Source organism: Diceros bicornis, chromosome 27 (assembly GCF_020826845.1).
Source record: "Diceros bicornis minor isolate mBicDic1 chromosome 27, mDicBic1.mat.cur, whole genome shotgun sequence".
Lineage (NCBI taxonomy): Eukaryota > Metazoa > Chordata > Mammalia > Perissodactyla > Rhinocerotidae > Diceros > Diceros bicornis.
Genome location: NC_080766.1, coordinates 11,013,470 through 11,590,185, shown reverse-complemented (window position 1 = coordinate 11,590,185; position 576,716 = coordinate 11,013,470). Strand labels below are relative to the sequence as shown.

At 37.1% G+C, this 576,716-nt stretch overlaps 1 protein-coding gene and 1 long non-coding RNA gene across 2 annotated transcripts; one reads left to right on the top strand and one right to left on the bottom strand.

Annotated features, from left to right (window-relative positions):
• Window positions 1-186,779: 186,779 nt before the first annotated feature.
• GBE1 (1,4-alpha-glucan branching enzyme 1) lies at window positions 186,780-445,092 on the bottom strand. Its single transcript, XM_058570688.1, has 16 exons — window positions 444,843-445,092; window positions 396,009-396,178; window positions 359,404-359,519; window positions 322,061-322,186; window positions 321,095-321,230; window positions 318,192-318,282; window positions 314,418-314,627; window positions 269,673-269,788; window positions 267,421-267,548; window positions 262,651-262,749; window positions 256,902-257,012; window positions 253,062-253,233; window positions 218,486-218,670; window positions 216,747-216,877; window positions 196,725-196,842; window positions 186,780-188,723 (listed from the first exon to the last, which is right to left on the bottom strand). The coding sequence occupies exons 1-16, from the start codon at window positions 444,965-444,967 to the stop codon at window positions 188,667-188,669; spliced, it is 2,091 nt and encodes a 696-aa protein (XP_058426671.1). The 5' UTR covers window positions 444,968-445,092; the 3' UTR covers window positions 186,780-188,666.
• LOC131423113 (uncharacterized) lies at window positions 444,781-451,234 on the top strand. Its single transcript, XR_009224243.1, has 2 exons — window positions 444,781-444,874; window positions 445,966-451,234. It is a non-coding gene; the product is annotated as an uncharacterized LOC131423113 (long non-coding RNA).
• Window positions 451,235-576,716: the final 125,482 nt, after the last annotated feature.

Below are 576,716 nucleotides of genomic sequence, written 5' to 3'. Positions count from 1 at the left end.
ATATCACCTCACACCTATCAGAATGGCTATTATCAAAAAGACAAAAAACAACAAGTGGTCGCAAGGATGTGGAGAAAAGGGAAACTGCTGGTGGGAATGTAAACTGGTGCAGCCACTGTGGAAAACAGGAGAGAAGTTCCTCAAAAAATTAAAAATAGAACTACCATATTATCCAAGAATTCCACTTTTGGGTATTTATCTGAAGAAAACAAACACACTGACTTGAAAAGATATATGCACTCTCATGTTCATTGCAGCCTTATCTATAATAGCCAAGATATGGAAACAACCTAAGTGTCCATCAACAGATGAATGGATAAAGAAATTATGTTATAGGGAATATTATTCAGCCATAAAAAAAGAATGAAATCTTGCCATTTGTGACAACAGGGATGGACCTCGATGGCACTATGCTAAGTAAAATAAGTCAGACAGAGAAAGACAAGTACCATGTGATCTTTCTTATATATGGAATCTAAAACTCAAAAAAAAAGCACAAACAAGTTCCTAGGTACAGAGAGCAGGTTGGTGGTTGCCAGAGGCAGGTGATGGATAGTGGGAGAAATGGGTGAAAGCGGTACAAATTTATTTAAAAATTTTAAAAATAAAGAATCTACCTGTGTTACAGATGTATGACATAATTTCATTGAAGGGAGGGGGAAAAATTTACCTAACTTGGGAAATGAGTAGAGACTATACGACAAAAAAAAAAAAAAAGACACCTATTTTAGCCAGGCCAACTATGGACATTCCAGGCTGAGAAAGCAATATGTGCTCAGACAGTAGAGGCCCTACAGAATTAAGAGAACAAAGCTAGCCAAAATATGACAAAGAAATGTCAGTGATCAAAAACTTAAGTCTTATCCTGTCCATCATGCTCCTCTGACATTGTGAACGCCGATATCTAGGCTACATGGTTGCCAACGAGGCAAAAATACAATCTCGGATGATTTGATTAAACACGACTAAGTTCAACAGAAAAGAGCAGATGTGCATGGGGTGTTCAGACGCAAATTTCACCTGCAAAAACTATTTCACCCACCATCACCTTTGCTTTCACACTATTTTTATACTAGGCCTCTTTTGAAGAGGGAAAAAGGAGGGGAGTGGGGTAGAATATACTTGAACGTGGGGTGAGCTCTCTATTGGAGTGTTTAGGGTACTGGGATCCCAGAAAGTCCTCCCAAGACCTGGTGCACAGAAACTCAGCACAGAGGCTCCTGTTTGTGTCTGTCAGTCTTCTGTGGATAAGGAATCTAGTAAATAATACAGGAAGCAAAGAAGATTGCAGAGATTAAGGATTGTCAAACCTTTTTTTGTTGTTGTTCTAATTTTGTATATCTATCAGTTAAAAAAAAAACTCCCAAATCACACTCCCAAATATCCACTTACTGTTTTATAAATTACATAAATGCAACACTGTCAGAATATATTATATTATTATAAAACAAATATAAAGATGTCAATGAACTGTAATAAAAGGTATAATAATATGTAAAATATATAAAACTGTATAGCATTGTAAGTTCTAATCCTCTCTTTGGGTGCAAGCCCCTCTGTGATAAATATGCCTCACTTTGGACCACCTTGTTCTAGATCAGTTTGTGTCAAAGTGAGATGACCTGAGCGAGTCAGAAACACCAGAAGTGCTTGTATTTATTTTTTATTTTTTGCTGAGGAAGATTGGCCCTGAGCTAACATCTGTGCCAGTCTTCCACTGCATTGTATGTGGGTCGCCACCACAGCATGGCCACCGATGAGTGGTGTAGGTCTGAGCCCAGGAACTGAACTCGGGCCACTGAAGTATAGCTCACCGAACTTAACCACTAGGCCACAGGGCCAGTCCCAGAAGAAGTGCTTGTTTTTAAATGCTGATTGAGGCCTCACCCGCGGACTTCAGAAAGAATGTTTTATCCTCGCCTTTAAAAGGAAACCATTTCCAATTAATGTGATTTTTTTTTTTAATAAATAAATAGGAGTGGATGTTAGGGGGAACAAAATCTCTATTCAAGATTCCAAATGCAGCTTGAACTCTCTTTTTACAAGATATGGTGGCAACAAAAAATATTTTAGGGGGAACATAGATGATCAGGTGAGAACATATCTTCCTAGAGAAAATTAACTAGCTCCCCAAAATGTCAAATTTGGATTAGTAGGAGATGAGTAGAAGCAGGTAGATCTTATAGAATGCGAAGCCCATGCAAAATACATGATGGCAGTTACCAAAGTCATAATGAGTTTCACTGTTACTGCCCACAAATCCTTGTACGTATGCAAACACCCACTGCTAACTCTTTAGAAGAGCAAATATTTGCGAAGCAAGGCTTATGTAAACTAGAAACTAATTATCAATGTTTGTTTCCGGCCAATTTTTTGTGAATTAAAATTCTAGCTCAGCCAAGAGAGTGTCTTTTACAATAAGCTGGATTATCAATATTTATAAGTGATCAATCATTAGAAATGATACTACACACTTAAACTGTGGCCTGTCTATCTTTTCTCTCATTGTACCAAATGTATGTTCTTCATGAGACATTCTAGCAAAATAGCCACAAATGTCCTTAACTCTACAAACATCCCTAACTCTAGTAAATCAACACGTATTTAGGCATTTTATACGTACCAAAACGTAAAATATGGGTTCTTCTATTTAGTCTACATCACCACGACATTTCCATCAATGGTAACCATAGTAATTACCACTTATCGCCATTAGTATAACGTATAATCCCTAACTTTCTGTTTTTAATACATGTGCTTGGCAGTACAGTTGAAGACAAATTCCATGGCAATATAGTTGGAGATAATTCCATGCTCTCTGGTGAAGTGGAGTTTACAGAAGAAGTAAGAAAAGGTAAAGGAAAAGGAAAAAATTGTAGGAGACACTGAACATATAATTAATTGTCTATTTAATTTATTACTTGCCTTGGTTTGCATTTAAGGAAGAAAAACAGAATTTATTGATTGCTATTTTTGTACCTAGTACTGTTAAAATAGTTCATATTTTCTAATTTAGTCTTCAAAACAATACATGACAGGAAAAAAAAGAAAAGATGGCAATGTGGGGAGAAGGGAGTCTGAAGCTTGTCCAAAGATGTTCTCCATGCCAGTGTTCAAATCTCCATCTTTTGATTTCAAATCTAGTGATTTTCCCTTCCCTTCTTTTTATCCCCATAGAGTCAAATAAATTCGAGTCTTCAACTCATTTCCTTATATCACATTTTATCATATCCATTTTAACCCTAAAATTTCAAAAATATTACCTTTGACTTAAAGAAATTAATTAGAACCTATTAGGGATTCAAAGGAAATATAAGAATGTTATATGCAAAAAATTAAATCTGAAGAATGTATTTCAACCTCCAAGAGAAACCAGACCACGTTCTGCAGTCAAGTTTGTTCAACATTAAGAAGTAGAAGCTATTTGAAAAGTTTAATGCAGACCCCGGTAGAAAAGATGCCCATTGCCAAGTCCTTCACGGCTCACCATAAAAGTGAACAGCTAAGTGCTATCCATTTTAAAATCAATCAAGGTGATGCGACGCTTAAAATACAATTGATTTTGGCTAATTTGCAAGTAGAAAGCTTTAGAACTTGAATAATTTCTTTCCCACTTTAGCTGGTTCAACAGCCTAGTCAATGAGTTGCCTAATTATTAGTCTTGTTTATTTATTTATTTACTTTAGATTATTCCGGAGTGAAACAACTTTTGATTTATTTTCAGCTGCCCTTGGGCAGATGAAAGAGACCATAAACCAAAATTATATAAAAAAAAAGCCACTAGTCAGGGTGAGAGCAAGATAAAGAAAAACTTCAAATGCAAGAACTACAATTTTCAAACTGTGCGTTTGGAATTTAAAAAAGTGAAAACAATTAAGAGACTCCATTTCAGTCTCCTATTAGTGATTAGGCTGAAAAACAATGAGAAGAAGTAGGAAGAAAATCACTGTGAATTCCATTAGGGACAGATAAGAATGATGTTAAATTACTCTTTCTGTCTGCCTTCTCTGGTCAGGCAGCCTACAGAGCTTCCGCCGCCTTTCAGAGGAATCAGCATGTCACCTCAAATGCCACCTCAGCGTCCTTTTAAACAGCATTCATAACATTTTAAAAAAGCTTTTATAAACACAGCACTGTATTTGAATGATATGATAAGGAGCCTGCATTCCCCAGGCACTTGGGGCCCCCCTTTCATACAATTCTCCAAAATGACTCCTCAAAAAAGGGGGTCAGGAACATTCTAAAACCTGAAAAAACAACCTAACAGGATAAATATTCTCATGCACCCTGCCAAAGGGCGCTGCATCCTACATATGCATACACAGGAGGAAGGAGTTGGGGCAAGGTAGGGCTGGCATCACCAAACCTGCACATCTCTACCTGGGACTCAATAAAAAGAAATGACAGGGCTGGCCCCATGGCCTAGTGGTTAGGTTCGAAGCACTCCATTTCAGTGGCCCAGGTTCGGTTCCCCGGCATGGACCTGCACCACTCCTCGGCGGCCATGCTGTGGTGGCGACCCACATACAAAATTGAGGAAGATTGGCTCAGATGTTAGCTCAGGACAAATCTTCCTCAAGCAAAAAGAGGAAGATTGGCAACAGATGATAACTCAGAGAGAATCTTCCTTGGCAAAAACAACAACAAAAAAAAGAAATGACAATGTGAAAAAAAATTATACAGATGAGAGAAAAATACAAATATATAGATAAAACTATATGCATACACGCCCATTGGTAAACATAAATGTTTGCAGATTTGAATATTTGTATCAGTTAGGAAAATGAGAACTCAGTGAAACTTTTTCAGCAGGATAAGTGGTTCAAAATACCTACTGTTTTCAGAAATGCCTAATTAATTGGGTATCTTTTTTTTTTCCCAAACTGTATATTTTGCAAAGTAATTGCCCTACTTTCCTTTGATAACATTATTGGTTTATCTGAGTATAGCTCATTTAAAATCTGCTTGTGGTAAGGGAGTTGGCACCTTACTTTTCAATTTAATGAGGTTTTACTGAATATTCACACAATTATTAAAATATTTTTGTAGAATTATACTTAGTGATCTCATAGCTAAAGTTTCAGCAGCATTTAAATATTTTTTGTACAGAAATTTAAAAACCTGGTGAACTGTTCACAATTTCCATGCTGAAAGACAGTTTGTCAAACTGAAATAGCAACACAATGCAGGCCATTTTGTGACTCAGTTCTTGATTACAGGCAGCTGAGGTTCAGTAGCTGAAGGGGGAATTAAGGACGCCATCCAGACATCTGCAATAATTCCTCTCTTTTTTCCCCCCTAACTTGAATCCTGCATCAGTGTGTCTGTCTATTTCTTGTCTCTATAATTAAACGGGACAGCAGCACTGATACACATCTGATCATAAAAGATTTACCCAATCACTAAAAGACTAATGAACATACTAGTAGAGTTATCTGGTCTGGAAACTTTGCTTATTATAATTCTTGAGACCCTGGTTCTGACATTTACAAATGACCCACTAAAGCTACTGCAGCTGATCATGATAACCTCAAAGTTATCTTGGTGACATGGAGCAGTCTCATCATGAGGGGAGATGCAGAGAATATCAGAACAAATGAAACCCTCTCCATAGCCTGGACTTCTCTGAGATGCACATCACTTACAAACACACATACATATACATATATTCATGCATGTATGCATATGCAATTCCTTGAGATGAGTCAAGTAATTGTACCTTAATATAGATAGCTTATTTCTGCAGCACCAGCCTATGTTTTCTGAAAGATAAGTAGCCTAAATGGCAGGGTCTGCAACACAGCTGAATCATAGTGGACTAAGGAGTTACAGGACTGCCCTGGGACTTAAAACAATTCAACTTTCACCCAAATACACATAAGCACAAAAACACCACACACTGCCAGCACTCCAGCTTTGTTCCCAGTGATCACCCTGGCACCCTTAATCATATTCAATCAGTTTTCATTCTGACCAACACTGCCCAACACTGATTTGTGACTGATAACTTGGGGCACCAAAGCTGCGTTTAATTAGGTCTTTTTACCATTCCAGCCAAGACATTTTTTCTTTGTCTATCTGGCTTTCAATACCCAGGACAATCTTCTGTTCAGGGGATCTTCATTTCAAGCCCCTGACTCCAGGTGAACAAAGATAATAGTTATTTCATGTTATTTTCAGGTTCAACCACAAACAAAGATTCTGAGGCTTCTTTGAGAATCCTCCCGGTTCCTTTCAGTATGTCTTCTTCCACTGTGTCCTATGTCCCTGTTCTGCTCACTAACTCTTCCCAAGCTGCCATTTGGTACATTGGTAGACTTTGAATCCCCTATTCTCAAGCCAAATTGAATTGCCTAACTGTAGGGCACACAGAAGCGTGCAATCATGGCCTCATATCTGCAGGAGTTGTGCTGATTGGTTTATGTGCAAAATCTAGCTACAGAATGATTACTGAATAACACTAGCTTTTCACACAATCACCTCATGCCATTTTATCACTTCCTGACTGCTCCAATCCTGCCTAATTGCAGATGTGGAAGATTATCCATCAACACCATCAGCCTCAGTAAATCTAATACCTGGCGAAGAATTAGAAGTCCCTCTGCAACAGTAGACAGAGTTTGAACTTACTTTAACACTCCACCAATTTGGAGTATGGAATAAAGGAATTTCTAGACCTTCTAAGCATTCAGTTAGAATAGAGTTTTGGTGTGCCTTGTCTCTCTCACAATCAGATATTAAATGAGGGCATCTATTGACCCAGATGGAAACATCCACTGTAAATATCACTTTATCTGGGAATTCCAACAAAGTTAATCTATAATGTACAAATATCAAAAACTGACCCCATTGGAAAGGGTACAACTCCACCTCCACTGACAGGTCAGTGCCTCTGATCACAACACTTTCAGGCCTGACTGTATCATAAAGTCTGTTACTTTACTGATATTCCAGTACTACTCATGGCCAAGGCCATGTGGGCCATCCATTCTTTATTTAAGGGTCAGAGATACAGCAATAAACAAAGCAGAATAAGTCTCTGCCCTTATGGAGTTGCATGTGTATGGAGAAGGCAGACAATAAAATAAAATTTTAAAAAATAAAGTAAATATATAAGGTCATATGATAATGAATGTTATGAAGAAATATAAAATTCTATAAGGAAAGAGAACATGGGCACACTATTTTAACTTACTGCCTGGGGATGTAACATTTGAGACCAGGCTTGAATGAAATGAGGCATGCAAATATCTGGAAAATTGTTCCAGGAAGAGATATCTATAAGAACAAAGGCCTAGAGATACTTGAGCCACATGAGAGTAGCCATCAGAAGTTGTTCTCATTTCTGAGTCATTTAGGACCATGTGACACTTACACAGAATCCAAACAATTGGTTTGACCAAAATTTCCTAGAAATATTTTATAAAAAATAGTTTTTCCCTTCTTCACTTCTAGTGCCATGCTCTCAGTTCAGTTCTTCATAACTTCCTGCCCAGAACCATTCCAGGGGTTCACAGCTAGACTCTAAAACCCCCACTCTCTCTTTAATCCAGTCCATCCAAATGCTGCCAAGGTTATCTTACAAAAAGAAAGATGGCAGCAAAGTACTCTTCCTCCAGAACACAATGCGACTTCTGAGTTCTGGCCTTGGAAGCTCTCCACAATCTGGCACTTGCCCCTTTTTGCAGGCTAACTTACCAAAATGTATTTTACTATGTCAACTTGCCTTAGCTGTGACCATATTTCCAAGAATCCCCTTCTCTGTATGCTTCCAATTACAGTGTTCCACAAGAAAAGTGTGCACGATTTGGAAGGCAGAGTGATGACACAGCCACTCCTCTCCAAAGGTCATTGCAACAGGTTAAGGGAGGAGACAGATACAGAGTGCTGGCAAGTTCCAGCATGTCTTTGATGTCCCTGTTCCACACACACTCTTCTTACCAACCACCAGCTCTGCTGATGGAACCTCATACCCCTTGCCATATGCAGACACAATAGACATCAGTTCTCCTCCCTGGTCCCGCTCCATCAGCCGGAGGGACCAGCCTTCCCAGATCCCTTTGCAAGTTCTAATTTGTCCATCCACAGCAGTACTTCAGAAGTCCTGGGGATTGACTTCTCTCTGATTTTCTACAAAAACCGTTTTCAGATTCTTACTCCCTTACTTCCCCAGTGTCTCTGAGTGTGTAATGTCTTATTCCCATAACCAATCTTTTATTCCACAAAGCTCATAAAAACTCATAGTGAATCTGCCTCCTTTGTTGAATCCAGACTCACTCAGTATCCCTCTCTCTCTCTCCCTCTCTCTCATACACACACACAGATACACACACACTTACTTCCAAAGCACTTTTTATGTACACTTCTATCAATGTACATATTATTCCACTGTAAGTGAGGAAGGGTTAACTTTATTAACTTTTGACTTCTTTTTTCCTTCTGAAAGTGATTGTGGAAATTGGTAGGCATGAAGAGAATGCAGTTCCAATACCACTTGCCTAGGAAAAGGGAGCGAGACTAGCCAGAGTAGAATTAGAACTTTCATCAGGAAAGGAAAAAATCCTCAGTTCAGCAACACTGGTTTAACCTTTTAGCTCTACTTCAAGTAAAGTAAAAGCAAGTACCTTCATGCGGGGCTCTTCCCCAGAGGGCTCCCTGCCAGCTTCGCACAGCTTTCAGCTCATGGAACATTACTCTTCCTCCCGTGACCCGTGAGTGGCAGCCCCACTGGCTCGGAGCTCAAGTTGGTCTGCATCATCTCAGTGCCCACAAGCCACCATTTCCAATCTATTGTTCTGGTGGTTTTAAAATAAATTATCCCCTGAGGCCAACTCTGAGATGCCTTCCTCCGCTGTTTGTATTATATTCCCAGGTACCAATTAATATTTTAGTTAATGCTTTAGTTAAAAAGTTACATCAGTTTTGAATCTCTGCCCAAGTCTATTTTTTCCAATGAGCCCTGTTATTTTCAGTGCGTGATTCTGCAGAACAAAAACTACCAAGAACACGTTATGTTTTCTATTGTGTATAGCAGAAATACCTGTATATGCTGTCTAAACTGTATATGCAATTATTTCTGTATGAGTCTCTAGCACACACTAGTATTATGTGCTAAATTGATTAATGAATGTATATGTATATTTATGTGTAGTACATGTTTCTATGTACATGCATATCTTGTGTATTGATTTCAATACTTTCTATGTTTGAGATTGCTTCAATTTATGGAAACAATTGAGTTAAAATAGACAAAGTTCATGCTTTCTTAGAGGTTATAGTTGGTAGTAAAGATGGATAATTAAAAATAAAATAAAATCTTGTTTGTATGCTAGTGGAATTCAAGATTACTTGGAAAGCTGCTATTGAGGGGGCCTAAACTAGTCTAATGGTCAGGAAGATTCTCCTGAAGAAAGTGGTATTCACCATAAGTTCTGGAAGGTGAGGAGGTTTACTGAAGAATGAGGTGGTGGTATAAGATAAACAACATGTGTGAAGGTGGTAAGATAAGAGACAATGTGAAACAAAATCAGAGAACAGAAAGAAATCAGAATTTGAAGGATTGAGTTTGAGGGGCACACTCCCAGGGATGGAGTGATAAGACAGAGACAGGACAAAGGTTCTGGGTGGTCTGACCAGCCACCATGAGGAATTGGAATTTTATCCCGGTGGCAATTAGGAATTACTGAGGGATTTTAAGGATGAGATTGCCTGAATTGGATTTGTGTTTCAAAAAGATCATTCTGGCTTTACAGTAGGTGAGTCACAGATACAAAATGTTATAGTATATGAGACAAGGAGGCTATTGCAGAAATTAAAAAAAAAAAAGATGATAGCCTGATCAAAGGCAATAGAAATGGGGATAGAAAACAAAAGTGGCCTTTTAGATGGTAGAATCAATAGGCCTTTAGATGGTACCATCATTAGGTCTTGGCAATTAATTGATTGTCCTTAAGGAGTAGGGAGTTAAGGCCAACAGTGAAATCATCAAGTACCCTTAGGTGTTTTTGTCAGAGTAATTGGGAAGATGAAGCAATTTAATGAAATGGGAAATAAGAGAAAAGGAATAAATAGATTGTAAAAAAGAAAAGATGAATTCAAGTCATAGGCATGCTGCATGAGAAGGTCAAAAGGAAATTTGTCCTGCAAGGACATATTTGGGCATGGCTAGTATATTGATGGTATTTGAAGCTTGAGAGTGGATGTAGCTGACTTAAGAGAATGAATGGAGCGACGTTCCAATAATTAGGATGGCCTGACCATTTACCTCATCCTCATCGCTTGTTCTCTAGTCCACTTAACCCTTCCTCCCATGATGCCTGGTGGGTCTGGTGGTACCTGTGTGCCCAAGAGAGGCATGGAAATCAGGTATCATTATTCCTGACTAACCACCACACATTCAAGCTCTTGCAGATCAAAGGCATATTGTCGATATTCTCCCCCAAGTTTAAGCACCCCCTACAATGAACCTTGAAATCTACTTTAGAGAAAACCAAGAGTAAACATCACTTGAAAAAGAGCAGCAGAAAATGTGCACTGTATTTCTAAACATCTCATCACAGCAAAAAATAATCATCCAAGGGAAACCAGTCAAGGTTAAAAGCAGCACTGAAAAGTGATTCATTTGGTAAACAAGAGTAGGTGTAATTATCACAAAAGCAAACTTTGCTAAGGGGATAACTGTCAGAGCTCTTGCAGTAAAAGGTCTCTTTACCATTTTAATCCGACAGGCTGAGCGTTCCCTAGTGAAAACGATTCTCAATAAAATGACAAACGTAACTACGGTAGTCTTGTAAACTTTCATTTCAGCCATGGTTACCAAAACAAGCTTAGCATTTACAATCCAAATGACATTAGTAGATTGGCTGATAATACGGATTATGAAAAATCTTTTAGCACTGTATTTTTATGTGTTGGACAATACTCTCTGTCAACTGTGACACTTTAAAGAGTTTGTTTATTGTTTGTTTATTTGCTTATTAGAAGCCAAACAGGTCTGACCTCTGATAGAAACCAAAGTCAAACTTCAGTTGGGGATGCAATGATGCAGTCAGAAACTTTTAAAATAAAAGTACACTCTCAGGAGACTCCCGGCAACTCATGGCTCTATTCTGTAACAGAGCCTTAGAGCATTTGTGCGTCCCTGCTGACCAGGCCTGGTGGGTTTTCACACAGCCCCCTCATTTGAGAAAGAAGGAAGTCGAATTCAAGAAAGGAGAATTAACCTGTTCAGGTCACACAAAATCATAGTAAGCCTGACTCAAACCGTGGTCTCTTAACACTCAGGCCACTGCTTTTTTTTTTTTCCTTTTTGGTGAGAAAGATTAGCCCTGAGCTAACATCTGTTGCCAATCCTCCACTTTTTGCTGAGGAAGATTTGCCCTGGGCTAACATCCGTGCCCATCTTCCTCTACTTTATATGCGGGACCCCTGGCACAGCATGGTTTGGTAAGCAGTACATAAGTCCTTGCCCGGGATCCGAACCTGCGAACCCTGATCCACTGAAGCAGAGTGCATGAATTAACCACTATGCCACAGGGCTGGCCCCGCTGTGGTTTTTTTTTTTTTATTGTTCTAGAATATCTTGCAACACTGCCCAATAGAACTTTCTGTGATAATGGTAATGTTCTACCTTCTCACTATCCCATACAATATCCACAGACCACGTGTGGTTACCGAGCACTTGAAATGTGGTTAGTGTGACTGAATTAAAAACTGAATCATTAATGGTATTTAATCTTAATTTAAACTTAAGTAGCCATATGTGGCTAGAGGCTACCATAACAGCATGCAGCAATCAGCTCACTAAGAAATGTCCAGGGTACTGTTTGTCTCCACCAGCTCCTAGTTAAACTGACACAGGAGTGGGGAGGATATGAGATTTGACTGTTGCCTCTTTGAAACGGGGGCAATGACTTGTGTTTCCTTTTATTTCCCAGATTCCAACACCTGGCTTTAGAAAGAATAAGCACAAAACTAAACTCTGTTGATGCTATAAAAATTTATTTGCTTTGACAAATGCTGGGGGCAGAAAAGAACACAGTTTAGTAATGTGTTCACAGAAACTACCCTACTTGCGCCTTCCTGCAGCGAGAGAAGCCCATTCCTTCCTTAGAGTTGACTAGACCTTCTTCCAGAGAGGGCCCCTACACACACGCTGTTGTCTAATCTGAGCCCAACTCTCAGGTGATACAACTGCAGTGGTGTCCAACCCAGAGAGTAGGACGACATAATGCAATCCCAACTAAGCCATTTACCACCTCCACTCGCCTCATAATAAAAAACGCATCCCCGCTTTATAATAATCCATTTACCTCTGCCTAGAGAGGAAACTTAGTAAGGTCAATTCACTTTTTGAAATGGAAAAAATAATTGAAAATAGTATTGATTTTACTTTTCAGATGGCCATTTAAATGGTAAACGCAAGCTTTCCTTGATTAACAACAGGAAGAAAATTGGTAGGTATGTTAGAAACAGAATGTAACCATAGGGTGACTTTAAATTATCACTTCTTATTATAAACACTTTTATTTTTTTTCAAACTCTCATACAGTTGTCCCCTGAAGACCCCTGAAACACAAATAAAATTAGCTGTTACTGCAGCACAACAGTCTTCTCAAGTTGGTATTTGTTTGTTCGTTTGATTTGTTTCTAGAAAAACAGAGCCATTGATACCACGTTATCAAATAAGTACATTTTTCCCAGGGCACGTCTTTCTTTCCCATCTTTCTCTTTCTTTGTCTTTCTTTTTTTTTTTTAAATAAATAATAACATTCTTAAAGATTTACGGAAATGGATGGCTGAGAACAACTACCATCAGTCAAAAACTCTTGTTGAATATATCTCAAGGGAGCTACTTTACAAATCCTGCGATGCATGTCAAATTCCATCGACTTCTTAAGAGGCCAAAAGGTCTTTTGACAGGGTCTCAGAATTGTTTCATCTTCTAAAGCTGTCCTCTTTGAAGCAAGCAGTTTGGATGCTCTGAAAACCAGCATTTATATCTATTGCTCCCAGTCCCCAAGGATCATAATTTCTTTGAAATGAAGAATCAATGATGTTACCTAGGTGGTTTATTTAAAGACAATTTTGTTGTTTCTATGTAATCTTAGTGCTCCGTCAGGAATTCTTCTTTTAATTCAAATGACCATTTTACCTTATATATTTAGATGTTTACTAATCCTGTTCTTCTAAATTAATGGAAAGCAGTTCATTGTTAACTGGAATTTATCCTTAACAATCGAACCTTATGCTATACGCAATCAGTAACGGGCTTTGAATAACCTCATTATCACCAAGGAAACATATCCCCATATTCCTAGGGCAAGAGAATTGCATGGCCATTGTAAATATTTATAATAGGCATAATCTGGGGGTTCTGAGCAATGATTCAATTAATAACTTATGAACAGAAAAATCTAGGTGTGTAAATATTGTCTTCTGTGTTTATAGGCTACACTGTTGCTGGTTGCAACAGCAATGAGTTTCACATTGTTGCATTAGGGGATGATCCTAAATCACTGTGGCAATTACTGAGTTTTTTTAGAGTCTGTAGTCAGCAGTGCCATAATTTTCACTTAATAGGCTTAAGAATTGGCCTGTCATCCATCCTTCAGAGCCTTCAACTGAATGATATAAGCCCAAGATACCATCCTTTAGATCTCGGGTACAGCCATGAAGAGAATATATATATACACCAAGATTTGGGGAATTCTAAGCTTATGCTTAGCACAGTTTCTAAAAAGGACTAACCCTACTGAGCTTTCCAAATCCCCAAGGTCCAATTATATTTCTTTGCCTCAGCATCACTTTTCAGATGTTTTCACAACTGCTGGTGAACACAGATAACATTGGGGTCATCGAAGACAGAATTCTTGAAAAACAGATCATTAAATATTGTTAATTGTTATTTATTAGAGATCACAATCATTGTTCCCTGAAGAGGTTAGTACTGTTCACAAAATCATATAATCTCAGAATTGAAAGTTTCTCAGATGTAAAATAGTCTAAATCGTTTGCTACAGTTTAATCTTCCTTCCATATTGAAGTTCTTCAACTATTTTAAGACAGCTATCACGCCTGCACCTAGAGTTTTCTCTCCTCCAAGCTAAATATTGTTAGTTTATTTCTACTGTTCTTAACAGTAGAAGCCACAACCTCCATCCAATCTTAGTCACATTTAAAAGCCAATAGAGCCTTCAAAGGCATTAGCTTTTAAAGGCAGACACATCACACTTGATTCATATTGAGTTTACAGTCAAATTGAAAATCTTGAGTCTTTTTTGCATGTGCTTCAGCGATAGCTTCTCCTGTCTTATTTCATTCAATTAGACCTTTTGACCTAAGAGCAGTTTTCACAGTTATCATTGTGACATGCAGGTAGTCTGTTGTTTCAGTTTGACGCTATCTTCTTGTATTTTAATTTGAGTAAATACTCTCAGAAGAATATTTAAAGTATGCATATCAAAGCGACAAAAACAAGTGCAACAAGTGAGAAGAAATTGTGGGAGAAAAAAAGACAAATATTTTCACTTACTTTTCTTTTCTCTGTAGGTTAATAGAGATTTATGGATCACATTAAATAAAATTATGTGGACAGAAGCTCTGTATGTAAAGATATATATGAATAAAGTTTCTACTGACTGTAAAAATATCAAAGAATGACATTATTTGGTAAATTTAAACTCTTAGCAGAACTAAATTTTATTTTTTTGAAAGTATAAAACTAATTATTTTTCGTCAAAGAGTATTAGATAAAAGGAACCCAGAAACTTTTAGTTTAGTTTAAAATTATGTCAGATGGGTAGTTTTGAGACCTATGATTTTCATATCTGTTAGGAATCACTGATAACCTCCATTGTAATTGTTCCAAGAGAATTTTTCACGAGCTATCAAATTTTAAAAAAGCTTTTACGAATATATATATTCTGTTTAGTATATATATTCCCCAAGATTTTTTCTAATCAAAATGGTTACATATTTAAAGTCACTAATATATCCATTAAAATAATCCATATCTTAAGAAATCTAAGTATATAAAACATTATTTGCCTGTTTAATGTTATAAAAAGCATAAAATTATTTTAACTGGTGCATACCTTTAGTAAAAATGTAGCAAATGCTCTAATGAAAAAGAAAGCATTAAAATAATGCTTATGGTTGAATTCATATTGTAAAATCAGAATTTTATATATAATTTTATTAAATACTATTTTACCTGTCAATATCCAAGGATATCTTTTAAGCTTGAAATCCAAGGTTAGTTCTTTCCCTGAATGTGTGTTTCCCTCTACCATTTGTTATCAGAAGCTTCAATCATCATTGCTTGATTTGCTTATCCACCAACTCAGAATCGTGCTAGATCCTGATATGTCACTAAAATTTCAGTGGATAAATGTGCATTCCTCTACAGAAATGTGATTCATGAGGAATAGGTCCAAATTTTGCAAATTAACATATGTTTTTGGGGAGTGTATGGTGTTTTGTCAAACAGCAATACTTCCTTTGAAAACCACGGATACTTGCTCTTCCTACTCGTTTCTTTTTTTTTTTTTAAAGATTTTATTTATTTATTTATTTTCCCCCCAAAACCCCAGTAGATAGTTGTATGTCGTAGCTGCACATCCTTCTAGTTGCTGTATGTGGGACGTGGCCTCAGCATGGCCGGAGAAGCGGTGCGTCGGTGCGCACCCGGGATCCGAACCCGGGCTGCCAGCAGCAGAGCGCGTGTGCTTAACCGCTAAGCCACGGGGCTGGCCCTCTTCCTACTCATTTCAAATCTGCCGTATTCAAGTTTATATAGTTTATGCAATGCTATTTGCAATATCCAGCTGCCTTGCAGTTCTATATATTTAAGCAATATAAGGAAATTTTCCACAACATTTTCACTTTTAGAAGTGCTACATTGCACATAAAGACCTTATTTTTCAAAGTATTACAAATCAGGAAACAGTCCTCCTATTTGGGTTGAGTATGGAGGCAAGTAATATTCTTAATGCATTAACTATTTCCAGATACAATCTTTTGTAATGCTTGCATTTGAAAATAAGCAGGCTTAAGCAAAACAAGTCCTTCTAATCGTTTTAAGTGACGTGATACAGCATTTCACATGAGCTGGCAGTCCATTTGAAAGTAAAAGAAAGGTTGGCAAATCATGTACTCAAGCTTACATGCAGACATTGTAAAAAAACGGTCATACATAACTGTACAGGTAGGTACAAAACTAATCTGTCCTCTCTTTTGTGGGGCTAACTAGCTTCTACTATATTGCTAGCAAATTCCATAAAATTAACTATATTGTATGTTTTTCAAACTATTTTCTATCCATAGGGCCATAATAATTGTTGCAAATTTTAAGCCTAAAATTGCCAAGACCAAACAGTTCTGAGAATCCTAGAATTGTTTATTGTCAATGATTTGTAAGTATGTACATGAAGTATTTTTTTTGAGTCAAGATTAATTAGAAATCTATGACATATATCTGTCTTAGTTTGGACTGCTATACCAACATACCGTAGACTGGGTCTCTTACAAACAACAGAAATTCATATCTCACGGTTCTGAAGGCTGGAAGTCCCAGCTCAGGTGCCAGCGTAGTCGGGCTCTGGTGAGATTCCTCTGCCTAGCTGCAGATTGACAACTTCTTGTTGTAGCTTCACATGGTGAAAAGCATGGGAGAGGTCTCTGGGGTCTTTTTTATAAGAGCACTAATTTCATTTGTGGGGCCTCCACCCTCATGACCTAATTACCTCCCAAAGCCCCTGCCTCCTGCTACCCTCATGTTGGTGGTTAAAAATTTAGCATGAGTTTTGAAGGAACACATTCAGTTCCTAACAATATATAATCCAAAAGGACAACGTTATGCAAACTAGAAACAGAGTTTTAAATAAAGACATTGTAGCAAGTCTACTAGGTAGAATTTTCCAAGGATTGAGGTGGTCTCTAAATATGGTCAATGTATTACATTGAGACCTACCCTGAGCTCCTTTAAAAGTTCAAACTACATGGTATCTTTCCAAACACAGTTGTCTGAAACCTAGCACCTAACACTCAACGTCACAATACCACATACCCAGTTCTTATTATCAAAACTTATAATTCCTGTCGTTTGGTTCTCTGGAAAAAACAAGTCTATCCCTCAATTAAGTAATGAACTCAATTAGAATGTTCTTAGTTCAGGTTACAAAACAGTGTATTTTTCTATTTTCAAAAATATATATGCATGTGTTTATAATTATAGTAGCAATTATTTTTGGTTCTTGGGACTCCTGCTAATTTTATTTTTTGTATTTTCTATATTCTTTACACTAGCCATGCATTATAAAAAAGAAATGTATATGTAAAAGTTATTACCAGCCAGTAATATAATAATAATAACCCAACAATGTATCAGTAGTGAAGGCACTAAATCTAAATAACAAAATTATCTTTCCCCTGTCTACGTTCCCATAGTAGCTGATAAATTTTTGTAAAATATTAAATTGCATCATAAAAGATTTTCCTTCTATGTGTTCATATGCATAGAAATGCAGAGAAGAGAAGGCTCATGTGATGTGTTATGAAAAATAAAACAATTTTTGACTACAAAAGAATTACCTGTCATGCAATACAGCACTCAGGTTGCAGAGCAACAGTAAAACTGTCTTTAAATAAACTATCCAGGTAACATCATTGATTCTTCAGGTCCTTAGAGACCAAGAGGAGTAGATATGTATTGGTGTTTAAAGCTTCAAAAGTATTTGCTTCAGAAATGACAGCTTCTACAGATGAAACAATCCCGAGTCCCTGTCTAAAGACCCTTGGCCTCTTAGGAAGTCAGGGGATATTTGACATGCATGGCAGGGTTTTTTGTAAAGCAGTTCTCTCAAGTGATCTATAAATGAACCTTTTGCTAGATTTCTCCTGAGAGGGTGTGGATTTGGCAGCTGGGATCCTAGATCAGAGTCCTGTATTAAAAGGATGACTCGGTGATAGAGAGTATTAGACAGAGTGAAACCAGGCCCTTCCCGCAGTGCGGAGAGCTGGGACTCAAAAACATTAGAGCCAGTAATAATTACCAAGGGACAAGGCACTTATCCAAAAGCCAGGGCATCAAAGAGTCCTTTATTATTTCTTAAAAATTACACAAACCTTAGACTTAGGAAATATTTCTCATTTCAAGTTGAATACTTTGTAGTTCAGAATGGTTGCCCACTTGTTATTCTAATCAGTTTATTAGATCATAATTTTATCTTACTTAAGTGGCATTTGTTTGTGAAATATGATTTCTTAGAGCATTAAGTCCCCTTTTTATAAGTATTAGTCAGAGCATAAACAGAAAAGCAGTGTGCTGGAGTGGTGTCAATGTTTCTAGTATAGACAGATTCTTCTCTGATGTGATCTTCAGAGGGTCTTGATCTACCAATCTTAGGTCAAGACCTGAGTACAGACTAGAACCAGAACATCATGACATGTCCATTGGACAACATGGTCTAATGTCAAGAGTACATATGGGACACTGTTATGGACTGAATGCTGGTGTCCCTTCAACATTCATATGCTGAAACCTTAACCCCCAGTGTGATGGTAATAGAAGGTAGGGCCTTTGGGATGAGGGTGGAGCCCTCATGAATGGGATTAGAGCCTTTATAAGAAGAGACAAGAGAGCTAGCTTGCTCTTTTCCCACCATGTGAGGAGACAACGAGAAGCCTGCCATCCAGAAGAGGACCCTCACCAGAACGTGACCCAGCTGGCAACCTGGCCTCAGACTTCCAGCCTCCAGAACTGTGAGAAATAGATTTCTGTGGTTTAGAAGTTACCCAGTGTATGGTTATAGTACCCAAACTAAGATGGACACCTTGTCTACTCTTTCTGCTTGGAGGGGTACTCAGAGCAAAATGGATGCCTCAGCATCCTTGAATCTTCTCTATTCTTCAGTCTAGTATATTGAGTGAGATATCCTTTCAATTGTATTTTCAAAATGTATTCAAATCCATCTTACCTCTCTTCCAAAACCTAGCTAGAAACCTCAGAAAATGTCACTAAATTTTACTAAACTACATTCAGTCTTTCCCATCCCTAATCCATCCTACATAATTTTAACATGTAGTTTACTTTCCAAAATATAAACTTACCTATCCCTGCACCTACAATTTTTCTCCAGTATTACAGGATAAAGTCTACACTATCAGCGGACATTCTGGTTTTATCTCTTGTTTTCACCCACTAAAAATCTCTGAGCAGGGGTGTGCCTATCATATTTTATTAGCAAGAAGGCCACAAGCCTAGTGAATGAAGAAAAATGACATAGGAAATCATGTCAGAGAGGCGAAAGAGGAGCATGTGTGTGGGAGGGTATGACTTTAGTCTGAATGTGATGAGAAGCCACTAGAGGCATTTGACTAAGAAGTGACTTGGCCTGACAAGATTAAACAACATCACTCTAGCTGCTGTGTAGCAAATGGAAGGGGAGGGGATGCTGAGTGGTATAAGAATAAAAAAAGGGAGACCAGTTAGGAAATTATTGCAGATTTATAAGAGAGATGGTGGTGGATTGATCAGAGTTTAGTAAATGAGGTATTTAGAAATGGTCATATTTTGGGGGTAGAGGTGCAAGATTTGCTAATGGATTGGATATGGTATTTGGGGGAGAAAGAAGAAATAAAGATGACTGTAAGTGGTTTGGCCTGAATAACTGGAAGAATTTGGTTGCCATTTACTGATTAACACAGGGTAGAGAGCACGAGGAGCAAGTTTGGAAGATCAGATATTGGACATGTTATATCTCAGATGCCTATTAGACATTATACCTATTAGATGCTTAATGGAAATATTGATAAGCTCTTATATTTATGACTCTGAATGTCAAAGGGGAAATACAAGCTAGAGATATAAATATGAAACTATATTTAATGCCATGAAATTGAACAGTATCACCAAGAGAGTGAATATAATTACAGAAAAGAAGAAGTCCAAAGTTTGAGCTCTTGGGTAATCCAATGCTTAGAGATCAGAATGATAAGAAAAGATGGGCAAATGAAACTAAGAAAGAGCAACATGAACGGTAGAAAGAAGTGTTTAACGGTGTTTCAAGGAAGGGGGATTGACCAACTGTATTTAAGGTAAGAAGAAAAATGGACATGCATTTAGACATTGAAGCCATTGGCAATCTTGACACAGTGTGAAGTGGTAGAGACAGAAAACAGATTAGAAGGGGTTCAAGAGAGCATGGGAGGAGAGGATCTATAGAAAGACCATATAGAAAACCCACGAACGAATTTTGCTGCAAAGCAGAACAGAAAAATGGAGCAGTAAATGGAGGAAGATGTAGCATTAAGAGAGGGTTTTTTTAAGATAGTAGAAATTGTAATATGTCTGTATGCTAGTGGAAAAAATCTAGTCAAGAGCAGACAAATAATAATGTAGGAGGATTTCCGGAGTTAGATAAATGAGAGGACATAAAATCTAGTGCTCAGATGGAGGGATTGGACTTAAAAATATATACACTCCATCTATCACAGCAGTATGAAAGTAGAATATATGTGTGTAAATGCAGATTCAACAGCTAGATGAGATGGAAAAAGATGGTTGCAATACTATTCCAGTTGTTTCTATTTTCCCAGTGAACTGGAAGCAAGGGGTTGAGTTAGTTTAAAAGAGAGGAAGGGTATAAAGTAGTCATGTGGGAGAGTAAATGATTTCTCAACAGCAATAGGGACAACTTTAGTTTCATGGTCATGGATCTTAAATGAGGCCAGGTAGATGGGTGGAGGTTTCCATCCAGATCTGCCCAGCTTCAAGGATACAGGAAAGGAGGAGGTAGATAATTACATTTAAACAGAGATGGGGTTTTGTCTGATGAATAAGACAAAATGAGAGAGGGGCAAGGGGGTAGACAAGGAATGCAAGGGAGTGATTATGACAAGGGATAAGGAAGGCTGAGGACATGGGGGCTTGAAGAGAGCGTGAACAGGTAATGAGATCAACGCGTGGGGTGAAAAGACTTTGGGAGCTGGGTACTAGACAAAAAAACAGGTGGTAGACTACTTGAAAACTGAAATAACAGAGGGGTTGGAAGTCTTGCAGTGACAAGTTCTAGCGTATGACCATGATAGTGAGTGCCTGAGGGGAAATAAAGGGAAAAGAATTATTGGAAAAAAAGGAAGTCAAGGAAGTAAGAGGCCACATTTATTGAAAGATTATCTAGGTGGGTATTGAAATCACAGGGACTTTATGATAGGATGTTGGAAAGAATGACAGTGAGCCAGGAGCTAAAATCTTAAAAGAGAAAGAGAGAGAGAGTGCTTTTGGGATTAGAAGTTTACTGCAGACGGAGGGAAAGAGGTTTCAAGTGTTTGATGATATGAGATTAAATGCTGGAGATTTTGTGAAAGGAAGAGTGAGAGCAAATGTGGGATATAATTTTAAATTTTGCAGAAACTTTATTTAAAATGGAAAAGACAAACAATTAAAATTAAGTTTAATAATATATTTTATTTAACTCAATATATCCAAAATAGTATCATTTCAACATGCAATCAACATGAAAACGTACATTGGTGCAGACACTATGGAAAACAGTGCGGAGGTTCCTCAAAAAATTAAAAATAGAACTACCATATGATCCAGCAGTTCTATCCCATATTTATTTGAAGAAAAGAAAAACACCAATTTGAAAAGATACATGCAACCCGACATTCATTTCAGCATTATTTACAATAGCCAAGATAAGGAAACAACCTAAGTGTCATTAACAGATGAATGAACAAAGAAGATATGATATATATATACACAATGGATTGCTATTCAGCCATAAAAAAGAATAAAATCTTGTCATTCGTGACAATGTAGATAGACCTTGAGGGCATTATGCTAAGTGAAATAAGTCAGACAAAGAAAGACAAATACCATATCTCACTTATATCTAGAATTTTAAAACAATGACAACAAAAACAAGGTCATAGGGGCCAGGCCAGTGGCCCAGCGGTTAAGTTCGCACACTCGCCTTTGGCAGCCTGGGGTTCGCAGGTTCAGATCCCGGGCACGGACAGGCGCACCACTTGTCAAGCCATGCTGTGGCAGCGTCCAATATAAAGTAGAGGAAGATGGGCACAGATGTTAGCCCACAGTCAGTCTTCTTCATCAAAAAGAGGAGGATTGGCAGTGGATGTTAGCTCAGGGCTAATCTTCCTCACGAAAAAAAAAAAAAGAAAAGAAAAAAACATAAATACAGAGAACAGATTGGTGATTGCCAGAAGTGGGAGGTGGGAGTTGGGCAAAATGGGTGAAAGGGGGTCAAATATACAAACTTCCTGTTATAAAATAAATATAAAATAAATAAGTCCTGGGGATTTAATGTATACCATGGCGACTATAGTTATTAATACTATACTGCATATCTGAAAGTTGCTAAGAGAGCAAATCTTAAAATTCCTCGTCACAAGAAAAGAAAATTTTTTTGTAACTATGCATGGTCACAGAGGTTAAGCAGACTTATTGTGGTGGTCATTTGCAATATATACAAACATGGAATCATTATGTTGTACTCCTGAAACTAATATAATGTTATATGTCAATTATACCTCAAGAAGAAAAGGCAAAAAAACTTTTTTTGTACTGTCTTCAAAATCCAGTGTGTATTTTTCACTTACAGCACATTTTAACTTAGACTAGACACATTTCAAGTGCTTAAGAGGCATTTGTGGATAGTGGCTACCATATTGTCCAGTGACGATCTCAAAATATCAGTTATATAACGGTTGTGGTAGAGAATTCAGATGGTTTCCAGAGCCACAGAGTTTCCGGAGAAGCAATGTACTCAGCGAGAAAGCCAGATTTCATTAGATCAAGAAGGTGAAGGAAAGATACAGAAAAGTGCAGGAGGAGAATATAAGGAATTTTGCTGATGACCATCTGTGAGTGCCAGAGGACACAGTGGAGGATTTCCAGGTCCTAAGGAAGGCGATAGATGTGTAAGAAAATAGGATGGGCAGGGCTATATGAGGATGTGGGTCTGCAGGATAAGGAAGACCTCAGAGTCCTGGGTTTGCAGTGATGGCTGACAGAACCAAGAGTAGAGTGAAATTTTGTCTTGGTGGTTTCCATGCAGATCATGATGGTAAAGCTGGGAATCTCGGGGGTAGGGATAGAGGAAGGAAAGAGAATGTTGCTAGTTGTTGAGAATTCACGAGTTCCTCTTCACTTGAGCTGGTAAATGTTGAGGGAAGCTGAAAAAAACAGACACTCATCTAGACTTAGCTGGGATTCCCAGCTAACTCCCAAAGCAGAGGCCATCCTGAGCTTTCTTCTGATGCCTAAAGGTAGCTTGGGGTGGAAGGTAGGATTTTGCTTGCTTTAATATTTTCCTACAATATATTACTTGCATTTTTTCTAAAGAACATGGTCCAAGATAGGAACATAGAAGTGTTAGATTGACATGATCCCAAGTTTTCTCTTAATGCTGTTTATATAGACATTATATTTTATTTTAAGCCCGCCAGATGTACTGAAGAAAAGATGATAAGAGATGCTCACACTGACAGTGTTGTTAACTCCAAAGAGAAGCTCTAAATCACTACAACTGAATGAACATGATGATAATACCTTACCTTTGTATAGGGACAGGAATAGTTATAAATAGGCTAAACCCTGAGTTTGCTAAGGGGATGATATTTCTGGGAAATTGACTCTAAGGATATAGTTTCATTGAAAAATGAACACATTTGAGTTGACAGCAGTTACTCTCACCTGTTGAGCCAGCAGGTAAATAGCCAGAGCTATGAGAAAAAAGGAGTCCAAGGAGTATTAGAAAACATAATGGTGTTGAAAGCTAGTGGAACTTCTCAAAAGACCTTCTAGAATCCTCACCTCACTCAGGTGATTTCCCTGGTAGCAGGGCACAGTCACAGGACAAAGGCCAGGAAGTGCCATAGGGAATAGCCACTGTGGGTTCTGCTTTGTATAATTACCTGTGTGCAGTCAACTATGTCATTTACTTGTTACGGGCTGAATTGCATCCTGCCCAAATTCATATGTCGAAGCCCTAACCCCACAATGTGACTGTATCTGTATGTAGGGCCTTTAGGGAGGTAATTAAGGTTAAATGAGGACATAAGTATTGTGTCCTACTCCAAGAGGACTGCTACCTTTATAAGAAGAGGGAGATACACCAGAGATGCCTCACGCCGCCGCCCCCACAGGCACATAAAAAAGGCCATGTGGAAACGAAGAGAGAAGATGAGCCTCAACAAGCCAGGAAGGGAGGTCGCACCAGAAACCAACACTGATGGCACCTTGGTCTTGAACTTCTAGCCTCCAAAACTGTGAGAAAACAAATTTCTGTTTAAGCCACGCAGTCTGTGGTATTTCATTATGGCAGCCCTTATAGACTAACACATACACTAGGCAGTTTTTACTGTTTTCTTATATCTGTTGGAATCTTGTGACAACCTCTCAAAGTTACTCTACAGTTTTTAAAAATTGTCCATGAACATTCTTACTTAATTCTTATATTAGTTAGGGCTTCTCAGGCTGCAAGTCAAAAAATATAATTCAAGCTGTTATTGGCATGAAAGAGATTTCTATTTCTATTTCTATACAGAAGATTGAAGTGAAACCCAAAGGCAGAAATGGGGGTAAGCACCAGGAAAGCATAGAAAGCTGTCTGAACTTTCAATCATGCCTCATCTCTCTAGATCTGACTCATTTTTCTTTTCTCTCATAAATCTTTTCCTCTTCTTCTCTGGTCCACGTGGTAGGTTTTAGGACTGTGTCTGGAGTTGCATATTATACTTCCAGGCACAAGTATTCGGAAACAGTAAAACAATCGATCACTCTCTGTCCCACAATTCCTAATATCCAATAAGAGAAATCTCATTGGTTTAGCTTGGGCCATATGTTCACCCTAGTCCAGTCAACTATGGCTCGAGGATGGGGCACTAGCGGGACAGACATATGAAATGGCTAGGGTCCTACCATGGGTGGATAGACCAAATAAGGTGTCTACCACAACCTCAGAGCAAACCAGAGAGGTCAGCCTTCTCATCCCCATCTTGTAATTCAGGGAATTGAAACTCTGATTTGTCCAAGGGCACACAGCTGTTAAATGCAATCAAAACAATTGCCTCTGATTCCACATTCCAAGTCTGTCCACCTCACCACCTGACTAAAGTGATATATTACCTCACCTTCAAACACTTTAAAATGAACTGAAGAATTAGCCTTCAAAATTCAAATATAGATGAAACTGATGATTATTTTAGAAAGACATATTTTATTCATTGAAGTTATAAAGCTGATATTCTTTCAGCAGAATCTAGGTTGTGTGAAAATGCAGATTTCTCCGCTAAGTTTTCTGTTGTGAATTGTCATTATATGTAAGAATGGCTCATTTTTAAAGTGTACCAATATTCTATCTTTGGGGTGGTGTGAAGACAAGAACATTTCATAAAAATATGAGTGATGGGCCAGACATTCTTTCTTCTTCATCCCTAGGACACACTAGCAAAGGAAAACAGTAGGGAGTCCCCATTACTGTCTCCTTTCTATTTATTACTGGAAGTTGGTGGCATTGCTTTCATTTAATTTATGTTCAGATCTATGGGAAAAGGTTGTCATTAGTTACTGGAGACAAAAATAACAGTAATAGTGGAAGTCACCTTGATAATTCCATTTAAACTCATTTACTTTCAAAACGATTGCAATTTTATAAAATCCCATGGGATATTATTTTGTCAGAATTGTGATATTTTTCAATAAAATTTTTATAGGATTAATACAACTTAAAAATATGTACAACATTTTTTCCTTTTGTTTTGTTTTGTTTTACAATATGTCAGATAGACAATATAAGAATATTTTTAATATGCTAGTTATAATACGGTCTTTAGCATCTGTACAAAGTTTCTATTCTTAAAGATTTCTAAAATATATTTTTGTCTGCATAATTTTCATATTATATCCTCAATTAGGGAATGGAGGAGGCACAGTACAGTCTGTTACAAAACAAATCATCTCTTGGTAAGTCTAGCATACACTACACAAAAGTCTGCAATAACCAGTCCTTTCCTAGAGTAAATGTCGATATTTTATCCAACAAAGAATTAAAGGTAAAGAGGTACAGCAGATGTTCCTCTGTTCTTATTCACTTTTCTTACAGATCATGGGAAAGTCATTCTGGATTCTGGAGGCACCCCACACGGCCACGCATCCCATGGCCAGTGAAGCAAATACTCTCCACGTCCCCTCTCTTTCTTGTCCTCCCTCCCTCCTCAAGTATTCTTTTGTAATCAGCCTCTGGTGTGCTGGACCTTTCTGTCGTTCACAATTATCTTTCAATCGTGTCTATGTATATATTTATATAGAAATATATGTATCTATATAAATCCAACGCTGGAGGGAAACCGAGAGAAACATTGTGGAATAAGAGCAAGAAGAGAATAAGGATTTCAAAACCTATGGGATGTGTTTAGACATGACGATGGCTTGTCTACTAGTCATTTCACACAATTATGACACTTCTGAGACTTTCTCTTTGTTCTACTTAGGCTCTGATCTTATTCTCAAAACATTTCTCTTTCTCTTCCTTGTGTATGAAATCAGATGAGGGCTGATGGCACCTCAAATTAGGCATTCTGCTAAATGAAATGCCTTCTCCCTAGGGTTAAACAAAAGAGATGGACAGTTTTTGCTTGGAAATCCACACCCCTGATCCCCTCACTCATTTTCCCACTGGTGTTTTCTGTCCGGAACTTATTTTCTTCCTCCTGGACCATTACAATCCAGCATAGTCAACTGGCTATATATAGATATGCACACACACACACACACACCCCAACCACAGACATCTGTGAATATTAGTTTTGTACAACTGAGAAAAATTATCTATACAGTTTATGTTGTTTAATCAATCTACTGTTTCCTGGCAGATTTCCATTCCCTTATCACTGCAGGTGAGAGATCCTATGTAAAAGTACAAAATGAACTCTCCTAGAAACTCAGAGAAGTTAGAACTGGAAGCAAGTCAGAAGTCTTCTGGTTCAACTTCTCATTTTACAGGTGAGAAATGAGGCCATGAGAGGTGAGCTGATTTGGCCTAGGTCTCATAGCTCTTCAGTGGGGGGAGGGGTAGAAGGCTGGATCACAAGCTCAAAATGAGTCAACAGGTGATATGCCTACCTCAAAAACTGATTTAAAAAAATAGACTGCATGAATTAACAAAGGTTCCCTTATTGTATCTTTGGTAGGTACTTATGAGGCCCAGGAAGCGTAGCAGCAGGGACCTGGTGGGGGTGAGGGCTGGGGGTGGATTGGGATCTGTAGCACAATATGTCACTTTACTAGAACACTTTGAAGCATCAAAAAGGATTTCAGCTCTTCTCCTTTCTCTCAGTTGGCAGGGAAGGAGCTGGGGATAAAACTATTCCACTATTCCAAGTCAAAATTGTCTACCAAGGGCATCTCCCTGGCCTTGGTGAGGTTCTTCAAAGTAGTGAGTTGTCAGCAGCCTCTGCATAAGAGTAGTGCCTCTTGAAGGAGGCAAGCCATGAGCAGCCAAGGTAGAGTAAAGGTATGGGTAATGCTCTGGATGTTAAGTTGGTTGGTATGGTCACCAGTGTTTGATTTATTATCATGCTCCATAACTTGCATATGTATTACATATATGTTTTGTATTTACCAAATATTAAAAATGAAGTCAGCTTTTAAAATATGATCCAAGATTTTTATGCACAGTGAAGTTATTCAACTATGAAGACCACAGACAGATATTTTCAGACATTTAAGAATTCAAGGCATATAATCTACAAACTCTTCTTGAAAAAACATCTTGAGAATGAAATCCAGCCAATTAAATCATGAATAGAGACACCTTTATAAAAAAATTGATGATGAGCATTAAAACCTCTAAAGTATAGAACCACGGCTAAACAATTATGGGAATAATGATGAAGGAATATGTATGTTTTAAACAAAGATGATATAGAAACGATAGCATAGCCAGAGCCTGGAGAAAGATATACTGAAGAGACCATGAAAATTAGAGAATTCTCAAGGTTGATAAATCAGTTACTGGAGCTACGCATTTGTTATGTTAAAAGGCACAAAGATCCAGTAGAAGAACCTAGAAATATCTAAAGTATGCACCCAGAGGGTGGGGCTGGTAGGGGTGAGGGAGGTTGAATAAGATTAAATGTGTGTCTCTTCGTCTTTTATAGTGATTGTATGTCTTTTGAGTATTTGAACAGAACATCCTCTGACATTTTTCTAGGTAACAAAGGTAAGATTTTAAAAAGAGACAAATATATATGCACATACATGAAGCTATACAAGAAAACTGTTAAAAAATTGATTCTGCTAGAGAAAGGAATTGGTAGATAGTATGGGAAGGATAGTTACTTTTGTGCTTTTTGAATTCTTACCGTATGCAGTGAATTATTCTGAATTAAGAAATTAATGGTAAATTAAAACTTTCTAGTTGGGATACCAGTGAAGATAAAGGGGAATAGTACCAGATGTTTTAGTATCTACCAATTGATATGACTCACAAGTAGTCAATTCTCAATATCTATCTTTTAATTAAAGCAGATCTTAAAAAAAAAAAAAGAAAGAATTCCCGCCAACCCAAAACCCAGATCATTTCCTGAGAGATTGTAACCACTGGAGACCACCTCGTCTAATAGTTACGAGAGCCCACCCCTGACATATATACTGCTGACATTTGGGCATCTAGGTCTAACTCAAGCAATGAGATTCTGTGCAAGTGTTTGTGTATTTTCATTTGTTTGCTTGTTTTGGTGTGAATCACCTTCAGATAAGTAGCCTGTGTGGGAAACATTTTCAATTGAATATGTTACTTTTCCTCTGAATCTCCTCCACAATATTGGGCCAGAGGAACTATCTACTCTAATATCCTCAGACCTAGATACCTGCTTATCCATATTTGTTCCCTGAGGTATCATGCATCCCTCTCAGTACAATGGGCCTTCTTTCTGAGGTCATACTGACTGGCACTGCAGACATCTGTCTGTGCTCGCTCCCTCTTCCCTCTCTCTGTCGCTCTCTCTATGTGTATCTACATCTATATCAATATGGACACACACATCACCTCATTTCTTAGTGATAGTTTTACACTCTTATTCCAAGAACAGATCTCTCCTTTTTTAGAAGCGGCTTCAATTAACCTCTTCAAAAGGACCCACTTCTCTGGGGCCAGCCCAGTGGCACAGCTGTTAAGTGCGTGCGCTCTGCTTTGGCGGCCTGGGGTTTGCAGGTTTGGATCCCCGGCGCCACCAAGGCACCGCTTGTCAAGCCATGCTGTGGCGGTGTCCCATATAAAGTAGAGGAAGATGGGCATGGATGTCAGCACAGGACCAATCTTCCTTAGCAAAAAGAGGAGGATTGACATCGGATGTTAGCTCAGGGCTGGTCTTCCTCACCAAAAAAAAAAAAAGGACTCACTTCTCAACACTGTGGTCTACGGTTCTGAATTTTCCCACCATGGGTCATCTTCTTCCATCTGGTGGTAGGGATGGCTTTAGGGTTAAATAATTCACAGCTTCCGCACCACGCATCCAGGACTCCAGCCCTTTTTCCTCTCTTATATAGCCTGCACATACTTGCCAGAGATGGTATCAGAGGCCTGAAATTAACACCAAAGCAGCATAGTTTTGGTACTTTTGTGCAAAGCCGAGACTGATCATATATGCTGTAATTAGAGACTGCAAGAGCTCCTTCCCAGTATAGCCTCATAGAACCCAATTTAACACTGTAAGGGCGCTAATAAACGGTTGTATCACTCCACACCTAAAAGCGTCTTTCCTCTCCATGCTCTTTGTTCTTATTTGGCATTGCTGATGTTAGAACTAAAATGTCTTCTTTAAGTGTGTTGTATCTTACACAGCCAACATATAGGCTCATACTAGTGAAGAGCACAAAATTAATTTCTCAAAATCCATCTTGTATGTTACCCACCCTCCCCCACACACACATATGCATGTGTATGTACACACACACGCGCACACATACTATTACAAGCTAGCATCAGTGCATAATATAAAAATCTCCTTGGAGTCAGGACAAGCCAATACAGTCAATCCACTTGTTTTTAGGCTACAAAATCATGAGTTTTCTCTACCTGTCTCTAAATGATTCTAAGGAACAGCAGCTCTGCCCTTCTTTAGTGCCGGTGGTGGCAGGATAATTCTCTGGAAATACTTTGAAGCCTCAGGCTTCCTTTAATCACATGGCCTTTGCTGTTCCTGATATTTCTAATAAAAAAGAAATCCTAAAAGAATATTTATGTGCTGATTCCCAAAGAAAGTAACTAAACTGTACTTCATCTATAGGTCAAATCCTGTTATGTCAGAAACTATTTCAATAAAATTTTTCATAAAATAAAAATACCTAACCGATTACCTTTTGTTTCAGAAAAAAATTTCATCAAAATTATAGTCTAAGGACCACAGCCAGACTCCTGTAGTGTTCCTTGTACTAGGACCTGATTTATTCTGAGTCTGTAAATACCTCATTCACATAAGCTATTCATAAGCAATCCTCTGTATTCCGTATTGATGGTTTCTCTATCAGGGATAGATGACATCAAAATTATCATTCTCTTTGTGCAGTTCCAAAACACATAAAATTCATTGTTTTTAATCAACCCATTTCACTTTCCAATTCACAGACTCTTATTTGCTATGAGTCCTGTTAGTCATTAGCATAAATTAGGATGGTCTACAATTGCAATGAGCCATGCCTTATTAACCTCCTTTCTTTATCAGCCACCGTGATTTAAGAGAGATCAGTTCAGCCTACACAGCCTGCAAAATTAACATCAGTCACTCCGGAAATAATCATGAAAGAAAGCATTGTAACAACCTGGAAAGAAATTCTGAGCCATATAGGACCATTGTCAATTCATAGACTTGAAACTTCAGGAAAGATAAAGGAATAGAGATCCACATGCAAAGATGTGTGCATCCATCCAACACTACTTCAGTTTTGTTGGATTTAGTTCCTCCAAACACTGAATTCTAAGCAGGTAAAAAATCTGGTAATAAGTTTTAAATGGAGGTAGTATGGCTTAATGGACTAAGTTCTAGGACTTAATGGCATCAACGAGTGAATTTTAAAACCTGGTCTGCCACTAAAAGGTGATATAAACTTTAGGAGTCACTTAAACTTTTAGTAGTTTCAGGCTCCTTACTTCCAGCAAGTAACATATGAAACATTGTCTGCCAAAATCCACCTTGTTAGCAGCTAAAAATTTACTAGGAGATATTTCTGTCTCCATATGTGTCCGTATACTTATATTTTCATATTGATATTTTCTGTTTACCTACCTGCCTAATTTGAAGGACATAATTGTTAAATGAGATTTTACTTTTTACTTCCATTGCCTTTCACACAGTGTCTTCGTAAACTTGTGGTTGCTAATGTGGGGTAACAATTCTCTTTTTTTACTTACACAATGGTAAACATTGAATCACTTAGGTATTTATGATAGAAAAGGTGGACGTGGTCTGCCTCTTCAAGAAAATTCTATTTTGACATTCTACCAGTCACATTTTCTGGTGTATTAAAGATTAGAAGAGAAAAATCACTGAGGGCTGAACATAATCATTAGGCAGGTTCTAATCATCCTGTCCCTGAATAGCCACTTTTAAATTATATTTGATCCCTCACATTCTCTGCCCCTTGGATTTATGCTAACATAAGTCATTTGAGCCATTGTTCCCATCAATAGATCTCCTAGACCAAACTAATAAAAGACGGAAATTGTACACAGTGAATGCAGACATCATGAATAAAATAGATCCTCCTTTATTTATTTATAATTAATTTTCCAAAATACCTATCCAATACAGTTCTAGCATGCCCTCTCGTATTGTGATTTGTCTCCTGGAGTATGAAATCTCAATGGAGTGGTTATGCACTGACCTAAACAATCTCTCTGCTATTCAATCCGTCATTCATTCAGCAAGACTAGTGATGCAGAGGTGGCTAGAACAGGAGGAAATCCTCATCTACTGGGAAAATAGACAAATGACCAAATAGATATTACCATAATACCAGTGACCCCTTTTTTTTTTACTTTCAAATATCCAGGCATTTTGTTGAGTGCCTTACATAGATTATCTCAGTTTATCCTCATAATAACCCTGTAGACAAAAGTACTATAATAATCTGACATTTTGCAGATGTGGAAACTGAGGCAGAGGATAAATTACTTGCCTAAAATCATATGCTGGAAAGTGGTTAAACGTGTACTTAAAACCCTTGCAGTCCAGCCAAAAGTATATGGGAACCCAAATGGAAGCCTGCCAGTTGGAGCAATGCTGCTGTAATTATAATAAATCATATTTATTCTCAGAGAATAAAGTCTTTGCATCCCAAATGTCTCTTTAGTTCTGATGTAGGTCTAAATCAATCTACAAAACCTACCTTGCCTAGGTAGTTATCCTGTGGACTCATTCTTTAGTAATGTGAACAAATTCACCTCCCACATGAAGGAAGAAGATTTGAGGAAAAGGAAGGCTAAAGCAGCTAGCACTTACTGAGTACTTACCTTCTGAAGGCACTAAGCAACATATGTTGGTAATTATTTAAAACAACTCTAACACATAGGGACTGTCAACTCCATTTTACCATGAAGAATCTAAAGCTCTGGGAGGTTAATTAACTCCCAAAGATCATCTGGGTTGGAATTAAAATTTATGTTTTATAAATTTAAAAATATTCATGCTCTTGTCACCCCATCAATAAAAACCCTAAGCACAATGTCGCTCCTCCCCCACTTTCACCTCTAGCATATAGAGTTAAAGCTATTTGTTCATTTCAGACTCAAGTTTTTATTTTATAGATTCAATAGAATTATTCTGAAGGAATAATTTCACTGCTTAAGATGTAGTGTCTCAAATCTCTAGTTATAAAACATGCCAAGATGAGGGTTGGGGATCAAAAAGAGTTCATTTGACCATATAATCCCTCTTATCTATTAAAACAGATTACATAAATTGCACTCAATAAGACAAAGCCTTACCATTATTTGATTTGCAACAACAACACATGTTCACCCTTCAAAACACAAAAAGATGGCACAGGCTTTGACAGAATTATGTGCAGATACCATAGCTAATCCTTTGAAAGACTTCCAAACTGATCACAAAGGCTTTTAGAAGGACCATAATAAAAAAAAAAAAAAGAAAAGAAAAGAAAACCATTAATGTCAAGGGAGATGAAAAATACACATGCTGATCAATTAGTCTTGGAATCCAGTATGTAGTTGATAAAACAGCTTGTATTCTAGAAACTCTCAGGAAATGAATGGATAGCAAGGGTTAATGCAAATGCAACGCCCATTAACAGAGAAAAAGAGCACCAGCCCTCAGGACAGTTGATCTTTCAACTGTGTTTCAGTAAGGTGGCGCCTCTCAGTCCACGCCCTTAATAATAATTCACAATTTTCCTACATACTACCAGTGCTTAATGGGTGTAAACTTGAGAATTAATTGGAAAGATCTGCCCATTCCTGGATGTGGAGAGCAACATCAACCTGAATCCAGACAACTAGAAATGGAACCTTAACTAAAATTTTGCACTGGTGACCATGAATCAGAGACTGTTTTTGGTAGAGTGATGAGCGTAGTATGACCTTGAGTACCCTGAATGTGAAGATTCTAAGAATATGAGAACTCCTTTGCTTTGTTAAACCTAGCTAACCAAAAGACTGATTGAATCCTCATTTTTATTTATTTATTTTTATTGATGTTTTAATAGTTTATAACATTGTGAAACTTTGGTTGTACATTTTTGTTTGTCCATCACCATATATATGCCTCCCTTCACCCCTTGTGCCCACCCCACGACCTCCATTGCCCCTGGTAACCACAATACAGTTTTCTCTCTCCATGTGTTGGTTTATATTCCACATGAGTGAGATCATACAGTGTTCGTCTTTCTCTTTCTGGCTTACTTCACTTAACATGATACCCTCCAGGCCCATCCATGTTGTTGCAAATAGGACAATTTTGTCTTTTTTCATGATTGAGTAGTATTCCATTGTATATATATACCACATCTTCTTGATCCAATCGTCAGTCGAGGGACACACAGGTTGCTTCCACTTCTTGGCTATAGTGAATAATGCTGCAATGAACATAAGCCTCTTTGGATTGTTGATTTCAGGTTCGTTGGATAGATTCCCAGTAGTGGGATAGCTGGGTCATAGGGGATCTCTATTTTTGATTCTTTGAGGAATCTCCATACCATTTTCCATAGAGGCTGTACCAGTTTGCATTCCCACCAGCTGTGTATGAGGGTTCCTCTTTCTCCACATCCTCTCCAACATTTGTTGTTTTCTGTCTTGGTGATTATAGCCATTCTAACGGGCGTGAGGTGATATCTTAGTGTTGTTTTGATTTGCATTTCCCTGATGATTAGTGATGTTGAACATCTTTTCATCTCTATATCTTCTTTGGAGAAGTGTCTGTTCATTTCCTCTGCCCATTTTTTGATCGGGTTGTTTGTTTTTTTGTAGTTCAGTTGTGTGAGTTCTTTATATATTGTGGAGATCAACCCCTTGTCAAATATATGTTTTGCAAATATTCTCTCCCAGCTGGTGGGTTGTCTGTTCATCTTGATTCTAGTTTCGTTTGTCTTGTAGAAGCTTTAAGGTCCCACTTGTTTATTTTTTCTTTAGTTTCCCTAGTCTGAGTAGGCACGTCATCCAAAAAGATTCCTTTATGACCAATGTCAAATAGTGTGTTGCCTATATTTTCTTCTATGAGTTTTATAGTTTCAGGTCTCACCTTCAGGTCTTTGATCCATTTTGAGTTAATTTTTGTGAATGGCAATAGCAGATGGTCCACTTTCATTCTTTTGCATGTGGCTGTTCAGTTTTCCCAACACCATTTATTGAAGAGAATTTCCTTTCTGCATTGTATGTTCTTACCTCCTTTGTCGAAAATTAGCTGTCCGTATATGTGTGGTTTTATTTCTGGGCTTTCAATTCTGTTCCATTGATCTATGTGTCTGTTTTTGTACCAGTACCATGCTGTTTTGATTACTATTGCTTTGTAGTATGTTTTGAAGTCAGGGACTGTGATGCCTCCAGCTTTGTTCTTTTTTCTTAGGATTGCTTTAGCTATTCGGGGTCTTTTGTTGCCCCATATGAATTTTAGTATTCTTTTTTCTATTTCCGTGAAGAATGTCATTGGGATTCTGATTGGGATTGCATTGACTCTGTAGATTACTTTAGGTAATATAGACATTTTAACTATGTTTATTCTTCCAATCCATGTGCATGGGATGTCTTTCCATTTCTTTGTCATCATCAATTTCTTTCAATAATGTCTTGTAGTTTTCATTGTATAGGTCTTTCACCTCCTTGGTAAGATTTATTCCTAGATATTTTATTCTTTTTGATGCAATTGTAAATGGTTTGAATCCTCATTTTTGCCTGGACCATAAGCAGAAATTCCTCAAATCCCAAACAGTCCTCATTTAAAGTTGGGTAAACCAGTAAGTCTCCAAGAAACTACGTCAAGCTGGAAGCTGTTCACGGAGTCAAAAGTGGCAAGATAAACGCAACTTGAGATTCATAGTTCAAAATCAGAAATTATGCAGCCTGCAGCCTTGTGCAGTCTTGTCAGTAGAGCAAGTACATCAACCCAGAGTTGATGTATGCACCAAAGGTTTTCAGATAACAATATGGGATGATGGCCTTGGGATACATTGTAGCAATATGGATTATGGCAATTGGTGATTTAACACATCCTTGCCTTTTTGTTCTTAATAAAGCTTCTTTTTGGTAAACATCATTTAACACATTGTCAAGGGAAAGGCACCAGGCTGACCATTGCAGAGAAACTCTCAGGATAATAGTAATATCACAAAAATATAAGTTGGCCCTTCTTGCTAAGGATAATTCTATCAGACAACACTTGAGCCTGAAAACACACTGGGTGAGGATAGCAGAGACCTAGATCTGTGCTCCAATCTACCACAAATTGACTTTTTTCTTCATCACTAAAATAAGGCACATCAGTGGTGTTAAATGATTGTATTCATGTAAACTTTCTAGAAACAAAACCTGACAAATAATACAGATATATATGCACACATGCGCAAACAAATGCACACAAACATATTGAAATTGCTGCTTCAAAAGAAGAAAAAAGGAAGGGCCCCTCACCCACACGCTTCTCTATAGCTAGTCTATAAGACCCCTCTATAGAGACTCTAAGGTAGCTTAAAGCTATTTGAAGTTGCTAAGGTTATTTTCAAATGTGTTCATAAGACAGTGGGTTTTTAACAAGAAACTATTTCTTTAAATTTGACTTCTGATATCCCAACTACACTGTGTATATATTCAATAGTACTTTCTGGAAAAAAAGTATGGAGAAATCTCTGGACTCCTTAGGACATTTTAATCTAATTCTATTGGTTTAATGTTTATTAAAGGGATCACAAAATTTCACTGATTTATAAGAGAAAAATGAGTAGAAACACATATCAATTTAGACATAACTCTGAGTATGAGAGAATTTAATGGAAGAGTCAATCTTTATGAAAAGAAAAAGAATTAAGAATAACTAGCAAAATGAGCTTAAAAAGAAAAGAATAAAATCACCTGTAGATAACGTCAATTTCTCTAAGAGAAGCAAAATCAGATCTAATCCTCCCTTGGGTAAAGTCATCACAGGTAGAGGAGGATATTCTATCTCCTGAGTGAGCCAATGAGTTTCTGGCCAGACGAAATCCCTTCGCCTAAAATTGGAGTCCTGTATTGCACCTGAGGAGAATGCCTCAGATAGTTATGATTAAAGGCTAAGCAATGAAAATGCCTATAATGGGGGGCCGGCCCTGTGGCTTGGCAGTTGGGTGCGCGCGGTCCGCTACTGGCAGCCCGGGTTCGGATTCCGGGCGCACACCAATGCACCGCTTGTCCGGCCATGCTGAGGCGTTGTCCCACATACAGCAACTAGAGGGATGTGCAACTATGACGTACAGCTGTCTACTGGAGCTTTGGGGAGAAAAGGCGGAAAAAAAAGGAGGAGGATTGGCAATAGATGTTAACTCAGGACCGGTCTTCCTCAGCAAAAAAAAAAAAAAAGAGGAGGATTGGCATGGATGTTAGCTCAGGGCTGATCTTCCTCAAAAAGAAAAAAAAAAAGAAACAGAAAATGCCTATAATGTTCACTCTTCTCAAATAATTAAAGAAAAGTCAAGGAAGTACAACACAGTTCCTTTCAGAAAGGTAAAAAGAAAATTTTCCTTTAGCATTATCGGGGATCCCAAAATGAATAGTCCTGAAAGATCCATTGTTTATTATGTACAAAGAACAGAAATTATGGGAGTATGAGCCCCAGGAAATGTGATATACAAAAGAGCAGAATGGTAAACATAATAACAAGATAAAACCTGATCATCCTAGAAAACTAAATAATTACATTGTGATGGGAGATTTATGAAATTAGAAAGGGAAAAGAAAGATGCAAATTTAGAATAATTTTGTTAGCTGAAGGTAACTCATCCCTAAAGAAACACATCAATTATATCCTTGGTTCTGGAGTAAATAGTATGATATCCTAAAAATGATTTGAGCTAACTTTCAACATTTGCCTATGTGTTGATCTTCTCACAAAACTAGCAAAGTTTTTTCTTTAATTGAATGCCCAGAAGTTTATTGCTATTTTCACTATGTAAATATCTGATTAAAAATAGGTACAGTTCCCTATTCAAGGCACATGCCTTATAATTACCAATTCATTAATTTATTCTCATTACTATCATTCCTGTTTTATGTGTGAGAAAACTAAGAGACAACGATTTCAGTTCATTCGTTTAATACAGCACGTGGCAGTGTTGTTGGAGAACAAATATTAAGGCATAGCAAGAGAAAAGATTTGGAGAGCTACGCTGGTTCTGTGTCATGAAGAATGTTGAAGGCTGTGCTTGGAAGTATATACTTTTCCCTGTAGACTGCTAAGGAAATATTGAAGGATTTTAAGCAAGGATATTTGCATTTCCAAAATAATCTTTCCAGTTAAAATGTTGAAAATGGTTTGGATGTCAACAATTCTGAAATTAGAGAATTCCATTATAAGGTTCTTGCTTTTCTTTTTTTTCCCCCAGCTTCATTGAGATATAATTGACATACAACACTGTGCAAGTTTAAGGTGTGCCACGTGATGATTTGATACATATATATATATTGTGAAATGATTACCACGATAAGGTTAATTAATATCTCCATTGCCTCACATTATTATCTTTGTATGTCTGTATGTATGGTAAGCACATTTAAGGTTTACTCTCTTAGCAACTTTCAGGTATATAATACAGTACTGTTAACTATAGTCACCATGCTGTACAGTAGATCCCCAGAACTTATTCGTCTTATAATCGGAAGTTTGTACCCAATGACTGATGTCCCCTCATTTCCCCCCAGCTCTTGGTAACCACGATTCAATTCTCTGTTTCTGTGAGTTTGGCTATTTTAGATTCCACATACAAGTGAGATCATACAGTATTTATCTTTCTCTCTCTGACTCACTTCAGTTAGCATAATGCTCTCAATGTTCATCAGTGTTCTTGCAAATGACAGGACTTACTTTTCTCTGGCTGAGTAATATTCCATTGTATATATCACATTTCCATTATACATTCATCTGTCAATGGACACTTTTAGGTTATTTCCATGTCTTGGCTGTTGCAAATACTGCAGGTTCACAGCTGGAGAGGTTAGCCGTGAACATGCACACAGCAGTGGGGTTCAGCTGTGGGGACCTAGGCTGGCATCTTGCACTCACACAGCTGGCTACTCTGACTGCAGGGCTGTTACTGGTAACCCCTACCCTTCTTCCTTGTTCATTGGTTGTTCAGGAGTATAAGGCTCTTTCCATAATCCAGGTATTAATGATTCCTGATTCAGGGCAGATGCAAAAATAGTAATAGAATGAAATATGTAGAGGAAATGAAATTAATAGTACTTAGTAATCACTTGACATGGGCAGAGGGAGAAGCCAAATATAATTACCAAATAAAAATCTCATTTCTGTCCCTAGGTAGAAGAGCAAACTGGATAGCAAGAGAACACAGAAGAAGGTACAGATTTAGTGTAGAAAAAAATGGTGCATTCAGATTTTAGGCACATAAGTTTGATAAGACCTCATTGGTCTGGCAGGTGGCTTGCTGTTATTTTGTCAGCCTGTATAATCAATCTGGGCATTCAGAGCATGGAGGTGGTTGAACATGCTTATTAGATATTTCCTTTGTGACTCCAACTGGGGGATTTAAAATGGTCATCCAAAAGCATGACCAAGAACTACCCTAAGGTGAAGTCTCAACTAAATGGCTGGTGTCTTCATCAAGGTCCCTCCACTCTGCATGTTCAGAACTCTCCTCTCTCCCATCACTGTTCAACTGACAGAATGTTCGTTCAGCTCACAGACCCCGGTAGCTGTTCTCTTCCAGGCCTCTCAGAATCTTGAAATGTGCGTGACGGTGATTCACGGAGTTTATTCAAAGACGAGAGGTATCCCTATGCTAGTTTCTGCACTATCTTCTGTAATAACTTGCCCCGAAAATTATAGCTGCCTCAGCAACCCAAACTGACCTGCTTTCCTCTAGCCGGTGAGACTGCTGACCTCTGTTTGGGCTCCCTCTGAGTTCCCTTTCTCTTAAGAATTACAGTCTTATGCAAAATTTTGTCCAATGTCTAAAACAGTCACTTTATATATTTTGTCTAGTTTCATAGTTTTTATGCCAGAGGGTTATTTGATCATTTTCAGAATCCCACATTATAAAAATTTTAACAGAAACTACCAAATTACCCTGCCCAAAAGCTCAGTAGGGATTTAAATAATCCAAATGTATAGAGCTTTTAAAATGCAAGAAAAACATAGAAAGAGTTTTTACATCAAGAAAAGTATAACTCAACAGTTATTTTGTTTTAATATCTATTATTATTTTAAAATATTAATATTTAATGTTATTAGGTTTTTAACTTAAACATTTATTTTGCACTTAGGAAATGCTGCGGGATGCAAATGCAACACAGGAGGTGAATTTCAGGGAAGTCTCAAAGATACATGTGGTCTATTTGGAAAGGACATGTCCACACAAGAAATATAAGGAAGTGATTAAAGAGGATAGGATATGAAGTAACGTGTAGTGGCTGATGAAGGAAGACATGAGGTTAAGCTCCAAAATAGAATGTAATGTTTACACGTAATGGGATTACTTTTCCATCTTGTCTCATTGCTAGAATGTCCTCTTCAATCTAGGGATAGAAGAACAGGCTGGATAAAACAGGCTATATTTAAGTCCTTTCTGTGTCGCTCCTGGGAGTAGAGAGAGGGGAAAAACTAGACAAGCATTTCTCAAGTCTGTTTCAAAAATGCATGATGCTCTTCATGGAAAACTTTCTAGATATTCACAAAGGACTTAAGAATTGAGAACAATAAGAAATCCTATGATAAAAAGGCCTGATTAACTTGATTTAATGTAGCATTTCACAAAATTGTTTAACCATGGAAAAAATTACCCAATAATATGTATTGATATGATCTGTATTGTTAGCTGATTCTTATGGCATTAATATAATATGAGTAATCTTTGAAACACACTTTGAGAAATCCTGAGTTATTTAGAAGTGCTTAAAGGGACTGTTTAGAGAAAAGGAAATCCTGTGGACAACATGATGCAGTTTTTTCCTGAGTCAAGCTGATCAGTGGGGCTACTGAAATATCCTACATAAAATGGTCTTCAAGACTAGAAAAATAATAAAGCCATTGATCCTGTAACCATACATCTCAAGAGGAGACACGTGAGAACTATGTTTAGGCAGGTGGAAACACTGGCCATAGAGTAACTTAGGAGTCAGTGTATAACAGAGAAACTGAAGTCAGGACATATTATTCTAGTGTTCAAAATACAAAGGTCAACAGACAAAAAGACAAATTGCAATATTCGGGTGAGACAGAGCAGCGTGCCTCTTACTCAGCAATGTTACAGAAGGTGTATCTGTACTAATGGAAAAGTCAGAAACAGGATGGTGAAAAGATCAATGTAGTAGCAACATCAGCAGCCCAGTTAGCCCTTTTTTATTAAGAAAAAAATAGAATAGAGACTTAAGGAAATACAGAAAGATTGTGATAGAATCCAACATTGCGCTCAGCAAAGGGTTTCATAGCACACGTTACAACCATCAGACACATTTCTAACAGCAGAAGGGGATGGCCAGCCTGAAGAATACTAAGAGAATGAAAATAGAAAAGATTTTCCCTCTTAAGGACCTGTAGCTTTTATGGATAAAGAATTTATCCATTAATCATGAAACAACTAGCGATTAAATGAGTCAAACCAGTATTGATTACTTACAGGTGTAAATTATTTGCAAACCTGTATTGTTTAGCTAATTAATTCATAGATTATTGTTTCCTATTCATTCATAATCTGTTATTGTTTATTGGCTAATAATACGTAATTCTGATATAATTCATATTTAGGTTGATGTTAAAATGTAAATGTTTGAGGTGAAGGCAAGTCATGTTCTTGGTGCCTGGGTAAAAACTAACCTTGACTGTGTCTAAGAGATGACAGTTAGCCAGATAACCAGCCTAGACATATTTTCCTAGACATTTGTGTTTCCTACTTTTCCCGCTAGACATTTGTGTTTCCTACTTTTCCTGCTAGACATTTGTGTTTCCTACTTTACCATCACGCAGATGATGGTGTTGATCCATCTTCAATTAAGGGTGGGTTTAAAGGCATTGGCAAGGTGCTTTGCTTGTGCTGAGTTTTGGTTTTATAGGTGTGGAATATGACAGATATAATTTAGCTATACCATTACAAAACCAGACTTATTTCCTAATTATTAGTACAATGCTCTAAAACAACCATGGACCAACATGAGAGTTGTCTTTGCATAAGGAAAAGCTACACTTTCTAGGAAACATTTGTCCATCTTTTGTTTTTCTTTGACTTTTTTTCAGTTACACCTGTTATGAAATAGAGCAGGAAATGTTATGCTTGCATTTTCTAAAATTTCAATCTGGCTAAATGTACCTAAAATATTCATAAAATTAAGCTTTTTCAAGATTAAAAAAATGGTTTCCTAAATTGTTTATAAGAGTGACATTAAGCCAATGAAGATATTTTGAGCACAAGGTGCAGCAGAATTTTAAATAACTTCCTCTCACTCCTCATCAGTGTCTATATGATTTCTAATCATTCCTCTGCACATCAGCTGCGATGAGAATGAATCCAGGTGTGATGAACATGATGTTCTTGTTATTCTGAAGGACATTTATTTTTATTTATGTCATTGTGTTTAGGCTTTTCAAGCAATATTTAGAACAAATAAGCATACAAAAACTTCTAAGTTAAACCTTCTGCTAGCTCCATTTCTGGAGTGCAGGCAGGATCTCTTCCTGTTTGGAAGGTTTCTAATTGGAATAGAATGAGTGAGGCCAGAATACTAATCCTCAAATTTCCCTTAGTCTGCTGTGGAGTAAGAGAGTATTTTCAAAGTAGTAGTTCCATTTGAAGTTCTAAAACTCTCCAAAAAAATTGAAAAGAAGAAAATACGTATTTCCCAATGTCAACTTCTGTTAAAGAAAAACTTTTCAAGCACAGATGTCTATCCATAGATAGAGTTGTTACGGCAAGAGGAACTTTCCATAATCATAGGTAACCATGCAACCCCTCTTGGAACACAGATTCCATTTCATTTTTTGTTGTTGAGATTACAGAGACTTGGAAAAAGGGGTGTTTCCACTTATCAGGCTAACAGTAAATCCTCTGAAAAGCTTAGCATAATATGTTTTTTATTAAGCAAGTATTTGCTGACTAAACAAGTGATTCCCCTTTACTTCCACAAGATAATAATTTTGAAGTTCAATCCATCCACAGTCTAATGCTTCATATTTACTACTGCGCAAATAGGAAAAATAAACAAGAGCTAACTAAAGAAACAAAGCTGAGTGTTAGAAGCCCACTTGATCACATCGAGGAAATGGCTAGATTTGGTTGATACTTATTAAAGCTGCATATTTAAGTCTATTAAGATGCATTTCATTACCTCCACCAAATGCAAATAGACTTTCAACCTTTTCAGAGCAGCAAGATTTATTGTACAGTTCAAAGAATGATTGTATCTGCCTTCTGGGCTGGGTGTAATCTAATTTCCTAATATATACGCAAACAGGATTTGTTCTCGGAGTAACATTAGGACGATTTCAGAGCTAAGTCAGGTGCTTGATGAGCTCCTGAAAATATTTGTTTAGTATGCTGAATAATATATATAATTCACAGTGTTATCCTGAGATAACAAGGAAATGTTATTTCAAATAACAGCTCACTTAGTGAACACGGGTTCCAGTGGAGATACTCCTCGGCTATCACGAGACACCATACATTCATTTTAGGCAAACCAATATCTATAACTCATGTCCCAAGAAAATTATGAATATTGTTGTGAGTTGGCTGACATTCTGCTCAAATAAGATTTCTCCAGCAGCTACAAAAATGCAAATGGATTAATGCAAATTAATTGCTTTGAAAATGCTTTATTGCATTGATAAAAATTACATTTTATTTGAAGTAAAGCTAGGGAAAAAATAACTCCTAAAGGCCACCAGCAAAGCATAATCTAAATACATTTGAAATAATTATATCGTAAATCATTAAAAATATGTCCACTTTCATCGAAGGTTAGGTTACAAAAGATGTTACTATATAGTATATATATCAATAATCATTTGAATTTTTAAAACTTTATCTTTTCAAAATTTAATTTATACTCTCCCATGTAGGATGAGATACACCTAAATGTCCTGGTACACTTTATTTCAACAGTCAAATTTGAAATTTAGGTAGCTGGATTATTGGTACTCTATTATTTAGAAAATACATTAATTATCAAATCTGTATTTGTTATATTTCTGCTCATCCAAGTTTTTTAGGAAATTCTAAGATTTTAAAATATAATTCCAGTTAGTTGTTTATCTATTTGCATCTGAGGTACCTGTTACCAAGATGATTAATATGCAAACATATTATTTCACACAAGAAATATATATATATGTATATATGTATAAAAATTCTTAAATAAATATATACTATATACAGTAGTTATAATAATCACAAAAAATATAGATATTCTTTTACCTACCTGTCTATCTTAGAGCAATGCTTGGTGGAGTCTTGTAGAAATGAGAAGTGAGACTAACTCCTTAGATTATTAGGTTTATATTTCCTCATCATTTTTTTAGTAAATCATATTTTTCTGAATAGTCTTGTAATAAGAGAATATGAATATGATAAAATTAATTTAGATAACCAAAGGGGAAAAAAGTTGAAAAATTTCTGAAAACATACTCTGTTAAGTAAGGTGCAAATATAAATAAATGTTTTTGGTTATAATTCATTGTTTATAGTACTAAATATATTAAAAATATATAACCACCTCAGATTGTCCCAAAGATTAAAGCTTTGTCTATTTTAAGCTTTGGACTTAACATCAATTTTATTTATTTTACAGGAAAATCAAAATTTATTTCAAGTTTTGTTTTTTGTTTACCCTTTAGGTATGTGTCATCATTAAATAAATATATTTCAAAGAAATACCGGAAATGAATGAGGGAATTGAATTATAATGAATAAGGAACATAAAACATATAAAACATCAAGAAGAGACATTTGCACAGTGTTAAAGTTTCTTAAAAATGCACACACTACCAAATGACACCAATGTCCTTCTTTCTCTACCTCCAGGTAAATACCTCACTCACGTCAAGGAAGAAAATCAAGTTCATTTCATAGTGCTTCCAGCAAGAACTGAAAAGTGAATTAGGTAACCTACATCTGCCTCCCAGTGGCAACTCTCATATCCTTAGATGGCCCCCTTCTCTCCATTGCTGTCATTGACCCTATCGACTGGACAACTCCCATATCTACCACCACACGCATGCATCTCTCATCATCACCATCCATGGTATTCAGTGTAAAGATTAAAAGTATTTTCCATAAGAGAACAGCCAGTGTATATTGATATCTGTCTGCTCTGCATGTATCTCTTCTTTATAGAATGATAGGCAGGTGAGAGTGAGGAAAACTCAAGTCTTTTTGTTCCCAATCTTGCCTCAGTGTTTCAACATTCTGGAAGCAACAGGATAGAATGGTTCCTACAACATACTCCAATCTCCAATTGGATCATAGGCAAATAAATATTTTCTCTTAATTGACATTAGTTATGTGAAAATTATTTCAAAGATTTGAAAATGATTGTGCAATTTTTGAGTCTCATCACTGACAGAGTGAAATATGTCATTTGTTAGCTCGTATATACCAGGTGTTCTCTACATCCTGGGTATGTAGCAGAGAACATACAAGAAGATACCTGCTCTTACCCAGCTTCATTCTCATGGGAGTGAGGACAGACAATTTATAAGAAAACAAATAAACAAGGTCGTTTTAGCCTCTCTAACTTCAGTTTACCCACTGCAAAATTACTCATCCATTCTCCCAGTCACCAAATATTGGTTGCGAGTCTATGATGTGCTGAGCACTGCTCCATTAGTTGTGAGTAAAAACAAAAATCCCCATCCTCGTGCACTGACATTTTAATGGGATAGGTAATAAGCTAAATAAGGATGCAAAACATATAGTATGTTAGATGCTAATATGTACCATAGAGAGAAAATAACCAAGGAGAGGAGTGCATAAAAAAATGCCAGAACAATGGATGTGGAATTGTCAGGTTTCAATTTAAATTTGGGTAGTCAAGGAATTACTCTCTGTGAATGTGTTAGGTGAGCAAAGTTCTGAAAGCTGAGAGGGAGCAAGACGTGGGAATCACCTGGGAGCAAAGCATCGCTAATACCTGGTTTGTTCCAAGAACAGTAAGAAAGCCAGCTTGACTAGACTGAGCAATCAAGGAGAATCATAGTAAGGGAAGAGGTGAGAGAGATAAGGACATGGGTTGGAGGGAATAACTGATGGTTTAGAACTTTGTAGGCCTGTCTAAGGACTTTGACTTTTAATCTGAGTGAAGTGGGAGACCATTGGAACATTCCGAACAGATAGATTTCACATGATCTGACATGTTTTAACAGGGGAAAGGCAAGAAGACTAATTAGGATGCTACTGCAATTAGCTGGATGGGAAATGAACATGAGACATTACTGTTACTCCACCAAGACTGTAGCAGTGGAGCTGGTGAAGACTGGTTGAATTTTGAAGGTAGTCTATAGGATTCACTGATGATTGGATTTTAGGTGTAAGAGAAAGAGAAGAATCAAAAATAACTCCATGCTTATTTGCCTGAGCACCCCAAAAAATAGAGTTGCTATTAACTGAGATGGAGAATCAGGAGAAGAACCGGTTTTAGAGGAAAGGCAAGAGTTCTGTTATGGATATGTAGTTTTAAGACGCTTACTAAACACCTAGGACATCTGAATATGGAGATGAATATAGAAATCTGGAGCTCAGGGGAGAGCTCTAGATTGGAGATACACACCTAGAAATCATGATATTCAAAATTATGAGATGGATGAGAAAAGTATGATAGAACGTTTAACAATATCTTAGGGTATCGCTAAAGAGAATATTCTCAGACATTTACACTGGACCTAACACAAAGTTAAGCCTTTAATAAATGTTAGCTAATATTATTATTTAGGATTCTGCTTTATATGCAACTAATTATTATTCATTATTACCGTAACATTTAGTAACTACCCGAAACCAGTGTCAAGTCTAATTAAAATGTGCTACTACTCTTGTAATTGAGGTCATACGTCACAGATTCTACAAGGTTCAGAAACAGGTGGAAATAAAAAACAACGTTCCTAGGATAGCATGAGGGTGAAACATTACACATAGACAGTGGTTTCATGGATATTTAGCCCTGAAGCATCTCCTACTGATGACACCCTCCCTTATCATTTTTCTCATTTGAGTCACTGTCCAATTGTACAGAAAAATGCAAATTAGTAATTTCTGGATCAATCATTATGTTTCCATAAAAGTTCCAAGATGCAAAGCATAAAGACTGAAGTGAGCGGTTATGAACAAACCGTATGGGCCATTGCTCTATGAGCATACTTGCACTTAAAAGTCGATTTACAAACATAACTAAGAGTATTAAACATTGTGAAACATATTACACAGGCACCTACACCTTAACAGATATTGAAAAGCTGCATCGATTATGTCACCTAGTGGATAAAAAGAAAATAGCAAGACTACTCCCTATGTATTTGGGGGCAGCAAAGTCAGATTTATTTTTTGAGTTTGCAGTACCTGACTAGGATGTTTGTAGAAGCAACTGGATGGTGGAAATAGTGGCTTCTTGTTTTCAGGGCAAGGAAGTCATTATTCAAACAAAGTTATCTCCGGTATTGAGATAGAGAAAAAGAATCAGGTGATTAAACTTAAGCAGATTTTTATGTTTTTTATAAAAGCCAATCCAAGTCTTGTTCAAAGAGAAATGTGACGTAGATACTAATAGAAGATATGGTGCAAGCTACTTCTAATTTTATTTCTATGAGTTGACCCAATGAGAATATCTTTTTGTTGTTGTTTTTTAAAACTAAAATTCTTGATTTTTAAAACTAAAATGAACTTAAGTTCATTTAAGTTTTTACTTCATTTATTTTGAATATGTGAAACATTAATACGAATATCATTTTTACTTTCAACAAGTAGAGTTATTATTTTCCCTAAGAAATGAAGAAGTAAAGTCAGATCCTAATATAGGAAAATCATGTACAGACATGTGTTTTAGAGGTTTCGAAAACCAGCTTGTAAGGCAATTTGTAGATTATTCAAAAATCCAATTACTCCCTGGAACAAATGTGATTGAAATACTTTACCATAAAGAAAAGAAGGTACCTAATCAATGTCAAATATAAACTTAATTGATAGTCATAATTTTAAACCCCAAGGCATAACTATTGGTTAAGTTAGGATTTATATTCATATTGAGCACATTTTAACAGCACTTGACTTTCCAAATTCTGAACCCTATGCTTTCCTAACAGAAGTACATGACCCAGATATAGAACTTACAACCTGCACAGCATAAGCCTCAGCACTGATAGATACATCATGCAGTTTTATTTTTCTTTTTAAATAAAAAAATGATTAGCTGTTGTAGGAGAGTTTTACTTAATGGAGAAAAATTTAAAAAAGAAAAGAAAGCTCACATATTCTCACAGTGCCCAAGGAAGGAAGATGCACATGTTCTAATCAATTTGCATGAACTTTCTCTTCACCCACTGATGAATAGCTGTGCAGCTGAAAAGCAGACATGAAATCTGTCAACAATTTTAACATGATTAGTTAAGGAGAATGGCTGCTAGTGTCTCTTACAGTGATCTGAAGATTAATAGAGTTCACTTGGGCAAGCTTGTCAACTAGGTCACCTGCCTCAGGCAATGAACCTGGCATACAGCATTTTTGATACTCCTTTACTCAATTCCAACTGTCAAGCAACCCTAATGCTACTTTTCTTCAATGTCACTGTAATTGTCCCTGACTGAGGAGTGACTTAGTTTCTTGATGTTCCACATATCTGTAGCTTCTTGCCCAAGGGACTTGTCCCAGGCTTCACTCACATCATGTTCCATTAGCTATGGTTAACCAAGGGTAGGCTTAAATAATCTGACTTTTCTTCTAAAAATGAGAAAAGTAAAAGAATTGAATGTTCAATTAGTTATAAAGGTTTTTCAAGTGGGTGGGTATGTGTATGGGCTTTCATACACGTGTGCATGGGTAGGCACCTGTTGTTTCTTCCCTCAACCTCTACTGATAGAAATGGGCAAATGGCAGTGACAGGCACTTTGATATTATCATGAGCCCTGGATCCTCAGTAGGCCAGCAACAAGACTTCTGATTCTCCAATATGAAATAATGCCTAACAGATACTGCTATAAGCATGAATCAAGAATTAATATTAAGAGGGGCCAGCACAGTAGCATAGAAGTTAAGTTTGTGCGCTCCGCTTTGGCAGTCCGGGCTTCACTGGTTCGGATTTCCGGGTACGGACCTATACACCGCTCTTCAAGCCATGCTGTGGCAGCAACCCACACACAAAATAGAGGAATATTGGGACAGATGTTAGCTCAGGAACAATCTTCCTCAAGCAAAAAGAGGAAGATTGGCAAAAGATGTTAGCTCAGGGCCAAGATTCCTCACCAAAAAAAAAAAAAAGTTTCATATTAAGGCAATAATCTGGAAACTTTGCAATATTACATTTACAAAGATTTTAATCATGGCATTTTTGTAACAGTAATGAATGGAAATAATTATAAAGGACCTTTTAAATACTTAAAATATGAGAAAGGTCTCGAGTAATTTAAATAGAAAAATGTTCATGATATAGTATTAAGTGAATAAGCAGATTACAAAAACCATGTATAATATGATTTTGTTTGGAGGGGGAAGGGTAAATATTCATAAGTGGCTGTGTAAACATAGAAAACTATCTAAGGATATACTCCAAAATCTTAGTGGTTATTATTCCTTGATAAAAGGATTGTAGGTAAATTTTTGTTTTTTTCTTTATTACTTGTTATATTGATAAAATTGTGGTATATCCATACAGTGAAATACTAATTGAAAGTAAAAAGGAACTAATAATACATGAGACAGCATAAATGAATCTCAAAAATAATTATGCTGATCACTGCATTAGTCAGCCTGATTTGCCAATCTACAGATCAGTAACCTAAGGTACACTCACAGGGTGAGTCACCTAGTTTCAGTGAAAGTGAAAACTATTCAGTTTCCTCTCTAATTGCAAAGTTTTTCTCTTGAGACTAGGATGTAACGTATTGCTTTGCTAGACCGGCAGAATCTAGAACAAAATTAACATATTCTTTACAGTCAATGTAAGTACTGCTTTTGGCTGAGAACTTCCTAAATCCCTTCAAAAATTATGTATTTTATGGTTCAAGATCAAGCAGGATATTGGCATAAAAAAATAAATAGAATTAATGAATTAATGTTCTAATTATTATTCTACTATTAAAATAATTTATTAACTTTATGTAAGATCATATGCTGTAATTACTGATATAAACATATTTGAGTCTTGACTTAGCTTTGGATCTTTCTATTAAGTACAATACATGTGAAAATAAAACACTATTGTTCTGTTAACTTTATGGTTTTGATAACCGGACTATGGCATGTAAGCTGTAAACATTAGACGAAACTATATGAATTCTACACTATTTTGCAACTTTTCTGTAAGTCTAAAATTATTTCAAAATTTTTAAAATGATAATTATGTTGAGTGAAAGAAGCCAGACAAAACAACAGTCATGCTACATGATTCTATTCATGCGAACCTTCCAGAAAAGTCAAATCTATAGCAACAGAAAGCAGAAAAGTGGTTGCCTAGGGTTGAGTGGGAGCAGGGATTAACTGCAAAGAGGCATAAAGGAACCTTCTAGAGGTGATACAAATATTCTAAAACTAGATTGTCATGATCTTTGCATGACTGTAAACATTACTAAAACTTTTCAACTGTACAATTAGAATGGGTGCATTTTATGAAATACATATTATATTCAATAAAGATATTAAGAAATGTATGTAGATATATTCATATACCTATGTAAAGATGTATATACAAGGAAGTTCATTGCAGAATTGGTCATAAGAGAAAGAAAAGAAAAAGAAATACCTTGATGATACCAAAATATTCAAAAGCAAGAACTTCAATAAATTATGGTTTGTTCATACAATTGGGCACTGTACAGCTATTAAGGAGAGAAAAAGGACACATATATGTGCTGATATAGAAATATTTCTAAGATGCATTAAGTAACAAAGCACAAAACTATATGTACAGGAAGGTACACTTCAAAAAAGAGGAAATACTTTAATCTGTATATTTTTCCATAAACATTTCAGGAAAGGAAAAACTTCCTTCTATTATCTTAGGTTCTGTAGCTGGGCTTGAGACTCAAACTGACATAAGACAGATTAATAGGAGAAAACAAACATCTTATTTAATATTTTTATATGCACACCAGAGTCTTCAAAAGGAAAGTGAAGACCTGAAGGAGCCCTAAGGACCAAAACAAGCTTATTTTCTTTTCGAAGTAAAGAACAGGAAATTACGGGAATGTGACAAGCCAAAGGGGCTTGGGCTAGGCGCAATAAAGTGCGGGACAGTGACTAGGAACTATATGGGGGAAATGAATGGGAGACAAGCATTATTTTAGTAGGTTTCTTTGTACAGACCCATTCTGGTGTCCATTCCCCATCTCTGGTGATAAGAACGTTCTTCTCTTCCTGGTACAGAGGAGACATCTTTCTCACGGGAAATTTTATGACGTGCTTTTAGGTAGAAAGGGGGAGGTCAGACAGCCCTTCCTGCACCTGCTGTTTCTCAAGTGCCTTCAGATCAAAATAATCAATATGCCCCAGGGGCATATTGTGGGGTGGCATGTTCTGAACCCCTTCAGTATAAAATATCTGAAAAGCACACACAAAAATTAGGAATACTAAGGGAGAATTTATTTTTTTCAATTTAAACTCATATTTAATTTTAATCACATACATATGCAGGAAAAACTAATTATTAATCTCCGTATTTACGTTCTCCTTTCTTCTACTGCTTTGCCCACTTCTAATAAGACTCATAGGAGCCGGCTAATGACTGCATTTCCTAGCCTCTCCAGCAAATAAGCAAGGTCATATAACTAAATTGTTGCAATGAAAAGTGAGCAGAAATCAGGCATGCAATTGCCTGGGCATTTTCTTATTACAAAATTGCTTGTTTTGTATCCTGATCTCTTCCCTTCCAAGAGGCCATAGCCAGCTTCGACCATGCAGATAAGGACAGCGCCCAGGCGACAATGCATTGAGAACTGAGCTGCACTGAGCACCATGGAGCAGACCTATCTGCTTTTTATCTTCTTCATCCCTTGAAACTGTTCCCTGAAAGAGAAATAAACACCTGTCTTTTCTGAGCTTTTGCATTTTGAAATCTCTTTATGGCAGCTTAGCCTACCCCCTACCAAAGAAGCATATGCTGTGTTTTAAATATAGTTTAAATTTTTTTTTTTTTTTTTTTTTTTTTTTTTGTGAGGAGATCAGCCCTGAGCTAACATCCGCCAATCCTCCTCTTTTTTTTGCTGAGGAAGACGGCCCTGGGCTAACATCGGTGGCCATCTTCCTCCACTTTATATGGGACGCCGCCACAGCATGGCTTACCAAGCAGTACTTCGGTGCGCGCCCGGGATCCGAACCAGCGAACCCCGGGCCGCCGCAGCGGAGCGCGCGCACTTAACCGCTTGCGCCACCGGGCCGGCCCCTATAGTTTAAACTTTTTAAATTCAAGTTCGAGGAAATAAGTATATTTTAAATTAAGATAATCAAAGTGTCAATCCTATTACTTATTTACCCAATGTGCCTATTTCAATAGTATTTGAAACTTCCATCTAGAATGGCATAGAAACGTGTCAGTTGATTTTTCTAACTCCTATACTTCAACTCCCGAACTGTCCCTAACAAAATTATGTAAAAAAGATGGATGCATTGTTATGGCCAAAGGAAAAAGGTAGTTCTTTTCATTTCATTTCAGAGATTTTTTTTTGATATTCGCTTTTCTTCATTTTCCTAGACAACCCTCTCACAGGATTATATTTCATTTTGACAGCTATGATATTGTCACTTGTTTACCTCTCATCAGATAATGGACTTTGGTATCTGATTAGCTTTACTGTATTCTTGAAAGAAAAAATGTCACCCTCAGGCTGACATATCTTACTGATAGCTGTCAGTAAAATACGCTTTGGTACCTTTCCAATACAACTCTAACAACTTCCACAAACTGTGCTGCAAACAAGGCTAGCTGGATTCAAAGTGGCATTCATAATTTGAAAAAAAGGTTTCCAATAATTATGGTCTACAAAACTATAAAATTCTTAATTTGCAGGAAACTTACATGGCTTGTGAATCAACTTAATAATCAGGCAATACACAAGTTCTCGTACTTAGTGTCACTATCAAAATAATTAGTAGGGTGTCATTTACTTACATTTGATTCTTCTAAAAGATGAAATATCTTCTATCTTGAAACAACTTCTGCATAGTGATTTCAAAGTTTGCAACATCAACATTTGGAAACAGAGAATTAACTGTTTCTAAAACTAATATTCTGTAACTAGATAGACTACTGCTACTATTAATCTTACATTTATAATGTGTTTACTTATGGAGAGTCCTACAGCTGAAAGTAAATTTTTCCTGAGAGTATTTATATGAATCATTTCTACCCTTATTTTATCATCAGTTTTACCGTAAACTTACATAATTGTGAGAATTTTTTCCATTTATTATAAAAAATGAAGCAGAAACTTCACATCAACAGACTGGTATGGGGGTTGAGTCCCTTTATGCATGAATGATCCCACCCAGTCTCTACAATTCATTTTGGCTTTTTGAATTTATTGGTGTTGAGTTTATTTTGGAACTCACGTAAGTAATTAAAATTTTTTTTTGGCAAAAAAAGATCTTCCAAGGAAAGGCAAAGCCTAATAGGGGTTATGTAATGATGAAAACAGGTGAAGGCTATTGAACCACGTTAAGTTTCATTGATATCCAGAAGCAAGATATGGCCATTGGAGATGGAAGGGAAGGTGTAGATGTGAGAAATACTGAGAAATAAAATACATAACGATGGGTAACTTATTGAATATGGGTGATGAGATTAGGAAGAGGTCAAGGAAGGCTATGAGGCCTTAAATTTGACAAACTTAGATAATGGGGAAATTTTAAATAAACATTTGATGAATAAAAGTAAAAACCATGTCTGCCTAAATTCAAAGTAAAATGGCAGGCATAGCAGGACTGTTGCAGAAGTTCTAGGAATTTGGGAATATTGTCAATCATAGTAGATATTCAAACTCTTATGTTTATGTTTGATTTACTTGGAATCATTCTTGCAGAAGGCGTTTCAAAGACTCCTGCTTTGAAGCATGCCTTTCTCTCTGTTATAATTAATTGTTGCAGAAAAAGGGGAAAAAAGAAAACAATAATAGGCATTCAACATCGACTTTAAAAATTCTATTTCCTACAAGAGATTTAAGAAAATTGCGATTCAAACAAATATTTACTTGAACATTTAGTGCTAGAGTCTGGGCTGGAGTTTTCCTCAAAGGGGAGATTTTAATTACCAAGAACCCTAAAACAATAGAGAACAAGTCAATTATTATAAGAGAAGTAACAAAATTGAACCATTGTTTTCAAATAAAGGTTATTTTAGTTCATTGTTATTTCAAAATATACAGAAAAAATAACTGGAAAAGATAGCATTTGTAAGGAAAGTTATACTCTTCTATTTACCCAACAGAGGTCCACTGCCTTGAATCATTGAAATGTTCGTCACCCATCTGTGAAGACATAAGTACAGAGATTCAAAGGGTTTAGAAACTTTTATAGCCACTTGAAAATGTGTTTTGAACCTAACAACAACTAATTGGGGCTTGTATTTTATGTCTTTTTATATTTATTTCATATTTCTAGCAATTTATTTTTTTTACATTGCAATGTTAGACTATGACTGAATAGGAACTTTCCAAAAAACTGGTCCTTCACCACAGAGAGATTGAGAAGCACTATATTAGAAGATGGATAACATTTCTACATAAACATGGAGGGCTTTCCAAGGTTTTTGCAAAGCAAAGCGTTGCGCATGTTCTAGGATCACAAAGTAGTCTAGTTTCATTGAAGTGTAGTTTACATAAAGGTTTAAAAGTAGAGACTGTTGTAAATTAACTTTAGGTTTTAATTTAGGAAGGCTTAAATGCTACAGTTTGATTAAAGAGAACTTTCCTAATATTTACGCAGGAAAAGCTCCTAAGTGAAAATGAGACCATAACATAGATAACAGGCTGGTTCTCATTGTAAGTTTCTTGTAGAGACACAATTCTAACTAGTGACCTTTCCATTGTTCCCCTCTCACCTTCTGATCACCTATCAATACAAAGCCAGAAGGAATAACCAATGCCAAGTAGTATGTTATAGTCTGGTATATTTCCTCATTTAGCCAATGATTTGAAAAGAAATATTACCTTCAAACCCAAGTTTCATCACACATCTCAGAAAATGAGGTTTTGAATAGTTACCCATCAGGTATTGGAATGCAAATTCAAGGTATCCCATTACTTTCTCTTATCAGAACAACATGAGTTTCTATTCCCCTTCTTCCTTATGTCTGAATGACAACTTATTACATTTGAAAAAGAAAGGGAAAGAAAACGAAGGGCTTATAATTTTATCCTAGGAGGATTCACTCTGGTTTATTAAGAGACACCGCGTTCGATGGATGGGTTGGGGGACAAACTACCAAGAGGGAAGGAGAAAAGCCTTTAGGGGAAGCCAGATTCCCAAACACTTGTGATTTATGAATTGAAGCCCTTAGCATAAATGTTATTCAAGTTAGTACTTTGGTATGATGTGGACTTCCAAAATGTGATCTAGGATGCATTAGCTGGACTCAGGCTCTTAGTCATGAGCTCTTAGTCAAAAATAGCTATCAGACAATACGTAAGCTACCATGAAACAACACATCCTAAAGCGCCAATTCAATGATCTCCTAAATTCATTTGTTTTTCTTTTGTTCTATTACAACATTCATAACAGTGAAGTTGCATCAAAGGATACAAATAGAAGACTTGATTAGAAGCAATTATGCAGCTTCCTGTCTAAGCAACTCCTAACATCCTGAAGCACTAAGGAAAAACAATCTGATCCTGTATGTTTGCCACCCAATTGTTTTAAGCTCTGTTTCAAAACCTATGTCCTCAATTTAAAATGACTTTGAAAGAGATTCAGCACAGATATTATTTTGAACCAGTACAAAAACAAACAACCAACCAAAGAAAAACCAAGGTTTCATTTATTGAATACTCATTTGATTAAACATTAAGATCAGGCTGATGCTAAACACAAGACAACTGCAATATGTCATTTTTCTATTACAGGCACCTTGATAGTTTTATTCCATTAGTGGGTATATGTTATTTTCAAGTCATTCTCCAAAGTTATTTGTTGTTCATTTTCTCCCATGGGATTGGGTAGCTATAGTGTCTTTCAGAGAACAGCATTTTAAATCACATAGGTCTCCTCAGTATTAATTAAAAAAAAAAAAAAGAATCTCATGAATTGATACTAATAAAGGATATATTTTTTAAAAGTTAATATCATAACTTGCATAAAAATATAAAATGAATATGTGCCAAATATTTTATTTAACTGATTAATTAACAAGAGAACCAGTAAGATATTACAAATGGTTCAAAGGAGAATTCAAACAACTCACACCTATAAAATCAATCACGAATGCTAAAATAAATTTGCAAATAGACGTAAATCTGATGAATACCCATAGGGCAATAATCAGTTGCATTCTACTGAAAAAAATTCATTTTCATTTCTATGGACGAGAATTATTTGTGTTACTAAATAACTCTAATAGGCTGCAAGGAGCAGGACCAGATAGAATCAGATAACCAGGAAAGGTGTGCTACCCAGGACACTCAGTGATTTTTGGTTTTTGTCCATTTCAATGCCTTTGGCAATTTTCTCCTACAATCCTATCAACTGAAACTTTCTATTTTTGTATGTTGTGTTTCGTTGTAATTATTGTTTTCCCAATTTATCCTAAAGTAAGAAGAGGAGACAGTCAAGCTTCCTTAAAAGTAGGGTTTCGCAACTGCTTTTCAAGCAATTTAGCTGCCAGACGCCTGAGAAAGGGGTGCATCAGGTCACTGTATTCTCTATGTTCAACATCTTTTGGTGGCAAAGTAGCCATGTGCTGTTTGTACAGGTCTCTTCCAATTCTCCATATGGAAAATGCATTTGTTTTTAATTCAGCACCTGTTACTAGCACTTCAAAGATCATGTTCGTTTCAGGAAATCTGCTTGATAGCCTATGGTGTACAAGCAAATTTCAGTAGACACTCTGTTATAACATGGCAGTGGAGTGTAGAGGGAGCGTGTCCTCTCAGGTTAGTAATGGGAGTGTCAGCAAGCAGCAGGATGTTTAACCAGCAAATGGCTTCCATGAAGGAGACCCATACCTTACTATGGCTCCTTTACCTTAGTCTGCCAATTTAAAGCCCTGACTGAACACAGCCTCAGGTCGATTGGTGCCCTCTGAATAGGAGCTAATCGTTTCCAGAAAGGCCCTATTAGGCAGGCATCAGTGCTTCCTGGAAACTTGCAAGGCATCTCACAAGCCTGGGGGGCTTTCTAGTTTACTCCCCTGAGCCATGTTGGTTGATTAAGTTTGAGGGTCTTGTGTGAAGTGCTTTGGGGAGTCCACACTGTGAGACTGGCAACACAAGACTTCTTTTTCTGATTAACTTCCCCAGGGCTCTCAACTCAAAACCCTGCACTCACGCTCACTTCACTTAAAATTTTACAAAAGCCAGAACCCCTGAGGTCTCATTGGCTTCTACTGAAATTTGTCTTTGCTGCCAAAATTTTATCTTCTTTAACAGAGGCCTATATTCTCCCACCTATCTCTCCTTTGGAAAATTGTCCAGCTGTGGATCAGACCTCATATGCCATCCTTCTGATATCCAAGATAAATCTGACTGTGTGTATACAGTCATTCTGATTCAAATAATTACATGCTTGGCTTAGGAGTGGATGCCAGCCACAAATGTGATAATTTCTTCTTCCTGCAGCCTCACACAAAGAGGCAATTTGTTCCATGCCCCCAGCAACAGGTGAATGGCACAAAACATGAGCAATGCGTGCAGAGAGAGAAAGGCACGTTGTATGGATAAAATGGGTGACAGAGAAATGATCCATGTGCACAATTACTAAATTTGCATTAATCATTTTGGGATGGATGCTCTCATTGTATGGGTCTTGGGAAATTTGGCAGAGGAAAGCTGTTGCCTAGAGGATAAAAATAGCTTTATTCTTGCCATCATAAGCCTGAGTGCTGGGGGATTCAATTCCCTTGCCAACTTTTTGAAACTCCAGCCCAAGGCGCTAGAGTGTCACTTAAAGCCCTCCACTTCTTAATCAAATCCCAAGTTTTTCTTTTTCCAATACTTAGGTTTTATTTGCTCTCAAACAATGATATCAAATAAGCTTGGCTTTTTCTTGGCAATTATGTGCTATTCCTTTACTGGTATGAGAAAAATTAAAAGGCTTCCCACAGGTAAATATACAGAAGGTGAAATACACCTATTAGTAAAAAAAAAAAAAAAAGGATTTTAGACTTCTTATGAACCATTCATTCAAGTTCATAAATTGGCAGTAAGAAACGGCCACTCACTTTAAAAGCCACTGAAACTAATGTTTAAGCCACAGGTGAAAATGAAAGAAAATCTACGCCAAGAAGTTTGTACCAAAAAATTAATCTCCAGCTGCACTACAACTACAGATAAACAGTGAAAGACTTGGAGGAAAACAAATTAAAACATAAAGGATGATGGATCAGGGAACCAATCAGTATTCATATATTCATAGGAATGGGGGTTATACGGTGAACTTTTTGTTCCGTTAATTCTACCTGCATTCTAAATCTTCGTTTACCTGGGGACAGTTGCTGCCACGCCCGTGAACTCAGGCCGCTGCTATTGAGCAGCTTCCCTCTCACTCCCACAAACACCCAACGCCTCTTCACGCCTCGTCACGAGCCCCCCACACACATGTACCCCTGTAACATTTTCCTAGCCTCCACCTCCCGTATCTGTTTGTGCCGTCTTTGTGAGCTCTGCTATAGATCCTGGCCGTTGATTCTTGTTCCAGGAGCATGCTCCTGAAACATATATTTTAAATTAACTTTTTTGCTACTAAGGCCACCCTCGCTTGCAAAATGGACTTTGGCTCTCCTTTGATCTGACTGCAGATGACAACTGGAGGAGGCCAAGGGGACGTGGAGTACACCAACAGCATCCATTATGTCTTCCAACTCCAGTGTGTTCCGTCTATATTATTCCTATCTTTCAAAGCCTTTTTTTTCCTCCACGAAACCAGCCAAGACAAGCAACATACTCTGGTGGCAAGAGATGGGAAGTGGGGAAATGCCAATATTTTCCAGGAGAAGTTGGACTGCTAACCATCTGTGGTAGCCAGAACTATGGTCCCAAGCAACCTAATTGTGAAAGCTGAGGCCCACAAATGAGAGAGCCCAGCAGAGATCAGTAAATCTGTCTATCCAACCAGAGAAGGACATACACAGGTGTGAGAGCCCAGTCAAAACCAGAACTGCCTACTCAAGCCTTGCCTAAATTGCTGAAGTTTAAAATCATGATCTAACTGAATGCTTCTTGTTTCAAGTTACTAAATATCGGGGTGACTCATTGTACGCCAATGGCTAACTAATACCACACTGTACCTCCACCATCTGACTTCACAGAGAGTTTGCATGCTTACATACTTGTATGCCTGGATTCTTGCATATGTGGATTCTGTCACAAGCAAGCTCTGTGACCTTTGTCAAGTCAGGTAGCTCTAAACTTTTCATCTGTAAAATGAGAAGTTGCTACCATGAGATATACAATACCACATTCAACTTTATATGTAAATATATATAAGTGTCTTCTCCCATTGTATAGTTTGCTGTTTCACTCTTTCAATAGTTTCTTTGGAAGAACAGAGTTCTTAATTTTAATAAGGTTTAATTTTCTTTTATGGATAGCAATTATATTGTCCTGATTAAGAAAGCATTGCCTACCAAAAGATTATGGAGATAGACTTCTATAATTTCCATAAGCTTTGTCGTTTCTGTTTCACATCTACATCTATAATCCATTTAAAATCAATTTTTGTATATGGTGTGTCATGGTTCAGGTTTCTCCATTTGAACATTTTTAATTGATGAAGAACAATTTATTGAAAAAAATTCTTTATCAACTGCTTGTACTGGCAACTTTGTCGTAAATCAGGTGATTATTATACTTGTAAGTTTATTTCTTCAATATAATCTGTTCTGTTGATTTCTTTGTCTTTTCTTGCATGGTACCATACTGGCTTACTTACTACAGTTATTTAATGTCTTGATATTCTGTGATTTAAGTCCTCAAATTTTTCTCCAATATTGCAGTAGCTAATCTAGATTCTTTGCAATTAAACATTCATTTTAGAATAAACTTGTCAATGTCCACAAAAAATTATGCAGGGATTTTAATTAGGTTTATGTTAAATCTATAGATAAATTTGAGGATAGACATCTTAATATTTATTCTTCTGATTCGTGAATATGGCATAGCTCTCCATTTGTTTAGTTCTTAAATTCCTCCTAGCAATATTTTACAGATTTAAGTATAAAGATTGTGCACAATCTTTATTAGATTTACTCTTATATGTTTTATGTTTTTTGCTACTATGGGAGATGGTGTATGTTTTTTAAAGATCATTAAAATTATAATGTATATGTAAATGCAATTGATCTCTGAATATTAACTTTGTATGTAGCAACAGTGCTAAATTCAGTTTAATTTAGTTTTTCTCTTTTTCCCATTCTTTCTTTCACCTTCTTTATTAATATGACTCCTCATTGGAAAAAAGAATTCATTTTGTAGCATTGTTCAATGCTACCCACCTATTTTTTACAGGACTCTTTCCACAGTTCTGTGATGATAATCAAGGATAAATTGTTTAGATTTATGTTAATTGCTAAAATAAGAACATATTAAAGTGTTATTTGGAATATTTTCATCTATCTGAAAAGTTAATTCTTCTTATAAAAACATGAGAGAGTAAAGGAGTCTTCTAAAAGTGTTGTCATCAGTATATAAAGAAGAGAGCTAACAATGAAATTTTATGTCAAGTTGCTGTAAACAAATCAGTGTCTACAGACACAATGCCAAGAGGACTGAGGCAATTTTTGGATGATTTGGATAATAATAAAATTTAATCAATTTTTCTATCTCCTTTGTATGTGAACCAAATTTTCTAGTGAGAACTATATATGTATTTAAATTTAGTACATAAGTTTATTCTTCAATTTGATAAATATTTATTAGGTACCTACTAACCACCAAATATGAGGAATAAGGATCTTTCAGTCTAGTGAGAGATACACAACTATTGAGGCAATTATAATTTGGTGATTGGCTCCTTGATAGGAGGAAAAGGATGGATGTTTCTCAGTTTGGGAGGTGTTGTCGAGAAGTAAGGTAGAAGTAAGGAAGTCAGGTAGAAATGCTGCCAGCCGAGACATAAAAACCAGTAGTATTATCCAGACAAAGACAGGGAAGTATACATTTAGAGCAAAAATGAATAATATGTGAAATTGAGAAACAAATGCAAATATTAACTCTCTCTGAACAATATCCTCTGAATGACTTTTAAATGTAATTGTTTGGTTTTCCCCTATGGAGTCCTTCTATCCTACTCCTTCTCTCTGCAATCCCCCACCTCCACTATAAAACATGCTGGAGGGTTACTTTTTGAATTTTTCATTGAGAAGGAGATGTAGAGCCATCTGACCTTTGATATCCTGGCACCAGAGAGAAAAGCCCTGTGGCCATTTTCTTAGACGAAAGATAGTTTTATTTATGGTACTGGAATGAATATGGAATTAGGCTATAAAACTGGATTTCTCTTTTTTTCTTTCGTTTTGTTTCCTTTCAGTTCTTCACTTGACTGTGTGTACTGGAAAGGTGCAAATTTCCATTTTTACCTCAATATACAGTAAACTTTACATAATGAGCTGGGCTACTAAAGTTCAAAGAGATGGTTAAAGCATCTGAGAACCTCTTACAGAATTTTTAAATTTACATTCTTAACATGTAATATTTTTAAAGCATTATGAGTGACTTTCAGAACATAAAATTTTAATAATATATCTAAATGTGTATGTATTATTATTAAGAGGAACAATATCATATATTAATTTTATTCTTATGTTCCGCCTTCTGATAATCTAAAGAACAACTATTAAATATGCAAACACAATATACAAATCCAAGCAGTTTCTTCTACTAAATATAAGAACAAAAGTAATACATTCAGATAAAAGGTTGATATAATCCAATAAAACAGAATTTCAGAATATAATGATGATGATTATGCTGGTGATAATGGTGGTCTGATGCTTATTAAAATGTTGATTATGAGATGATAATAATAAAAATACCTAAAACCTATAGAAAGCTAACCATACATCAGTATTTTACATGTTGAGTCATTTATGTCTCCTAAAAACGTTGTAGGTTATATGTGATTAGTATGTCTTCTTTTGTGAAAGGGAAAACTCAGGCACAAACAGGTTAAGTGAGATGTTCCAAGTCCCATAGCCAGTTAATTTTAGAACACTGATTTGAACTAAGTGAGAATGACTTCCTGCCTATGCTCTTAAATATAGGCTATATTACCTATATATACCATGCTATATTACTATTAACTTTGTTCCTACCTTATATTTATTATTTTTAGCAAAAAAATAAATAAATAAGAATACTAGCCAAAGGCATTTCCTGTTTGATGACTTCTCATAGAAAAGCAAGCAAAAAAAAAAAAAAAAAAACGATCATTTACCCGTGTCTGTGTTGGCACGTGCATGTGTGTGTGCAGTGTTAGCGTGGTGTACAACAACAACCCGACCCTTCTCTACTGGGTTTATAAAATCAAACATTGAACTCTACTTAGAGATTTAAGAGCCTATCCTTCATCTTTTTTAAGCCTGGGGAAAAATTTTTTTCTTTTTCCTTTTAAGGGGTGAGAGGTGGCCTTTTTACCAGTGTCCAAGAGTACTTATGAATTAATTCAAACCTGGTCAAACCTTTCACTTGAAGAATGGAGGTGGTCACATTATGGGACCTCTGCTAAAGAAACAGAGGCTTTGAAGGCACGGCCCTGTCTCCACAAGTTATTTATTCTCAGGAAGAGAACATCAAAACTGCTCCAATTCTTTTCAGAAAAAGTGCTTCTTTTATGCGTTTTATTTTGAGAGCCAATCTGCCAAAATAACTTTAATCCTCTGAATCATTCCTAAAAACTTAAAAAATTTACATTCTAGAATATTCTCTCTGGAAAGAATGAGGCTGGGGTGGCAGGTTGGTGGCCATCAAGGGAACCTCCAAATAGGGCAATCAGGGAGAGAAGTGAGAAATACTGCACAATTCGAACTGTATTGACCTACTAACATTTAGTATTTGTTCTTTAATCCTTCCATCAGTGTACAAATTTTCATTGAAGAATGAATGTATCCAGAGAATTGAAATAAGATTTTAAAAAATATAGTCAGTTGAAATTCATATTTACAGAAATTTCCCAGACTCAAGGGAAGCTACTTTTCAGTATGAATTCTTTTATTTGACCTCTGAATGACACAAAAATTTCCACATGCTTAGTTTTAAACTCTAAGAAAAACATGACTGCTTCTGTTTTACACAAAATGTACAAAAAGATAACTACTTTCTAGTTTCAATATTAGGTGTTTTCGTATAGTTATGTCAAGTGTTTTGAGCAATAAATCTTTACTCCGTCTGAAACTGAAAAGTACTACCATCTCCTGGGTATTTGTGAAAATTGCATAAATGTTTATACTGTTAGTTGCATAAACAACTCCTAACGTGATCAATACAAACTTGGTGATCCCTCTGCTGGGAACTCTCATCCCACTAAGCAAAGAGACAAAATTCAAAATCTTTATTGAGACTTTTCCAACTTTTTCAATCAGCCCATAAAGTAAAGTGAAATTATTCCACAAGTTTCAACTAAACAAACACTTCCAAGCAAATCAGAGTATAAAAGGATCATTTTTAATCCTAAGACATTTTCAGGTCATGTAAAAATTGTTTGTCAAATATAATTGTTCTCTGTCCCTTTTTAAACATCATGATGTTTGGCTTTGAAATGTATTTGACTATAGTAAAATTGACAGTACACAGCAATTTATATGTAGATTCTCAAATGGTGAGTACAAAGACTCAGAACCTCAAAGAGAGCCTGCAAAATATAATTATAAACTGGAATAGAAAGAATCCTCAGTTTCTGCAATCTACCTAGAGATATTACGAGTAGAAACATAGTATAGAATATGTAAATATTCCAATAACTACTCCCCAGAATTTACTAATATTTCTAAGCCTCCATTTCCCACTGAGGAAGAAATAATTGCTCTTGAGACATAAATTATTTACAGAAAAATAATACTTCTTTATTTTGTGTGCTGTTGGAAATCTTACAAAGTACTTACGTATGTGTTTAAATATTAAACTAACTAAATATTTATATGTATAAATATATATACAGTACATCATATATAATACATTATATATTATATATACATACATATATATATAAAATTTAGAACTCAGAACAAAATTATTTATAATTGATATTATTAACCACAGCTCTTTTTGTGAGGAATCTAAAGTTCATAATAATAAATTATCCAACGAAACCTAATTAGCAAATGGTAGACCTGGATGCACAGTTAATCCTTTCAAGTTGAAGTCCTATGCAATTCCCAAGACACCAGGAAAGGAAAAGTATTCTAGACTTATTATTTTAAAAAGTACCATACAGGTGACAAATGGAAACTAGACTTTTGGTGGTGAACACAATGCAGTCTGTACAGAAGCTGAAATATAACAGTGTACACCTGAAATTTACACACTATTTTAAACCAATTTGACCTCAATAAAATAATTTAAAAAATAATAATAATAATAAAGTACCACACAGCCTAAATATTGAACACTAGAATGCCATATTGATACCAAACCTCTTAATCTCAAGTTCGTGTGCCCGATGTGCAATAAGCCAATCACTGAGACACCAGTGCTTGGAGATGGAAAAAGGTTTATTCGAATTGTCCGAAACGAGAAGGGGTGCAGAATAGGTTCTTTCAAATCCACCTTCAAGAAAGAAGTAAGCAGCGGGACTTTATAGAGCTAAGGGGTTTGGGAGGAGAAGTTTCAGAGAAACAATGGGGAGATCTGTGTTTCTTTCACTCCAGAAAAGCCCTTGGGCATTCAGACTTCTAGGTGTCAACGGCACCTGGGGGCTGGTTATCTGGTGATGATAATTTCCTTAAAGGCATTCTTTTTCTTCTGCAAAACAAGCCCATAAATCCTCGTGACTCTTGAGTCACCCCTCAAGTTAAACAAGAAAACAGCAAATTAACAAGGTTAACTTCTTTTCATCTGTGTCTGTGTTGGGAACAAGATCTAAGGGCGATCATGTTCTTATTGAATATTTGCAGTAACCCTCAGGTACTTGGCTTCAATACTTAGGGTTTTGCATTGCTGAAATGTCCCAGTGAGGGTCACCTCTTTTTCTACATCCTTACCAATCATGACTCCAGTCCGAGGTGATTAATTAGAAGGGTAAATGAGATAAATCAGTTCTTAAAACAAGCCCCCAAGTGAAACTGCATAAGTGACTACTTTCAGAGGTTCATTATCTCTCTTGAGGAAAGCTAGAATCCCAGGAGGAATTTGGACACCCTAATATATCATGGATTAAGCTCATGCCTTTGAAATTGCAATGATTTTCTCCACCTAGAGATAAGTTAAATAGAAGAATACCAAAGGAAACAAAAATAGAAACTGAATTTACCATTTTTCTTTAAATAAAAGGATTTACTTTGCAAGCTTTTTACTTAATCGTCTCCCACTGAAGAGTGTAAAGCTCCTAAGTACTGCAATGGGAGCCATCCTCAAAGAATTCCAAATATGCCCTGGTTTCAAGGCAACCCATGAATTTTGTATTACTCATCCTCTTCACTGTCAGAAGTTGCATTCTCATCTATTAGATCATCAGCTAGATGACATTTATCACTCAGCCATTGCTCATTTTAGAACACTTACAAATATCTTTCTCAGTTGGCCAAAATAAAGAGATCTAAGAGATCTGAAAAAAATGTTGGAGCAGCGATGTATGTGAAGATGTACCAACAGTTTGAGAATTCATAAAGTTGTGTGAAGTGATTCTGGTAAGGGCCAAGATGAAGGAAGCTCGCTATAGCCTATAGCTTGCAATAATAATAATTAAAACTTTGGACAGATTACAAAGGGAAATTATGGAAAGACCCTAAAAATAAGCAATAACAGATAGATTAAGGAACTCAAAACTTGAGAAAGTCCAGCATAGTGGTGAGTCAATAGTTTTTTTCCTCTTTTATCGCCCATGTTTGATCCGAGAGCAAGCAGATCCCCACCACTGCACAGAGGGCATTGACAGTAAAATCTCCCTGAGAAATCCCATTTTCAGAGCAATAGGCCTGGGAAAAGGAAACTTCAGCTAGAGAATGCAGGAGGAATCACTGGTGGGTTTTTGTTGTTGTTGTTTTGTTTTTGGTTTGTTTTTTATTTGTTTCTTTCCCAGACCTGCTCTGAAGTCAGCCAGTGTTAACTGGTTACGGCAGCAGAGACACTTAAAACCTTAAGAGGGTTGGATCACTCCTGCATTGCTGGTAGTAATGTAGAATGATACAACTACTCTGGAAAGCACTATCATAGTTTCTTACAAAACTAAACTTGTGCTTACCATACAACTCAGCATTGCACTCTTGAGTAATTATCCCAGAGAAATGAAAACTTATGTTCATACAAAACCTTGTACAGGAATATTCATAGCATCTTTATTCATAATCGCCCAAATTTGGAAACAACCCAAATACCCTTAATGGATGAATAGTTAAACTATGGTACATCCTTACCAAGAATGCTACTCAGGAATAAAAAGGAAAAAAGTAATGATAAACGCAACGACCTAGATGGAACTCAAGGGAATTATGTCATGTGAAAAAGAATCTTAAAAAGTCTCACACTGTATGATTCCACTTATGTAACATCTCTTAAATGACCAATTAGAGAAGTGCAGAGCATATTAGAGACTGGGAAAGATTAGAAAGCAGGTGGGTAGGGGGACTGGAGAAGGTGGCTGTGATTATAAAAGGGCTGGATGACATCGTGTGATAGAATTGTTCTGTATCTTGAGTATCATGGTAGTCACACAAATCTACACATGTGATAAAATTGCATAGAGCAAAATACACACACACACAAATTAGTGCATGTAAAATGAGTGAAATCTGAATAAAGTCAGTAGATTGTATCAATTTCTTAATTGTGATATTGTACTCTAGTTATACAAGAGGTTACTATTGGGGAATACTCGGCAAAAGATACATGGGATTTCTCTGTATTATTTCTTATACCTGCAAGTGAATATACAATTATCTCAAAATAAAAAGTAAAAAAAAATAAAAGCAAAATACAAAAAACCTGAGAGAAATCCTATCTAGGCATATATAGATAACAATTTCCCTTTGAGCATTGCCTTTGCTGCATCCCATAAATTTGGGTGGTTGTATTTTCATTTTTATTTATCCATAAGTATTTTCTAATTTTCCTTGTGATTGTTTCTTTGACCCATTTGAGAGTATGTTTGAGAGTGTGTTATTTAATTTCCACATATTTTTAAATTTTCCAGTTTTCCTTATTATTGATGTATAGCTTCATTCCATTGCAGTCAGAAGAGATACTTTATATGAGTTAATCTTTTAAGGTTTATTGAGATTTGTTTTGTGGCTTAATATTTAATCTATCCATAACATTATGTTTGAAGTGATTTTCTTGTGACAGCATGTATTTTACAAAATGTGACAATCTCTGTCTCTTAGTTGGTGTGTGTTTCATGCACTTACATTTATAACAAGCCAATTCTCTAATTCATATGCAATTGCAAGAGCCCTGAATAGCTGAAATAATCTTGAAAAAGAAGCATAAAGTTGAAGGACTCACACTTCCTGACTTCTAAACTTACTACAAAGCTATAATAACCAAAATAGTGTGGTACTGGCATAAGGACAGATATATAGACCAATGGAATAGAATTGAGAGTCCAGAAATAAACCCATACATTTATGGATAATTGATTTTTGACAAAATTGCAAAGTCCATTCAATAGGGAAAGAATAGTCTCTTCAATAGATGAGGCTGAGACAACTGGATTTCCGTGTGCAAAAAGTAAATAAATAAATTTGGACCCCTACCTCATAACATATACAAAAATTAACTAAATCTTAATCAATGACCTAAATATAAGAGTAAAAACCATAAAACTTTTAGAAGAAAACACAGGGATAATTCTTCATTACCTTGGATTTGGCAATGGATTCTTAGATACCACACCAAAAGCATGAGTAAAAAAAGAAAAAAATAGATAATTGGGAGTTTATCATAATTTAAAACTTTTGTGTAACAAAAGACATTATCAAAAAAGTAAACACACTACCTAAAGAATGGGAGAAAATTTTGCAAATCATATATATGAAAAGGATTTAATATTCATAGTATATAAGGAAATCTTACAACTCAAAAACAACAAAAAACAAACAACCCAGTTAAAAAGGGCAAAGGACTTGAATAGTCATTTTTCCAAAGAAGGTACACAAATGGTCAATAAGCTCATGAAAAGATGCTCAACACCATTAGACATTAAGGAAATGCAAACCAAAACCACTATGAAATAACACTTAACACCTACCAGGATAGCTATAACCCAGAAAAAAAGAAAAGAAAAAGAAGTGTTGGTGAGAATGTAGAGCAATCGGAATCCTTGAGCATTGCTAGTAAGAATGTAGAATGATGTAGCTACTATGGAAAACAGGGGATTCCTCAGAGAGATAAATATAGAAGTACCTCATAATCTAGCAATGCCACTCCTAGGTATATACTTCAAAGAATTGAAAGCAGGGACTCATACAGATATCTGTACACCAGCACTCTTTCCAGTATTACTCACAATAGCCAAAAGGTGGAAATTACCAAAGGGTTCATCAATAGATGAATGGATAAACAAAATGTGGTATAAACATACAATGGAATATTATTCAGCCATAAAAAGCAATAAAATTGTGATACATGCTACAATGCAGATGAACCTTGAAATCATTATGCTAAGTGAAATAGGACATACACAAAAGGACAAATATTGTATAATTCCACTCATATGAACTATCTGGAAGAGGCAAATTCCTAGAGACAGAAAGAGATTCCTAGGAGCTGGGGAGAGGGGGAGATAGGGAGTTATTGCTTAATAGTTACAGAGTTTCTGTCTGGGGTGATGAAAAAGTTTTGGAAATAGTGGTGATGGTTGCACAATATCATAAATATGATTAATGCCACTGAAATTGTATACTTAAAAATAGTTAAATGGCAAATTTTATGTTGTATATTATATTTCATGGAGCTGGAGAACAAGTCTGTAGTTATTTAGGTTGGGAGAAGGGGAAGAGCATGAGGGACTTCTTTGGGGTGATGGATCTGTTCTGTATCTTGATTGTGTTGGTGATACACAGCTCTGTGCATTTTTCCATATTCATAGGATTGTATACCAAAACATGAATTTCATTGTATGTAAAATTAAAAAATTTAACCCACCACAAAAAGTTAAAATGCTTTAGAAATAGATTATAGAAATAGAATGCTTTTACCCACTAAAATAATCAATTGATAGGCTTCAATAATTTCCAAAGAAGTTCCCATTTATGTGTGATAGTCTTTTTATTTTACTGGGACTGTTTCCTCATAATTTGAAAATGTTTTCAAATTCTATGAAAAAAATGTAATTGCTTCATATGTGGGAACCTTGGCTATCTACCCAAGTTATAACTATAATTTACAGAACATGCACCCATAGAGAATTCATGAAAATTGAACAAGAATATTATTAAGTACCTCATCAAGTAGAAGGAATTTCATGATTTTCTGATGGAATGGGTTGGCTCAATCTTTAACAATTGACAGGCCAAACCCATCGTCATATTTAAACTTTTACTTTGCCTTAGGTTCAATTCTGTTCCTGTTAAAGGACAATGGCCATTGGTCCTCTGAGCCCTGCCATTAATCATTTCTGAAGTTATGCCACTAAAATTTTTAGTAATTTTCATAAGATTGAAGAAGTGCTCTATTTTTTTTCACTAAGATAAAACTCTAGCTATCTTCTTTATTCTGTTTCTTCCTAAAGATTCATGAATCACATTATCTGTAACTATTTCTGATTTTCCATATTAGAAGTAATCATTCTTCTCCCAATGTATTTTTAATAAGTCCAATAGTGAGGAGTATTACAATTTCAGTTCTTTCAAAGTGTCTAATGTGAAGAGCGGCTATGCCTGTCATAACTGTCTCTAAGACTCTGAGTTCTTTACCTGACTATGAGTTTAGTGGCTAGAAACTTCCAGGATGCTCCCTTTTTTTTCAGGGAATCATTCCACTTTCCATCTTTCAATTCCACTAACTCCCCTGCCTGTGCTACGAATGCAGAATTCCTTTACAATGGCTCCCTTGTATTTGATGTTTCCAAACACACCAAAATATGCAAAAATTCAGGATCAACACAACACATTCTTTATTAATCATGATTCCTGATCTCCCAAAACAAAAAATCAAACTATTTTATAACTCACAGAATTACATTGGAGTCATAAATGTTCCATTCAATGCCATATGGAAACACCAGTTTCATTGTTGGTCTCACAATAACCATGTAAAATGAGATATGTAGTCGTAGGTATGAGCTTGGATGATCTGTAGCAAGTATGTCATCTTTATGGAAATCCCATTGGAAAGAAAACTCATGTGTGATCCTTTCCAGTATGTAAGATCACTTTTATTTGTAACATCGTTCACCAAGCTGAAACTGTGCACCGTGTTTTATTGTACTTCATACCTTGAATTTACAGTCGTAATCTAATGGTAATAGAAGTAGAGTTATCTGTGTGCACTAAAGGCCTGGTAATATTTTCCTCTGTCTTCTGAGGCATAGGCCTATTACAATGTATTTACATCTTACATTTGAAGCACTTTAAGTTATACATTACATATTCATAGGTTTTAAATTATCTACATCTTCTTGAAATAACGTTGACAAATCTTATGGTTCTTCTTGAGTCCTTAATAGATCTTCCTCCTCCCCACCATTAGGATTTAAACAAAGGTCCACGGGCAGAAGCAATGTCTAACTTTATATTCTTTCTGCATTTGTCATGCATGGACACACATACACCACGGCACTATAAGGTGTAAACGTAAAATGAAAGAAGGTTTATTGGGAAAACTCACAAGCAGAGAGAGCAGAGTGCATGGTTCCTCCATCCTCTTGGCATCGAGTAGAGAGGCATGCTTGAGTAGAGCACAGCTGGAGAGCCTTTGAGCTTAGCTTCTGGTATCAGGCTGTTTTACCATTGAGCTAATTGAAAACTGCTGTGCTAGCTGCTTGCTAAGCTACCAAAAGAGAGGGGGAGTCAGTAGGGAACGGGAGAATGAGCCTCGGAGCCATCCAAATTTGTCTCTCCTCAGTCCACCCCCAGTCTTTGATGACTCATTAAGTATGAGTCTTTCCATTAGCTCTCATGGTTTCTGGGTCACAGTGATTCTTGCATAATTGCCTGGGAGGTCTCCTGCAGCTGGGAGAGACAGCAAGCCACTGCTTGAAACAATTGTGAAAGACCATTTTGGCCTTTTCATCCATATCTGAAATAGGAAATCTACACACACCACACACTTTCTGGGGTCAGAGGTATTCATGCCTGACTAATTGAGATCTGTCATTTCTCTTTGTTTATAAGTTAGACTGTATATCCCCTTAAAAAAAAAAAAAGTTCTACAGAGACTCAGGAATCACCCTTTTGTTATCAAAAGCAACTTCTGGGTGTAGAAAAAGGTAGTTGTACAACCAGGAAAGGTAAAGTCACTATCCAGATTCATGTCTCTCCAGGTGTCCTCAATCTGGGCAACATAAACTATCCATCCATATACCATTGCCAAAGCAAGCACAAATTAAAAAAATATTGAAGATAGCCAAAATATTCCTCCTCAAACTCTCCTGGCATATTACCCCATGATTCCTGGGTACACTGTTGCTCAGCCAAGGCAAAGTAGATGTAACAGTGTACAACTTTTAAAGAGCCAGACTTGTAGAAATAGTCAATGGAGAGGGTAGAATAGGTGGCAAATAGAGGATTCTGTGAGTGTCAAAATTTTTCCCACTGGGCATCCCCATCAATTATGGTGGTTTTATTTCACTTGTTAAAATATGGTAAGGGAAACTTTATTCAATGGGAGCCATTGCAATGGGTGTAGGGATCACCCTACAATGGGGTCTTGTAGTCTGGCAGAAAAATGGGACTCAACTCCAAATACAGAATTAGAAAGTGGGAATTGATAGCCAAGGAACCTGGTGGAGGTCAGTGGATAGAAAATTACTAAGAGAAAATACCAGGAGTAAGAGGGATTCTAGCTAAACTAAACTAAGAGGATTCTTGCTGAAGGCAGACCAGGGTGATCAGACATTACCTGGGGAATGGTGGAGAATGAGGACCCTGATTAGTTACCAAGGGTGATCAGATATGGAAAAAAATTTTTTTTATCTGTAGATGTAAATTTTTTATGGCTGGTTAATTATATCACTGCATTTTTGTTGTGGTATATTACTCCTTTAAGCACCTAAAAATGGAAAGTGTACAAAGATTAAATCAAGATGTGGTAAATTGACTAACTATTTGGTTTTTATATAAATAAAGGTCGTAACCACACTGTTGCAGTGTAATACTGTTATAATCCAACAGTTAGACTTATGAGTCTACAACAGAAGTCATCTGTAGTTAAACAGGAAACCAAGTCGAAAAAGATCGTGTTAAAATAAACCTACTAGGACTAACAAGCCAGGATTGTAAGTAGCAACAAACATATCCACTCAGCTCATGCGTATTTCAAGTTTACAGCTAGTGTGCTAACTGACTTAACAGAATTCTTGCTGAAATGCAGAGATGAACATAGAAGTCCAAAAATGGAGGTCTAGTTGAAAAGGTCAGGGGAGCCTGAGTAGAGTTTGGACCAAGAAAGACTCCTCATCATGGACCATGCTTCTATGTAGATGCTTATTTCAGTCAATTTCAGAAATGTTGCTTCATGATCAGGAGAACTAAAATTTAGTCCATGGCACAGAATCACTGATGCCATGGGTTATCAATGACTTACTCTCATGTGTTTGGCAGATGGCTAAGGCATTCCACAGGATGTGCCTTGGAGGAGTGCTTTTTTTTTTTTTTTTATCTGTGATTCATGTCCTTTTTCAAGGTGGCAAATCTTGTTGACAAGACCCCTACCAAGCTAGCAGTTTGGGTAAAGCTGTAGGTGGGCCATCTTGTGGGAAATGAATAGGGAGTCAGTCGCCTGTTTGTGAAGTTAACTAAGACTCAGAAACCAAGCCTAGCTCCTAATTGGTTGTATTATGTCCATTTTACAACAGATTATTTTTAGGCTTACCTTTTCTAATGGGATTTATGATTCAGTGAAGATGCTTTGCAGAGAAAGTCACAGCTCTTCTCACAGTGAGAATGATTTGCCTTCAGTAAGGCCCAGTCACAGGCTAGCAGCTATTGCTAGACATCAGAAAAGTTCTCAAGCACAAAAATCCAGAAGCCACTGAATGCCAGTGGAGGTGTGTGTTTGTTTATGTTTTGATTTTGGTTGTTTTTGCTAAGATTCTTAACAGCTATATGATTAGTCCCAGAAATCTGGAATTTGGGATCTAAAGCAATTGGTAGCCCAAGGATAGAGCTTGTCTTACTCTGGACATTTTTCAAGATTATAGCCTGCAAGTCAAGTCTGGCCACTAATCTGGTGCCTTGGGACAGAGATTTTTATAAAATTCCCAAGTATAGAATGCATTTCCTCCAATATCCAAAGAGGTCAAACAATTGATGGGCCTCCTTCTTTACAGTGGGAGACAGAAAAGCCAGTAAATTGTACCTAATAGGCCATGAAGTGTCTCTAAGGACTGCAGTCCAGTTAGCCCCCAAGGTTAGTTGTGTGGCAGAGCTTTGGCGTTTAGCCTCATTTAAGGTCCCATTCATATTTAGTCACTTGTGTCTGGATGCCATGTAATGTAATGAAAAGAGTTTTCTCAGTGGGACCACTATCAAAATATCTTCAATATCCTAGAATGTTTAGACCTCATCTACAAGTCCACATTGTACTTGAGTTTGTCCAATTCCTGATGAAATTTCCCAGGAAAGCTTGGGAGAGTAAAAACATACTGTGCTACTTCTCAAGTAAAGACAAACTGATTTGGGAGATTTTTAGTTATGGAGTATGGAAAAGAGGGCATTAGCAATGCCCAGGGTTACATATAAAATATCATTGGTGACAGCTATTTGTTCAGTCACTGTAATGAAATGCTACATTACAGGAACAACAGTCCCTTCTTTATAAGCCTCAATAGTCCACAGCAAGTCTCCAAGTACCAGTGATATTTAATGACTTTTCACTGGCCAGAATGGGAGGTTGTTTTTATAGCACCCCTGCCTCAAATGATGCTTGGATGAGGAAAGTAAATTTTTTTCCTTCTTGTTAGAGGTGACATTATTTCAATGTCACAACCTTGACAAGCTTTAAGCTTACAAGCAGTTCTGAGCTGTGCATTCAAATACTCGAGAAGCCACCAACAAGAGTCACAATGAATGTACCTGATCAGTAGGTCCAGGTGCCCATGCACTCCCAGCATCTATATTAATTAAAGGTAGGAGAACACAGAAGAACAAGCACAGTCCGAGACCCCCTCCTTCATCAGGACCCTCCCCCCAACAAAATGGTTAACAACTAGTTAAAATGAGATTTCCTCATAATTCTCCCAAATCCAGTAATACAGGTTTTCACATCAATGCATTGGGTTGTTTGCATTTTTCACTGCACAAGTAGCCAAATAAATTACAGGTATTGATACCAATCAATCAGCCTGGATGCATTTTTGAGCAGCCCCTATTTCGGTTTATTCAAAGCACTTTTATTCTCTAGCAGTCTCTACCTTTCCTCCTCCGAAGTTCTGCTGGTTTTTATAATATTCTTAAATCTCTTTTAGGCCCCCTCATCCTCAAAGACAGCCACTGGCCCCAGCACAGCTCCTCTCTGTAATGGTATCAGTCCTCTGGCCTTCAGCCCATTTACATTGAATGAGATTCTTCCTACTACGCAGCCCACCCCACACCACCCCAGCTCTCCTCACCCCTGTCTTCTTCCCACTAGTTATTAACAGCCTTGTTATTGTGTTTTATTTCTTTCCCAGGAAATCCATGATTCTGAGATTTCATATCATGGATTTTGCTGCCACCTTCCCAACCACTGCATCCATCTGAACAGACACTACAGAGAACCTACTGCTTTTAGAGCTTGGAAGACCAAGGACAACTCATCTAATCTGGGTCTTATGAAGTATTCAATTACCAGCCCTCCCACTTTCCTTCCTCTAGGAGGGAATATAGCTGAACTCTGCTATTTCCAAAAACACATAGCCCAGAAGGGAGTAGTGTGTGTCCCTCCATTGTTTTCTGTTATTATGCAAGTGTCATTAACCCATCACTCCAAGTGTAAAATCAAGTTTTTTGGATGAAACTTGAAGGGAGTGAGACAGGTGGGGTGGGGGAATTGTAGGTCATCTGTGTTGTCAATTGGCTTTACCCAAAAGAAAAGGAAACTCTCTCCTATTTTCATAACAGCAGATAGTTTTACAACTTCAAGCAAGGTATCCCTCCTAAACTAAGCTCTTACTCTCCCACAGAGACTGGGAGACAGAGGCACTATCTTCCCTGGTGATTACACTTCAAAAAGTGGCTCCCAGGTCCTTGAGAAAGACTATGCTGGCTTGTAAAACTGGCAAGAAGCCTTTAAAAGATTTACACCTCATAGGACAGGGAAAGATTTTATAATGAATGTTTTCTAAAGTAAATGTTCTAAGAAAAGGAAGGTCAGAGGCCCAGATACTGGAAGAAACTTGTCTAAAATTTAGTCAAGCTGAGGGAAATGTTAAGGTCTTCTTGGTTACTAGATATCCTCCCTGGACCAAACAGTGCCTACCTGGGAGCTATGAATGAGGGGAGAACAGGGCTTTATGCTCTGGCTCTGATCTATTCAAGTAAACATCTATTATTCAGAGAGATACTATACATAGAGCCAGCGACACTGAGAGACAAAGAGAAAAAGTCAGTAAACAGAGAAGTAATTTAGGAGTGGGGGATTCAACAATTATCCACTTTGAATAGAAGATGGAATGTGAGTCAGACAAGGGAGCCAAATAATAACGCGGTCTCTCCTGGCTAAGGACACTACACTTTTCTGTCAGCCATTGAGCACCTCATCCAGGACATATTTCTTCAAAGACTCTGGCATCAAAGTAGTTTCTCTTTCCAGGGATGTAGTGGTCCACTCACCCAACAGCTGCATTCTCTTTGACTTGAGTGTTCTTGACCTGAAAAACCCTTTGAAACATACTGTAATTAATTCATCTAAATCATCCTGATTAATGTCCTCAATTTACTGAGTCTCGCACCTTTTTCCCAAAGCTACCAAGTCTTAGAGACTGATGCTTTCCTCCTAGGCCACCCAGGAGTCAAGCAGTCAGCAGGGCATTTGGATGGAGTCTGCAGAGTCACTGGGGAAAGCAAGAGTAGCAGACAGGCAAGTGAAGTCATGCAGAACAGGAAAGAGGAATGCCAACCACCTCCCTTCCCTCTACCAATTTCACTATTACCTGGAATTAAATCAGTTCACACATTTGCCATTTTTCACCAAAAATATGTCAAAAATATTTAGTTTTACCCTGTCTCAAATAGAATATTGAAATAGCTATTCTCCTTGCCTTCAATTGACACTCAATGCTACCATTTAGTTTTTCAAAACTTAGACATAATCCCATCATTCATCTCCTTAAAATTCTTAGTGGCTCTTCTCAACTTCAAAATAAAGTCACCAAACTCCTTAACCTGGCAAAAAGGATAACACCACAAACATATTTCTTCTTCCTCATTCCACGCCAGTGGGGCCCTGTGTACTGTCACCATGAGAAAGATACCTGCTGAAACTGTGAGATATAGCAAATATTTCCAACGCATTCCTTTAAGCTCTTTCCTGAATGAAGCTGCCCCTCCATCCCACAAAAGACATTAATCACGAACTAATATGATTATTATTTGAAGCAAAGAGATGAAGCTTTCATTGTTGGAGTCAAAGTCTCTCATCTGATCTTTCTTATGAGCAGAATGTAACCTCTTTAGGGATTGGATATATTGCATTCATCTTTTGTCCACATGGCCTATAGTATAGAGCCTGTTTCATGGTTGACCTTCAATAAGATTATGTCAATTGAATGAAATTAATTAATTGTGTATGAATGAGTAGACAAATGACTCTATGGAACAACCAGTTAGAATTAACTTATAGCTCTGGAAAAGAGGAATGCAAATGTGCACTCCCAGGGCTCAAACTAATGATGTTAACCTGCATTAACTGTGCTGGATAACTGAGTTAATGAACCACAATTCACCCTTCACATATACAAAAACACCTCTCCGTATACAGGGAAAAAATGGGATAATACCAAGGATTCTTTTATCTTATTCCTTACTTCTTTGGAAAGCAAAAAAAATGCATTCTGTTTCCTGAAATCACTTCCCCTGACAATTTTTTTCAGTCTGTTGTATTGATTGATCTTCATCAGTTTTAGCCTTGAAATGATAAAAAGGGCAGAATATAAACAAAGAGCTGCCTGCACAATATTTAGGTGGAGAACATTCATCAGAGTGAACAGCTCTAGTTTAAAAGCAGTAAGAAGAACATTCTCCCAATGCCCGAGTATAGTTCTCAGCTTTAATGAAAAAGAGACAATTAGAACAAAGGCACTTGCTCACTTCAAGTCACAATTCATCAAGCTGTCAAAGACAATAAAATGCTACATACCTAATCTTTCCTGTTAACCATAATGTAGGCAATGCAATTACATTGTTGCAGCAAATTGGCAAGAATTAGAGGAAGAATTAATGTAAAAACCATGTGAAATTTTCTGTTCCAGTAAAGGATGTCATTCATATTTAAAAATCTGGTAAAGAAATAGTATTAAGTAAATTAGCAAGAAATACATCTTATTAGACCAATTTTCTTGCACAGAAGTATTAGAGATTTTTTTTAAGTATGTAAACAAGGAAAAATCAATTAGCACAACCATCTATTAAAATTAAAACCAAGAGATAATTTCAGGTGAGGTGAAACGTAGCTACACACACACTTTATAATACATAGAAATGAAAGAGGACATAAATTTAATTTCAAAAGTGGTCAAAATGCTATGAAGACACTTCTTCCTTGAATGGTAGATCCACATTCACCCCCAAGAGGAAACTGCAGCTAACCATTAAATTATACGATTAAGTATAGAGTATTTTCTAAATCGCCTCTATTTGCAAAACTCAGTTCTTGGCACTATAAGGAATATAGAAAAATAAAACAAGTCTCCTTCTCTAAAGGTGCAAACATTAGTTGGGGACTTATAAATGCCAGTCCCGCAAACTAAAAAGATGGGGTCGTTTCTGACCTGGAGGAGCCCACAATCCCCTGGAGAATGCTATGTGTAAAGAAATTATTGCAATTTATACTTTACTGTTCATGTATGCCAAGAAAATAGAGGACACATTTTTCATTTCTGATCTAATCTTGCTTCAAGTCTTCACCTCGATGCAGAACAGTGATGCGATTGGTTCTCCATGTTTGTTTGATATTCTCATTTTAATTATTAATTGTACAGTTAATTCAAGGTTTAACTCCCATCACTGCTGTTTCTTCTACTTCCACTTCTGCTCCATGAGAAACTAATGCATATATGGAAGGGCAGGGCTTCCAGGACCTGGACATGGTCTCCAAACTGCCTCCTGTCCTCTGAATCCTGGCTGCTCCCTGCTGTGGATTCAGCTAGCTCAGTTCCCCTTTGCTGTTTCATCAACACCTCGATTTTTGCTGCCATTCGGGCTCTCCCTATGTTCTCATTACAGTCTTGGCCACGTGTGTACTTCTTCCCACAAGATCAAGTTTCCCTCCTCATCCCCCCCACCCCCCAGCTCATCAACCAGCAGTGTCAGTCACCTGATCGTGGCGGAGTGTCTCTATCTACCCCTCCTGCACACACACCAAAACCTCCACTTGCTCCAGCTCTGCCTCGCTCTCTACTTGCTCAAATAAGACACACATCCATATCTACTGTGATGTAACTACCCCATGTTTGGTTCTCATTTTAGATTCCAAAAGGAAATAGAACAAAAGAGCACTCTCCCTTTATTCCCTCAGCAAAACACTTTCCTACTTCTCTCCCATCTATCCTGTAAATCCCATAATTCTCTAGAGAAAAAAGAAGAGCTTTCTTACACTGTTCTCTGCCAGCAGATACATACCTATGTTATATCCTTCTTATGTTTCTTCCAGGGGGCATAAAGCCACATACTTTAGCCCTAATTATGGACAGATTTTAGGAAGAAGAAACACTTCTTTCCAGTGAACAAAACACGTACAGAAATCTCTCACAAGTATTATTCCTGATAGACCATAATCACATTACCAGTATGGTACAGGAAGACAATGTTAATGCTGGGAATGCGTAAATAAGAAGGATTAGATTAATTTAAGAGGTTGAAGAAGGTTTGGAAAAGAGGGCCTTTGATTAGAATGGTAAGGATGAGCAGAATTTCCAAAAATTGAAATGACAAATATTAAAAACCAAAGATTTACTTATATCTATACAATGTGTTTATTGGCCAACCAAACATGAGTTCTGTGGGAGACACAGATATGTGCTCCCAGAGGCATCTCGTCAAGGATGAAGTTGCTGCTAAGCCACAGGCATTCAGCAGGTAGCCCTCAGCTCTTAGCTCTTTCGGGGTCAGCCTGTTTCAGAAGCCATGTCATTTTTGAGCCCATATTTACTGACTGAGCAAGGTGAGGGTAGAAAGTCCCAGGAACTTTGGCCTGACACGACACTCTGCTGGGCATTACTCACTCCACAGCTCCTTGCCAAGTGAATTCCAATCCTGAATCTCAATCTGCATCTCAACAACTGCTCCCAGAGATACCAAACTGCAACTCAAACAGTCCAAAGAGGAACCGTAGTACAAGTATTAACATGCAATTAGAAGGTATTTGTTTTGTTGCCTAGAGATTACAGTTAATGAATATTTGATAGGGAGTATTTGAGGTGATTTTTTACACTTCCGAGAAAGAGAATTTTCATCATCTGTAAAACTATCCAATTCTTTGTTGCTTTGCAACTTCAGGAATTTCCTGGGTGAAACCTGAAACTGGCCCATCTATATGAAGGGCAAAGAGAGGCCAAAGAAAGAGACAGACCACTTCAGATTGGTAGGTGGCTGGTTTAATAAGCAAGAAACTTACCTATGAGGCTTGTCTTGGGCAGCCACAAGACGAATAGATCTCCACACCCACCCACCAGAATCTTAAAAGTTTATATAGAGGCCTTAACTGGATTCAGTCAAGTATTCAGTCTAAACAACACATTACTAAATGTGATGTGATGATCTAAACAACACATTATTCTCTCAAGACTGTATCGTTGAAAATGGCTACCACTGAAAGTGGAATGGTGGGCAGAATGCACATTTCAAGGACAGGGGAGGAGATGAGGAGCCTCCAATTGCCCAGGTCCAGCTCTTGGGTCAACAGGTGGTCATGTCCTCTCAATGACCTCCTCCAACACTCCACCCCTCGGGATGGGCTCTTATAATCTTCAATGACCTCTCTTCCACAATGTGACCTGAGCAGTCAGCAAAGGGTTTTATTAGCATGGAGAAGGCTCATTTGGTGGCTATCTGGCTGCAGCGAAGGCAGATGCGACAGCAACAATATGGGCACATGCAAGAGAAAACAAAGATTAAGATAATACTTCCCAATAAAAGTAACAATTTTTTCACCAAGATCCCCATGACCTGAACCACTGATTTACCAAGTCGCCTATGCTGGGGGTCGGATCACTCAAGGTGTTCACTGTGTGCTCGTATGATTTAATAAGGATGATATATCAGCAGACTGATCCGGTATGAACACACAACATTCTGAATGTATAATGGCACAGGTGCCTCCTTGTGAGGCATTAATAATGTCCAAGGCCATTCTATTTTGAAGGACAGCTTTTCTCGTTAGAGACATTTCAGTGTTTGGTAAGGACAGGCTTTGCCGGCTGTCACTCACAGCTTGCTGGAGAATGTAGTAAGGGCTTCTGTATGTGCTATTGCATCCTCCTAGGCAATGGAGGGAACAAAGATGTTGGGAAAATGATCACAGCAGTGGAAAACAGAACATGCCATCTGGCCTTGAGGAGAGGGAGGTTGGCAATTGTTGTTACCTTGGGACAGATTCTCCCCTATGCCCAGGGAATACCCAGGGTACAGCCACCTAACCACCCAAGAGGAAGCCGAGGCCAAAGATTTGTGCCACACAATGATTGGGTCCCATTCAAGGCCACCCAGTAAATAGCTGGGTGGTGTGACCTGTCAGTGCCAAACCAGTCACTATCACTTATTGTGTCAAAATGACTACACAGTTCCAGTGATGTCCATCCCATATCCCCGGTACAATAGGGTTGGTTCTGTTTAGAGTGATTTTTCTGTTCGCAACATAGGGGTGCCTGGGTGTTCATATGTCCATAACCTGGGGTAAGCAACATGAACCCCTCCCAATTCTGAGTATAGCCACCCCATGGCTCTGGTGATGTTTTTTTAGGACTCTTCTGGTCAGCAGTTTGATGGGCTGCCCATGTAGTTTGATTGACAGAAAAAGAATACCCATGCCCAATGTTATTGATAGCGTGTGCCACAGGCCAGGTTTCTGGGTCAGTACGAACTGAGAGTGCTAGTCCTAGCTTGCGCTTCCTTACTATACTGCTATAGTGTCTTCCAGTACCCTCCCTGGAGTGGTGATACCGACCACGGCAATCCTGACAAGCTAGAGAGTGGCAGCTGCCCACATACCCAACAGTTGGATTGATTTCTTTGCCAGACATAAATTGTCCCTCTGTAGAAAGGTATTTCCATCAGGTGCCCATCCCATGATCAGATACCACAGAAGCAGTAGAAGTCTAAGGTCGAAAACACAGATATTTAGTAGGAGTTTGTATAGGAAAGTCTTCCCCTTCTACAAGAATTACACTCGTGGCCTGATCCTTGGACATTAATGTAGTTGCAGCTTTAGGAATTTGACCTGGTTGTTGACCAGACTGACCAGGGAGGCAGCACTGTTAGGTGTGAGGAGATGGACTGAGGGTGGGATATGCCAGACCAGGAGCTCCACATTCTCCCCTTTCTCAATGGTGCATGTTTCATCTCAGGTATAGTGTGCTTCAATAGGTCTGGCTTACAGCAGCCAATGGGATCCCAGTGGAAACTGAGTAGTTCCCCCTCACCCAGGAGTTTGAAGTCACTCACCTATCCCGGTGGGATGTCCTATTGCAAGTTCCAGTAGATAATGCCTTTCCCAGGCACGAGGGATTTGGTGTTCTCAGCATGATCCGTGATGAGAGTTGATCCATGGTGAGAGTTGGGACAATGGCTGTTTCCTGCGACTTCCATATCTTTACAGTATTGGGTGTTTAGTCAGGGCTCCCCAGTCTGGCATATGGGGCAACAGGCCCTACTGGTTGATCACTCAAACGTATTAAAGCCTGGACAGTACTTTAGTCCACCCAGCCAAGGTAGTTTAACCTGTTAGCAATTTAATCTGCTGCTTTAACATTCCACTCTTTCTTTCTACCAACCTTGCTGCTTTCAGGTTATAGGGGAGATGGAACCTTCAGCAAATGCCATGTTCTTCTGCCCAGTGTTGCACATCATGACCTTTGGAATATGACCCTCAATCACTGTCTTTTGATGAGGGAATCCATACATGGTACTCAGCTTCTCTAATCCCATAATGGTGGCAACCTGGTTTGCATGGCGACAGGGGAAAACTTGGGTTAGGCAAGATGCAGTGTCCACACAAACCAAGGCACATTTAGAACCCTCACACAGAGGGAGGGGCCAATATAATCAATTTGCCAGTCTCTCACTGGTTGGGAACTCTGGTAGACGGCCCCAGACTCCTTTGGCAGTTGCCTTGGGCATTATTTAGAACACACAGGACATGCTGTTACTGCATTAGCCAGATCACTGTATTTCAAGGGCAATCCAGCATCTTTGGCAATATGCCATGCCACCTGGGTGCTACAGTGGCCACTCTTTTTAGGCACCCAATCTGCTTTATCTGCTGAAGGTTCAGTTGCTTAAGGCTCATACCCAAACTAGGGCATCAGCATTTCCACATATCCTGACCCCACAAGGGCTTAGTCATGATCATCCACCTCTTGGCTTCCCGTTGTCCAAGCCATTGGGTTAATCTCTTTAAAAAAGCCCAACTGTCAGTGCAAAGAGTTAACAGCCAGGGCTCATGAGTGATCACCAGCTACACTGCTCTGAGTTCAGTCCACTGGCTACTGCAGTTCATTCCTGTTTCCATCCAGATGGTGTCCGTGTTGGGCTGAATAGCGACTGCAGTCCATGTGGACAGGTTGCCCCGACTAACCCCATCTGTATACCAGGGATTGGCAGGAATTCCTCCTACTCCCTCTCTACAGGCTGCAGGGGCCACCACAGGATTAGAGGCAGAGGCATTTGGAGGATCTACACACTCTACAGGGCTTAGTAGCACCCACATTTCTAGAGACAGGGGGCTGGCGGACAGAGTACTCCTCTGCTGCAAATAGGCATGCCACTTAGTCATAGCGGAGTTTGAGCCATGGCAGAGGTGAATGGATGGAATATATTCTCTATCTACCCCTTGATAGGAAGGGAAGTTCTTACCATGATATGTTCTTCGTTTGTGAGAGCCTCTACCTGGAGGAGTGCTGTGTACACTGCTAGGGGCTGTTGCTCTATGGGGGTATATCAGGTTTCTGCCCCCTTCCAGAGCTGGAACCAAAATCCTATGGGTACTTTGCCCTTCTGTTTTCTCTGCCACAGTGCCCAACCTGGACCTTGGGGAGTCACAGACACATCTAACTCAAATGGTAGCCCTGCTTGGGACATGCCCAGAGCTTTAATCTGCTTCGCTAGCATTTTGCCTTCTCAAAGGCAGCTTGCTGCTCTGATCCCCAGTCCCACACATGCCTTTTCTTTACCAGGCAGTATAAGGGATGGAGGCACTGTGCCAGGTGATGAGTAAAAGTCCTCCAAACCCCAAAATCCCTACAAAGGCTTGCACCTCTTTCATGTTCTTAGCCGTTGGATAGACTTGCACCTTATCAATCACAACTTCTGAGACAGCTCGCATCTTACCCAACCAAATGACTCCAAAAGCTTTAAGACACTGCCTGGGCCTTGAATTTTCTGTGGGTTCACCACCCGTCCTCTCTCTTGCAGATGTTCCAGCACAGTCTGCAGAGTGTCCTATAGCAGAGGCAAGTCTTCACTTGTTAACATTTTATCATCAATGTAATGGGCCCATTTTACTGATGTGGGAAAGGAGAACAGGAACAGACCTCAGGCTACCATCCCATGACAGATAGCTTTGGGGAAGGACTTGAAAGGTCCATTGTTGTCCCTCCCAGGTGAAGGCAAATTGATCTTGTGATTCAGTGGTCAAGGGTATGCTGAAAAAAACATTTGCTAAGTCTGGTACAGCATGGTACACTCCTAAGACCACAGGCAAGTTTTATAAGATGGTGGCAAAGCCGGGCACACCCGCATGGATGGGGGCACTACCTTGTTCGATTCTCATTAGTCCATAGTCATCTGCCATGAGCTGTCTGGCTTTTTTACAGGCCATACTGGGCTGTTGAAAACCCTATGGGCAGGATATACAATACCCACTTAGTGCAGTTCTTGGGTAGTTTTTCCTATTTCCTTATGCCTCCCAAACAGTTTATATTGTTTGATATTTACCACTCTTCAAGGAGTGGCAGCTTACCGGTTCCCAGTTGGCATTTCTCGTCAACACTGGCTTGATTACTCTAACCCAGAGGCAGAATTCACCAATAGAGATTTGCAGAATTTGACCTTGTAGGACATCAATGCCCAATATGTTCTCTGGTACTGGGGAGATAAAAACCTTGTATTCTCGTAGAGAAGAATGTCCGATTTGCAGGGTCAAAGGGACTTTGCTGACCATAAACATTTGCTCTCAGTAACCAGCAATGGCGTTGAGGGGGCCAAGACACTTCTGAGGGTTACTACATATTAGAGTACATTCAGCTTCAGTGTCAACAAGAGCCATCACCTTTTGTTTATTTCTGGGGGACCAGTGAATAGTGAGCTCAGCATGAGGCCTCCGATCACCTCTGATGACTCTCACCTGGAGGCAACCTTGGCCTGAATATGCTATATTTGGGACATGAGAGGCACCCACCCTGAATAGGACTGTATCCCTGAGGCCACCATGGGATCAGCTGTGGCATCAGGGCTGGTAGGGGCAGGTGGGGCAGGTCTGCACTGTTGTTTAGGTTTTCAGGCTTTCCACAGGCTGACCAACACAATGTTGGGTTGTCGGTCTATCTTTTCAGGTAGGGTCCTGCCAACAATGAGGTCAAATCACATTTGCTTCCAAGTTACTTTTATCAGACCCTTACAGCTGATTGGGATAGCCTTTTGGCTTTTTGAGTTCCCTCTCTGTTTCAGGTCGTTTCCACAGACCGCACCTCTCCCCAGGATTTATCTGTCTTCCTCAGATCAGCAATGGATTGCCCAACATCATAAACGTCTTGTCCCATGACTGGGCTCAGCACAGATATCAGTGACCTATACCAGGTGCTGGGGTGGACTGGAGTGTATTGGTTTTCTTTCCTGCAGTGAATGTGGCCCGATCAGGGCCTTCAAAGATAGGGGCATAGATGGCCTGTCTCATTCCCAACTTTCTAGGATTCGTTGTTCCTCCTTTATAGATTTCCAGGGTCCCTGTGTCCACGGAGATCCCCTTATTGGGTCACGCCTCCCCACAGGCTGAAATAGTGCAGTCTACATGGGAGTGAGGCCCTTGAAGCCCCGAGCGTCACGAGGTGCTGCCAGAGAGCAGGATGTGTGGAGATGTTGCTCATTTTCTTTGTCTCCTGCCTGGTCAGAGACATGCCCTCGCCCCCACATCCCATGGCCGCACTAACCACCCCGGGACACTTTCCCCGGCCTTTTGCTAGAACTTGGCAGCTATACCAATAAGCTCAGCAGAAGTATCAGGAAGATTTGCTGAATTGGGGGCAGCCCCCCTGGCAGAGGCTGTTGCTACTGTGCTTTTGTTTTCCTTTGTATTAGGGGTCTGACGGCCAGGGGCATCTCCCCCTTTCCTTGTCAATCCCCGCAACATCCTCCCCTTTGCTCTTCTCACTTTCCCAGGGATTCTACCTCTTAGAGTCCCAATCTGGCTTGGTCACAAGAGCTCAGACCTTAATCCATTTCCCTTCTTTGCCGCAGTGCACTAGGGGCAGTTCCTCAAACCAACGAAATGCATTAGAGCAGCTGGCATTTTCAGGGCATCTGCACAGGCACATGGTGGTCCACAAGCATCTAATACACAAGCCACCACTCCCCACGTGGAGGTCAATGGCCAACCTGGGATTTCCCCCACAAATGCCTCTTTCCTAAGACCATTTCTTCATTCTCCTGGCTGGCTTGCAACCACGGGAATTTCCCTGGTGAAATCTGAAACTGGCCTCTGTACACGGAGGGCAAGGAGAAACTGAAGAGGGACACCACTCCAGATTGCCCAGGTGGCAGGTTTAAATAAGCAAGGAAACTTGTATAACTGGCTTGTGTAGATCATCAAAACTGTCCATCAGAATCTTAAAAGTTTATATAGAGGCCTTAACAGGGTTCAGTCATGTATACAGTCCAGATAGTCTCAACAACACATTGATCTCTCAAGGCTGTGTCCTTGAAATGACTCCCACTATGGGATGGTGGGCAGAGTGTACATTCCAAGGACGGAGGTAGGGGAGGAAAAGCCTCTGATTGCCCTGGTCCAGGTCACAGGTCAACTGGTGGTCATACCCTCTCAATGACCTCCTCCAACATTCTTCCAAGTGCCAAAACAAAATATTATATTATAAGCTTCCATTTCAATTGTCCTTTGAGGTGTTTCTATGTCTTTGGTTCAGTCTTAATACACTGTGCTTATTCTGAGCCTGAAAATTGACAAAATATGTGGATTTTCTGGTGTACTTGAGCTAAGTGGGATAAAGTTCATATTTATAAAGCAGATAATGCATATAAATTGACTGAGATTGAGTATATGTTTAATATAGCATAACTATGAGAATAATAATTATTTCATAGCCATTCACTCTAAATATTTTATTTAGGGTTCAACGAAGGAAGCCATGAAATTGGACAATATCAGGAAGGGAGTGAGTGTAGAAATAAAAAACAAGATGTCTCTGGACTTCCAACATTAAAATGTCAGAGAGATGAAGAGGAAGTGAGAATGAGTAGCGAATGAGGAAAAGGAGAATCAATAGAGAATGCATGCCATAAGTCAAGTGAATAAAATGCTTTACAAAGAAGGGGAGAATCAATTGTGTTAAATCCTTCCAAGATATCAACCAAGATGAGAATTACAGTTAGCAATTGGATTTTAGAATGTGGAGGTCACTGGTGGCCTTGATGGAGCATTTTTATGGTGTGGTGGGGTCAGCATACTGATTGGAGTGAGGATAAAAGAGGATAAGAAGATAAATTAAGATTTCATCTATAGACAACTCTTTTTAGGATTTTTATTATAAAGAGGACAGAGAAGTTGGAAAGGTATTGATGATAAAATAGGGAAAAAAACGTTTTTAAAAGGATGGATGAAAAGATGCAATACTTGGACTCTAGGTTCTTTTTTAACTTTAAGATTCATCATCATGATCATGTGAAGAACAGCAATGCAAATGCACTATTCTGCCTTGCTGGGTCAATTCTTTTTTTTTATATATAGAGCTTTTACCAAAGACTTTAACATATAAATGTCATTAAAAAGGATTCTTATTTTTCAGTCAAGTACTTTAAATTATGATCCTCTCTCTTAAACACCTGCTCACTCGTAATACTCTTCAAAATAGCTCATTGTTAAACATGCAAGTTAACTTACAATCTCCTAACAGGTTAAACACTAGCACTTAACTCCTAAAGTATATTAGCTACAAATTGAACATTAAGTAAAAAGCACTCAAGGCTGTTTAAGGTCTCAGTGCCTTCTTATAAAGGTATGATATTTGCAATCAGATTTGGTTTTCATTAGCTATTATAGAAATAATCCACAGAACAATGATTCTAATTGGTATTATAGGAAAATATTTCTCTTTGGAGCAAGAGCTGAAACAAGGCAAAGATTTGGGTTAAAGTAAATAGCTCCCTTACCTCCTGGCCCATTTATATTTGTCTCTCTCTCATTATTTGGCCAGGAATAAACAGAGACCCAGGATGCAGGTTATATTTAATTGACTCTCTATTAGTAGCTCTTTGCTTTGGAAGGCAGGTGAGTGTCTGAGCATCAACTGCACCCACTGCCAGAGTAAGGAGACATCTAACTACTCCTTTGGCTCCTGGTAATAACTGCATGACAACTTTTCTTTCCAATTCCCCACCCTGCTGCCCAGAGATGAGTTCTAAATGCCCAGGGCTGAAGGTGAAGTGATTGAGGCTAAGGCAAAAAGTTATCCCAATTTCCAGTGAATTTGTATTGTTAACAATTTAACTTTTCAAAGGATTTTGGAGTAAAGCAATCAACTCTCTGCTGGAGTTGGGCAGGACACAAGGCTGAGATTGCTGAATCAATACCTGGAAACCTGACTGACAACGTACGTAATTTGATGCAGGATTTGGGACAACAACTGGAGATAAATTACTTAACACAGTTGGGAACCAAAATTGTGCTCAGAAAGAGAGATGTATTTTCCTGAGAGGAGTGAGGAGAATTGTACTGACAGGGAAGTGATGGGCACAAACAAAACTCTTAAAGTTATTCCATATGCAACTGTATAAGTTCTGATGAATACCTTTGAATTATCTTTGCAGAGGGTGGGGAAGTATTGTAAAACATATGTAAATCAACAGAAATATGAATGCCTACACTTTAAAGTATGCCACTATAGAACATTTAGGACTAAAATATAGGAAAATGCTTATTTCTTGAAGAGAAAAATGCAGTATATAAAAGTCATATTTTTGTCTCTCTGAATCATGATGAAATGCTTTTAGAATTCAATTTGACTTATGACAAAGTAAAAATACTTTATTAAAGCTTATTGTATTTTTAACTAGCTTGTATTTGTGTACTAAATGAAGGTTCTTCTCCCCACCCCATACTAACATCCCACTATAATGCAATATATTCAGTAGCTGCAAAAACCAAGATGAATAGATCTGGCCACCTGGTCAACCCTAGAATATGTGAAGTGAAGAGGAAGAGAAGGAGGATACAGGGAGGGGCAAGCTCGGTTAATCATTCACTGTCACAGTCACTGCCAATTAAGAGAAGATGCTTCCTTTTGCATATGTGTGAGCAGACGACGTTTGAAGGGATTGCTTCATTTCTGCATTGCTTTAGTGAAGACTTGAAAGAGAGAAAGATAATTGCCTTCCAAGGTGCAGCAGAGATTTGTTTTTGGCTTTTCAGATTTCAGTTCCCCTTTCTAAATGAATCTTTATATCCTTTTGAGGAATTATCTTCTCCAGTTTGGTCTGCTGTGGCCCTATTAAGTAGATGATGATGTGCAATATGAGCTAGGCCATTTAGATGCTTCCTCTTGAGCAGAAGGACAAAGAGACCAGAGAAAACTGGAATCCATCCCATTCTAACACCATAACTCATCCAGATTGTCACTCTTCCTAGACTGTTGTGCTTCTTGCTTTCTAGCCTCTGAGACTACTTGATCTGCTCATTTCCAAGTCCTATGTTTATACCTAGCATCCCCTGAATTCTGTAACACCTCCATTATTTGCTCAATAAATTCACTTTTGCTAAATTTAACCAGAGTTGATTTCTGTTGTTTGCGATCAAAGATTACAAAACTCATACTGAAGATCATAATTGACTGGCCCCAAGGCTGACAATTCTACTGGGTATTATGCCACCATCCTAGCCCTCCATGAACATATGTGTGTGTGTGTTCATGCGTGTGTATGAGAAACGTCAGTGTGAGCTGTCCAACACTTGTGTTGCATCTTGGCCACTTCCTTTAATGTCTTTAGTAATTCGTGTATACCGTTATGGTAGCAAAACTGATCCTTTTCCTTAGCATCCTTTCTTGAAGAAATTGGTCAACAAAGAGTACAATTACAAATATCAAATATCTAGGAATTATTCGTAATACGTTCCTCCCCTTCACTGCCTTTCTCTAGTACCTCACCAAGTCTTAATGATTATAACTTCTAAATATCTCTCAGATCTGTATACAGGACTCCTTCTCCACCACCATTGCTCTGGATGATGGTCATTTCTCTCCTGAGATACTGAAAGAGCTGCCTGAAAGGTCTGCTCATATTCACTTGTGTCCCTTTCCAATCTATTCTCCATATATGGCCACCAGAGCAATCCTAATGAAATAATAATTTAAACATCTCACACTCTAAACACTTCAATAACTTTCAGAACTCTCAGGACAATGTCCATAATCCTGAATATGCCCTCCAAGCCAAGTATTCTGACACCCTCACTCAGCCCCTTGCTTCACATAACATCTATACTCTGGTCACACTGCTCTCTTCCAGCTCAAGGAAAGAGCTCCCAACACAGGGCATCTGTACATACCTCTACACATTTTGCCTGATAGCCTCTTTTCCATCTTTTCTAATTAAATCTTAAGAATCCTTCAGTTATCAGCTAAATATCATGTCCCCAGAAGCACATCCCATCCTCATCAATTAGATCAAATCCCTCTAGTATGCTCTCTTCAGAACCATAAACCTTTCTTGATACCACATATCCCAGTTGCATTTGCATTGTAGGATTATTTGATTAATTATTGCTCCTTTCCCCTCTCCCGACAATGGAGTCTAAGATAATGAGGGCAGGGATCAAATCAATTGCTTTCATCATTGTTTCCCCAGAACTAAGTGCAGTGTCTGACAAACGTTAGGCACTTGGAAATGAATAATAAGGTCAACAATCAGTTTTCGCATACTTGTGTCAGGCATTATAGTTCCTGTCCTCAAGGAACTTATATTTTATATTTATATTTATATTTTATATTTTATATTTATATAATATTTATATTATATATTTATATTTATATTTTCACAGGGAAAATATAAATTCCTTGAGGACAGGAACTATAATGCCTGAGACAAGTACTCAAAAACTGATTGTTGACCTATCTTCCACTTGGGTTCAGTAAAGGAATTTCTTACCTTCACCATTGATGAAGGTTATAAACACCTTCTTTATAACTCAAGGTCATATACACATTTTGGCCACAATCTGATATTGCATAATTTTTTAAAAGTTATTTTCAGATTACCTTTGATTAATCAGACTCAACAGGCCAGGCACGGTAGTCGATAAGCTTTCAATAGTCCATGATATCCTTTTTGACAGAGAATATTTCAGAAAGTCTGAAATCATCAACTTCAGCAAAACAATTAACTTTTCTATTAACATACTACTTTATTTGAAATCTTATTAATTAACCCAAGATATTTAAGCAATATCCTAAATTAGATATCAACTCTACCCCAATTAACTCCCACATATGTGCCTTTGATTTTCTGAAGGAAACCTAGAAGTATAGATTCCCACTCAAATCTCAGCGCCAATGTCCATGATCCTCCCAAGGACTCCTGTGCTTGATGAACCTCACTTGGCCTGCTCTCATATTTTCAGAGTTTTACTTGGTCCTTAGATGCTGACTAGTGTTGGCAATTCTTTCTTGCTGAAGATGAGCTACTTTTCCCACATAGGTGGCACTGGCTTCATCCATGGAGTGGCAAGTCTCTTTTTCCTATTAGCGTTAGTTCTCACCTGAACTTCAGAAAGATGCAAAAACAAAAATTGTTTAAGTAAACCAAATGACTTTAAAATATCCACATGATACACGAAGTCAGGGAATATATTTCTATTGTGTATGTTTGGTATAGAGTGGGCCCTTAAAAAATACCTGTGGGATTACTAAATAAATTGTAGTGGGAAGAGATTTTCATTCCTCCCCAGTCATATTTTGTCCTGCCCCTAGTGGGAGAGTGCTACAGTAATTCCATTTAATCTAAGCTAGGAGAAGCAGTCCATTTTGGCACAAGAAGGGTTCATTTGCCTGTAGATGCTCCATTGTGGGAAAAAAATATATATATATCTAATCTTATGCCTAGTAAGGAATAGCCAGGGGACTCAAGCATGCTTTCAGAAAACGACTATATCATCACTCCCCTCCCTTGTCAATTCAAATCTTCTCTATTGGACTCATTATTTCCTAACCCTTAGATGAAATAGAATGCAGATCTATGCCTTTTTTCATTTCTCTTAGATAATAAAATGTGCTCTGGACAACCTACTTTAAAGAACTAAACACATTTTGGGGTTCACTAGTCACTGTAGCTGACCTATCAAAGCTTATGCTGATATCCCTCAAACTGTCATAATTCATTAAAGGATATCTTCCTGGAGCTGCTTTGTGTCAACAGAGGCAAGGCCTCCAGATCATGGATACATTTTTGAAGAAGATATTCATTAGGCACTCAGGAAAATGAACCTGAGAATATTCGGCTGTGCTGCAATATAGGAAACCAGTGGACTTTATTGGTTGATGTTTGCTTGGCAATAGGGGCAGATAAATCACTCATAAATTGAGTTTTAGCTTTGATTTGGTCAGCAAGAAATATGTATAGAGGGTATCTTGCACATGTGAGTCGAAAATAACCCTCTTTCCTAGGTCCTTACCAGTGTTGAATTGGACTCAATGGGAAAGCACTAGAAAAAGGCTTTTATATTCTCTAATTTTATAATTTATTGTCAATCAAGATTAGCAGTAGCAATGCAGATGCTCTGTTGCATAGGTCCCAATGGGCACTGATAAGAAATGTGGAGATTGGCTACCAGCCATCTCCCAAAAATAGAGGACCACCTCCCCTATAGGAGAAGGTATGGCTGGGAGCCTAGGGCTATCCCATGATATACACCACAAAAGGTATGATTTATAGCCCTACATTTATCTTTGCTCCTTGCTACCTTAGATAAGGGAGGTGGATGAGTAAAATGTTCAGGAGGAAGATTCATAGTTGCAAACAGCAGAAAGAAGCTATTCCTTTAGCAGACGGTCAAGTTTTTTTTCCAAGGCACAAGACATTTACCACAGGGATTGGGGTCTTTTATAGGGCAATGGTTTTACTCTGGAAGTGTTGACAGCCATCTTGTGACATTTGAAACTGAAGAAGGAAGCCAAAACCAAGAGAAAGAAGTCAAAAAATATAGGGAACATTTAGTCCATGATGAAAATGTTTCAGCGTCAGACCACGTTGTGTCCAGATCTATTCAATTATGTGAGCCAGTGAAGTTCTTCTTTTACTTACTTCAGTTTGAATTGGTTTTTCAGTTCTACATATAACTGACCTCTGATCTGCCAAGTATGCCCAAGGAAGACATCTCCCAGGCAGCTAATTGCTCCCTGGAATGTGCTGCTTAGAGATATCTTACCCTCAACTCTAAAAGCACAAATCCACTCACTGAGGAGAGAGAAACAGTGCTATCTGTTCCACAAACCCAAAGAAGGCCCCCAGCGGGAGAGAGTAACGGGAAACAGCTTTCTGCTCTTTTTCCCTCATTTCCTCAATCTTGAGCGTGAGGAGGTTGTTGGTGCCTCACTATGATTGTTTTGAGAGACATGGGCCTACTCCTACTCAAAACATGAGGGCACAGCTGCTATCAGCTCTCAGGTTACACTTGAAACTACTCGAGATTTTCGTCATGACCTTGACTTGCAAGTTCCCTGCCAGGATGGAGCCAAGGCCCGAAGATCCTGGTGAAGAGAGCAGAGACAATTTTAAATGATGTAGAAGAAACTAAGGCATTGGAGATGGGGGCCAGTGGAGAAGCAGGGATGTCAGAGGAGATGGTTTCTACAGGCCCATTTTACACAGGCAGCCCCTGTGTAGACCGAAAGGTGACAATGTGAAAAGGAAAGAATGTTTTGTATCATCTATCAGTCTCCGTGTGCTTGCTTGCTTTTGAAAAATAAGATTGTGTTCCCTCTGCCAACAGATTGTTCCTGCAAAGCCTTTCAAATTGTGCAAGACTTAGCAAAGCACTTAGAAAATGAACAGTCCTGGAACACGTTTAAATGTTTCTTCTCCATTCTTTCAGCCTTGAGTCCCACTTCTGGCTCCCTTTGGGAATGCCTCTGCCTCTTTTATCATAAATCAACAACTATATCTAAAGGCTATATATATCATTTTCTCCAGGGAAGCTTTAAAATGGAAAGAAAAATACCTGTTGCGTATATATATATTTTTTACTTTCTCCAGTTGTCCATCATAAAATCTGTGCCAGAATCTATACTTGGTCCAGCATATAAAGGACCCACTTCTCTACATTTTGGGAGAATTTCTTGATCATCTGCTTTTACAACACTTCCTCTCCACCAGTCCCTGCCCCTCAGAATTGTGCAATGGGATTTTACTTAGAAACTGTACTAGGAAGTCAATACTTCATTGCTGGTTTTAAATACGATAATTACTTGGGATTTAAATAACTATACATAAATATAAGTGCACATTAACAGCTCATCATTTTACAAACGGATTCTAAAGCAGCTTCTTCTCAAGGAGCAGTAGAAATTTAAATTACTTTCAAATACAGATACCACCAATTCATAAAACTTGGGGTGAGAAGAAAGGGAATGAGGATATATTGTCCACCCCGTGTCCAGAGGGCAGTTGTTTCCTCCCCACTTGCCAAGAAGAGAAGTGAACTGAAGAACAGCGTTTACCCAAAGCTGCACGGGTATGCAAATGCTTCTGGAATTTTTCCAAAGATTTTAACCAAATATTCAACCCGTAACAAGTATTCCCCGTGGCACTGTTGAAGCATGCTGCAGTTACACATTGTAAATGGAAGCCAAATCACACACTTAAATAAAATGACTGGTATGGCAGAAAAACAAGTTATGTATTTAATAAGCAATCTCCAGCTTGTAATGTAGTGAAACCCACTTGTAATTTCTTTCTTAGTTGTTTTTTTTTTCCCCTGCACACACTGTTCATTTTTAAAACTCTCTACAAGGCTTTTATAAAAATCAACTTAGTCGGTATACCATCACTCCAATTTTCTTTGCCCATTGCTTTGAAAAACTGTACTCTGATTCACGAACGTTAGTCATATCGAAATGCATGAAATATGGTTGTACAGCATTCTTTAAAGCATGGTTTTCACTTATGAAATATGTACATTAAAGAAAGAAGCCTTCAGTATGCGCTGACACCTCACACAGGCATGCTGTCTATCTTTCCAACCTGTGGGATACTTTTACACACAAAAGCCATTCCTCTGTATTTTGTCTCCCAAATGAAGGTTGTTATAGTTCATCATACTGCCATTTACTACCCCATGATTCTGATTACCTTAATGAAGTAGCATAATGGACATTTTTGCCAATTAAACATAAGGTTACTGTTAAAAATTAAAATACTGAATATGGCAGTCAACTCTGAAACAGACTAACCTGAAACACTGCCAGCACATTTGAGCTGCCCATTCAGAGGTGAAACTACCCATTGTCACTTTCAGGAGACCCTTTACTAGTCAGGTTCCCCCTCTACTGAATTACTGCATTAATTCCTATGACATTTCACTTTCCTTTAATTAGATAATTATCTAACTCCATTTGAGCTATTTGTAAATGTGTTTTCATGCATCCAGCTCCTCAGAACACATTGTTTTCCATCAGAGAGGGAAAAAAAGTATTATACTGATAATTAGTTTCCCCATGGGACAGTGTTATAAGAAATTTTCCTCTCAACTTTGATTGAAAAAAAATAAGGCAGTATTTTGCCAGTGAGTGCATATTGGCTTAGGTTTTCAGTGTATTTTAGATTTATTTTTAACCTTGGCTTTCTTTCTGTTTGAGCCGAGAAAGATCATCTCCTTCCTGAGGATTTTTCTCCTCTTTTGCTGATTAGCTATAGAATGAGGAGAAGCACCTGATGGCCACATTAAGAAGGATGCTAAGCGGTTTACAAGTCTCAGTAATTAATGACTATTTTTATCACAAAGAATATAGACTGGCTTCTTCCATCTATCCGAAACTCAATGTAAGCCTCTATAAGCCTCAATGCAGCATAATTGGTGCAATAGAGCTGAAAATGAGATGGAGGATATAATGCAGCTCCAGTAATCCTGCCTTTAGCTAAAATAGAACAGTAGACGCCCCTGGCAGCCTCCAATGTGGTTGCCACTAAGATTTAAAGCCAGCCAGCTGTCTGGTGTGCCTTGTGAAACTCACATCACTGCTTATATCCTTAAACAGAGTTAAAATGTTTCAAATAATGACATTTATGAGAATGATTTACTGTGGTAAACAATTTGTTTCTCAGCCTTTTGGCTCTAATTGGGTGTTTTATCTGATTAGGAACAATCATGGACTGTGTACTTGTATCAGTGTTTATTCTGACCACCCTGTGCTTATAATGTGCTCTCAAACCTCTTGGAATGAACAAATGGGTTTTTCTTTCTCAGCGTTGTTATTAAAAAACCCACTCTCTTGTAAATCATAATATGCTAACAATAGGTCTGAGGACTCAATTGGGAAAATGAAAACAGCTTCACATTCATGAAAGCACGCTAAGTGAGACCACGGTAAGTGCTGGGTAATGTGTTTGTTTTAGATTTGTGACCAGACCCTGGTCCTACAGCCTGGATAGCACTGCATTGTCCAAACCAGCCATAATCACGAATAAGCTCCTGGTAGTTTCTACAACAGGACTGGAAAGAACACTCAAAACAAAAAAGCAAACAAAGCGAGGGATGGGACTACCTTCTAGGGGATTCTGAGACAAGTCAGGGTTATTTTCAGCTATCTCTTTCAACAGTGTGTAAGAATTTCATTCATGTTCTTCCTCATAATGCCAGCACCACCGACTGTAAAAAGACCGGTTTCTTCAAAAGAAGGTGATGTTTTGAGACACCTTAGCAGCATCTTCCATGAGTATTATACAACAGCTGCATGTTACCGTTCTGTGGATATCAAAAGTTAGAAAGTATTTTCTAAAAATATCCCTTGAGGGTATGCCAGTTATTCATAAATAGAAAGATTCATTGAGGAAACCACACAAAATCAGATTAATCAGAGGTGTGGTTAGATTTAACACGATAGTACAGATAAATCCAATGAGATAGAGAAACTAGTTGTAGTTCAAATCTTTTAAGAATTCTTATAGATGATGAAATCCTATGTTTTGATGGGAGTCCAAAATATTACCTATCCCATTACCCCATTACATGCAATAGGAGGGTTTCAACGTGAGTTCAAGTCTTCTGACAGACACTGTCAGTTCACAGCTACAGGAGTCCTCAGTAGGGGAACGAGTTCCATGAGGGGTCATGGAGGAAGGTCCAAGAATGACTCGAACTGTTGATGAAAAATGAAATGAAACAAAAGTAAAATTTGAATTCACTCATTCCAAACAAAATACTCATCATCACAGAGCAGGTCAGGTGTTATCTGTTATTTTCCTTTGCCTATTCTCACAAGGTCAAAGACTTTGGTTATCTGAATCATACAGTTTCCTACGATGTAGATATGATCACACAAAATTTTATTCCCTTAAACATAAAGCTGAATAGTATTAAAATCCAAAGTTGCCACATCTGGGCAATATGACAGAGAAGATGCAGCAGAGCGGTCAAGATTGCTGGACTCCGGAGCTAGATAGCCTGGAAGTGATTCTTATTTCTGCCAATTTCCAGCTAAGTATTCTTGGGTAAGTTCTTCACTTAATCTGTAAAATGGGGATAACAGTACAAACTTCCTTAATAGATTATTGGGATGATTAAATGAGTTAATGCATAGAAATATAGTATTATTTAATAAATGAATAAATAGAAACCCAAATAGGTACATCGCTTTCCCAAGATCACATACTTAGGAAGTAGCGGGGGCAGTAGTGGTGGCTGTGATTCTGCCATGGACTCCACTGGAACCCCCACACTGCCTGTATGAAAGTACTAACGATTTTGGTGAGAGTGATTCTGGAGAGGAGTACAGTGAATGCAGGGACAAGCAGTTAGGAGAGGATTATGCAACACAGGTTCTGAACAAGGTAAAATGAGTAACAAACATAGGAAGGAGCAGAAGATCAAAGGAAGGTGACTAAACGCCACACAGTCATGTCTGTCTGCCCAGGTGCTCGTTTGGAACGATTATATATTAGATGAGGCGCTTACACTGAATAGATGTGAACAACTGCTTCAGGCGAACAACATACAACTTGTATTTAGTTCTTCCCTGCCCTACACATCCGTGACGTTTCATGCAGGATCCTAAGAAACTGCTAATCCCTCAGTATCTTCCAACTAGGGAATACAATCCCATGACTGGCTAGTCAGTCTGCATCAAACACATCTGGATTCCTTTTAGGAAGATTTTCATGTTATAAAAGAAGTGGATATTACAGTTGCCTTCTCCATAATTGTCTAGTTTCATGAGCTATACATACTGTCAAAAAGCTACCAGCTATTCTGCATAAGAATGCTGAAAATGTGGAACATTATGCCATATATTTGATTTATTGGTCCTTCCAAGAAATCATTTCTACCAAACATTGACTATGCCAGAAATATCTCCTTTATTGTTTTATCTTCTCTAATATCACATAGAATGCTTTGAAAATATTATTTTTTTTTTTTTGCAGTTTGCTACTCCTGCATCCGATTTAAAGTGATTTCCTCACTGGAGAACCTTGGCTACATCTGACTCAGAACAATTCTCCACATTTTCTATAGGATTATCATAGTATTACATGGTTCTGTTGCTGCAACGTTATTGCATTAAAATAATAATACACTCCAGACAGGATTCCAGATTACAAACTTTTTAAAGCAAGAAAATAAAATCATTTTCCCAACCACTCTAGGATTGAATATTCTCATGAATTTATTGTTATTTGTGTTTAAAATAGCTATACACCAATCTGTAGTTTTGCTTACTTCCTCTTCAATCTCATACTGTGTATAAAGAGACTGTTGTGACTTATTCTGGTTTCTGCAGAATTAGAATCAATGAATAGGTGTTAATAAAGGCAAATATCTGCTCAATAATAGAGAACAAAAAAACAAAAAACAAAAAATTCCAATACTCCCTGACTGGTGTAGATACACAGATGCCTTACAAGAACAGTTTTCTGCTTTAGAAACGTTTAGAAGAAGGAACAAATCTGTCTATCACTAATCCCTGAGTCAAGTGAAAGTTTAGACAAAGGGTCCTCCGAGGTCCCATGATTCTAAACTAACTCGCAATACATCTATCTCCAGAGGTGGGAAAATTTTTCAAGAAAAGAAGTCATAATTTTTAGTATATTTTCTATTTAACATTTGGAAATTAAGTTATTGGATTTATCATTGTGTAAAGGTAATAGCCATGGACTCTGGAGTACTATGGACTTGGCTTTGAATGCCAGCTTTGATGTTTATTAGTTCTGTGGAATTGGGCAATTTACTTAACCTCTTGGAAGTGCATTTTTTAATTGGTCAAATGAGATTAATAACACCTATCACACAGGGTTAGTGTAAGGATTGAGTGAAATAACCTTTTCAATGCTAATATAATCCTCAGCACAGAGTGAGTGCCCAATACACAGCAGCTATTACAGCACATATAAATCAGTAGACATAAAACTTCTAAATAGCCATAATAATGAGAATGTTTTAAAAAGTTGTAAAATGCAATTGTGCCATAGTTGTGCATAGAAATGATTCATTTATAAAATGATTAAACCATTTTTTTATCAAATCAATATATTCATTCCTGCGCTTTAATTATGACTTCTTGATCTGTTAATATTTCTTTGTTTGTTTATGTCATCCAACTCATTTATCTTGACATCCTCTGAAATCACTTTAAAATGAATCAAGAAATGTGTTTTTCTTGTTTGGCAGTTTTACCTTTTCAAGAAGTTGTAAATTCAGAGACCATTATCTGTGATAGAGGGTCTGAAGGAAGTTGGGGGGCAGTGAAAGGGGAATAGAAGTATTCACTGGAAGGAACCTATTTAGTGTTGAGTAGAGGAATAAATGTTGGCATACAGAAAAAGAAGATTCTAAAGAAATGCAAGGAGAAAAATCAGCACTAAGGTCCGAAACACTAAATGGAAAATTAAGAAACCAGGGAGCCCAACAAAAATAACAAAATGAGACTTATGGAATAATTAGTTTAAGCTGGGGATTATGTCCTTTTGAAATACTAATGTTAAATTCATACGTTTTTATATTTGGATTATAGAATCTTAGCATGGAAGATGGAAGGTAGCATAAAGTCATCTGGTCAACCCCTCTGCCTATATTAGGATTGGAGCGTCTTTGGAGCGTGATGAGTACAGGCACCACAGATAGGGGACTGCATAGAACACTTGCTTTGATCTTAAACCATTTCTGGAGTTACTTGTTGAAGAAAAGCTACTTAATCTTAATTTATAAACTACTATCATTCATCAGTTATTTTTTTATTTACTAATGCAGTGAACAATAAACACTATATTTATAATCTTTCATTGATTTTATTGATCAGCATTAAAAAGGAGAGAGAAAATGAATGCCTCCAATCAGCAGATATGTAGTAACCTCTGCCAAAAGGAGTGAACTCCACTTAGCCAGGATACAAAACTCAGATTCACGTCTTTTTTATAGTCTCCAAAATTTGTTTTCCTCAGAGCTTAAATCACCAAGTGTTAATAAAGCAAAAACAATCTGCTTTCTTAGATCCCACACATTACTAAGTTGCTTCAATAATCCATTGGCAATATGCGTTGTCCAACATACCTCCTTTGTTCTTCTAGTCTATTCTCTGTCCCTTGTTACCTGAAGATTGCAGATTCGAAAACCAAAATAAAATAACATGAATAATAGCTCAGCCTTTCCTGATCCCCTTCCCACTAAAGATGTTTCTGCTCTGCCTGCTAAGTTTCTTCCTTTTTCCAAACAATGAGGAGCATTCTGCAATTCCAGTCATATCTTTGTATTATTGTGGTGCAATATTATGGAAAAGATTGAAGGAAGAGAGTGCACTAGAGGCTGGAAGGTTGGTGAAGACATTTTCAGGAGATTTGGATGCTAGGGTTTGACACTGAGTTTGTTGGAGGTAGATAGGAGAGTAGTATTATACAATGAGCCTTGTATCTTCTTGCGCAGTTTGAGACATGTCATCAATTTATTTTGACATTTCTTTTTCGTGGCTAGTCTTTGTTTTTTCTTTGACCAACACAAGGCTAAAGACTAGATGCTTGAATCACGGCTATATTATCTACACAACTACTCTTTACTATCAGTTTATTGGATCCTTACAATCACAAATGAAGAGAACTGTAAACAATGTGGAAGATGAAGCATGTTCAGTAATTTTTTGGGGAAAACCTGCCCAGTGCAGAATCCACCCCCATTTACCAGGCAGTGGTACTCATCTGTGTGGTAATGCTATTATAATGGTGCTTGGAAATTAAGTGTACAGTACAGGCTGAATCACACGAGGTCTATTTAGATCTACCTCAGGGGTTAGGTTTTAAATCCAAGTTATTAGGCATTTGTGTTGCAGACACAACCTAAAGGTCATGATGAAAAGAATTTGAGTTAAGTATAAGAAGGCGAAATTACATCTGCACGCTCCCCTGAGCTCCAGGGTACTGCATACCATTTGCCTACTGACTCTGGTCATATCAGCGTCCTTAACAAATCATAAGGGTGCCTATCCATGAAGTTCTGTCTGGCCTACTGGTTGGCAAATCTGCCTGGAAGGAAAATCCAAAAACTGAGAATTGGAGAAATTTCTCTTCTGAGGCCTTCTAAAGTGGCCTGGCTGGAGAGTAATTGTTGTAGCCTGACCTTTCTATCACCTAAGAGGGTAGTGGGAGTAGAACCATATAATGAGCATTAAATTCCAAGCTCTTCACATATATCATCTTCTTTAACCCCTGCAACAGCCAAATGCAATATGAACTATATTTTATGGATAAAGAAACTATGACTTTCAGAGTTATATGCTCCCAATCACTCAGCTAGTTTAAGGCCAGGATTTGAACCAAGTATAAGAGAGTGAGGTTTTCTTCATACGACATTACATCTTTTCAGATTTCTTCCTTTTCTTTCATTGCTTTTCTACCTATAAGAATATGCCTTCCCAGACTTTATACTCTTTTTCGTTTTTCTATCAAAACTATTGTAAAAACAAGAGCAGCAGAATCATTATTGAAATAATATACCTCAGAATAACTTGCTGAAAAAAAGTCTAAAACCTTGGTGGATATATTACACATTATCCTAACAATCAGGCTTTTGTGTTAAATTCAAACAGCCAGATAACTCAGAAACTAATTTTTTTCCCAAGATTGCAACGCCATTAATGACGATCCTAAATTGATGCAAGTTTTCTAAGCGGCTTCGAAGACATTAAGGAAATATTAAAATATCCTTAATAAGGTATCAGTGCTATGTACATTTTATTGCATTATAATACCTGGAACAATTTTCAATTTATTTATGGTGCATATTGTTATTCTCAGCCAATTCCCTGATTGTGACTTAAAAATGCAAGTTTAATAGAGTTGTCTTGATTCAAAGCTACAGGGTCACTGGGCTTCACTGCTTTTCTGTGCTAACATATCCACTTTTAAAGTCCTAGACATAATAGTTCACAGTGAGAAGAGAAACATTCTTTCTACCAGGGTTGCAAAGTTTCCAAATATAAATTGAAGCCGAATCTGCATAAATATTTAAATGCTCCTTGGCCTCCTATTATCCTGTGTTCATACTCTGAGATTCATCTATGAAAGGAATCAAAGGCTGAATTTAAATTCTCCACCAGGATAATTACCCATTGCATCTAATTTTGAGGGTAACTTATTAAAGAAACTGGGGTCATCTACTTGTAGAGGACAGACGGTAGCTAAAATCAAGGTACGACCCTTCCTGTCATATCTTAAGATTAATATCTTTCCCTCGCCGTCTTCGTGCTTGCTTTCTTGCTGCATTAACCAAAGAGTTTCCATGGTGTCTATTGAGAACTGATGTCTATTTGCATGCAGATTCTTACCGTGAAAAGTTATGTGGTCATGATTTCGAAATAATCCTGGTGGGTGAATGTGGATAGACCAGGATTCTCCGGTGATATTTTTAAGAGATTCTGAATGGGTCTGAACTCAGGCTTGTAAAGAATTTTGAATCTGTATCTACTCCTGCATGCTGCCTGCCAGCTCTGATTTCTTCACTTTAAAGGACTAATCTCCTTTTAAGGAAGGGCATTAACTCACCAAAAACGAAATGGTGTGCTTGTAATGACAAATGAACGTGACTCTTCTCTTCTATTTGATAGAAGGGCACTTGTTCTGTGGAAATTGTCTATTCTTTTGTAAACAGACTCTCCAGCCCTCTGGCTAGAGGAATCAACGCCCTGGGCGGATGGGGCAGACCTTTATTCAGAAACGCACACACTTGATTTATAGTAAAGTTTTGATATTTAACCTTCTGTCTAAACCTTAAATTGGGGCCTAGGGCAAGGACAAATGTCTTCATCTTCTTGAATTTAAAAATTTGTTTCAAACTATTGAAGAGAAATTAAAATCCCAGAATGATTTGAGTCTGTGAGCATAAAAATAGCCCTCTAGCATAGTATGCATTTATAACGAGAGTCATAATCTAAGGATCAGTCTCTCAAAACGAGAATGAGAATCAAAAAGAATTAGAGGAGGGCCGGCCCCGTGGCTTAGCGATTAAGTGCACGCGCTCCGCTGCTGGCGGCCCGGTTGGGATCCCGGGTGCGCATCGACGCACCGCTTCTATGGCCATGCTGAGGCCGTGTCCCACATACAGCAACTAGAAGGATGTGCAGCTATGACATACAACTATCTACTGGGGCTTTGGGGGGAAAATAAATAAATAAATAAAATCTTTAAAAAAAAAGAATTAGAGGAAAAACATTGAGTCTATAGAAAGACATATATAAAGCCCTATGAATATAAAAACCAAGCCGACCTAATTAAAATTCCAGTGTATTTAAATACATCTCTATACTCCGTTCTCCAACATACATACAAATATGCTCATAAAAAATACAATATAACCTAAAATTATGCTATTTAGAATTTTTTAAAAGTAATTACAGGACTTAACTCATATAGCAGCTAGGGAAATGATCACAGGTTGTAGCTACTGCCACCATAAGAATTGGTTTCAATTCAGCCTTTAATGAGATCAGCTATTTCTATTCATTTTCATGGGTACCTACTTCTGTAACGAAAAGGATTAATTTGAAGTTCCTAGAAATGCATCACCTAGCTCATGTTGGAGGGTAGCTAGTCTGTGGGCCATAAATATCAATTCTTCAAGTAGAAGGTTGACTATTTCATTAAAACTGATGATGCTTTAGTACTTCATATGCAGAGCCATACAAAGGTTGTGTGAAACAGAGTTTCAACATAGAATGTATTTGAGGAGGAAAAAGTGTCATGGAAAGGTGATCAAGAGTTACTCAGAGATGCATTAGTGGGGTCAGGGGGATACTTCCTTTGTCAAACCAGTGCAAAATAATCTCTGAATCTCAGGTCTTTCTTATTGATAAAACAGGCCCACAAATCACATCCCCACATCTAACATAGCCAACACACAGGCAAGAGAAGACCTCCGTGGCATGGCTACCCTTCAAACGCCAATGATACTAATTTATTTCATTGTCCCCTAAGTAAAAAATAGTAATGATTAAAAGGTGACCTTCGAGGTTTGGGAGAAGGTAGTGCACGTAGTGTGGTTCTTCAGCCCCCTAAGTGTTAGCCCCTGATTTTAAGTGAATATTTCCCAGCAGTGCTTTTCCAGCTCTGTAACCAGTGACATTCAGATAAACAATGTTGGAAATGGCAGCCAACTGTCACGCTAAATGTGAGGGAAGCTGCAAAACTGGCAGCAGTTCCATAAAGCACAAGTTCATTAATTCCCTGAGAAATCTGCCATGGCTCGGATTCCTTGTGTAATGTCAGTTATACACGTGTAATAATCAAGCGAGTAATTTAGCCCCAACTTGATCAATTCACTGAGGAGAAAGAAATAAAAGATAGCCAATCTGGTTTCATATGAAATTGGGGGCAAGTGGTGTCCTGGACTTTTCATTAGGAATGTTATGGACTTATGTTTTCCAGATTTCTATTTTCTGGCCAAAGAAGAGTTGACTACGATTTTCAGAGTTGACCATTAGAAACATTTAAATTCCAAGAATTATTTATAAAACAGTGACTATCCATCTACTTTTTTAAAGTGGAAATCTTGTAGAAGATGATAAAACATACATTTCTTTGAAAATTATTTCCAGAAGCTGTTGTGAATCTTAACATAGTATTCATCATCTTGCAAGTAAATAATAGCATATAATGATTCTTGACCCTGCCACAGAAATCTCGCTTTGGGATCAGTATCCTCTGTGACATCTATAAACCAAAGACAAGACAAGATCGCCAATCATGATGTCCTAGACAGCAATCAGCCACAATGCAGTGAGCCCATCCAGGGTTATTGTCCTCCCCTGCACCAGACAGGTGAGGAGGGGAGTTTGTAAATGATGTATGAAGTCTTCTGTTGTACCTAACAGACACAGAGTGTTTATCTTCCTAAAAATTTGTAAGACTCCTGTCACTTAGATATCACGCCAAGAAGACAAAAGGAAGAGGAAAAAGGGAAGTTAAAAAAAAGTATCTTTGAAGCCATTGTGCTAAGGAGTGTCAGGGGAGGGGTGACTGCCAAATTTGAGCAGCTCTAGGCTCTTCAGTGAATGTGTTTATGTAAAATGAAAACCACAAATTACTTCAGTAAGAATGAAAAGAATTCTGACCTCAGTATTTCCATAATACAGCCACAACACTGGTTGACTTATTTCACTCTCAAGTTTTCACCTGGTTGTTTTTTGTCAATGTCGTGTTAATCAAAGCCACAACTGATAGAGTATTAGATGGAAAGAAGGAGGATTCATCTTCTCCCTTTTGTTTTTCAGCCTTATTGAGGTATAATTGACAAATATCATCTTCTCTTAAGTAGCCAAACTAGTATGGATCATGACCTCTAAAAGCATCTACCTGCTGCTAAGAACAGCCCTGTTAACTATTGACAATGAAGATTTAGAGACATTAGAGCTTGAAGGACCTACAAAATTCATCAAATCTAATTCTATCGTCTTGAAGGCTAGAGCTAGAGCTGAGAGAATGGCACCATCTAAATATAAGAAGTTCCAAAATAAATCATGATTTTTTGCCTATGATATACAGTGAATAAAGTAAATACACTTTTCTCAGTTGATGGTTGTGTACATGGGCAGTAACCCATTCAGCATTCCTGTTCCCTTACACATCCACCTTGTTTATTACATGTCTGAAAGCAACACGTATAATGCATAAGAGCTGGGTTTTGATGTTAAATCTAGTTCCCATATACAGTGCCTCTACCTCCTAGGACTATAAACAGGCAATTACTTTATCACTTTAATCCTTAGTTCCATCCATAAAAAGACATGAATAATTCATCGAGTGGCTTTAAAGATAGTGAAGTAACATATGTAAAGTGGCTAGCACATTGCCAGGACTCAATAAATATTAAATGTCATTATATTTTTATTTCTACAGGCACAAAATATTTCAGTGAATGAATCAGTAAAAATCAACTCTTCCTTAATTCAGACGATGGAGCAAGTGTTAGTTACAGTGTGAAAAAATGGAACAGAAGATTAGGAGAAACTGAAGATCTGGATAACTGTTATTCACAATAATTGAATTTCCATTTGTGATTAAAGTTCAGCTTCTTCACAACTAAGAAGATGCTCAAATAGTGGGTCATAACATATGCTGTGGATATTTCCACGTGTAAAAAGACTGTTTACTTCTGACTATGAGGCACCAGAGTACTTACACTACACTTCACAATTAGGATGCCAGTATTAGCTCCTGATTTCATATGTGAATATAGCAGAAAAAGCCTGAGCAATTTGAAACTCAGTGTACAAACTGCATTTATATTGTCCTAAATAGCTCATATTCTCATACAGTTAGTTGTGGATTTAGAAAATACATTTTGAACACCTACCATGGGCCCAATACAGTGCTGGCGCTAGCAGGAAATATTAAAGTTAATAAAACAAGATAGAGCTTGCAATTGACACACACACACTCACACATTTGCAATCAATTGAAAAACAAATATTGAACAAGATAATCAGCCACAGATCCTGGAGTTCGGTGGGATTTTGACAGGTAGAGATAAAGGAGAAGGGAAGCGTGAGTGGAAAGAATGGCATGAACAAATGTCCAAAGAATGGAAACATGAGATCTGATTTGTCCTTTCTGTCCTTTGTCTGACAAAATCCCACTCTTTCTTCAAAGTCTAATACAGATTTTAAACTGACTGCTCATTTCCCCTCTACCTCCTTAATTGTTCTCTTCCTGTAACATCTTTCCTTTTGCATTAGTAAGTTAAGAGCTCTCTAGATCAGGAACAACGGCTTGGCAAAGCTTAGCTCCCCAGGAACTTACGTGGTACCTGGTACATAATAATCACTAAAAAATGTTCATTCTAGAATATGAGGAGTAAGGGAAAATGAGAAATCAAGTTGACCTCTAGAATTTAAGTTTCAACCACTGGGTGGAAAGAGCACAGAGCCACGGAGCCCCTGAAGAAAGAGGTGGTTTAAGTTGTTTGAGAAGAAGGGGACTACGGTGATTTTAGTTTTGATGACAACTGAATATCCAAGTGAAGGTTCTGGCCAATGTTTACATATTTAGGACTAGAATTAAAAAGGAAGCCAGGGCTTTAGAAAGAGATTTTTGAGAGTTGTCCACATGGTAGTAACCGTGTGTAAAAAAGATGAGGAGTGCTCTAATAAAGGAAACTCGAGGAAGAACTCTATTTGGGGTACAGAAAGAAAATGTGAATACAGAAAACTGAGAAAAATGAGAAAGATATCTAGGAGAGCTTATTATCAGAGGATTCCATGGAGAACAAAATAGTCAAGAAGAAAGGAGAGAGATCAACAAGAACTGAGAAAGAGTTATTAGATCTGTGACTTCTGTGGTCACTGGATATCATCAAAAATTATTTGGGGACAGAATGAAAGTCATTTTATCAGAAGGAATTTTTCTTCCCATGCTCAGTACCCTTACACCTATGAACATCATATCACTATCACAGAACAGAGTCTATAAAAAGTAATATGATACATCAATAGCTTTATGAGGGATGAAAAGAAAGTATTTATTCAAAGCTATTTAAATATATTACTGTGATTTGCACATAGTGATATCATTTTAATAGTGCATTAGATGAAGATTTTGCACTTACTTATGACTTTATAATATGAATTTTTAAAAAGCCTATCATTATTAACACTTCTAAAAGTTAGAAAATTTACACCAACTATCACGATTAAACTACAGTGGGACACTATTCTTGATGTGAGAATAAGAAGCTTACATGCCATTTTGGAATCAGTGGTTATTATTTTTATGAGGAAAACTGGATGTACTTATAAAATACAGTAGGAGGAGAATCAGACTACCCAGAGGTAATTTAGCTGGCAGGTAGCTTAAATGTTTTGCATTTTGGAAATTGTGTATAGCTTGTGAGGGTAGAAGTGTAAAAAATGAAGAAATGAAAATAGATGACCAGCTACCCAGAGAATCTGCCTGATTTCATTTGCAGAAAGTATGTAATTTGGTGTTAGATTATCACTCTTAACTTTTAAATTATTTCAATTCTGTTGAGAGTGGAAGTCAAAGCACAAATTGTAGGATCTGGTTAGCTGAGCTAGTTTAAGACAGACAGAATAGACTCATACTAAGGATGGACTTCCTCTCTATATTACTATAAAATGAGCAAAGAAAACATTTCCCATTGTTATATGAAGGTGAATACGTTTTCATGGTGAAATTAGTTTAGTAATCTAGATTCATGTCCTGTGAAACCATGTATTAGTCAGTATATTATCGTTTTCCCCATTGGAGTAGATATTCATTCAACCATCCACTCCTTTATCCATTCAAATAATAATGGAATGCTTATTATATGTCAGGCACTATGATTGGCACTGGTCATACAACCATGAATAAGATCCATCCCTTGTTCTCAAGAGCTGAAAACCTGGTAGTACTTTCTAGATATTTCAAAAATCATCAAAGAAAATCAATGCAGCAACTTTAAAAATCCGATATATATGCCATACAACTACCACTTAAATATCTCATCATATTAACCAATGTTCTTAATTTGCTCTATGACATATCGTATCTGATGTCCGTAGCACACTGGATGCTCAAAAATAGGATCTCTCTTGTATGCTCTAATACTTTTCCTTTCACTAGTTGAAGGTTTTTATGTTTTTGTTTTTGTTTTTATCACGAATGCAATTTGGATTTGTACCCAAACATATTTATGTAAGTTATGCTTATCATTGTAATTCTGTAATTAAATTAAATATTGCTTAAACTGATCAAATATGACTATGAAAGTGTTTCTTTGATGGTGGTGTTTCTGTGAGAACTAAGTTGAACGATATGCTAAGATTCAAAAGTCAGTTGCCAGGAAGGCTGAATTCACTTCAAGAGACACAACTTGAAGCAATGGTAGGGAAAAGTCTTAAATGTAGTGAAGCCTTCTCTACCTAGGTTAGATTACTTCACAATGGTCTCTAAGTTCTTGCTCCACTTAAAGCATAAAACAAAACGGGCTTTCATACAACATGTATTATGAGTATGATTTATGCCAAAAAGATGACGAACTCCAATCCCTGAGCCAATCCTCAAAAAAGCAAAAAAGAACTTTGGTTTTCCATTAAAAAAACAGTTAATGAATATATATTTACAGGTTTTAGGGTAATAGAAGATCTTTAAAGTATGCATATAACGGATTATTTTGTGATTCCTCATGAAATCTACTTTTTCACAGACTACAATCCCAAAGATGTGTGGCTATGGCATAAAAGTGTTGCATATTAACTGCAACACTTATAGATATAGATGGATATCATTTTGTTACTTCAAAACCAAGAAAGATGCTTTTGCTTCTCAGTTTAAAAAAGGAACTGGGAGGTGATCATTCAAATTACAAAAAGATAACCCACAAGGACCAAAACTAGTACACACATGCACATTTGTCAACTACCTGATAGAAACTAATACATTTAACTTGTCACATAACCACCCAACTTCTGGGAAATCACCAAATGTGTTATTTAAACTCAGTCTGCGCTTAGGGGAATGCTTTATTTAAAAGAACAGTTTTTGCTGGGAAAAATAAGAAGTTAGAACTTCATAGCCCGAAGGTCCCACTCTATGCTTACTTCTTAGAGGCACAACACTTCTCCCAGTCGATGGATAAAGAGTTCACATAGGGGACCATGAGTAGGGTGGCATGTCCTTGGAAAGAAATGAGATATGATAGTTTGAAAATTGAGTTTTCTATTGAAAATGTTGAGTTATTTAATTCTCAGTGACTCAGGGTGCTGGTAAATGTTTTTACTTGGAATGCACATCCTTGAATGTTATGTTGTAAAAATGTCCAGAAAATGGGATGTGAGCAAAGCCATTTTTCTCCCATTACATACTAATAGAGCAAAGAAAAACAAATGTGTTTATATAGTCTGTGCTCTATTAAACCACCATGCCTTCAGCTGTTGCCTGTGGGATTTTTATGAGAACCTTTGCTTACTTTACCCACTTACACGGAGGCCATTTAACGGCCCCAGTTAGTCCCCACTCATTAGCAGACTTACTTGATTACAACATAAAAACTAAAATAGCAGTTTAAACTATCAAAATACAAACCTGAAGAGGAAGGCTTAGAAGGTTTTCTCTTGTGAATCTTTGGAAAACCTACAAGCCCTATTGCACTTGGCTATTTGGTCTAGAAAATTATGACTCTCTTTCCCATTTTTATGTTCTTGTTTTATCCCCATGCTGACTTTAATAAAATTGCCATCTTATTTAGCTGTTTCTTCCATTTTACCCTTAGATCCAATTGTTTACCAAGTTTCATTGATTCTTCCTTTTCCTTCTCCTTCACAATCCTCAAAGCCACCATCCAAGTCCCCACTTAGCTGACACCTGGACTAGGACAGAAGTGTGCTAAGAATTCACGAACTCTTGTTTCCTTTTGCTGTCCACACCGCACTGTAATTCCAGATGAATCTTTCCAAAACATTGTTTTTATCACTTAATTCTCATCCTTAAGAATAAATAAAGCAATCTACTGACAACATCATTTCTATAAATGCCTCTTCTTGTTATTCCAAGTTTTCCATAATCTGTCCCCACTCAATCTGATATTATTGTCTCTTCTAATCTGTTTTTAATTAGCTGGGGTTTTGAATATACAATTCCTTAATGTCAGCTTAACTCCCTTAGCTTAAAGCAGGGGTCTGCACACTATGACCCGTGAACCAAATCTGGCCTATTATCTGTTTTTGTATGGTCCATGGCCTAATTGTGGTTTTTAAACTTTTAAACAATTGAAAAAAAATCAAAGAAGAATGATATTTCATGATATGAAAAATAATATAAAATTCAAATTTCAGTGTCCATACATAAAGGTTTATGGGAACATAGCCATGCTCATTTGTTTATGTATTGTCATGGCTGATTTCACACTACAACAGCAGAATTGAATAATTGCAACAGAGACCACATGGCCCACGAAGTCTAAAATATTTACTGTCTGGTCCTTGACAGAAATTTTTCCCAACCTCTGGCTTAAAGAATATCAGACAGGGGCCGGCCCGGTGGCGCAGGCAGTTAAGTGCGTGCGCTCCGCTGCGGCGGCCCCGGGGTTCGCCAGTTTGGATCCCGGGCACCACCCACGCACCGCTTGTCAAGCCATGCTGTGGCAGCATCCCATATAAAGTAGAGGAGGATCTGCATGGATGTTAGCCCAGGGCCGGTCTTCCTCAGCAAAAAGAGCAGGATTGGCAGATGTTAGCTCAGGGCCGATCTTCCTCACACACAAACAAACAAAAAAGAATATCAGATCAATTGACGGTAGACAAACACATACATATAATTTCCCCTTATTCAAAACCATGTATGCTATCCATGTAATATTCTACTTCATTAAACATGAATTTCTTTTCAGTAAACTTAGAAAAATACTTTCATCAAAATGCTACTTTGGGTTTAGTGGAAAATAACAGCAAGAGAAGAGAAAGGAAGAGGAAGCATAAGCGTGGAGCAAGGGGAGAATATAGTGAAAGAAAAAGTTGAGTAAGGAGGGTAACAGGGAATGGTTTGTACAGACAGAGAGAAAAACAGAACCAGAACTGTTAAGGGAAAGTGGGGCCATGTTCCCATATCTAGCCAACTCCTGCCCTTTTGCCTTTTCTCCCCATTAACAACAACTATTATCTCTTACATGTGAGATTTACTTATATCATCTCAGTTGACCCTCACGACAATCCTAATTAAGGCAATAATATTATCTTAAATTATAGATGAGGAGGGTAATACTCAAAGATGTTGACCAAGTGACAGGCCCGTGCTCGTAACTCAGGTGTGGTGCCAACGCCCATTGTTATAATACCACACTGCCTTCCATTATTCCTCAATATCATGCTCCTTATTCAAGAGGTATATTTAGTTCTTTAGAAAATCACTCATTTTTAAAATTACTGTGGAATACTGTCAAATTGAAACTCAGCTTGCCTCTTACACTTAATAACTTCAAAACCTTCTTGTAAAATCTAGGTGTTGATTTTTACCTAAGAGTCTCTTGTCAGAAGGAGTAATCGAGATTTTGTTGACACGGGGAATAAACTACATTCGTAGGTTTCAAAGCTATTGACTGTTGATAAAATATTATCCTAATAGTGAATATTTATTGATCTCTTATTATGTTCCAATCATTTTTTTTCTCATAATAATCCTAAAGAGTATGCACAACTATTATCCCTATTTGTATCATAGATAATTGTATCACCAAAAGGTTTTAAGTAACATGTCCAAAGTTGGTCTAATTCCACAGCCGTAGGATTAACTATTATGCCAGGCTGAGAAAAATCTTTAAAAGAGTTAAGTATTAGAGACTCATGAGCACCTAAACATAGAAGACTTATATTAGTGGATTCCATTTTTAAGTGTAATAAGGCAACAACTTGAATATATAATAGGACTATCGAAATATATACAACGCTATCTTTGAAGACAAAGCAGCACAGTATCCTGATTAACAAACACACACATGCGTGCACACACACACAATCACAATCGCAGTGATAAGATGTGCTCTTGTGGTCAGGAAGATCCCATATGGCACTATGCTTATCAACTTACCAGTATACAGGAACTCCTGCTATGACAAGCAGCATGCTTGGACCATCATAAGAGGAGTTGCTTTAGGTTCAAGAAGTGTGTCTCCTTTAGGCAACGCTCCAAACCAGCTTTCCTCTTCATCAGATCTTGGTACTGTCTGCATAAGATGTTTGCTACCATTAGTGGACTGTGAGTGGTGCATAATGAACACTCTGCCTCAGGTAGCCACAGTTCATGTAGTCCCCGAACACTGATGAGCACAGAGATTGAGCTATCTGTTCAACCTTATTACTGTTTTTAAGTCGATTTCAAGATATAAAAGGTGTCTGGAATGAAGCAGAGGAAACTCACTGTGGCTGGTATAACCTTTTGTCGGTAAATTGCCTTGGATATTTTATCAACACAATGAACTGCATTTCACAGGAACTACACTATTTAAAAAGACAAATGTTAAAATCATAATGTAATATTTAGACACTCTTTTCCCGGAGGTCAACGTAAGGACATGGAGTAATTACATCGTAACATGAGATACTTAATTATGGAGGTGCGTATTACCTCTCCTAGATAATGTCATTTTCATTACGGCAATTTCTCATTTCTAAGAAACACTTCTCTCTCATATAGGAACTCTGACATGAGAATTCATCTTAACATGCCCAAATCAGATGTAAATGTGTACGTTTAGCGAGGTGATACCCTCCCAAATGCTGATTTTAATTCTAAGGTACATCTTAAACTAGAGGGCATCTTAAAATGGAAAAAAAATGAAATGATCTAATATTGGTATGGGATAGAAATAATCTTTTAAAAATTAAAGAAAGTTCTTTCAGTGTTTTCCACTGCAGCTAAAAATTAAACATGGTTGTCTGGATCACGGAATGCTCACCGCCTCCTCCTGACAAAGCAAAGCATTAATGGTGGCAGCAACCATAACATCTCGTCTCTCTTACTGCCAAAACCAGCGCCCTGTGATGTAGTGAGAATTAAAAGTTCCTAACCCTCAGCTCAGTTGATTGGAAAGTTTTCATTAGAAGTAAGTTTTATTGTGGCCCCCAAACCTACATTTTAAAGCTCATTATCCTCTGTTTCAGCAATGATAAGCTGACAACTGTAAAACAGTCATGAAAACACAATTGCAGTCTTGATAAATGCCTCTGCTGTGTAATCCATGGCAGCAATGATTTATGCATTACAATTACTTCTTAAAGTACCCAAAATTCACAGAGTCATATGGTTTACACACACACGCACGTGCGCGCACACACACATGTAAGGATGTAGTATTGGGCCTTAAAATTTAGTTTTAGAATGGTGCACTTTTCTTTTGTTATCAGGGAATTTTGCTTGCCATACTCCCATAGTTATTTAACACGAACAACTTTCTGTTTCCATTCATCAAACAGCAGTACTCGCCAGGAATACAAATACCCTGAAGACAGTCAGTCTTGATAGTCAAGAAAATGTTAATCATCACATGCACCATGGTACATTCACCAGCCTGTAAGGCACTGTCTTTCTTTCTCTCCTAGAGTGTGAAGACACTTGTAAGTGGGCTTGCCTAAGAGGTTTCTCATAATGTAACTACCAAAATGATTGTATAAGTAAAAAATAAAAGCAAACTTGTTTTCATTTAAGATTAAAAGTTCAAAATTTAAAATGTCCTGTGTAGATTCAGTAATACATGAAATATCCTCAGTTTACCTTAGTCTTCATTGTATTTAATACGTTAAACATACAAATATCAGGACTTTAGATTATAGAAAATTCATCTGAAAATACTTTCCAAAATATACCCCTGTAGACCTCTAGATGGCAAACTTTGGTAAATTTTTATGACTGGCCTGAATTCACAAAGTTTCTTACCAATTCTGTCTAATCCACCTATTGAAATGATTCTCTGTTTCATAAGCTACTCAGAGGCATTTGTGCTCTTATGGAACAATGAATGAAAAAAGCGAAGCGTACTGTTTTTTTCTAAAATTTAATCCTTTTCTTTGGGATAACCTAATTGTATCAAGATGATGTCCCAGTGTCTTCTATCAGTGTTTCTTTGGTGTTGTCTATGTTCCGGAAAAGTTTTACCTGATAAATGATTTCAACTGGCTTCTAAAATCAACTATTTCTCTAAAATTATAAAGGTGAGTTACAGCTTTTATTATAGGAATTTCAGAAATCTCATAGAATAATTTTAAAAAAGCCTTTTGAGAAATACTAAGTATAAAATATGTGTATGAGACTGTCATTAGAATCTTAAGCATGCCCTTTACAAAACAAATATCTATCAGGACAAATTTCCAAAGCATGCTTCTTTTTGTGATATCATTCATGGCTGTTTAATTCTATAGTCACTGTTAGTCCTTTAGTCAAATTAAAAAACATTTATTTTGAATGCCAACTATATTCAAGAGTTGTCATGGGATGAACAGAAATAAAATTAGTAAGAGAGTTAATAATTAAAATATATGCAAGTAGCATTGAAAAGGACAAGTCTACTTTTCATACAACACTATTAGCAGGAATGTTAAAGCATAAAATCCAGTTGTAGCTAGGACACTATGCTAAATTTTCAATGAGGACTTGAATTAATATCTTAAAGCTATCACTGGCTGAGAGAAAATTCATTACTTAGTGTGCTGGATATTGTAGAACCCCCTTTCTGAAAGATAGCTCCTCCCCCATACACATAGTAACTATGGGAACAATATTTTAGCATGATATAATATTGGCTACTGACAACTGGATATCTAACTCAATTGGTATAAGCGTTTGACAAAAGCTGGGACAAAGTTCTTTGCAAATTTCAACTTCTGGTCGCTAGGATAGGACCCTGACTGAAAATGAACCAATAGGAGTCTTTCCCTAAAGATTATAAAACTAGAAAAAGGAGAGCAAATCTCTCTCTACTGGCTAAAGCTATAATACATATAAATATGTAAAGTTTATGAATTGGAGGCATCCATTCTGGGTTTGGATTGGAGATGTGGAGGAGGCTGAACTTGGAAAGACAGAGAGAGACGGTGAATAGAGTTCTGAGGGTATTGGGCCCCTGATTCCAGTTATTTGTGAGCTAGAGCTATTTTCTCATCTTCCCAATCTATAAGACAGCCTAGAAGCCATTCATTAGGTTCTCATTCTACTTAAGCTTCTCAAGTTGTATTTTGAACACTTGAAACCGATAGAATCTTAACTAATATTCTGTTCTTTTGTAGTTTTACCTTGAAGGTAAATCATTTTAGAGCTAAATCAAGTAGCTAGGTTTCTAATATTTATGTAAATGTTAACTGAGAGTGAACACATGTTTTAAAATGTGACAGAAGCAAGATATACCTTATAAAATCCAAGTACGTTAATTATTATTTACGGGCAATAAATAGAATAGTACATTTAATTTAGGAGACTTTAATACAAAGAACACTTTGTGACCACAGAGAACCCAAATGAATAAAGACATAATTTTCTTTCATTTTTAATTATAAGTGTAAATGAGTTTTTGGGAAGTATGCATACATGTACCATCCAAGAAACACAAAGAGAATTTTTATAGCTCTTGTAAAATATTTTGATCTAGGTGCTCACATTAAACTGAAATGAGGTATAAAGGTCCAGCCCTGGCTTGGGCTCAGCTCCCCTACTCACAAGCTGGGTGCCCTTTCAAGAAATCCTTACAACTCAGTGCCCTGTTCTTTTCAAGCAATAGATGCCCTTGTTTTCAACAGAACCTTGAGATTTGCTCTGTAAATGTTTTTTAGATGCTCATAGATTTTTTCTTAATTTTGGATGGTGAAAAATGCAAATAATTTCCACTAGGGGCTCCCAAAGTCCCGCAACTTGGAGAACACCTGCCTGAGAATTAAGTCAATTCACGGAGAGAAGTGGAGGCAGTGAGGAGGACAGAAGCAGCGCTGTGAGGATTTCACCCGAGCACATGGAGCCAGTCACGCCTGAGGCAGTCCAGCCCTTTGATTTTACCTTTATGTGAACTAATAATTTCTCATTTTTACCAAACCAGCTTCTATATGGTTTCATGAGGAACCAAAGGAATCTTGAAAAATAGAGTCAAACCTCACTTTTCTGATTCATGTTTTTCAGTGGAACCTCTTATTCTTCATGACTCCAAAGGGCACAATCAGAGCTAGAAGATAAGAGGAAAACTAACTGTCTTTTTTAGAATCACTCTAGTTTTATACAGGAAACTTTAATATGTCGCTGGCTAGGTGGAATTACATACCTAGAAGCAGCATAAAGATCCATCAGATCACATATCCAGATGTTCATGTTCAGAAAAATGTTATGGACATACAGTTACTGACAGATTAAGGTTTTCAAAAAATTTGAGAAACTAAAAGAAAAAGTGGCTCAACACTTAAAACATAAAATATCAAAGAGATTTATCTTTTTAACATAAGATTAGTGAGTTCCACCTAACAGATCTTGTCAAGTGAAAAATATAGAGGGGTTTTAGATTATTGCAGAGATGTCCAAAATGCCTACTGTGACTTAACTGAATAATAATAATATTATAATAATCACATTAAGGGGAATATTTTGAATGTTTTTCCTTGGTTTTCCTCACTTTGTGATATAATTTTGCTAATTCTGAGTACTAAAATATTCATAAATTGAACACTTCCAGAAGAGTGTAATTGAAAGATTATATGAGGATACTTAGCTAAAAAGTGGAGCAATGCGGGTAAGAAAGGAGAAAACTCTGGGAAAAGACAAAAAAAGATATGGTGTCAAAAGATCTGAAGTTCTTGACCTGTCAATTGCAAGAGATACTGTCTTGGATAAATTGCCTAATGTCTCCAAGGCTCAGTTTCCTCATCCATAAAATTGGATTAATGTAATAGATGTGTGACTGTCTTCCCAATAGCCTTTCCTAGAAACTATCCACCACCCATATGGGAACTGTGACACAACCTTTTTCGTTCACAACCTCGGGAATTTACCCAATGAAATCTGAAATTGGCCCCCAGGAATTCTAGCTCTTAGCATATCAATCTGTCTTTGTCATAAGCGCTTGGACCTTAATCCTCTGCAGCTTATGCCCTTTTAGCTTTGCAAAATGGCACACTCAGCTGTCTAACTGATTATCCTGCGCTCCCACCTTGTCTGCCAGCCCGGAAGCTAGCGGAGTAGAGGACACTGCACATCCTTCTCTAACCTCAGCTCTTCTTCCAATATTCTAACTGGATATTCAGCCTCTAGTTGGGCATCGATGGCCACTGAACTGCCCACAGTAGAGGCCAGCCCACTGTGGCAGTCATTCATTTTCCCTCTTTGCCCCAGTGCAGTATGTGCAGTTCCTCAAACAAGCACATTAAACCAGCTGGCATTTTGGGGGTGGCCCAGTACTCAAATGGTGGTCCACGAGCATCTAACATACAGGCCACCCCTTCCCACATAGAGGTCAATGGCTAATTAAGGATATCCCCCTTGAATGCCTCTTTCCCAAGACCCATTTCTTCAGTCTCCTGGCTGGCTGACCAATTTTGAGTTTGCAACCTCAGGTATTTCCCAGGTGAAATCTAAAACTGGCCCCTACACAGAAGGGCAAGGAGAGACTGAAGAAAGACGCAGACCGCTCCAGATTTTTAGGTGGCAGTTTTAACAAGCAAGGGAACTTACATATAAGACTTGTCTTGGGCAGCCAGAAGATGAGTAGATCTAGGCACCCATCCACGAGAATCTTAAAGGTTTATATAGAGGCCTTAGACGGGTTCCATCGTGAGTTCAGTCCAGATGCTCTCAACATCTTACTGTCAAGGCTATATCCTTGAAACATTCCTGTTGTGAGAATGGTGGGCAGAATGCACATTCCAAGGACAGAGGAGGGGGTAGGGAGCCTCTAATTGCCCAGGTCCAGCTCGAGGGTCAACTGGCAGTCATGCCCTCTCAACGACCTTTCCAACAACCCTTTAACTATATTTGGTTGTAGCAGATGCAGGAACCTTATCCTGATTAGTCCATGAGGCCCTTCATTGTATTTGTGAACCAAAGAGTGGCCAGATGGTCATCAATTGCCAAAACTGGGAGGCGACAGCTAAGAAGCTACTACTGATGATAATTTCTACCAAAGAAAGGCAGTCTGCAATAAGAAGGAAGCTTATAAAGAGATAGATTGTTAAGAAATAGAAAGAGAGTCATGTTGTTCTGCTGCCTGAGTCCTTGAGTTCAGCTCTATCCTGCAATAGTAGTTGTGTGGTTGTTCGACTTTTCCTTGGAATCACTTGCCAGTACATTTCTCCTTCGTAACCTCATCTCTGAAATTGCTATCTATCACTTGCTGCCAAGGAAATTCCTAATCTGATTACCTTTTCTAATTTTATATAATTTATTTCAGAAATAAAATAAGATATTGAACATCACAGGACTTAGAAAACTTGAAAGCACTGCCTGATATAAGACAGCGTTACCGTGGTTATTATCTACAACCAACCTCAAATGTTTTAGAGACTGTCATGTAAAAGAAGAATTTCTTGTTATAAGTAGTTTCAAATGGCAGCACCAGGGAAAATGGTTTGGTGAAATTTAAAGGGAGGAAGACTTCAGCTCAATATAAGAAAAAAGGTTTTAAAAACTGGAGTCTTCTAGTGTTCTCATGTTCAACTCTAAAATTCTATGACGCTAAATCTCCGTGATTCTGTTCCAAATGCTGCATCCATTCTAGTCTAAAATAATATTCCTTCAGCTCTGTTGTTTTTTTTAGATAAAAAGCTATCCTTTCTTTAGATAAAAAGCTATCCTAATATTATATACATATATACACACATATACTAATATTACATCTATTTTAATTTTCTCTCTGTATAATATACGTATATAGTTTCTAAACCAGTAATTCTCAAAAAACAGTGTAGTCATTGATTATTGTTTTCTCTCCACCAACTACTTTCCCTTCTTGTGGCAAAGATAAACGATTAAGATTTGAGGGAACCATCCATCCCCATTCTCTGTCCATGTTTTTCAACTGAAGCTGAATCTTTGGCTGGGATTGTTCAGCACTAGAGGATACGATGACTTCAGTTAAGCCCATGAGTGTATTAAATTTCCTGCCCATAAAAAGGCATAGGCACATAACCTAAGCTGGTTCAATTAGTGGGAAGTCAGACAGTTGCTCTACACTAATTAAATGGGCCAACAGGAACTTTTCTGGGAATTCTGAGACAATGATTCTCTTTCTCCTGTTGTAGGCATTTGGCCCTGGAATCTGCTGGCAACCCTCAAGTGACCACGAAGGAAACAATCCCAGGGTAGGGGCTGATATCTTAGAAACAGAGCAGACAAATAAACCTAAACTGTGTCCTTGATGACCAGGTTGAGTCATTGGATTAAACCTAATATTAAACCTATCATATAGATGAACTTTTTTTATTTCTCTTCAGTATTTAAGACAGTTTGAACTCAATTATCTTTAACTTGTAATGGAAAGCATCTTAAATAATGCAAGTTAGGGGATGATGAATGAAGGGTACCAGAATATACTCCCCCTTCCCAAAATATGCCTCTTGAGCATATGGATTATTTTGAACTAAAGGACATTGAGAACCAGCAGATGCAAGTAAAGCTCTAAAAACAGGCAAAAGTTTTTCTTTTATGAAGGAAATTGACATTTATAAGGGAAATCTCCATTTGTAAATGTTTCTCCCTTTCCTGTGCCAGGAAGAGAAGGACTCTTAAGAATTCTTATCGATAGAGAAGACTTAACTCTGCGGAACAAAACTCACTACACAACCTTGTTTACCATACTTTTCCTGGTCACCTTCCCATAACTTGCCTCCCCTACTTGGAAGCCCAAACCCCTTTTCCTTTGTTTAACCTAAGATGGTACATGAGCCCCTTTGGTGGTAACCCTCTCTTTGGGTTACTCAACACACATGAGTGCTCCCATGTGTATGCACAATACACATGTTAATAAACTTCTATTTGTTTGTCTCTTGCTAATCTTTTATCAGTCTAATTTACAGGGCCCTACTGGAGAACCTAAGATCAGTAGAGGAAAAAGATTTTTATTCCTCCCCTACACGGACTTCACTGCCTCCACTATGTTAGTTCAACTCCAGACGCCTGCACATTCTGACATTTTGCTCTCGTAACAACATCCGCAAAATCCACCAAGGTGAGGGTTGAGACATCAAAATTTTTTAAATAAAAATACAATAGAGTTTTCATAAAATATTTACTCATACGTCCATGGACTATAAATTGCCAGCTAAATGTGAGTGAGAAAAGTCTGGAAAGTCTGGAGCTCTAGATGAAACTGTGTAATGCACAAAACGTGTCTTCAGGATCACATTCCTCCCCTCTTACTCTGAACCTAAACACACTGCTCTGAAGAAACATATACAAAGAATAGTCATCTTTGTCCATCAGTAACTACACACATATACTGAATACTTCCTGGATTCCAACCTTTTTATTCTCTGCAAGAACTACATCTGAAAGGATATTGGAGTGGAAAGGACTTTATATTTTCCAATTCTCCAAGTTACCTGCATTCTAAGAGAGCATGCTAATGTGAGTCAACAGGAGTTGAACTCCTGCAACAAATGTTTATAAGAACTGTTATAACAGAAATGACTACAATAAATATGAACCTCATATTCCACAAAATCAATGTGTAAAAAAGAAACAAAATATAGAAAACTTTACTTTTTTCATCACTTAATTTCTATCTCCAGTCCTCATTCTGCCTCATGACAGAAAACTTGCTCTATCTTGGCTTACTCTCTACATTCTATTATTGTCTCCCTTCCAGGGGGAGGAGGGGAGAGGTAGTAGATGCTGAGTCTAAGTTGGAAATATTATCAAGAATAAAAACCTTTATCAAAATGTTTTCTACTACACTGTTTTATTAGTAAATTTCTAAGAATTAATCGAGAATTCTGATGTAATCTGATTGTTGTATCTAATGGAACTTTATCTTAACCCAATATTAAAGCCTCACTTTACCACAATGAGATTGTTTTTTGGATAGACTTGGAAAGGTAATACTTAAGAGAGCAGAATGAGTGGCTAATGGTGAAATCTCCAACATCAGTGATTAGAAGATAGGAAACAGATTTATTTATCCTATGCTAATGAAATGATTCAGAAGAGGAGAGAAAAAGAAAGGAATGGTTTTTAAAGAAAATATCTGAAAGCAAGAATTTGCATACAGTTTCCAGAAAACAGATCTAATAAAGCAAGAATAGAAGATAATGAGCTAGGACATTTCTTCCTCTCCTGCAAATCTGTGCACACTGATCAAGATCAAACATAACCTGGCCTGGCTAGAAGTCAATTGGGAAAATAAATTATCAAAAATATAATTAAGTAAGCAGAGAGGCCTGGGCAAGCTTCTTGGACTTTTTTACATCAAAGCTGTAAAAATGGAGCTTCCTGGGGTCATTCCATCAAAATCACTAACAAAGCCCACATCTGGTTTGACTCTGACCAAGATCTCTCCACAGAATCAATTAGGGCAATTACAAACTAGTAGTGAACAAGGGCTCATCTGTGGTTAATTGAGTAAAACATACTTCATCAACCTTTCTGAGTAATAAGTATGTAGAAAATCAAAATCCCCAGTGTCCATTGGTTCTAAGTATCGCTACTTAAAATCTGGCTCTTTTATGGATATGAAGAGGAAAATGTTGGAAGGAGGAGAATTAATGGCTCAGGATGGTTTTTCTGGCATAAGAGGGTATTAGTGGAGGCCCCTTCCCTTCACCACTACATGCTTTCCAGTATCTCTAGTGAGAGCACAAATATGTAATAACAAAAAGAATCAATCAAAAGCAGCTAACCTGGAAGTTGCATTGGGTCAATAAGCTAAACATGAGCGTTGATCCAAAACTCTAGCTCTTAAAATATTTTGCAGTGATGTTAATTTATTATCACTCCCCTGCTGATGATATATTCTCAAAATCAAGTGAAGAAAATACTACCAGGTTATTAATTTAACTCAGGACTCCCTTTCATTTTCAAGCTATTCCAAGGGGCAAGGCCAGAGAGTGCTGCTTTTGCGAGATAGCAAAAAACACAACTCATGCTAGAATCCAAAATTCTCCAAACATAACATTTCAGAGCCAATCTCCAATGTATCTAATTTTTTTGATGACAGCTCTGTTATAGAAAAAATAGCCAAAATGCCATTTCTACTGGGCATGGGAGGAGGAGGCTAAGAGCTAATTATGAGCGAGTTGGGGTAAACCAGCAAAGTCTATGGGTTTTTCCCAAGCACCACAATTTCTAACCTAAGATACTTAAGGAGTGAGCCCATTGTGTCTATGGCAAGGACTACCCTCTAATTGTTATCTAAAGCACTGGACAAATAAGCAAGAACTATTTTAAAGGATCCAAACAGCTCATATCCTCCTCCTGCTGGGTACACTTCTGACAAGTTGGCATTAGCACACACCTTCCTCTGAATGGAAGAGAACAAAGAGAAAGAACAAACGAGACATAAAACAGAAAACAAAAATGCCCTAGGGTTGTTGTGAACTCCAGCGGCTCAGACTAGGTGAACAGTGCTTCATCAGCACGGTGGGAAGTTCCCAAGCAGGCAGGTCCCATGCCCTAGAAAACTCCTCTGATTGTGGATCTCTAATCAAACTAAACAAAGAATTTTAAAGAGAGGATGAAAAAAAGTGGCATGTTTTTGTGAGAAGAATATTACATTGCCTCACCTTCTCTGGAATCGGTGCTCTGGCACCACACAGCCTTCTGGAGCGTTCTCTCCCGGCAAAACAAGGCTCAAATTATTTATGTTTTCATTGTGTCATATTACATGAGGCTATAATGCCAAATAATCCTCAAAAAGAAGCCTCAGGTGACACAGATGGTAGCATCAATTGTTTAAGAAAAAAACCTGATCACAAGCTTTGCATTAAAACTACGCTGACAAATGAAATCATCATAAAGAGAAAATAGAACTTTGATTGAATAATAACTCTGAGTAAATGTCAAATTCCCCCATATCCAGATTCATCTTTGGCCTTAAAGATGGCTTTGGAATAAAATGAGAAGGACAATGTTTCTTGTTTCACATGAATAGAGATTAAGTCCTGTAAGATCTGTTGAGAAGCAAGGAGAATTCCCACAAGGTTTGGCTCAGATTTTAGAAAATGCGGCTACACGTATGTGCAGCCTGTATCCTTCACACATGCACTGTTTTCAAGTGTTCTGTCTTCAAATATGTGGGAGCAGAGGCCAACAAGACAATTGAGTAGCAGAGAAGGGAAGATGCTTACCTAAGTTTAAGTATATTTTCCCATGTTTTCACGGCCTACATGGAGGTGTCAGTGTATATAAAAATAACAGATACATAGAGCATTTAGACAGCCTTTTCTGAAATGTTTATGTTTGTGATCTCACGCTGAGAGTGTCATTTGTATAGCTTTAATATTTAAGATGTCTCTGCAACTCTTTCGTTTAGTGCCATTTATATTCAGCAATGACACAGATGACAGGGAGAGTATCAAATACAGCTGTGAAATTTGATATATAACCCAGAGTCCTTCTAAATCCTGGGTTCAGATGGCTACAACTTTGCATTCGCAGCTGCAGGAGCTCTGGGCAGGTCTGATCTCTGAGTCTGACACTACCCTGGCATCCCCAACGTGGCCTCTGTTATTCTGCTTTCTGTCTGTCTGCTTCTAGAAAGCTAAGCCAAAGATTTCTCTTTTGTGAGTCTTTTTAGGTTTTGTTGCTTGCCGTTCTCAGTCTGCCCCCTTCCTCGTGCTATCCACAAGCTATTTTGGCATCTTGCTGTCTTCCCTCCCTGGTGCGTGACTTGCCTTGTGAGGCTCACTTACAGCTGCACACTTTCCGTGCTGGTTGGCAGGCTGAGCTGTAGGATTTCATTTTTAGTGATTGTTGTGGTACTTGCTGTCCCTTCTGATGTAAATAGAACTCCACTGTTTCCAAAAAAAACAAAAAGGAGCATTCCATGAAAAGCCTTGTGAGTAATGGTAGAAAGCTTAAAGGAGATTAATGAATTCGTCCCCCCCCAGATGTCTTCCCCAAGTGTACCCAGAGTGAAAAGTTGGCAACCATGACCTGCTCTATTGCCTCATTTTTCACCATGTTTGAAGAGTGGTCTTGGAAAAGGGGGTAATGCTTAATAACCCCCCATGGATTCTCAAGCTATTTTAGCACCCCCAAGTGCAGGTCAGGCCTCTTTTCTCACCTATTGCTGTTAACAAACATTTGTCAGAAAGTTTAGAAGTCAGCAGACTATACTGACAGCTTTCATTTCTGCATCTCCAAGGCTTATCCTTGGTATTGCGAACGGTCGTCACCATCTACGGTGGTGCTGCCATTTCAGTCTTCTTCCAAATGGAGACAGTCTCCTACGTGTCTCTGTTGTGTGTGGCTGGCTCCATATTTTTAGTGAGCTATCACATATGCAGCATGATTTCTGAGTGTTATAAAGATGTCTATAATTTTTTAAGCTGGAAGAGCTTCCCCAGAGGCCAAATTTGTATTCTAATAACATAGTCCTCATTTCTCATCTCCCTAAGCAGGCCTTCAGGAAAAGATGATCCTGAAGCCAAATATACAAGCAATTCATACTTCTGCACCATTAGTAATGGGCGATAGCTCTAACACAGCCCCGCAGTTGTCACCCACAAGGCCATGTCCTCATGTACTAGCTTTGGATCATAATTAATTCTATTCACATCCATATCTATTTAGAAGTACTACGATTCTAGCCCACTAATAACTGAAAATATGTCCATACAAAATTCTGAAAGATGTATCCAACTATTCATATAATTCCTCCTATTTCTCTCCTATAAAGAGAATAGTGTTTTTCCTACAGGCAAAAACTACCAATGACTGTGAAACACTTATTTAGCCCTGCACAGTAACTGATTGAAAGCAGCTTGTTCAGTGATTGTGCCAGGGCTGGAGAGAGATGACAAGTCCTGACAATTGCTGCAGTCAGCATTCTGACTCTTCCTCACAGATGGTGATGACTGGCGTGCTGCCTCCTCAGACACATTACCTCAGATGCATCTTTATGGGAAGAATCCTTGGAGAGGTCTAAGAAGCCTCTTCTTGTTTAAAAATCCTCGGCAAGGATGTGGCAAAGTCCAAGGGCTTTACTATTTTTCATCTGCCTTCCCTGTCAACTTCTTGAGTATTCTCCTTAGCAGCTTCTAGAGTTTTCTGTGTAATAGAGAGCCTTGTGCATGATGGTGGAAAACTTTAAGGAAACAGATAAGTTATTACTACTGTGGATTTCTTCTCCAAAGGCCCACATGGTGAAAGAGGAGAACTCATATTATTCCTGTCACGTGATCCATAAGATACACCCCAGTACCAACTAATGGGGAGCCCAAAAGAGGTGTATGAACATAGGCAAAAGCCAGAAATGACAAAAATGCAGTAGGTCTGAAGGTTGGCCCAGGCTCCTTTAACCCCGAGGGTCTGTCAGAGCTGATCTGCGCACGAGGAATTGTTCTCTGGAAATCCTTGAAAGGAAGTGAACTTGGGCAAGAAGAGTCTTAACCTTACAATTTTGGAGTTTGGATATTAGCTTTGTCATGAACAGGCTTTACCTTCTCAGCTCCTAATTTTCCATATTTTATTAGGATATATGGTGTGACTGTCTCAGGAAATCTGTCATTGCCACTTTTATAGTTGTGTAAGTATGGCTTACAATTTAGTCTTCTGCCTACTTCTGAGTTCAAAAGAGCCATGTTGTTGAACAAAATGGTAAAACATAATATTTTTACAGTTCTTCACAGATGTACAGAATGTACATATCACGGCAAAGATGAACAAAACATAATACTCACCAAAAGAAAGACCAATGAGGAAATTCATTAAAGAGGGTTCTATTTACACATAAAAACAATAACATTTCTTAAGCACTTATTCCATGCCAGGCATAGTTCTAAGGATTTTACACGTATTCACATATTTAATACTGGTAACAAAACTTATAAGGTATATGCTATTATTTTCCACATTTTATAGATGAGAAAACCGGAGCATGACCTGAATCAGTAATTTAACCAATGTGAAATTGTTAGTAAGTGGCGAAGTTGAGGTTAAAACCCAAGTCGTCTGGCTTTAGAGCCTGCTATAGTAACCACCACTCCATACTGCCCACGGTCACTACTAATTGTTGCTTTGCCTTTACCAGGGGTATTGCTTGATTAAGATCACCAATGATCGTGGGTATATCAGTTATGTATTGTGACAATAATGCATAATAAACCACTCAAAACTTCAGTGGCCTACAACAATAAGCATTTATTTGTCATGCATCCCTGGGATTCAGCTGATCTAGGCTAGGTTGGCTGTGTGTGGCCGGGCTTATTCATTCTCCTGCAGGGTGGTTCTGCTTCATATGCCTCTCCACCAGTCTCTGCCTGCACCTTGTTTACCAACATTCCATTGGCCCAGTGCAAGCCACGTGGTAGAGTTGAAGAGTCAGAGTGCGAGGGCCCTACCAAAGGTATATGGCAGTGGGTATGGACACAGGGAGAAGTAAAGAATTGGGTCATTATGTCAGTCTACTATATTTAGTAACAAGGAAAGTGATTTGGATTGGGAGCCAAATTCTATTCTATTCATTCATCCATTCATTTATCCATTCAGTAAACTCCCTTGAATTTCATATATAAACACTGTCCTTACATCTTAGGCATACCAAGGTAAAGTTCAGAGATGCTCCTTCAGAAAGGCCTGTAATCTCATGGGTGAGATAGACAAGTCAACAATTACACTACACCAAGAATGTTATGAAAGCAAAGGCTAAATTTTCAAAGAAGGGTTGTATTTAAGCAGGAGAAAGAAGAAAAGGGAGAAGTGACTGCCCCCAGGATAATTTTCAGGCTAAACCTTTATGTGTAGGTAGTTCAGATAATAGCCAATATGCCTAAAGCATCCATTACATGCAGCAGGATGTCAAGAGATGAAGATATGGAAGTTAAATCATGAAGAGATTTGCATGTTACCCTAAACAGCTCACATTTTATCCTGAAGGCAATAGGAGGCTCTGAAAGATTTTAAACAAATTATCAGACTTTATATAACAAATATAAATAATGCCTGACAATTTTCTGAAGAATATTTTATAAATTAATATAAAGGTAAGTAAGTGGTATCATACAAAGAAAAGCCTTCTATAATGTTCCTTCATTTTGAAGTCCCCAAAGACACTTTCTTATCGATGTCCCAGAATGGAATCAGGCCCTGAGTGACTGGTTCACAGTTACCAACAAATAACATGTAAGATAAATACCAAAGGATCAATTTATTTATATGCACTGAAAAATAAATCAAACAAACCATAAATATCTGAGCATCAGGGTTGGCACATTGGCTCCCAGTGCCCAAACTATGTGGCCATGCAGTAAACATAATCAAAGCCTGTTTTATTGATTTACTGTCTAATTACTGCAGTGACAAGGACAAAAAACAGAAAGGAAGACAGACACAGGTATCAGATTTCTTGGTGAGCACGGAATGAAACCATGGGAGTTAAGTGAATTGAATGTTTAATGGCAACAGGTGAGAATACCTGTTGTTCCATCTCACAACAGAGTTGGACTTTCCGTTCAGACCAGAAATACTTGAGGGCCCCCTGGCTCCAAGTCTAAGGGCCAGCCTTGCCAGTGGGACATAAATAACTTGATGTCCAGTACCTAGGATCCCCACTTTATTTCATGATTGTTATCATTTGCTCAAAGACGTGGCTTCCTTTCCTCCATTTCCATAGTTGAATGATGCCCCCTCTGTGGGGCATCTTTTTTCCTTTAAATGTGTTAATACTTCAACCAGAAGCCATCTGGCCTGTTGTAACCCTGCTGACCTATAATCTAATATTGATTTTATCATTTATCTCCCAGAGAGCCAATTATTTCCTTCGTTGTCAAAATTCCTATTGGGCTCTTTATTATAGTCCTTAACATGTAAAAAAACAAGGGCATTAGAATATGCAGTCAACAACTGTTATATAAACATACATATGCAGTCAAGTTAAAAAAAAAAAGGACATTTTTGGTTATTTAATGATGGAGCTCCACTGGTGAGTTTTGACCTGCAATAAAAGTATATGAGTTTTCTCTAAGTTATTTATATCAATATATTCATGAAAACAAGCTTTTTATTCACTGGGAATTTTAACTTCAAGTTTCTAATTATATAGTAAAGGGCAACAGATACCTCCAGGTAATCTTTGAAATAGCAGAAGAAACAATTTGTTTATTCTCTGATTTCCTGTTCTCTTTTCTCATACTCTTTATAATATTTGAATGAAACAGGATTTTTGTTTATAGATGACTGTCTTCTGTTAATGTTGAGAAATCCTCCTGACTCCTAAATAATACTTGGATTATATTATGTATATTTCCCTGGCAATGAATGAAAGAAAAGGAAATAAAGTAAGCAATTTCCAAATTGCTCACTGATATTGGGTATTTATGGTTTCAACTATGTTGCTATGAAATAACCAATTAAAATAAGGTATTGCATGCACCATGATTTACAAATCATGCAGGAAAGTCAGAAAAAGTTTACACATGTGTAGAAATATTGCTACTTATGTGCATCTCTTTCTGTCTCTTTTTATTTCTTTATTTTTACACATGATTTAGGGATTGGAGAATGGAGGATTACTACATTTATCAGAATGTTTTATTTTGCAAGTAGTAGAAAACCCAACTCAAACAGGCTTAATTAATAAAGATGATTTATTGTTTTTGCGGCTGAAAAGTCTTTCAAGTAGTGCGTGAACCACAGCTCAGAAGGTATTACCAGGACTTGTCTTATTCTTTTTGCATGTCTCAATTCCTTTTGCTGGGTGTTTCCTTCATTCTTTAGAGGCTTCTCTCCTCATTGTCCAGGATGGATGAACATGGCTCCCAAGAAATCACACTTCTACATTTCTATCCAGCAAAGGAGAGCATTTCTGTTACAACACTCAAATAAATGACCTGAGATTTATTCCGAGTAGACCAGCTAAACCACAGGCCCACCTTTGAACAATCACTATGGCCAGGGAGCCCATATGCCACCTCTGTACCTGACAATCGAGTCAGCTTCCTGCACCATGTGATCTTCATGGGAACAGGGAAGAGAAATTCATTAAAATCGGGGTAGTGTACCAAGAGAGAGGGAATAAATTTAGGAGTCAAATAAATGATTCACACTCTGACTTTAACATCAAATATACACCTTAAAAAACTATTCTTGAGCCACTCCTGACGGCCTAGTGGTTAAAGTTTGGTGCTCTCACCGCTTCAGCGGCCCAGGTTCATTTCCCGATCATGGAACCACACCACCTGTCTGTCGGTTGCCATGCTGTGGAGGTGGCTTACATGGAAGAACTAGAAAGACTTACAACTAGGATATACAACCATGCACTGGGACTTTGGGGAGGAAAAAAAAAAAAGAGGAAGATTGGCAACAGATTTTATCTCAGGGCAAATCTTTCCCAGCAAAAAAAAGAAAAGTATTCTTATTTGCAGTAATGTATTTGGGCAATATGAATAGATCACAGAAAAAAAATAATTTTAATAAGGTTTTCAGTGAAAAAAAAATATCTGTAAAAAAGATTAATAGAACAATGAGAAGAATAACTGGGATCTACCTCACCCACGACAGAACCTCGTAACCATTTCCATTCGTCTTTAGGATATCCCAAGGTAACACTGCTAATCAAAAGCTGTTGCAAGTGACTCAGTTCAACTTCCCCTGTTATCTTTTAAAAAGCCACAAACCCCCTGTCCGGTTTTGCTTATTGTCTTCTGTCATCATCCTCTACACCAGTAAAATGATGAATAATAAAAAGGCGGGAGGAACACTAACTCCTCACAGACAAGGAACAAAGGGCTAACCCAATTCAATGGTGCTGAGTTTGCAATCCACTTAGGAGATTCGGTCATTTAAAAAGTAGAAGGCAACTATCACATGCAAATTGAGACATATATTTCTGCACTGTAATACTCTGCCTGTTTGGTGTGTGGTAGTTCCATTTTTTACCTTGTTTTAAATTTCTTCTATTGAGACATTTACACATTTATTTTTCCTTTGGAGCTACTAATTATCCCTAGGCAGTGACTGAACCAAAGTCTGAATTTCCGTCTTCAGGGCTATTTAAACCTGTTATCTTTAATTGTTTTTATTTGCTAGAAAGCATTTATTCTATTTCAAGTGGCACAGAACACTTACTGGCTCCTGCAAAAGTAAATTCTTTTACATGTAATTTAAAAACAAGGTAAAGGGAGTGACAGGTCTCCTCTTTATCCCTTTTCAAGATGAATTGCCATTTTCTGGGTACTACCAGCCGTAAGCGGTGGGAAAATTTCAAGATGTCCACTTCACAGCATCTAGACTGGGATGAACTGAACGCTCAAACTGTTTTGTGCATTAAAGAAATTGTACACTGGAGAGGGGAGAAGTCAAGATGGCGGCGTGGGCAGACTCTGAACTCACCTCCTCCTGCGGACACAGCCAATTTACAGCTGCTCATGGGAAAGTTGCCCCTGAGACAGAACTGAAAACTGGATAAGAGGAACTCCTGCAACAACGGACAATCCTAGTTGAGGTGGAGGAGGCAGAGACCCCCTTCTGGAGAGAAAAAATGCCGCCTTCACAAGCCGCCACCTTCACGGCCACCAGGGAGCCGCCCAAAGGTCCGCAGCCCTCCCTGGAGGAACGGGGCCCTGAGCCGGGGAGTGCCCCTGCTGTGGGCATTTTGTGGACCCAGCACAATCGAGACGAGCAGCATAATATCTGACTTTGCCTGCTACTAAAACATTGGGGAGTACCCCCAGAAAAGCTGGTTCACAAAGAAATTAAAACCAGCTCTTAAAGGGCCCACGTGCAAACTCACCCATTTCAGAAAGCATCCTAAAATCACCAGAAAGAAAGGTGCACAGTGCTTTGGTGAAAGGAGACTCACCTGATGGGCCCTGAGTGCATCTCGGTGAGAGGTGGGACCTCTCCAGAGACTGGGACATTGGCAGGGGCCATTGTTGTTGCCTGGCGTGGGCGTGCTGACACAGACGCCATTGGAGTTCTCCCTGGGGCCTGCTAGCCCAGGTCTGCCCCATCCACTAGAGCACCGATTTAATCCAGCTCAGCCAGGGCAGGCAGCCCACCCTAGAGACTGGCCCCACCCAACAACAAGCCCTCAGGCAACTTGTGGGCCTGCATAGATTGGTGACTGGATTCTCTGCAGCCTGGCAACTGAGCCCACTTCAGTGGGGCAGGGCGTGCACAAAGAGCAGGTGGAGAGTGTGGGGCAGTGGTGGAGTGTGTGCGGCTCCCGCTGTGGAGAGACTGGGTCCACTTTGGGAGGTCGGGGCACACACACGGGGCAGGACTGTGTTGACTGTGTGTGTGGACCTGTGGGCGGCGGGGCTTGTCAGCTGCAGAAGACTTGTGCTTCTCAAAGGCCCACATAGGGGGTTTGCCCCACGTTCCAAAGTCTGAAACAACTGGGTGCTCCCATGCTTGAGGCCAGCCCCACCCAGCTGCAATCCTCAGAGAGCTGACAAGAGACCTAAAGGCTGGAGGCTTATAGCAATTGTAAGCCCCTGAGCCTAACAACCTGTCACGCTGGGGGCCGACTCACTTAAAAGAAATACTGCAACACAAATGTGGTATTAGAACTTGCAGCCTACTGTACTGGGGCTCCCCACACCTGATAAAGAGACTGAAGGGCCCACAACAACTACAAGAAGCTGAGCATTACAACAGCTGGCCAGGAGCATAACTCGGCCTCCCTGGGGACCTACAGGGAGAGCAAACAGGCCACAACAGAAGGACAGATGTAGCCCACATAGGGGTCACTCCTGGAACATTGAGAACTGAGGGAAGCACACTGCAGGAGTCCTAAGGCATCACTTGTATAAGGTTACCTATCCAAGAGCAGGAGACACAGCTGACCTACCTAATACGTAGACACAAGCACAGGGAAAGAGGCAAAATGAGGAGGCAAAGGAATACATTCCAAGTAAGGGAACAGGACAAAACTCCAGAAAAGGAACTAAGTGAAACAGAAATCAGCAACCTACCCGACAGAGAGTTCAAACTAAGAGTGTTAAGGATGCTCACTGATCTGGGGAGAAGAATAGATGAACTCAGTGAGAATGTCAACAAAGAAATGGAAGATATAAAAAAGAACCAATCAGAAATGAAGAACACAATACTGGAAATGAAAAATTCGCTAGAGGGACTCAAAAGCAGAGTAGAGGATACAGAAGAACGGATCTGCGAGCTGGAAGAAAGACTAGAAGAAATTACCCAAGGTGAACAGGTACAAGAGAAAAGAATTAAAAAGAGTGAGGACAGTCTAAGGGACCTCTGGGACAACATCAAGCACACTAACATCTGTGTTATGGGTGTCCCGGAAGGAGAAGAGTGAGACAAAGGGGCAGAGAATCTATTTCAAGAAATAATAGATGAAAACTTCCCTAACCTAAGGAAGGAAACAGACATCCAGGTACAAGAAGCACAGAGAGCCCCAAACAAGATAAACCCAAAGAGGCCCACACCAAGACACATCATAATCAAAATGTCCAGAATTAAAGATAAAGAGAGAATCCTAAAAGCCGCAAGAGAATGTCAAGTTACATACAAAGGAAACCCCATAAGGCTATCAGCTGACTTCTCAGCAGAAACCTTACAGGCTAGAAGAGAATGGCGTGATATATTTAAAGTGCTAAAAGGAAAAAACTTACAGCCAAGAATACTCTACCCAGCAAGGTTATCATTCAAAATGGAAGGAGAGATCAAAAATTTCCCAGACAACAAAAAATTAAAGGAGTTTGTCACCAAGAAACCAGTGCTACAAGAAATGTTAAAGGGACTTATTTAAGGGGAAAAGAGAAGACCACAAATAGGAAAAATTATCTATTTCCATGATAAGAGGGCAATGGATACAAATGCACAAAAAAGAGGTTAGATATGATATCAAAAACATAAAAGGAGAGAGGAGGGGAGTTAAAGAATACAGCTTTCAGACAGAGGTCAAACTAAAGAGACCATCAATTGTGTATAGAAGGAGAAAGGAACAGAGAAGGACTACTAAAACACTGAGGAAAAAAAGTTAAAAAATGGCAGTAAGTACATACTTATCAATAGCTACTTTAAATGTCAATGGACTAAATGCCCCAATTAAAAGGCATAGGGTGGCTGATTGGATAAAACACCAAGGCCCATATACATGCTGCATACAAGAGACATACTTCAGACCTAAAGACACTCACAAACTGAAAGTGAAGGGATGGAAAAAGATACTCCACGCAAATGACAATGAAAAGAAAGCTGGGATAGCAGTACTCATATCAGACAAAATAGACTTTAAAACAAAAACTGTAAAAAGAGACAAAGAAGGGCATGACATAATGATCAAGAGAACAATCCAACAAGAGGATATAACACTTGTAAATATCCACGCACCCAATGTAGGTGCACCTAAATATATAAAGTGATTATTAACAGACATAAAAAGAGAAATAGATGGTAACACAATAATAGTAGGGGACTTTAACACTCCACTTACACCAATGGATAGATCATCCAAACAGAAGATCAATAAGGAAACATTGGCCTTAAATGACACACTGGAACAGATGGACCTAGTAGATATATACAGAGCATTCCATCCAAAAACCGAAGAATATACATTCTTTTCAAATGCACATGGAACATTCTCCATGATTGATCACATATTAGGCCACAAAACGAGTTTCCATAAATTTAAGAAGATTGAAATAATACCAAGCATCTTTTCTGAGCACAATGGTATGAAACTGGAAATCAACTATAGGAAGAAAATCAGAAAAGCCACAAATACGTGGAGATTAAACAAAATGCTACTGAACAACGACTGGGTCAATGAAGAAATCAAAAAACACCTGGAGACAAATGAAAATGAAAATACGACATGCCAGAATTTATGGGATATAGCAAAAGCGTTTCTAAGAGGGAAGTTTATAGCAATACAGCCCTTTCTCAACAAACAAGAAAAATCTCCAATAAACAATCTAACAATGCACCTAAACGAACTAGAGAAAGAAGAACAAACAAAGCCCCAAATCAGTAGAAGAAGGGAAATAATAAAAATCAGAGCAGAAATAAATGAAATAGAGTCTAAAAAAAAATAGAAAAAATTAATAAAACCAAGAGCTGGTTCTTTGAAAAGATCAACAAAATTGACAAATCTTTAGCTAGACTCACCAAGAAAAAAAGAGAGAAGGCACAAATAAGTAAAATCAGAAATGAAAGAGGAGAAATTACAACAGACACCTCAGAAATACAAAAGATTATAAGAGAATACTATGAAAAGCTATATGCCAACCAATTCGACAATCTGGAAGAAATGGATAAATTCTTAGAATCATACAGCCTTCCAAAACTGGATCAAGAAGAAGTAGAGAATTTGAATAGACCAATCACCAGTAAGGAGATCGAAACAGTAATCAAAAACCTACCCAAAAATAAAAGTCCAGGACCAGACGGCTTCCCTGGTGAATTCTACCAAACATTCAAAGAAGACTTAATATCTATCCTTCTCAAACTCTTTCAAAAAATTGAGGAGGGGGGGATGCTCCCTAACTCATTCTATGAAGCCGACATTACCCTAATACCAAAACCAGACAAGGACAACACAAAAAAAAAAGAAAATTACAGGCCAATATCACTGATGAACATCGATGCAAAAATCCTCAACAAAATACTAGCAAATCGCATACAACAATACGTTAAAAAGATTATACACCATGATCAAGTGGGATTTATTCCAGGTATGCAGGGATGGTTCAACATTCGCAAATCAATCAACGTAATACACCACATTAATAAAATGAAGAACAAAAATCACATGATCACCTCAATAGATGCAGAGAAAGCATTTGACAAGATACAGCATCCATTTATGATAAAAACTCTGAATAAAATGGGGATAGAAGGAAAGTACCTCAACATAATAAAGGCCATATATGACAAACCCACAGCTAATATCATCCTCAATGGTGAAAAACTGAAAGCTATCCCTCTAAGAACAGGAACCAGACAAGGATGCCCACTGTCACCACTCCTATTTAACATAGTACTGGAAGTCCTAGCCAGAGCAATCAGGCAAGAGAAAGAAATAAAAGGGATCCAAATTGGAAAGGAAGAAGTGAAATTGTCACTATTTGCAGAAGACATGATTTTATATATAGAAAACCCTAAAGAATTCACCAGAAAACTTTTAGAAGTAATAAACAAATACGGTAAAGTTGCAGGATACAAAATCAACATGCAAAAACCAGTTGCATTTCTATACACTAACAACGAAGTAGCAGAAAGAGAAATTAAGAATACAACCCCATTTACAATTGCAACAAAAAGAATAAAATACCTAGGAATAAACTTAACCAAAGAGGTGAAAGATCTGTACATTGAAAACTATAATACATTTCTGAAAGAAATTGAAGAAGACACAAAGAAATGGAAAGATATTCCGTGCTCTTGGATTGGAAGAATTAACATAGTTAAGATGTCCATACTTCCTAAAGCAATCTATAGATTCAATGCAATCCCTAACAAAGTTCCAACAACATTTTTCACAGAACTAGAACAAAGAATCCTAAAATTTATATGGAACAACAAAAGACCCCAAATAGCTAAAGGAATCCTGAGAAAAAAGAACAAAGCTGGAGGTATCAGACTCCCTGATTTCAAAATATACTACAAAGCTATAGTAACCAAAACAGCATGGTACTGGCACAAAAACAGACAAATAGATAAATGGAATAGAATTGAAAGCCCAGAAATAAACCCACACTTCTATGGACAGCTAATCTTTGACAAAGGAGCTGAGAACATACAATGGAGAAAAGAAAGTCTCTTCAACAAATGGTGTTCGGAAAACTGGATAGCCACATGCAAAAAAATGAAAGTAGACTCTTACCTTACACCATACACAAAAATTAACTCCAAATGGATTAAATACTTGAATGTAAGACCTGAAACTATGAAACTTCTAGAAGAAAACATAGGCAGTACGCTCTTCGACATCGATCTTAGCAACATATTTTCAAACACCATGTCTGACCGGGCAAGAGAAACAATAGAAAAAATAAACAAATGGGACTACATCAAACTAAAAAGCTTCTGCACAGCAAAGGAAACCATCAACAAAACGAAAAGACAACCTAACAATTGGGAGAAGATATTTGCAAACCATACATCTGATACGGGCTTAATCTCCAAAATATATAAAGAACTCATGCATCTCAACAACAAAAAAACTACCAACCCAATTAAAAAACGGGCAAAAGACCTGAACAGACATTTCTCCAAAGAAGATATACAGATGTCCAACAGACACATGAGAAGATGTTCAAAATCATTAACTATCAGGGAAATGCAAATCAAAATTACAACGAGATATCACCTCACGCCCGTCAGAATGGCTATAATTAACAAGACAGGAAACAACATGTGTTGGAGAGGATGTGGAGAGAAGGGAACTCTCATACACTGCTGGTGGGAGTGCAAACTGGTGCAGCCACTATGGAAAACAGTATGGAGATTCCTCAAAAAATCAAGGATAGAACTACCATATGATCCAGCTATTCCACTGCTGGGTATTTATCCAAAGAACTTGAAAACACCAATGCACAAAGATACATGAACCCCTGTGTTCATTGCAGCGTTATTCACAATAGCCAAGACTTGGAAGCAACCTAAGTGCCCATCAAGGGACGAATGGATAAAGAAGCTGTGGTATATATACACAATGGAATACTACTCAGCCATAAGAAACGATGAAATCCAGCCATTTGTGACAACATGGATGGACATTGAGAGTATTATGCAAAGTGAAATAAGTCAGAGGGAGAAGGTCAAATACTGTATGATTTCCTTCATTAAGTAGTAGATAATAACAACAATAAACAAACACATAAAGACAGAGATTGGATTAGTGGTTACCAGAGGGGAAGAGGGGAGGGAGGCAGGCGAAAGGGATAATTCAGCACGTGCGTGTGGTGATGGGTTGTAATTGGTATTTGGGTGGTGAACATGATGTAATCTATGCAGAAATAGAAGTATAATGATGTACATCTGAAATTTATACAATGTTATAAACCAATGTTACTGCAATAAACAAAAAATTTAAAAAAAAAAGAAATTGTACACTGGCAATTACTATTTCTCTAGTCAAGGTTGGTGTTATAAGGATTTAAGATGCAGAAGCTCAGCAATAAAGTATATATATAACCAACAGCCTTGAAAAAGAATTGATTGAATGTGGGTTTAAAATCAAGTGTTACACAAACTTACAAGTGTTTTAATGAATTATTAGGCATTTTATTCTAATGAAAACTTGACTTCTATGCTAATCAGCTAAGTAAAGATGTATTTGCTTTAGATTAATACTTCTATATAATAGAACTTAATTTACTTTCAAGAGCTCCTCTTTTAATTATTACTAGCTTGTACATAATAAAGGAAAAAAACATATTGAGAGTTACTGTTAACCATTTGAACTAGTGAGATATTCTATCAATCACAACATAAAACTCCCCATCCATAAGTATTTGTTATAATCATAGTTGACCTCAGGAGAGTTGTTGATATTAAAGCATACTTAATTGCATATATTAAATGAATACTTGAAATAAAGAAAAAGACAATAAATGCAAAAAGATGCTTTACAGTACATTTTCATAATTAATATTCAAATTCTTTAATTTGTCCCCTATATTCTTCCTACTCAACTGCCCTTAATATTCCTAACTCACAATAGAAGCTGCTGCCTGCAGCCTGGTCTTACTGACTCCACCTATTTATGACACAGGGGTGTTCCCCACATTTCTCCCCTCCGGGAATGAGGCACTCATTCCCCAGCTCCTAAGTGTCTAGACCGCTGGCAACTTTCAACTGAGTCTCTCTCCATAGTTTTCCGAAGCCAGTTGTTCTCAAATTTTATCTTGTACTAGAATCATAGAGAGAGCTGAAAGCACAGACGGCTATGCCCCCAGATTTCTGACTTAGTAGGTCTGGAGTGGGGTGGGGTCTGGGGTGGGATCTACCTTTCTAACAAGCGCCAAGGTGAAGGTGATGCTGCTGTTCTGGGAACCACACTTTGAGAATCACTGCTCTAAGCTAAAGAGAGCTGCCTCACCCAGGTCACACCTCCCTCCTTGGAAGCAGGCCAGATCCATTGGGAATATAAAAGCCAGGCCTCCTTGCCTCAAAGGCACAATCTAAAGGAGCATCTCAGCTCCAGATCTCCTGATGGGATTGGCTGAGGCACTTATCATTGCATTGCATTTCAATAATTCCCTCTGTCCAATCTTATGTCCATTCCCCACTATGGGTGCTGATCCTATGTGTACTACAAGGCCCAAATTGATCTACTTAAAACACCTATGTGACATTATAATGGCTCTCCCATATCTCTACAATGCCATCCAAACTTGTGTCTATCTTTTGTATTCTCCACAATTCTGGATTAATAAAACTACTTAGCTTCAACTGGCTGTTGAATGCTGCTGGAGAGAATGTATACGAATTCATAGTTCCTGCTCCAAAGGAGCCTTCCGCACTGCCTAATAGTACTAGAACATGTGTAGGTAGTTTTCTCTCCCACGTTTCACATTAACTACCTTCACCGTTTTCTTCCTACCTCCCACTCTACCATTTCCTAACACACTCCAACAAGATGGCCTTTTCATCATCTTACCTCATTGCACAAACCAGATGCCAAAGTCATCCTCCACACTGCCTTTCCCTTATTCCCCAAAGCTAGTCCAATATCAAGTTCTGATAAATCTATCTACAAAATATTTCTCCAGTTTTTCCACCCCTCTCCTCCCCAACAGTCTCATCATGCCCTAGTGTGGCAAATGTTATTTCCCACTCTGATAACATTAAAACCTTCCTGACTAGACCCAGGTTTTTGTAACCTCCAGCCTGTTCTCTACTTTGGCAGTGTTTCTAAAACAAAAACCTGATGTCGTCTCTTTCTATACTCTTTCTATACTCTTCTACCACAAACATCCCTGTGACCCACCCCCACTCCATATAGACGCACACTGATCTCAGGATAAAGTCCAAAATTCTTAACTTGGCTTACAAGGAGGTTCATGATCCAACCTCTGTTTGTATCCCTTGCCTCATCCCGTATCCCTGCATATAATACAACATGCTACAGTTATCCTAAACAACTTGAAGTTTCCAAGCCCTCGCATAAGCCTCTCATCCAAAAATAAATGTGTCTGAGTTCCCAAGGCTAAGAAAACAAACAAACAAAAATTTATGGCAACAAAGTTTAAAGCTTTCCAATCCTTGAGAATATATCCTCAGACCCTGAGAGGCTGGTTATAAAATCCCAGGTTGAGAAACACTGTCATAAATGCAATCCTCTTATATAAAAGCAAAAGAATTATAGAATCTTAGGGCTAGAACAGATGTTAAATAAAAACAAGTTCAACTCTCTTGTTTCCCAAATAAGGAAAATGATGCTCAGAGAAGTTAAATCATGTCCAGTGGATATTAAAGGAGCCAGAACTTGACTAGGAGGAGGGTGAGAAAAGTTGAAGGAAATCTATAAAATATCAAAGAACTTTGAAAAAAAGGTGGTTGTGGGGGTATCACCATCAATTTTGAAATCCAATACAGATAAACTCAATATGTACATGAGTGACAGGGGACTGACTGGGAGATCAGAATCCCACACTGGTCTCCAAGACCAGTCCACTGGTCCTTTTCAGAAAGGAGTGTTGCCAATGTTTCTTTGTTGCAGGTAATGGAGACATAGAATGAAGAGATTTACTTACATCCTCATCTCTTTGAGCATGCTGGGTATAGTTCTAATAGTTAATGTCTCAGGAAGAAATGTATTTTATGTTATTAACTGGTATACACACACACTAAGAAAACATGCTCACGCATACAAATAAATAATAAAAATTTCACACAGCAAATTCTGATGTTTTCTACTTTATTTTGTTCTATTCTAAACCATTAAGATAAGGGCTAACCATGACCTTCTTAATTGTTTTCATAGTCCATTAATGGGTTGTAACCCACAATTTGAAAAATAATGTACACTTGATTTCTTATTGTTTAGTCTGAATTTGAGGTCTTTTTTTGTGTTCTTTTATCCAAAACAGCAATAATACTTTATAATACCCCAAATATATGTGGCCTTTTTGGTAAATTGCATTTGGTCCCCCAACAATCCTTTTTATTAAGATTAAGCCATCCGATAGAAAGAAGAAGGATAGAATTTATCTCAGTCAGCTCAGGCTGCCATAACAAAATACCACGGACTGGTGGCTTAAACAACAGAAATTTATTTTCTCACAATTGTAGATCCTGGAAGTCTGAGATCAGGGTACCAACATGATCAGGTTCTGGTGAGGGCTTTCTTTCTGGCATTGGGACAGCCACCTTCTTGCTGTGGCCTCACATGGTGGAGAGATAGAGAAAGGAAGCTCTTTGCTGTCTTCTTATGAAGACACTAATCCCATCACGAGGGCTCCACCCTCTCGCCCTCATCTAAACATAGTTAATTCTCAAAGGCCCCGTCTCCAAACACCATCCACAGTGGGGTAGGGCTTCAACATACGAATTTTGGGCAGACACAATTTGGTCCACAGCATAATGTAAAGCAATACTCTTCCAAAAAGAAAGGGTCTTCTGGTTCTGGTGGAAAGGAAGACATGGGAAAAGTGGAAGTCAAAGGTAGTTGTGTGACATAAAAGTCCTATCTACCTTGGAATCAAAATTCTAGGCTAGGTTGTTAGGAATATCCATATTCGTGGAAGAAGGCATATTCCTTATTTTTAGGTTATAACACAAAATTTCAAAACCCTTTGGAGAAGCAGCCTGACAACAGGTAGCTACCACAAACTACCAATGATGGCATGACGTAATTAGGTAGAGAAGAAATCATGACATGGCGACCTCTTTATTCTTCACAGCCTGGGAAAAGTGTGAAAGAGATCTGGAAGTTTTCATGTGACATTTTAGTGGGTATGTGGTAGATAGCCCTAAATCAGAGACTTTGATATCATGGTGTCAGAAAGACTTGCTAGATTCTGCTGGATTAACTGAGGTGTGTGTCCTGTGTAACAGAAGGAGATGGCCAACATCCCAGGAATTTTCTTACACAGAGAAAGATGATATTAAGACACTTCACAGAAGATACACCAAGGACAGAAACCAAGACCTGAAACCAGGCAAGACGATTTACAACTCAACTGGAGACATTCGGAAGCCAGCAGATAAGGATAACATGACATTATGCATGGTCCCAACGTGCTCAGATGTCACCCAGAGAGGGAAATAGGAGAGGAGAGATGGAGACAATGCCTGCAAGTCTGGATATGTACCACAAAGATATTGAGAAAGACAGAAAGAAAATGTTGTTAAACTGGAATAGACTGTGATGTATTTGATTGCTAAGTTTGTGACTTAAAATGTGACACTATTATACTTCACTTTTCTTTTTATGCTCACTCTCCATTAAAATATTCTGACTTGTCATTATAACTTAAGAAAATTATAAGGTGGTTTCTAAAAATATAACACAGGTTATCATAAGAAGCTTGGGTCAAGAACAATGTGATTTCAGGCTAATATTTTTGGAACCAAGTAGTTAACTCCTCACTTCCCTTTACTCCAGAGATAAAAATAGATTGGTCTATGCCACATGTCAATATCACAGGTGTCACACAGTTCTCATTTATAAAATTGGTGTTCTTTGTACCGTTTTATATAAAAACTACTCTATTCTTGGGAGTCGTCCAAAATATGTGAAAATAAAAATGTACAATGAAGGTTAAATTCGAGATAAATAGTTAGCCATTTCTGGGTAAATTTGTAACTGAGAATATGATGAAGTCCATTTGGCCATGGAGCACCACAATACTATAGCCATTTGTGCTACACTGAGCTATTTCTAAGTGATTGTTGACTTTCACTGTACGCCTACTGTGTACTTATCACTGTGGTAAGTGGGCACTGAGGATACAAATTGAATGGGACAGAATTCCTGCCCTATCAAAGCTGATTGCCTATTCCAAGAAAGAGAAAATTAAACAGTTACAAAATAGTAATACTGCAATCTGTGTCCTGTTTTATGTGCTACAGGAGCAGGGAGCAGGGAGAAGGATCTTCTTGCTGTGCAATGGAGCTGCATGGGGAAACTGTGAGAGACAGCTTCACAAAGAGGTAATAACTAGACTAAATCTTACGCTATGGGGAGGAATGTTGTGTTATGTTTTTTTATAAATATCCGTTTTTCACATTTAAGACACCTGGCTGAATCTAGTAAGAATATTAGAATGGAGTAAATTGGAGCCACAAAAAATGTGGAGATTTAATTTTGAGGGTTTACCTCATGATTTCACGGGCTGGATGCTACAACAAATAAGCCATTCAAAGATAACTTTTAAAATTCATGAAGTAGTTATTTATTTTGAGGAGATTACAATATACATCTGTAAATATAAACAAATAACAATTTTCTACTGTTATCAGAAAGACTACTTGTGGCTTAAAATAAAATATCTATCAATGACATCACGTACCAATTCAAATATTTTTGTACTTCAAAATATTTAGACAGATGAAGATGAAGTAACCTGGAAAATGCCTTGATGATTCAAAAATGGCTTAAGCGATGTTGACGAAATGGGATTAGAAATGGATGATATTTTGACCCAAGTTAGGCCAAATTCACTTTCTCAAGAATTTTAAATCAGAAGAGATTCCAATTGTCTTTGGGAACTGGACTGTGCAAAACATGTAAAATCAGGGCTGGGACAATCACGTTTGCCTACCAGCTTTGTTGGACAAGCAGTGCAAGTCCAACAGCAGAAGAGTACAGTGCAGAGGGAAGCAGAATTAAAAGGCCACGTGAACACAAAGACAGGAAGGGAGAGGTGGGGATAAGTTGGTTACCTTGGTTTCCGGGTTGTCTTGATTGTCTTGGTTTGGATGCTCTTAGTTTTAGTCTCTTGTCAAGAAGACTTGGCTGCACTTCTTGCCCTTCATTTTCTGAGATATGCCAAGATGGTTCCAGGTTTTGCCTAAGAAATTATGAGAGGATTTTGTTACATCTAAGCAAATGATTAAGACACTTGTGTCTTTCAAAAAAAAAAATAGAAGGTAGCCTAAGACCAACAAGAAAAGGTAACAAATTGTTTAAAGCATAATCTATACAAATCCCTATCATTGTTGACTTACTGACCTCACTAGAGTCAATCCTGAATGAGAAGCAATAGAATACAAATAAATTCAAGTGCTGCCTTTATATTCCCCTGGGATCCACAGTAGAACTAAAATTACATGTAATCTTAGCTGAATGAGATGGCTCCATAGTTTTATCCATAATATTCAGTTTAGAGAAAAAATTATTCATTTTATCATTTCCATGTGTATTATTTTGCTAAGTAGATTAAACTAAAATGTTCAGTGTGATCCTGGAACTTCATTTGGGATTATGATTCCTTCCAGCTGGAATGAAGGTTAAAAGAAGAGTAGTTGATTAGCCATTTATTTTCAAATACTTGAATATATTGAGAGTCTAATTGAAATTTTCAATTATCCAGATGTTGGACATACATAAGCTTTAAAAGAATAAGCAATTGCCACTTGATAAATCATAGGTTAGGGCAGCACTGGGCACAGAAAAAACTTTGAAGAGACAAATGTGACCTTAACGACATCAACAATGTCTTCCTGTTGAGTGGCTACTCTTACCATCCTATTCTATTATTCAGTAATTTTATAGAGGCTCTTCTTACTACTGGCCCCTCTAAATTCCCTTTCTTATTAACTCTTCAGAAATTCATTCACACAAAAGGGATTAATAGTTACTCAGTGTAAGCCTTCTCAGGAGAACTGTCATTTTAAGCCTTTAATTAAACAGAACAATCTTTTACTGCAGGATTTTTCAAAATGTAGTCAAAAGAAAAGGGAGTATTTGAGGAACAAGGAAGTTTCCTTGCTGCCTCTTATCATACCAGGTTGGTAACTGTCCACTCCATCTCTTTTCCTAACTCATCAGGCCTTGTTTGGCCAAAAAGTATTAAGTAGAAGTAATTCTCATGCTAATTCTTGTCTTATCATTGCTATTTTCATTCATGATTCATCTTTTTCTCCTTGAAAGTTTATATATTCTCCCCCAAAGAGAAAAAGAAAACAAAAAAGGAGAATGAACTCAATGAGGGATTAAACAGATGATATCCAGAAGACATGGCACCAATGGCAATTTTTATGAACATATATAAAATAAACTAATTATTCAAACAATAACATACATAAAAGGTAAGAGGTAACTTATTCAAACCAATTTCCTGCATGTTGGTCTCTTGCAAAGTTCCATGAAAATTTGCAATATAGGTGCTTAAGGCAAATAATGCTGGTGGAGCGCCGAGGTGGTGACTAGGTCACCCATCTACCGCATCACATTTGCTGTAGCAGTAGAGAGGGACTGTAATTCATGATTAAGTCAGGGGAGGAGCTGGTTCTTCCCAAACCAAGACAGCTCAGGGGGTAGGTCATGCTGTTGACCAATTCACCAAATAGCAGCAACCACAAGAGTTGGACGCCTGCTCATGACAGGGAGGAGGTTGGTGCTTCACAGCTATCCAATTTAAAAACCCCACAGCCTAAGAGCCGAGGTCTCTCTCCCAAGTCTGATATCTGTTTCAGCCAAAGTGCAATGGGCTATAGCAAACACCACATCTGCGACTCCTATTGCTCTGTGAATATTCTAAATAAATACTTCCCTAATAGGACTTCCCCAATAGGACAGGTATATGCAAGGTCTGGCCATTTGCCTTAAATACTTATCATTCATTCATCTCTCAAAAAATTATTTCTGGGGACAACTCTGTGCCAGAAACTGTTACACACAACACTTACACAGAACTGGGACAGAGGACAAAGAGAGAGAATGCGCTTTGGAATTAGGATGACCAGGTTAGAATCCCAGGCTGCTAATGCCTGGCAGTGTAACTTGAGCAAGTTATACTCTCTAAGCCATATTTTGTTCCATAAGATGGATATGCTTGCAAAGTTGTCATGAGGATTAATGAAAATATATAAATAGCACCAACATTAATACGATGGCTGTAGTAGTCCATCTTAGTCAATTTGCTTATATTATCACACTTTTCTTTGAAAAAGAATTCTGGTAATCAGGACATATAAATTTTAGATTCTTAATTTCAAGAACACGAATGATCAGGCAACACATTATAAGAATATTAGGACCAAATTTTAAAACTCTTTAGCAAAATATGGGCAATGCCTTTTATTGAAATAGTCCATTATTAGAGCATGGACACATAAAAACAATATTTGTAAATAGCTTCTTCCAAAATTCACACTGATAATTGTTAATTATTAGGCCATTTGTCAGTGGGAAATACATCAGTTCTTGGTGACCAAAAAAAAAGCCAAAATAAAAAAAAATGGGGCTTCTCAAGAAGTCTCCTCACATACAATTTCATAGAACACATCTAAATAAGTCAGTAGTGTGGGTGGGTTGCTGGGAAATGCTGTAGCTTAAGGTACTTATGTTATAGCTTTGAAAACATGGGTCCATGTGGAAATTAAATTATAAGAATTAAATGGTCAAATTCTTCCACAAGCACATATTTTGAAGATATTGCATACTGTCACAGATTGTACAGAATTTCCCACTTGTAAGCTGTAATAACTAGGTGACTTCTGCTTGAGAGAGATGCCCATGATAGATCTATGAGGATACTTTAACAGGAATAGTCTTTGCCATACCTTCCTCTAGCTGCAGATTAAAGATCCTTAAATTTAAGCAAATGAACCAATAGCTTCCTGTCCAGGGCTCTGAACAAAGAAATTTCCCCAGAGATGTGAAGTAAGAAATGAACTAAACTGATTTATTCATAAGGAATTTACTACCTAAAAGTGTTCCTAGTCCTACCTCTTCCTGAAGAATTTACTTCCCAAAAGGATTGTAATAGAATGCAGTTAATTTGGAGTATATGCATGGGAAAACATAAGGAAAAAGTATTTTTAAGAAAAAAGAAATGAATTGTCCTGGTTGCCTATTTTTAAGAGCCAAACTTACTCCAAAAATAGGACCAGGATGTTTCTAGCATCTAGTGTGTACACAGTAAATTAGATTAGATGTTTCCAGCGCAATTCAGACTAACATTAAAAGTTCGATATATACACATGCTTTGGGGAAAAAAATGAATAATTTAAATAAACAGAACACATTATCTTCAACTAAGTACCAAGTTTAGAAGCATCAATCAATCCCTAGCATTTGATGCTTTAAATACATGACCCCGTTTCATCTCCACCAGAATTCCATTGTACAGATGAGGAAACTGATACACAATGACCCTTACTTACCCCAGAAGGAACTGCTGGGGTGCCAGTATTCTAGCCAGGGTCATACCCTTAAATCAATCACCTTTGCAAGGCTGTAGGTAGAAATTAAAGGACAATTGAAGAGACACATAAAATACATTCATGCAATCTAATCACGGAGAAAAAAGATTACCGCAATATATTTCCCATTACTGAGCCAGAATAAAGAAAAATGATCCAGTAAGGATCTTCTAACTTGGCTGGGAAACAGAATAGGACTGAAGTAGTTGAGCTTCCATATGAAGGTACATAGGCTGAACTTGTAAAGGAATTATGTATGATTTTTAAAAACGAGTTTCACCTTGAGGCGTTGTCATCTATACCACTTCCTGCCTTAACTGAAGGTAGTTAAATAACTTATTTACTTTTCCCTAAATTAAAATAAAGTTCATAGAAGGAATACATTTTTGAGATTAAAATCTATAATAAAGAATGGATTTTATAGAGCTTCTATAGCTTTGCCATCATTCTTAGAGCACACAACGGAATCAGCTGAAGACTTGGAAAAAACACACTCCTGGGAGCCATTCAGTATTGCCTAAAGAAATACACTCCGTTTTAATGGGGTTTTTTGTTGTTGTTGATTTCATCACTTGTTTCTAAAACGCTATGATCCAGCCCTTGGAAATCCAGACTTCGAAGTGTCTTGCATGAATTCTATTCTTGCAGAATAATCTAAGCCTTTCATCTGAGTTAGAATCTTTACTTCTGTAGTTCATCAACATCATCTGTCACGTCTATGTCGCTGAAATGAGAAAAACTTTAGAAGGCAGAAAAAAATTAAAAACAAATTAATGTGGGAAGATGATATAAATCAAGTGGTGAAGCCAAGAGTAAATTATCAAAAGATCTTTCATCCGGAGTGAATACATTTTCCTTTCTCAAGAGGAACCCATTATGTGTTTTTGTTTGCACTATTATACATCAAGCAACATATTAAAGAAATAGATTTATCAGGATTTAGAATGTGTTTTACTCTGATAGGAAGAATAGTGGTCCTTCAAATTTAATTTGAAAAGGCTTAAACCGTGCAAGTCTACCTAGGCCCTGGCTAGGGGCTAAGAAAAACAAATACTATTTTTAACTTAAAACACATGAATGCATCCTCCCCCATAAGAAGAAAAATACCAAAACAATACCATGTAGAATAAGCATTATTTATTCTATCTAAAATCCTCAGAATTTATTCAGTCAAATACAGCAGTTTGACATTTTTATGGCAAATCACGCTCTGTTTACTGAGTGGGGAAAGAAACAATTAAAACAAGGCTTGCTTTGTGTTTTCTGACCTTGTTTTTCTTCTGAGTTAAACTGATTGGCTTTACTAATGGGTTTTGAAAGACATATCTATATAAAACAGAGATCTCAATAAGGGGTTTGAGATTGCCAACCAATTTGAGAGGACTTCCATCCAAAGGTGGATAGAAATTCAGAGATAAAGAAAAATTTGCTTTTCTGTGGTAACCTACTTGTAACTTGCCCAATCACCACACCTGTTCTTTTATTAGAGCAAATTAAATAGCCATATTGGAGTCTTTCTGAAGAAGTGTGTCTGTATATATATGTGTGTGAGAGAGAGAGAGAGAGAGAGAGACAGAGAGACAGACACAGAGACACTGGGGGAGAAATGTCTAGGCATTTAATGTGGCCTAAGACCAGATAAGTGGTAAGATGGGGGAAAGGACTACTGTAATAGGGAGAATGCTCTGACCAGAGATTTGCAGGTGTCTCAAAAGTAAAGCAGAAAAGGGCGTTTCTTTCTGGGAGGAGCAGACAAGGCTAGAAAGAGGCAGGTGTGAGGAAGTGGGATAAAGCATGGCCTCATGGGACAGTAGGTCAGAGAATGTTTTACTGTGAGACCAGCCTATTCTTGACAGGGGCTCTTAGGGAGGGGTTGTAAGGGTGGGTCAACGTTCAGAGACCTGTGTGAAGGAGAGGAACTTAAGTTTGGTTAACCAGCGTTTTGTTCTGATTGATCAGTGGGGACAAGCGGTTCAGTGAATAACTCATGAGGCAAAGAATGGAAATTTGGAGAGCCTGTGTCTGGCCTTGTCCTGGTAAACAAGGGGGCACCTGTGAGTCGTATCTAAGTCATTCGGGGAAGGGGCTTCTCTGCAGGATGCTGTTTCCTGGAACACAAAGCCTGGAGGGCTTTCTTTAACCTTCTCTGGGTTCCAGGATCACAGGGCTGGGGCAAAATTCAACATTGTCAGTGTTGATGTCACTCCCAGCTCTGAGCTTTTCTTCTTGCTCTTGTCCTAAAAAAGGAAGGCTCTCCCTTATCCTCTCCTGCCACAAAGGTCCAGGAAGAACCAGTGCACTTTACCAAATGCTAGGGTGTGAAAGGAAGAATAAGGCTGGAAAGTCTTTGAAGAGGAAAGAGAACCCTGGGACAACGTCTGAGCTGAGATTGGCCTCCTACGATGATCGTGGTCTCCTTAACAAGATAAAAAACTTGGGACATGTCATGTCACAGAGTTCCCTCAGCTGATGGGAGTCACTGCTGGAGTGTGTGGCTTGTTTCCAGTGCTCTGAGCATGCGGGACATCTGATGCAGCCTCTGGACAGGCTGGCAGAGGGGACGGCAGCATACAAGGAGTTAAATATATGTTTAAAGCCTCTTCCAGGCACATGTTGGCTACTGGGTCTGGCTTGAACAAGAACAAAATGGTTACATCTGACAGCAGATCTCACCAGGGTGAGATAGTATATACCAGTGATTTTATCACGTCCCAGAGGCTCAGAGTGAGGAAGCACATGAAATTAAGTAGGGTGATTTTTTTTCCTTCTGGGAAATAAATGCTGCATAAATTTGAACTGAATAATGTGCATAAACCAGGGCTGGCCCAGTGGCGTAGTAGTTAAGGTCACACGTTCTGCTTCAAGCAGCCCGGGGTTCGCAGGTTCAGATCCCAGGCACAGACCTAGGCACCCCTTATCAAGCCATGTTATGGTGGTGTCCCATACACAAAGGGGAAGAAGGTTGGCACAGATGTTAGCTCAGGGACTATCTTTCTCACCAAAAGAAAAACAAGTGCACAAACCTTTGAACTCCTTGTGTCTCCTTTTCTTAATCAAGAACACTACTTACCACTCTGATGACTTGTAAGTTTATCCTGTGAATTCATAGGCCAAAGCTTGAGAAAAAACTTCAAAATAGAACAAAAGGATTGTTACTGTTATATACACTACTACCGTCAAAAGCAGCGAAATGCATCATAAATTATATAAACTCCATAAGGGTGAAAAGAAATTAGTTCTTCTCATAAGTAACAAAACGCTGATAACTCTCATTCAATTTCACCATTTAGGAGCATTCAGACCTTTTACCACTATTGTGATAAATTAGAAGTGGGAATGGAATCTGTGTTTTCTATAATTTTGCAGTAATAATGCCATTTCTGACACACTTTGTCTCTGTCATCAAGGTAATATGATTTGCTCCTTAATTTCATTTCTGGGTAAAGGTAAAATAACAAAGACCCACACCAGTGAATTCATCTCCTTATAATATACGTTACAGTGAGCCTTGGCTAATGCTAAAGACGGGGAGAGGAAAGAGGCTCAAGAAACCAGATTAGATTTTCTCTTTCTCTTACTTGTCCTAGTTTACAGGCTGTTATTATTCTACATTCCATAAATTAAATGTAATTACATTTTAGTGTCATCTCCATTTCTCATAAGGTTGAAGTGTTCATTGCAGCTTACCAAGAAGCCCTAAATGTGGATGCGGGGGAAGTTGGAACGAACAAAATGAGCCAATCCTGCTTTCTGTATCCTATTATCAAAGCTTCATTTAACCACTCTCCTACAGGAGGGGCCGTCACACCTAAATTACACCACCCACTAATGGAGACCACCTAGAGAGACTCCAAAAGTCTTATGCACAGTAATTTTTAGAGATTTTCCATTATCCTTTATTCAGCAATATTCACAAAACCCATCTTAGCATTTGGTGAATCATTCTGAATCTGAGGCATCATTTTCTCCCCTAATCATCACACTCCAAGATCCAGGTAGGTTCTGTCAGCCTCCAGGTCTCCTCTAAAAGCTGCCACACCTTTGTACTGCTTACAGCATAGACTCAAGCAACGAGTAGCAGCGACCAGAAAAAGACCCTCTTCTTCCTCCTCCTCGTGCCCAACCTGGAAGAGCCAGCTGAGGGCAACGTTGTAGAGAGTAGGCTGACCTCAGCTGAGACTCCGAAAACATTTACTTAGCACTGCACTAGACATGAAGAGAAATAAAGAGAAATAAATATAGGGCCCAAGTCCTCCAGAAGCTGACAATGTACTAATCCACTGAGGAAGATTCTGATAAGTTTATTCACACTAAACTGTTATTAGCTGACAAGTGTTAGTTCCATTATGGGCTCTTGCAACAGATTCCTTAGCAACCCACTTTCTCCTTCCTTGGTGGGTATATAGCAGGGGGAGGCTGGGTTATCCGGGTGTTGTTGTGTGGGAACAGCTTCAGGGGAAATCTGTTAGAGAATTATAAAGTTGTCCAACAGAGGCTCCAGAGAACCGGCTGTCACCCTATTTCGTCCTGGACCTTTTACAGAATGGGCTTCCAGAAATGTCCCTCAACAGATTCTCTGCCAACCGAGAGGGCGAGTGTGCAAAGCTGACCTTGGAGCCAGAAGTCTCGAGAGAGTCATTTTCTCATTAAAGATTTTATTCTCTTTAAAAGCACCATAATGTAGCTTGAAAAACTACTTTCCTTTGAGAGCTTGTTTCATAGCCTGATGCACTTTTCAGGATAATGGCCACAGAACTTAGGTTCAACTTGTAGGAATCCTGAAGGGCACCATATCAAGCGTTCAGAACATTAGGAATTTTAGGCTGGAAATAAAGTGGCCTCCTGAGTGAATTTCACATTTCTGGGAATGGATAGAGGAGATGTGTCCTGAAAAAAAGGTTTTTTGGGGAAAAAGTCTATGTGGCCTTTTTATAGGAGATATCTTTATTTCTATCTATGAATATATAGATATTTTTATATCTATATATCCTATAATACTATATGAGTGTATAAATACATATATCATTTTTTATATTCAATCTATGGTTATTTAGCCATAAAAAATGAAAACCAGGGGCCAACCTACTTAAACATTTATAGGATATTTCTTTTATTTGGTGTATAATCATAAAACACTAAAAATTTTTTAAAAAATGAAAACTAAGGGCCAGACTACTTACAGAAATTTTCCTGAAAAAAAACTTACGATGACCTCTTCTATCATTTAGGCAGGTTAGTGGATAAGTTGGGTTTAAAATACATGAGGTCTGTCCTGCAGATCAAGGCCTTGGCTAGTTAGCTTGGAATAAGGCTTCTTTCATCTGTGAAGACATAGATTCAATAAACTGTTGTTAGCAGTGGATGGTGTCCTGTCTTCCTCTGCTCTCATCCCAAGGTATAAGTTATATAAATTATGAATCTAATGTATAACATGGTGACTATAGTTGATAACACTGTATTGTATAATTGAAACTTGCTAAGAGAGTAGAACTTAAATGTTCTATTATGTGAGGTGATTAACTCAATGAGGGGAATCCTTTCACACTGATATATATATCAAATCATCACATTGTACACTTTAAATATCTTTCAATTTTGTCAATTATGCTTTAATTAAAAAAATTTAAAATAAAACCCAATGTGGGGCCAGCCCTGGTGGCCTACTGGTTAAGTTCAGTGCTCCACTTTGGCGCCCTGGGTTCAGTTCCTGGGCACAGACCTACACTGCTCTGTTAGTGGCCAGGCTGTGCTGGTAGCCCACATACTAAAAAATACAGGAAGATTGGCACGGTTGCTGGCTCAGCAGCAAACCTTCCTCAGCAAAAACAAAAACAAAAACAAAAAAACAATGTGGACTGTATCTGAATATTCAAGTCATCCAGAGGAGAAAATAAAAGGACTTTGTTAGAAAAGCTCTTCTGACTGACACTGTCTCCTCAAGTTCTGAAGGTTTCACTCATAGCCTTAAAAAAAGAAAGTCTTAACTAATCAGACCCTGATGAGAAGGGAGGGTCCCTGACTGTAACCAAGAGGTTCCATAAAACAATAATATATGTCAAAATAAATAGTATGTGGTCGACACAATAAACACTTTTACTGAATAATAATATTAATAATAACAGACAACGTCCTTGGGGAACTTCTATGTGCTGACACTTGGCTACACACCACACTCATGTGGTCCCAGCTCCGAAATACACTGTTTTCATAACTCGTTTGACAGCAACACGTGACCCAGCTTGAACTCACTTAATGGCAAAACTTGACCTGAATTGCTTTAAGAATTGTACATACTAAGTCCTTCCAATAACCTTGGATTTAGTATTTCTATTATATTTATTTTGTGGTTGAGAAACTGAAGCACAGAGAGGTTAAGTAGCTTTTCTAAGGTCACACAGCTGGTGATAGTTGGAGTTATGACATGAATTTAGGCAGTTTGTCACCAAGACCTATGATCTCTACCCACTACTTTGTACTGCTTCTTATACGGATAATGTAACATAATAGAGAAATGATCAAGTTTAATGGTAGGATAATGAAATGCCTACATGTAAGCAATAAGAAAATATTTTATAAACAAGGAAAAATACTTTCTGCTACATTTTTGACAACTCATCTAATGCATTGACTAAGAGCTACAGCCACTAGGCAGCACTACTGGATAGAAGAGGAATTGGACAAAGCCACTTTGTCAGTAGCAGGGCCTGGAAAATCCAGGATGTCAAAGAAGAAACAATCATCAGAGGAACATCTTAGGAATCTTTGTGTCAGAAGCCTGGAGAAACCCCAGTGCAGTCACTGAAAAGCAGGAACCACAGAAATCAGGAGAACCACAGCCCTATAGAAGTCCAAGAGACACTGGAGAATCTCTGCTTCCTCTTTCCTTCACCTGCACACGCCATTGGGATTGCAAGTGTCTCTCCTGCTCTGGAGGCCTTTCCTCTTATTTTCCTCTGACAGGTGGACAGACTTTGGGTTAAGGAGCACTATCAAGGTGGAATGCTCCTCATTCGCTACATATAAATGTCACAATCTGTGAAAGCTAGTGCAGGGGTTACTGGGGTAAAAAGAGAGAGAGAGAAATAGCTTGCAGGATGCTAAATATCCATCTTGATAACATCTCATTGAAAAAATGTCTTCCAGTTGTTTTTAATATCTAGAAATATACTTAAAATAATAAAAAAGAGAGAAGAGGTAGAGAGATGGAAAGTGATGTTTTCAGCAACATAAGAGAGAGGGAGAAGGCTCTTTACAATATAATTGGCCACAATGAAAGGGGCCAGAAGGGTGGCAAGCAGATGCTGAGGGTAGGCAAGGGGGAAGTTGGAAAAACAGATGCTAACGGCCTTAAGAGAAATGAGTTTTCCAGAGAGTTCTGTTATATCACGGTGTGTTCTGAAGCTAGAAGGGGCTAAGGTGAAATAACTCTATAAGTAAAGGGAAGGATAATTGAGTTTGCTAGTCTCTGAGCTAAATGCTAGCCAAGTAGAATGGATTGCTTAATGCACCATCTGGAGTGGTGTCCAATTTATTCTAGGACTCTCAGGCCCTGACTATAGAATTAGAAAGCAGTTCTTTAAACAAATATGGTTATTGAAGTGCATAATGATTCATTTTCCAGCATATTTTTACTAAGCAATGGTATTAGAGTCTCCTGAGGACAGTGACGTATTGTGGTAGCCCCATGAATCCACAGAAATCTAAAGCCATTTGTCCAGAGAGGAAAAGGTGATGTTAAAACAAGCCTGCTTAACGCGGAGGTAATGTTGACATTAATTTATATGTGGACTTTGGGTGATTTGCATCAGAGACTAAAACATAACTTCAAAAAGATTTAAACCCCCTCCCTCTTTACTGTATAAAATGGCCCTTCTCCAGAGAACTCTAAGGAGTTTCTAACAGTTCTTGCAAGGCTGACAAATCAGCTAAATGGACATTTTTAATCACTATAAAATGAAGCATACTCGCAGAGATCAGAATGCCAATTATTTTATCTAAAATTTCTTTCAAAGAAATTACATTATAAACTATCAAAACACAGTCTAGAATTGATTATAGCGTGGCAATGCATTTATGCCACAATCGTTAGTGGCCTGGAAAGGTTATTGAAAAGTCGAAAAATCTACATTGCTTGATATCTAGCCACATGTGTCAGAAGTTTTGAAAAGACAGACGTGATATGGCTCCAGTGTTTTCAGGTAAACTCTGAGGATTCATTTTATATCAGAGAGCCCTTGAATGATGTGGCAAGAAGAAACCGATGTCTCCTTGCTCTGGGACAGAAGGCAAAGAGTAGGGGGAAAAATTATGCATGAGACTTCTTCTAAAAATAAGTATTTCAGCATGGTTATATAATTTAACTCTTTGATATCCTCAAACTGTAGTAATAGTCACTTGTTTTTGTCTGCTCAGCATGCATTGTCCCATTTTCTGGCAATTACAACTGTATTTTTCAGTAATTCAGGTAAACCTGGCCCCAATTTATCGTGCTCTGAGGGATGGGAAGTAGCTGATACACAGTCAAATAGATTTACAATGAGCGTCTCAAAGACAGGCACGTGACCCTAGCTGAGCCGGGGAGTTAAGCCCAAGACTCTTTCAGAAATCACTGGAAAGAGAAGCTAAATTGGTAAGCCAAGAGCTGCCAAGAGCCTCTATACGGTGAAAGCCTGCCTGAGAAGGAAGCCAACACGGAGAATAAAAGAGCTCAGATATGGATAGAGTGGTGATTGGGAAGAGGGGCAGGGAACGGCAGAGAGACTGATGAAGCATTCACGATACTCTCTGGCTCTTCTAATACTGGCTCTCTTACTTCTGCATTTTTCCATTATATAAACTAAAATAATCCCTTCTGTATTTATTATGACTATTTCAAGCAAATTTACAATTGGGATTCTGTCACTTAATGTTGAAAGATTCAAACTTACAGAAACGGATCCTAGCAGGCGGGGTGGAGTGTGAGCTTTTGAATTGACTGAGTCAAAGTGGAAGAGGAGAGAGCTCGAGCTCGTCCACTCCAGGAGATCACCGGCATTCCCTATCACATGACAAGAGAGCAACTGGTTAGATGACCTCTTGCTGTATTTCAGGAGTCTGAATTTTAGGTTACTAAGTATAAAAATGTCAGGAAGACAGCTAAATCTTTCATCCTATGGCCTTGAAGAACGATCAAGCATAAGGCCAAATTTGGCACACCTGACAGCAGGAACGAGGAAAAATACTGGGTTTTTTTCATTTATTTATTTGCTTGTTTGTTGCTTTGAAGCCACAGTAATCAAGACAGGGCAGTATTGGTAGAATGACAGACAAATAGATTAATGGAAGAGAAAAGAAAATCCAGAAATAGACTCTGATTTTCCACAAGGCACATCCAAGCAATGCAATGGGAAATGAAAGGTCTTATCAACAAATGGTCTGGAAAATGGGATAAGAGCATGAAAAAATATCAACTTTAACCACTATCTCACAATAGTAAAAAATTAATTTGAGATGATCATAGACCTCAAACATTAAACCAAAACTATAAGATTTCTAGAAGTAAACATAGACAAATATTTTTGGTATCCTCAGGTAGATAAAGATTTCTGAGAAAAGACAGGAAAAAGCACTAACAAGAAAAGAAAAAATACAATACATTGGACTTTATCTAAATTAAAAACTTCTGCTCATTGAAAGACATCATAAGAAAATGAAAAGGCTAGAACATTGTTTGTAGTACATATATCTAACAAAGGACTTGAGTCCAAAATATCTCAACTCCCACAATTCAAAAAAAAAAACAATAAAATTAAAAATGAGTAAAATATTGAAAGACACTTCACAAGAGAATAAATTCAAGTGGTTAATAAGCACGTGAAAAGATACTCAATACCATTAGTCATCATTAAAATGCAAATTAAAAGCACAATGAGACACCACATCAGTTAGAAACAAATCGAAAGAACCGATAATACCAAATGTTGGCAAGAACGTACAGCAACTGGCACAGTCACCTGCTGCTGGTGAGAGGGCAAAACTGGAGACCCACTGTGGAAACATGTTTGGCATTTTCTAGAAAGCTCAATATTAACTTACTAAGTCAAAGCAATTCCTCTTCTAGATATTTACCAAAGAGAAATGAATATTATATATATGTATGTTTTTTGGTGAGGAAGATTGGTCCTGAGCTAACGTCTGTGCCAATCTTCCTCCATTCTGTATATGAGATGCCACCATGGCATGGCTTGACAAGCAGTGTGTAGGTCTGTACTCAGGATCCAAACCTGTGGACACTTGGCCACCAAAGCAGAGTGTGCAAACCTAATCATCATGCCACCGGGCTGGCCCCAAAAATAATATTTTTACACACAAAAATTCACATACGAAGGTTTGTAATAACTTTAATCAATTGTATCCCCAAACTGGAAACAATTCAACAGTCTCTCAGCAGGAATATAGAAAAACAATTTGTGGTATAGTCGTACACTGGAATATTATTCAATCATCATCATCATCAACTACTGATACATGCAACGCAATGAATGAATGTCAAAAATATTACATTGAGCAAAAAAATCCAGACACAAAAGATTACCTACCATATGCTTCCATCTCTGTGAAGTTCAGGAACAGACTGTCGCTATGATGCATACTTGTCACAGCATTTAGCTTTACCCTAACCTTATTCCTAATAATATCACTTCCATTTCAGGCTCAACTCCATCCAAAGGCTGACTTCTGCCTTACCAAATTAAAATCTCCCTCCTGCACCAATGCCACTCACTCTCCCAGCTATCTTACCCAGGGGAGGCTAAAGGAGAAAAGGAGACAGAAAACTTTGGTTGATATAATCTGTATGACTAAGAGTTTATAAGATGGGTGGCAACGAAGAGCCTTCACTCTGCACTGAGTAGACGTGGCTTTTTCAGGGGCAGCATTAACACTTACACTTTTGCTATTTCTGACCTAGATAAATTGGCAAGAGAGGAAGACTATGAAAGTACTAACCTATGGTGGTAAAATCAGAACAGTGGTTGCCTGTGTTGCGTAGGGATTAACTTGAAGAGAAGTGAAGGTAACCTTGTGGGGTGGTGGAAATGTTCCTGACCTTGACTGGGATGTTGGATACACGGATGTACACATTTTCAGAACTCATTGAATGACATACCTAAGATCACTGCATTTTCTTTTTTTTTTAAAGGTAAGGATATATATATATACATATATTTTTTTTTTTTTTTTTTTTTTTGCTGGGAAGATTCACACTGAGCTAATATCTGTTGCCAATTTTCCTCCCTTTTTTCCCCTCCCCAAAGCCCCAGTGCATAGTTATATACTCTAGTTGTAAGTCCTTCTAGTTCTTCTATGTGAGCTGCCGCCACAGCATGGCAACTGACAGACGAGTGGTGCGCTTCCGCAACCAGGAAACGAACCCGAGCCACCAAAGCAGTGAGAGCACCAAACTTGAACCGCTAGGCCGTCAGGGCTGACTCTGCATTTTCTTATTTCTAAGTTTTCCTTCAGTGAAAAATGAAAATTGATGTGCTTAACAATATTTTTTTAAGTGTGGAAAAACCAAAAAGACCTTAAGGCTGTGGGTTACTGTTTGTGGCTGGCAATCTGTGATGCCTGCAAATCAAGTAATCGAGTTTATAGGATTGGAAAAGCTGAATTCTCTGTGAAAAATATAGTTAGTCCTGGCAGGAAGCAGGATATAAGATTGAAACCAAGGAAACCAGAGCTTGAAAGCTCAGGCCCATTCCACTATTTCCTTCTTGCTAGAGAAGATGGTGCAGCATCACATTCACATTTCTGATGGAAAAGCGCTTTCAACTTAAAGTTTATACTCTGAAAACTAGCTAATAAAGTGAGCAGGCAGAAAAAATTTTCAACCATGGAAGAACTCTTTGAGAATGTGCTTCAAGCAAACAAGGAAGTAGATGAAGAGATAAGGCATTGCTCTTAGGAACAGGGAATCTCACATAGGATCAAGGAAGGGATACAACGGAAGTCTCAGAATGGCCATCGTGTACCGGCTGCAAAAGGTGTCCAGTCCCGACTGAACAGGATAGTGGAATGTGGGAGGGAATTCGTCGAAAGTAAAGTGTGTGTGTGTGTGTGTGTGTGTGTGTGTGCGTGCGCGTGCGTTGGGCGGTCAGGTCACAAGACATCACCAGAGAGCACATTATTCAATAGAGGCAACTGTGCAGGTTGGAGATCACCACAGATTCCCCAAGAAAACCTCTAATATGATCCCCAAGAGAGCCAGCCTGTGAATATCTGCCACACCAAAGATACCAGTGGCTGAATTACAAAAGCACCAATGACATATCTTTGTCACCTTTGCCCTAAGCACTTCACCCCTTTCATTCCCCACCCCCCTGGAGGGGCCAGGAAGTATGGGGGGTGGGGAGAGAGTTGGAGGAAGAACAAAAGGACAGACGCTATAATCTCCTCCCCATTGCAAGTCTCTGAGCCCAGCCGAGGACAGCCTGAGCTTGGGGAAGGAGGGAAACAAGTAGAGATGACATTGAAGGTTTAAGTTGTAGTGGTCTGGACATAATATCTAAAAGTAGCCACAATTAACTTTTTCTTATACATGAAAGGTACTGGAAAGTGACGGAGGAAGGATATCTGAAAGAGCAGGTTAAAACACAGTCATGAGAGAAAAATTATCTTTTTTCTCCTGTTTTTACCCCACTGAGTTCAGACTCTTCGATAATCTAGTTACAGTATCTGCTACCTGCCTGTTAAGATTATTGAGGTTTGGTTTTCCATTCTTCTGTTACCACCACTGAATATTCCATATTCAGTCACCAAATGGAGATATACCACAGTATTTGATTCAGTGTATTTACTGCTCACATGATTGTGACCATGGAAATATTGTTTAATTGTGGATTCACATAGAATACTATGATCACATTTCTTCATGTTACAAAGTTTTGCATTTTTCCCACGTTATATCTTAACAGCTTTTCAAGACTCAATTGAGAAAACAAGAACTATGTTTTTAGCACAATAAAGATCCTTAAGAATAACCTTTGGAAATGAGTGTATATTTGCTAAAATACTAGGTATGCCATTAAATTAATTGTGTTTATTTGTATTGTTTGTTTGACTGTCTGTTTTTGAAATTAAAGTGTTGTATATTTTGAAGATACTGTGCTTCAATCCTAGCATTTTGATTGTTCTTTGCTTAAGCTTAACTTCTGGGCAATTGTGTTGGTTTATTGAGTGAAATAGAGCGAGTCTTCTTACATAGACTATACCTGTTTAACCAGTTGTGCGTCTAGTTACTTTCTGTGACCATAAAAGCAGATAGATAGATAGAAGATGATAGATAGATCAATAGATAGATTTGTTGTTGTTAGTGCCAATGAGTTGTTTCCCACTCCTAGAGACTCTGTGGACAGCAGAGCCAAAGCCCGCCTGGTCTTTTTGATCCTCTCACATTCCAGCGCTGTATCAGTCAATGTTCCGCTGCTATTCATAAGGTTTTCATGGTCAGTTTTTTTGGAAGTAAGCGGCCAAGTCCTTCTTCTTAGTCTGTCTTAGTCCAGCATGGGTGACTCTGCTGGTATTTGAAATCCCGGTGGCACAGCTTTCAGCATCACAGCAACATGCAGCTGCCACAGTATGACAACCGACAGATGGTTAGTGTGCTTTCCTGACCGGCGAATGGACCTAAGCCGTGGCAGTGAGAGCCCGAATCTTAACCACTAGACCACCAGGGCTGGCTGGATAGATAGACAGATGTAGATGGAGAAATAAATATTTATATATAGTGATAAACTATATCACTATAAAAATATTTCTTGTATTTGTAATATGACTCATGTAAAATTGAGATAAGTTACTTCATAGGATTGCTGTGAGGATTTACCGAAACAATTTATAAAGAGAATAGCGCCTGTCAAATAAGTGCTCAACAAATTTATTATTTTTAGAATAACATATATAAAATTATTCTCTCATCCCACAGCATAGTAAGAAATATGGACACATTCCAATTATTTAAAAAGTGGAGAGCACAATATTGAAGTTTAAAAGATCTCATTTTTAGTCCTGGCCTCTGAACCCAGTTAACTTTGTGACTTTTGCCAAAATGTTCCACCTCTATGGGCCACAATTTCCTCATCTTTAAAATTAAAGGTCTGATACATACTTTCTCTTTAAAGTCTGCTTCAGCCTTACTTCCATGATTTTCTTACTTTAACAGCTTTCCAACCAGAGAAGATTTGTTAAAACTGGAAAAACCAAGGGGGAAATTTAGAGGTGAGGAGTAAGTTAAGAAAATGCATTTTTCCATAGCCAATCCTGCATTATATACTTGGATAGAAAAAGTCAAGCTATAGTTTGGAGTTGTTCCATTTAACAAGTATTTACTGAACACTTCTATGAGCCAGGCTCCTTCTGAAGCACAGGGCTCGGGGCTGGGACACAAAGGGATTTCTGCAAATTTGGGGACCACGTTGCAAATAGGATTCTCTTTATTAATAACATCTCTTTAAGGCCATAGCTCTGGCGCCTTTTCTGTATAGCTATAGCACTTTCTTTGCACAGCTCTAGCACATTCGACTTAGACAGCTAAAGCACCTAAATGCTAAATTCTAGAATGTGTTTTTCTCCCTTGTCACGTTTGGATCCAAGTCCATCTGTCAATGGCCAACTCTGCAGAAGCTGAAAAACCACTTTTGGAACGCTGCCAGCTCCTGCTTCTGGGCTGATTTCTAGCAGCTGTTCTCCCCTTGTGAATTCCCCCTCCTCAGCTGCAGTCCTTTGCACTAACAAAAGGAGTCTCTCCGCCATTTAATGCACCTGTGGAAAGCTACGTAGCCCCGTAGATGGGAGCGCATCTGGATCAGGATGGCCTTTTCCCCCTGACACACAGACACGAAGCACCTCATTACAGCTTGCACACTGCTTCCGAGTTGCTTGCAAAGGGCCTGGCAATTTGATAGATTTAATACACTGACATTCTGATCATAGAACCACGGGATGACATTAAGGAATTAGGGGACATGCAAGCCATCACCATTAAAAGACTTCGCAACTGAACCCCCCAAAATTTACCCTGGATAAAGATAGTGTTCTAGTTAAGCGCCTAAAACATTCAGGAGTGAACCACATTTGCTCCCTTTGGAATTATACTACACGTGCAATCAGGATTCCGATTAGGACAGACTTCAAATTCCCATTTTTAGGAAGGTCTCATTAACATCACCAACTGTGGGCAAAAAGGTAAAATAACACATGTGTATGTTCTATGGCAAATAATTTCATCTCGCAAATGCTGTGTTCTCTCACAGCTTCACAATAAGTACAAAGCTAAATAAAAATGGAAATTATTTTGCAAGCTTTCCTACAACTTAAAAAAAAATGAAAGAAAGATACCTTGGGACTTATGTTCAAAATACAGATTCTTGAAGTTCTTTATTCTTTTATCAGCTCTGTTGCCCAAGGGGAAATTTGTACAACAGGCATCATATGTCTTTAATAATGAAGCAAACTACGATTGCTCAAATCTCGCGAGCAGCTAAGAAACCCAATTGTGTGTAGGAAATGCCAGAAGATTTTATTTGACCAGAGCTATAAATTCAGCAACAGTCAAGGGTTAGGTGCTCATTTCAGTCAAAGGCAGAAAGGCAAAACTGATGAAAACATTTTAAAGGATAATCTGTATGGACTGAGTCTGAGGGAAATTTCCCATGAAGTGAATACCTTCCTTATACCAGAGAATTCTAGAATCCTCCCCCCTTTTTATATTTTTGTTTAGAGTGGTTCACTCTACAGGACTTCTCAAAGCACTCAAAGTTTTATCCTTCTTGAAAAAAGAAAAGGAAAAGATATTTATTTTAAAAGCTTCTGGTAAAATTTCTCCAAGTGAAATGTTTTCTCTATGATTCAATTTACAAATCTGCATTTCAGATTGAAAACTACAAAACTGGAGTTAGCAAATTAGATATTAAAGATTTTGCTTCTAATGACACTTGTTACACCATACAGCATTTTATATGCTTTAGCTGGCAGAAGAACAATGGGCTGATATTAAATAAAGTAGACAATTAAAGATAACTATAAAAATAATTTATTTAAAGGATCAAGTAAACATTTTAGGCCTCATTTTTATATGAGTTTCAAATTGATGTCATATTAAATACTATCCACTGAGACTTAAGATAAAATCAATCCACAGGTGTCAATTCAAGGTACTGTAGATTTAAAGAATAGTCAATAGTTCCTTTTTCTTTCAAAAACATCCATTAGCAGAAAAACGTGTAAATTTAGTGAAAGGAAAGGAGCATGTTTACTTAGAAATTTTTGGATGGGAGACCTGGACGCTATGAAAAACATTGTACTGATAATAGACTAGCCCTGTTCTTAGCTGGGAACAACTAAGAAACACCATTGAAACTTGGTGTGTACTTGGTAAATTGAAGGATCATGTGACATCTTGACTAATGTGCTTTCTAGCTTGAGACTCATCACAGATCTAAAATTTACATGTCACTTGGCAGCAAACCTACTACAGGGTAAAATCCAAATTAATTCAATTTAAATATTGCTCAACACAATTCCTTTAATTTTAAGAGATTTAATAGAAAAATTCCTTTCACAAACAAGTGATTGCTTTATTTTGTAATTAACAAAGGGTAAGATAGTTTTTCCTGACTCTATCTACCTCTCCTAAAGTATTTGGACAGCCCAAACGAAATAACTCAGTGTCCTTGTTCCAGAACTTGGTATATTAGACAAACCCCTTACTAAAAACTCGACTCCTTTTTTAGACACAATTCTAAAAAGCGTGCCTATTTGACTTTTTAATCTAGAACAGGTTAAAAGCAGAAAATTAGAAGGGGGCACGACCGTATTGGCAGGCCATCAAAGAGTGGCAAGAAATGACACCTGACAGCCTGACAGAAAGCAGCAAGTCAGAGGGACCGTAAAATTCACAAAATAATTATAAAAAGCAAATACAACAAACTGACCCGAGAATTTAAAAGGCATAGCATCTTGAGGCAAATGTCTCCTCAAATAATTACTTTACTGTACACTGTACAATTGATATGCACAATGAAGACCCCAAGTCATCAAGAAAATATTAAATTATGCACCCTGCTCCAATAAGGCAGGAAGTATTTAACACATCATACAAATATTCCCATAAAAATCCTTAGCCTATTAAAAAAAATGAAGAAGAAGGAGAAAGCATGAGTAATCTGAGTAGACTCTTTTGTGGAGTATCTCATTCTCAACCATGTCAGACCTCCGAGGCCTACATCAAAACCAGAATATAAGTGGGTCTGGCCCCATGGCGTAGTGGTTAAGTCCAGCATGCTCCGCTTCAGTGGCCTGGGTTTGTGGGTTCAGATCCTGAGTGCAGACCTACACCACTCGTCAAGCCATGCTGTGGCAGCATCCCACATAGGAAATAGAGGAAGATTGGCACAGATGTTAGCTCAGGGCCAATCTTCCTCAAGCAAAAAGAGGAAGATTGGCAACAGGTGTCAGCTCAGAGTGAATGTTCCTCGCACACACACACAAAACCAGAATATAAGATACTTAACATGACTGCTAGACGCTGACTGATAGTTCAGGTAATAAAAAGTCAAACAAATAATTTATTTGTAACCTTAAAAGTAACCTATTGCTACATAGTCTTCGTAATTATAACATGTAATGTCTCCAAAATATTTCTTTGAGTGGATATTTTAAAATTTATTTTCCACATCTCTTTGGTTGATCATTTACACTGTAATGACCTTGTAGTTAAAGCTACATGTCTCAAGATGTTTTATAATATCAGTATCAGAAGAAAAGAGCATACATAACTTAAATCTGAAGGACAGGTTATTTGTGTAGATAGCTGGATATCCAGAGGCAGGACAAACTTCAGTTCTCTTCACGCGTGGTTTCATTTCTCTGTGATTCCGCAGCTGTGCCCTTCCACAGGCATTGGCTTAGTCCCAGAACCAGCTTCCTTCCTGGTTGCAAAATGCCTCCAGCAGTACCAGGCTTCACATGTCCACAAATCAAGATGTGTGGCAGAGCAGAGAACGTTTTTTTCTTGATTTCTCTCTCATAATGACTCAGAAGACCTCTTTTCTGTCATCCCCAAGGAAACTCTCTCCGATTTCACATCATGAATTATGTTAATCCTGGCACCTGAGCCCTGTGGCCAGCGGAAGGCCGTTCACTGATTTGATTCAGGTCTAGGTCATTGAACCAATCACTGTGGGACTTCCCTGAGACAATCCAGCCCAGCCCTGGAGGTTGTGGCGGATCACCTCAACTGCAGAGGAGTCAACATCTATATGAAAATTGGGTTATTATGTGGACGAGGGGGAAATGGAATGCTAGGTGGTAACAAACATTGACTGTTACATCAAAATGGATGTTGTATGTACATATAGAGCTTTCTCTTTCCTTCTTTTTTTTTTTTTGTGAGGAAGATCAGCCCTGAGCTAACATCCATGCCAATCCTCCTTTTGCTGAGGAAGACTGGCCCTGGGCTAACATCCGTGCCCATCTTCCTCCACTTTATATGGGACGCCGCCACAGCATAGCTTGCCAAGCGGTGAGTCAGTGCGCGCCCGGGATCCGAACCCGGGCCGCCAGCAGGGGAACGCACGCACTTAACCACTACGCCACAGGGCCAGCCCCTCTCTTTCCTTCTTTAGTATGGTTTATCATACATAAAAATGTTTTCATTTAATCATGTAAACTTTTTTGGTCACAATGACTGAACTCCATTTGAATTTCTTTAAGCAAATGAGGAAACATTTTGGAATAGGTAAGATACATTTATTGTCTTGTTTTTCCAGGCCGGTACCCTTCCCCCTTCCTGGGGAATGTGTTTTGAAGGGAGCAGCCTTATTTGTTGTTTACATGTTGTACTTTCCGGACAACAGTGAAGGATCGAAGGATAAGTATCTGATCCAAGCTCAGCCTATTATAGTTCCCTATATCCCTGACTAGATGGCAATTCATCCAGGGGATAGACACATGGTCCAAGCCAGAGTACGCTACTTTCCAAAGAGTGTTATAATTAGGAATTGTGGGAGTTGGGGGATGGTGGTTGAAAGCTAATTTCATTTCATCTTGAAAAAGTGTGTATGCCCAGGGTTGCTGGTAGCCATGGTTCCAGCCTGGTGGAGAAAGCAGGTTTCAGAGAAGCCAGAACACAAAGAGCAGAAAGAAAAGATGGAATGAAAGAGACCTGAAGGTGTTGACAAAGATCCTCTCCTTGACCAAACTCTACTCAGGCTCCACTGAACTTTCTCACCTTGACTTCCACGTTTGGATTTCCATGTTCATCTCTGAACGAATCCTGTTAAGTTGGTTTCACTAGAATCCGTCATTCTCTATATCTGACCGCCTTTGATATCTCTTCTGGTTGCTCATTCTCCACCAGCTTCCAGGTCATGTCTGATCACCCTGGCTGCCTTCAGCAAGACTCCTACTAGGTCAGTTTAGCCAGGATCTCCCCTCATCCTTCATGGTTCCTCTTAGTAATTTTCCATACACTGACCCCCATCCTGAGCCTTGGCTATAAATTCCCGCATGTCCACGCTGTATTTGGAGTCGAGCCCAATCTCTCTCTCCCACTGCAAGACCCTATTGCATTGGCCCCTATTTCTACCACAATGGCATCCCTTGAATAAAGTCTTCCTTACCATCTTACCAAGTGTCATTAACGACATCCAAGCACCAAATTCTAGTTGTGTCCAGCAACATTCTGGCCTCTCTCATTTATTGGGGTAGGCAGTTTCCAGAAAGTTCATCCCCATTTGCTTCTGTAGATATCTGCTACTTACTGTCAATTTGCTTTCCCAAAATGTTGTACTGATTTATATTGTATTTCATCATAAATCAGCGTTTTTTTTTTTAATTTAAAAGATCGCATAATGAATACTTCTGAAATGCATATATTGTCACAGGAAAGTAGCAGAAGTGGAGGAAATCTGTTATAGTGGAAGGAATGTAGTTTTCACGGTCAAGAAAACCTGAATTGAAAAGTCTGCTCCTCCTGCCTACTAACCGTATAATTTTTCGATAGTTACCTGAGCTTTAGTCACTTCGGTTACAAAAATGGGCATATTAATACCTAGCCAGTATCCAGTTAAAAAACCAGCATTTAATACATATCATTTTCTTTTTTCTTGGAAGGAAAAGATCTCTTCTATTCCTAATTTAACCACAAATTGCTTGATCTAGGGAACTCACATTACTCACATCTCTGTACGTCACTATCTTAATTTTTAACTAAGAATTAAAAAAAAATCTCTTTAAAACCTAATTTTTGATAATTGGTTTAATATCTTCAGATTTATAAATATTATTATATCCTAACCAAATTAACTGTGAATAATTTACATCTACATAAAAAGGAGTCTTTCTTTTTTGAAAATTATTACTTAATAAATAAGTAATATTTGTCTTCATGGAATTTCTAACTTCTTCATGCTATTCAATTGCTCCTTGAACCATTCATGAGTCTGACTTTATTTGGCTGGTGTCATTAAGCCACATTCAAGGTGACAAAACTGCATGAGGCTTTGGTTTCTGAGAAAGCCATCTCCAATCTTCGGTAACACCTTGTTGCAATAAATTTATATCTTTGGGGATTTAAGGGTACATTTAGAAATATGGAAAATCTACCTATGTGAAATCACCGGCTTTGTGAGGTTCCCAGTTGTATACTCAAAATATATGCAATTATGTAAATTTCATGTATTAATGAACTTTTATAGTAAAATCATGAATCTGTATAGAATTATCAACATTCCTACATTGATAGCTATTTCTTGTAGATTTTCCAACTTAATTTGCAAGCTAGATAGGAAATATTCATTAGTATATATTCTTGAAGTTTGAATTATTTTTAAGGATTTAATGAATCATTTCAGCAAGTTCCCTTTAATTCAAAGAGAATACTTTATTGCTTAGCCTTAAATTTTAAATTTATATGTATGCTCACTTCAGGAAAGCACCTTAATTATTTAAATCTTTCCTTAACATATGCAGATATGAAACAATAGTTTTTTGAAGGCTGAAATATTTTTACATCAGAAGAGAGCACAAAAAAATAGATAAGAGTAGAAACACTGCTGTTTTTCATTTCCTTACATGCATTTGTCAGCTAAAGGTTACTTTTCAGGTCAAGAAAACTTGTACGCTAATCCCTTCTGATGAGAGATTCAAGGAACCATGTTGGGACTTTGGTTTTCTTAAGTAAAAGAATATTGTGATACTCAGAGTGGTAGAGACACGTGTAAATATGATGTTACATTTAATTTAAAGTTCCATTCTCATCTTTATATTTTGGTTGGGTATAAATATGTATAACCCACAAATACATATACACATACAACTTAATGCTTATCCTTATTTTTTTTCATTTATCGAAAAGTGCTAAACAGGGGAGCAAAGTTTTAAGTCATAAATCCCTTTGTAATGCTTGCACTGTAACACGTAATCTGGAAAACCTCTAGACACTTTTATTCTAGAGGAAAAAAGATCAGATATTGCATAAACCTAGAGATGCATGGGGAAGAAACTTGAAGAGTAAAAGTTGTTAGAGGAAATTGGAGGGGGGCAGAGTGTGATGGTCAATTTACAGTAAATAAGCAATTTAGTTCCTCTTTCACTTAATCCATATTCATCCCTGGAAAGGAACACACACACATATACACACAAACATGCACACACACGGAGCTCATGGTCATTAGAGAAACAGCCATTGGCCATTTGCTGTTTTTTCAGACAGTGGGCAGAGATACTAAAAGTAGAAAATTCTTGTCTTTATTTTCTTCTGTAGATGTATTCTTGAATATGAGCAATCGACTGAGATTAAAGATCATGGATATTCTCATACTATATCTTAAGTAGGTAAGGGGAGGTAGTAGGTTATGGCATAATTTCAGGATTAGAGTTTTGCTTTGTCATGGGAGAGTTGTAAGGGAGTTGATGATAGAAGTATGTTATTAAGTATTTCTGGTGAAGGCAAAGCAACCGATAGTCATTGAGAAATTATTGGCATCAGGAGTGTACAAAGAGAGACTGAAAGAATGAGAGATTTCAGTCATACAAAGGTATGTTGGATTTCAAAATTTCAGAGAAGGAGCAGCAGCTACTCATGTCAGATCTTGGGGTATAGAGGAAGCAATGACTAAGGTATCAATGCTTCAAAAATTTTGAGCGTAATAGATGATTGGAGAATGACAGCTATGAGGAGGGGTAGAGTGTGGCATGAAACTCAAAGAAAGAAGAGGTTTTGCCCAGGGTAGAAGAATAAATGTTGGGAAATTGCAATGCTGTCATAATGAAAAAAGTTTGGTCCCTGTGTAGCAGTCACGAGGGCATTCTGTAACACAGAATGGGTGCGCATTCCCTCGGCTGAGAGCAGTGTCAGGTGAGGCCACTTTCCTGTTTGCTAGCCTCCTACATACTAGCTTGACATTGATACACGACCTTTTAAAGAATAGATTCATTGAAAAGTCAGGGTGGCAGAGCTAAGTAAACACACTGAACATTTTATTACTCATTAGAGATATTTGGTCATTTGTAAGGTTGCTGGATTGCTGACTGTGTTTTCACTTTTATTTTCTTTGGCTAAGTCATAATGCTCAATTGTTTCTTCCTTAAAACGTTTTTTATATTTCTACATTCCTCTCCATTCCCTTTTTCTCAGCAGTTTAGCATTGGAAATCTGTAACTATTTTCGCCAACTCTCCTCTCTCTCCCCTTTCAATCATTTTAATGCATCAATTTGATTAATCTTTGCAAAAGAATGATGTCATTATTGAATTCCATTGCTCAGGAACATACACAATATTGATTCTCTGCTGAGTATACTATTTGGTTCTATTAAGTCCTTCATAAATCTATGTCTGCAGCCTTGTTCCCCACCACCCCCCACCAAGCACGTTCTCTTCTACTCTGGCTGATGCTCTCTCTGTCCTCCTACAAACAATGTTCAGGCTCGCATTTGTGTCCTTGCTAATGATATTTCATCTGCTTCAACTGACCTTGATTTCTCATTGATGAGTCCAAATTCTGCCCTGTTTTGTGGCCAAATTATAATTGTTTCCAAAGAAATTTATCATTTTAAATTTCCCAGCCTACTATGACTTCTCCCTTCTCTCAATTTTATACGTGTCACCATTCTCTTGTTTTGTCTCTCCAAATAGATTTTAGGCTGAGGGAAAGCATCACATGACATACTTCTTGTCCGCTGCCATAGTGGTCAGGAACACGATTTCGGTGATCTACGGTGAAGCACACATGGCTGTCATTGTGCTCACAGTGTGCCATTAGAAACACAATACATTTCTTCAATGATTGCCTTGACATTTTTAAAAGAATTTCATCAAGTGTTGGCTACTTAGTATGATATTTTTTATGTTGCTCAGTTCTTTTCCGTATCAGAATTTGCTAAAAGTACTGCTAAAATCAGCTTGTAATAAAGCCATCACTAAAATTCTCAAGGCCATTGCACGAATGGATGTTGATTATAGATGGATGCTAACTTTCAAAGAGCAAGATTTGACTATTTAATTCTTAACTCTCCATTAAAAAAGCACTCCAGTGACCTCAGTCTTAAGCCCCAGGAGAGTCAGTTCAATTTGTACTTCATAACCTAGGAAGACCAGATGCTAGTCTACTCAGTTCTGTGGCAGAAAGATATTCAGAAGCATCTGAAGGTCAATCATGAGGAAAAACTCAAGCTTAGTAAAAGAAATAAAAAAGTGAATAATTTAAAGTGATGTATAACACACCATTTCGTTGCATTTAATTCTATTTTCCACCTCTTTACTCTAAGACAGTCCAAACATAAGAAATTCTAATTCTTTTCATACCCTGGAAAACATTTTTATGAAGAATTAAGCGTGAAAGTGACTCAGGTTCAAAAGTAATGAAATTATTCCTATGCCTTAAATTTATATTGTAGAAAATCCAGACAAACCAAATTTCTCCAGTCAGGAGAAGGAAAGTCAGACAACAACATATTGTAGGGTAGATGACAACCCTGCGTAAATGTTACGTGGCTTTCGTCCTGGTTGTTGCTATTGTTTTCTTCCCTTATCTTCAGGAAGTTAAAGTCATCTGAGTAAACATTCATTCCCTCATCTACAAAATGAAATAGGTAAATCTGATCAGCCCTGCTAGTTTGAGCCACTGCATAACGAAAATTAGATTATCATCTCAGAATATCAGAGTCAGAGAACTGCATTGCATGAGCTTCTTGTAGGCAAAATATCAAGAGGATAAATAATACATTTAGGTGAAAATACTTTCTTCTATGGGAAAAACTATTTGTTCACACAAAAATTAATTGAGCATATTCTCTGTGTCACTGTGCTGTCCACCGCATTGTGAGCGGAAAGCCATAGCATATAACGAATGGAGCTTCAGGGTTTTACCGTAATATGGTTAAAGACACAAAACATACGTACATGAAACATTTACAGCAATAAAGCATAACACTTAAAAAAGATAAGACACTGGGAAGTGTTAAATACTATGAGTTCAGGGGAAGGGGAAATTTGTGGCCAAGAAATAAAATTCATTTCAGCTGTTGTATTGAAAACCAATACATACCCATGTGCTCGATGCTTTTCTTACATTATCTCCTTTAAGGAAATTTAAAGCAGGTTCAGAGTAGGAAGACTTTAGCCACTAAAGGTGGAATGGAAATCAGAAGTCTGAAGATGGGACAGCAGAAGCATGAACAGGGTAGCAGGAGCAAAGAGAAGTTTAGAAATCGGGAGGATGCGAAATCAGTCTAGGTGAATACAGAAATTTAAATACTTCCAGTCCCTCCAGTGCAGCCAAATTATTGTCCTCCTAAGACCACTTCACCAGCTCATCAGCTTTGCTGTTTAAAGCCACCTGTTTCAAGAGCACTGTAGAGTGACTGCCCTTTCCTTGTGGCTGGATTTAGCACATAACTGGCAACGACCACATCGAAAGCACTCTCTAACCAGAATTTGATGAGTTGTGAACTGCTGTGCATCCCAGGGGTGAGCTCAGGAGACATTCAGAGCCTGAACTTAGGTAAATATATTGCATGTACATATTCACATATCGATTTATTTGGGAGCCATATCTTGTTTATGCCAAGAGTCTCGGTCAGCTGCCTCAGCGTGGGTATCTTTCCTTCCACTGCTCTCTCAGTATGCTACGGACAAGATTCCTCATTCACAGGCCAAAGATCGTAGTCTGGGAACAGGATAGTTAAATTCAAAAAAGTACTGTTACAACAACTTCAGCAATTATATGGAGTCCTCAGATTGATTGTGACTTTATTTCCACCTTTCTTGAATATATCAAGGTTCTAGTACTTTTTTTTTTTTTTTCGATGAGGTAGATTGGCCCTGAGCTAACATCTGTGCCCATCTTCCTCTATTTTTTATATGTGGGATACTGCCACAGCATGGCTTGATGAGCGGTGTGTAGGTCCACACCTGTGATCTGAACCCGAGAACCCCGGGCCGCCGAAGCAGAGCGCACGAACTTAACCACTATGCCACTGGGCCGGCCCCAGGTTTCCTCTTTTGACCAAATGTTTTCTTTTTCCAAGTGGTTCCAAAGCAAGAATTGTGGATTAGTTGATAGAACTGATGTATATACATCCATACCAAACTCAACTGAATAGATATGACTCATCCCTAGGTCATGGTTTTTCAAGCACCGTACTCAAATGGAAATAATTATGCAGAAGGGAAGATACTTGTAACTTGTTTTTTCCAGCTTATTCACCAAAAGACAAAGCTATTAGGTTTTATTTCTTAAAAAAAGTAAAAAAAGGCAAAATCTCCTTCTTCACACAATAATAAATTTTTGATTTTTTAAGCTCTGGGAAAATCTATTTGATAGAAAAGAAACAGAAATGAAGTTACACTGAATAATGTCAGGAATGAGTCCCATAGAAAAAAGCTTCCCAAGAAAAAAGCAGATCCAAGAGTCTGACATAATTCTCTGAAAAAGAGATAAACACATGCAGGGCTTGAAGGGGCACCCTAGAGTTGTATGAATATAATTATGTATTTGAGCTTGAAGATAAAGTATTTGACATTGGTGAATTTTCACTGAACACCTGTAAAGACAAATTCTTCTTTTTTTTGTTAACAAAGAATTGCTTGCCATCCTTAATAAACTTGATCTTTGCCATCATCTGTCCTACAGTCACTATATATTCTCAGTTCTTTCAACCTGGTTTTACTCTTTCCACTCAGACATCCCTTTTAACAAGTTTTCCTAACACTAAAAGATCACTTTCTTCCTTCATCCTGCTATATCACTATCCCTCTAGAAATACTATCATTCCTTTCCTCCAATCCAACTTTCAGGTAGCTAAGAACTGAAATGGAAAAAATTCATAAAAATTCAGCTTATCTGTGGGTCAAATTCATGTGATCTGATCTACCAGACGAGGTTAAACAACTACTAAACAATTCTCTTAGCCATGTTTACCAACTCCGATAATGACTGTCACAAACTGCTCTCAGCTCTGCACGAGTTCTCAACTTGATGCTGCATTCTCGCTCTTCCAGGCGAAGAGAGGTGCTAATGAAACATCTACCAGTTTCCCACTTTTTCACCTAAAAATCTTACTTGATCCCTCCTCCCTCTTTTCTCTCAAGAAGACTTGCCCTTACTGGTGTCCAAGTCACATCAATCTGTTCTCTCAACTCCAGCCCCTCACTTCTCCTGAATCTGTATCTTCAATTTTCATCTCTTTACTGGCTCCTTCTCTGAAGTAAAATATATACTCTCCTTTCCTAAGAAAAGAGACTGTGCTTTTCTTCTCCAGGTATATTATGGCTCCTTTCTTTCTCTACCAAACACCTCAAAAGTGTAACCCACACTTGCTTGTCATCAGCTGTCCACTGCCCGCTCCTCAAATCTTTCCCTTCTCCTCCAAGCTCTCAGCATTCTATTGACATTTTTCTCTTCAAGAATCACCATTGACTTTCTAAATGGGAGATCTAATGAGGGATTTTTACTTAGGACTTGTCTTACTTCTCAGCATCATTTTTAACCACTGCCTACATTTTGTCATTGTTGCTGTTATTTTTGTTCTAACAACTCACTTCCCTTTGTCATATAACTTTGCATTTTCTGGATGCCTTATGTCTCTCAGGATGCTACCATCTACCATTCTCTTGGTTTGTTATCTTCCACACACCAAATATGTGTAAGTTCTTGGAAGTGGCTGAGTTGAGCAATTTTATGTCCTAACTTCATTTATCACCTCTTTGTGGGTGGCATTGAAATTTACATCTTTGGTTCCTAAATCTCCTGAGATATAGATTGAAATTTTAACAACCTGCTGAACATTTCCACATGAATTAGCCTTAGCATCTAAAACTTAAGAGATTCAAAATCAGTATCTTCATTTTTCCTCAACTTCTCTACCACTTGTTTCTACGTCACTTATTCATGTTAACATTTTTCCTCCCTAAATTTTGAAGTTATCATTGGTTTTTATTTTCCTCTTGGCTCTAACTCCCCACACTATCACAGGACTCCAACTGGTCACCAAGCCAAATAATCCTTTCTTTGCGAGGTTCCAATATACAAGAATTTTATTCATCATGTTTTAATCAAATAATACCAGTTCCAAACAACACAGTTCAAATTTCAGTTGCCATGGCTATTAACTGGGTAATTGCATAAAGTATGAACTTTCTGATAGCTCTTCAGTCTATAAATTATTATGTAAATAACAGCTGTGCATCAGAATCAGTGGCCAATAACATCACTTCTTTCAAAGTATGTGGATGATTGGTCACAGAATGTCTGTTATTCAGTTCACACAGAAATTACATGTAGTTGTGTTGACTCTGTCTCTCATGATAAACCCATGTGCCACTTTTCAAAAATGGATAACTGGAAAACAGAACTGGCCAACAAAGATGAAAGTACAGCAAAGAAATGATAAGTGATAACGCTGAAAGGGAAATTCGAATCAAATGTAAATAATGTTTAGAAAAAATTGCCACCCTTGGGAATGTTGACACTGCCAACATTCAATAGACTCCAGATACGCAGCTAGAAATTCACTAGTCTACTGCAGGTGGGCTTACGACATAAAGGAGGAAAGTGGTTGTAACAAAAAGGAAGAAGGCGTCCCAGAGGAAGTGATGCTGGCCAAAACTACATTAAAGGACTTCTCAGAGATATTTCATGGCTCTGAAAGTTCAAAGTATAAAATGTTGGAAGCTAATCTAAACTTAGAAAGGATTCACCAAGGCATTGAAAAGATGTTCTCTCCATATAGCGAGTTATATGACAAAAAGGCAAGCACTGTTCAGACTACTCTTGACGTGTTTTACGTAAAGAAATCAAACACGTTAATTGACAGTGTTTCAAAAGTTTTAAATTACTGGGTATAAATAAACATTAATTTTGCTATTTTTTCTTTTCTCTTTACAATGTATAGTAAGAGATATTTTAACGCTTTGACAAAAATTTTTAAAGGTTGTAAAACAAATATAATTTTTCCTCTTGATTATTAAGGTCCTACTGCATGGTTTCAGCTTGCACAGTCACTTGTATGATTCCTCGTTACCACGCAAAGCCAGGACTGGGTGCACTATCGATTCAGTGTCAGTAGTCTTTTGCACGTGTCCTGTGCTGTAGACTGGGTGTTCTTGCTCAGGAACTTCTTACTCTTCTTAGAGTAAGGACATCAGCAGACGGCAGAGGGGAGTTTTGCCAATGGCTTCTAGGCATTCTCTTGAGAATTGCCCACTTCAGTGCTGTATGCAGCTGTGATAATCAACAGCAGCTTCTAGCAATATCTTGGCATCCCCCTGAGAATCATGGGTTTGGTGTTGCAGACAGCCAAGTTTATGAGCAGTGGCTTTTCTGTAAGTCTCACATTTCTGGAATTTCTGAAAGCCAGAAGTAAACCTCATTACCTCTGCTTTACCAGCCCTTCTGTGGCCCTATAATAAACCATTTTACATTTGCAACACTTGTAGTGATGTCTGTTTTCCTGACTGCTCCTGACTGACACAATATTTGGCTCCAGAAGAATTTTCTAGGTAAAGAGCCACCTAAAGATGAGTCTTTGTGTTGGTTATCCCACTTGGTGAGATCTGAAGGTGGTAGTGACTTTATCATTAGTGGAAAATGAGACGGTAGTCCATAAGATACAGTGGAAAAGAGTTACATAAATTATCAGCTGTAGTTACCCGGACTACAGAGCCTTGTGAAAGCAAATATGTGGAGTCCAAGTGACTCTTGGAAAAGAATGACGAGATAGAGATGAACATGAGGACTGTGGGGGACGATGCCTACTTCTGAGCACACTGAGATTAAAGACAGAGAATTCTTAGGGTTTAAAATTCTCAGCTCAAAGCATGATCAGAAAACTAGTCTGAAATCATCTTTTCTCTCTTATAGCCTCAGGACTGATGTATCCAAATATCAGACCCAAAGTTTGAGGCTACTGGTTGCAAAATTACAACACAAGTTAAATTCCCAACTTCATTTGTTCTCTTTAGTAAAAGGTAGGGTATTGATCTGTGTATGAGTCAGGATGCAACTAGGAAAAAAAGAGAAACCATTCTGAGTATTTAAAACACAGGGAATTAAAAGCAGGAATTTAGTTACACTGTTGATGAGAGAGGCTTAGAAGGCATTTAGGCCAACTGACACGTCCCTGCTTGTGTAGTTCTGCTGTAACTACTCTGGCTCCAGGCCATCCCCATCTCTGGAGTAGCAATTGCACTCGGCTTTTCAACCAGTCTCCCAGCTGCCGACATTTATCCCTACAAAGTACACTTCAGAGCATCTTCCTGAAGCACAGCTCTGATACGCACTATAACATAATGAGGGAAATTGGCCAATGTTCTATAGACTTGAGATCAAGTCTTAACTAGCAGTGGGATCACGGGCAAAAGGCTCCTCTGAGTCAAAATTTTCCAATAAATACAATGAATGGATGGATGTAAATTGGTAGACTTCACATTTTATTAGCCTTGGAATATGTTGTTCAAGGAAGTGTGATGTGCAGTTATAAACAGATAAAAGTGAGTTGCTCTGAAAGAGGGATCACAGTGCTGCAGAGACTTACCCATCAGCAGTCCCAAACTCTTTGCCCTAGCCCCCTGCCCACCAAGTAGTTTTCAGGGGGATCCCCCCACAGCACATTTTGAAATCACTAGAGTAGTGGATTTTAAGGTTCCTTAAGATCTAAATATTTTTTTTTTTACTTTGTAAATAATCCATAATGACCATATAATCAGTAACATAGAATCCAATCTTCTTAGCTTAGACACTGAAGGTCATTTATAAACTGGTTTTAACTTACCATTCCACTGTTATTATTTACATTTTTTTCATAGACTCTGAACTACTAACTCATGTTGAATGAATTAATATGAGTTTAGAAAGAATTCAATGTAATTTCCTACTTTTAATATACGAATATGCCTTCTTTCTGTATATCTACAACCTCATTCACCTACTTAGTTAAATCTTATACATGCAAGGCCTAGTTCTTGAGTTTTTTCATCAATTAGATCATTTAGTTTCATTAAGTGAATCGTTTAGGATTGGATTGGCTGCATGTCACAGAAAATCCTAAATATATTAGTAAGTATTTAAGGGCTTATTTTTCTTTTACATAAAATAAACCCAGAGTAAAGGCAGTTCATGGTTATATGATTGGTGTGTAATCATCAGGATTCTAGCATCGTCTGTCTTTCCCATCTACCATCTAGCATGTAATGTTGTCTTGTGATCTAAGATGGATGCAGCTCTCCAGCCATTTTACACACATACCAAGCAGCTGAAGGAGAAGGTAAAGGTTGTTGTTAGGAAATGCCCATGTTTTCTATTTTCCCTTTTAAGGAGTCTTCCTGGAAGTTCTGCCCACTTCTTTCTTTACTTAGAATTTAGTCACATGGATGGAAAAACGATGTCTTTGGCACCTGAAACATGGTTCTCTTCTTGTGGAGAAAGAAGAATGGATGCTGGATAGGAAACTTATAGACTCTGGCACAGCAACAAATCTATTTGCTCCTCCGAGACCACAGTCAGCAGACCACATTGTGAAATTCTATTACTTATTTATCTTTACATTCCGAGCACCTGGCACAGTATCTCAATACATGAGTGAATAATAACGAATGAATAGCAGCCTTATCTTTTTTTAAACTGACATTTGACAAGCCAGCCAGAACGTCGAGAAGAGGCCCGCATCCTACTTGTGCTAGGAGTCTGAGATGTACTAGAGATGGCCAGAGGGGGCAAGAATGATTTCTATTTGGACACGCTCCTTCAAAAGAAAGAAACTAACGCTGAATATTACTAACTCCATTTCTGTAACTGCCTGTCGAGAAATATATATTCTTTTACCCCAGTTTAATTTTTAGTTTTGTGCAATATTGAGAGTTTATCTTAACTTTTTATATTAATGATATATAAATTTTAATGATATATATGTATAAAGGAATAGAAGGTTATGCTAAAGTACAGGTAAGAATTTGTTTTTGCCACACAAGGAAAATTCATAATTTTTTTCATATGTACTTTAAAATGCTTCACACATTATAATGAGATTTAACATCCTACTGTCATAATATCGGGCAGAAATCTTTAAGAATGTAGAAAATCCAGGATTTAGACTAATGACATACCAAAGGCAGCTCCTGTCCTTCTCATTAGTTTAGTGTTTCCTCAGCAACTAGTCACAAAATATGAAAACACATAGCTACAGACTATGCCATCACAACAACCAGAGCCATATTTAAAGAACTTATTCATCTATCTACCTACCTACCTATCTATTTCTGATCTATTTATCCATCATCTATCTACTGCCTTCCTCCGAAAATGATTTAGATGGCTTTCAAATATATACTACAATAAGCAATATAAAAATGAAGTTTAAATGTATAGGCAACAATAATCAAAGCAAAGGAAAATCAGGGTAACAAAAAACCAGATCAACTCACGAATTACATGATTACATGAAATGCATACATGAAATCCTACTTTCTTTCTAGAAGTTGGCCATTAATTTGGTTCTAAGATTTCTTATAACCCAGTGCAACTCATTCCAGAGAACTCAGAGATTGGTATTTGCGGATCCAGTTAAACATCTATCAGGAGAATTCTGAACCTAGGGAAATAAGATTTTTCATTGATTGTTAAATTATGAGATCAAGAAATGATTCTGGGAGAAATGTTGACTCCTAGATAATCTGTTCTTGAAGGAAAGTGAACTGAATACACACACACACACACACACACACACACACACACACACACACACAAAGAAGAGTCTGAAAGAGGAGTTACTGGTCACGGAAGCATAGAAAAAAGAAGAGCAGTGTATCTTCAAGTTAGTGTATCCAAACCATGTTTAAGCAAATATAGTTTTTTTTTCAAGATACTTATTGAGGGCCGGCCCCGTGGCTTAGCGGTTAAGTGTGTGCGCTCTGCTGGTGGCGGCCCGGGTTCGGATCCCAGGCGTGCACCGACGCACCGCTTCTCCGGCCATGCTCAGGCCATGTCCCACGTACGGCAACTAGAAGGATGTGCAACTATGACATACAACTATCTACTGGGGCTTTGGGGGAAAAATAAATAAATAAATAAAATTATATAAAAAAAAAAAAGATACTTATTGATGTTCCCTGTTGCTAAGGACTGAGTTAAACAATGTTAAATAAGTTTGGGAAACACGGTGTTAAACAATGTTAGACCAGTTTCCTTATTATAGGAATCTTGAGTCTTTAATATGTAATTTGCACTAGGAGTCCGTAAGGGGAAATCAAGTGTTTAAGATTTCCCAAACTTAGTTGACAGTTAATGGCAGACGCGACACTATGTTTTTATCGCACTGTTTCCCTTTCCTGGACACGGAGAGATCCAGCCTCCTCTGCAGTTGGGTCAGGACAGTGTGACTGGATCCTGGCTGACAAGGTGGGACAGAAGGGGTGTAAACCACCTCCAAGCCTGGACTTTTTCTTGCAATTCTTCAGTTTTCTCTTCTTCCATTGTGACTTTGGAGTCAACATGTTCCAGATAGCAAAGCTACAAGATGGAGGACGGTCCCCTGCTCTGCCCTGAAATGTGATGTGAATGAAATATACCCACTTCTGTCTTGTCCAGTCATTAAGATTGTAGAGTTTACTTGTAATTTCAGCCTAGCTTTACAAATATCTTATTTCTTAACATAAAATGTTGCTCCAAGATAAATGGTTGAAAAATATATGCCCGAGTATCTGAATGAATTATTTTGCTTATAGGATTACTAGTAAGCTAAATGTGGAAGAAGTTTTACCCCAAATCCTGAGACTTGGTTTCAGACTGTTTTGTTTACTTGGAGGCCACTAACCAAACAGTAAGTATAATATCTCTGAGGAAGTAATCCAATGCAGACCAACAAGATGCAAGTTTTAGAATTTCCACGTAGTCGTGATTTTAGACCTTTGCTTTGTCTGTTGCTCAGGGGAGAAGATGGAGAAAGGACAATTGGTCATTATTTCTGTCACTTTGGAAAACTGCAGTCAGGCTCTTGTGCTCCTGAGCTCGGTTTCTGTTGAGTTTTGGTTGTCTCCCTGGAACACTGGATGTGACTTGTTGTCACACTACATTTCCTCTGTGAAGGAGAATTGTCTATGCAGGCATCTGCCTTCTTTTACACAAATAAAAAATTATTAACTAAACTCTACAGCTTACTTATGTTTCACTAGTTTTTGCCTAATGTTTCTTTTCTGTTCCAGAGTCCCATCTTGGACACCACATTTCATTTAGTTGTCATGTCTCTTTAGTCAACTCCGGGTTGTGACAGTTTCTTACACTTACCTTGTCTGGCATTCCCTTGTCTAGGCTGGAATCTCTATGATGGTCACTGTTATGTGTCAGCTTGGCTAGGTTACAGAACCTAGTTATTTCACCACACACCAATCTAGGTGTTGCTGTGAAGGTATTTTGTAGATATTGGTGGTTAACATCTACAATGAGTTGACTTTAAGTGAAGATTACCCTTGATAATGTGGGTGGGGCCTCGTCCAATCAGTTGAAGGCCTTAAGAGCAAAAAGAAGGAATTCCGTCTCAACTGCAGTACCAACTCTTGTCTGAGTTTCAAGTTTGCTGGCGTGTCCTACAGATTTTGGACTTGCCAGTCCCCATAATCACATGAGCCAATTCCTTAAAATAAATCTCTTTATATATGCCATATATATTATATAAAGATATACACACACATATATAAAATCTTATACACACATACAAAATATCTGTATAATAATCATCTCCTGATATATAACCTCCATATGTATATACATACATATATATATATATACGTATATACACACACAAAATCCCTCAATTTTTTTTTTATGATGTTTTTCCCATGGTTAGACTAGAGCTATAGGCTTTGGGACTTGTATTTATGCCACTCTCATCACATCATATCAGGGGCACATGCTGTCAACATCACTCACCACTGATGATGCTAACCTTGATCACCTGACTGAAGTAGTTTTCTAGGGTTTTCCACTGCCATTTATTTTCCCTCTCCCCTCACTCTGCTCTTTAGAAAGTGGTCACTAAGTGCAGCCCACACTTAAGGGAGGGAGTTGGGGGTGAGTTAAGCTCTACCTTCTTGAGGTAGAGTATCTACAAAAATCATTTAGTGTTCTTCTATACAGATTTTTCTCTTCTCCCCTCTTTACTCAATCATTTATTTAGATGGTATGAACTCACGGATACTTATCTACTACTTTATGCAATAATACATTATTTATTTTGTTGCTCAAATTGTTTCAGGTGTGACTACTGGGTACCTTTCTATTGGACCCTTTGTCCCATTGACATGCTCCCATTCTTTTGATTTGGGGCCACTTCCTTACCTTCTGGCACTACAAGAAGCTCCAATCTCATCTTGTACATTCTGTCCCAGTCCTAGAATCAGCCATTTCTCCAAGGAGTTCTGGTTTCTTCTTTTGGAGAATATTAGAAACAAGGATCTGGGAGCTGGGTTCATGATCTTCTATGCAACACACAGCAAAAATAATTCCTGGAACTTCAATACCATCTCACAACAGAGTGTGGGGCAATAAACACCCCAGGTGGGCTTCAAATGTCATCCCCTTCCCCTCCATGTTCAAATCCAGTTAAAGACAAACAAACAACACAAACGAGAGACCCAAATTTTGACCCCTGGCCTAGAGATCGCCAATATTCACGGTGGAAGATGGCAGAGTGCAGCAGGACGAGCATGAGCCTAGACTCAAAGAAGGACGATAATGATTTTTCCAGAGTTTAAGAGACTCGTGATAATGTGTATAAAGTGGAGCACAGGGCATAGTAACAAGAAAGCACTCAATACATGGCCGCCAATACAATATGTCTTCTAAAAAATATATCTGCTTAGTAAATAATTAGGCATTCTACTGCTATTTCTACAGAGCTGAGTGATGCCCACTTATCAGAAGAAAGTGTAGAGGAGATAGAGAGCGACTCTGTGTGTGTGTATGTGGGAGACCTCTGTATCATATGATTGGTTTTAATCAATAGTTGACAACATGGCTAGAGGCATTTGTGAAATAAAATTACATGCAGTGTTTTTCATTATTTATATTACCGAAGTGAATGGAAAGTGACACTACAAACTCCGTTAAAAAGAATCCCTAGTGGACATAAATCAAGAAGTAATAAGGGTATTTTATTTCCCTCCCCCTCCCTTTCTAGAGGAATAATAAGACTCATAGTCAAATAGTGTGAGGTGAGAAATTCTCTAAAGGGATCGAAACATATATACTGCATTTTGTTGCAAGATTCGGAAACTTCTTTAAATACAAATTCACTTATTTAGATTTGATGCTCATAATATGACCAGAAAAATATCTAAAATCGAGTATAGTATCATACACAGAGGTCAAGCGATTCATTCATTAAAGACAACATTGGAATCAGCGAACTTTGTGGGTTTTCAGTTTACAGATGTACGTGTGTGTACTCTCATACCCATACATATGCTATAAATGCATACATGTTGGATGGGTTTATTCATACATTTACAGCTTTATATGTCCTGTATTACCTTAGACAAGTATCCACAAACAATTGGAACACTTACTTCATTTAATTTATATGTAATTTAATTTATTTAATTTATAAAGTAATTTAGTGTGATGGCTTTCTTGTGAGTTTTCTGCTTTGCATCGTCTTATGGTGAGTACCAGACAACTGTGGAAATTGTAGATCAATGGTTGATATCTCTCCCTCTTCTTCAAGAAATTAACATTTAGTTGTACAAACATTTATTTCACAAAGCTGTGTATTTCTGATGAGACTACAGACTTTCAATCCAAAAAATGATGGGCCAACTGTTTCCAACCTATGAGCTCTCTTCTGCAATTCTTCAGTTTCCTCTGTCATTTATTACTTCTGCTAGTAGTGTATACTGGACTGTAAGGAAGGGGAAGAGGGAGAGAAATAGAGACCCTCAACACCGGGTTGCTGTGCCTCACTGGAGGGCACCTGTGGCTACTTTACTTCGTGTACAATTTGCATTGCCCCATTGGTGACCATAAAGAGGTCGTTCCCTTTCATGCACAGCTGGGTTATACAAGGGCAAAGTCTGAGAGTAGCTGACACACTAAGGGGGCAGCACACTGATTGCAGGGGACTGGAGTTCACTGGGACGTCCCAGTGTACTCAAAGAAAAAGCTAAAATAAGCAAATAAAATTAGCAGTGGAGGATCGATGTTTTGGTTTTCCGCAGTGTTGGAGAAAATGCAAAATCCCCTCCTCCTCAAAGCAGCCCATACCTCCCTGCCTGGGAGAGCGGGGATAACTTAGTGCAGAAGCCTTGAAGGATAGACAGGTGGTGGTGACAGCGTGTTCCTGACAACAAACTTGGAAGATGTCGCCAAACACTGACTCACCATCCATGTAGCAACTGCTCAAACAATGGCATTTATAGAACCAACGATGATGCTTTTTTTTTCCCTTTCACTTTGTCTTGTAACCTTGGATAAGAACGAAGAGTCATCGAATGCTTTCTCAAATGAGGCACTGGGAGTAAAGAGCTGACATTTGAACTCAGGTCTTCTGACCACTATATCACATTGTTTTGTTTTGTTTTGTTTATTGCTAAGGAAGATCGCCCTGAGCTAACATCCATTGCCTATGCTCCTTTTTTCGATTGAGGAAGATTTGCTCTGAGCTAACATCTGTTGCAAATCTTCTTCTATTTTGTACGTGGGCCACCACCACAGCATGGATGCCGACCAGCAGTGTAGGTCCGTGCCTGGGAACCGAACCCGGGCTGCTGAAGCAGAGCATGCTGAACTTAACCACTACGCCAATGGGGCTGGCCTCACACTGTTGTTTTAAAACACAGCACAGGCTTCTGGATGAAACGGTCTACACAGCATGTATGAGGCCCAAATACCTCTCTTTGGTCCAGCAGAAATGACAAGAAAAACTGTAAGTTATAAGTAAGCTTCTGAACGACATGCCCTTTAGCATAAGCATATCTATCACAAAATACATTTTTTCATGTAAATAAATTACTTCTCTGCACAGCTTTTGCCGAGAGTTAAAATCCAGATGTAATGTGTTAAATATAGAGAGACAAAACTTATAGCTACTGTATCTTAATTCCTCACTCTGCCAATTAAGAAATTCTGCCCTAAAGTATGAATGTTTCTCTGCAATTCTCTACAAATCACCATTAATAAGATAATAGAGCAGAAAAATTAGTAGGGAGTTCATTTGATTTTTTTCCCCCTGAAGGCTGGCTTGAGTGGGAAAATTTATCTACATTTCAGTTCTAACACATTGTGAATGATAAATGAACTCTACTGCATAAAGGACATGACATTGCTGTGACTTAGATTTCTATGTTCTTTCATCAAACAGTCTACCTAGCAGAGTTCATAGCTCAGAGCTTGTCTCCCTATAAGGAATATACAGATTAATGAAATCCACCACTCCACAGAACCCCAGTTCAGGACACGACTCAAAAGAGGTAAAAAGAAATAGTCTGAGAGGTGCAGGGTCAGCCAGAAAGCTGCTTCACTGTTTTAGTTTCTATCAGGTATGTCTGTTCTGGCTTGTTCTAAACACGAAAAGCAATAGGAAACCTATTTGACGTTGCTTTCATCACCAGATTCAATGGCTGCAGGACCAGAGACAGCGCAAAGATATTTGCCCTGAAGCTGCAAGCGGAACACAAGAGGAAAATACATTACCCTTTATCGCCTCCCCCAGACCTGTCTGCACTCACTTCTATACTATTTGAAGAACAGGCTCCTTATTGAAACAACCTCCTGCATGATCCCGCATAGCAATGGCTATAACCCTGATGGGTGACAAATGCTGAATTGATATTGCGAAGGGGGAGTGCTCAAGTCAGAGGGAAAAATACGTGCATTCTTTTACAGCGGCCACAAGAAAAGTCAATTTATTGTCACTGGTTATTTTTCGAACTTGAACAACATGGTGGCTAAATCCCTCATTTTATGTTAGAGATGAATACGCCGGCTGAGAACAGAGCAAAGGGAGAAACACTGAACATAAAGCAAAGAAAATACGAAAGGAGTTGACCCTCAGAGTTCAAGTGTTATAAAGTAAGAAGCATTCTAGTAAATATGTTTACAGTTCAATTTTTGACTATTAAAAACTATGGCATTTTCTGAGTAAGCTTATAGTAAACTAAAACATTAAGCATCATTAGCATTAGGGGTAAACAGAGCAATTACTAGCACTCACTTGCTAATATTAGAAAACGATGGAAAGAAATCTGTAGTTATTTATATTTTCTAGAACATAAAAAATAAAAACAGTAAAAATACTTATTCTAAAAAAGTCAAGAAGATAGACCAGTCTCATTTTTGATGTTGGTAATAAACACATCATAGAAAAAACATTATTACAAGCCACACAATAAAATTTTGCACCTCTCTGTTGATTATTGAAAATGTTTAGCCAATAAAAAAAAGAACTTCTCACCAGATTACACGATGATGAGAATGTTACTAATACAAAAATGATGATTTAAAGTGAAATATACTACAATATTAGAATGTTCTATAAAGGCTGTCTATGCTACGATAGGAAAAAACGACTACGTTCTATTTTGGATTCAATATTTTATTTGTTTGCATGTATTTTTATAATTCTTACCTAGCAACATACATTTATTGCTCTTCTTGGGGGTGAAAACACTTGACAAGGGAAATTAAGTTACATTACATTGTTCAATTCAAACTTCAGATGTGAAATCTAAAGAACATATTAGTAAGATCAACCAGTATAATGAAAACACAGCATACAATTACTCTGGTTTTTTTGACTTTGCCACAGAGGATCACAATGGAAAGGAAATGGGTTCTGGGTGTGAAGTCATTTCTTGTCATTTTTAAAGAGCTGTGATAGAAAAATAGCATATCTGTTCATACGTAAGAAACACAAAGGTAAGGAAGTATAAACTAGAACACGAGACATCATGGGTGCAAATCACGTCATCAACAGCAGGTATAGCACACGGATCACGGCAGCGCTGCGACGTTAGTAAGGTCCCTGTAACAGGAAAAGCGTTGCAGGCGGCGTTCAGTCACGTTTCCTGGTGTGCATCATCCTCAGCGGGCACCGCCGACTCTTTCAGGAAATCCAACTATTATTCTACTTTGAGGTTAAAGCAAATAACACATTTCAAGACCTAGATTCAAGGCTTTACTCAAAAAAGTTATAAGGAAGGTGGTTAATATATAGGTTTAGCTATAAAAGTAAGTCTATTTTGCTATTTCTTCCATTATTGAGTTTTTAATAGAAAGATTTCTAAGTGCTCCTTACTAATCATGAATAACCAGGCTAAAAACAAACAAAAACACAGTATTAATGTAAAAGAAAATATTAGATCTTTAAAAAAGTGACAGATATTTTACGTCTTATAAGTGCATCATAATTTCTCAGTTATGAATGAATTCCGTAGCAATGATTTTAGACCTGTGGTGAAGTATTTAATAAACTGAGGGGCAACTTCATGACTGAGTATCCCACTGAGTTGAGACAGTTAATTCAGCTTCTAAAAGTGCTCAGGTTTACAGCTGGAGACTAGCTTAGATATCTGAGTGGGTTAAGATAACTTCAAGTTACAAAATGGTACCTAAGAAAAAAATGTTATTAATCCCCATGCCTCCTAGTCCATCGTGCACATGTGCATGGATGTCGGGAAGGTATCGGAGTTGAGATAAGGCATTTTCATATTCATTCTAAATCAAGGCCTTTAATTGTACAGTGAAATAGACAATTGTAGCAAAGGCAATTTTACAATTTTTTTTTCCATTGATTCAAAGTAAAAGACATTTTCTGAAATGTTACAATTACCAACTCAGGCCTTCGGAAAGACTGAGACATCAGCATGTGCCAAGATACCAAGTGAGCAAGAGACTACAAGATGAAACTTATGCAAAATGAGGCATGGAGGAGTTCATAGATAATAACTTTTAGGTTATCTTTGATACAATTCTTAATCTTATATTATTACTATTTATTATAGTATTTCTAAACACAATTTGAAAAAATACAGTAACAGTCTTGGTACTTTGTAATTTAGACCAAGAAATATTAGAACAAATAAAGCCACGAAATATCCATCTTAAAAAAATACTGTCTACATTCAACAGAAATAATCATACATGACACGTGATTCAAATTTAAAAGGATCAAATAATTGGCCAGGAAAGCAAAGTTGTTTAAAGACATTATGTATAATACTTCATTTGAGAATCCTAGCTGCTTAGATGCCTGGAAAATACAGTCTAGGATCTGTGAATATTCAAAAATAATCCCTCTCCACATCTTAAAGTTTGACATTCATTTGCATAAAGCAATACTGAATTTCAGACATTTGACATTTCGGCTAGACAACTGTATTTTGAAAAGCGTACACGTTATAAGCTTCGTGACAATGAGAACGGGAAAACAAAGCACACATCTTCCTCCAGTGGAGCTGAAATCAGGTCTCTTCAGTTGGGCAGATCCACATTCTGAAGGACGAGGGCCACTCGGCTTGGAATGTACACCTAGGTCAACACAACCATGTCAGCGCAACTGAAAGAAATACTGAACGTGATGTTATTAAGGCAAAGGGGCATGATGCAGTCTCACATTTGCTTCAAGTTACAGTTAGCTTGACAGTTCTACTGGCTCTGAGGAGACACTGTCCTGCGGATCCAACGCTTCTGGCATCACTGTGAGATGCCTTTAAAACAATCACCACTAGAGGGCTCCACATGCTTTACAAAAACCAACGTTCCTCAGACACCAGGGACGTAAATGGCACTGATGGCTGTTAGGTACTATGAGGCGGGAAAGGAAGGCTGTCCCACAGGTCACAACGTTATTCTACCGAGGTGAATAAAAGTAACGTACAAAGCATCGCTTTACATCAAGACACATGTATCATTCTGTTTTGTTTGTTTTCTCCTGTCATTTTAAGAACAAAAATGTAATATAAGGGATCCTAAGTGCATTTTAGGCCACTTCCCAATTTAAATCAATCAAAAAGCTTGCCATGGCACTTAAAATACAATACACATCCTGTCCGCGCCCCGCAGAGCCCTGACCCAGCTCCTTCTTGCATAAGTGCCTCTCTCCTCTCAGCTCAGCGCAGCACTTCTCTTCTCCCCTCGCTCGCCAGGCTCCAGCCACCATACCCTGCCCTTCCTCTGGGTCTTTGCCCAGGCTGTGCCCTCCGCTCAGAACACTCTCTATCTTGCTAGTGCCTTACCTCTTGGATTTGAAAAATCCAGCTCCACGGATAGGTGCTCCTTGACAACGCCAGATATGATAGTTTCTCCATTTCATTTTCTATCATAGCACCATTTTTGTTTCTTTCTGAACACTTAACCTAATTTGTGATTTTTTTCAAGTTTATGATCTATCCTCCCCACTGGACTGTGAGCTTTACAAGGGCCATGTCTTCATATTTATAACTCTTGTAGATGTCAATGGACAAAGAAGGTGCCAATTATGACTGAATTAAAGAATGAATAATGAATAAAGGAATCAGCAATAGTGGGGTCAATAAGTGCATATTTCACAAGATATCCTTCAATATACTTACATCTGAAATAATTTTTATAAAATTGAGAAGTGATTTAAAATTAACCGCTGGACGCTTCTCTACATGCTATTTTACACATAAGATATTTAATTACTATTAACAAAGCAAACAGTAAAGACAATATTACAGACTGCTGTCATCGTGACAGTATCTCTCCATTTCTGACTTTGCGAACGTTTTGCTATTTTCAGTCACTTTATCTAAGTGAAAGCTTGACCAGTGGTTAAAAAAATGAAAAAGGCTTTTATAGTTTAGAAGCAGAATGAAAGATGCAAAGAAAACACAGCTTTAGGGAAAAAATAAAAGAACAGAACAACTGATTTTCATCAAATGAGACTATTGTATGTCCAGAGCATCTCACTCTGTACATGAACACAACATTTTCCCTTAAGGTTTCTGTGATAAAGAACTCTTACAACTCTTAAAAAAAAAGAAAAAATCAGATACACCAATACAGTTGGTTAGTTTTGAACATTAAAGATTAAAGCAGTTTTAAAAGGATGGCATTTTGAGAAATTGACATTACGAATGTAATAACTAGAGAACAGTTTTTCTAATCTTCAACTAAAAGTAACAGTGATTTGGGAAATGATCATCAACATTTGAGAAAAATTTCAGAAATGCTCACAGTCACTGGGTGGCTCAATGTCTCACGTCTGATGGGCAATCTAGTACTTCCAAAAGAGAAACATCCTCGCAGTCACTAGGTGTGGGGAAACCATGTACTTTAACGCCACAATGTTTCCCTATAATTTACCCACTGTTTTTAATGACTCATAGCTTTTAAACCACATCAGGATTTAATTGCTAATGCAATTCCTTCCACTCAACAGTTTCTCTCCGACCGAGATAGGTGAGATGTTATGAGATTGGTTCAACAAAAGGAAGCTGGAGGCACCATGAACAAAATAGGACCATTACCAATGATACAGACAGATCAGTCCAAACGATGGCATATTTCCATAGTCAACACAGACCAAAGCAAATGAGGAGAAATAAAAGAAACCAACAGTCAGATTCAACAAATTCCCTCTCCAAGTCTTATCAAAACAGGCATGAATCAAGACAGTTTCCTGCCCTTGCAAGGGAGTTTGCCATGTACTTATTCTATTCTATGTGTTTAGTTTGGGGAATCACAGTAACTCGGTGTAACTCATCAGCGGGATGGCAGGTTATAATCAGAATGGTTCTGAGTTGTTCTGTTACAAGCATCCTAAAACTGAAGACCAATCTAAATTTCTCAGCAGCACCAGAAACTGAACAAAAGAATTTCAGTTCCCTTTACATTAAAAACATTTCTCTAATATTCTATGGCTCTAAATAAAGATAAAAGGATTCTGAAAAGCTCAAGCCTCCTGAGAAAGATGCAATGAAACACGTGTGTCAGGCCTAGGACAGACCATATTAGGTCCCTGCTCTGTGTGTGGAACAGCGATGTATCATGAACAAGTATGTCAATCTGCTGTTTGGATGCCACACCGTTTTGGTACCTGCTCTGTTTGATTCATAACCTCATACAGATTTCATTAATGAAATATAACTGATAACTATAAACTGATAATTTATAAACAATCTCTGTGATCTTTTGGTATTTTAGCTAGCCCAAATTTAAGAGTAAAACAAAAGGGATGACATAAGAAGTTCAAGGTTTGCAATATATGCATTGAGTTTCCTATTTTGGCATTTAATGGCTAAAAAATGCTCCAAGAACTCTCGCTAAATGATGCTGGTCATTTTATGTAAGGAGCTTTATGATGCCAATTCCAGTCACATTTAGAGACCTCCAAATACTATCTGCTCAAAAACCTTCAGCTGATAATCATGTAATATCATTAACAGGAATACTGTGCAATTATATTTTTTCACTGCAGTGTTAATTACCAGAATGTGTTTATGTTGCTCTAGAGCCCTTGCAGTATAGGCAATATGAAAGAATTTCTCCAGGCAAGTGATGTTTCTTAACTATGGCTATTTATGGAATTTTGAGTTTTCTTCTTTATTAGGGTTCTGAGTATGTAAATCAATTTTATTAGTGGTTAGGAAATGACTACCAATTATACTAAAGGATTTAAGATAATCAGAGCTAATCCTATGATGAGACAATTACAGACATGAAGAATTTGGGGGCTCTATAAATTAGTACTAAGTATTGGCTCTGTAACTCTCATTTTATAATTTTAATTCTAAAAATAGTTTTGATTCATACAGCAAGAAAAAAATATGAACATAATTTAAGTAGATTGAAATATAAACATTTAAGTATATTTAAATATAATTTATATTTAAATACATGTATATGGAAACCATTTAGTAGGCATGTCACAGATAACATACACTGATAAACATATTTACTATGCCCATTTATTAGCCATTAAGCCCTGAACATTTTATAGCTAGGATCACATTAAGAACATATGAGATAATGGAATGTATGGCCATGAATTTCCTTTTTTCTAGCTATATTTGTAGTCAATTCTTCATAAGGAATCAGAATGCCACAATATAATCCAATACATTTATTAAGAGAGTCAAAGTGCATGCTAACCTACCCAGCTTAATGACTTAATCACTATGCCAGCCATTAGTATGGATAATAAAATAACTCATCCCACAATAATCTACTATATTATATCATCCAGGCAAAGTACTGTGTTCTTCTAGGATCATAATTGAGTTGCAAAAATTAATTACACAATTTTTGAAAACAGAGTTTCAAAAATTTGAAAAGAGAAAATTTTAAAATAATTTTAAATAAAAAACACTTTAAAGGCTAATTTTCAAGTTTTCTCAGAAATTGTTAAATTTAGCAATAGCACATAACTGAACGGTGATAACATCATTTGTTGAAAAGGGCATTAGACTCTTAGTATATACACACATTTGTCATAAAATTTACAAATTATTTTGAAAAATAAGGATGACAAAATAATTTTAATTTTTACAAACAAGCTTTAGTTCATAAAATAGTTTCTAAGAAAAAAGAAATCTTATTCTAATTCATTATTTTGTATTAGGTTAAGAGAAAAGTGATGCTAGTAAATATTTCTATATAGAAATGTATATTTTCTCATCTAATTTAAAAATATTAAAAAGAGTAAACTTTAAGAATCAAGATTGATTTTTTTTGTCTAAAAAAAATTAAACATTTTCATAATTTTGGATAGAGGAAAAGACATTTTCCAGGGCCGGCCCGGTGGCAAAGCAGTTAAGTGTGCACGCTCCGCTTCGGCGGCCCTGGGTTCACAGGTTCGGATCCCGGGCACGCACCGACGCACCGCTTGTCAAGTCATGCTGTGGTGGCATCCCATATAAAGTAGAGGAAGATGGGCACGGATGTTAGCCCAGGGCCAATCTTTCTCAGCAAAAAGAGGAGGATTGGCATCGGATGTTAGCCCAGGGCTGATCTTCCTCACGCACACACAAAAAAGACATTTCTCATCAGCCAAGTTGTATTTTCAATACTTACCACCGAGGGGCAATAAAAAAGATACATCTATGCCAAATGCCCTATTTAAACCAAAGTCTACTTTTGACCCCCCAAATTTAGAATGTGAATAAACTGATCTACTTCTCAATGATAAAGAGCCTAACTGGCAAAGTAATAAATGCTAAAACTATTGCTTTATTCACATTTTCACCGTTGAGACGGCTTGAGTTACTGTAAAGGAATCTAATTCACTTCAGGTTCAATAATCTCTCTTCTTCAATTTGTGCCATGGAATTAGAGTTTATGAACCAGAGAAAAGAAAGCGCCCCTTGCCCCACCTCCAGGGCACTGATTAACATTTAGGGTAACATATAAGTTCCTGTATCAGGAACCAAAATATAGAGAAATGGCTATGCTAAAATGGAATTTCCAACAACTGCTGGTAAAGCAGAATGGATACGTTCTGCCCTATCGCTTCCTGGCATCTGTGAGCGACTCTGACCTTACAAATACGTTCCAACGGTACTACACACGCAGTTCTCTGGCTTCCGAGTTTCAGCTGATGGAGCACAGAAAGACGACGCTGGAGTGGTCCCTGCTGATGCTGCAGCATGGACAGCTATTTTAAGATTCCTTCGAGCTCTGTTGGTTGCTGTCTTTGAAAACAGCTTTGACACTTATTCAGCAGATCCTCTGGATTATTGAGTTTGCAAATTAAGCTTTTGCAAATACTGTGTCCCAGTTACAATGGCCAGAAATTGCATGGAAAAAGTAAAAGCTATATTTTTGTCCCCCTTTCCCCCTTTATTTTAGGCCTGTGGGAGGCAGAAGCGATCTTTCACTGGTGGTGGAATGTGAGACCTATAGCACGTATGGTCATGTTCAGGAAACCTGACTGGATGCCAGCACATAGGAACAAGTTTATAAAGTTCCATTATAACGAAGCATTCTTATAATAGGTCTGTTTTTTAACGTAATTTTTTCTCTGGCTTTTCGAAGCATAACTCGGGCGAGAAGGAACCTGTTCTAGTGGATTTTCTGGTCTATCCAGCCTCCCTTATTCTTACATTAAACCAGGGATCATTTCCTCTGGAGCCTGAATGAGTAATTTTTATTTAATGAGTAATTCCTGAAGCACCTGTAGTCATGGAAAATAGAATGCTGCTGCTGGGAAGCTGGGAAGACAGGGTTCATCTCTACCTTTCTGACCGAGCTGGATCAGAATCCTATTACTGGCAGCGGTTAAGCTCTACTCTATTTCTCCTGTGCTTGCAGTGCTGTATTCCTCCACCTCTTATGGAGACCTATGTGATATTCTCCATTCCACCTGCTAATTTAGAACTGCACATATCATATAAGCAAGATCAAGTCAATTAGTGCTTGAAAAAGTAACCTCCTGACTGTTGCTGCCACTGGTTGGCTGGTTTAATTATGACAGAATATCTTTGCTCTTACAAAACGGAAAGGATGCCAAGATATTGTTTGCCTACGCCCAAAGATTCTGAGCCCTTGCCTAAGATTATCATTTCCCAAAGCTGGGAGAAGGTCTTTTTAACTGTGTGTCCTCAAAGCACCAAGTGTTCTGATGTGCTTAAAATACCTAACAAATTGTCGAATAGCCATGACAATAATAACTTTAAAATACATGTGCAATAGTATTTTGCAGTTTCCAAAAAGCTTGGCTGCATTAATGAATTTATGCCTCCTAAGAATCTCTTGCAGTAGGAAGGCTACTTTTACTAATCCTCATTATACAGATGAGGGAAACGGAGGCACAAAAGGCTTAAATTACTCAAGTTCTCATAGCTGGTAAGTGGCAGGCAGAGGGCTTGCTCCTAAGTTCTCTGCCAGGACCTTCTGTGGTCTTTTCACTATACTACCAGCCCTCTCTCCCTAACACAACCCTCTTTGGATACATGAACCTTTGGGAAAGTTGGCTACATGAGAATTTTGCTGTCTAGATCTTTCAAACTCCTTTCACTCTGGTTTAATTGGTTCAAGTTCAGCCTTATTGTAGTCGGTTGCTGTTTCTCCATGACTCCTCTTTGCCAGCTGAATCATCCTCTCTAACCCCTCAGGGGTCTCTAACTCTTCTGGTTATTTCAGAGCTTTAAGATAATTTTATCATTCTTTCAGAAACTATTTTTATTAATCTTATTTTACGTGGCAAAACTGAACGTTCTGACAGACTATAGCAATCATTCTTTGAAGAATCTCACAGCACCTTCAAGCCCTCACTCTTAAAAACACATATGTATCTACATCTATATCCAAAGCTCTACCAGTATCACCATCAACACCACCCGTATGCACACACATACACTGAGGGTAACACCTAAGTCTCCTGTGGCCACTGCATTTTGCTCAGAGTCTCAATCAACAACTCGATCTTGCTCATCCCTGCTTTTTTCATTTACTTTATGCCACTGTCTTTGGCACATCAATTCTGTATATGATATGGTGGTTTACAAAGTGATGTGCTGGCACCACTTTAAGAGATGAGAATATAGTAGAAAAATGAGCCAGACAGGGGTCCTATACAAATTCTCCTGCTTGACTTATACGTAAATTTTTGAAAAATGAGAGAATTTAACAGCCATGCTAAAGCTAACTATACATTCGTTAGATACATCCTGCCCTCCTGAAAGTGAAGCAGATCTTAATCCAAGCCCTCCCATGGGGAAAAAATACAGATCTGAGACAGAGAGACAGAAGAAGAGGGAAAAGAAGGAAAAGAGAGAGAAAAAGAGAGAAAGAGACAGAGAGAGAGAGAGAGAGAGAGAGAGAGAGAGAGAGAGAGAGAGAGAGAAAGAGAGGCATATGACTAACCAGGAAAAGAAAAATATATATATAACGTAGGTGTGGACTTGATCCTTTATCCGGCCATAAAGTAAATGAAGAATTCCTCCCAATCTGGAGAGTTTCTAAATTCTACAGTTTTAAAAGAATTTAAACCCAGCAGTTTAAAGCAATATTCTTTCATTTGTGTTAAAAACACAAAGTAAAAATTAGTTATATAACTTAACGCCTTCCTCAGTAATATGAAGAAACCACAGAATTTTCTAACTAGAATGAATTCAGTCTTCAAGCGACTACATGAAAGTAAAAAAGATATATTTTATTGATCCTTCATTAAACATTCAATAATATAGAAATCTGCTTAATGTAAAATATTATAGAGAGAGCAAAAACAGAAGAAAAGTAAATTGTTGCACAAAAATAGAAATGTTCATAATAGAAAAAAACTGCCTTCCTCTTATTTTCTGAGAAATAATTTTTAATCCTATTAATATTCAAATTTCCCCAATTAGCTTTTCCTGCCTATTAGTTTTACAGAACCCAGTCCAGTCCAGCACCACACACCTCATCTGGTGTTTTCAGGGCTGTTCTCATTCCCTGCTCCTCCCCCACCCCTGCCTTTTTTGCATGTCACTTACTCGTTGAAGAGTTGTTTCTTTGGACAAAAACATCACTTTTAAAATAAAGGATTAAATTAAAATGCAATGAAAATATCTTAAAAACCTTACTTACCAAAAGAGAATAGGGACGCCCATTATGTTCATAAGGCTCAGAGAAGAAATCGGTATTGTGGTCCAATCTCTGGTGTCCCCCATATTCCGCTGCATCTGAATCTAGCACAATTTTGAACGTATGGCTCTTAAGGAATCACAACAGTTTAGGACTTGAATGAGACATTATGAAACACGTTCTGGGACAGCAATTTAAAAGAAAATATTCTGGACACTGTTAAGTCATGATTTGTGCTGTATACTCATTTTTTCTCCAACATTTCAGGGATTCTCATGTTTGAAAAGGGCTTTATAGCTTATGTAGTCCACATACCCAGGGGATCCTTGTTGTCCTATCACAGCTCACCACGTGTCTTCCAGCCTGGGACTGAATATACCAATTAACGGAGAATCTACTTATCTCTTAACGCAACCCATTCCATTTGTGAGAAATTCTCCTCCGCAGTGAATAGAAATTTGACTCCTTGGACACTTTCTACCCAGAAAATCCATGAAGAGTACGTTCAAAATACAGTAACTTTTCAAATATTAATTAATAGCTATGCTATCTCCATGTGTCCTCTACATATATTACTAAGTACATACTGAATATAATCCTAGAACCTTTGACCATTCTTCATTTGATATGGCTTTTTACTTCCCCATCTCTGAATTCCTTCCAGTTTTCTAGATCCTGGTTATTAAAGTGAGGAATACAGAAGTGAACCGAGTGTCTACGTGTGGTCTGAAGAGTGCAGAACGAAGCAGGCTTACTCCCTCCCCCTGGTTACAGGCAGCATGCTGCTGTCAACACACAAGATCATGTAAACATACGAGCCATCATGTCACAGGTGGATTCATGTTACAATCATGAGATCTGCTACAATTTAACGGCTGATTTTTCACAGTGAATTATTAGACATGTTAGTATTACCATATTTACAATAAAATAAAAGCTATGGTTATTATGTTCAAATTTATTATGCTCAGAATGTCTAGACATGATACTTTGATACAAAATTCCTCAAGTAAGTATACATAGGTACTTAGAAATCTTAAATTTCTTATAGCCTAAGAAGGGATATAGATAGGTATAAGTGCTTTGTGTTTTCTTCTCCTGATATATAAATCTTAAATCTCAGAAATGTTTGTATATTTTCATTAGAGCAAAAATTATCACATTAAAAGTACATGTGGGTAACAAACAATGACCATCATTTTTATGCCTAGGGAACCTCTGTCTGGGTAAGAGATGCAGATGGCTTGCTCCAGGAACTTTTGCTGGGAGTGGTGACTCCATCTCCATCAATCCAGGTCATCCTGCTCTGATTAAATTCAGGCTGATAATCAGCACATTAGTGTGTTTAAAGGAGAGATTGGAATTCAAAAGATGACTACCAGGCACAGGCACACTCTAAAGTCACTTAATATAGCTGAAAAAAATTTGAGTATACCAACTTATTTAATGGTGAACTATGGATAGTGAAAATAAATAATTGGGACATAGTAAACAAATGAAGCATTGTGGAATGAAAGGAACTATTAAAATAAAAGTTTAGCTTTTGTTCTTCATCTTAGTTCATTAAATAAATACTTATACAAATCTTCAAAACACAAAAATAAAACCAAAAAGAGTACAGTTTAGAGAATAACGTCCTAGAATAATTTTTAAAACTTTTGCAATAGAGTGTCAATTATTAAATTAGTGGCCAGAGAAAGCAAGTATATCATCCAAAGCAGTGGTCCCCAACCTGTGAGTTAACAATCACTGGTAGTGATTAGAAAGGTGTTATTAGAAAGGTCTCACTGAATGAGCAATTGTGTTATTATAAGGGACTGGGAACCTATATGTGCATTAGGCATTGTCTGGACTAAATTATGTTATTATACACATTTGATACTGTATTTCACAGAATGTGCACACTTTTTAATTAGTAAAGTGCAGATTCATTTAACAAGTCACAGAATTTATAGTAAGTTTTTGCCTATATATTTTCTCATTCAAAGATTACTGAAAGAACAATTGTCATATAATGATCCATTTCTTTTGGTCATTGAAAAGGATAATCATACTGAAAATGGTTAGAATCTATTCACTCAATATATAAAATTTGTAGCCATAAAGCAAAACTTACAAAAGCCATAAAGAAAGTTTCAAAATATTAGTTTAGATACATTTCTCTGATCTATAATTTAAAGAAAAAATTCTGCTGTGGCCTCGTTTGGAATTACCCAGCCCTGTGACTTTATTACCTAGGAAACACAATAACCTCCGTTAGAAAATGCAACCCTTAAACTCCAGAAATGCCAACAATTCAAAACACTAGATTAAAAGTAATGATTGTGAAGGAGCTTTATAACTGTAAATTACTACCACATATTATTCAAGAATCAGGAAACCCCATGTTTCAGGAACACTGCTTAGAACAAAAAATTTTAAAGAGGTTACTTGAGCAACTGTATTTTTGTTTTTCTGTTTCCTCATTCAGGCATTCCCTCCCTCCCTCTTTCTCATGTGCACACACACACAGACACACATACACACACAACATGGGACCCACACAGTCCCCAAACCCCTACATAGCACCATCTTCCATTAAAGAACATCTTTCTGAAAATATAACTCAGCCAATTTACACTTACACTACCTTCTTCATATGGCTTCCAATTCCATAGTAGACAGAACAAATTTAGCAGGGCACTTCAACGCTTCCACATCACCTGTTTTATTCATAGCTATCCCCCTACACCCCACAGAGTACCTTCTCGTAATAGGTTCTGAGTACATCTTTGAAACTGATATTCAGGATGACAATTCTGATTCACCAAGAAAGGTCAATTTACCTATCTTAGTTTTTTATATTAGAAGAAAGTAGAATAAATTATCCTTACTGCCCTATTCACTTAGTAAATACATACAATGTATGAGGCACTGCACAAGATTTAAAAAAATGACTTAAGAGATGGTCTTAGTTTATGTGCAACTTACAGCCTATAAGGGGAGATCAGACATGCACAGGAGAGTCGATAAATAAAACGGACAGCAACATGCAACGAGAGGGAGAGCCAGGAAGAAAGATAGGGATGACTGTCTGCATAAAGACTTTCGAGGGCTGTGCTAGGCTAAGATTTATTTTGGTAACTAAGTATGAGAAGGTTGAAGATTTTTGAGAAAGGGTAGGACAATCAAGAAAATTAACCTGGAGGTCGGGAGTATAATAGGATTGACACAGGAAAGATTAAATCAGAGAAACCAGCCAGGAATCTAACAATGCTCCAAGGACAGTAAGTATGGCTAAACTCTGATGATGCGAATGGAGAGAGAGAGATAAATCAATAAGATTTTGCAAGTACAACTGATGGTGGTCAGATGGTAAGGAAACTGATGTTCAATTTGGGGAAACAGAAGTGGAAGGGGAGAAGAGCTGTGTTCAAAGACACACAATCAGTTTAGTGGCAGAGCTGGCATGCACACAAAAGTCAAACGTAGATCTAATCACTCTACCAGTGGACACCTGTTTTCTGCCAAGAATCAGGCAAAGTGTTTTCATATGCTGTTTCTTGTTTAATTCTCAAGTTGAGATTATAAGAATAAAGAGGCCAGAATGAACATGACATGAGAAGAATAAAAATAACAAAAGCAGATACGATGATATTCATCTAAATGATTAATCTAATTAAATTTAAAAGATCGTGTTAAAGGACTGAATTCTTAACATTCCTTATGGAGTCTGAATATCTGACATTTATTCTATTTGTTCTAGATCTATTTCTTGTTCATTAGGTTCATCTGGTCATATTACTGGTGAGTATAAACTATTGGACCAAAAAGTTTACATGCTCAATTTGGGAAAATACCATAGGAAAAGAATGACAGGATGATAAAATTATTTTATGGAGATTTTTTTTTTGATGAGGAAGATTAGCTCTGCATTAACAATTTGTTGCCAGTATTCCTCTTTTTGCTGAGGAAGATTGGCCCTGGGCTAACATCCGTGCCCATCTTCCTCTACTTTATATGCAGGATGCTTGCCACAGCATGGCTTGATAAGCAGTGTGTAGATCCACGCCCAGGATCCGAACCTGCGAAACCTAGGCTGAACTGGAGCACATGAACTTAACCACTACGCCACTGCGCTGGCCCCTTTTATGGAGATTTTTTTAAAAAGAAGATCAAATAGTTCCCTATCCATTTGAATGTCATTTTAAAATATTGTGATTTCCTCTTATTTTAAATTTAAGAGCTTCCTAGGTATATTTGATAAATCTATCAACAGGTTGAAGTAGATAAAAAGTTTTAAGCATTATATTATAATCTACATCCTTAAATTTGAACCGAGGAAGAGCCATGGTCTGAAGACCTGTACTAATAAGATTGAAGAACAGTGAAGGCATGAAGACTCTTAAATTCAATGGCTCTTCAAATACTTCAAAAGCTGCTGTGTTTGCTCAGCCACTTGATAAAGTGTCTGCTCAAAGTATAAGGATTTTGATGTAAGAAGTACTATCATTTATATCATTCTGCACTAAACTCACTTCACTTCCGCTGATGAAGCTAAGGAAATGTATTATAAGGTACAATCCCCAAGGTTTCAAATTGAGTGACAACAAAAGGGGTTCTCCAATGACTAGATGATCATAAAGATGGAAAAGTTAGTAAGTTACCATGTATCTTTAAATTAAGTCATCACCGATTTAGGATGAATTTTTTATATATCTCCAATAAAGAGAAAAAAATTTCACTACCATGCCAATCATTGTAAGACATACCCCAACTGAAGACGTGAAATGTGAAAAAAATGTACATCTTAGAATATATGAATACGAAATTGGTGAATATAAAATATTGGACCAAAAAATTTACCTTGCTCAATTTGGGAATATACAGTAGGGAAAGAATGATAGAATTTTTTACGGAGTTTTTCTTTTTTTTTTTTTTTTTTTGGTGAGGAAGATCCGCCCTGAGCTAAAGTCCATGCCAATCCTCCTCTTTTTGCTGAGGAAGACTGGCCCTGGGCTAACATCTGTGCCCATCTTCCTCCACTTTATGTGGGATGCCGCCACAGCATGGCTTGACAAGCGGCCTGTTGGTGTGCACCCGGGATCCAAACCCTGGGTCGCCAGCAGCAGAGCGCGAGCACTTAACCGCTATGCCACGGGGCCAGCCGCCGGAGATTTTTTTTTAAAAAGAAGATCAAACAGGTCTCTATCCACTTGGATGTCATTTAAAAATATTTAAATATTTAAAAACAAACAAGCAAAACAAGCTCATAGACACCGAGAACAGACTGGTGGTTGCCAGAGGCGGGGGTTGGGAAGTGAGAGAAATGAGTGAAGGGGGTCAAAAGGTTAAAAAAAAGAATATATGAATTTAGTATGTTATCTTTAGATCTTATTCTTTAATCAACCCACCCATATTATTATGATTGCCATAACTTCTGGGAGCTGAGGGACCCTAGGAGAGAATCTACATCAAAGGCAGAAAACATTCCATAGGAAATTCTAAGAAACTGAGAACGAATATCTGGTAGAGTAAGAACAGGTGCTGGAAAGCAGGGAAAATTTTATGTTTTTAACAGTCTAAAAATAACTAGTAGCATATGACTGGCCACAATGTTCTAACATATTCCTCCTCTTTTTATGTTTCCTGAATTGAATTTTATTTTTTGCCAGCTACAATCCACAAAATCTTAGGTTATGGCCGTACAGCATCTCAAGTAGATCTGTCCCTTTATTTTATAAATATAGCAACTTAGGCCTAGTTTATTGTCCTAGACATACATTACAACTTTTAGTTGCTCTCTCTGTTCTCTTTCCAAATGCAGGAGTAGCAAAGACTTCTAATGTGTTACTGTATATTTTATGAATGTGTACGTGTGTTAGTGTGAGGTAGGGGTGTGTTAGTGTGAGGTAGGGGGGTGTGTGTGTGTGTATCTGATTTAGGCATTTCCATCTTTACTTCTGTGATCTAAAATACGTATTAATTTAAAAATTCAACCCTGGAAAGGAGTTACGATATTTCAATCATATTTTCAAAACTATTTTATGAATGTAGCATTTACAGCTATGTTACCTTCAATGGAAAATATCCATTTAGCTTTTTTCTCTCCTTGACTTCAATTTAAAAAAAATCCCCAAATATTACAATATTTCTAAAATAAAATTAAAACAGAGAGTAATGTGAAAATAAATACAGAATTTACTATTGAATGTAGTCTAAGGATATTTTAAAATACAATGAATGCTAAATGCAGCTTCTCTTTAAGGGAGCAATGGTTTTTTTTTTTTCACTCTTATTAGTTCACATTAAAATTTTAGTGTCCTTGAAAAAACCAATATCTTCATCACGAGCTACATATGCATTCAAGTTTGTGAACACTGTCTTCATTAAAAGTTTAAATGACAACACATACTTTAATTAAGTGCAAAATAGAAATATATTTCTAGTATAATCTAGGATGTATTCATTTCATCAGCAATAGGTTTCTGATTTTAGACTGAAAACTTAACTCCAATTCCTGCAAGTTTACTTCCTTGGCTGTAAATTTTTAGAAACTATACAATGAAGAATCTCAACAAAAAAAACTTAAAGGTTAAAGGGCTCAAATATTATCTACTGCATTAAATAACAGATTGCTATGCTTTCTGAAATGCATTTTTATGCAAATTATTAGTATATTCTTTGGCATGCTTAATGACACACATCAGTAAATAGCAAATCGAATGATAAGACAAAATACTGAGTACTATATATTTCTCTATGCAAACAGGAAAATTATTCTAAATACTTTACAGAATACTTTGACTAATCTAATTAGGAATTTTTCTTTGTTCTAGAAGACGATATAACTTGAACTAAAAAATGCCATTGTTTCTTAATAACTCAAGAAAGAATAATAATGGAAAAAAATGCCCACGCTTAAAGAATAATAATGAAAAACTATGCTCACACTTCTAGCCTAACCTCCCTCTAAAATTGTTGCTCTTTGAGTGCCATTAAGGATTACTCAAAGAACTTGTAAATTCAATTATTTGATGAAGCAATAGCAATTACTTAGAACAGCAGACGAAAAAATAACAGATTTTTTATTCACCTTTTAACCACATACTTGGTCATCAAAATGAGTTTCAACCAGGCAGATTCAACATTTTTTACAAACACATTGTGCTTTTGAACTCAAAAGAATTTTGACTTAGGCTAGAAACACCTTTGCCCAAATTTACTCTAATATAGCCTTCAATGGAGTCCAACACAACATATGTAAATGGAAAAGATAAGTGGAAACTTCAAAGTCCCTGAAAAATAATGACAATTTTAAGCAGTAAGCAAGCATCATTTGAGCCATTTCAGGCAGGCAGACAGAACAGGAGAAAGCATCCTGAAATGGTAAAATATGGTGGGTGCATCGATAGGCTTTGGGGTCCAACAATTACACTCTAACCCCAGTTCTGCCAATTACCAAGCGTGTGTCTCTGAGCAAGTTACTGAACTTCCTAGAGGCTCAGTTTCTCCTTGGATAATGGAGGTTCTACACCAGAGGGCTGTTGTGAGGAATGACTGAGGCAACGTACATCGAGTGCTTAACACAGCGTCTAGCACTGGGGAAAACGCTCAAATCATTAGCTGCTGTTTTTATTATTATTACCATAGACCCTGGACCATTTAAACTGCTGTCTTAAGTGAGGAAAAATGTAAAAGTGGGTCTATTTATTCTTGGTCTTACTTTTTACACCCAACTTGGCCTCTTCTTTAATGACCTTTTTTTCCATTCCATTCTCCTCATTGCCTTTGTTCTCATTAGGATCGAAACACGTTTCCTGTTACACAAAAAATTTAACATTAAAGCTTAATTGGACAGTAGATCCAACTCTTTGAGGACTACATACTTTTTTAAATTTTAAGGTTTTTTTTTTTAAAGGAAAATGCTTCTCGAGCTTCTTCCTACTCTGAGCACCCTAACTGAACATTAAACACCTCCTTACACCCTCTTGTACTGGTCCTGATTTTACACTACAGCATTATTAACTTTTAACATATTATAAATTTAATTATTATATTTTTCTGTCTCTATTAAAATACAACCTCTATAAGAGATTTCTGTCTTTCCCTACACCTTCTTCCTGGGGATGATTTACATAATTCAAATGAGCAAAATTTCTGGCAAATTCTACGTAGATTTAATTATTTATTTTGAAGGTTATTTCACAAATGTGAGTTTTATTTAGACTATCCAATTATTATTAAAATTCCAAAGTGATGAGACTATTATGGTGATGAGAGAGTTCATCAAATCCAGCAAGATGATGCTATATAGCCCTTAGGTAAGTCGTCAGAGGCAGTCAGCAGACCAAATATCACCAGGAATAAATTTCCTATAATAAAAATTATTAAGGTGAGAAAAGGAAATATGTACAATTAAATGCTTTTAAGATAAATCTACAGGATAGCTCATCTCCCTCAGTTTGTCCAAGGCTGTATCTATTGTGTGTGGCTAAAATAGATTACAACACCCATGCTGTAAACCTATGCCGGTAACACGGGACTAGTGTGCAAATCATAACTTCTACACTCAAGGAAGAACATGAGCAACAGCTTATTAAGAAAGCTGATGACAGTAGAACTCATCTTTCACCTCTTTGTAGAGCGTTCTTTCCTCTGTTGTATGGGATGTTTACTTCAAAAACGCTTTTATCCTCTAATATCCTTCAGCACTTATCATGACGCTTTCTCAATCAGCACTTGAAGTTGAAATACGCTTAGGTTTATATCCTACTTTAATACAAGATCTGAGTAGTCATCTTTTTACTTAAAAAGTTATTCTACCCTTTTAAAGTGGATATGTTTGTTTTTAAAATATTCCATTTAAATTGATCTGTGCTTTTGAGTGTCAGAAACTAGGATAGTATAACACTGCAGAAAAATGACATTTAGTAAGAGGCACCATTAACTTTTACAAAGAGAAGCAGGGAAAACAAATAAAATTATAAGTAATTAGCGAGCCACGCTTTATCTATTTTAATGGCATTTCTACAGGACAAGAAAACGATAAATTATCAGGTGCCCAAATGAAAAACTATGCTGAACTTAGAAGAACTAGATTTAAATCACATTTATTCACTTACTAGGAATATGATCTTGAGAAAGTTATAAATCTTTCTGCTGTTCCTGTTTAGGTTGAGGACAAAAATACTTGCCTGACCCGCATCACTAAGACGCTGTGAGGATAAGATGAGTCAATGTAAATAAAAGCACATATACACTGTGGAGTGCTATGCAAATTTAACTTCTGGTAATAAATAGGAAACCGTCTCCTAACCCAGCCAATTCTATTTAATTTGAATGGGCTAAACCAGGTCATGCTAGAACTCTTCTACCTCTCAAAAATCTATGATTTCATGCTGCCCAGTATTTCCTAACAGTCATTAAACATCACAAAACTGCACTTGGTGAACAGGGCACAGATCAAGGTGGGAGGGATGATGAGGGCCCATCATCACGGAGCTGACAGTTGAAGCTACGAGTATGTGCGAGTTGTTCAAGGAAGAGTGCCAGGAAAGGGAAGAAATGATTGGATTTGGATCTGAGGGAAAAAGCTACCACAAAGAGTGAGTAAAGAGGACAAGAAAATCAAAATAGTGCTGCAGCGTATGGAGAAAGGGGGTGAGGAAGAAAGGTGGGCCGACGGGACAGGAGGGAGGAAGGATTTAGCAGGAGGAGGAAGATGCGTAATTCCAGGACTGTGAAAGGACAGAAATCATTTTGCGGTGGAGAACTGGGGAACAGGAAATGAAAAAGGAGGACGAGAGAATGTGGGCAGCAGAGAGGATTGGTACCCTTTCCTCGCCTTCCTTTTATCATCAAATTTCTAGTGAACCTTTTGAATGATGACAGTAATAATCACAGCAGCAAACACTGAGCTCAAACTGTGTGCAGGACACTGTTGCTAAGCCTGTCATAGGCATTAACTCATTTAACACTGACAATAATTCTATGTGTTGGTGTTTTAAAGATGAGGAGACTAGGAAACAAAGAGGTCACTTTCACAACACGAGTAAGTGGAAGAGATGGAAATTGAACCCTCAAATGGTCTTATTACAGTGCTCGTGCTCTGAACCACTATCCCAGTGACCAGAACAAATTTCCCCACGTTCACAAATACAAGAACCAGAAATACCTGCTACTACTGCGGCCGCATCAGTTACATGAGCCTTCGGGAGACAAAAACGTTAGGGGAAGAGAACAGACTGAAGAAAATAACATTAAGCTTAGAGTCAGAAAAGAATGCTACCACCAGAGAAACTTGTTTTCTTTAGCTGGAAAAAAATGAAGAGTGTTGGCAGGGAAGGTAGGAAAGTGAAAACTATCTCCCTAAATAATAAAGAGCTCATGGGGAAAAAAAATTACAGTAATGTTTATAATTTTACAGACAAGGAAGACAATTTTATGTTTTAATTAATGTTCTTGTAATAAAACACTTATTGTCTGTCAATAAAAGGTAATAGGATTGCACTTCATTAAGTTGTACATTAATTAAATAATTTTTCTTTATGTCTAAAGAATACTTTCCTTATTCAACAATTGATACCACCTAATTACCAAAAAAGAATCATAATTAATTTCAAAAATAAATTTCACAAATATAATAGGAATTAATTAGGCATTTTTCCACCATTAGGCCAAGAGATACTACATTAATAGAATTAGAGATGGTTCTTACACATGGTTATAACTGAAGTCACTATTTCCAAGAGCATGTTGTTCATGGCTCTACTTTTTCCACTTTTCTCTGGAGAAACAGACACTCTTGTTTTGGTTGTAGCATCTATCATGTTTTTTTTTTTCGCTGAGGAAGGAAGATTCGCCCTGAGCTAATATCTGTGCCAATCTTCCTCTATTTTGTACGTGGGACACTGCCACAGCATGGCCGCTGACGAGTGGTGTAGGTCCACACGTGGGAACCGAACCTGGGCCGCTGAAGTGGAGCATGCCAAACTTAACCACTAGGCCATGGGGCCAGCCCCACAACCATATATTCTTGGGAGCCCTTAAATAATTATGTGGAGCTAGTAGTTACATCATGGCTTAATTTTAAGAAATTTTCTGGGGTATTCAGGCACCATTTTCACATATAAATGAAATATTGACCACTCAGTTTGACCCTGTGAAATTCTGAGTTAGAACACCTTAACAGAAACTGGTAGAAATGAAAATATCTCACTTATAGAAGATCTAAACAGCTTTCGGCAGGCAGGAGATACTCATTGAAAAAAAAAGGCTAATTTCTACAAAGATTCAGAAAGAAAAAGTAATTTAACATTCAATATTAAGAATTTACTTTAGACACAGAATGCTCTATTTAAGAAACACTAGCATCAGATATAAAGGTGACAAATACAATCGATTTTTTATAATAGAAGAGAACCATCTGTTTTGGACTGATTAAATAAAGGACTATTTTAAAAGAAAGGTTAGATATGAAATCTTTCAGGCCAACGTTTTCCTTGTAGATGCCCTTCTTCCACATTTGCAATGTTGTTCCCTAGGCAAGGAAAAGGTCCACCAAATGAGATAGTGTAAGGTGCTTGCAGAGAGCCAGGCATATAATAAGATTGTAATAGATGGTAGATCTTATTATGCAAGTCTGTTCAGCAAGTATTCTGACAACAGATTCTAGTGCATTAATTTCAAATTCTACAAAATTATGATGCATTTTATTGATAATATTTAATCAATTTTTCCTTTCTACCATTTAATTAAATATCTGCTCTAAGGGAAAAGCAACAGATTATACTAATCTTTGTGTTTTAATTATTTAAATTTAAACCACTTCAGGGGTTCTTTCACCATTAGGTAGCTGTATCCTCTATCCATCCATCCATCCGTCTATCCATCATCCATCCATCCACCCATCTGTCTGCCCATCCCTCTATTTATCATCACTCATCCATCCATCCATCAAGAATTTACGAGTTGCGAGTACCTAACATATTCTAACTAAAGATATAATTGCTAATTGCAGGTAAGACTCTCAGTCTTACCATGTATCTTGGAGTCAACTTCCAAATAATAGTAACTCTTTTTACGAATTGGTAAAAATGATCACCATAGGCACTAATGTTTTTCCCCCTTATTAGTGATAAAGTTATTAGGTCAGTATGTACTGTTTTTAAAGGTTACAATAATGTTTCTGATTTCTTTTTCCCACAGAAGAACAAGAAATAGAGGAGAAAAATCTTAACTGAGCTATTGTCAGATGAATTTCTGGAACCAAAGGAGATCATCACTGTACAACTGAGCTATGAATCAAAAAAACAGAAATGCTGTTGAATATCTCAGAGCACTGAGACACTGAATAGCACTCAGCTAGTCACAAAAAAACCTAAAACCATTTGTGTGTAGTAAGGGCTTGCTCATTATTCAGTACTGCCTATCGTCTTATGAATATATGTTAAGTCAATCTAAAAGTGTTACAGCAGTTGCAATATTTTAATCATGCAAAATATTTTTCTTACTTTGTGATTCATCTCAAATTTCTGGTAGAAACATGAGGCTAAATCAGAGGCTCTTTATTGCTGGTGGAGGTGGGGGTACGTGTCTGTCATTATCATTAAATTACAGGGATTGTTGGACAGTGTTTAACAATGAAAAATGATCAAAAAGACCGCTAGGTAATGTTTAAAAGTATTACTGGCATTTTGAAACTAAAGAAGGCTAACATAGGCAATGAGTGTACATCCATTTTTGAAGCTATAGAAACAAAAAGGGGACCTAGATTAAATATCAAATGGTTCGTAGTATTGTCTGTCTCTTCACAGAAAGAACAGCATGATTAAATTGCAGCATACAGTAAAAGCAGACACACATACCCACACACACATACACAAATACACACACTCACATACACAAGAAAAAGAAAGATGCTTGCATGTATTCAAAGTCACTGTTGCAGATCTTTTATGAGAAAATCTTGTATTTTTTAAAAGATTTTTTTTTTACCAAAACATCTATAAACCAGAAAGTTGAGATGCTCTAGTTTTTTAGTCTAGAAATTAACCTTTATATATAAAATCTTGATAGAACATGGCATTTAGCTAATCCTAAATTAAATCCTTTGTTTTTATTTGTTGCATAAAGCACAGATTCTGATAAACACGGAGTGTTACATAACCACGCTCCAAAGGCTTCTGTAAACTAAGTAACGCGCAGCAGCATCTCAGCTTCAGCGATCACACTCCAGTAATCATCCAAGTGACCTTATTTGCTTATTAGAAACTCTGTGTACAGGTTGCAAATGTCAGAGTCTGAATTTACATTTTAAATAGTACATCTTGCAGAAGTTTAATGATAATATTTCAGAGATCTTGGGTCAAATCCAACTATTTACTCATCTGTTCCCTTAGCTTTAAATATTTTTGGCCTGGATTCTCATATTCTTCACAAGCCATACTTTCTGATCACTCCTCTTAACATTTCAACATTGTAACAGTTTGAAACACCATTTGGAAAGGGGGCTGCTATCATACCATTATTTCCACACCCACCTCAACAGCATGCTGACGAATAATTTTAAAACATTTGATTTTAGTGTTGTTTATGCTCTCAGAACGATATGCATCTGTGTACACCAAAGACACACACCTTATAAATAAGCTGTGAGGGCTTAAAGTTTACTCTGAATATTACACAGTAAACTTAAATGGATGGAGTGCATCAGAGGAGTTTAACTGTGAACACAGAACCACGAGACATTTATATTCTACTCTAGAATATGGAGAAATCACAATAATCATTTTATCTCTTTTTTTCTTATGGAGGATGGTGACAGGGGTCACGAGGAAGAATTTCTGGGGAAGAATTTGTGGGGGGTGATGGTGGGGTGCTGAGGGAAGTTAATGGATGAGAGAGAAGCTTGTCTGTGCCATGAATTTGTGTCTAATTTTGTCATGCTACCTATTTCTCCAGAACTGTATCAAAATCATTTTGACCATTACTGAAATAAGTCATCATCCATGATGCTACCGCTATCACCACCAACCACACGGGCACACCCATGAACAGACAGAAAGAGGCACCATGGTCTAGAAGAACGAATGTGGGCTTTGCAGTACACTGCTCACCCTTCACCAGCTGTGTGTCAGAGGGAAGGTAGGTAGTTACTTAAAGGACTCAGTTTCCTGATCTGTGACAGGAGGCTAACAGAACCTACCTTATAGGGGGGCCAAGAATACTAAACTAGTAACTTAATTAAAATGGCTAGCAAAGAGAGGCCCTCAAATGACGTCCCCAACATCCACACTCTCCCCCACATCATACTAAATGTGGCATCATCATTTGCTTTATTCAGAACAGGTTAGAACGAGCAGTTTGTCCCTGGGGGCTCAGCCGTTTTCCTTTTGATTCAATGCTGATTTGATAATGCTCCAGGTGAAGAAATGTGATGAAAGAAATACAATAATGATTCTGGTAACATAAAGGGCATATGTTTCTTTCTTTCTCTATAGCTAAACAATGTAACAAATGTGACACATCAAGAAAATGTATTTTATCTTCCTAAGCACGTCATGTGTAACCTGCCTGCTTACCCAGGATACTTAGGTCTCAGTTCTGCATCACCCACATTGCTATCTACTGTATTAAAGAACGCTAGTGATTAGTACACTGAACAACGGCAGCTAAAAAGACCAATGCAAGACAATGTATAGGCAAAGGGTTGTTGCTGTTGTTGTTTCTCATTTTCTAGAATAGGGCAGTAGATTCCTTTTGCAGAAACAATACTACGTCCTTCAGCATTCACCATGAAGACCATGTTCAAAACCTTAGTGATACAAATCAGACTTCCCTCTTATCTTTCCAAATGCATCATCTTATTTTGAAGTGACAGTTAAAAGCATCCTTAAAACATTTCTTCTACCTTGCCTGGCATTACCTCCAAAACAGCTCCCCTTACTCGATAGAGTTTCTGGGGAAGACAGTCACCACCTATTCTCCACAGATCTGACTGAAAGTTGATGTCTTGCTATTTGATATGGAGGATATACAGGTTCAAAACATGGAACTGCTCAAGAATTCAGACATGTTACCTATTGCAGGGTTATATTTCATAGTGACAGACGTTCAAATGACTTCTTTAGAAACTTTAAATTTGTTCTGGCACCAAATCCTGCTTCCCAGGGAATTAAAAATTTGATGAATTTCTTGACTTGATTAATACATCCAATTTTGCCACTGTGGATTCTTCACAGGGAAAATCTGTATTCAATTCACTGGCTCAGTAGCTGGAAATACCAATGGCATAGAACACTTTGGACAAGCCAGGAAATACAGCATAGAAATCCAAGTTTTTTTTTACTTTCTATATCTGAAATAACCCTGTAATGCTGAGCTACAATGTCGTTTAAAGGTACAAGAATAAAGTCAAAAAGATGAAAGGGCAAAAAGAAATGAGACTTGTAAAATGGTAACGATAATAAAAAGGACTTTTAAAGCTAAGCTTGGAACAACAAGAAGCTGAGAGAATAGATCTATCTGCTGCTTGTGGAAGATGGTACAATCACAACAGATTAATAACAGAGAATTGTTCTGCTCTAGTATGTGTTTATCTTCTCCATTAATGGGTTAGAGGCAAAAACAATACTGTTTGTTTTTGTTCACGTTTAATGTTCAATTTGGGATTTTAGGTTAGAATTAAATGAATAAATAAAGAATATAGGAGATATGACATAATACAAGTACACATACAGAAAAACTAAAGTTTTTATTTGATGCAAATACAATATGAGCAGAAAATGTGATGGCTGCCAGTGAAGCTAATGTGACTGGAAGAGAAGAGGATCGAGGCAATGGGAGGCAATGGGGCACTCTCTGTCATTCTTGCCAGACTATATCTGGAATTCTGTGCTGTTCATTCTAGAGACACAACGTAAGAGGAGTGTGAACAACAACGGGTGCATTTTGATAAGGGATATGTGATAGTAAGAGGTCTGGAAAGTATCATGAGAATCTATTAAAGAAATTAGAGGTATTTGGTCTGGAAGAGGGAAGACTAGGGAGGTGGTACTGTGAGGAACATGTTACATGCCTTTCTGATTTGGATAGCTGGCATGTAAGAACAGGCATTAGCCCCAGAGTACAGAATTAATGCATTTTACAGTTAAGGAAACATTTTTACAAATTAAAAACCTTAAATTGTTTACGTTGTGAAACAGTGAGTTCCAAGGACTGGGAATTGTTCTAAAGACATCGGCTATTATTTGTGGAGGAATTTATAGATGGGATTTCTGCACTGAACTGGGTCACTGGAGTACAGAATATTGCAAACTCCAGAAGATTTTATGATTCCAAACTAGGAGTTAGTGCTGGTGCTATGAACATAAGCTAATTAGAAGGCATGGTTTAAGGTGTGTTGGAATTGCTCTGCTGCTCCTCTACCCTCAAAAAATAATGCTCATTATAAAATAATTATTCTGTTAGATATCCAGTCCATTAGGTCTTGCATACTTCTTGTGTATTCAGAGACTTGTTAAAATGCAAACGTCCTTAGAGGAAACAATAATATAGGGGAATTAGTTACAACTTGTTGACAGAAAGACATGACTAAGAAAGGCAGCAAGAGTAAACAAGGCCCGAGTGGGCGTAAGTCTGTAGAAGACAAATCCTTGTAGTAAAAGAACCAACACTATTTCGTCAAGGTTCTCCTAGAGAGCCAACAGATTACCGAGGCTACAACTACGACTTCTATCAAGATGTGGCCCAATTTTCCAAGGAGTCTATATCATTACAACCTTTCATGAGTGCAGTTTCTGAAATGCGTCACTAATGTAAAGCATTCTGTGTTTATTAAAATAGAGAATCTCTGAGTAACAGGTGCCTAGAGACATCTGAACAAACTGCTAAATTTCAGAAGATTCAATTTGTGGCAAGATTTATTGAAACCGAACTAGAATTTCCTATACAGTGTAACTTTGTACCACTAAATAAAATGAACTTTTGGGTGGGTTCTACTTAATAAAATATGCTATGTTATTATATATGTTTTCATTTAATAATATTTGTTAAAGTTACATAGGTTTCAGATACAAGATCAATGTAGCTTGAGTCAAGATTTTGCTCCTAAACATCATCATTGAAATTCTATGTATTTCCACTTCTCAATGATCCTAAATTAAACTAATATTTTCTCTTCCCCTAGCTGGTTACTCCTCCTTGCTTTGCTAATGTCAGAAATAATATCACTACCATTCTTCCCATTGTTCAAAGTGAAACCTTATATTTTGTCTTCTGCACACCATGTCCAAACAATGCTGAGTTCTTTACTACAAGAAAAGGTTTCATATACCTCTTTCTATCCTATTACCATTACTTTAGTTCATGTCCTAATTATCTTTTACCTGTACCGCAATTTCTCATAATTAATATCTGTACTTCCAATCTCTCTCCTCATGAAAGCTCTGTTACACACTGGTACATGAGAACTTTTCCTAAAGCATATATTCTTATCAAGTAGCTCTCTTGCTCAAAAACTGTCAATGACTCACTATAATACTACAGAACAAAGCCTAAACTAATTAATATGCCATTGAAATCTTCTATTATGTGATCTCAATCTATCTTTTCAGCTTTATCTCTTAGTATTTCTTTTTATGGTCATCATTCTCCAATCAATCCATTGTATTGTCCATTATCTAAGGATATTCTATGCTTTCCAACAGCTGGAGTGGCCTTCCTCAATTTTTTCTACTCATTTTATTCATTTCCCAAGATCCAGGCTTAAAGATTCTTTTCCTTAATCAATCAATCAATCTCTCTCTCTCTTTCTCTCATTTATTTATTTACTTTCTTTACTTGTTCTCTGTTCTCCCATGGAACGTTTCTGTCCCGTCCCATTTACTGCATTGCACCTTATACCCTAGTTTGGTTTAATACATCTCTTCTCCCCCACTTAGGGTCAAGGCCAGTGCTTAGCAAAGACTGCAGCAGATCCCAAGTGTTCTGTAAATGTATTTTGGTTTGATTATATTTTGATTTGATTATAAGCAGAATTATATTTTGATGATATTACATTACCAGGAATAAGTCTAGGGGCATTACTTCAGCAGTTTGGAGCTGAGAAGGGTTGTGTATAAGTTGCTACACATCTAGTATTTGTTTGCATTTCTTCATGGACATGGTGAGAACATTTACTTCCTAAACAGTACAGCTCTTCTTTGGTGAGATAAACCCATCACAATAATTTTCTTTATCTGAGCATTCTCTGTGTTACCTGAGGCACATTTGGGCTATCAGTCACAGCTACAGCCTCCTCTTCTAAACTCTCTGATGTCATGTGGGACAGTGAGTTGCCAGGAGAGGAGAAGGCAGGGAACCACCTTTCACCACCCTCAACGTCACTGAGAAGCGCTGGGTGGTGGCAGACGCCACAGGCTACCTACCCGACAGCACTGGCTCTTTCCTCCTTCCTGCCAGAGAAACAGTCTGTCTGGGCAACCACTTCACCAAGGAGTCTACTTCCTGGAGACTCAGGGGTAATTCCTAATTAAGCCACTCATGGTGATACCATTCTCCTTTCTAGAAATTTCTCTGGGGATGTGTGACTGAATTCGGCTCAATGGAATATGACAGGAAATTTGCTAAAGAGACTTCATTCTTGAAAAGAGAAAGAAAAAATAAAATGTCTGCCTTTTGTTGTCTCTGAAGGTGACATTTGGAACCAGGGTTGTTGTCTTACAACTATAAGAGGTGCCAGCTCTTGGACACTGCTAGCACCCTGAGAGTTGAAAGCAGAAAGACAGAAAGAGCCAGGGACCTCGATGATACATTGTCACAGTGCTGGGGTTACCCTACCTCAGGGCTTTTATTATGTGGCAAAATACATTTTCCTTATTGTTTTAGCCAGTTGAACAGGGGGATTCTCTTATTGTAGCTAAGACACCTGGACACAGAGCACTTGGTATTGGCATCACGCGCTTGCTCAGGTGGCAAACATTAATCACTGTTAGGGCTTCAAGGGAGAAGCACATTATTTCTACCGCCTGCCTAAAAATTTGCGCTGGTTTGTTGTTAGGTCCTCAATCTGTCACTTTTTCCATGGATCTGGTAAGTCATAATCTCTTTAAACTATACAGTATGGTCCCTTTTGTAACATTTATCAAACTTACAATTACTAATGTTTGTCTTCTTCACTAGTTTAAAAGCTCCATGAGGGCAGTGACTATATCTGTCAGGAAAATTCCTGTATTTACAGCACCTAGCACAGGGCTGGCGCACACATGTTCAATAAATAGGTGCCGCGTAATCATCTGTGAAACGGATGAATGAATGAGTAAATGAATATACAGTCATGCATCACTTAATGATGAGGATAAGTTCTAAGAAATGCATCATTAGGCAATTTCATCCTTGTTTGAACAGCATAGAGTGCACTTACACAAACCTACATGGTATAGCCTTCTACACACCTAGGCTCTAGGGCACTAATTCCATGGGACCACCATCATATACCTGGTCCGTCATCGACTCAAAAGTCATTATGCGGCACGTGACAGTATAGAGAACATCAAAATCATTCTCCCCGCTACTTCCTTCGCTTACACCTCCCATGCCCTGATTCCTGACCCAGTCAGGCCTACAAAAGGGAGCCCTGTCCTGCATGTTAGGAGACAGGAAAGAGAAAAGGGAAGGAAGCTATCTTTACAGCCACTGTCTGCTCTCTCAGTGGAGACGGGGAAGGAGACAATTCTCAGAGGCAACTTACAAAGTATTTTCATAAAGAGAAACTACAATCATCTTCTATATTGCATACTGGATCAAAATATTATTTAAAAAATGTTCAGAATCATACTTTTTAGAGCCAGAATGAAGTTGAGGGTTAATTCAGTATAACTAGCTGAGCAAAGATTTATCAATCACCTATTTCAAGTTCCTCACTTTTCAGATGAAGAAACTGAGTGCTACTGTCACCAAGATCAGCATCAGTCTTTCTTAGGCTCTATGATGGAATAAAAATTGAATGCAGACTGTCATACTCATTGGCAACAAAAAGGATATTTCCCTGGCAACGTCGTTCCGACTCGGTAATCGGTGTAGCTCTTGTTTGGATGGAAGTTGAAAATAAAAAGGAGACCCGCTCTCTCAAAAGCGATGATCTTATTGTCTTCGTGCTTCTCACTCACAAAGGCCTGCAAGAATTAACACATATATTACATTTAAATAACACCTAGATGCTGTTATAAGTAAATTATTCACAAAAAAGTTGTTTTTGTCTTTATTAATAGCCTTGTTAGTTATTAAGCCAAAAAAGAGAATGCCAGCACATTATATTTTTGAACATGTTGTAATTTTGCCATATCAAACTCTAAGCCAACAACAGTCTCAAATACTGCTTAAAGAGTATAAAACTCTCATCAGCCACTTGCCAACTTCCAACAAAGCACAAAGGATCAGTGTTGTGGCTTAGGTTTTAAGTAAAAACATGGTAACTGTGCTATATATAAAGTGTTTGCGTGTGTGTATATATACTTACAAGCAAATTTTCTTTTTTAAGACTTTTCTTTTAGTCCCCTGATTAATGAGGTAAGGTACAAAAAATTACGTTTCAAAATATAATGTAACATTGTTATTATATTGAAATTTCTGAAGTTGTAGTTATCTTAAAAACTTTACATTGTTGCACAACTTCCAAAGATTCAAAGGCAACCTAAAGTCTTATATATATATATATATACCTAATCAAAGAGAAGGTCTGAAAAGAAATTACAGTATCTACAAGTTCTTTTATTTTATATACCATGTTTTACAGTAGGCAGTGAGAGCCTTTGCTGTTCAAAACTACCCTCTTCCAGGCCCGGCTTTGAGAGGACTTATTTCCATGCATATCAGCTGCACCACTCTTGGTAACGTAGAAATGTGAACCAAGGCTCTAGAGTAAACAGCATGCCTTTTGGTATTCAACACTGTTCCTATTGAAAAGGAGCATCATTTTGCTCTCTCTTCTGGAAACAGCATTACTAATAAACGTGATTAGGGCATTCGTGTCATGTAGCCAATCTTACTGAATATATAAGCACCTTTGTTCAACCGTTAAAAAAAAAAAACCATAGATAGCAAAGTAAAAACACATCAACAGTAATTTCAAACACCACCAGTAAAAAGCAAATGGGTTATAAGTAACACATACTATATGCTAATTTTTGCAAGGGAAAAAAAAGAAGCCTGTATAAAATTTGCACCTGTTAATTACATTTTCTAAAACTTATTGAAAATTGAGACTTTAATTCTAGAGGAGAGTCAGGCTCATGAAAAATACAGAACAGCACGCAGGTATAATGGCATCTATTGAAATGACAAGTTAGAGACCAGTAAAGGAGGGAAAAAAAAGGAATAAAGAAATCTACATGTTGTCAAAGTCGTTTCTTTATGACAGTATAATTATTTATATAAAGAAAAACAGTCAAAACAATTAAGATGTTTCCACAGCAATTTCCAAAATGGATTCCATGCAGAGCTTTTGTCATTTATTTTAACCAACTGAAACAAAAATTACTAAATTTAAACAACAACAAAAAGCTAACCAGCAAAGTAAGCAGGGCATTATGTTTAAGATTTTCATTATCTATTGGAGAGACTTCAGTGACATGTTTTGACAACCTGAAGTGTGTTACAGGGCACTTACACACTGAATAATAAAGTGATGTTTAAAAGATCTGCACACAGATTTAAGCTGATTGCCATTCGAAGCATGTACAACATTGGTGACTAAAACATAACATTTAGAGGAAAGAGCTTACCTGGGGAGCTGAAAGCCAACCACATCTTTCTTCCAATTTATTCATATCCCTGTCAAAGTTATTTAGGAACTTATAGCGAAGAAGGTGATCATCAGTTAAATGAAACTGCCTTCTGGCATAATGGTAACTCTCATTATTTCCTTTTCTTGGGAAGTCTAACCATTCAGGATGGCCAAATTCATTACCTGCATTAAAAACAAATATAAACCTCATCTAGTGATATTAGGAATTCTCACTAAGATAACTCAATAACTATATGTTTTAAAGTCCTTCAAATCAATTTAGGTTTTAATTTAGTACAGCTGTGCCCTGTAAATTATGTACAAAGCCGGGTCAGAAGCAGCCCAGTCAGGCACAAAGAGTACTGACCACATTTGGACTCAGGTCTGGCGTTAGCCCGGCCACATGTTCCTTGTTGCATGCCTCATTTTCCTCACGCACAAACTGAGAACAGTTATCTCTGTCACACTTATTTCACCTCCCAAATAATCTCTGAAGTCTCTGAGTAATTTCTGAAATCTCTATTTCTGTAATCGCTGAAATCTGTACAATGCTTTACAGTTTCCAAAGGCTTTGTATGTCCATTATTTTTTGCTCCTCAAAGGGACTCTCTCTCTTGTCCATTTCACAGATGAGAACTCCAAAGCTCTGGGCAGTTAAGAGATTTGCCCAGCCTCACACAGAGAATAAGTGGAAAGCAACCATTAAAGTTCAGTTCTTCTGATTAAAATCCAAAGGTTTTAATGAGGTTCCTTCTACCTCATCACATTAGGCAAATACATTCTAAACTTCAGGCGCTACAGAAACCCAAGTCATCGCTCTTATTATTCATTTTCCCTGTCACTTTCTCAGATCTGTGTTACCATTAGATGTGCATCTTTAATTTCAAGTGTGTCTGCATGTGTGTGCACGCGTGTGTGTGTGTGTGTATAGCTAGGACACTTGGTTGGGAATTCATTTATATATTATTTCTCATTATAATGATGAGAACCAGAAACCCAATACACTTGAAAAATGAAATAAAATAATAACACACACATATTCTTCACTCCGAAAATCAAATTTAGATATTAGTCAACCAATAGATCAGCTCATATTGTTTTCCTCAAGTTCGATTTCTACTTTACAACTTTTTTCTTCTTCTAAAAATTAAATGCTAGGGGCCAGCCCCATGGCGCAGCGGTTAAGTGCGTGCACTCTGCTGCTGGCGGCCTGGGTTCAGATCCTGGGCGCGCACTGAGGCACCGCTTGTCAGGCCATGCTGTGGCAGTGTCCCATATAAAGTAGAGGAAGATGGGCATAGATGTTAGCCCAGGGCCAGTCTTCCTCAGCAAAGAGAGGAGGATTAGCATGGATGTTAGCTTAGGGCTGATCTCCCTCACAAATAAACAAATAAAAAATTAAAATTAAACGCTACTTTCCAAAATTTACTTTCATTTACCACTTTAATGCTGCAATTTTCTAAGCCACAAATTTCTCCTTTGAGTTAGAAAGTACCATAGCCAATACAGGTGTGTCCTATTTTAAAGAAACTAGTATATTAATATTCCAATAAATAAAAACTAATAAGCTAGGATGTAATTCAAAATGATTGATTGTAGAGTTGCTTTAAATGTAAACTCTGCTAAGAAACACTGCAATCTACATTTAACTTTTCAGGACTATAGTCATCAAAATAAAAATAACATCCAAACAAATATGTCTATAGTAGTTTCATAAAATTTAAAGTATCTACAAACATTTTGCTAAATTCTAATATTTCAGTCTAAATAACATTTTTTAATAATGTTGCCCACTATGTGACACAGGAGGGAACAGGGTTTCTGACTCCTTGGGCCCATATCTACTTTAGGATGCTTTAAAGTGACACAAGGGCTTCCCTCTGCACTTAGGATTCCTGCCTGGGTCTGGAGCCTGATTCACATCAGCCTATGGTGTACCCATGGCACAGCTTGCTCCAACATCCATTCAACTGGCAAAAGGATGTAGCTCCAGAATTGTAGTGAAGACATTCTGTACTGATAATGAAGGTACCGCCAGCCTGAGGAAAATTCTGTGTCCAAGCACTAGTGGGATTTCATCTTGTGGAGAACTTCAGAGAGACTAGGAACGCTATGAGGTAGCTAGAGTGTAGTAGCCTACAAACTGGATCCAGGCTTTCTACAGGCAAAAATACTTTCATTTTGATATGGCCATAGATCTCTGTATTGCCTCCAGTAATAAGCAATTCCTTTAGCCTTTTCTAGGGGAGACTGTTACATCATTGTCATTATCATTATCACAGTAGAGGCAGGAACAAATGCTTAATGTCTACTTATTATGTGCCAGGCACATGCACTGCACATGAATTAACTCTATCCACCTTCAACAACCCTGAAGTAGGTACTATTATTGTCCCAAATTTATAGGTTAGGAAACTGAGGCACAGAGAGTTATTAAGTAGTGGGGCCTATGAACCCAGACAGTCTGGTTTCAGCACCCTGACTCTTAATGACTACTCCACCACATTGCTCTGAGGTCAATACCATGGAAATACAGTGCGAAGAATGACTAGCCTCTCACATGTGGACAGAAACTCCAGCTAACAGGATGACACGTGCAGACGCATTGGAGTGAGAAGGTGAGTTGTACTAAGGAGTTTGGGTTAGTCATAAAATAGGGCTGGTGGTGAGAAGAACGGGTGGCATAGCCAGGATGAGGTTAGATTAGGATAGGACTCATAAAATTTGGAGCTTATATTGCAGACTGTAGGGAACCAAAGGCTATTTTTTTTTTGGTGAGGAAGATGAGCCCTGAGCTCACATCCGTTGCCAATCCTCCTCTTTTTGCTGAGGAAGACTGGCCCTGAGCTAACGGCTGTGCCCATCTTCCTCTACTTTACACGTGGGACGCTGCCACAGAGTGGCTTGATGAGCAGTGCATCGGTCTGCACCTGGGATCTGAACCTGCAAATCCCAGGTCACTGAAGAGGATGCGTGAACTTAACCGCTGCGCCACTGGGCTGGCCCCCAAAGGCTATTTTTAAGTAGGGAATGAGAAGTTCAAATGTATTATTAACACATCTCTGGTACAGTGTGGATGAGACGCTGGATATTGGGGATAGCTGAACGGTAGGAAAGCTGTACGGAATCCAGAGGCTAAGGGAAGAGGTGATGAGATGCAGCAGGAAGGGGGAAAAGAAGGATCGATTCGAATGGCATTTCTGAGGTGGAAACAACAGGACTGATGACTGCCTGCTGAATGGAGGTTCTGAGGAAAAGGGAAGTGTGAATGCAATTCTCAAGTTTCAAGCTCAGGAGACCGAGCAGTGCCAGCAGTAAGTGCACTCGGGGAAAATGGTGACAGAACTGACAGAACGTGTGGGGAGAAGACAGTGAATATATTTTTTGGCATGCTAAATTTAAGACCTGAAGAATATACCTGCATCCATGGATTTACAGTAACCTTGATAAAAATAAAGTACTGAGACTCAGGAGAGAATTGGGGGTGAAGACCAAGAGTACTCTGTAAGGCCTCAGTGAGCAAGGGTAGCTGCAGCTACAGGAGGAAAAAGGGCCACAGGCGGCACCTCCAGGAAAGAAGACCTGAGGAGATCTTCTTAGATTAGAATGAAGACCGAGGAGCAACGGTCAGCAGAGAAGGAGGGACATCAGAAGAAAATCCAGAAGGCTAAGAAGAGTTTCAAGGAGGGTGGTCAAATGCTACCAGAAAAAAAAAAAGAACTTTCTATGTTATCACCCCTTTGGTGTGGGAATAAGATAGTGTGGAGCTGTGCTTTTCCATCTACGGTATGCTCCGAGGAAGCATAGAGATTCCAAGAAAGCTTGTTAACAATGTTCACGCTGATTCATCACCTTTGGGGTGAGTCCCAGGCAGGCAGCTACATCGTCACCAGCCCCCCTGTAACGTTCTGAAGGAGGTGGGCGAAAGGCCACACCCAGAAGAATAACAGCGTAGAGATTTTTTGTGTGTGTGTGAGGAAGATCAGCCCTGAGCTAACATCCATGCTAATCCTCCTCTTTGTCCCGGCTCTGAGTTAACATCTATTGCCAATCCTCCTCCTTTTTTTTTTTTTGTTCCCTTTTTTTTCCCCAAAGCCCCAGTAGATAGTTGTATGTCATAGCTGCACATCCTTGTAGTTGCTGTATGTGGGACGCGGCCTCAGCATGGCCGGAGAAGCAGTGCAGCGGTGCGCCCAGCATAGAGATCTGAAACTTCTTTATGTCTCAGTAAGGACAGTCATACAACACAGATTTCCTAGTCAGGGAGACTTGGATTTTAATTCCAGCGAGGCCACTTATGACATTCAAAAGAGGTAAGTGAGCCACTCAGCACCGGGTCTGGAGCCCACAAGCTTTCAACGTCTGGCAGATTTTATGTTACACACTTCCACTCATTACTGATGTTTTTCAGGAAAGAATGACATAAAAGGCAATAGATGTTATAATAAAGCTAAAATTTCTGGTGCCCAGCATTCTGAGGAGGGAACTGACCACCCTACTCTGCAGTAGACATACAAGTAACCGGGACGAATGGGAAAGGCAGCTATTGGCTCCTCTCCACTCAGGTTTCATCGTACCACATCATTCCTTTCTTTAAAGTGAGTAAATTCTACACAGATGTATTTATTCATATATTTAATAAGAGAAACACATTTCCCTAAACCAAGTATTAATGTCCTTTAAATTATCTACTATTTTAGATCTTAAAAGGCAGAATTGAACATGAAAATAATTTTGTTACAAGACATCCAGAGTGATAGGGTAAATCAGGTTGCTATGTAGGGAATTCCCTCTCCACTCTCTTCCTTCGTTATTTCTAGATGTTCATCCTGCAAAACCTCTGAACAAGCTCTCAGGGGTTATTTATTTTAAATATATATATATATATACACACACACACACGCACATACATACAAATTATATATTATATATACACGATAGTATATATGTAGTATATATATGCTATATACAGTATATACATTATGCTATATACGTATAGTACATATTTTTATAGTATATATAGTATACAGTTGATTATATTCCACTTAAAACGAACATTTTAGGCACCTTCTAAAACTAGAGTTCTGCTCTGGTTGGAACACTACTGGCACTGGAGGACCTCCTCATCTCCTCATTTCTTCCCAGTCTTCTTGAAAATGTGACCTCAGCTTACAACTCCTGTTGCTTGCCATCTTTTCTACTGCCTCAGGTAGACTAATGAGATGAAAACATAAATTCTTCTCCACTGTATAGTTTAGCTTCTCTCTTAGTATCCCTCCTTGGAAGTACAGTTTTCATCAGTACAGAACTGAATGGTGTTTTTGACCAAAACTATTGGGGGCAGTATTAATTCATCTCATAATCTGGTTAAAAGCTAAGTACCCATTCCCCAGAAATGTACACACACACTCACAGCATGCAGCCTCAAGGATTCATAGACTCCATTAAAAACCAATCCAATGTGAAATTACATTATTATCATTTATTTCTAACAATCTGGAATGAGAATTCACCTGCTTATAACCTATAGCATAAATAAGGATTGAAGAGTAACATTATTACAATTAAATGAGCAAAGGCATGAAAACTATTTAAAAGAGTACAAGACACACAATATGTGGCTCAACAAACACTAGCTACTATTATTATAGTGTTATAATTTTCTTTTAGTTATTGTTTTTATTGTACAGGTAATATACTGATAGACATATTATTATTTGTTTTTGTTTTTCTTTCTTTCTTTTTTTTTGTGAGGAAGATTGGCCCTGAGCTAACACCTGCCAATCCTCTTCTTTTTTTGCTGAGGAAGACTGGCCCTGGGCTAACATCCGTGCCCATCTTCCTCCACTTTATATGGGATGCCGCCACAGCATGGCTCGACAAGTAGTGAATCGGTGAGCGCCCAGGATCTGAACCTGCGAACCCCAGGCTGCTGCACTGAAGCGCACACACTTAACCACTTGCGCCACTGGGCCGGCCCCGACATATTATTTTTTAAAATCACAATTAAATACACACACAACATCTGAAATCTTACCAAATAACCACTTTCTATGGTCTGAATGTTAGTGTCCCCCCAAAATTCATATGTTGCAATCCTAATCCTCATTGGGATGGTATTAGGAGGCGGGGCCTTTGGGGGGTGCTTGGTCATGAGGGTGGAGCCCTCACGAGTGGGATTGGTGCCCTTATAAATAAGACTCCACAGAGCTCCCAGCCCCTTCCACCAGGTGAGGACACAACCAGAAGTCTGAGAACAAGAAGAGGGCCCTCATTCAACCATCCTGGCACCCTGATCTCAGACTACCAGCCTCCAGAAACCGTGAGAAATAAATTTCTATTGTTTATAAGCTACCAGGTCTGTGGTATTCATTATAGCAGCCCAAGTGGACTCAGATACCACTGTTTCCCTTTGGTAAATACTTTATTTATTTCCTTTTATAGCTATAGCTATAGCTATATATCTACATCTCTATCTATAGCCATATACGCATCTATCTATTTATCTATCAACTTGGTTTTGAACAAAGATAGACTTATATTGCTATTTTGAATTTTAATGTAAGCATTTTCCACGTAAGAAGTATACATCTCCACGACGGTATTCCACTATTTGCATGTAACAATTTTATTTAATCATTCTCTTCATGTTAGTCATTTGGTTTTTTATAAAATTTTGGTATTATAAAAAATGACCAGTCTTATAAATGTATCTCTGTACACTTATCTGATATTTCTCTAACATAAACTGAATAAGCAGAATAGCTGTTCAAAAGGTAAAAAGCAGATACGATTCTAAGAGAAAACACTTCCCAAGTTTTGAACTTACTAATTATTTAAAGACACAAGCACAAGTCAGCAAATTGTTCCTGCAAATAATGTTACACACACACACAAATCATATTCCTTAAGGCATATGTTTAATATTCTACTTTAACAGTATTTCTCATCACTTAAATTTAAGATTTCATTTTACTGCCCTCTAAGACATGTCAATTTTAAACATTCATCTCTTCAATAACAAATCTAAAAAATTATTAACAACTAATAGGAAAATTCATTACATAATGAATTTTCAAATAAAGTACTTGGAAAAATATAAGACAAAGACAAAAGGAGGAAAAATGTTTGACATAATAATCCTATTTAGGATTTTTTATGTATTTTAACTTTCACTTCATTTATCACTTATAAGTATAAAGCCACTACTTTAAAGAACATCCCAATAAGCACACTTATATAATATGGAATATGAAATTGAATTTTTAAGTTAAGAAAGGACCAGGGCAGGCCTCGTGGCTTAGTGGTTAAGTGCGCGCGCTCTGCTACTGGCGGCCCGGGTTCGGATCCCGGGCACGCACCAATACACCGCTTGTCATGTCATGCTGAGGGGGCGTCTCACATAGAGCAACCAGAAGGATGTGCAACTATAACATACAACTACCTACTGGGGCTTTGGGGAGAAAAAGGGGAAAAAATAAAAAAGGAGGAAGATTGGCAATAGATGTTAGCTCAAGGCCAGTCTTCCTCAGCAAAAAGAGGAGGATTGGCATGGATGTTAGCTCAGGGCTGATCTTCCTCACAAAAAAAAAAAAAAAAAATCCAAGAAAAGACCTATTTTTAAAAAAATTTTCAAGACATGATGAAGACCCTTTTCTATTAGAGAATCATTTATTAATCTCTATTACAGACTAATTTAAATTTTCTGAAAATCTTCTCCTGGAGAGGCTTCTTTTTAAACTGAAAGATATAAAAAGCTGCATACGACAAAGAAATAGAAAAATTACATTAGTGATTGCAGACAAAACATTCTACTGGGTGGCTTTTGAATGCTATCTCTGTTGTAAATGAGCTGACAAGGGGCAAATTAAGTTTAATGTAGACAAACGCAACATTAAATTTCATATTTGGTTCAAAACTGTAAACAGAAGCATAAAATAAATGGAAGCAAATCACAGAAAGACTTTCAAAGTGACCTTGGAATAATAGTGAACCATTCTCCAACTGAACAGAGAAAACCGGAAAATGCCTGTTAGTATCTTACACCAGCTCACAGCTCACAAACCTAACGAAGAAAAATGCTATCATTAAAACAAGTTAAGAATGTTCTTCTCAGCTATGGTCTACAAATTACTTAGGAAATGTGGCAGCACTTGAGACAGTATAGTGAAATATGGCTACCCAAATAAGCTTATAACTAAGGGCTGCTGTATATAAAGATGGATAAGAAATCTAAATTTATTCAGGTGATGGCAAAGTAGGTAACTAATTTGTTTTAGTACAGATAACTTGATGGAATAGGAAACACGTGATCTGAATCAGCATTTTAATTTAACCAAATAAAAAAATACGTGTGTATATATATTTCTAAATTATATATAAATATGTTATGTACACACGCATACATAATATATGTATATATTCCTCAATGAATGCAACAGGCATTTGTAAGCTTCATACATTCCTAGTGATTCCCTGATATTTTATGCAAACTATTGTATGTGTGTTCCTCTGTGCATTTTTCTGAGGAGAGAAAAGTTTGCCTCAGATTCTCCTGGTGTCTGAGTCACCACTCACAGCATTAGAATGTTAGGCACTAGAAGAATTGGTCACAAGTAAGTTTCTAAGCTATATAAAAAAGAAGAAAAAAAGTAGAAGCCTAAATTGAGGGAAGCAGTTTTAAAACCTTTGGCTGGTTTATTCAACAGATGAGAGGCTTAGAAAAGTCACATTTAAACTAACTGTAGCACACAGAGACTGTGACACTTGAGAACAATACTTCTGAGTCCAAAATATGCATTACAAGTAATCTGGCACTAACCATCAAAGTATGATCTTTCCGCTCATCAACTTACGATTATGATCATGAATGTAAGACATAGAATGCTACTCATTTCACAATGAAGGGAGGATAGTAAGGTTTCGAGCTGTCATTTGGAACATTTTGCAGGAAAATTCACAGTACATGCCATGATTCACTGCATTCAATATACTAACAGAACTGGGAGCTTCCAGAAATGAGGAGGCTGAAAGCTTTGGCTAAGCAACTTTAAAACAAAAACAGGGAAGCAAGTGACTAACATTGCTACAGTTAATTAACAATTCTAGAAAATTCTACTAAGTTTCTTCTTCCATTTCCATTTCCTCTGTGAACAGCACCATTCATGTCTGGTTAATTGTGAAAAAGCTATAAGCGCAAAATTCCTATTCGGATTTCTTTTCCTGTAATTAATTTTTTGCTGTTTGATGTAAAGTTCCAAACTATAAATTGACAAGAAGCCAGCTGGTATGGTGATGAAATTTGAGACAATACAACTAACGAAAAAAGTACCAGCTCTGTTAGCTGAACATTTTGATTATCGGGTTTGTGTGTTTTGTTTCTCTCAACTGTAATGCATACTAATTTTACCTAGGAATTAATTAAAGTCTATCACAGCTTCCATGCTGCGGATGTTATATAACTTTTTGTTGATACCGAGTTTACATATATATATATATATATATGTGTGTGTGTGTGTGTGTGTGTGTGTGTATATATGTGTGTGTGTGTATATATATACGTGTGTGTGTGTATATATATACGTGTGTGTATATATATACGTGTGTGTGTATATATAGACGTGTGTGTGTGTATATATATATGCGTGTGTGTGTATATATATATGTGTGTGTGTGTATATATATATATATATATATATATATACGTGTGTGTGTGTGTGTGTGTATGAGTCCTAATGAGAATATGAAAAACTTTAGCTCGTATTCCTCTTAACTGTACTGGAGACTAAGTCTTAAAAGGAAGTATCTATTTTAAAATTAAATGCTTTGGTCTGCCTCAAGTCCTTCAGTGAGTACTCAAGTCACTAAAGGGTGAGGCACAGCATAAAATATTTTTCTAAATCAGGGCCTGTGATTTCCCTTTTCAAAAAAATAAACTTGCTATCCACTCCTCCATCCCACTTTTGATACTAATCAATCTGGTTCTGGGCAGGGGCCACATCTAATGTTTCTTTTTCATTCTCCACAGCACGTTCCAGCATACTATACCTACAACAGAGACTCCTTAAATATTTGTTAAGCTTGGATGTTTCCCTCTACACTTGTTAAAGGTCTAATATCATCTCTTTTGAGGCACAGAAGCAAAATATAACAACCAGATCCAGAAGATGAGATAAAGGGAGGCATGGCAGCTGAAGCAAGCAGAACAAAATTCAGCAGTGCTACGGGGGATTTACTGTTAAAGTCTACCACAGCCTCCGTGCTATGGATTTTAGGTAACTCTTTGTTGATATCAAGTGTATCTATACATATACTTTATATACACATATATATGTGTATAAATATATATATGTGTGTGTGTATGTATGTAAGTATAAGTCATGTGTCACTTAACAATGGAGATATATTTATAGAAATGCATCGTCAGGTGCTTTTGTCATTGTGCACATACCATAGAGTATATGCGGTCCATCGTTGACCGAAAGGTCATTATGCAGCGCAAGACTGTATATGGTACAGTCCTCATGAGAATATTAAAAAAAAAAAAAACTTTAATGCCCATTCCTCTTAACTGCACCGAAGAGTATTTTAAAATCAAATGCTTTGGTCTCTGGGTTCTCTCATGGAGCCTCCATCGTTACACTCCTTTAAAAGGTAAAGTCAACAACTATATTCTGAGCCCCATGACTCACTCTATGGGTCCTACGCTCAACTACAACCCAAGATTATAATTTTAAAACTATTGAAATGTACCCTGTGTATCCAATAACATGCTTAATGCACATTAGCATGATCCCTGACCTCATAGAGCCCACGATCTAATAGGAGAGACAGACAGAATTAAACAGCTATAAACATATATATTTCCTTAATGGGGGCGTATGAGGGAGAGGGCTCAAAAAAAGGCTTAAAGGATCAGTAAGAGTTAAAACAACAAAAAGTAGTAGGGGAGGAAAGGACAGAATGCCAGCAAACCCCCCCCTCCAAAAAAAGGAAAAGGCAGCACAGCACCTTAGGGAGAACAGGCCTGAAACTATGTCAATATACAGGGAGGGGGGAGGAGTCAGTCTGAGGAACTCCATCTTGGAATTCTAGAAAATTATCTTTGGCGTTAAAAAACAAGACATGTCTTGGCATACCAGACACATATATGGCTTTTAGAAACATACAAGGTAACTGACGCCCTGGGAGTAGATGGAATTGCCTGGGAAGAACACGGTAGGTAAGAGCGACAGAAAAGAGAGCCCACCAGGCCAGAGCCTGAGGAACACTCACACGGCGAGGGGGGCAGAGGAAGAGGAGCCTGGAAAGAAGCCTGAGGAGAAAGGGCTGGAGCGAGGGGAGGAAAACCACGGCGGGTGGGAGACGGAGACTGATCAGGGAAGGAACGCGGTGGTTGACGGGAGTGAGGGCTAGTGAGACGTGCTACAACCTGAAGTGCTATGATAGAGTAGTAACCAGAGGGGACACTGATGACCAGACAGAGCGAGAGCAGGGATGTCTGAGGGTAAAGCTGAAGACTGAAAACTCTACCGTGAGTAAAAAGTGCTTTATTTTTTAGGTTTGTTTATTCTCGGATATTCTGACAGGTAGGATTTAACTAAATACCTGGGAGAGAACGGTCATTCTTAACTGTGTGTAAGCTTTGTATTCCAAATTTTAAATTCTGAGGTGTTTTATGGTATATTTATGCACTTTATCTTAAGACACTAAAAAAAGAGTATACTATTAGTATGCTAGCTTAGTAGTAATTCATTAGGTTTCCTTACAATGCCTATAACAAATATACAAACTAATATTTTGAGTAAAACACATGATAAATTCCAGTCCTTCATCCCTTAGATAAAGGGGATGGTGGACCGAGTCAAAGTTCCACCTGCTCTCTTATTCCATCTAATAATACTCTAGGGACTAATCTCCATGCCCCTGACGCTGTGACTTTGACAGGGGCCAGGAATGGTGCTGAAGGTTAGAGCTATAGTAGCAAGGCTAGTCCATACCCTCATTCTGCCCTGCTCTCCCCAGTCTTCCCGCCGATCAATTGTACATATAAAGTCTGGAGGCAAAAGCCAAATGAGCTCTGGAAACTTTGGAAAACAACTTTCAACTTTGCGTGGACCATGGCCAACCCATCAGTCCCTTTGCCGGGCTACATTATTAGAATTGTTGATGTTCCCGTGAACAAGGCACTGGATAGGGGATGAACTAAACGCTAAGGTCAAGTGTTTTGATAAGAAGGTCATGAAAATGAAACAAAAGACACTCTGAACTATCAATGCCTATAAGTACAAAATCGGATTAACTTTATATTACATACAGATGTGGCAGAATAAATGTAGACATAAACCAGTCTTATTTGAAATGCTAAAGAATTAGCAGTATAACATCGAAGGGTAATTATACATCTCTTAATGCTTTTATTTAAATCAAGGAACTGAAAGAACACTTTAAATAAATGAAATGCAAAGTAATCATAAAATTATATTAAAATAATAAAAGCAAGAATAATTTCTTGAGAGCCCTCTATATATGTGGACTCCATGCTAGAATTTTAGTAGTTATTTCAAACAATAGTCATAAAAACCCTTCAATGTGGGAGGGGACATTATTCCCATTTTCAGATACTAGATCAGGAAGAATGTGAGTTTCTAAGGTTATGCAGGTATCAAGTGTCAAGGCTGGTATTCAAACTTAGGTCTGTCTGCATGCTCTCCATTGTATCTGGCACTAGGTACTTGACTTGAACAGCATTAGCTGCAAACCTATTATGAATGTACAGGCATGAGGGAAGGTGATGAAAGAGCTATAAAAAGACGTCTAAGAACGCATGTCCAACTCCACTATCAAGAGCACAAATAAAGCATATTCATTACCGACCTGTGCTCCCTCTGTGCCCTGCGTGTTCTGCTGCTCTGGCCGTTAGTATCCGTGCTGTAGCTGGTTAGTGTCCACGAAGCCTTCTTTAACTCCCGCAAGAAGGCCTTGGTGCTTGTGTTTCCACTTGCACTTGGATATACTTTGTTTCCTTAGTAAGGTAATGATTTAAATAGTACATTTTTTTGCATGTTTGTTGTTTCGTTTTCCTAACTCTGTATTAGGCAAGGGATAGATAATCTTACATTTTCACCCATTATCCCTATTGCCCAATGATAGCAGGCATATAGTACACACTCAAGGATTTATTAAATAAGCATTGAAAGAAAAAAATGAAGGAAAATTATGTCTGCTTCCCTTAGTAGACTATATTGCTTATGGAAAGTTCTGTCCTATTTTTTGAATGCTCAGTTTAAAGCACAGGGACTCAGATAAAGAAAGTGTCTAACAAATGTTTCCTTACTGATTACAACATTGGTTTTTATGAGAACCATAAGAAAAACAGACAAAATGTGCTACGGGGTAGAAAGGGGATGGATAACGAGGAGCCCATCTGTACCATCAGGGAGGGGAAGATGTAAATCCCAAGAGAGCAGATAAATCACTTCAGTTCTCTATTCCTCAGAGGCCAGGATGACTCCTCAGGTGTTTTCCTATCCTGAATGCCACGCCAATAGGAGGCAGAATTTCAAATGGTTCATGTTGCTATGTATACTTTGACCTACATGCCATTTTTGGCACAGCTTTGATTTAAAATAAATAATAAAAGTATAATAAAAACAAGGATAAAACAACGAACAAAACAAATGAGACTAAATTGAGAATGAGTGTTATTTTTATGCAAACAGAATTTTTTAAGGTATTATTTTCTTAAGAAGACAGACAGCAACAGTAATGGACTTCTGCCACTCATTCTGAAACTATTTTGATGCTGCATGAAACAGAGGACTCAAAATATATTTTCAGGGGCAGAAGAGAAGGAATAAACCATATGAAGGAAGAGATGGTGGGGGGAAAAAAGAGGTTATTTGATAAAATCCTAACTGAATTCAGATTGTTTGCAAGTAATTTCTAAATGTCTTAGAAAATGTTTTGCTAATGGACAGCCATGTAAAAAGTGTAAAAGTTTTGCATGTGAATAGGGCACCAACTAAAAGACTCCACACCTTTTCAGGTGGTAGAAAACAAGTCAAGAAACAAATAATACATTGACTGATTATAAAATTAATTATACACACGTAGTTTTGTAGGCAGCAACTGTAAGATTCAAAAAAAGTTTAGTAGTGGAGCCAGATTGTGTTATTTTTTCCCTAAAATTTGCCTATAATTAGGATATGCTACAACTAAGTCGGGTCAATTCCTTGTGGTCACATCAAACATACATAGTAAGAGAGATTAACAAATTTCCTTAAGAAAAAAAAAACTTCCCTAATCAATTATTCTTTCAGAGCTAAGCAGAGACATGTAAAAGAGAAGTACATAACCACAGGAAATAAGATTGGAAAGAAAATGTTCACTTAAATCCTCTATACTTGATAACTGACATCAGTTTAATTCAATCCTGGTATCATTCCCAGGCAAGAGGAGTGCTTCTGTAAGAATCTAAGGCACAGCATGCTGTAGCTTTTCTAGGTTCCAGTCTCCCACAGCCTTTCTTCTGTAGCCAACAACTCTAACTCCCCTGGTAGGGAGACTTGACCACTTGCTTATAACTTAATCAAAGAACTAGTATCTGTTTGCCGTTGGATGATGCTTCCATCGATCCAAGCTCCTGCCAATAGCTAGTCAGCCTTCTCTGCCTCCCTGCTGTCAGCTCGTGTTTCCTCTCAGGCCACTGGTGTCAAAGAAATGAGAAAAAATGTCCACAGCAGCATGAGGGCTGGTGGGAAACACTGTGAACTTCTTCCCTCAATAAGAAGAAAGGTTCTCAGCATTTGTACTTGCTTCAGGTGTCTCTCTGCTCTGGGTAATACTGATTTTGAATTTATTAAAATGTGATGGTAAGGTTATAAATTAGCCTACCTACTGGCTTTGAGGCAGTTAACAGGGAGGGTTCAAAATCACATAAACAATCTTAATGTCTTTAAAATGATGGCATTTACAGTATCATTCATAAGTCTCCTACAGAAGTTTGATGCAACATGAACAACCATCACCACCATCCTCCACATAGGTAAACCATCAAATCCTCCATGTGGCTCAACCATTCTCTGCACTTCCATAAAGAGAAAGTTCTAAATGACAAAAACTGTTTGCTCAAGAAAAGAACACAGAAATGAAGGGATACAATTATGTGTTGTGTTTAACTTCAGTCATATCCAACCATTTCATTACTTAAACTATTCCATTTAGAAATGCTTATCTCTATCATTTGTACCCAGATGAATAGTTTCTTTGCTCTCCTTTGAGCTTTATCTCCCAATATACAGACTTTGTTTCAATCAAACAAAACCAGATGACAGATAGTAATATAATCATGGCCCAGGTTTCCCACTTCTACATCTCTCCAGTTAGTCCTTGACTTGTAATGCCTGCTTTTGCCTCCAGAAATCCTGTCCGTTCTCCAACAACCAGCTTAAATATCATTTCCTATGTCAAAGATGTATCTCTCCTTCAGTCCAAGAAACATAATTTTTTTTAGCTGATAAATTGCTTTCAAGAAAAGACACATTTTGGGCTCAGCCCAGTGGCATAGTGGTTAAGTTTGCATGCTCTGCTTTGGCAGCCCGGGGTTCACAGGTTCAGATCCTGGGCACGGACCTATGCACCGCTCATCAAGCCATGCTGTGGTAGCGTCCCATGTACAAAATAGATGAAAATTGACACAGTTGTTAGCTCAGGGTCAACCTTCCTTACCAAAAAAAAAAAAAAAAAAGACACATTTCCTAACTTCCCTTTATGGCTCTAAGTTTTGTCCAGTGACACACAATCAGAATTATTATGTGAAGATTCTTTCAAAAGAGTTGACTCAACTGGTAGATATTCACTTTCCGCTTCTCTTCGGTACCTTGATCTGGACTATGTGGGAAGGGCAGCATTTCAGTTTTGTGCATTTTACTTTATAGTGAAATGTTTTGTACACATAGATACACAATTAAGTGAATTTAATGTAATTGTATCAAAAAAACCTAAGGGTATGACAAATATCTAAGTAAATTTCCTTTCTTTAGGTTAGAAAGTATCTGTATAGTGTAGAAGGAAACAATGTGAAATATGTTATTATCTCAGAACAAATATCTCACAGTTACTTAATTTGAAATGAACATAATGTATTAATTTTAAACAATATAAAGAAAGCTATTCAGAAGTAAATGCTATAGCTTGACTAAAGAGTAAAGAAATATCCCAGAGACTCTAATTACACTAAAAAGAAGATTAAAATAAGCACCCAAATTTATGGCACAACAGTTACTGGTCCCCTCACAAACAGGGACATGAATGTATAAAACAACTTTGTCAAAGTTTTCCGCAAGCTTCTTGAAACTTTACAAAGAATCATTAAATGTGTCAGGTATTTGGGAGAAAAAAGAAACTTTTAACATTCCAAGTGACAGATGTCAAGACTCATGAATATCTAAATATCTAAAATCTAAATATCTAAAAATCTAAACTACCATCCAGGAATATATACATATTTACTTTAATGTTATTCCCAGGATTCATTTAAAAAAACTTTATAGGAAGAGTGGGAGCACACAGTGGAAACATACTAAGGAGGTAAATTCTACTGACTCATACAACTACAAATGCTATTGCATAGTTTTATGCTTTCATATAATTTTATGTGAATTAGTCCAGTCTTCAGTAAATAAATAATTTCTCTTATAGAAATTAGAAAATTATGTGTCATACAGGGGGGAAACATGAGCTATGGATACAAAAGACACGAATTTTAGGACTCAGTTTGTCACTTACCATACGTAACCTCAAGCTGTGTAACTTCTCCTTATTTGTAATACAGTAAAAACTTATATTTATCATACACTTATTACATGCAAGGCATCATTCCAAACTCTTAACATCATTCAATATTTTACTTCTTACAAGTGCCCAGTAAAATAGGTGTCATCAGAATCCCCATTTTTCAGATGATGAAGGTGAGGCAAAGAACGATTAAGTAATGTGCCCAAGATAATACAGCCAGAAAGTAAAGCAGTCAGGGTCAGAATCTGGGCAGACTGCCTCCAAACCCAGACTCTCAACCACCGCGTGACACCGTCTCAGCATGGAATTACACAGAGGATCCTGACTTTGGCGGTTGCTTGCACTAAGTGAAATTATGCATGCAAAAATGCCTTATAAACTTTAAAAGTCTAAACAAATGCAACATACATATAAAATTATGTGGGAGTTTATACAGGGAAAAGGATACAAAGAATAAGGATGCCATGACTTGGCTCCTAGCCGAATGTTAAGAACAAGGAAAAGGAAGGAACAACTGAAATAGACTCTCAGGGTTCAACCACTAGTTACTGGACTAGAGAGGACGACACTAATAATTATAATAATTGTAAAAAGGCATCACGACTTGTAGGGAGGATGATTTCAGTGACTTTGAGGAACCAGAAAGATATCACATCAAGATCCCAGGCAGGCAGCTTCAAAATTTACGTTTGTAGTTTAGAACGAAAGGTTGGATTTGGGGATGTTGATTTGGGGATTATCTACATTAAAGAGATGGCCAAAGCCTAAAAGTAGATGAGCTTTCTGAGAAAGAAAGAAAGAAAGAGCAGGGAAGAAATAAAAGAGGCCCAGGACAACATCTGAGAAAATACATACATTGTAGGAGAAACAAGATGAAAAGGAGACTCTGAAGGAGACAGGGGAGTCACAGTCAATGGAACAAAGGAGGCAGAGAAAGAAAACATGAAGAAAGTCAAACCAAACCAGGTGATCAAGAGAGCTCGGGGAGTGGGTGCAGAGTCCTGCAGGTCATGGAGGACCTTGGAAACCAGAGCTTCCCAACTGTAGAGAGGGCAGCAGGAAACCTACCAGGGTTTGAGCAGTGAACAGAGTTATGAGAAAGTAGGGTTAGCACACATAACTACATTATGATGTTGGCAAAGTAGAGGGAAAACAGATTAAACAGTAATTAGCTTCATAGGTTAGTAACCCGTTTCTCAATTTGTAAAAGGTGCGTTTTAAAGCAATGTCTAAAAATTTTCTGATATTTTCTTGGATTCATTTCCTAGTTATTTTATTATAATTATCAAAGTAATTAAAACAAATGTGTATCAAAATCATGGTGAAAAGAACTACCTGTAGTCCAATTGCTTCCTGTCGATAGTGCATATTTAGCCACATTATAAAAGGAGACATCTATTGTTTTATTTAACTATAATTTAAAAACAAAACAACTTAGGTGTCACTAACGTATTATCAAGTTGCAGAGGAAATACTGGTTGGTACAAAATATCTTGTGCTAAGGGTCAGAAAATAGCAAATTTTCTGCTAATTATTAAAATTCAAAAATTTAAGAACAGAAATTCTGTTCTTTCTATCTGTAAGTTATAATAATTATATCTGTCTCTTCCAATTAATCTTTCCAAGACAAAACAAGATATCACTTATGAAAATATTCCTGATTCATATGGAAACAAGTATTTTGTGCACCCAAGGTGATACAGATAGAAACCGATTTTGAGAAACAAAACTATTTATACAAATAGATTTCAATACATTCAATGCTAATGTGAATAATGATTATTTTCTTCACCAAGAAAATAATTTTCATGATATGCATATAATAACATAGAGATATTAGAACTTTTTCCAATTTAAACATGTGACCTTAAAGTCAACTGATTAAAAATGAATGGATTTCATCGTCTTTTACTCAAAAAATGATGGGTGTCTATAGGAAGGAAATTTAGAATTTAAAAGTTTCAACTCTTTATCTCAAGCTGTCTGGCCTTCAATGTTATATTTGCTCAGGCAACTCTTGCCCTCATTTATTTGGGGGCAGCACGTTTTGGCAAGGGAAGGAGAAAAAAGCAAAGAATAAAAGAATTAAGTCAGAAGTAGGCTGGCGGTCATTGAAAACTTTTTTTTTCACTTTCAAAAACATTTGAAACTTAAATCTGTTCATTTTTAGCTACTTGAGAAATATTTTCCAAGGGAATAAGATCTCTCGTCAATTCCACTGTTAGGAAGAATATGCGGCCAAAGTCTCTGTTTTATTTTACACAGGAGAACACTTAATTACATGGGAATGGCCGAGCCAGGACTAAACTCTTACCTGTCTATCCTAAAAGAAGAATCTACACATTAAACCATAAAACTGAAATGATTATGCTTCAGATACTATTTTGTGATAAACAGAATCTAGTGGACAATACTTGAGTAGAAGGCCCAGAAGTTACAAGAAATAATACAGTGTTTCTCAAGCAAAAGAAACCAAAAATTTTGTTTTTTCAACAAAAATGTCATTATCCCCCCCACCCCTAACCCCCTCCACACTCACACTCAGGAACCTTTTTAGACATTTTTTTCCTAATTGCTTCCATCCCATGAAATTTAAGTACTATAGATCTACTGCATATCTGTTTATATGCTGTGATGCTCTGGAGGGCAACAGACTATTATAACAGCTAAGGTTATTTTTTTTGCCCTCCTTTAACAATCAATTTTCACCCCCATTGAGACTGCATGAATAAAGCATGTTTATGAAACCACGAAAATAGGCACGTTGCTGGAAACGGGTGCATGTGTTCTGCTCTAGGCACAGAGGGCGCATGCTGCCTGCACTGGGTAGTCCTGGAATTGTTTGACCACACCTCTTCAAAGAGAATAAAGGGATCCTATCTGGTCCATGTGATCACTGCCCCCTGGACTTTATTCTCATCAAGCTCTCTTTAGGAACTATCAGAAAAATCTGACTCCAAAAATATTGGGATTGGTTAACAAATATTATAATAGAAGCTTTCCAATTTTGTAAGCAAAAGAACATATTTGACTATTTTTACTTATTCTGCTAATATTTATTTGGCCTCATTTATAGGAGAGCCCATACACACACAGGATTTAAAAGTCTCCCAATTAAAAGACAGAGAAAGAGAGATTCCTCGTAGTTCACATAGCTTTCAGAAGACTCTTGTTTTAATAAATAAAATGCATTTTAAAAAAGTCAATAAATGGATTTTTCAAAATGTACCAGGTTTATAAATGTTTACTTGTTCAACATGTAATAGTTAAGTTCTTGTGTCATACTACTATTTTAAAGTCTATAAGCTAGGCATAAAATAAGCTGATCTCCAAAAACTATTTTAAGTGCACAGCATTTTTACATTATAATAAAGAAAAAGTAAAAGAAAGAATATAAAATGTGGAATAAATTTTTAACCACATAATATAATTAATATTTTTTATTAAGCTATAGATAATATATTGGATTAACCCAAGATATCTGGATGTCTTCCTGCCTGTGGAAGGGTGTTAATAAGGCTGGCGAGTGTGGTGGAAAGGAGATACTATAAAAATAATTCAGTATAACAACTTCATAATAAGTTTACTTACCCACCTTATCAAGTTGTTACCAAGTATAACACGAAACTTTAACTCATGACTCATATATAATGAAGCATAATGTACATAAGATGAAAATATTGAAAAGGTGTGGATTATCTAAGTTTTCAAACTTTTATTTTTGTCATCTCATCTTTTCATCACAAAATGGTCATCACAGCACATCTCAGAATGGAACCTCAGAATGATGGTGGTTTTGTGCGTGCTGATGAAGCTCAAATTCTATCTTTGTTTTTATTCACAGTCGTTCACAAGAGGCTATTAGACAATGGGGTGCAAATCAAGTTGCGAAGCTGTTTCTGGGTTGTTTGTCCCAAGCTATACAATTCCTCTATAAAAACTAAAAGTTGATTTATATTTTTAAGGTTAATAACATATGCCTATTAGTTCTTGTTGACAGAGTTCCTAAATGTATTTTTAAAGAGAAGATAACGATTGTAGGCATAAATATATTTATGAACTGTTTATGCTTTAAAAGTTATACTGTTATTCTTTTTCATTTGTAATTTATGCTTCTATGGGTACAACTTACTTTGAGCAACTTAATTATATAAAAATGTTTTCATAAAAGATAAATCAGGTGATAATTCTTTGCTATATTACAGAATTCTTTAAAATAGCACATTTTTCAATTGTACCTCAAATTATTCATTTTAAAAACCCAAAATTAAAGAAAACTTCTCCCAATGATAGTTATTGCATAACGTGAGTTACACCTGTACTACCTTATATTTTCAAAACTGCTTAAATCAAGTACCCGATCATTTTTGAGTTATGAAATAAAATGCAGAGGTTGAGTTAAACTTGCAACGTTCAAAGAAACATATCTCTTATATGATCCACATAGAAAAAAAAACAGTATTCAAGTATTTGATTATTTAGGATATAAATATGCAGTAAAAACAATTTATCTAAATAATACGATGATATTTTTTATCTTGTACTACGTATCTTAGGCAGAGTCAACAATTAAATATCTCTTTTATTTGAGTTAATAATCAAAGACATCTTAGTATTCATATGGCCCTGGAAAATGGCAACTTTACTTTCCCCATACTCTTCATAAAAATCTTATTTAAAGAAAATGATTTTGAACCCATCCACAGGAGATATATCCAATTTATTGATTGATGTGAATAGTGCAGAAAGAGTTCAGACCTACAATTTTAAAACCAATTTTACAAAATTCCAGTGGCAGAAGATCTTGCAGTGCTATACGTAGTTTGAGGTGACTGTCCTCTCAAATCTATCTTTCACGTTTTCAGTCGAGTAACATATCTAAACTGTGGATCTGACTATGCCAATCTCCTGTAAAACCCTTCAATAGTGCTCTATGACCTGGCCTTTGCTTCTATCCTCAGCCTTCTCTCTCATCATTCACGTTCTAAATTAATGTGTCCCTCATGCTGTTTCACCTTCTTAGCTTTGCGTAGTCACCCTTCCAGTGATGGATTCTCATGGAGGATCAGGACAGAGAGGAAAGGGACACGTTAAACTTAACCCCTCGCTCGTCAGGAAGCCTTCCCTGAAGGGCCACCATGTCCTCCGCCGAGTTCATGCTCTTCCTTGGAGTACTCTCAGTGTTCCACACAGACCTTGAAGGTGACATTTATCACCTAACACACCTACATCTGCCTGGCTCTCTCTCTCTCCTCCATGGACAGTGAGCTCCCTGAGCTGACAGCTCGGTCTTCCTGACAGGACCCAGGTCCTGCTGATGCGTGACCCAGCAGCAGGTGCTAAGTCACTGTAGAACGAAGGAAGCAAAAGGGACTAACAAGCCATTTGTAAGAATGGCTCACAATTTGGAAATAAGTTATCTTCTCCCTTGAATTGTTTCATAGATTACCACACGATATGAAATTTGGTTTGCTGTTTTCCCCTTTGATTCATCTTCTCTGGAGAGACACCTATAGTTAAGAGATTTGCAGACATCACTGCCAATCTTAGCATTCATTTCAAGTAAATTAACAATATTGGCTTATATGGGGTAACGTGTTTTGAGGCAGAGACAGCTGAGTTCAAATTCTGGCTCCTGTATTAATCTGAACAAGGCATTTAATCTTTCATTTTTCTCATGTGTGAATGAAGGCAATCATTCCCACCTTGGGATTGCAACTCAGCTTTAATGAGATATTAGATGTAAAGCACTTACTGTACTGCCTTGCTCAGGGTAGGGTTCAAGATATTGTAGCTACTTTAGAACAGGATGCTCAAAGACTGTCAAATTAAGACAAGTCACCCAAATAATCTGCATCCCACAACCCCTCAAGGAAAATACATTCCCAGAGAGAAACTTATGTCTCTCTAATGAGAGAAAAAAAAAAATTACTTTATTTTCCAAGGATCTTAGAAAATATCTCTCCTATTAACTGAGATTAGTGTGTATAGTTCACCTTCCTGCTTTATTTGGGGGTGTGAGCTAGGATGGAGAGGTAAGACTCAGACAACGATAGAAAGTTTTAGAGGCAGAGAAATTCATCTTCTCAATGCCGGGTCTCCTGTTGGCAAGTTACTCAGGAGAAAGTTTGCCAGAGCAGATTACTCGTGTTTAGAGCACGCATGACCCCAGTCCAGAACATGACAGCCATACAGCTCACCAGCTCTAGCAATATATAATCAATCACATTTGCATTCTATGGTTACAAGGATCTTTACAGTCTGCTTGAATAACACTGGAAGCCATTTGGCCTTTGAGTTAAAATAAACTCTCTGATCAATTCTTTTTGGAAGAAAGATCTGTGGGTTATTTGGTAACTTCTAGAAACCTATGGAAAGTTCTAAGAGGCTGTGAGCCAAATAACAAGACGTACTACATAGTAAAACTGGAAAGGAGAGAATTAGTGAAGGTGAGAAATGATTCAAGAGCCCAACATCACAGCAGAAATATTGTGAAGCACGAAGAAAACTCATACCATGAGATGGGTGGGGGTGAGGGAGATGCTGTTAATTTATTGGCATCTCATGTAGGCCGATGTCACCAACAAGATGAGGTTATCACTCAGGTGGGTCTTTGGGATTGGATCTGGGGGAGGCTTAACTGAAGATATAGCACTAAATTAGGAATTCAGGGCTAGTCTAATGCCCATTGTATATTAATTTATCTTTACTCCCACATCCTAGAATAACATCCTATTTTTCCCTCCTTAGGAAGATGAGTAATTTGATAGAGGATCCTGGCCTAGCTGACTCCCTGGATTTAGAGGAATCGTCTGTAGACACTGAAGCTCATGAAATGAGGCTTTGGAGTTCTTCCAAAATGCTAGATGATAAAGTAATAAAGAAGGTTTGAAGAAATTTCTATATTTCTAAATAATGTTAAAGTACGTAGTACCTCCATTCTGCAAACTCAATCATCTTCAACTTAACAATGGAGCTGGAGAGGTTTATATAGTATGGATCTACTTCTAATCCCAGGCTACGTGGATAGTGAGTCCATTCAGTGGTATATATATAAAATTATATATCATATAATATATAAACTATACATTCTATATGCATATTGTATATATACGCTGTGTGTGTGTGTCTAGCAGCAGCCTAAGATCAAAGAATTCACATACTAATTTGAGAAACAACTGTGCTTCTTTCACTAGGACTTATTCTAAGATCCAGGCTCACTTTATTTATTTTTTTTATTTATTTTTGTGTGTGTGTGAGGAGATCAGCCCTGAGCTAACATCCGCCAATCCTCCTCTTTTTGCTGAGGAAGACTGGCCCTGGGCTAGCATCGGTGCCCATCCTCCTCCACTTTACATGGGACGCCGCCACAGCATGGCCTGACAAGCAGTGCGTCGGTGCGCGCCCGGGATCCGTCCGGGCCAGCGAACCCCGGGCCGCCGCAGCGGAGCGCGCGCACCCAACCGCTGGCGCCACCGGGCCGGCCCCCAGGCTCACTTTATTGTTTTGTTAGATTAGGAAATCTGCTGTGCAGCCTCCAAGTTGAAATTCCTATTTGTGATTATCTCACTTTGAGGAGACAGAGATGAAAAGAAAAACAAGTGCTTTCCCATGCATGGGAATTTTCTTTCTTCATGATGCTATGATGATATACCTTCTCTAGGAGAAAGGTCAGTGCCCTAGATCGTAGGTTTTGGTTTAAAATTCACAACACGTGAGGGATAATATTCCACTGGTTAGCATGTCCTGCACAGAAAAAACGATTTCATTTTCCCAACAAGTCTCTCTAACGAAAATAAATGATTGAACCAATAGTAATAATTAATACCTCCCCTTTCTGACAGAGTTTTATAGAAATAAATCAAAGAGAAAAGTTCTTGTTTCTGCTGTAAAGGCTTAGAGGCAGAAGACCAGAGAGCAGCAGACCTTGCTTAGACGGGTGAAGACAGGGGCGCTGCCATGGGTCTCATCTTATTGCTCTTTTTCTTTGGAACTTCAGTGGGAGGTCAGCCCGGCTGAACAGCAGTTCAGGAGGAGTCATTAACACCACCCCCATTGACACCCACTGACACCCACACACGTCCCAAGAGAAAAAATGCAGGGACCATCCGAGTATCCTACCCTGAGACTGAAGCTGAAAGAATTAAGGACAGACAGGTTCATTTGCTTCTGAATTCCTCTCAACAAGCAGATTATTAGTAGACCCTTTTCCTATAAGTAAACAGTGTGACGTATTCAATTTGGTCAATGTGAGTGGGCTAGAGAAAAATGTGGATAAGTCACATCAGAAACATTCTCTAATAAGTTAAGACGTTTCTCTAAAGTGACTCTTCTCCCAGGTTATGGTCATCAGCAAGGATTTGGAGGCTCTTGTGAAAACTAACCCGGCAGAAAGAACATTTCCAGTACTGACGAGGGTATTTAAATCACGTGGGGAGAGGGACAGGAGATTCCATCAGCTAGCTGCCCATGATTCCAGCACAGTCTGGATCTGTCTCTGGCTCAACCTTCATTTTTGCATTTCCCTCCATCAGTGGATCTCTGTGTTGTATCTCCACAAATTAAAATCACTTGATGAGATTTTTAAAAACTACCCCTGCCAGAGCCTCAGGGACCTGGCTGGAACCTCCAGACCTTGGCTGAAACGGTGGTATGGGGCTCAGGCTTCAGGATTTTAAAGCTCCTTGGTAATTGTAGCAGCATTTCCTCAATTCTCAGCACAGTCTCATACTCACCGTACGTTCTCATTAAATGCCAGCTAAAATTGGTTATCAGGGCCATTACTTTTAAGTCTACGCCATATAAAATAGATGCTATTTGTGTCTCTGAGCATTTTAACAGGGCTTCAAGCTATTTACCACTGTGCATATTGAGAATTTTGCAGTTTTTCACAGCTCAGTTTTATAGACTTCTACTATTCATGTTACATTCAGTAAACTTGCCTCAACAAGCTAAGAGAAAATGCCAAAAATTAGCACTCCTACTGTTCGGGAGAGTGTATTTTGTCTTCCTATAATTGTTTCAATTCCAGCACTTAGCAGGAAGACATTTAAATTTTTATTGTATTCTGATCTATCAGAGAAAAAGAAGAATTTACAAGTTTGACACTAAACAATCACAGATGGAAGATCTGAAGTAAGACCACACATTTTACACTGAAGTATAACGTAGCCATCACTAAATGTAGACTGACACTCGGGACAAGATCCATCCAGCTTTCCCTGCGGCTTCAGGGAGCATGTAACATATTTATTAAAGAACGTCCCACAGAATTGCAAATGTCAAAATACAATGTAAGCGTATTGATAAAATCCTTCAAATTTAGTAATGGAAATTTCATAATACTGCTGAGAAAGAAAATTGTCAGTTCGTAATTATGCCTCTTTCTCCCCAGGTATCACTCATTACAGAAAACAGAATAACTTCATGGTAATGAGGTTCCTAAACAAGAGAGTAGTAAAAACATATGTACACATATCAGATGACCCACATTAGGAACAAAAAATAGTTTGCTCTCTATTGTCATGATTTTAGTTTGTTTATAAATAGAGCAAAGCAATACAAGAAAAACAGAAAAGGCTTCTGATTTAAATTTTAACTATTGATGAAAATATATTTGAGAAAGCTTCTCAATACCAGTTAGGAAAACTCCAGGGGCAGCCCGACTCCTGTTTGCCTTGTTTGCTATGGGAAGTCCAAGTCCAGCCTCCTGGTCATTCATGGGCTGTTGGACTCACCACATACCATAATCTGTCCCAACTGCCTTTCTTGTCCTCCTGCTGTGCCCTCTACGATTTCTGTTCTGTAACCAGAGAACTTGCCTATATGTTTTACATCCTCTTGGAATTCTCTCTTTATGTCCTAGTCTTAAGAATCACCTGGGAATCTTTTAAAAATTCCAAAGCCCAGGCTACAGCCAAGACCAATTCAATCACAATCTCTAGTATTTTTTGAAACTCCCCAGGTCATTCCCATGTGCAATTCTGAGAATCAGTGATTTATTGGTTCTCTATTGTACCAGTTATTTTCTAATACTTTCAAAACTCTTCCTTTTTTTGACAGATGTCTGATAAAATTCCCACCCTTGATCAACCATGGCCTTCTAGGAAAAAAGTAATACAACCAGGGGCCAGCCCAGTGGCTCAAGCGGTTAAGTGCGTACTCCCTCTGCTGCGGTGGCCCGGGGTTTGCTGGTTCAAATCCCGGGCGCGCACCGACACATTGCTTGGCAAGCCATGCTGTGGCGGCGTCCCATATAAAGTGGAGGAAGATGGGCATGGATGTTAGCCCAGGGCCAGTCTTCCTCAGCAAAAAGAGGAGGATTGGCAGATGTTAGCTCAGGGCCGATCTTCCTCACCAAAAAAGTAATACAACCAAAAGGCTGATTCAACTCATAGTCTTGATTACAAATCTCAAATGAGCATTCAATATTACCTAACTATCCTACTGTGGTTCTCTAGTATTTTCACACCTGGAAATGTCCATTTCATACTTCTATTTTTTTCTCAATGTCTCTTACTCCTTCCACTCTCAAATGATAACCTCAATGAGAATATAAAAGCTATCAAGAATGAACTTCTTCACCTTCACATAATTCCACTTAAAACCCACTTGCACCTGTATACAGAAACTGACGTGGAAACAATGAGTTTAACTTGGATGAATGAATGAGCAAACAAATCAATGAGTCTCATTGATTCTAGATTATTTCAGACATTTCAGTTTATGCATTAACATCTGATGTCATGGGGAATGTGTATTTTATGATTACAACATGAGTTTTCGGTTTTCTGGACTACTGTGCCATATTATAATAGCGAAACATTGCTAGTTTTGTTGACTTAACTCTGCTAGTTCAGTATTTTTTAAACGAGAAATTTGAATCATTTATGTTTTGAGATATACCCAGAGAGTTACATGCAGCATTAAAATTTCAAATTGAATGAAGGTGTACTCATTTAGAAGATGTTCTTCTATAACACTGTAATCCCCAAGAGGAAAAAGAAAATGACGACCGAGAAAGCAAAGCTTCTGTTGCGAGAATAATTCTTACTTTAGTTCAAAGGCTCTCTGAACAAGTGGAATGTGAACAAGACAGGATGGAAAGTGATTCAGGTCATCTGCATTTGAATCTCTATCTATATATGAGGAAAATAAAGAAGATGAAGTCAAATCAAGGGGGAAAACAAAACAACTTCCTTTGAAACAAAACTGGCAGCAAGCTCTTAATAAGATTGCAGTCCCTACCAAAAAAACCCCGAAAGTTGTTGAAAAAGACTTTTCTTAAAGTTATTAGATAATAAGACACTTGATTATGTGAAAATGCAAATATTAGAGTTAGCTGTCGAGTGTCGCTTTCTCCTTACCATTGCATAGCCTAGGACAGGGTTACAAAAAGCTTTCTGAAAAACCAGAAAATTTTTCACAACAACCAACTTGCAACTCAATGATGACAACATTTTAATGCACTTTATTTTTGAAAGTCACATTTAAAAAACTATTAAATAATATTATTTCAGGTTCAAATTTATGATTAAACTGTCTTCATTTTGTTTGGATAGCTGATTCTTAAAATTACATTCCACTTTGTCTGACAATATTTTAAATCAGCAAGATATGTGCTTAATGCTTAGATTTTAATTTATGCTTTACTTGATATTATAAAATACGGTTGTATGGGGCCGGCCTGGTGGCATAGTGGTTGAGTTCACGCATTCCACTTTGGCTGCCCGGGGTTGAAGAGTTCGGATCCCAGGTGCGGAGCTACACACTGCTCATCAAACCATGCTGTGGTGACATCTCATATACAAAATAGAGGAAGACTGGCAATAGATGTTAGCTCAGGGCCAATCTTCCTCACCAAAAAAAAAAAAATAGTAAATAAATAAATATATAAAATATGGTTGTATATGTTTATATTTTAAATGAATTAAATATTTTTAATTTCTTCTCTTTTTCTAGAATTCTAAGCAGTCTTTAATAAAAAATACTATCAATGCTATTATTTTGGCATTATATGGAATTCATACTGCAGTATCAGCATTGATGTTTTTTCCTAGTACTGTGATCACTGGACATAGCAGCCCATTTGCCTGCCTGCCTACGCCTCTTTATAGCAATTCTGGATGAGCCACATGATGCAGCCTTGTGACTACTCCCTCTGCCTCAGCCAACTGGATTGGACAGGGCAGCACTCCCATGATAACCAGATAACCGTCAGAAAACTGGCACAATCTATCCTTATCCTCATTTTCTTCTCCTTTGAATTGCTTTAGCAGTTTATCTACATGCAATTAACATATATTCGCTGAAGTCATCCCTATGTGTAAAGCAGATGTTTTTCATTTTATATTTACTTTTAACCATCAATTAAAATTCTTAAACAACCAATGATCATAAAAAATAGCAAAGACATACTCATATACATTACCAGCAATCACACATCTTATTTTTCTAATCTGTATCCTTTTAGTTATATTATAAATAGAGAAAAAAATAAACATAAAGCCACTCAACCATCAATAACAGGTCTTTCTTACTAAAGACTTCATGATATTTTAAAGTGACTGAAAACCACATTTTTTTCATAAAACTTGCCAGTCAATGAATGATCTCTAAATTGATTTCCTTAGGCCCCAGTGTTTTCATTTATTTGAAGTTTAATATTCCTGGATGACCTGAATCTCACTCCATCGCTTCAGTCCCATTCCTACTTAGACTTTCACTGATTTCATTGCATGGCTTTCTTGTGCCTTTCTATTCTGAGTTTGCCTGGCTGAAGCAGCTCATAACTTCCACCAACAATCTCCTAACCCAGTTTCCCACATATTTACCTGCCATTCTGTGCTATCTCTGTCACTGCATCCAGTGCGTGTACTAGTATAAAGATACTTGTCTGCTTACTTGTCTGTATTCTCTTTTGGGTTTTAAGACCTCGACGGCAAGAACTGTTTTCCACCTTGGAATATCCACCACTTAGCAATACCTGGTACATAGCAGATACACATAAATGTCTGAAGCATGAAAGAATTTTATGAATTGTATTAAAAAACATTCTAGAATGTGTTATGAATATATCAAATTTGTAGTTTAAACTTACATAAATCTCAAATTCACTAACTTTTTAAATTGAACTTGCCTTAAATCAATCTGCCTTCTCTCTCTTTCTCTCTCTCTGTATTTAGAAACTCTGTGCACAAGTATGCTAGAAAAACGTATTAAGTTTTATCCAGTGTTCACACAGACTCACACACAGACACCACATAATAGATACATAGTAAATGCTAACTGATCAATATAATTTTGGCTTATCCTAGAAATAAAAACTAGTTAAGGCAACCTTCAGACGTCCTCATACATGAAAGCTAAGTAAGGTGTTTTAGCCACAACATTCAGTAAATGTCACTATGAATTAAAAGCAAAAAAAGTAATATTCATTCTTAGTGAGACTGACTGTAGAAATGGCTTAATTTACCACATAATATCAACTGGCAAAATGTCATTTGATTTCTAACAAAGAACTATTACCTTTACTGGTGTTTTAAAGAGGAAATGAATGAAACATTTTAAGAAACTTTTATATTAAACAATGTACCATCAGACAAGATTCTAAAGAAATACTCTTAGATGGAATTGAACATCAGCATTCTGGACCCATATATTTAATAGAATGACTAATAATATTAAAAATAGTAATAGTTAATTTAATTTTAAATTAAATTTAAATTTAAATAAAAGTTAACCATGAACTACATGCCTGGCAATATTCTGAGTCCTGTACACGCATTCAATCACTTTACCCTCAGAACAACCGTCTGAGGCAGGCGCTACTCCGTTTCACCCCTGAGCAGAGGAAAGCCCACCTCGATGATGCGCCCCACTCAGGTCACAGTGAGAGAGCTCGGACTCTGCCCAGAGAGTTTTCTTAACCACTGTGCTCTACCTTTTCCCTAAAAGGTACTCATCAGTTATACTTTGGTGGCTAAACTACATAATGATCTAAGAATCATTTTTTCAGTAATTTTCTTAAATTGGAAATCAGAAGAAAAAGACAAGCGACGATCTGCTGTCATTTTCCAGCTGTACAACGTCAGGTATGTCCCTTTACTTCTCCCAGTCGCAGTTTTAGCAAAATGGGATGTGGAACATCTACCTAGCATACCTTAGTACTCTTCTCATGTTCACCCAGGTTTCATCTGAACTAAGACATACTATAAAAAAATATATATAGATCAAGATTAAGTTAGACGGTGCATATCAAAGTGTTTTAGAAAGTATAGAATGCTAAGTCAATATAAATGTACTTTTATTAAATTTATTATCTTAACTCTCTTATGATCAATGATATAAAAATAATTTAGCCATCCCTGCTCTCCTCTTCCATACTTGAGTCTTTCATATGACTATACGATAGAATAGGAAATATAAATGTATTTATTCACAACCAACTAAAATAACGCAGCAAATCAAAAAAGTCATAGCAAATATTCCTCTGCTTTAACCAGAGCAAAAGAATTTTTCTGAAACTCAAAATTAAGAGTCTATAAGACAAAAACAAACAATCAAAACAAATCAGCCAAACTGGTATCATTTTGAGAAAACCCATATTGATCTTAATGATTTTTGATAAATAAAACACATATCTAAATGCCTGACGAATTTATGGAAACAGATTTTAATGAAAAATGACAAAAATGTGTTGTTTTCTTATTTCTTTTAACTCATTCTTTCTCTACTAGAGGGAAATACAAATAAAATTCCAGAAAACTAACAAGTTTAAAAATGCCTAAAACATGAGTAAACAACCAAGTTGCTCTTCGGTCTTAAAGAATTTCTTAAATTGATCTTTTTAAATATTAATTTCTTATATGCCACTTGAAAGGAATTACTTTGCTTAAAACTACAACTGGTGATTGCAGCTAATGAACTACTGGTAAAAATATTACAAGGTACTATTATATATACATCTACATACATATTAAATATGTAGATATCTGATATCCTTTTTCAGAAAAATGTGAGAGCCTTGTGATGGCCTAGATACCAGACTAGTTGCTAGTAGTTCCGGAGACACAATAGTGAATAAGATATAGATGACCCCTATTCTCACTGAGTTTTAGATTTATCAAGGGAGTCATGTATTTAATAGTTTTTCAAGTGTAATTTTGTTAAGTGCCGTGAAAGGTAAGTACAGGGTGATATAAAAATGGACAATAGGGAAAACTAGTGTAGTTTGAGACTTTAGGAAAGACCTCCGTAAGGACATGAGACTTGCAGATAAAGGATTTGGGTAGGTAAGCGGTGGAGTGGGGGTTTGAGTGGGATGATTCCAAGAGGGGAGAACAACAAAATGCATAGAGAGTTCAGAGTGGAAGGAGGCTGGCACATTCAATGAACTGAAAGAAGGCTTGCTTGGCTGGAGCAGAGCAATCAATGGGGAGACCCATGGGAGACCATTCATGCAAGGCTTACAGGTCAGCTGGAGGACACTGTAGTCATTAAAGCCATAAAGCAGGGCAGTGACATGATCAGAAAAGGTGAAAAAATATTTAAAGTCATGATCGCTCATGGGCAAATATTAAATTTTATCAAACAACATCAATAATGAGAAATTATAGAGCCATTTGGAAATTACTGATTTTAAAGTGAATAGAGAAATGCTATATTTAGATAAGCTATTGAGACAAGAAGAATTTTAAAAGTGTGGTATATTGGAGTTAAACATTAGAAGCCATTTGCTTCAAGGACAAAAGTAAGAATAAAACTTCAAAAGATCTATCAGTCCTATGTCAAAGAAGAATCTCAAAATTATATTTGGTACCACAAATATGGTCAATTTACAGACCTTATAAAAAGAGATGCTAGAAATAATTATGTTTATTTATTGTGTTATTATTGAAAGTTCCATGGGAAGAGTCTCCAAAACAGAACAGATGCTCAGCCTGCCCTAGGTTGAATACATACAGTTCAGGTGATATTAATATAAATATTTCACAAAGTTTACGAAGTTACTGGAGATTTGTTAATGTCCTAGCTGTCCGTGATCTGTTTTTACCCTTGGGGAAAATGCTGACAAAGACTCAGGAAATAGTTCTCATTATGAACTTTTATCAGACTTTCCTTATTTGAAAGTTATCAATATTAAATTAACTAGGGCCATTAAGTCTCTGTCCTCTGCCGATAGTTTTGTTTTACTCTCATGCTTGCCTGGAGGCTCTGTTATATGCTACAGGCTAGAACTGTCTTCAACAAAGGACAGTCTGAGGGAAAGGACTCTTTCAGGTACTTCAAACCACTGACACTCTCACCTTTTAGGTATAGGCTTCTGAGCTGACAGCGCTTACGTAACTTCCAGACTAAAGCAGTAAACTAAGTCAGGGTTACTAGAATCCTCGGAAGCAGGGGGCTTCAAGAATTAATGACATAGGACTGACCGCATGAACTCATAGGTCTTATTTTATTTTGGTTCTCTGCTTGGAAAATTGTTTTAGTTTCCACATATATAAGGAAGCCCTTGGATTTTCTTTTAAAACTATCTATAGACTGTAACAATTTAATAAACCCTGCTTTTGTAAATGAAATAAACATTTAAAACTCTCACTAAACCCCCAGTTCTCCTTACTTTACATGGCAATATAGTTATTTACATAGGCTCATAGACTCCACCTTTTTATTAGGATACAACTGAATAAACTGATTGTGCAACTAAGGCCTTACTGGAATGGCCATATTTGTTAATGATGCTCATTGTGCCAAGGAGGACCAGGTGTCTTTAAGGAACTGAGGCTGATTTTACTTATGGATAAAATGTCTATAAAGTAAATCCAGAAAATGTGGCCTGATATTTGGCTGGGACGGTGCAGTCTCCCAGGTGAAGAAGGTTACCTCCCGGCAGGTTAAGAATATTAACAAGTTTTGGTGATCCTCAGAGAAGAGGAATACGCCCAAAGGTTATGCAGGTGAAATCTGGTATAGGGTCTATTGGATTTGGCTTCCTAACCTCAAGTTAGCAAACAAGCGAGTCTTTTAAAAGTCCAAACTGAGATTCCTTATAAAAACTTGCAGATAGAAATGAATTAATCTGAAGCTCTAAGGCTTTTATTATAGAAAAGTCAGTCAGCCTCCCATACGAATTTCCCAGTCTTTCTGTCTCTCTCTAGCCTAAAAGCTGGTGAAATCTCCCAAAAGTCAAATGTTTAAATTGTCATTACTGGCCAAATAGAACAGAAAAACTGTTATTAGTCGATTTCTATATTTTATCATTCAAGATCCTTCAGACAGCAATGATCTTTGAATATTCATATTTTTCCCAGTTTTTTAAAATAATTTTTTTGTTCATCACAATATCCTGGGCCTTGGTTTTCACATTTATAATACAAATATACTGTTGGACAATTACCTCAAAGAAGACCAATTAATACTAGCTTAATGTGTTATGACATGACAATTACATCTTTCTTATGTTTTATTTGCAAACACTACAGTAATAAACTCAAAATGATTAAATTCAGAATAATGTCAAGTTCTAAAAATAGTTCGATTTCTTGACAGTATTAAAAATACCAGCTATTAGACTACTTTTGCATCAGGTATTAGTATAACAATAATTTTAGTGTAATTTAATTTTTGCAGTTTACACATGAAAGTATATTAAAGAAATAAAGTAATTTTCTATTTTAAATCTGAACAGCCAAATCAAAATATTCTACATGATTTATGTCACATGTAATATTAGTTAGCATTTTAAATGACTGGATATGTGTTCAACTCATACTTACCCATGAAATTGAGATAGCCTTCTCCGCCAAGCGCGTGAGTAATGAGTCGAATCATTTTATGAAGCTGTATTCCACGATCAATAACTGGAGTAAATGGGGTCAGAACGCTCATGTTGGTATACATTTCGGCATCCATCAACCAAAATGCCAGTGACTTATCCCCAACGAGTGCCTATTAGAAATAAAAGTGATTGAGATAAATGCAAAGAATAGGTACTAAGCAGTTGGGATTTACACGAGAATAACTCATGATTACACAGGGTGCAAAACGGTGTGCATTAGTATTAATTTCATGTAGTTTCCATTAGTTACTTTCTATGCTGAAGGTGAGCTGGTAAAATATATTAGAGATCAACACATCTGTTTTCAGGACTGAGTTTTATTTTTAAAAGAGCTTAGTGGATACTTCATGATAAGCTACCCGAATATTGGTTATACCTGAGCTGAAGCTTCAAATTTTCTGAAATTGGAATAAATATTTATTATAATGTTGAGAACACTAAACAGATTTTAAAACAGTTTGCATAACATGATTTTGTTTTGAAAGAATGGAAGAGTTTCTAAAAAACATTTATATGTACATGTATTTAGATTTATGTATATGTACTTATATGTATTTGTAAATGTATACATATTATATATATTAAATATATATCTAAATATATTACAATGGACTCTCCTCCCCTTCAGCAGAGGGTTGACAACTTTTTTTTAATGTAAAATTTGCTTTCTCATTGCACTTGTCATTTAATCTAAAATTAGTTTGTTTCATATGAACATGTAACAGTTGATAAAGGGGGCAGGTAACTCAGAAAGACCCTGAGTAGCAGAAGACAGGCTTCTTAACAATCCAAATTATTATGGTTACAAACAACTAACTAATGCAAAGTATTCTTCACTGACAAAAAATAATATATAGTAAAACATAAATAGAGATTAAACCATAATCTCATTATTCTATTACAATTATTTTCATTTTTAGAAAAATGTTTTTACTTACAAACCTATCATAATCTCTATTTTGATTTAAATAACTTTTAAAAAAAATACTCTTACAGGAAGATCTACTCATTTTGTGGGTCTTATCCTTATTTTGAGGGCCAAGAAAGATCTGGCTTGGAATATGGTTCCTGCAACAAGAATTCCCAGAGTTTGATTAGATGGTAATTGCTATCTATATTACTTGAGTTCAATTTTTTTTTGCTTTATCAAGCAGCCTCTTTGTTCTCTGACTTATTTTAATATTTATGCTGAAGTCCTAACTCCCAATGTGACTGTATTTGGAGATGGGGCCTCTAAAGAGGTGATCAAGGTTAAATGAGGTCATAAGGGTGAGGCTCTCATCCAAGATGAGTGGTGTCCTTATAAGAGGAAGAGACACAGGGATGCATGTGCCCAGTAAAAAGACCACGTGAGGACACAGAGAAGATGACCATCTGCATCCTAGGAAAGAGGCCTCAGGAGAAACTAAACCTGCTGACAACCTTGATCTTGAACTTCCAGCCTCCAGAACTGTGAGAAATAAATTTCTGTTCCAGCCACCTTGTCTGTGGGGTTTTGTTATGGTAACCCTCATACATGTACCAATAAAATGCAGCTTCAGTCTGACATATAACTTAGAGTTCTATGTAAGCTTAGTTTGAAAATAAGGCTGCACTGCCAAAAAAGTTTAAAAACAACGTATATAAGATATAAATTATATTTGTTAAATTGTTTTTAGACAGAACTCTCTTAAACAATTTGTCCTTTTCACTTGTTTTGAACTGTTTGACTGTATTCTTATGTGTAACTGTGTTTATTTCTGTCATTTCTGATTCTATTATAAAATTATTTTGATAATTTCTGCTTAGATTTTTACTACATGTATGTATTTCTATTTTACTCTGATGCATACATTTCCATATTATTAATTTTATAAATATACATATTTATAATTTTTAGGTGTAAGAGTCAATGTACACTTGCTTTTAGAAAGAACTAGGCAACTTGCATCTTTTTGTACATTTCTGACAATTTGTAATACGAGGCACAATTACCTCAATCTTTAAAGTATAAAATAATTCTTGGTAAATCTATAATGTTTCTGTACACTTTGGGAGGAAAATTAGGAAAGTAACTATCGGTTTCACCTTCAATTTGCTTATCCACTCATTTATTTATTCTTTCATGTAAAATAAACATATACTGAGAGATCAAAATGTGCCAGAACTGCTAGGACTTTGCAACAGAAAGATACAATTGCCACAGATAGTTTAGTTTTCCTGTAGTTATATATATTTGGTGAAGAGGTCCCTGCATTCTTAAATGAATATTATTCGTTTCTTATTTTGTTACATTTTGGTTCTGGTATTTTCATAGATATTTATTTGATCTGCTCTATGGCCAGTTTAAATTGAAAAGATAGCACTGCCCCGATTTGGAAGATGCAATATTTAGCATATGCCTACTTCATGAGTCAGCAAACTTTCTGTAAAGGCCACATAGTACATATTTTAGGCATTGTGGGCCACTTCCTCTGTCTCAACTACTCAAATCTGCCGTTATGGCTCAAAAGCAGCCATAGACAATATGAAAATGAATGAGCATGGCTGTGTTCCAATTAACTTTACAAAAACAGGCAGCAGGCAGAATTTGGCCCATGGGCATTAGTAGCTGACCTCTGGTCTGCTTACACTTTCTTAGTAGTTAGAGGAGATAACTGAAAAACCACCTGTTTACCTCAAATGACCAATTTCTGCTGAAAGAATAGAGAAGTTTATTGTTTGAGCTTCAATTTTCTTAATACACATACTGCAAATAATTTCAAACCTTTTATGATCTCTTTTTTAAGGTATAAAGAGTACATTTTATGTTATTTACATTTATGAGGATTAATATGGCTTTAAATAACTAAATGGCCTTTTTCCCCCATTTATTTATGTTTATTGAGTGACTACTGGGAACAGTCACAGTGCTAAGGCTGGAAACACAAAGGTGATGGAGACAAATGGTCTGCCTAAAGCATGATGAGAACGTGGAGAAGGGGCCGGCTGTTTTTCCCTTACACAACTGAACAAAGGCTTCAGAAAGAACGTGCTGTCTGAGTCAGGGCATCAGGTCTTTGCAGGAGTTTCCAGGTGAAGCAGGCATTTGCACGTATGTGCGGAAAAACACAAGACTGGAATGCAGCTGACCTATTCAGCAATGGGTGGGAACTTTACAGCACTGAAGAATAGAGTGCTTGGAGGGTTGAGCAGAGGATGAAGGTGGAAACTTGGACTTGGGCCAGGATATGAGTGGCCTTGAATGACAAGCTTCAACCAGAAGAGCGGGGTTGACAAAATGAGCTTTGCTCTTTGGAAAATACTTCCGGCTGCATTAGAGAGGATGGACTGACACTGACAGGGGTGGGGGTCAGGGGATCAATTAGCAGGAGATTTCAGTGATTGAGGAAAACAATGACAAAAGCTTGTCAAAAGGCACAAAAGAAAACCTCTAGAAGAAAACCTAAAATGGAAATTAAAATAAACCTGGATCAGCACAAATAGTCCTCTCATTATAACAAAGGAAAACATGTAAAATAACACTTGCAACTATCATTTATAATCTTTTAATTACAGTTTGGCAGGGTAAAACTGGTACCGCATTTTGAAGCTAGAATTTATAGATCTACAAAATAATTTTAAAATGTTTTTCAAATATGACTAGCTTTCATATAAAGACATATATAGATAGAGCTATATACAATTAGTTATATTAACTGTATTAAACTACAGAAATTTGTATTTAGATATGTTTGTATTTAGGTACATTAACAAACTAAGAGCGAGAAAGCATGAATTTATACACATACGCATTTACCTGATCGTGGCTCTCTGCATAAGCAATGCACTTTTCAAGGTAGCGTCTGTTTGTGAGTGTGTACACTATATTGCCCATATTCCAATCTTCATCTTTAAACTCTTTAAGTAGCTAGATGCAAGAGAGAAAATAATTTGAACAAACCATTATTGTTCTTACTTTAAATCCCAATCTGAGGTATACAGCATATCAATCCAAATTATTTGACATGTAGATACAAGTGCACCTATATAGCAAAGATACCTTTGTTTAAACTTTCATTGAAATCACAGCTTTTATATAGACAGTCCAAATGACAGTGCTGTGGGTGTGTGTGTTTGCTTTTGTGCAGATGGTTTTATCATTGCACTTTAGGATTTCTGCAACCTCCTTTTCCCTGTAACAACTGCAACCTCCTGATTAATGACCACAGCGAAGGGTTGTTGTGCAATATGTTTTTCTGTAACTTTCGCAAGGTAGAGATATACTACTTGCTACATTTTTTGGTTTGAATAAAAAATTTATCAAGAATAGTGTTTTGTTCCATTCTTAAAAAGTGATAATTAAACAACAATTATTATTTCAAAGTTTAAAGGCTAATTACCATGAAATAACTATCATCTTAACAGAAGACTTTTTTTTTTTTTTTGCTGAAGAAGATTTACCCTGAGCTAACACCTATTGCCAATCTTCCCCCCTTTTTATTTTATTTTTTTGCTTGAGGAAGACTGTCCCTGAGCTAACACGTGTGCCAATCTTCCTCATTTGTATGTGGGTTGCTGCCACAGTATAGCGTGACGAGCAGCGTAGGTCCGCACCCAGGATCCAGGCCCACAAACCCAGGCCAGCCAAGTGGAGGATGCTGAACTTAACCACTACACCACAGGGCCAGCCCCAACAGACCACATATTTTTGTCTCCATTTCAGTGGCCACTCATCTCCAATCTGGCTTCTGCTGCCCACCACTTGCATGCAAATGGCCTTGCCAAGATCTCAGACGACTGTCTCTCAGGTCAGTAATTGCTCTTTCTTAGGCAAATCCTTGCTGTACATGTTGACAATGCTGACATTATCCCTTCCCTGAAATGCTTTCTCTACCACTGTGAAACTCTCGATTGTTTTGTTTTGTTTTCCCACCACTCTAGGCATCCTGCAAATTCTCTTTCTCTGCCTAGCCTATAAAAGTTGGTGCTCCTCAGAGTTATGTCCTAAAAATAGCCTCTTCTCTTATACTCAACACATTCTTTCTGTGTGGGCCCATTGCTCTGTCCAAAGGGTCAATTACACTCTGATTGGCAGAATTCTTAGATGGCCCCCAGGATTCCTACACCCTCATATTAACATCTTTGTGTAATTCTTTATCTAGAGTGTAGACGGCACCTCTGAATATGACGGATGTCCTCTGAAGAAACCATGAAATAATAACTGAGTAATGTCTTAAGTTGCTAAGTTTGAGATAATTTGTTATGTAGCAATAGAAAACTAATGCAGATTTTGGTACAAGAAATGGGGCTCAGGCCTGCTTGTATCTTCCTACGCTGACTTTTTTTTGCCTATGGAATTCAGGTGTGCTTAGCCACCCCCCATAATTGCAGTGTGAATCGTTGGGCACCAGAAGGCAGACTGTGTTAGGCAGAATAATGGCAACCCAGAGATGGTCACATCCTAATGCCCAGAATCTGCGAATATGTTACCTGAGATGGCAAAAGAACTTCAGAGATGTGATGAATGAAGCTAAGGACCTTGAGACAGGAAGATTATCCTGGATTACCTGGATGGGCCCAACGTAGTGACAGGGATCTTTCTAAAAAGGAAGCTGAGTTGTCAGAGTAATAGAGAGATTTGAAGACAGTACACTGCTGGCTTCGAAGATGGAGGAGGGAACCATGAGCCAAGGACTAAAGATGGCTTTTAGAAGCTAGAAAAGGCAAGGAAACTAAACCCTTGAGAAGGAAAGCAGCCTTAGTCTTAGCCTAGTACGACTCATTTCAGATTTGTGACCTACAGAACTATAAGAACTACGACAGTAAATTTTTGTTGTTTTCAGCCACTAAGTTGGTGGTAATTAGATGCAACAACAATTTGAAACTGGTGTATAGATCTACACAGATATGCACAATTAATTTTTGACAAATGTGCAAAAACAATTCAATGGAAGGAGGATAGACTGGTCAACAAATCATGCTGGAAGAGATGGACATCCATTGGTAAAAAAGAACCTTAAGCGAAGTCTTACACATTGTACAAAATTTATCTCAAAGTGGATCACGGACTCAAATATAAAACTATAAAATGTTTAATAGAAAACATAGGAGAGTCAAAGAATTCTTGGACATGATACCAAAAGAAAGACCTCTAAAGGAAAAAATGATAAATTGGTCTTCATCAAATCTAAAGTAAACAACTTTTGCTCTGTGAAAGCCCAGACGAAGAGGATGAAAAGACAAGCAACAGACTAGGAGAAAATATCTGTCAACCACACATCCAACGAAAGAGTTGAATCTAGACTATATAAAGAACTCTCAAAACTCCACAGTAAAGAAATGATCCAATTAGAAAAAGGTCAAAAGACACGAACAGACATTTCACCAAACAAAATATACAGACGGCAAACAGGCACATGAACAGATATTCACCACCATAAGCCATTAAGAAAATGTAAATTAAAACCACAGTGAGATATTACTACACACTTATTAGAATGGCTAAAAAAAAAAATAGTGGGGCCAGCCCAATGGTGTAGTGGTTAAGTTCGCATGATCCGCTTTGGCGGCCCAGGGTTCGCAGGTTCGGATCCCGGGGGCGGACCTATGCACCGCTCATCAAACCACACTGTGGAAGCATCCCATATAGAAAACAGAGGAAGATGGGCACAGGTATTAGCTCAGGGCTAATCTTCCTCAGCAAAAAGAGGAGGATTGGCAAAGGATGTTAGCTCAGGGCCAATCTTCCTCACCAAAAAAAAAAAAAAGTGACAACCACAAATGCTACGGTGAAAGGATGTACAGAACCTGGATCTCTCCAATGTTGCTAGTGGGAAAGTTGTGCAGCCACTCTGGAAAACAGTTTGGCACTTTCTTAAAAAATTAAACATCCAACTACTATATGACCCAGTAACTGCACTTTTGGGTATTTATCCTAGAGTAATGAAAACTTACGATCATACAAAAACCTGTAGGCACATACTTATAGCAGCTTTATTCATACAGCCAAAATCTGGAAAGACAAGTCGAATGTCTTTTAAAGGGCGAATGATTAAACAAACTGCGGTATATCTATACCATGGAATATTATTCAGCAATAAATAGGAATATACTATTGATACATGCACCAATGTGGATGACTCTCCAGAGAATTTTGCTGAGTGAAAAAATGGCAATCTCAAAAGGTTACATACTGTATGATTCCATTTATATAACATTCTTGAAATGACAAAATTAGAGAAATGGAGATCAGATTAGTGGTTGCCAAAGTTAACAAGTAACGGGGGCAAGAGGGAAGTAGGTGTGGCTATAAAGGCACCACCAGGGAAGCTTGTGGTGATGGAAGCGTTCTGTGTCTTGACTGTATCCATGTCAGCATCCTGGTTGTGACACTGTACTACAGCTTCGCTGGGTGTCACCACTGCGGGATACCAGTTAAGAGGACACGAGAGCTCACTGGATTATTTCTCACAACTGCATGTGAATCTACAATTACCTTAATATAAAAAGTTTAATTAAAAAACTATATATATACTAAAAAAGTACTAGATGCACAATAAATATTTGATGGAATTAATGGATAAATGAATGAATTCAATTAAACATTTATATCACCTTTACATGAACATTTCAGTTACTAGATAATAAAAATGATCGAATAAAATGGAAAGAGATACAGCAAATTAGGCATATTTTAGATAGTCAAATATTCGTTCAGTAAATGATTAAACTGATATTCCAAACTACTGATTTTAAACAAATACAAGTAGAAAATGGTAAATAATTTGCTTTTGAACAACAAAAACATGATGAAATCTAGCATTCTAATCTAATTCATACCCTACAGGAAGATAACAATGCAGGCCACATACATGCTGGGTACAGCTATCATTTGAACTAATACTCTTGTGTGTTTTATTGACATTTGAGGGAAGGATAGTAATTTATGGAATTGCATTTTAAACACACAACTTATAAAACTAGAGGAAAATCTTGTTTTAGTTTTTTTTTTAATATTATTTTAACTCTCCCTAGTTTTATTAACTAAGGGCCTCGCTTGGGTGATGCAGAAAGATTTTTCAATAATTACATAACACAGAAGATGACATCTTCCTTCAGAGAATTTACAGTCTAAGAAGACAGGACGGCCATATCCTAAACACAGGACAGGTGTATGATGTACTGCCTAGTACAGCACCTCGGGCAGACAAGGGACTAACATGTTTAGTAAGTTCAAGATTCAAAAAGAAACTGCCATCATTGTTCAGAGAAGGGAACATCCCACTGTGAGCTATGATTGACTGGAAACTAATTGTAGGTTGATACACCTAGAAATATTCTTGAATCTGCACAAAGACTGTGACGGCTTTTCAGTAGGAGATTAAAAAGGCAATATTTGGCACTTGTGAAGGAAAAGCATCTGCCTGGAAGACTAGAAATAGTCAGAGATGGTGGGTGGATAAAGAACCTTAAACTAAGGTGAGAAACTTGAAGACTACAGCATTTTTTTTTTACTTAACAAATATAAAGTGACTTTCCTAGGTATTAAAGCTAGAAAACTCATTTGTTTGTTTGTTTGACTTCTAAGTCTAATCTTCTTTGTAAAACACCTGCTTTTTGAACTGACAACGCTGAAGAATCATTACAAATGGAGAAGCAGAAGTCGTGTTGGTAGAGGTTTAATGTCACAGTTGTGCATTGCACAAATTGCCGGGAGTCCTGGAAAGACAGCTAAGACATGACTGCAGTAACCACTTCCTTCAGAGGCAGCTCTGTGGTTTTTCTCTGCAAAGTTAAGAGATTTCTACCATTGTGACTTCACGGCACCAGTTCATTTCTGTCCTCTGAAAGGCTTCATCAGAAAGCTCTGATTATTTGATACATATGTGACTCCTTACACATACTCAGCCTATGATTATGAACTTGGCCACTCAAAAATGTTCTATATCAAATCTAAGTCTATATAACAACTTTAGTCTTTTAGGTAAACATTAAATGAAACAAAATATAATCCAAACTACTTGAACTGTCATTAACTTTAATAAAATAGTATTAGAAATGATGTACAATTATTCATTCCGAGTGCCTGACACATGGTAAGGACTTTTAAATGCTGAATGAAGGAATGAGTGAATTCAAATCTGTTGAGGTAAAACCATACTATGAAGCAAGTACTGGGAATCAAGGAATAACTTATACCTTAATTGATGATTTGCAGGCAGAAATGGATGCTTTGGTGAACTTTAATGTGTTTTAAATATACAGCATTAAAGTTTCATATAATTGCATTGTTAATGCAAAATTCCATTTACACAGCTAACATTATATTAATCATATTTTCCCCTTGCCTGAATAATGCATGTATGAATATTTTAAATAAGAACTTTTAGAGGTTTGAGAAGCACCTTATTAAAGAGCACAAGAATCAACACACTAATGCGAGAATTTAATACTTCAATTATAATATCTGTAACTAATGAGCACAACTAAGAAACAAATCGAAGAAATAACGAATAAACCAACATAATACATATATCCACAGAAAAAAAAATTATATAAAATATTACCTGGATCCATTTATCCGGAATTGCCATGGCTAATCTATAGTCAAAGCCACCTCCTCCCTGGGAAATCGGAGAACACAGAGCTGGCATTCCTGAGACATCCTAAAACAAAGTACATCAGCATTAGCAGCTCATACTGCTCAACTTCTTACTAAATATTCTTCTGACAGCAAAGTCCAAGCCAATAAATAAAGACAAGAAACAGAGGCATATATTTTTGGAGTATTTTGGAGCATAACTGTGAGGGTAGATAAAATTGTGATAGCATATCTCATTTCCCAATAAGATTTTGTGTAACGCTTTCTACTGCAGGACAACTTAATCTCATGAAGTTATTCTTTTCTTTTCCTTAATATCACATAGAGAATACAAAATAGTAAAACTATTATTGCTAAAACATAGTTTCCTAGACTTATATTTGAGCTACTGTATGAACATTTTTTATTAGCTACTGCTTTCAAGAAACACAAAAATACATGTGGCATATATCTGTTATACTTGCTCTCTCCCTATACAGCACTGACATGGAATGTACTTGGTGAACGCTTAGCTTCTGATGAAATGGAAAGTAGTGTTAGTACATTAAGAGTGAAGCAATAAGATGGCTTTATATAGTCAGTTACACTTGGAAAGGGTCTTGGAGGTTATCTTGTGAAGCCTCTTCATTTATAAGATACAGAAACCTAGGTTTATTGAGGTGAAGGGTCTCTAAAGATACATGTTTCTCAAGGGTAGAGCCAGGACTCAGATGTCAGGCCTCTCAACAGTGTCTTTCTACTCCATCATGCCACCACTAGGTTAGTGATAATCAAATGAATAAAAAATCAAACAGATAAGTAAAAAAAAAATAAAATTGGTATAAAGACCCCAAGGTAACAAAATATATTATTATAACAACTGTTGCAAAATATGAGCCAAGTACTAGTAATTCTAACTCCACAATATCTTTCAAATAAACCCCTTTCTTTTGTTCCATTTCTACAGCCGCTATCTTATTTAATCTTCATTACTCCTTGCTTAGACCATTATATTTCCAAATGGAATTCCCCGTCTCCTGTTTCTTTTCACACCCACTGCCGCTAAATTAACATCTTATGGGAGAGTCTGCTCCTATCACTGCCCATCAATAGCTTTCAATAGCTAACAATTGAAAACTCAAATTCTTTAGCTTAAGATTCAATTCAACAATCATACTTGAAGCATCGATGATATAATTTACTATTTGATTATCTGCTTTCTCACTTGCTGTAAGAATGTAAGATTCACGGGGCAGGAGTTTTGTGGATGCTGTTGCTGTTGTTCATGAGGTATGCCAAGAGTCTAGAGTAGTAGAAGAGAACCTGGCACAAAGCAGGAACTCAATAAATATTTGCTGAGTGAATGAATGAAGGTGCTGTCAAAGATTTAAAAATAAATAACACACAATATTTGACCTTCAGGACTGATAAACTAGGACCTAAATAAACAGACACACATTTATTATCATGAAATGACAACATGATGTAGTTATTGTTGTTAACTGAAGACACAGAAAGCGCAATGGAGAGACCTACATCTTTCCACCATTATTTCTAAGATTTCATTTCAAGCATTAAAAACATCATTCACTTTGAAATGTTTACTCTTCCCTGTGCTGGTCACACGCTTTTCTACACATGTCACTGCCCAAACTCTTCCTTGGATTATTTTTCCTTACTTCCTATAAAAGACTATCACATACTCCGAGCTCTCTGGGACTTAACTCAAACGCTTCTTCTTCCAAACACTATCCCCAAACTCTTCCCTCAAAAACGCTGGAAAAAAGAAATATATGACCTCTCTGGACTTCCAAAATAATTTATTAACTGTTTTCTAATGGAAGAGAGGTACAGTTAAATACAGTACATGGTGAAATACATCCATAAGAAAATATTTGTCAATAATATCTTATTTCTACACAGTACTTTATAAAAGTGAAAAAGGATGAATGGTTAATAGAAAAGAAACTATTTTAAAAGAAGTTATATTTATCAAAATATGTCACATTTTCACAGATATGATAGGTAATCAGTTCAATTCCTTATAATCATTGGCTGAATCTGTATTAAATATCAGGCACCCATGTTAGGCACTCAAATTACAGAAACAGTGCCTTCCAGAGGAATTTTCATAAGACTGGTGATAGGCTGGTATTAAAGATCAAGACAATTTTTTTCAAGAAAACAGTAAGGTGCATTCTATATTTTGTCTAAAGGTAGTTTTAGGAAATAGTATGATACGAAATAAAATCTAAGAAAAATATGTGGGTACCAACTGGCCTTGACTCCTAAATCCGAATCCTAGAAAGCTGCCCCTTTAATGCATATGAGATACTTGTAGCTTTCTTTTGAAAATGGCAAGTTAATAACTATCATTTTGAAACCTTAAAAGAAAAAAAAAAGATAAAGATGACTAAAATACATATATTTTAAATATAAAAAAGTTGATGCCGACATAGTATATTAAAACAACCATATGTGTTTCAAATGAAGTTAAAATAGCTTTGTTTAATATCTAAAGATCACTTATGACTATTCCAGAGGGGGGGATCCTCAATCAAAAATATTTTTAATTAATATAACAAATATAACAGTGTGGAATGGTAAATATGTTCTAGAAAAAAAGCCTTCAATTTTAATAACTGTCATTATAAATAAATTCAAATTTCTACTTTAGGACTTTATATAAAATTACATTACTTATTCATTACACCACATTTCTTTCTTTAAAAATAAATTCAAGAGGATCAATTCCACATTTTGAAGAAACTCCCACTAGACAGAAAAGTGATGTATTGAAATTGAAGTAGTTTTGAATTTAAGTAGAATAAACTGAAGACAAATCTTGTTTAAAAAAAAAATCTAAAACCAAGTAATATAAAGTAGGCTAAAGCCTCAAAGTTTCAATGGTAGAAACACTGATAATCAGACAAGAGCCCCCCGGCTGAAGAAACTATGTTACTTGAAATGAACAGAAAGATCAATGTAACAATTCTAAGTTTCATGTATTAAATAATTGCTTCTTTTTCTTCAGTACCCATTTTTGATTTGTGCTGTCATTAATTGTTTGTAGTAATTTGTCATATAATGTCTCTGTGCTTTGAACTGCCATAAATATAACTGACAGACTAACTTTCTTAATGTTTGACAGACAAAATTAAAATACATAAAAGAAAAAATAAAAGTTTAAAATATGCTCTGATTGATGTTAAAAAATATTCAGCACACGGGGCCGGCCCGGTGCCATAGCGGTTGAGTTCACGGGCTCCGATTTGGTGGCCTGGGGGTCACAGGTTCAGATTCCAGGCCTGGACCGATGCACCGCTTGTCAAGCCATGCTGTAGCGGCGTCCCATATGAAGTAGAGGAAGATGGGCACGGATGTTAGCCCAGGGCCAATCTTCCTCAGCAAAAAGAGGAGGATTGGCAACAGATGTTAGCTCGGGAAGGGAAGGGAAGGGAAGGGAAGGGAAGGAAAGGAAAGAGGGAAGGAAAGGAGGGAGAGAGGGGGAAGGAAGGGAGGAAGGAAGGAAGGGAGGGAGGGAGGGAGGGAGGGAGGAAGGAAGGAAGGAAGGAAGGAAGGAAGGAAGGAAGGAAGGAAGGAAGGAAGGAATATTCAGCACATAAAGTATTAGCCAGATTTAAAAGCTATGACCACATGTAGGTAGGGAGAGCATGTGAAATAATACAAGGTATGAAAATGGTATGATAATTGTGGGTTTTTAAAAAATCCTATATAAGAATTTATTCCAGGAATTTAGGGTCCATAGCTCTATTCCTAGAAGATATTTAGAAGGCAAAAGGCCCCAAAAGAGTAACTGTTCTCTATCCAGAGATAAACAAGGAAATCATACCACCTACTTGGAGATTTGGGGTTTTGAGAAACAATGGATAGAAAAAAGCCTATACACATAAAAAATACCACAGGAAGGAGACTGTCCCTCTTGCATTCATTCCAATGAACTTAATGACAACAATGGGAAAACACACTTTGACTCTTCTACAACTGTCTTACTATTTTTATATGCCAACCACTACACTTTATATACAACAATTTTAACCTACTAAATCCAATTTTAATAATAATTCTTAGTTAGAAGACTCAGAAAACCAAAGGGATTTTAGTACTAAATCTAAATTAGCATAAGCATTTAACAAACTTCTTAATTTATCACATTTATCACAAAGAGGGGAATTGTCAATTATGCATATACCGAATTATATCATTACAGTGCAGCTTTGGGACAGTTAATCATGAACCTTCAGTAATCATGAATAACTAGTGAACATTTGGCAATCCGAGAGCAATAACGTAAACAAGAAATGTAATTGCATCAGAACGAGAGGCTTCAGAGAAGCTCGCGGGCAGTGATCCATGCCATCTCTAATGATTAAACCAGGAAAGAAAAAACAAATAAATAAATAGACAGACACACATTAATATTCAATTCTTTACTCCGCTGCAGGTCTCATGGCGGAAGGACCTGTCCACTGATTAGGGTATTTCACTTTCCAACTACTGGCATTTTCTTTTTTAACAATGGAATGACGGCAAGTACTTTGTGTACAGCATCTCCTAACAGAAGCGCAGTGAATTCTAAAGAATGTGCCACCCATACGAGGTAGCTGCACTCTAGTCAGGGGGCCATTTCAGCTATGCAATTATTGACAACTCAAGACTGATTATTCAGATACTGTGTGCCGACAAATGTCCTCTATTAAAGGGGGTCAGTGGGTAGAGATCGTTATGGCTTTACCTCAGCTATTGTTATAGAGTCTGGATACAATGTGTGAATCAAATGATTTGCCAGCATGAGATAAGTCAAGGCATCTTCATCTACTTGTAGTCCAAAATATTCATGGTAATCACCTGAAAAACCTTCACCTAGAGAACAGAAAATAAATATGGATGCATTATGTTAACAAGCAAGTCTTAACTGCACAAATGCCCCCACCAATTAGTTTGTTCATGTCGGTTTTGCTATCATAGCAAAGCGTAATGAGCCTCGAATTCACATAGTGTTACCATCAGCAAATCTATGGAATTCCATATCAACATTCAGAGTTCAGACAATCCTGCAATGCAATTTTTGTTTTACAAAAGCAAACAAAAACATTTTGATTTAAAATTTTAATTTAATTTTAACTGAATTTTACAGCACAAAAATAAAGCGAAATGATACTGAAGAGAATTTTAAATTTCAACTTTTGGATATATTTTTTTCTCACATAAAGAGATGTTAATATTAGCTGGCTCCTATCAGGTCCCAATGAGATAAAGTAAAGCAAATATGAAAACCATCATAAAATTGAGACTTAATGTTTATATTATTTTAAATATGGGTTTCAATTTATACAATATGGATTTCCTATGACAACAAAAAGATTTTAACATTCTCCTACTCTTTCTGTATCCTCTTCCTCCACCTCCTAATTTTGGTTGCTTATAGTATGCTTCTCTTACTGGGTTATACCATTTACCTTCTATTCCTTCAGTTGCTTGCTCTTATTTTTAATTAAATCAAATTAGTGCTCAATATCTTCCTTTTTTTCCTCTGTTTCCCTGTATCTAAGTTCTTTACTTTGACTCAATTTTTTCAGTTTACTAGATTCCATCACTGAAGGTTTTCATGTATAATTATGGAAGTTTTATTCTGAAGGTTCTTTCAAATTTATAACTCAATGGCAATTCAACTATCACATCCTTGAGTCACATTTTGTTTCCCTAAGAATTGTGTAGACACTGTTGTTGGCAATAGAGTAGTATGCGTCCAGCCATTTTTTTTCCGTCTATAGCGGTAAATTGCTTTTTCTTCCTAGTTGCCACCTGATGAATTTCTCTTCATCACTGAATTTTATAAATTAAACACTCTGTGGCTTGATGTTAATTGCTTTATCTCAATTTTTTTCTGGTATATTATGTGTTCTTTTGCAATTTCAGTTTTGTTTTCTTCCCTCTCATTTCAAAGGGCGAAAACATGTTAAGTAACTCAGAATGTTTTTCTTTACTATTTCTTGGGCTCTTTACCTATAAAAAGCATATCCCATATCCATGGACTTCAGTTCATTTCCCCCATTTCAAAATTCCTTGGAAAATACCTAGCCCTCAGCAGAGGGAGGTTCTGCAGGGGAATGTAGGTGTTTTAATCTAGGAGAGGATGTTTCTGGAATTTAGCCACGCTTGCCTTTTTCATCCCCTAAGTCAGCTTCTCTCCAAACTGGAGGATATCAATAAAAGCTGTCGTGTTTTATAGATTCAACTTCTTTCCTAGGAACATCTCATGGGGCAGCATGATGATTAAGAACAGATAGCAGCACGCTTTGAATATAGCTTCTTTCCTTGGCAGCCACTTTTCAAGATTTACAGTCTAAAGTCCCTTTTTTGGATTGGTTGTTGCTGGTAAATATTTGGCCATTAAAAAATAATAATTGTTCGCTATGTTATCTATTGAGGGATTAGGATTCTGTGATTCTACTTTGTACAATTTTTAAACTAAAGATCTCTGATCAATATTTTAATTACAAATTAATTTACAATTTAATTTTAACTGAGTACATCTATATCTAAAATATACATATTCTCTTCAATGTTTAATATGCAAAGGAACCCACATGTTCACAAATGTTCCCATTTATTATTTTTGTTATTTATTTTTCACTTCAAATGCTGTCACATTCACATCCTGAGGGTGCTGCAATAAATGGTTTCCCTAAAAAATATTTTTAAAAGAAAGCTACATCTTAAGGATAGCATATTATTAAGTAGATATATTTCAAGGAAAATCATTATCTTTCATTTACTGATAAAATGGATTTATACCCAACCTCTTGCCAAAAAAAACATCAGAAGTGACTAGAGACAAGACACACACAGTGGAACTAATAAAAATCAAGCCAGCAAGAACGGTCATTGGAGCTTCTGTAACTGAACCCCAAATCTGTTTACAATCTTCCTGTAAAAAATAAAATAAAATCATCAGTTATGTCTGTAATATATCAGGGTACCTACCAATTCCATGGTGATGATAGAGCATGGATGTAACACCATCAAAACGAAATCCATCAAAGCCATATTCTTCCAACCACCATCTTATGTTTGACAGAAGGAATCTTAAAACTTCCCAGCTAAAATATTAGAGAAATATATATTTAAGAATACTGTATACAATGTTTTCCTTAATTGTTATACATCATTTGCTGAGAGTATTAGTTAAAATTATAAATCTCTGTCTTAGGAACCATGATGTTTAAAGAAATAATATCATATAAAAACCAAAAGACTACTAATAATTTATCTCATTTGTTTGATGAAATTCATTTTAAAAGGAAAAATTATTAAACTTCTTTAGCTGCAAAATCACTTAATGTCTGAGAAAAACAGAAAAATGTGTAGGATGAGTCCAAAGTGCAGGGACTCTGTCCTGCTCAATGCTGTGTCCTCAACCACTGTGCACCAATTACTACACAGTAGTGCTTACCGAAGAAAACAAAACAAAATCTGTTAGTTATCTGTGAATTTTCATCAAGATTTTTCATATAATATAATCAGTTATTTAGTTTCTCCTTCTAGAAAATATAATTTCATTATCAGTAGTAAAACTGCCTTCAACGTTTGTCTGCTTAAAATAGTTCCTTATTCTACAATTTCAAACAGACACAATTCAGAATAAAAAGTCACAGGAAAAAAAGACTTTTAAAATCAACCACACGATAAGCAGTATTACATTATAGACTACTATTTTGTGGGGGTAAAAAAAAAAAAAAGAGACCTAATTACTAAAAACATATGTTTAATAAGTAAAAAGTTCTACAAATTAAAGAGTCCTACATCCATAAAAACAGAACGAAAACAAAGAACTATTATAACTCAATTAAAAATGCCACACGAAACAAGCTTATTTCGGACAATTGAAAAGAGGGCATCATCAGTTAGTATTTTCCTCAGTCACAGAGTTATGGTTGAGTTCTCTATCTTATTATAACCATGGTTTTAAGACCTTAATACCTCATTTAGTTTAATGAAAAAGCAGTAATAGTGTACACAAATCTCTAGCCCAGTTGAAATCTATGTATTTTCTTAAACCTTCCATATATTAAAGAGTAATCCGACATAAGTGGAGATTAAGTCATCACAATCAACTCCAGAATTGTAAAGCTAAACTTTGGGGAAAGATGAGTGTTGTTGGTAATTAACTGCTTTAAAAAAGTTACTTTGAGTTTTGAAAACTGACTGAAAGTTAAAAAAAGAAATGAAAAAATAGAAATCCAAGCAATCTAGTAGATACGAAAGGGAGCCAGGAGGTTGGTTCTAGATTATTAGGTCCAAGACATGATGAAGGGAGAATTTGATTATGTTTCTATTAATACATATTCATTTAGAATTTAAGGAAAAAAATTCTGTTTAAGGAAACCAAATGAATAAAAATAAAGAAGTATTCTTCAATGGAACAAGATCAAAATCACTCTATATTTTGTATAGGAATTTCTAATATTTATACTTTTTTGAAGTTTTTTAAAAATTAATAAACCATTCTTTTAGAGCAGTTTTAGGTTCACAGCAAAATTGAAAGGAAGCACATCTATACTTTTTTTTAACAAGGTTGCTATATTAATATTTCAGAAAAGAATAAATAAACTTGCATATCAATAATCCTTTGTAAGTAATGTTTTGGAAAGGACATATATTTTTCTAATTTGGCCATTTGACTGGTAATGTATATATTACTTTTGAAAGGTAAATTGAAAGATATTTTTAGCCAAAAATATCCCAGAGTAGAAACAAAACCTGTTTAAATACTAAATATCTTGGATAGATGTATGAAGATATGAATATGTACACCAGAGATCACAAACTGGCTTGATCTGACGTGCACTACTGTTTTGTTTAGCTTGCAGAGTACTTTAAATTTTTCGATTTGAATTTCTGTAGATGGAACATGTATTTTCTAGCACGTCCCAGTCCCTGCCACTCCACACTTTCTTATACCAACCCTATTTACTCATTTACATCACCAGCTGGGGCTTGTGAACATTTGCTGTCAATTTCCAACATAAATATCATGGACTGAATATTTTTCAGGTAGGCGTATGTTCAAATGTAAAAACTATGCCCTAATATCTACAAAAAGAAAACAAGAAAAAGAGCCAATGATATTGCAATTCAATGAAAAACATAAAAAGGAGATACTAGGAATAACTGAAAAGAAAGCATTGTCCAACATCACTTAGTTGATTAAGGGCAGAGTTACTAAATGTCCTACTGATTCCTGTTATGACAATATTTAATCTATTCTCTTTTTGACCAACAGGAGTAATAAAACTGCAATTGACATATTAAAAGGAAAAAGACATATTTACTTGTAACTATGTGAATAAAGAGATTCTTGGCATGGATGAGTAGAAGAAGAATTACCTGTGGTAATCAAAAAAGAAATAAAAATGACAATGGAGCATCTGATTAAAAAGTTCTAATGGGTTAAAAAAATAAAGTCTATTCTTTAGACCTCCAAAATGCTCTTAACCTGAAATAATGCCTAAACAACACAAACAATTCTAAAAAAAAAATCACTACAAGATTAAACTGATAGGAATAAATCAAATTTGTAGTGCTTTCAAAATAATTTATTTTATGAATCATTAATGAAACATAAAATAGAAACAGAAAAGAGATACACAAAATTTACAGGAGAGAAAACTATCTAGAACAAAAATAGGAAAGAAAGAAATGTAGAATGTTTTACTTTCTAACAAAGTCTCAGGAAACATTCAGGAAAAGAAAATCAGACTTAAATTTTTCAAGTTAGTAGCAACAAACAGAAAGCAAAAGTTAAAAATATCAATTCTCTGATTATATTCATTTTCTAAAACTAAATTAATAAAAAGAATTAAGTAAAACACACAAACAGGTAACATTTTATAGACAATTAGCCTTTGTTGTTCAAGAAAAAAATGAACTACGAGTGCAGGAAACAGGAGGAAAAACAGACTTATAAATAAGTTCCTAATATTTCTGTGGTACAAATTTTGTGTCTCTGATCATCTTAGCGTGATAAATCTAGACAGACTAATTCACTGTCTGTAAACTCAGTGTCCTGATGCAACTACTTTTAAAACACAGACTGCCTGTATTCAGGTCACAAAATCAGGGCTTTAGAGCTCTAACATCACAGAGAAGCAGGAAGACTGAGGTTTGAGTCTGTAAAATAACCGTGAGTACCCGCATGAACACAATCCAGAACTCAAAAGTTGAAAAACAGTAGGTCACAGAGCGTTCAGTGTTATTGAAACGAAGATGTAGTTTTTTTTCTTTTTCTTACACTATGTGAACATCCAACTTAATGTCGACAATGTATTTAATTATGATATACACACATTTACCCCAGATCACTGTTCTTAAATTACAAGAGGAAAGCTGTGCCAGGGGTCCCTAGACCCCCTCCAGGTTGTGATTCACTAGCAGGACTCACAGGACTCAGCATACAGTCGTGCTCACAGCTGTGATTTATTACAGTAAAAGGATAAACAGCAACATCAGCAAAAGGAAAGCGTGTGGGGCAAAGTTCAGAGGAGTCTAGGTGCAAAGCTTCCAAGAGTCCTCTCCAGGCAGAGTCACACTTAATTCCTCCAGCAATGAGTTGTCACAACACTTGTGAAATGTTGTCTACCAGGGAAGCTCATTAGAGACTCAGTGCCCCTCGATTTTATTGGGGGCTGGTAACTGGGCATCCTCTGCCTTAGCATGTATCAAAATCTAGACTCCCAGCAGGAAAGCAAGTGTTCAGGATAAGACATATTGTTTATAGGAAGAGTTTAGGTGCAGTGAGCCATTGTCTTCAGTTCTGGGAAGGGTAAGAACCTTCCGGAAATGCAAGTTCCCAGCTGCTAGCCAAGGGCCAATCTCTTAGGCAAGTGTTTCTAAGGATAGCAGTTTTAGTCCTGCTATACCAACTCTTTTCCGCACAAAAACAGAGCCTAACATTTATTACATAATTACTATAGTTTACTGGAGAAAAAACTTCTAAAAGCATTTTATTTCAGAGGTATTGAGACCTCAAAACTAGTGGAAGAATCTTAAATATATATTAAAAATCTAAATACGTAAGGACCTCTGGCGGAAATACGCTGTCCTGCACTCCGCCTTCCAGCTGTCACATGGACAACGAAATCACGAAGCCTCTACAGGAATGAACTGGTTCCCTGCATCTAACATTTGCCTTTTAAATAGAACACCAGAACAAGCTTAAGGGATATGTACCAGTGAAAAGACAGACTTCTGAAAGATGTCTATTGTTATTTCTACTATCATAATGTTCAAATTCAGCACCCATCAATTCCATTTTTCCTTCTTTGGTGGGGTTGAGAAGAAGAAGAGTTATGATGTATTCCAAATTACGACTGAATTAGAAACATTACTCAACGTGTAGTAATAAATGAACTGAATCATCTCACTTGAGTGGTTTGCCTTGAGTCCAAGTATGAAAATGTCTGGCAAAGAGTACCATAAAAAAGGCAATTTACTTTTTCTACCCCAAAATGTCATCAGACAGCCCATAACACAGTTGATATATCCAGTTGATTAGAGTCCCATAAAAATATAAAGTGGAATTTAAGAGCACGGTTTTAGTTGGTGTGTTCCAGCACACAAGGCGGAACTTTGATTTTAAGATTACTCCATTGACACGAGGTTTTTACAGCCTATCCTTAGAAATCACGGGGCAGCCTAGTTTGCAAACAATTGGAGGAGTTAGATGCTAAATTTTAGAAGTTGATGGCAAAAAATATATACCTTAGTGGCCAGCACGAATGTGTATGAGAAGTACCCTATTTTAGTTATTAGCTTTATATCGTAAACTAATTAACATGTTAGAAACTAATACAATGTCATCTATACTGCCTACAGTCAACTGATTAACTTACTCACACTTTTTATGAAGCAAAAACAAAATCCCTAAAATCCAGGAAAAGATAATGAAATGCAGCTGACCTTCTCGTGAATCATAAACCACTAAAAATGTTTAAATCACAGATGTCTAATACAGAAACTGAACACATCGATGGATAATATATACATTTAAGCATTTCTGGCAATCAAAATAATCAGGATTCTAATTGGTTTAGATGTCTGAAATCTTCAACCTGTAATCAAGTAATGAGGATTTACTCAGGAAATTTTGTCACATACAGATAATTCCAATATTAAGGTTTTTAGGAAATATCTCTAAAATCAAAAACTGTTGATTGTCTCCCATTCTGCCAAAGAACTTTATAATGAAATAAAACAGTCAAATTTTCTTAGCAAGCAAGTATAACCAGATATAACAACATCAACTAGATGAAGTTACATTTTGTAATACAACTTTGTTTGCCTAGTGTTGTATTTATTTGTGGCCCTGAATAATTTCCGGGATTTTCAAAACAAGCAACTTAGTCCACTGGATGTTATTAAACCTACTAACATTGTAAACTAATAAATAGCAGACATTATTAAACAGTGGCTAAATATCAAAAACATGAAGAAAAATTATATATTTCTCTTAGCTATTCCAGTCTTTGAAGCTGAATGGCTATCAAAAAGTACATCATAAAACCATGAAATAAAAACCACATGTTTTGATCTGAGTATTTCAAGTGAGACAGCAGACTGACAGTGAATAAAGAAGGTACTTTGATACTTTTTCTTTTATGAAAAAGATATGGTGTGTCAAATAAAGGATAGACTCTTAAATTGCAATAAAAATAACATTTTTTAAGGAAGATATTCTAAACTGTCACCATAGAAAAGCAAGAAATATCTAACTACCTACTCTATTTTTGAAAATTAAAAAAAAAACCTCATCTATCAATTTAAGTTTAATTAAATTAACCAACAAAGACAAGAATGTTATATTTTTGTCTATACTTTGTCAAGAGAAATTATACTTTTTCAGTCAATAGAAATTGATTAAAAGAAAAACTTGAAATGATCAAAAAGTGATTATTCATATCTAATACTAGATAGCAGTATCATCGATAATAAAATGTATCTTGGTTTTTAGACACGGAGAATTACATTGAAGCTATTGTATACATCAATTCCAAATAAAATTAGGTAGCAAGTAGCACAAAACTCTACTGAGACAGACTGTTAATTCAACTACCAAAAATTCATAATAATATAAATTTCGGAACTACGTAGTTATTATAAAATACGATTTTGAAGTTTTCAATGTCACGTTATTTTCTGGAGTTCACCCTGAACAACTTTATTTTATACGAATTAATACATTGTTTAATCATATTATATCCACTAAGCCTTGGTTATCTATAGTCATTACAATAAAATATTTTCTTTCCCTTAAGGCACAAATTATACTTAGCTTATTAAATATTATATTAAAATTACCTCTATTTGTATTATCTATAAGTCTAATCAGGTATTCTCTAGAAATAAGTTGGAAAGGATAGCATATTGTGTCTCTATATGCTAAATGCTTCCAATTATACTTTTAACAGAAGAAAAAAAAATACTCAACTCAAAAAATTTTTGTCTCTTTTTTCTCTAATTTAATCCACAGTCTTAACAAGCTTGGTTACCTGCTCAAGTACGATTAGGAAAAGGCAAACTTGAAAGGGAGTGTGTCTGTGTGTGCCTGTAGTAGTAAGGGACCAGCAGTGAGAGCAAAAGTACAAGTTTTGGTTCTGAAATAAAAGAAAGAGACAAATCTAAGACAACTAATAACCCCCTCTGATAACGATTACTCCAAGTGATTAAGAAATTAATAAATTTTCATAACATTTTTTTTTAAATTGGTTCATATTTCTCTGTTTTCTCACAAAGACTGTTACCAAAGGCAATTTTTCAAAGCATTAATGCTTATAAATTATACTACAAAAGTTTGGAGTGAACTTAGAAACATCTTTTTCAAAGTAGAGGACCCAAAAAGCTGAGCAGCCCATGGTCCAGAAAGCGGAAAGCCAAGCAAAATCATCCCCTATAACGAAATACAGGTGAGGTGGTATGTGAAATTATTACATATCTCATCTGAACAAGACACTGTTCTTCAGAATAAATCCCTATAGGTTAGCTAACTACATATACACACATATAGACATAGGTAGATAGACACATACACACTCATATTTTTCAAACAGGACTAAAAATTCTATCTTACCTATAAAATGATCCAGGTCAAAACAGCTGACAGTGACTTGAACATATATAGATATAAATCTTTGACAAATATTAAACCATAATTGGTAATCAGCTTTTAAAAGTTTATTTTAATGGTAAAAGTCTGGAAACATTAACTATTCATATACTTCTGCTTTTTCATTTTTTCCCTTCTGATCATTTATAATAGATTATGATATTTAAATAAGCTATTATAATACTTCTATTACAGAAAAATACATTCCTGAACTTGATAATATCCCACCATCTCATTAAAATTTATAGTTAAATATATAATATATATTTATTTATATTTAGCTAGTTTCATTTCAAAAGATGACTTGAGGCAACTCCCAGATCTAAACAGTATCAAAAATAAATGAAGAAAATACAGGTGAAGGGGAGTAAAGATATTGCAGATATACAATCATAAAGCATCTGGGAATTAACTTTCTTTTCCAGTCCAAAATAATTATGATTTTATAGACTATACTGACTACAGAGGATTTTCCTTGACTATCACCCACAAATAATGAATATTTTAGGGCAACATTCAAGGAAAATACTATTATAGTTTATACAAATATATAGATATTTAGAACACTAAGGAAGTTGTTTGTAACATGCAACAATGTATTCTGAGACCAAAAATGGATAAGCCCTCCACAGAGGAGGTGAACTGGGTTATACCAGTTGCATAGGGGTAGAGGGAGAGAAGGGTGAAAAAGAGAGGCACCTAGTTCCTCAGGAAATGGGGTGTGTGTGTGTGTGTGTGTGTGTGTGTGTGTGTGTCAGCGTGTGTACGTGTGTGCATGTGTGTGTCAGTGTGTGTTGTGTGGTGTGTGTGTGTGTGTTCTGGGGTGGAAAACTGAGGAAAATAGTATGAGAGGCTTCTATTAATCATATTTAAATTTCAACCATCACTCCTTTAGTAGTTTTCAAATTTGCACTAAACTTGCTAAACAATATATAGCTCTCTAACGCGTATTTGCACACATTTCTACAAACAAAGGGAGCTAACTTTCAGTGGGCTGTCTGGAGTAGAATAGAAAGAAGAAATGTGAATATTATATAGGGAAAAAAAAGAAATTTAAATTCACTGAGTGTCTACTGTCTTCCAGACTCCACATATTACATAGTCTCACTTAACGAGGCTGTGATGTCAAGTATGTTTTATGGTTGGGGAAACTGAGATTTAGAAAAGTCAAATAAAATACTCAGTGTCACCCAGGTAATAGGTACAGGTGGGATTCAACCTGTTGAGTCCAAAACCTCAACTCTTAAGTATAATTTTATACTGCCACATTCAGTATGACTATGCATAAATTAATTCTCATTTGTGGCAATGTCCTTGGTACATGGTGTTTTAGAACCATGTAAGTCCCACACATCCACTGCTCTAATATGTACTCATATTAGTGATATGAACCTGAGCAAGATATTTAACTTCTCTAAGCCTCAATTTTCTCAACTACAAAATGGAGAAAACTTCAGCACTCTCCTGAAGGGGATTAAATGGGATAACGTGTAGAATGCGATTAATAGTTTGATATACAATAAGGGATCAATTAAGGGGAACTCCTATTAGATAATAAACAGATTCTAAATGTATATTTGTTTAAATATAGATTAAATATAAATTGATATAGACCAATGTGTTCTAAGAGCTATAATTTTTTCCATATTAAAAATAAGTCTTCATAAAGATAAGTATGCTTTGGTTAATATCAAAATAAAACAAGCCTTATTTTTTAACTCGGCATTGATGTTTCTGGAGTAGTGTGGTTTCTGGAGTAGTGCATTCAACAAGTGTTTCTTGAGTACCTGCTTTGTGCCAGGCACAATGCTAAGAGCTGGGGAGGTAGCCATGAAGAAGAAATACACAATACCCATTTTCATGAAGTTTAGAGTTTAATGGGAGACACAGACATTTTACAAATAATAATACAAGTGCATTTAATTACAATGGTGATTAATACTACAAAGAAAAATATGGTAGTATGGCACTGTATTGAGAGAGGTCCTGTTACTCTAGTCCGGGGAGGTGAAGCTAGGCTTCTCCGAAAGTGATATTGAAGGTTAGGTCTATAGGCTAAATTAGACAATATATCACCCATTCAAATTTATGAGAAATCACTTTAAACTTAGTTCGGAAAAGCTGCCAATCCACTTCTAACAGGCATAGCAGAAATACATTCTTATTACATACTATCAGTTCCCTAGTGTAGTCTTTAACATAGGACCTCCTTTATAAATTTATTTTAGGGGCTGTGGGGCAGCGGTTAAGTGGCGCACTCCACTGCCGCAGCCCGGGGTTTGGAGGTTCGGATCCCAGGCGCACACCAATGCACCACTTGTCAAGCCATGCTGTGGTGGCATCCCATATGAAGTAGAGGAAGATGGGCAGGGATGTTAGCCCAGGGCCAATCTTCCTCAGCAAAAGAGAGGAGGATTGGCAACGGATGTTAGCTCAGAGCTGATCTTCCTCACACACACACACAAAAAATGATTCTAATATATAGTCAACATAATCAGAGTTTGTTCAAAGATAGCTATTAAATTAACCATCAAATAAACCCGTGAGGGCAAGAAAAAATGAATATTTTTCCTTATGTGATAATTTTGTGATTGACCTCCTTACACAATGCTCAACTATTCTCTCCTTTTTTTCATCACATTTCTCCAGAATTTTTCTCTTTAAAGAGAATACCTTTGGGATAGTTTTCTTCCTAGCAATATACATCTCCGGGAAATTCCCACTGCGTGTCCTACCCTCTTTCCTTATCAAGTCTCACTCTTTTCTTGACTCCTGTGCCAATCATTGCCCTGTTCACCAGACTCGGATCTTTCTGTCAATCTTGAGAATCTATTCCTGCCCCCCCTTACTCTCCGTGGCTCCTTCATCCCCAGATTAGCTCCCCCTAGGATCTCTTCTCTTTCCTTTCCTTTTCCTTTTCCAACCTCTTCTCCTCTTTCTCTTTTTTCTCTCGTTAGCCTTCTTCCTTTTAAATCTTCATTGAAGAAGCAAAAGTGAAAGCCCATCAAACTAAACTAACTGATGCTTGAAATTCACTAAGTGTATACATTTCTTAATATATATATTAATGTTGTACATTAATATATCAATTAATATATTACTTATTTGTTAATATATTATTTATGTATTAATTAACATATTAATATATAATAATAAATATCATTTTGAAAAATTAAAGATATTAGGTACTACGGTTTGATGCATTTTATGAGAAAATTGTGGCATATCTCACGTAATGAAAATTAACAAAGCATTTGTAATACCCAAAGAAATAGCACTGAATTAGGAGTCAATAAAACTGTATTCTAGCCAATTTTGCAAAAGTCAATATAAACACATAATCTCTCTGAACCTTACTGTGATAATTTTTGAAAAGAGGGTACTAGATTATTTTTTTCTTCTAATTTCATAAACTTTTTGTATTAGATTGAAAGATTAATTCAAGATAAAAAATTTTCTGAGTTTCAGGATAGACTAAATAATTTGAATCATTTTACTATATGCTAATAGAATCCAGACCTAAAGGTTTATCACATCAAATACTGTGGTTTAGGCAATAATAGAGTTCTAAATGACATGGAAAAATAAATGTCTATACTAAAAACAAAAATAAAACCAAGTAGGCCATCCTCTCCAAAAAAATCAAATAGTAAGATTCATTTGCCATTCCTCTCCTAACCAAACTCTACCCATTATTCAAAGCCCAGCATAAGCTTCACAAAATCTTCCTGACAACTCCTTACATTAGCGCTATGTGAAAAACAACAGGAGATGACCTGGTTCATGCAAATCAGTCCAGTCTTCCCCACTTAACCATAACTGTCTATGTGGTAGGAACCATGCTCTACACCATTTTTTATTAATTTAAAATAAATCGACATGAATTGACTTAACAATGTACACAGAAAGCTAAGACATTCACAGAATTAAAAAGTAACATTTATTTTTTTACATCTAACATTAACTCAGATGCAATAAAAAAAATTAAACTGAGAAATCTCTTTCACAGTAATTGAAATAGGAAATAGAAATTAAAAACAACAAAATTCTTTACTTCACTGGAACAAATGCAAACTTAAATAATGATACTTTGGATCCCTACAAAAGTGGCTCTGTGATTAGTATGATGCAGGCTTTTCGAGAGGTATTTTCATAAAGAAAACTGAATAAGAAATTATTTAGTTGGAATGCTCCAACAAAAGATTATCCTTTTCCTTTTTCCCCCAGTTATAATCCCTGTTTAGGAACCTTTTATAACAAGTTTACCGCTACAAAAAGTAACATCATTAAACTCTTCACTAATCAGATTTCCTTATTAATGCATGGGTTTATTAGACATTGTAACACACACAGGCATTCATAAAAACACATACTCCAATTAAAAGAAAAAGTAATATGTCTGGCCTCTAGTTAGAGTATGTTCAGATTGGCCTGTATGTATAGCCTCCATCAGAATAAGAATGCTTATGATTAAATATTGAAAACTTCCCCAAATGTTCTATAAATCTCTGGTGACGACAGCAAAAGGAAGAAAGCACAAAAACACCAGCATCCTTGAGGAATCGTCAGCTTCCTTTTGTTTGCTCCAGTCATAAATTTTGTATTTGCACATTGCTGCCTAGATTTTCAAAGGGTTTTGCAATGATTAATTTAACAATCTACCCATATTGCTGTAATTTAGCCAAAACTTTCACATATACATAATTTATAATATCCGTATGAAGGACAGATTAGCGGGCAAAACAGAACTTCTAACATCCAGGAGTATTATTAAGGCAGAAATGGGCAAGTGTCACCAAAATATGACTACTTTTAAGTCTTCTTGGACTTTAAAGAAGTCATATGGACTTCTCAAGCTTGGGTGCTATACCCCCAAGGATAAACATAAACAGTGGTGCATTTTCACAAGAGTCAATTTAACCTGATGATTTGGAATTAAACACAAAGAATTTTTTAAAATTCTAATAATTGCAAATATATTGAATGCTTACTAAATGCCAGACCTCGTACTAAGTGCTTTGCATGAATTATTCCATGAATTCTCACAGCAACCCTCAGAGGTCTACACCATAACAGGGGTCAGAATAGTTTTTTCCTACAGGGCCAGATATAAACATTTTAGGCCTTGTGGACCACACACGGTCTCAGTCTATGTCACAATGACTCAACTCTGCTGTTACTGGGTGAAAGAGCTCATAGGCAATCTAGAAAGGAATGGCATGGCTGCATTTCAATAAACTTTTATTTATAAAAACAGGCAGCAGATTTGGATAGATTTGACCCACACACCATAATTTGCTGACCGCTGCAATTAAAATTCACTGTTTACCAGTGTTAGTATATAACTTTCACATGGCCATATAGTTGACCAGTGACAGTCAGAATTTGAACTCAGGTCTCTTACTAGAGAAATCAAAGCAGCTGCCTATTATGCATATCTGCCTCTTCACAGCAATTTAAAGAGTTATTTAAGAGTCAAATAAACACAAACATATTCTAGAGTAAAAGGCAAACTGATATGTCTGTAAAAGATGAAACAGTAGATTAGAAGAAACTTTGCATTTGCAACGGATGCAGGCCCTCGTAAATAAAAGTTTACACTCCTCAGAATATCAGGATATCTGGTGAAAAGTTGAAGAACAACTTAGCCTATGCTTACAAATTGAGCTTTTTAAACAAGTCCCAAAATTATTTTAAAGTTCCATGGTGTGTTTTAGGAATCTTTTTCATATACAATGACACAGGATGAATTGCTAAAGCCCCCCACTTGGAATTAAATATATATATATAGTTATCAATGACCAGGCATTTTGCAAATGTACTCTGTGCAGCCAAGCTGAGAATAATAACCTCACTCAGGCCAAAATCCTGCCCAGTCAGAGTGACTCTGCCCTATTAAATAAAGTCCCATCTCACTTGGAACAAAATCCAGTCTACAGTCGTGGTTACAAGGTCGATATGATCTGGCACCAGTCTAATATTGCGACCTTTTCCTCTCCACTATGTGCCAGCTAGCATGCCCTTCTTTCTGTTACTCAAGCACAATTAAGCTCATCTCAGCCACAGGGACTTCCCACCCCTGCCTGGAATTCTCTGCTCCAGATTCAGAGCCCAGCTCAAATGTCAAGCAGATTTCACTCAAGTGCGACTTCTGAGAGGCCTTCTCTGGACACCCGGTTACTCTACCAATCACATCATCCTCATTCATGTTTTGCTTACCACTTATGTAATACTGTGATCCTTTTTCTGGGTTATTATTTGCTTAATTTTTTTCTCCTTTATTTTCTACATAGCAATTGAGTAACACTACGTAGCAGTGTTTTTATTGATTTGTTATTAATCTTCTCCAATATTAAAAAAAAATCGATGCTTCTGAAGTATAGGTGTCGTGTTAGTTTTGTTGCTGCTGTGTCCCCAAGCCTAGCAGAGTGCCTGGGAACCACACAGTAAATACGCGTAAAATGAAGGAGTAAACGAGACACACGAGGGGAGCCCAGACTCAGACACCAGACCTCTCAGTCCACCGTTCTGTACACTGCACCACATGGCCCCTCCCTGGTCATTTACTTTACTTTGGAGAACCATGCACAGAAAAGAGGAAAAAGTGTCCAGGCCTCACAGAAACTAACAAGGCATTTAAATTTCACAGTCTTGTTAGTTTATTCAAAAGAGAAAAAGATTTTTTTTCTTAAAAGTCCCCCTGGATAGCTGCTGCTGTCTAAAAACGAGGGAAAAAAATGTTGTTTGCCTCTGTGTAAGAGGCTAATTTTTTAAATTTGGTAATGCATACTGCTGCTTTATTCATTTGGTCTTAATTTCCATTTTAATTATTTAATCTTTATGTATTTTTATCTTTTATTTCTTTTGCATATTACCTTAGTTGTCAAAATGTTTGTCCAGTTTAAAAATCATCTTATTTATTCCTAATTGCCCTTAGTCAAGAAAATGTCATCTATTATGCAAATTTAAAACTATTTATTTTTACTTAACCCTTTCTAATTAAATTTCTCAAAGTTTCAACTTTGTTTTAATTCATTCAACTTTTATGTTAGACTTTTTATCATTTCTGTTATTTTTGGTATTTATCATTTTTAGTTTATTGTAGGACAGCATAGAGAGTACAGATAAATGGGGATCATATATACTGTAAGAAAAAACTATGTCTTAAGCAAGGAATATTATAATCTTGTTCATCTATGATTAAGTTTTGTATTGGCCCCTCAGTTCCTTAGAACTAAATCTGGTACTTTTGCCAAAATTAATTCTTGTTGCAAAAATTCGCTAAATTGGATACCTGTTGAATATCACCATGTCACTACTTGTACAACCACCAATGGTTTTCTGGATCGGTGGTCAACTTTCCCAAGCCAAATCATTTATTTCCACTAAGAAGGAATCTGCACCCTCCACCCTATGATCTCCTCCTCTGTAATCACTGGTTATAGGCTACGCCATGTAACAATACCTTTGCACAATATGGAAGCAAAGTAAGGGGAATCACTATCTAGTTAAATCTACTGTGCTTCTTCCACTGAAAATTTTTCTCGAGACAAATTTTATTTAAGAAATATAAATTCTGAATGTTACTCTTTAACTACATCAGGTTGTCAATGCAAATAATCCATAATCAATCTATAAATCAAAACTGGGGTGAGTTTATTATGAGCCAGATCCAAGGACTAGCCTGGGGCCTCCCTTCTCCAAGGAAGGAAGGGCACCAAAGAAGTGGGGTGTACAGAGTGGTCATATATCATCTTAGAACAAAGAGCATACATCACATGTGATAGGAATGTCCCATTTACAATTGTCACAAGATGTTTAGCTGGCACAGCAGATCAGTGGTCACAAGCTGAGCACAGCAGGTCGGTAATTAATCCTTAGCTCCCAGGACGAGATACTTATCCTTAAAGAAATGCCAATATGGGGGGAAGTTACATCCCTATATTTAGGGGCATCATTCTTGTCTTTGGGACACTATAAATGTTTAAAGTAGACGTACAATGCATGCTCAACAGGCCGCGTCAGGCCCTTCTGGAAAAAACAAGGTCAGGCCAAATTAGCTTTAAACCAAATGGCTTCCTCATATATTCCAATATATCCTATTGCTTTTCATTTATTTATCAGGGCATTTAGGAAAGCTGTTTATCTGGGCTACACCATCTTTCTCCCTTTCAGAAAAGCCCTCTCAAACTACATTTTCAATACCTCTTTTAACCTGCACTGAAGTCACTGAAGAGGTTTGTGACATTTGCTTTCTCATTGGCACGCAGAACTGTCAGTGAGAACAGTTCCAACCACATCACTCAATGACCCCCAAACAATGAGCAATATGAGGTAACTGTCAGTCACGATGTGTCTGTTAATTCCTGAAGATGACGCCCTCTCCCCTTTGGCTGCTGGCCATTTGCATGCTAGGGAAATAAAGAAACAACAGAAAACTACCCTTTACTGAGACTCCATAATGGGTCAAATGCTTTATCCATAAAATCATATTTAATTTTCTCATTAAACTTACAGAAGGGGTTATCATCCTCTAAGTACAGATGAGGAAACTGAAATAAGAGATGTTAAGTGATTTTCCAAAGTCATCTGGGCAGATAAGTGGAGGATTAGACACTGGTCCAGGTCTGTCTGACTCTCTGCCTTCTAAAACACTGCTCAGGACCGGCCCTGTGGCTTAGCGGTTAAGTGCACGTGCTCCGCTACTGGCGGCCCAGGTTCGGATCCTGGGCGCCCACCGAGGCGCCGCTTCTCTGGCCATGCTGAGGCCGTGTCCCACATACAGCAACTAGAAGGATGTGCAACTATGACGTACAACTATCTACTGGGGCTTTGGGGAAAAAAAATAAATAAATAAAACACTGCTCAAAGCCAAAACACTTGCAAGTCAGATTTTATTCTCAGACACAGCAAATATATCAAGATTATAGCCCATGTTTCCCTGCTTCCTAAATTATTTTCTAATTTTTGCTTTGTAGGTTTTTTACTTTGTTTTCTTTTGTTATTTTGCTTGCTATTGATGATTAGTGAAGTTAATAAAATTTTGGATGTATCACAGGAAGCTCATAGAGCTTGTGGCAATGTGCCACCTGACTAGTCATCTCAACTTGCCTTTTCTAGAGCCCTCTTGCTCATGAACGCTTTCTTTCAATTTATTAATTACCATCACAATGTATTTCATTGTGATATTGTTGACTGCTAATGGCCAAACCTACTTTGGAAAGAATTATAGTATTAGAATATTTTAATGCAGATGTTAGAGATTGTAAACACATAAATTGCTCACAACAGAGCCTCAAATAGCTCAAATTTGGCACTCCGACTTGTTACTAACATAAAAACATGATTCAAATTCATTCACAGCCAATTACATAAGGGATAAATGAGGAAAAAAGAGAAAAAGGGTGTAAAAAATCAATAAAGATATAAATGTGAGCAAAGAATGAAACAGGCATATGAACGTGGAAAGGTCAAGAAAATAATGGCTGTACACAAAAATTAGTATTGCTCTGAAGTATAAATTCTGCTTACAATTTTCTGATTTTTTCCAACTATTATGATATCCCATGTCACATGTCTGGCCCATTGGTTCAAAACTTTCCTTCACTTTGGCTAGAACAACAGCAGAAGCCAGCACAAGTAAGTCTGTACACGATGTCTCCACGTCTCTCCATCACCATCCAAGTTAACAATTCCTTGACATTTGATATAGCAAGTTAATCAAAGAATAATTTCAAAGATCCTTTGTTTTATAGATACTTGTTAGTCTTTGGCAATAGTTTATTTTATGAAAAGTGCATCTCTTTTAAGATGAAAGAGCGGAATATCTAGTTGAAGACAAAAGCATTTTTGTGAATAGAATATTTGTCGCATTTATAGATAAAAGGCCTACATTTGTTTCTCATAATTCACAAACACTTCATAAGGAAAGACCTCTTTGAAGGTTTACGATCTTATTAAAACACGACAGAAAAAATGATTTTGATAAATTGAGGGTGGAATATACATTTCTAGCGTGGCTTTTAAGAGACAGAAGTTTGAAGGTGGCCCAGCAACCTCTGAAGCGCTGTCATCACAATGGCTGGCTGAAGAAAAACACAATAGCTCTCTGGAGCGCCAAGGCTCCTCGATAATACCTGCAGTTGCGGGTGGCTCTACTTGAAAAGAAACGCCCCACTTTCCTCTTCAGTGGTGACCACTGTGCTCCACAGTGGGGCAGAGGTGACCAGGGTGCTTTCAAGTTCAGTTTAACAATTCTGAAGAACTGGATTGTGAGCACTGACAAGTTCCCAATTTAGCTTGTTAAAAACATAAAAGTGGTCTCTTTCCCTCCTTTAACATACACTTTTATTCACTAAGTGTAGCAGGAGATTTAATCTAGTGACCTTCTTTTGGAATTCAATTTAAATTTAAATGATTGATTTTAAGATTTTGACTAGACATATACTAAGGCTTTAAATAAAAGTAATCTTTACAATACACTTGAGGGAGATTAAACGAGGTTAAAAAGAATTGTCACAAAGAGTGATTTTTTTTTCCCGTTACCTTGTATACAAACTATTTAGGAGTCTAGAAGACAGAACAGAACCAAATCTTAACACACTAGGAGTATTTTGACAGAATTGCACTTTTGAGATATAAAATAAATAGCAAACTACAAGGACACAATGCATTCCTATACTGGGCAATGGCTAGCAAATTTCTGACTGAAATATAATACGACATAGTCAGAATCCACCTGGTATATTACATTTCGTTTAGCATTCCACATTTAAGAGGGATATAGATAAATTCAAGGTTGCTAATAAATAAGAATTCAAAACCACATAACATAACAGAAGAAACAATTGGGGGAGAAATGGAAATGCACATCCTGCAGATAGGAAGAGCCCCAGGGTATGACACTCAAAGGCACACTATTTAGGAAAGTGATGGGATCGGCTTTGTGAATTCCATGAGTTACAAACTGGTACACATATTTTCAACTCAATAAAAAAACATAATTTTCTGATGGAAAGACCTGTCCAAATATGGAATGGACCACCTCATGAGATGAGTTTGACACTACTGAAGACATCTAAGGGCGAGCAGAATGAGGGATGCCGAAGAAAAAACTAAAGATTAAACTATGATATTGGGGCTTTTTCAAAGTCTTGAGTCCATCAATTTTCTAGTATGAGAATTGTCTACAATGAGACAGCTCCCAGATTGATAAAGAGAGCATCTCAGAGTAAAATGAATACCAGCATCTAATGAACCACATTAGCCAGTAGCAGAAATAATATGACTTAGACATAGTTTATAAATGCTTTTTTGGTGAGGAATTAGGGAATACCCAAATACAAAGTGATAAGTGTGAATTGTCAAAACCAGGATGTCCTGAAGAAATCTGACAAAAATCTAAAGAAAAATAACGTATTGGGAAAAGAGCAACAATCTGCACTACGCCTAGTAAAAGCAAACACTATTACTAATCTTCATAATATGCTTTAGTCAGTCTAATCCAGCAGTGATGAAAGAAACACTAGTTGATGAACCCAAATTTCCCAGTTATTATAGAGGTACTTCTTAGGTAGGAATGGTCCATAAGGCATTTACTTTACCAAGATTATACATCATCTAAGACCATGCAACTAATATAGTGTTAATTCTATGCTCATTTAAAAATCCTTAAAATTACTTATTTGGATTCAACACCTTACTTTAAAAAAATCTATTTGAAAAATTATTACCTACCTCAATATGTTTTTGAAAATGAAGACTACTGTCAAATGCCCACGAAAGACAATAAATAACTATTAACATTTTCATATATTTTCTTCCACTATTTTGTTTCTTATGCAAAGAGGCTTTAAAAAAATTTTTAATTAAACTGTTGATTTTGAGGTAACTATAGATTACCATGCAATTATAAGAAATAATACAGAGAGATCCTGCGTACACTTTACGGAGTTTCCCCAAATGGTAACATTTGGAAAGCTACAGTACAATATCACAGCCAAGGTACTGGTGTTGACAGTCTCAGTACACACTTACATCACCAGAGGTAGCCCTCCTGACACCCTTTTACAATCACACCCACTTTCCTCCTGCTTTCCCACCACTATCCTTAACTCCTGGCAACCACTAATCTGTTTTGATTCTTTATTTCATCAGTACAAGAATGATACATAAATGTAATCGAACAGTACGTATGTCCCATTGGGGGACAGGCTTTCTCCACTCAGCATAATCCTCTGGAAATCAATCCAAGTTGTTGCGTGTTTCAATAGTGTTCTTTTTTTTTTTTTTTTTTTTTTGCTGAGGAAGATTTGCCCTGAGCTAACAGCTGTGCCAATCTTCCTCTACTTTGTATGTGGGTCTCTGCCTCAGCATGGCTGACAAGTGGTAGGTCTGTGCCCTGGATCCAAACCCCTGAACCAAGGCTGCCAAAGTGGAATACGTGGAACTTAACCACTACGCCACGAGGCCAGCCCCACAATATTGTTCCTTTTTAATGCTAAGGAGTATTTCATGGTATGGGTGTACCACAATTTGCTTAACTATTCATCAGTTGAAGCACACCTAGGTTGTTTCCAGGTATTGGCCATTATAAATAAAGCTGCTATGAACATTCATGTAGATGTTCTTGTGCGGGGGGAAAAAAATTTTTAATTCTGGGAGGATAAATACCAGGATTGTCATTGCTGGGTTGTACGGTAGTTGCATATTTAGTTTTACAACCATCACACTGCTTCCCAGAGTGATTGTAATATTTCATATTCCCACCAGGAATAATCCAGTCTCCCACATACTCACCAGCATTTGGTGTAGTCACTATATATTATTTTAGCCATCCCAATGGGTATGTGGTGATATCTCATTGTAGTTTTAGTTTGCGTTTCCTAATGACAAGTGATGTTGAATATATTTTCTGTTAATTAGCCATCTATATATACTACTCATGTCTTCTGACCATTTTCTAATTTGGTTTTTTTGGGTGTGTTTTTTGTTTTTTGTCTTTGAACGTGGAGTTTTGAGACATCTTTATATATTCTAGATTGAGACTTTTGTTGGATATGTGGTTTGCAAGCATGTTCTCCCAGTCTGTAGCTCTTCTTTTCATCTTAATAAGATCTTTATATCATAATCTTGATAAAGTTCAGTTTATGAATTTTTTCTTGTATTGATTGTGCTTTTGGTGTTGAGTCTAAGAATGCTTTGATTACCTCTACATTTTGAAGAATTTTCTTTTGTTTTTTCTAAAAGTTTTCCAGTGTTACATTTCACATGACAGTGCATGATCTATTTGAGTTACCTTTTATATAAGGTGTAAAATTTAGGTTGAGGTTAATGTTTTGCCCATAGATGTCCAACGGCTCCAACACCATTTGTTGAAAAGTCTATCCTTCCTCCACTGAAATGCCTTTGTACCTTTGTCAAAAATTAGCTGGGCATATGTGTGTAGGTCTACTTCTGGGTTCTCTATTCTGTTTCCTCAATCTGTGTCTGTCCCTCCACTGATACCACATAGTCTTGATTACTGTAGCTACATAATAAGTCATAAAATTGGGGAGACTGATTCCCACCACTTTATTTCTCTTTTACAAAATTGTTTTAGCTATCCTAACACAATTGCTTTGCATTTCCATATAATTTTAGAATAATCTTCCCTATATCAAGCCAGCCCTGGTAATCTAGTGGTTAAGGTTCAGGGCTCTCACTGCTGTGGCCTGGGCTCAGTTCCGGTCAGGTTAAGCATCACGAGACTGTTTTGAACAAGCCTCACATTTCTGAAATAAACCCTACTTGATTATGGTGTACAATTCTTTTATTGTATTACTGTGTTGTATTTGCTAACATTTTGCTAAGAAGTTTTCTGTCTATACAGTCAGGTGTCACTTGACAACAATGCATTTGAAATGCATTGTTAGGTGATTTCGTCACTGTGTGAACATCACAGAGTGTACTTACACAAACCTAGATAGTACAGTCTACTATACACCTAGGCTATATGGTACTAATCTTATGGGACCACCATCATATATGAGATCCATTGTTGACAGAAATATCATTATGTGGCACATGACTATTCATGAGGAATACCGATCTGTAGTTTTCCTTTTATTAGTCTTTATCTGGTTCTGTTATCAGGACAATACCGGTTTTATAAAATGATTTGGGAAGTATTCCTTCTTTTTCTATTTTCTGGAAAAGATTGTGTAAAATTAGTGTGAATTCTTGAAATGTTTCATAGAATTATCCATTGAAAACATCTGTACCTATAGATTTTACTATTTTGAAAGTTACAAATCAAATTTCATTAACAGTTATAGAGTATTCAAATTATCTATTTCATACAGGGTGAGTTGTGGTAGTGTTTTTGTAGGAATAGTTTCATTTCATTTAAGTTGTCAAATTTATGTATGTAAAGTTATTCCTAGTATTTCCTTATTATTTTGATGTCTGCAGTGACATAACTTAAAAACTAAAGAGAAGAAGGAAACTTTATTGTATTTGCCCATAGTTTTACTCTTTCCATTTTCTTTCTTCCTCACTGATATTCCAGTATTCCTTCTTTTATAATCTTCTTTCCGTTTAGAGAATTTCCCTTAGCCATTCTTTTAGGATAGGTCTGCTGGCCACAAATTCTTCTAGTTTTCTTTCATTGAGAATGTCTTAATTTGCCCTTCATTCCTGAAGAATATTTTCACTGGTTTCTAGTTAATAAGCTTGTAATAAATATCTTTATGCACAAAGTATTTTCTTTTTAATACATAATATGCTTATAGCCTTAGAATAAAATGCCTTAAATAGAATAACTCAATGATCATGCAAAAGCATTTTTTAATATAAGTACTGAGAAACTATTTTCCAAAAACATTGTAGAAAATTACACACCATGAAAAACAGTGCATAGACGTGATCGCTACTCTGAGAGAGAGAGGATGGACTAGTTGACTTCAGAAGACCCTTCCAGCTCCACAGTCATGATTCGAAAGGATACCATTGAGGAGGATCATTTATCATGTTAATTTTTAGACACAACCTTATTAGTCAGGGTTCTCCAGAGAAACAAAACCAATAGAATATATAGAGATAGATGTAAGAGGAGACTTCTTATAGGAATTGGTCCATGTGGTTGTAGGGGTACAATCCCACAATCTGCCTTCTGCCAACTGGGGAACCAGGAATGCCAGTGGTATAATCCAGTCCAAGGGGAGCCAGTGATGTAACTCCTAGTCCAAGGCCTAAGGCCTGAGAACCAGGGTGCCACTGGTCTAAGTCCTGGAATCTGAAGGCCCAAGAACCAGAAGCTCCAATATCCAAGGGCAGAAAAGATGGACTTCCCAGCTCAAAAAGACAGAGAGAGAGAGAGTTCACCCCTCCTTCACTTTTTGGTTCCATTCAGGTCCTCAAAGGATTGGATGTTGCCCACTCACATTGGTGTGGACGGATCTCTCAGTCTACTGAGTCAAATGCTCCTCTCTTCCCAAAACACCCTCACAGATACACTCAGAAACAATGTTTTACTAGCTATCCAGGCAACCCTTAAGCCAGTCAAGTTGACACAAAAAAAATTAACCATCACAATGGCAGAAAAGAATAAACTTTGAGCAGCAGTGAGAAGTTTCTTTGGCCTTTGACATTCTCAGTCAACACCTGTTCACTCCCACCCCAGCTCCCCTGTGCATTTCTGCCTCACTTCTCTCCCATAGCTCAGAAATTTCACTGATGATGTATATCCTGCACTGAACTTTCCTTTCTATAAAGAGCTTAGGGATGAGTTCAGGCCAAGCTACACGTGACAACTGTAGAATAAGTCCTTGAGAAGGTAGAATTACTTACTTACATACTTAGTTGAAAAGTTACAACTACACCCAGAAGTATTGGTGTTCCACTACTGATTTTTACGTTTAAGTAAATCTACTCATCAGGTACTTTTTCGACTTGAAAAACTGCTACATATCCAGAAAGAAACATCTTATCTAATGTACTCTTGGAAATCTCTGAACTTGTACATGAGCTATTTCTCAAAAGACGACCCTTTAAACTATATCAAAATAATGAAAATATACAGAAAATTATTATATTTATCATTTTGTCATTTATTGCAAGGAATATGTAATCTTCATTCATTTATTTTTCAAAAGAGATCTCTTAAGTGGTAAAATCATTAATAATGTTGATATTTACGCATTGGTCTCTGTCCTATAAAAACAAGTATAAATAATCATATTACACAGATTTCCAGCACCTGCATATGGTGGCTGAACTATATGTGTAATATTCATTCTATAGAAAATATATCCTTCACATTATCCAAGTCTATGTGAACTTGACTCAAATTTATCTTGCAAATATATCTATACATCATATATATTAAGAAAATCTCTATTTTTTCCATTTAAATTTAGAAAGAACACAGTGATTTTATGGTCTTCTACTATATCTGCCCATGTTGAAATCAGAATAAAAAGAAACCTATATCTGACATACATTAAATGTACAAATACGGGCTATTATACTAATTAAATAAAATTGACAGATTGCTTATTTCTGTATTTAACTGCATATTTCCTTATTTTTATATTTATATAAAATTGTTTATAAATCAAAATAATCGTGGCAGTTAATTATATGCCATAATAGATATATGATGGATAGAGATAGCAGATGGGAACTTATAAATTATTTAACACTTAACGCACATTTCATGGGGGTGGGTAAGATAAGTACTTGATAAAATTATGACTTTATGTGGGATGGAGAAAAATTATAAAACAATTATATACAAAATTGAAAATTATCCTCTTAGGTCAGAGACATTCACATCTGAAAATTCTTTAGGGAGTTAATTAAAATAGAAAGAGTCATCACTTCTCAAAAATATAATCAAGAGATTTAACTTTGGCTTTGCATGTTTATTTTGATATTTTTAAATGCATTTTAATGTGAGGAAACAAAGCATCATTTTATATTTAAAATAAAGTTTTTCTTTTTACTTTCTTTTAGTAGGTCTCTTAGAATAAAACTTTTCCTCATAAAACAGCATAGTATTAAAATGTCATCACAACTAAGATATACACAAATTTATAAACTAAAATATCTTCATACTTAAGAAGAACTAGACTTTATAAATCAGTCGGTATATTAGAAAACAGATCATGATTTCCTATTTAAAAAAATATATTGCTTTCATAAATTACTCAGGCACAAATAAAATTAAAACTAAATGATATAAAACATATCAATTAAAAAGGCTGTATTATGTAGCAGCATGGGAAGATGCAAATATTTTTGAAATAGAAATAACTTTTAATATCAAAAGCCAAAGGAAATGGCAAGACATCTTACATTAAACTATCTCATGAAATGTACAGAGAACTCAGCATATATACTTCTATTTTAGGTATAATTCTAATAGCTAATAAGCATTTATTGGAGAGCGAACACACGTTGTGGAAATAAAGCTAAAAGGGATGTCACTGGAGTGACATGTTGTCTAATAGGAAAGACTAACATGGGGAGTTTTTTCAATGTAATATGCACATTATTAGACCTATAAATGCAATATTTAAGTAAGAAGGGGAAGTCCAGATCAAGTCTGTTGGAATGAGGGAAGAGAGAGAATATATAAAGAGGGAGGGACAGGGAAGAGATGGGAGGACTTTTATGAAGATTTCCTGTAAGGGGAAATAGGTACTTGATCTTGAAATATAAGATAGTCCATAAAGTAAAGTAGAGGAGGAAAGGCATTCCAAAGGAGAAGGAATGGCATTTGTAAAGACACAGAGAGTTGGTATGAGAGAATTGTGAGACTACAACTATGTTGTAGAGTGTAGAGAGGCAGAAAGAGACCGGATACTGGAGCTCCCAGGCCTTTAAAGGATCACTTTAAAGATGTGATCCTTGCACCCATACGGCTTTGGTGAAGACCCCTCAGTGCCCAGTGGTTAGGACTCATGGGGCTGCTACAGGCAGCTGGGGAAACACCCTTCCTTGACACCTCAAGACACAGAAAGGATTGACCCATTGTGACTACAGTCTATTGTTCTTAAAGTCTGTGCACTTCCTCCCAGAGACTGGCTAAGGGAATACAAAGGAGAAGGGTAGCCACATCCCTATTACAAGCATCTTTTAAAAAATAATGCCATCTCTTTTAATATGCATGTTTTCTTAAAATTTAGAATTGGATCCTTTTGTGTATCAAAAAGTTGTACAGTGGTCTCCCCTTATCCTTGGGGAATACATTGCGAGACCCCCAGTGGATGCTTGAAACCCCTGATAGTATTGTAGGGGATCAGAATTGGCCACCCCAAGATGTGTCTCTTTGGCATGAGGATTATTTTTGGCTGGTTATTTTTAAAAAAACTGCAGGCATGGGAAAAGCTCTGAAAACCAAGTAGAAGTTACCCTTTGTAAGAGACATTTACATTTGTAAGTGAAATCTTCATTTGTAAAGCTATCTCCCTCTCTGTACCAGGAAGAGTGGGGTGACCTTTTCTCTAGAAACTCTTATCAATGCAGGAGGCAAGGACTTAAATCTGCATAATAACCCTACTCTTGTTTACTGAGCTTTTCTGGTAATCTCCATAGCTGACTCCCCCCATCCCCAACATCCTCTTTTGTCTTTAGCTGAAGAGGATATTTAAGGCAGCAGCTTCAGCCATTCTGAGGAGTCACACAGTTTTCCTGGGTTTCTCCCATGTATACATGTTATAAAGCTTTGTTTGATTTTCTCCTGTTCTTCTTTCTCATGTCAATTTAATTCATAGCCCAGCCAGAAGGACCTAGAGGGCAGAGGAATTGTCTTCCTCCCCAACAGTACCAAACCCTATATATACTGTTTTTTTCCTATAAGTAAATACCTATGATAGATAAAGTTTAATTTATAAATTAGGCACAGTAAGACATTAACAACCATAATAATAAAATAGCACAACTATAACAACACACTGTAATAAGAATTACTGTAGATCTTAGCAACCTCAGCATAACGATTTTTTTTCGTGTTAAGTTGGGAATTTTTGCCTTTTCATTTAAAGAGGCATTTGATGGCTTCTCTTTGGCATATCTGAATTGCCAGCATCACTACTCCTGTGCTTTGGGGCCATTATTAAGTAAAATAAGGGTTACTTGAGCACAAGCACTGCAACACCGTGAAGATCTGATAACTGAGACAACTACTAAGTGACTAACTGGCGAGTAGCATAAACAGCGTGGATTCGCCAGACAAAGGGATGATTCACACCCAGGGTGGGACAGAGCGGGTCTGTGCAAGATTTCATCATGTTACTCAGAACAGTGTGCAATTTAAAACTTATGAATTTAATGGGGCTGCCCTGTGGCACAGCGGTTAAGTGCACGTGCTCCGCTTCAGCGGCCTGGGGTTTGCAGGTTGGGATCCCGGGCACGTCCCAACACACCACTTGTCAAGCCATGCTGTGGCTGCATCCCATATAAAGTAGAGGAAGATGGGCACCGACGTTAGCCCAGGGCCAATCTTCCTCAGCAAAAAGAGGAGGACTGGCATGGGATGTTAGCTCAGGGCTGGTCTTACACACACACACACACACACAAAACTTACGAATTTAATATTTTTGGACCGTGGTTGACTGTGAGTAACTGAAACCACGGAAAGCAAAACCAAGATAACAGGGGACTACTGTAATTGAATGTATCCATGGACCCACAGTTTCGGCCCCAGGGAAAACAATACAAGAAGTTAGAACTCTGTTGTCACTACCCCACCCACCATCCCAAATGCATGTTCATGTGCGCACACACACAGTTGTGCACATTTTTGCACAATGAACACATATACACAACCAGCAGGCTTTTCCTGAGACAGCTGAAAACTGGACAACACCCTTGTGTTGCCTATTACTAACTGCAGTTCTAACCACCCAGTGAACAGTGGCACCTTTTGTGCTCAAGACCATTTAGGCAATTGAAGACTTCTACCTTTAGTCAGTGGACTAGAAACAGTCAGGATAATATCCGGGAATTATTTGGGATATTTGATATGGAATAACTGGCATGTAAAACCCTCTTTCTATGTCTGTTTGTCCCATATTTCTATTCCATATGATCAAGAAAGTATCAAGCTATGACATAACCCATAAGGGGGAGGCAGCCTCAAGTGTGAGAGACTCTACAATAGATGTTAGATCCCCACTTCCACCAGAGCTATTAGCATTTATCTGTTCAGAAAACAAGTGCCATAGGCTATTGCTTACCACTGAATATTTACATTATGAGTCACACATCAAATTTGCATTTGAGAAAGCTTACTCCAGCAATATTATGAAGCATATTTTTGGTGAAGAATTGCATATATTTGAATCAATTGTCTCTCAAGTTCACTTGGCTTATAGTTAATTATACCTCCTGCTGTGATTTATTATTTAACAGATTTGACCTGGAAAACTGTGATTCTTTTTGTTGTTGTTGTTAACGTTCTGGAAATGTTAACTATATGAGAATTTAAAAGAAACAGAGAAAGCAGAATTGTTATTCAAGCATTTATGGAGGGCCCCCTGGAAGACTGCCTTCTCCAAAACTGAGAACAGCCCTCAGTGGTGTTTAAGGGAAGTCTCCTAGCTCTGGCAGAACTCTAGCACTAGGCAAACCCAACTTCTGCTTAGTCCACACCCAGGTGGGTCCTCCAAATCCTTCAGAAATCCTATCAGACTTCCTTAGTGCAACAACTCCCCCACTCTCTCAGATGATAATTCCACACCTCTGCTCACCTGCAATTTCTAGTACCTCTCCCTTAACTTTCCACTTTCAGCTGACTGCCTTGCCTTCTAGTTACTTGGAAAAAGGGAAGCAATCAGAGATCATCAACACCTCATCAAATCTACCTCCCTCGCTGCTTTAAAACCCTATATTCTGCCTCCTTCTTATCATATCAGATAAAATGCCCCTGAACTTTTCCAAGAGCAACTCTCCATTGGTACATCAAATCTCATCTTCTCGTCCCCTCTCAAAGTGTTTGCACCTAGGTATCCATTCTCTACTGACTCAGCAATTTTCCCTCCTCTATCAGTTCAATCCCATCAGCTAAAGTATCTCCTACCTTAAAAGAAACTGCCTGACTTTTCACCCTCCCGTTCAGCTAACAACCCACTTTTCTACTCCCCTTTAAAGAATATCCTCTCATAAAAGTTGTCTACACCTGCTGCCTTCACTTTCTCACTTCTTATTCTCTACTTAACCCACCTGAATTGGAATTTCAGCCCAAACGTTCCACCAAAACCCTGTTTAGTCCAAATCAATGACCATCGGGCCACATCAATGGCCAGTTCTCAGTCCGCATCTCACTTAAGCCCTGCAGACGCAGCTGACCTTGCCGAGCACCGCCTTCTTAAAGCACGTCTATTTCACGCTGCTCACTGCCCTCCTATTTCGCCTGCACATGCCTCCCCACCTTCTTAGCTGGCTTCTGTTCTTCCTGACCTCTTCATCCGAGAGTAACTCAGAACTTCGCAGTCAGGCCCTCTCTCTCCTCACCCTCACTCTTCAGGTGATCTGATATATTTCATAGCTTGAAATAATTTCCAAAAACAGATGACTCCTGGATTTAAATTGCCAGCCCTAACCTCTCCACTGAATTCCAGGCCCAAATATTTAACTGCCTACTCAGCATCTCCATTTAGATGTCAAACAGGCATCTCAAACTTAAGTTATCCAACACTGCCCTCTGGATTTTCCCCCAAATCCCTCTCCTCCCAGTTTTCCACAGCTATATAAATGACATAATGCTCAAAAGGTATAGAGGTGACGTTTACAGAGGCCCATTTACCCGCTGGTCAAAAACTTAGGAATAATTTTTCTTCCCTTCATATACAACTAATCACGCAGCAAGTTTTGTCAAGTCTATCCTCAAAATGCATTCCATTTTTAATCTAATCAATTTTGTGGCCCTTGATGCTGCCATCCTGATCCAAGACACAACAATTTCTCACGGGTCTACTGAGGTGCAAATGTCTCTTAACTCCGTCCACCAATTCCACACCTGCCCCACATCCTTGTTTCTCCTAGTTTATCAGAGTGGGTAGACTTATCTTTGCTGTATATTTACAGCATTCCCCTGATCCAAACTTTTTAACAGCTTCCCATCAAACAATAATAAACTAAATGAAATAGTAGAAAGCCCAAACTCCGAACAAGGGCCTACAAGGCTTTATATGATTTGACAACTGCCAAATTCTCTGGAGTTGTCTAAAATTCTCCCTCACTTACCCACATCTACGTCTCCCTTACCTTCCCGTGAACACTCCAAGCCCCCAGCCCCACCCCACAGAGACTTCACGATTGCTCTTCTCACTGTTCGCTCATCCCCCAGGATGTTATATTGTACCTCACTTCATCCAGGTCTCTGCTTAAATATCACCTCTCCAGAAGTGCTTATCTTGACCACACTAGAGGACAGCTGACATGTAATACAACTCTGAATACTTCTAGCCGGCTTCACTTTTCTTCACAGCCCTTGCCACAGCTGGAAATTTACTTTGTCTTGTCTATCTTCCCACAGACAGGGCTCTCAGGACTGGCGTCTTATCTGTTTTTTTCACTGCTTCATTCCCAGGGTTCAGGAATGTTGGGTACACAATAAATACTCAAGTTTTGTTTAATTAATTAGTTAATTCAGCACCTGTGTGTGCCAGACACTTTAAATACGTGATTCTCACCATGTGGCCATGAAGCTTCCTGCCCCTAATATTCATTTTAAAAAGCAGAGACAGTCAGAAGATCATTTTATGTATATGTTATATATTTTTTCCTAAAGACAGTTGGCACACATTTCTAATATAGAAAAAGTATTTCATATCTATTGTTAAAGCAAAACTTCCTTTGCTTTAAAACAAATCTACTTGCACAGCCTAGAAATGTATATTGTTGCCCTATTTTCTATCAATTTCAGGTGTGTTAAGATTATAAACTATAACAGCAAGAAACCAAAACATTAAATAATCTATGATAAACCTGTATAAACTTTTGAATTTTAGATGTGTCTACACACATATACATATATAAACATGTATATTAATGACGAGAAAACAACCCAGTGCATATTAATATGAACTAGTTAATATCAATATGGTAATATAATTTATAAACACACACAATGCAAGAATCAGATTTCTGCAGGATGTTAACGCATCCTACAGAAACAGTGGATAAAAGGACCAAGCCTTCCTCTGGTTCATTCCCACCATCTCTGAATTGCCTAGTTTTATGCTCAAACCACCTCAAAGGTTCACATTTCTTAAAGCAAATTTATAGCTGCAGCCAATTTTTCCTATGAGCTAAAATAACCAGCACAGCAAGGAAATAAGCCAACCATAGGGAAGACAATGAAGAGAATCCAAAGAGAAACCTCAGCCACCTCTCCTGACACAGACCCAAATCCTCCTCTGCCTCAGAACCGTGCTTCCCTTGTGTCACACAAAAAAATGAGAGGTGGGGGAGAGAGAGAGAGGCAGAGATAGAGAGAAAGGAGAAGAGAGGGGAGGGGAGGGGAGGAGAGGGCAGAAAGAAGGGAAGAAAGGTCACAGAGAAAAGCGACAGTGCTTCACTCCTGCCGTGATGGGAGACATCCTTAGTCCTTTACCAGTTCAGAGATGACTATCTACCCTAGACACCAAGCACAGCTTCTCCTCAAGAGCATTTGGTTCTGAGGGAGGTTCTTATTTTTGTATTGGCTATGATCTTAATATTTTATACTTTGACGGCTTGTGGCAATTGGAGCCTATACATACATTAAGACTTTTAAAAAGAACAGAGAGAGAACTTTTCCTCATCTCTTTCCAGAAATTGACAAGCATGAATAAAAAAATAAAATCCTCGACTTTTTATTTTCGGCTATCTTCTTTTAAAAATCACCAAGCTTAAATTGCCAAGTGTACAATTGAGATCTATGAGAGGGAGAGAGAGAGGGAGAGAGGGACAGAGAGAGCGAACAATGGGAAGATGTAGGAGAAGAAAGGCAGCCAGACAAACCTCTGACAGGCTGATGGGGGAGACTGATGGAGTGTTTCATTTAAATAAGTGTAAATCCCAAGGCAGGTTGTGCTATTATTTTCCTCTTGAGGATATAATAGTAAAGAAGCTTCATTTTTCCGGCCCGTGGCATAGTGGTTAAGTCTGGCACACTCTGCTCTGGCGGCCAGGGTTCACGGGTTCAGATCCCAGGCACAGACCTACACCACTCGTCAAGCCATGTGGCGGCATCCCACACACAAAATAGGGCAAGATTGGCACAGATGTTAGCTCAGGGCCAATCTTCCTCAAGCAAAAAAAGAAGAGGACTGGCAACAGACGTTAGCTCAGAGTAAATCTTCCTCATCAAATAAATAAATAAATAAATAAAATGTACAGTATAAATAAATAGTACTACATGTTGATGGGGGTTGGGGAGTGAAAGAGATGAAAATGAAAGATTTCAATGAAGTAAACAATTACAGATGATGACGAACACCACTCAGTAAGGAGCGGCCCACGGCTCGGAAATAGCAGAGCTTGAATGCTGAAGCAAATCTATCTTATTCCATCCCCTAACCATCGCACTGTCACTGTACCTTTATTGGTTAAGGTATCAGCGAAAATTTTTATTTTCTTTCAAGGACACAAATTTCAAACAGGATATTCTTTACAAAAATGTGAAACCACCACTAACAATGTTTATAATATAGAATTCACCCATGTATACTCATACAATACGGTATCTCCTAAAGATGAGATCAAAGGAAAAATAGGTAAGTTATGACTTTTAAAATACAAAATGCAAATATAATTGCAAATTTTAACTACACATTATGATAAATAAATAAGGATAAAAAGAAGAAGCCATAAGTGAGCATTCCAGGGGGACTGATTTTAGACTGGTGAAGTGAAGGAGAAGGGGCTTTTCCACTGTAGACGGGAAAGTGAATAGGAGATCAGCATAGGAGGGCTATACTCCCAGGAGAGGGACGAGCACGCACAGAGGGCCAGGGCAAGAACAGCAGCAGAGTGCTTAGAGATTAATGAGTGATGGGAAGAGCATGTTAAGATGAGACCAGAGCCAGTCCTTTAGAAACCTCATAAGCCACGTTAAGATTTTTTCTCTCTCTTCTAAGCGCATTGAAGTGCCTCAAGGTCAAAGAAAGTTGAGAAATGGAGAATTATTCTATAGCACTTGGAGATTCAAAATGCACATTAGCTAATTAAAAATCCCAAGAATTTCAACTATAAACAAATGAGTTGAACTTGATTTAATTCAGAGTTTTCCAAATTTATCTGAGCACTGAACACTCTTCACGTGACACACACTGAGGTCCTGCAGAACTTTCCTCTTTGGTGGATCATTTCCCAAATTAGTTATATGGAACAAAGAGCTGTGACAAACCTGGATGCCATTGTCACTTCATGAGTTAACTGACACCATTTGCTGTATCTTGGAATAAAAGGACCTAAAATATTCTAAAAGTATTACTTTCTAGAGATAATGGGTTTCATTTTTCCTCAGTTGGACAAACATTTGACAGTCTATACTCTGGCACGCTCTGAGGTACTGTGCTAAACAATAGGGTTATAAGATGTATAACACCTATATTCTAATTTGGGAGAATTAGAAAGCACAAATGTATTCATTCATTTATTTATCCATTCAACAAATTTGTATTTCAATGAGTCAAGCACTGTTCTAGTCCAAACAGATAAAGGGGGGAAAGAAGACAAACTATCTTTGCCCTGCTAAAGCTTATATTCTTGCTTGGTGTAGAGAACTAAATAATAATAATGCAATCCAATAACTGGTATAATAAGACACATATTAAGATGTAAGAGAGCACAGATAGGATGTAGATAATCAAGTAAGAGCATTTAACACAAGGCAAGGGGTGGGAAAGAGAATCTGGAACTGAGAAATAATTTGGAAGTAATATAAAGAGGAATTGTAATGCCTAAATGGATATATGTTCAGAGCTGACATGATACAGACATTTGAGCTCAACAAAGTCTAGATGGGGAACAAACCATGGAATTTAGAAGAAACAATAACTAAGTCTTATTATGTGCCAGGAACTGTACTAAGACCCTTATATATTTTTAATATTTTAAATCTCACAATAGCTCCATGAGGTAGGCTCCTTTTTAATCACCATTTTAGAGATGGATGTGGCTACTAGAATACATTTAAAATTACTTATATGATTTGCATTATATTTCTTTTGGACAGTGTTGTTTGATACACTCCTCAGCAGGACTGTTTGTCTCCACTTTTATGTACACCTCGCCTATAATCTCCCATTCTTCCCAGTGGCCCCGCCGGCCTGGCAGCGCAGCAGTCTCCTGCACCAGCTGGCCAGCGGGGCGGCAGCACCAAGGTTTTCTCTCACCACCCCTATGGCCCAGACGTGTTTGCTGTGTTCCCTTGATCACTAAGCTCCCTGAATTCTCCTCTCGGACAGGAGATGGTAGATACCTCGATTCTGGAAAGGGCTAGAGAAAGATAGAGAGATGGGCTACCTCTGAGAGCCTCTCAGATGTAACCACAGCAACTAGGAGATCAGCCCACGGCAGAAGCTAGACGGACAAACCGAAGGTCAAGCAAACCCAAGCTAGCTTATTATAAAGCAACCCTCAATAATAACACTGTCAAAAAGAAAAACGTCAGGGGCAAACGCTATTCCACACCGGGCACCGAACAACTGGCATAAAGGTATGACCTCTCCTCTCGTAACCATCGCCACATCAGTGGCCACACAAAACACAAAGAAAAGGAGGCTGTAATAACTAAATAGGCCCTTCCTGCCTGAGTTAATCTAGGTACTATTACAGTAAACCGTTTATCCACTACACTAAAAAATTTGTCACCTAACTCCATTATCGGGAAAGACTGAACACTCTGAAACTAAAAATCTGTTTCCCCCTCATAACAGAGCACCAAAAATATTGTCCTAAGAAATACATCAGAGGGTCCCTGATTGCAAATGCAAAATAAGCAGGTAGTTAATGCAATAACTTTAATAAAATGCCTTTGGCACCTGAAAATTTTAAAAATAATAAGTAGAGGGAGCGTATTCCACACTGGAGGAGAACAAAGTAGTCCACATAAATAAAACCTTACGGTAATCCTCATTAAAAAATAGTCGACAGATAACTTGAACTAAATGCTTAAAACAACATTTAAAAATTTAACATTTTTAACAGAAATACTTTGAAATTACATTTTACTTTTTCCTGGCACCTTAAAAAGAGGTTTTTGAACATGAGAGTTTTTTCTTGACTCACGTTCGTCATGATCAATGATTACGCCACACTGCAGTCTAGTGACGCCCACAGGGACGACTACAGCGTGTGCAAGTGTTCGCTGCTGCACCTAAGCGGCCTCACATCGTTGTGCTTTCAGTTCGGGTTCTGACCCTGATGAGTTTCTCTCTACCACCGCTCTCGGCTGTGACTCCTCGATACTGCTAGGCGTTGATCACGATCCGCCATTTCCACAACTGTTCCTCATTTTGTGCTTCTACCAAGAAAAGAGCTTAACGTGCTTTTAAAAGACAGCGTGAGGGGGCCAGCCCAGTGGCTTAGCGGTTAAGTGCTCGAGCTCCGCTTCCGTGGCCCGGGGTTCGCGGGTTCGGCACTGATGCACCGCTTGTCAGGCCATGTTGTGGCGGCGTCCCATATAAAGTGGAGGAAGATGGGCACAGATGTTCGCCCAGGGCCAGTCCTCCTGGGCAGAAAGAGGAGGATTGGCATTAGAAGTTAGCTCAGGGCCGACCTTCCTCACAGGAAAAAAAGGAAAAATAAATAAATAAATAAAAATAGTGGAGACCACAACAAACATCTACAGCCATTACGGCACGTATTTTGGCTCATGGGAAAAACTGCTGTTACTCATCTTCACGCCTCTATGTTTCAGAGGACTAAGCTGGCTGGCTAATCTGCCCACAAGATAACTGTGACAATGACATAGTAGTAATGATAGTGACCACGGCAATGATCATGCCTACAAGTCACACACTGGGATAAGTGTGTCTCCGAACCTTTGCAATCGTAGGAGAGAGGTACCATTAGAATCTAATGTTATAGAGGAGGAAGTTAAAAAGATTAACTAATGTGGGTGCAGTTACATGCTAATAAGTGGTGGAACTAGTCCTGGAGCCCAGGCTGATACCTAGAGCACCCCCTGCCCATCCCTATACTGCCTCCAAAGGTCAGCAACCACATTCATCGTGTTTTAAAGAAATTACAACCTAGATGCAAGGGACTGAAAGAAATAAAGTTACCAAATTTTAACTATGTCAATTTCTTCAATACATATACATTTTGTTTTACTGAGCCTGGTCTTAAAAGGCACTATTTTGTTGATTTATCTGCTACTTAAAATTAAGGAGATGTTAACATAACTCTGCTGAGTGATAATACCATACTAGCAGTTTAGGTTCATAAAATTCCCATTGCTAATCCAAAAAAGAATAAATTACGATGTTGTAATTTAAGCTATAAAAGTATCATTATCCTTATATTTGAATCATTACTTAATTTACTATTTAATTTTGGAAGTTGGGTAGAATATGATACTCTCATAATCAAAGGTACACCTTGGAGTCCAGAGATAGCCCTAGAGGCCCAGGGATTATATCCATCTCACATGTGTGTTCCTTTGGTCTACACAGTGATTTCAAAACTTTAAATTAATTGCAGATACTTAAAAATGGGGAGATTTCATATAAAATGTGGACTTCTGACTTCCCTTACAGAACCAGAAGACGTGGCTACATGGGCCACACTCTCACATGGAAGAAACAACTGGGGGAGTTTGTGAGTGGCAGTCCCTTCAGACAAGACCTGTTTGCTCCAGGTTGCCAAGAGTGCCACCTGGCTGGCTTCCCTCTGTCACCTGCCTGGTTTGTGAGCTGAGCCCTGCTTTCATTTCTAGTAAAAATCTGAAAGTGCAACTCCAACTTTGCATAATATTCCATATTCTAGTTTACCATGCATTTTCAATTATGTTATTTTATATAGTTTGAACAACTACCCTGCGGCACATAAATAATATTATAATTATGAGCTCTTTATACATGAAACTGAGATTCAAGTGTTAAGTGGCTGGGTTCAAGATCAGAGAGGTAAAGGTCATTTAATTGCCAAACCACCTATTTTATATTATCCCAGATCTTTAATATCCTAAACAGTATTTATTATTATCATTTTGGCTAGAAGTATCTTTTGTACTTCAGTTGAATTGAATTCAGTTCTAAACGACAAGTAACCCCACCAAATCAATTCTTTGCAGTATCACGTTCATGACAAGAAAATTTGATGGTGAAAAGTTTATGAGACAGAGAAACAGAAACAGAGACTGCTTTACTTTAAATAAAATGTCTTCTATAAGAAACAATAAATTATTAACATTACTTCCACATTTAATATATAAGCAACAAATACATAACTAAAATTAAAAAATAAACAAGTATCTAGAATGTCACATGGCGATAGGTGCAATGGAGGAAAATCAGGCAGGGGCAGGAGCTGGGCAATGGTGGGGGATGGGAGGAGTTATTTTATATCAGGTCGTCAGAGAAGAAAGGTCAACAATGTATGTAAAGCACTTAATGCCTCCAAATTGAATGGTCCTTAATAAAGGTTATCCCTGTAATCATCATGATTATCATCACCTCACAAAGACCAGGGGAACCCAACTGGACAGCTGGTTGGCCTCATTTGCTATCCTTACTAAGAACAGAGATTCAGTCTTGGGAAAGTTGGTTATCACGCTGTTTTGTTTCCTAAAGCATCGTGGGAAGACTGATGCTTTCAGCAGACAGAATTTGAAAGGCACCATGGGCAAAGATCTAGTCTTGGGGAGATATTGTAACCCAGAAGGAGAAAATGAAATAAATCCTGAGGCTGATGGCTTCTCTTATTAACAGTGAAAGAAACAGGAGGAAGACTGGAGACGCGGGATACAACCAGTGCCAGGGATATTTCACCATCACAAAACGTGGACGGAAATATCAGAAGTCAGAGAAAAATACGCCTGATCACTGATCTAAATGAATGAGAGGAAAAAACTCTCAAAAATGAATAATTTTTATATTACTTATAAAATGCATCCTTCCAAACTTATAAGAGACACCTATATTTTCTGAAAATAATTGGCTCAATATAACATGGCTTATTTATGTGCAGCATAACGCTATGGAAATCATTCAGCTAGAAAACCACGAAATATCTCTTCATAACTTCAAAACTGCTAGTCCATACCCTAGAAAATAGACATGTTTAAACGAGTTGTTTTGTTACACACAGATAAAAACAGAAAAATTGATTTTTTTTTTCACTTTTTACCTGCTTGTTTAAAAAGGTCATAAACAAAACCCAGATATTTTTATTATAGACTCCAAAATTCCCAGATTTAAATGAATAATCATTGAATAGGGGCTTTCAGACCATTTTCCCAAGCATGTACCCCTATCTCAAGCTGAAGAAGCTGCTTTTGGAGCAATGCACATTTTCAAATTTAAGGTAAATTACTGAGTAGAACTGCCCTACTTTAGAGTGAGTTTGGATTTGAGAAGGTGAATGTTATAGGTGAGCAAGTCCTAAATACTCCAGATATTTTCACGATATCCCCATGAACCTAAATTTTAGACTTGTGGGGAATAAATGAGGCAGATAATACCAGGAACAAAGTTTATATAAAGACTGTAAATCCTTACCCCTGCACTGTGCTCCGCATCAATAGAAATCTTTCTGCTAGGCTGAATAATCTCATAAACCCTGTGAGAGAAGTTATATTTCTACTATTCAAACTCAAATCCAGACAGATTAGATTGATATAGCAACTTTCTTAATACCTTTTATAAAAGAGAATTAGTCTGTCTGAATTTTGAATCTAACTCTACTTTCTTTGAAATAGTAGATTTAACCATTTTCCTTAATCAAGCTGAAATAAGAGTCTGTTTAAACAAAGAAGAGATACTAAAAGGAAAAGAAAAAATACTCTAAAAGAAGAAAACAGTAAGGCTTTTTATGGGACATCCAGCATTATTAACAATCTTACCGTGAGATTTTAATATTCTTAATGAATAGGCTGTGAGTTATTGCTTGTTTTTAATTGTCTGACTCCCTTTGGAATAGTTAGCTGTTTACTAAATCTATGTCCAAAATTGTCTGTTAATCATTCATCATTTGCAATTGTCTGGAAATCATCCATCATTTGCAAATGCTTCATTAAAAAAAGCATCATTTACTTTTTATAAAGCAAATAGACAGGTATTTGTCTGTCTAAAATGATGCTATTACTTCACTTAAAAAAATATAAAATGGGGGCCCGCCTGGCGGCATAGTAGTTCAGTTCACATGCTCCACTTCGGCCCCTGGGGTTTGCAGGTTTGAATCCCAGGCGCAAGCCAACGCACCACTCATCAAGCCATGCTGTGGCAGCGTCCCACGTACAAAATGGAGGGAGATGGGCACAGATGTTAGCTCAGAGCCAGTTTTCCTCACCAAAAAAAAAAAATATATATATATATATATAAAATGTTCTGAAATCTCTCCAAAGAAATTAAAAAATATTTTCTTTTAGAGTTTTGTGCTACATTAAAATTTATTGAAAATATCACTTCCCTAAAGACATGACCTATGGTAGATGCTCAATATGTTTATTAAATAAACAAATCAATAAATTTATGAATGAATTGATCAGAAAAAAAATAGTTTCTTCTTCTTTTAAGGAAAATCTTTGATGTTAACCCGAATTTACCTAAGCAGAGGTCTAATTCAATGATCTGTAAACTTTTTTGGTTGTGTGCCCTATCAGTAAAATCTTTTCAGCAGAGTCCTCTGTATATCTATTTATTTATTAATTGTATATGTATACATATCACTTTAGTAATATATTAAGTATACTGTAAACTCATACACACAAAGAAACTAATTTTAAAATAAAGATAAAATAATCAAGGTCTGGTTAAAGTTAAAATCACTTTGATATGTGATTTTAATGCTTGTTCTAGCTGTAACAGCTCACTAAAATACATAGATATAAATGAAAAGAGAGGATCAATGGTTGTGATTACTAAATTATAAAACTCTTTGTTCAACTCCCCCCACCATCTACCATCTTGCATGAAATTTGGCTGCATATTTCCATTTTCCCTGAAGTTAGTGAGGTGATCTTGCCAAGTAACCACACAATGATTCATTTATATTTATAATTATATTTATATTTCTAACCAATGAGCTTAAGACAAACTAAAACCAGAACAATTTTAAGTTTGGCAAAAACTGCTCCAAGATTCATGTGTATGCAAATTAAAGAATTTTTATGACTGAAATCATTTGTGGCAATAAAATCACATTGATGGAAATTTTTTATTGATATTTTCCCCCAAATGCTTTCTCCATGCTGAACTTTCTTTGAAAGCAGTTACTTCAAATTAATTGTTAAAATGATGCCTATACCCTGAAGGGAGTGATTTTTTAATTTCTATTTCTTCTCAAACTTCTGATAAGCATATGCTAGTTCCTCAAGCATATACACCTAGTAATACGTCCTAGGATATATGAATCTACAACTTTTCCAGGTAATACAAATTGTTTTCAAAGGTAGTTGTATACATTTGCCCTATGCTATTTTCTCTGTGTAATGGTGGCCACTTTTACTATAGCAAAAAGAGCAATTATTCTACTCAATGGCATGTGGCTTTTTGTTTTTTTGCTTTTATGAAACCACAAAGTAGCATATGACTTTAAAGTTGTCTTAAAAATAATAATTTTAGAGATTTCCATTCATGTCCTAGATGCTTAGTTTTCAAATTTCTTACTAATCATGATGGTCTCATATGCTCGTTAGCTAATAAATACATAAATGAACAATAATCCTTAAGTTCAGATTCACCACTAAGAAATAATTTGGTCATGATGAAATATCATATATAAATATGCTAACATTTTGTTTAGAATATTAGCACCTATGTTCATGAGAGTTTATCCCAGAAAGGCAAGATTGGCTTAACATTCAAAATCAATAAATGTAATTCACTATATTAACAAACTAAAAAAAAAAAAAACATGATAGCAGAGACTACTTAAGATCCAAATATCCACTCTGAGCAGAGAAGGGCCCCACAAATTTCCTTCCACACTCTAACTTGTGGAAAAGGCATAACATGATTTAAAAACCCCAAATATTACAGTGTCTGTACTAAGGGGTATTTTACTCCATGTGGTTATGACTCGAAAAAAGCAAACTGGATTCACTCTTGTTTCTGAAAGGAACTCTAGTAACTCAAGATAAGAGTAGCGTATCTTCCTGCCTAATAGTTGTCACATTATGAACCCAAGCTGATGGAATATGATTACACTACTTTTGTACCCAAATGTAAGGTTCAGGGGAAAAATGAGCATTAGCTCTACTATGCTATCTCCATTGAGTTTCAATATCTTATCTTGAAAGAGATACTCAACAAAGAAAAGGGATTTGAAGCTGTAGTAATGGTCAAGGCATAATAATTGTTTAAGCTCAACAAATCTGCAGTTGTCTTGTTTTATCAAGTGCATTTACGTAGTGCCAAATGCACATGCGAAACAGAACTTAAAACTGAGACCACTAAATTATATCCATTATTTCTCACTCCACAAACTTCTGAAACTTATGGGTGACAGATGTGTCAGAAAGTTTTCTTTACCAACTAAAGAAAGGACAGCTCAATCTCTGGTATGAGCTGTCATTAGTAATTTAGCAGAGCTAGAAGGCAGTTCAGCGGAAAAGTAGATAGAAAATTAAAACATGGGCCACTCCTGATTAGAAATTTATTCATAGCAGGTAATGAAATAGCACAGTCAGGATCGCTGGTATTACTCAGAGTGAGAGATTTAATTCTGATAACTTTGATGATGGCACTTGAATCAGAGATTGTAAGTGGTGACAAGCTGTGACATATAGATAGGATGAAATGAGCATCAGCAACATATCTCTACAGAAGCCGATTCTATATAAGACCATTTTTTTAAACAGTAAATATAATAATTTCAAAAATTATTACAAGTTTTCAAAGAAGAGGCTTAGGCCTTAGGCGAACCATGTACCATTTTTATATATACTTTTCAATGGAGTATAATATTAATCATCCTATCAAAGGTAAGAAGTGGAAAAGGACTTATATTTTAAAATATGAAGCATAAATTGTAGTTTCTGATTTCATCTGGATAAGGAACAACCCAAAATTACAGGCAGAGTAGCTATTCTATGGGGAGAGTAACAGTGGAGGCTTGGGTTTATATGTGTTTATATGCATGTAATGGATACTCATTAAAATGCACTCAGGTACAAAGAATGTTATTTATATTTATAAAGTATAACAATTTTTACTTTGGATTTTGTGTGCTTTTTTATATTTTCTGATTATCAACAATGGCATTATTACTTATATAATGAAAAGTATATTTTGTAAAAATTGCCTGTTTCAAACAAAACCCCCTACCACAGAAATATGGTTGATTGAGCAAAATAATAATATTTCCACATAAACAGGTATTTCAATCTATCTGTTTTGAATTTGTGCCATATTCATTGTGTGTGGGCAAAACTTGCTAGACGTGGGAATTTTAAAACACAGCCCTAAAATTCTTTAATGCTCCTGCCATTGAACGAAGGAGTCCATGTCCCCTGTTCCTTTTACAGCAGAAATGATGCTGTGTCAGTTTCCAGATCCAGACCATAAGAAATGGCAGCCTACACGTCCTGTTATTTGGGACTCTCACTCTTGTAAGAACACAAGTAGCCAGTGGAGTGGGGTACAAGGAAGGAACTGAGGCCCTTTGCCCAGAGGCATGGCTGAGCTCCTAGCTGACAGCCAGCCCCACTGGCAGTCATGTGAGTGAACCTGCCTGACAGCGGAAACTCCACCCACTCCAGCTGACACAACACGGGGAAGAGAAGAGCAGGCCGCTGAGCCACGCCCAAATCACAGATCCAGGAGCAAAATAAACAACTGCTACTGTCTAAAGTCACTAGATTTTAAGCTGGTTTGTTAAGCAGCAATAACCAAAAGAGCAGAGTAGGATTTGAATCACGAATGCTGATTACAAAAATGGCTTTAGCATTACACCAAAGCAATGTTATACTACATATGCTATAACTAATCAGAATAGAAGGAAGAAAATGTAAAATAAAAAGCCTGATAAATTTCATCAGGCTAACATAAATTTTGTTAATAAAGTTTTTAATAAATTGCACATAGTACTGAGAAAATAATTCAGAGTCCTAGAATCTTTAGTATTCTACATATTGAAAAACCTAAGTATTAATGAATTATTTGTTTAAATTTGGTAATTTAAATTTGGCTTTGTAGGATTTTATGTATGTTGTTTAATGATGTCATAACCAATAGTATAAACCTATACAGAAAACACTAATCCTATAAAACTAGGAAAATTCAGATATTGTCAAATAGAACAACATAAAGGATAAAAGAAATACATTTTAAATGGAACTACATTTACAGACAACTGAGCTTATATAATATAACGTAGCCAAAAAAAATTATCATAATAAAAATAATAAGCTAAAAACATACTATACATTATTTACCAAAAGTAAGCACCTGAGAAAGAGTAACAGTTATTTCAATAACAAGAGAAACCAAGTATTAAATAAAAATGTTAACTATGTCTTAATTTCTTTTTAAAACAATTATGTATAATCCCTTTTCTTTAGAAAATTGGATAATTTTTTTTTAATTTATTTTTTCCCCCAAAGCCCCAGTAGATAGTTGTACGTCATAGCTGCACATCCTTCTAGTTGCTGTATGTGGGACTTGGCCTCAGCATGGCCGGAGAAGCAGTACGTCAGTGCGCTCTGGGGACCCGAACCCGGGCCGCCAGCAGCAGAGCACGCGCACTTAACCGCTAAGCCATGGTACCGGCCCAAAAACTGGATAACTTTAAATGGACTTTGAGAGCTCAAGATACAGAAAAATGCACTATAATAAATATTTTAATAAAATAAAGAATTGCTTTATAACATAAAAATCTACCCACTTAATGTATTTCTTTTTAAGACACAGTTCTACAGAAGAATTGTTTCATAATATAAAAATTTAACCATTTAATGTATTTCTTTTGTAAGGAACAGTTCTACAGGAGTCAACTCTTATTCATCCAAATAGGAACCAGAGAGTTCAATTAATTGTATTTCTTGTCCACCATCTACTTTTATAAGATTTACTCAATAATTTAATTAGTGTGATTATATCATTGAATTAGTACAGGTTCAGTCCTTTTTACTTGTTATAAATCCAGAGCATAAAAAGCAATGTTCAAAAAAGTGACACAAATACAAAATACCTTTACAGAAGGAATTGCATTAGCCCCAAAACTCTGCCTCCTCTTATAATGAAAAGCCTGAGAACCAGAATGATTAATCGATTTGTACCAGAGTGAAGTTAGGCTGGAAGCCTGCCACCCGCTCCCACCTCTTGCATCTTTTCTCATATATTATGCTGCTTCATCGGGCATGAGTGATTCCTATATGGCTATGAAATATAAAATAACGTATGATATTAAGAAAAGAGTGAAGCAAAACAATTTCCTCCACATAAAAGTCATCAAATTTATGTTGAAAAATCAGAATTCTTCATTTTATCAAAGTACTCGCCGAAGCATTTTTCTACACTGCTCGTTTTCCAGGTATGTTTATGTTTACGTACAATGTAACATCGAAAAGAAAATTCATCAAATTTTTAAAAAAATAATTTATAAAAAGTTAGTTACACATTACTTGACACTCTGCTACTTTTAATGTGCCTGACAACATATTTTCATATATTTTCACTTATGATAAATAATGGATACAAGTTGATAGTATTTTTGATTTTGGAGAACATGTTTGCCATGCTATTTAGGGTTAATCATCTAAACACCCTTCTAGTTAGATGGTTAAAAAAGTCAGAAATGTGTTTAATCTTTAAAACTTGTTTCAACACTAAGCCTTAGTTTACTTATCTATAGGATGGTCGTAACTTACTATGTGTATGTAGAGTTACTGTGCAAAATAAATGAAATAAAATATGTAGCTAATATATCTAAAACACTTGGCACCATAGCTGACGAATTACGTACTAATAAATGTTAGTTACTATAGTTATAATAAATTAGCTGCAATAAAAAACATGATATTATTAAGATAGCAAAACATAAAGTATGATTTTGAAAAAAGGCCTACTTAAAACAATGTGTATTTTTCTACTAAAAAGAGATTTGCTATGGTTAATTCAACCTGATAAAGTGGTCTTTTAGATATTAAAAACTTATTCACATTAATCCTCTTAAATGGCAATATATTTTAAATGGCATAAGATTTATAAAACTGAAATTTAATGCAACTTACCAAGAATACATGTGCTATACAAAACAAGGTAAATTCTATAATTTTTATAGCATTAAAATTTTTAAATTTAAAAAATTTTTTAAAATCAAATTAAGAAATTAAATACCAGTGAGAGAGTATACATAAAATGAATTTAGTAAAATTCCTTGACATTTTTTTTAAACAAAGAAGACATTTCCATGTTATATGTACCTACCTGGAGTAGATAAACAGTCGACTATCCCAAAGATCATGATTCCCTCTAGGTCCAGAATGAAAATAACAGGAATCTGTCCCATCGAACATATTCAATCCATCATCTGAATTTTTTGAAGCATGGCTGTGTACCACATCTAAGAGGACTGTAATACCCATCGAGTGAGCTGTGTCAACCAATTCTTTTAGCTCTTCAGGCGTCCCATAACGGCTAAAGGTAAAGAGCACAGGAAAACCAAAATCACATCATATTTAGAGCAAACAGCCAATCATTTACTGTGTATCAACTGTTTTACCAGCACAGTACTAGATACATTAAATATGCAAATGCAGTATGATACAATACTTAGATATGTCAAAGCTGCTTAATATTTGTTATTAAGCAAATTTAAAATAAAAAACTAATTCAAATTTAGCTATTAAATATAGATTTAATCCCAACAAAATTCACATTTTGAGCAGGCAGACAGTAACACTCTGCTTCTCTATGCTCAGAGGTGCTGATTTCCATCTCCAAACCTAGCTAGTGTGGGGAGCCATGGTCATTCCTGTTCCTATACCTGGCCATCCCTCTGAGTGTGTATGGTTGGGGGTGGGCGGCTCTTAAGAGTATTTCTTCAAATGTCCTTGGTCACTTGATTGAGGCAATCCCTCCTGCACTTACTTATTCTCAAACTAGAATGTCCTCAAGTCCCAGAAGGCCAAGAGAATGTGTCATGTCTGTTACCAAGCAGAAAAGATGGGTACCTCACATGCATATGTGTTTATGTTGAAAGCAGTTTGCTAGTCTGCATGAAACAGAAAACAAAAATCACTCCTAAGAGGAAGGCCTTTCTTTTTTTTTTTTTTTAATTTTTTGTGAGGAAGGTTAGCCCTGAGCTAACATCTGTTGCCAATCCTCCTCTTTTTGCTGAGGAAGATTGGCCCTGGACTAACACCCGTGCCCATCTTCCTCTACTTTATGGGATGCTGCCACAGCATGGCTTGACAAGTGGTGCATCAGTCCGCACCCGGGATCCGAACCTGTGAACCCCGGGCCACTGCAGCAGAGCGTGCGACTTAACTGCTACGCCACCAGGCCAGCCCCAGGAAGGCCTTTCTTAACTTATGCAAAATCTCAATATTACAGTCTTCCATAGCATCAATTTTCCCTTTTAAATAAATAATCACTCTTGTGATTAACTGTTTATTTTCTCTCTGCCTCACTAGACTATATGCTCCTTGAGGGCAGGGGCTGTGCCACTCTGGTTTCTCATTATATTGTTCAGTGCTTAGTATACAGCAGATCTCCTGATAGCCAAATCCTTTGGGCAGCAGAGCTATCTTTAAAAAACACAAATAAGATCATGGTATCCTCTACCGAAAATCATACTTGCACTCCCATTGTCCTTAGGATAAAGACCACTGTCCTTGTCATGACGAACTGCACTGCCTAATCTGGATGCTTCCAATAACCTTAGACTTATCTTATGATACTCTACCCGTTCCTCTCCTTATCCCAGCCACCTAGCCTTTTTCACTCACTGAACAGCCTGCTCAATGAATGAACAGCCCTAAACATTTGTTTGTTAAACAAATACTTATTAAGCTATCTACCATGTGTCATGAAGTTTTCTGTGCTCTGGGAATTCAGTACTGAGCAAAACAAATATCACTGCCCTTATAGAATTTACATTCTAGTTGGGAGACAACAAATAAATAAGCAAAATATGTGGAATGTCAGATAGCTTCTCCAAAGAAAAATGAAGCAAAGCCACTGGTGGGAAGGGCTATTTTAAATAGGGTCATCAGTGAAAGTTTTATGAAAAAGGCAATATTTAAGTGAAAACCTGAAAGAAGTAGGGAGTAAGGCATGCGGATATCTAAAAGGAAGAATGATCAGAGAGAAGGGGCACTGGGGACAGAAATGAGCTAGGAGTATTTGGGAAATAGCAAATAGGCTGGTGTGGCTAGAGTCGAATGATCAAGAAAGAGATGAGCCCAGAGAGTCAGCCAAGACCTAGATCACATGGGGTCTTATGGACCAATATAAGACTTTGGCTTTTATTCTGAAAGAGACGGGAATCATTAGAGGGTTCCAAGCAAGAAAGTGACGTGATCTGACTTTTATTTTAAAATGGTTATTATAGAAAGTAGTCCATAAGAATGGAGGGAGAGATGGCTAGAGAAAGGGTAGGAGGACAAGAGAAAACAGAGTGACCAATTAAAGAGCTACTGAAATAATCCACGTAAGAGATAATGGCAACCTGAACCAGGGCGGTAGCAGTTGAAGCAGCCAGGTTTGGGTTACATTTTGAAGTTACAGGTGGCTAGGTTTTATGATAGAGTGTAGGGAGGGACATAAAGGGAAGAGTCAAGTACAATGCAAAGATTTTTGGCTTGAACAACTGGAAGATGAAGATGTCATTCACTGAATTAGGGAAGATGGCAGGAGGAGGAGGCTGGAAGATGAGGTCAGGAATTTAATTTGGGACACGTTAAGTATGAGATATGTATTTCATATCCCAATGTCAAATAGACATTGTTTGAAATTCACAACAGAGGTCAACACTGGAGAGGTAAATTTGGGGGCTGGCATATAAAGCATATTTAAGCCATAAGAATGGATGAGACTTGATGAGATCTCCAAGGTACTCTATATAGATACAGAAGAGAATGGAACCAAGGCCTGACCGCTGGGCGATCCAATCATTAGTGGTCAGAAAGAGCAAAGGAAATAAAGAAGAAGCAAGAAGAGAGGTGGGAAAAATAACGAGAGGGTTTAATATTCTGACAGCCGAGGAAAGAAAAAAGTTCCAAGAAGGTAGGGGTCAGTTCAAGTAAGCTAAGAATTGACCACTGGACTTGACAACATGAAGGTCATCAGCACCCTTAGCAAGAGCAATATTGGTAAAGAGGTAGAGAGGCTGCTCGGAATGAGTTCAAGAAAGAACAGAAGTGAAAGGATTAGAGATGGTAAGTACCGACAACTTATTCAAGGAAAACTACTACACACAGAAGCAGGTAAACGGGTCAGTGACTGTTTCCACATCTGGCATGCTGTCTACCTACTCCCACTTCACCGCTCACCCCCAGTTAACTTTTAATCATGTTTATATCTCAGTTCCAACATCAGTTCAAATCTAATCTAAACTATCAGATCTTTGATTGTATGCTATTATAGAATCCTGTCATTTTCTTCTTAGCTTTTATTACAGGTAGAAATCATAATATGTATGATTGCTGGATTAATGTCTATATGCCACCACAGTGTAAGCTCCATGAGGTGGAGACAGTATTGAACTTGCTCATTCAGGTCAGCACTCCTTCAATGGCGTAGGATCCCTTGGTGTATTTCTGCTCGTTCCTGGGATTTCAGCCTGGGAAGAAGGACAGTCCTTCTGCGGGTAGTCTATGTCCTACTATGGGCCTCCTCAGTCATCTTCCTACATGTCAATCCCTTTCAATAAAAGGATGTGAGCTCTGGCAACAATGGCTTCCATAAGACACGATTTTCCGACTAAAGCTTGGGCCTCCAAGTGCATGACAATTTCAGCAGGTAACTGGATAGTCTTTATTAGAAATCATTTCAAGAAAAGCAACATTAAATCAGGGCCAACCTCTTAGGCTAGATGGAAAGACAGTCTATGATCTTAATAAAAGAAAATGCTCAGCTTCTGTTAATTCTGTTAACCCTAAAATAAGTTACAAAACAACATCATATAAAATGTAAAACTTCATTTGTTTTAAATTTTTTGATCAAATAAGAATGGATATAATGAGTCTTTCATTTTACCTTGAAGCTGCAAAGAAGCTTGTGATTTGGTAACCAAAACTGGCATAGTAAGCATGCTCCATGATCGCCATCAACTGAATGCAGTTGTATCCTACACAAGCGAAAGTCAAATAGAGATTAAAGTCACATTAAAAAAAAAAAGTAATAAAAAAATATATAACAGCATCCTTGTTCTAAAGACATTAAATTTTACTTAAAATCATTTACATATAAATGATTTGATCATTTTGAAAAGTTCTACTACTTTAACATCTTTTGCTCGTCTGACCTTCTCACACAAAATCGGACAGCTGGTTCTTGAGGGTTACATTCTAACTAGCTATTTGAAATGTCTTCATTTTAACAAGTAATAAATGATATGCAAATATACTCTTAATTTGGATTTAGAATATTAAAGATGGCAATCTGCATATGCTAAACTTCAGTTGCACTTGTAATGTTCATACTGAGGATTATGAATGCTAAATAAAAGTAACTGATTGCATGCCATATCCTTTTTATTTTACATTTTATTTATATTTCAGTTATTGCTACCATATAGCATAAGATATACCAGCAAATCCATTTTTCTACAGGGTAGCTTTTACAGTGCCAGCATTAATTCTTCTACTTGCCACTATTTCTTGCACCTATAAAGTTACTCAAGTTGCATGTGTGCACGGATGTATAAGCAGACACACACACACACATGCTCACACACACAACTTTCCTTTCTCTGTCTAAAAATGTTTTGCTTTAACACTAAATGAAGTGACTCAAAAAGGTAGGCATTATATTTTTAAAAATCCATAACACTTAAAAGTATTTACTAATGTATTTTCTTTTTTTCAGTGAGGAAGATTAGCCCTGAGCTAACGTTCAATGCCAATCCTTCTCTCGCTCTTTTTTTTTTTTTTTTTTTTTTTGCTGAGGAAGCTTGGCCCTGGGCTAACATCTGTACCCATCTTCTTCTACTTTATATGAGACGCCGCCACAGCATGGCTTGACAAGTGGTGCATCAGTGCATACCTGGGATCTGAACCCGAGAACCCCGGGTTGCCACTGAAGCAGAGTGCACACACTTAATGGCTACACCACTGGGTCAGCCCCACTAATGTATTTTTGTGTGTGTGTGTGTGTGTGAGGAAGATCAGCTCTGAGCTAACACCCATGCCAATGCTCCTCTTTTGCTGAGGAAGACTGGCCCTGAGCTAACATCCGTGCCGATCTTCCTCCACTTTATGTGGGACACCACCACAGCATGGCCTGACAAGTGGTGTGTCAGTGTGCGCCCGGGATCCAAACCCGGACTGCCTGCAGTGAAGCGCGCGCACTTAACCGCTACACCACGGGGCCGGTCCCCCCACTAATGTATTTTTAATGTAAGCAAATAATCAGAGAAGAAACTTTTGGTCTCTTTAAAAAAAAAAAAAACTAAAAAAGTCAGGTTTTCTTCTTCAAAGCACAATTTGGTAAAATTTCCAAATATGATTTGATTGCTTTGAAAGTTTACATTTCTGTAACATACATAGAAAATATTCTTATTCTGTTCTCAAAGTCCAATTCATGTCAATGTAGCTTCTCATGCACATATTTCAGTACATAATATTGGAACAATTACAAATTCACATTCAGAATTAGGGATTCGTAAGTTTAAAGAATAATATAAACTTCATGGTTTATAATCTGCTGAAAAGTTATTATTGTTGGCTTTTTATTGTAAAAAAAAAATCAAATTAACTATCAGGCCTGATGGAAGTATATATATAAACTACTGCTCAGAAATACAATTACATATTTCATAACAAAATATAGTTTGTAGTTTATTTGCCTATTATGCAATTAATATTATTTTTATGTTTAAGCACCAATTTGTAGTTTTTATTACTAATTTTATGGCATTAATCATTCTGGATTCATTTATGTTCAGAATACTGGCCTAGACGATTCAAACACAAAGATGAACGAGAACCTTATTCTGCTGAACGTTTTGCAAGAACTGGGTCATAAACGATTTACTACTTATAAAATGACAAAATATCACAAATACAATAATTTTAATATAATATCTATTAAAATAATTAATATAAAATTCTCCAAACATTGATTTAATTTTGGTTTCTGGAACCTGATCTCATCATCACAGATCATTAGGATCCATACATAACTGAAAACTTTAACCATGAGTTACAAACCTGTCCTCTGGACAAAATTTGGACTGCCTACCAGAAACAGAATAATTAAATGTACTTTATCTTCCTGCCTAGCCATTGGAGCAGGTGCTAATATGCTTTGAAATGATAAAAAAGCATTACCTCTAAAAAAAAGCAACCGATTCAAAGCATACTGAATCAAAAATTCAGCAGTACATTATTCACTCTCCTGGTTGTTCTTATGAAGACAGGGTCTGTGTCACTTCAGTCCAATACACAAACATCTAGAACAATATGTCTCACATAGAGGATGCACTATAAATATTGGTCACTTAAGTCATCCAAACAAGAGCTATATACACGACTCTGATATAAAATGAGTTCCCAGTCACCTTACAAATGTAAGATTTTTTTCCCTAACAGACTAAAATGAACAGGCTATAATCAATGACCACTCAAATTGATAAAAGTTCTCTCCAGTAAAAAAGTAATTATGCTTACATATTTATCTACAATTTTTCAAGCCATCAGTTCATATTACTTAAAATTGAAATTGGAATTATATCTTGAATTCTTATGCTCTATCTTATTTCATTTCTCTTTTCTATGCTATCACTATTACAGGGCAATTTGAGAAGCCTAAAATAAAATGCATTTCTATTACATATTTAATCTCTTAGCACAAAAAAGAGACACTTGTAATTAGTTTTTCTAATAAGAGAACAGATACATTAAAATTTTAGCTGAACAAAAATCACAGTTATTACTTACCAAGGCCTTTGATTCTTGGTAGTACATTGCATGTAAAATGTTTATAAGAAGCTACTTTTCCTTCATGGGAAGAAATTCCCACATGAGATTCATAAATTCTTAGACTTCTTGGCTTCTTTGGTCTGGAATGCTTAAACTACAGAATATAAGATTACATACAGAATGAGACCAGAAATGCAGGTATGACACAAGTTGATTCAGTATGTAAAATGAAATGATGAATCAACTCAGTCAAATACTTTGGAACTGTTTTTGCATATAAAAGGCATTGGCTATATCCATTAAATTTTCTTTTGGAAAAAAGTCCTTTTTATGATCATGTTAATGGACCTATTTTAAAAGAGTAATCATGTAATGGCTTACACCTTATCATTGAGTGAAGATATATTTTAAGCCTAAGCCTTAGAGAAAACATAAGAGCTGTGAAATGCACACATAATTATTAAATGCAAAGCATTTATCAACAAGCTCCAATAACTTAAAGGACAGAAAAGTGAGTTCAAAGACACCTACAACTCTTGTCAATAAGACAGCCTTAAAAATTACTCTAATTAACACATTCAGGGGATGTCTTCGCTATTCCTTGCTCCTAAGGAGACTGATCCTGCTTCAAACCCATGACAGTGAGAAATATTACATCACTGAAGAGTCTGATGAATCAGAAATTATAGCTAAAATTTTTTAAAAAATCAGTATCCCTTACAGGTAGTCTGTAGAGATTTAGTTTTCTTCCCCCCACCACCTCAGAAACACACAATAAAACAAAAACTCACTTCTATACTTTATTGGCTACAGATGAGAGACTCTAATATATGTAAGTATAACATAATGGGTGCACTATGACGTCAAATATTAAACCAGTGGCGAAGAGAGAAACTGAACGCTACTATAAAAGTTATAAAAGTAAAAATTAATTTTCCTAGAAATATTGGAATAAGCATTTATTTAAAGATTTGTTGTTCTCACTTTATATGGCTGTTCTGGATCCCAGTGTATCCAATCATAATTCACATTATCACTTTCACGAACCACATACTTCGCCCACGGTGAAATACGATACAAGATCTCTCCACTTTTACTCCTAATAACCACCTAAAAAGAGAGCGAGATGTTACTGCTTTAAAATACTTTCAAAACTCTAAGAAAATGCGTAATAGTAGATGAGCACTGCAACAAGTAAGAATAGGAGGGATGCTCTTAAGAATCTAAACTACCATCCAGACATGTGACCTTAAAGATGTTTATGAACTTTGCTTTCCTCATGTAGCTGCAGTATGTGATCCTTAAAGTCACTTCCAGCTTGAATATTTTATGATTCTCTGGCAATTTCCATCATTGCCAACCAACCTTTAGACTGGTTAATTAAAGTAAACATACAGTAGATAGTAAAAAGATAAGAATATTATTTGGAAGCTACTGTCAATAAATCAATCAACAAGAAGAAACAATCCTACTTTATTAAAAAAAGCCACAAGTTATATCACCATGTCTTTCATTTCCTTTTCATAGCACTATAACATTTTCAAGAAGCTAAAGGAGAAAAATGGGTTTTGATTAACACGGGTATCGTGTGTGCACACACACACACTACCCTGCAAATCTTTTCCACCTCTTCTCAGTATCATCTACACTAAATTCTCAGTATGCTTTACCATATAAAACCAAATATCTTCCCCTTTAACCACCCATTCCTATATTTGCAAAAAGTATCACTATCGTTATCAATAATAAAAAATAACAATAAAAATGCAAATACAATTTTTACTGAATCCACCATTTTAGACTTAGTACTCAATAGAAGACTGGGAGTTTATCAGCATGGTTAGATAATAAAGTGAGCTACGTAAACAGAGTTTCCAAGTGATTCAAATTATAGAATTTTTCGAAGTTTTTTTTCAATTAAACATTCTAAAAGTAGGTAGAGTATGACCAAAAGTGTTCAGATTAGGAGCTATATTATGCTGCCAGCGTTGAGAACATATTCTTCAATCTGCATTAATAGAGAAAAGCTCAAGTATGCATAATTCTTGGTAATTAAATATTTGTATAACACTTTATAGTTTAGAAAGAACTTTGATAGTCATATCTCACTTCATTTCAGAGAATCCTTATACCCCAAATATTAAGTAAGATTAAGTGAGTTGCCAAAAATTCCCAAGTCACCAAGTGGCAGAGCCAAAAGCTGAACACAGAGCTTCTGATATTCACTTCCTTGCTCTTAAATGGTGACCACAGCACTTTCTTCAGATACCAAAAAAGAAACAATCATGATTTATAATGGAAGGGGCAGGTGAGGGGTGAAAAGGAATGTCTAACTTACATGAACTCAATTCTTTCTCCTTCATTATGCCTCCCACTTACTGAAGCCAATCATAGTGATGTGTTGCTATTATTCAAGTAATTATCACAAAACCATGAATGAATACAATCAACTCACTTCAGGAGTATTTTATCCCAAAAGATATGTCCCTTAAGCCACATGAATTTCTAGTATAATATACAATAGTGATATGTTTGAGAAAAGGTCCTTTTGCTCATTCATCAACCCAGAACAAAGGTTATGGTGAAATAAAATACTAGAAATCAGTTTTCAAGGAACAGCTAATTCACTGAAATCACTCTGCCTAATCCACCCATCTATCTTTTCTCTCTTTTGCAAATGGCTCTACAATCCCTCCAAAGGATGAATAAAACCAATAACTATTTTTGAAGGTATCTGTTGGCAGAGAGAATATTTGAAATTTTGAGTAAAGAACATAAAGAATCTCACACTGAATATAATTTCCACATTCTTTGGAACATTAATTTGTTTACCTTGATGTACGCATGAATGTCTTCAGAGGCTACTGAGTGACGGGTGTGAGAAAGAACCGTCCCTCCATGGGTCTCTCACAGTCCTACATATTTTGCTGGGTGAGTATGCCGAGAATACAAGGTCCTGACTGTCATTGACAGGGGCCATTTCTCAGGGTTGTGTTTGCACCAAGCAACCCTGAGCAATGAGATAATGTCTTCCTTGAAGACACAGAACAGGCTTGCTTACTGCTTGCTATAAAAGAATGGATTCTCCAAGATGAATATTCCTCAGCTAAGATGCAAACCACCCACGTGAGTAGCATCTGTCTGGACCACATGTCACCCCTGTGGGACTCGGAAGAGGAGAGAAGCCAATGCAAATATGATGCTCATACTGCTTACTGTGCTATGGCTAATAAAATCATTTGTCTCTAACTCAGGAGTCCCTTGTTTTCTGCCAGAATCCAAGAAACAGTAACAACCTATAAACTTCTATGTAGGGTAAACTTAAATCCTACACCTGACAAAGTCTTTCACTGAATGACTTCAATATTTTTGTTTCCAAAAGTTCTGTTTCTTCCATCCCAACAGTCATTTCTATTAGTGTTGCTTCTTGGGGTGAAAACTTAATTACCCAATTCCCTCCTTCTTTCTTGGTGACAGAATTATAGCCTGGGTCCCTGAATGATAAGCAAAACAAAGTTTCTCACCAAATCTGGAATACTTATCTGTGATCATTACATAAAAGGTAAACAAATTTCTCTGTTCTTTAGGCCCTTGAATTTTGGAGGTACCTTTGTTACAGCATTTTAGACTTTCTTAAGCAAATGCACTTGCCTAGAGTAGGTACCTCACCTCACTTTTGATTTGCTGTTCCTAAATGGTTGTGGTAACCAGCTAAGAGTATTATAATAAATATAAATAAATCTAACTTGAGAGACATTCCAATAAATAAAGAATATAATCTTTCTGGACTAAACTTTGCTCACACAACATTTTTGGGGGGATGGGAGAGAAAAGACTACTTTCTAGATTTTTGCTCTCATGAGTTCAGATTCAGAAAAAAGATTTTTTAAATGATGAGACTTTATATCATTTAATTTATATTTAATTTATATTTATATTTTATTTATATATATTTTATATATTTATATATTTTATATATATTTTATTACTTTATATTTAATTTATATCATTTAATTTAATAGCACATGCTATATAGCAAACTGACAAGAAAGAGCCAGCTTGCTTGATCTTTCAATGATGATAAGTCTAATAGCTGACAGGTAAAAGTTCACATGATACTACCAAATAAAAAGTCTGTTTTTTGGTACATACACTGCTAGTATGCATATAAAATAGTATAGAATTTCCAAATAGCAATTTGGCAATATGCATGAAAAATTCAAAAAAAGTAATTCTCAATGACTCAGCAATTCTAATTATAGAAGTTTGCCCTGTGGAAATAATCAGATATGTGCCCAAAGAATTATATCCTTGCCTACTAATTTTAGTGTTACTTTTATTAGCAAAAAGTGAATGACTGAATAATGTATTATTGTTAAAAATTATACTATTGAATTATATTAAACGTTGCAAGAAAATTCTCCAAAATTATAAAAAAGAATGTATCGCATCTTCCTAATGTAAATGCACACAAATTCATAGACTAAAATATTTAAAAAGTTAGAATATTGAGATGGTTAGCTATAGAGGGAGGGATTATTAGTAGCCTTTATTTTCCAGTTATATGTTTCTGTACTGTTATCACTTCATTTCGTTTATATGACTTCTATAATCAGAAAAAAATAAGTGTTTCAGTAAAGATTGCAAATAGATGGATTATGTAATTGCACACACACTTGTGGAGCTGTCTTACTCAAGTTGCATGCTTTGTGGACCTTAAACATATTGACAGTTTTAAAAATAGAACTTTAAAAAATACATCAAATCACTTCAAAGGAATATATTAATGAAAATAATAGCATGATGATTTTTTAATAGTGCAAATAAGACATTTTGTAAAATTGTAACATTTTGTAACATTGTAAAAAAGTTATTAGGCTCTTTTTTTCTTTTTTTGTGAGGAAGATTAGCACTGAGCTAACATCTGCTGCCAATCCTCCTCTTTCTGCTGAGGAAGACTGGCCCTGGGCTAACATCCGTGTCCATCTTCCTCTACTTTATATGTAGGACGCCTGCCGTAGCATGGCTTGATAAGCGGTGTGTAGGTCCGTGCGGGGGATCTGAAGCTGCAAACCCCATGCCGCCAAAGTGGAGCGTGTGAACTTAACCACTATGCCACCCGGCCAGCCCCTTAGGCTGCTTTTATTAATCAGCCAAATTAACCCTTTGGCTTCAGGGAGGTTACCATCAAAAGATATTTTTAGGGTAAATAGAGAAGTGAATAAAAGAAATTCCTACCTGTGCAGAAGTCAAATCGACGTAGTGAATTGTATGAAGTCAAATTTTATTTAGAAAATGACATTTAGAACTCAAATATACAATATAAGAAAGAGTTTAGTAAAATAGTGCAGACCTAAAAAAATTTTACGTGTGTATTCATTCTAGAAATCTTTTGAAATGCTTCTTGCCAAAGAATACTGTTCCTATGGACTGGAAAATTACTGAAATAAGATGCTCCTCAGGTGGCCAACTGTTACATAAAAATAGTGGATGTGTTCAGCTGGTTAGAAGCGTTAGCATGCTCTGAAAAACAGTATTGAATGCAACTCTAGGCTTCATAAGTGAATGTATAGAAGACCAAGAGAAAAGGCACAAATACTAAATAATATAATTCAATTTGCCCAGATTATACTTCCAAAATCACAACTACATGCTATGAGACAAAGCTTTTCCTTAAAAAAATGCTTAAGAGGGGGGTGAAAAAAAAAGATATTAACGAAAATAACTATTTGATAGAGTACATGTCAAAGTAAATAACCAAAGTCATTTCTAATTTATGAAGCAAAGTTATCTCCTCCTCTTTTAAATTACCTCTAATGTATATAATATCCACAGTAATTGATACAATGTATATTCAAATATATAAATATATAAAAATATAAAATATATATCACATAAAATATATAAACACTGGATATGCCATACCAGTGTGCAATGTTGAATATCAATATTCGATGTGTGTGTTTAAATGTGATTAAAATATATATGCGTGTGTGTGTGGATAGAGAGAGAAATTTACACACATACATATGTTCAAAACATATTGTAATCTATTCTTAAGTAATTAAAAAAAATTTTATATATCTGAAATCTACTGAAATATATTTGACATATAACATTGTATAAGTTTAAGGTGTACATGTTTATTTCATACATTTTTATATTATAATGATTTAAGTAATTTTTAGAAGTAGGTAGGATAAAAATAAAGAAGAGAAATTGCTAGAAAAGGTAATCAAAAGTTCATAATTAAGTAGGAAAATAAGTGATATTGGAGAGGAGAATTTGGTGGTTCTACCAAGGACCAGAATCCTGAAGAAATAAATGTGCGTTTTTAAAATTTACAAATAACATAGTATAAACATTACTTTAAAACGTATAGATATAATTATTAAAACTTTAAAATTGCTTAATATAATTTAATCTCATTCATAATTTAATCTCATTTTAATTCAACTCAAATTTTACTAGTAATCTTTATTTTAAAAAAAGACCTATGAGTATAAATTTTATTCATAGTTTTGTTTGTGATTACTACTAGACCAATTTTAAGATTCTGTAGATTATGTAAGAAAGAATATCTTTGCCATTGTGGGAGGCTGAAAAACTGTCCCCTGGAAGATGTCCACATCCTACTCTCTAGAATCTATGAACAACACTTTATACAGCAAAAAAAAAATGAATCTTTGTAGATGTGATCAAAGTAAGAATCTTAAAATGGAGAGATTATCCAGATTATCCAGGAGGGCAATCATATATATCCTTAGAAGAGGCAGGCAGAGGGAGATTTCACACATAGACAGAAGAGGAAAAAGCGATGTGACCAAGGAGGCAGAGACTAAGTGACACAGATACTCCCATGTAATTATTTTCAGAGACTGAACAAAAAGAACTACTCTTTACACGATGCAAATAAAAGCTCTAAATTTACAATAAGGAAAAGCTAAGGAGCTATTTTTTCTACTCAATACCTGATATATCCACTTCATTAAACAGAGATGAGACTATTTCAATAGATAGATAGTCAGTTGGCAAAAAACAATAATAATAATAATGCTTATTGAATAGATTTCATTCCGAATTTTCTAATTAGGGATATCAGCAACACTATCTAATATTAAAATGTATTTCGTTATGAACTTTGAGTTTATATTTCAATTAATGAGGGAAGAAAACCAAGACACCAATAAAAGTATCAAGGCAGTTTTCTAATAATAATAAGGCCCTAATAAGTAAATGACCACTCTGTAGATAAACTTTCATAAAACTAGATATAACTGATTGGTAAAATTACATAAATTAGGGTTCTAGATAAGCTATAATTGACATTACCATTGTTTATATATTGAGCCTGCTATAGGTAGCAAATAACATAACTCTGTTTTTTGAAATTTTTTAAATTTTCTGTTAATTTTACCTGGATACTAAAGTTCATACATTTTAGGGATCTCCATCTTTGTTTCATAATTTAGTTCATAATTCTCAATTAATCAAACAACCTTACACAAGTCATGTGCACATAAAATCATCATAAAAATTATCTTTGTGATGTCCTTTATATATACAATGTTCAGGGATTGAGAGAGGTGGAGAAGATACTAAATGATTAGATTAAGCCCCTTAAGCTCTTATGTTTCGCAGTACTGGACACTATACGAAAGAAAAGAAAAGGCTATATCCTTGTTAGTAGTTTAACTAAGAAAAGATAGAAATCAGTTGAACTTCGAAAGTAACAACCTAGTGATGATTTTTCATTGGCTTCCATTATTTGTGATTTGTATGAGATTTCTTATTTTAAAACATGCCATCACAATTCATTTTTTTTTCTTTAATAAGAAACAAGAAATCTTTCCAAGATTGAACCCAGTAACAACAGTTTGAGTAGAAATAGTTAAAAGATTTCTCTTACAAAAATGAAGCCACTAATTAAAAAAACAAAAAAAAAGCCTTCCTTAAAAGAAAAGATTAAGCATACTAGCTATGAAAAATAAATCTGTAATGTCACACAAACAAATATCAGATCAAATAATACCAAACTTTGGCATAAAGGACACCAATGTGCAGAACAAAAAGAAACGATTTTTGAGGTATAATACTCATAGTTACTTTGCTCCTGATTTAACACCAACTGTAGAATTACAGAGATATAAACATACATTTCTATAATACATATGGGAGAGAAGAAACTGCAGAATATTGTCAAAAAGAAATAAATGAAGATCAGTAGTTGCTTCTTCTAAAAGCAGGTCCTTATTTAGAATGATTTAGAGGGACAGATCCTCCTGTACCTATAAAAAGGAGTATTACTCCCAAACGTTTCCACCCCAGCTCTCCCATCTTCTAGTCAAGTTAAGAAGTATTACAACTATAATATTTTTTTCTGTTTCTGTCTTTTGACTGAGGCAAATCTTTAAAGAAATAAACAACCAAGCAGAACTGATAAAGTGTTTGCTTCATTACAAGTACATTACCTGAACAAAAACCTTATAAAGTGAGGTCACTACGAAAAGACAAAATCCAAAGGGATTATGTGAGATTTAGGAAGCAGGCATTGAAAACGATATCCCTGAGCAAGTGAGAATAACTACTCCTAAGCGAAAAGAATAGGAACAATGCTGCAATGTTGTAATCCGGTAAAGATTGATTAGGTGTCTTAGACTAGAAAACAAATGAATTACACATGACATACAAATATAGGAATTAAACTTCCAAGATATTGAAAAATCAATATAGTAATAAAAGAAAAAAGCTATGGAAAGGGGAAAAAATCAGTGAGTTTTCATTACTGAAAAAGTATGCTTCAAAGAGACTCATCCATGTGCAGAGAAGGCTAGAATTCTATTAAGTAAACAGAGTTATAACCTGGAATAATGCCAATAAAAAAATCTAAGAAGTATTTTCAGAAGTGCTAGGAGAGGGGAGGTACTATCAAAAGATCAGTTAAAGCTCTCTTTAAAATATTTCATTAGGTATAATTACAAAAGTCTATATGGTGATAAATTGAATCATTTGAAGAAAAGAATATGAATCTGAAGCAATCACTCTAAGTGCCACTGAAATGAAGTAAAATATAAAGTGTGGGGGAAAAAAAGAAATAATTCAGCCCTTAAAAGAAATCTAAAGAAATTCCAGAGACTAGATACAGAATATATAATTCTAAAAATCATAAGATCTTTTGAGAAAACATACAAGTATATATTTAATATACATTGACACTAATATCTCCAAGAATATAATTAATAAAAAAATAAATAAAGAAAACAGTTAATGATGAAGAGAATTCTTCCTAATATTTAAATATTCTTTATAAATTAAGGTCTCATAATATAGATTGCAACACTATCACTCTTTTCTCTTTTCTTCCACAAAAGACACGTATTTTGCCAGGCATAGGTGGTATCAGGGGAAGGAGAACTACAAATAGGTATGCATGAATGTTGATAGGGAAATAAGAGATGAGAAAGTGACGACGAAACAGACAGTACAATGGGGAATAGATAATGACTACACATGAGATGTAACTCAAGATATGCATTTGGGTAATTTCTTATCAACTGATTTTTTTCTAGCATTCTTGCAGGTGATAACACATGGTCAAGAACTGTAGTGACCCTTTTGATAATGGATTCAGGCACTGGAGGTGGAGAGAGTGACCACGGGAAGAAGTAGTGGTAAACAGGAGTCTTTACAATGGAGCTGTTTACTTTAAACCTTCCTAGTCGAGGTGTATTTAAATTATTAAACATGGGTACTCCCATCTTATGCAGACAGCAAAGACACAGGATAGCTAACACACTTTGATCTCTAAGTGTGACAAGCTCTCTGGAGAAGCAGGGAAACTTCTCTGACAATGCACTGATAAAGCACAGGTCAGGGAACTACTCACCTGACTCCTGCGTGAGGCTCAGAGAATATCCATGAGCTGAGATGCAGTGACCTATGGCTGACTGTTTCAAAAAAAACATCTGTCCATAACACATTTTTTTTTCCCATTTAGGGACACATTGAGTCACTTGAGGAAATTTATTGCTATTGGTATATTAGAATGGGTAAAGACAGACTGAGGACTGAAAAAGAAAAAACATTAAATTGAAGAGGGTTCAACATTAATGTTGACATTTAACATACATTTAACTGTGCTACTCAATAAAACAACTCAGCTTAAATGTAAATACTTAAATCATAAAAAGATTATATCATATGTATTTTACCATGAGAAAAAGGTTATGTCCTGTAGGTGTACCTTTATTCATTATTATTTGAAGGCACACTTGGCCAAAGTGCAAATACTTCTATTAAACACAACCAAAAGTAATACCCACCTAAACAGTCACAAAATCTAATTTTCTTCTGTTTTCTGGCCCACATTTAAAGATCAAATACTAAATAAAAGCTCTCTTTAAAAAAACGATGCCTAGATAATTTAGAAGAAAAAAGCATGAACTACTTTTATTAAAAAAAAAAAACCCTAAACAAAAATGAAAGTTTTCAGTTCTCCATACTTTATAATCATATTTAAAATCTACTATGCCCACACTGAAGGACAAAAGAATAAAAGATTATAAAATAAGTGCAAGATATTTCACAGTACATAGATATAAGAAAAAGAAAGTGTGTTAGTGCATTTAAAGTATTTCTAGAATCTATGTTCACATAAAGGGAGCAATCAGGGAACATATTCATGAACAGTCTAATTTTCTAGATACTTGTGATTCACTTCCATAAACACTAAAAGAGAAAGAGGAAAAGAATATTTTTTATAGCTATATTTCTAAAATGTATTCTATATTCCCTTGTGGCCTTAACAAAGAGAATTAAACACTTGTTGAAATTGAATTGTATACGCTGAACTGTGACATGTTTGGAATATGAACATTTCCCCTCTGAATTCAGTAAAGAGAATATTAGACTTTTATATGTGTCTTTGGCAGCAGTTTTCAATCCTGGATGTACAATGAGAACTATCTGAAGAACATTTTAAAAAAAAGGTGCCCGAGCCCTATTTCTATCCACCACCACCAGCCTACCCATCACCCTTGATGCTGACTCTGTAGTCTGCAGTCTAGTGCCTTAGGAGATAAAAGCTGGAACTGAAAAAGCGAAAGACAAAGTAGCTACGGGGACCAGTGACCCAACAATAAGAGGCTAGATTTTTATTAAAAAAGAAATTATGGGGAAGGAAAGAAAACTAACACCAGAATTACAGAGAATAATTTTCTAAAACCTTGATAATAATGAATATCTTTGCAAATGATAAAAAGTATTTTGCAATGAAATTTGTCTCAATCTCAACTTTGAATTTTAATTTATTTCTTATTCAGTAATAATTTACAATTCTCTTTAATTTCTTCTAATTGATAGTCTAATCATCCTATCAATTTATTATTGTCAAACAATTAAGTTCGTAAACTTAATCTCACTTCAATCACTAAGGGCATCCATGCTGGCTCAAAATTTATTCATTTTTGGTCCTGAGTATAACCATGAATTCCTCACATCATTTACTTATCTAAAGTTTTCCACTATACTTTTAAGGAATGCCTTCGCAAAAGGTATGGTGAATTTATTCAAGCTTCTGATCTTACTCTATAGTTCTAACCCATCATTTTAGAAAATTTCACAGTTTCTATACTATGTATCACATAAATCATTCTGCAAAACAATATTTATCATTGCTACTTTAAATGCCATTAATATAACTGCATGATTTTCTTTATAATACTATGTTCTTAGGAATTCCATTTATAATTTTTATTTAGAAGTTGTAGCAGATATTAGCTCTTTAGTCAGTCAAACTACTTTCTGGCATTCTTCCCTGTAACAGAGAGAATGGAATACTTAAAATCACATTTTTCACACTCTCTTGCAGCTAGGTTTCTACATAGTAAATGCACCCTGCAAGATCTAGAAGGAAGAAACTAGCACATGGGGTAAATCAGATGGAGATCAATCTTTTTTGCCTAAGAACCCTGAATGATACTTAATCTAATAAAATGTCATTATCGCTATAAGTATGAACAGTGGAAAACTCAAAGATAATTGACATGCCACAATTCATTACCTCACACATTCATAATTTCCATTTTTAGCTCCCCACACACAACTACATACACATTCAGAATCAGCTTTTTTGTGAGAAATAATCATAAAAAAGGTGTTTTGCATGGGGAAAATGCTTTTCTTCCTGCATTTGGTTTCAAAGTTCAAATTTTAAAATCTGAATTTTATAAGCAGACTTGATATGATTATCAAGCCAAAAAAACTGTTGGCAATACACAGGAATCCTCAGGGAGCAGAGAGAGTACTGGGGGGAGGTGCAGGGATAATTTGTACCGAAACTGGGATTTGAAGCAGCACTCATCACGAAAACTAAAAGATTCTTTGACCTAACCTAGGACGTGATTTTGAAAGAACACACCGAATGTGGAATATGAGACACTGCAAAGTCCAAGCAAGTTTAAAAAAGCAGTGGAATAAGCAGGCTCAAATGAGGAAAAGCTAGAGGCAGAATGTGGAATGGAGGCCTAGAGAATTGAAGGAGAACAGAGCAGATTTCAAGCTTAGACAGGCAAAAATAGAAAACTCTCAGGATCTATCAAAAGAGCGCCTGTACTATGAAAACAAACAGTATAGGTGTGCCCAAACTTGGGCCTAAAATGATCAAGAACTCTTGAAAAGAAAAAGAAAACACCTACAGGATTAATTTCTTTAGATGTTAAAATTGCTTTTTATATAATTATTAATTTAAAAATCAGTTCTCAGGAACAAATGGAAAGAGTTGCCACTGGTGAGACAGCTTCTGGGTGCTCTAAGAAAAGACTATGCTTACAGCATAGCTTCCAATTGCTTCAATCAGCAACCAAATATGCGTTAAATGTACCCACGATGAAATTATCTATTTGCCAAAAATAATGTTTCAATATTTATAGGTGAGTGAGGTGTTACTTTCATGTCTGACTTACAGATTCACTTGAAAGAATGGTGAAAATATTCACATGAACAGAGATTTGCAAAAATCACTCAATGTAACTACCAGTGCAAGACATTAGGAATCATTATTTCATTATTATTATCACTTCAAACCTCTCAACATGACTGTTCATAAATGTGACTTCTTAAGTCAATACAATAGAATTAATTGGCCATCATAAGCTATCAATATTTAGCATAGTGATAGAGTTAATCCAGTTTAATATAAAGATGCAAATGTCAATGATATTGTTATTTACAAAGGCAACAAACAAAAGCCATTACCTGTATATTCTTCAATTTATACTATTTCATTGAGTTCAAATTTGTATATGAAATACGCCCTACTCGGAGAGTATTTTTTCCCTAAATTCAGATAGGAAACAAGTTCACAACCTTATTTCATAATAGTAATACATACATTTATACACACACACAAACATATATATATTCACATATATTGTTGTTATGCAAGATCCATTTAGATTCCGCAGTGTTTTCAACCTCTGAGGAACGCTGATTAACTAAGTTCTAAAAGTAAAATTTAAGAAAATTAAACAAACAAATGAAAATTACCAAACTGATGTTAGACATGAGACTTTTTAAAGTAAAAGAACCTATTTTGACTCTCATAAACATTTTCTTTTCATGTTACATTTAAGTGGTCTTCTTGGGCTATGGTAATGGTTAATTGAAAACCTTTAAATCTGACCCACTTCATATTCTGTAAGCAAAGTTACAAAGGAATACATAATTAAATCTAAGACCATATCCAGTAAGACTCAACACTGTCGGAACAATTTACAAGTAAATTCAGAGCACTTCGGAGGCCCAGATACAGGCCGCAAGGAGGGTAGGAAAAGAAAACCTCATTCTTCTAAGTGATGGTAATGAAGATGGAGCCCTGATTTTAATACCTCAAGAAAGCACAAAATTATTACAAAAATACTTTAGCTAGTAAAAGAAACAGATTTGTGTGATACACATTTTGGGTATTAGTAAGCTTTTATTTCTTTTTATAATAGTCGGTTATGCCAAGGTAGAATGCTTAGCCAAAGTAAATATAAGCTTCTAGCTTATAGGCATCACTCCATTAATATGAATATGGAGTTGATTCAAGTAAGTAAAATAGTAATGTACCTTTTGAGATTTGCATGATATATTGAGTAAGAAGAAAAAAAGGAAATTGGAAACCAATAGATATCGAATAATCACGTTTTTATGATAATAAAAAGCATATAAATACAGAAAGGCAGAGAGACAAGGAGAAAGAAAGTTTATAAATGCCTAGAAACAGATCAGGAAGAATACTCACAAAAACTAAAATAATAGATGGTGAGAAGGAGGGCCAGGCTGTTCACAATTATGAGAAGAGCTTCTTTGCTATTTCTTTCTGTATTTCTTAATTGCTTTAATTCTGTTTTTTTAACAGACATTATGAATCGTTTAATAATCACAAAAAAGTAAAACTGATTCTTTTTAAATAAAAATGAAAGCATTTCAAATATCAAAGTTTCCCTGGGTTGAAACACATATCAAATGGCCTGCAGTTCTCAAGCCTCAACAAATATATATGTGCATATGTATATGGAAGTTTAAGCTTTTTACTAACATTATAAAATTCCAAAGGAAAATCATCTCAAAGAAAAATATTTTTACATTTGTATTCTCAGGAAATTATGTAAACTGAAAATCTGTAAAGAATAATTTAATCTCAATCAAAGTGCTACACCTTGGCTTTCCAAAAGAGGGAGATATAACTCCACTGCCACAACTCTATCGATTTGATACATAAATGATATATTCAAACACACAACTTATTGAGTTACTGAAATAAAATATTTTTAAGAAAAAACTTTAAATTATGTGTTTATTTTAGCCTTATGATTTTAATTGCCTAAAGAGCACAGTTAAATCTATGAAAAGTATCACAATCCACAATAATAAAACAGAAGCTGCTCCAACTCTTTTACGGAGCTCTCAATTGTGGAATAAAAATATGACAGAAGTCTCGCAGTGTTTAGATTTTGAAAAAAACATAGATTCAGAGACCACAGATGTTATGGTTAAAAATTATAGGTTCTGATTATTATTTGAAAATAAGACTTACTATTGTTCAGAAGAACTAGAGACAGAATGCTATCCATTTCCTGCAGTGATTACTAAAAAGATGAATATTAAATGCTGTACCTGGGGGCTTCCTACTGAAAACAATGTTCACAAAACTTACTTTATAAATCAAGTCAAACTTTTAAAAATGTACTGTATCTTTTGAAAAAAAATAAGAATATAATCTAGTTTCTAAATTAAGAAAAAGAAAAATCAATGAATTAAAATGCTCAAAGCAAAAGAAATATTTGAACGATATTACAAACAAAGACGACACATCAATGATGAAAGAAAGGATATCAGCATCAATCCCAGATATTAATTTAACTTGATAAAAGCAACAGAATCACTCTCTAGAAAAGTATATTTTAAAAAGAATGTGAAATTGTTCTAGGTTAAATAAACATATATATGTATTTAAATATAAAATGCAAGTAAGCAAAAACAGTTGAAAACAGGGCACCTATTTATTCAGAATGCTATTACCATATTTATTTATTTTATCCACTCTCTATGTAATTACAGTTAAAAATAGATGGTTTGTTTCTCTTAATCAGCATGTGGCCAAATCACCAAGTTTCCACACATTTAAAATAAGCTTTGAGCTAGTTGATTACTACAGTTCTCCCAACTTCAACATAAGTCAGGATATTACAGAGGATACAGGAGAAAGTAAACATCTTAATTTGATTATTGTTTCAGCCACTTATGACTTGGGACAATATACTTAATTTAGCCAACATCACTTTCTATAGCTAAAACTGGAAATAATTATAGTATCTATACATCATAGGACTGTTAAGCTAGGATTAAACCAGAACAAGATGCTAAGCAAACAAAATGCTTAAAATAGTACCTTTAAGATACAGAATACTCAAAATAATATTTTTTTAATTCAAACTAAAACGCTCTAACCATTTAAACTCATAAAAGGAAACTAGTATCCACGGAGACTATTCATAGTCACGAAGCATACTACAAATAAAAACATCTCTGCTGATAATATTTTCTTATTTATACCTCAAGCAAGTACAGATAACTTTATTTCGCAACGAGCATGAGCTGGTATTTTGTAGGCTCAGACTTTACTAACACGAAGAGATGCATGATCTTGGGCAAGTTATAACTTCCTTGAAATTCAATTTTCTTAACTAAAACAAGAATATCGGACAAAGATGATCTCTAAGATTCCTTCTTGTTTGCAAACTCTAGTATGCTCACTATGAAGAGAAAATAATATTGTATGTATGTGTACATACATACATACATATGTACAGATATAGATATGTAGATAGAGAACAGGATAATAAGAGAATAATAAAAACAGCATATGTAAGTCCCGAGGGTATGTGAAATAGATGTTTAACCGTAATGTTATTTCAATAAGGAAGGGACTTTTAAGCCATTTTGAAGAACAAAATGGATATGGAAAGGCAGAAACACAGAAAATGGGCCATTCTAGGAAGTGAATGGAATAAAGTAGACGTTTCAGAGATGGAAACAAACAAATCCAATGAGAATTTAAAAAACGGATTCTAGAGATTACACAAATCTCCAAATAATAAACTGGCAAGCTGAACTTAAGAAAGTTTAAAACAACAACAATTAAACAATTCATGAAGAAAATGGAAAGCCCATACTGAGGAGTTTAGGATTAACAGCTAAAAAAGTGCCAAGTTCTTAAGAAACTTAAAGTAGAAGATAAAGATACTAAGGACTTGTATCATTAGACCATTTTCATCTTTTAAAGGTATCTTCACAAAGTCATTAATGGGACATGCAACATATAAACATACTCAGCAAATAAACGGAGGAACCAAGATATAAAATCAAACAGCTAATTACTAACAGCCAAACAAGAACCCAAAACTCTCACCACCTAGCCAATGTGATTTTTATAAGGCCAGTAGTTTCGAACTTGCCACCCAGAAAACCCATCAGGAGCTGTTTAGAAATGCAGAGGCCCCTCCTCTGCATGGTGATACAAAGCTATCTCTGAAAACTATTGTCTTCTGTGGTGAAAGGGGAGCCACTGGAGTAACTCAGACTAAAGGCAACAAAGGCCAGAGCCACAAATGAAAAGAACAATATTCGAGAAATCCTTCAGTGGTGGAATCAGCTAAAGGATTTGACTGATTGATTGTGATGGTAACAGAAAGACAAAAAGGAAAAGAACTCTAAGTTTACAGTTTGGGGAGACCAAGAGGATGGCAGACCCTTCGAGAGGGATAAGTAAGATGGAAGGTTACGCCGAGTTACAAATGAAAACATGAGCTTGTTTCCTCACAGTAAATGTCAATTGTACACTTGAATCTCATCACATTTACCTCACTTAGACGTTTGATTCATACATATAACTGAAAGATATGTGTACTTTTTGCAATATTTTCAGGAATTTTTTTGTTAAAATTAAGCTACTTAAAAACTATATGCGGGGCTGGCCCGGTGGCGCAAGTGGTTAAGTGCGCGCGCTCTGCTGTGGTGGCCAGGGGTTCGAGGGTTCGGATCCCAGGCGCGCACCAACGCACCACTTGTCAAGCCATGCTGTGGCGGCGTCCCATATAAAGTGGAGGAAGATGGGCATGGATGTTAGCCCAGGGCCAGTCTTCCTCAGCAAAAAGAGGAGGATTGGCAGATGTTAGCTCAGGACCAATCTTCCCCATACACACACACACAAAAAAACTATATGTGGTATATGAGTGTATATGCATGAATATATGTTGTGTTTATACATAGGTTTACCTTCTCTCATCTCCCAAACCCACAAGAACACACGCACTGTGCACTGTTGAAATCCAGAGCTAAAAAGTTAAACTATGTTGATTTCATTATTGACTCTTCTAGGAAAAAAAAAAATCTTATTTTAAACTAATTAGACCAACAAAACAGAATTGTCTAATAAGTCTAAACTATAAAAGTCCTTATTTTCAAATAATTGTTACTTTCAAAGTTTAGGCTAAATTATTATTCTTCGAGTAAGTCTAGTAGAAGCCCTCTTTTCATAAACAAGAAAGGACCATTTATAAACAATATAAAGCACTTAGTCTAAGTAACCATTTGCTTAGTAGTATACAATTTACATGTGTGAATTACCCTTTAATAAGGCTGAAGCACATTAAAGGTATGGATCCTTTTGCAAAGGTATCTCTCTTTTAGAATACATTCCCATTACCCATTAGCCTAGGAAATTTGTTTTATCCGTATATTACTTATAAATTAAAATAATGTTTATATTTTTAGGCGAATTTCAGTGTAACGTGTTCAAGCAATTACATAAAACACACAATAATTGTACTAAGTGGTAAGCCAATATATAGTTGGCAGGCTTCAGGAGTTATAAGCAGAAACAGCCAAATTTGCTCTTGTGACTTGTTAGAGGTCACTGGAAAGACTATGGGAATTATCCTCACCAAAATATAAAAGGCTCACTTGGTTATTGGATGGACAAAAACGTGTGTGTAATATGAGAACAGCATCCACGTTCATTCCATTGCTCACAGTTTAATACATTTCCTATGATATGCTTTTTCACATTGATTAGATCTTATTGATTATTCACATCCAGTCCTCGCATTCGATTAGTCTCAAAACAACTAGCTTTTCTCATTTCCAATAGTTCCTTTTTTCATTAAGGATTCTCCATCCATCTTCACTGTGGTGGTTTCATTTTGGTCTCATAGTCTCCTTGATCTCTCCCATAACATTTCATTAAGATTTCTTTTCAAGTTGTGCAGAGATTTTATACACAGTTCCAAGATTCTTAAAATGTGAGCTTTGAATTAAGAAAATATATGTTCAAAACCACATAAAATTCTTTACATGAATAAGTGCTGGGCAAATCACACAGTTTGTATAAACACTCTCGTGAATTTTCAGTCATTGGTGGGGCTGATTCCATGAACACACCAGCTGAATCTTAGGAAACAGCATTTGTAAGGAGGGAGATAATGCTTATTTACACACAATCACCAGATATTGCCTTAATATACAAATTTATAAAATATTTGGCCTCTACTTAAAACGTCTACAAAGATGTGACTATTGAAGACATAATATACATGAGTTCTGAACATATGCATGGGAAAAAAATTAGTTGAGATTCCGGAGCATTAACTAAGTATTGTTGTAAATGCTTTTACCCTCTCATCAATTCTATGGGGTAAGAACTATTATTATTCCCACGTTAGAGGAAGCAACTGAGGTAAGAGAGTGGTTTGTCACACAGTAGTTTCGGGAAATGGCAAGTGAACACACGCAGTCTGGCTGGAGTCCACGCTTGTATTCATTACGCTATTATCACTATTCAAGAGAACACGGAGACATGTATCCTCTGAAATATAGGTAGAAGTATTGGCACTGACATAAAGTCAAAGGCATCTAACAGGCAGAGTGCACAGGAAAAACGTCACACGGTATCAAGTGTCTATTAGATATTCAGGTGAGACATGGCACTGCACTGAATGTTACTGGGCAGTAAACTCAAAGATGATTTGCTCTATCAGATGTACTATGAGAGAACAAAATTTTAAATTTATTTACCTTGAGAGAATAAAAACAATCACTATATTTCTTATTTATTATGAAAATGAAAAATCAAAACATTGAAATCTACTTGAATATTATTTCTTTGAAAAATTTTTGAAACCTATTCATTACATTTTTTAAAATGCAAACTGGGGAATAGCCAAAAGGCTCAGATATGTAACTTGCTCAAAACAGTACAACTTATAAATGGCAAATAAAGAAGTGACATCCAAAGCCTTTTTTATCCAACTCACTATACAAAATAATTTGTCATGACACTTAGCTAACAAGATGGTAGATGACTCCAAATTAGTAAACACTGAATTTAGGATATTCCAACTTCTCTGATGCTTTGCCTTTAAGAAAACTGCTGTGACACAACTCCTAACACTGGCTTAATATAAAGGGATTTCGTGAATTCATACATCCTAACCGTGTATTGGAGGAGAGGGGATGAGTCTCGGGGGCATTAAGGAGCTCTGCAACTGTGAGGGTATAGGTTTCACTGATTAGGGTTATTCGAGGTGGGGAAATAAAATAGCACACTTTGGGTAGTGAGGACAAAAAAAAGGCATTCAATAGGGAGTTTTCCCGGCTTGAGTTTATTTCTCTGTTTAAGAAAATAAAATATAAAATCCTGCTCACGCACCCCTTTGTTGCACCCGGCCCATATTCTTCCTTATTAGAATTACAATAGTTGTCTACAACTAATCAAAATGAAACCACCACAGGGACCGGCTAGGGGGCATAGCAGGGAGTGCGCCACTTCGGCAGCCTGGGGTTCGAGAGTTCAGATCCTGGGCGTGGACCTATGCACTGCTCATCAAGCCATTCTGTGGCGGTGTTCCACATACAAAACAGAGGAAGACTGGCACCGATCTTAGCTCAGGGCCAATCTTCCTTACCAAAAAAAATAAATAAAACCATCATATTTTCGCAAGGGACCTTGAAACCTACATATTTGAAAAAAATAAGATTTAAGGACATGATCCCGTTTTGTAAAGCATCATCATCTAAGGGTATGTGCTAAAGAACAAGAGTCCTTTCAGCAGTTCTCAGTGTGGTCCCTGCACCAGCAGCACTGGCATCATCTGGGAACTTGTCAAAATGTAAATTCTCAGGCCCACCCTAGACCTATTGAATCAGACACCCGGGGTGTGTTTTAACAAGCCTGCCAGGTGATTCTGATACATGCTAACGTTGGAGAGCCAAGACTTTAGGATACTGTTGTTACACAGGTTTCTGTGGACATGCAAGTGGATGGTATGGATGTGGGGAAAGGAGAGAGTCTATGAGTAAAGACAACATCTATCCACAGTGCGATCACCACAGTAGACGGCTGAGGGTCATCCAACTTAGTGGATCTGAGTTGGGAGGAGGGCAGATCACTGGAGCAGAGGAGGAGAAAGAACCGAGAGGCAGCATGGTGAAGCGTCTCGCATGAAGATACTGAAATCACCAAAATTACTTCTGTTTAAAATATTCTTTCTGGGGTACGTACAAGTGAAGCATGTTAAGGTCCTTTTGTGCTCCCCAGATTTTATGATTTTACCCTAAAATATCCTTTAGAAAAGATAAATTTTGAGAATATAATTCTCTTTTTATTTTTTTTGTGAGGAGGACCAGCCCTGAGCTAACATCCAATGCCAATCCTCCCCTTTTTTCTTGAGGAAGAGTGGCCCTGGGCTAACATCCGTGCCCATCTTCCTCCACTTTATATGGGACGCCGCCCCATATAAGCATGGCTTACCAAGTGGTGCGTTGTGCGGCCCAGGATCCGAACCTGCAAACCCCGGGCCGCCGCAGCGGAGCTCGCGCACTTAACCACTTGTGCCACCGGGCCGGCCCCAAGAATATAATTCTTATTTTAATAAGATTCAGTTTACTAACGGTTGCTTTAGAAATGTTTAACCAACTTAGCAGATTTTTCCCCCCTTTTATTTTGTGAGGAAGATCAGCCCTGAGCTAACATTCGATGCCAATCCTCTTCTTTTTTTGCTGAGGAAGATTGGCCCTGGGCTAACATCCGTGCCCATCTTCCTCTACTTTATGTGGGATGACACCACAGCATGGCTTGACAAGCGGTGTGTCGGTGCACACCTGGGATCCCAACCTGCGCATCCCCCACCCCCCACCACGGGCCGCTGAAGCGGAGTGCGGGCACTTAACCACTGTGCCACCAACCTGGCCCCCAACTTTGCAGTTTTAAAAGCAAGCCTTCTTTTTAAATCCCTTCTAATATTGTGTAAAATATAAAAAAATATTCCTTTCATTAATTATTATAACAATAGATAAACGCTAGCTCGCGCCCTTTCCTTCTTGTCTGATGTTCCTACAGAATTTATTTTTAAAAAAGGGAAGAATTAAAAATGTTTATTAAAAAATTCTCACCACCAAAACAAAAAATAATTAGAGCCAACACCTATTTGGTTTTATTAAGAAGGGAAGGAAATCACTCTCCCCGAGCCCTAACTTAAATTTTAGGTATCTAAAATGTACCCGTCCAGCTGTCCTATGAATTCTCTGTTATAGAGGCAGTCGGTTTACATGCTCAATTTTGCTATTAAATAATGAAAACCAGGTTATAGCCTGGTTGCTGACAATTGCAGATTCTGCTCAGTATGCTTTTACATCCCACATTGCTATATATACTGCAGTGTTTTCATTAAAATTCTACTCTTATTTTATGCAGAAATTGTTTGTCAGACTAAAAATAGCATTAAAAATGAGATTGGCATTTCACGATAATTTGGACATCCTGCAAAAAGTGGCAAAATTTTAAGCCTCACAGAATAATATCTAATGAATCCCAGATTGCTTTAGGATTTTACTTTCATTTTATTTGTTTAACGTTGGAGTTTACAAAGACCTAAAGTATGCCATTATGATTGCACATTATTAATAATACTAGCTATATCCTTGAGTGTATATTACTAATATCAGCTATATCCTTCAAATTTTCCTTTTTATTAAGAACACCACACTTTTTCTAAGTTATAATGAATTAACTCATAAGAGTTTAAAAACAATGTTTCTATAGCATAGAAACAAAAAAAATGATACATTACTTACAGTTAATCTGAGAAGTATAAAAAATAAGTTTCTAGCACAAAGTTAATTCTTCTATTTAATTAAAGAGTTCATTTTAAATGGCTATGGCAGTAAATGCTAATTGTATTTCAAAATCAATCCTCCATTTTTTTCTTTAAATAAGACCAAACCTGCTGAATTTTAGCTGGACAACTATTTGGCCCCAAGCTAAAACCACATTTCCAAACTTTCCTTGCAGCGAGGATGGCAAATGTGACTAAGATCTGCCCAAAAGGATGTGTACAGAAATGATGTGTTCACATCCTTGAAAGGGAATACCCTGACCTTGTTTTCCTTTGCACAGGAAACATAGACAGGAGATGGTGAGTGTTGTTCATCATGTGGATAACACACTTGGAGACAGAAGACCAACAGGATGTAAGGAACCTGGTCTGAACACATACAGGGAGCAGACACAGCCTATCCGCAGAGCACCCACTGACCTGAACTTTCACTTCACAGAGAAACAAATCATCTATCTTGATTAAGACTGTTATTTTGGCCCTCAATAAAGCAAAATAACCAATATCTTACCTAATACGATGACTGAGAGATACCTATCTCCCACTGAAACAATCTTAATAAGGAGTAAGAAACTTGTAAAGGCAACCAAGTGTGCTCCTGGGCCAGCAAAACACATTCTACTCCAAATATCAGGATTAGCACAGTGGAGCCCCAGCACTCATCTTACCTGGCTCACCTCACACTTCCTTTTGTTTTCTTAACCACATTAATTACTGACTTCTCCATCCATCCTCAGTCTAGCCAGCCACACCAGCTTTATAAACAAGGGGGTTTCTTTCATCCTCCATCCTCAGTTTTAATTCGTGGATACTTTGGTCTCTTACTTCTTTGACTCTTTAATGCCACTGATGCCCTTTCAGGTACCATGGACGGTCTCTCATCTAGCCACTAGGACATTGCTTTCTGAACCCTGCCCCTTCAGCAGCCCCCAAGCTGAAAGGTCTGATCACAGAGACAGGACATGAATGTGTTTTCACACTAGGTATAGCGACTAGTCTATGTCTAAAAAGTAAAATCTCCCTTGCCTTGTAATGTTCTCGCTTACATAGCTATAAAACTACCTACCTACATATATACATAGATGCATGCATGCATACATACACAGTGACTAGCAAATCATGAGATCAAGCTGTGTCAGTTTGTGTGCACAGCCTCCTTAGAGCATCTTCATCACAAGCTTCTTCACATGGATGTCATGATGTCATCTACTAGAAGTTATGGTACCCTCAAATACCTAACTTGAAATATACATATACACACACACACATATACATATATATATATTACTTATAGCATCTGTTCTATCCAATATTCCTAACAACTAAAAGATATCAGATTGTTTGGGGCCGGCCCCGTGGCGCAGCAGTTAAGTGTGCACGCTCCACTGCTGGCGGCCCAGGTTCGCATCCCGAGCATGCACCGATGCACTGCTTGTCAGGCCATGCTGTGGCGGCATCCCATATAAAGTAGAGGAAGATAGACACAGATGTTAGCCCAGGGCCAGTCTTCCTCAGCAAAAAGAGGAAGATTGGCATGGATGTTAGCTCAGGGCTGATCGTCCTCACAAAAAAAAAAAAAAAGATATCAATTGTTTTCTATGTTCTCCCAGGTTTATTACTGTCACTGCAACTTACTAACAGGAAAACACGAATTCTAAAAACATATTATGATTTTCAAATGTTTATCATGTTACCCAAGGGCTATGCTTGGCATTTACGTTTTTAAATATAGTTATCAAGAAGTCACAGCAATTGTAATTAAACTAATAAATTATTACAGCATAGCATAATGGTTAAGGACACAATCTCTATAGTCAGACTTCCTGGTCTTTTTTTTATTGAGATATAATTGGCATATAGCATTATATTAGTTTCAGGTGTGTGACATAATGATTTGACATTTGTATATACTGCAAAACGATCACCACAGTAAGTCTAGCTAACATCCATCACCACACAGTTAGCAATTTTTTTTCTTGTGATGAGAAGTTTTTTGTGAGGAAGATCAGCCCTGAGCTAACATCTGATGCTAATCATCCTCTTTTTGTGAGGAAGACTGGCCCTGGGCTAACATCCGTGCCCATCTTCCTCTACTTTATGTGGGACGCCGCCACCTCATGGCTCAACAAGCGGTGTGCTGGTGCACGCCCGGGATCAGAACACGCGAACCATGGGCCGCCGACGCGGAGCTCGCGCACTTAGCCGCTATGCCACGGGGCCAGCCCCTGTGATGAGAACTTTTAAGATGTACTCTCCTAGTAACTTTCAAATATAATACAGTATTATTAACCATAGTGACCATGCTGTACATTACATCCCCATGACTTTTTCTTTTATAATTGAAAGTTTGTACCTTTTGATCCCCTTCACACATTTAACCCAAACCCCAAACCCTGCCTCTGGCAACCACCAATCTGCTCTCTGTATTTACAAGTTCTTTTTTGTTTGTTTGTTTGTTTAGATTCCACATATAAGTCAGATCATACAGTATTTGTCTTTCTCTCTCTTATTTCACTTAGCACAATGCCCTCAGGGCCCATCCATGTTGTCACAAATGACAAGATTTCCTTCCTTTTTATGGCCGAACAATACCGCATTTTGTATATATATATTTATATATCACAGTTTCTTTATCCATTCATCAATCGATGGATGCTTCCATGTCTTCGCTATTGTAAACAATGCTACAATGAACATGGGGGTGCAGATATCTTCTTGAGTCAGTGTTTTCCTTTGAATAAACACCCAGAAGTGGAACTGCTGGATCGTATGGTATTTCTGTTTTTAATTTTTTGAGGAACCTCCATATTGTTTTCTATAGCGGCTACACCAGTGTACATTCTCACCAACAGTGCACAAGGGTTGCCTTTTCCCCACATCCTCGCCAATATTTGTTATTTCTTGTCAGACTTCCTGGGTTTCAACCCCAGCTCTACCAATTATTGTTACCTATGTGACTTTGAACAATTTACATAATCTCTCTGTGCCTCAGTTTGATGATGATAATATGCACCTTCCTGATAGGCTGTTATGAGGATTAAATGATTCAGTTAATATTTATAAAGTGTTTAAAATAGTGCATGGCACATAGTAAGTGCTATAAGATAAATGAAAGAAAGAAAGGAAGCCTTTGACAAGGAACAAACGATTATATTTATAGCCTAGTTTAGGTTATAAATTCTGGATAGTCAATCATTGCACATTTTAAATTATGAAATAATTATTTTACAAACTGCATTTTTAAAGGAAGAAAAAGACAAAAACCACAAGAGAAAAGGAAGGAATCAACAGGTTTGTGGGATTTTCTTTTCCTTGTGCTTGTCTCTGAAGGTGACCTTTTTGGGAAAACGTATGTTATTTGTTCTCTGAGCTGTGTATGATTAGTTTCTTCATCATGCACAGACAAATTAGGAAGGCTGCTGTGGTGCCCAGAAATCATCCTTTAAACAAAATCAAAATTAATGATAAAATTGAGTTCCCTTTGTGTTTGATTTTCATCTATCTGCACTCAATTATAAACGAGCTATCAAAGAAAGCTACCCATTAGCTGTTAATTCATAATGACCTCAGAAAGCAATCCCTACATTACCATTGATATCGCACCGACAACCTTGTACTCTCTGCAGGGCTTTAGCGGGAAACGAAAAGGGAAAACAAAACCACATAATCCAAGCGGATCCTCCTCCCGAGCCTAGCCACGGAAAACACCAGTGCACAGAACCAGGCTTCATTCAAACAGGCTGTAATCAGATTTCATCTATAGATTTAAGAGAGAAACTATTTTTTCTTTTATCATAATATATTGCTCCTTAAGTAAAATAAACATTGATATAGTAACGGTACATCCTGGATTTCTATTCTATTGTGTCAAAAGTGAATATTCTTCAAAGTTAGAGCAAGTTTTCAATGAGGAAAGTGTCTAAAACAGAGATGATATGTGCTTCACCTGGAGAGAAATAACATCTAATTATTAATTTGGGATAAGAGTGACATCATTCCATAACTGGACTTCTCTCTCTTCATAGTAACCATCTAAATGACTCAACATCTGACCTCTGGCACATCCCATAGTAAATCCACTTTGTAGCCTCCTAACTAACTGGTTCTGAACCACAAGGAAAAGGAATCAGGCACTGTCTGTTTATACACAGGTGATTTAAAGAAATATTAAAACCAATTTGGGTCCTGATTTGAAATAATTCCAAACCCTTATTTGCAGATTTATATACGTTTAATTTATATTCTTCTTACTTCAAAAAAAAGAGGGGGATAGCTTACAATTTTTAAAAAGTAGTATTTAAAAATAAAATGAGAAAGAAAAATCAGCAGTTTTTTCTGAAAATGGTCAGAAGGAGAGAGGGCTAGAGGGCGAGGAGGTGAGATAATGCTATAGGACTCCAGCAGGATGGTTACTGCATTGTACAATTCACTTAATTTTAAGTTTTATGACAGACAAGGGAAAAGGAGGAACGATGAGATAAAAATAAGCATTTCAAATCTTCAAGAGAAAGGCAAACTTTTTTCTAACATTAAGTTCTCTAAACAGTGACTCACAAGGATCTTTGTATTACAAGTAACACAGAAAATGCTCAAGATTTATTAAAACAGGCTGTGGTTTCCAGACTAATATTTGCTCATTTGAGGTTTTTTTTATTTTTATTTTTTACCATGATTTCAATAGGACTCCTCCTATAAATAGCAATTCTATAGGTCTAAGATGCCTAAACTCAAAGAATATAAAATTACCAACGTGCAACCTTATAAATTTATTTCCCTTTCTGTATAATGTGCATATGCAAAAATTATTTCCAACAGTGGCAAATGCACTTATCTGATGGTCCCTGTCCATTTCACCCATGCAGTAAATAAAATTTATTGAGCAGCTTCAATGAATCAAAATTAATAGCTCCCAGGGATACAAAGAAGACCAAGACACTGCCCCTGTCCTCAAAAAGTTCCATCTAAAAGTACATCTCATCCAGTGAGTAAGGAGGGAACAGGCTCTAGAGGGGTTTGTGGCAGAAGGGGCAGTTGGCAAGTGAAACGTAGAGTTTGGGATTATGGAAAACTTCACCAAAACTAAATGGTATGTAAGCTCTATATCAAAGACTGGGAGTTTGTCAGCCTACTAAAACAGGGGAAAGCCATTCCACATAAAAGGGGTTTTCCCTTTGCATTTGCTAAGACATGACCAGAATAGTGTTTGAGAAACTACAAGTAACTCAGCGTGGACGTTACACTGGCTTGTTACGGATTGAATGTTTGTGTCCCCCCAAAATCCATATGTTGAAACCCTACCCCCCCAATGTGATGGTATTAAGAGCTGGGGCCTTTGGGAGGTAACTAGGATTAGATGAGGTCAAGAGGGTGGAGCCCTCATGAATGGGATTTAATGCCCTTGGAAGAGTCATGAGAGAGCTTGCTTCCTCTCACTGCTCTCCTCCATGTAAGGAGAAGATGCCAAAGAGAAGCTGGCAGTCTGTAACCCCCAAGGCAGCCCTCACTAGAACTCTAGAATGCTGGCACCCCGATCTCAGATTTACAGCCTCTAGAGCTCTGAGAAATACATTTCTGTTGTTTTTAAGGCACTATGGTACTTGGTTATAGCAGCCCAAATGGACTGAGACAAGGATAAAGACAAAGCTGGAGAGGAAGCCAGAGGCCAGGACACTGAGGGCTTTCTATGGCAAGCTAAGGAGCATGGAATTCATCCCAGTGTCGTTCAATTCTTTTAAAACAGAGAAATTGTTATTTAGACATAATCATACATGAGCGCCCAATTATAAAAGAGAAAAAGGATCTCGTTATTTTTGTTTGTTTATTTTCAGGGAAAGATTCGCCCTGAGCTAACATCTGTTACCAATCTTCCTCTTTTTTTTTTACTCTCCAGAGCTCCTGTGCATGGTTGTATATCCTAGTTGTAAGTCCTTCTACGTGAGCCGCTACCACAGCATGGTGTGTTTGGCTCTCGTGGTTCCACAGATAGGTGGTATGGTTCTGTGACCAGGAAATGAACCCTGGCCTCCGAAGTGGTGAGAGCGCCGAACTTTAACCACTAGGCCATCAGGGCTGGCTCAAGGATCTCCTTATTTCAAGTGAGTGCTGGGGAATCTGAAAACCAACCAGGTTGGCTTCGTGACACACAATGTAAAAACCCTGGCTAAAACCAAATCAGGGGTGGGGAGAGTTCATCACAAAGGGTTTAAAGCAGACAAGTAACATGAATAGATTTCCAATCTCACAATGATGACTCTGGCTATAATGTGAAAATGGACTGGGGTAAAAATGAGAACCAGGACAAACATGAGTTATGAAGGTATCACCATTTCAGGAAAAAAGTGAAAAAGGAAACACATATCAAGGCAGATGGTAGTCAAATTTTTAGAAAATCAAGGATAAAGAGGAAATCCAAGTGACTACCAGGAGAAAAGGTAGATTTCATACAAAGGAATAAGAACCAAGTCATCAGGATTTTGATCAGCAACACTGGATATATGACAAAAACTGCAGCAACGTCTTCAACATGCTGAGAGAAAACAACTTTGAATCTAGACATCTATAATAAGTAAACTTTAAACCTGGACAAAGTGTGGAATATATAAGATCTCAAGCCATCGCTAGAAGAATTTCTACAGGATGTGACACAGGAAAAGAAGGTGTTAACAAGTAAGGTGCAAAAAATGAAAAAATGATTTATGACAAGTTTGAGTTGGCATTTATGCTCTAGATGAGAGGGTATGAATATTAGTGACCAAAAAAATGAGATCATTAAGGGTCCAAGTCCTGAAAAAAAAAAAAAAAACAAGAAAGCACAGATTAAAGAATAAATTGGTCACTATTAAAAATTATTGAGGCTCTTTTTTAAAGTAAGAAATGCAGGATTTAAGAAAAAGCAAAGAAGAATCTCTGTCAAAGTTCAGCAACCGTGTTGCCCTGCATGTTTTCAGAGTAAAATTTCCTGAAATAGATTCACTACTTTGTTTAGTCTCCTTTGTACATCTGATGTCATCATAAGTCAATACAAGTCAAACCAACCAGTCTCCCAAGTAGAATTGTGTAATTTCTGTTCAGTCTTGCTTGGCTTTATATTCTTTCATTCCCTAACTGACCCTTGACAACCTACTCATTACTCTACATCCATTAACTCCTTCAACACCAAGCTTAAAATGCATCTCTTCCCATAATTATTCCCTAACTAACTATTCAATTTGTGACCTTTATTCTCCCCCATCTTTCTACTTCCACAAGAATCTCTCTCTAATCCTTGTCCTCAATCCTGTCATCCTCTCTCTTGGGTTCTTTCTTGGTTCCATCAATATTTAGCCAAAAATGAAGAGAACTGCATCACTAACAAATTTTAAAAAAAGAAACCACCACATATTCCATTTACTTATTCTTGCTTTTCTGTCACAAATTTCTCAAAAAATATGAGCTTCTTCCACTCCTCCCTTACCAGCCACAGAATGTTTAATCAACTCATTTCATTTGTTTATGGAGAGCTTTCTCCAAGCGGACAATAAGTTCAAAGTGCAGGCATTTTATCTTTTATTTCTTCACATACATCCAGGGAGGACAGTGCAATGCTTCAAGCGCAGAAAACATAAAATTAAATACATGCTAAGGTATTAAGAAAAAATAAGAGCAAAATCTGATGAAGAAATTAATGTGGAGCAAGCTCAAAATAGAAGGAAACACTCCCACCTTCTATCACTTTCTATTTCATCCATCCTCTAGGCAGAGCTCCTCTACAGACTGGAGAATAGACTGCTTTGGAAATTTACACATTTATTTTGTGTTTCCTATCAACATTCTAGAGAGGTTCAGCAAAAAAGAAAAGAAAAATGAATCAATTAATAAGCCTTTATTCTCATCTACAGAGGAAGACTATTTCCTAGTACGTTATTTAGGTTCATTAACATTCATATTGTATTTTGCAAACACAAAGAATGATAATCTCTGTGGTAAGGGAAAGTGCATCTAATTCTAACTATGTATTCTCCCACAAATTAGATGTTTCAGGATCTTATAGGTTGATTAAGTTGAACCAGGTAACAAATGAAGTGAGTAAAGGATTTTCTGTGGGTCATGTAGAAGAAAATCTTTATCACATATAATAATATGTAAAGACATCGCAAGGAAGAAAAAAATAAGTTTGACCAAAATCTTATAATCATGGAATATGATAAGAATGTATTAACTCAACTGAGGTCCTAGAATTATAAAACATTCTTCTATCCGATAGATGTTCTTTTCTCTTCTTCCATTTAAAGAAAGGTGTTTAGACGTATGAATTAAAAATGACAAACCTACCAAACTCTTGTTGAAATAAATAACAGAAAAGGAACACAAAACGCATTAACAGAGGACAGAAAAGCAGGCAGCAAGAGACCACAAATTTCAACAAATTTTTGGAATATAGAAAGCAGTTGGATAGGTAAGAAACTAAGTAGACAGGCAAAAATTACAGTCTGGTATTGCAGAGGAAGAACCTAAAGAGAGCTGGTCAGTCTGCCTCACAGAATCCCTGGGAGACTCAGCATCTGGAAGCTTCTAGGAGCATGGAAGGTCAGACGCAGTGTTAGACAAGGGGACTGTAGGGTCTGCAGCAGAGCCTTTTTCCTTGCAGATAAACTTGTATCCCCTCAAAACGCCACCTCTCACCCTCAAACAGGAGATCAGAGTTTATTCTCTGAAAAACAATGAACTAAGAAGGTTCCAGAACCAGAGACAATGAGTACAGCAGATGGCAGAGGTGAATCACACGTATGAACCTAGGGAGATTAAGTGTCCCACTGAAAGGAGGGACACTTGTCCTCTTTCCCTGTCCTTATCCAAGGATGCCAGTAGCCAAGTATAAGTCCTCCACTCCACACCCCTTCAACCCACCTTGTAGGAGACTGGAAGATTCATCTCTGGAAAAAATAAACGATCCCAGAGGAAAACCTTCACTTACTGCCATCAACATAAAGGCTGGCTCACTTTCTGACTATTCAACAGTGAGGCTCACCAGGAACAAAGCCCTGTCCATGTGCACAGAATTTTCAACTGCCTTTTCCTACCACGTTCTAAAGTATGACCATGTAACCATGGACCCCCACACATTTGAAGACAGCCTGCAACATGAAAGACAGACTAAAAGAAACATAGGAAAAGAAAATCTGAAAGAAATACAATACAGAGTGGTGGAATAAAAAGAAAACTTGGGGAAAAAATAAAAGAAAATATCTCTAATAGTCTCAAACAGATAAAAGTATCTTTGGATATTGAACAATGACAGAATTTATGAAAAAGGGAGAGAACAAAACCATGTTATTAGAAATTTTAAAAATATGATTACTAAAATAAAAGCAGTTAGAAGATAAAGTAATTTCTCAAAGGGGAACAGAAAGTCAAAATGATGGGCAACTTGAGAGAAACAGGTAAGAAAATCTAGGAGATCCAATATCCAAATATTAGAAATTCCTGACACAGTGAATAAAGAATGTCGAGAGAAGGAAATGGGCAAACAAAATATTCCAGAAATGAAGGATCTGGTGCCTATGAGATTAATCTTCTTATGCAAATATTCAGATACTAATTTTTCAGCATGCCACATCCCTGCCCAAAACCTCTCAAATGCATCCTTCTACCTAGCAATCCCATTCTAGCTCTCAATAATTAGTTTCACTTTATTTAAACAATCTGACCTCTTACCATCTAAAACACAAAGTCTTTCCACAAATTATCCACAAATTATTCCACAAACTTATTATCTATATCCCTTCTATTCTCAGGGAAGGTCACTTCAATACTGTTTTTCAGCAGCCTGAAAAATGGGGACGATATTCTCTATACAAAAAAGCAAAAGCAAATATGGTATAAAATGATTGTTAAGTCTGAGACAAGGCTCAAGATCTACTTTCTCTTTATCACTTTTTTTTCTTTCTTTTCTTCGTGAACTCTTAGCCTGACCAGCAGTGCAACAAAATAGTTAAGAGCATAGACTTTGCTGTCAGACAAATTCAGGCCTACCATCTACTTAACCTCTCTAAACTTCAGTGTACTCATCTAGGAAATGAAAATATAATAATAATACCTTCTCTCATAGTGTTATCATGAGGATTAAATTAAATATGAATGTGAAATGTCTCTAATTTTTCGTTTGTCTTATCTAAGAAAATTGCAAATAGAGGTATTAAGTTTTGTGCTCCTCTTCTACCAATCAATTGTGTAACATCTAAATATAAATAGAAAAGCAATTTGATGTGCTCTGAACTGAATTGTGCCCCCTCCCCAAATTCATATATTGAAGCCCTAACTCCCAATGTGATGGTATTTGGAGATGGGACATTTGGGAGATAATTAGGTTTGAATGAGTCATAAGGGTGAGACCCTGATGATGAGATTAGTACCATGTGAGGACTTGGCAAGAAGGCAGGCATCCACAAGCCAGGAAAAGGGCTCTCACCAGAACCCAAGCATGCTGGCTTGTTTCAGACTTCTAGCCTCCAGAACTGTGAGAAAATTAATTTCTGTTGCTTAAGCCACACAGTGGTATTTTCTTCTGGCAGCTCAAGCTGACTAATACATGATCCTTTGAAATGTTAAAAGTCTGGTATCAAGAAACCTCTGTTCTAGTCCATTTTGTTACTGATTGGCAAGGAAAAGTTCAAGTACACAAACATCCTAAACACTAAAAAGAAGACAATTCTAATTGCCATTGCTAGTCATTTGGGTATTGTTGAAATAACTTTCTAGGCCCAAGATGGAGTCGCTACTGTCCTGGGTACCATGTCAGCAAACCAATACTTAGATAACTTCCATGTCCCTATAAATGCTCCTCTTGACCAGAAACACAGTATATCCGTTAAGTCAATCCCCAAATGCCAAGCCAACTCTGGGCCTTCTCAACCCAAACAAGGTTGACGATATGGCCCCAGCCAATCACTTATTTTCTTTTTTTCTCTTCCTTGTTCTTTATTATTTATCCTATAAAAGCCTTCTGCCCTCTGCCTCATTTTGCAGTTCTCCAAATGGAGACTGTCTGCTTCATGAAGTGTTACATAAAGTTTGTTTGTATCACCCAAACTGGCTTCTTTAATCATTTTTTAACAGTATTAATTGGAATGATAAAAGAAGAAAAAATGAGAATCAAAAGAAAAGGAATTCTTCACAGTTTGCCTCCAAACCACCTTTCAGGTTTACTTTCCCTGACCTGTTACTTTTCCTGACCTGAGGTCTTTCCCTGACCTCCTGAGCTACATTTTACTAGTTAGGACAGATCCACTTCCCAGCCAGCTCTCTGCCCCAGGAGGCTGACATATGTGGACCATACTTCCCAGAACTCTGGCTTCTCATTGGGTTTGGCCAAGGTGGAGCCCCAGTCAGAAGTCAGAGGGGGGGGGAAGTGCTAGAGATCAGAGTATTTGTTTCCTTCCCTGCAAGGTTACCATGAATTAACTGTGTCCCTCACCAAAGCTCAGTGCTCCTCTCAAGACAGAAAGCATCTCAGTTCATTTGGCCTGCCATAACAAAATACCACAGACTTCTTTTCTCACAGTTCTGAAGGCTGCAAGTCCAAGATCGGGGTGCCAGTACGGTTGGGAGAGGGCCCTCTTCCAGGTCACAGACTTCTTGCTGTATCTTCTCCCTCTGGGTTCTAGTAATTGATCCCTTGTTCCTTGTGGCCTGGGCAACGTAACAATTTGGGTGCTATTCAGGCCTCTCACCCCACCCTCCTTTGAACTCTCACGTGACTCTCTATCAACTTTCAAAACACCCTTTTGGGGAAAAAAAAAACCCTCTTCAAACAGAACTATTTCGAGTGTGCCATTTGCTTCCTGTTGGGACTTGGATCAATACACACACTTTTATTCATGCAGTACCCTCAGGTTAAAATAGCCTTCCCCCCTCTATCTCTCTGCTCAACTTCTAAACATGTTACAAAGTGTGCTTGAATGTTGCTGCCCCTCTGTTATTTCTCCTGTTACTATCACAGAATCAATAACCTGTTCGCTCACTTTTTGCTCCAATAGCATTTTATATTTAAAACACACACACACACACACACACACACACACACACACACATATTACAATTCAGTACAAGCATCACAGATCAAGGGCAGCACCTGACATACAGCAGACACTCAATAATTGTGCTAACAGGGCCGGCCTGGTGGCGCAGTGGTTAAGTGAGCGCGCTCCACTGCGGTGGCCCGGGGTTCGCAGGTTCAGATCCCGGGCGTGCAGTGCTGCACTGGCTGTCAAGCCATGCTGTGGCGGCGTCCCATATAAAGTAAAGGAAGATGGGCACAGATGCTAGCCCAGGGCCAATCTTCCTCAGCAAAAAGAGGAGGATTGGCAACGGATGTTAGCCCAGGGCTAATCTTCCTCACCAAAAAAAAAATAAATAAATAAATAAATAAATAAATAATAATTGTGTTAAATTTCCATGAAACAACTTGAGAAGATTTCTTAATATAATAATGTTTTTAAGGTGTATATTTTAAAATAGTAAACAAAAATACCTTTACATAAATTAGTTTGGCTAGTATCCAGAAAAAAAGTGTTAAAGACTTTTAACACAGTCTTCTATCCTTATATCTTTACAGCTTTGAATGTTTAATTCACCTTATTTTATTTTTAAAATATTTTCTGTTTGGTTAGCTTACTTAAAAATATAGAAAAGAGACATTTATATGACCATATAAGTAATTAGTTATCTTCTTCCAAAGTGTTCAATTGAAAAGACCAGTTGTTTTGTAGAGAAAATAAAGCTATTATTTCAATGGCAGGTAACAGTTCTTTTTTGTTAATGGTTACCAGATAATTCATAAGAGAAACATCCTCAAGTGAGTTATAAAGGTCAATCCCTTGTGGAGTGAAATAAATTTTCAAGTTCAATTTAAAATAAGATTTTTAATTACCAAGATAGACTACCTAGGGACAACTTCAGATTGAAAGGCCAAAAACCTCTAGTTGATTTTTTTATAGAGAATTTAATCTCTCCCCCAAAGAAAACCTGGTGCATCATTTCCCCTAAATGAAAAACTAATTATATCACCTTTTTAACATTATAATAGCACCTAAATATCTCCTCAACATTTGAAACATTTAAACACTACAAGTAGTATTTTGGGCCTAAAATTTCAGTTAATTATCCTCATTGAAATTTTTACAGAATAATAATGAAGAGGGCCGGCCCCGTGGCTTAGCGGTTAAGAGCTCGCGCTCCGCTACTGGTGGCCCAGGTTCAGATCCCGGGCGCGCACCGACTCATCGCTTCTCTGGCCATGCTGAGGCCATGTCCCACATACAGCCACTAGAAGGGGATGTGCAGCTATGACGTACAACTATCTACTGGGGCTTTGGGGGAAAAATAAAATTAAAAATATATATATATATAAAAAAGAATAATAATGAAGAAAGATTACACAACAGTTTACTTGATATTTGTTGAACACTTATTTGCTGTTAAACATAGACTTTAAAAGCCTTTAAAATGCAAACAGGGACTCTTCTTTTATTATCAGATTATTTCATTTTATCCAGGTAAAATAAACTTTCGAAAGAAAGCATAGAATAGTACACAGCATCGTATAAAAAGCGTCTTAGTCCATCTGGGCTGCTATAACAAAATATCACAGACTGGGTGGCTTACAAACAACAGAAATTTATTTCTCACAGTTCTGAAGGATGCGAGTCCAAGATGGGGGTGCCAGCATGGCTGGAAGAGTGCCCTCTTCCAGCTCACAGACTTCTTGCTGTATCTTCACCTGGCAGGAAGGGCTGGGGGTCTCTCTGGAGCCTCTTTTATAAGCGTGCTAATCGTATTCAGAGGGCTCCACCCTCCCAACTTAAGCATCTCCCAAAGTCCCACCTACTAGCACCATCACATCAGGCATTAGAATGTCAACATATGAATTCTGGGGGGACACAAATATTCAGACATAGCAGAAAGTATAAAAGATTTAGGGTTGGATGGGAGACATGAACGCTACCATTATTCCCAGTATAAATCAATAATCATTCATTCCTAGTACTCCACTATTTTTCCCCACGTATAAAAACAATATCAAAATTAATTCATTCACTTTTTCAGGCAAAAAGTAAGTAAAGTGTCAGAGCTCCCAAAATTTTCTAATTCAAGAAGGCAGAAAAAAGTCTGCAACATTTAAAAAAATTAGTAAGTTTAGTTCTTTAAAAAAATGACCATTAGACCTACAGCGACAATGAAACCAGCGCTATTACAGTTGCCTTGCCTCACAGTTTCCATAAAATCAGGCCTTATAAACCATAGAAAAATCAAGCTATTTGATTTATTCTTTCAAAGATTGGACCTAAAAATGCTTTAACATTCAATAACTCTTTCTTGAGTGCCTACTCTGTGCCAGGCACTGTTCTAAGAATTGAGAATATACAGTATTAGCAAACAAAACAGCAAAGGTCCCTGTTCTCGTGGAGCTTATACCGACTTAGAAAAGGGATTATTTATATTAAATTTAAATCCCTCTTATTGTATACTGTAGCTACTTTTTCTCTTTTTCACTACAGATTAAAAAGAACCTTGGCTGCTATCCCATGTTAAAATGTCTCTTTACTCCAGACAGCATGCTATTCTGGTAACTATATTATGTGTGGCAATATTTCAGCAATTTTCAGATACACTTATAATTTCATTATTTGCAAAAAACAAAACAAAACGGCAAAGCAAACATATGATGCATTTTGATTTTAAACATACCTTAAGTAACTCTAAGTTAATATTGTTAAATAATAAATGCTCATAAACATAATTCAGTCATAGGATTTATTATCATAAATGCTATGAATGCTATTGCAGGTCTAAGGAAAGGAAAGAGATACAAGGGACATAGAAATATTACATAATTATATGAGATGGGCTAAAATCCAGTAAATGTTAAACAATTTAGATAGCTTCTTATACAATCAAAGCCTGAAATCTGGAATCCAGACTTTGGGACCCACCCCTCAATCTTCCCTTGAGGAGACAGGAGAAGCTGGCTGTGTTGGCTGTGCAGACCCTGAACGCAGAACCACGTGGTCAGCCAAAGCAGAGGGAGTGGGGGGATGCTCAGCCTGCCTCTGACAGGCAGCCCCTAGGCTAACCCAGGCGGCCTTAACACAGGAGAACAGCAGAAACAAGAGCCCCATGTCACAGACCAGAAAGAGGATAACCAGAAGAATCACATCCCCAAATTGCAGGGGACTCCCATGCACACAGCATCGCCTCCCATTTATGTGGCTCATCACAAAATCAATTCTATCAAGACTCTATCTCTACAGGTAAAAATTCTCTCTGCATTTGCTGATTTGAAGACAGGTTTCATTTTTCTATTAAACTTTCTGTTTTCTAGATAAACTTCTGTAATACTCAATTGCTCCTTATATAAAGTTTCCAAAGGTGATGATAATACAACTAATAAGTTTGGTATCTTACCAACCAAAAAGTTCTAATTTAACACATTTTAAATTTTCCTCTATTTGGACATTTAGACTGTCTCTCCCACAGTTATAACGCATCAGTTTACATTCTAATATTTTAAATCAAACTTTGCAAACAGGATAAAAAGAAAAAAAGTTCAAATAAAAACAGGAGAGAAGAAAGTACCTTTAATTTGGATCCATGTGGTACTAGAAGGGATTTATCCTGCTTTGGTGGGATATACAGATCCCATTTTCCATAATCCAGTTTTTTATATGGGTACGAAAATGGATTCCAATCATCTAAAAAAATAAAATAGATCAGTTAACAATAGCATGATAGGACTAATATTTAATGAATTTCAAGCAAAGCATAATATGCTGCCTACTAGTACAAAATCAAATTGTCTAAAATATATTGTTTTCTAAGGTGTTAATCAAAACACCCTCCTAGCCATTTAGATAAAGCAGGTTATTCTTAATCTGTTTTTAAAAAAAGTATTTCAAAGTTTGTCCTGTGCCCCTTAAAATTAAAGATCACAACATTTTCAATTGTACTTTCAACTCCAATACTTCTATCAATAAATAGAATGTAAAAGAAAATGATGGGACCTTTTTTAAAGAAACACCATGAACAAAGACAACATGAAAAAATAGAAATGCATTGTAGGCTATTAGATAAGATACATGTCATGGTAGAAAAATGATAAAAAAATAATTAAAATCATATTGTATTTACTCAAATTCATAAGCATGTAACAGAATTGAGTTAAAATCTAAAGAAATGCCTCAAGCAAGAAAGGGAAAAGGTTATAAATTATAGGGGGCAAAGGAAAGGAGGATTGTAGATCCTAGAAGAAAGCCAAAATGAACAACAGACCCATGCACACATAGACACTTAACATATATCAGCAGTGGCATTACAAATCACTGAGTAAAGGACACACTGTTTAATAAGTAGTGCTAGGACATTTAATTATTCTTATGGAAAAAACGAAATGGATCTCTACTTAATAATATGCCCAAGAATCACTTGAATATAGGTTAATGTTTAAATATGATAGGCAAAACTGTAAAATGTTCAGAAGGAAATATATTTATAATCTTGGGTTTAAAAAGTGTTTTTTAGACAAGATACAAAAAAACTTTCACAAAACATTAAGAAAAAGTCTGATAAATTTGACCGCTAAAATTATAACCTTATCTTCATAGATGGATGGATAGAAAGACAGAATGACAAGACAAGCTACCAAATGGGAGAATATATTTGTAATGAATATACCAAGAGAGAGCATCCAAATATATGAGGAACATCTATAAGCCAATGAGAAAAAGAAAACAAACCAATAGAAAAATGGACAAAGATCATCAGAGGAGGACACATGAATGGCCACTAAACTTAGCTCAGGCTCACTCATAATTAGGGAAACACAAATTAACACAACGATGAGATGCCATTTCCCACACATTGGATAAGCAAAAATTAAAAGTTTGAAAATATCAAGTAGTCAGCAAGGACATAAAATAACACTGCAGCTGAGGGTATAAATTGGTGGAACAACTTGGGATTATATAGCAAAGCTGCATTAGCTCTAAGGCCCAACAATTCTACTCCTAGGTAATAACCTAGAGAAATTCTCACAAATGTGCACAAGAAAGCATTCAAAAATGTTCACTGAGGGCCAGCACCGTGGCTTAGTGGTTAAGTGTGCACGCTCCACTACTGACGGCCCGGGTTCGGATCCCGGACGCGCACCGACGCACCGCTTCTCCAGCCATGCTGAGGCTGCGTCCCACATACAGCAACTAGAAGGATGTGCAACTATGACATACAACTATCCACTGGGGCTTTGGGGAAAAAAAAGGAGGAGGATTGGCAATAGATGTTAGCTCAGAGCCGGTCTTCCTCAGCAAAAAAAAAAAGAGGAGGATTAGCACGGATGTTAGCTCAGGGCTGATCTTCCTCAAAAAAAAAAAAAAATGTTGATTGAGGGGCCAGCCCAGTGGCATAGCAGTTAAGTTCACACACTCTGCTTCAGTGGCCCGAGGTTCGCAGGTTCAGATCCCCAGTGCAGACCTACGCACCACTTATCAAGCCATGCTGTGGCAGGTGTCATACATATAAAGTAGAGGAAGATGGGCAGAGATGTTAGCCCAGGGCCAATCTTCCTCACCAAAAAAAAAAAAAAAATTTCATTGAAGAATTGTTTGCAATAGCAAAAAATGGAAGCTATCAAAATTTAAATCAGCTACAAAGTGGGTAAACACATTGTCAATAATTAACAACAGGATGTTATAGAATGATATAAACTGAATGGATTACAGCAAATAAATCAACACACACAAATAGCTAAAACATGCAAGTTAATTTCAAAAGAGTATAGAAGAATAGCATTTATAGCAAGCTCAAGAAATAAGCAAAATAGCTTTATATAATATTTATGGATACATATGTATGTAGTAAAAATATCAAAAGAGAAATGAGAATGTTAAACATCAAATTCTATGGGTGATTTACCCAGGGTAGAAGAAAGGGAACACAGGGAGCTTCAATAATATCTGTAATATTTTATTTCTTAAGGTAGGTCATATACACAGAGATGCTTATTACATTATTCCCTATTCATTTATGCCTAAAATATTTCACAGTTCTAAAAAAAATTAAGCAGCCCTGTGATGCTATGCACTGCAATGCTGTGACATTAGATGCTCAACCGAAGAGATAACAGAAGCATCAGGAAGCTCACTTTAGGCCATGATTTCCTTCTTTACACACCAACTCTTTCACCCATCAGCTCTAAGGATCTTCACTCCCAACCAGTCTGAACACTGGGGGTAAGAAACAACATTTAATTAAAGATCCTTCTAAACATTTCCCTGCTCCCCATCACAAGGACGATCTGAAAGGAGCCTGCAGCTCCATAGGCTCTGTGTTGCTATACTCTCTGGCTCCTGGAACCCCAAATACGTCTCACCTATAAATGGTGTGACATTCCTTTTCCAAAGAAAAGAATTTTAGAGTATAATTAGAGAGAAAAAAAGCTTGAAATATGAATATGTGGGTACTGTAACACTTTATACATTTACTGAATGTCTTTGTTTTTGTTCTTTCGTGAGGAAGATCAGCCCTGAGCTAACATCCATGCTAATCCTCCTCTTTTTGCTGAGGAAGACCGGCTCTGAGCTAACATCTATTGCCAATCTTCCTCCTTTTTTTTTCCCCCAAAGCCCCAGTAGATAGTTGTATGTCATAGCTGCACATCCTTCTAGTTGCTGTATGTGGGACGCGGCCTCAGCATGGCCGGAGAAGCGGTGCGTCGGTGTGCGCCTGGGATCCGAACCCGGGCCGCCAGTAGCGGAGTGCGTGCACTTAACCGCTAAGCCACGGGGCCGGCCCTGAATTTCTTTTTAAGCTTATCACTTAAGACAATTAAGCTTAAGACAAGCAGCAGATCTTTTCCTGGTTAGTTAGATCTGAAAATAAAGGGTACAGCTCATTAGTTCATTCATTCATTCATTAAATACATACTGAGTGCTTAATGCAGGTCCTGCTCAATGCTAAACTCAAAATTAGTGTTCAGAATGACAGTCATATCTCCTCAAGAAAAGGTTAAATAGAGTAACAGTACACCAAAATGAACAGTAAAATTTATAATGCAGGATCCACTGAAAACTCAACTATAAATAGGATGTTGTTACTTTGAAACTTCAATTATATGGGAAATTTACATACGCAGATTTATTAAAAAAACTGTTTTCAGTAATATGAAAATCACGTGTTTTTGAATATTAGTTTTTGAATACCAATTGAACTAGCTCTTCAGCTCGCAGTCACTTAAGTTTTAAGATCTATTTAAACAAGTATTAATATTTTTATTAAGAAAAAATACTTTTACTGAATCATATTTTCCTTTTATATCTTAGAGATCTAAATCTCCTAATGCATATGTTGATTATTTGTAGTAATTCTACATTGTGAAAAAATATATTTTCTATCATCTTTAAGAGTTTCATTTTACTAGCACACCTCCACCTCGTGGAAACTCAGGTGTTGACTTTCACTACAGGTACATTTTTCTTGCCAAACACCAACCTTCAAAGAAAGATTTAGAACATCTTCACGTATGCCCCCAAAGAAAATGCAGTCCACCAACCATCATAAGGAATGTAGAATATACTAAAGAGTTCATGTGGGAGAGAGAGAGGAAGCTTTATAAGGCATACATGCATGAAACTTGAGATTTTTTCATTAGACAATTCTCTCCCCACGTAAATCCCTCTTCAGCCACACGACCACCAGTCTTTCATCTCCTTGAATCTTTCTCCAATCTCTGCTCAGCCCTAAATTTTCCTCACTCTTCTGACTTTATTAAATAGTGTTCCTTCTTTTTATTCAAAACATTCACTGACACCAACCAAAATACCTACCTCTACCGTATTGCAGGCATATGAAAATTTTTTTCCAATAAAACTAGTTTCTCCCTAAAATGGGTTTCCCAAAATAGCTAATAAGAACATAAGCTTTTCTCCATAGGGTACACATATCTAAGGCCCAGAACAGAATAATCAAAAAAATCATTGGATTTGAACCTGTTCTTATAAACTTAACGTTAAACACTTAGTTAAGAAAGAAGGAACTATCATTAAGGTATATATATATAGGTATGATTGCAGAAACCAATTGTGGAAGTATACAATTAAAAATAAACAAAAATTAAATGTCAAATGATTGGTTTAAAAATATAAATTAAAAATGAATTTTTTGTTTTTAAATAAAATTTGCTTTAGAAAAACACAGAAGGCAAAATAATAAAAGTTGAAAGACAAATTTTAGGGAAATTTATGTCTTGTGAAATAAGTCATGAGGCTATTCCTAAATATAACTGAAAATAAAGTAATAATAACAAAAACAAGAATAATAATGATCAATAGTTCTAAGCCATATCAGAATATATCTAAAGAGAACACTTTTAGAACTAGATGACTCAAACTTTTTTCATTTTAATCTTGTATGACTTATTTTCTAAGTACACAAAACAGAATTAATTTTAATTAAGTACTTAATGCAAATAGTTTGTATCCCTATATAGGCCTCAGGATAGAACCAAAATATCCCATCACCACATGTGACAATTATTTGCTTCTCTATCAAGCACAGAACTATACATTGAGAGTTCTGTAGTTCAGTGGTTCTCAAACTTCAGCTCACACCACAATCACCTGGACTTATTAAAGCAGATTGCTGTGCCCCACCCTCAGAGTTTTTGATTCAGTAGGTCTGAAGTGTGGCCTAATAATTTGCAGTTCTAACAAGTTCACAGGTGATGCTGATACTACTGGCCTGGGCACCACACTTTAGAAACAACTGCCTGATTCAATTGTTGTGTTCAGGTTCTACTCTTAGCTTTGTGAGTGATTTTCTAGATTAAATTAAATTTATAGACTACCATATAATGTTCTAAATCAATAGGTGAAGGAAATTCTGAAATAGAACATACAATAATACTTCAAGGCAAATATTACATGAAATTTAGGATTTAGGATTTGAGAATAAATAGGGTTGTAAAGCCCAGAAGGATGACTAATGAGATAAAGATTATAGAACACATCTGAGATATTAAAGAATTTGAATGTATTAATGCAACAGAACAAAAACTGACAATTTGAACATGAAGACCATTACTCAATATACTGTTTTTTTTTGCGTGTGTGTGTGAGGAGATCAGCCCTGTGCCAACATCCGCCAATCCTCCTCTTTTTTTGCTGAGGAAGACAGCCCTGGGCTAACATCTGTGCCCATCCTCCTCCACTCTATATGGGACGCCGCCACAGCATGGCTTGCCAAGCAGTGCGTCGGTGCGCGCCCGGGATCCGAACCAGCGAACCCCGGGCCGCCGCAGCGGAGCGCGCGCACCCAACCGCTTGCGCCGCCGGGCCTGCCCCTCAATATACTGTTTTTAACGTCTATAGATAATGTTTTCTAGAATATTCTCACCAAGAGATAGCTTGATTAAAACGTATAGGTCACTGATCATAAAATAAAAATTTGAAGGCTTTTTCCTAGAAAAGTAATAGTAAAGTTTTTAAATGTTAACATACGAACTCATCTTCCTTTCTATGCCTCATTTACTACCATAACCTAGACATTGCTAGGTTTGAGGGTTAGGAACCCCCAAAACAATGTGTGTTTATTATTCTGGTTTTGGTAAAATTTTAAGAATATGTTTCCTGCTTGCATAAATTATTTTATTATAACATTTTCTACGACATTTGATGTTGATCAAGTTAGGATAACCTTACACATTTTTAAAGCAAACATTTTAATAGGTATTTTATTATTAACAGGCTCAAATTCATCATCCTATTTGATAATGCAAAAGATGCTATTTGTCCATAGACTCAAAACCAGCAGACAAAATTTAAATCGAGAAATAGAAAAAAAAAACGATGTGTGATGCACAGTTTAATATGAACTACAAACACACATTCGGCACAGGCGATCAAACATTAACTAAGGTCACTGCATCAGGCGCACAAACTCTAGATTTATCTCAAACCCAACAACCTTTCTTTTTTCTAATGTAATAATCCTCACATAAAAATCTTAAATGTCAGCTTCCTTCAAATATTTCAAAACTCTTTAACTCACAGTAAAGTATTTCTCTTCATCAGCACTTAGCTGCAGAATTTTTTGAGTTTAATATAAATTTTCCCCATGCATGGTTGGAATGGTTCCATCTTACCGTGCAGAGCCTTACACTTTTGATGCAGATGCCAATGTACTGAAGAACATGGTCCACACTTGGGCCAACTCCTGCCACATGCAAGCCTCACCAAGCAGTGAGGGAAGATTCCAGATGAACGCAGCAGGCAGGGTTAACATAAGGCAGTACTGGCCCATACAGCAGATTTCAGTCACTTCACGTCTGAGTGGATGTCACTTATGTCATAACAGTTGTTAAATATTTGGAGTATCACCTCCTTAAAGCAAGTCAACACCCTTCCCCATCATAAAATGTTATTTAATTTTTTCAAGGTTTTGTGGTTTTTCTTGGAAACTGTATCATTTTATTATTAAGGAATCCACTTCTACGACTGTCATGAAGCCCAGGCTGGGTTAACAGTGATGAGTTCTGGAGGTAACTACACCCACTCTGGACTTTCAGGTTATAACGACTGTCCTCTCTGTACCTCAACCGAAAACCCAGACCTATGAGGCTTCAATCCCTGTCCTCCTATTCCTGGAAGATACCAAAGCCAACTATGTAGGAGGATTTTCCAGAGAAGACAACTTGGTCTTCCCAGAAGACAAATCCTCTACTTTGCTTTATGAGGCAGATAGCAACCCCGAACCACAGACAGGTTGGGACCTGCGCAGGCCTCAATTGTTTCAAGGTTTTTATCATGCAGCGTTTACACAGATTTATAATGCAAAGTCGGCTTGTCAAGATGGAAGTTGGGGACTTCTACCGTGTCAAGGAAGCCTCCGTTCTATTCCCGAAAAATCATAAGGTCCAGAACTGGAACTTCCTATGACCTTGCCCTTATCCTGGATTACGGGAGAACAACACATTCTTTGGGGATGGAGGACAGTAGTCTTTCTGACATACACTCCTGTGCTTGTTGATCTCCACCTCTCGTTCCCCTCCAGATAATTCTTCCCCTCAGTTGGGTACCTGAGAATCATCTTTCTTCAATTTCTGCTGGCAGCTGCTACCCTGGGAACGCCCTTAAGGCCTCCAGCATTATTTCTTAGGGGAAACTGCTCTTAATATACATTAGGTTAGCTGTGCTTTTCAAGAACAAAATCTAGAGTATGGCAGAGTGCCACTAACTTCAGAACCAATGGGACACTAATATCTCATTATTTTAAAGAACAATGGTGCTTAATCTTGTGAGAAATAGCTTTCTGGAAAGGGAACAGATCAAATACTATAGAGCTTCACTTATTAAACTGTTCTTTTCAACGCATGCACAGAAGAAAACGGCTCCATGATCAAAAACAGTGTGGCAAATATGACTTCAAATAGAATTAACTGTGTTTCTCTCTTTTTTTTTTTTGTGAGGAAAATTAGCCCTGAGCTAACATTTGTTGCCAATCCTCCTCTTTGTGCTGAGGAAGATTGGCCCTGGGCAAACATCTGTGCCCATCTTCCTCTACCTTATATGGGACACCACCATAGCATGGCTTGACAAGTGGTGCATTGGTCCACACCCTGGACCCAAACCTACGAACCCCAGGCCACCGAAGCAGAGCGCATGAACCTAGCCACTATGCCACCGGACCGGCCCCAACTGTGTTTCTTATTATAGGAATAGTATTTATATTATGATACTTCTTATGAAAGAAAGGGTGTGATAAATGAATATATGTAGTTTCTTGTGATTTCAAAAACCATGAAAACATAACCCAAAAAATGAACAGAAACAAATATATGTGGAGGGAGAACATAGATTGTAGTCTTCTAGGATTGTACCTTGTTATATCATGACTATAGAACCAGGTAAACAATTTGCAAAACTAGAAAATTTAATAAGTTAAAAAGGAGGAAAAACAAGAAAACAAAATCCCTTAAAACGGAAACAAACTGAGGGGCTGGCCCTGTGACTTAGCGGTTAAGTGCTCGCGCTCCACTACTGGCTGCCCGGGTTGGGATCCCAGGCGTGCACTGACACACCGCTTCTCCGGCCATGCTGAGGCCGCGTCCCACATACAGCAACTAGAAGGATGTGCAACTATGACATACAACTATCTACTGGGGCTTTGGGGGAAAAAAAAAGGAGGAGGATTGGCAATAGATGTTAGCTCAGAGCTGGTCTTCCTCAGCAAAAAGAGGAGGATTAGCATGGATGTTAGCTCAGGGCTGATCTTCCTTACAAAAAAAACAAAAAAACTGGCAGATTGTTAAAAAAAAAAAAAAAACAGAAACAAACTTAAATAAACGAAGTTACGTGATGGATGGTATTTGGAGGTGGGGCCTTTGGGAGGTCATTAAGTCATGAGGGTAGAGCCCTCATGAGTGGGGTTAATGTCCTTATAAAAAAAGACCCCAAAGAGATTCCTGCTCCCTTCCACCATGTGAGGACACAGAGAAAAGACTGCCATCTGTGAACCAGGAAGAGGGTCCTCACCAGACACCGAATCTGCAGGCACCTTGATCTTGGACTTCCCAGCCTCCAGAACTGTGAGAAATGAATTTCTGTCATTTATAAGCCACCCAGTCTACGGTATTCTGTTATAGCAGCCCAAACAGACTAAGACAAAGATCTTCTCTAGTTTTCCATATACTAAGAAATTTTCCTAATAAAAATTTAAAAACTAATGTTATGAAGTCTCTGTGCACAAATACTTATACAAATCTCTTTCTTTGTTATCAATTATAAAAAGTGATCTTATCAAGAAAAAGATATGATTTTTATTTATTTATGGTTCTAAATACAGATTAACAAACTACTTTCTGGATAGGCAGTTACAGTTCATACTCCCACCAACAGCATATGAGAATGCTCAACTAACCATATCCTCATCAACATTGGGGATTATCATTTTAATAACAAGGCATGCATGCCTTGCTCAACCAGGATTCACTAAGAGAATTAAGCCCTAATGCCCTAAGGATCCATCATATACAATAAATTAACTTCTCTTCAATGCATCTAGCACAGTATTCACTATGTACCACACTTGGGGGAATTAAGAAAAAAGGCATCCAAATCATTTTCAGTGTTCTGTGGATCAGCTGCAAAACCAGCATGAGAAAAGTTGCCTCTCATTATTGTGCTAGGTATAATAGAAAGCTTTTGATATGCAGAGTTTTCATTTCTCTTCAAAACAGACTATAATTATAACTTTTGATTATTTTCTTTAATCCTATTGTTATCTGGGAGGAATTGGGTGGTGGATATATATTTTGTTTTAAACTTTTTCATTTATTTCTAGTTTTACTGAAATGAATTTAACAATGTAGTGGACTTCATGGCCTAATACAGTTGGTAATCAATCCATTTATTTATTTACCAATCTATTTATTTCTAGCAGTATAAACCATTTAATTATCTCAAAATAGATTTTATGGAAAACTCCAGCATAGAAACTATATAAAACACGTAAATGCAGAGTTGCTTTGCCTGAAGTGCCCCACCTACTTGGGCCTCCTCCTCACTTCTGACCCTCCCTTTCAGAGCCTACCACTCAAAACTCAGTTCTAGAAAGTGCTCCAATGTATGATCTATCTTTGTAGATATTCCACAGAGCCTTGAAAATATGTAATTTCACTTGTTTCAGATTCTCCATTTATTTTTAGTTTCCTTGATCCATTACAAGTTAAGAGAATATTAAATTCTATCACGACAATTGGGTCTGCAAATTTATCCAACTTCTAACAATTCTTGCCATCCATACTTGACCAAAAATAAATATTATTTGGGACCTAAGGATAAAGGCATTTATCTTTGCTGTGACTTATACTATTGATCTCTACGCCATTTTACCTGGATTTGTTTTTGGTCTGGATTTGACCATCCTTTTATTATACAATATTTCAGTGACAGTAAAGCAGAAGAAAATTAATGGTTAAAGCTCAGAAGAGATATATTATTTGCTTAGAAAGAACACAGAAAAGGACAAAGTAGAAAGGAGAAAGAATGGGAGAGAGGTACTAATGCAACATGATCGATCATCAGAAGCAGTGACAGCACTCCATGGGCCAAGGTGGCCCTCAATTATGTTTTAACCGCCAGTACACTGAACTGTATCCCTCCATGTCAGCAAACATCTGGAACTGAGTAGGGGGCTCCCTTAGAGCACACACTCCAGCTCACTGTTATACGCCATATCACTCGCGATTGCAACCTCACCCATTTCTGAGTTCCGTGGCTTCAGGACAGAATTGAGTTTAGAAACTCTTCTCCACACCCTAAAATACAATCTTTCATCTGAAGATATTCCACGTGAATCAGCTCCTGGTGTGGGGGCATGTGAGGGGCCTGTGATAATCAGGAAAGCAATTATATAGGTCTCCTTCCACCCTACAGCCACTCATGAAAATACACCAATGAAAGTGAAATAATATTTCTAACATGTCTAGCAATGCAACAGAAATAATCCCATCTGCCCATGGCCAATTGATTTTCAACAAGGGTGACCAAGACCATTCAATGGGGAAAGAATAGTCGTCTCAACAAATAGTGCTAGGACAACTGGATCTCCACATACAAAAGAATAAATTTGGACCTTTATCTCAAAATATATATAAAACTAACTCAAAATGGATCAAAGACTTAAATGTAAGAGCTAAACTATAAAACTCTTAGAGGAAAACACAGGAGTAAGTCTTTGTGACCTCAGTTCTTAAATATGGCACCACAAGTACATGTAACAAAAGAAGAAAAATGATAAATTGGACTTCTTCAAAATTAAAAATTTTATGTGTCAAAGGACACTATCACGAAAGTGAAAAGACAACCCACAGAATGGGAGAAAATATTTGGAAATCATATATCTGACAAGGGACTTAAGTCTAGAATATACAAAGAACATTTACAACTCAATAATAAAAAGACAAGCAATTTTAAAAAGGAGTAAAGGGTTGGAATAGACAATTCTACAAAGAAATTGTAGAAATGGCCGATAAGCACATGAAAAGATGCTCAACTTCATTAGTCCTTAGGAAAATGCAAATCAAAACCACAATAAGGCACCACTTAATTCATATTAGGATGGCAATAGTCAAAAAGATGGAAAATATTTGTTGGCAAGGATATGGGGTAACTGCAAACCTCATTCAATGCTGGTGGGAATGTAAAACAATGCAGCCACCTTGGAAAACAATCTGGAAGTTCCTCAAAAGCTAAAGATAGAATTACCATTTGACCCAGCAATTCCACTCCTAGTTATACGCCCAATAGAAATGAAAATACATGTCCATACAAAAACTTGCATATGAATATTCATAGTAGCAGCATTCATAATAGTCAAAAGGTAAAAATAACACAAATGTCTATCAATTAATAAATGGATTAAAAAAAAGTTACATATCCATACAATGGACTATTACTTGGCCATAAAAAGGGATAAAGTACTGAGATATGATACAACATGGATGAACCTTGAAAACTTTATGTTAAGTGAAAGAAGCCAGTCAAAAAAGACCACATATTTTGTAATTCCATTTATATGAAATATCCAGGATAGGCAAATTCATAGAGACAGAAAGTACATAAGTGGTTGCCCAGGGCTAGAGGAGGAATGGGAAGATCATGGAATGATAGCTAAAAGGTCAGGGTTTCTTTTGGGGTGATGAAAATGTTCTAAAATCGACTGTGGTCATGGTTGCACAGCTCTGTTTTCAGTATATTAAAAATAACGGAATTACACTTTACATAGATAAGTTGTACGGTATGTGAATTATATCTCCATTATATCCCAAAGCTTTTAAAAATTTTTACAAAGTCAAGTAGCCTTTTTCTGCTCACTTCTATTAAGTTTTTGCCCCAGACTAGAATCAGGTTCTATCAGAGCTATCATACAGGCAAAGACCACCTAGGGAGACGTATACAAAAATTTAATGCTGAGAAGATAACCTGGTCAATAAGTAGAATGAAGAGTCAAGTTGGATAGCCGAAGACTTCTTGAAAGAGAAAATGATTAAATGTCTCAAGGCTTTGCAAAGCTATAACAATGCGACCACATTAGAAGCTGGGGAAAAAACAGGCTTTTAAGCAAAGAAAACGTCTCTCTCCTCGTCTGGAGCCCCGAGTAGCAGTAGCTGTATGAGTGATTATCAACAAAGCAGATCAAGCTGCTGCTGCTGCTGTGAACTTACCACGCACTACAGAAGAGCCGCAGAAGGACAAGAAACCCCAACACTATCAGACGATCCACGCCCTTAAGGGAAAAAAACAGTTTGAGCAGAGGCTTCTCAAAACTAATGATACAGGAATAGAAAGTTTTATTATGATAGAAGTAATAAAAGTCACCACAATAACAAAAACAGGATGACTTGGTGACACCGATGGCAGCAGCAGTAGTTATGGACTATCCGCAGTGCTTAAATTCAGTATCTTCCTCAATTATCTCAACAGCCCTATCAAGTAGTAGGATGGATTTCATTTGATGGAAGAGGAAACAGGCTCACATGGGGAGAGCAACAAGGGTCAAGACCCACAGCTATTAAGTGACAGAGCTAGGATTTGAATCCATGTCAGTCTGATTCCTGCTTCTGCCTGTGTGTGCGCTTACCCTCCAGGACACATAAACGATCTGGACCCAGTTCAGCATCTACCGACATTAGAAATGCACACAATTCATATTGGGCTCTTGAACAGATTTTCTGTCTGCACTATCAGTTACAGCTACTCTTCTGGAATCTTATGATTTAGGAAGCAAATTTTGCATGTGGATTTTTTTAACAGAAAAGCCCACTGTATGTGTTTGCAAGCCTCGAAAATGTTAGGCAGGTCTGCGGCGTTAACCAGAGAAAGAGCTATGTAAGTCTGTCCAACACAGGGCACCCTGGACCACAGTGCCCGGACAAGTCAGCATTCCCAGCCAAGCAAGTGAAGGAGCATGATTCAGGCTGCTCCCCGAACACTCAACCTTAACTGTCAACAAGCATTTTGTTACTGTTCACAATATGCCTAGCATTAACTTTGCTGTTATGGCCTTATGGAGGATAAACACAAAAGTAAAAGTGAGTGACAGTAAGACAGACAGGGAGAGAAAGACAGAGGAAGAGAGGAAAGAAGAGAGAGAGAGAATAAATAAAAATGACTCCTAGAATGGAGCAGCTTCTGGTATGTCCACAGAGAGGTAAACATACAGACTCCCTTCTTTGCACTAAAAAACTCTTGTTTTCCACTTTACAGAGAAAACTGGAGCTATTGGGCAAGAACTTCATCAGCTTTCTGCTTTCAAACCTACTAGCCAACACCTGCAGCCATCTTTACCTCCTTCCCTTTAGTCTGTCAGGAAGAAGGTTTTGTTTTTTTTCTCTTGTTCAAGGCTAATTCCTTGATTCCATTCTTTCCTTTTGTTTGTTTTCAATTATTTTCTCGTGTTCCGAGGTTTTCAAACATTCTCTCTCTTCAGGCTCTTTACCTTCAGCATTCAAATACGATGGATTGACGTATTCACTAATTATGAAATAACATCAACGATAATGAAGAGAACCTCTCTTTTGACCCAAGTCACCCTCTGGTTCTCCTGCCATTGACAGCCTAATTTCTTGACTACTATCTCTACTTCCTCATATCTCTTCAGCCCGTAAAATGTTTCCGAAATACTCTGGCAAAGATCACCAGCGACCTCCAACTTTCCAATCCCAACTGTTCTTTTCAGACTTCAATTTACGTAGGCTTTCAGTGGCATTTGAAACTTCTGGTCACTCTTTCTTGGGTGTCAAGAAATGAGTGAGTGACACCCATTTCAGTTGGTTCTCTTAAATCACAATAGTGAAGATGAAGAGGAAAAAGAGAACGGATTTGAAAGCTATTTCAGAGTTAAAATTGATAAGAAGGAGTGTTTGGTTATTAGGGTGACAGACAGTGATAATTTCTTGTTTGGGTGGTTACTAAAACAGAACATAGAGATAGAAGAGGAGACAATTTAAAGGAACTGAAGTGGTCAACAGCACCTATTACTGGAGAAACGTCAAGTAAGGAAAAGATATCTAAATTGAGGAGGGGAGGTTAAATGGAGAATGCATGTGCATAAGGGTGTTATTATTTCTTTATTACTATATTTTTTCTTATTGAAAAGAAATGTGAGTTCAGTGCAGAAAAACAAAAAATATAATCAAAAAGAGACACTAAAGCATTCATAAGAGCATGCTTATAAACTTATGCTAATACCTTAGCATAAAATTTTCTCATTTTTTTACTATCTAGGTATTTAGATGCACATATATGCGTTTCCATAATATGAATTATATATAAAATATATCTATACACACACTTTTTTAAATTCAGTTTTGTAACCTTTTCCACATACTACATAGTCAGTCAGCACTACCTCTGTCAGTACATATTCATTTATGACAGTAGCTCCCCAACATGCCTACTTTTAAAAGTTAGAAATCAGTAGACTCCACACCAGATCCTTGAATCAGATCCAAGAGTGGATCTGTACTTTTATAAAGCTCCCTAATTTTTTGCACATGCAGATTTGGTAACCAATGATCTACATACCATTCTAGAAATCTGACAGAGAATTAAGGGAGAGATTTTCTTTAGTTTTCTGATATGTTTAAGGAAGGAAAGATGTGAGCAACTTTATATGCAGAGAGAAAGGAAGCAGCAGAGGGAGAGGCTGATAGGAGAAAGATCTAGAGGTAAACAGAGTCACCATATTTAGGCAAAAAAGAGAAAGGGATTCAACGTATGGATTCACGACATCAATTTCTTCAACTAACTTTTGAAAGCACCTGGGAAGGATGAATATAGATATACAGAGATCTTATTAGGGAAATGGTTTGCAAGTTGAAATTGTCCTTGCTGCTAGCTTCTATTTCCTCTGAAAAGTAAGAGTAAGTATTAAGCTAACAGACAAGGAGGAGGCAGTGAAATAAGGGATTCTGAAGGGCGAGAGGAAACTGAAATAGCTACTGTGGAGGATGTAAAAAGGAGATGACTGGGGGGCGTGCAAATGATTTCTGTGGAGTGTTAATGGCCAGGAACCCGCAGAAACAGCAGCTCATATGGCTGGGTGATTTTCCTCATGGTGCCCAAGAGCTGCGCAGGAGCAGAGAAATTAGACAGTTTGATGTGACCAACATTGCAGATTCACAAGGCGAGTGCGGTAGAAGGCCAAGGTTCAAAAGAGATGAAACTTTCAGGAAAAGCGTGGTTGGAGAGCTTAGAGCAAGGGGTCTAGACATCAAAGAGACATAGTCATGTCAGAAAGCATCATGGATCTAGAGGTCTCATTCAGTCTAGAATAACTGGCATCATGGAGTTTAGAACAGGAAAATGCTGCTATAGCAATCTTTGTACGTGTTACACAATATATTTTGACAATGCTTTGCAAAAATCCCCCTGTCCCTCATCAGCAGCATCATCCTCCACCAAAAAAATCTTGATTGCTACCACATCACCTTCCCTAAGCATATCAAGATCTCTAAAAAGCAGAGCTACTCTATCAGATCCATAAATACATGAGTGAGAAATAAATGCTTACTGTTGTTACACGCTGAGTTTGGGATAGTGTGTTACACAGCATTACTGTGGCGAGAGCCGACCAGTGCACCAAGTAAGAGTGAGCACTACCCCTCTGAACTTCCCACAAGTAGCCTAAATCTATATCTATTAATGCACTTATTACACGTGTCTCTATAGATTTGTTTGGTTTTGACTATAAGCTATCTGAAGGCAGGGCCAAGTTTTATCTACGTGCGTATCACAACACCTAGTACAGAACCTCCACATAATAAGTACTCAACAAGTTTTCTCTGAAAAAATAAATATTCAACTTTTTATGCCAAATTGAGATCATAAGATAACTTGGCAATCGGAAATTTAGGAAAGAACAGAATTACCCAAAAAAATCATTTCTTTTTTAGTTTTGCAAGTAAACATAAATAGTATTCTTTGAATAAGACTTCATTATATATGCTGATTATAAAAAATTATCTCTATATTTAGCAAATAATGTAAATGATTAAAAAGCATAAAAACTAGCTAACTCCTTTTTATTAATCTTTCCAATTAATATAGATCACTAACTAAATTATGTAGACATAGCTTAAAAGCGAAATTATATATTTATATAACGTAAATATATTTCAGAAGATCACCTTTGAGTGGTGATATTTAATTATATATTAGACTAATTACATATAATATGTAAAGTGAAAAAGGTTACGAAATTGTAAGTTAAAAAAGTATGTGTGTATATACTATAATAATATATACAAATTATAAATAATTAATTTAATATGTATATATAATTAAATATTGCCACTCAAAAAAGGCAGCATTCTAAAATGCTCAATAAACTATTAATCTAAAGATTCACAAAATGCCTAATTATCCATATTTAAACACAAGTTAACATCTAAAATAGACTTCTATATGTGATTGTTATAACACACATAGGGCATAACTCATTAGGCTATGCTCCTTCTTTTCTGAAATCCAAAATCCAAGAAAATTGAATCACTTTTAAATGAACCAATGTGTTTATTAGATCTGTGGGGTGTAAGAAAACTTCAATAGCTACTCTATGTCATGCTGATAGAGGCATAAACTCGCAGGTTAAACTTCTCTCTTTGTAGTACAAGTTTCAATTTGGATTTTAAAAAGCTTGAGGCCATCAATTTTCACGTCTTTCCCCACTCCCATTTCAGAAATCAGAGACCCAATTTCAGGAAAATACTGGCAAGTTATATGGAGGTTTAACATGCTCAAGAATAAATCTGACTGCCATTAAGGCAATTCCATTAAAATAAAGAATATTTAAACCACTTACTATTACCAGGTTTTCTGGCTTCTAATTTAATAAAGTCAAACAAAGTGAATAATCATGTTTTCCTTAACTATTGTACTAATCATATTCAAAAACTTTAAAATTTGAAACAAAATCATTAAAATGTTTCTGCCACTTTTAACCACCTCCTAACAGAGCCTGCAAGGCTCTGCCTTCTCATCCCACAACACTCCCCCCATCACTGGAGGGCTAGGCCACTGTACCACTTTTTGAACAAACTAAGCTCCTCCATCCTCTCTTGACCATTAGCCATCTGCCCACTGCACAAACCCTTTGAACCTGATACTCTGGAGACAGAGAACTATCTGTGTCCCTGTGCCTGCTCCTGGTCTCTACGGAGCACAGTGAGGAGATCTCCACAAGCATGGGGACTGCTGTCCCACTTGAGACTGTGTGGACTCAAGCTCTCTGATACCAGGGAGACACTCAACACCAACCAAGATCATATGTTCATCCCTTCCACCCTAACTCTATGTGCATACTTTCTCTCTAAATTTCTCTCCTGAAGGTTCCCAAAGAAGTGAAGGAACTAGATCTCAGATGTAGCACTATCAATCAAGTAAGACAATAAGAGCTAGATACAGAAATAGCAACCAAAAAGTAGTAAGGCAGATATCCCTCCAGCTCTAATACTGGATCAGGCACACAGAAGAAAAGCAATAGTGTGCATTAAACAAAGAGTTATCAGAGTTACTCATTATTTTATAGTTACACGTAATATGCATTTTTAAAACTACAATAGCGATATTCTTCATCTTCAAGTATGTAGTAAACGTTTGCTAATAATCCATCTTCTTTGTTATCGTCACTACCTATCCGAACAGAATGAATAGCTCCAAACAATTCCAGAAGAGTAGCATGATCATAAATCACAATTTTAAATGATGGCAACCCTGTTTTTTAAAAATGGTTAAGCCATTTATGATTCTCTTTACTCTTTGGCTTTCCTATGCTAGACATTATAATTGTTGTTTGTAAGCATCACTAAGTCCTACTAAAATAACTCAACTGATCACGTACCTAAAACCCCACAATTCCCCTAAGATAGTACACTCAAAAGTCAGGTGGTTCTCCTTCAATACTTAAAAATATACTCACACACACACTTATATTTACACATATACTTATTTTTATTTATAGAAACAAAAAGTTGTGTGTTGTGTATGTTTGTGTGTATATATGTGAGTTCTCTTCAAGTCAGTCCACTTTGAATTTTCCTGTCTCACAACTCAAAGGTAGGAATGTAAACCATTTAATTACTTATATATCCATTGTAGTAACATATATAATATTACACATACACACACATACTCAACACTGATATCTTATAGTTTAGATATAAAATTATCCCAAAAGTATAAGTCAGCTTCTAGAGACATAAACATGAGTTTCAGATGTACATCATAGAAGTTACATGTAATTCAAGGGTCTGAAATTAGGATGCCATTGGTAAGCAGAGCCTTAATAGAATGAATATGTGTAGAATACTGGTAGCTAAACCTTTCAATTACTATTTACCAGATATGTGATTTTTGGCAGGTTATATAACTTCTTGAATTTAAATTTCTGTGTCTGTAGAATACAGAAACAACTCTCTAGTACTGTGAACAGAAGCGCAAATGGAACTCACTTCCCTTAAAGCTCATGGTCCTCAACCCTACTCCAGCTCAGTGGTTACAGCACAGAGCCTATATGCCATGAATGCAATCCTGTCTCTGGCACAGGCTAGCAAGTATGAGTTCTGTAGTCTAAGCCTCAATTTGCTCATCTGGAAAATGAGGACAGTAATAGTATCTGCCTCAACAGGCTACTGGGAAGATTTAGTGAAAGAGTTTGTATCAAGCACTTATTGAACTGTTAAGTGTTCACAACACTTTAGATGTTACATAGATATATAATAATATTGTAGATATTTATCTCTTCCTTGAAAAGCCCTCTCCTCTTTCTGTGTTATGATACGACACTCTTCTAATTTTCCTAATGCTGTTCCTTTTCACATGCCTTCACCACCTCTTCTTCCTCATCCTTACACCCCCAAATGCGAGTTTTTCACGGTTCTATCTTCAACTCTCTACTAATACTGTTCCAGTGACTTGTAAACAAAAAATCTGAAACATTTGGTGAAGGGATGAATCCAAATTCCATAAGAAAGGAATATTTTATCCTGGGGAAATTTAAGAGTAGGCTTTACCAGGTACTTATTCCACAGAAAAATTTTGTTATGCTTTCAGTTTGAGACAATACCACCACCACTGAGCCTAGCAAGAGAGTGCACACCTTCAAAAGGTAACCCAGCAAGGGTATGTTTTGACAAACTAGATGATAATGTTCATATTCTCCATTTAAACTTTGGAAAATGCCAAGCAAAGGCAAAAAATGAGTGAAGAAATATTTGTTGTGAATGTACTAGATGTCAGGCACCATGCTAAGAGCTCTCACATACACAATTTCATCTGCTCTTACTTGCTACACAGCACTATATGTAGCAGGATCTTCCTACATGGTTGATGATGAAGGTGTGAAACAAAATAAAGTCCAGATGAGGAGAATCCATCTGCTTGCAACAACAATGACTTCCCATTATCTGTATGCCTAACATGACCATGCTTTCTTACTAAGTCTCTGAGATGCAATGAATCTCGATCTTCGCTGAGAAAACATTAACAACTCTATAATGTTGCAATTACCTTTTGGGTAATGATGGTATACTTATAGGAGATTTCAGTTTGTGATTACCTCACCCTGTGGAGACGAGGAAAAAGGAGAACAAATATGGACCATTTTCTATAGAAGCTGTTCCTTTAAAAAGGAAATGAAAGTTATAGTGAATAGACTTACCTTTTGACAGAGTTTATTTTGATTTAATATGTACAATTAATCTGAGATAGTTTTGTGCTAGTCAGCATGACCTAGCCATAAAAAAATGTTTTAATTCAAGAAGAATATAGCTATAAAGCACTTAAGGTGATATTACTACTCATCTGAGTAGGTCTTAGGAGAAAGTAAGCCAGTAAAAGATAAAACCCCTCTTCTGACTCAGTAACCCTTTGACAGAAGGATCAGTGACAAGTTGATTGACAGGAGTCACAGGCCTGATCACACTGGAGTTGCAGCAACTGGTATCAATCCTGTCCCCCACCTCTACCCTGGCTTTTCTCAAGCAAGAAAACTGGCATGGCCCAAAATACAGCCCAAACCCCAGTGTCTGCTCAGAGCAAGAGATCCCCATGTCCTGAACCTAGGGGATGCATTTCCAGGGCTGAGGGGTATGGTCAAGATAAGTAGTTGACTGCACATCCTTCTGTATTCAACTTACTTTTTTTTTAATGCCTTGGGCTAGGAGTGCACAATTAGACAGGGCCACAGGGCCACAGAATGAGCTTGGAGCACTGTACTTTCCTCTAACTAACCTAAAGCTGATTCTATAACAGTAGACTTTGCAAATTTGACCAACACACGTGCACAACATATATTCTCATTTATATTTGCTTTTCTACTTTGATAATTTCATTCTTTATATGCTTTACCTTTTAGGAAAGTGCTATCCACTGGATAGTATTATAAACGAGAAACCAACCCACCAGCTGATAATTCTAAAAACACTAGGAAATATAATCCATAATGATTAAGAAATTGTGTTGACGAGGTGTTAGGAGAGGTGAGGAGGCAGATCCCCCTTTCGTTTCCAAGTTTTAGCTTAGTTTGATAAGTTTGGTTACCTTCCCCATCAAGAGAAAAGTAAACCATACTTGGAACCAAAATAGTGAGTTATAAAATTCTTTTAGAAACTTTCTTTGTATGTTCACTGTAATAGTTCAATTAAAATGTACCTTTTGGGGGCTAAACTTTATAAAGAATCCCAATTAAAGGCAAGTCCTGAATACAAGTTAAATACAAACTAACTATAAATTTAAGATTTTAAACCTATTTCTAACTTAAAGAAAGGTTAAAGCAATCTACTTTTAATTAAATATATCTATGGCAACTTAATTCCAAATCTTAAGGTTCTGCAACCGAATTTCTCATGATAAGAATATTACTAAAACTCATCTGCATTGAATGACAATCTTCCATTCCTCTCGGCTCTCCGAATCCATTATCTCTCTCATGGGAATGAATGCTTTGCTATGACTGATGATGAATAAGATATATAGGACAAATGATGCACTTTTTCATTTAAAAGACTAAAAAAGAAATTCACTTTAGTCTCCTTTCTGCCTACTTTCATTAAAATCTAAATACAGCTATTCTAAGAGATTTTTTTCTAGCTCAGTTCAGCTTGACAAAAAACGTCTCATGTATCACCTAAATCAATTACAGATTCTCTGGAAATGTACCTCAAAAGTTTCATTTGAACACTTTTTGTTTAAAAATAAACACATAAAATATCACCAAAATAAATGAGCAATCAAAATATCCTAAAAAAACAGTATCATGAAAGAGTATATTGTTTATAATTATTACTAAATTATATTCTAAGAGTCATTTCAACTTTAGAAAGTACTTAAGGAAAATAATTCCTTATTTTCTAAAATATCTTTACGAAATAGTATCCTTAATCATTTATTTTTTTACCTAAAAAGTCATACAACAATGCCCACAATATTTAGAATAACATCAAAATCTCAATTTAATTTTATTTCTAAATGAGCTTAGGCAACTACTGTTGGTTAAGAGGAGACCATCCATTTCCCCACTAGACGAGGTTATTGTCCCTCTTTGCATCACTGAATTTCCATGGCTTAGCCCAGTGTCTGCCACATGGAAGGTGCTCAATAAATACTGCTACCAAGGGAGGGAAAGCAGGAGGGATAAAGGAGAAGCTGTTGAATTTAAATTCCAGATCTTTCACATGCTCTTCTAACTTCAAGGACTCAGACTTTTGAAACAAACCTACTTTTTAAAAAATCACCATATACCCACATACAGCCATATATTTAGTGAATTAGAACATTATTTGGGAGATACTACAACTTTAACAGAGTAAGCACCTTATTTTAAAATTGTATTCTATAACTCTAGGGAAGAAAAAGAAAGAAAAACCTTGATTTTACTTGCCCAGAGTTTAGATGTCCTTCTGATAAACTGCTACAAAAGCAATTGCTTGCTTTAAGTGGATTAAGAAATAAAGTTCCATCCTCTTTTCCCTAAGAACCCAGACTCTTTTGTAAACCTGAAACTCTCCCACTTCTTAGTATTAGTTACTAAACTTGCTCAGGATTAATAAGATCAAAGAAAAATCCAAGGGAAAGAGGGAGGAAAGAAAGAAAAGAAGGAGAGATGAAGGGAGGGGTAGGGACAGAGCAAGAAAGGAAGGAAGGGAGAACGAAACCAATACACCAAAGAATGTTTTCTTCCTCTTTGAATAAAAATGTACGCACATAATACACTGACACTGACGTAGTTATATAAAGAACTTGGGAGTCACTTACAAGAAAATAAAGTCAGAAGTGCCTCTAGTGATTTGTGTTCCCTCTAAATCCTGTTAAAAGAAACCTGGGTAGCTATCCTGGTTATTCCCCATTTCTCCTTGCTAGGAACAACCTTAAGATCCCTCTGAGTTTCTCAGACCTGCTGGAGACCTTGGAGGCTGACCTCAACAGACTCAACCCCAGGACTCTCCTGCACTCCAGCTTGAGGCAGGGACTGGCCAACGGGAGACACTGGCATAAGAGAAATGCCGAGATATTGAGCACTCACGTCCATCCCTGCTTCCTTCTGGCAGCAGCTGCCTTTCTCTCTGGCCACAGATCCTGTGTCAGGCTCCTCCTTTAGGACTCCAGCGCTAACTGTACTCCAGTAACCGTTCCCTCCTTCCCCATACCTACACCAGAAGGGGCAACAGCTTCCAATTCTAGTTGTTCCCTTAACCCTCACCAGCCTTCTGTAAAGCACCCTTCATGAGACTCTCTCCAGTGACACCCCTGAGCGTGCCATCTGTGTCCTGCTGCTCCCTAATACAGAGGCTAAAATCATGTGACTCTCAAAAACCTCTTCAACAGAAGCAAGTCTGCAAAGAACTACCACCTACAGATGACACCCTTGTTCACTGGAGCCAAGCACACTTATCAGTCAGCTGAGACAGCAAGAATAAAGAAAGCAAGTTAGAGCAGCCTAGGTTAAAAACAAATAAATTCCTATAAAGTGCCCAAAATCGTCAATCAGCACATGCTTCATTCACCTTTGGTCCTGATGGAGCTCTCTAGTCACCTATTTCCCCCTTATTGGGATGAACAAGTTTGAAAAAACACATTCTCACATTTCCATCCATAAAGCAATGTCTAGATCACGCATATATTTGCCTGGCATATCTGTTTCATCAATTGGCAAGTCTATCAGCTACATTTATCACCATAGAGATATAATTCACTTATATTTTAATGAGTAATTTTTAATTACATGGCCATGGTTACTCACATAACGATAGCCTTTTAAAAATATCTTCTAAAATCTTTTATTAATATTTTTGCAAAAACAATGTAAGCACTTAAGTATTTAATGATGCTTCCATAGGTTAATTCAAAAAGTTAAAAATGAATGAACAGGGGGCCGGCCCGGTGGCGCAAGCAGTTAAGTGCGCGCGCTCCGCTGCGGCGGCCCGGGGTTCGCTGGTTCGGATCCCGGGCGCGCACCGACGCACTGCTTGGTAAGCCATGCTGTGGCGGCGTCCCATATAAAGTGGAGGAAGATGGGCACCGATGTTAGCCCAGGGCCGTCTTCCTCAGCAAAAAAAAGAGGAGGATTGGCGGTTGTTAGCTCAGGGCTGATGTCCTCACAAAAAAAAAAAAAAAAAAAAAAAAAATGAATGAACAGTTCTTACATTATAGCAAATATTGTTCACTGCAGTCAAGTAGAAGACTGGAATTACCAATACTTGTCCACAGTCCAATAACATGACTTGGTGCCACTCTATTAGTCTGTCTGGGCTTCCATAACAAAATACCACAGACTGGGTGGCTTAAACAACAGAATTTATTTCTCACAGTTCCGGAAGCTGGGACATCCAGGATCACAGTGCCAGAAGATTCAGTTCCTGGTGAGGGTCCTCTTCCTGGCTTGCAGACTGTCACTTTTTCACTGTGTTCTCATGGGATAGAGAGAGAGAGAGCTCTGATCTCTCTTCCTCTTCTTTTAAGGACACTAATCCCATCATAGGGTCTCTCTCACCTCCTCTAAGCCTAATTACCTCCCTGAGGCCCCACCTCCAAATACCAACACACTGCGGGTTAGGGCTTCAACATACGAATTCAGGGGGCACACAAACATTCCGTCTACCTAAAGTAGACTCTTTCTAGCATCATGTTTAAATTGAGCCTTACTTTTTCTTCTACTGAAAACCTTTATTCATATTCTACAATTTTCTAAGATCCCAAATATTTCTCCATTCTGCCATTTTCCTCCTAGGGAACTTCTTCATGGGGTCTTCTCTACCCTCTCCCTTCCTAATTGTTTGTTCTTCATGCCTGTTGCACAACCTGACTACTTCTCTTTCCATTTTACTGTCTCCTGAGCTTGAATCACTGGTTCTTGCATCTTATGTCTTCTTCTTTCTTGGTTTATTTCCTCATTTTTCTGGCATCCATACATAACCTCCTCAGAAAGAATGCTTTGAAGATAAACTTTCTGCATCCCTATATAGCTGAATATGTCTCAACCCTGCCTAGACATCTGATTGATAAACTGGCCAGGGAGTAAGAATCAAACTTCCTCTACCCCAGAAATCTGAAGTAATTAGTTCATTGTTCTCTACCGCCCACAATAAGTGATGAGTCCATCTGATTCTTTCCTAGGAGACGTGGTTTTCTTTCCTTCTAGAAGATTCTCCTAAATAAAGAAAATATGGGTCACTGCCTTGGGTTGCATACTGCCTACTATGAGCTAGGAAAAGAGAGTACGGCTGTGACTTCCCCCATGAAGATGGAGTGGGAGAGATGAAAAGGAAGGATATATGATACTATAGCAGCCACTAGCATACAAATGATACAAGTCCTCAAAAAGGGGGCAATACATCATCAACATTAAATTCTACCCCCCAGAGGCTGTGATTCAGGAGGTTTGTTATCTACCCTAGAATCTTCATTTTACCAACACCCAAGTTACTCTGCTTCAAGTGATATATGGACCACACATTGGGAAAAATTGTTTTCGAGTTAACAAAGCATGATGAAGATGAAATTGTTCTCCAGTAGAGGGAGCACTAAAAACCCTGTTTAAATTAAAGCAAGCACTAAAAACCCTGTTTAAATTAAAGCATAATTAATTTGCTACAATATAGGAAAAGAATATAATGTATCTCTCACTGCTGAGTTTTCTAGAATTTTGAACAAAATAACTGAAATTCTATAATACATCTCTTTACCATAAAAAGACTTAAAAATTTACAAAGTTAGTAAACCTAACTTTAAAAAAAATTATTAAAAATACTTTAACAGAAGCAGGGCCATTGAGCTGAACCATTCCAGAGGTGCTTTATAATACCTAAAACACAATGTGGAAGGTGTCCTGTAGACTTGTGTAACTCAGCAGGCCTAATGGAAGGGAAATACCATTCCAGCAACAAGAGGCCACAGTGGAAACCACTCTACCTACTTCAAATAGAGGGACTTAATACAGGTAATTGGTTACACAGGTAATAGAAGAACTAAGAATTCAAATAGAGGACAATTAAATAACCCAGGGATTAGCAAAAAAAGAATCTGGTAACACCTCTAATGGGGAGGCAATATTACTGGAACCCAGAAGCCAGGGCCATCTAGCAGAAGCTGGCAACAAGGGAAACCTTCCTGGCAGGAGCTGAGCTCACAGAGAGAAAAGCAACAACAACAACAAGAAACACCTGCTGCAAGAGACAGTCAGCCTCACTTTAGACAGAAGGGTGGGCAAGGGAGTAGGAGAGAATTCCCTGGCTTCTCCCTTCTCCCAACCTTCAGGCTTCCACTAGTACATCTCAGTAAACCAGCTCAACAGAAGCAGAGACCAAGGGAGCTTGGGAAATGTGGTGCAGAGCAGAATAGAGTGGGTGAAAGGATCTTAGGGCAAATAAACAAATGCCCAGCACAGTAAAATATTTGAATTTGGTCAGAACATCAATAACCAAGGCAACCCAAGAGAATTGAAAGTATATGCTCACATAAAATCTTGTACAGAAATGCTCATGGAGCATTATTCACAATAGCCAAAAAGTAAAAACAACCCAAATGTGCATCTGCTGAGTAATGGATAAACAAAATGTGGTATATCTATATAGTGGAATACTATCAGCCATAAAAAGGAATGAAAGCCTGTTACATGCTATAAAATGAATGAATCTTGAAAACATTATGCTAAGTGAAAGAAGCCAGAAACAAAAGGAAACAAAACATACATACTGTATGATTCTATTTACATGAAATGTCCAGAATAAGGGAAATCCATAGGGACAGAAAATAGATCAGTGGTTGCCAGGGAATGGAGGGAGAGGAGAATTGGGACTAACTGCTAACAGGTATGAGGTTTCTATATGGAGTGATGGATGTTCTGGAATTAAAAAACCACTGACGGGGCCGGCCCAGTGGCGTAGTGGTTAAGTTCGCACACTCCGCTTCAGCGGACCGGGGTTCACAGGTTCGGATCCCAGGCAAGGACTGCCGCACCACTTGTCAGGCCATGCTGTGGCGGCGTCCCATATAAAGCAGAGGAAGATGGGCACGGATGTTAGCCCAGGGCCAGTCTTCCTCAACAAAAAGACCAGGATTGGCAATGGATGTGAGCTCAGGGCTGATCTTCCTCACAAAAAAAAAAAAAAAAAAACCACCCACTGAAGTGTACACTTTAAATGGTGAATTTCATGTTATATAAATTATATCTCAGCTATTAAAATGTTAGAATAAAACATAAAGAAAGAAAATAAATAACTAAGAAGTGGAGTAGATAATAAGCCTTCCAGATTTAGGTCAAAAGTCATTCAGACTCCACGGTTGTTGGGCAGTGACATTGCGCAACGGTATCACTACTGAAGGTCACTGATCCTTGCTGAGAAAATGTGGTATTATTTTCAGGTTCCTAATCTCTAAATAATACATTTGAGGTACTTCTGCCACTTCTTTACAAGCAACCAAGATGGCTAAGGTATTTTTTCAGGAATCCATCATAAGAAGTGGGTCTCTGGCATTCAAAATTAAAATGAATACTTTCACAGTTTCACATGAGGAATTGCCAAGCTACGAAGAAGCAAAATTTTCCTTTTTTCTTTCAAGATCTATTCAAGCTTCAACATACCTCCAAATTTTTCTAATAACAAAATAGTTGGACAGGGACTCAAAGTGTAAAGAATACAAGCTAGTAATAGGAAAAAGAGGACAAGGGTGTGAGGAGAGCGCTCCAGATTCAAAGCTTGACAATAAACCTCCAACTGTCAGACAACTGAAAAGACTAAACTTCAAAACTAATCAGTGAATTCCAGCTGACCTGCTTGGACAACTGTCTGGATAAGCAAAACAGACAGTGCTTTACATCTTTTACAAATTTACTAAATTTCTGTAAACCTCTCTACAATGCAAAATGGTATTCAGTTGTGTTATCTGTGGCATAAGAAAGGAAATAACAAATGACATTGGAGTTGCCTTAAATGTCTCTCATAAGTGACAACTTCTTAGAATAATACAATTTGAACTTAAATAGTTTAGTTGTGATCAAGATACAGTGAATGCTGATATATGTTACAATTAGTCACACCTGGGGCTAGATTTGACTATTATAAAATAGAACACTTCTCTAAGAAAACATCTAATTTGATAAGAAAATAATACAAATATGTACCTTCTCTGTGTAAATAAATGGTGAGCTTAATAAAGTCACTTTAGTGGATAAAATTATGAAAATTTCAAAAGACAACTGCTGAAGAACAACCATAAACAAAATAATTTTATAGACATTAACTACAAGTGAAACACCCAAACTGAAACCTAAGAGAAAGTATTATATTATCCAAACAGCATAAATTTTTAACAGGATATTTATGAAAAAGCAACACGAGGCTATAAAATTATTATTTATGTCAGTCACACAGTTCAAAATCTACCTCCTAGCATTAAGGTCTCTAACAGCAATCTCCTAAAATCCCAGGAGGTAAGGATGCTCTCCTATGAAAATAATCCCATTAGGCATTATAACAAAGCTCTCTGATCCAGCACAACCAGGGCCAGAAGTTGGTACATATATGGAAAATATTGGTTAAAGCAGAGAATGATAAAATATGAGTGTCTGTATACATATATACATATATATACACACAAAACATATATACATATATATACACACAAACAAATGGTAAAAGTTTTGTTTTAACTTAAAACACAAAAATATTCACCTATCTTCTGATCTAAGACCAAAGACATTACCTTGACTTCAGGTACTTTGATTAGGATTTTGTATCATCTTTATTATAGGAACCTACACCTACAATGCAACATTTATAATTTCCAATTCCCTTTAGAATGAAAGCTAAAAGGTGCACGCAAAATAATCTACATGTGAAATTGTTAGGTTTATTTCATTCTTTTGCAGTTCACTTGTACATACTTCATTTAAAATAACTTTTTCCAACTTGTCCTTACTGACATTTTCCCATTACTCAATACTTTTCTGTCACGCTCACAGTTTATCACTCTATATAATATTATGTTATAGAATTATAATGAGAAGAATTAGTACTCACAGGATTGCAGGGGGATAGGAAACTGGCTCACTATAGGCACACAATGCAACTAGCAGAAGCGGGACTGCACACATGTAGCAGACCACAGTCGACTACCTGTGCATGCTCAGTATCCTGTGGGAAGCTGTTAGTATCGCTTACAGTGAGCCTGTCAAGCAGAAGTAAACTCAGTAAGTCTAGCAAGTAGACGCTGGTTAAGTAAACCTACACTGTACATCTACTCCATTGAAAACAAACAATCCATCAGTGATAACAGATAAAAGGGGTGAAAGAATCGACATCAGGTTGGAAAGCTGGAGAAAGTACTGACAACAACAAAATACCTGTTGGCTGATCAGTTATTTCAAGTTCACATCCATCAAAGTGCCCATCTCTCAGCATCAGTGCTAGTTTGGTTAACAGCCTAAAGCCTTCTACCTTTGCCCTGTAGTTTGCCACTCTTCTGCCAAAATAAACAAGATTGAGAGTCCCCAGACCACCCTAGAAATTTGCTTTCTAGAAACATCACAATCTCCAGTAAGCCAAACTGACGGGAAGCCACATAACAAAAGTGCATTCACAGAGGACCCACAGGGAGTTGAAAATGTCTACCTGACAGAAGACTCCTTGAAGTTCCACTTGAATCCAGAGGTCAGTAGAGATTCCAAAGGAACTTTCTCAACAACCTAAGTAGGGAGCACCACCCTGACTCACCAGCTCCCCTCTGCTCCCACAAAAAAAGAATCCAAGATATTCAGATTATCAAAAAACCTGGAAAGTTTACACTGTATATTATGAAAATGTGTTATTTGCCATGGGGTCATTTATATTATTATCCCTAAGTTTTTCATGAGCCTCCACGAAAGAGGATTCTGCTTCCACGCCTCACTGACATAAGGCTAAGCCAAATTATTTGGTTAATAAGTACAAATCACATCTGCCACTTCTAAACTGAAGCTTTTAGAGCCATGACAGGCTCCCTCCATTGCTCTTTCTCTCTGTCAGGAGATCAGCACGTCCCACACTGGGGCTGCTCCATCACCCTTGATCCTGGAAAAAAGCTGACACTTGGGACAGAGCCATAGCTGATAATTGTAGCCAACATGAGCAAGAAATAAGGCTTTGTGGTTGTAAGTCATTAAAATGTTGGAGTTTTAAGTAACATGCCATACCACAGGGAAAGATCACTAACACAGCCACCACAGATTTAGGTGAGGGAAGAGATACAAAGGAGGCCGACATCAGAACTATACCTCCAAACCTTAAAGGACTTCTGAGCCATAAATAATGATCACTAATTTTTCAGATCACTGTTTCTCAAACTATCAATGATGACAAACCAGTTACCATTTTTTTTCTTAATTTTTCAATCTATTATAGACTAATACTTATGTAAAATATAATAAAATGAATTATTAGAAAATCAAAATTAAAAAAACATTCAAAATTTAAGCTCCAATTTTTGCTTTATCATTATTAGATTCAACAGAAATAAAATTACTCTGTCAAACTGCTCTTAAAGTTTCTAAATGCTTACTCCCAATTTCTGACAATATGTCATTGCAAACCAATTACAGTGCACAGAACCACACTGGTCCACAGAGGACACTTTGAGTAACACTGTTTCAGAGCATAAGGAATTAAGAAATGTAAAGGCTTTTGTGATGATGTAAACTTCTAGGCAACTGTATACCTGGAAACTAAATTATAGACAAATTTCGTCCAGAAAAACAGGTAAAATTCTCCTTAGTATTTTTCCCACTCTGAAAAAATATCTGTGGTTCCTTTTTTTCTACAGTTTTTTCATAAAAATCAGGGTGTGGTTTTCCTTTTTCAGTCTATCAATGATAGACATTTAGGTTATTTGAAAAGTGCCTAGCTCCCGGACTTGGTAATTTTAAATGAAATGTTTTCAGTTATGGGCGAATAGGAACCCAATTATTTTATATTGACATACGCAGTTTACTGCCTTTCTCTCTATTTATTATCATCTAGCTACTGGAAAGCAGCTAGTTTTCCTCAATTATTTAGTAACCTGCAATAAACATGATTTAGTTCCAAAACTCCGAGTATATTTTAAATCGCATTTAGTTTTCTAAAGAATCAGTCTTTGTTGTATTGAAGATAATTCAAAGTTTTAGAAATTCATCTCAAACCTTTAAAGTAGTTTCTGGTTTGCCCAGAAATACTTTTTGGGTGGTAAGATTCCAATCTTGATGAATGTCATTACATATTCACTGTCCTGGGTTGCTGCAGCAGCTGCTAGCTGCTTAAAAAGCTGGTTTTAAAAAAAAAAAAAATGACTGAAAGAAAAAGAAATCATTCTTTCATTTTCTAGCAAATGAAGAAAAATACATGAAATATATTTAAAGTGAAGCTGCTTTCCTAGTTTTAAAATGTTGATGGCAAATCCAGACCCACCTAAGTTTCGGGAAACAGAGACTAAATCATTTGACTTTGGCAAAGCTCAATTGCCCTTTGAAATAAATAGTAATTTTTTTAATAAGAAAAAAAGACTTTTGCAAATTAGAGTATTTTTTCAATCTTGTCAATTAACATTTCTGTAGCACTGAATAATGATAAAATGTTTTCCTATTTGCAATCTAGTTAATATATGGAGCAACCCCAATTACGCAGGTAAGACAAATATCATTTTATCCCACTGAGCCAGATGAAGAATCGTGTTTAGAGAGCTCAACAATGGTTTCAAACTCCAAATCTCATGGTTTTGTTTTTTTTTTTTTTTTTAAACACACCAATTCACGGCAGTTTCTTTCTTAAAGATCATTTATATTTGACTACTCTAAGCAAATGTACCTAAAATATTTTCAGGCAGTTGGCAAAAAATGGTTGGCAAAAAAAATACACTACAACAACAAACGTTTACCAGCAATATTATGAGTAAGCCCTGAGAAAAAATGTATAGTGCAATTTCTAAAATGATTAGAAGAGGAGAAAGACATCACAGCAATTTGCTCAAGAATTTTGATTACAGGTATAATTTTCCATAATACACAATTAAAATCTAGACATTCTTTAATTTTAATTTCTTCTGAAAAATTATCAGATATAAATGGCTAATCATTTAGATAAACGCTGAATTAAGAAAACTTCCTTTTTTAGGTAAAATAACTAATAGCCAATTTATCCATTAGCAGAAATAAGATTTTTGTTGCTGGTTTTTGAAGATCTGTTTTATATTATCTTTGGGGATTGAGGGATGTGATAGGTACAAATGCAATGTTTTAAATTATATATACAGGGCTGGCCGCGTGGCTTAGCGGATAAGTGCGCACGCTCTGCTACTGGCGGCCCAGGTTCCGATCCTGGGCGCACACTGACGCACCGCTTCTCCGGCCATGCTGAGGCCACGTCCCACATACAGCAACTAGAAGGGTGTGCAACTATGACATACAACTATCTACTGGGGCTTTGGGGAGAAAAAGGAGGAGGATTGGCAATAGATGTTAGCTCAGAGCCGGTCTTCCTCAGCAAAAAGAGGAGGATTAGCATGGATGTTAGCTCAGGGCTGATCTTCCTCACAAAAAATAAATAAATAAATAAAAATTATATATACAGTTCCATGATAAAAGTATAAGTAAAGTTATGTTACTTTTTAAATATCTGTCAATAGGTAAAGAAGCAATAGGTTTTTATAGGTGATATTTCAAGCACATATATAGAAGTTAAGCTTACTGTTACATAAGATGACAAAGTAAGAAACAGAATTCTTAAAAACGATCAGCGTCATAGATATTATTTCTACAGAATCTTTTAAGTTTATTGCTGTTTCAACTTAGCTAATAAATGAGGTCATATGAATACAGTAAATGATTTAAAAAACATTTTAATATCATTAGCAAACCACCTAGAACAACATTTTAATTAAATCATCATTTGCATTTTCCAATAAAAAAATCTACCATAATTTTTTTAGCTAATTAACATGGATTTTCTTTTCCTTTCAGTTTAGTACAAATTTATACACTGGAAGACTTACAATAAAATCGTCTAACCCATTTCTGATCCTGAGAAAAAAAACTAAAAGAAAAATAACTTTCTTCTTGCTCAACTCTTTGAAGAAATAAAACATAGATTTTATGTAAATAAGAGAAAAACAAAATATAGAATCCTTTGTGTTTAAAAAAAAAGACATGAGCTCAGTTATTTATGGGTATATTTTCAGCTATGCTGTCATCATCAGCAAAATTCTGTGTTCTACACAGTCACATTAAATTAATACTCACATGTACATTTTTCCCAAAGAAATATTCTTTTAAATGCATTATTAACCTAAAATTTTGGCTCTACTCTCAATTTTAAAGTTGTTTTTTTTAAAGGTAAAGCTCTTCAGTGAGAAAAAGTTGAGTTCCCATGGATAAAGAGACCCTGAGACCCTGTAACTCCGGGCAGAAAAGAAGATATTCTTTCATCTCGATAAGAAAATAGATTAGACATTTAAATTTTCCCAACATACTGCCTGTTAACTATTTTAACAGTTAACTATTTTCTATCACAATTTCATTTATCTTAGTCTTTCCAATCCGTCCAGTAAAAATAAAGGCCCATTGATTAAATCTGATGCTCTTCATGCCCTTATATGCTAAATAAATATTGGCTGACTGAAAAGAATCAAATGAACACTATCTCAAGGATATGGAGAGATTTTAAATTATGTGATACACTTTCACAAAAGATAGAATTTTTAAAAATCAACTTAAATTGAAAAAAAATAATTAACAGGACATTTTTACATTAAAATAGGAACTAGGTAATTTTTAGTTTTCTCTTTACCAAAGATTTTTTAAATTATTATACTTTTAATATTTAAGCATTAAATCCTAGGTATTCAAAATTTTTAAATGCAATTCTTCAAACACACATACAGTCTAACTGGATTTACAGGCACAATTTTTAATAAATCAGCGTTAGTCATTATGATAGCTCTCAAATCTAGTTTTCATATAGTTCCTTTCCCATATTTTAATTTTTTTTAAATCTATTTAGTGGATTTCATCATAAATACGAGCAAGGGGGGACCAAATACAAGTATCAAATTTTAACTGAGGTTCTTATAGTAGTTTTGGTATCTTTAGGTAAAATTTGAACTTGAACACTCTCAACCAATACCTCTCAATCATAAATGGCAGTCAAAAGAACTGATAGAATACTAAAAAGTACCTTGATTATAGGTTGATGTCTAAATGATCTATTAACAAAAAACTAGAAAACTAGTAGTCAAGGCAGTTGCTTAGAGAAGATGGGGAAACAACCATGTTTGTGTATAAGAAAAAATTAACAATTTCAATAATTTAAGTGAGAAGTCTCCTATCCTCAAAATGCATTTTATAATTATCACCAGGCCAAGCTAATCTGAATCAGCTAATTGCATGGTCTTTCTCGAAACTTTCCCTGAAATTTTCAATAACTCTCTAGAAACACAGGCAACTGACATCAGCTAATTTGGGGACTGCACAGAGAATTAAGTCCTTAGACCTATGCTTTCCAATAAGTAAGCCACTAGACACATGTGGCTACTGAACACTTAAAATGAAGTTAGTGCAACTGAGAAACTGAATTTTAAGTTTTATTTAATTTTAATTACCTTAATAAATTTAAATTTTAAAACTATTACTCAATTCAGTTATTAGAACTTTTAATTACGTTTGGAAAAACTTGGGCATGTACTTTAAAAACTGAAAATTTTATTAAATCTAAGTATAGATCAAGTATTACCAATGAAAAAATACGTACCAGATTTAGAAGATGTGGTACAAAAGAATGAATGAAAATATCTCATTAGCAAATTTTATCTTGATTACATGTTAAAATAATATTCTGATATATTGGGTTAAATAAAATTTATCATTATTAAAATTCATTCAACTGTTCTCCTTTTAATTTTTTAACACAGCTACTAAAATTTTTGAATTACATAAGTGGCTTGCATTATATTTCTATTGGACAGTGTTGCCTTAGACAATATATATAAAAGCAAAGCTTTTTTTTTTTTTTGTGAGGAAGATCAGCCCTGAGCTAACATCCACGCCAATCCTCCTCTTTTTGCTGAGGAAGACTGGCCCTGAGTTAACATCTATTGCCAATCCTCCTCCTTTTTTTCCCTTTTTCTCCCCAAAGCCCCAGTAGATAGTTGTATGTCATAGTTGCACATCCTTCTAGTTGCTGTATGTAGGACACTGCCTCAGCATGGCCAGACAAGTGGTGCGTCAGTGCGCGCCCAGGATCCGAACCCGGGCCACCAGTTGTGGAGCGCACACACCCAACCGCCAAGCCACCAGGCTGGTCCCAAAGCAAAACTTTTTTAAAGTCAAGTTCCTTAAGGTATAATTTACATGCAGTAAAATTCACTCTTTTATGTGTACAGTTCTAAAAATTTTGACAAATGTGTGCAGTTATATAACCACCACCACAATTAAGACATAGCACATTTCCATCACCCCCAAAAGTTCCCTCATGCTCCTCTGAAATCAACTCACACCTCCTACCCCCAAACCCTGACAACTCTTTCTCCTGTCCCTATAGTTTTGCTGTTTCCAGAATGTCACAGAAATTGAATAGTAAGCATGTAGAGTCAAGTAAAATTAAATTTTAAATACTACACCACTGTGCAGTACTAAAGGATTATTACCATTCTGATATTTCCTTTCCTTGTATTATTAACATCTTGCCAAGGCCTCTTTTTCCAGTTACTCTACTTTCAAAACTGAGCTTTCCTCCTTATCACTACTACAGAAATTTATTTATACTTCTAGAATAAAACTGTGCAGACTGCATTATAGTTATTTACATACAGGTCTTCCTTCCACTAGACTGTAAGCTAGAAGCCTGACTTCTAGCCACTATGCTTTCCATAGAGATAACAAGGCAGAGAAGATATTTCCCATTGTGTTCCCATAAAAAAGGAAAAGGAAAAAAAAGAATTGAGCGATGCAGTTGACCCTCTAGAGTAGATGTCTACTTTTATTGAGGTCTCCAAAAAGGATATTAGGCTACAGAAGATCTAAGAACTACAATGTCAGCTAATTGGGTGCAAACGCTAGTGAAGATTTAACCTACGCCAACATTTTCACCCAGATTGTTAGCAAGCTCTGACAAAACCAGCAGCAAAGTTGAATTAATCTGAAGTAGTCTGCCTAATACTATTTTCTCATGAACTCTGTTATTTCTGGTACATGATTTTACAGAACATCAAGTTTTTATTTACTTATTTATTTTTCCCCTAAAGCCCCAGTAGATAGTTGTATGTCATAGTTGCACATCCTTCTAGTTGCTGTATGTGGGACGCAGCCTTAGCATGGCCGGAGAGGCGGTGCGTCGGTGCGCGCCCAGGATCTGAACCCCAGGCCGCCAGTAGCAGAGCACGCGCACTTAACCGCTAAGCCATGGGGACGGCCCAGAACATCAAGTTTTTCAGGAACACATGTATCACATTATAGCAGAAACACCTGTACCACATGAAAGGTAAAGATTTAATAAATTCTATGGCTCTATCTGAAAAGTCAGATATTTGTAATCACTAATCTTCATATAATTAAACACATGAAATAAACAAGTCTATGTTTTAAATAGATAAATAAAATATTACTACTGACTTTAATGCTTTCAAAATACTTACTGAAGTCTCCAGTAAGAAAAACCCCTTCTGCTCCTGGGGCCCATTCTTTGCAGTATAAGCCACCGTCAGCACATCTGTGGACACCAAATGACTCATAACCTCTGGAAAACTTATCAATACCACCTTCGTTCTTTCCAATGTCGTCCAAAGTCTGGTTAAACCGCTTATACCTTTGAAAAAGTGCAAAAGAAGGAAGTTAGAAAATTAAATTGTCTTCCAGAAAAACTACTGTAATTAAATAGCTGCTTTACTCTTATTCAGATTAAAAAAAAAAAAAAGACAAGACATTATTAAAGAGGAATAATGTAGATAATTTCATTTACTGGTAGAAGTTACCTGCTAGGATAAAATCATTCTTGTCTCAAATAAACTGAACTAATCCAACTAACATTTTTTGTAATTCAAGGATTTTGGTATAAGAGAGGAAATATGGTTATGTTATTCCATGAATTTTTTTAAGTCAGCATTACAGCAACTTCTACGTCAAGACTATATAAAGAAGGAGAATCTCTACGTCTCTCTCCTTTAACTCCTAAGAAACTGAAAGAAAAGTAGTCAAAAACCAGCAAGAAAACTAAAATTACCCTATAGCAAAGGGTTTGGCAAACTTTTCCTGTTAAGGGGCAGATACTATTTTAGGCTTTGCTAGCCATATGGTCTTTGTCACAACTACTCAACTGTGTCTCTGAAGCATGAGAGTCATCATGAACAATATGTAAGTGAGAAGGTGTGGCTGTCTCATTTTAACACTTTATTTACAATGACGCTTTATTTACCAAAACAAGTGGCAGACAAAATGTGGCCTGTGGGCTGTAGTTTGCCTAAACCTTGTCCTACAGCAACTAAGCATGGAAAGAACATAACATCATGTGAAACTACAAAAGCTATTAGCCTTGTGAAGAAACCAAAAATTCCTTCCCAAACAGAGCCAAGAATAGCACATGGCTGCTCGTGACCCTCTCCCAGATCCCCCGAGTCCATACTCAGGACTGGCATACCAAAAAAAATGCTACTAATTTCACTAATACCCCCAAAATCTGGGGAGAAGCAAACCAGGACAAAACTGGTAAAAAGAGAGAAGTGAAGCATGTGGCAGGTGCTCTCCATCAGAAGTGAAGGTTCCAGAACTACACCATGAAATGAGCAATGCCAATAAGCTTCCCTGCACATCCCCATACCCCGAGGAGGAGCAAGAAAAGTCCCAGAAAGATGGTGTGAATCCAAGTAGGAGATGCACAGGGAATATACAAAATTTGAGAAACTGACTAAAGAACACTTCAACTGAGCTGAACAGAAAAAGAATCTTTCCACAAAGGTTTCACACTATACTTCAACTGAATTAAAAATGAATTCAATAAAATGAGAGCTGAGAGATTACATGACAAAACAACAGAATGAGAGGTAAAATGAGACTGCAGACCTAAGAAAACAAAAGAGAGAACAAAATATATCATCGAAAAATAACAAATAAATTAGAATTGGCAAGGAACAAAATTGTAAATATAAAAAATAATTAAATGAATAAATAGGAAATTGATATAATTAGAGATGAAAAAGACAAATGGAATATATTAAAGAGAAGCTAAAAGATATGCAATATTGACAAAAATTATCCAAATAAGGATAGCTGGTGACTCTGCAGAACAAAACCAAATAAATTAGATATAAAAGGTATAATACTGGAAATTTTTTCTTAAAGAATTAAATCTGCATATTAAAAAGAACATACAATGTTTCAAGAAAAATTTGGAAAACAAACACATAAACACGCACACACGTCTCCCTGTTTAAGCTATCGAAAGTCAAAGGATAAAGAAATAATTCTATAGACAACAGGTACAAAAAAGCAAACAGAGGGGGGCATTGTTTTTGCAGAAGAACATTATATTAAAGACCAAAAGATAACAAAGCCAAGCCCACGCAATTCTGAGAAGGAAAAGTAGAAATCTAAGGATTATTATATAAGTTCCCACTCAAACCTAAGGAATTCTTTATCAAATTTAAAAATAATTTTAAGTCTAGGACACTAATGAACCATTCTTGAAGGAAAAAAAACTACTTTCCATAAAACTCTCGGCAATTAAACGATTAAACACACACACACACACACACACACACACACACACACACACACAGAAATGGACAGTCATTGCAGCAGTGTAGCTGAGTCCTGAGTCCTTAAACACAGAGCCACGGCTAATAATTGTGCAACTGTGTGAATGTGATAACGAAAAAAGAATCGCAAGGGACAAAGTAAAAATTTTATTTATAAAAAACAAAATATGAGTGAAAGGGAGATGGAAGAAAATCTATGTGTACAAGGATGATCATTACGGCATTATTTATAATACCAAACGACGGGAAATAACCTACCTGTTCAACAATCGGAGACTGGCTGAATAAACTGTGGAACATCCAAACCACAAATTACACAAGGTTTGCTAGGAAGAATGAGGGAGAGGGAAATGTGCTGATATGGAAGGATGCGCAACAGAGACTGCTCAGGGAAAGAAGCTGCAGAGCAGTCTGCCACAGAGCATCTATTTGTATAAAGAAAATATGGACATAGTGATGGATGGCATGTAGATCCACTTTCACAGGGCCTCTTCCTCTGCACTGGGGGTTGGACTCCAACGGCCTGGGGCGGGCAGGGGCCTCAATCCTCCCTAGCACCACCACACTCACCACATTTGCTTCGACAAGGAGAGATAAGCCACAGCATCTGATCAGCGGAGTGCAGCGGGAGTTGTAGGTATTTCTGGAGTATTTCATATATGTATACTTATGTATTATATACATATATACCTAACACAAGCAATTACACATGCCCGCATGTGAGCGCACATGCCCATGGTTTTATAAAAATGCACATTACATTTAATCTATTATTTGAAACAAATTAACTTTTAATGAAATGACATAACCCCAGTCTCATTAACAGTCCTTACTCCAGGGGACACAAACTAAATCACCCACAGGAGCAAGGCAGGTACAATAAAGACGAGGAGCTGGCCCCACAGAAGTGCAAATCTGATAAAAGAATGACTAGTGAGGTTGCCCTTCGAGTATGGAAAACAATGCAGAAGGAACTCTGGTGAGATGGAGACCACAAACCCCATCGAAAGGTGACCGCACGTGTTCAATACTACAGCCTATTGTTACCAAGCGTGCTTTGCCCAATCAAATAATTATTCAAGAATGGAAAAAAGTTCCAGATTTTTCTATGAAGTCTCCCTAACAAACCTTGGCAACTGTTTCAAAATACTTCAAATACTGACCTCGGCAAAAAAAAAAAAAAGAGAGACAGATCTACAGATCTAATGAGATTCTAGTATGCAAATTCCTCATCCTCTCTAAGTCCTATGAGAAAATGACTATATCTCTTACAGATATCCTTCAGCTATAACTCCTGCTCTAATCCATATCAAACAACATAATAACACTCAATAAAATGACCAAACGGTAAGGAACAATCAACAAAATAAATTTGGATTTAGGGTAAAAAAAAAAAACACATACACACACATATATATCATCATAATATAAGAAAAATTACTGATTTTTTAAAAAAATACATAAACGAGAGGTTAAATAAATGTAATATTTTCAATGTGGTTATAATATCTTTCAAATACATTTTTAGATTTATTTAAAGTTTAAAAAATAATCATTCTTAAGAAGTTTCATAAGATATGTACAAATGTCCCATTTACTAAAAATTCAATGGAAACAGGATTATAGTATAATATTACTTTAACTAAATATCTTGACTTCCCTCAAGGTCAGCCCTGTAGCTTCTGATACAGAAATACACATTCCACTTTGAAATCACTGTGGCTCAAAAAAGAAAACGCCTGAAGATACAGCAAGCTCATCATGCCTGTGCCCTCTCCTACTACAGTCATCTCTCTTAATATTTTGCTATGAATTTATAGGATATTTAAAAACTGGGTCAAATTCTTGGTAACCAAGAACATAAAATGAAGCTAGTATGGCAACTAGCATTTTGTACAGATATAAAATGTTATAAATATTATCAGGTTTAATCTCTACATTGATGTTTTTAATCCTCTTTTTACAAAGGAAGAAATAGAGGCATAGATAAATATGTAAGCTGTTCAAGGTCAAGAAGGTAAGAGGCAATAGAGATGTACATCATTCCTCACAACAGGTATACTTTAAGTAAATCGAGAGACAAAATCTCAAATTAAAAGTCACATTTTCTTTTTAAAGAAAGCTCTTTAAGTTTTACTCATAGGGCTATTAATCTTATAATTAATAGAATCAGCTTAGTCTCTAGAAATAAACAGTGTAGGTTCAAATCCTAACTCTGTTACATCTTATATGTGACCTTGAACAAGTCACTTAACGTCCCTTTTCCTTAATTTCTTCCCCTGTTAAATGGGGAAAACCTCACAGTTTATAAGAAATCAATGAAATCACTCTGGGAGCCATCCCCACAGTAGCCAGCAAGTGCTCAAAAATTGTCGGCTGCAACTTCTCACCACCTCAGGGAGAGGCAATGCTGTAATATACTTTTTAATTAATTAAGGAATCTTTTTTTTACTTGTAATGCAATTTAGATTTTAATGTATGTGTTAATTATTAACAAACGTTAAGGATTGTTCCCCCTCAAATTCCAAAAGTGTTTGAGAATCCTTACCATTTTTTTCCTGCTATGAAAAATTATAAATATAGGCACACTAACAGATAACACATATTAGGTACTCCATATTGACTTGAATGTATGGATTACAGAAAGTTTGGAAGAAAATTAAGTAGACTGGATTGATCGAGAAAAAAAATAGTTACTTTAGGGAAGTAGCAAGAGATAAGTTTGGCAAAAAAGGAAACAGGCTAAAGTCTTCGCTCTCCTGGAAGACAGCTCATCCTAGATCCATACTGAAGCTCTAATTTCAGGCAGGGTTGTGAACACAGGAGATATGTCGGGGAGATGGAGCATACCTTATCTGGAAATGTCTAGGATGTAGAATCCTTTCTCAAGTGTTTCTGAGTGGGCTGAAACCCAAGGGACCCTTGGGGGAAATTCCTTCCTTGCTAGCTTCATTTTCGAGATTTTATACTGTCATCTGCTTTTATACTGTCATCTGCTTCCTAGGGGAGACTTGGATTAGAGTCAAGAAAAAGCACAGAAGTAAAAGCTCAACTGGAATTTTTAATAGCTAAAATAGGGGGAAATAAGGTTAAAGGAGGGGGGAATGGAAATTTTTTTGAAAGAAAAAAATAGCTTTTTAAATCAGCCTTTAAAAAGACTTCAAGGTGACTGGCAGAAACTTTCTTCTTCAAGCAAAAAATTCCCAGAATATACAAAACTATCTATATGTTAAGGCTGTCAAATGAAGTTTAGCCATTTGAGACTTTAAAGTGAATAGTTCATGTCCCTCAACCAAGGATAAGTAGTCAACAACATTAACAAAAAAACACAACATATTTATTATAGGATAAAAATATTTATTGTGTGCTAATAATCCAGTTACATAAAACAAGAACCTTCCCTTAGTAAGTTTGTCAGTCCAGTGGAAGCCTGTTCAACTCATGACAGGATAGGGCTGAGATCAACAACTGTTAGCAGAAGAATAAGTGAGACAACAGAAGAACTAGAGGGAGAAGAGGAGATTACAGAAGGCTTTAGGGAGTAGCTGGCATTTGTGCTGTATCTTGAGGATGAGTAGTATGCTTGGACAGCTGGAGAAACACACAGAAGCGCATTACATGTGTAAAAATTAGGTGGTTCTTGGGGCCAGCCCCATGGCATAGTGGTTAAATTCAGTGCACTCCACTTCAGCGGCCTAGGTTCACGGGTTCAGATCCTGGGCGCACACCTACACCACACGTCAGCCATGCTGTGATGGCCACCTACATACAAAACAGAGGAAGACTGGCACAGATATTAGTTCAAGACTACTCTTCCTCAAGCACAAAACGAGTTAGATTGACAACAGATGTTAACTCAGGGTGAATCTTCGTCAGGAAAAAAAAAAAAAAAAGAAAATTAGGTGGTTCTCGTCGACGTGACAACTAGCTAGCTCTGTGTTTCTGGAACAGGAGGATGGGTAGGAATCCAGCGGCCAATCAGGATGGAAGAGATGGTTTTCAGCTAGATAATAAATTAAATAAAAAATAAAAACCCTTTAAAACATTACAGAGGAGATAATTGGTATGATCAGAGACAGATTGTAAAGGGAGCAGTCTGAAGGATGAATTTTAGTAGGCAGAGTATATAGACTAATGGCGTCTTTATTAAATAGACCAAATATTAAAAGCACAAGGATTTGTGGACTCTTTTGTTATACAAGATTGATCAATAAAAAGAATTTAAAAACTGACATCATGGCACACGTGGTTTCTTATTTTTGAATGTTGTTTCTTATTCTTAAATGTTTGTCATTAATCACCAAATACATGTATAAATTTTCAAAATTCCATTTAAAATCTCAGTGGCATTTCTAATGTGTATCCAATTTAGCATACACTGTAGACTTCATCTGTCAGGAAACAGTAGAAATGGGACCCTTTAAGTAAAAGTGACAAGCAAGATGTGGTAAAATCCACTCATTTATTCCACAAATGTTACTGAGCATCTACAATATACCCAGTGCCATGCTAGTCACCAAGAACAAGGAGATGAAAGACATTACATCCATGCCTTCGAGACATTCTTTGTTACGTGTGGTAGATAGTAGAGCAAAAAGCAAAGAGTGGGAAAGCATTATATAAGGCACTGATAAAGGCTTATAACCAGAAAACAGAAACAGCTAGAATGTAAATTTCACAAACACAGGGAAATTGATCTGTTTTGCACACTGATGTACCCAAGCACCTAAAATACTGGCATATAGTAAGTATTCAACAAATATTTACTGAGCACCTATTACTTGCCAGATTGTGGCTAGGCAATGATGATACAATGGTTAGATTTAGGTTTAAGATTAGGATTATTTCACCCAAATTTCAATCCCAATCTTACCCCTTACCAGCTGTAACTAAGATCAAATTTCCTAATCTGAAATGAGAATAATAACGGAAACTACTTCATAAGGTTGCTTTGATAATCAAATGAGATAATATACCTAAAAGGCTTAGCACAATACCTTTCACATGAAATGAGGAATAAACACATTATTAAGGACAATAAGCATATTCAATATGATTGCTGGATTTAAGATCAACATAGAAAAATCAATAGTCTCTTAAAATTTAAGAAAGATACAATCCACCATAACTGAAGTAGACTCTCTGATCCACTCAGCCCCACTGGCCCTCCAGGCTTTGTGCACTCGTTTCACTGGACCTACAAAGGTTGTGGCTTACAAGCAGCTCCCAGAAAAGGCCAAATACTAAACACGGATGTGTGGAGGAATAAAGGGCCAATGGCACAAACTCACCAACAAGAGATAGAAAACGGGAAGGAGTCCTCAGATAAATTCCTCATCCTTCCTCCTACAGGTCCTGTGTGATCCCATTATCTCATTTCTACACAAACTGATAGCATCATGCATATCTGTGGTTTTTACTCAAGCAGTTTTTCTCACTATTACAACTCTTACCAATGCCTACTACGTTCATGAGATTTGGGACTAGACGTTAATGAAATGAGTTGCTTCACATATGGAATTAATCTATGACTAACTGGTATGGACCACCTACTGTGTGCCAAGCATGATGACACACTAGAAAGGATACATTTTAGAAATAAAAGGTTGGGTTTTATTGCTAAGCCCATTAGCACACTGACTTTAGATTTTACACTTAACAACCTCAAGAGTTTCAATTTCCTCAGAAAGACAGTACCATTGATCTCAGGGCTATTGCACTTATATATAACTAACCCACCAAAAATAAATTATTTTATGCATGCCTCATCTTTCCTTCTTTTTTAAATTTCTAAGTAGAAAAAGAAAACAATAAAACCTTGAAAAAAATCGGAAGAGGTCTATCATGCTAATTATAGTACAATAATAAAATCTAAATATTAATTCAATTACAAGCAAATATTAAGTTTGTTACTCATTTTAACCTTTATAAAAAAATCTTATTCATTTTGTACCATCTTTAAAAAACAATCAAATGCACTGTGGCCAATCTGATAAATACAACCTCAGGTCACATTTAAGAACAAATAGTTGCCAAATAGTTGATCTCTTATTTTCTGATGTTATGGAATAAAAGCTATTTATATAATAGTTTTGTTCTTACTTGGCCAAAAGTTAAATGCAATTTGGCTACTCTGAGTTTCAAATTAATAAAATATATGTAGAGATTATGATTTTATAGAAATCATTAAATCTTTCTTTTTTAAGAGGGGGAGAACGAGGTCAATTCAAAACTGTTAACAGTTAACTTTTAAAAATTAGAGTTGCTACTATTTAAAAGTGTCCTGAAAGTAAATAGCAGCTTTTATTTATTAAATGTTCTTTCCTAATTCCGGTACTGGACCATAGAGCTAAGGGGGTTAGGAAAGGTTTTCACTGAGATCCTTCCAGATCTAAATCCTACAAAACCAAAAACATGAAATGTTCTTCTTCAATTAATGAAAAACTAAAAATATTCCACTTAGCGGTACTACATAGACAGCCTTATACAACTCTATTTATTTTAATAATAAATAATAATTTATTTTAATTCTACAAGTACTTACTTGTAGAATTCTACATTTAGGATCATGGAAATGACACTTAATGACACAGCTTAAAGAACCTACTATATAGCCATTAATGTAAACATATTTTGACTTCTTAACAGATTAATTAACTAGAATAAATTAACAAAATGTAGCTAGAAATTAATTTTAATCACTGTACCTTGTCTCTTGGTTGCAAACAAATTAATAATATATTGCCCTTGCAGTTTACCAAGGTATGATTAATGGTCAATATTAAAATTTCGGAGGTCTTCTGGCAAAGTGAAAACCTGACTGCCTAACTAGAAAAAAACATCATGCGAATGTAATAAATCAGAATTACTGAAGGTAGGTCCTGTGAGATGGCCCATCTGGTCAGGCCTGGAAGTGTCAAGCGCTGTCCCCAGCACTTTAAGCAGCAGCCTCTTTATCAGCCACTCTCTTTCCAGTCACGCTCCTGTTCACGTCTTTGCTACATGCTGGGCTGATTACCTTGGAAAAGGGCAATGCTGTAACTGTTCAACTGACCTTTCAGTTTATTTTCTCTTGTGTAATATGAAACATGAGCTAACACAGTCTTAGTCTACTGATTTCTAGGAAGAAATCTAACTTAATGTTTCAACAGCTCTTGGCTCAAAGAGCTCTGTTCTGTGGTCAGTTTTCAGAAAAATTACATGGACAAGGCCCGAGGTTTGGGCTGGAGAGAGAGGGGCTTTAGGTCTTCCACGACTACCATCCGCACAATAGCTATGCTCCTGAGAAGATACAGTCAACTAACCCGCTGGGAACCAATTCTAATCTTCTGAATCATCACTAGAATCTTGTTCTTAACATGATTTATTGCATAAGTAAACATTAAAAGCAATGACAGTTGTCTTTTCCTCTTTTAATATGAATGTCACTGTTACTCAAACATTGTCATAAATTCTAAACTCATCAAAATAGAGAGGGACGTTAGGAAGTCAAAAGACAAGTTCCAGACCGACTCTAAGTACTTGCCATGTGAACTTGAGGAAGATAACTACCCAAAGCTTTAGCTTCCTCTTCTGTAAAATGAAGAAGCTGAATTGAAAGGTCCCATCCAGGTCTAAGAACCTGTCATCCATACTCTAACCTTCTTCAATTACAAGTTGGGTCCTAACTGTTTCAACCAAGAAAGAAAAAAAGGCACCCCAATTCAAAGGTTATTTTGAACATCTCCCACATATACTAGAGTGTGTATTTTACCATGCACAAGTCACATAATTTTAAATATATCCTTCTTCTTAAAATGAAATGCAGTATATAAGCCATCTATGAAACACAAAATGCGCAGCAAATAAAACAAGAAAATAGTCTGTCAACAGACAATATTATAATTATACATATCACACATCGTAAATGATAATGACTAACACCTCATGGAGTACTTACCATGCTCCAGGTACTCATATTACATCAACTTATTTAAGCCCTCACAATAAACCAGTGTGGAGGGTATCACGCTCACGGGTACAGATGAAGAAACAAGAGGTTAAGCAATTTTTGTCCAAGGTCACACAGCTATTAAGTGGGTGAAGCTGGAATGTAAATCCAAGACTGTTTCTAGATCATCTGTCCTTAATCATTATGCATAGTACCTCTCAACACATTTTGCAGTTTACAGTTTTCCAGTTGATTTGGACTTCCATACTAAATTTAAATTATTTGTTACTAAGTATTTGGTAAATAATATTAATAAGCCAAACTTTTGAAGGAAAAAAATCTTTTGTTATAGGCAAGAGTGGGACAAATGGTCAAAAATAAAATCACCAGAAAATTCACTTGAGAAAATTAAAACTTGTCATATTTACACTAAACAAATTCACAAAGCATTTTATTTATTTTTTTCCTATTTTATTTTTTAAAGTCTAACAAAGGGCAGAAATCACATTGGTACTGATTCTAATTGCTCAGGGAATTTTATTTGGAGGGCGGTGTACCTGTCACAATGAACCTCAATTAACTTGAGTTGAAGCAAAACATGCAAAAAAGTATTATTTATACCCCTGATGTATAGTTTCAAACTGGATGGTTATTTATCAATTGTAAGATAAAAGCTAATGAACACTAATCTTTCACCTAAAAAAAATCACCAAAGATCAGAAGGCCTATATACTAGTACTCGGCAAATCAGCAAACCCCATCACACTTTTGAATTTATTAAATATAGTCAGAGAGCCACGGACTTTATCCTTGTGAATGTTTTTATATTAGAAACAGGATAAATGAATTAATTTTCACTTTGACAATGGCATAGGACACACTATACTAATATATATCAAGGAATCCAAGGAGATATATATACACCTCTAACAAAAACCCCACATCTTTTCGACTAAATAGCCATGAAATATCAAAGGTCTATCCAACACCCTGACAGTTCTTTGCCTTTACTGAGGGAGACAAAGGTTTCAAACTTCAGTCAGCTACAAAACCAAAAGATCAAAGAGCTTTCATAGTGACTCCCAACATATTGGCAAGATCTCTTTTAAGTTATAAAAATCCAACTTTCATATCTATATCCATCTACCTATCTGTATATGTATATATACATTGTATCATGTATCCTTTAATATACACATATATGACATTTATATATATTATACACACATATACACAAATTTCTTTTTTACATCCAATGACCTAACAGAGACCAAACAGAATAAGTCTGAAAGCACAGTACAGTTTAGCAAGTAGAGTAGTCTGCTATATTGTTTGCATATCCCAGTTTATTATTTCTCCCAAATGACATATTTTATTTTTTTTAAATATTTACCCAAATTGAAATTGAGAGAAAGTATTTAAATGTTCCTGAGCAACACTACTCTGCAGGTTTTGTAATGAAGTATGGATGTAAAACAACACTATAAATTTCACTTACCATATTATCAAGAGTCCTCATGCCAAATTAAACTACTATAATCAAGACCATGATGCTATAAGCAGATTTGAAAGAAAATCCAAAGCTCAATTCCATTCAAGTACAAGTAAATCTGTTTGCTAAAAAAGCCACCCTGATGCTTAATTCAGTAGCCTATTCAATATCAGTAAAATGGAAACTTTAAATTTATCTAGGACTCTTATTGTTTATGGGCCATAGTTTTCCAATTCGACATTCCCAAAATGCTCTGGCTAGATCACATAGTGGTACTGATAATTAATACTGTGGCCTTTTCATAATCAAAACTACGGGAAGTGTGAATTTAGCTGGGCTCCTCAGTGCTCATGGGCAACCTTTCCAAGGCTGGGTTCACAAAGAGCTTTGGTCAAACTGTCCCAATGGTACAACCATACAGTATTATAAATTTCTCTGCTGACACCTTCCCCCACCAGATTATAGGTGCCATAAAGCCAAGGATCATCTTTTGTTTAATTTTACATCTTCACCATCTATTACAGCATCCATTAAGGAATAGGGACTGAATAAATGGTTCCCTCAGTATGTTTCACCCTGGGACATTTATAACAGGAGAAAATGTCCTAACAACCCAGGGTGATTTCAGTGATAACTGCTACGTATTACTAAGCACTTCCTACGTGCTAAGTGCTCCACAGACAATACCTCATTTTAACTCTCTCAATGCTATGTGTTGAGAATTCTGTTGAATTCTGAGAATTATTTGAAACTGAATTTCTAATCCCCTTTAAGAATTTCCAAAGTTCATGTGGAATAATTTAGCTGTTAGGATTAATATTCATGCCAAATATCTTCAAATTTTTGAGCACCCCATGCATATCATATATATGATTTTATTGAATATTTATGCTACATTCATACATGAAATATTAGGAAGTGTTAAATCTATATTTATTGACATAAAAAGATATTTATAATGTACCGTTAAATGAAACAAATCAAGTTTAAAAGGTTTTTTGTTGTTTAATTATGAAGGTATACTAATGCGTAGGGAAGTATCTCAAAGATTATACATCAAAATGTTAACCATGATCTCAGAATAATAAGGTTATGAATGATTTTTCTGTATTTCCGTCTTTATTTTTTCCTACTATAAACATTCAAAGACACAGAATATGAAGTCAAGAAGATGAAGAAAGGATCTACAGAAATTATTTTAAAGATTTTGTTTAAAAAATAATTTAAAATTTCTAAGATAGAGCATATTTAATCCACGTGTCTACTTTAACAGAAGTTTGAAAAGCTATTTATTGAAAAGCAAATGAGGGAGGACAACCAAATGATGAAAACTTAGGTCTCATTAGCTCTTCTGCTATTCAAATCACTATAACAAAAGGCACAACTCTCTCAAGTCAATCCTATGACCTGCTACCACCAATAACTGCTGAAATGGAATGTATGAGGCCCTTTGAAGCCTTGAAGCTGATTGATTCTGCCTCTACACATTTCCCCCACCCCCTTTAATCCATTTATTAATTCACAGAAAAGATGTTTAGGCTCTCTGTCCATATAATGATCTCATACATGCATACACATAATCTCCTACTTTAAAGCTCTAATACCTAATGAGGACCTAACAACAGCAGGCACTCCTAATAAAATACCTCTTGAACTAACGAAAAAAGAATAAAATTTGGTGCCCATCTTCAAAAAATTCCAGTTTGGTGGGGCTCCCTAGCATTATTTGCTTACAGCATCATTTCCTCAAGAATATAACCTATCACAATCCTCCCAATACTTCCTTATCCTCAAAATGCCAGCCCCACCCCACACCAGAAACTGACACATATCCTCAGAATTAAATAAAAGTAACTTTTTAAAAAGAAGACTGCAATATCAAAGGTCCATATTTAAAGAAAAACTACCACCTACAGGAGAATAGAAGAAACCATTCAATTTTTTCCACCTTACATTTTTTCTTAAAAAACAATGTAATACATCTTAAATTACTTCACTGCTGTTGCACAGAGAGTCCCAGTGATAGATCTATCTTATTATTGTTTGCTTCAATACCTATGTGCCTCCTTTCTTCTTACTTCCAGCAACATTCTCAAAACCATGCTTACAAACAATAAATACTAAAAGCAGTGGAACTGAAGCATGACATACTCATTCTCTTCTAAGACTGGTTACCATCAGAGCAGGAAAGCTCAGCTCTGCACTCTCAAGAGTAACATTATTTCTATTTAAAAACTCCCAGAGAAGACAGAGCAGCCATGTAATTACTTATCTGCAGCCACTCTATCTGCCCTGCCTCCTGCTCACAGACAGCGCACAGTCCTTTGAAAAGCATTAGTCCTTCGGTCTCACAAATCAACTCCAAAATCAGAGCCTGAGCTTTGGTTGTGTGTTTGCTTGTTTTGCTTTCTTTGTTTTATTTCTCATCCCTGGAAATCACTAGGTTTCAAATTCCCTCCCTTTAACTTGCCACTAGAATGAACACCTAAACAATAATTGTACCCCATCAAGAACTGGGCAGCTCAACACTGCTGAGAAAAGTATGTATGACGTTTTTCTCCACAAGACTCCATCCTCAGTTCTGAACTGGTTCAGTGAACAGAGCTAAAACTGAGAAAAATCCAAATGCAAGAAAAGATTCATCATACAGGAAATATATGTATATATTTAAAATATTTTATACACTGTACTTTACATGAAACTGGATTTGTTTCCAAATTCACATTAAAAATAGTATTTGCCAGGGCTGGTCCCGTGGCTTAGTGGTTAAGTGCGCGGCCCGGGGTTTGGATCTCAGGCGTGCACCGACCCACGGCTTGGCAAGCCATGCTGAGGCGGCATCACACATAAAGCAGAGGAAGATGGGCACTGACGTTAGCTCAGGGCCAGTCTTCCTCAGCAAAAATAGGAGGATTGGCAGATGGTAGCTCAGGGCTGATCTTCCTCACAAAAAAAAAAGAAAAAGTATTTGCCAGCATTTTCTTATTAACATTCTAAATTTAAAAATGAAAATGCTTCTAAGTATGATAATAAGTAAATTATGATACTGTTCACTAATTACTTCCTACAGTTCTGTGGTATCAAGATGTAACTTGAAATTATAATCTTTAACCAAAGTCTCCCACTCTTCAAAATCTTTTTAGTCAATAAAAAGAATCAAAGATTTTTCAAGACACAGAAAATCTTTTCTCTTCTTCAAGGGGAAAAAAAGCTAAAAGCCTCAATCAATTACAAAATAATTATTTCAAAATTCTATGTCCAGTTTCTATAGCTCCTCTACATAATTTCAAAACCCCTTTGTGGTCACAACTAATTAGGTTAGCAAACAGTGATTGAATGATTTCATATGTATACATGAAAATGTGATGTCTTCCATTGAAAGAAAAAAATCTCATTCATAAGAAGCAAAAATTAATTTTTCTGAAAATAAAGAATATAAATCTAAAATTTGAAAAAGAAAGTGAAGATGGCTTCATATCCAAATACTCTAAAACCAAATACTAATGCTAATTTTAGACACTTGAGTCATATAAATTCCCTAAAGCGAATGAATGCATTTTAACTTAAATTCCCAAAAAGTGTGTTTCTGTAAGTGTTGTCTCTCCTGCATTCAACTCAACTGGGGTGCTTATCACAATCAAGATTTTTGAGACGCTTGCTGAAATGCTTATTACTGGACCCAATTTCTGGAAATAAGGCCCACAAATAGCCATATAAATGGAACTTTTTTACATCATTATTATGAACATCAAACAGTTTTAAATGTGTCCTGGTGGGTACATCGCTTCTTAATGAAGGTTACTCGAACTGATAATCAAGAAGACTTTTTTTTTGCCTCTTTAAAAGAATAAGATGAACCATATCAAGAATTCAATTTTACTCCATGTTCCCATCTTGGTAAATTCAAATGTATTTATTTTTCATAAGATCATATTTCTCCTTTCAGGATAATATTCTCTAACAATACATCTCCCTTCAGGATACTTTTGTACTAAAAGTGACCTCAGGATTCCCTTGAGACCCATCAGCATTAAGAAGACATAGAGAGGGGCCGGCCCCGTGGCTTAGCGGTTGGGTGCGCGCGCTCCGCTACCGGCGGCCCGGGGTTCGGATCCCAGGCGCGCACCGACGCACCGCTTGTCCTGCCGTGCTGAGGCCGTGTCCCACATACAGCAACTAGAAGGATGTGCAATTATGACATACAACTATCTACTGGGGCTTTGGGGAGAAAAAGGTGGAGGACTGGCAATAGACGTTAGCTCAGAGCCAGTGTTCCTCAGCAAAAAGAGGAGGATTGGCATGGATGTTAGCTCAGGGCTGATCTTCCTCACAAAATAAAAAAAAATAAAAAAAAAAGAATACATAGAGAAATGCCCCTTCTCTACAATAGGCCTTTGGTTTCTTTTTAAGAACAATGAAATGTTCATTTCAGGATGTGAAGAGGCAGAGATCCCTCAAAGGGTTATATATAGAAGTTGCTAAGCAACATTGGGACTTTACATGAGTTGTGTTTCAAGCCTGTGCCAACACGAGGGATTATTCCAAATGTCCCAGCAGTATTCCCCAGAGCCGATGATGCTCACTCAGCTTTGGGCACCAAACAAAGTGGTGTTGCCTAGCTAGGATATGTGGCTATGTCTTCGTGACTTCAGTGAGGGGTGGCAAGGGAGGAGAAGGGATTTCATGGGGCGTTTCTGGTCTCTTTTGTTCTCTTCCCTAAGGCAGAAATGATGCCCGTGGTGATATCCAGATCAACCAAATGACCAAACAGAGGCAGTTCAATGGGCAGGATACTTGGTATTCTTTAATAAAAATATGAAAAGGCAAACATGTTTAATTCCTGGGCAAAATTCCCTTCAAACCAAAATTCTGCAAATGTCACACATTCTCTTCCCTGGTGCAATATGTGTAAGATCTTCCGAAAGGAGACCCAAAGATCTTATCGTTATTTGAGAACAAACGCAAGTCAGAGATTACTAATCTATCACGAGAAAGGGAAAAAAATCATTAGTTACTTTGTGAGTGTTGGAGAATCTTTAAACCAACAGATTGGAATTTTTCCAAAGCATTCCCAGAATAATAAACTACTTTTTTATCAAGTGTTGTCCCTTCAGACATGTTAACTTTCTACACTTAAATGTTTAGAAATAAGTAATTTTCTAATAACCTACCATTGGGCAATCATTGCATAATATAAAGTCAAATATCTCCAACGCAATTCTTCACATGATGAGAAACTTTAACAACAATTTTCAAGCTAAAGTACAAAAGAGAATACGAATGTCAATATAAAATGAGACTCCTAGCAAAAACAGGAGAAAAAAGCAAAACAGGGAAAAAAAGCAGGCAGTATATTTTTAAGCTTCTTTTGGAAGATAAATTCATGCTGAATAAATTGAAGTGACATTTGGTTTCTCATAATTCCAACCTGTCCTGATGGCCTCCAAAGTAACAGATTCTTAAATGGAGCCTTTCTTTACTAAAACTGACACCTAGCCAGAATTGTCAAGGCAAAACATTATTTTTAAAGATGCTCATATAATGTATTTAGAATCGTATTAGCTAATTATATACTAGGATTATCAATTAACCTCCCAATTACCACAGAGTTAGCAATAAAAATTAGTTTCCTGGCAGTACCTATTTTATTTGTGTATAGATTAGCCATTAAATCATAAATATTATAAAACATTGCAAATGAACTAAAAGATATAATGATACTGGGGGGTGAGATGCTATCAAAATTTTCTGAATTTAAAATGTCTCATTGAGCAAGAATCTGCCTCGCATATATAGTATAGAAACAAAAACATCTGTCATCCTAAAGCTAGCTAAATGTATTGAAAGTAATTTAAATTTTGTAAAACAAAATACAAAAATTTAGCGATTTATGAAGTAGGAAGTCTAAAGTGGGGGGGGGAGGAACTATAATAATGCAAGAGAATTGATTTATTCCAATTATATTCATATGCTTCCTCCTTACCTTGACCATAGACTTATCTCAACATAAAGAGTTCATGGAAATAATATGAAATCACCTCATCCAATTTCTCTCCTGAAGAGCAGAGACAGGCAGATATTAACAGAAAAGAAACTGGAAAAAGTAAATCTGGCTAGCAGTGAATTCAGTCTAGTCTGGAGCTGACCCCCTTAGTTTAGCCATATACTGCAATGGAATATACAACATAAATACATTCTAATTAGTACTTGGCCATTTAAAGACAAAAAAAGGAAAAGAGAGAAGGAAAGGAAAAAGAAAAAAAAATCCCTGACAAAGAACAAGACACAATAAGAAAAACCACTATTATGAAATTAATTCTAAATTCTAATCCCAAATCAAATCACTACTGATGTCCTCTTATACAAAAAGATGTATGACAACAGAAGTGATTAAATGTTTATCATTAAAAATTTGAAGAAATTCTTCAAAGTGTTCAAAATATGTAGAATATCTTCCATTTGCCCCTCCAAACTCACCCTCTAACCTTTTCCACCCTGATCTCTGCCTCAAGAAGCCGATATGTATGTGCTGCATCAAAAGGAACGCATGCCCTTATCTGCAGACAACTGCTCTCCAATTGAAAAGCAGCTCCTAGCTTACTACTAGGTGTTAGTAGAGATTAACCATCTGCCCATTAACATCAAGTGACTATGAGAGTTGAACTGCCCATGTTGAACTGGGTATTACGTGATCCACCAAACCTTCAAATGCACATGCAGAATGGAATTCCATCACAAAGTGGAAGTAGTATATACCAGACCAAACCCAAGCAGGTCTGGAAGGCACAAGTAAACTAAACGACACAAACAAGCGGCTCAGACTCCCAAGGCAATTGTTCCTACTACATTGCTGCCTCTCTCTAAACCCACACATTCGGCCTCAAGGGGAGGTCCTGACGGCCAGGAAACAGAGGAGGAAAAAGCATCAGCCTGGATAATGGATGCATCTGCTCAGGAGGCTTGCATAAGTCAGGAGAGTGCTACTCACCCCTTCCCAGTGAGTAGAAGTGGGTTGTACTCTGGTTTTCCACTTTGAGCGGAGTGAAAAGTAACTAGAAGTACAGTTCAACAACACTGACTTATGGGCTAACAACTACAGAGTCTGGCCAGCAAGGCATAAACTTGAAAACATAGAAATTTAAAAATTGGTGACACAGAGGCATGTTGATTGACCTCTAGTAATAAGTACAGAGTACGATGATATTCATGCCCCATGTAACTACCCATCATAGAATATGTACAAAGGGGTAGGCTCTTAAACATCAAGTGAACAAAATGACCCATTCAGTGGATGTCAGTCATTTCCCCCCAGTCAATACAGCCCTTGCTCATGTAACAAGGTGCCAGGGTGGCAGGGATGGATACTACACATGGGTTCAGTAACACGGTCTTCCCCTTACCAAAGCTACCCGGCTACTATCTATGCTGACTATGCAGCCAGCCAAGAGCAGGCTGCTCCCTTAAACCCCCAGAATGTTACCATTCCCTGGGCTGATCAACTAATTACTTGGTAGTGGGTTGATTACATTTGATCTCTTGCATCAAGGCGGTGCAGCATTTTTTCCTCACAAAGACAAAGATTTGTGAGGAAATCTTTACACAAAGATTTGTGTAAAGATTTGTCTTTTCCACCAACATCACCATTCATGGACTTACCTATACTTTATCAATCGCCAAGCTGGATGACACAATAGTGTCTCTGACCACAGGGCATATTGTATAGATAATGAGCTTACACTTGGACAATTCTCTGAAATTACTAGATGCTCCATCACCCAGAAACAGCTGGCTTTATAAAACGGTAGAAGGGCCTGCTGACGGTTCAGTAACGATGACATTTCGTAGGCAACAGCCTGAGAGGTTGAGGTACTGTCCCATAGGATACAGTATATGCTTTAAGTTAGCAGCTAATATATGATATCTCCCCATAGGCAGAATATGGGTCTAGGAATCAAATGGAGGAGGTGGGTGTAGCTCCTCTCATTATCATACCTGATAAGGTACAGGAAAAAACTGCTTCACAACTAGAACTTTAGGCTTGGTGGGTTTGGAAGTCCTAGTTCCCAAGGGTGGATTTCTTCCACCAAGAAATATGGTCATATTTTCAATTAATTGAAAGCTAAGACTACTCTCTGGCCATTTTGTGTTCCTCGTGCCACTGAACCACAGGAAAAGGAGGAGGAAACTGAGATGCAGTTTCATAATAGAGGCCAAGAGGACTAGGTTTAGAATCAGGGAATATATTGGAAAGCCCCTCAGTCCCAGTAAGGGACAACCCAATAAAAACAAAACCACCAACGACTCAGATCCTATGGAAACGAACCTTGTAAAGGTTATCCATAGAGCTTCACCTTGCAAAGAACCCCGTCCAGCCAAGATGGAGGGTGGGGAATAGCAGGAGGAGGCAGCTGTGATTACAATGGGCCCTGGAGAAGCTATGTTTTATCTCACTTAATCATACATTTTCTCTGTGCCGTCTTATACGAAGAAGACTAGTGGTAGGCAATGCTTTATATTTCAGTGAGGGTATGACCAGTTTGACATCTCCTGAAAATAGGATAGCTGACGGGACTCTGCATCAACTGCATTAGGATCACAGACTTTTTACCTTCAAAAAGGATAAGAGCGTAGACCAAGAGGCAAAAGAGGCAGACTGTATAAGACATCTAAGACATCTTGCATTTGCCCCACCAGGCCCCTTCTCCATCATTCTGCACACTGTCCTCTGCCCCAGGAATATGACCTCTATGGACTATATCAGCAGACCTCCAGCATCCAGCAGGGTTTGGCCATTGGAGAGATCCAGGAAGAGACCAGAGAGGAAGGGGAGTAGATCAGGATACTTGTTCTCCAGGCTCCCTCCCTGCAACTAAGTTGACTATGTCCCCTGACCTAAGACCACTGATCCTCTCAAAATGGATGATTCTACATGATATTCGCCTTCCTGATTATATTAACTGCTCCTTCCCTTATACCTTCAGGCCTACAGATGGTAGTAACTCAGAAGCTAAGCCCCTGGTCACTGCATTATCCACGGTGGTTCCCCTACTACCACATCTTTATAAATATTCACTTTATAAATAAGTAATTCTTAGATTATACTATTTTGATTGACATCTGTTTCTTATGACAGCTCTGACAGATACAATAAGCCTAAAACCGTATCTTTATCCCCAAATAAACACTAATTTTGATTTCCAATTATTCTACAGGAACTAATGGAAAAAACAAAAATAAAACAATAACAAACAAAAAACCTTTAGACATATTGATTATAGCACCATGAAGACAATTGTCTGCTTTATTTGTTTATGGCTGTAGCCTAGCACCTAGCACAATGCTTAACATATAGTAGCATTGAAATATAGTTGTTTAATCAATGAATATATATAAACACTATGAGAACTACATGGAGCCAGGTCAATAAGTAAAATGAAATAGAAAGCCTGCTATTAATCAAGATAATTATCACTCACAAATGGGACACTAGACTACAATACAGCACCTTTTATATTAGGCAAACATACACAGCAAGCCCATTCCATTAAAAATAACTAATATCCCAGATTCGACTACATAAAAAAATTCCAAATAAATGTGGTCATTGTTCCTACCATCTAAGAGATTTAAACATTTAAATCTGCGAGCTATAAATACTGAAACCCAAGTTCTACTACTGTTCCTGTAACTAATTAGATGACAACCTCAGCCCAGGTCACTTAAATTCTTCCCTATTGTTTATGCCAAAAACCTGAGAGACGTCCTTGATTCCTCTCTTTCATATCCAATCCACCAGGAGGTGCTTTTGACTCAATTTTCATAACAGATCCAAAATCCCAATCACCTTTTACCACCTCCAGTGCTAAGAAACTGGTCAAACCACCAACATCTCTCACCTGGATTATGCAACAGCCATAACTAGTCTGCCTGCTTACATCCTTGCCTCCTATAATCTATTTCACTACAGCCACTCAGAGTCATTGTGATGGTTAATTTGACAAGTCAACTTGACTGAACCATGGGGTACTCAGATATTTGACTAAACATTATTTTTGGGTATGTCTGTGAGGATGTTTCCAGATGAGATTAGCATTTGAACTGGTAGACTGAGTAAAGCAGACTGCCTTCCGCAATGTGTGTGGGCATCATCCAATCGTTGAGGGCCTGAACAGAACAAAAAGGCGGAGGAAGGGAGGATTCACTCTCTCCGCTTGACTGCTGAGCTGAGACATCGGTCTTCTCCTGCCCTCAGACTAGGACTTAACAACATCTGCACTTCTGCTTCTCAGGCCTTTGGAGCTGGACTAGAACTTACACCATCAGTTCTCCTGGTTCTTAGACCTTGAGACTTGGACTGGACCTAAACCACCAGCTTTCCTGGGGCTCCGGCTTGCAGACAGCAGATCATGGGACTTCTCAGCCTACATAATCACAGAAGCCAATTCCTCATAATAAATCTTTATGTGTGTGTGTGTGTTTCTGTATTGATCTGTTTCTCTGGAGAACCCTAATACAGTGATCATTTCGAATCATAAGTAAGATATGTCATTTCTCTGCTCAAAACTCTCCAGTGGCTCCTTATCTCACTCGCAGTAAAAGCCAACCAGTCTCCAGCGAGGCTCCTGATCACTGCAGGATGCCCTGTCCCGGTGCCGGCAGGGGTGAGGAAGGTACATGGGTGCCAAGGCATTTGTCCCAAGACCCTGATCCCCTTTCCCGAAGCCTACTTGTCCATTGTCCCACCTGATCACCTGCACCTGGCCTGAACCCAGCCCTAGTGGCACAGAAGAGGGTTTTCCTGTCGCCCTGACAGCAGCCCTTTCATCCTCTTGTCTCCATCCATTGGGGGACTGAGGAAGGCTCCCAGCCCGGCAGGAAGCCATCAAATAACCTATCCTCCCTGGCTGTGCTCCTGAACACAGAAACACTCCTCCCCTGGGGCTGACTCTCTCCTACCTCTGGCCTTTGTCCCGCTTTTTCTCCTGAACCTCATCTCTTGGGCTTACTGTAACCCAGGTCGTCTTGACGGTAATCGACAAGTACTTGCATAATCTGACTGTACTCACTTATCTGACTTATGCCACATCTTACTGCTCTGTCCCTAACTCACAATGTCCCAAACAAACTTCTACTTCCCGTTTCCTGAATACTCCAGACAAACCCTGCCTAAGAGCTTTTGCAGTGGCCATTTCCTCTGTCTCAAACACTCTTCCACAGGTATCTGCATAACTAACTCCCCTTCAGGTCTTTGCACAAATGTCAGATTCTCCTCCATTCCTGCATCCCTTATATTTTTCTATGTTCTCTTTTTGCCACAGCATTTATTATCCAACACTTGTTATGTTTATCATGTATCGCCTGTCCCCTGCTGCTAGGAAGTCAGCTCCTCAAATGTATAGACTTTAGTCTGTTTTGTTTACTTTCACATTTCAAGTGCCTATAATAGTACCTGGTCCATAGTAGACACTAAACAAACTGCTGAAATGAATCTGTTTCTTTACTTAACAAAGGGTGAGAGTTGGACAAATTTGCCTCTCTTACCTATAAAAGTATTTATTTTCTGTAGTCATCTGTTATTTTACTAAATATAAACAAGATTTTACTTGTTCAAGAGCATTAGGTATAATCAATTATGAAAAAAAAACTTCAGGACAGAAACTGGTTTATTTCTAAAGCTTTCCAATGTTAACTTTTATTCTCATTTTTATATACAAGTCATTAAACTATATACTTGTATTTTTAAATACCACATTAATTTTTATGTATGAGTGTTACATGTGTAAAATAAATACACTAAATTCCATAAATTTATTTTTTATTCGACAAAGAACAATAAAAATTAATCACTATTCAAAAATAAAGCTCAAGTTAAAAAGCTATAGAAATTTGTATTTCAGAGGTTTCATATTGTGTAAGTTGTTCAAAATGAGTACTCTCTGTTCAAATTAATATGGAGTTCCTTGTTTTTCTTTATTTAATTAAATACCATTCATTTGGGGAAAGAAAAAAACCCTATAGACTTAGAAGTGCTGAACCAATATTTGAACACTGTATTGAGTTAAATTTTGCAGGATTACCAGATTAAAGCACAGAGTTTATCATCCACCATCTGGCATGTGTGAGTCCTGCCACAGCACCTAGGGTGCTGGCTGCTCCCTGCTCATCAGATTCAAAAAGTGTGATGGCCTTAGTGCACTGGGCCAGGACGATATTCTCTAGATATCCAAATGATGAAAATCTGTACTAGTCTGGGTTCTCCAGAGATACAAAACCAATAGGAGATATACAGCTATTTATTAAAGGGATTTATTATAAGGAAATGGCTCACACAGTTATGGAGACTAAGAAGTTCCAAGATCTGCAGTGGACAAGCTGGAGACCTAGAAGAGCCAAGGGTTTAGTTCCAGTTTGAGTCTGAAGGCCTGAGAACCAGGAGAGCTGACGGTATAAGTTCCAGTCCAAGTCCAAGTCCGAAGGCAAGAGAAGCCCAGTGTCCCAGCCCAAAGACAGGCAGTGAGAGAGGGAATTCTCCCTTACTCCACGTCTTTTTGTTCTATTCAGGCCCTCAGTGGATTGGATCTGGCCCACCCACACTGGGCATGGCAATCTGCCTTACTCAGTCTACCAATTCAAATGTTAATCTCATCTAGAAATTCCCTCACAGACATACCTAGAATAATGTTTAGCAAAATATATGGGCACCCTGTAGCCCAGTCAAGTTAACACATAAAATTAACCATCATAAGGTCCCTATGGACCATATTATGACAGAGATCAAGAAAACTGTCATTGCCCTGCCCTAAAAATATGAAGATGCTCAGCTCTCACTATGAATTGAAGGCCGTCTGCCTCTGATTGTCCTTACTAATTGGCACAGAGAAAAAAAAATTGCCAAATCAGTTGCTGCATACCAGGTGCCAAGGACTGTACTGACACTACATTTTAGAAAGCAAAGCATTGGAGTCATTCTGATTAGGTCTGCTTTAGTCCACAGCTGTTCTCCAAGATCCATCCATCAAATCAGCACATCAAAAGGGACTGTTATAGGAATCTCCACTGCTGTATCTTTCAAGTCTTTGAAGATGGTCCTACTTGCTGCAATGTTTCCAGGGAGGTAATACTGCCTACGGTTTTGCCTTTTGTTAGTGAGACGCAATTCCAGAGGCTTCCACTTGGTCATTCCTAAATAGTCCTCACTCCACAAGACGTCAGGGTGAAAACTGTGCAAATTCCCAACCCTGTTGCCAGTAAGGACTCAAGAAACTGGAAAGCAATCACAGGTTTAGTCTGGCAAGCCATTAGACCCACAGTGATGAAGATCAAGTGACCCCCATAAGCCTCAACACTGACTGATATGCCACTGTGGCGTTTACATGCCCAGGATAAATCCAGAATCTGTTTTTATTAATTCTCAAAAGTCTGCTTTCTCCTGGTAAACAGCAGTTCTCTTTGGGAAAGGCTGGAAAGATTTAAAGCACATATTTGTGGTAGTATTTTATGTCCTTTCTCAAGGGAAATCAGCCTCTCCTTTAATCAAGGGGCTCCAAGAGAAGCCATTCTCCCTCTTTCAGTAACTCAAGTCAAGCTTGTACTCAACATACCTAGAATTTCCCCAGTTATATAGATCAAGTAAAAATTTAGTAACCTGCCAATGTATCATATTCCTAAGGACACTATGATCAATTAGCCATACCACAGAACTCTGCATTTCAAAACACTGACTGCCACCCCACACTGGAAGCCTATATGGCAATTGCAGCTACTTAATCAATGAAGCCTAAGCACTGCCAAAGCATTTTGCTACCAGATCCCACGATCCCCACTAAAATCTATGAGTCTAGTTCACTGGCAGCATATCCCAATGACTCTGCCCAGCCTAGAGCTACAACACAGGTCTGTTCCTTGCACCAATACATTTCTTAATTATTAATCAAAGGTATGCCCTCTGGAACCTCATCAAAGGCAGAGTGACAAGGTTGAGAAGACTGTACCTGATAAACCTACTCTACTATTCCCATCTTCCTATGCCTTCCTCCTTGCTTCACAGCCTAGGAATGTTCAGGTATTTCGACCTCATTAAATGTGTTAGCTGTTGTTGAGCCCAAGTTCCAGTCAAATAATCAAGCAAATTCTTGCAGCCACTTTCAGATGCCGAGCAAACACCTTAAATCCAGATTCTTGTTGAGAACACTCATATCGATAAATCTGGCTCAATCTGAACTAAGTATGCTCATATCAGTATGTTCCATCTTCCTTAGTCTACTTTTCTTAGAATTCAACCCAGTACATTATTTCCGAGTTGCTGCCGACACAAATTAGCTTGCTACCTGATATGCCGATTGTCCCTGTGAAAGGCTAGGATCTGACTCAGTTACGGGCCTGAAGGAATTGAGAGGCATACACATAAATCTCGAGAAGAATAATATTCCTTTCCCTATAAACCTATAAGTGGTCTCCATGCCTCTGGTTTCTTCAGACCGATTTTAATACTTGGCAATCTCTCAGATCAGTATTATTTTTTCCATTTACACAACCACCACTACAATCTAAGCGACCACACCAACTTACCTGGAGCGCTGCAATTGCCTCCTAACCCTTCGAAAATGCAATTATTACACACCATTCAGCCAAGGAGACTGTAATTAAAACACGAAGACATTAAAGCTTATAAACAGGCTTACTTTTTTAGAAAAATCATTCTTATAGATATATGGAGAATGGAAGCCGGGTAGAAAGTAGAAGCAGGAAGTCCAGCTCTAACCTGGATCAGATATTGATGGTGCCTTGGACTATAGTGTTAGCACTAGAGATGTAAAACAATGGTGAGATTCAATAGGACATAAGTGATGGACTGACGGGGAGGCTAGGAAAGAGAGGAATCAATGATAATAGCAGATTTCTACTGAGTAGATACGTAACCCTATTTACCTAGAACAGAGAGATGGTCAGCTCCAAATTTGAAAAGTGTGAATCTAAAGGTCAGAGAAAAGATTTGGGTATAGATATGAATTGTGAAGTAAATGAATATATACATGTTATTTAAAGCCGTGCTACTTAAATGTGTGATCCATGGACCACTGCTCAGTTGCCAACTGTTTATCTCTGGTCCATGACGAGATAAGAACTGAAATTGAGAGGACGCATTTAGAACCTTTTACAGCAATTGTACAGAGTATTTTTATATCTTTTGAAAGGAATTTGAAAACTAGGTCTTTTATTTTGTATGTCTTTTTTTTCCCAGTGTTATTGAGGAATAATAGGAAATAGATCACTGTGTAAGTTAAAGGCGTACAGCATGATGGTTTGATTTACATATATTGTGAAATAATTACCGCAATAGGTTGGGCTAACATCCATCATCTCAAATACATACAATAAAAAGAAAAGAAAAAAGAAAAGAAAAAATATTTTCTCCTTGCAATGAGAACTCAGGATTTACTCTTACTTTCCTATATATCATACAGCAGTGTTAACTACAGTCACCATGTTTTATGGTACTTCCCCAGTGCTTGTTTATCTTATAACTGCAAGTTTGTACCTTTTGACCACCTTCCTCCAATTCCCCCTCCCAGCAACTTCCACCTCTGGTAACCACAAGTCTAATCTCTTTTTCTATGAGTTTGTTTGTTTTAGATTCCCATGTAAGTGATATCATACAGTATTTGTCTTTCTCTGTGTGACTTATTTCACTTAGCATAATACCTTCGAGGTCTATACATGTTGTTGCAAATGGTAGGATTTCCCCATTTTTTATGACTGAATAATATTCATATATACATATACCACAACTTCTTTATCCATTCATCCATCGATGGACACTTAGGTTGTTTTGTATATCTTTTCTTAATTTAATTTTTCTAATAACTCTTTTCTGTTGAATTTTATAAAATTATCAGTCGCTGGTAGATTAGAAACTAAAAAGAAAAAAAGGACTGACCCTTCACCAGAGGTTGGAAAGCACTGATTTAAAGCTATGGTAGTGGGTACAATCACTTGAGGAGAGAAATCTAGAAAAAAATTCAAATTTTTAGGAATTGGGTATGATTACAAGTTTTGTCCTTGTTGCCTTCATCAACTTATAGCACTATAAAAATCATATACCCTGGAATGTAATTCCTAAGATTACTTTATCATCCATATCTCCTTATCACTATCAATAATATTTACTGAGCACTTACTTCTAACCAGGCAGTCTTTACAAGGATTATCTCATTTAATCCTCACAAAATCTTGACAAAGCCGGTATTATTATCCCCATGTTATAGATTTAAAAATTAAGGGCTGAGGAAGTTAACTAACTTATCCATGTCACATAATTAATAAGTTAGGGAGCTGGTATTTGAACATAGGCCAACTGACCCAAGCCTTAGCTTTTAATTACTGCAACATACATATACTGTCAACCTATCCATCAGTCAGTTCATATATTTTAAGCAAAATATTTCATGTGAAACACACCAAAAATTTCTGTGTATATGCCTTCCAGAACTAGGAATTTATTTATACCTTGGTTATCAGGTAAGTTTTGTATACTAGCATTTATCACTGGATTATTCTTATTACCTCCAACTAGGCAATAATTGCTCAAGAACAAAAGGCAGAGGCACACCTTCTAGGATCTAACAGACTGCCTGGTAAATACTGAGTGAATTAACGCCTGTTTCAGGAGACTTTGGCTCTAAGAATCTAGCTTTCCTTAATACAAAACTAAAGTAGTTTACTCTATCCATCAATGTAGGCAACACAACAATGCGCTCACACTGATCCTCCAGCTGACTTGATTTTATTGAGAGTGTCTTCATTGCTGACCTGAGTCTTTCCATGAGGCTTCCCAAATGCGCTAAGCCAATTTTACCTTGGCTTGCCATCCCTTGAGGGCCAACTTATCTATTCGAGTCCTTTTAGAAAATATTTCCGCTAATTTTCTTATTTTTAACCATAAACACACATCCAAACATTATATAAATTAGTCACAGCTTTTGCTTAAGTCTCTGTAATTCCTTTCGATAGCCTATAAAAACAATTAAAAATAAAAATCAACTATTACATATTGCAGGGCATTTATTTAACCTACATGTTTCCTTTTTTTTCTAACTCACACCTGCATTTTGTCTGAGCTCCAAGAAAACGTGATATTAAATAATATTTACATTGGATACTAGTTATTTCAGTGTTCAGTATGTGCCAGGCAACATGCTGAATGCCTTAAATACATCTTCCCACAAAAATTAATCCTCAGAACTACTCTGGCACATAAGTATTTTTTGCCTCATTTCCACATATGAAGAAACTGTTGCTCAGTGAAATAAAAAAAGTCCCCAGGCAGAGCCAAAATTCAAACCTAATCTCACCCCAAAATCCATGTTCTTAACCATTATGTGCACTTCCTCCCCTTTGTAAAATGTACAAGACTCCTTTTGTAATGATCACTTGTACAGAGCATCATGCTAACATATATTTTCTTGCTTTAATTTTCTGCAGTGGATTACAAGAGAGTCATTTCCTTTTCTGGATTTTGGACATATACGTATTAGATGCTGGATGATGTTAAGAAAAGTCAGGTGGAAAAATGAATGATTTTCTAATTGAAAGTCTAAATCATGATTCAGTTATGATGAAAACCTGACATATTAATTTTGTTCTACAGGCAAAAAACCTCTGAGAAACATAAGGAATGTGCTTTAAAACAAGCAAAGCCAACTTCTACTGAAATCATCACATGATCACTAGAATATCTGTCTGTTTTAACATGGGATATTTTAGCACGATGTGAAGATGATTAGACTGAGTTACGCCCTCACAGAGAGAAATTTATACCATCTTAGATGAATCACTCAAGGTAGCAACAGCACAGGCTCCTTAATTGTAAAATAGAGATAAAGGCACTAAATTAACCTCAGCTGAAAGATGTGCAAGAATTTGCCTGGCACTGATGCATTTTTATGCATTACAAGCACTACAGAAAAATACAAGAAACTCAGATTCTTATAATAGATTAAATTAAAAGACTAGTATTTCATTGAAAACATAGGTAAATATGTTCTGGCAACTAAGGCCAAAAAAAAAGAAAGATGGGGCCAGCCCCGTGGCATTGCAGTTAAGTGCACACGCTCCGCTGCTGGTGGCCCAGGTTCGGATTCCGGGCGTGCACCGAGGCTCTGCTTGTCAGGCCATGCTGTGGCGGCGTCCCACATAAAGTAGAGGAAGATCAGCACGGATGTTAGCCCAGGGCCAGTCTTCATCAGCAAAAAGAAAAGAGGAGGATTGGCATGGATGTTAGCTCAGGGCTGATCTTCCTCACCAAAAAAAAAAGAAAGAAAGAAAAGAAAAAGAAAGGAAGAAAGTGATAATCTTGGAGTGGGGGATCTTTAACGACAGTCAATATAACCAACAACTTCATGCATTCTTTGACCTTGCTACTGAACTTGTGGTCCAGCAGCATCACCTGGGAACTTGTTCAAAATGCAAATTCACATGCCCCACCCTAGACCTAATACATCTGCATTTTAACAAGTTGATCCAGTCGATCCAGAGGCACTATTCTTGGCTATTTGCATTGTTAGAGAGAGAAAGCTATCTCATACTCCCCACATTCAATTCCAGGCCTTATCGTGGGGCCTTCGGCTAGTTACTGCCTCAATTTCCCTCCACCACAGTTCTCTTCTGCCTAGTGGATTTACTAGGAAAAGGGTAATTAGAAGTTAGGTTGTTTCCAACATGTGACCAGGTAGTTCATGACTGTACATTTTTGGTTTTTTGTTTGTTTTGTTTTGGCTATTCTTAAGGGCCAGCATTACATATGCGTGGATACCAGTTTTCTGAAAAATCCTCCCATTCACAGCTGAAACTCTCATAAATTCTCAAATGGCTGATCTTAGATTAGCCTGCAAACACCATCATTCAAATATATGTAATATATAAGAGTATAACACTAAATTATGATCAGCTATTACCACTTTACCCCTAGTTGGCTGACCAGCCAGAAAATCAACCAAAGGTCATAGAACAGAAATGGAATGAGGGGAAAGCAAACAGGAGGAAAGAAAACAGGATAAAAGACTCAGTTACCACAAAAATATGGCGACTATCTAATGAATGTATATTTGTCTCCAAAATTATTCCAAAGTTAGCTTTTATTAAGATTATATAGATATTATGTTGTAGGGTCTCTACACTTCATGTGTGCATTCATTCAAGAAACAAATACTTCCTTATTAATACACTAACATACACAAATTCCACTACATCGCACTACACAGAAACATCACAATACAACACAAAGAAATCTAGTATAAATTATTTGCATCCTTTCATTCTTTATCAGTTAAGTATGCCTGCAGATTTCTGATGACTAAGCAAGGAGGAAGGTGAAAAGAAATGGCTTAGAGTCTTGTCAAAAACATTATTAAAATGAATGCTTAATTGTTGGTATGACAATCATTTGTATCTGTTCAGGCCAGAGTTAGCACTGTATTTATTATTACTTCTTGTAAGAAAATCTAAAATGCAGTAAATGCTCTTAAGGAAATAAATAGCTTAACTATTTCTTCTCATGCTAACCACTGAAAGAATTCTATCTGCCAATAACCAGGCCTCGGCCTTGCTTCCCAGGAACCCTGGAACATTTAATGGTCCCAGTCTTTCCAATTTGAAGGCAACAAATTTGGAAAAGTTGCATTATTTCTTTTTTACCTTTCACAGTACTTAAAAACAATGGCCCCAAAAATCTACCACTCCCTAATTTAAATCATGTAGCCCTCGTTATTAAAAGCGATTACTCTGTTAAATGATCACTAGTCTCATGGCTGCATAAGGAAATTACAATGAGCTTCTAATGTATTGCCTAAGAGTACTGGAAAACACACATGCATGCACACACATACAATTTGTTTAAAATCTGAAAACTAACTTTATCAAAAAGAATCCATCACAAACACTAAGAGCTAGAAAAATCCTTAGGGAATTGTTATCACTGAATGTTTGTGTGCTCCCAAAATTCATATGTTGAAATCCTAACCCCAATGTGATGGTATCAGGAGGTGGGGGCTTTGAAGGTGATTAGATCATGCGAGTAGAGCCCTCACGAATGGGATTACTGCCCTTAGAAGAAAAGACTGGAGAGAGCTTGCTGCTCTCTCTCTCTCCTCTCTGCCAAGTGGGGATACGAGAAGGCAGACATCTGCAAACCAGGAAGAACGCCCTCACCAGACACTGGATCTGCTAGTGCCTTGGTCTTGGAATTGCCAGCCTCCAGAACTGTGAGAAAGAAATTTCTGTTGTTTAAGCCACTCAATCTATGGTGTTCTGTTACAGCAATCCAAACTGAGTAAAGCAGGAATAAATCAGCCAAACCTGTCAGTAACTGGACTGTGGCCTAGGCCACTAATCTCTCAGCCAAAATCTCTCTCTCTCTCTCTCTCTCTCTCTCTCTCTCTCTCTCTCACACACACACACACACACACACACACACACACACACACACAGAAAATGCCACTGGACTGGCATTTTAAAGTTAAAAAAACTTTAAAATGGATTTAGAAAGTTAAAAAAAAAAATAGAGCATAGAGCCAACAGAAGTCATACAGCTCCCAATCTGGCTATTTGTGGCTCATCCACATTTTTACTATTTCCTCAGTTATAACTGAACCTTAATTAAAAAGTAAGTAAATGTCATTAATAGCAATTAACTAACAATACATCTGTAAGAAAACATCTCTTTGATGCCATAAAATATTGTGCCTAAAATTTTAATATTTATCATTGTATTTTCAGCCTGAACTTTCCATTAATGCAAAAATGGTTGTTAATAATGTATAACAATCAGTAGCATCATAAGCTTGAGAAATATTTCGTTCAACAAAATGTTAGATTTTTTTAAGCCAAAGAAAAAGTACTCAGCCCTAGAGTGAATCACGATGTGATAGAGCCTCTGCTGTATTTAAAAGTGTAAATTCTGTTTGAAGCTTTTCCACTCTACTTGAGAAAGAGCAACGACAAAATTCCCAAATGTCAACACAGATGGGAGCTGAGAGGAACAGCAATGAAATCTAAAATGCAAACTATAACCCAAAATGAAGCACTCTTCCTTTCTCCTTTTTAACACCAAGACGACTATCCTGAGAGGAAAATCCCCATATTCTGCCATGTTTGTACACAAATATTAGCACAATGAATAGCAAAACATTTATTCCAACTCGGACAAGACACGATATAAAAACCATTTATCCACACACAAACACACACAAATATAATATGTATGAATATACAAGTGTACAATACATATTTACAACATAGCCAGAGTTCTAATTTTAGTTTAGCCCTAGGTCTCTCTATATATACTCCCTACAATCTCTTGAAAACCTTGATATTACAATAAACGTTTCAAAATCTACCTCAGCATAAGCCAGAAGTGGCTAATGATAAGAGAACAAAGGGTTTCTCTTGTATGCCTCTGTCTACTAGACTTTCCCCCATTAAACACCTAAATCCCTCTAGAGTATGTCATTATTACCAAATTCAAACCCAAAAGCAGCTTCAAGAGCCTCAGCTTAGAACGCTGTCTTATCTCAAGCCAAAATCAAGCCTAATTCATGATCATTTGGGACGGCAATCTAGGTAATTTGTTTCATTCCTTTTTCAAATACCACCTTAAAAAGGAAATTTGCTACCTATTAAATGAAGCTGAAACCCCTTTTTTAAAAGTCAGTAAAAGTAAAACAGTCTGTTAGTCTAGTGTGAATACTGTTGCTCAAGAAAATTTTGTGGATGACTTTAAAAGTTCAGGTGGAAAGTTAAAATTCTATTCATTAAGAAACCAAAGTCCGGTTTACAATCTAGAAAACTGCAACAGATTTGAAATAAAAGTAAAAACTATGCATCTCTCTCCATAGTGATAAAAATGAAATATTTTTGTGAACCAAAGTAATTTCAACAAATAAAAAGCACAGGCATCCCAGCCTTTGCTAAGCCACAAACACACAAAAAAAAGATATTGCTAGGAAATCCATATAGAACTTTAACAGGGAAGGTGAATGAAGCCAGCAAGGATGGAAATTACTACCGGCCTGGCTAGAAAAGCATGTTGGGCCTGAGGCAAAAGAAGTTTTTTAAATAGGAGAATGTTCTGAAATAGAAAGCATGTTAAACAGAATTGCCCGAGGACTGTTAGGAAATGAAAAATTACACTAACTGCATTGGGAACAGCAACCTGATAAAAGCACAATGCACAAATTACAATCTTCTTTACGAGTAGTATTAGACACCAGAAAGGTTAAGCTGTATGTGAGGGAGGTTTTGCCCACCCCAGGCCACTACATGATAGAAGAATTACTTTCAGGCGTTTCTAGGGACTCTCCAACAATTATGGTAATAAATATTTCTATATTTCTAATATTACAGAACAAGCTGGACCAGACCTTCAGTCAATATCTATTTGCAAAGTACCCCTTGAGTGCAAACCTCTATTCTAAGCTCTATAGAAAACACCTAAAAGACAATAATGTGTCCCCTAAATATATTCTTCTCTTCTTAAATTCAAAACACACATCCAGCATCCCAGGAATGCTCAGGGAGTCAGCATGCACTGAGCAGCTATAGTGCGGGAAATACAACACTAAAGAGAGAAAGAAAACAGCATTCCATAGGAAGAATCTCATTGACAATCTCATGAGGGCAAATACTTTTATAAATGGTAATGTTTTCAACTATTATTACGAGAGTAGGTATTAAGTATGCAAAGTGAGTAGGTGCAAAATTAATAAAAAGTATAAACAATGAAGAAACTACCATCTAGAGGAAATAAGAAAAGCAAATCATGAAGAAAAGGGCATAAAACACAAGACACACATCTGTTCATGCACGCACGCACACCCACAACACCATGGATAGTGTGAAGAGTGATCCAGGAACAATCCTTCCAACCCTTCTGTCTTACTAGCAGAGACCAACTCAGGAATAATGCAAGTCATAATGAGTCACTACACATAAGCAAGATTCTTGGGACAACAAAGTTAGGAACAGCTGCTATTTGGGCTGAGTCAAAGAGAGGTTGGCACTTCCCAAAAGGTCTAGGACTATTAGAGAACCGAATAGCCACCTGATCTCAGTCACTTTATCACAAAGGACCAGACTTAGTTTGGCTGACCCATGCTCTATTTTGTGTTTGTTTTTGCTTTATGGATAGATGTAAAGCATTTAGCATATAAAAATATGACATAAATAAGAATTACCTCAATGAAAAGGGCCACGTGAAGAAGCCATGCTAATTAACCTGGGGAAAATGTGGCTACCTAGTCAGCCCCAGTTAATTAACTATGTGGCATATCTCCACGTTTACATTTAAGACACCATCCATTTATTTCTCTTCAAGTATAAAAAATAGTCACCAGTCAATAATTGCTGACACCCTCTCTCAGGCAAAATCAGAATCTCTATGGGTCTACTTTCCTCTGTTATCATGAACACAGAGCTGACTGAACATCTCTCCCTCCTTAATCCTCCCCTTCAATGTCTTTACAGGTCATATCAACTCTTTCTATAAAAACTCTCTTCCAGATATATAATCCAAACCTGCACTCTGTAACACGGTAGCCACTAGCTACACGTGGTTATTGAGCACTGGACACATGGCTAGTCCCAACTGAGAAGGGCTGTAAGTGCGCACACGTCGGATTCCAAAGACTTAGTATGACAAACAAATATAATATTTCATCAGGAATTTTTTTAATTACATACTGAAACAACAATATTTTGAAAATACTGGGTTAAATAAATATGTATTATAAAAATTCATTTTATCTGTTTCTTTTTACCTTTTTTCATGTGGCTTCTAGAAAACTTAAAATTATATATGTGGCTCATATTATATTTCTATTGGATAGTGCTGATCTAGGTGAGACACTTAGGGTGGGGTCAGGAGAGGGCATTCAGCATTCATTTGCATTTCTGGGGCCCTCCAGACTGGGTAGCACTCATCAAAATGTCCCCCTGACTCATTCAGGAAGAGGTGCCCTTAGCTTACTTAGGAATTGCCTCATTGCCTCTAAAAATAGTCCACAATCTCTTCCAAAATGGGCTTATCTGTTATAAAGAAACATACTGATATGTTATCAAACATGATTTATAAACCATTTTAGAGGCTTCGGTGCTTACACAATGTGGCAATTCTTACACAAGCACATTTTGCAACTGAACCATTTTGCAACTAAACTTTCACTTAAAAGCAACGAAAGCTGTGTAAAGGTCTTATGGTAACATCATTATAATTTTAATGACGATTAAAATTAGCTGTCATATTCTTTGACTTTTTCCAAAAGAGTGTCATAGACTTTGTCCACATTCTTCAAGACTCAGTCCTCCTTTTATAGAGAGATAATTTTAAGAATTTAAAGCAATTCAAATGAACTTCTTTGTGGCATATACTTCCCTTCCTTAACAGAACAGGGTATGCTTTCATCCCTCTTACACTGAATTTTATGCGCAAAAATTTACTATAACTGTGTTTACTTGTTCATCTCCCCAATTAGAGCTCCCGTCAGGTAGGAAGCCTATCTTACTCATATTTGTTCTGCTAGCATATAATAAAATGCCTGGACAAAGAGGATGTCGAAAACAGATTTGTTAAATAAGCAAATTAATCAAACGGGCTGTGACTCAGATGCCCATGTATACCCTGGAACACCAGTGTGGGAAATAATTTTTCTCTATGTGGTCACCTTCTGTGTCTTATCCTAAAGACTCATACGCAACCATGAAACTCACAATGCAGATGCAAGAAAAAGCAACTTTGATAATACTAAAATAAAACCCCTTTTACCTACAAGTAGAAGCATCGTTGTGACCACTAAACAATTAAATAATCTGGTTAACTATATTTGTATATACGGATTACTTATTTTCAAAAAATCAGAACATACACTCATAACTCAAATATTTACAGAATAAAATTGGTCCATTACTAACTCAGTTTTGCACTGAGGTTGGGACCATGCCATGCTTTGCTAATCAAAACATTAGCTGTGAAACAATAGCATCAACATCACCTGGGAGCTTCTTAGAAATGCAGATCTCAGACCCAATGCACACAAAATGACATGCACGTAAACTGTAATAAGTATTATTGTGATGATGACGATGATAATTTATTATCAGGACAGTTGGCAGAAGTCTCTTTTGGATGTTTAGTGCCTCAGACTCATCATAATGAGTAATCATTGTAGAAGGAACAAATCTTCAAAAATTCCACTTTACTTTTGTGTTTAAAGGTGGATAAATTTTTAGCTATCTTATTCATAAATTTTCCAAATTTTGCCCAAGTAATAAAAACAACTTTCATCTCTCAATATCTAACCAATTTCTGTTTGGAAATGGACATGCTCTGATATCTAATATATTAATAGCACAATGAATCCTGACAAACATCAAAGTAAATATTACGACTGAAATAAACCAAAGGCTAATTTCAGCTAGATAAAAAGCAACTAACCTTAGGAAATATTGACATTACTTTAGTTAAGATTTAACAAATTCATTCATACAAAGGAGAGCAGAACATAAAAATATTTTGGAGACTTATTCATCATTTAAGTCAATTAAACAGACAAAATGAATGAACCTTGTTTTTAAAAGAAATGTTTTTTATAATGTAGAACTGAAGAATATATGATACTGACAAATGAGTGGGTTCTAAGTATAAGACATGAAATAAGAAAAACCTTAAAAAGTCAAATTAAAATTACAAGTTCAATCTACTATATAGGTTAATATCTATATACGTTTGGAATATAAATCAATAAAGTAAAGCTATAACATAACAGAAAAATATGAAAATTAAAACAAAAAATTCTTAACATGAGGTAACTACTTAGGAGTAAATTAACGTATATTTCACAAATTATCTTTCCCCTGCTTCCTAAAGTTTTGAGACTGCCTTATGATAATAATCAAAAGTTAAAATAAGATCTTAGAAATAAGAACAGACAGGTTAATTAGTTCCCACTGCTTTCAATAATCTATAATAGATATAAAATTGTCATCATTCACATATCTCAGTGAAACCTGACTAAAGACTAATTTATTTTTGATCAGGTGGCTCCCCAATACAAGTCTGTCAGTTTATGATCTTAAAAAGGAATCAAACAGGGGCCAGCCCGGTGGCGCAAGCGGTTGGGTGCGCGCGCTCCGCTGCGGCGGCCCGGGGTTCGCTGGTTCGGATCCCGGGCGCGCACCGACGCACTGCTTTGGCAAGCCATGCTGTGGCGGTGTCCCATATAAAGTGGAGGAGGATGGGCACGGATGTTAGCCCAGGGCCGTCTTCCTCGGCATAAAAAGAGGAGGATTGGCGGATGTTAGCACAGGGCTGATCCCCTCACAAAAAAAAAGGAATCAAACATCCACAGGCAATAAAATAAACCTTCACCTAAACCTCAAACCTTATAGAAAAATTAACTCAAAATGGGTCACAGACTTAAACGTAAAACAATAAAACTTCTAAGAAAACTAGAGGAAATCCTCAGAGCCTAGAGCTAGGCAAAGAGCTCTTATACATGCCAACAAAAGCATGATCCATGCAACAAAGAAGTCAGTAAACTGAACTTCATCACAATTAAAAAGTTTTGTTCTCTGAAAGACTCTGTTTAGAAGATGAAAAGGCAAGCTACAGACTAGGCGAAAATATTTGCAAAACAAATATCTGACAAAGGACTTGTATCTGGAATATATAAAGAAGTCTCAAAACTCAAAGATTAAAAAAAAAGTCAATCCAGTTAAAAAATGGACAAAAGACAGGAATAGACATTTCACCAAAGAGGATTCACAGGTGGCAAATAACACTTTAAAAGATTTTCACCATAATTAGCTATTATAAAAATGCAAATTAAAACCACAATGGTCTATCACTATACACCTATTAGAACAGCTAACATTTAAAAAGTGACAAAACAAATGCTGGCAAGGATGCAGATAAACTGGATCCTTCATACGTTTCTGGTCAGAATACAAATGGTACAGACACTATGGAAAATAGTTTGGCAATTTCTTATAAAACTAAACATCCACTTGCATATGACCCAACAATCACACTCCCAGGTATTTCTCTCAAATAAAACCCACACATAAATATTTATATCTTAGCTTTACTGCAATATTTTTAAGAGCCAAAAACTGGAAACAATCCAAATGTTCTTCACCCATTTACCTAAATGGGTAAACAAACTGTGGTATATCCATACAATGAAATACTATTCAGCGACACAAAGGAACAAACTATTGAGAAATGCAACTTGCATAGATCTCAAGGGCATCAGGCTGAGTGAAAAAAAGACAACCTCCAAAGATTACATATTGATAATTTAACTTATATAACATTCTAAAAATGAAAAAAATTATGGAGATGGAAAATAGATCAGTGCTTGCCAAAGGTTAGGATGGAGGTGAGAGGGGACAGCGTAAGTATAAAGGAAGGAGGAGTTCCTATTTGGTGACGGAATAGTCCTATATCTTCATTGTGGTGACGGTTACATCAATATAGATTTGTGATAAAATTGCAAAGAAGTACACACACACAAATAAACGCGTGTAAAAACTGGTGAAATCTGAATGAGGTCTGTAGATTGTATCAATATCAATTTCCTGGTTTTACACTGCAATACAGTTAAGCAAGTTATTACCACTAGCACAAGCTTGGCAAGGAGTACAGGAGCCTTCTCTGTACTCTGTTGCAACTTCCTGAGAGTCTATAATTATTTCAAAATAAATTTTTTTTTAAAAAACCCACTCTAACACAATTTGCAATTCTCTAAATTCACTATATTTTTAAATGTCCTCTAACTTTAAAGGTACTTTGAACTTGCTACAACCAAACTTCAGTTTTTACATCACTCTTAGTTCTAAGTACTTCTTGCTTAGGTGTTCTATTTGCGAGCAGAGGTTTATCTAATTCTGCATGGATAACATACAGTTTTCAATAAAAGGCACTTTAGGGAAGTGAAGCAAAAAAACACCCGTTAGTTTTACTACACTCCTATCACCAGCAAGTACAACTTAAACAACCAAAACAGCACTGCCAACTGAAATGGCCAGAGGATGGAAGACACCCATTTGCAAACAAAAAAAATGCACAAATAAGCAAACAAAAGTATCGGAGATTTTTAATGCAGAAAGATAAGAGCTGGAAAAAAAAGCACGGAAATAGCAAACATATAAACTACTTCTAAACATAGTAGTATAGAATGATCATGGATAACAGACCCATAACCTCTTAAGAAAGAAAAGTAATATGACCTCAAATCATTGAGCTTCCAATCTGACATCAAAGAGGAATCGCATTCTTCCACAAATCGCTCTTTGGTCCTATTGTCAAAGACAACACGTTAAAATTGCCTATGATGATAAATCTTCTATTTATATGAAAAATCTGTGGTAGGTATGTTCTGAAGAACAATAATTACACATCTTAAGCTTTAAAAAGAAAGGCATAGAAGGTATAATGTCAAAGCCCCATAAGTTTGTATGTCGTTAGATAACAAAAGACAATTCGTGTTTTAAAGATTGAGCATAAGTTAATCGACATCTTCAATTTAGTTCCTCTAACTTCACAAATACTATATTCTCCAAATAACTTAAAGACAAATCATTTTTTAATAAGCCCAAGAGGATGTGGAAAAATTATTAGTAATTGACAAACTCATTTCCTCTCAAAACATTCTCATATTTCAGAGTAAAACACCTATCAAATTAAAAAGAGAAGACAGTACTCCCAAGTTGTGGGGCCAGGTGGCTGAGGAGGCCAGATCGGCTCATTTTAGACCACAGCAGCCAAAAATCTCTATATTTCCCCAGGAAAAGAATCCAGAGAAATACAGATCAGGTCCAGTAAAGTGAAAGCCATGACCCAGGAATCAGTGATATTAAGGAATGTGGCTGTAGATTTCTCTCAGGAGGAATGGAAATGTCTGGATTCTGCTCAGAAGTATTTGTACACAGATATGATGTCGGGGAACTACAATATGGTCTCACTGGGACTTTTCCTCTTTAGCCAGATGTAGTCTCCTCTTTGGAAAGAGCCCTGGGAAGCTGTGATGGGTGAGGCAAAAGTGATACTGGCTCAAGACAAGGTTGACATAAGGGAAACCATATTGTAGAAAAGAAAAACTCTATTGTAACTTTGAATGACCTCTGACAAACTAACTCAGCTGGAATATGCACCCTCCAGGAGATCTAACTGCTCTATAGATTTTACAACCCCTGCTTGTGCATGTACCTCCCAGCTGCAATAAGATGATAACTTTGCTTTTTTGAGTTCCTTAGGAATGTGATGACCCCCAAACAGAGAATCTATGCTGATAGTCATCATCAGTGAAAACTGAAAGATCTGGTGTGGCACTCCCAGTCTATAACACCAGAAGGTCAACATTTCTAATCCCCTCCCCAATAACCCAATGGCCTATATAACTACTGTAAGATTTCGTGCCCACTTAACATGCTTCTTTTGGACATGAGTTGGCCATCTTCCCTCTTGCTAGCAAGCTGTAATAAAAAAGTCCTTTTTCTCCTACCACCCTGCCTCCTGACTACTGGCATGTTTTGCAGCGAGCAGAAGGCCCCACATTGAGTGGTAACAAAAGGACATTTCTCAGGAAGATGTGTGTACAACTAAAAGCCTTGATTATTCAGGCTCACTTCCAGCTGAGGATGATCATGGGAGGGTTCTGGTCAATAATCTGTAGATTGAAAGAACTAGATGGAGTTACAAAAAATTAACATATGTTGGTTAAAATGGACATAGTGAGCTAGCAGTGCTCCTGCACTGTGGGGCCTAGTTGTGCCCCGCCATCTTCTAAGCCTAAGAATGAAGACTGTGTGCTAAGGAGAGTGGAGCAGAAAGATAAAGACGGGTCCGTGCTAAGGCCTAAACTGCCCACGTTCACTTTCTCTGTGAGAAACACAAACCTCTATTTCAGTAACTCTCCGTTTGTGGGATTTTCTGTTATTTGAGGGTGTGTTGGGTTTTCTGTTACATCGACCTAAAGCATAACTGATTTTATCATGTTTCTGTAAGAGAGGTCATATCAGTATTATGCTATCAGTTATTCATAATTAAATATAACCTGTGACTAATTGCTTATTATTTATGAAAGTGAAAAATTAGATTGATAATAATTGAGTAACATATGATTTTACTGGTAAAAGAAATATTTAACTCTTACCTGCTAAATATTTGGAAAACTTCAAGGTTACCTAGACAAGAAGTATATTTGTAGACTCAGTTTCTGATTACCACATTTTGGATTATAGACCTAGACATTATATCTCACTGTAATTTATTGTTCAATGGATCTACTAAAACACACTGAACATTCCATTCCTTTGTTTTATGTATCTCATTGCAAAGCCAAACATATTGAAAATAACCGAAATCATCAAATTGAAAAAAGAAAGGGAAAAATACATGATAAGGCAAGACATAGGATTTAAATTTTTTTCTTATTAATAGATTATATGTTCAGACTCCACTGGATAATTGTTTCATTTTCAAACTTTTAAACTGCTATTATATATTTTTATTCTTACTTTTGAAGTTATTCTGCTATAGTAAACTCAGTATGACATTCCTCCCACCATCCAGAGTCTAGGAGCAAGAAAATCCCAGCCACTGTTTGATGCCCAAGAACATGAACACTTAGCAGTCAGATGAAAGAAGAGACAAGACAGAAAAGGAAGATCAAGAGAAGAGTGAGGCTGAGTTTCTGCGGGCCAGCATTTACCTCTCTCAGTAAAGGCGGCTTTGTGCTCATTATATCCCGGACTCATCTTGCCTTCAGCTTACGGTAAACTGGCAATTGCCTTATCATTTCCTCTCCAAATAAAGGATCAAAGTTTAAACATATTCTTTTCCTTCTCTATTAGATTATGGTTAAAATTACTACTCCTCACCTCATTCACACAATCGCTCTACTGGGAAAAGGAAGGAACCCCCTAAAGTAAAGAAGCCGTTAACTATCAAAAGGAAGAGCTGTGAGGAATTTCCCGTCATGTTCTTTACCTTATGGTTGATTTCAGGATACAGCATTAAAGACGCTCACAACAAGAAAATCTTCCAAACATAATATTCTAGCAAATATTTGAGATGGACAGTTAATTTGCTAATAATATTATTGTCATTAAATAACTATTATTTACTTACTGAGCATCTTTACATATATTCCTAGCCCACAAGACACTCCTAAAATCGGGTCCTATCCATCTTTTATAGAGGAATAAACTGAGGTTCGCAGAGGTTGATTAATTTGCTCTCAAACCCAAAGCTATTTAGCACTTACGAGAGCTAAAATTCAAGCCTTGTCTTGCTCTTGTACACTACAACACGGTCATTCAGCAATATTTTTATATATTTTTTTTCCATTTTACATGTAAAGAAACTAAATTTAGAATCTAAGTTATTTTGATCATTTAAACACTAAAAATCAATCAAGTTTCACAAGTTAGTCACCATAACTTAAACAATGTCAAATAAACTACAATGGAATTGTATAATAAATTAATGAATGTAGATTGTATAATAATGTATGTATGTTTAATGTGGAGTTTTACCTTTTGACAATGTACCAGGTTCCTGTTACCCTAAACACAAAACAGAGTAGAGCAGCTTTTGGATATTAAGCACAAAAGAACCCCGGATCCAAAACAGTGGTGAGTATCTATTGATGAGCAGGCATCACCACAAGAAGAGATTCTACTCTTTATTAAAAAATAAACTTACTTTAGAATGAAAGGTACCTGATAGCAGCACTTCTCTCCAATGAAAACACTTTCATGTTTTCCGTTAATCCCTACAAATGTATAATTGAAGTTTAATATGCGCTTTCAAATAACAGCTGCATGATATACTTATCAGTCAAAAATTATAGCACATTTCACAGAAACTGTATTATTATCTCACTGACTAACCAGGGCCAGCTTGGTGGGAGCTGAACTGAATCCTCTAAGAAGTTACCACACAAAGAGTCATTTCTCGGGAGGTGGTACAGCAGGCGCCAGACCCTAAATGAAACCAAAATGCTCCATCAAGTCATGTTAAGGCACTTTGAAAATGAGAAAAGGTCACAGCCTCTTGCCCAACACTGTAGAGAATTCAGGGGTGACTCTGGAGTTAGGACACATCTCAGCTGCAAAGGGCAAATGAATCTGCTGGTACAGAAGAGCAGGCCAGGTACATCTTGTAATCTTCAGGTTCTTCCCTGCCTTCTAGAATCATTGACATTTGACTTTCTTCAGAGCCCACAACTTGGCCAGGCACTGAGAAAAAAGTGCACCATTCAGCTATGAAAGCTTCTGTGCTGTGAGAATCAATTTCTGGCGTGGTTGCTGATACACCAAATCTAAACTACTTTCCAATTGTGATTAGATAACCAATGTAAAAGCTATTTTTATTTCTAACAGAATAGAGATGTTCACTGTAGTGGAAATGTTCACTTAACACACAGGCTCACAAAAACCTCTCCTCCCATTCTCAGGCACACAATTTGACCTCAGATTCTCTCAAACTGAAAATTCCTTCAGTGATTAAACCTGTAGTCTCTGTGGAGTATGGAAGTATCTAATTAATAACGATTTTCTTAGTTTTCTCCGGTTATCTTTAGCTCTTTACTTGAATATATATTCCCATCCCTCAAATTGTCACACACAACTCCTGGTAACTATTGCTTCTTCTCTGGCCATCCATCCTAGCATTTCCAAGATTTCTAGCTTAAGGTGAGTTGACCTGAGACTCACTGGCAAGGAAAAGAAAAACATAAATAGTCAGAAGACATTCATTCAGTCATTTGCTCATTCAAATATTATACTGTTTCCGATAAGCCAGGCACGGTTCTACAGACTGAGAATACAACAGTGAGCAAAGAATATAGGCAAAGTGCCCACCTACGGGAGCAAATAATCTAGGGGGGACACAAAAGAGCAGGAAGACAACTACGTTACCGAGGATGACCATCTTTAAGATGGGGGTGTTCAAGGCAGTAGACAAGAGGTAGGAGGAAGGTCTAAGGATGGAGGAAGTCAGGGAAGGCATATAATATATCTCTAAGCTGTGTCCTGAAGCACACATAGAAACTTACAAGATAGAAACAAAGTACGCATAGGCATCAAGCAGAAGAAACAGCATGTACAAAAGCATAGGTGGACCCACAGCTAGACCAAAACATGTAGCATCCAAGACAGGAAAACATCTGGCACTCCTCAAATTGATATTAACATGTGTTAAAATATATTTTATGGAGTGGAGAAAAATTATTTTCTATTAATAAAAATTAAACATAGAAAAGGGTTCACAATCATTTCTACTAAGCTAAGAGTCACTCTTCTGATAAAGATCAGAAAATGTTCCTAGTTCTTGATCTCTCTTGCCTTTTATTCAGTGATTCTTCTAGACTTCTAACTTCTTATGAGCCTACACAAAAGAAGAAATGAAAATCAATATTTAAGAAAGGATTATGTGTGTAAAACGGGTATCATGATTCCAATTTATTCTAGTGATATTTTAGCGCCCCTTGTAGAATGGCCCCCAGACATTCCAGCTGCCTCTCTACCCTTAGGCCCTCCCTAGTTAGATGGTACAGAGTGAGGAGGGTTCAAAGATGAGGCTAAAAGGTAGACAAGGACCAGATAATACAGAGGTTGTTTTTGTAAACCAAGCTAGAGATGCTAGCAACTTGAATAGAATGATAGCAGTAGGATATAGAGTGGCACATACTTGAAAAACTATTACTGACTGGAGTTGGAGATAAGAGAAAAAGAGGGGGGAGAAGCAATTAAGGATAAGTCTTAAGTTTAGCTTGAGCAGTTGGTAAATGAGGATACCACACACTGAGATAAGGTATAAAGGGACAATCAGGTTTGGGATGAAAAACCATAAGTTCAGTTTTACACATGTTGAGTTTTGTACTTATAGGACATCAAAATGAAGATATTTATAAATATGCCTAAGACCAGGAGAGATATTTGGGGTGAAGTTAGATGTGGGCAGCCTCAGTACATAGATGGAATCTATGGATGGATGAGAATGCCTAGGGAAAGTATATAAAGTAAAAATACATCTAGCTACCTAGGGAAGAGCCTTGAGAATCTCATGCATTAAGCAGTCAGAAAGAGGCTGAGGAGAAACCACCAGAGATAATGGAAGAAAAGCTACTACAGCATCATTACTTCAAGGATCCAAAAAGTGGTCCAAAATGTCCAACGCTAGAGATAAAGAGGAGGAAAGAGATATCCACTACATTACCAAGAAGTCATCGTTTGTGAACTTGTTGAGAACAGTTTTAGTAAAGAAACATTAATCCCAGCTGCAACTAGCCATGTGCACTTAAGCCAATCACTTACCAAATCTCAGGTTCTTCATCTATAAAACAGGAAAATAACCTCCCCCGTTCCTACCTCATGGTTTTATGAGTATTAAATTAAATACCATAATATACCTAAAAGTGCTATATAAACTTTAAACAGAAGGTATAGACAAGTGTTATTGCAACTGTGTTTTTCTTGGTGCTAGTCACCAATGTCAGTTCTCTGTTCCACTCACAGGGTTTGGGAGTCACATTTGACTTGCACTGGCCAATATAATGTATCAGCAGAAGTGACTCGTTGCTAGGCAAAAGCTGTGAGCAACAGTGCATGGTTCAACGTGCTCTCTGTTCCTCACCACTGACACTGTAGAAGCACGTTTCAAAACAAAGCCTTCATTAGCCTAGATCCTTGAGTGACTGCCAGGACAGCCTGACTCACGTTGCCATGTAATATGGGGACAATTAAATGTTGCTGTTTTAAAACACTAAGATGTTGGAATTATGAACACAGAAACTAACTTCATTATAAATAATAGGTGAAAAAAACAGGAGAGCCAGGAGGTATCTTAGAAGGTAATCAATGAGACTTCACAGGGGCCGTCACACACAGTAATGTACTAATTTTTATTTTATGGCACAGAGTAAATTACTAATCTTCACACTTGATTCAACATTCTTACAGTTACAGAAAAGGTAACCTAGAACAACAAAATGTACATAACAGAATTTCTAAAGAAGATATCTTGGTTGAGGAAAGATGAGGCAGTCCATCAAGGAGAAGAAACTGCCTCCTCCATCATCATTCTCACACACTGTTGTCTGTACCCTAAATTTTCCTTAGTAAGCATACTTTGCACTTACGTTTGACTGGTTGTATATATATTTTTTTTCTTTTTTTTTTTTTTCCAGGATCAACAGTGGAACCAGCTATTTCTGCCTTGAGTGTATCATCCAAATGGGTTTTACAGCCCTGTCTTTTTTTTTTTTCTTTTTAATTTTTTGTTTATTGCAGTAACATTGGTTTATATATTTGTGTTAGGCTAAAGACACACTGCCCAAGTGGGTTATTAGAAATAAAAGGAAAATAGGAAAAGTAACCAGGACCAAACTTTATGAAGGAGAAATTTTTTATTTTTCAAATGTTAACAGTAAAAGTTACTGCTGCCAAGTGCCAAATTACTATTTGACATGCCTAAATGGAACATGTGTGCTGGAAAATGGCAATTTCTCAGCACCAAGGCCACAAGTAGAATAAGGTCAGAGAAAGGCACAAGGGCCCATCGAACCAGCCTTTTCACCAAGAACACTGGATGCCCCCACTTCTTTACTCTGGCCTTTGTCCGTCTCATTAGTTTTGACAAGCCATGAAAGAGGATCATAAATGCTTCAATCTCAGTGGAGGTGAAGTGAATTACAGGAAAGAAACACTTAACAAGGGATGTTTGTTTGCTTGTGATCATTTTTTTAAAAGAGGAGGAGAAATGTAAACAAAACATTTCCACAACTCTTCTTTTAGAATGTGTCATTTTACAAAGCATACAAGTAACTTAGTGCCATCATTAATAAGCACATCAAAAAAGTCTGACCATCACGTGCTCTAAACTTTTTTGACTATTTCTAAATCAAATTCAATCTTGAACTCTGAAGATCATGCACTAAGTTTCTTTAAAAGCATATATTGTAAAGAGTGAAAGCAATTTCACAAAGCTGCTCTCCAAACGGTTTCTATAAGGGCCCAATCATCTTGATTAAGGGAGCAACAGCTCAAGGTGACCACTTTGAGGAGGGCTCTTTCATTAGGATATACAAGCTCGGCAAGGAGACGTATTCAACTCTGTGTCCCTCACTTTTCGTTCATAGTTGCCTAACTGAATACAGGTAGTAAGTGACAATGCCAGGTCATGAACCTAACATTGTTTTTCAACTCCAATCAACCGTCTTTCATTACCCGCAATGTTGCTTCCTGCCAGTAACTAGCTAGACGTTTTCTATTACTAAAATTTGACTATGTATATTCTGTTGCCTCGGTAGTTTTCATTATCAAGTGACTCAGCTAAAAAGGGGCAGAAACCATTAAATCACAATGTGCTTATCTCATAAATGTAACTAGTATAACAGCTATTTTAATCTTAAAAACTGTACCTTTTAAGTTGAGCTTACTACTAGAATTATCCCAGCAACGTAATTGTGGTGAACCAATTTACTACAGCGTGACAGCAGGCAAACTAAAGCTAAAGCATCCTAAGTTGGCGTCGAGAAGTTTGGCTTTCCTCGCCTTTCTCCCTCTTGGGGGGCAATGCCAAACACCGACGAAGGGTGCTGTTCATTTACTCGTCAATGTTGGCCCAAGAGGCGGGGGGGGGGGGGGGGGGGGGGACCAAAACAGGCTTAAGCATCGCAGAGAAAGGGAATATTAACAAGGAAAGAACAAAAGCTGCCTGGAAGAATCCTGCTGGATGTAGAGTCACATTTGCTATGAACCAAGCATTTTAACTGCGCAGGTACCCAGGCCGGGGGCCCCGCACACGCCGACGAACAGGACCTCCCCGTGCGTGGAGAGCACCCTGCAGCGGCGTCCCTCCCTCCGCATCCGCAGCGAGGAAGCGGGCGCTGGGAGCCACAGCGCGCGCGCCGTGGCGCAGAACCGCTGGTTCCGCAAGGGGTGGGGAGTGTGCTCAGCGCTTCCGCGTCTAGCCCGGGGGCACAGTCGTCAACCCACAACTCCGGAAGCCACCGGCCCCAACTACCGAAGCCTACCCGACGCGACCCTCGGAAGCGGCCACCCTGCAAGGTCGGGGGCGGGGCCGGGGCGGGGCGGGGACCGCGAGGGGCGGGGCCTCGGGGCGGGGCCTGCGCCCCCAGAGCCGAGGGGCGGCGGAGCCCCGAGCCGCGCCCGGGGGCGGGCTGGCGCGCTCTGAGGAGTGAGGGGCTGGCGAGAGCAGCGTGAGGGGCTCGGGCCGTACCTGCGCTGGAAGTCGGGGGCGTAGGGCTTCAGGTACGGGTCGATCTCCAGAAGTCGCGCCAGGCCGGGCACGTCCGCCAGGGCAGCAGCCAGCGCCGCCTCGGAGCAGTCGGCCGGCGCCGCCATCTTCCGCCGCAGCCCGAGTAGCCGAGGCCCGAGCCGGTCGAGTGGAGCCGGAGCGGGAACCGGAGCTCCAGGCGGGAGGGCGGAGCCGAAGGCACAGAGGCGCGCCGAGGCGAGCCGCAGCGGCCCCGGGCCCTTTATAGCGGGAGAGCGCGGCCGCCGGCCCTCCCCTCCTGCCCCCGCCCCCGCCGGCGCTGCCCGGACGCGCGTCCCGAGGGGCCCGCCCCGCCGCTCGCACCGGAGCCGCGGCCGGCGCCTCCTCCCCGACTCCTCGGCCCCGCGCGCCCGCGCCTCCCCCGGAGCGGCGCCGCAGCCGACCCCGCTCAGCCGAGCGCTCGCTCCCGCGCAGACCCCCGCGTTTCCTCCTTAAACAGCTCGCTCTGGCGGCATCCCCTGCAAGTGGCTGTACTGTGGTTTTCTTGGAAGGGACCTTTCCTCTCCAAGTTCTGAGAATTTCTTGTTACGGCAGGGTTTCGGACAGATCGAGTAAATTCCCGGTGAGAGGAGCAGTCAAGTGTAGATATAGTAATACCGTTGAAAATGTTAAGACCGCTTCCTAACCTGATCTTTCTAGGTTTCCCTGTCTCGTGAATTTAACCCAAAGAGGCAGGAATCGTGCTGGAATTGTCCCACGGATTCCCTGCTGTTCTGGTACTATTCTCTGGGTTACCCAAGGCCGAAAATTGAAACCATGGCAAGAAAATTTTCCATTCCCCATGCCTCAGAATAAGAAGAAAGAAAGAAAATGGCCTTCTTGCCTTTCTTTATAATTGTAACAAACTTTTCAACCATTATTCTATGCTTGATGAGACAAACGGTGTAGGGAAGAACATTAAGTTGCAATTCAGTTGTGCTGCTTACTAAAGAAGTGATAACGGCAAGAAATCTTCCTCTTGGCTGAAGAATGGAGGACTCTAAGTATTAGTCTTCCCCACTTGGCAACTTCCTCATATTCTTTTATTCCCATTAACTGCCTTCTAGCTCAACAATCTCTTTTTCAGAATATAGAATGGTACACCGAGAGAATTGGACCCACCAACCCAGGAGTTTCCAAGCTGCGTTGTACCTAGAAACTGGAGAGGCTTGAGGTATCGGTCCCAGTTAAGACCCGGGTGTGGAGAATCCTAGGGGCTAGGGAGAAGGAAGAGTGTTGATCAGCATTGGCCTTGAATTTTGAAACATTTTTTGTAAAAGGGTTAATAAAAACTTGATGAAAGATATCTAGTAACAGAGGACCTCAGAGTGAAAGAGTTGGACAAGCTTCAGAAAGGCATATCTTATTTTCCATGCAGATGGAAACGTTGCGTGTTCCATGAACATGCAGACGTTGAAACTCAGAAGCAGGATATCCAATCAACCCACAGAACTGTGTCTCCAATCCTAAACTTTTCAGAAATCCATGTTCGTATGGCTACTTGCCTACTGAAATCTCCATTTAGCTAGGAGACCTAAACCAGCTTCTCTGCAGCGTACCCTAAGTCGGTCTTCTCATTCTTTCTGCTGTCACACTTATACAAGCAGCCTTCCTCTCTCGCTTGGACCAGCATAGCTAACTGGTTTCCCCTCGCCTACTCTTTCTCACTCCTAATCCGTTCTCTAGTTTTTCTCAAGCTTTTACTGTTTATACGCATCATTTGGGGATCTTGTTAGAAGTACAGACTCATTCAGTTTTGGGGTGGTGCCTCAGATTCTGCAATTTTCACAAGCTCAGAGGTGATACTGCTGCTGGTTGGGGACACCATTTGACTAGTAAGGCTCTCCGCAGGAATAAATCATACAACTTAAGTGATATGCCGCTTCACTTGAAGTTAAATATAAACTCTTTATCATTCCCTAACAAGGCCTGTGTAATCTGGTCCCTGACTACCTTTCCACCACTTATCTCATCTCATCTGGCTTTACTGTTCTGTAGTCACACAGACTTTCTTGGAACTCATTGAGCACTTTGTAGCATCTGACACTTTTACTTGCCCTTCTCTTTGTTGGGAATTCTCCTCCCTGAGTTCTACATGGCTGGTTCCTTCCAGCGTTCATTGAGGTCTCAGTATAAATGTCAACTCATTGCTGAGAAGCCTGATTCCACTATCTAAATATGGTAGATTCCTCAATATCCTCCATTACAGCACATTCTCTCCTATGCAACAGTTAAAAAAATTTAGGTTTTTCTTTTTATCTTTTATTTGTTGATCTCCCCCTTTAGAACATAAACTCCAAGAGAGCAGGGACCTATTCTGTCTTGTTCACTATTGAACAAGCCATGAGAGGAAGAGCATTCCAAGTAAAGAGTTTGTGCAGTGGGGGAATGAGTTGATTTAGTCACAGAACAGGAAAGAAATTTAGTGTACCTGGTGTGAAGTAGGAAGGAGAATGCCAGGTAGTAAGGTGTGAGAGCTAGGCAGCTGTTAGAGCATACAGGCCCTTTAATTCAAGTGTGATAGGATGCTTTGGAGGGTTTTGAGCAGCAAACTGATATAATCTGATTTACATTTTTAAAATATTCTCTCTGTGGCAAATGGATTATAGGAATACAAGTATGGAAGCAGAGAGACTGTTAGGAGGCCATTACACTGCCTATGTAAGAAATAATGGCTTGGTCTAGGGTAGTAGATGAAAAGATGAAAAATAGGTTTAGGATGTATGATACAATGAATGCGTAAACTATTCTGAAGTCATTTAGTATTTGTATTAGTGTCCTAGGGCTTCTGCAAAGTACCACAAATGGGTGGCTTAAAACAACAAATATTTATCTCACAGTTCTGTAGGCTAAGTGTGAAATGGAGGTGTCATCAGAGTTGGTTCCTTGTGCAGGCTGTGAAGAATTTGTTCAATGGCTCTCTCCTAGCTTCTGGTGAAAGCTAGAAATCTTCAGCATTTCTTGGCTTATGATACATAACTCCAACCTCTGCTTCCATCTTCACGTGGCATTCTGCCTATATCTCTGTCTCTTCACATGGTGTTCTTTTCAAAAGGTCACCAGTCATACTGGATTAGGGGCCTACCATACTCCAGTATGACCTCATCCTTACTAATCTGCAACAACTCTATTTCCAAATAAGGTCACATTCTGAGGTACAGGGGGGTTACCTGAGGTACTTCAGCATATCTTGTTTGAGGTGACGCAATTCAACCCACGGCAATATTGGAACGCTAAAACAGAGGAAATAGTTCAGAGAGAGAATTCATTGGATATGGAAGCAAAAGGAGGAGTTAAAGGTTGAGCTTTTTGAGACTGGGTGAACTCTATCATTAGCAAAAATAAGGAAGACTTTGGAAGAGGGGGAGTTGAGTTCAAGGTGCCAACCCCTGGATAGCCAAGTGGAGGTGTGTAGTTGCAAATGTAATTTTGGTGCCTAATAGTTTAGAAAAGGATATAGCAATTAGAGAGTCATCCATTTGTGGTTAATAGTTAATTGTGGCAAATAGTAGGTCCTCAATAAATAGTTTGAAGCTGTGCTTCATTTTGATGTTCAAGTCTCATAACTGAGAAACTCTAGTATGCCTTCCTATAGCACATCTTTTATGTATTCTCATCAGCCACAGTAGTTTGGCAAGGTTTGCTTTTCAGTAGTCTGTATTATAAAACCAAAAGTTTATTGATAACATGCTGCAACATGGATTAACCTTAAAAACATTATGTTAAATGAAAGAAGCTATTCACAAAAGATTACATATTCTATGATTCCATTTATATGAAATGTCCAGAACAGGTAAATCTATGGAGACAGAAAGTAGAGTATTGGTTTACCACGGCTGAAAGGAATAAAGAGTGACTTCCTATAAGTATGAGGTTTCTTTTTGGGGTAATAAAAATTTTCTAAAATTGATTGTGGTCATGATTGCACAGCTCTGTGTGTAGACTAAAAACTATTCAATTGTATGCTTTAAATAACCATATGGTATGGGAATTATAGCTCGATAAGGCTGTTTTAAAAATACTAAAAAAGGATTTTTTAAATATAAGTAATATTTAATATGCTCTTTCTATATCCCCCCTGTTGAAAATCACTAGAAAGAAAAAAAAATGAAGAAAACCAGAGAGCTGTGACCAAACTCTGGAAGAGAAGTAAAAAAGAAGTAACAAATAAAAACCAGGAGTGGTGATAAAGGAAAACTTGATATCTGAGAAGACAAAGGAGAAATTTCAGAAAGAAAAGAATGATAATAACTCTTCTATCTTTAATAATGTCATTGAGGACCAAGGTTCTTTGGTTCTTTGATTTCCTCATTATGTAGGCTTTGACCTCAAGTTTGTCCCCTCATGATCATAAAATGGCTGCCACAACTCTAAGCATCACTCCTTCATAAGGCCACATCTAAAGGAAGGAAAAATGAGTGTTTATTCTGTGCATCTTTGCTTAAAGGAAAACTTTTTTTCAGATGTTACTATCAAACTTTCCTTTATATCTCTTTGGCTAGAACTAGGTCTCATCCCACCCCTAACACTGACATGGAGGAATGTGACTACCATGATTGGTTTAAATTAATTGTGACACACTGCTTGAATTGGATTCACCTTCCCTTACTGCATTGCTGCCCAACATCTGGATAAAATGGTGATTCAATTTACGTAGAAGAAGAGGGATGGATAATCAACGTCTGCCATGTCTTCCTTTGCTATCCATCCTAGATCCCACTACCCATGGAACTCGCCAGTGTTATTATCTGTCTAGTCTCCTTGTGATTGATTTTACCATACTTACATGGCAAAACTCCAACCTAGAGTCAATTAATTTGCCTTCTCCATTAGTACATCCAGACTGCTGGGGAATACCAAAAAAAAATCACAACTGTAGAAACTGGTTTCACTAAAACTCCTTCCTCATGCAAGGTCACCAAAGTTTTACAGTCCATACACTACATAAGGAATGCCCAACCAAGAGGGCAAATGAGGGCATTCACTTTGAGGAAGAGGAGATTTTTCTTTGCACAAAGGTGCTTCCCCCTTATCAAGCTATGAATCCTTAGGAGTGTGTCCACCGAGAGAAGGCACTTCTTTCTGATCCACAGAAGGACACAGTGTGGGTGAGTGGTAGCCCTGCCTTCAATTCTGTCTCTCTCCCTTGACCATGACCCTGCTCTTCCTTCGTTGCCAACTTCTTGACAGATTATCCCATGCACTGGGATAACACACTGTGGGCTGGCTTATGTTCCTACTATGTCCGAAGTCGTCTTTCCAGAATACCCAAAACTTCCTAGTTGTTAAACCCAATGGGCAGTTTTTAGTTCTTGTCTTATTTAACCTCTGAAGATATGGAACTGCTGATCATATCTATTAAGAAAGAAAGGATAGAAAGTTGTGACAGAATTTGAGATAATAAAGATGTGTAGCCACTGTGTGATGTGGGAAAGAAAACTAGTGAAGGACAGGATTTCTGAACAATGGTGAGAGCACAGCTGAGGCTCGGCATCCAACACCTGAAATAGTGCTACGTGGCCCAACCATTAGTTTTTGTTCCACATTGCTTAATAGCCTGAGTGTGTGAGTTCAAAAAATAAATATTTGGATGAAGCTAGGGTTAGAGATTGACAGGGTGAGTATAGCAGAAGGTCAGTAGGGCTGAGAAACTTGTGCTGGTCACCATGTCACACACATGCTTAGCCATGGAATTCAGTAAGGGTGGTTAAAACAGAAGATCTTTGTGAGTGCTGGGTATTGATTTAGCAAGGGTAAGAAAAATTGTTGGCAAAAGAAAAGTTGTTTGCGGTTAATGAGAGCAGTGACCCTTGATCCGGACTGCCTGAGTTCTCAGCAGAGCTCCTCCATGTATAACCTTGGCAAGTTACTTCACCTCTCTATGCCTTCATCATCTTCACTGCAAAGTGTGGTGAGGATTATATGAGAATATTTAATCATTTAATAAGTTCTTAGGATAGTGCCTATCATACAGTAAGCACTATATGTATTAGCTATTATTATTAATAGGTAGTGAACTTTAAAAGGAAAGGTGTGGCTTTTCCGTCCCTATATCCATAACACACATTCAAATTTCTCCATATTAGTATTTAAACTTATTCCGTGATTCTGGATATGAAACACTGAAACATGGAAGAAACATGAGGATGGGTAATTTTATTTATTTTCCAAATGAAATATTTGAGTGCCTACCATTCATAAGGCATTATGTGAAAGCATTGTGATGGTAAAAAGACCTTTGATGTGATCCATTAAGATAGTCACAATATTAGACAATTCATAAATGAACATTTAAACAATGATAGCTCAAAATACTACACAGTTGTATTAAAATTGTATTTTCAAGTTTAATCAGATTTTTAAATTCTATTATTTCTCTCTCTCTTGTTCGTTCGTCCTCACCCCTTTTCTCTCAGTACCATAGGTATTACCTTCAAGTGAGGGAATTTAATTAGATATATATTTCTTTAAATTCTTGCATTAGAATGTTGTAAAACTGGATGAGGTTTGGTTACCTCAGTGGTAACGCATGGTTACACAGTTCTATAAATTTACCAGAAATCATTGAATTATACATTTAAAACAGGTGAATTTTACGGTTTGTAAATTATACCTCATAAAGCTTGTTTAAAATTTTCTCTTACATAAAACTATAAGAATCTTCATTGAAAAGGTGGTTCTAATGGCTGGCAATTGTTGGTATCCCAGTCTCCAAAGCGACTTCCGCTTATTTCTGGATTAAATTCAGCAGAGGCAGTGACAAGCTAAACTTTCCCTCTACCACTTGCTAGCCTCTCAGAGGACACTGGAAGAAGACACTGTCATTCTATCTTCGGACTCGTTCACCCTCCAACCTCTCTACCTAGGTGGCCAAGTGCAGAGTGTTCCATGTGACGGCAATTGTCACCCCCTGGAAATGAGAGTGAGGCAAACGACGTTTTCCAGAGACAGTACTTAGTTTTAGATGATAATGATTTTCAGTTTCTTTTGTCGTAAGTTGGTTGAGAACCAGTGACCTAAAGGTGAAAGGATCTAACTTTTGTGACAAATCTGCTGAGCATCTGGTCCTCTCCATTGGAACTGAAACAATTTCCCTTAGTCTCAGACCTACCCAAGCAAAATGGCAATTTTTATTTCACTCAAATTTACAGGCTTCCTTTATGCCTTTATGTTATCTCTATTGATTATTTTATATCTGAAATTTTCAGTACTTCTCAACTATTTCTTATTTGAAAATTTTGCAGATTTTTTTAGGCACAAAATCTTGTAAGAAATAATCAGATAGCTGAGCTTATCATAATGGAGTTACTCTGAAAGAAGACTATAGTTGTTTTTCTATTATTCTGAAGGAATAGTAGCTAATAATAATAACACACTGCTTTCTACAGTCAAGGCACTGTTTTAACCATTGTGTGGCGGAGTGTGTGTGTGTGTGTGTGTGTGTGTGTGTGTAAAATCCTTAGTCCACCCTATGATAAAGGCACATAAAGATGAAGAAAATTACTTAAGGTAATGCAGCTCGTAGGAGGCAGTCAGTCAGGATTTGCATCCAGGTAAACTTTGTGCAGTCCATGCTTTACAACTGTTCTATACTGCCTCTCAGACAGATGGACATGAAGGATAATGTAGAGAGGTTTTTTAAAGACTTTAAGACAAAAATTAGACAAACAAAATTTAAAGCACTGCATCTATCAGCTTTACCTGAATGAAAACCAGATCCCTGGCAAACTTAAACAGTCCAGAACAAAGCAAAGAGCCAGGAAATGGGCAAAAAATAAAAAAGATGTTCATGTATAAAATTTAAGTCACAAAGCCCATGGATTAAAGCCTCATGCAAGGTACTTATAGAAAGACATCTCCAGCTACCATCATCTATTACAGTAGCTTGAAGAGTGGTCCCCAAAAATATAGGTCCATGGCCTAATCGCCATGAACGTTACCTTCATGATATGTGAATGGTGAATGTGTGAATGTGCAAATGTGAATGTCACCTTATGTGGGAAAAGGGTCTTTGCATATGTAATTAAGTTAAGGACTTTGGGATGAAGAGATCATCCTGGATTATCTGGATGGGTCCTAAATCCAATGACAGTGTCCTTAGAAGAGATATGCAGAGTAGACAGGCACGGAGAAGAGGAGGAGACAGTGTGACCGTGAAGGCAGAGACTGGAGTGATCCAGCCACAAGTTAAAGAATGCCCACCAGCATCCAAAAGCTGGAAGAGACGAACAACGGATTCTTCCTTAGAGCCTCCAGAGGAAATGTGGCCCTGCTGACACCTTGACTTCAGACTACTGGCCTCCGGAACTGTGACAGAATAGATTGTTGTTGTTTTAAGCCACCAGTTTGTGGTAGTTTGTTTTGGCAACCTTCGAATACTAATACATCTATTCTGTCTTTTTAAAATGAGTTCTCAATGATTGCCGATTGGAGGCTACAAGTCACATGACAGAAGAACTGCTTTAGGATATTAATTGGCTTATTTATATATCACCTATTTAACAGAAGGAATTTGAGGTGGCTAATAAAAATACTTGTGGTAAGTAAAACAATACTTGACAAAAGCAAAAAAACAAAAGATCGTAGAGTAGAGAAAATCCATGGTATTTGAGCTCAGACCTTAATTCTCACCTAGGAACAAAAGCAAAGAAGGAAAGATATTAGGTGTTTATAATTCTATAAACTTTGAATTGTCCCTTTTAGTTATAAATGGCTCTATAAATAATAGGTATTGGATAACATTTTGAATCGTGTACTTGGAAGCCAACTTTAGATAAACTACAAAGGCCTTTCCAGATAGTTTCTTTTTATGGATAGCAGTATGAAACTGTGGTTAAGGACACAGACCTTGGAGCCAGACTGCCTGGGTTTGGATCTCAACTCTGCTACTCACTTGCTATGTGATGATGGCAAGTCAATCTCTTTGTGCCTCAGTTTTCATTTCTGTGAAGTGGGAATGATAATAGTACCTGCTTTCATATTGAGGGGATTAAATGACTTAATACATGTAAGGTACTTAGAACTGTACATAGCATGTAATAATCACTCAATAAATGCTAGCATTTATATTTCTGCAAAGGCAATACTATAGTATATTGCTATAGCAAAGAAGAGTGATGTATTCCATATACAATTGGCTTTCCAATAATTTAGATTAGTACAAAAGTAAGAAGGTGTTAAGATCTTGAGGATATTTAACAGCCTCGGGAAAAAAAAGTTGTTATGTCAATGAAACCTTACTTGGATTCTGGCGGACACTAACACTCAGCTGACGTTTTCTAAAGGAATCCTCTAACCAGGGCCCAATGTGTTCCATACGTCAATGCTAGTAAACAAATGCTTGTTACCAATCCACGAAGAGAAAAATACAGGAATTGAGAAAACTTGTTTAGAAACTTCAATGTCAATTTACTGAGTAATTTTATGTTTGAAAAATATTCATAAAAAACTGGGGCTTGTATTTGGTATTTTTAAATTTCTATTTCTCTAGAAAATTATCGTAATCTTATTTTATGAAGCTATCAATCCATGACTGATTTTAGGAAAAAAAAAAAAACTTTTTCCTTATTATCAATTGTTTGATAAACTTTGCGCTAATAGGACCAGAACTCTTCTCAGAAAGTTCCTTATCTGTGCAAGTGCCCTAATGAGTACATACTACACCCCCCAAATTCTCATTTTAAAAAACAGAAAATAGGAATTATACTGATTTGGAATATTTTAATAATAAAATTACAATTTATGTTTTACTTGGTCAAGGTCAAAGCTAAATTATTCAAGTGGAGCTGATCTATTCAAATTGCATTGTAAGATGACCATGTCAAATTATTTAAAGATAAAGTTAAAGACAAATTATAAAGTATGGGGAAGCTAGGATATGACCCTATTATATATTCTTTAAGTAGAAATGTCTTTAGAATTCCATTGACAATGCATAAATAGGAAAAGAATGACTAAAAAGACTATAAAAATGCCCATTTACTAAAGCAAAATAATCTGGGTGCTTTAACCATAAACCCAGCCACACTGCATTCCTCTGTAGGATATGAAGTTTTAACATTAGTATAATAATTTTCCATATTTTGGACTTTGTATACAACTGAATTCTAGTCTCATTTCTGAACCAAATGACCTTGGGCAAGTCACTTTCAGAACCTCAGTTTCATCTTCTATAATGTAGATATAGTAAAGCATGTCATTGGGAAGATGTGACATTAAAATATGTTACTATCAAGACCATGCCAAAAAGAGTAACAGCCTAAATTAATTTAGCAGGGGGAGGAGGCAGAGTTGTGCTATTATGGCTGTATCTGATAAAAGTCACAGCAGGCAACCGTCCCCTATCTGCCTTCACCCCAATAGGAGGACTTGGTGTAGTTCTCTAATTGCCCCACTCAAAGGACAAAGAGCTCTGCTTATGCTGGGGTGAGTAAATTATGAACACGATGGGTTATAATGCTCTCGAATACTGCTTCTGTAAAAATTAATGACAATCATCTTCAAAAGGAAACTTTGCAACATTGCATTTCTAAATTCCATATAGCTTATAGCTGTGTTTTTTCCTCAAGAGAATTCTCTTTAAAACTACATTATTGGAGGGGCCGGCCTGGTGGTGCAAGTGGTTAATTGCGCACGCTCCGCTGCAGCGGCCTGGGGTTAGCCCGTTCGGATCCCGGGCGCGCACCAACACACTGCTTGTCAAGCCATGCTGTGGCGCGCGTCCCATGTAAAGTGGAGGAAGATGGGCACGGATGTTAGCTCAAGGCCAAGCTTCCTCAGAAAAAAAGAGGAGGATTGGCATCAGATGTTAGCTCAGGGCTGATCTTCCTCACATACACTCACAAAAAACTACATTGTTAGAGAAAAAAAGAAGCTAACCTAAGTTAATTCTGGAAAACACTGTTTTGACTTGCTGCTGTAAGGCTGAAAACAAAAAGAACTGTAGTACATAGTTCTTCTACTCTCGTTGGTAACTTTATTTTTCACAGGGGTATGGACTAGGAATTCTGAGGCTGCTCTGCATGTATACTACAATTGGTTGAACAAATAAGTAAATAAATTATAGACAATGGGAGCCAGGTTTCTTGCTGTCAGAGATAAAAGTTACAAATAAGCAATGGGGGAATGATAGAATAAATCCTGTGGTGCTGAATTAGAGTCAGAAATAGCAATATGAACTTGGGTACACACACAAATAAATAAATACAAAAAAAAGTGTTTATGTGGATTTGTATAATACATATATTTCTTAGGTCTGTCTGCTGAGAGAACACAGAAGCAGTGACACCCCAGTAACAAGCATACCCAGCACCCAGATCTTAGTTTCTAAATACTATTCTCCAATAAAAAGAACCAGGGCTCCTTGAAGAAATGGTTGATTCTAGGGCTGGGTAGGGAAAATGCAAAATGAGTCTGGAGCATTTTAGAGTGCCAGAAAGTAAGAGAGTGTTTAAAAAAGAAGAAGAAAATGGGGGCATGTCAAAAGAACACAGGAGCCAGCCAGAACGAGTCCCAAATGGTCAAAGCAGGGTTCATTTGAGCAACAAAACAATTAACGGTGGTATTGGACTATTAGTAGTAATAGTATTTATAACCCAAAAGAGCGAAGCAAATATCCGTGAGTACATCCTAATATATATAATCAATTGAAAAATGGAGGAGAAGGGAATGTCTTCCTTCAAAAAAATTCTAAATAATTTATGTAGAGCCTCCTCCCTCCAGGAGGTGGAGCTTAGTTCTCTTCCATTGTAATGTGGGCTGGGCTTTAGTTACTTGCTTCCAAATAATAGAATATGGAAAGAGAAAGACAGGAACTTAACAGTAGAGAAACTGTCAGACTCCACCTTAACCAAGTGATCAAAGTTGACACCACCAATGATAAGACGCATTGGTCTGGTATACCCTTTGATGTGATGTGATGAGATGCACACATCACCTCTGAGATACTCTTCTCAAAAATTCATTGAGGGGGGGCCGGCCCTGTGGCTTAGTGGTTAAGTACACACGCTCCGCTACTGGCGGCCCGGGTTCGAATCCCGGGTGCGCACCAACGCACTGCTTGTCCAGCCATGCTGAGGCGGAGTCCCACATACAGCAAAAGGAGGATGTGCAACTATGACATACAACTATCCACTGGGGCTTTGGGGAGAAAAAGAGAATAAAAGGAGGGGGATTGGCAATAGATGTTAGCTCAGGGCCGGTCTTCCTCAGCAAAAAGAGGAGGATTGGCATGGATGTTAGCTCAGGGCTGATCTTCCTCACACACACACACACACACACAATTCATTGAGAATTCTTAACTGTGAATAAATGTCAGACAAAACCAAATCAAAAGATGTTCTACAAAATATATGATCAATACACTTAAAAATTGTCAAGGTCATGAAGAAGAAGGAAAGACTGGGACACTGTCATGGATTGAAGGAGACTAAGGATACATGATGACTAAAAGTTAAGTGATGTCTTGAAATGGATCCTGGAATAGAAAAAGGTGAAATATTAATAAAATCTGAAGTTTAGTTAACAGTACTGTGCCAATGTTAATTTCTTAGTTTTGCTGCATGTGTTTGTATAAGATGTTAGCAGAGGGGAAGTTGGATGAAGGTATATGGGAACTCTTTATACTGTCTTTGCAACTTCTCTATAAATCTGAAATTATTCCAAAGTAATTGTTTTTAAATCTATAATAGCTTCATTTATAAAATCTTAATATTTGTTGATTTTGGAGGTATCAAAAACTATTATTCTATGTATTTTTCTACAATTTAAATTTTTTCTAAAAGATAAAGAAATTTTTTCTAAAAGAAAAAATATTGCAGTATTTATTTTCTCCCTTTTTCCAATGGTATTTAGTGCTTACACAAACCTTAATGTTAGATGAAAATATATGATAGTATTTTAATAATGTCGTAGTTAATCAAAAATTTCTGACTCTTCTAGTGGAATTACGTGTAATGGATTTTCTGAGCTTCTATTAACTCTTTGAGTTTACTAGGCTGCCGCTTAGTTATCTGGTGGCATAGTGTTCTGAGAAATTTAAAGGAACTGCTACAAGTACCTAATTAATCCTTACAAAGTTGAGATAATCTGATTCATTAAAAGAACAATGTGTGCCTGGCACTGAACTAGAAATTTTTAATTACCATTTTGTACTTTGCCGATAACTTGATCCTCAGTGAAAAAAAAAGTGACTATCTCGAGGTGATGTACCAAAAAGCTTAAAGCACAAGACTGCAGAAAATATAGGAAATCACAGGTAAATGACCTAGATTTTAAGAATTTATTTTTCTCATTTTGAGATCATTTTCCCTAGACTATTTGATTCTAACAATTTTAATAGGAACTCCTCATTCTACCTGTCTTTCTAACTAGTTATATCATTTCATTTTAGTAGCTAATATGACATTTTCATAACATTGAGTTGCTTAAGCCATTGAACACTTTTCAATTGCTTTCTAATCTGACTTAATTCTTCCAGTATTTGCCTCCATCTATTTTCATTCAAATGTTTTCATCTTTTTAAGAAGCATATCCTATTTTTCAAGATTTCCTTTTCTTTTTATTAGCAGTTGTAATAATGCCTTTTAAACTTGAAAAGACGGTATTCAAAGATATTGCAGTGAAACCTAGGTTATTTACTTGATATTGGTATTAAAAGATTTTTTTAATGAAGATTCTGTCTTTACATAAAATTAACGATCTAGGTATAAACTTACCTATGTCAAAACTTCTGTTGAGAACTTTTTCAGAGATAATTAACCTTGCAGATGTCCCTGCATGCCCCACATTCATGAACACCTAAATTAATTCTCATATGTGAAGGTAACATTTCTTAGGCAAGCCATATTAAATTATTTCATGAGAGGGTGTATCATTTCACCTGACTCAATGTTCTATTAGTTATACTGTACTTTTGATCTAAAAAATTGTTTGACAGAGAAAGGTTGAAACTTTTCCTTAGTAGGATGAGGTCAGAAAATTCTTTAAGATCTAAGAATAGCTCCGATATAAAAGGATTGTAGAGGCTGGATTTGATGTACACATTTCTGTGAAGTTATCCCTACTTATTAAATGATAGACACTCTTGCAGTATCCAGGTTTGTTTTTCTTTTTTTTTCTTTTTCTTTTTTTTTTAGGGAACAGTATTTGTAATTGAAATTCTTGCTTGTTAAAATCAATACTTGTCCAGAGTAGGGGAATATATTTTAAATTAAAAAGCTATACATATGTATGTGTATGTAGAAAGAAACTTTGATTCAATAGTTTACCATAAACTGGATTTTCTATATATGGATTTCTTAATCTTCCTATGGCCCATCTCCATCATTAAGAGCAGCTGGGACTTCAGCTGCAGGTCAGATGGAGTAACAAGGACTGCATTTATCCTCCTGCGTGAAACAACAATGACGAAAATATCAAATCAAGGTGCTGGGCATCAGACAACCAACGAGAGTGATCCCTGAGAGATGAAAAACAAGTGAGGTAGCCCTGCAAATGTCCTAGCTTACTGCCGTGAGAGAACTTCCACGCCGTGGTTCAGGGAAGGGGAACACAGGCAGAACCTGGCCTGAGGAAGTGGAGGCTGAGGTCCAGAGAGAAAAAGCAGCCTAGAGCTCACAGGACCCGCGTAAAGGAGAGTCCTGCACAGAGAAATAACCCAGAGTCTTGCAGCAGGTCCCTGCTGAGTATTCCACAGAGCAGTGATCAGTGTTTGCATTTGAGGAGACTGCCAGAGGCTGTGAAAGAACCACCCAAAGGAATTAAAGCAAACAGTGCTTAACATTCACGCAGGGCCAAGAAAAGTACCCATTCCACACAGCCAGACTAGAAAAACTCGTAATTCTTGAAGGGTTGGGTAGGGTACTCAGGAAAATCTTGTTTTGGTAATGGGTAATAATGAGTTCTATGCTGGGTAGTTTTCTGGAGCCACCTAACAAGTCATAAAAGCAAGACCTTAAAGGATCTGTTTCTAAGTAACAACTGCATACGAGAATGAAGTTAAAGAATATTTGTAGCAATAAGAAAACATCCACTCAGCAAATACAACCCACAAGCTCTGGCATTCAGTCAAAGATTTGCAGACATGAAATGAAGCTGGAAGACATGACCCTTATTGAAGAGAATAATCCATCAATCAAAACTGACTTAAAACTGACACAGGTATTAGAATTAGCAGCCCTAAGGAGATAAACACAGTTATTATACCTGGAATGTATATGTCTAAAAAGTTAAGTAGAAATATTGAAGGTATGAAAACTACAATGTCTGAATTCAAAATTTAGAGTATTGGAGATATAGCGATAGAAACTATCCAAAATTTAAAACTGAAAAAATAATTTTAAATAAAGAATGCAAAGCACACCCATGAGCTGTGGAACAACTTCAAGCAACTTTTTTAAATATGTAATTGGATTCCTGATGTAGTGAAAATAGAGGGGCACAAAAAAAATGTGAAGAAATAGTGGCCAAAATTTTCGAAATTTCATAAAAATTAAGCAACCACATTCCAAGAAGCTAAATGAGCACCAAAAATGTGAAGAAAACTATACCCACACACTTCATAATAAAATTGCTTAAAACTAGTTATGAAGGAAAAAATCTTAAAAGCAGCCAGAGGAAAAAAGACATGTTGTGTACAGACAAACAAAAATAAGGAAAACAGCAGATTTCTCATCAGAGAAACTCAAACAGTGGTGCAACATCTTTAAAGACGTGAAAGAAAAGATTAACACAGAGTTTACTACTCAGTGAACATATTGTTCAAAAACAAATGCAAAGAAAGGGCCTGCCTGGTGGCGTAGTGGTTAAGTTCACACACTCCACTTGGGCAGCCTGGGCTTTGCAAGTTCGGATCCTGGGTGTGGATCTACACACCGCTCAGCAAGCCATGCTGTGATGGCATCCCACATACAAAAAATAGAGGAAGATTGGCACAGATGTTAGCTCAGCAACAATCTTCCTCAAGCAAAAAGATGAGGATTGGCAATAGATGTTAGCTCAGGACCAACCTTCCTCATCAAAAAGAAAAAAAGAATGCAAAAAAAAAGATAGTTCAAACATACAAAAGCTGAAAGAATTCATTTTGAAAAGACCTACACAATAAGAAATTTGTCAGGCAGATGAAAAATGATACCAAATGAAAATATGCATCTAAAGGAATGAAGAGCACCAGGAAAGGTAACTACACAGGTTAAAAAAATACTTTTTTCCTATAATTTAAATTTCTTCAAAAGATAATTGACTGTTTAAATAAAATAATTAAAATATATTATGTGTTTTATAACATGTATAAGTAAAATGAATGAAAAAATAGTACAAAGACTAGGAAGGAGAAATGTAAGTAAACTATTGCCAACTTACACGTACATATAGTGGTTTAAAATCACTTGAAGGCAGAATGTGATAAAGATATATACACTAAACTTTAACACAATCAATAAAATAATAATACAAAGAGGTAGAACTAATAATCCAACAAAGGAGATGAAATGGAATCACTAAAAAATACTCAATCCAAAAGAAGGCAGAAAAAGGAGGAAAGAGGAACAAAGAACAGAAGGACAAAAAGAAAACCAAGAGGAGATGATAGATTTAAACCTATCTGTATCAATAATCACATTAAATATAATAGGTCCAGACATTCCAATTAAAAAGAGATTGTCAGATTGGATAAAACAAGAAGACGCAACTCAATGCTGCTTGTAATAAATTCATTTTAAATATAAATATACAAAAGAGAGATGCTATGCTGACGCTATTCAAAAGAAAGCTGGAGCAGCCATAGTAATTCAGACAAAGTAGATTTCAAAGCAAATAATATTACCAGGGATAAAGAAGTTCATTTCATAATGATAAAGGGATCTATTTATCAAAAAGACATAATAATTCTAAATCTTTGTGCATCTAATAACAAATTTTCAAAATATATAAAGCAAAAACTGATAGAACTGCAAGAAGAAATAGACAAGTCCACTATTATAGTTGGAGATTTCAATACACTTCTCTCAATATATGATAGAATAAATAGACAGAAAATCAGTAACAATATAGAATATGGAACAACATTATCAACACACTTAACCTAATGGAATTACTATAACACTCTCTCCAACAACCGCAGAATGCACACTCTTCTGGTGCACATGGAAAATTTACAAGATAGACTATATCATGGATAACAAAACAAGTCTCAATAACTTTAAAAAGATTAAAGTTATAAAAAGCTTGCTCTCTGACCACGATGAAATTAGATGAGAAAACAAGAGAAACATATCTGGAAAATCCCCAAATGTTTGATAATAAATAACAGGCTTCTAAATAACACATGGATTAAAGAAGAAATCAAAATAGAATTAGAAAATATTTTAGACTAATGGAGAATAACACAATATAACAGAATTTCTGGGATTTCTGCCACTAAAGCAGTACTTAGGGGAAAATGTATAGCACTAAACACCTGTATTAGAGAAGAAGATGGGTCTCAAATCAGTGACCTCAGCTTCTACTTTAAGAAATTAGAAAAAGAAAAGCAACTAAACCAAAGTAAGTAGAGAAATTAAAAGATCAAAACAGAAGTGAATGAAATAGAAAACAAAATCAATAGAGAAAACCAAAGAAAGCAAAACTTAATTCATTAAAAAGATTGATAAAATTGGTTATACTATGTATAGCCAGACTTATTAAAGAACAGGAAGAGAGTGGGGCCGGCCCTGTGGCTTAGTGGTTAAGTGCGCGCGCTCCGCTACTGGCGGCCTGGGTTCGGATCCGGGGCGCACATCGACGCACCGCTTGTCCGGCCATGCTGAGGTCGCGTCCCACATACAGCAACTAGCAGGATGTGCAACTATGACCTACAACTATCTCCTGGGGCTTTGGGGAGAAAAAGGTGGAGGACTGGCAATAGATCTTAGCTCAGAGCCCGTCTTCCTCAGCAAAAAGAGGAGGGTTAGCATGGAGGTTAGTTCAGGGCTGATCTTCCTTACAAAAAAAAAGAAAAGGAAGAGAAAGTGAGAGAGAGAGAAAATAGACACAAGTTACCAATATACCAATATCAAGAATGAAAGTAGGAACATCACAATGGGTTCTGCAGATACTTAACGGACATTAAAGGATTGTTATGAAAACTTTATGCCATAAATTCAATAACTTAGATGAAATAGAAAAAGTCCTTGAAGAACGCAAACTACCAAAGCTTACTCAAGAAGAAATAAATAATCTATATAAATAAATATATATGTATATGCATGCATACACACATGCAAATATATATATATAATATGAAATTGCATTTGTACTAATAAGCTTCCCATGAAGAAAGCCCAGTTGGCTCCACTGATTAGTTCTATCAACTCTTTAAGGAAGAAATAATAGCAATTCTACACAAACTTCCAGAAAATTGAAGAGTGAGGAATAATTTCCAACTCATTCTATAAGGCCAACATTGTCATTATACCAAAAACAGACACAGACATTACCAAAAAAAAAAAAAAAAAACAAAAACTACAGACAATATCCTTCATAAACCTATATGCAAAAATTATTTTTAGAAAATTAGCAAATCAATTCCAACAATATATAAAAATAATAGTACATCATGAACAAGTAGGGCTTATCTAAGGAATGCAAGGTTAGTTCAACATTTATAAATTAATATATTTCACTACATCAAAAATAAAAAATCGTGATAATCTCTATAAACATAGAAAAAGAATTTAACAAAATCCAACATCCATTCCTGATAAGAAATCTCAGCAAAGTACAAAAAAAGAGAAGGGATCTTCCTCAACTTAATAAAGGTCATCTACAAAAATCCTTCAGCTTACATACTTTGTGTTGGAAGACTAAGTGCTTTCCCTCTAAAATCAGGGAAAACACAAGCATGTCCATTCTCATCAGTGCCACTCAATAGTGTACTGAAAGTTTTGGACAGTGCAATCAGGGAAGATAAATAAATAAGTCATCCAAATTGGAAAGGAAGAAGAAAGTCTTGTCCTTATACACCAACGATGTGAATGAACTGAATAGAAAATTGAATGGAACCTGCAGAAAAGCTACTAGAAAAAATAAGTGAGTTTAGTGAAGTCACAGAATATGAGATCAAAACACAAAAATCAATTGTATTTCTGTACACTAGCAACTAATGAGAGGGAATTGAAATTTTTTAAAAGTTGCAACTACAATAGCATCAAAAAATAAGAAGTACTTAAGGATAAATCTGGTGATCCTAAGATGTACAAGGTCTGTACACTGAAAACTATAAAATATTGCTTCAACAAACTTTAAATAAATGTAGACATACCATGTTCAATGATAGGAAGAATCAATATTGTTATGATGTCAATTCTCTCTATACTAATCTATAGAATCAATGCAATTCCAATTAAAATTCCAGGAGACATTTTTTTAGAGATTGCGAAATTGACTATTAAAAATTCATATGGAAATGCAAAGGACTTGGAATAACCAAAACAAATTTTAAAAAGAAGAGTAAATGTGGAGGGCTAATACTACCTTATTACCATACTTCTAAAGGTATAATATAAAGATAATGTGGTATTGAGGCAAAGATAGACAAATAGACTATTGGAACAGAATTGGCAGTCTGGTAATAGACCCACACCTATGTGGTCAATTGATTTTTGACAAAAAATTCAAAGGCAATTTGGTAGAAAAAGGATAATCTTTCAATAAGTGATACCTGAATCATTGAATTTCCATATGCAAAGAAAATGAACTTTGATCTCTACTTCTTACCAAATACAAAAATCATCAAAGAGAATCATTGAACTAAATTTTATACCTAAAACTATAAACATTCTAGAAGAAAACATAGGAGAAATCCTTTTGACCTTGGGTTAGGCAGATTTCTTTGATTCAAAGGTAAAAGCATGGTCCATAAATAAAGATCTTGATAAATTTAACTTAATAAAATTAAAAATTTCTATTCTTTGAAAGACACTCTTAAAAAGATTAAATGACAAGACACAGGCTAGAAGAAAATATTTGGAAAGCATTTATCTGATAAAGGATTTTTCCAGAATATATGAAGTACTTTCAAAACTCAATAATAAGGTAGTTTGACTTATGAGCCCACTCTCTGCTCTACTGCCTCCTAGACAGTAAAAAGAGTGTTCTGGAGTCATCAAGTAGACCAACTGGGCTGCAGTAATAAGTTCATATAGGGAAACTAGGCTGCAACATCAAGTTAAACTATGAGGCGTGCTGGAACCAGGAATTAACACTGGAAATGGCAGAGAAAAGTGATCTAGGATCAGATGGGACTGGGGAAATCGATCTAGTTAGATGGTGTAAATAGCTTTGACCAGTCTAGCAAAGCTATTTGAAGCACAGGGTCTATAGGTCACAGCACATATAGTTGTGTCCTGGGTGTGTGTGAGGAGGGGGCCCGTTCAGTGGACAATAGGAGGCTCCACATAGAGGGAGGTAACGCGGAGTCAGTCAGAGGTGCATCATGGCTGTGGGGATCTGTGCACTCATCATCCAACCCAGGCTGTGCCTAGTAGAGTTCTACTAGGGTATCAAGGTCTTCTCTCAAAGAATTTCCTTTAAGGGCCTTATTCCTCAAGGAGACTTAAGTACTAGATGTGGATTTGGGCTTAGATTTGAAGACTTGAGACAGACCCACCCTAAGAAGGCAGATGCAGAAGAAGAGCGAAAAAAGGAGACAAAGGAGAAAGGCGTGTTGAAAAAGGTAGAAGAAAAACAAGAATGCTCACAGATATCAAGAGAAGAGAAAGCTTCAAAACCGATTTCATTAAGAGTTATAGAGAAGTCGAGAAGGGGACATTGTGAATTGATGACCAGATGATGACTTGTGCCCTGTAAGAATGCAGTGCTAGTAGAGTGGTGGGGTAGGAGCTGGATGCCATGGAGACAAACTAGGCAAGTGAAAGAAATGCAGAGGTAGTTGTTTAGTGTTTATAAGAACCTGAGCTCCAGAATCAGATTGTCCCAGTTTGAATACTGATTTCATCCTTTAAAAATGCTTCAACTTTGGGCAAATTGTTTACTCCTTCTGTCCCAATCAAATGAGTAGAATATAATAATGACTACATCATAAGCTGTTGTAAAGACAAAGTAAAAACCTTGTCACATAATAAGTGTTTGATAGCTGTTAAAATCATACATTCATTTGAGAAGTTTGGCTATGAAAGGCAGAGGATAAATAGATATATTTCTCCTTTTTCTGGGTCAAATCAGTTATGGAGAAAATTAAGGATCTACCTTACTATAAGAACAGGTAGCTGATCCTAGATCAGAAATGTTTTTTTTTAATTGAGACTTGAACTCCATCAGCTTTCCTTCCTTTCTGCCGTTGAGTCTTGAATCAGGTGAAAAGATTTCTCAGTAACCCTTTTTGCAAGATTTCCAAGTGCCTGACCCAGTAGTTATCCCTCATGTTCCCAATCCTGTACTCTTTCTTCTGCCACATGGATGCCACTGATTCTCCTGACTGCTGACCGCTAAGATGAGGGCATGCGGAATGAAGTGGACAAGAAGGCTGTGTACTAGTAAGAACATAATTTTGAATATAAATACTCTTATTAATATATATCACTATCAATAAGAATTATTCATAGAACAAAATATATTTTATCACTATATTTATAAAAATATATTCATAAGAAGAATATATTTGCCAAAAAAATACATTCATTCTTGTGATTATATTATCTTATGCGTCTCAATCTTCTTTATCTGCACCTCTGTCTTCCACTCTAGCCGTAGAGAGTTAGGGCAGAGACAAAGATAAACATTCCTGCAAACCTTATGTAATCACAATAAAATCTGGTCAACTAAAACTAAATACTCAAAGAAGTGAATTTTGTAAATTAATTTTAGTGAATTGGAGTCTGGCAAATTTTATTCCCTGCCTACCCTTGGGTTCATTGAGATTCCTTTGTATCCTTGTAAGAAATTTCCTCTCTTTTTATTTAAACTAGTTTAAGACAAGTTTTTATTACTTGCTTTCAAAAAAACCTTGACTAACACATAGTCTCACCTCTGGCTCCTTTCCGTATGCATGTAAACATGTTTCACCTCTTCCTTTTCACTGTCAAACTTCTTACATGAGTTTATATTCTATAATTCCATTACCTCCCTTCTCAGTCATTCCTAGTGGTTTCTACCTGTATTACACGGCCACAACTAGGCTCTACACAGTTGCCTGTGAGTTCCATGTCAATAAATCCAGTAGAACAATTCCAGTTTTTATCTAGCTTGATTTTTCAACAACATTTGACATTGTTGACCCTCAATCTGGAAACTCTTCCCTTAGTTTTTTAATAAAATCTCTTGTAAGTTTTTCTTTTACTGATGTGGCCGTACCTTTTTGATCTTCTCTGTCACTTCCTTCTTTCCTACCTGATCCTTAAATGTCAGAGTTCCTCCAGAATTTCTTCTCCATTTCTGTTTTTTTTTTTTTTCTCTCTCATTTTCTTCTTTTTCAGAAATGGTATCATCATGTACCCAGTCGCTCAAGAGGAAAAACAGACTAATGCAATCATCCTTGATGGCTTCTTTTTCTTCTTCACCCATATAAGTCGTAAAAAGTCTACCTCCAAATTGTTCTCAGGTTTATCCACTTTTCCCCAGTTCTACTGCCAACCACCCTGCTCTGATTCCCAGCATCATGGTCCCAACCTGGACTACTGCAATGGCCTTCTAAGCGGTCTCCTGCATCCAGTCTATCCCTTCTCTAAACTATTCTTTATCCCAGCTAGAGTGTTAAAAAAATTAAAAAATAAAGCATAACGTGGGTTAATTCTTGCTTAAGACCCTTTAACAGCTCTCCATTTCTTTTAAAATAAAGTCCAAGGGCCGGACCCGTGGCTTAGTGGTTAAGTGTGCGCGCTCTGCTACTGGCGGCCCGGGTTTGGATCCCGGGCACGCACCGATGCACCGCTTCTCTGGCCATGCTGAGGCCGTGTCCCACATACAGCAACTAGAAGGATGTGCAACTATGACATACAACTATCTACTGGGGCTTTGGGGGGAAAAAAAAAAAAAAGGAGGAGGATTGGCAATAGATGTTAGCTCAGAGCCGGTCTTCCTCAGCAAAAAGAGGAGGATTGGCATGGATGTTAGCTCAGGGCTGATCTTCCTCACAAATAAATAAATAAATAAAATAAAGTCCAAACTCCTTCAATGGCTTACAAGGCTTCCCACAGTGTGCATGGTCCCCATCTATTATCTCCAACCTCACCCCTTACATGCTTCCTTCTTTATATTTCATTCACCTTTAGTTTCTTTTGGCTTTAGTAAGGTGCTATCTGGCCGATGGGGCCTCAAATAAACCTGCGCTTCCTTGAGTCTGGAAGCCCCATCCCATTCCCTACTTTCCCCAAGTTAATATGCACCCATCTTTGAGGTCTCAAATAAGAGGTCATCCCCTTGACCCTTGCCAAACACTAGGTTGGGTCTCATAACATCCTGCACATCTCTTTAATAATACCTATTACACATATAATGACTTAATTAATGTCTATATTTTCTGCTGTATTATCAATTCCATGAGGGCAAAAGCCAAATCTATTTTATTGCTGTGTACCTAACACCTAGCCCAGGCCAGGCTGATAGATGCTAAAAAATACTAATGAATGAATAGACGAATGAATGACTTTTTTCCAGAATCTACTGTGCAATTATTTATAAACAGTATTTGTTTATAAATTATATAATATAATTATAATAAATTATATTATAAAATGTATTATGTATTTATTATATTATAAACTTTTTATTGAGGTGAAGCAAATGCCTTCCCTAAATCCTTGGCATTAATGGCTTAGAGTGCTAACTATACACTGTGGATAGATAGAAGGGCCACCTGCCCCCAAATATCTTACGTGGTAACGTATCATAACTTCCTTTCTTTGCTATTTGGTCTAAAACTACCCTGCCTCCATCCATACTCACTTGGAATCCCTAATTATAGGATGAAAAATATTAATTGCTTTCCAAAAGGTCAGTATTAAATGCATAACATTTTTTTCTGGGGGCGGAATCCCACTTCCCTTTCGGGGGCCAATTGGAAGGATTATCAGATTTGCTAATTGTTAAGCTGTTATCCCTGAGGATGTGAGAGAAAGAACATGCTGTTATTAGAAGGGGCTGTGAGCTTAACCCAGAATAATAGGGCACCCCCTGACCTTTATGTTTTGGAATACTAAGTAAGAACATTGGCCATCAGAAAGAAGGATGACACTGAAGGACTGACTTTTCCTTCCTTACAGTTTTGTAGAACTAGTCCAAATGCCTTGAACATTGATGTGCATTTCGGAGTAATCCTTTTACTCTGGCATAGCAGAGTAGTGCCCAGGTATTGGACACATGTGCCAGTTCTCTGATACCCATGTCACTGGCCAACTGAAAGCAGAATAAATGAAATTGACTCCACAGGAAAATAGCGCCAAGTTCCATGACATAGATTGGAGGGAACCCAAACACAGGGCTTAAACTGCATCCTAAAATCAAGGCCAAATCAGCAAAATTACTTGCACATAAATTTGGTTTGAAAAAAGATGAGTGAAAGAAGGCAGGTAAGTAAAATATAATGTGCTCAGTAGTGGACATTAGAAGTACTACAAAGGAAAAAGGCACATCGACATACATAAGCTTACCACATTTCATCAATCCGGTGGTACCCTCTCCTCCATATTTTTCGTCTATGAAATGAGGATGCATCTTACAATTGATGATGTGTCAAATTTAATTGGAAATATGTTTTCTTAGTGGTGCATGTAATGATGTGCCTCATAATCAATGACATCTTAGAATGATTGATTGAAACACAGTATTTGCTTGTAAATATGTACTGGTAGCATATGTTCATTGCCATATTTTCAATTCATGTCACAATTAACCATTTCATTTTTATGTTTGGCAGAATTTATGCATAAGTTATACTCTGAGAAAAAGAATGATAAACTTAAGTAGTAGATATATTTGATGGAGAATTATAACATGCCAAAACCTCCACAGATAGCAACAGCCCAGAAAAGAGCAATAAACTCTGTAGTGACCATAACCATTGAATGGATCGTTAAAGACCCTATATTCCAGAGAAACAAGTCATTAGAGAAATAGATAGAGACATGGAGGGGAAGGGGTAGAGGTGGAGAGAGACAAAGAGAGAGAGAGAGAGAGAAGCACATGATATGCAGATATGTAGAAGCAGCAGTATAATTTCTTCTATTTAAGGATGACAGGAATATCTCTGAAGTTGGGCAGCAAGACTTTAAGTTTTTTTTTTCTTACTTAAGATTTTCCTTTTTAAAGTTTACATTGAGTGATAACATAATTAGTTGAGTTGGAAAATGCCAAATGAAAATGAAAAATCCAACACATGCTGCCTATGAACGTCTTCTCAGGAAATTCTTGTGGATTCTTTTTTCTTGTCAAGTAGTGCATGTCAGTGAATTGTATCTGAAGAAAGAAGACTATCAGACTGGTGGCCCCAAAAATAATCAAACTATGCTCAGTGGTGCTCAAGAATTGCAGAGGAAGGTAGAAGAGGTTTATGTTTAAAAATTTTTTAAAAACCAACTAATCCTTTAGTGCACAGAAAACAAGAACTAACCACAAAGAAACCTTTGTGTTGCCTTCCCACAAATGCTCCTTACAGTATAGTACAGTATTTTACAAGTCACTATTAATAAAAAATCACTTTCGGTAAGGTATGGCTATGACTGACAAATGGCTTACCCCAGTGGACTCTTGATTATTTGTATATATTTTTCCTTAAAAAATAGCAAAATTTTAAAAATATTTGTTCTTGCATATTGCAGAAAGCTCCAGAGTAAGTCAGAGGAATTGAGAGCAGCGGGAAACAGCTTGTTCATCTTCTTCCCAACCACATCAGATTAAGCATTGACCATAAGCTTTAAAAAGAGACTGCATGTTAGGGGTGCAGGATACCAAGAAGAGCTTGATGATGTCCGCTCTCCATTATCCCTAATGTCGCATCCTTGGTTCCAGTGCATGACACTCTCAAGATACAGTCCCCTGCCTCACGATAGACGTGACTGGTGATTGCTTTGCTGGTCCTGACTCCTCTTGGACCTTGGATCTGCTGCTTGCCTGCAGTTTATTTGCTTTTTCCTAACTATTTTTCAAAAGAGTAGGATCAACCCGTAGGAATACCACTTTGTGACCAGGACAGCAAATTTCAATTTTTGTACAGTCGTGCGCCGCTTAACAATGGGGATACATACTGAGAAATGCATCATTAGGTAATTTTGTCATTGTGTGAACATCAGAGTGTACTTACACAAACCTAGATGGTGTAGCCTAACTTCACACCTATGATCTATGGTATAGCCTATTGCTCCTGGGCTACAAACCTGTACAGCATGTTATTGTACTGAATACTGTAGGCAATTGTAACACAATGGTAAGTATTTGTGTATCTAAGCATAGAAAAAGTACAGTAAAAATGTGGTATAAAAGATAAAAAAAATGGTACACTTGTATAGGGCACTTACCATGAACGGATCTTGCAGGACTGGACGTTGCTCTGGGTGAGTCAATGACTTTGTAATACTGTACACTTAGGCTACACTAAATTTATAAAAAAATTTTTTTCTTTCTTTAATAATAAATTAAGCTTAGCTTCTATAACATTTTTACTTTTTAAACTTTTACATTTTTTAAAAATTTTGACTCTTTTGTAATAATACTTAGCTTAAAACACAAACACATTGTAGAACTGTACAAAAAAATTGTCTTTATAGTCTTATTCTAACAGCTTTTTTCTATTTAAAAAATTTTTTCCTTTTACGTTTTGAACATTTTTGTTAAAAACTAAGACACACACACATTAACCTAGGTCTACACAGGATCAGGATCTTCAATATCACTGTCTTCCACTACACATCTTGTCCCACTGAGAAGTCTCCCATCTTGTCCCACTGAGAGGTCTCCAGGGGCAATAACACGCATGGAGCTGTCCTCTCCTGTGATAACAAAGCCTTCTTCTGGAATACCTCCTGAACGACCTGCCCGAGGTTCTTCTTGAGCAGGTGTCACTCTTTTCAGAAATATGTCCATGTTGGTTTGCTTGATTTGTTTCTTTTTTCCATCTTAGATTTGCTTGTAAGTATATAACGCATCATGAACATTCCCTTCTATTAATGCAAACCTTTCGGTGTTGGGGTGCGTGTTTTCAAACTTTTTAAGGAGCTTGTTGAGGTCTATAAAAGCTTTTGCTCAAGTCTTCACTGTGAATTTTCTTGGAGGTTTTTTACCTTCAGTTTTCTTTTCTCTTGTAGTTTCTTCAGCTATGCATTCCTGTTCCAGTTCTAACAACTCCTCATTAGCGAATTCCTCAGGAACCATCTTTAGGAGCTTCATTCACATGTGAGTTAAAGTTCTTTGCTATCTCAACCACAGCCTTGTTGATTTTTGCAACCTCTTCATTCTTGGCAAACCATTTAAAGTCATGAACGACCCCCTTGAGTGTCTTCTTCCAGATGCCACTCATACATTCCTTGATGACATCAGTCTAAGCCCAAGCATGGTTCTTGATGCAGTCATAGATGTTGCGATCCTTCTAGAATTGCATCAGTGTCTTCTCAATATCTTCCTCAGTCGCAGCAATAGCCTGGGCAAAGGTCCTCCTCAGGTAGTAGGCCTTAAAAGCTGCAATAACTCCTTGGTCCATTGGTTGGATCAAAGAGGTGATGTTTGGAGGGAGAAACACTGCTTTGATATTGGATGAAGATCACCAATAAAAGGAGGACATCCAGGAGCATTACCAACAATAAGCAAAATCTTGAAAGGTATGTTATTCTCCAAACAGTACTTCTCTATTTCGCTGGCATAGCAATTCAGGAGGGCACCATGGAAGAGGAGCTGGATCATCTAGAACTTCTTATTGCTTCTGTAGTACACTGGCAGTGTGTACTTATTGATATGCTTGAAGGCCCTGGAGTTCTCACGTTGCCGGATCAAAAAGGTCTTCAATTTGTAGCCTGCAAAACTGCCCCCAAGCAAAACTGTTATTCTGTCCATAAGAGCCTTGAAACCTGGCATTGACTTGGCTTCCTTATGGATGAAAGTCCTTTTAGGCATCTGTTTCCAGAATAGGGAGGTTTCGTCCATATGAAATATTTGCTCTGGCAAGTAATTTTCCTCTACAATCAGCTTATCTAGAGTTTCCAAAATTTCTTCAGCTGCCTTCTTATCAGCACTCACAGACTCAGCACTCATTTTCACATTATGTAGTGAATTAACAATTCTCGAATCATTTAAACCATGCAGAACTAGCAATAAATTCAACATCATAGTTGGCTCCAGCCTTTTCTTTCAATATCGCAAACAAACTTTTTGCTTTCGCCGTGATCATCATGGTGCCGAGAGGGACATGCTTCTGTGTCTGGTCTACAATCTAAGTCATTAGAAGTTTCTCCATGTCTGATATAGGCTCTTCTCAAATTTTAGTTAGTCTTGTTGCCTTCAGTGAAGCAAACCGTTTAACAGCTTCCATCACTTTGTTCTTGTTCTTCAAGATTGTAGTTGTGGTGGAATGGGACATGCCTGATTGGCAAGCAATAACCATCACTGATTTTCCACCTTCATAGTCCTTAATCACTTTTAATTTCATTTCCAGGTAAATCACTCAACATGGCCTCTTACTGGCAACATCAGCAGTGGATTCTGTATGCCTCTGGGCCATGATAAACAAAACAACAGAAGATTAAATCAAGCACAAGAGAAAATGATACAATCAGGAGCTGCAGTACACATGAGATGTATGAGGCTGCTGCCAGTGTAACAAGGCATATTGTTTTTCAGTAAATTTTTTATAAGTAGAAAGAGTACACTCTAAAATAATGATAAACAGTATAGTACAGTAAATCCATGAACTAGTTACATAGTTGTTTATTATCATTATCAAGTATTATGTACTGTACATAATTGTATGTGCTATACTTTTATATGACTGGCAGTGCATCACCACAAACACGAGTAATGCATCATGCTATGACATGACAACGGTTATGACATCACTAGGCAATAGGAATTTTTCAGCTCCATTATAATCTTCTGGGACCAGCATCATATATGAGGTCTGTCATTGACTAAAACATTGCTATGCCATGCATGACTTTATATAATTTTAACCCTAATTTTTCTCATTGGAAGAGTGAGCTGCTCATTATAGATCCATCTTCCAGAATGTTTTAGATGAGAAATGGGGAGGAGAGGGGAGTTTCTTCTCATTGGTTTATTTCCTCTTAAGTAGCTTTTGCTGGAAGTGGAGCCTTTAATTTTATTTGTTGCCTCAATTGATTTATTTTACCCAGTGAAACAAAGTTTAGCAATACTAGGAAATAAAACATTTGTTGTAATCAGCAGTTGCAACCAACACAGGATTGTTACTTTGTCTTTTTTTAAATCAAAATGCCTTTTGTTTATAATAGCTTGGTATATATATAAATATATATATTCTCCTTTCCTCATCTCCATTAATGAGATAATAACAAACAAGAAGTTTTAAAATCCCCTATACAGATGGATATTTTAAAATTCAAATCTGTTAGCATAAAGAGATTAAATATTGTCATAAATTTTGCAGTTTGATATTTTTATTCTAACAAAAACTTAGCAGAAATGTTAAACAAAAAATGATTTAATATGTGGCTAATTTTTATTAGAAATAAGCAAGGTCATACATATTTTCAGCTTTTTTTGAAAAATTAATTTTAATGGCAATTATTAGTAAAAAATCTTAGCTAATTCAGAACAGAATTCTTGAACATCACTTTTCAACTTGCTAGGCTAACATAATAGGGCCAAGTTTGCCTTCAGTTAACTTTTGGAACTTTTACTTGGAAGTTCTGGAAACCAAGCTAGGCTTTTACGTGTAGTACCACCTCCACATTCGCTTCCTGGACTTGAGCTAATGTGTCATTGGACCTATTCCTCAAGCTGTTACTTTTCCCTGTTTGAAGAGTCCTGTGATTGGTCAGCTCTGTATGATATAGACTAGTGATTGGGCTACTCTAACGACTATATCTGTAACACAGCCCTTAATCAGCAAAGTCTGCTTTTGACAATTGAAAACATAAACATAACAAATAGGATAATGATATTCACAAATCAATTCAATTGATTTGAACTGCAACGTTGATGCATCATTTAGTTCTGCAGACAGGTATCCTTAATCAGACAGGACAGAAGTTAACTTTGGTTTCCAGAGAACTTTTTCTGAGAGCACTAAACCTCAAATACGCTTTAGCACTACCTTCATTTTAATAGTCGGTGGTGATGCTTGGATTTAAAAAGTGCTAATATTCAATTGTAATTTTCTCAGTAATTTTAAAGTGCTTTGTGATTTTTGCTTTTGAAAAGGGGGAAGAAACATATTAGAAGGGCCGGACCCGTGGCTTAGCGGTTAAGTCCACGCACTCCGCTACTGGCGGCCCGAGTTCGGATCCCAGGCGCGCACCGATGCACCACATCTCTGGCCATGCTGAGGCCGCGTCGCACATACAGCAACTAGAAGAGTGTGCAACTATGACATACAACTATCTACTGGGGCTTTGGGTACTGGGGCTTTGGGGAAAAAAAAGGAGGAGGACTGGCAATAGATGTTAGCTCAGAGCCAGTCTTCCTCAGCAAAAAAAGAGGAGGATTAGCATGGATGTTAGCTCAGCGCTGATCTTCCTCACAAAAAAAAAGAAAAAAAAAAAAAAGAAATATATTAGAGCCATCATGAATCTGTCATACCCTGATCCCCTACTCCCTACCCGCCCCCTGCAATCCACAGATCTTTTACTAAATTTCACTATGCCTCGGTAGGAAATGTGAATAGTCATTGAAACTGGTTCTATGCCAGGGCTTGAAAGCTGATACACTGAAAAAAGGACCCAGTGTATGTTAAATGAACACCAAACTCCCTGGCAAGGAGAGGACTAATGTGAGACTATGACAGTTAAATTTAGAAACAGGATTAAAAATAGTTCATGGGTTTTCATTTCAAGGTCATTCACAGACACATTCTCACAGTCCTGTGGGATTCCATTCCCGTTGGATTCCATTGCACGTGAGGGATAGTCTTTTATTTTTTCAGTCTATTAAGACGTTTGAAGATATACGAGAGAGGAAACTAGTATTTATTAAGGATTTACTACAGTCCTGAGATTGTGCTAGATGCTTCCCTTTATATCTAATGATTACAGTTATACGAATAATAATAGTAGCTGATGTTTTTGGATGCTTACTGGGGGAAAGACTGTGCTAAGTAATTTGGATTCCTAGTTGTAGTTTTTCTCACCAAAAGCCCATGAGTTTTACAAATGAAGAAACTGATGCTTACAAAGGTTTAATAACTTGTTCAAAGTGGCTGCCACTTTTACTAAATGGCAGAGCAAGATTTGAACTTCAGTTTCTCTGCCTCCAAAGCCCACATTCTCAAAAGAATGTCAATACAAAGGTTTTGGAATCAGATTGTGTCTTAATGTCTTCATTTGTGAATTGCTAATAATAATACCTACACTAGAAAATTGTTGTGAGAATAAAATTAGTGAATACACAAAGTTTTTATAATGATAGTGCCTGGTTCATGGTAAACATTCATGAAACATTAACTATTAATATTTTTGTTTAATGATAAAAATAATTAGTAGGTTGTTATATTCCAAAAGATAGTGATCTTTTCTTTATATTTTTATCTTTTACTATTATAATACAAAGCACTAAAAAAAAAAATGAAAATTTTCTCCTTTCATTCTAACTTCCCAATACATTAAAATAGCAAAATTTGAAATATTTATGCAAAGTGTTCTTTAATTTAATATTTATGAGATCTATGACCTGTTATGTAAAATCAGCATGTCACGGGTAAAGTTATTTCAAAAGCAACATCCACTAAAAGCTTTACTATTTGATCCTCAAATCACTATTTCATTTTCAAAATGTTCATCATCCCAGAGAAAATGAGAAATTTAATACAAGTCATCATGTGAAACTAACTGTGTTGTTAGTTGTTCCCACCACATGGATAATGTTCAGAGGTTCAGATGCTGCTGTATTTTTTAAACCATCCCTAAAATTCTTTTCCTTCATATCCTTAATGGACTGGGAAAATTGTTCCTGTATTGGAGATCTCAGTCCGTTTCTCAATTTATTAGTTATATATCATCTAGTAGCAGCCAGTCAAAAGGCATTTTGGCAGAACACCTGTTCTTAAAATGGCTGAGTTTTCAACACCTAGATAAAACAACTCTTCGGGCTGAGTTCGTTCTCAATTTACTGCAGTGATAACGGCATGCACTGGTTATTCCCTTCTCCAGACCTTTGTCTCCCGGAAGGGCAGATGGCTTGCCAGGAGCTGACCACTCTTGCTGGAGTGTTTTTGTAACTGACATACTCAACCTCTCAAAATAGCAGTTTTATCCAAGCTTACAATTAGTAAAAGGCTTTTGAAGTGCACTGAAACCTTAGCGAGGCCTCCCAGCAGGAGCTGGCTCTTAAGAAGGCTTCTTTCACTCTGCTAGGCTGGAAAAAGTGGCCTGTTAATATCACCTTTTAGTCATGGTTGTGTTTCAGAGAGGTCAACACTTAACTGAGTTAGTCAATCAATATTGTTGCCTTTAAAACAGTAAGGTTGGTGCTGTAAGTACAGGGTGTAAGTCATTGATGCTGTTCACCAGCTATTTCTGATATCTGGCTATGTAGCGGGATTTTCTTTCTTGATTTTGTTTTTACTTGACATCCTCAGGTGAGTCTATATGACTAGTTCTGGCCAAAGGAGTCATGAACAGAAGTAGCAGGGGTCACTTCTAAGCCAGAGCATTTAATTGCCAGAGAGCCTCATGAATTCCTTCCTGCTGCCACAATGATTGGCAGCATTCCAAATAGTGGCTGTAGCATCCATCAACCTTGTCTCTGAAAGACAATAAAGGCAGAACTCTCAACTGATCTGCACTGGGTATATAAAGTAAGCAAAACAACAAACATTTGTTGTGTTAGCCTCTGAGACATTTAGGGTTATTTGTTACCACAGCATTACCAAGCCTATCCTGACGGATACACACAACAAGAATTACAAATGAAAATTTGTGGCCATTTGAAGAGCAAACTAGAAAAGGGAAGCTGGCATTTTAGAAAGTCATGTTTATAGTCTTTAATGACATATTTATACTTATTGCAATAGGCCACCAATTTTGTTTCACAGGAACTTAGGATCTATAATTTTCACAGGATCTATAATTGGATCCATTATTTATGACGTCGACACCTAATACCTGAGTTGTAACTATGAAGCAAGCACTCATAATGAATTTTTGCAATATCTTAAACTTTATTTTAAATATACATGTGATTATAACTAATACATTTCGTTTTACTTAAAGAACTCGAGTAAGTTATCTTATAAATCGTTACTTATATTCATTCAAAATAATACTCCTTTAGATCATTCATTTTTCACAATAGCCTGTATTATAAAAATATACTGTATTCTCAAAATGAAAAAATAAAACATAAGAATTAGAGACAAATTGCTACTCGTCTATGCAATATTCTTTCTCTGCCAGGGACACCAAGCTATGGGTGCTTTCCTTACTTTGATCAGAAGTACTTCTCTCAAACTTCATTTTCTGTAATAACCCAATGGTGTACCATCTTCCATCCCATATCTAAATCTTGCATGAATTGTACTGTATTTTTACAATATACTATCTCCTAAGGGTGATGAATCACCTCTGTTTAGAACTCACTGTGAAAAGCAGTGCTTAAAAAATGTTTCTTCATTTTATTTTCTAAAGGCCTTCCAACATTGAAGCTAGTAGAAAAGTCATGGTTCAGCCTATTAATATGTCCCCTATTTTAATATATTTCATTCTTATTTTCTCTTTGTCTTACGTTTTCCAGGCCTAATGGCACCAATAATTTTAGTCCATTCTATTATGGCATCGCTCTTTTTTTTTTAATGAGTCAATTTTACTTTAATTTGGTTTATTTACAGTACACGCTTTAATGCTCTGCATTCCCGTCTTTCACAGTGACACTGAAAATAAAGGCAAATATTATTATGGCATCACTCTTAATCCCCCATCCTTTTCATTATCTGTGCTGAGTTACTTCTCTAGCATTGTGCTATCACACATTTAAAAAGTAAGCAATGACCATATTTCAGAAACTGCAGCTTATAAAGATGCATTATCATGTTATTTCAGAATAGAACCTAAGATTATTAATTCTAAAAGAACTTGTGATCATTAATTTTATACTTTTATAAGGCCTATTGATTTAGGCAGTATTTTCATAATAACCTGAACTAATACTCTCTCTTAGAAAATATTTTTTTAAGTATTTAATTTTTCTTTCTCATCCATGCAATAACATGCTATTTTTGTCTGCAAAATGGTTGTAAAATCAAATTTCCTGTATTAATGGGTTTCAAAAATTACTATAACTCAAAGCAAGGTATGCACTATGAAATAAACCATCTTTTGGTTGTTAAGAAATGAAATCACTCCATCTTGGATGACTCAACATAAGATATGTGAAACTAATTCATTGAACAACTGAAATTTGAAGTAAGGTTCTGAAATTTAGTTCTTTCATAGAAGGGTAGACAGTGATTTCCTTCAGAATATGTCTGACTTTGATTAAAATTCTTCTGTTATACTGCACAGATGAAGGATCAAACTATTTTTGTTTTAAATGATAGTACTGGATTCTAAAACTGAGCCCAGAAGGATAGTACACATCTATACACTAGTGCAGGTCCTTAAAACTCCACACCACAAAGTCAGATGAAAATACCAATAACCATTTGCTGTTCACTGTTGTGTGACAAAGCAGATTGGCAATGGTTTTGCCTATTTCTACAATTTATTCCTATGCAAATTTAAAGCATATGTTAATCAAACACAAAAGCTATATTGAAACATCAACTCATTTCTACTTTTGCCTGCTGATTTAAATTAAAAAAAATCTATGCACATCTATTATTTTTAAATATACTTAAATAATCCATGTGTATAAGAAATGATACTTAATGTATTTTCAGTTATCTACTATCTAGAATTTTGGAAAGTTAAAGCAACACATAGTCCAAAACTATATAAAATAAAACCTTTATCATATGAGTAGGATGAATTTTATTTTATTTACATAGCACATGCCAAATGTAACAAAAGGAAGCAACTCAGAATGATCCAAGGTAATCACCCATGTATCACTACATTACCATTCATAATACAAAATATAGAATCTATGTATAAACAGTCATGAATGACTTTAATCCGCTTATTTTGAAACAATTTTGAGGCAGTTCACAATAAAAGCATAGGTACAAGAAATGTGAAACCATTAGTCCAAAACTAAAATACAAAAATCAAATTGTAAAAGGTGAGGATGGGGGAAATTAAACAGAAAAACTCCCATTAACTAACTTGCACTTAATTTCTCACCTGAATAAAAAGCCTTGGATAGCAATCAAAAGGTTGACAAACAAATAAATATATATATGCTTTAAGTTTAAAGAATATGTTATTTATGTGTATGTAATCTTTTATAATTTCCATATTTTCTAGAAATTTCAGTTAACCAACCAATTGGATCCCAATTGTGTAAGGATAAGAGGATATCTAGTGCATTAAGAAATGATGATGAGGAAAATAGTAACAGCTGGGTATAAAACTTACTTCAAAGCAGAAGTGGATTTGCCATGTAACTAATAAATCTTAAGCTTTAAGGTTCTGAACTTGGACAAGGCTCTTCCATAGTCCCACATCTAATTTTCTATTCATAATTTTGAATTCTGTTTTCTTAAGAAGAGCTCTCAAAATTATATAGACCTGAGGTCCCATAAAACTTGGATTGGTTCCTGGCTCCAAGTTTCTCAGCAGTCAAGGAAAAATGTAGTTGATCACACAATGTTCAGTGATGAATAATAGGTAAATTGCCAGTTTATCAAGAATAATAAACATTTGTCCAGTTGGTATGCTCATAGAGAAGTTTACTATTAAATACTTCATGTGAGGACATTGAAAAATATAATAAAGTATAGTCCCTTGGCAACAATGTCATGATATGGCAATACATCACAGAAAAATGCAACATTTTTCTACCTACAGCATTTCTTTATATAAGCAGCAAAGGCATGTTATTAAAGCATATTTCACATACTGTTCTTTTTTCAGGATGGCACAAAGGGGCCTTGGAGTCAAGTTTGGTAGGAAAGTTTGTTATGGGGAGAAGAATAATAGCAAAATCAAGGGGGAGGAGAGAGAATGAAATAGAAAGAGATGAGCTAAAAGAGCAAGCACACTGTGTCCAGAGAGGACATTATCCAGCCACAGTAGAGTGGAAAGATGAACCATCTTGTGGAGTTGCAAGATTCCACAACTCGTGTAGAATTTTCCATTGCTATCACGCGTAAAATTAGAGCAATAAAATTAAAGCATTATTAGTAATGAGGAAACTGGATTTTCAATGCAACTAACAGATGAGATGATATAAAGGTAATTGGTCATGACAATGTTTAGCATTAGTAATGGACTGTCTATTTTAAAAATTGCCTTACCATAATTAAATTACAAAAAGTCACTGTGTTTCATTGCAGCACATTCCTATACACCATATTAAAGAAAACAATAACTACTTCAAACACAGTATAGACATTATTTCCCAACAATAAGTATTCAAATCAAGATTTGTTCATTGCTATATTACTGACACCTTGAGGGTGCCTGACATATGCCAGATTCTCAATAAATACCTTTTAGCAAATTAAAAATTCACACAAAGCACTCATGACACTCTAGAAATGTAAAATATTATAATTTTGTTATAAGGGCATAATATGGGTAATAAATATACTGACTTTACATAGTATTGTAAAAAGGGATTCGGTGTGCAATAAATTATATCTAATAATACAAATCACAACTCTACATTATAAATTTAATATATCACAAACTATCAGCTAATCATTGTAAACATAAATTTCACAATGCAACCAATAATTTGCTTAGGGACTGCTGGAGTGGAAGGTGATTTTGATTGTTTATATCACTTTAAAAACTATCAAGGGACATTTATAATCTGCCTTCATTTTCTCATATAACAAGTAGAAATACTGAGAATTATTCACTAGACTCTAGAAAAGCACTAAAATTGAGGACAATTTTTATAGAATTAACAATTGAGGTATCTAATATTTAAGAACTTCATCAAAGGCTTTAGTTGGGAGACTCTGGAGAAGTCTTTCTCAATGATAACTTTATTTTTCTTCATACCACTATACTCCCAAAGAATAGCCTTGAAGGATAAAGGAACTCGGAAAAGAACTAAAAGCACTTCTTCGGAAGTGTGTAGAAAGCAGAAATATAATGGCACGGTCATACTCATCTGTCCTGGCAATAATCCGTGTTCATGTGCTTATTATATGGTTTTGTTTATTTAAATGTCCCTGACAGAGTCAGTTTCTTACCCTCTATTCTCTACTAGAGTCCTTGTCTTGTGCCAGCAACTTGGAGCTCTGCCTTAGACATTATGGGATAAATTAGAAGTAGGATAATTTAGATCATTTTGAATGAATCAGTGGATAAATTCAGAGATTTTTAGTTAGGATAATTATTTCCTATGTAAGCTTTTATACAATAAAGATTTAGTATTCTATCCACCCTTTTTTCCTTCAGGCTGGAGACAATATCTAGACAATACATCGAGAAAGAGAAAAAAGAAAGAATCCATTGTCATTTGTATATCCCTTTTACTGATTGAAACAATTAATATATCAACATGTGTGTTTGGTAAAAATATAGTAGTAAATTACCACCTGAGTCCGCCGTTTGAACCTTTGAATTTAGTTACCTCACTACTGAATTTACAGTTTGCTAAAATGACTTATATGTGTACACCAATTAATTTATTATACTTTTCTAATTTTGAGTTATGAGGTATGAATATAATCTTTAAGTTATATAAGTGGAACATGCTTATTCTTGCCTATCCAATAATTAAAAATTTGGAACACATTTTATGATGGGAATTTTAATCCCCATTATTTTAAGACAAATTGTAGATGTTTGGGAACAATAATATGCAATAACAAGAGGACTTGCTATACTTGACATAAAATGTTTCTGATTTAAAACAGAGATAGAAAGAGCTAGAAGTGCATCATTTTGTATACTATTGGGACAGAATTGTCGACTCTTAAAGGGCAAGATTGGGCTCTTAAAGAGAATTATCAGCTAAAGTAAAATAAAGTACTACTTAGGTGTAAGGAAAAGGTCATAAAAACACAAGAGCAAGTATAGATAGGGCAGGAAGCACATACATTAGCAATAATCTAGGGGCTAAAAGTAGGCACTTTCCAGAAACAAATACAGAATTAATCAAAAGACTGACATCTAATTACAAGAGAGTCTTGGGATAACAAATATAGAAGGCTAAGAAAAATAAGAAATTTAACATTTAATCTGAAAGGGTTAAACCTGGCCATGATTATCTTAGAAATTGAAATGGGAATGCTCCTTCCTGGCTGTAATGAATCAGCCTTCAAGTCCGAAGCTGTTCAGGACCAAGGACAAAGGCAACTCAGTACAGCCACATAGATTTTCTCACCCCACTTGTATGAGAATCTTATTTAATCATATACCTGGAAATGAACTTAGAAATCATCCATCCCAAGTCCTTTACTTTTCAGATAAGAAAACTGAAGCACAGAGTTATTACTAACTTCCCCAGTCACCCTGTTAATAAGGGGTAAAGTTCAGCTTAGAATCTAACTCTGCTTATACCTGGTATAGTGTTCTTTGGGACACACAAGTATATATAATCACATGCACAGAAGATTTTGAGTGGTTGTTTTCATATTAAGAAGGTAATTTATATTTTACTTTTGTGTATGTATTTCTAGATCTGTGCGTGTGTGTGTAGGTTAATAGTCTAAATAAACAGAAATAACTTTTTGTAAAAAGCCCACTCTAAGCACAAATTACCAGATTGTTTCAGACCAAATGTGCTCTTCCTAATTTTGGTGACTTTATTTGGAAATGGTCAGAACAAAGCTGCCCAAATTCAAAATATCTTCTTAGATCTTTCTTTCCTTTGTTTAGCAATATTTTAAATAATTACTTGTTACTTTAATCTCTTTATTCTGCAATTTTCTTGTCTCATATCTGAGAACTCTTCTATATCATTTTTGGGTGTTGTTCTGTGTTTTTGTATTGTTGTTAATTTCAAAATGTAAATAGTTTTACTAAGTTGGCTTATTTTTTCTTCTTTTTATTTGAAGCTTTGGTCAAGAAGAATTAGAATTTATGAAAATTAAACTATTGTTGAGATTTTATGAGAAAGGATCAATCAGGGAAAAGTTGTATTATTGTCAGAGGATATTTTGTCTACTTTTAGGCAGAGATATCAAGAGGAACTAAAGTAAAGGTTAAGTTCAAGTAATAGCACAAGATCTAGAGGCTTATTCTATGACCTGTACAGTCACTCAAATAGTAAACCAAATTAGAAATGGAAAGGTGAATCCTAATTTGGAAACAACGTGATTAAAAAACAAAAAACTTTGTCCTGCCTAGGACTATTACAACCTCTTGATATAGTGGAAAGATTATGCACTCTGGAATCTGAATACAAATATTGGCTTGACTCATTCTACATAATGTTGGAAAAGTTTCTTAGCCTCTTGCAGTCCTAGTTTCTCTCTTTGAAAAGTAAGAATATGCTTTTGGATAACACTAAACCACACATGTAGACATATCAGTCCTCCCTGATGGGGATCCCTAAATAGCTGAAATGATAAGTTTCTGTCCTCGCCTCCATACCTCCTCCTGGAGCCAGCTGTCAACACCCAATCCAACCCTTTGTGGTCTTTGGCCTTGGTCCCACTGCCGTGAACTCTGGTGCGAGGCTCCAGAGATCTTATAAAGATACAGGATCCAGAGTTCCCTATCACCAATCCATCCAGCTTGAGCTGTGATGATAAACTCCAAGAGCCAGGTGACATAGGGTTCCCCAGAAAGGAATCTGGTAGAATCTTCGGGGGTTTTAGATCTAAAATGCTGGCCAAACACTTCTGCGTGTTTCTCTGCGGATCTCTAAATTTTTTATCCTTCAACTCCTGCTACCTCATTCGACTTTGTTGTGGGTTTTTGGAAGGGAGTTAACTGTTGAAATGCACCTGGCTATTGACAAAGAAGCTTTCCTTCATTTTGCACTGGGTACCATTTCTGTCTTGGACTAAGCTGTTTCTACATGTCATGCTACCACAATTTAACCTAATCTACAGCAAAGGGGCACCACGTGGAAATCACACCCAGTTCACAGATATATTTTTCCATAGATTATAATAAAGTTAAATAAACATTAAAATTTTTATGACACCCACACTTTTCTTAATGAAGAGGGTCTGGGAAAAATCAATCAAAGTTTAGTAGGAGACAGGAGATAGGAGAATTCGTTTTTGGATTTTGCTATATTCCTTTTTTTATTTTGTTCAGATTTTAGCAGGACCAGTTGACCACTTGTACTTAGGTAGGTTTCTCTACTAGTGAGAGGGTATTCTTCACAAGTGGGTGTGGTTATGTAAAAAGATAAGACTTGAATTTCTGCTTCCATTTTAAAGTCTAAATGTTAATTTACATTATATTTTCTAATTTGCTCAGGGAGAATTTATGTGTGCAAGTGCAGTAGAGCTTGTTCCCTAATGTCAAAAAACTTTCAATTTTCACTCTCTTGTGAAATGTACACATGGAACATATTTTCATTTATTCATTCCACTAGTAGTCTGTGATGTAAACATGCATATTTTGACAAAGAAACAAATTACTTTCTGGAGTCTTAATTAGAAGTTAATTCTTGAATTTGATCATTGCCTTTACATTTAAGAAAAATATACATTTCTACCACAATACCCAACACATATACATTAAATCCAAGGAAAATGATGAAAAAAATCTACCATTTGATTTTGAAAAAAGAAGCAAAAGGAAGCTGTTTAAAAACTGTTACACTAACACAAAGAAAAGGAAAGGGTATACGATTCAATTTTTGCTTCTGTGTGCCTTGCTCACATTCATTATTAACTTGAGACAATTTGGTACAAAAACTTTCATGATTTCCTTTGCTTGAAGCTTACATAGCTACAAAAGCTTAAAATTTCCCTTTAAGTCTCAGTTCTCTTCTTGAACTTTACAGTTGTAATTGTTGAAAAGGTTTTTTTTCTTATATTCAGCCAAAGTCTGCTTCCTGAAACCTGTACCTATTGGTACTCCTGAAAGTCCCTGGGTTCTGGGAGTTAGCAAGACCGGGACACATTACATTATCTCTGGCAATATATGCAACTTACCTGGTAGTTTTGAGCCTTAGTTTTCTTATCTGTAAAATGGGAATAGCAGCATGTGTATTGGGCCTGAGTGTGAAAGATAATAAGAGTTTTCTCCATGTCAGTTCATTGCGCCTGCTCCTTTTTGCCCCTTCCTCAAGAAGTATCTGGTATCATGGAAGAGACAAGATGAAAATGGTTGAAACAATTAATGAACCAAGTGTTAGTGTGTAATTAAGCATTAAATTGCTACTGTATTTAAATATACATGCTGATTTGTGGTATATATTATAGTATGCAAGTTGTGAATTTAATTTAGAACTCAATATTTTTCAAAAACATTGTAATAATTTTCCCCTACAATACCTGCATGTCCTTCTGTTTTCTCTTTCTCCGTTTATGGCCGTCTCTGTTAACTACTCCCATTCTCTTCCCCGTACCCAGTCAGCTACCAAATCCCATTGACTCTATTCTAGTGTTGTTGCACATTTGACCCCATATTTTCTTTTCCACTTGCTGGTATAGCTCAGGCCCTCATTAACTCTTGCCTGGAATATAGCATTCCACCCCTACTGGTCTATTTGGCATGAGTTAGATCCCTCTTCAATTAGTTCTATAGACTCCAGCTGGTTTGATCTTTCTACGCAGAACCTTGATCAAGCAATTGCCTTGCTCAAATATTCTGAATAATTTTGTATTTCTTGGAAAATGAAGTCCAAGCGCCTTTTCTTAGAAATTACTACTGTCTATGACCAAGTTTCACCCTGTCTTACTCCTGTCTAACTCCTCACTACCTTGCTGAGCAAACTCTAAGACCCCGCCAAATTCCATAACTGCTGCTTTCCTTCTGCACCTTCCAACTCTTGTCTTTGGGCAATGCTTGACTTCAGTCTCGAATTATCCTTCATTCTTTAGAGAATTTTTACCATCTTTAAATACTTGCACTGGATACTACCTACACCTCTCTCTGATTTGGGCTCCTACAGCTCCTTGTGGCCACTGTCAAACACTTAAGATCTTTTTTCCTGTTTACTTAAACATGTTTAATATCCCCAACCGTATTATAAACTGGTTGAAAGCTGTCTTTATATCTGGCACCTTAGTTAGTAGAGTTTTAAACATGTAGATACAGAATGTTTCTTTTGAAGACTCAAGAGATTCACTGTGAGTTGGAACAGCAGAGTTTGTTTCATAAAGGAGGACGGTCTTTGAGTTTGGGCAGAAGAAAATTTAAAGAAAGACTTTCGAGGACAGAAGTTTGTATGACAGGAGGCAATCACCCTGAGTAAAGACTTGTGTTGAGGATACAATGGGAAATAAGTTCAAGTAATTATGAAGGAGTCTCACTGTAGCGATCTTGAAAAACAGAAGAGTTTAAAAAGGATTGGGATGGGAAAGTAGAAAGAACATTCACCAGAGTCAGGAGACTAGTCACAGTTTTACTTCTGACAGGTTATGAGACTTCAATAATGAGTTTATTGGCCTCTGTTGCTATGGTGTGAAATTAACAGATAAGATTCCATGGTTTCTAGCCTCTTCTAGCTTTAAAATTCTATGCCTATAAAGAAATAATGGGATACTCTATGTTTTTGAGCAATTAGTGGCATATAAAAGCTGTGCTTAAGGAAGATAGGAAAAAAGATCAAAAAGGATAAAAAAACTTTATAAAATTTTAGCTGCTTTATTATTTTATATAAGTAAAAATAGTTACTAATTTATGTAGAGATATGTAGTCATATAAATAAAGTGTGACAGGTTAATGTGTGTACATCCTCATTTTTGTCAGTTTATCGTTTATTGTTTGAATGTTGAAAATTTTTAATATAGAACCATAATAGTCTGGAGGGGTCGCATCTGTTAGGCAGATCCACCCTCAAATCATCCCAGACACATAAGGTTCTATCTTTGATTTTAAATACCTCGAGGCAAACAGCACAGTCTTTTCCCAGCTCAAATAGATCCAATTACCTCTAACGACCCTGTTGCAGAGTGTCTGTGATCCAGGTGCTTGTGCTGAAGCCTAAAGTAAAATTTTACATCATTTTGTGAAAACCGCTGGACAAAATGAATAAAAATTGCTGAGACATTTTCCCACAAAACTATTTTTTAATTTGAATACTTATTGAGCACCTACTACGTGAAAGAGAATGTACTAGGCTCCACAGAGAAGACAAAGATGAGTAAGGCAGCATTTGATCTCAGAGAGCTTACCCTTTGCTAAGATACAACTAACATGCAAAATAGGCTGAGCTTCTGAAGGGCTGACACATGGCAGGTGTTCATTAAATGACTATTGATAAATCAAATCACACAGAAGTTAGACTATGATACATACCACCAGAGAGATACAAAAAGCAATGGGAACTCAATGTCTTAGGATTATCAGAAAAAGTTTGCCAGGAAAGTTGTATTTGGGCCTTGCTTGAAGTTAAGTTCTTAATAGGAGTAAATGTTGGAAGGTTATGGATAACAGGAGAGAGAGATCCCAGAAAAAATAAAAAAGGTAGGATAGCCTAGAGTAAATTTTGGAAACAAGGAATGGCCTAATTTGTGTGTAGAATAGGGGAGTAGTGGAGAATGAAGCTAGAAAGGTAAATGGCTAAAAAGTTCTTCATTTTGTAGGTAATTTGGGAGTCATCAAATACGTTTAAATTGTGAAATACTACATGAGATCTTCGCTTTCTCTTTCAGCCACAACACTTTAATATGACTTAGGGTGATTCTTACATATCACCTTCAATGCTTAAAAATTCATGCACTGAAAACACAAACCAAAAACAAAAACAAAAAATCATGTATCAGCCTTCTCATTGGTCACCACTCTGTGCAGCAATGTCAAGAATCAAATGGACTGTTTATGCAAGTTCTCCCTCAGCCCTTGAAGGGGTGTTCAGGGAAGGAGCTGCATGTGGTGATGGTTATGGACTTCACATTCCAGTGTATTTGAGTTTCTGTTGACATTAAATTTACCATCATCATAAAAAAGCAGTCCTAAGGTGTTAATCTCCAAAATATATAAAGAAGTCACACAACTCAACAACAAAAAAAACAAACAACCCTATCAAAAAATGGGCAGATAATGTGAACAGATATTTTTCAAAAGAAGATATACAGATGGGCAATAGGCACATGAAAAGATGTTTAACATCACTAATCATCAGGGAAATGAGAATCAAAGCTACATTGAGATATCACCTTACGCTCATTAGAATGGCTATAATCAACAAGACAAAAAACAACAAATGTTGGAGAGGATGTGGAGAAAAGGGAACCCTCATACACTGCTGGTGGGAATGTAAACTGGTGCAGCCACTATGGAAAAGAGTATGGAGATTCCTCAAAAAATTAAAAATAGAAATAGCATATGACCCAGCTATCCCACTACTGGATATTTATGTAAAGCACTTGAAATCAACAATTCAAAGAGAGTTATGTACCCCTCTGTTCATTGTAGCATTATTCACAATAGCCAAGAAGTGGAAGTAACCCAAGTGCTCCTCGACTGATGATTGGATAAAGAAGATGTGGTATATATATATATATGATGGAATACTACTCAGCCATAAAAAAAGACAAAATCAGCCCATTTGCAACAACATGGATGGACCTTGAGGGTATGATATTAAGTAAAATAAGCCAGACAAAGAAAGATGAACACTGTGTGATTTCATTGAGATGTGGGAGATTAAACTAACACATAGGCAAAGAGAACAGATTAGTGGTTACCAGAGGGGAAGGGGGTTGGGAGGTGGGCATGAGGGGTAAAGGAGCACATTTATATGGTGAGTGACAAGTGACAATGTACAACTGAAATTTCACAATGTTATAAACTATTATGACCTCAATAAAGTAAAAAAAAAGCAGTCCTATGTAACATCATTTTACAATAGAACACTGTAGAAATAATATTAGGAAAGTATTTTTCTTAACACATTAGAAAAATGTTACATTTCTATTACTGGCTGCTTCTTGCCCTAAAGTTATGCTAGAAAAAGTGTTTCCAATCATCAAGAGGAAAAGGTACATTTTTCAAACAATGTCATCATTAAATAATTTAATTTTTGAAATGATGCTGGATATTGTCATATACATTTGGTTCTGGGAGATAAAATCTAACAGCCTTCATATGTTAACAATCCAGTTACATGTTGAATGTGTATTTAACCTAAACTCTTAATAAAAACTGCCATAAATTCTGGCTAAATTTTCGATTTTGAATACTTATTACAAGTGGATTATTTTACTTTATTGATCAAAAGTTTATTGCTCAAACTGTGCAAATGTATTCACGAAATTTAACGAATGTCTATTATAAAATATTATGTAAATATTATAGAATATTATTGTTCCTAATTCTTCATTCCTTCCCTGTTGTAGAATTATACATTCAAACCCTTTGCCAAGTAACTTTTTTTGGTTTTTTTTTTTGGCTGAGGAAGATTAGCCCTGAGCTAACATCTGTGCCAATTATCCTCTATTTTGTATATGGGTTGCCTGCTACAGCATGGCTGCCAATGAGTGGTGTAGGTCCAAGTTCAGGAACTGAATCTGGGCTGCTGACGTGGAGCATGCTGAACTTAACTATTAGGCCACGAGGCGGCCCCCAAGTAACTTTTTTTTTTTTTTGTGAGGAAGATCAGCGCTGAGCTAACATCTGATGCCAATCCTCCTCTTTTTTGCTGAGGAAGATCGACCCTGGCCTAACATCCATGCCCATCTTCCTCTACTTTATGTGGGACACTGCCACAGCATGGCTTGAGAAGCTGTGCGTCAGTGTGCACCCGGGATCCAAACCTACGAACCCTGGGCCACCAATGCAGAGCGAGCACACTTAACCACTGCGCCATTGGGCCAACCCCTCAAGTAACTATTTAATATTTCCTACTAGGGTAGGTGGAGTATATTTTCCCACCATGTTGATGTTGGGCTCAGCCATGTGACCTGCTTTAGGCAATGGAATGTGAGCAGCCATAACATGAGCAGTTATGAATGTCTGAATGTACCCGTGTGATTAAGCTTGAGCTCTTGGGCTTCTGCTATCTACCGTGAGAAGAATATGCCCTGAGTAGCCTCTGGTCTCAGAGTGATGAAGACAAGTGGAGTAGACTTGAACTGGACCTGAAGCCTGCAGTCCAATCAAGCCTAACTGAGCCCTAGTGAGCCCAGCTGAGACTGGCGGGGCTGCAGCCAACCCACAGATTGATGACTAAGAAAAAAGATTAGTGTTTGTTTTTGTAAGTCACTGAGATTTTGAGGTTGCTTATTATCCAGCATAATTTTAGCTGTCATTGACAAACATATGTATTATTTTATAATATTTTGATAGCTATGTTTCTAAATAATGGTAGGAAATAAAGAGAATGTTAAGACTCTGTGATTTATTGTAATAAGTTAAATGTTAATTAAATGTCCCAAATATAAATATGTCTCGGTAATGGTAATAAGATTTTGGTCACTAAAAATATAGTCTTCTCTGGAATGTATTTTTAGTCTCATGAGGCCCACTAAAAAGTTCAAACTGAAAAGATTAGGCTACACAGTTTTTATATAGAAAAGCTGTAAATCATCTGAAAGTTTTTACTCTTCAAACTAATGTTTTATAAATATCCCCTTCTTATCTTAAAGCATAGCATTAAAAATTACTTATCTATTTAGATAATTCATCACCTGAACATTGTAATCTCTTCATAATTTAGTTATTAGGGACCATGATGTAAGACATGAATAACATTTGCTCTAATGGGGACTTGCTTAGAATAAATGGCCCAAAGATATAACTATATACAAAAGTTTTGTAACTTTAAAACTATGTACAAACGTTTGGCAGGAAAAAGTTTGATGTCATATGAGGATATGCTTATGAATCATAGACTCAACTGAATAAATTCCTCAATTTTAATGGATGGCCTACACTATTCAAATAAGCTCATCTAAAAAAATTTTTTTAGCATGAATATATATGAAAAAATATACATATAAAGTTGTGTAATTATAGAGTGAATATTTCCATTTCAGATGTCAGAGACATCTTGTCAAAAGCCAAGAACTATGAGTGAGTGGATGAAAATACTTTGCTTCATAAACAAGTTGGCCTATTTTATTTGGCCTACTTTTTAAAAAAGGCAATTTCCTTTTGTAGGTAAGATAGCAATTGTTGAACAATTAAAATATTATTTTACTCTAAGATGGGGAGAAAGAAGGGATATTAAGACCATTTCTTTTTGATGAGACTAAAACCATTTTCTACATATTTGTCTATCAAGGCATAATAGACTCATCAAGTAGACATTTTATTGTTATGCATCTTTAATTTAAATTTCTAAGTTTCAAGATGAAAATCTTTTTGAAAATATTTTGAATAGGTTCTTAGTGAAAGATTTTTGTTTGATAAGATTTCCACATTAAAGTTGAAGTATGATTTAATAAAGGCTATATTTAGTTAGTTGGTTAGTTCTTGGATGGAAAAGGAAATAATTATAGATAGACATTTCATTTTTTAAGCATATATAGTTTTCTTGGATTTTGAACATCATAGTTATTTTGGTTTTTCTTTTTACAGAAACACGATAAGCTATCTCTATCCATCCTCCAATTAAGCACAGTTATTTATTTAATTTTGTAAATAGTTACACATATTATTTTTAAAAAGTAGAGCTTTCAGCACCTAAAACAACATAATTAGGGACAAAGAAGATAAACTCAACTAATGAACACAGAGTTGAAAAATAGAATTCCGAAAAATTAAATTAACTCTTGCTTTGCATGTCAGTGAAAACCTTTTGTTGTTTTCTGGCAGGTATCTGGATGGACAGCAGCTTTCCCATGTATCGACAGAACTGTGCAAAGCCCAATTAGTTCTTCAGCTTTCCCAACGTCTGTTCTTTCCTGAGAAGTAATTCCAAACAGCTCTCATGCAAGCAGAAAGTTATCCACATTATAGAAAGTTTAGGAATACTTTAGCTTAGTTTTATTTTGGGCTTTGTAAAGGCAGAGAGAGAATGTCACAAACACCAGCTTAGACAAAATCCTCAGTATAGGAGGCCTGGTGCTTCATCCACATTTGAAAGATCAATAGCCAAGGTACTGAGAGGAACTGCACATACAGCAAGTCGGAAGAGGAAAATGGATGATAAATAAAATATCAGAAATATATGAACCTGTGTACACTTTAGGTCACACGCAAATTTAGCATTAATTTATATAGTATCTTCATAGTGCTGTATTATTTTGAGTAAAATAGTCCTCTCATCAACTACGCTGTAAACTGTTTGAAGCAGGCTTTGTGTTTTATACTCCCTCTGTATTCCTTAACACAGAGCCAAGCCTAGTACTGAACACCCAATAAATAATTATTGATAAATTGATTAAGATCCTAATTCACATTTGATAGGACAATGCAGTGTTAGAATGTTCTTTGCAAACAACACAGCCATTAGGGATTCAAATTGAGGTGATATGGGCAGCTTTAGGTCACCTCAACATTGTTTATTTCTGATTTTAAGATTGCTTTAACTTGCTATTGACTCAAATTTGTAAGACAATTTTCACCATAGTTGAAAAATATTTATTTCCTATTTAAGTGTGTTCTGTGTACTTCTCTTTATTGTCTTGTCCTCTTCTTTTGGTTTTGGGCAAAAAGAAAAGATACATCATATTCTCTTTAAGAATTGCATTCTTTGCTTTCAGACACACATTTAAGCCCCATGAAGTGAGAGGATCACTTCATGAAAATCTTTTTCTTCCCACTCTCCAACTAAAGTTTGGGAAGAAAGAACTATTGAAATTCAACACGAAATTATGGGAATCCCAGCCTTCACTCCCCTGACCCCACATAGGAAGAGAGGTAAGTTAAAGAAAGTCATAATGGCACATGGTTTTCATTACTACATGACACTTCAAGGTTAGGAGGGAGAGGTGTACAGAGGGTGTACCCTCTCTCAGACTCAGATCTTGCTACAAAGTTCCAAACATGGACGTGGTTGCGGAAGGACTATTCTCTCTTCTCTGGACCACATTGTATTCCTAGGAAAATTCCTTGTAGATCATTGACTTTGCAGTTTTGTGTGTTTAAGTGTCATAGCTCTGTTTTAGACATAGGTAATTGAGTCTGGCTATAACCCAGCCTATGTCAGATTACTTCACTGGAGTTGAGTGGGTTTTGCTCTGCTCTCTATCGGGCCTATGGTAGGAACCATAATGCCCTGTTGAGACAAAGAAGGTGACTTAAGCTATGTTTTCTAAATTGCAAATTATTTTTACACAACCTTGTGGTAAAGAGTATGATCTTTACAAAAGGAGTAATATCTTTACTAAACAGGATATCTGGGAGTATTACTGGAGAAGGATGTCTTTGGTGATTGTGTTGTTGGTTATATTTGACTCTAATTCAGGGGGTATTGCTTTGAAAAAACTACCGATAGACCCTGGACAAAGATTTTCTGTGTCACTAATCCTTGAAAAGCTGCCATGATTTCAATGTATAGTAGGTGGCATATTAACTAACATTGTTGTTTGTTTGTGAATTCCACTTGGCTTATCTTTTGGCTCATTAGACACAGGTCAGTGAAAAGTGAGCCTAGTTCTCACTAGGGAGCTCTCCATGCTTTATGTCTTTAAGCTCAATGAATCACTCTAACATCCAAATTGGCATTGCACTATTTATACTGTCTAATCAGGAATATAATTTCACAACATAGAGTTTGCAGCACAACCATAGCATTGCAATTTAGCATACATTTTGTTAATGTGCTTTGTATCCCATTAAATTCTCATCTTTGCAGCCCAGTGCCATCTGTTATTGGTCTAGAGTAAACATCTTAAGCAAGAGGAAATAAAAAGGAGTAAAATTACAGTGTGACATGCTATTGGTTACCTACCAACAACTGGTTCCCCTTCTTCTTTCCTAATCAAATCCTAATTTTGTTCAAGTTTGGGAAAAATGTGCTCAGGGAAGATGAGCCCCACTCCCAGCCCAGGGTATAAAACATGAAGGATATAGGTAATAATCTCATTTCCTTTTCACCAGGGATTCATTTGGAGTTCATAAGTAACTGAGTTCTGGCCAATAGGACCTGAAAGAAAGTCTGTTGCAAGGCTTCTGGGAAAGGTTTCTTCCTGATAAAGGAAATATGCATGAGGAGAAAACACCTCAATTCCCTTCCTTTCCAACATTTGGATGTTGTTATGAGGATTTAATGCACAGCGTTGCTGTTGCCTAGAGGCTGGGGATGAGGAAGATTGATGACATGCAGAGCATGGCAAAGCTGAAGGTTAGAAAGAGCTTAGGTACTTTAAGGCATTGTCAGGATGCTGAGCCAATTCTTAGATCTGCTTTTCTCTGGACTTCTTGCTGAATGTCATAATAAATGTCCTTATTGTTTAAGCCGCATTTAGCAGGGTCTTCTGTTACTTACAGACAAAAGCACTCCAACAGATAAAAGAAGTTAGTTAAAAGAATGCAGTTCATACCAGTGTGATTGCTTCTCTCACAGGCAAAGGCAAGGCAAAGAAAAGAAAGGGCATTACTGGTTTACTAATGAGCTTTTTGTAGATCTGGTACTTTACAGCTTGAAATGCATTTCCCCCATAGAAATGTTATAAATGGTGTCCAGGTTCCCAAGGTAAGCCCATAAGGCCTATTTAATCCAATAATGCCACAAAATCTGTGCAGTCTAGTAGAATTGAATCACCTTGAAAAACAATGTTTCCTTTGGGACAAAAATGAGTTCAGGAAAAAAAAAAATGAACTCAGAGATTCAGCTTGGCAAAACAGAAAATCATCACCCCAATAGCAATAAAACTGAAGACTTCCCTCCCCTCAAGAACTAGCCAGTAGGAAGGGTTATTAACCAATATCCCAAAAGGCAATGGTAATACCTCTTGCCTAGGAGTCCATCTGAGAGACGTCAAAGGCTAGGCAGTGATATAGGAGCAGGATGGAAGCTTGGCAAGGGTGAGGGTTGAATGTTTTCTTTCTCCTCTACCCCCTAGTTTCAAGAGTTTACCTGCCTGTTTCTATTTCTATATGACTACCTACTGTTTCTAATAAAATAATTCTCTTCCTCTCTTTTCCCTGAAGCATTTATAACTTGTGGCACATTCAGGCAGAACCAACAGTGTTATGTTAATATCACTGCTTACCTGGTTTTGTTCACTCTGAACACCAGATCCCTTGATACTTTTTAAAATCTAATTGGCTTTATTAAATGATTCATGAATCGGGCAGCATCTAATCTGGCAAGCAAAGAGATACTCTCATGGGTTACACAACAGGGAAGGCTTTTACAGTAAGGAGGGCGGGACAAGGAAAGGAAGTCATCAGCAAGGAAAAAATTAAAGTTCATTGGAGAAAAGTAAGAGTTCAGGTGATGATGACTTCTCATTGGCTGAGTTGTAGCATTTCCATTGGTTGGGTTCGTTGCTGGGCAAGGAGGAAGACTTTCTTCCTCTTGCTGGAGTGGTAAAGTAGTTGCACTAACTGTTTGGGAGTGCAAAGTATGTCTCTTCCTGTTGGGATCAGTTACTGATGTTTCTTCCTTTTGGGGTCAGTAGCTGAGGTCTTCTAGTTGGGGTCTGTAATTGACATCTTCTTGTTTGGGGTAATTGATGGTGAGTGGTAGAGTATGAGAGCTCCCTCTACAGGCCTTCCCAACTCCAGTTTTAGTTGAGATTTCCTTTATTGATTTTAACAATGCTAATGGTGAGATACTGGCCACCACTTAAGGTATATATATATAAAAACAGCTATGGGGGGTATTTAATTTGGGATCAAGTGATAAGACATTCTACTGATATTAAATTAATTTGTGCCTTGTTCTCACCATTAAACTGGGAAGATGTGAAAAGTCTTATTGCTCACTTTTCCCTAAAACTCAAAAAGCTTGCCAGGTTTTGTGTTCCAAGTTCTGAACTGCTTGCCTTGTGGAGTTCTTGACCACCTCTATACGGCAGGCCAATAGGCGAAGTGGTCAGGGCCCCAAAAGACAGCTCCTACACTACTCTTTGTTGGTTTACTTTCTCTTTAAGACTAAACTTTTGGAGGGAGAAGAGAGACAAACTAGGGAGGATAGAGGCTTTCCAGGAATTTTCTCAGAAGCTTAGCAAGTAAATGAGGATATGGGGGGCTTTTGCTGAATGACTGAAATCTGAGGCCTGTTCCCACCCTGAACACTTGAGATGTGTCAAAACCTCTGATGGGATGATACCGAGATGTTGGGGGGAAAATTAATTCTTGTGATAGGCAATAAAAATTATTAAAATGATTATAATGAAAATATGTACAGTTAACCACACATAAATTACATATAAACGGTATGTATCTGATATATCTGAGGACTTCTCTGATTTTCCAATTAATCACTGAGTCCTTGTGAATATGAGCATGATTTCTAGTATGCCACAGTTAAAGTCTCCTTTATGCATAAAATCACGTGGGTTCCTTATGCACACCACTCTTTTGAAGATTGCTAGAGATTTTAACTGATAATAAGCACAAGAAGTAGGGAGTGGGGATTAGGTAAATGGCTCCTCCTTTGCTGTTTCAACACTCTTTTCCTTTACTTAGACCTTCACTTCTATCCCCTGTGTCTTAGTCTGTTCAGGCTGCTAAAACAACAATACAATAGACTAGTTGGCTTATAAACAACGGAAATTTATTTCTCACAGTTCTAGAGGCTAGAAGTCCGAGATCAGGGTGCCAGCATGGCCGAATTCTGGTGAGAACCCTCTTCTGGGTGGCAGACTGAAAACTTATTGTATCTTCTCATGATGGAGAACAGAGAGAGGAAGCTAGCTCTCTGTGACTCTTAAAAGGGTACTAATCCCATTCACGAGGGTTCTACCCCCGTGACCTCACCTAACCCTATTTATTTACCTCTCAAAGTCCCCACCTCCTAATGCCCTCACATGGTTGGGGGGTGGATTTCAACGTATGGATTTCGGGGAACACAACCATTCAGTATACAACACCCTGTAATTCCAGGAGCTGTGTGCCCCCTGCCACTAAAGGAAGAGACATGAATTAGCTCCTTGGAGTTTTGACAAATGATGAAAAAGAGCACTCTACCTCTGAGTTACATTTTATGCAATAAGCTCAAGAAATACATTCTCAGCAAAATATATGAGAAAACGTTAGAGTGGGAGAAGTTTCCCAGTGAAGCTTCTCCAGGATCCTACATTCCTTACAGGAAATATGTTTGGATCTCAGCAAGGGCCATCTGCCTGTGGAGCCTGCCAGGCTGGGGAAGTCCTCAGTGGGGTTTACCTCTGTAACAGTGTAATGGTTCCTATTGCTATGTAACAAATTACTGCAAAACTTAGTGGCTTAAAACAACACATATTTTTTTTATTACTGAGGTAAAACTGGTGTATAATGTGATATCAGTTTCAGGTGTACAACATTGTAATTCAACATCAGTATACACTACAAAGTGTTCACCACCAAAAGTCTAGTTACCATCCATTACCATACAATTGACCCTCTTCATCCATTTTGCCCACTCCCCAACTCCCTTCCCCTCGGTTCTCTATATCTGTGACCTTGTTTTTTAGATTCCACATATGAGAGAAATCATACAGTATTTGTCTTTCTCTGACTTATTTCCCTCAGTATAATGCCCTTAAGGTCCATGCATGTTGTTGCAAATGGCAATATTTCATTCCCTTTTATGGCTGAATAGTGTTCCGTTGTATATATATACCACATCTTTATCCATTCATTGATCAATGGACTCCTCCATATCTTGGCTGTTGTAAGTAATGCTCAAATGAACATAGGAGTGCATATATTTTTTCAAATTAGTGTTTTTGTATTCTTTGGATAAATACCCAGAAGTTGAATAGCTGGATCATATGGTTGTTCTATTCTTAATTCTGTGAGGAATCTCCATACTGTTTTCCATAGTGGCTGCAACAGTTTACATTCCCACCAGCAGTGTATGAGAGGTCCCTTTTCTCCATGTCCTCACCAACACTTGTTATTTCTTCTCTTTTTGATAATAGCCATTCTAACGTGTGAAGTGATATCTCATTATAGTTTTGATTGGTATTTTCCTATTAATTAGTGATGTTGAACATCTTTTCATGTGCCTGTTGGCCATATGTATGTCTCCTTAGGAAAAATGTCTATTCAGATCCTCTGCCCATTTTTTAATTGGGTTGTTTTTTTGTTGTTGTGGAGTTGTATGAGTTCTTTACATATGTTGCATATTAATCTTATTGGATATATGATTTTGCAAATACTTTCCCTCATTCAATAGATTGTATTTTCATTTTGATGATGGTTTCCTTCACCGTGCAGAAGCTTTTTAGTTTGATGTAGTCCCATTTGTTTATTTTTGCTTTTGTTTCCCTTGCCTTTGGAATCATATCCACAAAAATATTGCTAAGACTGATGTAAAGGAGATTACTACCTATGTTTTCTTCTAGGAATTTTATGGTTTCAGGTCTTCCATTCAAGTCTTTAATCCATTTTGAGTTAATTTTTGTTTGTGACGTAAGATAACAGTCTAGTTTCATTCTTTTACATATGACTGTCTGGTTTTCCCAACACCATTTGTTGAAGACACTTTCCTTTTTCCATTGTATGTTCTTGGCTCCTTTGCTATAAATTAATTGTCCATAGATGTGTGGGTTTATTTCTGGGATCTCAATTCTGTTCCATTGATCTGTGTGTCTGTTTTTATACCAGTACCATACTGTTTTGATTACTATAGCTTTGTAGTATAGTTTGAAGTCAAGGAGGGTGATTACTCCAGTTTGTTCTTCTTTCTCAAGATTGCTTTGGCTATTTGAGATCTTTTGTGGTTCCATACAAATTTTAAAATTCTTTGTTCTAGTTTTGTGAAAAATGCCATTGGAGTTTTGATGGGGATTGCATTGAATCTGTAGATTGCTTTGGATACTATGGATTTTTTTTACTTTTTTTTCCTTTGGTGAGGAAGATTGGCCCTGAGCTAACACCTATTGCCAATCTTCCTCTTTTTTTGCTTGAAGAAGACCGTCACCAAGCCAACATCTGTGCCAATCCTCCATCACTCTGTATGTGGGACACCACCACAGCATGGCCCAACGAGTGATGTGTAGGTCCACGCCCAAGATCTGAATCCGTGAACCCCTGGTCACTGAAATGGAGCACGCGAAGCCGAACACTATGCCAACAGGCTGGCCCCAGTATGGATATATATATATATTTTTTTTGTGAGGAAGATCAGCCCTGAGCTAACATCCACGCTAATTCTCCTCTTTTTGCTGAGGAAGACCAGCTCTGAGCTAACATCTATTGCCAATCCTTCTCCGTTTTCTTTCCCCCAAAGCCCCAGCAGATAGTTGTATGACATAGTTGCACATCCTTCTAGTTGCTGTATGTGGGACGCAGCCTCAGCATGGCCAGACAAGCGGTGCGTCGGTGCGTGCCCAGGATCCGAACCTGGGCTGCCAGTAACGGAGCGCGTGCACTTAACCACTAAACCATGGGGCCGGCCCCCCAGGATGGATATTTTAACAATATTAATTCTTCCAATCTGTAAGCATGGAATATCTTTTCATTTATTTGTATCTTCTTCAATTTCTTTCATCAATGTCTTATAATTTTCAGTGTACAGGTCTTTCAGTTCCTTGGTTAAATTTATTCTTAGGTATTTTATTCTTTTTGATGTAGCTGTAAATGGGATTGTTTTCTTAATGTCTCTTTCTGATAGTTTGTTATTAGTATATCTAAATGCCACAGATTTCTGTAGATTGATTTTGTATCCTGCAACTTCACTGAATTAATATATTAGTTCTAACAGTTTTTTTGGGGAGTCTTTAGGGTTTTTTATTGTCCTAATTACTGTGGCTAGGACTTCCACTCCTATATTGAATAAAAATGGCAAGAGTGAACATTCTTGTCTTGTTCCTGATCTTAGAGGAAAGGCTTTCATATTTGCACCATTGAGTATGATGTTAGCTGCGGGCTTGTCATATATGGCATTTATTATTTTGAGCTATGTTTCTCCTATATTCACTTTGTTGAGAGTTTTTATCATAAATGGATGTTGAATTTTGTCAAATCCTTTTTCTTCATCTGTTGAGATGATCATATTATTTTTATCCTTTATTTTGTTAATGTAGTGTATCATGTTAATTGATTTGTGAATGTTAAACTGTCCTTGCATCCCTGGAATAAATCCCACTTGATCATGGTGTATGATCCTTTTAATGTATTTCTGAATTCAGTTTGCTAATGTTTACTTGAGGATTTTCGCATCTATGTTCATTAAGGATATTGTCCTGTAATTTTCTTTTTTTGTGGTGTCCTTGTCTGGTTTTGGTATCAGGGTAATGCTGACCTTGTATAATGAGTTTGGAAGCATTCTGTCCTCTTAAATTTTTTGGAAGAGTTTGAGAAGGATAAGTATTCATTTTTGTTTGAATGTTTGGTAGAATTCACCAGTAAAGCCATCTGGTTCTGGACTTTTATTTGTGGGAATGTTTTTGATTACTGATTCAATCTCCTTACTAGTAATTGATCTGTTCAGATTTTCTGTTTCTTCATGATTCAATCTTGGAGGATTGCATGTTCCTAGGAATTTATCCATTTTTTCTAGGTTGTTCAATTTGTTGGCAAATAATTGCTCCTAGAAGTCTCTTATAATCCCTTGTATTTCTGTGGTATCAGTTATTAACTTCTCCTATTTCATTTCTGATTTTATTTTTTTGAGCTCTGTTTTTTTTTATAATTTTATTTATTTATTTTTCCCCCCAAAGCCCCAGTAGATAGCTGTATGTCATAGTTGCACATCCTTCTAGTTGCTGTATGTGGGACGCGGCCTCAGCATGGCCGGAGAAGCAGTACGTTGGTGCGCACCCGGGATCCGAACCCCGGGCCGCCAGCAGCGGAGCGCGCGCACTTAACCGCTAAGCCACTGGGCCGGCCCGAGCTCTCTCTATTTTTTTCTTGCTTAATCTAGCTAAACGTTTGTAAATTTTGTCTATATTTTCAAAGAACCAGCTCTTAGTTTCATTGATCTTTTCTGTTGTCTTTTTAATCTCTATTTCATTTATTTCCACTCTGATTTTTATTATTTCCTTCTATTAACTTTGTGCTTCATTTGTTCTTCTTTTTCTAGTTCCTTTAGGTGTAAAGCTAAATTGTTACTTGAGATTTCTCTTGTTTGTTGAGGGAGGCCTGTATTGCTATGAACTTCCCTCTTAGAACCACTTTTGCTGCATCTCATAGATTTTATGTTGTATTTTTGTTTTCATTTGTCTTTAGGTTTTTTTATTTTTTCTTTGATTTATTTGATAATTCATTGGTTGTTTAGGTGCATGTTATTTAATCTCCACATTTTTGAGATTTTTCCAGTTTTCCTTTTGTAATTGATTTCTAGTTTCATATCATTCTGATTGGAGAAGATGCTTGATATGATTTCAATCTTCTTGAATTTATTGAGACTTATTTCATCACCTAACGTGATCTATTCTGGAGAATGTTTCATGTGCATCTGAGAAAAATGTGTATTCTGCTGCTTTTAGGTGGAATGTTTTGTGTATATCTATTAAGTCCATCTGGTTTAATGTGTCATTTAAGGTCAATGTTTCCTTGTTGATTTTCTGTCTGGATGATCTGTCCATTGATACAAGTGGAGTGTTAAACTTCCCTACTATTCATGTATTGCTGTCAATCTCTCCTTTTAGGTCTGTTAATATTTGCTTTATGTATTTTGGTACTCCTATGTTGGGTACATATACATTTATAAATGTTGTATCTTCTTGCTGGATTGACACCTTTATCATTATGTAATGCACCTCTTTATCTTTTCTTACAGTTTTTGTTTAAAAATCTATTCTGTCTGATATGAGTATAGCTATATCAGGTTCTTTTTGTTTCCATTTGCATAGAATATGTCTCTCCATCCCTTCACTTTCAGTCTGCATGTGTTCTTACTTCTGAAGTGAATCTCTTGTAGGCAGCATATAGATGGGTCTTGTTTTTTAACCCATTCAGTCACTCTATGTCTTTTGATTGGAGAATTTAGTCCATTTACATTTAAAGTAATTATTGATAGGTATGTACTTATTGTCATTTTGTTAATTGTATTCTGACTGTTTTCATAGTTCCTCTCTGTTCCTTTCTTCTTCTCATTTTCTCTTCCCTTGTGGTTTGATGGTTTTCCTTAGTTTTATGTTTAGATTGTTTTCTCATTTTCTTTTGTGTATTTATTATAAGTTTTTGCTCTGTGGTTACTGTGAGGTTCACAGATCACATCCTATGCATGTAATGGTCTATTTTGCATTGATAGCAACTTAAATTTGAACACATTCCAAAATTTTACATTTCCCCTAAGTTTTATATTTTTAATGTCCCCTTTTACATAATTTTATTTTATGCATCCCTTAACTATCATAATTTTAGTTAACTTTATTACTTTTATCTTGTAACCTTTATACTTGCTTTATAGGTGATTGATCCACTAACTTTACTATATATTTTCCTTTTCCAGTAAGATTTTTACTTTCATATGTTTTCTTTTATTAATTAGTGCCATTTCTTTTCAGCTTAAAGAAATCCTTTTAACATTTCTTGTTAGGCTGGGTTAGTGGTGATGAACTTCTTTAGCTTTTATTTATCTGAAAAACTCTTAATCTCTCCTTCAATTCTGAACGATAACCTTACTGGGTAAAGAATTCTTGATTGGAAATTTTCTCCTTTCAGCACTTTGAAAATGTCATGCCACTCTTTTCTGGCCTGCAAATTTTCTGCTGAAAAATCTGCTGATAGCCTTATGGGGTTTCTCTTGCATGTAATAAGTTGTTTTTCTCTCACTGCTTTTAAGATTCTCCCTTTATCTTTAAATTTTACCATTTTAATGATAATGTGTCTTGGTATGGATCTCTCTGGGTTTATATTATTTGGAACTGTCTGGGCTTCTTGAACCTGGATGTCTGTTTCCTTTCCTAGATTAGGAAAGTTTTCAGCCACTATTTCTTCATATAAGTTTTCTGGCCCTTTCTCTCTCTCTTCTCCTTCTGGGACCCCTATAATGTGAATATTATTCCACTTGATGTTGTCCCAAAGATCTCTTAAGGTATCTTCACTTTTTAAGATTCTTTTTTCTTTTTGCTGCTCTGACAGGTTGAGTTCCATTACTCTGTCTTCCAGCTCACTGAGCCATTCTTCTGCTTCATTCAAACAGCTGTTGAACCCCTCCAGTGTATTTTTCAGTTCAATTATTGTATTCTTCAACAATGTAACTTCCCATTTGAAACTTTCTTATATTTTCTATTTCTTTGTTGAAGATCTCACTGTGTTCATCCATTCTTCTCTTGAGTTTGATGAGTGTATTTATGACCATTACTTTGAACTCTTTATCAGGCAGATTGCTTATCTCATTTCATTAATGTCTTTTTCTGAGGTTTTGTTTTGTTCTTTTGTTTGGAACATACTCCACTGTCTCTTCTTTTTGCCTGAAACTCTGTGTTTCTTTCTGTTTATTAGGTAAATCAACTACCTCTCTCAGTCTTGAAGGAATGGGCTTGTATAAGAGATGTCACAGGCCCTGACCATCAGAGCTAGGCACTCAAGGGGCATCCCCTGTGTGGGTTGCACACACCCTCTTGCTGTGGCAGGGCCATATCTGCAGCAGTGGGTCACCAGGGCTCTCAGTAGGACACTCCCACCAGCTCTAGCAGATTAGAGAGAGAGTTCCAAAATGGCACCTGCCAGTGCTGGCATTAGCAAGGTAGAATGAGATTGCAAAAATGGTTCCCACCAGTGTCTCTGTCCTTGGAGCGTTTCCTCAGACAGTTTCCTGCCTTTCCAGCAGAAACTTTAAGATTAGTAAGTGGGTCTCCTTCACATACGGTCTAGGTGCTTTTCAAACTGGTGTTTTTGCGTTGGGTCCCAGGATGAGTGAGTCTGCACATAAGCCCTTTAAGGGCGGGTTCTCTGTTCCCTACAGTTCTATAGTTTTCCTGAATGTAATCCCCATTGGTTTTCAAAGCCAGGCATTTTGGGGGCTCAGCTCTCCTGTGCAGGATCTAAGGGTTGGGGTGCCTCATATGGAACACAAATGCCTTGCTCCTCAGGGAAAAGTTCCATATTTTTGAGATCCCTCCCATTTGTGGATTGTTGTGCCTGGGTGGGTTTTTTTTTCTTTTGTGAGATGTTTCTCTGCCTCTCCAACTCATCTCAATGCTGTCTTTTTATCCTTTGTTGTGGAGGCTCTGTTTACCAATTTTCAGGAAATTGTTCCATATGTAGTTGTAGATTTGTTGTGTCTGTGGGAAGAGGTGAGTTCAGGATCTTCTTACGCCACCATCTTGAACCTCCTTCAGTCTGACCCATATTTCTTATCTCACAGTTTCTGTGAGTCAGGAGTCTATAAAGTCACAGGTTCTACACACACTCAAGAAAGGGAGGTTACATAAAGGCATGGACACAAGAAGACAAACATCAGGAGTTAGGAGTTATTGGGGGTCACATTTGGGTCTGTCCACCACACAAAGTTTTTTAAACCCTAGCTACATCCTGAAACTCTGAAATAATTACCTTATATGACTGTAAAAATTGTCTTTAGCACTTCTCCTAGATTTGGGTTCTGGGTTCAGTTTCTTACTATGTCATTAGCATCATCTTGTACCATGATTTTTCAACAATATAATCCTGAGCAGTCTGTATACAAGCACAAACTAAACCAGAAGACATTGGACCTGCAAGGTTTTGCCAGGGCCCATAAGTTAGTCCTGCTTCTGAAAGCCAGGTAGAGAGAGGGGATACCAGAAGGATCCAATCAGTTCATTGCATCTTTACTACCACAGGGTTACTATTGAACATTATTACTTCTCTAGAGATGGTTCAGATCTTTGTGCAAACTATGCTGGTGCTTCGTATTTGAGCTCTAAGATTATAGCTTTCTGTCACTGTTTCTGTGGTCATAAACCAGGACAACTATAGCCTTCCCTCCTTAAGGAATCTCATTGAGCCCAGGTCAATCATATAGGCTCTCTCTTCCCTCCCAGTGAATTCCCCTTGGGGCTCTGGGGTGTCAGTAGAATTTAGTCAGGGCTACTACTCTCCATTAAACCATTTTCTTAATTTCCAATCTCAGGGAAAAGTGGCTGAGATTTTGCCTCCTTCATACATTAAGGGTTCTTTATATAAATTGGTGCACCCTCTTCTGAGGTTCTGATTACTAAGAGTTAGGTGCAACCCTACTAAATCTAATGGAAGATTTGTTCAGTTAGAAATCACTTTTTGCCTTACATTTGCATAACCGTGTAACTGCACAGATTAGAGAAGAATGGCTTTAAGATGACTCTTTTCCCTCTGCCTAAACAGAGAAGCAGCTGGTCCTCTGCTCAGTAAAACAAATTAAAGCCCTGCCTCACCAGGCATTCCAGGCACCCCATTACACTGGTATTTTATTATACGCATCTTCAAAGCAGTCTTTAAGTACTGAGTCTTTATCAATTGAATTCTATGGGAGGTTTTACTCTTCTCCATTATGCTCTGCCAAATGCTGGCTGGAGCTGTGTGATGCTACAATCCTCTGTCATTCCATCTCCGGAAATCTTTGTCTACTTTCTTTATGTGTGTTATGGCTATAGGAGCAGTGTTTTAAGGTCTCTTTGTCGGAAAAAGCCCAAACTGAAAACAGCTGCCCCACTGGGCAGAAACAAGGAGGCCATGGCATTTCCTATGTAGCACGTTAAAAAGTCATTCCAGATGTTACTGTTTAACTCTTTCACATAGTCCCAATATCATGTGGGTTACACAAGCACCTGGGACTTTTGAGATTTTTCTAGGGCCTTTAACAACTAATAAGTACAAGAACATAGGAAGTGGAAATTGGGCAAAAACTATTCCTGCTTTGCTATTCATACTTTGATTTCTACTTATGCTCCTCCCTGAAAACCCATATACACCTGAATTATGGATCTACTTTTCTCTATTTAAATCTATCTATAAACATATGAATGCTAATGATAGCTTTAGAGTAGTGAAGTTAGATGAATTTATACTGCAGAACAAAACTTGACTGATACCGTTCTGGAAATTTTATTACAGTAGAAGCAAAAATCTAGTACTATGAGGTGAAGAAAAAAAAGGATGGGGAAGTGGGACAAGTGTCTGAGTTTGAGATGTCATCACTTTCCTCATAAGAACCGTGCACTGAAACTGAGGGACTGGGGTATAATGAATGGACACAGTTGTTCATTGTGATCTTCCTTACTACTGTTAACTTTGCTATTATTGGGTGAACTTGGGCATAAGACAGTTACAGGAAGTATTAGTTGAGTGGAGCAGAAAAGGAAATCAAGAGAGAAATCCCAAAGCCACAACAGAGAGGAAAGGAGGGGATGAAAGTTCCTATAGGCACTGCTTTTCACAAATGAGATAGCTGTTATGATATAGCCATTTATATGTAAGGCATGCGCGCTCACACGCGCACACGCACACACACACACACACACACACACGCCCGTCTGAGACGGCCTGGGTATTATTTTGGCTAATACAGCTAATGCAACTAGTAATGGTCAGGGTTTTCAGTTACAGACAACAAAAATCTAGCAAATGAAAACAGAACATGATTTATTAAAAGATAATGGTAGCTCCTAAATCACTGGGAGAGCTGAAAAAAGAGACTCAATGCTGAACGCTATAACAACTCCCAAAACTACACCTTAGAAATCGAGTGCCCAGGAGCTGTTGCCTCTGCTATGATCAGGAATTTGCTGAATCAGGAAACTGCTCTTATAACTACTTGCTCCAGAACAGCCACCTCTGCCAGAAATCATATCATTAATAGGGCAGATCAGTAATATGGATCTTACACTGCCTGTTTTTCTATGTGACTAAGTTCTAAATTAGGAACTTATGCCAGTATGCCTAGATGGGTAAACCTAAATCATCTGGGGAATGTTGTTTTTTTCTTATTCTCCCAGTGTCTGCATGCTAGGAATTGGAACAAGTATTAATGAAGACATATTGCTATATTCTGCCACTCCACTGAACTTACTAGACTACCAAAGAATCCTTATTCAAAATGGAGGAAAGGATGACAAAACCTAAGTAAAAAGAAAACCAGAAAAATAAAACAAAGAAAGCTCCAAAGTGACCTCCCCCTATTCACATCCTTGTGTGGACTTCTCCCATATTTAATCACGGCTAGTCAATAAGATTAATAGAATGTGGTCTGTGACTTCTGAGGCTACGTCATAAAAAGCCATTATAGTTTCTGCTTTGATCTCTTGGGCTGCTTGCTTTGGGGAGAACCAACCTTGGTGTTGTGAAGACACACAAACAGTTCCTTGGAGAAATCCATCTGGAGAGGAACCAACTTGTCCACATCAACTTGCTAGTTATGTGAGTGAGCCGCCATGGAGGTGGATCACCAGCCTCAGTCAGGCCTTCTTAGGATTGTAGGCCCAGGTGACATCTGACTGCAACTTTAAAATCCTGAGCTAGAACACCCAACGCAGACTTTTCTGAATCTCTGACAGAAATAGTGAAAGAAACACATGATTATTGGGACAGATTATTGATATTTTAAACCACTACATTTAGGGGTGATTTAGTACACAGCTATAGATAACTAATACAAGCCTCTTACATAGTGAAGTCAGGAAACCTCTCTAAAGAGATGATATTTGATATGACCTGAACGAGGAGTAACTAGCTATTTGACACTTATAGAGTTAAGTGTTCCGGGCAGAAACAGTAGCCTTTTCAAGGGACAGAAGGAAGGTGAGTATGTGTAGAGCATAATTAGTGGGATTGGGAGAGGATGAAATGGGGAGAGGGAAGTAGGAGTCAGATTCTTTAAAATATTGCAGGTCATGGTAAGGAATTTGAATTTCTTTCCCTAAGTGCAACAGGAGTTATTAAAAAGTTTTAATCATGTTAGTGATGTAAGAATGGAAGGTAAAGGGGCCGGCCCGGTGGCGCAAGCAGTTAGGTGCGTGCGCTCCGCTGCAGCGGCCCAAGGTTCGCTGGTTCGGATCCTGGGCGGGCACCGAGGCACCACTTGTCAAGCCATGCTGTGGTGGCATCCCATATAAAGTGGAGGAAGATGGGCATAGATGTTAGCCCAGGACCAGTCTTCCTCAGCAAAAAGAGGAGGATTGGCAGATGTTAGTTCAGGGCCAATCTTCCTCACACACACACACAAAAAGAATGGAAGGTAAAGAAGTACTTCTTGATGTACCCACTCAAGAATTTTTGCTGTGACAGAGGAGCAGATGATATAGGGTCAAGTGAGGTTTTGTTCTTTTTTAAAATGGGAACAATTAAGGCCTATTTGTATGCTGATGGAAATGGCTTTAGAGTGAGGGAGAAATTAATGGTGCAGGAGATCAAAGGGATAATTGCAGGACAATTGTTTTTAAATAGACAAGAGGGATGAATTCGGATGACAACAAGTGAGGCTATTCCTTAGTAGAAGCAAAGAAAGAGAGGAAGCTGAGTACTTGGGGTCATTGGCAGTTAGACTGGTGAATATGTAAAAATGAGGTGATTTTGTCTGATCGCAACTATTTTCTCAATAAAATGTTTGGTTTGATTATGAGTTAAAAGTGGGGACATAGGAGGTTTGAAGAAAGATGAAGTAGATATTTGTGTTGCACGTCTGAATAAATGGAACACAGTTGGAATTTCTACTGCTTTCTGCTTCTAGGGAAAACAACAACAAAAACAAGAAAGAGAAAAACAGTTGATATATTTAGTCCAAAAAAGCATGGCTGGTGGCAAGGGAGGATAAAAGGGAGAGGAGCGAGTGAGCTGAGAGAGAACTGAGTTTATTTTATTCCCCCTAGAATTCTAGAATTTTAGAGTTAGAAGGAAGCTTAGATTAGTATATCTAGGCAAAAGTACACCCTTTGCAATTTTTCTTTGCCCTTTCTATTCTTTTGTGTTTGATTGGTCCAGGTAATTATATTTATAAAATAAACTGATAATTTCTGTTTTTATCACCAGTGAAATCAACATGGTCATAACTAAAAACTTGGGACTTTCACTCTGACAAGGGGCACCAATGATTATTTGGTGGGATTTATTCATTCAGCAAAATTGACTCAATGCCTACTTTGTTCACTGTAGTGTTCTCGGTCTAGGTGACAGGAAATGACAGAGAGTGAGTAAGACAGACAAGCTCTCAGCCCTCCTAGGTCCTCCTCCAACCTTCATGTACCATATCGATAATCAGGCATGTTTTCAATCTTTCGGCTACGTGAAACACTTCCACTATAACACATGCCTCTAAGGCGCACCTAGAGACAGTACAGTGTAATGTTCAGAGTGTGGTCCCTGAGCTTCATAAGCTTTGAATCCCTTAAACTCTCTGTACCTTGTTTCCTCATCTGTACAGTGGACACAATGATAGACATGTCTCATTCAGTTCCTGAGATAATTAAATGAACTTTTACATATAGAATGCTCAGTACAGAGCCTGGCACATCAGAAGTGTTACATAAGTGGTTCCTATCAATTAATATGAATGTATCTTCTTCATAAAAAGTGAAAAGACTCAGTCTTTTAAAATAAATTTTAATTTTACTTTAAACCAGACATAATGTGGAAACTAAATGGTCTGACATAGCCTCTTCTCCTTTCACACAATTCTAAAGCAGACTGTGTGTGTATTTGCACATTGTGCTACTCCTGTGGAAATTACATGTTCACGAGAGGAATCAGACACTGGTTATCACTTTACTTTCATTCTGATGAAGTTCATTTTCATATTACAATTTTAGAACTCTATTTTACAACTTAATACTAAAATTTAAGTTTGTGCTGGAATTAAAAGTGTCAAATCCAAATCAAACAACCCCCACAATCAACCATTGAATAATTTAATGTATATATGGTTCTACAAAAGCAAATCACATGAACATCCAGAAGGTTCCCCCCAACACCATCCTTCCAAGTATAGTAAATGCTTCAGTCATATTTATGCATTCACAATTCTGCCCCCACCCGAGGATGAACAGGTATAAGTTGTTTCCATTTAAGCCTAAACAGATCAATTATTTAGCTTTTTGCAGGTTTCTTCTAAACACAATTACCTGGAGGAAGAAAGATGAGTTTATGAAAGCTTCTAAGGAATTTATGCAAAAAAGAAAAAAATGGTGCCCAAGTTGCTTTTCATTTTCAGAGGGCTTTTTTTCTCTGTATTTAAAGACCACATTATGTAGTCATTCATTCTGTAAATTAAACCTTTTGATTCCTAGTAGCATTATGCAAATCTGGCTTACTGTACCTATTTGCCAATACACTATATTAGTGAATGCTTTCTTTTTCTGTGCCCAAATTGCCAAAATGTGTCACAACATACAAAGGACATCTTAAATGTTACCAAAATAGAAAGTTTTGTGTAAGCTATGATAAGCACAATATACAGTATAGTCACTCCAGGTACCCAAAGAGATGTGGAATTATGAGATGGAAAAAAAAAAAAAAAGTAAATGCACTCTGAAAAAGTTAAAAGCACAATATATGAATGTCATGGAAAAGTCACCCAGGGGAACTTAATCATTGAAGCACAACTATTGGACATGAAGGAAGTTTGATGAAACTAGGCTTTGGAGAATTTTTCCTAATCTCACCCTCTTCTTGTTCCAAACGTAACTGTAGACACTTCAGATTGCCTGGAATGCCCTGAGGTGGGCAAGAGATTTGATGGAAAAGATCCTCAGAAACAGCAGAGGAAACGGGACAAAGCTGAGTGACTTAGATATAACAGACTGTTTTGTCACTTTATTTTGAACTGTGACTGACATGTTAACCCTTCCTCCTGTGTTCCCTTCATTCCACAAGAATTGTACTTACATGGGACACACAAAATCCCAGTGGTAGGACAGCACCTGAGGAGAAGGGGTGGAATTTACATAGCTAAGATATTTCTGTATTTCCTCATCTAGTCTTTAACCACCTTCTTTAGTACATAGAATGTTAAAGTTAAAAAAAAGGACTCAAAAAAGTCTTTGTGCTATTTGTGTGTAGGGAGTAGAGGTTTGCAAGGGGCCAAGGGATCAGGGAGGAGAAGAAAAAGGGAGCTGAGTGTGGAAAAGAAAAGAATGCTCTTTCGTCTAAGAATTCAAGAAGAAAGTAGACTTAGGTTGTGTTCTCCATTCTAAAGTGGGTTGTCCATTTGAAAGTGTGCTGGGAGAGTCAAATCCTCTCAAACACACACACACACCATGCAGACACAGACAATATTTATGAGACAACACTTAAGAAATGTTATCAAACAGCTATTATTAAAATAAAAATGTACTTCTAGCTAAATAACTATTTACTGTAATATTTTCATGTTTAAGTGTTATAAATTAACTATTAAGAGAAAAAATAAGAGAGACTTGGGCTATTTATCCATGAAGGTGAGGAGACTGAGGAACAATCTAATATTCACTATTGTTTTTCGTTTTATATATGGAATTTCTATATCTATAACCTTTGTCCTCCTGGGTGGTTTGTTCATTTGCTCGACAGTATTTACAGTTCTATACTCTCCTAGAATTCTCACGGAACCTCGTTACCTTACCTCCTTAAACTCTCAGAGACACTGGTGAGGTCCTCTATTGAGAAGAGTGTGAGAAGAAAATATTTAAACTCAGAATATGAGATTTACATTACACTTGGGAATAGTGTAATAGTAAAAAAGATAAATCTATAAGCAAATTACTGATGGTTTTAGGATCTTCACACTTTTTTTTTTTACAGATGCACTGTGTGTGTGTGTGCATGTGTGATTTCAGTATAGTTTAAGAATGATATAAATGTTTGAATTTAATTTGGCCTTAAAAAGCTGTTTTTGTCTCCAGAGAAACAAAAAGCATTTTGGGATGAAAGTAGATACTAGGTATAAGTGTTCTGCAAGTGAGCGTAGGGTCCCTTACATTAATACACTTGTTCAGGGCTAACTTAAGGGAGATGCGCAAATAAATCGACACTAGAAAAGCTGCCTTCAATGAGGTATATACAATTGACAGAAGGCAAATGAGAGAAAGATTTTAGTCTCTGGGGCACAGCTTGCTGAGACTGATCCCCACAGGCCTGGGTATGGTCTTGCAAGCCCTCCAGTGGCCAGAGCAACCCCCTGGCCACCCTAACCGCCCCTGGCCAGTCTTCCTTGGTCTTGAGCAGTATCTGTCTGCTTAGCTTAGAGTGCGGTGTGCAGTACAAATATTACCATTTTAGGATAGGAAAACATTGCCCTCAGGAGCTATGACTTCCTAGATCTGAGAATTGCTTTGCATTTCTTTCCGTAAAGGAGTAGTCTTTGATTATACTCCTTGTCCTATCTATGCCTATGTCTATCTTTATCTTTATTTATATCTGTTCTACAAATATTTCTTGAGCATGCACGATATGCCATGCATAGTACAAAACAATAAAAATCTGATTTTAATGAATGCTATGCAGACAAGCAAAATATAAAGTGAAAACATAATTTGCAACAAATAATGACTAGAAACTGTCTAATTTATACAATATTTCTGTTTGCTATGAAGTGAATCTTTTGATTTTGTTTTTTTCCAAGAATGCATCCCTTCTTTCTTTCTTGAGCTGTAATCTAGGTAAGTTTATTTTCCTTGCTGTTCTTCTAAATATGAAACTTTATCCCTTGTCTGTGTCTATGAAACTGGAGAACAGAAACTGGATTATCTGTTACTCTTAACATTATTGATTTAAGAGATCCTCATCTTGGTATTTCTAAGGAAAGAGCCAAAATATCCTGGTATTTCTGTTTGTGAAGATTCAACAGCAATGAAGCAAGATATTTCCCTTGAATGCTGTTGTACACGACAAAGGAGCTAACTGCTTAATTCCAGGGGTCTGTTATTATTTGTAAACTGGTTCTTAAATAAGGATACTTACAGATGCCTCTTGCTCCTGATGGTACCATTTAACTGCCTGTGTTACTCATGAGTGGTTTTCTGCTTTAGCTTTAAACAAATACTTAACACAGCAATTCTGTTATCAAGAATTCTCTCTTAAAATTGGAACAAAATCCTAAAGTGCTGCATGAAGTGGCAACACAAGCAATTTCCTTCAGCATGGGACACATGGGTTAAAAATAAATGGAGCATGAAGTAGTGGTGGGGATAAAAAAGAGCCATATCCAAGGGGAAAGAGAAAAGATCTCTGGGCTTAGTCTGAAGATCTGAGTGCAAATTCTTGCTCTGCTACATGTCAGCCTGGTGACCTTGATAGATCTCAAAAAGCTAGGGATGAGGTCATCCCTTTCACAGAATTTGTTTGAGGACAAAACAAGGTAATTAATATTTTCCAACACTATTGATGGATGGTGACAGATATTACCAGAAAAAAAAGGTTCCATGGATGCATCCATTTGAGAAATAAGTTAAACCGAGAAATAGGTTTCTTCAGTGCAAGACTTCTTGGTCTTTAAAATGACTTTAAAAATGACTTCTCAGTACGTTTTGTGACTCTCCAAGAAGACATATGTGTCACTGTGATTCCTAAACTTACTTGGCCCCCAGCCAGCATTCTTGTTGGAAAGATATTCCGTGGAACACATTTTGGGAATGCTACTCTACTGTCTAAAGTGCTGTTAAAATGTAAGCTGTTAAAAATTTATGTGTAACAGGAGACAGTAATTTGGGAACTATCTTTTACTCATTTGTGTTCTGGAGACCTTTCCTATCTGTTGTCCAAATTAATCTATTATTATATCAATAGTATTTTAAAATAAATTAATTAGCAATTTTGATGATTAGTACATCAGATATTTAAAAATAAGCAAAGAAAAAGCAAAACAAAATGAAGATTTATTTAAGTCCACAGGTTCAGAGAACACTAGCCATACTTCGCAGCTTTGTATTTAAAAATGTAACCAACCAGGTATTATGATAGAAACCTGACCAGATATTTGCCTCTTTCATGGAATTTTTACTCTTGAATTTTATTAGTATGGCTTAAACTAAAGCTCCATGAAAATTTTAATGCTATTTTTGCATTCCTTTTAGTAGTACTTGAAAAATATGAGCGTGTTAGAGAAACAGCCCAAGTACTGGATATATCTCACATTCAAATCCTAAAGGACACCTACTTGCTCTGTGATCTCTACAATTGACTACCCCTCCAGCCTCAGTTTTCTCATATGTAAAGTGGGTATAGTAATACCTACCTTCCAGAATAGCTGTGAAGCACAAAGAAGGAAATCATCAGATAAAAGCTACTGACGTGCAGCTGTTACTTTTGTGTGATAATAGAAAGGCACATATTTGCCTGTTTAAATGAAGATGTTCCCAGGACTGGGAATTAGTATACGACTACAAGTTCCCAGTTTTTAAAAATTAGAATCGGATTTATCTTTATTAAAACAACTCTAATCTACATGATGATGCGTTAAATTTCAATTTATATTGCAAAGAATAAAACAATGTTACCTAACCGGGTTTGTTTTTGCCTGTTGCCTGGAAAGCCAAACACTGAGACGATGAGACTGCAGCAGACAGGGTTTCATCACAAGGCAGCCAAGTGAGGAAATGGGAGACTGAGTCTCAAAGCCACCTCCCGGGAAACGAGGACTCAGGGATATTTATGGGGTAGGGACAAGGTGGTCTGAAGTGTGGAGACAGATGGTTGGAGGGGAGGAGAGGTGAAGTAATTGATGACCTGCACAAGCGTAGTCAGACTTCATGCCTCTTCATAGGACACGCGTTCACAAAATGCTGGCATCAGCATGACCTGAGGGTGAAGTTTTTAGCCCCTTGAAGTCAAAAGGTCACTTATTGGACATCTGCACAGGCCCAGTTGATGGGTTGGTGGTCTCAACTGGCCTGAAGTGGGCAAGGAGTTCTAATTCCTGAAAAACAGCTCAAACATCTGTTTCCATGGTGACCCAGGCACCAGGGAGATGTTATCTATAGGAACCTAGTGGGAGTCAGATAGCATATTGCCTACACAGCACAGTTAACAATGGGCAGGGGAACAGCTAAAAGCTATAATCAGTAATTGCAAAAAGGAAAAAAAACTTTAGACACTAGCTGCCTAATCATCAATGGCTAACTGTTTACCGGTTTCAAGAATATCTACTCTATGCTGCATATCTGTATCTATGGGAATCTTTCCTTAAATAATATTTCTTTCATATTTCTTCTCTATGCCCTTTTGCAGGCTGATGGTTACTTAGCTCTTATACTGAGATTTGAATTTTGGTAGTTGTGCTTTTTAAAATTCAAAACTATCTTATTGCCTCTTTTTATTTTATGTTTGTGATCGTCTCAGGAATAATACTGAGTATATTAATTATTCTCGTTTTAAAATTATTGTCTGCATCTTGAATTAACACTTTCTTCCACTTTTGGTGCCTGCTTCATTGGTCTGGTGACCACTGGCACATATGAAAATCTTTATGAGCATTGGTTCAGGGTATAGGGCCTTCACTGAGGTAAGGGGGAGGAGACTTACAGCTGATTATTGTGTTTTAAGGTGTGAAAGGAGGTTATCTGAGCTCAAGTATTTGTCTGTTAGCAACTGAAAGTCACCCAGAATTAAACACCAGCACCCCCTCTCGTGTCTCCAGTAGTGATGCTAGATTCCTCTCTACTTTGTAGAAACCTGTCCTAAGGCTTTATCCTGGAGACAAATACTCTGGCAAATCTGAGAGCATGGGCTGGTGTGGCTGTTCTGTGCCCCTTGACTAATTTACACCACCAATTGGCCCATGTTCCTGCTTCTTAGACTAGATTACTCTTGAGTTCTGGTGGGAATACTCATTTTGGAGCAAGTCTCTGTTTTTCCTATACTGTACTAAAGTTTACTCAGGTCTGTTAAATTTTCCCATCTGTCTTCAACTGTTTGGTATATTTGGAAGTTCTTTAACTTTCTGGCCAATAGTACTATGAATTTATTCTAATTTTCTAATTGTTTCTTCTTTCTCTTTAATAGGACTTTTGGAGGAGAGGGAGAGGTAAAGTCCTGTGCTAGTCACCCATCTTGACATGGAAAACACTGAAATGATTATATGTTTCTATTATCACCTTTTACTTCCTTTGAGTCTATACATGGTCACAATGAAAAATTTTCACACTCTCCTTTTTAAACGTATTTGACCATAGCCAGCAAAGACCCTTATCTCTCAGCTTTTGACTTGGTTTACTTCCTCAACAGAAGAAATTCCTCTTCAGACTTGAATATGCATCATTCATTCATTCAGTCATCAAGCATTTGTTGAGCACCTCTTAGATACTGGGTGATGAAGAAATACAGACACAGCCTTGCCAGCATAGAGCTATGCTCCTTCTTTTCTGCAAACACAGAGCAGATTTTCTTTATTTTTTCCCATGAGAAGAGTAGATCTATTTTTACCTTTCTGCTTATTTAACCTATTAGCATAGCATATGTCTAGTTTTTGTTTAAAAAATTGCTTACTCTTTGTAAGACAAAAATCTTCATTCTAACTTGGCAACTGAAAAGAAGAATATTTAAGGTTAAATATTAAGCTTCAAATACAACAGAAAATTAAACTGACGTTTTAACTTCACTGTCAATACCGTATATGTTCTAGAGACCTTCTAATAAAACAGTTGCTATCACGTAGGATATAACTGATGGCCCTTAGTGACTATTTTAAATTAAATTATTTGAATTTATTCTTTATAGGTCTCCCAAGACATATAGAGTTAAAATGCGTTTTGCCTATATTGAAGAAGGAACTTCCTGCTATTAAAATGGAATGAGTTTCCAAGATTGTCTGTGGAATTCCTCCTCTGCAGAGCTTAGGGAACAATCTATGTTCTCATATGTCTTTGGTAATTTAAATGTGGTTATGTTTGAAGGCCAGAGACTAGGATCCCTTTCAATCTTATGACCTATGGGCAGCTCAGCCTAGTTCTCTCCAGTAAGTGAAGTGTTTGTGAAAATGCCAGAAGGCACATGGAACCGCACTGTGCACATGCAAATGAGTGTAGGAGAAGAGATGGCTTGTCGATCCTAGAGCTGTGTGCCTCTCAAACTGGGACAGGCATGACCCCAGGGGGACAGAGTCTTATGTCAGGGTGTATGTGAAGCTGCAGGATACACATGGTGCATCTTCCTGCCATGTCAATAATCCTAAAAATATTGGAAAAAAACATTTTGAATTTTTATTTTATTTTTATTATAGTAAATATGGATGTATTATAAAGTAGAAATCACAAATTTTTATATTGATTAAAAAAATAAGACGTAAGTCTTAAAATAATTTTGGACTACTTGGGATTGATCCTCCTGTGTCTGCCCAGGGTGCTCACTCTCTCTCCTTTGCTGCACTCGGGCGGCACTGGTCACAGGGCTCCTCGACGGGTGAAAATGCACGGCCTAAAATGCTGGTTTCATTACCTAATCATGATTACAGCTTGAGTAACAATGTTTTTAATTCTAGGGGTTAATTCATCTAGGGATTCAAGAAAAATTTGCTTTGAGACTAGCAGATTAGAACTTAATCTTTTTAAAATTTGATAAAAGGGAGATATAAACAGCCTCACACACACATATATATATAATTTGTTTTGACAGATTAAAATATTAACATCTGATTGAAAGTTAAATGTCAAAATACATCAAGCATACAAGATTGTCCTTAGGATCTTTATGGATCGTGCTGTCTATGGCCGCTTCCCAGCCCAGCACCCACGGCCCTCTTCTGCACTCTGGTTGTGCTCAGATTCTCCTTTTCGTGAATCTCTAAGTTAATCTCAAGCCTTTCAAAGCTGAATCTTTAAATGGTACTAAAATACTCTGGAAATCGTGAAGAAGTTTGAGATAAAGTGCATGCATATTCAAATTACTCAAATGACAGCTTTATTTTTAGTTAATTTTCATTTATGGATGCCTCTCAATTTTCTATGAAAACCTAGATAGACAGAGCTGTGAATTCTGGCATTTTTTTCCATTTCTGGCGTCTATTTTAGAGACCCCTGCAAATAGAGAAATCTGTAAACATGGGTCCTCCTTGTTAACCTCACACCTTTGCTTTCTCCCCTAAACGTGTCTAACACTTAAGTTCAGAGTCAGGGCCAAGGACAGACTCTGAGGGGAGTGCAGGTACATTAGTTTTCTTGCATCCCTTGTTTCTCCTTTCCCTCCTCTTTAGAAGACCACTGGGGGAAAACGTTTAGTTTCCTTCTAGCTTTCCTTTTATTCTTGTGGGGAACAATGAGCTGATGCGATCTAAGCCAGTCCCAATATTTCTAACCTTTTGCCAATAGAAAAACACTGAGATGTACACTGTTCATTTTTAGGCATCCCGGTACCTGTGGGGCTCAGTAAAAATAATTTCATGAATAGATATTGGCATACTTGATTTGAAATCGTGAATTAAGAACCTAGAAAAGCAAATATCTGATAATCAAAATAACCATTCAAACCTCAGAGTTGTAAGGTGTCGTTTGGTCTAACCCAGCAGTTCTGGATTCCTTCTACAAATCCACCATCTAAGGACATTCAGCCTCTTCTTGGACATTTTCAGTAAAAATATTCTCTTTGGATACTTTCAGTGAAAATTCATCGCCCAAAATAGCCAATCACACTGGCAAATTTCACTGTTAAAAAGTCTGATCTTAAAATTGACCCCAAATTTGCTATCTTATATTTTGCGTCTACTGGTCCTGGTGATGCCCTCTAGACTAAAAGGCTAAAGTCTTGTCTTTCTCCATAGTGAATCTTCAAATATTTGAAGGAATCCTATCTTCCATTAATCTAGTGGTTTGCTGGAGCTGGCTTATACCAGGTTACAAGAGCTGATTTTTAAATTTTCAGGAAGTTTGCAAACTGATTGTTAAACTAACCATTATTAAAAATTAAATTATACAAACTTAAAGAAATTATGCTAAAAAGACAATAAATATAGCTCACCACTTCCTAATAATTTCACTACTATCTATGATTGAGGTTATTTATACCGATAGCTACATGATAGAAGCACTATACCTTATTGTACTACTGCCTGTCTCTTCCCAACCCTGCATTCAGTGATACCATATTGGTAGCTTGAAATTGGACATGGTGAGAGCGTTTACACCATGGAAATTAACAAATGCTAAAAATTAGGGCCCCCTTCTCGAGAGCTGATTATCAAAACATTTACACCACACTACTGCCTCATCTCTGATCCAGCCTGAAAATTTTATGCAGTTCTTTTTATCATCTTATAACCTCTCAAAATTCATTTCTCAATGATTTTATGAGCAACTCTACTCTCCCACATACCTTCCTCCAGATGCCTATTAGTTTCTATTAGTACTCAGAACCTAACACGAAATTCTAAAAGCCCAGTAGAAGAATTCCTACCAATGATTAGGACATTATTATTTTTCACATGGCCTAAGAAAACATAGTTTTCATTGTTTTTAAGCAGCATTCAGGCATTATCTATATAAAAAAGACAAAAATACAGTTGCCCCACCCACAACACAAGATTTTTGTGGGACTCCAATAATATGAATAAAAGAGTACCATAAAAAACATAACGTGTTACAGAAATATAAACAATTATTAGACTTTATTAATAGCAACAGTACACAGGTCACAAAAAGTAATATTTCCACAGTATATGCTTCAATGATCAGAACAAATGTCAAATGTTATTCTTAGTCTTCGTGCCCCATTTTAATAACAACATGGATAAATTAGGGTAAATCCTCAGAAGGGTGCCCTGAATGGTAAGGAGTCTGGTTTTGATTTTGTTATTCTATCACGGGCTTATCTTTCTAACTATGTTTTGATTAAACTAACACTAATATTTGTTTGCATTCTCAGGTGATTCACTAAAATTATTATAGATTATCTCATAATTAGATAATATACACATTGATAACTGAGAGTGAGTTCTCTAATAAGCCAACTTCCTACCAATTTAAAAAATTTAGATATTATAAGTAAAACATTCTTAAAATTAGGTTAGTTTCCATCTTCATATTCTTTAGATAATCCTCCATATTTTCAGGGAAAAAAGAAAACTGCAATCTTTTATAACTGTAAAAACCTAAACATTTTGTAGCAGAATAAGAAACATCAAAATCTATTCTTTAAAGTGTCATCATATTTAGTGAATACAACCCAAAGAAATATGATAACACAATATGAACAGAAGAGATTGCATGATGTGCCACAACTTAGACTAACATATTACGGAAAGATGGGGACAGGAACCAGAAATGAAATGAAGAGGGCAAGGGCCAAAGGAGTTGGAGGATGAGGCCTCAAAGGTAGATTAGGCTGAGAGTAGTGAAGATATCGTATATGTTATTAGAGATTAGTACTTTAATGCAGCAGGAGTCACTGAAGACTTTTTCAGCAACTGAGTAATCTAAAACAACTATGTTTTATAAGATAATACTGGCAGTGTGTGGGCTGTGTTGGAGAAGAGAAAGACTGAAGGCAAGGTGGTTGGTAATGGGTACATTACAATGCAATAGCCAGATCAGATTTTATAGAAGTTCCAAGGAGTGCCAGTGGAAGTTGAAAGAGAATAATGCAGATTTGGCAATCTACATGAAGATGGCAGCTAAAACCATAAAACATAAACAAACAAGCATACAAACAAACGAATAAAATCACCAAAGGAGTATGCATAGAGAAAATATGCCTTGGTCAGAATCTTCGGATGAAGAGAAGAAAATTCAAGAAGAGGGTCTACAATGCAAATGTCAAGAATGAGAAAGCCAAGTAGCATATATTTTATTTGAGATTCTTCATAAATATTCCACATTATTTTATTTAATATTTTGAGTTGATTTCTTTAAACTTATTTTTTTAAAACTATGTATTCCTATTGTAAATAGAAAAACCACAAATAGAAGGTAAGTGTAAAATAAATGGAAAACTATTAATACCAAATGAGAGAATATTATATATCACTGAAAATTGACTTTTATACATTCAGTAGTTCATGTACTACACTTTGGGAAATACAGGACTAGGAAAAGCCATTCTACATATATAGTGAAGACTTAAAGGAGTTGAGTTTTGGGGAAGAGAATTAGATTGAGGAGACAACTGAGCTTGTGAGCAGATGGGCAATACTGGCTTGTCGTTGAAGTGAACTGTAGGATCGAGGATGGAGCATGTAACTTTGAGTGACAAGAGCTGAGTGCTTCCTGATGCTTAAGCATGGGATTTGGATATTAGCATCAGAACATCGGAGAGATCATAACTTTCTCCTTTCAAACGTGCTGCAGAATTTTGCATCCATTTGGTCATATCTCTAATAACATAAATTTCTATCACCACTGGGAGATTTGTCTTCTTAAAGTTTCTTTCCCTGAACAAGAAATGAGAGAGTGTTCCAACAGAAGACTAAACAAGTAAATCTATAACTGAAGCAATAGTTCTAGATTTGACGTAACTGTATTGAAAGAAATTGGTTTTCTTTACTTAGTGTTGGAGAATGCAATTAGAGTAAAAGAAATTTTTCTCAAATCACCTTTTCTCTCTTTTTAAATCCAAGTTGCTTTCCATGGGGAAATAACCTCTCTTTTTATGGCTGTTTGTAAAATTGAAGGAAGGATGGATCTTTCATGGCAAAAGGATATGCTGGAATGTACATGTCCTTCCAAATGTTAACAATTTATTTAGATTTGCAAAGAAATTGTCTTTATACAATGAAAACCTCTCAGGAAGTCCAATTGCTTATTTGTTTGTTCTTTCAAGTGAAACAAATCATCATTAAAAAGGTTCAGCTTCAAATTAAGACCTTTTAGAAGCTTAGAGGGACTTGTTCACAAAAGTTCAAATCCCTTAGAAAATGGCTCATTGCTGCCTCAGAGAAAGAGAAAAATAGCTACTGATGAGATTCAAATCATTCTCTATCTTCCCTTTCATTAATTTTAAACATAATTCATAGGCCATTATGCTCTGGAAATCAAAAGAATTATTTCTTATTGTAGCCCACCATTTTTCATCATTATACACACACAATGTCCAATTTCACCCCACACATTCAAAATGGCGCTTAAAGCAGGGAGAAAAGATTAACTTCAATACTTACATTTGGCTTTAATTCATAGCTTTCTAAAGAATTTTACTAGTCTAAATATGTATTTACACAATGAATATGATGAGTCATTTCTAAAATGTAAACATAACTAGTTTTAAAAATTGCTTAAATATGTATTTCTGCCTGAGCTTCTCTAAGGATATTCCTATGAGATGTGCAGCAATAATTCTCTAATATTTGAATCACATGACTTCTCAGTACCTTGTAAATAATAAAAAACGAGTGAGCAAGGGGTAGAGATATCTCTCAAAGTAGTCAAAATATTTTAATCCCTCATCTTTCCTGATGTTGGACAGTCATAGGGGCGCTGCCTTCGTTTCCGATGGAATCACCTTTAATCTCTTCTGACTAAGCTTCTAAGGGTGTTAGCAGGTTGCTGTGTAAAACCTCTAATATAATCAAACACCTGGGCAGATGTTTCAGAGAATAAAAGTGTTCACTTCCTATAAAGAGAAATGTAGCTCAGCACATTGGCTTTTATTTTTGGCTAGACACACATTTCACTACATCATCATTCTCTCTTTGCTTTTAAACAGTCTGCTGCACATTAAAAAACACTCCAAATTTTTATTTTCTGTTGCTAGTGAGGGTGCTGATGAGCACCATCAATGTCATCCTATGTCTGAGCCTAGTATCTCTGCCTTGACGTGCCACTGCGAGTTCCAATTTTGGTCCAAGATGAAGCAGAAGTGAATTAGGATGGCTGAGTCTATAGGTATAGACATAGAAAGGAGGCAGAGTAATAAGACTTATCTGGTCTTCAATTTCTATGTTATTAATGACACTTATTTCTACTGTAGGGCAGTCTAGTCTAAACATTGCTCCAAGCAGTGTATTTTGTAAATGTTGCGTGCTGTATCTCCGTCTTGAGTATTCTCTGACAAGTTCTATAGATGCCTATTTAACATATTTACCTTGGAAGATTCCTCAGCTCCCACTCTCTCCTCCCCCTCCCATTCCTTTATAACATTGGACACAGGCTGGTTTTTCTAGGAAAGAGACTTTGAGATGCAGAACTTTATGGGGGAAGTTTACTGGGGAATGTTCTTTAGATAGATAGCTATTGGAGAGTGACTGAAGAGAGACTGGACAGAGGAGAAGTTGAACTGAGAGGCAATTACAACAAAGACCTCAGCGAGTCTCATGGAAACTCTGGAGCTGGGATGTCTCTTCATACCTGTCTTGCATTAGGGCAGGGGAGGGTCAACTAAGGCCTTCGTTAGGAGCCTGAGGATTCAGGGTTTAATATTCTACAATTGTCAGAGCAGACTTGGTATCAGACGTCAAATTTAGGCATGAATTATATCAGAAAGTATTTTTTCAGAAATATTTGTGTTCATGCTTCCAGGACCTTAGGCTTCTGCCTCTTTCTGAGGAGGGTGGTGGACTTTAATAATTTTGAAAAACATTTATTGAGGGTCTGTGAATCAGATATACGGTATAAATGTCATCTCAATTAATCCTGAATGCCAGGCGTTATATTTTTCATATTTTATAGATAAGGAAATTGATCGTAAATGTGATCAAGTGAATTGCCAAGGCTCACACAGTTAGCAGGCTTGCACGCAAACCCAGATTTCCCTGCTCATTGGTTGCACTGTACTGTTTTATAGACTCTGGGGAGAGGACTTGGATGGGAGGCAGACACAAAGTCTAGAACTGATCTAATTATGAAGCAAGAGTTGACAATCAAGGCGAGGGTCAACTAGAGTATAGGGGTCTCAAGAGAAGCAGAACCAATAGGAGGGAGGGAGAGAGAAAATGAGTGAGAGGGAGAGAGAGAGAGAGATTTGTTAAGCAATTATGGAGCTGAGAAGTTCCACATTCTGCAAGCTGGAGACCCCAGAAAACCAGTAGTATAAGTTAGTATGAGTCTGGAGATCTAAGAACCAGGAGAGCTGATAATGTAAGTCCCAGTTCGAGGGCAGGAGAAGATAACATGTGATGTTCCAGCTCATGTAGTGACACAGGAAAAAACGGGTGAATTCCCCCTTCCTCTGCCTTTCATTCCATTCAGGCTCTCAATAGTTTGGATGATGCCCACTCACACTGGGGAGGGCAATGTACTAATTCCACTGGTTCAGATACTAATCTCACCTGGAAATACCTTCGAAGACACACCCAGAAATAATGTTTAATCTGGGTACCTCCTGGCCAGTCAAGTTGACATATAAAATTAACCATCACAGATAGTAAAGCCCTTCATATCTTAGAAAATCCACTCCTTCAAGCCTCTGGATACTATGGTAATTGATGATAAACTCTTAAAAATTTAATGTGCTTTAAGAAGATTAAGACATCTTATGATATCAGGGATAATAATGCCACCTAAGAAGAATCAAGTACCTAATGTGTTCCAGTCCTTAATTACTTTAGACACATCATTTTACCTCATGAATATCATTATTATTATTTCCCTGTTTAAGGTGAGAAATTTAGAGAAGTTAAATAGCTTTCCCAAGGCCGTATTACTAGTAACTAGTCACAGGTCTAGAATTAAAATCCAGACCATCTTATTCTAAAATCTGAGCTCTGAGCCACTGTTCTATGTAGTTTCTCAATGATCTTTCTGAGGTGTAGAAACGTCAAGATGTAAAATGCTCATGTACTGGAAAACTTCAATTAGCTCCTTCGGGAGTCACTGTAATTTTTGGAAGCAACGCTTACTCTTCCTACCTGTGCTGGATGGTTCTTTTGTCAACTTGCTTAAGTTGGGAATGCCATTTCTTAGAAACCCTTCCCTGCACCAGGCTAGGATTGGCCAAAAAAGAAACTTATATGAAATTTGAGAGGTTGAAGTGAAGCAGTAGCCATTGTCTCTACAGACTGTCATGGTTACTCATGGGGACAGGTAGTCACAGAGGTGTTGGCACGTCCCAGCTTGTCCCCTCTCTCCTCCACTTTGAATCTAGCTCTTTTTCCTGACTGTCGACGCTGGTGAGCAACAGCAACTCCAGCATTTCACCAGTTTCTTGGCTGGATACTCAGAAAAGCAGAGCTTCCTATAGACTTCTCTCCTAGGTACTTTTTTATGGTCTCATTTCAGCAGCTGGATGTGCCTGGCCTCTTAGATCGATCAGCTGGTGATTCTTTTGATCCTCTAACTTTCTCTTTTGGGTCTTCACTACCCCAGGTCTTTCCGCATTTGTGTGAAGTCTAATTCCTATAATAAATCACTGATCCCGTGTCTATAATTGTTCAGCTTCCCTTGCTGAATGCTGAGTGATACAGAAATTAGTACGTGGAAGTAGGTGCTACCATAACAAAACCTAACCCGTGAGACTTTGGGGGCAAAGAGTGAGACCCAAAAATATTTATAGAATACTTAAGAGAAGTTCTCAAAGTTCTTAAGAGAATTTTCCTAGAAACCTACCATGAAGTCAGACCCAAAAGGACAGAGTTCAAACTGAAAAAGAGCCTGTGGGCTCGAAGTTTCAAAGGCAGGAAGCAGACTGAGAGAGAGTCTCAGATGAAAGTATGGGCAGCTTTTTTGTGGAAAAGGAAAGGTATCTCAGAGGGAGGTGCCAAATCCCAGAGTGAACTCAGCTGAGACCAATGTTTTAGGGAACCATTGCCAGGGAGCAGAACTGGGGACTAACCAAGAAACATTGCCTGCTCCTGGTGAAATTGGGGGACCTGAAAACATGTTCCCAGTGTATATAATTTTATTCTTTCCTCTTCTCTCCTCTCCTCTTTTCTCTTTCTTTCCCTTCCTTTCCCCTCTCCTCCTTTCCCCACCCCTTTCCTCTCCTCTTTTTCCTCCCTCCCTTCCTTCCTTCCTTCCTTCCTTCCTTCCTTCCTTCCTTCCTTCCTTCCTTCCTCCCTCCCTCCCTTCCTCCCTCCCTCCCTCACGCCCTCCCTCCCTTCCTTCCTTCCTTTTGTTTGCCCAGTTGTAGTTTGGGAATTACTATGAAGTCATGACTATGACTTCCATTCTCCTCCTTTGTAAACAGAAGTGTCTTTTATAGTTGTTTGGTCCCTGTCTCACCACTGAATGTCGGTTACGCAAGGATCAGATAACTTGTATTTTTAAGTTCAAAATTTGTTAGTTTAAAAGGAGTTGCATCTGATGAGCCTCATCCATATCTGGGCATAATTTAAATGATAAGATCTTGCACTTTGAGCCACCAGATGCTCCATGATTGGATAAAACTGCGGGGATCTTATTTGGAGATTAGTGCATTTTGCATATGTGAGAAAGGTCAATTTTGAGCAGGAAACAATTCCTCTCAAGCCTAGATATGCGCCTTCTCATCAAGAAGAGAAATCCATTTCCCTCTTCTTGAATCTGGGCTGGACTTGTGACCTTCTTTACTTAATAGAATGCAGAGGAAATGATGCTGTGCCAGTTTTGGATCTAGCCCTCACAGACCTGGCACATTCTACTTTGCTTTTGTGGAGCCCTGAACCACTATGTAAGATGTCTGATTACTCTGGTGAGAGAGAAGCTCAGCCTCTCCAGCCCTTCCACTCAGCTCAGCACATATGGAATGGAGTCATCTTGGAGATTCCAACTCCAGCAAAGCACCTGGCAGAATGCGACTTGATGAGTGACCCCAGACAGGTGGAGCAGAAAAATAGCCCAGTTGATCCCACTCAGTCCACAAAATAGTGAAAAATAATAAATCATTACCATTTTAAGCCACCAATTTTGGGATAGTTTGTCATGCAGTAATTGATAACGGAAAGACTTACAAATGAATGAAAGAAGGAAGGAGTCGATGACTGATTGGAACAAAAACCTCTGTAAAGGAAGTAGATTACATTACCTAGTATATCACTGGGTGTGTTATCACAAAGGTGTGTTACCCTTTCCTCCCATCTGGCACCTTCTGTGAAGTTTTACACCTGTGGTGGCCTGTGGACACCAAGGTGCTATGGAAAGGTGCTGAATCCTTGTATGTGTTGAGATAAAAATGAGGCAGGAAAAAAAAGTGTTATTGGCCCCAAAAGTTTAGATCTGAACAGCTTTCTCCTTCTCTACCTCATTTCAGGGCAATATCATGCTCATTACTTTTTTTTAAACCCTTCATTTTTGCCAAATATTGAAGTTACTAAAAAAAAATGAGACAGGGAACGCTAAAGCAATAAAGGAAAAGACATGGAAAGTACAACTTTTATTTTGTGGGAGAAAAGTATTTCTAAGACAATAGCTAAAACAAATTCAAAGGCTCTAACACACTAAAACTGTCAAAATGTCATTGAAGGACTTCATATCAGCATGCTGTGAATAAACTAAACAAAATGCATAGAATAGAGGCAAAGTTACGGAGAAAGTTGACGTCAGAATAGAACGTCAGCTGTGGGTTGGCTGAGGATTTCGCGTTTGAAACTGGTTGTTTGTGTCTAGTATCTTATTGACTAGAGCATGTAAATGACAGAGATAAGGAAATCGTGAGGAGGGAAATAGGTAGACTTTATAGACACTACTAAAAAAGCAATAATGAGGAATGATTTAACAAAATCCAAAGGTTTCAGATCATTTGAGAGCCTGAAACAGCAGATGGTAAATATAGTTCAATTCAGACAAACATAAAAATAAGATGCATAGCAACAGAGAACTACAAAAGAAGGCTATGGAAACACATTTCAATGGACTAAACACCCAGTCCACCAACCAGAAAATACTAAAAACTTTTAACTATCAGCTCAGTGCAAAGAAACAATCTCCTCAGATGCAGGCTGGAATAAAAAATGCCGCAGGTTTTCAGTCTTAACTGTTGAGGGGCGGGGAAGTGGAGATGAGAAAAAAGACCTAGCAGTGGGAAAAGATAAAGATGCTTTCCGAAACAGGAGATTCTTAGTCACAAACTCCAGGGGATTTAATTTTCTCCATGGAAATAAAAAAGCATTTTAGTAGGTGTGTTAACTTATTTAATAGGGTACAGTTTAGTACCTTATGTAAGAGAGTGTCTAAAATAGCCAGAGAGCTTTTTTCCAAGTGGAAATGGGTTATATAGTCTGTAAACTACCATTTGCTTATACTGACGGTCTTAGCGCCAGAAGAGGATCCATAGATGTTTATGTGGCCGAATGGGCTGGAGTATTTCAAGGCGTCTGTTTCCACGTGGTTTCTGTATTTAGACAGGCACTTCTCACAGAGGAAGCTTAAGTGGAACTTTAAAGCCTTCGCTCCCCCTCTGTTAATCACAAAATCTCTCGTTAGGCTGTTCTCCCAGGTTCCACAATTTACTCAGGGACAACAGAGTTGGTCCCTCTAACTATGGCATTTTCAGTTTGTTATTAGATTTACAATCACTTTTTTTTCTTATTACCTTCAACAAATATTTTGGAACAGAATGGAGCAAGCTCCTACTATCTTATCTTTCTTTAGAGACAGTTTTGACATTAGCAGTCATGTTAGTTGTGTTTTTGAATTAACCTGTGAGGTCATTGTGCATTTATGGGTGGTGGTTTGAGACTGAACTCAAGATTATCTTATCAGGAATATCTAGAACCAAGACACTGAGGGGGAAAATAGATAAAGCTATGTCTTGGGAATATGAAAGATTTTAAGCCAGAAAAACCTTAAATGGATGTCTATGGGAATAGACATTTTTTCAGACATTTAAAAATACGATAGTCACCAAAATATGTTAAAGATGTTCAAAATGGACTCCTGTCTAAAGTGCAGAGATTAAAGCTGATGGTCTCTAAAGAACTCCTCCAAACTGATTCTTCTTTATTTTTTATTTCTTTTGGTAAGAGTTTAATTGCCACTAGAATTATTTTCAAGTTAAGAAGATAAGTGGATTGACTTTTTAAACTTCAAAATGAACTTCACTGCTATGACTAACTATATGTTCCAATATGAAGAACTGTAAGTTTTCACAATGAAATCATAAACTTTTAGTGTACTTCGACTCTCTGCTTTATGCCTCATCCATCTGCCACATAGGCGTATTCTAGCTGGCATACTGATAATAGTTAGCATGCGTACTATGTGCAGTTTCACACTGACTACTTTTAATCCAAACTGAAATGATATAGATATGTTTTAAAATTTATCCTTGTCTAATAAAAAATAGAAATGGGCAATAACAAGAGTCTAATTTTAGGATCTTTAAATAAAATATATTTGGGATCACTGGAGATTACTTAATTAAAAAAAACAAAGTTAGCTTACATTTTTTTGGTGAATTTCTCCTTCCTTCAGTTGGTATGTTGGCACAAGTAAACCTTGCTTTCCCCATTAAAAAGATCATGACTGTGAGTTCACTAAAATCAGGATGCCTGTCATTCATTTTTTTATCCTCTGTGCCCAGAACAGTGCTCGCTGATGGTAGGCTAGCAAATAGTTGTAGAAGAAATACATAAACTATAATTTTAGTACTTCCCAATGGGTTCAAATAATGTTATAAAATCAAAGATAACCAAATTGAATTCACTAAAAATTTTATTTCACTTAAAATTTTATGTATATTTCACTTTTTGTGAGAACAGAGAGAGGGTCACAAAAAAATCAGGAGATGCTAGGCAGCTACATTTTTTGAAAGATCAAGAGCCACTGACTTCGTAGAGTAACAGAAAGTTATATTTAGAAGTAGACTTAGAATATGACAGTTCATGACATGGTCTTTATTAAGGAACACACTTCACACGTGGGAGTCGACTTTTCGATCCAGCATGCCTTGCCTTGCACCTGCTTTATATAGAACAAACAAAAATGCTTTCGTACATGACTGTGGCAGGGTTTCTCAATTTGATTCTCTGATGTCCTTATGAAAGGTCATTATTAGTTTTCTACTGCATAAATTGCCATTTCAATATTGACATAAGCTAAATGTAAAATTGGCATCAACAGTGCATTATATTTCTGAAAATTTATTCTTGATTTTCTTGTTGTTCTTTTTTTTTGATCATACTCCTAGCAATCATGCAATGCTTTCCTCGTGGACCACCATTCTCATGCTCTCTTTGCCTGATGGTAGAAATAGCTAGCTGTCCTACAAAACATTTTTCCCATTCTTCCATAATAGATTTGCCTCTGGGCACGTGGCTGCCCAGCTAGAGCCCATATTTCTTAGACTCCCTTACAACTAGATGCGGTCCTTTGGCTATGTTTTCACTAATGGAACGTGACCAAAAGTGAAAGTGATACTTCCAGGTATGGGTCTTAAAATATTGGGCGTGTGAATTCTTTATACTTTCCCCTTCCCACGAGCTGCAGCGTGGTCACTTCTGGGACTAAGCTATGATCATAAAGATGAGAACAACAACTTAAGTGTTGGTGGAATCACAATGTAAGGAACTTGAGTCTCTGAATGACCTTGTAGGGCAGAGCTGCCTGCTTATCTGGACTGTTTACTTGGATCTGTTATGTACGAAAAAATTAAATTTGTATTTTTAAGCCTCTGTATTTTGGGGCATCTTTATTATAGCAGCTTAGTCTTCACCTTAACTAATGTAGTTAGATCCAATAATAGTTTTAACTCACCGTACTCCAGAATGAAGCCAAACTATAGCTCATTATTTTAGATGCTGGCACTTCTCTTTTGAAAATGAAAGTCAGCACATCCAATTTTATCTTCTGATAGATATATCATATTATAGGTGATATCTTCATTTAAACAGTGGCAGTATAAAGACAATATCCCAGTTTGTAGTAATTATTGGATAGAATTTCGGGCCAGGTTGACATAAAAATATTTAGGACATTTAATAATTATCAAGTGCTGTGTAAAAACAAATTCCATCTTGTAGGATACTGAGAGTTCCAGCTTTACGTAGTGCTGCTCTCTATCAGTGATACGAAAAGATAAAAGCCCAAAAGAGACTTGATGCTCTCACGACCTTCACTGCATTTCCCCTAGAGGCTATAGATGGCCACCTGGCTTCGCAGTCCTAATGTGATCTGTCAGTTCCACTTTGCTTTGGGCAGTTGTATGGGTTATCTCCTCCCTGACTTTAAATAGACAGGTGTGCAGTGCATTTAATAGTATATGCATTCATTCAACAGATGTGTGTTAGGTGAATGAATGAACAGCATTAACCAAGAGTTTACCATGAGTCAGGCATTATCCTGTTACCTGGAGATTCAATGATGAATGAAAGAGACCAGGTTGCTGCCCTCATGGACCTTGTATATCAATTGGCAGAGACATGAAACACATGAGTAAACAAATAAATAAATAAAAATACTCAGATCTTGATAAATACTATGAAGGAAATTAAAACAGGGATTGACTCAGTGGGGAGGAGAGTTCTCTGGGTAGGGTGCCCCAGGCAGTCACTGGAGAGCTGGGCAGAGAAGGTTCTAGGCAGAAAGAACAGCAGGTATCAAATCCTTGGGAGTTTTACATTCATTTTTGGATACTATGTATATGCTATTTATCTAATTATTATATAATAATAAATAGCAAACTTGTGATCTAAAAATAAGAATTGATAGTTCCACAGAGAGCCTAAATTAAAATATTGAGACTTTTATCTTCACTTGGTTTAGTATTAGATGCAACATAAATCAGGTAGCAGATTTCATAATTGCTGGCAAAGGGTTATCATCCAAAATGCATTCAAACCAGGGGGCTTGTTCAGCATAATAGTTTATTTTATTTTATTTATATTATTTTTAATGCAAATTACAGGTGCTGTTAAGTATAATATTGTGTGGTTTGGCAGGTACCATTAGGACGTAATCCCCTTTAACTAATAAAATCTCATTAATTGTTGTGATTTTACTTTTAATTGAGTGTACAAAAAAGGGCTGGAATGATTGACTAATAACAAGCTGAAGAGGTATGATGTTTAGGTGAATAATCTAATAGACATAAAATATAATTAAATAACATAGAAAGTAACTTAGAAAAAGGAAGAAAATCTGAGGTACCTCTCGATCAATGCCTATTAGGAATTGTTGAAAAAATACTGGAACTACATAAACTGTTTTTCTGTAAAAATTTCCAAAATTCTGAACCATAGCACTTCTGAGCATAAAGCTATTAAAATATCACAAGAAATGTAATCAGTATCTTGTAGAAACTAGTAAGGACAATTTCACTGCTGAGTAGAATATCTGTGACCTGGAAAACAATTTAAGGATTTAAAAAAAATGACTCTCGACAGTTCTTTTAATAAGTTCAGGTAAATTGGAAATCAAGTATGCAATACGGCTTTTACTTTACCTCTATATCTTGTCTGCAACGCATGAAAAAATCAAAATGATATTTGCAGTAATACAACATGAGCTAGTCTATGAAATTTAATGTCCCAAAGAAGATTCAGCACGCCTGAACAAGAATACAATGAAGAAAAGTTACTATAATTATGAAACTTATGACCATTAAGTTATTTATGTTGTGTATATTTGCTGCATCTTTTTGTAAACCTTTAAATAAGCAATCTAAGAAAATAATTTTCTGGAAAATGACTAAGATAATTAGAGATAAGAAATTAAAATGAATTATTTGGCAGCCACTGTATAGTAACATTAGATTCAATTCTACTATTGAAATTGCCTCTGAATTGTAAGCAGTTAGGAAACACTTTCTCAAATTATCAACATCTATTTCCAAAAGTGTAGTTATGGATAGCATGCATAGTTACAAATCATCATGATCTTCCTCCAAGAATCAATTCAAGGAGAAGTGTTCAGACAAATAGATACCTTTTAATAAGTCAAGTTCCAGCTGGGAACATCAAGGCAATCATAAGAAATAAACATAAAGTGTCCAGGTATAATATAAAATAAATAAGTCTTATAAAACTGGAAATTTGCAGGGTTCTAAATCCTTAGGAATCCACAGAATGTCCACAAATGCATTTAGAGGGCAAGACTTCCAGAGCTAACATAAAATCTGACTCATTATCTTTCTGTAATTTAGTATTTCCCATCATAAGAATTCTAAATAGAGGGTGGCTAGAATAGCTGAATTAATCTAAACTTCTTTTCCATCAAAAGTTCATTACTACTGCCCTTGGCTCTGTTCTCTTCTCCTTCATCCTTGCACATCTCTCCTGTGTGACTTCAAAGAGAACTCGCCACACAGGAGATAGGAAAGGGAGGCGAGGGGATGAGAACAGGGCCACCTCTGCTAAAAGAGAGGCTTAATTAAGTACATATTTGAAGAGTGCCTTTGACATGAAAAAGCAGTACGAAAATTCAGTACTATTAACCCTGAACGAGAAGTGTTCGGTCCTGGGAGCAAAGCCCTACAGAGATTAAGAAAAAGTTTATATTCTCCTCCTCTAGGCAAGCATTTTTCAATGGGGTTCTTTATTGATCTGCCATCCTAAGAGAGTCTGTAAATCTAGCATGTGCATATTGATTCCTGGTTTGTATGGAGGAAGAGGAAGCAGAGAGTAAAAGATACATCTGTCTTAAATCTGAATAAAACTACAACATGTGTGCTTTAAATGTGCAAACATTTCTTTGGAAAAGGACTTAAAATACAGGTAAATTTGGAGAAAAAGAATTTGCTTATATAATAAGAGGAGGATTTTTATTTTCAGTTGTTACTTAGAAATTTAACTGGCATATTTTATTATCAAAATGACCAATATTAATGTAACTGTACATGAAAATTGGAAGTTTTGATTGAGGCACGGTGATTCCGCAGATATAAAATTCTAAAGTGAGATGCCAGATCAAAATGCAAATCATCCAAAAAAAAAAAAATAACTGGTTAAAAGGCTCTAATACCCATAACGAAAGGATTGAGAAAGAAAGTGGAGTAAGAAGAGAGTATATCCGTGCAGAGATTTCCTTCAGGAGCTGGTGCTGGACTCGAAGTCGCACCACGCATCCAGAGGGTGAGGAGTGGGAGACATCTCTCCTCTCCCTGAAACCTAGAAGGAGAGGCTTCACTGGGAGCATTTAGAGAGCTCGGGATATGTCCTCATAATTTGGAGGACTCTCTGGTCTGCCATCTCACAAATGCCCTGACATTCTTCAGGGCAAGGTCACGACTCTCTGAGGTGGAGGATTGACAGAAAGAAGAGAGTTCATTTGTGAAATAACTGCATTCTCGCTAGTGGAGGAGCAAAAAATTCCTGAGCTTTTCCTGTAGACCAGGTGTAGACGACAAGGGTGGAGCCATCCCGGAGCCATTTTATGTTCTGTCCAGCAGGACTTCCAGGACAGACAACAGGACTAACTGCTAGTCTGTGTATGAAGTAGACACCTGACGGATTAGAGATGAGGGGGAAGCAGGCGTCTGAACAAAAGGTAAGAAACAAGAAGTCATAGATGTTGTAGCCAGAGGAGGCTAACCTCCAAAAAGTCCACGAAAGCTTTAGATATCTGCCAGGTCAAGTTCCTACAATGTCATCTTGTGACAGTGCCCGTCCAAGTAAGAACTTCCCTTCCCTTCTTGGGCCTCCCCTCCCTTTAATTTAGAGTGGTATTTGCAGGAACAGGTGAGTACAGGATGAGGTGAGTGAGATAGAAGGACCCATTCTCTGTACCCTCTGCCCCCGAAATGGACAGTCTACAGCCAGGCCCCGGCTGAAGATGGGAGAAGATAGGATGGTAAACCAAGGTCAGCGTTTTGCTTATTGGGGACTGAAAAGTGTAATTTCTGAAACAAGACTGCATTCACAACGTGAATTGACTGTAGAACCTTCAATTACTTAAAACCAACAAAAGGGTCATGAGACCTTCAAATATTTCATCCAATATCTGCGAAAACTAGTCCCAACAGAGAAGAAAACATAAAGTGGGATGCAAGGATAAAAGTTTTTTTTTTCAGTTTGCCCCACGAGTTGTGCTTACTAAATAGCAACCATAAGCCTAAAATCAAATTTTTTACAAAGAAACTACAGCTAAGTACAACTGATTAAAAATGGGACATATTGGGGCCGGCCCGGTGGCGCAAGCGGTTAAGTGCGCGCGCTCCGCTGCGGCGGCCGGGGTTCGCTGGTTCGGATCCCGGGCGCGCACCGACGCACCGCTTGGTAAGCCATGCTGTGGCGGCGTCCCATATAAAGTGGAGGAAGATGGGCACAGATGTTAGCTCAGGGCCGTCTTCTTCAGCAAAAAAAGAGGAGGATTGGTGGATGTTAGCTCAGGGCCAATCCTCACAAAAAAAAAAAAAAAAAAAAGGGACATATCGACTATTTTGCTGTGTAATCAAATTAGTCACCGTAAGACACAAACATATTGTTCTTTAAAGTTAATACGATGTTAAAACTCAAAGAGAGAATAGTTGAATAAAAAATTCATCAAGGCCTTCAGCCTTATCTTGAAAGATATTAAGCCAAAAACTCACCTGTTTGTAATTGTACCTAGAAGGCCAAATAACTATTCAATGTCATACCAACAATTTAAAGACAAATCATAGCATATACATAGTAACTATCTTAAGATTTACTTAATTTGTTAGAAACAAGAATTATATGTTAGAGAAATGTAAGCTGTTTTCATCAGAATAGAGACCGGGCAGCTATGCTTTCATGGTTCAAGTAGGAGAATATAATCGTTGTGTGGAAAGTTGACAAGATGGCCCACTTAAAAAAGGCTTTCGGGGTTCCAGTCTGAGTCTATAATGCAGACTCTTATAAGAAGGAGCCATATATTCATGGAAACTTAAATATTTACTAGTTCAGCCATTTTGTTTTGGTTGTGAACTCTTAAGAGAACTGAAATTTCTCTGCCATGACCTGTCAAAGATCAACTTTTTGGGGACTTGAATGGATTTCCTTTATTGGAATCAATTTGGGCAACAGGACTTAGATTCTATTAATTAGCTGCCTTGCCCCAGTAGAAAACTGAGTTTTCTATCCTTTGCTTTAGAGAGCAAAGCCTAGGACAAAAGAAGACATTATTGCAATAGTAGTAAAGAGACAGATAAGACTCGAGCTGTAAAGAACCGTTTCAAAAAAGCGGTTCTGAGCAATCTTCAGTTAGTAAATAAAGTCTGTGCACATATTTATGAAGCTTGTATTAATTTCTTCTTTTTGAAGTTCTTTTCAGAATTGATCTAGAGCTTAGAGAAATGGCTGACAGGTGAATCAGTTTGGAATCTCAGTTTCTGTTCACACTGTCTAGATTAGACCTTCATCTTTCAACTGGATTTTGACAGTACCTTTTTCCCTCACTTCCCTGACTTCAATGTTGCTCTCCTCTCATACACCCTCCCTATATCAACAAATTATTTTTTAATGAAAATCTGTTAACATTTCCCCTTTGTTCAAAATAAATTGTTGGTCTCGCATTTCCTAAGGGAGTGTTTGTCAACATTTTTTTCTGCCTTGGCATTCATATGAGGGACAAACCAACTTGGGCACACTTAGCTTCAGTCTCATTAGCTATTTGCTCTGCTTTTTCCTTCCTACTCACTCAAAAAAGCATACTGAAATGCGAGATACTGAAAGGGAGTGTGGAGGGATAAGCCTCTTTTATTAAAAAGGATAATTTGTGATTTCGATTCATTGCTGTTCTTAACAAATTACTGATATAATAGCGGATCAAGAAACTACACAATTGGACCATAGAATAAATTCAAACCACTCCATTTGGTATGCATAGCTCTAGTCAGAGTCATTTTCTGTTCCTTCCTCAGTCATGCCTGCCTCTGATAGGGAAATAATACAAATTACCCTGGAGGTGGGAATTTTCTGGAGAGAGGAACATATAAGGACAGGAGAGGCTAGAGAACAATGGAATTTTTGGACTTTGCAATTTACCTAAGGTTAGGCCTGGATCCGTGAATCTCCTCACGCATTTTCAGGACTATCTTAACGAGGCGTTGTTACATTATTGGGAGCCCTGCAGTTTATAACTCTGATGAAATAATAGAATTTAAAATATGGATCTAGGACATAGTTAAGTTGCTAAACTTTTCAGTAACTCAAGAGATTAGAGCTTCATAATTTAAATTTCATAAGCGTGTACATTTTTTACTAACATTATGTGAACTTCTAGAGTGGCAGAAAGTCACAACCAAATAACTAGATTTCAGTTATTAATATTACATTTGATTACCTCGTATATTTTTAATAAAAATATTAAGAATTCTATACCTATGAGATTTGCAAAAATAAGATTAATTATTGTATCTGTAGGTAGAGTAATTTATCAGATCAGATAGTTGCTGAATTACTGTCTCTAAGATCATTTATCTTTTATCATTCTGTTCTAAAATGAATGAGTGGAATTTTCCATTTTGTAGCAAAACACTTCTCAGCTAAGGATTCGGTAACACTAGAATATCCTACGTGCAAATTTCTAAGTTATAATTAAAAAAATGTCACATTTTTAAATTCCCTATACATCTTTTTGATATAAGTTTTTCTTTTTAGGTTTAATTTTCTTTCTAAGCCCTTATTTGACAACTACATGTCACCTTGAGTCTACTTGTTAATGTAGTTTTCTATCTTCCTAACTAAATTATGGTTTCTTTAGAGAAAGGAAGATGCATTCTATTTCTTTGTGTCCTGAATATATAGCACAGTACTTTGGGGATACTAAGGCAAATTTAATTTAGAGGAAACCAATTTGACTTTTTTTTTTTATTGCAGTAATGTTGGTTTATAACATTGTATAAATTTCAGGTGTACATCATTATATACATTCTATTTCCGCGTAGATTACATCATGTTCACCACCCTAAGACTAATTACAATCCATCACCATACACATGTGCCTAATCATCTGTTTCACCCTCCTCCCTCCCACTTCCTCTCTGGTAACCACCAATCCAGTCTCTGTCTCTATGTGTTGGTTTGATGTTGTTTTTATCTTCTACTTATGAGTGAGATCATACGGTATTTGACCTTCTCCCTCTGACTTATTTCGCTTAGCATAATACCCTCGATGTCCATCCATGTTATCACAATTGGCTGGATTTCATGGTTTCTTTTGGCTAAATAGTATTTCATTGTGTATATATACCACATCTTCTTTATCCGTTCATCCCCTGATGGGTGCTTAGGCTGCTTCCAAGTCTTGGCTATTGTGAATAACGCTGCAAAGAACACAGGGGTGCATGTATCTTTATGCGTTCACATTTTCATGTTCTTTGGATAAATACCCAGCAGTGGGATAGCTGGATCATATGGTAGTTCTATCCTTAATTTTTTAGAGGAATCTCCATACTGTTTTCCATAGTGGCTGCACCAGTTTGCACTCCCACCAGCAGTGTATGAGAGTTCCCTTCTCTCCACATCCTCTCCAACACTTGTTGTTTCCTGTCTTGTTAATTATAGCCATTCTGATGGGTGTGAGGTGATATCTCATTGTAGTTTTGGTTTGCATTTCCCTGATAGTTAATGATGTTGAACATCTTTTCATGCGTCTGTTGGCCATCTGTATATCTTCTTCGGAGAAATGTCTCTTCAGGCCTTTCGCCCATTTTTTAATTGGGTTGTTAGTTTTTTTGTTGTTGAGATGTATGAGTTCTTTACATATTTTGGAAATTAACCCCTTATCAGATATATGGTTTGCAAATATCTTCTCCCAATTGTTAGGTTGTCTTTTCATTCTGTTGATGTAGAGGAAACTAATTTAGAGAGGAATATTTATGGGATTTTTTCCAAAGTGACTCAACGTCATTATCAACTAATGTTTGGTTTTGAGCACTATCCTAGATCTAGGATATGTTTTGTGGAACTCACCCTCAAAGAATTTGCAGTCTATTTACAAAGACAGGCCACATATCCAAAGCTCATTCATGAAAGAGCTAAATGAGTGGCATAGATATTAGTTGTTGGAGGAATTCCAAAAAGACATGACCACTGTACATGGTGCTAGCAGGGAAATTTTGAGGTATCTGGGTGGAATTAAATTATATTCTATATAATTTTAGTATATATATGTAAAGATAATTTTTAACAACATGATTTTACAAAAAAGAATATCATTGCGCTTGTGCATGGAGTAAGGGGACATTTTGAACTTATTTAACCCTCTGAGGGTGGGCGTCCCTTGGCAAACGCATATGAGAACATATCACTAATATTATTTTGAGAATTAGACTCCCTTTTTTTTCATTGTACAACCATGCTTTCTTATAAGAAGTCATGCACATTTTGTAATGTAAAGTTTTATATTTACAGGGGCTGGCACTGTGGCGCAAGTGGTTAAGTACATGTGCTCCGCTGTGGTGGCCCGGGGTTTGCCAGTTCGGATCCTGGGCGGGCACTGATGCACTGCTTGGCAAGCCATGCTGTGGCGGCATCCCATATAAAGTGGAGGAAGATGGGCACAGATGTTAGCCCAGGGCCAGTCTTCCTCAGCAAAAAAAAAGAGGAGGATTGGCAGATGTTAGCACAGGGTTGATCTCCTCACAAAAAACAAACAAACAAACAAAAAGTTTTATATTTACAAAGAACTCAATTAGCGACATGCAAGTACTCTAATCAAATTTACTGCTACCTTTGCTTTGGCCATGAAGAAGTTCAAAGGCCAGCAGTTGGAGAAAAATAGTGATAAAGGCCACTATTTATAGAAATTAATAAAAATAAATTAACTCAATGACAACGTGAAATATTGCAATAGTCTTGCACTGCCATGGCTGAGCCTTGTAAGTGAGACAAAAACAAAAGCCTCTGATCCTCAGTTTTGGTTTTTTTTAAATCCCTAAGGAAAACTAAAGTTCTGAGAGCTCCCACCCAAGGTATTATATCATTTGGACTCCAGCCCCAGTCTATCTGACTTGAAAGCTCATCTTCTTTCCACTTCACTGTATTAAAATTAACCTGACCATTTACACGTGTATGTATATGTACACACACACACACACACACACACACACACACACAAACACACACAGGCTTAGTTTTCTTTCAGGTTTGGGAAACATTTTAGGCACAAGAGATTTTTCTTGATCCATCAATACTATGTTAACAAGTACATAACGAAGATTCCTGTCTTAATTGTTCCTGTTGTATCTTTGAATTTCTGTGGTCATAACTATTATTCATTCATTCATTCACACATTCTGCTAGGTGCTGAGGATGAATAAAGTCTCTATATTCTGGGGACTTAATAGCCAATTGGGAAAATAAATATATAAACAGATATATGCTACAGGTAATAAACATGAAAGTAGTTTCTAGGTTCAGGGAAGAAATAAGGATGGAGAGTGGACAGTCATCAGACGTGAGTTGTAGTAGACTGGAGCCTCAGGTTTCTAACACCTATTTCGTGTGTCTGCTGTCGAGATGATAAGACAGTCTTACTAGAGGTCCTTTTCATAACCGCAGTGCACAAGCGTCTAGGATAGCATCCAGTACAGACCTATCAAGTGACGAATTTAGTTCTTCTCTAGTCCCTTCCTTTAGCCTGTACAGAATTCTGTCTCAGACCTTGAAACATTTTGGTCTTTATCATGTATTTGTTTAAATGTTCTAACTTAACTAGACTAGCGCCTCCTAAAGCCAGTGTCTTCATTCTCTGTGTAGCTAAGCCTAACACAGAATCAGACTTATATAAGGCATCCAATGAATACTTGTGGAGTAAATGAGGTAAATATGCAGCACTTGACAGTTTATAAATCTCTTCATATAACACACAGATATATCTGTGTATATGAAAATATATGTATATGTATACACATGCATACATACACAAAAATATGCATGTGTGTGTATATGTATGTTTGTGTGTATATTTATATATATAATATAAAAATTATTACAATTTTAATGTGAGGGAGAAAATTGTATAATTAAGCAAGATTTAATCTGAACTGCTGATTTTTCTTTTTTTATTCCTAACAGTGATAATTGTAAGATAGATCAGGGGCTAATAAATTTATTTCATATATTAAGAAACTGATGCTCAGAGAGATTCTTATTAGGGCAAGTTCAGATGTAAAGCCAGAACTAGGACACAGGTTTACTGATTTCCGAATCAATGTCCTTCCATTTTACTATACTAGTAAATGCACTTAACACAGGAAATAAGAATAATAACACCTATTTGTTTCTTTCACCCAAGGTTCTCAGCATGCCTTGCTAATTGTATCTACAGTCAGAGAAAAGAAAGCTCTTATACCTTCAGGATTTTGTCTAATTCATTCTGTAGCCAGTGGCTGAGCCCAAAGTACAGCCCTTCCTTCATTTTGATCAAAAGATCATATTGGCTATGCCAACCTATTAGTGTCTAGAGAAGCTGTAAGTTAAATTTCTGTGCTTCAAAGGATAAAAAGTGTTATTTCTGTTTTGAGATGGTATTCAAAAAAACAAAAAAAGATTCTGCATGTAGGAGGTTCATTCAGCACACACTTCTAACATACTTTTAAATCCATCTTAAAATAGAAGTCTGTCTAGTTCCTGAATCTCTTATAAATTGCTAATGTCAATGCTACGAATATGTTATTTAGTTGGAACTTTTAAAAGCAGTAGTTTATCGGTTAAGAATTATTATTACACAAGGCCTCATTTAGACTAATGCAATGTTACTGTTTAAGCACTTATATTTTCCATACTCATATTAGCCTTGGGAGGTCATATTTAAAAAGATGCTTGGTGTACTGCAGTCATTCTTTAATTTAGTTCTTTAGATTAGGTGATGATTGCAATCAAGTGTTTGTAGATAGTATTTTTGACAATAAGTGGATATGATAAGGTTAAATGATCCATAATAATGGATTGGATTAGAAATAACAATTGTAACCCTGAAATTGTGGAAAAAGGTTTACATACTTGAAAGTTTGGGTTAAACATGCAATGAAACATACATATTTAAATAAATTTAAAATCTTGCCCTTTGATTCTTTTACTTAAATCCTCTATCATATCTATATTCATTCAACTATTGCTTCCTGATTATATAGGTACTTTAGGGTAGGCAGATTTAAGATAGATTTTTCTCTTTTTCAGAAATTAGTGATCAAACACTTAATTGGATCCCCAAGTAGTCTAATTCAGTTATAATGGCAAAAATAAGGAGGTGGTTGTTTTCTGCTTCGTGTATTGACACTATTACTTGGTCTCAACTACTAAACTATAATACTCTTTGGGAGTCCCCTGTTGGGAAGTGGGGATTTACTGATCAATCTTAAACAACACCTGGTAACTTTCAAAGCTGATTGCTCTCATGATGCAATCTCTTATATCAAAAATGCCCATGCCAACAGCAGCCCCTACCTTGCAGTATTTTTTCCAATGTGAGAACAGTTGGCTAATCAGTTTAAAAGACATACTTATTGAGTAGCTTAAGTATGATAATGGCATTGTGTTAATTGTGAGAATACAAAAATAAATATCATATGCCATATTCTCAAGGAATTTATCAGTAAGAATGGAGAACATCCTTAGTTCAACTATTGTATAAGATAGTTCACGGCAAATAAATTAAGGGTCATATAAATAGAAAAACAGGAATACATAAAAAACACGGGATGTCGGGGGCTGGCCCAGTGGCGCAGCAATTAAGTTTTTGTGCTCTGCTTCAGTGGCCTGGGGGTCCCAGGTTCAGATCCCAGGCACAGACCTGCGCACTGCTCATTAAGCCATGCTGTGGCAGCGTCCCACATAAAATAGAGGAAGATGGGCACAGATGTTAGCTCAGGGCCAATCTTCCTCAGCAAAAAGAGGAGGTTTGGCCACAGATGTTAGCTCAGGGCTGGTCTTCCTCGCGAAAAAAAAACACTGGATGTAGAATTAAGAGTCAGAATAATGTATTGGTTTTGAATATTGCCTCGGTATCTAGACTGCGTCAGTTTAAATCCCAACTCAACCAGCTGGGAGTTGAGCCACTTTGGGCAAGTTACTTGAACTTTCTGCTAGGTATTTATTATACATTACTTTTTCATACTGATATAACTAGTGATAATAATGGTGCATGTATACTTCAAAGGCTTGTTAGAATTAAATAAGTTAATATGTGCAACAGTACCTGGCACATGGAAACATTTGAGTATCAGCTATTATTAGTAGTAGCATTATACTGAAGAATAAGATAATAATGTATATAAAGAGCTTAGCAGAATGGCTGTTTCATAGTAACCAGTTGAAAATTTTAGTTTTTTATTATCATTATTATATGTACTGGGTTGCTATGTTATGTTTTGAGGAAAGTAAAATCAACCATACCAAACCAAACAAAAAATATATACAGAAGGTAAGTAAGGACTAATGTAGCCACACAACTCTACATCTAATTGAAGGAGAAATCCTATTATGTTGTGATGTGTTAAGGGGTAGGTTTTGAAAGTTATGTGGAAAAGGGAATGGTCTAGGATATTAATACTTGAGTAAATCACAGGGTGAGACACACAAAACAAGAGTGAATGAAAAACACCACACCTGGTATTGCTTCTGTGTTCTGGCTGTGAACAAGGCTGAATCCCAATATTAAACCTGAGTCAGTCCCCAAATGCTGGCCAAATTACAACATTTATTCCCAGAAAAATGGCATGAGGGCTATTATAGTAGGATGACTGCAAAACAATCCCCTAGACCCTAGAACTTCCTCTCCCTACCAAAACAGCAAACAAAAATAAACACCACATTCCAAGTCAGGTTGCATGTATTTGTGCCTCCATTCAAGACTTGAAAGATGCATCTTTGGTAACTTGCCTGTTTGACTTGCACAGAAGTCAAACAGATTTTGGAGAATGACAGTGGATTATCATAAACATAACCACTAGCAATTCTAATTTCAGTTGCTATTCTAGATGTATTTTCTTTACTGGAGCAAATCAACACAGTAACTGGTAACTAGTATGCAACTGTGGATTTGGTGAATGCTTTATTCTCTGTACCTGATGGTAAAGACTACCAGCAGAGGTTCAATTTTACCTGGCTGAGAAAGCACTACCCCTACACTTGCTAATTTCAGGACTAGGTCAACTTTCCAGATTTTCTGTTATAAACTAATCCACAGGGATTTTGTTTATTTTACTATTTCTAACACCATCATGCTGGTCTGCTACTTTTATGGTATTATATTTACTGGATTTGGTGAGCGGGATCTAATAAATAATCAGTATACATGGTAAGTCACATGCATGCCAGAAGGTGGGAAATAAACCCGTTGGAAATTTAGTGGATGGGAACTCAGCTGTCGGGGAAGTACTTCGCATTGCAGTGGCAGGGGAGGAGGAGGTGAGGGCAGGCGTTATGCAGTATGTGCGTTTGCCCTGGGCCTCAAAGAGTGGATGGGACTTTCGTGGTTAGAGCTAGGGAAAGGAGGACATTTTAAGTGGAGAGAAAAATGTGGGGGAAAATCATCGAAGTTAGAAAGTGGAGCTGCACAAGAGCTGTTTGCAAAATGGAGACTAATAACTGAAGAAAATGTAACTGGAAATGAAGCTGGAATGGCAAGTTGGGACTTGAATTGCCAAGATAAGGATGTGGAAGTTTATTTTTGGTAATAAGGTTTGCATTTGAACTAGAGGAAGTGTTTCAATAGTCCTATTAATCTATAGGAGGATGCCGGGACAGATGGGAGGGGTGATTGTAATACAAACCCTCCATCTTTTTGTTCCCCTTCCCCAGTCACTGACCTCAGGAGTCTGATAGGCTGAGTATTATTGATGCCGAGGTAAGAGCTGCACCTTTAATTGAACACTTACAAAAATATGGTAGATTTCCCCACCTAGACTTTTAAAATCTTAAATAGTAGGAAAAAAGACACAATTTAAAATCACACTCACACGAATGGTAATATCCCCTGCCATGGCATTTGATTTGCCCTTTAGTTTTAACTCTCTGAATAGCCAGTCCCTTAGCAAGGGAATAGATAGCAAATTATTGATTGGATATCTTATTTAGAAATGGTCTAAAAGTAAGGAAATTATGGATATTTGCACTTTATAAAGAAATGTTTCAATTAGTGGGCTAAATAGGAAAATGTTACTGATCCACTCTCAGGAATACTCAGTTTTAAATATCCAATTTGATGAGTTTTGAAAAATACATATATATATTGAAAAATTCATATACTCATATATCATACATAGAATATTTCTACTACCTCAAAAATTTAACTCATGCCCCTTAGCACCCAATCTCTCTCCTCTGACAAGCACTGATATATTTGTCTCTATAGTTTTTTCTTTTCTAGAATTTCATATAATTGGAATTATACAGTATAGTTCTTTGTGTCTAGCTTCTTTCACTTAGCATAATGGTTTGGATATTTATCTGTGTTGTTGTCTGCATCAGTAGTGTGTTTCTTTGTATTGCTGAAGAGGACTCCATCATAAAAGTTTACCATAATTTATTTATCCATTCACAAGTTGATGGATATTTGAGTTGTTTCCAATATTTGGTTATTATGAATAAAGCTGCTTTGAACCTTTGAATACAAGTTTAGTCTTTTTTTTAAGTTCATGACTTATTTTGAAAAGCATAGTTAATTTAAAATTTCACTATTTTTCTGAAGTGATGATTTTTGGCTGATTTACTTTCAATGTTGTCTTCTTTGTGTTACAGTAAAGGACTTGACTTTAGATTCAAGAGTTTTGACCAATTATGCTAACGCTTTTTCTCTATACTTCATGTTGATGCCACTATATTTGTTATAGGTGTGTGATCATTGTGTTTTGTTTTGAATTTTTAGATGTTCACATATTTAAGCCTCACTTGTAAATCCTGTTTTTAGTTCCCTCATATAAGATAGCTAGGGCTGGCGCCAATCTTGCTAGATCCTCATGGTGATAATTCAGATCTCGTTTGATAAATGTATAAGCTATGCCTAAAGGCCAGTGATCCTTTGCCAGAAACAGGGAGAACCAATTAGGAAATTATGAATTATCGTCCTGTTTAAAATTGAATTCCACAATCTAATTTTGTTTAAACAAAGCCATATGCCTTAATCCTGAGCGTAGTGTATTAAAGTAATGGCTGATCTCTGGCCCCACGTGTGAACTGCAAGACATGAGATTCTAATATATTAGAAACCTAGGTACAGTTTCGTTTATTGCTCACCACAATGGCCAATAATTAAGGCATAACCTCTTAAATAAGCAATTTGCTTTCAGAATTAAAGCACACACAGAAGAATAATTTTTAAATTTTCTAATTGTTGTTCTCTCCTGCGGATAATGATAGTTAAACTTTTTTGTCAGCTATGATTTGTAGGGATAATATTCATTATGTCCCTATTCCTGTATACCTTACTATATTCTTTCTGCCTTTCTCAATAGGATATTTCCTGAAGCTAATATTAATAATCATTCTCATTAAAGACCAACGAAACTTAGGGAAAAATACTCTGGATTTTATTGCTGAGAAAATCTTTACCAGACTATCGATTTTTAAAAACACTTAATACTCTTGTGATAATTAAAGATTTTCTGTTTCAGTCCGGTCACATCTCTTAGAATTTCTCTTTATATATGTATATTTGGTATTTTTATACTAAAAATACAGCACAGTTCTGCCATATCATATTGTATTTGTTATTAAATAGTTCAAAATTTTAATTGCATTTTTACACTGGAAACCAAGCATATATTGCAGAAATCGGAGGTCATCTTTAAAGTTCAAGAGGCTTTTCAAAATGGTAAAATGAATATAAATTTTAAGGGAAATGTCAATTTTATTCTAAGCAATCACAGTAAAAAAATGAAATAGGTAAGGATAACACGTTTTGAAAATTGAAAAAAGGAAAAACAGAAAATATTGCTTTTTTAGTATGATATTGACGTTGTTACCGTCCTACAAAGTTTGTTATATATTAAATTTTTTCCTTCTTTCTTTCTTCTTTTATTTTCATTAAAAAAATAACACATAATATTGTGATGTTCAAAACCAGTGACTTCATCTCTGAATCTTTTGTTTACCCTGGCTGGACAAGAGAGAGTTTTCTTCAATGAGACAAAATGTGAGTTAGTTTTATTAAGTAAAAATGAGGCAGTCTGAGAGAGTGGAAGGTGTTTTAGGTGAACAAGTCTTACCTGAAAACATTTAGAATGATGAAAAGAGCCAAATTTAGGTCCCAAGTTCGTGAAAAAACTCATTCTGATTTCTATGGGCATTTTGTGCCTTCTGGGATAATTATTTAAAGCATGTAACATGTATAGTTTGGCTTGTTGTTAAAGAGTAAAATATTGAATGTTCTGTGGCAGAGAGTTGGGTAGAGTAAATGAATGTGGCATGTTAATGGAAAAAGATTGCTAGTACATATGAGGTTTTCCGTTTCATCGTCCCTGGCCTGCCTCAACTATATGTTTTTTGTTTGTTTGTTTTTTCCCCAACACTCCCAAGAATCGAGTGACTGCCTTTCCATGTACTGAGGTAATTCAGTATGTGCCTTTTGAATAGTTGCTATAGGTCTAAGGTGCATAGAGGTGCATATAGGTGTTACAGGTCTAAGGTGTGGAGGAGGCAGTGGAGAGTAACAGGAAATGAGAGGCTGTGTGGTACTGTGGGAGCAACAGTGTCAGAGTTCCCAGGTTTAAATTTATGGTGTGCCCTTATGAGCAACTGTGGACAATCTATTTAACCTCTTTCAAAGTTCACTTTCCTCATTAGACCACAGGAGAATACAGAGCCTGACAAAAATGGTTGAGATGCTTGCCTTATGGGAATTATATCAGATGATGTGTGATGGTGCCTTGTAAATTGGGACCCACTATTTAGGTATTAGTGGGTGTCTGAAAACTAGTGCTCCCAAATTTGAATTCCTAATAAATATTCCAAGATGTTGTAAACTTAAAAGGCAAATTCACCGGTTATTTACCTGAAAACAAGTTTATTTGGGAATAGCCAGAGTAATTGTAATTTGGGGTGCGCATGCTATCGCAAACCATAGGCAAATCTGGAAAACAAAGGAGGGGAGCTGCTTTTATAGAGAAAAGGGGGGAGTAAGGAGGGGCTGTTCTAAATGAAAGCCCATTGGGGAAAAGTTCAGGGCGGCAATGGCTTCTTATTGGCTGGACTGTTGCCAGGTGGAAAGAGAAATCTTCCTTCCTGAGTAAAGTAGTGGTACTTCTTGTGGGAGATCCAAGCATACCTCTTTTCCTGTTTGGAGTAATTGACACTGTATGATAGGGTGTGAGAGCTCCCCCTACAGGCCTTCCTGACTCCAATTTAATTAGGGTTTCTTTCATTAATTTCCACAATGTCTAATGGCTTCTCTGTAGGATAAACATTAACGGTGAAAAAATTCTTGTGAAATCCCAAGTATTGTTTAGATAGCTCAGTTTTAATAAAATATCTACTCTTGTAATTTCCCAAATATAAGAGTTGACTGTAGGATAAAGAAACTTGCCCTTCTCCCAAGGGTCCTATAAGAAGTTTTCAGTGTTGTTGATTCTTTCATTGACTGCATGTATCTTCATTTTCTTTTCATAAAGCATATGTGAGAAGAAAACAACCTGGATTAAAATTTGTGCATGTATAACTTTCAGTTAATAGGCAACATCAATTGTGGGCAAGGCTGGATCCAGGTTTTGTGGGGATTGAGGCTTAATCAATTTGGAGGATGCTCTTTGAGGAAAAGAGTGCAAAATTATAAATGCAAAATTAGATATGAAAATGAAATTTTATTTGGAGTGAAAGAACAGATTAAAACAAATCAGATTCCTTTCTTCTGGGATCTTTTTAGGCTATTTACTGGAAACGCTTACATAGAAATGCCTCATGATTCATTCTTGACTTCTCCTTCTCATCTGGACCTTTACAACTTCCAGCAACTCCTAGCAGCCACTGGGGTCTGTGCAAGGAAGAGAACTTGCAGGTTTATCTGACCCTGACTGTGGGGAAATCTATTAACTGCTTTTGTTCTGTTTGTCTTCACTGGGGCTAACCTATGCAATTCTTTAAAAAGCACAAGAAGACTCTTTTCCAAGGATGATAACCTTTTCAATTAACTTCTCCTCCAGTGTAACTGCCAAGTGGCATCAGGCAAGGGCATTCAAAGGGTTTCTCTTATAGGTAGGTTCCTGTGTCTAGGAATTTAAATAAAATTTCCCAGGGGCTAGACCTGGAGGCTACTTTGAATGAACACTTGCCTTCTACCTCAGGGTGATCTTTATTTTGTTTTCCTGCTGCCCTTCTCCTCTTCTCCCTCAAGCCTGTAGCATCTTTCATTTTTTTGTCTCCAATTTTACTGTGTTGTTACTGCACAAATATGGGGTTCTCCTACCTGATGCACATATAAGCCAATTAATTATGGCATCTTTTGGGAAAAGAAATCAGCTTTATTCTGTGAGATCGATCTGCAGGGAGACAGGGGACATGTGCCCTCAGATCTGTCTCCCCGATTCAGGATTTGGGGCAAAATTTAAGAGGTTAGGGATAACAGACTGGCATGTGGAAATTTTAGTGGGACAGGTCTTGATTGATGGGCTTCAAGTATTTATGGTAAGATTCTAAACATTTATGGTAAGATTCTAAACATTTATGGTAAGGTGGGGAAGGAATTTTAACACTGAATCTTCCTTGCTTCTGGTAAGAGTCCGACTTTTAAGGTCTGGTCAGGTCCTGGTCCTTGAGTTCTGCAGGGAGGAGAATCTTTGGTTCTGAAGTCATTTCAGGTCAATAATTTCTTCTTCTGCACATGCTCTGGCTACATGACTGCAAGTTTTTAGAAAGACAATTCTTAATCACTCTGTTGATGAGAGATGAGGTCTGTTCCAACTGGCTCTAAGTGGACCTGTGGTTACAGTGTAAAGCAGTGGTTCTCAAACCACTGCACATCACCTAGGGAGCTTTCAAAACTACTCAAGTGGGATTCACTCCCAGGCATTATTATTTAATTAGTCTGGGATCATTTTACTATGCAGCCAAAGTTGAGAACCATTGTCTAAGATCCCAATGGTATTTTTTTTAAAGATCCACCTGCATATTTTTGAAGAGACAGAAATGGCTGAGGATCTAGAGGTGAATATGCGTATAAGATTTCACTAATTTGTGCACTTTTCTGTTGAAAAATAAAAAGGCTGTTGTGTTATTTCCACGTAATTGAAGATAATTTATACCATATTGAATGATTCTTAAAATCAATTTGGATACTGTATATATCCTCTTAACCACTGAAAAGATGCAGAATTTAAAGACTAACTTAATTCTGGTCTCTAAATTTACTACCCTTTCCAATTTTACTCAAACTAGATGGCTGGATTTATCAAGCTAGAAGTTATTGTTTTTTAATATTTCATAAAACTTTCTTTTATGATTCTCTTATTTGGGGAGAGTCAGTGGCAGATCATAGATGAATGCGGAATAGGGTAAACCTTGAAGTGTGGGCTGGAAGCTGTGTGGTAAAGGAGAATGGCTGGAGAATGGTGCAGGGGCAGGCCGAATGGGAAAGTTGAGGTACTCTGCTGAGCCTAAAATCTAAGGTAGACACTAAGCCCAACTGGAGGGTGGAAGCAGACTTTTGAGGTCTACAGAGGGAACAACAGTGTACAGAGTTACCCTCTGGCATAAATCTGGTGTTACAGTGATGGGACAAAGATGAAGAGATACCTTGGTAGGTGTTCCCAACAGGCTTAGAAGATCTGAGACTTGATGCTGAGCCCAGTGTTTTTATCAGACTTCCTGATGTGAGTGGACGTATATGACCAGAGGGCATGGTCTTCTTTAGAGTGAGACAGGGTTCTGTAGGGGCCGAAACCAAAGCAAAGGGCCACATCCTGCTGTGAGTCATGCAATCAATTTAGGATGTTGTGACCAGCATTTTAAATAAATGAAATTGAATAGATATTGGTCAAAAATGCTGTGGAGTAACTGTTCCTTTACCGAACTTAAATGGATGAACCTAGACACAGTTTATGTGTGATGAATTGCCAGTTAAGTGTAGTTAGGACAGAGGGACATATAATTAAGGAATTCTGATAATGTTTGGTACTTTTAGTTCTAGAATAGCTCATAAATTTGAGTTGTGAGTAGGATAGTAGAAGGCTAGGAAATTATTTCAAGTGTCTCATCTGGGAGTGATGGAGAAAATGGGAGAAGTGTAGTATTTTAAAACTTTCATTTGGGGAGTACTGTGGAAGTAGGGAATGGAAATAGGGTGTCTTGGAAAAGAAAGGAGTGCATCTTAGTTGGATAAAGAGTTTTCCTATTTTTAAATATTAGTGAATAATGAAGTCTGGTCATGAGAACAGGAAGAGTGAAGATAGCCATTAATGGAAGGAAAAATATACTAGGACTTCCATACTCCCAAGAGGAAAAGAAATAATACATAGCAACTTGATCAAACCAGCAAAAATAAGAAAATAGGTAACAACAATGTGAAATAAATGATAAACATGACTAAAATTAAAAAGTAAGACAAATTGTTTAAATCATTATAACAAATGTAATATTAGTTAAAAATTATATCAAATCGTTGTAACAAATCCGATTCTTCTGTTGAAAGAAAAATTGAAAATGGGCTAAAAAAACCTTCTGAAATCGCAGTTAAATACAACTCATAAAAACAATTAAAACCAAGGAATAAATTATGCTAATGTAAAATGTATATCTTTCTAAGCGTCACATCAAAAATATTGAAACTCCTGTTTTAGTAAGTTGTATAATTTTAACCTGAGAGTTACCCACTTAGTTGCTTGATTGGTTGATTCGTATATTCTTTCATTTGCTCAACAAATATTTATTAAATCCTTAACATTCTCCAAGTATTGGGAAAAGTCTTTGAGTTACAAGGAGAATAAGAAAAATATTCTTGATTTTATGGATCTTGTTACTGCACCAAATGGGAGGTTTGCTGTCAATGCACATAAAAAGCCAATAATTATGGCACTGGCTTTTGAGAAAAGAAAAGGCTTTATTGCAAGGTCAGCAGGCAAGGAGACAGGAGGCAAGATTCTCAAATCTGTCTCCCTGCTTCAGGGTTTGGGGAGAAATTTAAGAGGTGGGGGAGAACAGACTGGTATGTGGAAATACTGGCGGGGCAAGTTTCAGTTGGAGGATTTTAAACGTTTATGGTATGGTGTGGAAAGAGATTTAAAAACCAGATCTTCCTTGATAATAGATCCCTCTCTTCTGATGAGAATCTGGCTTTCAAGGTCTGGTGGTGTCCCTGTCTTTTGGTTCCATTGGGAGAGAATCCTTGGTTCTGGGTGTTATTTCAGGTCAAGATTTTCTCCTCTGTGCATGCTCTGGCTACATGACTTATACGTTTTTGGTTTGCTGACCCTGAAAAACTACTTTTAACATTCTATTGATAAGATGAGGTCAGTTTGAACTGGTCCCATGTTTACAAGCTTATATTCTAAGGCATATATAAATAGTAAACAAGTTTATTAAGCCAAAAATAATTTCATCTTGGAACCGGCCCTGGGGTGTAGTGGTTAAGTTCGGTGCTCTCCACTTCGGCAGCCTGGGTTCACCTGTTGGTTCCCAGGTGCAGACATACACCACTTGTCAGCCATGCTGTGGTGGTGACCCACACACAAAATAGAGGAAGATTGGCACAGATGTTAGCTCAGGGCGAATCTTCTTCAAGCAAAAAAATGAGGATTGGCAACAGATGTCAGCTCAGGGCAAGTCTTCCTCAACAACAACAAGGTTTCATCTTATGATCTAGGTTATGTGGGAAAGAATCAGGGTGCTTGCAACAGAATAACAGGACATAATGTAGTATAGAAAGTGTGATCAGAGAAGGTGACTCTGAGAAAGTGAACTCAGTTGAATTCACCTCTTCTGTTGGATACAAGGCTCAGAATTTTTACATCTGATATTTTATAACCTGTTTCCTATTTCTTAGTTACAAACCTCTCATAAAATTTATAAAGAGAGTTATTTCATTTCCCTCCATAAAACGAGGGTCTAATTTTTACGGACTTATAATTGGCTCAACCACTTACAATATTTGGAATCAAATCAGACATTTTATTTGCCTTTTAGTTTAAAAATACATCTGAAAGTAAACGGAAGGAAAAGAACCTCTAAAAAAATTTCTCTAAACCTATCTTCTAAAAATAACATCAAAAACCCAAGTAATTAGCTAAATAGTCTTCATAGTCAAAGTGAAATTACCAATTAACCTTCCCCTGGCCCCCTATTAGGAAAGACAGCTAGAGAGTTGAAGAGTGAGGAATTCCTACAGAGGGAGGATCTGATCCATTTTGAGGGATGCCCTTGCTGGAGGCAATACTTACTTGAAAGAAAATCCCAGCCACCAATTCCACTTAAGTTTAGGAATCTCTTAAGGGCTGAAAGAGAGAGTCTGTTTGCAGAGAGAAAAACAAACAGTCGAGACAAGGAGGGGGTTGGTTGACAAAGCATGCCCAGAGTCTGATCTGTTTTGTGTCAGTGGTTTTAGGTTTGGCACTGGATATGACCAAGAAGATTATGTTTTATTTTGAGCTCAACACTGGTGAGATGTAAGATGCAAACATTGTCTAAGCTGTATAACCTTAATTTGCTGATAAGAAGAGGATGCATTATTTGTGTTAGAATCAGAAGCCTTTCTGGAATTCGGATTCTATGTGAAGTGCCTACTGCTTCTCCTTGGTGGGTTACGCTGTCCTTATGTCACCTACAGAAACAGCACATATTAAGAAAATTATTACATGAAAATTGACAATCGAAAGCAAAGATCTGAATGTTCTCTTTTCATTGCTCCCATAACACTGTATCTATCCTTCTATTTTTATTTTAAAGATGAGTTTTAAGACTTTACTGATAAATGTTTTTCTCTAGAATGTGAACTCTTTGAGGGATCTTGTTTATCTTTGTAATATTAGTGCCTAACGATGTCTAACCTACTTAGAGTATATTGAATTTAAAAAAAAGTTGGAATGCTTATTCACCTTATTTAAAATGTATAAACCCACTCCAACTTGGGCTTTTTCCCCACTACTCTGGCAAAACTACTTACAGTTGTCCCCCCGTATCCACAGTTTTACTTTCCATGGTTTCAGTCAACCACAGTCCAAAAATATTAAACAGAAAATTCCAGAAATAAACAATTTATAAGTTTTAAATTGCACGCTGTTCTGTGTAGTGTGATGAAATCTTACACTTTCCAGCTCCATCCTGCTCAGGACGTGAATCATCCCTTTGTCCAGTATTTCCATGTTGTATACTTTATAATGGTCAGGGTTATCAGATCGACGGTCTTGGTATCACAGTGCTTGTTTTCAAGTAATTCTTATTTTACTTAATAATGGTCCAAAAGTGCAAGCATAGTGATGATGGCATTTCAGATATTCCAAAGAGAGTTATTGTTAATCTCTTATTGTGCCTAATTTATAAATTAAACTTTATCATAGATATGTATGTATAGGCTTGGGTACTATCTGTGGTTTTGGACATGTGCTGGGAGTCTTGGAAGGTGTTCCCTGTGGATAAGGGGGACTACTGTATCATCTTCTCCAGTGACCTCCGTAATGCTAAGTTCAGTGGCTCGTACTCTACCTATCAGCAGCACTTAGCACCATGGGCTACTCCCTCCTCCTGAAAACATTTTCTTTCCTTGGTTTCTGGGACAAAACATACTTTTTCTTCCTTCCCCAACAATTGGAGTGATTCAGGGCTCAGTTCTAACATTGCTTTTCTATCATCACTCCCTAGATGATCTCATCTGGTGTCCTACAATGAGACTATCGACACTCTGGGACCTTGGCCTTGAGCACCAGTAGCATTTAGCCAGTAGCTTTTACTTACTAATTTAATCGGTATCTCAGTTTAATCTAACGTTGAAGCTTGATTCTTTTCCTCTCAAGCCTGTTTCTCTGCAAGTCTTTCCCATTTTAACACATGGCAACTTCATCATTCCAGGTGCTCAGGTCAAAAATCTTATAGTATTCCTTCACTCCTTAGTCTTCTACACCACATATGTAATTTACTAGAAAATTCTATTGTTTCTACCTTCAACACATATTCAGAAACCCACCACTTTTCACCACTTCCATTACTACTGTCTGAGGTAGTGTAATCTCTCAGTTGGATTACCACTAAATCTTCCTGATTTCCCTGCTGCCACACATGGCTTCCTGTAATCTGTTCTTCATACAGCAGCAGGCATGATTCTGTTAACCTAGTCCAGATCATGTCACTTCTCCGAGCAAACTCTCCAATGGCTCCCCACATCAGAGTAAAAGCCAGCATACTTACAATGGCTCCTGGAAGGTGCCGTCATCTGAAACCCAACCCTCTCTCTGACCTTCCTACACTTCCTTTTACTACATTTCCTCTTGTTCAATAAAGACTAGCCTCACTGCAAATTTTGCTTCTCCTACAGGCCAAACATGCTCCTTGTTTCTGCCTGGAAAGCTCCCCAGCACCATACAGACTCCTGGCTTGTTCCTTACTTCTCTCTGATCTTTACTCAAATGTCACTGTATCAGTGAAGACTTCCTTGAATGTCTTAGAAAAAAATGGCAATCACCCCTTCTTTCCTGCTTTTCCTATCTCCACTTTATTTTCTCAGTAGTAGTTATCACACTCTCTAAATTATACATGTTTTAATCTTATTATCTGTATCCCTCTGCTAGGGTATAACCTCCACGAGGGGAAGGATTTTCTTTTTTTTTTTTTTATTTTATTTTTTAAAAATTTTCTGTTTATTGCAGTAACATTGGTTTATAACATTGTATAAATTTCAGGTGTACATCATTATACTTCTATGTCTGCATAGATTACATCATGTTCACCACCCAAATACTAATTACAACGCATCACCACACACATGTGCCGAATTATCCCTTTCGCCCTCCTCCCTCCCCCCTTCCCCTCTGGTAACCACCAATCCAATCTCTGTCTCTATGTGTTTGTTTATTGTTGTTATTATCTACTACTTAATGAAGGAAATCATACAGTATTTGACCTACTCCCTCTAACTTATTTCGCTTTGCATAATACTCTCAATGTCCATCCATGTTGTCACAAATGGCTGGATTTCATCGTTTCTTATGGCTGAGTAGTATTCCACTGTGTATATATAGCACATCTTCTTTATCTATTTGTCCCTTGATGGGTACTTAGTTTGCTTCCAAGTCTTGGCTATTGTGAATAACGCTGCAATGAACACAGGGGTGCATGTATCTTTATGCATTGGTGTTTTCAAGGTCTTTGGATAAATACCCAGCAGTGGAATAGCTGGATCATATGGTAGTTCTATCCTTGATTTTTTGAGGAATCTCCATACTGTTTTCCATAGTGGCTGCACCAGTTTGCACTCCCACCAGCAGTGTATGAGAGTTCCCTTCTCTCCACATCCTCTCCAACATATGTTGTTTCCTGTCTTGTTAATTATAGCCATTCTGACCGGCATGAGGTGATATCTCATTGTAGTTTTGATTTGCATTTCCCTGATAGTTAATGATTTTGAACATCTTTTCATGTGTCTGTTGGCCATCTGTATATCTTCTTTGGAGAAATGTCTGTTCAGGTCTTTTGCCCATTTTTTAATTGGGTTGGTAGTTTTTTTGTTGTTGAGATGCATGAGTTCTTTATATATTTTGGAGATTAAGCCCTTATCAGATGTATGGTTTGCAAATATCTTCTCCCAATTGTTAGGTTGTCTTTTCGTTTTGTTGATGGTTTCCTTTGCTGTGCAGAAGCTTTTTAGTTTGATGTAGTCCCATTTGTTTATTTTTTCTATTGTTTCTCTTGCCCGGTCAGATGGGAAGGATTTTCTTGTCTCTTTTCTTCATTGTTGTATCGCCAGCCCGTAGAAGAATGTTTGGCACATAACAGGCATTCAATGAATACTTGTTAAATAGATGATTGAATGAAAAAAAGGAATGGCTTATTTAGAAAGTTAGGAACATTTTATTTTATTTATTTAAATCACTGAAAAACTTTGTTTTGTGTGTGAACATGATATATACTTCCAGCCTCTAGAATAATCAAGTTCCCCATTGAATGATGAATAGGGCAATTAACATCATTAATTGAGATGCTGGAACCTCAGAAATGACAGGGAGAGAAAGTGAATCAGAATTTAGACAACTCTTTTTCCTTAGGGTGTGGAAGAGGCTAGCAAAACCAGCTCAAGCAGGCCCAGGTGGCTGACATTGGCTCTCCACACACAGGTTCCAGTGAATGCAACTTTCCAAGTTTTATTTCCCAAAGTTGTTGATACTGGGAGTTGATGTGGGGAGGCAGAGAGCACTGCAGAGGTGAATCGAGAGTTAGGTGGGACATTGCTGAAAGGCCTTCCCAGTGGCCCACAGGAGGACAAGGGGTATAGAGCCTTCCTGAGAATGGAGATTGACAAAACTGGGCATGGTACCATGGGTAGAGCTTTACAGTGGTGTTCTAAAGAACCAGCAAGGGAGACGGGTCAGAACAAAGGAGAGAGGGCTTAGTACTCTCGTGTTCTGGAATCTGGGACCCCAGAGGATGGAGAGAGCAAAGCAGGTGGAAGTGCTAAAACTGAGGATAAGAGGGTCATCATTTGTATTCTGGAATTTAGGACATACTGATGAAGAAGAGATATGGGAAAGAAAACATAGGAGTCCTGATATCCAGTCAAGGCCATTAGCCCTGGGTCAGGGAACAAGGCTTTATGCTGAGTCTTACCAGACGAAAGTGGGGAGTTGGGGGAGGGCATAACCCAGATAAATATGACCTGTTTCTCTTGCCATTAACTTAGTAGCATCAAAATACTTATCAAGAACTTCCTCTGCACCAGACACTGTATATTCATTTTCATTTAATCTTTATGATACTATTGACAGGTAGTTGGCATCCAGATTTAACAGAAGAGAAAACTGAATTAATGTTGTTCCTCAGATCACGTGGTATGGAAGTGAACAGGATTGAAATTTGAACCCAGAGTGGTTAAATTGTAAAGTTCGTGCTCCTTTCTATTTCTAGGTGGTTCTTAACTCTAGCTGTCATTAGAATCTCCTGGGTACCTTTTTTTTTTTTTTTTTTTTTTGTGAGGAGATCAGCCCTGAGCTAACATCTGCCAATCCTCCTCTTTTTTTGCTGAGGAAGACGGCCCTGGGCTAACATCTGTGCCCATCTTCCTCCACTCCATATGGGACGCCGCCACAGCATGGCCTACCAAGCAGTGCGTCGGTGCGCGCCCGGGATCCGAACCAGCGAACCCCGGGCCGCCGCAGCGGAGCGCGCGCACCTAACCGCTTGCGCCACCGGGCCGGCCCACCTGGGTACCTTTTAAAAATAACTTAAATCCAGGCACCACCCCCAGATATCCTGATGTAATTTGTCTGACATGGGGCCCAGGCTTGGATATTTTTCTTATTTTGGTAATCTTCCTCAGGTTATTGAAAGGTATAGCTGAGATTGAGAACTACTGTTATACAATGTTGTGTGGGGGTGGGAAGGGATAGAATTTAGTGTACTGTAATGTTTTAAAGTGTGGTCCAGGATCAATAGCATCCGTCTCATCTGAGACTCTTGTTAGAAATGCAAAAACCTTGAATTAGAAACTTTAGGGGTGGGGCCCAACAATCTGCATTTTGACAAACCTTCTAATGCATAATAAAATTTGAGAACTCTTGGCATAGAGATTAAGGGCCTTGGATTTGAGCTCAAGAAGACCTAGGTTTCAACTGGCTTTCATCATTTAACAACTATGCACACTAAATCAAGTAACTCAACATCTCTAGGTCTCAATTATCCCACATGTAAAAAAAAGTGTTATTTACAGCTCTGACAAATAATGGGATACTTTATGTAAATCACCTGGCCCATACAAAGTGTTCAATAAATAGTAACTAATACTAGGAGGTAAGCATTTCAGAAAGAGTAATGAGTTAGAAACCGAGCCTGTAAGTGGAAACCTAAAGGAGACCATCTTTGAAGATCTGAGGAAGACAGTTATGAGAATATAAAGTAAGTAATCAAGAGTTGTATGAATGTATTAGGCCTTAGAAGATTCTTAACAGCTAATATTGAAAAATAGACAAAAGTATCTGGCCTACTGAATACTTAAAGAGTTGTCTTTCTGAACAGAATAGGAAATACCTCTTATGCATAATGTTGGATATATAATAGTTATACAACGAACACTAACATTTCCTACTTTTTCATTTGGTTAGATAAAAATGTTGCTGACTTGCTTTTAGTTTCATCTGTTTAAATACTCTTTGAATGTTTAGATAACAGATTTGGTCATGCAAAGTACTGATGACAAATGGGTTAGATTTGAACTTTGGGCTTAAGTACACTTCCTTTTTGAGCCAAACCTCATTCCCTCCCTATTTTCCCTTAGAGATCCAGAGTCTTAAAAGCAAGTGCTGTGACCACCAGAAGGAAGATGTGTGCTGAGAGAATGAAAGGATTCCTGAGATCTTAAATTAGAACTTTTTTATTCCTGGAATTTTTTCTTTTATAGTTCAGTGACAAAAACCTGTGTGTGTGTGTAAGATATCTTTAAAAGATTACTGAAGATTATTATCCACCCTAACTTAGAATGATTGTGTGTTTTATACATAGCAAAATAGTAATACCAGTAAATGGCCTCACAGCCTACTGGATTTAGCATTACCACTGGAATTGTGGTAAGTTTGAGGAGGAGGAGCTGTTGTAGAAGGGAATTAAACACAAGCTTGTTTCCTCTTGCTGCAAGTAGCTTAAATAAATTCTGGATATGTTTGAAAAGTTTTGAGAAAAAATGAGAACTAAAGCTTACTTGGAGGTAGAAAGGTAGAAAAAGAAACAGTTAGGCAAGAGGGAACTGTTGACTCGAGAACATTTTCTGGGAAATATGAGTGCAGGTGATATTTCAAACTTACACTTGCACATACACACGAGAAGCATCCTAAAAAACGTTACAATACTTGAGAGAAAAAAACAAGAACAAGTTACCCATTGACCTAAAAGTTCAGTCTTTGGTTTAATAGTATTCATGGATGTAGGATAAAATGACCTCTCTGAGTGGTTTATGTCTAAATATGACTTTAATAAGTATTCTGCTGGGATGTATAATTTTTGTGTATAGAGTCTAAAATATGATCATGGCATTTATGTTGAAAAAGTAACAATCATTGGATCAAAAGATATATTGCAGTATAGCAATTTGTGAATTGGGGTTCTGGCATCAATCCTATTAGAATTCTTTTTTTTTTTTAATGGAAAAATAACATGGGCAGATATGCATTTGGATGATCAAAAAGAAGGAGAATCTCAATTTATGCATTTAAGCAGATTCCAATAATACATTACTGTGAAATTTATAATATCATGAGTTCTAAATCAGTACTCTAAATAAGGCAGTTAAACCTTCATGTAAGTACTTGTACCTTTTTCCTGAAAAATACAGTCACTAATTTTCCCTTTTATATTTGTTAAAAAGAGAGATTTATAGTTTAATTCTACTACGGTTAACCTTAACTTGTCAGCATATTATTCAAGATTTGTAAGACTGTTTACTCTACTAATTAAAAAGTGAGGTTACCATAGAAACTAGTATATCCTGAGTACTCTGCTTACATGACCTCTGAGAGTCAGAGTAGTTTCTCATCTGAATTCTTCTATCCACTACACTGATTTCAGATGCTCTCTTCCACTTTGGACTATAAAGGGAAATTCTTTACTGATTATACAAGTCTGAGTATTTTTAGACAATTTGTTTATAATGTAGACCAAGTGTCTCTCATATTTGGGAAGTTTTAAAGGTGGAAATAATTTAAAAGCACTTTCAAAAAGACTGAGACTAGCAAAGAGGTGCTGGTGAAACATTTGTTTAAGTAGCTGAGGACTTAGAGTTTCAATTTCAGAAAATGCCTGGAAGTAAAAAGGATCAGTCATTTGATGAATATCTTATTCTGAGGAATTCTTCTACAAGAGAGATCACAACTTGTTATTGGGAAACTATCTTATTAACTCAGAACATGTAAAGAAAAGGAAATCTTTCTCAGCTCCTAATAAGGTTTGCTACAAATAATATATATGACTTTTGCAGTGAATGAGTAGACTTAAAGTTCTGGAAATTTAACACACTCTTCATATGGCTTGTTTTCTTGCTGTTGAGGCTTTCCATATGCTCTTTCCTCTGCTTGGAATGATTTCATCATTTCTGCATGCCTCCGCCCCTAACTTGATCCTAATAGTTCTTGGCTTACTCTACTTGTTCTTTAGATCTTAGCTGAGATGTCGTATTCTCTCGGAATATTGCTTTGACTCCCCAAGACTACGTTAAGTCTCCTCCTACATTCTTGCATAACACTTGCTGAAGATAATTTCACGCCTAATTGTAGTGGTTGGTTCACTTGTCTGTCATCCAGTTGCTAAAGTGTCCTGGAGAGAAAGACCAGGGTCTTGTTGTGTGTTCTGTGGGCTCAAAGACCCACTTAGTGCCTGGCGTATAAAAGTTTTTCATACAATATTATAGTAACTGTATTAGTTTCCCATAGGGCTGCTATAAGAAAATACCACAAACTGGATGACCTAAAACAACAGAAATGTATTTTCTCCAGTTCTGGAGGCCAGAAGTCCGAAAACAAGATGTTGGCAGAGTTGCTTCCTACTGGAGGTTCTGAGGGCGAATCTGCTCCATACTTCTTTCCTAGCATTTGGCAGTTACCAGCAATCATTGGCATCCCTTGGTTTGTAGACACATCACTCCAACTTCTGCCTCTGTCTTCACATAGTATGTGTATGTGTCTGTGTCTTCTCCTCTTCTCATAAGGACACTAGTAATATTAGCTTAAGGCCCACCTAATTCAGTATGACCTTATCTTAACTTGATTGCATCTGTGAAGACCCTATTTCCAAATAAGGTCACAGTCACAGGTACCAGGAGTTAGGACTTCAACATATTTTTTAGGTGATAGAATTCAACCTGCAACAGTGACCATCTAGTACATTTTTACCTTAGGGCTGAGTTGACATAAAATAAAATCTTAATCATGGGCAGGCCAGTCACTAAGATGCTAACTAGCTCATTATTTAGTCACTTAACAGGACAACATTCACAGAATAGAGAAGACTTGGTCGGATTGTTTTTTTTTTTTTTTTTTGTGAGGAAGATCAGCCCTGAGCTAACATCTGATGCCAATCCTCCTCTTTTTTCTGAGTAAGATTGGCCCTGGGCGAACATCCGTGCCCATCTTCCTCTACTTTATATGGGACGCTGCCACAGCATGACTTGACAAGCAGTACGTCGATGTGCACCCAGGATCCGAACTGGCGAACCCCAGGCCGCCGCAGCAGAGCATGCGCACTTAACCGCTTGGGCCGCCGGGCCGACCCCCCGATTATTTTAATGGTCTCAACCTCCAGACTTAATCGCTTCTTAGAGAATTTTATTTATTGATAACACACCCTTTGATTCAGTTACCAAATGTATGTACTAGTTTGCTGTATGGGCATCACTTAATTTTAGAAAAGATAAATTCATATGCAGTAACTTCAGAAAGAATTAGGCCCAAATAACTGTACTGTATTCAGGACTGTTAATTCTTATGTGTGACTCAAAGTCATATATTTCTAATTTGGGTCATCTTTATTTTATACCCAATGCAAGGCAGGGGCAGAGGAGACAATAGGAAAAGTTGTTTCTTGGCATTTAACAATTAGTTGATTAACATGCAAATTTTATTCAAAGTAATATAAAATATGCATCTATTATTTTTGGTTCATCAGATTGGGTTATTTTTAATTTTAATAAGATGCAACAACAATTAAGTGATTTAAAATATATAATTTAATACTGAACTAGTTTCTCAGTAGCAATGATTGCCAGGTTGCACATGAGGTTCCAGGGACATGCTCGGCTACAAGGTCCAACAGACAGCAGGCAGAGGATGGGACCTGGAAACCAGCCCATGCTGGTGAGGATGAAAGAGTATTCTAGAATTCTAGGGAGAGGAAAGCAAAGATCCAATCTAGCACTAGAGAAAAGGGATTTTGGCATGTGTCCATGCGTGTGTGCACCATGTGCCTGTGTGCATGTTGCGTATGGTCTTGGGGTAAGAGGTTAATGTGTTTTTGGATCTAATGGGAAGTGAATGTGGGTAGCTGGACATGTGTATGAATACTGATGGGTCTGTGCATTCGGTACATAAATGAACATTGCTGCTACTGGTAGATGTTTCATAACTTTCAAAAGATATGTTTCCTAGATTCTTTAAATTAATAGGACTTTATTGTTTTAGAATTTAAGACATTCTCACAGAGATTTTCTTACTTTTATTATTCTGCTAGGCCAGCAGGGGGAAGTCACACATTACTTTTTGGTGGGCTTCGGAAACATTTCTTCAGACTTTTTCTTAATAAGGTCTATGTTCTTGCTAAAAGAAATTAAATAATTTAAGATAGAGTGCTTATAGTTATGATTCTCATAAGCATTGCTAGTATCAGTTCCTAAAAAGCAGCCTTAAACTTTAAGTTCCTTATTTTTTCTAATTAAAAAGAAGGATGAAACATCCCAATATTCCTGGTAAAAAGTAATTGTCTTGTTGTTGATGATATTCATAATGCTTCTAGCTACTAATTTCGTTTGTGACGTAAGAAATTTAATTACTGAATTTAAATGACACTACAAAAAGTGAAGGAAAATCTATTGGTCAATTTTCAGTGCTAAAAGTAAATCATTTTAATATTTGCTACTGTATTCTTCATCTGCTTTTTTTTGCTGTTTAAAAATGTCTGGGGAAGAAGGGGAACATTTTAAATTTCAAGATACAAACAAGAATAGCTCTTTGTCAACACAAAACATGTTATGGGGACTCTATGGCTATTGTTTCTGAGAATATAAGAGCTGATTGCATCATATTGTGTATTCTGTAGGAAAAACACTGTAATGCTTGCATGGCTAGTAATAGGATGATCTAAGTCAATACATTGTGCAGTTTTGAGTGACATGGAAGGATAACATCATTATTCTTTGTATTTTAGTCTCTGTACTAAGTTAATCATGTTCACTGTTCCATCATCAATTGTCATTCACTCATTTTGTAAAATTTGAGCATCTGTATTTAATGTTATTATATTGTTTCTGTTTATTACAGCTGGTTGCAATAGACTCAAATGACAATTTCACAGCTACACATAAAAGGTCACAAAAGACAAACATCCAAAATAGAAACATCTTACTTTGCAACAAGTATACAATCTAAGTATGAATAAGATGTCTAAAGTTATAAAAATTGGAATGAGTTTATTTCATTATATGTAAACTCATCTATTTGAAAGGTATAATATATTTCTTTAAGTAAATGGCTAGGTAACATTTATCTTTTTTTTTTTTCCTGCTCCCATGGCTATGTTTATTGTATTTATTCTCTTCTTTTACAAAATTAAAAACTTTAAAAACCAGGCTCAAGTGACAGCTCAAGCCCCTCTGTTCATGGAGACTGAGAAGTCTCAGCCTGGCTTTGGTAACATTTATCTTTGAAATCATAAATTCTCAATCATTGTGATTCTTCTGTGTTGCTAATTACATATAAATGTTTAAAAAATTACAGATAAAGATAGTAGAAAATAATGATCACATATTTAACAAATGAAAAAGAAATCCAAAAAGATAATTAAGAGAGGCCAGCCTGGTGGCGTAGTGAAGTTCACGTGCTCCATTTTGGCTGCCTGGGGTTTACAGGTTTAGATCCCAGAAGTGGACCTATGCACCACTCATCAAGCCATGCTGTGGTGGCATCCCACATGCAAAATAGAGGAAGATGGGCACAGATGTTAGCTCAGGGCTAATCTTCCTCAGGAAAAAGAGGAAGATTGGCAACAGATGTTAGCTCAGGGCCAATCTTCCTCACCAAAAAAAAAAAAAAAGGATAAATTTGAAATAATATAGAGACAGAACAAAAAGGATTAAAAATGGCACTTACTAGAAAAACAAAACTATATAATTTGTATATTGTATATTTTGGAAACTTTTAATTATTCTATACACACACACACACACACACATACCTGCAAAAGTGCAGAGGAAAAAATTTGCATTGAGAAAGCAAGCAGAATGAAAAGGTGATGAGATAGCTATACCTCCAAACCTGTATGTGTCATCACCAGGACGTCTTTAAAGTGTTAAAGCAAGAGTGTACCTAGCAACTAGCTCTCAGAAGAATATTCTTAAGTGCTATTGAATTGAAATCACAAAGGGCTAATGAAATAGGAATGAAACAATTAATTTCTTTCATTGATAGAGATAATATTGAGTTATGAGCCTTTTCTCTCATTACTGGGGTTAAAATTTTTGCCATTTTATTCTGGAAGGAGTGTTTTTTCCCTAAAGGTTTATGAATTTTAAAGCTATGAGAACACAGCAGTTGTATGTTGTCTAGTGCATACCAGACCTAGATTAGTTATTTTCATTGACTAAAAATAATGAGAAAGTATCAATAATCTTTAGATATTGGCAAAAAGATATATAGAATAAAGGGTAATCTTAAGAACCAAATAAGGCATCTAAATATACTGACAAAGTTGAGGCAGAACAATTCGAGGGAAGTTAGTCTTCTAATTGGATTATGTGTTCTTTAACAGTAAGGTGTCTGACTATCCTATCCATTTCCTCTTTGGCTCTTCCGGGAATAACTGCCATATAATAGGAACTAAATAAATGTTTTCTTAATGAACAGATTTCCTTTCAATTTATGTAACGTTTTAATCTGGAAATGTAATCACAGAAAATCACCCCATTTTTAGCTCTGCTGCTTGGAGATCAGAATTGATATTACAATAAACATGATATGATATACAGTAGACCCAAATACATGGATTATATAGTACCCAAGACTCATTTAAGTTTGCTGTCATTTTATGTTGTTATTTGTAATATCTTTGTGTTAATATGCCTCATGGTTATTTAGGAGCAGTTTCACAGTCTTACAAACAAAATGCCGGGGTTCTTGGCTTAAAATGTTCAGTTGCATTTGATATTACAGAAATGTACACATTGGGATTAAGTGGCCTGAAGTTCAAGTATGCAAGATAAAATGGAAATAATGCAACCAACTGCAATCATATTGTGCCAATATTCAGGCAGGGCACAGGGGAAAGACACAACAGATTTAGAAACCAATCAAATTAATCACAGCCTAAGCTGGGAAATAGAGAGGGAAAGATTGCTACTCATCAGGTCTTGCTGTGATGATGAAGGAAACAGATCTGATCATTTGATTACGGGACTATAGATACAGAATTGTGGAAACCCTTCCCAAGTAACTAACTTCTGGTAATGTGTGGGTATTTCTGCAGCTTGGGAGCATGAGTTGAATTTCTCTAATAACTTGTGGTATGTTTTAAGGTGAGGGCCTTAAATACAACCCAAACTGTGCACGTCTTTAGAGCAAGCAACAATTTATGATGCACAGAAAACAATACAGGAAAAGGAGCTAATAGTGTGAAATTGAAAAACAGAATGTCAGAGTAGAAGCTCTTGAGGTATATGAGTTGGAGCTCTATAAAGGGTCTGCCTTTCATTTTAGTGTCATGCCGATTCCTTAAAGACTTTTTGTGTCCAATATTCATCCAACTCTACTTCAGGGAGATGATTTGAGTGTCTAGAATGCTAACTGGGGAAAGACATAGAAAGATGAGGAAGGCCAGCACCGTTCTCCCCTCAGCTCTTATCTGTCTTCTCCTTGAGTTCAATCGTGCCATCTAAAGAAATCTCTGAATGACACGATGTGTTTGTTAATAATAAGTATTTACCTGTACAATGAAGTGACAGTGGGTAATACTGGCCTCTAAGAATTTTTGAACCCAGACTTTGTGAAATATATAAATGTTGAGTTATTGGGACGCAGCAAGAAAGAATATCTCTTTGAAATGAAAGCAAATTTGATTAAAATTTCGAATCTAAGATTCTCTAACTGTGTGACTTTGGACATGTCACTTACTCTCTTTTCCTCAGTTTCCTCATTTATAAAATGGAGATGCTAACATTGACTTTGTGTGGTTGCTGTAAAGATTATGATGTGTGTGAACTGCTTGCTGGAGTACCTGACAGGTAGAAGATGCTTAACTGGCTAACAGCTATTTCTATAGCCCACAACATTCTCTTCGCTATTTAAAATTATCATTGGGAAATAGATGATGTCTTCAAACTTAGCTGATATCAAATACATTTTCATACTTTCTGTCCTAAAAACATGATAGAAAATAAGTTACCACTAAGGAAATAAATTGGTAATTCACAAAGTTTTCAACAGTCTTCAAAGTCTGAATATTTAGGGGCAGCAAATTATATAAGCCAAGACAAGTACTTGTTCTGTATTTTAATGAGTGAAGCTGACATCATAACTTTTTAATGTAATGTATTTTCATCGTTCCTGTCACTGTGAAAACTAAGTGTTCAAAGACATACATTTAAAAAAGAAATGGATATGTGAATGCTTTTGGTCCCCACTCTCTTCTAGCCATGACAGACAAAATGAGGGATGAGAGGAGAGCTCATTATTTTGAAGAAATGACATCTTAAATTAAAATAGCACTGTTCTCTTCCTTTCTTAGAAGTTCCTTTTACAGTAAGAGCTAAACACCTCCTATGGGTTGAATTGTGCTCCCCTAAAATTCATGTGTTGAAGTCCTAACTCCCAGTACCAGAGAATGTGACCTTCTTTGAAACAGTACCACAGAATGTGACCTTATTTAAAAATATGGTCATTGCAGATGTAATTAGTTAATATGACATCATACTAGAGTAGAGTCGGCCCCTAATCCAGCATAACTGGCGTCTTTATATAAAAGGGAGATTTGGACACAGACATGCACACAGGGAATATACCATGTTTACATGAGGGCAGAGATCACAGTGATGCTTCTACAAGCCAAGGAATGCCAAAGATTGCCAGCAAACCACCAGAAGCTAAGAGAGATGTATGGAACAGATCCTCCCTCATGTGCCTCAGAAGGAACCACCCCTGCCAACACCTTGATCTCAGACTTCTAGCCTTTAAAACTGCAAGACAATAAAATTCCGTTGTTTAAGCCACCCTGTTTGTGGTATTTTGTTATGGCAGCCTCAGTCAACTAATATAATGCCAGGCTATTTATTGAAATGTGAGTTCTGAGGAATTGTGTATAAACCTGTATTAGACATCTATTGTTATGCTATATAACCACAACTTAGTGGCTTAACACAACACACATTTATTATCTGACAGTTTCTGTGGATCACGAGTCCAGGGATAGATGAGCTGGAGCTTCTGCTCAGGTCCTCATAAGGCTGCAATCAAGGTGTTAGCTAGGCTACATGCTCATCTAAAGGCTTGACTGGGGAAGAATCTACTGCCGAGCTCATTCAGGTTGTTGGCAGAATTCTTTTCCTTGTGCTTGTAAGACCGGAGTCTCCATTTGTTTTTCTAGCTGTGGCTGGGGCTGTTCTTGACTCCTAGAAGCTACGTGTTGCTCCTTGCTAGGTGCTCCCCTCCACTCTCAGTTCACAACAGGACTGTCTGTTTTTCCGAGGCTAGCAGAAGAATCTCTCTCAGGCCGGTCTACTAAGACAGAGTTTTATGTAATGTAAGGTAATCATGGGAGTAACAGTCCACCACCTTTGCCATGTTCTATTGGTTAGATAAATTCACAGTTTTGACCCACACTCAAGGGAAGGTAATTGCACAAGGACAGAACTCATGGAGGATCACGCTAAGGTGAGTTGACAATACCACCTAAAAAATATGTTTTTTTTAGTAATGAGATAACATGATCAACATTGATACACACACACATTCAACAATGGAAGCAGATCAACTGTTCAATTAGAAAATAATCATAGCATTACAGAACCTGCAACTCTGTAATAATCAAGTTCCGAAGATAGAGATATAAAGTTATATTTACCTGGAGAAGATTAACTAGTGCAAGCCTAGCCAAGATATCCTGAGTTGTTCATGGCCATGGTTCAAAAGGCCCTTAGGTTTGTTTTTTTCCCTCAAGCTAGGTTTAAATTTATTTTCATCTCTTATACACAAAAAAGATACACTCAAACTATTCTGGAATAGACCTGAAGTAAGGGTAAAATGTCCATAATTTTATGGGAAAGAAAAATGAAAATATTTTTAAATTATAAGGATGAAAAGAAGGAAAAATAAAATTCACCAGAATTATTGATGCATTTTTAATTAACTAGTTCTTTCAGTGAGAGATACAACAAAATATATTAAGAAAAGGTCGAAGATACTAATATTATAGATGAATTTTGGAAATTTTAATTAAACACAATTGGGAAAATATTTTCAAAGTCCTAGGTTTATTTATCCTGAAAAATATTAGATGTTGTGATTCAGTTATAATTTAGATATATACTACAAGTTAAATTGCATTCCAGTTGATACTATATTTTTCCAGGTACGCATTCCATAGATAAAAGGGAAAATGTTTTGAAATTTAACTCAAAGTTATATGCGATCTGATTCTATGATAAGATAATAAACTATGTTCTTCCACTTTTGTATCTTTAAATTGGCAAAGCTCTTTCTGAAGTTATACATTGGTTAGATTAAATAGACATTCTGCAGACTTAAAATTAAAACATACATATCATATAAGAGGGTCAGTCAGCAAGGACTGCTTTCTAAATTTTGTGTCCCCAGACAGCCATCAGGCAGCCAGCAGAAAAATGCATTTTGAAGCCATGGAGTCTTCAGTTTTCATCTATGACATCATTACACTGAGAGTCGACAGAGGGAAGCCATGGAGTCTTCAGTTTTCATCTATGACATCATTACACTGAGAGTCGACAGAGGGAAGCCATGGAGTCTTCAGTTTTCATCTATGACATCATTACACTGAGAGTCGACAGAGGGAAGCCATGGAGTCTTCAGTTTTCATCTATGACATCATTACACTGAGAGTCGACAGAGGGAAGCCATGGAGTCTTCAGTTTTCATCTATGACATTACACTGAGAGTCGACAGAGGGAAGCCATGGAGTCTTCAGTTTTCATCTATGACATCATTACACTGAGAGTCGACAGAGGGAAGCCATGGAGTCTTCAGTTTTCATCTATGACATTACACTGAGAGTCGACAGAGGGAAGCCATGGAGTCTTCAGTTTTCATCTATGACATCATTACACTGAGAGTCGACAGAGGGAAGCCATGGAGTCTTCAGTTTTCATCTATGACATTACACTGAGAGTCGACAGAGGGAAGCCATGGAGTCTTCAGTTTTCATCTATGACATCATTACACTGAGAGTCGACAGAGGGAAGCCATGGAGTCTTCAGTTTTCATCTATGACATCATTACACTGAGAGTCGACAGAGGGAAGCCATGGAGTCTTCAGTTTTCATCTATGACATTACACTGAGAGTCGACAGAGGGAAGCCATGGAGTCTTCAGTTTTCATCTATGACATCATTACACTGAGAGTCGACAGAGGGAAGCCATGGAGTCTTCAGTTTTCATCTATGACATCATTACACTGAGAGTCGACAGAGGGAAGCCATGGAGTCTTCAGTTTTCATCTATGACATTACACTGAGAGTCAACAGAGGGAAGCCATGGAGTCTTCAGTTTTCATCTATGACATCATTACACTGAGAGTCGACAGAGGGAAGCCATGGAGTCTTCAGTTTTCATCTATGACATCATTACACTGAGAGTCGACAGAGGGAAGCCATGGAGTCTTCAGTTTTCATCTATGACATCATTACACTGAGAGTCGACAGAGGGAAGCCATGGAATCTTCAGTTTTCATCTATGACATTACACTGAGAGTCGACAGAGGGAAGCCATGGAGTCTTCAGTTTTCATCTATGACATCATTACACTGAGAGTCGACAGAGGGAAGCCATGGAGTCTTCAGTTTTCATCTATGACATCATTACACTGAGAGTCGACAGAGGGAAGCCCAGCAGCAGATATGCAAAGTGGACGCCAAACGAGGCACACACGCACAGCAGAGTAGTGCCCTACACAGGTGGTCATCTTCTTCTCTCCAGAACCCTTAACATGGCTCACTCCAGACTTGACTATGCTGTGGCGGGTACCGACACGTTCCTCAGTCATTGGTGAATGTCAGTGATCTCTTGGCTCTCCGCGTAAAGAACTTTAGCACACTCTCTGCTTTATACATATGTCCAAGTTGGCAGCCAGTTGGCATGGCTGCTGATGTGTCTCTATCTGGCAGATCTCCTCATCACCTTTGGGACAGAGATAGACGATATGAGTATGTCAGCAAGAATGTTGCCATTGGCTATGGAAAGATGTCCAGGGAAATAAAAATTAGGAGATTTAGAAGTAACCTGGCAAATTATCTTATCATCTAAACCAAGGATCTACTTATCTTTTGGAATACAGGAAAAGTCCAATTAAAATAGAAAAAAATTTATGACAATTTTAGCCAAGACTTCAAACAGTCTTCAATAGTTAATGAATAAAACACACCCTGTGCAATTGAGACAAAGAGAGTAAGGATCAAGCTTATAGAGGATTTGAACAGTTTTCTAACACAATATCAGGCAGGATATTAAAAAAAAACCTAGTAACCAATCTTTTAATTGATTAAAATTACAATAACAGATCATTACATGAAACAGAATCACGCAGATGTTCTAAACGTTCACTGTAATCAGTTTTCAGACATTTTTAGATGATGTGTATGTTTCTATACTCACATGCACGTGTGTTTACACTGCCATTTGTCTACCCATTGCCCAGCAATGGAAGACACCCACATTATTCTGCTTCAAATTTATCAGGTAACCTTGAAATAATTGGTTGAAGTGGTTCCACTTTCATTTCTCCACAATCTTTTCATTTCAGTGATGTTATCTTTAATTCTTACATTCGTTCATCTATCCATTCATACCAGCAAATATATACTGAATTCCTTATCACCTGTCCAACATTTTAAGCAGTTTCTCTGACTATGTTCCCTAGTTAATTTCACGAAATCTCTATTTACTCACTCACTCATTCACTTGAGAATCATCCTTGATTTTTCCCTTTCACTGACCTCTCATGTGCAATCAGTTCTTAGTCTGCTTAATTCTATTTCCTAAATATCACAGATTAGTCTTCCTCTTTCCAGTGCCAGCAGCAGTACTCCTTCCCTATGTATTCAAGTGACCATGAATAAGACTGTATAGCCTAGACTTTGGAAATATACCAATGCCACCCTGTTTTATAATGGTAAGGATGCATTTTTCACAAAGGAGACAAATATTCTCTTTTAATTATCTTGGGGAGATTAATTATGGAATAGTAAGAATAGAGACTGGCACAAATGTAGGAAGGAATTTTTTCTCTTGCATGTGAGTCGGGGTTGTGGCCAATTGTGTCTCATTTTTAGATTTGGACAAGTTGTCAAAATATTCTTTTTAGAAGTAATTATCTTATTTTCCAATGACACTCCTGAATTAGAGATGGAAACCTTAAACCTTGGCTTTTCTTTGGTGGTCTTGACAGCATAGATATAGCAGAAGAGAGCAGCCTCAATCTGGGACAACATCTCTCGTCTATTACAGGTCAAGGGGATTTATCTGAGTTCCAGTTTGATGGGTGAGCAAAGAAAACCAATGAATAATAATCCTTTGGGGATTTGGAGCACAATAAAGGCGGGGGGGAACTTGAGACTGGACTTCATATTTACTTAGGCCAGTACTGGCTGGGGATTCTGAAGTCAGTCATCATTGCTTGGGTCCTATGTAATCGCAGTGTAATTTAGTGATGACAAACATGGGATCTGGTGATAGATTCTGTGGGTTTGAATTTGGATCCTTCTGATATTTAGTAAATAACTTAACTTCTCTAAGTCTCAGTTTCCTCATATAAAAAGAGAGATAATAATAATGACAATATCCATCTCGTGATGGTGTGGTGAGGTTTAAATGAGATAATACATGTAAACATTTAGAACAGCATTTTCCAGAGACTAGGTGATAAATAGACAGAAGAGATATGTTCGCTTGATTGTACTACAGGTCAGATAACTGGAAGTGCATGTTATACTGACTTCCTTCCACATTCTACCTGCCTCCAGGTTGCCCTCTCTGACCCATCCTCCACCATTGCTAACAGAATTGCCAGAATGTGCTTTTTAAAACTAGAATTAATCATGTCATTTCCCAGGTTGGCTTTCTTTAGGCACTCTTCATAGCTTTCATGTTAGACCAAATTTTCTCACCATGGACTATAAGTAGGGTGACCATACGATTTATCGTCTAAGCTTAAGAGTGATTGTATTACTATTAATAATTACCTTGGGGCAACAGGCATCACTCAGGCAAATAGGGACATATGGTTACCGTGTATATGAAGTCTGTCTGTGGTCTCTCAACCTCACCGTTAGTTCCCTGGTCCTCTGCTGCAGCCGCCCAGACCCACCAGCAGTCCCTAAACTCTCAGGTTCCTCCGTGTCTTTGAATATGCAGCAGTTACAACCCTCACTCTCTTCTCTCCATTCTCTCACCAAATTTATACCTGTCACTTTATGCCATTGCTGAGTTCTGGAAATCTCTCTGGATTCATGAATTCTGAGTTATTTGCGTGTCTATGTGTAAAATGGTGTGGGCTTATCTTTATCATTATACAGTCATGTGTCACTTAATGACAGGGATAGCTTGGGAGAGATGCGTCGTTAGGTGATTTTCTCATTGTGTGAACATCATAGAGTGCACCTACACAAACCTAGATGCCATAGCCTATTACACACCTAGGCTCTATGGTAACCATTTGGGAACACTGTCATATACACATGGCCTGTCATTGACCGAAATGTCATTATGGAGCACATGACTGTAATAATAAAAAGTAATGATAATAGTTGCCTGTTCTACGCTCATTGGTACCAGGATAGGTGCTTTACATGTGCTTTCTCTAAACAAATCCTGCAAAATATACATATATTTTCTGAAGCTTTAAGATAAAGAAATTGAAGCCCAAGGATGTTAAGTGACTTGCTGGGGCTCACACAGCTAATAAGTGGCAGAGGCAATGTTTAAGTTCAGATCGTTCTGTATCTAAGCCCCTTTTCCCCAAATAGCCCTCTCATCAAACACTCATTAGAAAGAATTGTGATGAACATATGTATTGTCTCTCCACCTACATTATAGATTTCCTGAAGGTTAATACTACTCTTTATTCATTTTTTTAATTAAATTTCCTATACCTAGTCCAGTGCTTGGTACATGGTAAGCACACAATAAATGTCTGATAGATGGACGAATCACTAAGTCCTAAGCAATTCAATGACTTCGTGAACAGTAACCAGTTTCTTTCAGTTCAAAGGCATCCTTCCTGAGTTTTCTGCCTTCAGACACATTCCTCCACCTTGGGGCTCTGGTTCTCATCTCTTGGTTGACCACTTAACAAGGTCCTGCAAGCCTGAAACCAGCACTGGATTCAAATACTTGCAAAAAATCAGTGAAAACTTACACATACGGCCAGGCACAAAGGCTTCACAGGGGTATGGTGGATAAGGAAAACAAAACATTTGCTACATAATACACAAAGAATTTTATGTCAAGATTGCCTCAATGTTTTGTTTCAGAATTAACTAGAAATATCCTTTTTCAACAACTTGCTGGGATCATTAAGGAAATGGTAATTGTGATAAGAATAGCAAGAGAGAGAATGAAAGGTAATTTTGGAGCATAAGGTTACTGAGGAGGAGGCCAGGTCTTAATGGGATTTTAAAGCGGGGGACTTTGGATAGCTAGATGACAGTATGGCAAGACTGACGGGATGGTGGCACCGGGAGTCTGGTAATTTGGGGAAGGGAGTGTCAGCCCGTGAAAGAGAGGCCGTGGCACAGAAAAGAGTTTAGTAAGAAGCACCATAGAGAACCCTAACTGTTCAATTTTGCTTGGACTAGTCCTTACCTCCCGTGAAAACTCAGGGGCAGAGTGAATCTGCCATTTGACTCATATTCCTGTCAACTTCAGGGTGACGGCTGCAGACACAGATGGGACATCTCACAAATGTGAGTCCTTGCACTCTAGAAAGAAAATTGCACACAGCTTGGAAGGGCCTGGGCGAAATCAGTCACCTTTAACGTTTTGGATTTAAAATGTTAAACTCTTACTGTGCTGTCTCAATATAACACAGGAATCCTTCCAGTTTATATTTCTACTTTGGTTTTACCTATATTTACCTATATATAGATAGAAAAAGGCAAGCAAAAATGAATGAAATACAGTCCAACACTGAGAACATCACATTTTAGATGGCTCAGAGGTGGCCTTCAATAAATGAGTGTTCAAATAGAGTCTGAAACCTGAATTCTGTTCCATTATTGGCCATGTGACCTTGAGTAAATCTCTTGGCCTTCTTGTGTCTCTAGTTCCTTATGTTGTAAACAAGGACATTGCGCACGATAATCCCTAAGGTACTTTGCAGTTTTAAAAAATTTGTGTTATTCTTAACAAAGATAGAAATGCTAAAAGAACATGAAATTTTGGAGTCAGCCAAACCTGATTAAAATCCTCAAACCACCACTGAGTGACCTTGAGAAAGTTACATAACCTCTCTACAGCTCATTTTTCATCTGTAAAATGGGAATAATATTGCTGATCTTGCAGGCTTGCAGAAACCATCAAATGAGATCAAATGTGAAGTGGCCGCATATCACCTGGTGTATAGAAGTTATTGATAAATGAGTGTAGTTTTATAGGCAGAGGGAAGTCTCATTTCCTATGAGAGGCTTGCCAAATGGGATGCTCAAGTTACTGTTTGCATTCCTTGCCCGTGAAGGTGTCCATGAATTGAAATTATCACTGTGTGTGTGAGCCTCATGGGATTCAAGTGTTGCTAAGGCAACCACTAATTTCCGAATCAGGGTAAATAGTTTCCCAGAACATACAGTTTCCTTTAACTAATTGGATTCCAGTGAAGGGCACACCTTTCCTTCCCCTGC

Coding starts and splice junctions, on each gene's coding strand:
- GBE1 (XM_058570688.1), bottom strand. CDS start 444,967: ATGGCGGCGCCGGCCGACTGCTCCGAGGCGGCGCTGGCTGCTGCCCTG. Junction 257,013..262,650: donor TTCCGGATAAATGGATCCAG/GTAATATTTTAT, acceptor TCTTGCATCTAG/CTACTTAAAGAGTTTAAAGA. Junction 253,234..256,901: donor ATGCAGAGAGCCACGATCAG/GTAAATGCGTAT, acceptor TATTTCTAATAG/GCACTCGTTGGGGATAAGTC.